At 46.0% G+C, this 576,716-nt stretch overlaps 2 protein-coding genes and 1 non-coding gene across 5 annotated transcripts; 2 read left to right on the forward strand and 1 right to left on the reverse strand.

Annotated features, from left to right (window-relative positions):
• The first annotated feature begins 39,985 nt into the window (after positions 1-39,985).
• LOC140395799 (small nucleolar RNA U3) lies at positions 39,986-40,202 on the forward strand. Its single transcript, XR_011936313.1, has one exon. It is a non-coding gene; the product is annotated as a small nucleolar RNA U3 (small nucleolar RNA).
• Positions 40,203-58,734: 18,532 nt separating this feature from the next.
• Positions 58,735-467,113, forward strand: fbn2b (fibrillin 2b). Its single transcript, XM_072482639.1, has 65 exons — positions 58,735-59,221; positions 76,387-76,469; positions 80,883-80,981; positions 86,216-86,311; positions 87,256-87,351; positions 135,478-135,675; positions 136,871-136,996; positions 155,098-155,223; positions 183,951-184,103; positions 186,927-187,190; positions 188,161-188,304; positions 198,494-198,613; positions 201,141-201,266; positions 209,109-209,231; positions 210,616-210,738; positions 211,779-211,931; positions 214,401-214,454; positions 215,160-215,285; positions 217,096-217,221; positions 218,305-218,424; positions 222,306-222,443; positions 223,812-223,862; positions 224,739-224,864; positions 226,780-227,007; positions 228,970-229,095; positions 229,425-229,553; positions 232,811-232,936; positions 236,144-236,269; positions 237,782-237,904; positions 241,155-241,280; positions 242,768-242,893; positions 247,242-247,364; positions 248,650-248,772; positions 250,616-250,741; positions 251,259-251,381; positions 255,920-256,042; positions 258,209-258,370; positions 259,692-259,760; positions 259,843-259,968; positions 263,226-263,351; positions 265,626-265,775; positions 273,639-273,710; positions 274,948-275,073; positions 275,200-275,325; positions 275,929-276,054; positions 276,153-276,269; positions 278,220-278,348; positions 280,326-280,445; positions 292,838-292,963; positions 295,499-295,651; positions 297,317-297,382; positions 298,411-298,536; positions 305,415-305,534; positions 424,293-424,415; positions 425,413-425,544; positions 427,626-427,751; positions 429,221-429,427; positions 439,353-439,478; positions 441,216-441,338; positions 446,791-446,907; positions 451,396-451,524; positions 453,964-454,083; positions 455,448-455,679; positions 461,376-461,547; positions 462,642-467,113. The coding sequence occupies exons 1-65, from the start codon at positions 59,046-59,048 to the stop codon at positions 463,014-463,016; spliced, it is 8,697 nt and encodes a 2,898-aa protein (XP_072338740.1). The 5' UTR covers positions 58,735-59,045; the 3' UTR covers positions 463,017-467,113.
• A 36,512-nt stretch (positions 467,114-503,625) lies between these two features.
• LOC140395154 (cortexin-1-like) lies at positions 503,626-529,614 on the reverse strand. 3 transcript variants are annotated; one of them, XM_072482641.1, is made up of 3 exons: positions 529,038-529,614; positions 528,605-528,696; positions 503,626-506,985 (listed from the first exon to the last, which is right to left on the reverse strand). In XM_072482641.1, the coding sequence occupies exon 3, from the start codon at positions 506,868-506,870 to the stop codon at positions 506,589-506,591; it is 282 nt and encodes a 93-aa protein (XP_072338742.1). In that variant the 5' UTR covers positions 506,871-506,985; positions 528,605-528,696; positions 529,038-529,614; the 3' UTR covers positions 503,626-506,588. The 3 variants fall into 3 exon arrangements, with proteins under 3 accessions (XP_072338742.1, XP_072338743.1, XP_072338741.1); XM_072482642.1 differs by lacking the exon at positions 528,605-528,696; XM_072482640.1 differs by lacking the exon at positions 529,038-529,614 and having other exon boundaries at positions 528,605-528,968.
• Between the last annotated feature and the right edge of the window lie 47,102 nt (positions 529,615-576,716).

A 576,716-nucleotide genomic window follows, 5' to 3' on the forward strand; every position in this document is an offset into this window, starting at 1 on the left:
ATCCCAGACACACAGGACTAGATTCTCCGTTCCTGCATCTAAGTGTGACACCGACGGACGATCCGCCTGTTTCATGGTGGAAAAATTGGCGCAAAATCTGCATTGATTCCGCTTCGGGTGAGGGGCTAGCACTGATGCCGCGTGTAACACCAGTGGAATGCACGGAAAATGGTTGGAGAATTGCCGGTTCTGTGCTGGACATGTCAGTGCTGACAAGCTGCAGCCGCGCATATGCGTACACCACCCCAAACACATATCGATTGTGCCGGAAAAGATGCACTGGCTGTGCTGGACCGCATACCCTCCCTTCACGACCACTCAGCCCATCTCCTGGCCACCCCCCGCCACTTTGCCCAGCCCTGGCTGAAGCCACCCGGCCAGCAGCACGGATCACGGCCAAGTGTGGCAATGCTGGACACTGTCCGCACGCCCTCTCTCTGCAGCCGCAGCTGCCACGACAGGCTCAAGGCTGCTGAGACCACCTATGGCCTGCGCTGTCGGAAACTCAGCCCATCGGAGATGGAGCATCGCGGGTGGGCCGCTAATGATATTCCAACCGGATTGCGACTGCATCTGAATGATGAAGATTTGGAGAGGGCGGAGCATCGCGTCAAACCGGTGCGTGCAGCGATTTCGGGGTCGGGTGCCATTCTCCATCTGCTTGCCGTTCCCGATTTCGCCGTTTGGCAACGGAGAATGTCGCCCACTGTTTCTCAGGCCCGATCCCTCGCACACTGTTTCCCAGGCCCCATCCCTGACATACTGTTTCCCAGGCCCCATCCCTGACACACTGTTTCTCAGGCCCGATCCCTCGCACACAGTCTCCCTGTCCCGATCCCTGACACACTGTTTCCCAGGCCCGATCCCTGACACACTGTTTCTCAGGCCCGATCACTGACACACTGTTTCCCAGGCCCGATCCCTGACACACTGTTTCTCAGGCCCGATCACTGACACACTGTTTCCCAGGCCCGATCACTGACACACTTGTTTCCCAGGCCCGGTCCCTGACACACTGTTTCCCAGGCCCAATCCCTGACACACTGTTTTCCAGGCCCGAACCCTGACACACTGTCTCTCAGGCCCGAATCCTGACACACTGTTTCCCAGGCCCAATCCCTGACACATTGTTTACCAGACCCGATCCCTGAGACACTGTTTCCCAGGCCCAATCCCTGACGCACTGTTTCCCATTCACGATCCCTGACACACTGTTTCCCAAGCCCAATCCCTGACACACTGTTTCCCAGGCCCGATCCCTGACACACTGTTTCCCAGGCCTGATCACTGACACACTGTTTCCCAGGCCCAATCCCTGACACACTGTTTCCCAGGCCCGATCCCTGAGACACTGTTTCTCAGGCCCGATCCCTGACACACTGTTTCCCAGTCCCGATCACTGACTCACTGTTTACCAGGCTCAGTCCCTGACACACTGTTTCCGAGGCTCAATCTCTGTCACACTGTTTCCCAGGCCCGATCCCCGATACACTGTTTCCCAGGCCCGATCCCAGACACACTTGTTTCCCAGGCCCGATCCCTGACACAATGTTTCCCAGTCCCAATCCCTGAGACACTGTTTCCCAGGCCCGATCCCTGACGCACTGTTTCTCAGTCACGATCCCTGACACACTGTTTCCCAAGCCCGATCCCTGACACACTGTTTCCCAGGCCCGATCCCTGACACACTGTTTCCCAGGCCCGATCCCTGACACACTGTTTCCCAGTCCCGATCACTGACTCACTGTTTACCAGGCTCAGTCCCTGACACACTGTTTCCGAGGCTCAATCTCTGTCACACTGTTTCCCAGGCCCGATCCCCGATACACTGTTTCCCAGGCCCGATCCCAGACACACTTGTTTCCCAGGCCCGATCCCTGACACAATGTTTCCCAGTCCCAATCCCTGAGATACTGTTTCCCAGGCCCGATCCCTGACGCACTGTTTCTCAGTCACGATCCCTGACACACTGTTTCCCAAGCCCGATCCCTGACACACTGTTTCCCAGGCCCGATCCCTGACACACTGTTTCCCAGGCCCGATCCCTGACACACTGTTTCCCAGTCCCGATCACTGACTCACTGTTTCCCAGGCCCGATCCCTGACACACTGTTTCCCAGGCCCGATCTCTGACACACTGTTTCCCAGGCCTGATCCCCGATACACTGTTTCCCAGGCCCGATCCCTGACACATTGTTTCCCAGGCCCGATCACTGACACACTGTTTCCCAGGCCCTAACCCTGACACACTGTTTCGCAGGACCGATCCCTGACACACTGTTTCCCAGGCCCGAACCCTGACACACTGTTTCCCAGGCCTGGTTGCTGACGCACTGTTTCCCAGGCCCGATCCCTGACACACTGCTTCCCAGGCCCGGTCCCTGACACTCTGTTTCCCAGTCCCGAACCCTGACACACTGTTTCCCAGGTCTGGTCCCTGACGCACTGTTTCCCAGGCCCGATCACTGACACACTGTTTCCCAGGCCCGATCACTGACACACTGTTTCCCAGACCCGAGCCCTGACACACTGTTTCCGAGGCCTGGTCCCTGACCCACTGTTTCCCAGGCCCGATCCCTGACACACTGTTTCCCAGGCCTGATCCCTGACACACTGTTTCCCAGACCCGAGCCCTGACACACTGTTTCCCAGTCCCGATCCCTGGCACACTGTTTCCCAGACCCGATCTCTGACACACTGTTTCCCAGGCCCGATCCCTGACACACTGTTTCCCTGTCCCGATCCCTGGCTCACTGTTACCCAAGACCCCTCCTAAGCACAATGTTTCCTCGGCCCCACTGTTTCCGCTGACCTGCTCTTGCATGTGTTCCTCCAATCACAGATTATTTCTCTCCCAGATTTGCTGCTAATAGGCTCAATAAATGCTGGGGAGAAACAGGCTGTGATTGGAGGAACTCCGTCTTCTAAAATCTTCTATTACAACTTACGTGTTTGACTGGACTTTCAAATCTGACTCTGAGCGCTGCAAAGTGGGGCTTCACCAATCTGACGTGGCCAGTGGCCGTTCTTCAGACAAGCCAACCTTATATGGGCTTTAAGGCCCGGAGCTGTTGGGGCCGTCCTTCAGGACACCTACAGCCTCCTCCAGTGAATGCCAGCATCCTTCCACCAGACATGCTGCTGTCACTTGGGTGGCACTGGAGTAAGATCTACATTTGTATGAAATATGGCATTTGGTGAGTGTCATCGCACTCATATGAGTTCTTCATGGACAAACCAGGGCAGAAAGGGGCCTTCGAGGATTACTCATTCCTTCCTATGCTAATTCTTCCTCCTCCTCCTCATGTTTCTGATGCTCGCCATATAGCTGGTGGCAAGGGGCTGCCCCCCTCATGTTGGCGAGGCTGCGCATCATGCAGCTGATCATCACAAATTATGACAGCCACTCTGTTGAGTGCCGCAGGGCTCATACAACTTGGTTCAGGCAGTGGGGAGAGTTTTTCAGCTTGTCAGTGGTCTACTGTATCACATTGCAGGTGCCAGCCTGGCTGACCATGTGTGGGCTGCACACCAGAGTCATCAGCCATATTGTCACCCACTTGCTGCACTTTCATTTGCTATTGTGGCTCAAACGCAGATGGCACAGTGGACTGCTGCAGAATTAAGACATAATAACTGTGCCAGGATACAGGTCATTAACCTACTTGACATTCAGAACATGGCATCCTCAGATACAGAAGTACTCTGTGTGCATATGCAACAAGAACTGGTCACAATCCAGGGCAAAGCAGCACGCTTGACTGACAACCCTTCCACCACTTTACCCATTCACTCCCTCCACCACTGACACACAGCAGCATGTACCTCTACAAGATGCACACAGCTACTCAGAAAGGACACTTTGGCAGCACTCACCTAGAAGGACAAGTGCAGCAGATGCTTGGAAACACCAAAACCTTCAAGTTCCCCAAGAGCCACTCACCATCCTAACTTGGAAATATATCACCGTTCCTTCACTGTGACTGGGTCAAAATCCTGCAACTTCCTCCCTAACAGCACTGTGGGTGTACCTACACCACAGGAACTGCAGCGGTTCAAGAAGGCAGCTCACCACCACCTTCTCAAGATCAATTCGGGATGGGGCAATAAATGTTGGCCTAGCCAGCGATGCCCGCATCCTGTGAAATAGTTTTAAAATTCCCTTTCAGTTCTGGTATATGTGCACACATTCACACATTGACATTCTGCACAATTGGGGAGCCTGCCATTTTAGCCAATCCATGTGCTCACCCCAGCTGCTTGGCAAGGGAGAATGAAAGCAGTCAGCTTTCTTTATTGGAGAGTGATTTCGGGCAGCACGGTGGCACAGTGGTTGGCACTGCTGCCTCACGGCGCCGAGGTCCCAGGTTCGATCCCGGCTCTGGGTCACTGTCCCGTGTGGAGTTTGCACATTCTCCCTGTGTTTGCGTGGGTTTCGCCCCAAAAAAGATGTGCAGAGTAGTGGATTAGCCATGCTAAATTGTCCCTTAATTGGAAAAAATTAATTGGGTACTCTAAATAAATAAAAAGATTAAAGAGTAATTCCCTTTCTACAATGCGGGCAATAATCTACGAGATGCTGCTTGTATCTCCAGCTCCAGACTAGACGGAGCCAGAAGAATAAAAGTTCATCAGCACCATCACCTTCATAGCCACTGGCAATGGGATAGCCGCGTGGCTGCAGCAGGTGGCAAATTTCAGTGAGGGAATCCCTAACTGAAGCACAAGCATCTCGCACATAAGTTCGTCACTGAGATTCAGGTGAGAGAATTACTGTCTGAACACCGTGAGTGGACATGAACTCCTATGGACAGCATTTCCACCTTTTCCAGCAGCTTGTCTTGCTCTGTATAGAAAGAGTGCAAATGGCAGTCCCCAGAGAGAACAAAAGGTGTGAGAGGCCAAACAGCAGAGAAACTAACATCAGAGAGTGAACTGTGACAGATGGAGATGTGGGGGGAGGGGGAAGGGTGAAGCAAAGGGGAGAAGGGGTAAGGAAAGGTGGATAAGATTGGGAGGGGGGGGTTAAATATATATTAAGAAAGAACGTGGAAGGTTTCTGTGGCTATGACTCATCTTGGTCACACTATGGGTTAGTACTGCTGCCTCCCGATCTCGGCTCTGGGTCACTGTCCGTGTGGAGTTTGCACATTCTCCCCATGTTTTGTTCCCACAGCCCAAAAAAGATGTGCAGGGTAGGTGGATTGGCCACGCTAAATTGCCCCTTAATTGGAAAAATCTAATTGGGTATTCTGAATTTATTTTTAAAAATAGTTGATTTTCTGCCTCAGCTTCACTTTCCCACCATCCCCACATCCCTTAATTCACTTAGTATCCAGGAGTCTCTCAATACCTGAATATACTCAATGTTTGAGCATCCATAACCCTCTGGGGGAGAGAATTCCACAAATTCCCAAGTACAAAAGCAAAAAGGTTGCGGCGAACCTTCAAACGCATTTTTTTTTGGCCTCACCTGGAGTATTGTGGGCACACAATAGAAAGGATTTGCAGGTCTTAGAGACGATGGAGAAAATATTTGCTTCCAGCGATGAGGAGTTTCAGTTCTGAGGATAGTTTGGAGAAGCTGCTGGGTTGTTGTCAGACCAGAGAAGGTTGAGCAGAGATTTGATAGAGGTGTGCTCGAGGGAAACTGTTCCAATTTGCAGAAAGATCTAGAATCAGAGACGGAGTTTAGACGATTGGCAAGAGGACTAAGAATGACATGAGGAAACATTGCCTGAAAGGGTGGTGGAGGCGCCACCCACTCACGCAAACACGGGGAGAATGTGCAAACTCCACACGGACAGTGACCCAGAGCCGGGATCGAACCTGGGACCTCGACGCCGTGAGGCAGGGTCCTCAGCACTGCACCACCGTGCTGCCCTATTATTCTCTGAACCTATCTACAACCCTTTGAATGAGAAATTGTCTCCCCCTTATTCTTAGACCTTGATCCCTGCTTTTAGGCTCTTCAGTCAGTGGAAGCATCCTCCCAGCACCTAACCTTTAGAATTTTGTATCTTTCAATTAGCTCATCTCTCATTTTTCTAAATTCGAGGGGTAGGCCCAATCTGTCAAGAGGACAATCTCCTTTCCTTAGGAATTAGCCTAGCGAAACTTAATTTCTCTTAATAAGGCAGCTTATTAAATACTTTTTAAAAATCCAAATTCATTAAATCCACTGTTTCTCCCTTATCCACCATATTAGTTACATCCTCAAAAACATCTAGTAGATTTGTCGAACATGGTTTCCATTTCATAAATGCATGACCAGTGTGATGGAAGCCTACCACGAACTGACAAGGAATGGATTTATGTGGGCAAAGAAATAAATAGTTAGATTGCCTTGATGTTGCTGGCATCTCCTTTTCTATGAATCCTTATAGGATAAACAAGTTTCTTGGATGAACGTGTATCATAAAGGAGCAATTTCAAGTATGTATGTAGGTAGAGTACATTATCAGTGGTGTAAGATCACAGATGACAAATTATGTATGCTGAGAGATAGTTCTATGTGAAGCCTTGTGCTAAGTCTTGTATTGTACATAGCATGTTCAAGAAAAATAAATGTTTACCAACAGCCTTACTTCTAGCAGTCGCTATCAATCCTGACTAAAGACAACAGGATATATTTTACAATCCTGCCCACCACGGGAATTGTCCCTGGCAGGACGGAAATTTGGCGGACCATTTAAAGGTCCGTTGACCTTGGCTGGAGTTTCCAGTCTCGAGGCGGGTGCAGCAGGAAAACCCCACCCTACTCCTAAGACCCACAGTGATGATCACAGATAAAATTGGCAGAACAAATCCAGGTCATTTAAAAAGTTTCACAGTGATTAAAAGTTCAGGGAATTGAAAGGGTTTCTTCTGATCAACCAACACTTTAAAGTGATCCTGAAACCAAACTCAAATCGGGCCAAATGGACATTTATCAATTACAGTAACTTGGATTTCAAGCTCACCTGAAGTACATTTAAAATGCAGTGGGCTAGTAATTGCCCAATAATTTGAAGGGCATATGGTTTCGGTGTGACTGCTTGTGCCACCTTTTGGCCATTGTTCAAAATGCTAAAGACTGTCTCAGAAAGCTGGAATGTGTCAAATTTATTGACAAATTCACATTCCTGTATTGTAAACTACTGAACACTATTTTGTCAAGATGTTTAATATTTTGCCGTGTCGAGGTGTGACATGCTGAATATCACCTCATGGTGCCACCCAGAGCCAGTTGAATCATTGCTCAGCTGTGTAGATTATTGAATTGTTGTGATATGATGGATCAGATGAGACCAGATCGACAAAACCTGAAGAGATTATTAAAATACAATGAAACATCATGACCTTCAACACTCAACTTTAAATTGTGCTTCTGTAATGGTTCAGTGAATAAATTATCGTAATATTTACATTTGGCTTGCATGTTTAATGTTGTTTTGTGCTTGATGTTGAACTATTGTGATGATTTCAAATTTTATGGTAACCTCCTAAATTGGGAGATCAGCATCTAAGTTTTAAGCGAACATAGACTGGGAAAGGGATAAAGACTTGGTGCCTAATCATCTCAGCGTTTATCCATCTCTGTGCTTTGTAGGTTGGTGGAGGAAAGGGCAAGGTGGTTTCTGATAATCTCATTGTGAAGTCAATGAGTATGCCTTCAACATAGTGATGTGTTGGGTGTTCTGGATCACACACAGGTCACCAACACTTGAGATAGTGCAACAGCGTTTCCGGTTGCGGCTATGCGGAGCTAAGCCGCACGATTCGGCAGCTCCCACTATCACGGACTTTTGGGCTCGTTAAAGGAGCCCCAACGGAATTATTTTCGAAGACAACCCGTGGGGAAGGGAAGGGAGAGGTCCCCCTTCAACTTTTATGGACCGGACCAGAAGTGAAACGGCCAAAAAAGCGGCATTGGAGCAGCGGGAGAAGCGAGGGAAGAAAAGCAAAATGGCGGCGGCCGGGGACAAAGAGGAATGCGGCCCGGAGCTGCAGGCGTTCATCAAGCGCTGCTTCGAGGAGCTGTGCAAGGAGATGCTGACGCCTATGCTGTCGGCAATTGAAGGACTAGGGATGACCCAGAAGGCCCACGAGGTAAAGATCCAGGAGGTACAGAAAAGAGTCAGTGAGAATGAGGATGAGATCTTGGGCCTGGCGGTGAGAGTGGAGCTGAACGAGGCGCTGCACAAGAGGTGGGCGGGAAGACTCGAAGACCTGGAGAACAGGTGGAGGAGAAAGAACCTGCGGATCCTGGGTCTCCCTGAAGGAGTGGAGGGGGCCGATGCCGGGGCATACGCGAGCACGGTGATCGGGGCGATGATGGGCGCGGAGGCCCCTCCGAGGTTGCTGGAGTTGGACGGGGCACACCGGGTGCTGGCGAGGAGGCCCAAGGCAAATGAGCCGCCAAGGGCGATGGTGGTGAGATTTCACCGGTTCATGGACAGAGAGAGGGTCCTGAAATGGGCCAAGAAGGAGCGGAGCAGTAAGTGGGACAATGCAGAGATCCGAATATACCCGGACTGGAGTACGGAGGTTGCAAAGCGGAGAGCGGGTTTCAACCGGGCCAAGGCGGTGTTGCACCGGAAAGGAGTGAGATTTGGAATGCTGCAGACAGCGCGACTGTGGGTCACACACAAGGACCAACACTATTATTTCGAAACGCCTGAAGAGGCGTAGACCTTCTTACAAACCGAAAAGTTGGACTCAAACTGAGGGTTTGTGAGGGTGGGGGTGGATGTTTGAGGTTTGATGTGTGATGGTCGTTGTATATAGGGGGTCAGTCACGCGCAGGAAATGTTACATGGGCTGGGGGAGAGAGACAAGGCCGCGGCAGGAGCTGCGCCAGAGGGGGCGGAGTAGGCTTTGGAAAGCGCAGGGTTTTTCCCGCAGGAGGGAAGAAAGGCGGGAAGGGGAGAGGAGGAACGCATACCTATTGGGACACTCCCACACGGGGAGGTCAATGGGACGGCGGGGGAAGCCGTGGTCAGCAGGTGTCAGCTGACTTACGGGAATGATATGGGGGGAGCAAAAATGTTAGACAGGGGTCTAGCGGGGGGGAGGGGAGGGGGGGAAGGGGGGGGGGAAAAGGATTGCTGCTGCACTGGATGAAAGGGAATGGGACACAGAAGAGGTGGTCGGGGCGGGGGTCCCCCGGCTGGGGGACTGGAGGGTGAGGGTGGCGCTGACACGGGACTGGCCCAGAAAAGGAGATGGCTAGTCGAGGCCCGAGTGTTCGCGCACTTAAAGGGACTGAAGGCAGACGTGGTCGTGCTCCAAGAGACACACCTGAAGGTGGCGGACCAGGTCAGGTTAAGAAAGGGATGGGTAGGACAGGTATTCCATTCGGGACTGGACGCGAAGAATAGAGGGGTGGCAATATTGGTGGGGAAGCGGGTGTCATATGAGGCCAAGACTATCGTAGTGGATAATGGAGGGCGATATGTGAAGGTGAGCGGTAGGTTGCAGGGGACGTGGGTGGTGTTTGTAAACATATACGCCCCGAACTGGGATGATGCTGGATTCATGAAGCGCATGTTGGGGCGCATTCCGGACCTGGAGGTAGGAGGCCTGATAATGGGTGGGGACTTCAATACAGTGTTGGACCCAGCACTGGACCGCTCCAGATCAAGGACTGGAAAGAGGCCGGCGGCGGCCAAGGTGCTTAGGGGGTTTATGGATTAGATGGGGGGAGTGGACCCACGGAGGTTTGCAAGGCCGCAGGCCAGGGAATTTTCTTTTTTCCCCCACGTGCACAAAGCCTACTCCCGGATAGATTTTTTTGTTCTGGGCAGGGCGCTCATCCCGAGGGTGGAGGGGACGGAGTATTCGGCCATAGCCGTTTTGGATCACGCCCCGCACTGGGTGGAACTGGAGCTGGGAGAGGAGAGGGACCAACGCCCACTGTGGCGGCTGGATGTGGGACTGCTGGCAGATGAGGTGGTGTGTGGGAAGGTGAGGGGGTGCATTGAAAGGTACTTGGAGGCCAACGCCAACGGGGAGGTGCGGGTGGGGGTGGTATGGGAGGCGTTGAAGGTGGTGATCAGGGGAGAGCTAATCTCCATCAGGGCTCATAGGGAGAAGACAGAGGGCATGGAAAGGGAGAGGTTAGTGGGGGAGATTTTAAGAGTGGACAGGAGGTACGCAGAGGCCCCGGAGGAAAGATTACTTGGGGAAAGACGATGGCTCCAGACGGAGTCTGACCTGCTGACCACGGGGAAGGCAGAGGCACAGAGGAGGAAGGCGCAGGGGGCGACCTACGAGTACTGGGAAAAGGCTGGTCGGATGCTGGCACACCAGCTCCGTAAGAGGACGGCAGCGAGGGAAATAGGGGGAATCAAAGATGGAAGGGGAGCCACGGATCGGAGTGTAACGAAAATAAACAAAGTATTCAAGGCCTTCTATGAAGAGCTGTACAGATCCCAGCCCCCAGGGGGGGAAGAGGAGATGAGACGATTCCTAGACCAACTGAGATTCCCGAGGGTGGAGGAACAAGAGGTGGCTGGTTTGGGGGCACCAATTGGGTTGGAGGAGCTGAGCAAGGGTTTGGGGAGCATGCAGGCGGGGAAGGCCCCAGGACCGGACGGGTTCCCGGTGGAGTTCTACAGGAAGTACGTAGACCTGTTGGCCCCGCTACTAGTGAGGACCTTTAATGAGGCAAGAGACGAGGGGACCCTGCCCCCGACAATGTCGGAAGCGACGATTTCTTTGATCCTAAAGCGGGACAAGGACCCACTGCAATGTGGATCGTACAGGCCGATCTCGCTCCTCAATGTGGATGCTATGTTGCTGGCAAAAGTGCTGGCCACGAGGATCGAGGACTGTGTCCCGGGGGTGATCCACGAGGACCAGACGGGATTCGTAAAGGGCAGGCAGCTAAACACCAATGTGCGGCGGCTCTTAAACGTGATGATGATGCCATCGGAGGAGGGAGAGGCGGAGATAGTGGCAGCTATGGACGCGGAGAAGGCCTTTGACCGAGTAGAGTGGGAGTACCTCTGGGAGGTGCTGCGTAGGTTTGGGTTCGGGGGAGGGTTTATCAGTTGGGTTAAGTTCCTTTACAGAGCCTCGGTGGCGAGTGTGGTGACGAACCGGCGGAGGTCGGAGTACTTTAGACTGTACCGAGGGATGAGGCAGGGGTGCCCCCTGTCCCCCCTGTTGTTTGCATTGGCGATCGAACCCTTGGCCATGTCATTGAGGGAGTCTAGGAAATGGAGGGGGTGGTCCGAGGGGGAGAAGAGCATCGGGTGTCGCTATATGCGGATGACCTGTTGCTGTATGTGGCGGATCCAATGGAGGGGATGGTGGAGGTCATGCAGACTCTAAGGGAGTTTGGGGAGTTTTCGGGCTATAAGCTCAATGTCGAGAAGAGTGAGCTCTTTGTACTACAGGCAGGGGACCAAGAAAGAGGGATAGGGGATCTACCGCTGAGGAGGGCGGAGGGGAGCTTTCGGTACCTGGGGATCCAGATAGCCAGGAGTTGGGGGGCCCTACATAAACTGAATCTGTCGAGGTTGGTGGAGCAAATGGAGGAGGACTTCAAAAGATGGGACATGTTGCCGCTCTCGCTAGCGAGTAGAGTGCAGTCGGTCAAAATGGTGGTCCTTCCGAGGTTTCTGTTTGTGTTTCAGTGCCTTCCCATCATGATCACGAAGGCCTTTTTTAAGAGAGTAGGTAGGAGTATTATGGGGTTTGTGTGGGCGAATAGGACCCCGAGGGTAAGGAGAGGGTTCCTGGAACGCAGTAGGGACCGAGGAGCGTTGGCGCTGCCAAACCTAGGGAGCTACTACTGGGCAGCAAATGTGGCGATGATCCGCAAGTGGGTGATGGAGGGAGAGGGGGCGGCATGGAAGAGGATGGAGATGGCGTCCTGTAAAGGAACGAGCCTGGGGGCATTGGTGACGGCACCGCTGCCGCTCTCGCCGACAAGGTACACCACGAGCCCAGTGGTGGCGGCAACGCTAAGGATCTGGGGCCAGTGGAGACGGCACAGGGGTGCAATGGGAGCCTCGGTGTCCCCAACCAGGGGTAACCACCGGTTTGTCCCGGGGAGGATAGACGGGGGGTTTCAGAGCTGGCATCGGGCGGGGATTAAATGAATGGGGTACCTGTTCATTGACGGGACGTTTGCAAGCCTAGGGGCACTGGAGGAGAAGTTTGAGATACCCCCGGGAAATGCTTTCAGATATATGCAGGTGAGGGCGTTTGTGAGGCGACAGGTGAGGGAATTCCCGTTGCTCCCGGCACAAGAAATTCAAGACAGGGTGATCTCTGGTGTATGGGTCGGGGAGGGCAAGGTGTCGGCAATATACCAGGAGATGAAAGAAGAGGGGGAAGCGCTGGTAGAGGAGCTGAAGGGTAAATGGGAGGAGGAGCTGGGGGAGGAGATTGAGGAAGGTCTGTGAGCTGATGCCCTAGGTAGGATTAATTCCTCCTCCTCGTGTGCCAGGCTCAGCCTGATACAATTTAAGGTAGTTCACAGAGCGCACTTGACGGGGGCGAGGTTGAGTAGGCTCTTTGGTGTGGAGGACAGATGTGGAAGGTGCTCAGGGAGCCCGGCAAACCATGTCCATATGTTTTGGTCATGCCCGGCACTGGAGGGGTTCTGGAGAGGAGTGGCGGGAGCAATATCTCAGGTGGTGAAAGTCCGGGTCAAGCCAAGCTGGGGGCTAGCAATATTTGGAGTAGTGGACGAGCCGTGAGTGCAGGAGGCGAAAGAGGCCGGCATTCTGGCCTTTGCGTCCCTAGTAGCCCAGCGAAGGATCTTGCTAATGTGGAAGGAGGCGAAGCCCCCCAGCGTGGAGGCCTGGATAAACGACATGGATGGGTTCATACAGCTGGAGAGGATTAAGATTGCCTTGAGAGGGTCTGCGCAGGGGTTCTACAGGCGGTGGCAACCGTTCCTAGACTATCTCGCGGAGGGTTAGAGGAAGGTCGGTCAGCAGCAGCAGCAACCTGGGGGGGGGGGGGGGGGACCACGTCCTGGGGGGGGGGGGGGGGAGGGGGGAGGGGGGGGAATGGGGGCTTGCCTGGGAGGGTGGATGAGCAAGAGATAACATGAAGGATTGGGGAAACTGGCACGTGCAGGAGAGAGCCAGTGTACAAAGCTATGTAACATATCATTTTACCATGTATATATCTTGCTCTGTGCGATTTCTTGTTATTTTGTTACGAGGGGGGGGGGTTATTGTTTGTAAGGGTGAAAAATTGTGTTGAAAAACTTTAATAAATATATATTTTTTAAAAAAGAGATAGTGCAACACTACTTTATTGAATCATTAACTGTTTAAACATACTCAGACTGTGGGTCAACACGATACTAGCTTTAACTAAAGACCTTTGCCTTGTCCTAACTAGTCGATGCACTCAGCACATGGTGAATGTCTGTGTTGCAGGCTGTGAGCTCTGTCCCCCTAGCTAGCTGCAACTCGAATGAGCGGGAACTCTGATGCCCCCTGTCTTTATAGTGCGTGTGCTCTCACTGGTGATTGGCTGCGGTGTTGTGTGCGTTGATTGGTCCCACTGTGTGTCCATCAGTGTGTGTCTGCACCATGATATACTGGTGTATATTATGACATCCCCTTTTATAAAAAATGTACCTGCGTGGCAATAAATAGTGTATGGTGAATGTTCCTGACTATGTGTCGGACAATAGCCCCTGCTTCGCAAGCCAGGAATGGTCCAACTTTGCCAGGAGGTACAACTTTGTGCATGTGACATCCAGTCCCCTGTACCCCCAATCCAACGGCAAAGCGGAGAAGGGCGTCCACAAAGTCAAACGGCTCCTCTGCAAGGCTGCCGATGCTGGGTCCAATTTCTACCTCGCCCTGTTGGCCTATCGCTCGGCCCCACTGTCCACTGGCCTGGCGCCAGCCCAGCTGCTCATGGGTCGCACCATGAGTTCCGTCTGACCAAAGGAGCATTTGGCTCTGTTGAGGCGTAGGCCCTGCTCCCGTATGCGTTTGAACACGTGCTGGAGGCGACTGACATGCTCCTGCATGGTGGTGGACCAAATGATTATGTCGTCGACAGAGACGTGAACACCTTCAATGCCTTCCATCATTTGTTCCATGATCCTATGGAACACTTCTGAAGCCGATATGATCCCAAACAGCATCCTGTTGTAACAATATCTGCCAAAGGGGATGTTAAAGGTACACAGTTTCCTGCTGGATTTGCCAGAATCCTTTCGAGGCGTCAAGTTTGGTGAAGAGCTTGGCGCGAGCCATCTCACATGTGATCTCTTCGCGCTTGGAAATTGGATAATGCTCCATCATGATACTGCGATTCAGATCCTTTGGATCAATGCAAATTCTCAGCTCTCCGGAAGGCTTTTTTACACATACCATGCAACTGACCCAGTCGGTTGGTTCCATAACTCTGGAGATCACTCCTTGGTCTTGGAGGTCCTGCAGCTGCTGCTTGAGGCGGTCCTTGAGGGGTGCTGGGACTCTTCAAGGTGCATGCACCACAGGCGTGGCGTTCCGTTTGAGTAGGATCTTGTAAGTATATGGGAGCATGCCCATGCCTTCGAAGATGTGGCGGTGCTGGTCGATGATGGCGTTGAGTTGCGCCCTGAAGTCAGCGTCCTGGAAGGCAGATGTGTCATCAGGAGAGAGAGAGTGAACTCTTTGAACGAGGTTCAACAGCTTGCACGCCTGTGCGCCAAGCAGGGAGTCCTTCGAGGAGCCCATGATCTCAAAAGGAGGGATGGCTTTCCGTGACTTGTGCATCACTTCAAGTTGGCACGAGCCGGTAGCAGGAATGATGTTGTCATTGTAGTCCAATAGCTGGCAAGCCGATGGAAGGATGGCCGGTTTGACATGAAGGCTTTGGAAAGCAGACCACGCCATGAGATTGGCGGAGGCACCAGTGTCCAGGCGGAATCGTATTTGGGACCAGTTGACCGTCAGGGTGGCACACCACTCATCGTCTGGATCGATGCTGTATACCGACAGCGGCTGGTGTCTTTGCTTCGGGGACAGCCTGTTTTTTGTTACAAAACCGACTCGAAAAGGCGCCTTCGGGACCTCGGTGTCACTGCTGTGCGGGAGGTTCGCATCGGACTCGGTGACCGTGAGTTGAATTGCCCGAACATTCCTACGAGGCTGGCTGAAGCGATATGAGTTGACAGGCTGAGCTGCTCGACAGAAGGCAGCATAGTGGCCAAGTCTTCCACATCGTAGGCATTGTCGAGATTTTACGGGGCATTGCCGCTTTAAATGGGCGGAGCCACAGTTGCTGCACGTCGTAACGTCAGCACGTTCACTGCGCCATCGCGCATGCACGGTGCGGTTGTGCGTGGTGCGCGCCTGCGCATTACGTTCCTCAACGTCGACGTCACCTCGTTTGGTGCGTACAAGCGCGGGAGTTCGCGAAAAGCGCGCGAAATGGCTGCCCTCATCCAGGCTGAGGCCCTGGAGGTGATCAATCACTTGGACCCGTTCCGCATCGTGGGGACCTTGCCACGCCGTTTCAGCCGCTTGTATATGGGAGTACTGACTCGTGGCGTTTTCATGTAAGACACAGGTCTCAATGGCGGTCGCTAGGGTGAGTTGCTTTACTTTGAGGAGCTGCTGACATAGGGGGTCCGACTGAACACCGAAAACGATCTGGTCGCGTATCATGGAGTCGGAGGTGGGCCCGTAGCTGCAAGATTACGCAAGGATGCGGAGGTGCGTGAGAAAGGATTGGAAAGGTTCATCCTTACCCTGCAAACGCTGCTGGAACATGTAGCGTCAAAACTTTCATTCACCTCTACGCTGCAGTGAGTGTCAAACTTGAGGAGGACCGTCTTGAACTTCGTCTTATCTTCATCATCTGCGAAGGTGAGAGAGTTGAAAATGTGGATGGCATGGTCCCCGGCCGTGGAGAGGAGAAGAGCAATCTTTCTGGTGTCCGAGGCGCCCTCCATGTCCGTGGCTTCAAGGAAGAGCTGGAAGCGCTGTTTGAAAATCTTCCAGTTGGCCCCGAGGTTGCCGGCGATGCGGAGCGGCGACGGCGGGCCGATGTTGTCCATGTTGCAGGATGACAGAATGCTGGTGGAAGGCAGGTCACTTGCAGGTAGGTCTAAGAAGTGCTAATATCCCACCACTCCTGGTATCATGATGTGTTGGGTGTCTGGATCACATACAGGTCACCAATACTTGAAATAGTGCAACACTATTTTATTGAATCATTAACTGTTTAAACTTACTCAGACTGTGGGTCAACACGATACTAGCTTTAACTAAAGACCTTTGCCTTGTCCTAACCAGTCGATGCAATCAGCACACGGTGAATGACTGTGCTGCAGGCTGTGAGCTCTGTGCTCCTAGCTAGCTGCAACTCGAATGAGGGGGAACTCTGATGCCCCCTGTCTTTATAGTGCGTGTGCTCTCACTGGTGATTGGCTGCGGTGTTGTGAGTGTTGATTGGGGTCCCACTGTGTGTCCATCAGTGTGTGTCTGCACCATGATATACTGGTGTATATTATGACACATAGTAAGAAGTCTTACAACACCAGGTTAAAGTCCAACAGGTTTGTTTTGAATCGCTAGCTTTCAGAGCGCAGCTCCTACATATCTGAGGAAGGAGCTGTGCTCCGAAAGCTAGTGATTCAAAACAAACCTGTTGGACTTTACCCTGGTATTGTAAGACTTCTTACTGTGCTCACCCCAGTCCAACGCTGGCGGCTCCACATCATGACCTTCAATATAGGAATTGGTGCAAGCCACTTAATTCATCAAACCTGTTCCATCATTCAGTTGGTCCCTGACCGTTTCTAAAACCCATCCACCCACTTTGATTCAGTCTGGAAAGTGGAAGCTTACACATGCCTCACAAAAACCGAGCCTCTCATTTTTGATAATTGACTCCCAGCCTCAATAGCTTTTAGGCAAAGTTCCAAAAAAAAGAATAAACAAAATTTTGGAGCCAAGACCACCAAAAACTACCTTGGACTTCAACTTTTGCTGCTCATGGGGCTTGGGCACTGTGAGAGTCTTTTTAAATCCCACACATTGCTCACATTGCATGCTACATGAATTGCCAATGGACAGAGTAACTGCACTTCAAAAGGAATCGACTGATTGTAAAATCCTTTCAGGCATTGTGAGCATATGATAAGGTGCTAGGTCAATAGGAGCTCCTTCTTTCCTATTATCAGCCTCCTGTTCTCCACCTCCACAATAGCTCCCTTGCCATAAGCTACTTTTAGGGTGGTAGTCTCTTCTTTTAGGCAGTCTTTCGGAGTTGAGGATGATTTGTTTCCACACTAGAAATAATTTCTCAGGTGACTTAAGGAGTTCAATGCGTGACCTAAAGTCTCTGTCACAGGTGGGGATGAGGGGGTGAGTGGGGTGCCCAGATTGCCACGTGCTCCTTTCGCTGTTAAAGCTTTGTTTCAGCATCTTCGTGACAATGAAACTCGAGATGTTCAGCTCCCTCCTAAATGCTTTTCTGCCACTTTGGGCAGACATGGGCCAGGGATTCCCAGGTATCGGTGGGGGTGTTGCACTTTTTCAAGGAGGCTTTGAGTGTCCTTGCAGCCTTTCCTCTGCCCTCATGGTGTGCCTATCCTGCCAATGGAATTGCAGGATCTTGTGGATGTAGCGCTGAAATGAAATGAAAATGAAAATCGCTTACTGTCACAAGTAGGCTTCAAATGAAGTTACTGTGAAAAGCCCCTAGTCGCCACTTTACGGCGCCTGTTCGGAGAGGCTGGTACGGAAATTGAACCGTGCTGCTGGCCTGCCTTGGTCTGCTATGAAAGCCAGCGATTTAGTCCTGTGCTAAACCAGCCACTGGTGGTAATTCTTCAGGATTTTGAGGTGCCTGCTGAACATGGTCCACAGCTCTGAGCTATGTAGGCGGGCAGCTATTGCTACTGTTCTGTAGACAATGATCTTGGTACCAGGTCTGAGGTCCTGGTCTTCAAATACTCTGTTCCTTAGGTGACCAAAGGCTGGGATGGCACTCTGAAGGCAGTCTTGAACCTTGTCATTGATGTCTGCTCTTGTTGACAATCGGCTCCCAAGGTCTGGAAAGTGGTTGACTTTGCCCAAGGCCTCCTTGTGAATTTTGGTAACTGAGGGGGGGGGTGGCTGGGAGCAGTGCTGTGTGGCAGGGGGAGCTTGGTAGAGGATCTTTGCCTGACGGGTCTTTAGTTAAGCTCCATGCCCTCACATGCCTCAGTGAAACTATTGAGGATGACTTGGAGTTCATCCTCTGTGTTTGTGTGTGTGTGTGTGCAGACGCAGGCATCATCGGCATGGGCTGTAGTACAATGACAGAGATGGTTGTCAGACAACTATTTGTAAAAGGTCTGGTGAAGAACTGTGAACATAAATAGTTTAAAATACTGAACAACAAATTCAAGTATCTTTCCTGAAGAGACTAAAGATGTGCCAAATGTAATAGTAAATTCCTTTGTCAACTTTTCATGCTCCTAATTCATCTCATACATTTATTTTGTTTGAGTTCAGATTTATTATTTTCCCTCCTACGGCCCTCCTATTCATTTGTCTTTATTAGCGTTTTAAATTAACCTATGTTGTTGTTTCTACCCCAACACGTTTTCCCCTGTCCTGTGTCCATCTGTTTCATTTCTGTCTTTCAACCTCCCTTGGCTCAGCACAATGTGAGCCGTAAACTCCTGACACATGATCCATTGATACAGGTCACATTGGGGAGACCATTACCCTGTAATTCACACAACATCAGTTTCCTGCCTTAAAGGCATCTGCATTTGAGTTCAACTTGTCAGATCGTGTTCAAGACAACTTTATTGAAGAGTTGCCCATAACCATTTCCTCTTGGTCCAAGGACTCCCAAAACTAATTGAAAAAGGTTGAACCTGTAGCAGCTTTTTTAAAGTTATAGAATAAAGTTACAGCCCCCTTCATGCTGTACCGACACCAGCGAGCTACACATGTCACTGTGCACGTATTGGCGCACACATCTCTACACATATTGCTGTACATATGAGTCACTGGAAGTGGCTGGTTTAGATTTCTTTTCATGATTCATAGTTTATGATTCCATTTCAGGTTTCAATTTTTCGTTGCCAAGGGCATTACTGAAAGTCCTGGACTAGCTTTTTGACTACAGTAATCAGCTCTTGCTGGTGCGTGGCATGCAGCCAGTAAGTAGACACATAAGCTGTTGGGTTCGTTTGTTAGATGGTCATTTTTTAAAACTTTTGATTGAAATGCCCTGTTTTGTGGCGGCACGGTAGCACAGTGGTTAGCACTGCTGCATACGACACTGTGGACCTGGGTTCGATCCTGGCCCCATGGTCACTGTCCGTGTGGAATTTGCACATTCTTCCTGTGTCTGCGTGGGTTTCACCCCCACAACAGAAAGGTATGCAGGGTTAGGTGGATTGGCCACGCTAAATTGACCCTTCATTAGAAAAAAATAATTGGGTACTCTAAATTTTTTTTTTAAAGAAATGCCCTATGGTATGCAATATAGGGAGGATGGCCAGTCATCAGCGAGTGAGAGGAAAGAGGACCTTGTGGTTTGCAATTTTCTCACAACTTCTGTCAGTTATTCCTCTTAGAGCTAAAAAGAGATGTTATAGAGATGTTTTAAAATCATGACAGGGTTAGATGGAGTAAATAAGGAGAAACTGGGGTAGCACGGTGGCGCAGTGGTTAGCACTGCTGCATCACTGCACCGAGGTCCCAGGGTCGATCCCGACTCTGGGTCACTGTCCGTGTGGAGTTTGCACATTCTCCTCGTGTTTGCGTGGGTTTCGCCCCCACAACTCAAAGATGTGCAGGGTAGGTGAATTGGCCACGCTAAATTGCACCTTAATTGGAAAAAATGAATTGGGTACTCTAAATTTTTTTTAAAAATAAGGAGCAACTGTCCCTAATTCTGAAAAATTGATAACCAGAGCATACAAATAAAAAAGGGATGGTAAACGAACCAGAGGTTATATGAGGAAAGTCTATTTTACACATTGAGTGAATAGGATTTGGAATGCACTGCCTGACAGAGTGGTGGATACAGATTCAATAGTCACCTTCAAAAGGGAATTAAGATGCGCGGGTTAGGTGGATTGGCCATGCTAAATTACCCCTTAGTATCCAGGAATGTGCAGATTAGATGAGGTTACCGTGATAGGGAACGAAGTGGGCCTCGGTAGTGATGCACTTTCATTAGGTCAGTGGAGACTCGATGGGCCGAATGGTCTCCTTCTGCACTGTAGAGATTCTATGGTTCCATGAAAAGTATGGGGAAAGAATGGAGAAATGGGACTAACTGGATTGCTCTTCAAAAGAGCTCATGTAGATTGAATGGGCTGAATGGCATCCTTCTTTTGCTGTACCATTCTATGTTTTAATATTGATACAATAGCGAACAATAACCACAAATACACTTGGCATGCGATCCATTTTATTTCTTCGCATATTTCTTTTTCATTTTTCTCATTTATTTTTCTTTCATGCTCGTCGTCTCCCATTCTCCCACATAACAGTAAGCTGGTTTTCATTATTCATGTTATAAACCGAGATTCCCAGCTCTTCCAGTAGCTCAGAAGGAAAATGCACTGTCCAGTGTAGAACTGAACTATATAGTTGAGGAAGGTCGCAAATTCAGCTCCTGTTTTTGTACACACTTAAGTGACCTTGGTAGGGCAGGAGATAGAAGCAATTTAATTGTCTGCAGCAATGCTGGGTTAAGGCTTCGCAAAGATCAATCAAAGTTCCTAATTCTGTTTGTTCTCCAGTGACCTTTGATGGCAAGTGCCTGGACATATTTGGTGAGATCAAGATTTGAGTTAGTTAGGAATGGGTGAACTGTTCTTGGAGGGGCGGTTTGCGGGTTTGGAGGGGTTGTTGGAGAAATCTGGGCTCTCGCGATCTGACTCGTTCAGATACGTGCAAGTTTGTAATTTTGCAAAACGGATCTTTCCAACAGTCCCTGTGGTGTCGCCAACATTGTTGATGGAGAGGGTTCTTTCTCTCGCTAGGTCAGAGGAGAGGAATACTTTGGGTATCTACGGAAGGATTATGTCCAAAGATGCAGTAACCGTGGAGGGGGTTAAGAACAAGTGGGAGGAAGAGTTGGGGCTGGTATTGGAGGATGGGGTGTAGAATGATGCCCTGCAGAGGTTGAACTCCATGTCCTTGTGTGTGAGGCTTGGCTTAATACAGCTTAAAGTAGTGTATAGGGCTCATCTGACTAGGTATAGGATGAGTAGGTTCTTTGCAGGAGTGAAGGACAAGTGCGAACTACGTGGAGGGAGTCCTGCAAACCATGTGCACGTATTTTGGGCGTGTTCTAAGCTTGTGGGGTTCTAGGTATCCTTCTTCAGCACTGTGTCGGCGATTCTGAAAGTTGATTTGGGGTCCTGTCCTTTAGTGGCCTCATTTGGGGTGTCAGTCTTGTCGGAGCTGCAGACAGGTGCTGGAGCCAATATCCTGCCCTTCGCCTCGCTGATTTCTTGAAGGCAAGTGCTGATGGGGTGGAGGTCAACTTATCCACCCAGTGCCTCTTGTGCGGCTGGGAGATTTGATGGAGTTCCCATACCTCGAGTAAGTGAAGTATACCGTGAGGGAACATTTGAGAATTTCTACCGAAGATAGCAACCGTTTATTAGGTACTTCAAAGAGCTGGTCACCCTTGCTTGCTAAAGTGTGTGTGTGTGCGGGGGGGTGTGGGGGGGGGGGGGGTGGTGTGGGGGGGGGGGGGGAGCAGGGGGTAGGGGGGGGCTTGGGGTGTTTTTTCGGTTGGGGGGATTTGGGGTTTGTGGAGAGGGGGAAAGTGGGGCGGTTACGTTGTTTGAGCGGGAGGTGTTGTTTTGGTGTTATGTATAAAATGAAAACCGGATGGCACGGTGGCGCAGTAGTTAACACTGCTGCCTCACGGTGCTGACGAATGTGATATAAAATAGTTACTTTAGAGATACTAGTTAATGTAATGTAGAAATAAGCCACTTTGATTCTGGCAGTTAGGGACAAAGGGGTTTGAGACCGCATGGAAAAAGCAGGAAGAGGTGTGTCTATGAGAGTGATACTGCATTGATAGGGGCCAGAGAAAGGGATTGGAAGTGAGCCAATCAGAATAGATCAAACAGGTCAGGAGGGACAAAGGCTGACCTATGTCCGTCAAGTATGTGAAACTTGATACCATTTGAATTGATTTTGCAGAGATCCCTTTGTCTCTTTGTTCAGTCGTTTTTCTGGAGCTTAAGAGGCTGGATGTCTCTTATGTTTCTGTGAGATGAATTAAGCTTGCAAGCTAAATAAATAACTTCTTTTTACGTGCGAATCCATCTCAACTTTTATTGAGGCCAGACTGACAGAGAAAGAAATTTGGGAATCAACAGTGCCAAGGACCCAGGTTCAATCCTGGCCCTGGGTCACTGTCCGTGTGGAGTCTGCATGGATCTCACCCCTACAACCCAAAGATGTGCAGGGTACATGGATTGGTCACGGCAAATTGCCCCTTAATTGGAAAAAAAAAAGAATTGGGTACTTTAAACTTACATTAAAAAATGTACAAAATGGAAACGTTTGAATAAAAATATTTTTTAAAAAAGATTTGAGTTTGTTGAACAGTCCAATTAAAGCTGTCATTTAAACTCACACTTAAAGAACAGTCTTTTGGGTGAGTTATTAGGTGGCTGCCAAACTGTAAGCAAGCATCAGTAACTTCTCAGAGAAGAAAGATTAAAAAAAGACACAGACCACTCTGGTTCAATAAGGATTTTTTCACAGGATTTTAAAGAGGCCAAAATCACATGTAAAGCTCGGGACTGTATGGATGTGTAGCATAGAGCCTGATTCCGAGGTTACTCATATCAAACCCCGAGGTTACCACAAATAATAAAACAAAACAGAATTGCTGGAAATATTCAGGACATCAGGCAGCATCTGCGGCTAGAAACAGACATTTGGGTCGACGATGACCCTTCATCAGCTATATTTGATCCTGAGATTACCTTGGACTTGATCGCTAAATTACATACTTTACCTATATTGGATCCCAAGATTGTCACACTTGATCCCAGATTACAATTCCGAATCCCATTTGGTACATTTCATGACCTCAGGGAGCCCCAAGACATATTCAGCCAAGACATATTCAGCCAAGACATATTCAGCCAAGACATATTCAGCCAAGACATATTCAGCCAAGAAAGAACATTTGAAGGGAAGTCATTGTTGTGACACAGGAAACACAGCAGCCAATTGTCACATACTGTTCTCACACAGAAGGCAATGTGACAAAGACCAGAGCATTTGGTATTTTTCTCAGTGATTTTGTTTGTGAGATAAAGATTGGCTAGGACCCCTCTTTTCTCTGAAAACTGCAATGGGATCTTTTTTTTTTAAATCTCTCTGAGGCAGCGCTGGATACCCTCCTGTTGCTCCTCCGCCCACTGCCTCCACGCCGCCTGGTCTCCGCCCGCCGCCATTTTGTCCTTCTTCCCTCCCTTCTTCTGGTCCACCACCACCTTTTTTGTCACCCCGCTCCTAGTTAAAGCCATATACTGACGGGGAACTATTATTAACTCCTTCCCACACCGGGAAACGTCGAAAAAGCGCCCTTCGGGGCCCTGAAAAGAGCCCAAAAGTCTCCAGAGGGAATCCTTTTGGCAGTGTTCGCTTCACCAATCTGCCCCAAAATGTCCGTGGAAACTCCTGAAAAAGGTCTAAGTGTCCGTTCCAGACGGGAGCTGCCGAATGCGTGACCTACTCCTCCATGGCCGCCACCGAAAGCCTCGTCCCCGTTTATTCAGTGGCCCTGGTGAGATCTTTTCGCAGTTGTTCCCTCTACTGTTAGAATTCACTTTTGATAAAGGTCCTCAGGACTGTTTGCAGCTTTAAGCTTGCCCTTCCCCCGCTTGCATGCTGCAAACTGCTGCAAATGCTATTTATCCTGTTGCAGCCAAATCTTCCACTGCTTCTGCCGGGCCTGGCAGCCAAAAGACACAACACTCCTGGGGGACACCGTCAGGGGAGTGTTGCAGTCCTCTTGCCACACCGGGAAATGTCAAACAAATGCCGTGGGGGCCCTGCAGAAGAGCCCAAAAGTCCGTTCCAAGCAGGAGCTACCGAATATGCGACCTAGCTCTGCATAGCCGCACCGGGAAGCCTGCAATGGGATCTTTTACACGCGGCTGAGAAAGCGATGGGCTCAATTTAACTCGTCATCTGAAATACGGCACCTCCAACAATGCAGCACTCTCTCTGCATTGCACTGGAGTACCAACCTAGGTCTTCATGTTTAACTCTCTGAAGTAGGAACTGAACCTACTGCCTTCTGACACTGAGGTGAGAATGTTACCAACTTAACCACAGCCTCTGATACCATTGATCACCACACCTAATCCATTTATTACAATACCAGATTTCCCCGATTACAAACCTCTGGAATACCCATACCAGTGCGCTAGACCACAATAACTGAACCTGGATCAATGTACTGGATCCCTAGATCATCATACAAGATCTATAGATTACTTTTTTAAAAAATGTTTTTATTCTCCATTTTCGCATTTTCCTTCAAAATTTACAAACAGTAAACGGTAACAAATACAAAATCAATCCCCTTAACAATACCAACGATCCCATCCCCCCACCACCCCAAACAACGGCCCACCTGTCAATATATACATCCAATAAAACAAACCCTCCCACGGTGGCAACAAAAAAAAAAGGAGAAAAAGAAAAAGGAGTCCGGTACCGCCCATGGTCACCATTGACCTATAAAGTCCACTCCCCCTCCCCCCCCTACACTCAACGCCCTCCAACCTCTGAAAGAGTACCGTACATGATACCCAAGAGTTGTGCCCCCCCCGAGTCTCCAACTCCTCCCGTCCACTGCCTCTTGTAAAACTCCTCCTCCCAACCTCGGTTCCTTCCCCCAACTTTCCACCCCGGCTAGACCACTCGGACCCTGTTCTGCCAGGCTCCGATGGCCGCAGCCCCTCCCCCCCACCTCACTCCCGTTCACTGGCCGGCTTAAACTGGCCCGCGTGGAGGCCCCCGCCCGGGTCCCTTTTCCCCTTGCCCGGCCCTAGGAAAGCCCAGAAATCCCCTTTTAGCACACAAACCCCGCATATCCACCTACACCCCAAAGAGCCCTCATTTTGAGTGAAAGTCCCATCACTTCCCTTGTCCGAATATATACAACATTGGCTCCTTTAGCCCATACACCCGCACGCAGTGAAACAAAAAAGAAGAAAATACAGTCATGAGGTTACATCGGCACATGGCCATTCCTCAGTTTGTCAGTTCTGCCACAGTCCTTCTGCTTTCGCAAACTCCTCCACTGCTTCCGCCGTTCCAAAATAAAAGTCCCTGAGCTTGTAAGTCACCCTCAGCTTCACTGGATATACAATGCCGCACTGCACCTTGCTAATGTACAGCGCCCTCTTCACCCGGTTGAAGGCAGCCCGCCTCCTCGCCAGCTCCACCGTAAAGTCCTGGTATACACGTATACCAGCTCCAGCCCACTGCACCACCCACTTCTGCTTGGCCCAGCTCAGGACCTTCTCCTTCACACTGTACCTACGGAAGCACAGAGTCACTGCCCTTGGCGGCTCACTCGCCTCTGGTACAGGCCTCCATGACCGATGAGCCCGATCCAGTTCTTATCGGGAGGGATCCTCCCCCTCCCCCAATAGTTTTGCCAGCATCGCGGCAAAATACTCAGTCGGCCTCGGTCCTTCAACTCCTTCGGGCAGCCCCACAATCCTCAAATTCTGTCGCCTGGATCTGTTTTCCAAATCTTCCATTTTTCCTCGCAGATCCTTGTTAATGTCCATCACCTTCCGCATCTCCTTCCCCATCGAGGCAAGTTGATCACCGTGCTGCAATTACGTCTCCTCCACTTCCTTCAGCGCCTCCCCTTGCTCTCGCACCTCCGCCACTGCGCTCGCCACCTCTGTCCTCACCGGGGAAACCGCCTCCTCCACCAGCACACTCAAAACCTCTCTCATCTCCTTCCTCATTGTCTCCATGTATTTTGTAAACTGCCTTTTGAATTCCGCAGCCATCACCTTAGTTATTTCTTCCGCCGTAAGCAATGCGGCCTCCCCTTGTGCTCCAGCCTCCATTTTCCTTGGTGACCCCGCGGTGACATTTCCACTCCCCGACGGACCTTCAGCTGTTTTCCTTACGGACGTTCTTTTGCTCACCCTCGACATTTTTCTTCACTGTGCCTTCACACTGCCGCCTCTGTGCCTTCTCCCTGCTTTTGCCGCCTCCGTGGACCCTGGGACCGGGCTTAAAGCCCCGAAAATGCCATTCCCGAACGGGAGCCCTCCTTTGTGTGGCCGCCTCCCGCCCACCGTCACCGGAAGTCGATCTATAGATTACTTATACATTATTGTTAAATTGCTATACTTGATTTCTAAATCAATCACTTCTGATCCTATATCAATATACCCGTCCACATTGATGACCAGATTATCAAATTCAACATTGGATCACCATAGTTGATCTCTGGATTACCACTCCTGGTCCCCAGATAACACACACTGGACTCCAGAATTCAAACATTTGTTAAGAAAGTAATCTGTTTGTTCTGATGTCCATTTACAATTTGAACCCCCCTGCTGTCTATGGCACTGAGGACCCGGGTTCGATCCTGGCCCCGGGTCACTGTCCGTGTGGGAGTTTGCATATTCTCCCCGTGTCTGCATGAGAATCACCCCCACAACCCAAAGATGTGCAGGTTAGGTAGATTGGCCACACTAAATTGCCCCTTAATTGGCAAAAAGAATTTGGTACTCTAAATTTATAGAGGAATAACATTTTGAACCCCCAGATTTTCTTGATTGAATTATGTGAATGAATGTGTGAGATTTTCCCAATTCACAACAGTTTGTTTTTGCTTTAAAACAGTCCAGCTGTTGTACTGGCACTCTGCCTTTCCACCAACTCCACAATTTCTGTGCTGTTGCAGTGGGCAAAGAGACCGCAATACCTGCTGGTGACTGGATCACTGCAATTAAGTAGGAATATTCATAACTGACCAAAATTACTGAGGAATTATTCTCTAGGGGTGGGTGGGGAATGTGTCATCCAATATAAGCATTTTGATGCATGTCTGCTTACTTGACAATACCATTTACCAAACCAATTGCATGTGGTTGTGAACCAGCATTTGTTTCTGCCCAGCCATATTTATTAGGCTGATCAGGATGAATGGAAGAGGTGGGATTTTGCTAATGAGTGTTCGGTGCCATATTTATCAGGGAGGTATACAGTATTATGTGTGATTCTCATGTATGTATAGAGGGTATTTGGTGCTGTGTGTTCACTGTGTGTGTATTAAGGGTATACAGTGCTGTGTGATCACTGTCGGTAAAAGTAGAGTATGTGATACTGTGTATGATCACTGTATGTGTATGGAGGGTATGAGCTTTGGCAAAGAGTCATGGGACTCGAAACGTCAGCTCTTTTCTCTCCCTACAGATGCTGCCTGACTTGCTGAGATTTTACAGCATTTTCTCTTTTGTTTCAGATTCCAGCATCCGCAGTAATTTGCTTTTATTATGTGTATGGAGGGTATTTGGTGCTGTGCGTTCAGTGTGTGTGTACTAAGGGGATACAGTACTGTGTGATCACTGTCGGTATAAGTAGAGTATATGATCACTGTATGTGTATGGAAGATATTTGATGCTGTGTGTTCACTGTGTGTGTATTAAGGTTGTACAGTATTGCACACAACCACTGTGTGAAATAAGGGTATATGGTACTGTGTATGATTATTGTATATGTATGTATACATATACAATAATCATACACAGTACCATACCGCTTGGGACACGCCCAGCCATCCAGATCCCCGCCCACTTATTGGTTAGGAATCGAACAGAGTGATCAGGGATCACCCAATTAGTGGGACCCAAACTGAAGGACCGTCCAAAAGAGCGCGAAAACCCCCAAGCATAAGAAGAGAGTCCGCCATATGTTCGTCCAATTTTGGACCTGGCGCCCCGGCCACGACCATCTCCAATCGCAGCACCACCAGAAGCAAGTCCAAGTTCAACGCTCGCTACCAGACGGATGAGCCTTGCTGAGCAGCGGTTACTTCTCCAGACTCGATAGTTCCAGAATCGGACAGCGGCCACTGTTCCTCTGACCTAAGCCGGGTACCTGAAGTTAAGTACAGGTTGTCTTAGTTGATAGGTGTAGTTAACTAGTAGTGTATGTTGCATGACTAATTGTGTGTAAATAAAGTACCCTTGACCTTGAACTAACTAACTGGTGTTTGGCTCTTTGATCGATAGTGGGTTGAACCTTGTGGTGGTATCACTTGATACCTGGCGACTCTGAGCATTAGAACATAGATATCAAAAGAATGGAGGGCAAACTCACTGATTGCCATAATTAGAACAGAGCCATAGAAAAGATAGAGGAAAAGAAACTCACAACAGTACTGTGTGTGCATTAGGGATATACAGTACTGTGTCCGATGACTATGTGTGAAAGGATATATTATACAGTGTATAATGACTGTCTGTGAAAAATTCGCACCAGTCCTGGCCCCACACCTAAGGGACATGTTCGCGGACTCACTGGTAGGGGGCACCCTGCCCCCAATGCTAGCGCAGGCCACAATCTCATTAATACCTGAAAAAGATAAAGACCTGACGGAATGTGGATCATACAGACCCTTTTCACTGCTGAACGTAGATGCAAAAAGGTCCTGCCCAAAAGGCTGGAGGGCTGCGTACCAGAGGTGGTTGCAGAGGACCAAACCGGCTTTGTCAAGGGTAGGCAGCTCACAACGAACATCAGGTGGCTGCTGAATGTGATAATGACCCCCCCCCCCCTCCCCCCCAGGGAGAGAACACCAGAGGTGATCGTCTCCCTGGATGCAGAAAAGGCCTTTGACAGAGTCGAATGGAGCTACCTCCTTGAGGTACTGGAACAGTTTGGGCTAGGAGCGGGATTCACTGCCTGGGTGAGGCTCCTGTACAACGCTCCCAAAGCGAGTGTCAGAACTAACACCACCAGCTCTGAATACTTCTCGCTACATAAAGGAACAAGACAGGGCTGCCCCCTGTCCCCAGTCTTGTTCGTGCTAGCGATCGAACCCCCGGCGATAGCTCTGCGGGATGCTAAAAGCTGGAAGGGAATCTGGAGAGGAGACAGAGAGCACAGAGTCTCACTCTATGCAGATGACCTGCTCCTCTATGTCTTGAAGCCACAGGAGAGACTGAAGGCAATACTGCAAATACTGAAAGAGTTTGGAACCTTCTCGGGCTACAAACTTAACCTGGGCCTATGAAGTTGCTGTGAAAAGCACCTAGTCGCCAAATTCTGGCACCTGTTCAGGTACACAGAGGGAGAATTCAGAATTCTCAGCTGGTGCAGGAATTGAACCCATGCTCCTGGCCTTGTTCTGCATCACAAACCAGCTGTCCAGCCCACTGAGCTAAACCAGCCCTGTCAAGCCAGACCTGTCAAAGTTTTCCTCATAAAAAGCCCCATCGCAGATATCTGTCGAAGGAACCTTCTCTTCACTGCCTCTGGTGCATTTATATATCTCTTTCTAAAATAAGGAGACCAAAATTACACAGTACTCCAGATGTGGTCTCGCCATCCCCATATACCCTTCATTCACACATGGTAATCACACAAAGTAACATATGCCCTCCATACACATAGTCATTTTTTTAAAAAAAATCTTTTTATTGGCTTTTCGCATATTTATAAACAGTTGTTACTTAGAGACATTACATTTTTCTTGCCCGTGCTAATTTGCTTTATTTTACAGAGAGGTTTGTTTTGTCCTTCATTTGACTAACTGTACGTACATTATGCTGCCCTCTGGATCGGTCTATGATAGCCCCCCTTCTTCCTCCCCCCCCCCTCCCATTGGTTTCAGCACCCTTCCTCTTCTCTTGTGATTTCCCCATTTCATCTTTTTTTTTCCCTGGCTTACTCCTCATTGTTGGCCTTGACCAGGTTTTGGAACAGGCCGACGAACTGCCCCCAAGTATCCAGGAAGCCTTCCTCTGACCCTCGGATGGCGTTCTTAATCTTTTCCGGGTGGAGAAATTCCGAGACGTCAGCGAGCCAGTCTGCACCTTGGGTGGTGCTGCCGATCGCCAGCTGAGCAGGATTCTCCGGCGTGCGATTAGGGAAGCAAAAGCAAGGGCGTTGGCCCCCTTCCCCATGTGTAGCTCTGGCTGCTCTGATACCCCAAAGATTGCCACTATTGGACATGGCTTCACCCACACCCCCACAACCTTGGACATTGCCTCGGAGAAGGCTGTCCAGAACCCAGCAAGCTTGGGGCAAGCCCAAAACATGTGGGTGTGGTTAGACGGGCCCCTCTGGCACCACTCACATTTGTCCTCCACCTCCGGGAAGAACCTGCTCATTCGGGTTCTGGTCAGGTGCGCTCTGTGCACCACTTTGAGCTGCATTAGGCTTAGCCTTGCGCAGGAGGAGGTGGAGTTCACCCTGCTCAGTGCTTCGCTCCAGAGTCCCCATCCTACCTCTGTCCCCAGTTTGTCCTCCCATTTTTGTCTGGTCACGTCCAGTGGTGTTCGGGCTCTGCCCAGTAGCTGTCTGTATATTTTCCCACATAGCACCCCACTTCTCGCTGCTTGTGCCTATCAGGTCCTCTCGTAGTGTGCTTTCTGGGGCCCTGGGGTACCCTACTGTCTCTTTGTGGAGGAAGTGCTGGAGGGCTAAATTGCTGGCTTTGAAAGCAGACCAAGGCAGGCCAGCAGCACGGTTCAATTCCCGTACCAGCCTCCCCGAACAGGCGCCGGAATGTAGCGACTAGGGGCTTTTCGCAGTAACTTCATTTTGAAGCCTACTTGTGACAATAAGCGATTTTCATTTCATTCCATTTCATTACAGTGTTAATGTAAGTCTACTTGTGACAATAAAAGGTTATTTATTTTTTTATCTCTGGAGTTTAGAAGAATGAGACGTGATTTTATTCAAACACGTAAGATCCAAAGGGAACTTGACAAGGTGGGTGCGGAAAGAATGTTTTTTCTTGTGGAAGATTCTAGAACTTGGGAATGCCGTTTGAATTGTGGGGGGGTGAGGAGGTCGCATTCAAGATGGAGGTGAGGAGATTTTATTTCTCTCAGAGGGTCATGAATCTTTGGATTGGATGGATTTGGATTTGTTTTATTGTTATGGGTACAGAGGTACAGTGAAAAATATTGTTCTGCGTACAGTCCAGACAGATTGTTCCGTACATGAAAAGAAACATAGGACATACGATAGATACACAATGTAAATAGATAGACACAGGCATTGAGTGAAGCATACGGCTCAGACTTTTGTATCTCCTGGGAACGTGCTTCCCCAGAATGTGGTGGAGGCAGGGTCATTGAATATTTTTAAGGCAGAGGTAGTTTGGATTGGATTGGATTGGATTGGATTTGTTTATTGTCACGTGTACCGAGGTACAGTGAAAAGTATTTTTCTGCGAGCAGCTCAACAGATCATTAAGTACATGAGAAGAAAAGGGAATAAAAGAAAATACATAATAGGGCAACACAACATATACAATGTAACTACATAAGCACTGGCATCGGATGAAGCATACAGGTTGTAGTGTTAATGAAGTCAGTCCATAAGAGGGTCATTTAGGAGTCTGGTGACAGTGGGGAAGAAGCTGTTTTTGAGTCTGTTCGTGCGTGTTCTCAGACTTCTGTATCTCCTGCCTGATGGAAGAAGTTGGAAGAGTGAGTAAGCCGGGTGGGAGGGATCGTTGATGATACTGCCCGCTTTCCCCAGGCAGCGGGATGTGTAGATGGAGTCAATGGATGGGAGGCAGGTTCGTGTGATGGACTGGGCGGTGTTCACGACTCTGAAGTTTCTTGCGGTCCTGGGCCGAGCAGTTGCCATACCAGGCTGTGATGCAGCCTGATAGGATGCTTTCTATGGTGCATCTGTAAAAGTTGGTAAGAGTCAATGTGGACATGCCGAATTTCTTTAGTTTAGTTAGGAAGTATAGGCGCTGTTGTGCTTTCTTGGTTGTAGCGCGCGACGTGGGTGGACCAGGACAGATTTTTGAAGATGTGCACCCCTAGGAATTTGAAACTGCTAACCATCTCCACCTCGGCCCCGTTGATGCTGACAGGGGTGTGTACAGTACTTTGCTTCCTGAAGTCAATTACCAGCTCTTTAGTTTTGCTGGCATTGAGGGAGAGATTGTTGTCGCTACACCACTCCACTAGGTTCTCTATCTCCCTCCTGTATTCGGACTCATCGTTATTCGAGATCCGGTTAGATTCTTGATTAACAAGGGGTCAAGGGGGGGGGGGGGCTGCATGTTGAGTTGAGGCTGCAGTCAGATCAGCCATGATCTTATCGAATGGTGGAGCTGGCTCGAGGGGCTGAATGGCCTACTCCTGCTCCTAATTTGTATATTTGTATGTTCGTATATGGTACTGTGTATATTTTACTGTATGTCTATAGAAGGTACTGTGTGCATTCATCCTGTGTGAATTGAAGGTATAAAGCATTGTGGGTGTTTGTCATGTGTAAGTGGAGTGTATATCACTGTTAGGATTCGTCACGTTTCAGCAGGGTACGGGTACTGGTACTGTGTTATGTGGGAAGTGAAAAACGAATATCAATGTTGCTTGGTTCCAGCTCCATGGAACTATAGTGAATCTCGCCATCTGGTCTGCTGTGTGTTGCAGAATGCAGCACAGAATTATTCGCAAGTGGCTAGATGCATGTATGTGCTGTGATCCGCGAAGCTCAGACCTGACACATACATATTTCAGCAGAGACGTTACCCACCCTATTTAGCAGAAGCTTTACCCCCCCCCCCCACTCCAAAAGTAAGTTTGTCAGTGTGTTGGCACTGTAAGCAAATGTTACAACACTCCCCAGGAATGCTTGTCTACTTTCTAGTACCAGCCTTCTCCAAAACACTAAAAACTGAAATTAATGGCATGTTCTGTCGAGCAGACAGCTCTCCCTATGGAACAGCTTGCAAGCTTGGCCGTCTGGTGAAAACATTTACAACGGACTATTGGCTTTTCAAATAATCATTGCTGTTTGTTTAAAGAAAGAATTAGGTGGAAGGTTTTGGCTCAGGAACAAGCCTTGAGGGAGCCCTGTTTTGCCCGATGTAACTAGCCAACAATGCCAAACATTTTCCATGCGTTTTACAACACACGGTGCCTCTGTGAGGCTGCCCCGTCTCTTCATGGCTCTCAGCTAGATTATCCAACTCTTGTTGGACGAATTAGAAGCATATGCAGACAGGGTTAGTTGAAATAGAATGGGATGAGGCACATGTGGAGCATAAATACCAGAAATGACCAGCTGAGCTGAATAGTCTTCTGTCTATGCTGTTTGTTCTATCTAATTTTATGTATCCCCAGAACTTTCACTGCGTCGTGTTTGCCTGCAGTTTGCAAATTTCATTTTTTGATAATGTCCATGTGCAACTTTAGTTTATTCCGCCTGCAGAGCTGCACAAGTATTCCAGGTTATTTCATTATTTTGATCATTTCACGCATGAGAGACTGTCGCAACTTGTTCTTCCGTATTCCTCCCACACGTGATCATTCCAGCTGCCTCAAATGCTTTCAAGACACCTCTAGCTCTGGCCGTTCTGCTAACTGGACAAATCAGACAGACAAACCAGCAAGACCATAAGACCATAAGTGGAGCAGAATTAGGCCACTCGGCCCATCGAGTCTGCTCCGCCATTCCATCATGGCTGATATTTTTCTCATCCTCATTCTCCTGCCTTCTCCCCATAACCCCTGATCCCCTTATTAACCAAGAACCTATCTATCTCTGTCTTAAAGACACTCAGTGATTTGGCCTCCACAGCCTTCTGTGGCAATGAGTTCCACAGATTCACCACCCACTGGCTGAAGAAATTCCTCCTCATCTCGATTTTAAAAGAGCGTCCCTTCAATCTGAGGCTGTAGCCTTGGGTTCCAGTTTTTCCTACTGGTGGAAACATCGTCTCCACGTCCACTCTATCCAGGCCACAAAGTATCCTGTACGTTTCAATAAGATCCCCCCTCAACCTTCTAAACTCCAACGAGTACAGACCCAGCGTCCTCAACCGTTCCTCATATGACCAGCTCTTCATTCCAGCGATCATTCTTGTGAACCAGCTCTGGACCCTTTCCAAGGCCAACATATCCTTCCTTAGATATGGGGCCCAAAACTGCTCACAATACTCCAAATGGTGTCTGACCAGCCTCAGAAGTATATCCCTGGTCTTGTATTCTAGCCCTCTCGACATGAATGCTAACATTGCATTTGCCTTCCTAACTGCCGACTGAACTTGCACGTTAACCTGAAGAGAATCATGAACAAGGACTTCCAAGTCCCTTTGTGCTTCTGATTTCCTAAGCATTTCCCCATTTAGAAAATAGTCAACAACCTCAGCAAAAGGAAAAAGCCCTGTGCCCTTTCATCTCCTATCCAAACGACCCTTACCCGCAAAGTCCCCAACTCCATCACCTCCATCTCTTGTCCATTCATTCCTGGAGGCATTGGAAGATCCTCAGTTCACAGCTTCCACCCCACCTGTTCCAAGTGGATTAGAAAGGGTGTCCTCGGGCTGGCATGGACAAGATGTGCCAAATGGCCTCCTTCTGTGCTGTAGCTTTTCTATAATTCTACTCTGCAGGGGAGCGTTGGGCACCGAGCAGAAATTTAGGTGAGAGATTGAGGAATGTTACAGTCAACAGACATAAATGATGTGCAGCCTCTAGAATATGGGAAGAGCAGCAGCAAGCTGAAGAGGTCGAAGGAAATAAGACTTTTGATTTTTTTACTGCTGGGATGTGGGGAATTCTAGCAAGTCTGTACCTATTGCCTCATCGTTTGTTGCCCTGAGAAGGTGGTGATTGTGGGCTTCTCATTGAACTCCACAGAGTTCTGCTGTCTCCAGAGCTGTAGGGTAAAGAGGTGCAGGGAAATAGGCCGAGAAGACAGCAAGGTGAAGAGTTGAAGAGAGCCTGCAGGGTGAAGAGTTGAAGAGAGATAGCAAATGAAGAATTGAAGAGAGACAACAGGGTAAAGAGTTGAAGCGAGAAAACAAGGTGAAGAGTTGAAGAGAGACAACAGGTTGAAGAGATGAAGCGAGAGAGCAAGGTGAAGAGTTGAAGAGAGATAGCATGGTGAAGAGTTGAAGAGAGACAATAAGGTGAAGAATTGAGGCGAGACAACAGGGTGAAGAGTTGAAGAGAGACAGCAAGGTGAAGAGTTGAAGCAGCAGGGTCGAGCTACAAAGAGACAATTGTAGATTACCGCAGTCAAATGGCTTATCCCTCTTTCCTCTCACCCACTCTCACTCTCCTCTTCATTTTTATCGTGGCTCTTTTTAATTCTTTCTTTTCTTCTTTCATTTTTCTGTCCTCTTTATTTAACCAATCTTGCTTTTCCCCTTCTTTCTCCTCACCCCTTCCTTTCCTTCGCTTTTTCTTTTTCTCTGAGTTATTTCCCACCCCTTTGTTACCCTCGCTCTACAGGAACCTCCCTCTCTCTATCCCCACTTTTTCTCCTCCCCTTTTTTTCCTCTCTCTTGCTCTCGCCCCCCCCCCCCCCCACCCCCATCCCTCTTTGACCCACTTTCTCCCCTGAACCACTCTGCCAGACGATACAAAGGTCCCGTCATGTTAATGGATCTTTACTGTTCCCGTGGGCGGGATGTTACAATCAGCTTGAGCTCCCCGGGGCTAGTGGGGGTTGAAAACAAACATTCTGACAGTCATTTCCCGAACACGCACGTGGAAAATGGCCATTCGTTGAGCTGCTGGGGATAGTCCGGATCTGTGGGACTGAATCCCAGCAAGAGTGACTTGGGGGGGCAGAGGGGAGGAAGAGGTTAGGGAAATCGATGAAAGCAATAGTGAGTTATGATTAAAATGAGATTCAGGACTTTGGGAAATATGTGGAACAACGTGTTCCTTCTCCTTTTGCCGGCCTGTATAATTTCAGGATATAAAAGTTAACTGAACTCAGATGCTTTCTGGACTTTAGCTGAGTCAGTGGATTGTTATTGGGCTCATGTTCGCTCCTCTGCATTTCCCATCCCAGGGGGGAAAGGGCCAGGATCTGATTTGCTCTGTTGAGGTGTAAGTGTGCGCCTGTGGCTGGAGGTGGGTTAAAGCAGCGGCTCAGCCAGTGCTGAGGACAAAACCCGCGGAGAAAAGGACTTTAACGGAACCTCCATTCGACTGGAAGCTCTCACATCCCCCAAAATAAATGTGATCACAGCCAGAGAAAGCAGCAATAAACATCATGTTTTCTGATTTTGAGTAAAATTAGAAATTAAAAATCTTCATCTCATTCATCGTTTCAAATATTTTTTCTGAGTTTTCCCTTTTTATGTCTTTATTTTCTCCCCCACCTTCACCCTGCCTAGCCACCCCCACTCCGTCCATGCGGTTCCCAAACTTGTGGTCACCCCCCATCTGTTATCAAAGTGGCCTTTGGCCTCAGATTGGCCACTTTCCACAGCAACCTCCTGCCTGGTCCAAGCTGTGGTTAAAGCATCTCTCTGGTACAGAATTCCATCATGTTTGGCCACATAGCTTGAGAACTTTCTGTCTTGTTTCGACCAAATGTTTATCCAGCGCCACCCTGAAGGGATTAGCCACTCTGGTTAATGCCAGCTCAGCACCACTGAATTTATATAGCACCTTTAATGTAGCCAGGTGTATCCCCCGGTGCTTCATAGTAGCATTAGCAACGCACAGTTTGACGCTGAGCACAACCGAAATGTCTGCGGCCAGTCCGCTGCATCCTGGACTTAAAAATACGTCTGGGGATTTTGGATGTATATGTCTGGCAGATCCCAGCAAAAGGGAGGTGGAGTGGAGAGCTGAGTTTTAGAGACTAAGGAGCTTTTCAAAGTGGGTATACAGGGCCCCCCCCCAACAAAAGAGGAACGAGAACTCCCCTCCCCTTCTTATCCAACAGCAGGTTAGGTAAAATGGCCATAGTCCCAGGTGATCACTGGCTGCTTTTCCCTTTGAGTGGGGGAGTTGACTGGTGGTGGTTTAACCTGAGGGTCACCACACCTCAGGCGAGGGGCAAGGGTGAGATGGCGGGATCATAGAGTCATAGATGTTTACAGCATGGAATCAGGCCCTTCGGCCCAGCTTGTCCATGCCGCCCAGTTTCTCACTAAGCTAGTCCCACTTGCTCGCATTTGGCCCATAATTCTCTATACCCACCCTGCCCATGTAACCGTCTAACTGCTTTTTAAAGGACAAATTTTACCCGCCTCTACCACTGCCTCTGGCAGCCTGTTCCAGATGCTCACCTCCCTCTGCGAGAATAAATTTCCCCTCTGGTCTCTTTTGTATCTCTCACCTCGCACCTTAAACTCTAGTTCAAGACTCCTCTACCTTTGGGAAAAGATGTCGACTTATCTATGCTCCATGAATCTATGTCTTCATGAATAACCTCAGCCCGGTTTAGCTCACTTATCCAACAGCAACCCGTGCAGTGAAAGCTGCCGGCTGCCCACGAGCCTCTACCTCCCACACGGGTAAAATTCATTGTCCCCGAAGGGCCACAATAGGGTTAAGGGCGGAAACAAGTTGAGGTGAAAAGGCCACTCATTTTGTTTTACAAGCCTCCTCCCTTCAAATAAACCAGCGGGAGGAAGGTGGGGGGAGTGGACAAGATTCAGCCTAAGGACACATTAGGACAGGTGACCAACCCCTTGGTCAGAGAGATAGGTTTGAAAGTGAATCTTACAGGAGTGAGTGGTAAAGCCTATAGAATTTTCGGAATTTGAAACCAAGGTAACGAGTCATGAAAACCAGGGACACACACAGTGAAGAAACATAATTCTTCAGTCTTCATTTCACTTCATATCTTCACATTTTCCCCTTAATCTTTTCCTTCGTGCTCGCAATCCTGCTTAACTTCAATCAATCCCAAACATTCTTCTCAACATTTATATTAAAGGCTGGAATGCCTGCTCTTCACAACGATCGTTAAAACCATGTCAGATCTCTACGTCTCTCTATAAATTGGAACCATGAAACTGTTCTGTGGAATTTTAGCCCAAGAACCCTTGGTATATTTGTATTAACAAGCATTAACCATTGCGATGAAACTGGTTACATCCTCCGTCAAAATAGTGAACAGAGGAAATCTTGATGGAATATTAAAACATTCTTATGCTAATGTCCCACAGTGTAAATTCAAGGGAAGAGCATTAAATCCATGTTGTTTGCCTTTGAACTCTGTTTAATTCTGTAGACAGCGGGGTGCCTGTGCAAGCTATCCCCAACACGGTTGTATGAGTGAGTTACAGAGGGTTAGGGTATTAGTGGCTTTCAGTCCCCACAGCTTGTTCTCTGGAATGTTTTTCCAGCCAGAGTTGAGGTGAGCGGAGTGAAGTTTCCTCCTATTAGGTTTCACAGTACGTGATTACTAAGACAGCACCTTCTTGCCCACAATAAGCTACCCGCTGTGTCACGAAGCAGCTGGGGGAAGGCTGCAGTCTGGATCTGTCATGTATTCCACTCCGCTTCACATTGGCCATATTCAGTGTGCTTGAGATCCAAGCACTGTGACTATTTATTTGAAAGCTCACAACCACAGTAATCCCATCACTTACCACATCTCATTCAGATCAGGACCTTCGGGAAACCAGGATACTCTTTTGAGTGTTTCTTGTGGAAATATTAAATCCAGGATGCCAGCTCTTTATGACGAGCACCTGGGATCTTAACCACCCTGCCGCACACAGACAGATGTCTGGAGGTTGAGGCCTTCCAACAGTGAGCTTCTGTCCTCACTTAACTCTCTAATATCAGCTTGAGGAGCGGGATGACTGACACCTGATTCCTTGCGATTTCTTTTCCTTATGACTAATGAAATAATATCACACTGTGAAGTTATTAAATTAGAGATTGTCAATGTTTTCCAACGCTTTTAAGCCAATTTTACTTGAGCTGGAACAAAGGAAGTTAAAATTCAATGATAAAGTTAATAACGTACTCTACATTTTGGGGGGAGTTTCATTATTAAACGATTGTTGCAACAGTTTAACTAACTTGTAAAGGTCAATAAAAAACGCTCGTGTCATCTTAAATTCAGGTTCTTGATTTATTACGCAGATTTGAAAGCTTTAATGCACATTTAGATTATTTATTTTTTCTTCAGACGATCCTGAGGGCACACAGCAGATGTTTTAGATTCTGTTCTGTGATACACAGTACCTGTTTTCATGAATGAGCCATCAAAGTAAATAGTCCTGTAATTCACTTAATCTCCCCCGCAACACTAAATTAAAAAGCACATTTGCTACCCGGCCTCAGGGTCAACAGAGCTGCTCTTGTGCCTGCTGTCTCCACAGCACTGTGTTGCTGCAATTACACTTCAACCTCCCTTCTCCATACCACCCAACAGTCACCAGACGTCTTTAGATGTTCCCACCTTATGGGTCTGAGAGTGTCAGTCAATGGTCCCATACAGAGCTGAATATCATAGACCGACTAGCTCCCTGTCTGAAACATGACATCAGCTTTTCCTAAGCAGCTGCATTATATTTATAGTTTTACAATCTATTCAAGAGAAAACTTGAAAAGCAGTGACTGGTCCTCTATGAAATTTCACAGCCGTCCCCACCATTCCAATTGGTGATTCTACCAGAATCACAATCGTCTGCCTCCTCGCTGGTTTCCAGAGCTGTTCCTGTTTGAAACATGCTGAGGGGCGAGTGTGGGGTTAGGAGGGGAGACGAAGAGGGATTGGAATTCCATTGCCCACAGGAATCCAACTGAGGTGCCCCACTTTCAAAAACGCACTCCTGCTTTTAGAATCTCTACAGTGCAGAAGGAGACTATTTGGCCCATCAAGTCTGCGCTGGCCCTCCAAAAGAGCACCCTGCCTAGCCCCCACCCATCCCCATAGCCTCATAACTACACCGAACCTGCATGCACATCTTTGGACTGTCAGAGGAAACTGGAGGACCCAGAGGAAACCCAAGCAAACGCGGGGAGAATGTGCAAACTCCATAGAGACAGTCACCCAAGGTCGGAATTGAACCTGGGAGGACTATACTTTTAGGGATCATTTCTATAGTTTTTGACTTGAGAAATGTGTTCTAAAATGGTCGGTCTTACTAACCATGAGGAGGAGATAAAGCTTTTCCTTCTGAGCGTGAGGCGGGTTAGGAGTGTTGCTTTTTGCAAGAGGTCCTAGCCATTGATGATCATTCTATTCTCTCATTGCGAGTGAAGTAGAGGAAGGAAAGGCATTCTGAGTGGTAAAAAAAAAATTGAACCTGGGCCCCTGGCGCTGTGAGGCAGCAGTGCTAAATACTGTGCCCTTGTGCCGCCCCTTCTTGTACAGCAGCCGCATGGCTGTAACTAGCTCCCAAAATGTCTCTGTCTCAGAGCCTCTCCCACCATGGGGTGATTCCACACTCTGAGTCCTGATTGGTCACACAAGCCAGGTGACCCTTACTCTGCTGTGTTGCCCTTAAAGGGACAATCACCACAGTGTTTTGCACTTGTCTGCCACCCACCCATCTCAATGGGCACAAAATCTGTGCCTCAAAACCCAATCAACTCCTCTCCGCGGCCTAAATGAAGAGTGAGTGGCTTTCAAAGCTGGTCCTCCACCTTAGATTCTGAGACTGCCTATTGTTTCATGAACTCTGAAGGTTTCCCTCAGCAAAAGACAGGGTTGAATTCTAAACAGACTAGGAGATTGGTATGCTGAAGACAGACATTGCATTTCCTAGTGAAATCTGTGCAACTGGATCCGTGTATATTAGCATCGTGTCCCTAGCAGCACCATGATGTCACAAGCTGGCCTCAGCTCCAACATTCCATGGAGCACAGGTCAGTGCTGGAGACTTCAGGACAAACTTGCCTAATTACTGTAATTTTACGCAAAGCACTTTGACTCAAGCACAGCCTGCCCTCTGCTCACTATCCAATATCTTGCTTTGTGTGGCAGCAACAGGATCAAATGGAGGCTGTTACATTCTTCTGTGTTGAGAGAAGATTTTTCCCTTCTGTAGCTGGTGCAGCCTGTAGTCCGAATCACAGTAGCACAGGCTCCTGGCGACAGAGTGCAAACTAGCTCATGTTCAGTAACAATAAGACAGAATATATTATGGAGCCTGCTTGCTCTGCTGGTCACTTGCAGAAACCAAATAAAATGACCACTGCAGAGGAGACAATCCACACAACAGAACACTTGCATTGATATCATTTCTTTAACATAAAGGTTTTTCACATGAGTGTTAACAATTAAAGTTTGACACCCAGTCACACAAACAGATAGGACAAGATGACCAAAAGCTCAGTCAAAGAATTTAGTTTGGAGAAGCGTCATAAAAGAGGAGACAGATGTAGAGAGGCAGGGGGGAAATTTCAAAGCTTAGGGCCTATCTGAGGGTGCGACTGCCAATGCTGAATGATTAAAACCAGGGATGCTCAGGAGGTCAAATGGAGACGCACAGCGATCTCAAAGGCTTGTAAGGTCTGGGGGATAGACGGGGTAGAGAGGAGCAAGATCACAAAGGGATTTGAAAACAAGGCGTGAACTTTAAAATAGGAAGCATTGCCAGACCAGGAGCCAGCCTAAGCCAGCGAGCTCAGGGCTGAGGGGTAGATGGGACAATGCAGGTTCAGACCTGGACAGCAAAGGTTTTGGATGAGCAAAAACCTGTGGAGGGTCGAAGATGGGAAGCCAGCCAGGAATAGTCAAATTTACAGATAACACAGGCATCGCTGAGGATTTGAACTGGGGCAGGGTAGGAGTCGGGCAATGTTACAGAGGTGGAAGTAGGCAGCCTTGATAATAGAGCAGCTATATGGTTAGAAGCTTATCTCATGGTCAAACACCAAAGTCTGACTCGGTTTCAGATAGCTTCCTGGGAACAGGTTGGAATCAATGACCAGGAAATGGATTCCACAGTGCTGAACAAAGATAATGGGCAGGACTTTCTGCGCAGCCCACCGCAAAGTGATGGCCTGTCATTGGCTGGTGGTGGCGTTTTCTGGTCCCGCTGTTGTCAACTGGGTTCCCTATCAAATGCACCCCTCGCCACTGGAACCCCGCGCTGGCCGACGGGACTGAAAGATTCCACCAGTGTGAACGGCCAAAATATCCCAGCCAATGGCTTTGGTCTTCCCAATATTCCATTGGAGGACATCTTGGTTCGGACAAGCAGTGCAAAAATCAGACTATGGAAGAGTCGAGAGAGGTGAGATGGAGCTGAGTGTAATTCACTTGATGTTGTGTTTTCCGGTGGTGTTTATGAATGTCATAAACTCATTTATAAGGAACTCTCCAAGTCTCTTCCCAAGGATGACAGAACCAGACAGAGGGAGTAGCAGCTTACTGGAGAGAGACTGTGAGCTGACAAAACAGTTAGAATCGAAGAATCGTAAAGTACAGAAGAGGCCCTTCAGCCCATCAGGCCTGCACCGATAACAAAACTACTCTAACCCACACTAATCCCACTTCCCAGCACTTGGTTCATAGCCTTGAATGTTAAGATATTTCAAGTGCTCAACCACGTACTTTTTAAAGATTGTGAGGTTTCCTGCCTCTACTACCCTCGACTACCCCATCTACTAGGGTGGCACAGTGGCACAGTGATTAGCACTGCTGCCTCACAGCGCCAGGGACCCGTGTTCGATTCCGACCTTGGGTGACTGTGTGGTGTTTGCATGTTAATAATCACTTATAGGGGCGCAGTGGTTAGCACTGGGACTGCGGCGCTGAGGACCTGGGTTCGAATCCCGGCCCTGGGTCACTGTCCATGTGGAGTTTGCACATTCTCCCCGTGTCTCCGTGAGTTTCGCCCCCACAATCCAAAGATGTGCAGGTTAAGTGGATTGGCCATGCTAAATTGCCCCTAAGTGTCCAAAGGTTGGGTGGGGTTACAGGGATAGGGCGGGGATTGGGCCTGTGTAGGGTGGTCTTTAAATGGTCGGTGCAGACTTGATGGGCCAAATGGCCTCCCCAAACAGTGCAGTCCAGATTCCCACCACCCTCTGGATGAAAAACCTTTTCCTCAAATCCTCTCTAAACCTCCTGCCTTTCACCTTGAAATTATGCCCCCTTGTTATTGACCCTTCAACTAAAGGGAACAGTTGCTTTCCATCCACCCTGTCCATACCCCTCACAATCTTATACACCTCAATCAGGCTCCCTCTCGGCCTTCTCTTCATACATGAGGGTGGACAGAGGGGAAAGGATTTTTTGATCAAACTGACAAGAACATGCAACTTGACTGAGAAAGGCATGATCAGTCAGGAAGGTTCATGTGACCAGCCGGAGATGAACACATGACCAAACAGAGGACAGAGCTTGTGACAAGCCGAGAAGTCATCAGCAGACACAAAACTTCTTCTGGAATTGAGTCATTATCTAGACAACTGGAGAACCCTATAAACTTTGCTGCAATTGGTTAACTGCTTATCTTCAAAGGATTGACACACGTCCACCCTGAAGTTGCTCTCAGTTTATTTCTTCTTCATTTTATATACAATGAAACAATAAAACAGCAGCTATCTAGGGTTGGATATAGGAGCACAGGGCATGGTCACAATGAACGTGTAGCCACTGCCCCGCTTAACCGTGGCACTTGGAGCCCTGTCTGGGCCACCCAAGCAGTTGTACAAAGAACAGAGAAAAGTAAAGCACAGGAACAGGCCCTTCGGCCCTCCAAGCCCGTGCCGACCATGCTGCTCAACTAACCTAAAACCTTCTACACTTCTGGGGTCTATATCGCTTTATTCCCATCCTATTCATGTATTTGTCAAGACGTCAAAGAACAAAGAACAAAGAAATGTACAGCACAGGAACAGGCCCTTCGGCCCTCCCAGCCCGTGCCGACCATGCTGCCCGACTAAACTACCTTAAACATCCCTTAAACGTCACTGTCGTTCCTGCTTCCACCACCTCCTCCGACGGTGAGTTCCAGGCACCCACTACCCTCTGTGTAAAAGACTTCCCTCGCACATCTCCTCTAAACTTTGCCCCTCACACCTTGAACCTATGCCCCCTAGTAATTGACTCTTCCACCCTGGGAAAAGGCTTCTGACTATCCACTCTGTCCATGCCCCTCATAATTTTGTAGACTTCAATCAGGTCGCCCCTCAACCTCCGTCGTTCCAGTGAGAACAAGCCAAATGTATCCAACCTCGTAGCTAATGCCCTCCATACCAGGCAACATCCGAACAAACCTCTTCTGTCCCCTCTCCAAAGCCTCCACATCCTTCTGGTAGTGTGGCGACCAGAATTGAAGATGATGTTCCAAGTGTGGCCTAACTAAGGTTCTATACAGCTGCAGCATGACTTGATAATTGTTATACTCTAGTTGTGAACAGTTTGGTGCGATAGCCAGCACTTTCCTAGCGAGAAGCCCGGGGACGACAGATGACAGGGTTGCACAGTCATCTTTGTTGCTTTGGGAGTGCTGCAGAAAGTGAGAGTCGGGCTGAATACTTCATCACATGCTGGGTCCCTGACATTCCAGGAACAGCCTGGGATCATCGGCTTAACATTTGCTGACAGCTCAGTAAGAATTGCACCTTCTCCATGGGACTGTGCTCACTTCCTCTTTAGTCTGCTGACTCGCAGGAATGCCATTCCAATCTGTGAAAAATTACACTGGGCAGCTCAAGAGAAGCAGCTGCATTCTTTATGTGTCTGAGCTGAAGAAAGCGCGGCAAAAAAAAAATCCTTCAAACACCAAACCCTTGTTCAACTTTGTGCAGAAATGTAACCAATTTTGAGTTCATTTTGCAATCAACAAGGACATTCAGCAGGGACAAAAGGAGAGAAGTCTGCAGAGTGATATGAAGAGGAAGACAGAGAGGGAAAGGAAGGCAGAAAAAAGGGATGGGAGAGGCAGATGAAAACAGAGAGAGAGGCAGAAGAGATATGTGAGGGTGAGAGAAAGCGAGTGAGACGTAAGAGTGTGTAAAAGTGTGCAGTGAAAGAGATAACAGGGATACAGAATCGGGGGAAAAGAATCAAAGAAGAGAATGAGACAGAAAGGCATGAGAGAAAGAGGGAAGATGGGATTACACAGAGGAACAAAATAATAACCTTTATTGGCTTACATTAACACTGCAATGAAGTTACTGTGAAAAGCCCCTAGTCGCCATATTCCACCACATGTTCAGGTACACGGGGGGGAGAATTCAGAATATCCAAATTACCAAACAGCACGTCTTTCGGGACTTGTGGGAGGAAACCGGAGCTCCCGGAGAAAATCCACACAGACACAGGGAGAATACACAGACTCCACACAGACAGTGACCCAAGCCGGGAATCGAACCGGGGACCCTGGAGCTGTGAAGCAACCGTGCTAACTACTGTGCTACCGTGCCGCCCATATAGAAACAGAAAGAAACTGCATTAGAAGTAGTTCAGAGAAAGCTTACTCGACTAATACTAGGAGCGGGCAGGTTGTCTCAGAGGTTAAGTTTGTATCCACTCGAGTTCAGAGGAGTAAGAGGCGACTTGATTGAGAACTTTAAGATCCTGAGGGGTTTTGATGGGGTGGATGTGGAGAGGATGTTTCCTCTTGTGGGATCAGCTCCTGTCTGCTTAGGCATGTCTGTGAAGAGCCAATTCAACTGAAATGCCAGTAAACCGCAACTCCAATTTCCAATTCACCAACAGTCCCACACCTCACCTTTTCTCTGGTACTGACCTTCACAGAATCTACTGGGGCGCAATGCAAGAATAAAACCCATCACAAAATAAACATTCCAAAATAAATTTATAAATGTCACATTGTATTCAACGTAACTTAATCATCCTTGTGCCTTTCCTGTGTCAAGTGTGCCTGAAGTCCTCAGGAATGCAGCAAGAGTGGTAAAGACTTCTGATTTTTCAGAGGAGGATACCTGGTGACCTTGGAATATAACCTCAAGCAGCTTTGGGCCCAGAAGGGCAGGCTGCAGCCGGCACCAACCTACATTAGAGCATTGGCTACACTTTGAAAGCATGTATTGGCTGTAAAGCACCCTGGGTCATCTTACAGTTGTGAATAAAGTATATATAGAAAGGCCAGTGGAGTTTGCACATTCTCCCCGTGTCTGCATGGGTCTCACCCACACAAGCCGAAGATCTGCAGGGTAAGTGGATAATTCATAAACAATTTGTTGTGTATACCCACCAGCGGTCTTCTGGTTACCCTATCGAAGTTCTCATCTGAGTCCTCTACAGCAGCAACTGTGTGCAATCGTGTCCTGCAGCAAGCTGGTACCTGCACTATCCTTGCCCCATCGCCTGGCTGCGACCCATTCACTTCTGGCATCTCACTATACCCAGATCTTTTTCTAATGTGTGGGTAGTGTCAGTATCTGAACTGGTGGCTGCAAATGTAAAATCTCGTGACTGCATGTGTCTTCATTATTGCTGTTGTCTTTAGAATTCCTCAACCGCCTAACCAGGCTGCACCTCTTGGGTGTCCGAAAGGAAAAAGGCCCCAACATAATGTTAGGGTGAGGGGAGGGGGAATGAGTGCAAGGTGTATAGTGGTCCCATCTACAGCTTGTAAATCAGAAACGATTGTAGGATGAAGGGAAAGGCCACTGGCCACGGCTTCAGCTCTGGCTGTTCCAAAAATGCCAGCAACATATCCTCCGTGAAGGCATTCAAACCATGCCTCTCCCTATCCGTTAGCTGTTGAAGATGTCAATTAGTTGTTGAGGTTCACACAATCAGGTCCATCATCTTTGAAGCAGAGGTGACTAACATTCAAACACCTGAATGTCAACTTCTGGAATGCATGCCACCCTTTCCACTCCCAGTAATAATGGCTTCTCCTCCATGACCCCGGATTTCGCTGCATACCCCCCTCCTCCCTCCCGCACAATATACATTGATGCCCTCCCAAACTCCATTCACTTCGTCCCCCCTCTTTGCTTCCCAGCTGTGGCCTGGTGTCACAGGCCTACCAGCCCTGGCAGCTCCACAGCCTCTCAATCATTGGCTGGAAAATGGAATACAAAGATAGAAGTGAACCTCAGGGAAACCTATTCCTGCAACCATTCTCACTCCATCTACCCATTCATACCAAGGGCTAATGTATTATCACTACTAGTGGAAGTGAACAGTTGATGAGGTGGGAGTGAAAGATACGGTGAAAAGGTGAGTGGGTGAAAAGTATTGATTAAAACCAGGCAGACATGTTGGAGATACAGACTTTTCTTCATGGTTACAAATATTGATAGTTGGGGGCAGCACGGTGGCGCAATGGTTAGCACTGCTGCCTCACGGCACCGAGGTCCCAGGTTCGATCCCGACCCTGGGTCACTGTTCGGGTTCGTGTGAAACCTCAAGTCTCAATGTGCCTTGGCGCTGAGGACCCGGATTTGATACTGGCCCCGCGTCACTGTCCGTGTGGCGTTTGCACATTCTCCCCATGTCTGCATGCGTCTCACCCCTACAACTCATAAATGTGCAGGGTAGGTGGATTGGCCACGCTAAATTGCCCCTGAATTTGAATGTTTTTTTAACTTAAAAAAAAGACTCAATGTACCTTTACCATCAGTACCATTACTGACAGTAGCCAATTGGATGGATTCAATGTGATTAACACTGCCGACGCACGACTTCCGGTTGCGGCTATGCAGAGCTAAGTTGCACGTTCGGCAGCTCCCGCTTGGAACAAACGTTTGGGCTCTTTTCAGGGCCCCCAATGGAATTTTTTCGACATTTCCCGGTGTGGGAAGAAGATTGCAATATTCCCCCGACAGTGTATGGCTTGGACCAGGAGCGAGGCGACTAAAAAAGTGGTGGTGAACCCAAAGAAAGTGCGAGGGAAGAAGAGCAAGATGCCGGCGGCGGGGGACCAGGCAGCGTGGATGCAGTGGGCGGAGGAGCAGCAGGAGGCTATCCAGCGCTGCTTCAGGAAGATCAATGCGGACCTGCTGGAGCCGATGAAGGTTTCTATCGACAAGCTGCTGGAGACCCAGACGGCCCAGGGGGTGGCGATCCGCGAGGTCTGACAAAAGATCTCCGACAACGAGGACGAGATCTTAGGCATTGCGGTAAAGATGGAGGCGCACAAGGCGCCCCATAAGAAATGGCAGCAATGGTTCGAGGAGATGGAGATTTGGTCGAGGCGGAAGAATTTGCAGCCGAACGTGGGGGCGTATGTGATCACCATGTTAAATTCACTGATGGGAGCGGGGTCCTTCCAGGGGCCCCTGGAGCTGGAAGGGGCCCATAGAGTGCTGGCGAGGAGGCCCAAGGCTAACGAGCCACCGCGGGCGGTGCTAGCGGTTTCATCGGTTTGCTGATCGGAGTGCGTGCTCAGGTGAACCAAGAAAGAGAGGAGCAGCAGGTGGGAGAACGCGGAGGTTCGAATATATCAGGACTGGAGTGCGGAGATGGCGAAGAAGAGGGCCGGGTACAACCGGGCGAAGGCGGTGCTGCACAGGAAGGGGGTGAAGTTTGGCATGCTGCAGCCGGCGCGACTGTGGGTCAACTACAAGGACCGGCACCATTATTTTGAGTCACCGGAGGAGGCGTGGGCCTTTGTTCAGGCCGAGAAGCTGGACACAAACTGAGGGTCGGGATGGGTGGTCGGGGATTGCTGTTGGTGTGTTACATTTTGAGGGGGGGTTCTTTGCTCTTGTTTCTTTTTGGTTCGGTGTGGGTGGTTAGGGTGGGTTGGGCACTGTTTTGGTTGGGTCTGTCGCGTGGGCTCTTGGACGGGGGTAAGTAAATGGAGTAGGGGTGGATGGCCGGTAGAGAGGATGGGGCCCTGCGGGAAAGGGGGAGGCCCGAGTCGGGGGTGAGGGGACTGGGCCTGTAAAAGGAGCTGCGTCAGAGGGGGCGGGGCCGGGTAGGTGGAAAGCGCGGGCTTTTTCCCGCGCTGAAGGCTGGAGGGGGCGGGGCCAGGGCAGGGAAGCGAGGGTTGTTTCCCGCGCTTGGGATGGAAGGGGGAGGTGGAGAGCCTGTGGATGGGTAATGGAGGAGGAGGGTATGGGAGGAATCGAAGGAGAGGCGGGAGTGGCCGGGGTCAGCAGGAGTCAGCTGACTTGCGGGAGTGCAATGGGGGGAGCAAAGCAGCTAGGAGGGGGGTTCCTAGCTGGGGGGGGGGGGGACCAGGTTGCTGCTGGTATGGTCAAGGGGGAGCTGGAGTGAGTAGAGGGGGTTGGGACGGGGGTCTGCCGCCGTGGGGATCGGGCCGGGCGTGGGGTGCATGCGCGTGGCTGGCCGAGGAGGGGTTATGGCTAGTCGGCGGGGGAGGGGGGCGGGTAGCCCCCTGATCCGGCTGAAAACCTGGAATGTAAGGGGACTGAACGGGCCGGTCAAGTGGGCCTGGGTGTTCGCGGACATGAAGGGGCTGAAGGCGGATGTGGTCATGCTCCAGGAGACACACATGAAGGTGGCAGACCAGGAACAATTGAGGAAGGGGTGGGTAGGCCAGGTGTTTCATTCGGGGTTGGATGCCAAAAATTGGGGGGTGGCGATCTTGGTGGGAAAGAGGGTGTCTTTCGAGGCGTCGAGCATTGTGACAGACAATGGCAGCAGGTACATAATGGTAAGTGGTAAGCTGCAAGGGGAGAGGGTGGTGCTGGTCAACGTGTATGCCCCGAACTGGGACGATGCGGGTTTTATGTGGCGCCTGTTGGGAAGGATCCCGGACCTGGAAGTGGGGGGCCTGATAATTGGGGGGGGGACTTTAACACGGTGTTGGATCCGGCACTGGATCGCTCCAGGTCTAGGACGGTCGGAAGCCGGCGGCGGCTAAGGTGCTGAGGGGGTTTGTGGACCAAATGGGAGGGGTGGACCCTTGGAGATTTGCAAGGCCGGGGGCTAGGGAATTTTCATTCTTCTCGCATGTTCATAAGGCTTATTCCCAGATCGACTTTTTTATTATGAGTCGGGCGCTGATAGCGAGAGTAGAGGATACCGAGTACTCGGCGATAGCCATTTCGGATCACGCCCCGCATTGGGTAGATCTAGAGCTGGGGGAGGAGAGGGACCAGCGCCCGTTGTGGCGCTTGGAGGTGGGGCTGTTGGCGGACGAGGAGGTGAGTGAGCGGGTCCGAGGAAGCATAGAGAGATACCTGGAGGCCAATGATAACGGGGAGGTCCGAGTGGGGATGGTATGGGAGGCGCTGAAGGCGGTGGTTAGGGGAGAGCTGATCTCCATTAGGGCCCACAAGGAGAGGAGAGAGCAGAGGGAGAGGGAGAGGCTGGTGGGGGAAATAGTGAGGGCAGACAGGAGGTATGCGAAGGTGCCTGAGGAGGGACTGTTGAGGGAGAGGCATAGCCTCCAGCCGAATTCGACCTTGTGACCACCAGGAAGGCGGAGGCGCAGTGGAGGAAGGCCCAGGGGGTGATTTAAGAGTATGGGGAAAAGGCAAGTCGGATGCTGGCACATCAGCTTCGGAAGCGGGACGCAGCTAGGGAGATCGGGGGAGTTAAGTGGAGGGAGTGTGGTGCGGAATGCGGTTGGCATCAATGGGGTCTTCGGGGACTTTTATGAGGAACTGTATCGGTCCGAGCCCCCACTGGAGGAGGGAGGGATGGGCCGTTTTCTGGACCAATTGAGGTTTCCGAAGGTGGAGGAGGGACTGGTGGCGGGATTAGGGACCCCGATTGGGCTGGAGGAACTGGCCAAAGGGATAGGGAGCATGCAGGCGGGGAAGGCACCAGGGTCGGACGGTTTCCCGGTCGAATTCTACAAAAAATATGTGGACCTGTTGGGCCCGTTGCTAGTTAGGACCTTCAATGAGGCAAGGGAGGGGGGGGGGGGGCTTTGCCCCTGACGATGTCCCGAGCAGTGGTCTCCTTGATCCTGAAGCGGGACAAGGATCTTACAGGCCGATTTTGTTGTTAAACGTAGATGCCAAGGTGCTGGCGAAGGTCTTAGCCACGAGGATTGAGGATTGTGTGCCGCAGGTGATCCACGAAGACCAGACGGGATTTGTGAAGGGGAGGCAGTTGAACGCGAATGTGCGGAGGCTCCTGTACGTTATTATGATGCCGGCGAGGGATGGGGAGGTGGAGATAGTGGTGGCGATGGACCCTGAGAAGGCCTTCGATAGGGTAGAGTGGGGGTACTTGTGGGAGATGCTGAAGAGGTTCGGGTTTGGGGAGGAATTTGCCAGGTGGGTTAGGCTGTTGTACGAGGTCCCGATGGCGAGTGTGGCCATGAACAAGAGGGGGTCTGAGTACTTTTGGTTGCATCGAGGGACGAGGCAGGGGTGTCTCCTGTCCTCCCTGCTCTTCGCACTGGCGATTGAACCCCTGGCTATGGCATTGAGGAGGTTGAGGAACTGGAGGGGCTGGTGCGGGGTGGGGAGGAGCATAGGGTGTCGCTCTATGCTGACGACCTGCTGATGTATGTGGTGGATCCGGTGGGGGGAATGCCGGAGGTAATGAGGATCCTCAGGGAGCTCGGGGATTTCTCAGGGTACAAGCTCAACATGGCGAAGGGCGAGTTGTTCGTGGTTCACCCAGGGGACCAGGAGAGGGGGATTGGCGAGCTCCCACTAAAAAGGGCGGAGAGGAGCTTCAGGTATTTGGGGGTCCAGGTGGCCAGGAGCTGGGGGGCCCTGCATAGACTTAATTTCACGAGGCTGGTGGAGCAAATGGAGGCGTTCAAGAGGTGGGACGCGTTGTCGCTGTCCCTGGCAGGTAGCATGCAGTCAGTTAAGATGACGGTGCTCCCAAGGTTTTTGTTCGTGTTCCAGTGCCTCCCCATTTTTATCTCAAAGGCCTTCTTTAGGCGGGTCAACAGGAGCATTACGGGGTTTGTGTGGGCGCGAGAGACTCCGAGGGTGAGAAGGGTGTTCCTGGAGCGGAGTAGTGATGGGGAGGGGCTGGCACTGCCCAACCTCTGTGGGTACTACTGGGCCGCCAATGCGGCGATGATGCGCAAGTGGGTGATGGAGGGGGCTGCATGGAAGAGGCTGGAGACGGCGTCTTGCAGGGGACGAGTCTGGAGGCGCTGGCAACGGCGCCGCTGCCACTCCCTCCAATGAGGTATTCCACGAGCCCGGTAGTGGCGGCTACCCTCAGAATCTGGGGGCAGTGGAGGAGGCACAGGGGGGAAGTTGGGGCCTCGGTGTGGACCCCAATACGGGGAAACCACCGGTTTGTCCCAGGGAGAATAGATGGAGGGTTTTCGGGGTGGCACAGGGCAGGGATAAGAAGGTTGGGCGACCTGTTTGTGGATGGGACGTTCGCGAGCCTGGGTGAGCTGGAGGAGAAGTATGGGCTTCCCCTGGGAAACACCTTTATATATTTACAGGGAAGGGCGTTTGCCAGGCGGCAAGTGGTGGAATTCCTGCGGCTGCTGACACGCACAGTACAGGACAGGGTGCTCTCGGGGGGTGGGTTGGAGAGGGGAAGATCTCGGAAACTTACCAAGTGATGCAGGAGGAGGAGGAGGCCTCGGTGGTGGAGTTGAAAGGTAAGTGGGAGGAAGAGTTGGGAGAGGAGATCGAGGAGAGGACATGGGCAGATGCCCTTGGGAGGGTGAACTCTTCCTCTTCATGCGCAAGGCTCAGCCTCATACAGTTTAAGGTGCTGCACAGGGCACACATAACCGGGACAAGGATGAGCCGATTTTTGGGGGTGAGGACAGGTGTGTTAGGTTCTCAGGGAGCCCAGCAAACCACACCCATATGTTCTGGGCATGCCCAGCGATGGAGGAATTTTGGAGTGGTGTAGCGAGGACGGTGTCGAGGGTGGCAGGATCCAGGGTCAAACCGGGCTGGGGGCTCGCAATATTTGGGGTTGCAGGGGAGCCGGGAGTGCAGGAGATGAAAGAGGTCGGTATTTTGGCCTTTGCGGCCCTGGTAGCCCGGCAAAGGATTCTTCTTCAGTGGAAGGATGTGAGGCCCCCAAGCATGGAATCCTGGATCAACGATATGGCGGGGTTTATTAAATTGGAGAGGGTGAAATTCCCCTTAAGGGGATCGGTACAAGGGTTCTTCAGGCGGTGGCAACCGTTCTTGGACTTCCTGGCAGAACGGTAGACAATGGTCAGCAGCAGCAGCAACCCGGGGGGCACGGGGGTTGTTTTATTTTGTTCTGTGTTTAATTCTATTGGGTTCCTTTTTCATTCTGTTGTTGATATTTTGTGAAAACCTCAATAAAAATTATTTAAAAAACAAACAAAAAAAACCACTGCCGACGCAGAGCGCCAAGGGCCGGGTTTGATTCCAGCCTTAGGTGACAGTCCATGCGGAGTCTGCACATCCTCCCCGTGTCTGGTGAATTTCCTTCGGGTGCTCCGGTTACCTCCCACAGTGCAAAGATGTGCAGGTTAGGTAGGATTACATGGTTGGGGGGAATGAGCACCCTGGTGCTCATTCAGATCTCAGCATTGACTCGATGGGCCGAATGGCCTCCTTCTATATTGTACGGATTCTATTGTTCTATGATTCAATGTGCAGATGCTGTCATTATTAATTTTTTTTTACAAATTTAGAGTACCCAATTATTTGTTTCCAATTAAGGGGCAATTTTGTGTGGCCAATCCACCTAACCAGCACATCTTTGAGTTGTGGGGGTGAAACCCATGCAGGCACGGGGAGAATGTGCAAACTCCACACGGACAGTGATCCAGGGCTGTGATTCGAACCCGGGTCCTCAGCGCCACAATCCCAGTGCTCACCACTGCACCACCCCTTAGATGCTGTCATTATTAACAGGGATAGATTCAATGTGCATACTGTCTAATACTAGATGTGACCTGGGTGGAATGGACTCACTAAACTTGGGAATGACCAATGGATCATTCAAAGATCCAAACATTTGCAGGTTAGGTGGATTGGTTCAAATTGCCCCTTTGTGTCCAATGATATGCAGGTTAGGTGAGGTTATGGGGTTACAGAGATGGAGAGGGGGAGTGGGCCTAGGTAGAGTGCTCTTTCAAAGGGTCGGTGCAGACCAGATGGGCCGAATGGCCCACATACTTGATCGGCTGAATAGCCTCCTTCTGCACTGTACAGATTCTACAGATTCTATGAATGGGGTAGCCTCACTAGGGGAAATACTAATTGCCACATTGTATGGGTTTGAACCAGGTAGAAAATAAAAATATAAAGTTCTCAAACCCAAACCCAACTCCCTTTGAAATTTCCTCCTTTAAATTTAACACAGATGGGATGGGGGTGGGGTGGGGTTGGGGGGCAATGGTGCACAGGCTACTAGCCCACTCCCAGGAGACAGATTATTCATTTCAATATTTTAATGCAGCAACATGTCTCAGACTTCTGCTCTGTCCCAAGCTGGCTTGAGGTACTGGCACTTGGGAAACCCAGCGGCTAAACGGAGGCGAGACTGCTACTTGGAGGAGCTAAGTATGTTTCCAGCACTGCTTGTGGGTCAGAAGCAGAAGGCTTTTTCCTTCGGCCCAGCAAGACGTTAAGATACGCAGTATTCCAAATCCCCACAGGGGCTGATCCCCCCACAATGAACTCTTTAACAAACAATTCCTTTCCAGACCCTGTATCCTTTCTCACATTCTCTCCAGGCTCCTAACCCTAAATCTGATCGTCTCCTCCATGACATCTACAAACTAGAACAAAAGAGCTAAACTCAAGAGGTGAGGTGAGAGTGACTGCCCTTGACATCAAAGTAGCATTTGACCAAGTGCGGCATCAAGGGGCACTAGCAAAACTGGAGCCAATGGGAATCAGAGGGAAAACGCGCCAACTGTTGGAGTTATACCTGGCACAAAGGTGATTGGTGTTGTTGGTGATCAATCATCTCAGTTCCAGGACATCACTGCAGGAGTTCCTAGAGATAGTGTCCAAGGCCCAACGTTTCCGTTGCTACATCAATGACCTGCCCTCCACCATAAGATAAGATGTTGGGATGTTCACAGATGATTGCACAATGTTCAGCACCATTTGCGACTCCTCAGACATTGAAGCAGGTTGTGCCCTTATGCAGCAAAATCTGAGCAATATCCAGGTTTGGGCTTGTCAATGGCAAATAACATTCACCCCACATAAATGCCAGGCAATGACCATCTCCAACAAGTGAGGATCTAACCATCTCCCCTTGACATTCAATAGCATTACAATTGACGAATCCCCCACTATCCACATCCTGGGAGTTACCATTGACCAGAAGCTGAACTGGATTAGCCATATAAATACATGGCTACAAGAGTAAGTCACAGGCTGGGAATTCTCACCTCCTGGCTCTGCAAAGCGTGTTCATCATCTACAGAGCACTAGTCAGGAGTATAATGGAATATTCTCCACATGTCTGTATGACAGCACTCAAGAAGCTCAACACCATCCAGGACAAAATAGCCCGCTTGATTCCTACCCCTTCTACAAACATTCACTCCCACCACCTCTGAAGCACAGTGGCATCAGTGAGTTCCATTTCCAAGATGGACGGCAGGAACTTATCAAGGCTCCTTTGACAGGGCCTTTCAAACCATTGACTCTACCACCTAGCTGGTAGCTGGTAACACCACCACCTGCAAGTTCCCCTCCAAGCCACACACCATCCTGTCTTGGAAATGTATCGCTGTTCTTCACTGTTTGTGGGTCAAAAATCTGGAACTCCCTCCCCAACATACTGTGGACATACCTACATCACAAGTTGTAGTTCAAGAAAGTGGCACACCGAGAGCCCCCGCTCGGGAATGGCAATTTTGGGGCTTTTAGCCCGGTCCCAGGGTCCGCGGAGGCGGCAGAAGAAGGGAGAAGGTACGGAGGAGGCACTGAGAAGACACAGGAGGGAAAAAAACCCCAAAGAAAAATGTCGAGGGTGAGCAGAAAAACGGCCGGAAAAAAACCAGCTGGAGGTCCGTCGGGGAGTGGAAAGGTCATCGCGGGGTCACCAGGAAAAATGGAGGCTGGAGCACCAGGGAAGGCTGCACTGCTTACGGCTGAAGAAATAACCAAGGTGATGGCTGCGGAATTTGAAAAGCAGGTGGCGCAGATTGCGAAATGCATGGAGACGGTGAGGAAGGAGATGAGGGAGGCTTTGAGTGTGCTGGTGGAGGAGGCGGTTTCCCCGGTGAGGACGGAGGTGGCGAGCACAGTGGCGGAGGTGCGAGAGCAAGGGGAGGCGCTGAAGGAAGTGGAGGAGACGTTATTGCAGCACGGTGATCAACTTGCCTCGATGGGGAAAGAGATGCGGAAGGCGATGGATACTAACAATGATCTGTGAGGAAAAATGGAAGACCTGGAAAATAGATCCAGGCGACAGAACTTGAGGATTGTGGGGCTGCCCGAAGGAGTTGAAGGACCGAAGCCGACTGAGTATTTTGCCGCGATGCTGGCAAAACTACTGGGGGAGGGGGAGGACCCTGCCCGATATGAACTGGATCGGGCTCATCGGTCATGGAGGCCTGTACCAAAGGCGAGTGAGCCACCAAGGGCAGTGACTGTGCTTCCGTAGGTACAGGGTGAAGGAGAAGGTCCTGAGCTGGGCCAAGCAGAAGTGGGTGGTGCAGTGGGCTGGAGCTGGTATATGTGTATACCAGGACTTTACGGTGGAGCTGGCAAGGAGGCGGGCTGCCTTCAACTGGGTGAAGAGGGCACTGTACATTAGCAAGGTGCGGTGCGGCATTGTATATCCAGCGAAGCTGAGGGTGACTTACAAGCTCAGGGACTTTTATTTTGGAACGGCGGAAGCAGCGGAGGAGTTTGCGAAAGCAGAAGGACTGTGGAAGAACTGACAAACTGAGGAATGGCCATGTGCCGATGTAACCTCATGACTGTATTTTCTTCTTTTTTGTATCACTGCGCGCGGGTGTAGAGATTAAAGGAGCCAAGGTGGTATATATTTGGACGAGGGAAGGGGCGGGACTTTCACTCGAAATGAGAGTTCTTTGGGGTGTAGGTGGATAGGCGGGGTTTGTGTGCTAAAAGAGGATCTTTGGGCTTTCCTGGGGCCGGGCAAGTGGGAAAGGGACCCGGGCGGGGGCCTCCATGCTGGCCGGTGTGTGCCGGCCAGTGAACGGGAGTGAGGTGGGGGGGAGGGGCTGCGGCCATTGGAGCCTGGCAGAACAGGGTCCGAGTGGTCTAGCCGGGGTGGAAAGTTGGGGGGGAAGGAACCGAGGGTAGGGGGAGGAGTTTTACAAGAGGCAGTGGACGGGAGGAGCTGGAGACCTGGGGTGGGGGTTGGGGGTGGGAGCTGTGTGAGATTAAGGGTGACTACGGGTAATCCCTGATTTATTTTTGCCATTTGTTTATGTAAACATGCGGGTTGAGGTTTGGGGGTTGGTGGGTAGATGGGATCGTTGTTGTTATTATGGGGACTGACATATCTTGCTGATTATTGTTTATCGTTGATGGATGTAAATGTGGGAGAAAATGTGAAAATGGAGGAGAATAAAAAAAAAGAAAAAAAAAAGAAAGTGGCTCACCATCATCTTCACAAGGGCAATTAATGCTGACCTAACCAGTGAGGCCCACATCCCATGATTTTTTTGATACTGCAAAGCCCTCAGTCCCACCTTCTCCTTGTATCTCTCAGTTTCACCTTTAAGAATTTCCCTTCATTCCCACCTATACAATTGGTAATCTGATGTCCTCAATCACACCTCCCCATCTTCCCATTTTATCCCTGAATCCAACCTACCCACCATGTCCTCCAATTCTTTCCGTGTCCAAAAATGCACTCTTCCTCGGCCCTGTTTATGTTGCCACCTGAACCTCCTCTTTCCGCAACCCGACTACACTTTGAGCGGACTAAATTCCCCCTGACTTAACTTGCTTTCCAATCATCTGTGAATTTGTGGATTCTTGTCATTCTGAATCTGGTTTAATTAAATCAAAGGTTGCAATCTTTGAGACAAGCTCGTTGGAAGAGCTGAGAACAGGAAGGTGCAGGTTAGGATGGGTTACAGGGATAGGGCGGGGGGACAGGGGGCCCGAGGTAGGGTGCTCTTTCAGAGGCTCGGTGTGCACGCTCGATGGGCCGAGTGGCCTCACTGTAGGGATTCTTCGAAATGACAATTCTATAATAGAGTTGGGCTGGCTTTCTTTCATAAAGGTGGGGGTTGTCTCACCCATTCTGTGCTACACCGGGATGTAGCGTTATGCCCAGGGCAGGGGGTGGTGGGCTGACTGGTAATAGTGTGTGTAGATAGCATGGTGCCAGCGGCAATGGACAGCTGGTGGGTTATTCACAAACCCTGCCACGTGGAGCACATTTATCTGTAGCCCAATCATCCCGTTTAAAGAATCGGTTGGAATAAATCAATTCTGAAGCGAGGGTTTAAAAATAGCCAGATGTTGGCTTCGGAAGTGCAGTTCTCGGGGGGGGGGGGGGGGGGAGGGGGGATAGTAAGAATTGGGACGGCGGAAGAACCAACTCTTGGGTTTGCCGGACTGCCTTTGGAGCAGCAACTTTATTGACTGCATTCCCCGATCATCATCATCGGTTAACTGGGGACCAGTCGACTGGGAATGTAACATGTCACAAAGGCAAGTCACTTTGATGAGGTGGTTCAGATGCCGCTTTACACCCATTTCCAGCTCTGCCCTCATCTGTTGGCGACCCGTGATGTTATTTCTACCCTGAGGTCGCATTTATTGAAGTGCCCGGGTCGCTGGGAGAGAGTATGGAAATTGACCTGAAATTGACAAGTCTTGCGGCTGTTTCGCTGCTTCCTTGTTAATTTCGGACCCCCGTGGAAGTTGAGAAGCGTTTGGGCTCAGGAATGTGCTGGGTTTCTCTAATAGCCTCTCACCACTGCTGAGGAAGGACCGCCTCCAGTTTGGGATCCAGCGTCCACCCCCTCCTCCCACCTCCTCCCCGGCCCGGCCCAGATCCCCCCCGCCCCCCCCCCCCCAACCAAACAAAGAGCTCTGAGCAGATCAGGATCTCCCGACCCTGAAGGAATTCTCTATGTCCTGATTAAAAGCAGATGTTGCTCAGCAGAGCGCTCATTGATGATAAACTCTTGCGTCTTTGTTTAAAACCCTTGTGTACACAGTGCTCACAACCTCCATTCCTCGCAATCGCCTGCTGCCTGTGTCAGCACTTGAGTGGGAGTTTTGAGGCAACTCTTTAATTTATTTTTTCTTTCCCCCCCTCTCTCTCTTCAGCCCAATTGGAGAGGATCGGGGCGGGGGGCGCTCATTTTGCAACAGTTTGAAGCGTTCTCTAGGAGGTTGCAGCATGGGGGCATGGTGGACAGCCAAGTTTGTACTGGGATGTGCGATTCTCATCTGTCTTTGCATTGAAGAAACATTGACCCAACAAGAAAGCCAGTTTGGAGCAGCGAGATTCACAGGAGCCGGGGACAGAGAATTGCAATCGCGGGTCAGGAGACGAGGTCAAGACAGCTTGAGAGGGTAAAATTCAGTCCTTAAAATTGCAAATAAATCCGCAAACAGAATTACAGTCAAATTTTAAATAGGAAAAATAGAGAAGTCCATTGCATTCTAAATGTGGCCATGGTCAGAATCGTAGTTGATGGTAAAACTTTTTATCATTTAATTTCTTTTTACAAAACACAAATGGTGCTTAGCAACACGTCTGAGAATCCGAAGTTGTTAGAAATGACCAGGTATCAGGAAATGGCAACGTTTGCTCTCAAGCCCGGAGTGTTTGGTCACTCCTTACCCCCTCACTCGCGCGCTTGTCTCCTTTAAACTTTGTGTGGGGTTTTTTGTGTGTGTGTGTTGGCAATGCGGTTTAAAAAGTGGGAGCCGGTCAGCTGTTTGGCTCCAAGCAAAGGGGATGTTCGGCGAGGGTTTCAATTCGGAAAGGAGGGCGAGATATCCCGGAATGCAAAGAGAGGATCTGAATTAATTCAGGACAGGTTTTGAGGGGAGCCCAGTTCTTTGTCTTGGTTGGAATGTGACATGGGGTGGGGTGGGGTGCGGTAGGAGTGGTGGCAGAGATCTTAAGGGGATCTTAAGAGAACCGTGGCCTGGGCTGGCAAAACGTCAAAATCTAAAGGGGAGTTTATAGGACCTACTTGATTTAAACAAAAAAGTATTTCAAAGCACTTGTTCGAGTACATTTCCTTCTGTGTGTTTAACATCTCTTCAGAACCCAGAGCCCCAAGTAGCACATGAAATCAGCTCAGAAAATTCATCCTATTCAGACAGTGATGGTTCAGAAAGGGCCAAATAAGTCAAATTCCATTCTTTAATTACATGGGATTCCAGAAATGTTGTCATTGTTTTGGGATCACATTCAATATTCCCATCTTTTTTTTCTCCTCCATGAAAGCCTGGGCCCAGTGACCTGCATTGTAATTTGCCAAAGGCAGAGAGGTCTGATTAATGGGAGTCCCATACGGCCAATGTAGATGAGTTGGGTTTCGTTAAAGTTGTAAGAGAATAAGTGCAGTGAAATGAGTGGGGTTAAACGGTGGGTGAAACGGGCCAAGTCAGTGAAAGCACAGTGTTGGCAATGCTGATGTTTGCGTTCAGATAGTTGTCAAAGATATAGTGGGAATAATTGGGAGTTTGAAGTTATGCTTCTCCTGCTGGCCAGCAGCCAGGATTTTGTACAAATTACAAAACTAGAAACCAATTACCCCGGAGGTTTGAGGGACTGGAATTCAATTGTGTGAAGATTTGACAGAAATCTGCATTTTTCTTGTCAAGTGGGCTGCTGACCTGCCTCTGAAATGGAAGGAGGGGGACATTGTGCTTTCAGCCACTAGCTGGCAGGTGCCCAGAAGCCCCAAAGCTAGACTCTGACAGGGCAAGGCGCATGGTGTGTGTTGCAAGTAGCCAGCCCGTGCCATAGCTCCTTGAGTTGAGTTTCAAAGGGAGATTTTGTCATTCAGCTGCAATGAACTTTTTAGGTGTCAGTTGAATCGAAATGTATATGCTCCTGAGATCTTCAATTCAGATTAAAACCTCATGAATAATTCATTTTCCTGGGTCGCAATTGGACCAAGTGTGATTTCTTTTGAATGTTACACATATAGAGTGTGGTTAACAAAAGATGTGCCGACACAAAGTTGCTCAATTGCAAAAGCAGTGAGAGTTGTATATTAAAATGTAAAAGCAGGAGGCATGAATCATCACTTTTCTAGATAATGGAAACCCAATGAAACTTTTGAGATTTATTAGTAATAATCTGTAATGTATTTCTAAGTGAAATGAATTCACTATTGCAAATGTACTGTCTGTAACCTAAAGACTTATTATATGGGGAACATCACCCCCACCCTTCTACAACTTCCAGGCCAAAGCAGTCCACTTGATTGCTCCCCCTTCCTCAAACATGTAAACCCTCCACTACCTACAGTGGCAGCTGTGTGTACCATCTACAAGATGCACTGCAGTAACACACCAAGGTTCCTCAGGCAGCACCTTCCAAAGCCATGACTGCTACCATCCAGAAGGTTAAGAGCAACAGATACCTGGGAACACCACCATCTGGAAGTTCCCCTCCCAAACCACTCACCACCCTGACTTGGGAATATATCACTGCTCTTTCATTGTCACTGGGGCAAAATCCTGGAACTCCCTCCCTACCAGGGACTGCAGTGGTTCAAGAGGGCAGCTCACCACCACCTTCTGAAGGGCAACTAGGGATGGGCAATAAATGCCAGCCTAACTAATGTCGGCCACATCCCCTAAATGAAAAAAATAGTGGAATCAGTGAATACCCACTAGGACACATAGAGATCCTTAATGTTTTCTCTTAAAGAAGCCTTGAGATAATAGCTGTTTTATTGCCTTTAATATGTTTGATGCGCTTGCTTAACTTCACAGATCTACATTACAGGTCATAGATTATATATATATCCTTCAGATTTTTTGAGGCAGATGGTTCTTAGTGCCATGTTTGAAACTTTGGTTACAGTAACTATTACTAAATCCTTTTTAAAAATGCAGTAAATTGGTAATCTGACGTGAGCAGTAATAGAGAAGATACTGATGGATTTAATTTGATGGAAATGTTATTAATTTCTAACATCAGATTGACAATGTGTTGTTTTGCCTCTTTTTCATCGATCATGCCAATAAATCTTTCCTCTGGTGTAATAAGTAAAACTTAGCGAAAGGTGAGTTGGATTGGTTCAGACAAATCCAGTGTGAGCACATTATTGCCATTACATTACAGGAATGAATCTGTTTCTAACAAGACCAAATGCAAAAGTCAGTCTCTCATGCTCTTTTAACTTGTGTTAACCAGTGATTCAAAGACCAGCCTTCTTCTATTGCACTGTAATTCTTTCATCCAATTTGGAACGTGCTAAGTTGTCTTTGAGTGACACAGCACACTGCATGTAAATACAATTTGGAGTGCTTTTATACTGTAGCAAAGGCTCTGACAATCGTTAGGTTGAAACTTATTTCTGCCCAGTCCTGAGTCAAATTCTCTCTGTCTGTACCTCCCCACCCCCCTCCCCCGCCCAGCTGCCACAAATTAATTTTGAGCCTAGTTAAATAACACTGGAGTTGTAGTCCATGCAGTGTCGAACCCAAGGCATGAGTGACTGCCTTCTCCAGAAGACCTTCCTAATGGTTCTCTCCAGAGATGGGTCCAAAGTTCTGCTGCAATTTCTGCAACATTTGGAACAGCATTATTTTTGGAGAGGTGGATGTTGCCAATGAAATATGATTGCAAGGAAGGTGCTGTTTTGTGTTACAGAAATCACTGTTTGCTGCAGACTTGTATACTGATTCATTAATAATGGGATGAGACCATTACTTTGATAATTTATAAATCAAGAGAATTTCACTGCATGAAACTTTTTCGTTGGCCAATTTTCTGTTAATGTTGATTGTCTCCAAGATGACCCAAAACCTTTCTAGATGGTCCACACAGTCAGCCAGTCTGTGGATAGGTGAGATTCTAGTCTTGTGGGTTGGGGCAAATTCCTACAATTCTTTGTTCGAGTCCGAGCAGCTTGAAGAGCTTTATTAGGAGTGAACTCAGCTCTTTGCCTACTCTCTTGGTCAGGAGCATTGTGTAGTAGAAAGTGACTTCAGCGGGACAAGAAAACAAAATTGCTCATGTCGCTGTACCAGATCATTATCCAGTTGGTTAACTGGAATATATCTGTGCAAATGCAGCCAGGAGATGGTATGATTGAACATGATGCATCTCACAGTCAAATATCCTCAGCTCTTAGATGAATTATGGCCAGTTTATTGATATGCCAGGGGCTAATGGTGTCTCTGGAAGTATAGCCTAATAAAGTGAGTGAAGAAATTGTGAAAATGTTGTCCAAAAAGTATGTATTCTCACAAGGGTGAAGAATATGTGCTGTTGTTAAATTTTGGGAACTTAAAAGCCACTAAAAAAAGATGTAGATTAGCCAAGTTATATTCCGTCTGCGTAAATCCCACCGTGCAGCGTCTGCATAGATCCCACCGCGCAGTGTCTGCATAAAGACCACAACAAAAGAGAGTACGGGACATGAAATGCCATTCAATTGACCCACTCCCTCTGCAGTCCATGTGTAATCTACCCTATCATGGACTCAACCTCTAGTTCCACAGCCAAAGCCAGTGTATCATATTGTATACTCCACCCCATCTGCTTAATCTTCTGAAGAAAAAAAAAGTATGTACAACACAATAACTGCAGAATACCTGTCCATTTACATCTCTCCACTCAGGCCTGCTGGTTGGGTTATTTATTGCATCACTGGATCATGCTGGGCAGAATAAAATAGCCTTCATCCTCTGACCCAAACAGAATACTAGGTAGGGGATTAACTATTAGCCTGATTCTCATGTCAGATATATCTGCAGATTTGATCAAAGACTGGTTAAACTGTAGGTTTAGTCTATTGCAGTCTATTAGGGCAGTTTAACCCAGAATAAATTCAATTCATGTTAATTTCCTGCTTCAATTAAAAGTTCTAACTGGCTTGGATCAGCAGAGCAGGGAAGGAAACTTGGGGGTATTGGAGGCCAGTACTTACAGCCCTTTGTCTATTTCAACAAAATGCTGACATATCTTGCAGAGAAGTATTGATGTAAATGTGTTCCGTAAATACCCAGTCCGATTGGTAGTGTAGTCATTCCATTCCAGTTATTCTCCATGGACAGAGGTATAATTCCAAATTTAAAGGACCCGTACAATAGATAATGTTCATACTTACCACTGCCAGCTGTGACATTCATCTGATTTTGAGGCAAAATTAATGTAATTGTTTGCCAGTGAACAGCTGTGATCTTCAAATGAATCCTGATAGCAACTCTGGGAAAAAGGAGACAGCAATTAGAATTGATTCAAATTGTGGGTTTGCTTCAGTGAATGGTTGGTGAACAACAGGAAGTGTCTGTGTTCCTGAATCTTTCAAAAGAAGGCACTTTAACTTCTAGTTTCTTATTTAACCTTTCTGTCTGTCAATAATTGATACAGATCAGGAATGGCTCAGGTTCCTTAACCACTGGCAGTAGTGATGGAGCCTAAAATGAGGCTGACTCAACAAGGTTTAAGGAAGTCAAAATCAGGCAGGGTTCCTGAGAGCATATCCTGATGAATGTGGGTAATTTTAGATATAGCTGACAAGTTGCTTGGGCTCAATTATGTAGCCACCCATGTACTTCTGTAGTTTGCATTGATAATTATTGTCCCGATTCAGGAAGAATGGACACTTGGTGGATGCGGGGTTGAGTTCTGAAAAATTTCTCATGCTTATAGAATTAAATTCCAGAAATAGGATCTGCACCCCAGCCAGTGATGGCACCTGGGGAACTGCACCCCAGCCAGAGACGGCACCCAGGCAATGGCACCCCAATCAGAGACGGCACCCCAGTAGAAGTCGATGATTACAGGAGAGGAAATAAGATTGATGAAGAAAACTGCAAGGCAATTTAATTTATTTGCCGTTTCTCGCGTTTTTACAATAGAGTGAAATGAGGGTAATCCATTAATTCAATCTTTGGATCATAGAAAATGTACAGCACACAGATCCCACTTGGCCCATTATGTCTGTGCTGGCCAGAAAACCAGCCAAGTGGCCTAATCTTACTTTCTAGCACTTGGTCCATAGCTCTGAAGGTTACGGTGGTTGAGGTGCCAATCCAGACACCTTGGGCGACATTTTCCGAACCCCCGCCGGGTCGGAGAATCGCCGGGGGCTGGCGTGAATCCCGCCCCCGCCGGTTGCCGAAGTCTCCGGCACAGGATATTCGGCGGGGGCGGGAATCGCGCCGCGCAGGTTGGCGCCCCCCCCCCCCGCTCGATTCTCCGGCCCGATTGGGCCGAAGTCCCGCCGATAAATTGCCTGTCCCGCCGGCGTAAATTAAACCACCTACCTTACCGGCGGGACAAGGCGGCGTGGGCGGGGTCCGGGGTCCGCGCAGGTTGGCGGGCCCCCTCCCGCTCGATTCTCCGGGCCGAAGTCCCGCCGATAAATTGCCTGTCCCGCCGGCGTAAATTAAACCACCTACCTTACCGGCGGAACAAGGCCGTTTGGGGCCCCAGCCCCAACATTGGGGGCCCGCCCGCGGATCAGTGGGCCCCGATCGCGGGCCAGGCCACCATGGGGGCAGCCCCCGGGGCCAGATCGCCCCGCGCCTCCCCCAGGACCCCGGAGCCCGCCCACGCCGCCTTGTCCCGCCGGTAAGGTAGGTGGTTTAATTTACGCCGGCGGGACAGGCAATTTATCGGCGGGACTTCGGCCCATTCGGGCCGGAGAATCGAGCGGGGGGCTGGCGTGAATCCCGCCACTGCGCATGCGTGGGGAACTGTCAGCGGCCGCTGACGCTCCCGCGCATGCGCCGCCCGGAGATGTCATTTCCGCGCCAGCTGGCGGGGCAACAAAGGCCGTTTCTGCCAGCTGGCGGGGCGGAAATTCGTCCGGCGCCGACCTAGCCCCTCAATGTTGGGGCTCGGCCCCCAAAGATGCGGAGCATTCCGCACCTTTGGGGCGGCGCGATGCCCGTCTGATTGGCGCCGTTTTGGGCGCCAGTCGGCGGACATCACGCCGTTTCCGGAGAATTTCGCCCCTTTTCTTTAAATGTGTTGAAGTTTTCTCCCTCTGCTTCCATCAAGGCAGTGAATTACAGATCCCATCTTCACCCCATTTTTATACAGTTCTTGTGTAACTTATATTTAATGCTTCAGTTAATAAATGAAAGGATTCCCCAGGCCTTCTTAATGAAGTAAAGTTGAAATTCCTCTATATTTGCTGAAGAAAAAATGTGTTGTGCATTTTGAGATGGTGCCTGTTACAGACCTGGGATATATATGGTATGGTGCTGTTTTCAGCCCTGGTACAGGTATAGTTTCAGTCCCTGCGTTTGCAATTCTCACCTGGAGCTCCTACCCTACTGCGTGAACTTCGCTGATCAGTGATCCAACAATTAACAGGAGAAGACTATCCTGTGTGGGTATCAGTCGTGCAGAGCCCAACTGCTGGTGTGAATTTCTCAGTACCGCCTGCCTGGAGACATTGCGAATGGAGTGCGAACTGGAGGACTTGGAGGCAGCTTCTGAAATGCAAAGATTTTGTAAACTCAAGTACAATAATAATAATTTTTATTGTCACAAGTATCCTTACATTAACACTGCAATGAAGTTACTGTGAAAAGCCCCTAGTCGCCACATTCCGCCACCTGTTTGGGTACACAGAGGGAGAATTCAGAATGTTCAATTCACCTCACAGCACGTCTTTTGGGACTTGTGGGAGGAAACCGGAACACCCAGAGGAAACCCACGCAGACACGGAGAGAACGTGCAGATTCCCACAGACAGTGACCCAAGCCGGGGTCCCTGGTGCTGTGAAGCCATAGTGCTAACCATTGTGCTACCGTGCTGCCCTTAGTGTGGCCCAGATGCCTGTTCCTCACAGGAGAGCCAGGCAGGAAACAAAATGGAAATTTGACTGAATGAATCATACAAAGTAAAGTCTGTGACGACTGTGAGTTCTCTGTGGTCAGCGCTCTCTGGCCAGGTTAAGGACACTTTTTGCAGATATGGGTGCAGATTTGGGTGAACATACATGACCCTTTACCCACAAACGTCAAGCCAGGGTGCAGTTTGAAATGTGTTGTCACTGCAACTTGAGAGCTTTGATATTGAAAGATTGCAGAGTGTGAACCTTTGTGTGTTCTGGAATCCTTGTTTTCTTTTCATTCATCTTAATGCTTTGGCTCTGACTAATTTCTTACTGAAGCACTTTCCCACTGGTTTACTGGGGAAGGAACTGCAGGGTAAACTCTCCCGTACTGAGGGATCATGTAGCTGAGTCTGATCCCAATCATGCATGCATTTCCTATCAGAGGTCAATGGATAATGCCAAATGATGGTTAGAAATTCCTGTTTCAAGGACACCCAATTATATTTCCAAACTCGCAGATTTAAAGCCCTCCAAAGATTGTTATCCCCCGAGTCAAGATCTTCCACCTTCATCGGTTTAATAAACATCAAATCTCCTCAATGTTCCTCCTGCAGCACAAAGCCCAAGAATAAGGATGTTCACACACAGTAACACAATTAGTAACCCAACTATGTTCCTGATTAGGCCTTTGGAATTTACTTCAGAAACAAAGCCCAGATATGTGAACATGCTTTAAACATTCCCTTATGATCTCAGAACTGAATCGTGACCAACGTAGTCTTAGTTTAACAATGTTCCTGCTTTGCAACCAATGTCTATAAATTGTTGAAAGCAAGTTACCCTTAGAAGGGTGATGGGACACTAATTTAGAAGAGTTTAAAGCCACCAATTCCAGTACTGTCTTTACCATTCCTAGCTTGCCTCTGTCCCATGTGTGTGTGACTAATGATTATACAAAGTGATTCAGAGCGTTTTGCACTGTAATGGGCGATTAAAGCTGTGGTCAGTGTCCTGTCGAATTCTCGCTTCCTCCGATACTTCAAGAACCTATCCTGATGGCAACTTCCTCCTCCCTGCATCTTCAATGTCCTGAAACATTCCCTTCTATCTTTACGTTACTATGTGCCGTCATTTAAAACCCAGCTTGACGTCACTTAGTTGCTGCTACATGATTCACTATTTTTCCAACCATGGGGATATCCTGCTCTGTGGTCCTTGGCCATTCCCAGGTTGTCTTTCAACGATAAGATCAGATATCTGAGTATGTGCCTGCAGTCCTTTAATTCGTACCCTGTTCCTGTTGTAGGCTATTGCACACTGGTTGATTTATCTGTTGCAATCCATCGTCAGTCTAGTAATTCAAACAAAATGAAACTATTCCAGTAACAGGACTGTCCATTTTATGCAATAATGACTGGACTGTTAAAATGGATTGCTTGGGTTTAAAGCTGTGAGCTTCTTTTAAGTCAGCTAATTAGAGAATATGCTATCTTTGGATCAGGAATGATGTTGGAATGTTTTGCTTGGATAGCAATTGTATACAATGGACATGGGGAGGCTGAAGGTTAGGATTTCCTTTTTGGATCTGGTATCCATCTGGTGTTGACCAAGTTTGGTTTTTGATGTAAGTGCAAATTAGGGGCGAAATTCTCCATCCCGCCCCGCCACATTTCTGCGCCGACCGGTCGGCGGGAGTCTCCGTAACACCGGCCGGTCAATGGGGTTTCCCATTGTGGGGCAGCCCCACGCCGTCGGGAAACCCCCGGGCGCCGGCAGAACGGAGACTCCCGCCGGCGGAGAATGACGCCCCAGTTCTTTGGAAGCAACAACAACATTTTGCATTTATGTAGTACCTTTAACAGACTAAATCACCATAAAATGCTTCACAGAAGCATTATCGGGGATGGAAGTGGGGGTGAGTTTAATGCATGCTGCGCGATTATCACAGTGGCTGCAATGAGAAAATCTTTTTTTCAATCAATTTAGAGTACCCAATTATTATTTTTTCCAATTAAAGGGCAATTTAGCGTGGCCAATCCACCTCACCAGCACATCTTTTTGGGTTGTGGGGTAGAAACCCATGCAGCCACAGGGCGAATGGGCAAACTCCACACGGACAGTGACCCAGGGCTGGGATTCAAAACTGGGTCCTCAGCTCCGTAGGCCCAGTGCTAACCACTGCACCACCATGTTGCCCTGAAAATATTTTTAAAAATAAATTTGGAGCATTCAATTATTTCTTTCCAACTAAATGGCCATTCCACCTATCCTGTACACCTTTGGGGGTGGGATGAAACTCACGCAGACACAGGGAGAATATGCACACTCCACATGGACAATGGCCCAGGGCCAGGATTCAAACCCAGGTCCTCAGCGCCATAAGGCAGCAGTGCTCACCACTGCGCCATCATGATGTCCTTGCAGTGGGAAAATCTGACATCAAACCACATTGGGGCAGTTGGCCAAAAGATGGGTGAAAGAGGTAGGTTTTAAGAGCATTTTTAAGAAGGTAGAGAAGCCAAAGATCACAGGGAATGCATTCCAGGTCTTGGGCTTGGCAGCTGATTGCAGAGTAGCAGTGTATTAATCATCATACTGTGGCCAACACAACCCCCCAAGCCAGTAATCAGTTATGAATTACCAACACAGTTTGATTTACCAACACAAAGGGCAGAATTTTAAGGATGGCGAGCGGATCAGTGCTCGCCATCCTGAGAGCTGGGGCCTAACGCGTAACCGGCGACTCTCAAACACCCGCTGCATTTAACACTTGCATTGATTGGCAGTGGTTGGGAATTCAGTCCATCCAAGTCCCGCCAGATTGGCTGAAAACTCTTCGACCCGGCCAGGCACAGCACTGCTGTGTCCATAAGCAGTACTGCAGTGCTGTGTCTGGGACTAAGTCCTGGGACGTTTGAAAAGGTAAGTCCCAGGGGTCCCAGAGATCGGAGGGTAGGTGATGCGAGGGTGGGGGGGGGGGTGCGGGGGGGGGGGTTGCAGTCGTGGCTTCGGGGGTGGGGGTATTGGGGGAGGGGGTGGTAGGGCAGGAGGGGTGAGGGGGTCCTGGAGCTCCAATGTCCCAGGGGAGGGCATTCCAACTCTGAAGGGGTCTTCAGAGTGAGCCCCCCCGCCCCCCCCCCCCCCATCCCACCCAAGATGGGGAAATGTTTTAATGTCACCTTCCCACCCTACCCACACCTGCTCCCAACAGCCTAAAAATTGAGGCTGGGCAGGATAACGGGTCTTAATAGGTGGATGGGTAGGTTTCCCACCCGAGGCCTTGCCCACCCAAGCGTGAAATTGCATCTGGGTCTGGGCAGGAGGGGATCCCAGGGGGATTCCCAACCATTCAATTTTATGCTCCCCACCCACTTCAGAATCCACCTTGGGGGAGCGTAGATCTGCCAAAAGTGTGGCTATGATGTTGCAACAAAACAGTCTTACTGCTGAAATTGTTGGGTGCCTGACATTCACGTTAACTCAATTCTATTTGCCTCCAGACTTTAGATATTTGAGAGCAGGGGCATGCTGATTAGTGTGCCTCCTTCTGTAAAATAGTCAATAGTCACACACAGATATAGGATGTGTTTGAAACTGGTTATCAATCTCTCCTGAAACTCATTTCCCATTAGTCTGACATCCTCCTGGAGAGGAATCCATATCAGTGTCTATCTTCTGAACACTGGCACTTGTATAATCACAAGGCAGGCCAAATATTTATCTTTGTACAGAGGCAACATTTTGGTTTGAATTATTTACTTGGATTATTCGGCATCCATAAATCCGACCAGAGTTGTTAATCTTTGTTGTAATAAACCTATATCCTATCAATCCTGGGATCAAATTGTTTGTGGGTTATTCAGAGTTTACCCCCTGACCTAAAGCAGCCAAGTACTGTGAATTGTTGGGAAAAGATATTTCTACACTACATAATGATGCTCCAAAAGCCTTGAAATCCCTCCACATCTCACCATCTGCCTGGAATTTCTTATATTTTGGAAAACGTTCCTTGTTTCCTTGAAGGATAACTTTAACAGAAAAAGAATGAATTATAGTCAGTGCGCATTGTATGAATGTCACAGTAACTGCAGTGTCAGCGTGGTCCGGAGATAAGGTATGGTTTCTAGTCAGGAAACATCTTGGGTGGGATTCTCCCATCGGGCGGCTAAGTGCCGACGCCAGAGTAAAAATGGGAGCGTTTTACTCCGGCGTCAGCGCCCATTCCAGGACCCCATTCTGTGGCCCACAGGGGGCTAGGACGGCGCCTGAGCGGCCTCCGCCGCTCCAGCTTCCGATCCCAGACTGAACCCGGCACCGCGGGGTTCGCGCAGGCGCAGTTGGATCGGCGCCAACTAGCGCATGCACAGTGGCCTTCTTCCCCGCGCCTACCCGACGCCAAATGGCGCAGGGCTACAGGAGCTAGCATGGAAGAAAGGAGGCGGGGGGGCAGAGAGGCCGGCCCGCCAATTGGTGGGCCCCGATCGCGGCCAGGCCACTACGGAGGCCCCCCCCCCTGGGTTGGACCCCCCCCCCCCAAAGGCCGCCCCCGGAACCTTCAATGCCGAGATCCCGCCGGCTCAGAGGATGTTAGAATGGCGCTGGCGGGACTCGGCTTTTTGATGACGGCCGCTCGGCCCATCCAGGCGCATACCCCGACTGGCGCAGCGCCGACCACGCCGGAGAATTGCGTCCTGGCATCGGGGCGGCGTGGCCGATTCGCGCCGCGCCAATTCTGCAACCTGGCGGGGGGTCAGAGAATTCCGCCCCTTAATGTTCTTTAAACATTTTATTGAGGTATTTTTGGTATAGTGACAACAAAAGAAACAATATACATGAAACCATAAACATAGTGCAAAAGCCATTTACCTCTCGTACAGGTCCCACCCACCCTTATTGACCCCCTACTCTAATCTAAACTACTCCCCGCCCCCCCGCATCTGCTGACGATTAATTTCCCGCAAAGAAGTCGACGAACGGTTGCCACTCCGGGTGAACCCTAACATTGACCCTCTCAAGGCGAACTTGATTTTCTCCAAACAGAGAAAGCTAGCCATGTCAGATAGCCAGTCTCCGACTTCGGGGGCTTTGAGTCCCTCCAAGCTAGTAGTATCCGTCTCCGGGCTACCAGGGAAGCAAAGGCCAGAACGTCTGCCTCTTTCTCCTCCTGGATTCCCGGGTCTTCTGACACCCCGAAAATCGCCACCTCTAGACTCAGCGCCACCCTTGTTGTTAACACCGTGATGGCGTCCGCAAACCCCTGCCAAAATCCCCTCAGCTTTGGACATGTCCAAAACATGTGGACATGGTTCGCCGGTCCTCCCGCAAATTTTGCGCACCTGTCCTTCACCCCAAAGAATCTGCTCATCCGGGCCACTGTCATGTGAGCTCAGTGAACGACCTTAAATTGAATCAGGCTGAGCCTGGTACATGTTGCGGATGCGTTGACTCTACTCAACGCGTCTGCCCATAGACCATCCTCTATCTCACCTCCCAGCTCTTCCTCCCACTTGCGTTTCAGCTCCTCAGTCTGCGTTTCCTCCAACTCCATAAGCTCCTTATAAATGTCCGAGACGCTCCCTTCTCCTACCCACCCTCTGGAAACTACCCTGTCCTGAATCCCCCTTAGTGGTAGGAGCGGGAAGGTTGACACCTGTTTACGAAGGAAGTCCCGCACCTGCAGATACCTGAATTTATTTCCCCTCGCCAACCCAAACTTTTCCTCCATACTCGGAAAGCTCCCCTCTACGAACATATCCCCCATCCTCTCAATCGCCGCTCTCCACCATATAAGGAACCCCTCCGTCCATACTCCCCGGGGCAAACCGGTGATTATCACAGATTGGGGCCCAGACCAATGCTCCCACTGCTCCCACATGCCGCCTCCACTGGCCCCAAACTCTCAGGGCCGCCACCACCACGGGGCTGGTGGAGTACCGTGCTGGCAGGAAAGGCAGAGGCGCAGTTACCAACGCCCCCAAACTGGTGCCCTTACATGAAGTCGCCTCCATACGCACCCATGCCGACCCCTCCCCCACCACCCACTTCCTAATTATTGCTATATTCGCCGCCAGTAATAGTTACTAAAATTTGGCAGCGCCAGCCCGCCCTCTCCCCGACTCCGCTCAAGCATTACCTTCCTTACGCGTGGGGTCTTGCCTGCCCAGACGAAGCCCGTGATCTCTCTGTTGACCCGCTTAAAAAAGGACCGGGGAATAAAGATGGGGAGCCACTGAAATACAAATAGGAATCGCGGGAGGACCGTCATCTTCACCGTTTGCACCCTCCAGCCTGAGACAACGAAAGCGCGTCCCATCTCCGAAAATTGTCCTTCATTTGGTCCACCAGCCGGGCCAGATTCAATTTATGCAGCCGGTCCCATTCCCGCGCCACTTGGATGCCTAGGTACCTAAAGCTTCCCTTTACTAACCTAAACGGCAGCTCTCCCAGTCGCCTCTCCTAACCCCTCGCCTGGACCACAAACATCTCACTCTTTCCCATATTAAGCTTATACCCCGAAAACCAGCCAAATTCTCCTAGAGTCCTCATGATTTCTTCCATCCCCTCTATTGGGTCCGAAATGTACAGAAGCAGGTCATCCGCATAGTGACCCCTTAAACCCCGCCTGCTCCTCGCCAGTAACGTCCGGCACACAATACTCGACCCTGGAGGACAAGATTTTGGCCATCAACTTGGCATCTACATTCAACAGGGAGATTGGGCTGTAGGACCCACACAGCTCCAGGTTCTTGCCCCGCTTCAGAATCAGCAAAAGCGTTGCCTGCGACATCGTCGGGGGCAACACCCCTCTTTCCCTTGCCTCATTGAACATCCTCAACAACACCGGCCCCAATATCCCTGAGAACATTTTATAAAACTCCACTGGATACCCGTCCAGACCCGGGGCCTTACCTGCCTGCATGGCCTTCAAGCCCTCCACTATCTCCTCCAGCCCGATTGGGCCCCCAGCCCTTCTACCCGCTCCCCGTCCACCTTTGGGAAATTCAGCCCCTCCAAGAAGCACCTCATCCCCTCCGGCCCCGAAGTGGGTTCCGACCTGTACAGCCTGCTGTACAAATCCCTAAATGCCTTATTCACCCCTACCGAATCACCAACCAGGTTCCCATCTTCGTCCTTTACTTTCCCTATCTCCCTAGCTGCCTCCCTCTTCCTAATCTGCTGTGCAAGCATTCTGCTGGCCTTCTCTCCATGTTCATAGATCCCCCCCCTCATCTTTCTCAACTGCTCCACCGCCCTCCCTGTGGTCAGCAAGCTAAACTCCACCTGTAATCTCCGCCGTTCCCTTAATAGCCCTGCCTCTGGGGTCTCCGCATACCTCCTATCAATCTGTAGTAACTCCTTTACCAGTCGGTCCGTCTCTGCCCTGTCCACCTTCTCCCTATGAGCCCGGATCGAGATCAGCTCCCCTCTGACCACCGCCTTCAGTGCTTCCCACACCTCTGCTGCTGAAATTACCCCCGTGTCTTTGACCCGCAGGTAGCTCTGAATACATTTCCTCAGCCGCCCGCACACCCCTTCATCCGCCAAAAGTCCCACATCCAACCTCCAGTGCGGGCGCTGGTTACTATCTTTACTAACCTGCAGGGCAACCCAGTGCGGAGCATGGGCTGAGATTGTAATCGCCGAGTACCCCGTGTCCACCACCCCAGCCAGCAAAGCCTTGCTCAAAATAAAGAAATCAATCCGGGAATACACAAATACACTTTATGCACGTGTGAGTAGAAGGAGAACTCCTTCACCCTCAGCTGCCCAAATGTCCATGAATGCACCCCGCCCCCCATCAGCGCCATGAACCCTCTTAGTTCCATTGCCATTGCTGGCACCCTGCCCATTTTTGGGCTTCACCTGTCCAAGCCAGGGTCCATAACTGTGTTGAAATCCCCTCCCATGACCAACCTGTGCGAGTCCAGGTCCGGTATCTTCCCCAGCATCCTCTTTATAAACTCCACATCATCTCAATTTGGCGCATGCACATTTACTAATACCACCTGCACCCCCTCCAGTTTCCCACTAACCATAATGTACCAACCTCCCATGTCCGAGACTATTCTACCCGCCTCAAACACCACCCACTTATTGATCAGGATCGCGACCCCTCTAGTCTTTGAATCTAGTCCCGAGTGAAAGACCTGACTGACCCAGCCTTTCCTCAGTCTAACCTGGTCCTTAACTCTAAGGTGCGTCTCCTGCAACATTACCATGTCCGCCTTCAATCCCCTAAGATGCGCGATAACATGTGCCCTTTGACCGGCCCATGTAACCCTTGAACATTCCAGGTGATCAGCCTAGTTGGGGGGCTCATTGCCCCCCCCCCCCCCCCTCCACCGACCAGCCGTCCCTTTTTTTAGGCCCGCCTCCAGCCCGTGCTCCGCGCTTCCACCGGTCCATCCGCAGGCAGCCCCTGTCCCCAGCCCAAGTCCCTCCCTCGTCAGCAGCACATTCCGCCCCTTAATCTTACCTTGATTAGTGACCTGAATGAGAGCTGCTAAGGCCCATTATAACACTGGCAAATAGATTAAAGTGCCAAACTGTTGGGGATCTAATAAGGCTCCTGTTAACCTTGAGTGAGAATTTGACTGTTCGATTCAAGAAATAAAAAAAAGTGCTGGAAAAACTTAGCAGGCCTGGCAGCATCTGTGGAAGGAGAGTTAAACATAGAGTCCAATAAAACTCCTCTTCGGAAGTAAAGGCATATTGGATTTGAATCATTAACTCTCTCCTCAGATGCTGCCAAACCTGCTGAGATTATTGTTGACGTGAATGATGATCTTACTCCACTTTTCCTCATTTTTATACTTTTCTACAGTTATCACAAACAGAACTCTGCATTGTTCGAGAAATATTTAGAATGAAACTTTCAATAGAGTCATAGGTGTTTACAGCATGGATTCAGGCCCTTCGGCCCAGCTTGCCCATGCCGCCCAGTTTCTATCACTAAGCTAGTCTCACTTGCCTGCATTTGGCCCAGATCCCTCTATACCCACCCTGCCCATGTAACCGTCTAATTGTTTTTTAAAGGAAAGAATTGTACGCGCCTCTACCACTGCCTCTGGCAGCCCGTTCCATATGCTCACCACCCTCTGTGTGAAAAGATTTCCCCTCTGGTCTCTTTTGTATCTCTCCCTTCTCACCTTAAACCTATGCCCTCTAGTTCTAGACTCCTCTTCCTTTGGGAAAAGATGTTGACTATCTACCTTATCTATGCCCCTCATTATTTTATAGACCTCTATAAGATCACCACTCAGCTCCTACGCTCCAGGGAAATAAGTCCCAGTCTATTCAGCCTCTCCTTATAACTCAGATCATCAAGTCCTGGTAGCATCCTCGTAAATCCCTTCTGCACTCTTTCTAGTTTAACAATATCCTTCCTATAATAGGGGGACCAGAATTGAACACAGTATTCCATGTGTGGACTTACCAGTGTCTTGTACAACTTCAACAAGACGTCCCAACTCCTGTGTTCAATATTCTGACCAATAAAACCTATTGAGTATTGAGGAGACCTTACTGCAGGCTGCAGGGAATACGTTATTTTAGTACCGTGGTATTAATACCACCACTGTAAACAAACAACATGGGTATTGTTGGTAATCGGAAGGAGTAACTGCAATAATCCCTGTCCAAATGTCTGCGCCACCTTCGCGAGCATATTTGAGTATAGCGAGCGTTACAGGAACCAATGAGGCCAAAGGATGCTGTGTAACTCCTACTTTCATTTTCTTTCAGGCCGAATGTGTGCGGATCTCGCTTTCATTCCTATTGTTGTCCTGGATGGAAAACATTGCCTGGTGGTAACCAGTGTATTGTGCGTAAGTACTGCCAGCTCTAACCATTGGGGACACTTATTTCATCTGGGCCTCTTTAGGTTATGTCCTTTTTCTCTTTGAAGCTAATGTCAATCCATCACGTTGTTGTCCTGGAGACCATTTGGTGCTGGACTCAGACTGAGTTCCTGATGCAGTACTTAACTGCCACTTTACAAAAATAACCCATGATCTTTCCAACTGGGTAACGTTGTAGTGGTTTAGCGGATATCAGCTCTTGAGCTAATCTATTCGGGTTGCCAGCCTCCAGGGTTGCCCTGGAGTCTGCAGGAATGGAAGATTAATCTCCTGGGCACCACCAGTAACCTGTGAGGAAAATCCACCGCAGCATTAAAAATAGTTCTGGACGGGGATTTTACCCCCACCCCACCGCGGCATATGTTCCCCCGGCAGAGGTGGCCCTCCTTTGGTCAGCGCTGGGCCCTGCACCCTCTGCCGCCGAGGAACACACTGCGAGGGAGGGCCACCGTCAATGGGACCGCAAGATCCCATCGGCAGGAAGGGCTGGAAAGGTTTTGTCATAAATTTCTTTTATATTCTGTAAATATTTATGTTTATTAGTTTGAGAAATATTGGATATAGGAAAAAATAGCGGTTTAACTGTCATTGAAGGTGGGAGGTCATTTGATGAAACTTTATATATGCCATCAATTGGCAACCCTAACCGCCTGTGAATCCTAAGGGGGCCCAAAAGCTAGCCAGCATTTTAAATAAGGGGCCGGAATTGCACCAGACGGGTTTTGGCAGGGATGGAGGGGGTGCACTTAAAATATGATGAGTAGCTAACCCACCGCCATTCCCCATAAAATGATAGGCAGGTGGGCGGTGAAATTGAAAGCCATTTTAAACAAAGAATTAGTGGGTGCTTCAGCTTGTTATCAAGCCAATTAGCCTGAATATTATGCTGTCCATGCTGTAAAATGGTTGACAAGGGCAGGCAGACATGAGTGCACATGCTGTTTTATTTTAAGCCCAACTAGTTAAAAGGCAGGAGGAAAGGAAGACATCCTTTGGGGCTGCCCTTTGCATATCGGGGCACCCCCTTCCAACATGCTACCTCCCTCTCCCTTCCCCTTTTCATTTCCCGTCTGGCCACCAAAGCTCTCCCCCTCACCCCCTCCTTCCCTGGGCTCCCCAATCACTCCCCACCTGAAACCTCAGATGTATCTGAGCCCAGGTCTTCCCGGATCCATTGCTATCTTCTTCTCAGGCTTGCTTGCAATCCCAACAGTGCTCACAACTGAACTCTGGACTGTTGGGACTTCCTCCCCTTGAAAGGCAGAAGTCGGATCCTCGCCTCCATACGGCTGCTGGCCATGCGTTACGGCGGTGGTGCGGGGGCTGGTTTCACATGGTCCAATGGTTCAATTCAAGACCAACGTTTCTTTTAGTGGGCGGGGGAGGGTGGGAGGAGGAACAAATGGTACACCCTCTTGCAAAATCCTAATATTTCAGTTCACACAATCTAACAATGAACCAGACATTACTATTATAGTAGGATAGCGTGGTGATTATCCATAGTTTGCAGGTACCATTGTGGTGTCTTTCATCTTTATTGCTTCTCCTGTATAAGTATTCAACTCGGCAGAAGTGCTCCTCAAGTTCAATGGTTGGACTCCCTCTCTTAGATACTGACATGTAAGCTCTCCCATCACAGTGGCTGATGCTGCTGAAATCATTTCCATCTTAAGAGGCTTCCCATTTACCTGGAACATTTCAGTAATAGGGTCTATGTTGCCTGTTTTTAAATTAAGAAATGAGTGAATATCAGAATCGCCGGTGCTAGGCTTTTCCACATTGTATACTTGTAACATCTTGGTTGATTGATTACTCAGCAATCTTAACTTAGCTTTGCACCGCTTTATTAAATGTCCTCTTTTGTGCCAAATCAAATATTCAGCCTCCTTAAACCAACGTGATTCAGAAGTGTGGTTCCCTCCATATTGATAACATTCCACTTTAAGCAGTATTGGCTGATTGCTTGTTCTGTACCTTTTGTTGGTGGCTGAAATTGTTTCCTGCTTTGCAGCTGCTTCGGTGGTTTTGGCGCCACTGCTGGCTACAGGTTCCTGCCATAACTTGGTGAACGGTGGGTGCCATGTGGTGCACTCTGCTGCTCCTCTGCACCTTTGTCAGTGCTATCTATTGCCAACGCTATCACCATTGAATGTTTAAAATTTATGTTGCCCTTTGCAAGCAATCTGCATTGAATAACATCATTGTTCTTGCCACAGACTAGCCTATCCCATAACATGTCATTTAGGGTGGCTCAAAAATCCACAATACTCCAATTTCTTCAGTTTAGTAATGTAAGTCAGGATTGATTTCACCTGGGGCTCTCACCATCTAATTCAATTTGATCTCTGGAACGCGACTGATCATTGAGGTTGCAATTGAACCATCATTAAATCCACAAGCTCACTAAATGATTTGGAGTTGGGCACACTTGGGGCTGTAAGAATGTGATACGGTTATAGGCCTGAATTGCTCAAACACTTCGAATTGGTTTGCATTTTGCCTCCTCCCCTTTTTTGCTTGCTTGGAAATAATACTCAAGGCTCTAGACATATTGGGCACAATTCTCCGACTAAGTGCCCACGCTGGCGTGAATGCTGTTGAGGTTCACAACGGCACGAAACGGCCCCGATCTCGACCAATTCAGGGCCCAAAAATGGGCTAGGATCGGGGCCGCGAGAAACTTGGGGGGGCCGTGTCGCTAAAGCAGCGGCGCCAGCGCGCGGCGGGCATTGGCGCCGCATAAAAGCGGTGCTGCGTCATCCGCCGCCTAACTGGCGTCACCCGCGCATGCGTGGTTGCCATCCTCCCCGAGGCCACCCCGCAATAAGATGTCAGATGGATCTTGCGGGGTGCGGAGGAAAGGAGGTCCTCCTTCAGAGAGGCCGGCCCACCGATCGGTGGGCACCGATCGCGGGCCAGACCCCTTTTGAGTCCTACCCCGGTGAAAGAACCCCCATCGCCCCCCCACAGGCCGCCCCCCCCAGTGTTCCCGCGCTGTTCCCGCCGGCAGCGACCAGGTATGGATGACGCCGGCGGGAAGTCGTCGTTTTGGGCAGGCCGCTCGGCCCATCCGGGCTGAGAATAGCGGGGGTGACGGAGAATCGCCATTTTGGGTGTCTCGGGCGATTCACCGGACTGTGGCGCGCAGAACTAGATAGTGCCGATCTCGCCGCTTGTGTGCATCGCGGGAGGACGCGGACCGGCGTCGCGTGAAAAAATTGCGCCCCAGGCGATTCTTCCAAACGGCGCGGCATCGGAGAATCATGCCCAATTGTCCAGTCTTCTGAGCAGGAGTCAAATGGGTCTATTTGCCCAAAGAAAGGCACTCTGGTGAGTACTTCTGTTTTCAGACTTTGAGGATACTCACAGGTTTTGAGTCAGAGCTAGAGTCAGGATAATTTATCCTCATTGCAAAATGTAAAGATGCACTTTCACCGATTTCATTAGTTTTTAAAAAGTTTTTTTTAATTAAAGGGCACTTTAGAGTAGCCATTCCATCTACCCTACACATCTTTGGGTTGTGGGGATGAGACCCATGTAGACACGGGGAGAAGATGCAAATACCACACAGTCAGTGACCCGAGGCCGGGATCAAACCTGGGTCCTTGGCACCCTGAGGCAACAGTGCTAACCACTGCACCACCATGCCTCCTGCACCGGTTTCATTCGTGTACACAAAGGGTATTTATTCATTAAAGTTGCTCAGCAGCCACATGGCTGTAGCTAGCTCCAAAAATGTCTCTGCCCAGGAACCTTTTTCATCATGGGGTGATTCCGCACCTGAGGCTCGATTGGTCACCCAGGCCAGGTGACCCTTACTCTGCTGTGTTGACCTTAAAGGGATAATCGGCACATATAGCTTCTCAGATTTCAGCTATTCTCTATCATTAACACTCAAGTGGACTCAAGCTTTTTAAATGAAAATATAAATGCTGAAATTGGTAAAAGGAAATGCACATTTTCAGCCAGCCAAAAGTGAAAGATTCTTGTAGCAGGGACACAACAAGGTCAAATAAAAGCAAAATAGTAAAATACAGCAAGTTAATATTTGACATGTAAAACGGATCCAAACCCCGAAAGACTGTCGCCCACTGACTGCTTAGTGTAACTTCAAATGTAACAGCATAACATCACTGGAGACATAACAGCGTCGTGTCACTGTAAATGCAACATGGTGTCGTCAACTATCAATAAAACTACAATTTCACTGTAGCTGTAACAGCAATTTGTCATCGCAAATGTGACACTGTAACATAACCTTAAATGGATGAATCTTGGCATCAACTGAGTTAAAGGTGACCTAATAGCAGCCATTTGTATCGGATTGCTTCACGCTAAGCTGACAATTTCTAAAGTGCATTTGCTTTTGTCTTTGTCTAGCCATTTGTCGGAACACGTGTGGTGATGGATTCTGCTCCAGACCAAACATGTGCACTTGTGCCAATGGGCAACTTTCCCCAGGTTGTGGATCTGGTTCAAGTAAGTGGCATTCTGTTGATTCTACAAATAATGTGGCAACTTGCAGGCACCAAACCCCTTCATTTGGTCAATTCAATGGTTAGATATAGAGTAGCGATATCTGTACCGTGACCCATCAAACACCTCCCGATCAGGTACAGTCAGGGCTGCTGCAATCACTAGGCTAACAAGATGGTCACATAAAGTGGCAACATTTTGCAGGGGAGGGGGGGAATTGAACAAACTATTCATGCAATTGCTATTAGGATCAGGTTAACAAGGGTAAACTGACCCTTCTCTTTGTCTCTCTCCTGTGTTGGTTATAACAGAGTTGAATTTAATAGAGAGGTGATATTGCCCATTTAATATACGTTTAACAGTGTATAGCACAGTGCAAGAAGTAAGCCTGTTAGGTTCCTTTTAAGTTAACAAGTAAAGAGTTAGTTTTATTGCTCATACTCACCCAGGTAAAGATGCAGAAATTATTAACAAAGAATGTATCTGAACTGAATAATTGTGGGATTGCTGTCCTGCATCTTCTGCCAGTAACAAACTGGGCTACCCAAATTTTGCCTTCCCAGGAACCAGACCAAATTTCAATTTTCCACGGAAGCTATTTGCACATTGTACAGAATTTTGTCCAGTTATTGGGCGCACAAATCTTGATGTAAATAGTGATTTTTTTTCTCTCTCTGGCGATGGAATATGAGCTTGTCCTGTCCTGTGTTCTCATTAGGACATGATGACTTTGTATGTTTCGGGATCAGTTTGAAGTCACTTAATTTCTTATCCTACCTTATTCTGGCCTACTATAATGTTTAGTCCTGCACCGCCTTTTTAAGTTCCACTCTTTGGTTAACACCAAGAGAAAGACAAGAACCTGCTGGTTTAATAATTAAATCTTTCTCCTCCTCTTTATCTATAAATTTTCCTTCTACATCTTCAGAACTCAATTTCCCCACAGGTTCAGATTGGGGAGGTTGGCTTTGCTCCATGTTTCCAGTGTCGTTTTATTCCTCCCTGTCAAGAGCAAACTGGGTCTAGCAGTTCACTGTGCTGGAAGGTTCCAGAGTGGGAAAGAGGAGAGATAGAAAACTATATAGTACATGTTTAGTAGTCGAGGGCAGTCCTTGAACCTTCAATGTTGAACATTATACCACAGGACAAGTAATGCAGGGCGTACTGTAAGGTTTTCACCGCAGGGGCTGAATGTAAGGGGTACTGATTTCATTATTAACCATGAAAAAAATCAGGCAAGCAGATCAAGAGCTGTGATTGGCTTCAGCATCCCCTTTGGCTAGGTAAGGCAAACTAAAGGAAAGGTGGACGTGTATACGTCAAGTGAGGCCAGGCTGAGGCTCAGTTGTGGTAATGCTATGACATCCATGAATCTCCTAGCATTCAGCTGTCTAGGTGAGGCAGGGGTCAAGTATTGGAGGATAGCTCCCACTGTGAAACTTGCAACCCAACAGAAACCAACACCTTCAAGACATGGGAGGGGATGTGGGGAGAGGGAAGCAAGTTTAAGGTCCCATTGAGTGACATGTTTCTGTTCTGGATGAGCAGTCAGAAAGTACACCTTTGGGCAGCATGGTGGCACAGTGGTTAGCACTGCTGCCTCACGGTGCCAAGGACCCGGGTTCGATCCTGGCCCCGGGTCACTGTCCATGTGGAGTTTGCACATTCTCCCCGTGTCTGCATGGGTCTCACCCCCACAACCCAAAAAGATGTGCCTGGTAGGTGAATTGGCCACGCTAAATTGCCCCTTAATTGGAAAAAAAGAATTGGCTACTCTAAATTTACATAAAAAGAAAGTAAACTTTTATCTTCACCTCTGATATCTTCACCTCTGAGTGCATTCTGGCTGAGGAAGAATTTGACCCATTCAGAGATGAACGACATCAGTCAGATAATCACTACGTAAATTGGGTGGTTCAGAGCTCATGTGTTCTAGGCATGTGAGAGGGATTAATGGACGAGAACTGTGACCAATCGCTCTGATTAGTGACGCCATAGAGTGGTCTAAGTCACATGTCTGCAGTGAAATGTGAGCACAGGGCATGTTCAGGACCATACGAACTGCAAAGCCAATTATAACAGTCTCATGCCTTCTTGGCATTTGTGGAATCCCTTGTTAGCGGTAAGGTAGAAGAACAGAATTTGGTCTAACTCTCGAAGGACTGGTGCACTGAGTAGACTAAGATGGTTGTTCGTATGAATTACGACCTGGAAATCACTGGGAGAGAGTTTATTTCCCAGGCTGAAAGAAAGCTTGCATTTATAGTTTTATGACCTCAGTCAATCCAAAGTGCTTTTACAGCCTACTTTTTCAGGCAGAGTTGCTGTTGTAATCTAAGAAACACGGTAGCCCATTTGCACACTACAAGGTCCCATAAGCAGCAATGTGATAATGAAGAGCCCATCTGTTTTAGTGAGGCTGATTGAGGGATAAATACTGGGCAGGCCACCAATGAAAATTCCTCCACTTCTCTTCAGTATAGAGCCATGGGGTCTCTTAAGTCTAAGTGAGAAGGCAGCTTAGCATCTCATTCAGAAGACAATATTCCATCAGCATTGGCATGTCAGCCTAGATTTTTACACTTGCGTCTCTGGAGTGGGATTTGAACCCGCAACCTTCTTGCCTCAGAGGCACCCACTGAGCCGCATCTGACATTTGCCTGTATCCATAAACAGGATGGCCATTCGAGGGACCATTTGAGTGTTGGCTTTCACTCTAAACAATTGCTGCGATCGCGACTATACCCTGACGTCTGTAACCTGCTTCTCACAGTCCCTGTGGGATAACCACAATAATTGTGGACCGAGTTACGAGCAAGACACATTAACACATCTGGAATATCTGTGATTGGAAAGCCCATTTACTGCAGCAATATTTCCTGCTCTTTAATCGATAATGGTCATTTAGATATGACATTTCATGGCTAGTCCTGGACACAAAAATGCAACTATTATAAAATACCATTAAAATGTGCAGATATCTGGAAATAAGAATTGCTGTTTAATTCTGGTGTGATTTCATGAAAAGATTTGAAGAAGACTTGGCATGCTGTGCAATTTGTGCCGTTTCATTGGGGTTTCCATCAAGACCATATCGGGGGAGGTCAGGAGAATTCAATCCTAATATGGTTTTTAATAATAATCATTTATAATAATAATCTTTATTGTCGCAAGTAGGCTTACATTAACACTGCAATGAAGTTACTTTGAAAAGCCCTGAGTCGCCACATTCCAGCGCCAGTTCGGGTACACAGAGGGAGAATTCAGAATGTCCAAATTACCTAACAGCACGTCTTTCGGGACTTGTGGGAGGAAACCGGAGCACCCGGAGGAAACCCACGCAGACACGGGGAGAACGTGCAGACTCCGCACAGACAGTGACCCAAGCGGAAATCGAACCTGGTATCCTGTCGCTGTGAAGCTAACCACTGTGCTATCGTTAATGGCTGGAATTTAAAAACTAGATCAATTTTTGAAATTAATTTCCAAACGTTTCGGTTTTGGTTAATGAGGTGATTAATCCGAACTTTAAATTAAAAAAAAGAAGCCACAAACATGATATTCTTGACAGTTTAATGTTTCAAAGAAACCTAGAATAGTCCAGCACAGAAGGAGGCCATTTGGCCCATTTAGTGTTTTCCCATTGTTAGTTAGCCACATGCACATATATGGAGGGCTAGGTAATGGTCTTCTTCATATTATTAAATGTGTTTGAATGACTGAGGGCTGCTTTTCTCTTTTGTTATAACAGCTGGCAGCCATACTGTTTTCCCAAGGAATTAAAAGTATGTTGATGTTTCGCCCATCTGCTTGCTACAACCTTCCTGCCCTCCCCCATCCTCGACCACCCTCTGGCCTCTAGCGCCCACAACTCCTCCCTCAGCCTTTGAAATAATAATTCAAATAAATAAGCACAAGTAAATAATTCAAAGAGTTGGATGAGAAAGCAGAAAACTCATTAGAGTGGAGGCCAACAAGTGGCTTCAAATGGCTACTTCGCAGCAGGCCCCAAAGCCAGCTTTACCAAAATAATATTTTATTTTGATCTCTGTTCTCTTCCTTTCAATGACTCTTCCTGAGCTGCAGGACACGCCAGGGCCAGCTCTTGCCTTTGATGCCGGTGCGTTAAGCACCACCTGGGCGCAATGTGGAGAGGAGAGGATTGGACAAGGAGGATCATGTGCCAATGCTTGTGCCATGTTTGCAATTTGCATTCTATTAATTGAAGTGAGAAAAAAAGTGGGATTCTGTTACCAGTATCTCGCCCTCTCTGTGAAATTGTCCTCTGTGCCCTCCAGCAAAAGGTTCTGCTCTGCTCTGGTCAGAATGAGATGGTGTCAGGACCAAGGTGATCGGCATTACCCTGTGGCTGTAATGATCTAACGTAATCTGGTGGTGGTGGATGGCGGCCATCTTTCCTCCCAGCAGCACTGAAGGCCTCCTTGCTGCTCTGTTCCCACCCTGAACCCAATTAAAAATTGGGTAATTTTTAATGTAAAAAAGATGTGCAAAGAGATAAGTTCTGTTCCACTTGAAGAGGAGCAAATCGTCCCCTCTCTGCTGTTTTAATATTAACACACTAAATCATTTTGAGGAAAAGAACCACCACCATTCCATATAGTAGCAAAGGATCTATTTTTTTCTTTTTAAAATAAATTTAGAGCACCCAATTATTATTTTTTTCCAATTCAGGGGCAATTTAGCGTGGCCAATCCACCTAACCTGCATATCTTTGGATTGTGGGGGTGAAACGGGGAGAATGTGCAAACTCCACACGGACAGTGACCCAGGGCCGGGATTCAAATCCGGGTCCTCAGCGCCGTAGTCCCAGTGATAACCACTGCGCCACGCGCCGCCGTAGCAAAGGATCTTTAACGATCATTTTTCTGCAGTTTTAACTCAGCTTTTTAAAAAAAAAATCACTGAAATCTACAATTACAGAAAATCTTATTGAGCGGAATCACTTTGAGGAATAGGTTGCGCCAGTCAGACATAGGTGAGACAGTTAGAGTCAGAAGCAAAGAGATTTGAAGTGAGCTTTTAGTTAATCCTGCTTACTGGGTAAGAACATCCTGTAATAAAGCGAATGGGATTTTGAGCCTTACTGAGTTTGTTCATTGTGCAGCTTTGAAACCACATTGAGCACAGCTGCAGCAAATGCCACGTGTGAAGAAGTCCAAATTGATTTCTGTCATTCTGTAAGTGCAGTCATCTGACCTGCTTTGTTCTCCTTGCAGTTCAGCAGTGTAATGTCAGGTGTATGAACGGTGGATCCTGCTCGGATGACAATTGCGTTTGCCAGAAAGGATACACTGGGACACACTGTGGACAGCGTGAGTATCAACACCACACTACTGCAAATAGACTTCATCTTGGATCCAGTTTCAGACAGAATGGAGAGGGCGAGTGGCATGCTGGATCAAGTGCTTCCCACTCCTTATAGAAACAGCAGAGCTACCAGCAATTTCACTCCATGCATTGAGTAAATTCTACCCAGGAAACAGCAATAATCTATAGCTAATCATGCAGGGTTATAACTGTACAGTAGTGAGACAAGACCACCTCTTGCAATTCTAACAAGTTCCGTGTTGGCTGCAGTTACGTTGTGCTTTATAGCAGCCTATTTTGCTTCAGTGTCCAACATGAGCACTGATGGCAGTTTTTATTGTGTACAATAAGCGCAATAACTATCTGTTCTCCTGGGTAACCACGATTACTGACTTTAATATTTTGTAGCCACACTGCCTGTGGTATTTGCCATGAAAAATAAATTATCACCAGCTGAAATGGAAACGAATTCTCGCCAAAATAAGAATCACTGATAATTTCAAGATTAGGCTCACATAATAAATGAGGCCTGGGAGGAACTTTGTAATGCCTAGGACATACCTGATAGCAGGCTTGAGTCATTACCCATTGAAGTAACCCATATGGAAGGCAATTGAGGACGTCCTTTGATATATCTCCCTGTCAATCTACACCTGTCATATTTGAAGTTATTTGGCAAGTCCCTTATTGAACAAAGTTGGAAATTTCCAGGAAACCATGATACATCCAAGAATTTGCTTTGTGCTATGTAAGTTTAAGGGTAATTTCACACTGCCTTGTGCAGAGAATCTGTAATGTCTACATTTGATCCCGTTAAAAATTGTCTTTAATCTAAACCATATTTAATGCATTTGAAATGGTAAAAAAAAAATCACTATTGTGTCTTTGTCCAAACCGATGATGTGGGCACATTGCCAACAGATGCCATCTCTTTCCTTTTCCTTATTAGCTGTGTGTAAAAATGGCTGCCAGAATGGAGGCCGATGCATTGGACCAAGTCGCTGTGCGTGTGTGTATGGGTTTACTGGGCCACACTGTGAGCGAGGTAAGTCACTTTTCTATGTGTTTCTCCGGGATGGTTAAGTTCTAGGTTATGAACCACGGGCGGGATTCTCTGACCCCCCGCCCGCCGAATTCTCCGAAGGGTGAAAAGTCGGCGGGGCGCCAATCGCGCCGCCCGCCTCGGAGAATGGCAGGGGCGGGCGCGAGACAATGGACTCCGGGGCTGCCATATTCTCCCGGCCGGATGGTCACGTCGACGTAAATCAAAACACCTTTTTAACGGCGTTAACCAGTGCTGATGGTTGACGCCGTCCAGCGTGGAGGTAGGTCACGGCCTGGGGTAGTGGCCGCAGGAGAGGTGATGGCGTGGCTGCAGTCTGTGTGTGTGGGGGAGAGGTGTGTGTGGGTGTGTGTGCAGCGGGGTTGGGGTGGGGTTGGCTTCGGAGGAGTGCCGGGGAAGGGGGGGTGAGTGCCGTCGTGGGGGACGGGGGGATGAGTGCCAGGGACAGGGGGGCTGAGTGCCGGGTACGGGGGGCTGAGTGCCGGGTATGGTGGGGTGAGTACCGGGTACGGTGGGATGAGTGCCGGGGACGGGGGGTGCGAGGGCACGGGAGTTTGTCCACATGGCCAGGTGCCATCCTCCAACAGTCGCGCCCATGCACCCATGCCACCTGGCTGGGGGGAGGGGGAGTACGGGCAATGATGACATGTTGTGTCGTCGTGTCCACCCCCCGCCCCCCCCCCCCCCCCCCCCGCCCCCTCTCCACCACACAGGGTGTCATGTTTTCTGATCAGCCAGTGATGTTGGCCGCCGTGGCGGCAGCCGCTATTCTCCATATTGCCCTGGAGGAGGAGGAGGAGGAGGAGCGTGCCAGAAAGACGGCGCAGGCTGCCGCAGAGGAGCATGCCGCAGAGGGGCAGGCTGCAGCCGCCCAGGCTGGAGGGACACCTGCCCGACAGGACGAGGAGGAGGAGGAGCAGGGGGAGCATGTAGTGGAGGAGGAACACGAGGAGGGGGAGGAGGACGTCACGGCACCACGGCAACGGAGGCACCCGAGGAGGCCCCGTGTGTACCGGCCCCGGCTGTCGTACCAGGGCCTCACGGACCTGGAATGCAGGAGGAGACTCCGGATGAGCCGGAAAACCGTGGCACACATCTGCCACCTGCTGGCACACCTGGCACCGCGTGGCACTGGGTGGCGGACACCCTCTCCCCATGTCCGTCAAGGTTACGGTGGCCCTGAACGTTTATGCCACAGGGTCATTCCTGACGCCAGGTGGGGACCTGTCCGGCATCTTGCAGACATCGGTGCACCGGTGCATCCGGGCAGTGACAGACGCTCTATATGCCATTGCGCACCGCTACATCCGCTTCCCTGTGGACCGGGCCAGCCAGGATGCCCGGGCCGTGGGCTTCTCTGCCATGGCCGGGTTTCCCATGGTCCAGGGCGCGATCGATGGGATGGTCGTCGCCGTGCGGCCAGCTGCAGATAACAGGGCCGTGTTCACCAATAGGAAGGGGACCTATTCCATGAACATCCAGGTGGTCTGTGATCACCGCATGATTATCCTGCACGTCTGCGCCCGGTACCCGGGAAGTGTACATGACTCATATGTGTTGTCGCGGTCTTACATCCCCGGCATGTACGAGGGACGCCACCCCCGGCTGAGGGGCTGGTTGCTGGGCAACAGGGGTTACCCATTGCGGTCGTGGCTGATGACGCCTATACGGAGGACACAGAATGACGCAGAGAACAGCTACAACGATGCTCATGCAGCGACAAGGGGAGTGATAGAGAGGTGCTTTGGCGTGCTCAAAATGCGTTTCAGGTGCCTGGACCTATCTGGGGGCGCCCTCCAGTATCGGTCAGATAGGGTCGGCCGCATCATTGTGGTGTGCTGCGTCCTGCACAACATAGCCCAGCAGAGGGGCGATGTTCCGCAGGCAGAGGAGGGCGGAGTGGAGGAGCAGCAGGAAGAGGCGCAGTTCTCCCCAGATGAGGGGGATGGGGGCAATGGTCAGGGCAGACGGGCTAGACATGGGCGGGTGGCTGTCCACCATTACCGGCTGGGCCAGCAGGCATGGGACAGGCTGATAGCCGCCCGCTTCACTGACTAGGGGGCGTGGGAATAGGCGAGTATGGCCACATACTGCACGCCATGGCAACACCCGAACACCCTTCACACCCCCCCAGCCACACCCACCCCACCCTCATGCACACCACCCCTCCATTGACGGCCAGGCTCTCACGGGCGCCGGTGGAAGCGTGTCTATTGCAGGCCATGGAGGATGATGACAACCCGCTCTGCGATGAGCTCCTGGCTCCACATCGTTGGACGATGTCTGACCCATGACCACAGTACCACCATCCACACGGACCATCCTTGCATGCAGCTGTGACACTGCAGCGCACGGTCCCGTCCTCTGCCCGGGGGGATGGTGAGGGTGGCCCAGGGGGAAGGGGGCAGACTCACCTGAGGCCGACGTAAGATCACCCCCCACACACACACTGATGCTCAACGTACATGACACCCCCGCACGCTTTGGACAGAGCACAAAGGCAGCTTCTGTCGGTGTTAAGGTGATTTTAATAATAAACCGTGCATACACGTGCCCTAGCCCCTAAAACTCATCTGTGCCCTGCACCCATGCCAACTTACTAAGTGTCTAATTGTTTGACCTAACGGGCCCTTTGACTACGCCTAGGTGGTTCCCCAGACGGTACAGCAGAACTGGAGGTGGACTCCTGCGATTCCTGCCCTCTGACACGGGATCCCTTTGGCGGCCGATTCCTGGGGCGGCCTGGCCTAGATGGGCCAGGCTGCGGCCCGGGCGACTGGGATGGCGAGCTGCCAGCCTGTCCTGCACGTTGCCCACACGATGCGCCTGGGACGGAAGGGGGGGAGTCCGAGGTGCTGCAGTGTTCCTGGACCTCCCCTACAGGGAGACCAGGGACGGGCGCCAGCAACTCCTCCTCCCTCGGGGTATCCAATGGCCCCCAGGCCTCTACATGGGTTGGGGGTGCGAATGGACCGGCCATCTGACGCCCCTCCGACACCTGGCGCTGCCAGTCCTGGAGACCCATGCTGGCATCGACAAGGGTCTGCAGGTTTGCAGCCATGGAGTTCAGGGAGTTGGCCATCCCTGTCTGTGACTGCAATGCCGGCTAGCACATGGGCAATGGCGCCGATGCCCTCAGCAATTGCCTGCTGAGACTGGGCCATGGCCTGCAGGGATTGGGCCATTGCCTGCTGAGACTGGGCTATGGCCTGCTGAGACAGGGCCACGGCATTGAGCGCCTCTGCCATCTGCCACTGGCGCTGGCTTTTGGCCTCCTGTGAGAGGGCAGCCATGTCCTGGGCCACAGACGCCGCCTGCACGGAAAGCCCCAGGCCTCGCATACTGCTCCCCATGTCTGACACCGTCGCACCCATTGCCTCCTCCGCATACGCCACCCGTGTGGTGTCGGCCTGGGTGGCACGCATGACCGGCACCACTGCCAGCTTCTGGACGCGGGTGCACTCCTCCACCTGCAACTGCAGCCGCCGCAAGCAGGCCGTCACCCTCTTCGCTCGTCCCAGGTTCGGTGGTTGCATCGGGGCTATGGGTGGGTGTGGTAACTCCAGGAACCCGGGATCCATCTGGGCGGCAGATGTTCGCTTGCGCCGGGCTGCCCTCCGACCACCCGGCACCTTTGCTGCTCCTACCACCATCTGCTGTACCTGCACGGCTGTGTTGTGCGCACCAGTCAATGTACCATACGCCTCATCACTAAAGTGCCCAACCGAGGTGAGTGTCTCTGCAATGGTGGAGGGTGTTGGTGACAGCAGTGGCGTTGTGTCGTGCGCATCGTCCGACTCTGAGTCCATGGTACTTTGGGGTGGCGGTTTGTCTCCACCGATCCACTCTGTGTCACTGTCCTGCAATTCGGTTTCCTGGATAAGGGTCTCCTGGGTAGGGGTCTCCTGGGTAGGGGTCTCCTGGGTAGGGGTCTCCTGGGTAGGGGTCTCCTGGGTAGGGGTCTCCTGGGTAGGGGTCTCCTGGGTAGGGGTCTCCAGGGTAGGGGTCTCTTGGGTAGGGGTCTCCTGGGTAGGGGTGACCTGGGTAGGGGTGTCCTGGGTAGGGCTGTCCTGGGTAGTGGTTTCGTGGCTCGGCTGTGACGGGGGCCTGTGGCTGTTTCCCTCGTCGCTGGGTGGCACACGCCTGCATCGCCGCACCCGCACGAGACGGGGGTGTCGTCTCCCTATTGCTCCAGGTCTCTCGTGGTCGCCCTGGGGCATCCTGCGGGCGTCGCGTGCCAGAGGGTCCGGGTCTCTCCGACTCCCGTGGTCGCCCTGGGACATCCTGCGGGCGTCGCGTGCCAGAGGGTCCGGGTCTCTCCGACTCCCGTGGTCGCCCTGGGACATCCTGCGGGCGTCGCGTGCCAGAGGGTCCGGGTCTCTCCGACTCCCGTGGTCGCCCTGGGACATCCTGCGGGCGTCGCGTGCCAGAGGGTCCGGGTCTCTCCGACTCCCGTGGTCGCCCTGGGACATCCTGCGGGCGTCGCGTGCCAGAGGGTCCGGGTCTCTCCGACTCCCGTGGTCGCCCTGGGACATCCTGCGGGCGTCGCGTGCCAGAGGGTCCGGGTCTCTCCGTCTCCCGTGGTCGCCCTGGGACATCCTGCGTGTGTCGCGTGCCAGAGGGTCCGGGTCTCTCCGTATCCCGTGGTCGCCCTGGGACATCCTGTGGGCGGTCGGCATCTGCGGGGATGGATGCCTCGACTTTGCTCCTGCGATACACAATGAAGCATGCATGGTTAGACACGCGGGCGGTGATCAGGTGATATGGGGGAGGGGGGGATATGGGGGGGGGGGGATATGGGGGAGGGGGGATATGGGGGAGGGGGGATATGGGGGAGGGGGGATATGGGGAGAGGGGATATGGGGGAGGGGTTATGGGGGAGAGGGGATATGGGGACGGGCTGTCGGTGGCTCACTTGCTGGTGGGCCCCCGACCTCTGCATCGGCAACCTCCCGGTCTCAGGTCCGCCAGCCAGTTCCAGGGCCCTTTCCTCATGTACAGTGAGTGGCCTCTCATCAGCTGGGCCCCCTCCAGTCCTCTCATGCTCCCTATTGTGCGCGCTTCTCCTGTGGGGGGGGCGGGTGGGTGGCAGGGGTAAAAGGCAACGGTGTTAGACAGGTATATGAATGCACGCCATCGGTTGCACTATAGTGAAGGGGTTAGGGTTAGGGTTGGTTTCACCTGGGGGTGTGCCGCACATCAGGCAGGGAGGGGGGGGGGACTCACCCCGGCTGCCCTGACAAGGTCGTTCACCTTCTTGTGGCACTGGGTGCCGGTCCATGGTGGCAGAGCCACAGCACTGACGGCCTATGCCACCTCCCTCCACAGACGGCGGACTGAGGCGTGGGGCGACCCTGCGGCCATGTCCGGGGTACAGGGACTCCCTCTTCTCCTCCACTGCATCCAGGAGCGCCTTGATGTCGTGGTCCTGGAACCTCGGGTCTGCGCGGTGGGCGGCCATCTTGTCGGGTCTTCCAGGGTGGGGGGGGCGTCTTTTGAGCCGTCATGCCATGCGGCGTCAATGCACAGCGTCACTGTCCACGTCGGGTGACGCCATTGCGAATGGCGTCACGCCGCTGCTAGCCCATTCGGGCCTGGAGAATTTGCATTGTTTGGGGGGCCCGACGCCGGAGTGATCCGCGCCGTTTTTGGCGCCGGGTCCCGGACATCGCGCCAGTTTTCAGAGAATCCCGCCCCACATCTTTGGATTTGGATGAATCGTAAAATTCTTTATCATAAGAACATAAGAACTAGGAGCAGGAGTAGGCCACCTGGCCCCTCGAGCCTGCTCTGCCATTCAATGAGATCATGGCTGATCTTTTGTGGACTCAGCTCCACTTTCCGGCCCGAACACCATAACCCTTAATCCCTTTATTCTTCAAAAAACTATCTATCTTTATCTTAAAAACATTGAATGAAGGAGCCTCTACTGCTTCACTGGGCAAGGAATTCCATAGATTCACAACCCTTTGGGTGAAGAAGTTCCTCCTAAACTCAGTCCTAAATCAGCTTCCCCTTATTTTGAGGCTATGCCCCCTAGTTCTGCTTTCACCCGCCAGTGGAAACAACCTGTCCGCATCTATCCTATCGATTCCTTTCATAATTTTATATGTTTCTATAAGATCCCCCCTGTGTGTGTGATTTTCTTTCTGCAGATTTCACAGTGAAGGGAGCAGTAAAGGATCTGAGGGATCAGGCCCACTTCAATGCTGCTGGTTGAAAACTATTAAAGGTTTTGGATGGGGGATATTTTTCCTCAAACTAGATTTACATGCGAGTTAGATACACAGACGTCAAGGTGTCAAGGAGTGAATCTGATACAGAGGTGTGAAAAGGTCATGAGCGTGTGAATGTAGTGGACAGATGTAAAAATGCCAACAAGTGTAAACTTTCACGACAATGAACATCCCAAAGTGCTTTACAACCAATTAAGTTCTTGAGAAGTGTAGCCGCTGTTACAATAAAGAACAAAATGACTATGAAAACAAAGAGGCCATGCAGCATAAATGCATAGTAAGTGAAACAATAAAAACTACTTTTCCATTACATTCCAAGTGGTTCCCCAGGGTTAGCGTGTTGAAACCCAAACTCAGTTCCCCATGGCTGTTCTATGGAATCCCATGTACAGCCCTCTATGGTTACTCTATGGGAATCCCAGGCACAGTGTCCCATGGTTACTCTATAGGAATCCCCGGCACAGTGTCCCATGGTTACTCTATAGGAATCCCAGGCACAGTGTCCCATGGTTAATCTATAGGAATCCCAGGCACAGTGTCCCATGGTTACTCTATGGGAATCCCAGGCACAGTGTCCCATGGTTACTCTATAGCAATCCCAGGCACAATGTCCCATGGTTACTCTATGGGAATCCCAGGCACAGTGTCCCATGGTTACTCTATGGGAATCCCAGGCACAGTGTCCCATGGTTACTCTATGGGAATCCCAGGCACAGTGTCCCATGGTTACTCTATGGGAATCCCAGGCACAGTGTCCCATGGTTACTCTATGGGAATCCCAGGCACAGTGTCCCATGGTTACTCTATGGGAATCCCAGGCACAGTGTCCCATGGTTACTCTATAGGAATCCCAGGCACAGTGTCCCATGGTTACTCTATAGGAATCCCAGGCACAGTGTCCCATGGTTACTCTATGGGAATCCCAGGCACAGTGTCCCATGGTTACTCTATGGGAATCCCAGGCACAGTGTCCCATGGTTACTCTCTGGGAATCCCAGGCACAGTGTCCCATTGTTATTCTATGGGAATCCCAGGCACAGTGTCCCATGGTTACTCTATAGGAATCCCAGGCACAGTGTCCCATGGTTACTCTATGGGAATCCCAGATACGGCCCTCTATGGGAATCCCAGGCACAGTGTCCCATGGTTATTCTATGGGAATCCCAGGCAGTGTCCCATGGTTACTCTATGGGAATCCCAGGCACAGTGCCCCATGGTTACTCTATGGGAATCCCAGGCACAGTTTCCCATGGTTACTCTATGGGAATCCCAGGCACAGTTTCCCATGGTTACTCTATGGGAATCCCAGGCACAGTTTCCCATGGTTACTCTATGGGAATCCCAGGCACAGTGCCCCATGGTTACTCTATGGGAATCCCAGGCACAGTGTCCCATGGTTACTCTATGGGAATCCCAGGCACAGTGTCCCATGGTTACTCTATGGGAATCCCAGGCACAGTGTCCCATGGTTACTCTATGGGAATCCCAGGCACAGTGTCCCATGGTTACTCTATAGGAATCCCAGGCACAGTGTCCCATGGTTACTCTATGGGAATCCCAGGCACAGTGTCCCATGGTTACTCTATGGGAATCCCAGGCACAGTGTCCCATGGTTACTCTATGGGAATCCCAGGCACTGTGTCCCATCGTTACTCTATGGGAATCCCAGGCACAGTTTCCCATGGTTACTCTATGGGAATCCCAGGCACAGTGTCCCATGGTTACTCTATGGGAATCCCAGGCACAGTGTCCCATGGTTACTCTATAGGAATCCCAGGCACAGTGTCCCATGGTTACTCTATGGGAATCCCAGGCACAGTGTCCCATGGTTACTCTATAGGAATCCCAGGCACAGTGTCCCATGGTTACTCTATAGGAATCCCAGGCACAGTGTCCCATGGTTACTCTATGGGAATCCCAGGCACAGTGTCCCATGGTTACTCTATGGGAATCCCAGGCACAGTGTCCCATTGTTATTCTATGGGAATCCCAGGCACAGTGTCCCATGGTTACTCTATGGGAATCCCAGGCACAGTTTCCCATGGTTACTCTATGGGAATCCCAGGCACAGTTTCCCATGGTTACTCTATGGGAATCCCAGGCACAGTGCCCCATGGTTACTCTATGGGAATCCCAGGCACAGTGCCCCATGGTTACTCTATGGGAATCCCAGGCACAGTGTCCCATGGTTACTCTATGGGAATCCCAGGCACAGTGTCCCATGGTTACTCTATGGGAATCCCAGGCACAGTGTCCCATGGTTACTCTATGGGAATCCCAGGCACAGTGTCCCATGGTTACTCTATAGGAATCCCAGGCACAGTGTCCCATGGTTACTCTATGGGAATCCCAGGCACAGTGTCCCATGGTTACTCTATGGGAATCCCAGGCACGGTGTCCCATGGTTACTCTATGGGAATCCCAGGCACTGTGTCCCATCGTTACTCTATGGGAATCCCAGGCACAGTTTCCCATGGTTACTCTATGGGAATCCCAGGCACAGTGTCCCATGGTTACTCTATGGGAATCCCAGGCACAGTGTCCCATGGTTACTCTATAGGAATCCCAGGCACAGTGTCCCATGGTTACTCTATAGGAATCCCAGGCACAGTGTCCCATGGTTACTCTATGGGAATCCCAGGCACAGTGTCCCATGGTTACTCTATGGGAATCCCAGGCACAGTGTCCCATGGTTACTCTATGGGAATCCCAGGCACAGTGTCCCATTGTTATTCTATGGGAATCCCAGGCACAGTGTCCCATGGTTACTCTATAGGAATCCCAGGCACAGTGTCCCATGGTTACTCTATGGGAATCCCAGATACGGCCCTCTATGGTTACTCTATGGGAATCCCAGGCAGTGTCCCATGGTTACTCTATGGGAATCCCAGGCACAGTGCCCCATGGTTACTCTATGGGAATCCCAGGCACAGTGTCCCATGGTTACTCTATGGGAATCCCAGGCACAGTTTCCCATGGTTACTCTATGGGAATCCCAGGCACAGTTTCCCATGGTTACTCTATGGGAATCCCAGGCACAGTGTCCCATGGTTACTCTATGGGAATCCCAGGCACAGTTTCCCATGGTTACTCTATGGGAATCCCAGGCACAGTGTCCCATGGTTACTCGATTGGAATCCCAGGCACAGTGTCCCATGGTTACTCTATGGGAATCCAAGGCACAGTGTCCCATCGTTACTCTATGGGAATCCCAGGCACAGTTTCCCATGGTTACTCTATGGGAATCCCAGGCACAGTGCCCCATGGTTACTCTATGGGAATCCCAGGCACAGTGTCCCATGGTTACTTTATGGGAATCCAAGGCACAGTGTCCCATGGTTACTCTATGGGAATCCCAGGCACAGTGTCCCATGGCTACTCTATGGGAATCCCAGGCACAGTTTCCCATGGTTACTCTATGGGAATCCCAGGCACAGTGCCCCATGGTTACTCTATGGGAATCCCAGGCACAGTGTCCCATGGTTACTCTATGGGTATCCCAGGCACAGTGTCCCATGGTTACTCTATGGGAATCCCAGGCACAGTGTCCCATGGTTACTCTATAGGAATCCCAGGCACAGTGTCCCATGGTTACTCTATGGGAATCCCAGGCACAGTGTCCCATGGTTACTCTATGGGAATCCCAGGCACAGTGTCCCATGGTTACTCTATGGGAATCCCAGGCACTGTGTCCCATCGTTACTCTATGGGAATCCCAGGCACAGTTTCCCATGGTTACTCTATGGGAATCCCAGGCACAGTGTCCCATGGTTACTCTATGGGAATCCCAGGCACAGTGTCCCATGGTTACTCTATAGGAATCCCAGGCACAGTGTCCCATGGTTACTCTATAGGAATCCCAGGCACAGTGTCCCATGGTTACTCTATGGGAATCCCAGGCACAGTGTCCCATGGTTACTCTATGGAATCCCAGGCACAGTGTCCCATGGTTACTCTATGGGAATCCCAGGCACAGTGTCCCATGGTTACTCTATGGGAATCCCAGGCACAGTGTCCCATGGTTACTCTATGGGAATCCCAGGCACAGTGTCCCATGGTTACTCTATAGGAATCCCAGGCACAGTGTCCCATGGTTACTCTATGGGAATCCCAGGCACAGTGTCCCATGGTTACTCTATGGGAATCCCAGGCACAGTGTCCCATGGTTACTATCTGGGAATCCCAGGCACAGTGTCCCATTGTTATTCTATGGGATCCCAGGCACAGTGTCCGATGGTTACTCTCTGGGAATCCCGGGCACAGTGTCCCATGGTTATTCTATGGGAATCCCAGGCACAGTGTCCCATGGTTACTCTATAGGAATCCCAGGCACAGTGTCCCATGGTTATTCTATGGGAATCCCAGGCACAGTGTCCCATGATTACTCTATGGGAATCCCAGGCACAGTGTCCCATGGTTACTCTATGGGAATCCCAGGCACAGTGTCCCATGGTTACTCTATGGGAATCCCAGGCACAGTGTCCCATGGTTACTCTCTGGGAATCCCAGGCACAGTGTCCCATGGTTATTCTATGGGAATCCCAGGCACAGTGTCCCATGATTACTCTATGGGAATCCCAGGCACAGTGTCCCATGGTTACTCTATGGGAATCCCAGGCACAGTGTCCCATGGTTACTCTATGGGAATCCCAGGCACAGTGCCCCATGGTTACTCTATGGGAATCCCAGGCACAGTGTCCCATGGTTATTCTATGGGAATCCCAGGCACAGTGTCCCATGGTTACTCTATGGGAATCCCAGATCCAGTTCCTCTATGAAAAATCCAGTTCCCTGCGGTACTCTATGGGAAACTCTGACTCTGTTGCCCAGGATTTCTCTCTGGGAATCACGGGCAGAGTTAGCTGGTTACCCTGTGGGAAATCCAGGTACAGTCCTCCACGGGTACTTTCTGGGGAACCCTGACTCGGTTCCCCTTGGTTACCCTATGGAAAACCCAGGTACTGTTCCCGGGAAGCCCAGGCTCAGTTCCCTGAGTTACTCTATGTGAAACCCTGATTCAGTTCTCCTGGGTTACTGTGTATGGGCAAGTCCAATCTCGGTTCACACATTTTTATACTGCAGCCCAACATCTACAATTACTTATCCTCATTCCCACCAGTTACGTGTCCTGGTCAAATGTTCATCTTCTGATTTTCAGCGTAGGGTAGATGTCAGCCTAGCCTAGCAGCTTCTACACTAACAATTGCACCAATTCCTTTGCACCTAGGATCCCTGACTATTAACTGCTGGGTTAACACCAGTAGTGATCTAACCAGTGACCTAGAGCATCAGCTTGGAGGAGATGCCGATCCCAACTATGTGAGGGAATAGGATCACCAACTGAGATTTGAGTTAGTGACATACGCTGCTGGTTGATGGGGATTATGGAGTTTGACCATGTGTGAGGGTGCTGGGATACAATCGGGATACAGCCAGTAATATAGGCTTGGAGCAGTTACTGAGGGCGTGATCTACAGACTGCGTTGCACCCAAACGGGGGTGCGACCCAGCCGGTTGTTGCCGGGAGAGGCCTACCCCGGGATTCCCGACAGCCATTGCGCCTCGCGAGATCTTTTTTTATTTTTAAAGTAAATTTAGAGTACCCAATCAGTTTTTTTTTCAACTAAGTGGTAATTTAGCGTGGCCAATTCACCTACCCTGCACATCTTTGGGTTGTGGGGGTGAAACCCACGCAAACACGGGAGAATGTACAAACTCCACACGGACAGTGACCCGGGGTTGGGATCAAACCCGGGTCCTAGGCATTCACAAGGAAATCCAACATCCTCCTCACTTCCATCCTAAGGTATAAACATTTACTATGTGATACTTGAATGGTGCGTCTAAGGGTTTGCAGCTGAACCTCATCCTCCAAGATTGTCATGGATGCACTTCCTGATTGGAGGTCGCCAGTTCCTGCTGTCGTGTTATGTAGTGATGGCATTTCCGTTGTAGTCCAGAAGCCTGCAGGCTGTGTCCAGCTTAAACTGGATGGAGCAGTGGTTGACCTGCATCACCGCACGCCATTCGTCCGCAGAATCCACAGCGAGGATGGATTGAATTTGTGATGCGTTGGATGTGGCGTATTCACATTTGGTAATGATGCCCACACAGTAGGCGGAGTCCAGGTATTCTTCCTCTGGATCCGTTGTGCTGCCAGCATCAGAATACTGTAATCGTTGTTGCACACTCTGAACGCGCCGTCGTCGGAATTGGGAGCGCTGGCCCCTGACTGGTGGTGCAGACCTGCACAAGGCTGCATAGTGTCCAGGCTTCCCGCAGTTTAAACATCGCCTGCCTCTTGCAGGGCAGTGTTTCTTTAAGTGGGCGTTGCCGCAGTTCGAGCAGGTCATGACGTTGGCGTCCTGATGCTGCGCGCGTCGTCGCACATGCGCAGTGCGGGTGTCGGCTGCTTCGTTATCCCGTTCGCATCGCGCATGCGTGGGGCCCCGGGAAAAACACGCAAAATGGCCTCTTTCATCAATGCTGAGGCGCTGCATCCGGGAGATGGCCTGCACACTCTCTGCCTCGTGGGAGGCAGGTTTCTCATTTTCAGCCGATTTGTACTGGGCATAGCAATTTTTGGCGTGCTCATGCACTGTGCATGTTTCAATCGCGACTGGCAGGGTCATATGCTTGATTTTCAGTAGCTGCTCTCTCAGAGGATCAGACCACGATTTGGTCTCTGATCATGGAGTCAGCAATATCACCAAAGTTGCAGGACAGCGCTGGCAGGCAGAGGTTAGTAAAGAAGGAGTTGAAAGATTCATCTTTACCTTGTAGACGCTGTTTGAATATGTAGAGCTCGAAGATTTCATTGGTGTCCACTTCACAGTGACTGTCAAACTTGTCAAGGATGGTCTAAAACTTTGTCTTGTCCTGGCGTTCGGTGAAGTGAAAAGAGTTGAAGAGTTCGATGGCTTGATCACCCACTGTTGAGAAGAGAAGCGCGATCTTCCTTGTATCAGACGCATCCACGAGGTCTGAAACTTCGATGTACAGCAGAAACTTTCAGTTGGCACTGAGATTGCCGGAGGTTCTGAGATGGTGAGGAGCATGAATCTTCTCCATGGTGCCGGGATACATTCGCTGGTCGTCACGGAATGGACTAAGGTAAACCACCTAGATTAAGCAGACTCCTGGTAGCATGATGTGTTATGTACTCTGGGATAACACAGGCTGCAACTGGATGCAGCTTTAACCAAAAGATACTCCAGACCTTGAAGTTAGTTCAATCTGATTTATTGAACCAGTAGCACAGTTAGCACAGTTCTCTATGAGTTTGACTCTCTGCTAACCTAAGTGTGGTTACTCCTGTCTGACTGAACCAGACTAGCTCTTAGCCACGTGCTGGAGGTGTGATACTGTACATACACCCTGACTCACTCTGTAGATGTTCATCAGTTGGAAGAGACGGAGTGTGAGTGCCTCATGCCTTTGATAGTATGATACCACCCCTGAGTGTCCTGCCTGCTCATTGGTCATGTCCTGTTCTCTGTGTTCATTAGCCGCCTGTCTGTGCCTGTCTGTATATTATTATCTGCATGTCTGCATATCATGACACCTTCTGGGAGTGCCGGTGGCCATCTTGTGTAAGGCCTGACTGTAACACTCTAGAAAGTCGAAGAACAGGTATTGGCAATAGCGCCCCTCCAATACCCGGCCCCTTGTGACATCGCAGTGGGCAAACGAGGACAGGGTGAACAATATTTCAAGATGGGAGAAAGGAAGAGAGTTCTGGCTGAGTTGACATTTACAGAGGATGGAATATTGGAGACCAGTCTAGACAGCATTGGAAGAGAATGGTTTTACCCATCTTTCCCAGTGCGGAATTGACAAGGCCATATGAGATGGTAACATCAAGCGGGGTTTAAAATGGGCTCCTGATCATATGTGGTTAGTTTTTATGCTGGGCAGGAACTGAGAAGATTCACTGGCAGGATTTGTAGGTAACAAAAAATTGGGTAAAGGTTTTAGTAATATAAATATATAGGGCGAGATTCTCCACTCCCGCGCCGGTTGGGAGAATCGCCTGGGCCACCAAAACTTCCTGGGACGCCGGTCCGACGCCCTCCCGCGATTCTCCCAAGCGGCGGGAACGGCTCCGTCGAGTTCCGCGGGCGGCAGGCCGGAGAATCGCCGGAGACACCCAAAATGGCGATTCTCCGGCACCGCCGCTATTCTCAGCCCGGATGGGCCGAGCGGCCAGGCCAAAACGGCGGGTTCCCCCCGGCGCCATCCACACCTGGTTGCTGCTGTCGGGAACAGCGCGGGAACGCTGGCGGGGGGGCGGCCTGCGGGGGGGGGGTTCCTGCACCGGGGGTACCTCAACTGTGGCATGGCAAGCGATCGGTGCCCACCGATCGTCGGGCCGTCCTCTCTGAAGGAGGACCTCCTTCTTTCCGCGGCCCCGCAAGATCCGTCCGCCATCTTCTTGCGCTAGAGGCAAAAATCCTTCAAAGTAACCTTAATTTACATACTCCGCTGTGTTCAGGATTACAAAGCTCTAGGACAGAGCCTCTGTTCATTTCTCAGGTACTAATTCTCTTCTGTGTGGTATTACTTTTATAGATTTTTAAAAACCATAAGAGTACCCAATTCATTTTTCCCAATTAAGGGGCAATTTAGCGTGGCCAATCCACCTAACCTGCACATCTTTGGGTTGTGGGGGCGAAACCCACGCAGACACGGGGAGAATGTGCAAACCCCACACGGACAGTGACCCAGAGCCGGGATCGAACCTGGGACCTCGGCGCCGTGTGGCAACAGGGCTAACCCACTGCGCCACCATGCTGCCCCATTATTACTATGGTTGAGTCGTATTAGAGTTAACCCTTTACATGAATCAGTAGCAGAGTTTGTAACAGGCTGGTGAAGACAATGCCATTAAGTTTCCTATAGTTTAAATGGAGGAAATTGCAGCACATATTTTTCTTTTAAATTTAGTGTACCCAATTCATTTTTTTCCAATTAAGGGGCAATTTAGTGTGGCCAATCCACCTACCTTGCACATCTTTGGGTTGTGGGGGCGAAACCCCGCAAACACGGGGAGAATGTGCAAACTCCACACGGACAGTGAGCCAGAGCCGGGATCGGACCTGGGACCTCGGTGCCGTGAGACTGCAGTGCTACCACTGCGCCACCGTGCTGCCCAATTGAAGCAGATCTTAATGTAAGCAAATGTTTGATGGCAATCTGACAGTACAGAGACAGTGGAGGGAAAGATCGAGCTTGACCAGTTATATCAACATTTATTTATTTTAAAAAAAATATTTTTTTATTCTTCTCCTTTTTCACATTTTCTCCCAAATTTACACCCACCAACAATAAACAATAATCAGTAACAAATATGTGACTCCCCCATATCAATAACAACGATCCCATCCTCCCACCAAACCCCAAACATTAGCCCGCATGGTCACATAAACAAATGACAAAAAGGAATTAGGGATCACCCATAGTCACCATTAACACACACAGCCCCCCTCCCCCAACGCTCCCATCCAACCGCCCCAACTCATGTTCGATGTTATCCAGTTCTTGAAAGTGCATAATGAATAATGACCATGAACTGTAGAACTCCTCCATCCTTCCCCTCAGTTCAAACTTAACCTTCTCAAGGGTCAAGAATTCCAACAGGTCCCCCCGCCACGCCAGGGCACAGGGTGGAGAGGTTGCTCTCCAACCTATCAGGATCCGCCTTCGGGCGATCAACGAGGCGAAGGCTACAACATCTGCCTTTGCACCCGTTTCCAACCCTGGCTGGTCCGACACCCCGAATATGGCCTCCCGGGGACCCGGGTCCAGTTTCACGTGCACCACTTTAGAAATTACCCGAAAAACCTCCTTCCAGTAATCCTTTAGCTTTGGACAGGACCAAAACATATGAACGTGATTAGCAGGACCCCGCTGCAACGTTCGCACACATCTTCAACTCCTTCAAAGAATCGGCTCATCTTCGCCCTCATGGGGTGTGCTCTGTATACCACCTTCAGCTGTATCAGCCCCAACCTCACGCACGAGGTGGAGGCATTCACTCTCCGGAGCACCTCACACCAGAACCCCTCCTCCATATCCTCTCCCAACTCTTCCTCCCACTTTGCTTTGATCCTTTCCAGTGGTGCCTTCTCCTCTTCCAAAATAGCTCCGTAAACCGCTGACACTATCCCCTTCTCCAGTCCCCCTGTCGCCAGCACCTCCTCCAGCAATGTGGAGGCCGGCTCCACCAGGAAGCTCTGTATCTCCTTCCTGGCAAAATCTCGAACCTGCATGTACCTAAACATTTCCCCCTGCTCCAGCCCATACTTCGCTTCCAGCTCCTTCAATCCCGCAAACCGACCCCGAAGAAACAAATCTTTTTATACAAACATTAATAATGGCAGTCTTACATGTAAACAATGATTGGCCTGGGTAGAGTGCTCTTTCAGAGGGTTGGTGGAGACTCGATGGGCCAAGTGGTCTCCTTCTGCACTGTAGGGATTCTATGATTCTAATTGCCTGTCACTCTGAAGTTACAAGCTTCTGCCTCTTGGTGAAACTCGCCCAGTGAATCCTCCGCTCCAGAAGTGTACCATCACTGTTCATATTTATTCCTTTCTCAGTGTGTTCTGCTCCTCTTCCCAGATTCCTACAATACTCCTGGCCCAGCCCAAGGAGTCTCCTTACTTTTCCTGCATTTGTCACCTCTCAAAGCATGTGGGAAACCCTGCCTCACTTTTCCTGTCTCCCTGCAGGCTTCAAGAAAGCTCTCCCACTTGTCACATCTGGACCCAGAGCATCCTGTTGGCCATCCGCTTCTCTCCTGCAGCACTGCAGCCCCTGCAGAAAATGTTTGCTGGTCAGATCACTCTCGTGTCACTCTGTTCCCCAGCTCAGTGCTGCTCTTTTGCCACTCTTGAGCATAAACATGAAGATTAAATGATAGATAAATGATTTGGAAGAAAATGTATCTGGTCTGATTAGTAAGTTTGCAGAAATTGATGGAGTTGCAGATAGTGAAGAGGATATAAACTGGTTGGAGTCTTGGGCAGAGAAATGGCAGATGGAGTTTAATCCGGACAAGTGTGAGGTAATGCACTTTGGAAGGTTCAATGCATGTAGGAATTACATAATTTAGGAATCAAATGGTAAAACTCTTGCGAGTACTGACAGGCAGAGAGATCTGGGCGAGAATGTCCACCGATCACTGAAAGTGGCAACGCATGTGGATAAGGTGGTCAAGAAGCCATATGGCATGCTGGCCTTCATCGATCGGGGCACTGAATATAAAAACTGGCAAGTCATGTTGCAGCTGTACAGGACCTTAGTTAGACCTCATTTGGAATATTGTGTACAATTCTGGTCGCCACACTACCAGAAGGATGTGAATGCTTTGGAGAGGGTACAGAAGTGGTTTACTAGGATGTTGCCTAGTATGGAGGGCATTAGCTATGAGGAGATGTTAGTTAAACTCGGTCTGTCCTCACTGGAAGGACGGAGGTTGAGAGGCGACCTGATAGAGGTCTCCAAAATTATGAGTGGCATGGACAGAGTGGATAGTCAGATGCTCTTTCCTTGGGTAGGAGAGTCAAGTTCTAGGGGGCATGGGTTTAAAGTGCATGGGGAAAAGTTTAGAACTGATGTGCGAGGCAAGTTTTTTACACAAGGCGTGGTAAATATATGGAATGTGCTGCCTGGGCAAGTGGTGGGAGCAGGTACGATAGGAGCATTTAAGGGGCATCTAGACAAATATATGAATAGGGTGGGAATGGAAGGATACGGACTGCGTAAGTGTATATAGTTTTAGTTTAGGCAGGTACCATGGTCAGCGCAGGTTTGGAGGGCCGAAGGGCCTGTTTCTGTGCTGTATTGTTCTTTGTTCTTTGTTTATTAACACTCCAGTGCAGTACTGAGGAAACGCCGTCTTTCGGATGAGCGATTTAGACAAAGTTGCTACCTACCTGCTTTGAGTGTAATAAATCCGAATGCATTATTCTGAAGAGCAGCAAAGTTATTCTCAGTTCCCGGGTCAATATTTATCATTCTGCCAACATCACAAAACAGATAATCTGGCCATTAACACATTGCTGTTTATGGGAGTTGCTGAGTGCAAATTGGCTGTTATTTCCTACATTACAACAGTGACTTTACTTCACTGGTTATAAAATGTTTTGAGATGATCATGTAAACGGCAAAACATTTTTTCTCATTGTTGTTTTAAATAAAAACTGTTTTGAAGTGCTTTCCGCTTGTTCCATCTTGCAATCTGAAACAATTTAAATTATATTCTCATCCCCCCACCACTCGGGACCCCAGTCCTGTCTGAATCTGCAAACTTAATATTTTAAAATCCTCCTGTTGCCCACTGCTGCTGCAATTAACTTTTGAATTGTGGCCTACTGCATTTTCTTTTTTGGTTTATAAATTTAGAGTACCCAATTATTACTTTTTTTCCAAATAAGGGGCAATTTGGCGTGGCCAATCCACCTAACCTGCACATAACATAGAACATAGAACATAGAAAATACAGCACAGAACAGGCCCTTCGGCCCACGATGTTGTGCCGAACCTTTGTCCTAGATTAATCATAGATTATCATTGAATCTACAGTGCAGAAGGAGGCCATTCGGCCCCCTATCTTTGGGTTGTGGGGGTTTGGGCAGCACGGTAGCATGGTGGATAGCACAATTGCTTCACAGCTCCAGGATCCCAGGTTCGATTCCCAGCTTGGGTCACTGTCTGTGCGGATTCTGCACATCCTGACCGTGTGTGCGTGGGTTTCCTCCGGGTGCTCCGGTTTCCTCCCACAGTCCAAAGATGTGCAGGTTAGGTGGATTGGCCATGCCAAATTGCCTTTAGTGTCCAAAATTGCCCTTAGTGTTGAGTGGGGTTACTGGGTTATGGGGATAGGGTGGAGGTGTGGACCTTGGGTAGGGTGCTCTTTCCAAGAGCCGGTGCAGACTTGATGGGCCGAATGGCCTCCTTCTGCACTGTAAATTCTATGATATCTATGAAACCCACGCAGACATGGGGAGAATGTGCAAATTCCACACGGACAGTGACCCAGGGCCGGGTTTCAAACCCGGGTCCTCAGCGCCGCAGTCCCAGTGCTATCCACTGTGCCACATGCTGCCCTTACCTACTGCATAGTTAATATTACCACTTTTCCTATTTCATCAGGATAAATTAGTGCAATCTGGATTGAAAGCACAGGCGGCACGGTAGCACAATGGTTAGCACAGTTGCATCACAGCTCCAGGGTCCCAGGTTCAATTCCCGGCTTGGGTCACTGTCTGTGCGGAGTCTGCAAGTTCTCCCCGTGTGTGCGTGGGTTTCCTCCGGGTGCTCCGGTTTCCTCCCACAGTCCAAAAATGTGCAGATTAGGTGGATTGGCTATACTAAATTTCCCTTAGTGTCCAAAAAAGGGTAGGTGGGGTTACGGGGATAGGGTGGAGGTGTGCACTTGGGTGGGGAGCTCTCTCTGGGGGCTGGTGCAGACTCGATGGGCCGAAGGGCCTCCTTCTGCACTGTCAATTCTATGATACTATGAAAGCAGCTGGCGGACTGTCAAGTGTTAAATCTGCGCAAACTAGGCAATTTAAATGGTGGAAAAACCACTATTCTTATTTAAGAAATCCAGTTTTGACCATTTCATTAAATTCTCACTAATATTCCATAAGCTGTAGGGAAGCCCATTGTAGTAAGTGGTGGCTGCTTTTATCTTTATTTAGTAAGTTGTCAGTGTGACTTGGTCTATCTGATATCCTGTCAGTAATGTGATGGGGGACACACTAGTGTACAATAAGCATGATTCAAACCCACAAGGATACCATCACTTGGTCAGAGTTGTGGCTGAGATAGACCCGGTGGTTTATGGTAGTAATTTACTGGAGAGGAGCATGAGATTTTGTTTCAGAAGTGCTGCGACTGGCTTTATTTGTCTCCTGTAAGTACTTGCTTGTGCCTCTGGCTTTCAGGTGAGACACAGCTTCCATTGTTTTACCAAAGCTGCAGACTGTTCAGCTGCCTCTTTCAAAGTGCTTATCTGTAACCTGGGGGCACAAGTGCCTCAGTAGGAATGTCTCCACTACTTTTGTTCTGTTCTGCATTAACATTGGTACCTTGTGGGGCCCACTCCAGGGACTAATACTCTGGAGCTAATTCCAGAAACTATGACTGAGTTGTGACTCACCCCAGCGACATTACTTTGATGGGCTGAATACAAGGACTCTCACTCCAGGACTATTACTCTGAGCCTAATTCCATAGAATCGTAGTATCCATACAGTGCAGAAGGGGGGCATTTGGCCCTCAGAGTCTGCACCTACCCTCCAAAAGAGCACTCTACCCAGATCTACTCCCCCATACATCGTTGGACACTAAGAAGCAATTTAGCATTGCCAATCCACATAACCGGCAGATCTTTGGACTTCCAGGAACTATGTCTGAATTGTGATGCACCCCAGCGATTATTGCTCTGGTGGGTCTGATTACAGGGATTATTACTGAGATGTGGCGCATTCCAAGGATTATCATTCTGGTTGGCTGACTCCAGGGACTGTTGCTCTGGGGTTATTTCCATGGATTATTATCTTTAATAATCGCTTATTGTCACAAGTAGGCTTCAATTAAGTTACTGTGAAAAGCCCCTAGTCGCCACATTCCGGCACCTGTTCGGGGAGGCCGGTACGGGAAGTGATAGCAGATCTGAAAATATTGCAGACGAATATAAATTTGTTGATATTCATTCCCCTATATCATTGTATTAATATAATAGAATAGACAGGCAAAAAAAAGTGCACAACATTCAAAATATAGCGTGACTCACTTTAATACACAGCATTAAGATTATGAGCTCATAGTCCACTTAGAAGGATGGTTCCTTGATCCTCTCCAGGATACGGAGGAGGGGGTACTTTGTGTTTGGTTTGTAAGCATAGCTCTGCATGCTTTGCAGCTTTGCCTGTTGAAAGGACAATGCGATTTGTTTGCTCAGAGTCCCCGGAGCTTCACTGGGCTGGAGCCCTGCGTGCATTCGGTTTTCATTACACTATCGTTAGGTTTAAAGCAGAGGTGGATTAGGACTGGGATAAAGGGTTACATGTATCAGGATGTTCCTACACTAGGGTTGCGGAGACAGGGATCAGGGATTTTTCATTCATTCCAGTTTGTACCAGAGCGCTTGGCCTAGTTTCAGAAGTGAAGTTGCTGATAGCGGCGGGGTGGGGGAGGGTGGGGGAGAGAAAATGAGCTTGGCTCATAATGCTAGGAAAAATGTGCGGAATGTGCAATCCAGTCAAATTAAAGGCAGTTACTGCAGTTACAGACTGCGAGCTCTCGATATAATCTCTGGCAGCCAGCCATAGATTGTAATAGAGCCAGGCCCTATCTAATCTTGTGTTAGGACAATTGACAAAGTTCACGTGTCCCCAGCTGCCAGCAAAGAGCAACCTGTGCTCCCAGGAATCCAGCAGAGACCAGGCTGAAAGCTGACTTCATGGAAGTTACCACATCAAACATGTTGCTGTTTGTCCCTGCAGCTCGAAGTCCATTCATTTTGACCATTTGCAAGTTTAATGTACGGCCTATTGTTGTAACAAAAGGCTTCACCTGGTCGGCCTATGGAAGTTTGTTTGTTAGTAGGCGCTACTTTTAGGTTTGAGTTAATGGAAGTGAAGTGCAATAAGTCCAAGATGTGGGAGATTGGGGCAGAGATGTTTGGAAAATGATTTCTAAATTCATAGGGAGCCAGAGATTGCTCTCAATGAAAAGGCAGACTGGGTAGGTAATTAAAATTGTCATCAGAAATTCAAGCTTACCATAATTTTTACAGTCAAGGTTTTCTGAGAGTTTGAGAAATTCAATGTATATGTAAAAGGTTTTTTTGTGCTATGTTCCCAGTAAATTACCTTTATTGTCAATGTGAAGACTCTGTGGGCACCATCTGTGACTGCACTGAGCCAATACTGTGCCTGAAGAAACAGCAGATGCTGCTCACAGCTACTTTGGCTCCTCAGTTTGAGGCCGTGAAACTTACAGATGCTGCAGAGGAGCAGTTTTGGGATATTCAGTTGCTGTGGTCAGTACAGCCATCGGCACGGTTACTGTAATAACTAAAGGAGGAGAGTAATATCATCTCCATATGCTCTCAAACCAACAAGGACAGTTTTCAGTACACTGTTTATATCAAACCTGAATTCCGTCAAGGATATTTGGGAGAGATGAGATTTCATAGAATTGAATCGCCACAATGCAAAAGGAGGCCATTCGGCCCATCGAGACTGCCCCGACCCTCTGAAAGAGCACCCTACCTAGGTCCACGCACCCACCCTATCCGCTCAACCCCACTTAACCTTTCAGACACTAAGGTTCAATTTAACAAGGCCTATCCACCTAACCTGTACATCTTTGGACTGTGGGAGAAAACCGGAGCAACCGGAAGAAACCCATGTAGACACTGGGAGAACGTACAAACTCCACACAATCACCCAAGGCCGGAATTGAACTCGGGTCCCTGATGCTGTGAAGCAGCAGTGCTAACCACTGTGCCACAGAGATGAAGCGCTGGGTCAACCATCGGTCTTAATACCAAAACCATGTTCGTGAAAGTTGTCTCTGATCGTTATTTGATGTTTGTATTAGATTATTACTAGAAATAATGAACAAGATATCAGCGTTGGGTCAAGGGGTAACATGCTTGCATCTTGAGTCTGAAGATCGTGGTTTCAAGCCATCGTGCCCCCTAGAGCACACATTCAATGCTCACACTCAGTGCCGTGCTGATTAACTATTGCACTGTCAGTGATGTCCGCTTTTTGGATGATGCATTAAGCTAAGGCCTCACTTGCATGAATGTAAAAGATCCCAAACCTCTGTTGGAAGAAGAGCAGGGGAGTTCTCTCAACCAACATTTCTTTTTCTTTTTTTTTGAAAAATTGATTCTGGTTATACATCTCATTGCTGCGTTGCAGGATCCTGCTGTCACATTTCCTACAGCACTAACTATATTTCAAATAAAACTTGTATTGACTGTAAAGGATTGAATGAATTGGTTTTATGTATGCAAATTAATCCTCATCATTTTAATGAACATAATTTACCAAATTCATTTGAATGATTATAATTAATGTGGGATAGTGAATGAACAGGACTTAATAAATAAAGTTGAATGAATACTGTTCAATCGACACTATTTGATGTGACATTGAAAACATTACAACAAATGTCATTGATGAGCACTATTTAATAAACATGATTCAATAAAGATCACGTAATTACATAATTTAATGAGACTGGACTAATGAGTTCCCTCTCATGAATGTCATTTAATCCATGGGATTTAATAAAGGTCGTTTATTGAAAGTTAGTTAATCAACACCATTTAATGAAGGCCATTGAATTAATGTTTAATGAATGAGATTTAATGAGGTCATTCAGTTAACCGGTTCAATGGATACCATTTAAGGAATAGGATTTGAGGCAGGCTGTTTTAATGAATACCATTTCAAGCATGCCCTTTGTTGAAGACCTTTTAATGAGCAGGACTTAATGAAGACCGTTTAATGAAGGTTAATTAATGGACACTATTTAATGAATTAGAATTTTATTGAGCGCAGTTTAATGTTCACTATTTAACAAATACAGATTGATAAAACAAGACCGTAATCATTTTAATGAATGCAATTTAATGAAGGTTATTTAATAAACATGGTCTGTTTAATACATTGCCATTTAATAATGGCCAGTTAATAAAAAGGTAGTGAACACAATTTGGTGAATGCAATTTAATGAAGGTTATTTCATGGGCATGATTCAATGCACACCATTTATTGAATGTGTTTTTAATGAAGGTCAATTAATTAATGTCATTTAATAAAGCCCATTCAGCAAGTAAGATTTATTGAAGATTATTTAATGAACATGATGACATTTCTGCCATTTAATAAACAAAATTTAATGAATACCATTTAGTGAATGGGCTGTGGTGAGCAGGATTGAACCGATGGGACTTAATGAGGTGATTTAATAAAAAGGGTTTAATGAAAGCCACCATAATGTTGCCACCCACCTCATAATTCTTGCCCCCAGTAGTTAGAACACATAATCTAGACTGATTGCATTAAAAATGGCAGTTATATTAAAATTGCAACAGTCCCCATGAGCGCTACAATGTTAACCAGCTGGAAAATGAATCATGAATAGTTTTGTCCCTTTTACATGCACATAAGGGTCCAATAAAACAATGTTTTCTTAAAATCATTGCACGCTCTTTCCAAACATTTCAGGAAAAAAGGCTTATTTTCTTTTTGACACTCAGGATTCTATTTTTTGACCAATCTTGAATTGGAGAGACAAAATTTAAGACAGGGTTGTGTACACAGTGACACTTTCAGCCAAGACACACAAAACTATCCTTTGTCAGAAGCCTGTCTGAGGGAGCCTGTTGTCTGCGAGCTTGGCCCCTTAATTGGGTTAATCTGTTATAGTAAGTCATAAGACAGTTCTTCATGATGCAAGAAAAGACAATGGAATAGATTTTCTGCTTAGTTGCATTGCTTTTGCCCATTCCCCAAATTGGCAGAAATTTAAGTGCAAATTATGTTCCATGCAGCTAGAGTTTCTTTAGCTGGTCTTTAGCTGATGCCAGTCCACCCAGAAAATTGACCAGGCCCCCAGGATGCATTCATCACCATCGGGAGTTTCTGCTAATTACACTGCTTTGCAGGCGGCCTTCACAGAGGATCCAAAAATTAAGCTTGATATTTTGGGCTGTTTTAACTTAGCTATTTGTTAATTAATTAAAACTGAAGGGCAGCATGGGGCACAGTGGTTAGCACTGCTGCCTCACGGCGCCAAGGTCCCAGGTTCGATCCCGGCTCTGGGTCACTGTCTGTGTGGAGTTTGCATGGGTTTGCGTGTTTGCGTGGGTTTCGCCCCCACAACCCAAAGATGTGCAGGGTAGGTGGATTGGCCACGCTAAATTGCCCCTTAATTGGAAAAAATGAATTGGATACTCTAAATTTAATTTAAAAATCTGACTAAAGTAGCCCAATATAACTAGCAGCTGTTGTGTTCTGTAAATTTTATGTTCAATTATTCCATTGCAGACCCGATAGGCCGAATGACCTCCTTCTGTGCCGTAACAATTCTGTGATTTAAATCTTATTACTCAAAGGTGGTGGATTAATAATAATTAAAAATGCTTATTTTTTGTGATAATGTCCTACGTGATCACACTGGTCAGACTTCAAAAGTACTTTGTTGCCTGTAAAGCATTTTATAGCATCTGGTGGTTGTGAACGACGTAATGGTCGAAACCTTCCATCCTCGTTCGTGGCTGGGATTTTCCGGTGCCACTGAAAGTGAATGGAATTTTGCCTGGAACGCCAAATTTTCCATTCCCACTCGCAATGGGTGCCGCCACAGTCTAGAAGGAGAATCTCGCCCGTTGTAAATATATGTCTTTCTTTTTTTTTTTCGTGATGAACTTATTTTAATCAAACTGCACCAAGTCACCAATTTTCCAAAATTAATTTTTAAAACATTCCCCAATTGGTTCCTGACAAATTTTGCATTTGTTGATGTGCTAATGTATTTGTGTAGAAACTCCAGGGGTATGTTGGGGATTGTTGGTTGTACTTGAAGTAGAATTTCTGCTCCAGTGAGGTGAGTCCTGAAACAAGTATGTATCGAAAGCGAGACTGTACCGAATCAGAGTCCTAACTAAGGGGACAACACACCATGGGGAGAGGTGGGGGGAGGGAGGAGTTTTCTGAGCCTGTTGCCACGGATGCAAATCCCATTATGGCTGCTAACTCTCGTGAGTGCGTCATATCGTGTTTTTCACTGGGGAGATCTCAGAATGAGATCCTCCCCACTGGTGATGTAATCAGGTTCATGCCCAGCGAGGGTCATATCTCCCGGGGACATCTGATGTCCCCAACCCCCCCACCCCACCCCGCTCTGGCATGACATCATGCAGGTGGGAATCACTACCACTCTCCAGCAAACGAGATGATAGCACCTGAGGCCAGTGTAGCCCCTCACTGATCAGGAACATCTCTGACACTGCCAACCGGACGTTGCCAGATTGGCACTAGAAAGGGGCGAGGCCAGGGGCAGGATGACGATAGGGTGGGGGTTAATGGATGGAGGGTGGGGGGAAAGATTGGAAAGGATGGATGGGGGGGGGGGGTCCAAATGTCTATGGGAGAGAGGCCTGTCTCTTAACTTTGAGATGGGGTGCCCTAGGCCCTACCCCTCAACAATGACTGCGCATAAACCCTCGTTGATGAAGACTAAATAAAAATAGCTGAGCGTATTGCTGAAAAAAAGAGATATTCTGTTGAAACTTTTCATCTTGCACTCATCAGGACAGATTCAGGAATGCCAAATTTCAAAGGGAACAATAATTTATACTGCACGAGTAAAGGATGCAGTTTGATTTGTAGGTTGACTGTGGTTGTCATGGTGAATGCACCAGGAAACAATTGTCCCCCATGCACTTTTTGGTTCAAAAAATGTGCAATGCCTGGATGTGTTCCTTTTGTCTGAAGAGAACTAGTCCTTGCATTTGAACATAAGTTGCTTCTAGGTGAAATTTGACATTCTCAAGTCTGAAGTGATGAGTGCAAGACAGGAAGTTTCAACAACATGTCTCCTTTGTTAGTAATACTCAGGTGCTGTACTACCAAACAACTATTTGTATCGTAAGGTATATAAATTTCCATATGAATTGCGATACAATAAATAGTTTAACCCGAAACTTTTGTCATCGACTGTTTCTATCTATTTTACTGGTATTTGCGTGGCAGGCAATTGGAGAAGTAAGCCTTTTGTGAGGTAAATTAGAATGGAATACATTTGAACAACAGGGCATTGGCCTGTCACTGGGTGAATGGGAATGTTTGGTATACCATTGTTTTCCCTAGTCTTTGATAGATCCTACTAGATAATGATTGGAGCATAGTTAAGCCCAACAGTGTTGTGGGAGAGTATCGGAGATAGGATGATAATTTAAGTATGTGAAATATGTTTATTATGAACACAGAGGTTTCATTGACCACCCAGGCAACAATTGCCCTTTGACCAAATCTCAGCAATTGACAAAAATATCTTTCCCTTAAATCCAAATATATTGTTTTATTTTCCTGTGCGTTTACATTTATTCCTATCTCTTTTTGGAAGTTCTGATTCACACTGGGTACAGTTACTTGTACAGTAACTCACACTAAACTCTCACTGGGCTAAAGGTACCTAGGCACGGACTCTCATTGCTTGGGTGTTGACTCTTACTGGGATATGCTCTCCCCCCCCCCCCCAAAGCATTTCATCCCTCCATTATCTCAATTGACCGACCTTTCTTCATGTGCAGTCAAACAGTCAAAATCAAAATAGTGAGTGTTGAGCAGGGGGAATGACAGCTGTAACTAACCTCACCTGATACCCACATGCATGCATTTTCCAGATCAATTTTCTGTGTGCGCTGAAGGAATGGCAAAACAAACAATTGTAGTGTCTCCAACTGAGATCCGTTAATTCCTAGAGCAGGAACCAAGCTTGAGAGCTTTGTCCCGATATCACAAAGGGATGAGGGTCCGGGGGGGGGGTGGGTGGGGGGGGGGGGGGGTGGGGGGGGGGGGGTGGTGAGGGGCCTCCTTTCCTTTTTTAAAAATAAATTTAGAGCACCCAATTAATTTTTTCCAATTAAGCGGCAATTTAACGTGGCCAATCCACCTACTCTTTTGGGTTGTGGGGGCAAAACTCACGCAAACACGGGGAGAATGTGCAAACCCCACACGGACAGTGACCCAGAGCCAGGATCGAACCTGGGACCTCGGCGCCGTGAGGCAGCAACACTAACCACTACGCCACCGTGCTGCCCCCCTTTACCCCTGTCCTAACCCAAAACTGTGGAACTTCTTTAAAAAGAAATAGAATTTTTTGTAGATGTCGGGGAATGCAAAGCAGAATTAAAGCACATCCACTTTTCCTTGTTTGGACTCGGATCTTGTTTGGACTCGGAGAATACTGCATAAAATGGAATGATGCTGTAAGTACACATGGAATGCCTTCAAGCTGGTATATAGAGTTCCGCTCCGATTTCAAACTTTGCCGAAATAACTTTGATGTGAAGCTACATTTAAGCCGATTACCAAATGAAGAATGATGCAGATGTGGTTTAAATTTGAGGGCTGGTAATCAGAAGTAATTGTTTCAGAATGTGGCCAAATCTTCAAGGATCCTGGGGCAGCAGTTTTTGCACAATGTGCAGAAATATGTTGGAATTATGCTGTGTGCACACATCCGAGATTCTTAACCCTGTCTTGGCCAAAGCACTTGAGTGCAGCTTTTCCAAACCCAAGTGGTCACGTTTCGAACAAGAAGCTTTTGCTGATCCTTTATTGCAGAGCAACAGAACCAGATATGTTGTCTGCACCATGACCTCAAATCCTTGGCCTCTATGGATGGATAAGTATTTCATTTGCAGATATCATAGAATCCCCACAGTGCAGAAGGAGGTCATTCGGCCCATCAAGTCTGCATCGACCCTCTGAAAGAGCACCCGAGGCCCAATCCACCACCCTATCCCTGTAACCCCACTTAACCTTTGGGCACTTGTGGGCAATTTAGCATGGCCAATCCATCGAACCTGCAAATTAATTGGACTGTGGGAGGAAATTGGAGCACCCGGAGGAAACCCTCACAGGCACTGGGAGAATGTGCAAACTTTACACAGACAGTCACCCGAGGTCAGAATTGAACCCTGGCACTGAGGCAGCAGTGCTATCCACTGTGCTATCGCGCTGCCCCAATAAAATCGTAGCACAAAAGGAGGCCATTTGGCCCATGCATGCCAGATCATTGCAAGAACAATTCAACGAGTCCCAAGCCAGCCCTTTTCCCATACCCCTTCAGTTCATTTCTATTGAAGTGTTTATCCAATTCTCTTTAAAGGCACAAATGAATTGGTTCCATCCGGTCTCACAGTGCATACCAGATCCCAACCACTTTGTTGAGCAGATTAGTAGCTGCAGAAATATTGTGGTGAGTAAGTGAGCCAATGGATAGGCATTTTAGAATTGCAGTTGTTAAGTGAATTGGAGGATTTTTTTTTTCTCTGGGGCCATATGCAAAAAGATATAGGATTGTGAAGAGGCAGGTGAATTCTGGTGAAGAGTGTTACAGTAAAATGATTGGAGGAGGCCTCATCCATGATTGACACAGTGGAAATGGGCAGGCCATCTGAGATGGCAAGAGGGTGACGGTGAATATGGCTTGGACAGTTTACTTGGAGGGAGACATGCAAAGAGGGGAAGAGGGCAGCGACTTCATGAGAGGGAGCCTGATGACTTTGAGATGGAGATTGAAATCACTGAATGGGAGAGGTTGCTCAGTGCAAAGGCCGAGGGACGAAAGCTGTGAAGTTATTTACTTGAGAAAAAGTTTATGCTACTGAGGGAGATGATAGAGAAAGAGGATTTAAAATTGAGACAAGAGGGACGGAGCAAGGTGGGGATGCTTCAAGGAGGAGAAACTGCAGGAGGAATAAGAGATAGGATAAGGTATCAACTTGTTGCCCACATGGTAAGAAATCATGATTTAGAAAGTCTGATGCTGATGGGAAAGATGGATGATAAAGGAGATGGAGGTGGACGGAATGACCTTTCCAAAAAGCCCTGCCAACTGGATGAATGAACCATCAATGAGGATGATCCATCCCTCCAGAACATGATTAACATGGAGGTCCAAGAAAGCCAATGTCCTCTTAGGGCATGACTTGGTTATGAATAATTGTAATTTTCATGAGTTAATACATTGTTTTTTAATTTAACAGAGGCCTGAACTCTTGCCTCTCCAGTATAAGAGCCTGACACCACTGCAACAATATTGGCAAGTGACGAAAGGTGGGGAGGCTTCATTTAGGGGGGGAGGTGTCATCACCCCCTCAACCAGGTTTCCATTGGGGCCATGTTGTCAATGTAATCATCCGCAACAATCCCACTGATGGCAAGGGCTTTGTTCACAACTGATCAGCAATCTGGAGTGATATCCAGAGAAGGCCAGTGAGAGTCGATTCACTGGCAGAGTCAACAGTGGGAGGGGCAAATTGGGCGGGAAGGAGATTGGCAAAATCAGCGCTGAGCGGGTGTGCTGAGTGGGAAGGACAGTGAGATAGTAGGATGGAGCGGTCAGGTTTGTTGTTCATTAGGAGGCAGAGATGAATGCCTTAATGAGCCCTTTGGAGGACAGGACATTGAGCGACACAGGGAATTTGTAGGCTTGACTGAGATGGTGGCAGGAAAGTAGAAGGGTTAAGGAATACAGTTGGACGAAGTATCAAGGAGGGCAGAATCTTCGACAAGGGAGAAGTGAAAGGAGTCACATTGAAAGGAGAGTGTTCTAGGAGAGGGAAAAGAGAAACATTTTAAAAAGTGGAAGTAGAAAGTGCCGCAGTGGTTAGCATTGGGACTACGGCGCTGAGGACCCGGGTTTGAAACCCGGTCCTGGGTCACTGTCCATGTGGAGTTTGCACATTCTCCCCGTGTTTGCGTGGGTTTCACCCCCACAACCCAAAGATGTGCAGGGTAGGTGGATTGACCACGCTAAATTGCCCCTTAATTGGAAAAAAAATAATTGGGTACTCTAAATTTATTTTTTTTTATAGTGGAAGTAGAAATTGGGGATGCATTCTGAGGGGGAGGTGGTGTGGTTCCTAATCTTAGATGTTGATTGAGTGATAACTTTACTCCTTCAAAAATAGAGGCTGCAATCGAACAATGCATTGCACCCAAAAAACAACACGCTGCAGCACAATGTCGCCAATAGGAGCCATTCTCAAATCTACTCGGCTCACGACGCCTCGCAAGATCTAACGTGATCTCGCAAGATGTTGCAATGCAAATCCCGGTGGCAAATCTGAATATTAGGGCGAGACTGCTAGACTCACTGTAATATGAAGTTTCCCAAGAAATCCGAGGCGTTGGGATCTATCCCCGTTGTCTCGGAGACCTCGGGCAAGTGCCATTCAGTGCTGGTCGCCACTGGAGCAGATGGAATGGCACTTATAAGGGTCTCCCAGGGGATCGGAGGCTCCTAGGTGCATGCCCTTTGGGAAGGGTGGCACCCTGGTACTACTGCTGCCACTGGGCACCCTGGCAGTGCCACCTGGGGGGGGGGTGCTGTGAACCCTCTCATAGTGAGGTGGGGCTTGCGGGGGCGGGGGGGGGGTTGGAGATTGTATGGGGGCTCCAGAGATTGGGACGCCATTTAAATATGGTGTCCCAATCTCTCGCTACACTGAGGAGTTCTAGCGAGCGGAGCTCCTCAGTGCACAAATCGGGGCTTTGTGTGGCCTCGCCCCGCGTTTCCCGCTTAGGCCCCCTATCTAACCTAAGTGCCATTTGATAGTGTGTTACTCAGCAAGCACCGGGAAACACATGGCTAAACGCGCTTTATTTAGTTAAATTGCACCCAGGGGTTTGGGTCCTTTTCTATGTACATCTGAGAGAGCAGACAGGACTTCAGTTTGAAGAACTCATCTGAAAGACAGCTCCTCTGACAGTGTAGCACTTTCTCAATACTGCGCTTAAGGTGCCAGCCTAAGTAAGATGCACAAGTTTCTATATCGGGGCTTAAATCCACAACCTTCTGTGTCTGAGGTGAGAGAGCTACGACTGAGCCACGGCTGACACGTATATAGTTATCTTAGTCCTCACCATTGGGCCCATCAAGAAGGATTTGGGTGAGTGTATGCTGCCTTTCGAAGTGCCTGATCCCAAGAACCAAGCTTTGTTGAAATAAATTAAATTTGAAATTCTGCTTTAAATTATAATTGAGTGGTATTTCAGAAATGAATAATAATTGGTTTTTTTAATGTAACACAGGCATGAAATTTTGCCTGCCTGGTATAATTGCCCCCAGTCTTCCTCTATCCCTCCCTCACCCCTCACCAGTGATGTTCATGGGATCAGAAATTTGAAGGCATCTCTGTGTGCAAGTATTTTCTTCATTTTTATGGGATGTCGGTATTGCCGGCTAGACCAGCGTTAATTGATCCTGTCCAATTGCCCCTGAGAAGGTGGTGGCCTTCTTGAACCGCTGCAGTCCCCGAGGTGTAGGTACACCCACAGTGCTGTTATGGAGGGAGTTCCAGGATTTTGACCCAGCGACACTGAAGGAACGGTGATATATTTCCAAATCGGGATGGTGAGTGACTTGGAGGGGAACCTCCAGTTGGTGGTGTCTTCTGCCTTTGTCCTTCTGGTAGCTGTCTTGGATTTGGAAGATGTTGCCTAAGGTTTCTTGTACTATACTATACCAATGCAGCACACTACATTTATGTTGTATCTTTAATGTAGCATAACATCCTAGACAATGCACAGGAGCTTTATTCAACAAACTTTCATACTGAGCCAAATAAAGACAGATTAGGACAGCTGAATAAAAGGTAAAGTCTTGAAAGAGAGGTCAACAGGTTAGAGAGTGAATTCAAGAGCTTAGGGCCAAGTCAAATGAAGCTTGGCTGGCAGCATTCTGACAAAGGAAATTGAAGATGCACAAAGATTCCAGAATTGGAGCAATGCAGAGATCTTAGAGGCAACGTTCCCTATGAGCTTCGGTCGTGCTTGTCTGTGCAGCAAGCATGGAGGTAACAGATAGGCCACGCACATGTTGGCCCCTTTAAAATATCACACGTGAGTCGCTGTGCAAAGCAATTTAATGGTACTGCAGATAGCTGTATGCAACAAGGAAAATTTAGAGGCATCATTGGTGACTACCCTGGCAGAGGTTACGGGCATGGGTAAGGCCATGGGAAAGATTTGGCAGAAAAATCAGAATGTTAAATTCGAGGCATTGTAGGACCAGGAGCCAATGTGGGTCAGCGAGCTCGGGATGATGGGTGACGGGACTCTGTGCATACAGGCAGTGGAGTTTGGGACGAACTAACTCTGTGGGGAGTTGTACGTGCAGAGCGTAGAGTGCTCCTCATCTCATTGTTGCTGCTGTGTGTAAAATGGTTATTGTTGGGCACTTGGGATTATTCCCAATTCACTGCTTTCAGCAAATGTTTTTGTTTAGCACTGGCTTTCCAGGTTGGGGGTAATGGACTGATCACATCGATCAGCATGGCTGGGAGTCAGCAATGCCCATGTTCGGATTCTAATCTTAATTTGTGCCAATGTTCTAATCTCTGTGTACACATTAGTGTGTTGCCTACTTTACAATAGTGGCTTGCGGCTCACAGTATTTTACTGATGTGAAAAATAATATAAAGGATAAAATGTGTAAATGCAAATCCCCTTTTTCCTGTTTTCATTCTTTCTTTTCCTCTCATATCTGAAAGAAAGCTACTCAACTGCTGGCATTGGAACACTTGTCTGCAAACAATGCTAAGCTGACCCAAATTCCCACAACAGCAACTTTCCCTCCCAGAGAAATCACAGCCAAAGAGAAACCCACAGCCCTCCCTGAACAGGAAGTAACTTTAATTTCCTCTCTGAAAATCACTATTAGAAACTTTTAAGTGCGCAATACGCTCCTGCCTTTACAGTGACAGTAATCTATTTGGCCAAAATGGTGAAGTTCCAACCTTTGCAGGTATAAACATCAGAATCTGAAAGTGAGACACTCAAGGTGGACAGCCCCATTAACCCCAACCTGGGGGAAAAAAGGAAACATTTGCTTAAATCAGTGAGTTGGGAATAATCCCAAGTGTCCAGCAATAACAAGATAGCAATTCCTGAGGCAAGAGCTATGTGTATAATCTTCTCTTTACATTTAGCAGCCAATCCTGAGCACATGTTCATTGGACCATAACCCATTGAGGTATGATCTTCATCAACATTCGTGCACATTTCCCAGCCCAGAGTTTGCCCTGGTTTGAAGTTGCAGGATAGAAAGAACAAGGACGAAAGTGAGGGAAAACCAGAAGGAAGAGTTGGTTCGGGGGCTGGTTAGCTCAGTTGGCTAGTTAGCTACTGTGTGGTTCAGAATTATGTCAACAGCACGGGGTTCCATCTCCCTTCTAATTGAGGCAGAATTGGGGTCCTCATTGCCCTACCCCATAGTAAAATCATGGCATAAATTGTGGTTCAGCGACCCTCAATTAATCAAGAATATTACCTGAAGATGAAGACTAGTTGGTTCACACTGAGCATTAATATTAAAAGACAGTAGATCTTTTGGAGAAAGAGAAAATTGAGGAAGATGAGGATTTCCAAGGGCAGACATTGTGAGACTGCATTGTAAGATAACCCACAGCCTGATTGCTACAATCCTAAATCATTAGGTGACTCCGCGGTCTGTTTACCGTTCCAGATGGACTCGACTGCTGTTACTTTTTCTATTTCATTGCGCATGGATTATTTACCCTGTTTTAAGCTGGCTAACTTTGTGCCAGCTGTCAGGCATCTTTATGTCTGGCAAGATCAAAAAAATCATCTTGTGATCCTGGCAGAATTCTTTAAGAAAGTGTCAGATATGATGGATGAAATGCACATGGACTCAAGAATTAGTGGGGGAGGAGCAAATTGGTCACAAATGATGTAAACCAATTACGTGGATCAAAAGATTGCAGAATTGTGACCCTAACTACAAAATGCTCAAATCTCTTCAATGTTTTACATCTGTCCATCAAACCCTCTAACGGAGCAAAGCTCCTCCTGAAAGGCGAGCATTTTCTAACTGTGCTTGTTTGAACCGTACTGACCTGATGTGATTTGTAATCTCCTTTTCTTCCTTTCAATTTTAACACTGACTAGATTTACAGCCGCAGCAAAAGTCATTTTTCTGGTCTTTTAATCATTTTTGAGCATTCTCTAATAAACTTACCCTCACTGAGACCTGCTCTGCACTGCCTGTTTCCCAGAATGCATTTTTATGGGAAAGTATAAGGTCAGATTAAAAATTGAAAAGCTTATTCAACTGTGGGCTCTTCAACATACTGGGGAGTTTAACCCCACAAGTCTAACCAGTGTGGGAGGAGTATTTAAAATTTCAAAAATCAGAATCCCAACTCAAACTCTCCTCCAACCTCCAGTTTTAAGGAAGGTAGGCTGAACGGCATCGATTAGCCTCCTCCTGAAATGCGGGTTTGTTATTTCAATGAGGCGGTGTGCCTCAAATATTGCTATAGTTTTGTTTTAATGCCTGCGATTTGGGCTTAGCAGAGTTTAGGAATTAGCAACAGAGTGAATGACTGAGGCAAGCCTTTCCAGCAGGGAAATAAATGGACCAGGAGGAAAATAAATGCTCTCCCCTGCATACCAAACAAACTTGCTGTGATTCCCATGCTCTGTCGACGGTCCCCTACAGCACCGGCCCACCCATTGCCACCCCCACCAACCCTGGAAACAACAGATTTCCCTGCCACAATCCAATTTGCCTTGACCATTTCAATCTTTCTCATCAATCCCCCCCCCCCCCACCCCACTCCCACCGGTCATCAGCCTGAACAAAAAAATCTATGGAAAGTCTGTTGAATTGTATCGCAGCTTTCAAGGTAAGATCTATGAAAAACTGATATTTAATACTTCACTGAATTATGTCCAAACTAACTAATGACAAACCGCTAAAAGATGTCAACAGGATCCACAGACCGTTGGCACGTTCAAGCCACCTGGCTCCTGAATAAAGCTCTCTCAATCTGAATCGCAATCAGTTTACATTGCAACTTTAATTCAATTTATACGGATGAATCCTGGTACAGTAAATGAGAAATTGGCAGGTGGTTCCGAACAGATGTCGCTGGATAGCCCAAAACTTATGATGACTGAAATTCCTAATTCCAGTCCTGTTGGCGCATTTCTCTCTCTCTCACATTCTCTCTCACACCCTTTCACACATTCTTTCTCTCACTCTCTCTCTCAAACACTCTCTCTCAAATTTTCTCACTCTCTCTCACACACTCCTTCTCTCCTCTCTCACTCTCTCCTCACTCTCTCTCTCTCACACACACATTTCTCTTTCTCACATTCTCTCACTCTCTCTCACATTCTCTCTCTCTCAGTCTCTCTCTCCCAGTCTCTCTCTCTCTCATATTCTCTCTCTCACATTCTCTCTCTCTCTCACAGTCTCTCTCTCTCACAGTCTCTCTCTCTCACACACACATTCTCTCTCTCACTCACATTCTCTCGCTCACATTCTCTCTCTTTCACAGTCTCTCTCTCTCACATTCTCTCTCTCACACACATTCTCTCTCTCTCATCTCTTGCTTCTTGGACTCTCACTGCACCCTCCCACTCACCCCCACACCCGTGGGCACAAGGGAATTGAAGTACTGTGCATGTGGAGGGTAAGCACCAATGCAGACTAGTTGTGCCCAATGGCTACTTTCCACATTGTAATTATTCCGTAAGCCTGTTCCTGAACCCCAATCGGTTTGCACTGCAGCTTTGACACAATCTGTGTAGCTTAATCTTGGTATTGTGAATGAGAAATTGGCAGGTGTTTCTGAACAGGTGTCACTTGATGGCCCAAAAATTATCATGGCTCAAAGCAGAAAGTGACTGTATTACATACAGAGCATAATAGATAAGAGGTATCATAACGAGGGCAGTTATTAAATCCAACATTTCAATTAAGTGTTAAGTGGCTAGAAAACAATTGAATTTTGCAAAACTCGAGAATAAATGATTTAGATGTTCTTTGCTGTCATGTAAAGGTGGTGTAGGGCAGAGTTTCATATGTGGATCCCGTTTTGCATTTTTCCTTTGTGCATTGCTTGGACCTATAATGTCGGGTATAATGCACATTGCCGTAGAATCCCTACAGTACAGAAGGAGGCCACCATTAAGCCCGCACGAAAGAGCACCCTACTCCTGTAACCCCACCTTACTAAGCGGCCAATCCACCTACCCTGTACATCTTTAGACTGTGGGTGGAAACCGGAGCACCCGCAGCAAACCCACGCAGACACGGGGAGAATGTGCAAACTCCACACAGGCAGTCGCTCAAGGTTGGAATTGAACCTCGGTCCCTGGTGCTGTGAGGCAGCAGTGTTAACCACCGTGCCACTCAGGAGTGAAGGTACACTCCTGCACACCTACACACCAAAATCTGTATTTCCACCTAAACACTGGACTGCTATTGTATTTTAATATATATATCCCTGTAACTTCTTCATCGTGATTAGCAAGAAGGCTGACAATGAGACACATCCTGCTCTCCATCCAGAATGTGATTAGATATGGTTTGCTGTTTTCCTTTGTGTCCTGTCGGAGCTTCTCCTTAAGGGTTGAATTTGTTTTTTTCTGCTGGCCCGGAGTAATCATTCTGTTTGGTCGAGCTGACTAGATGACATCTCATCTCTCTCTCTCTCCGCACAATGTTGCTGCATGGTGTTTCCATGGTGACAAACTTCACGTATTCGTCCGTGTTACGCACTTTAGAAGATAATTCAGAAACGGCAATGAAAGAACGCACATAACAATGAGTAAACACTTGCACATTTTGCTTTTTGTCCCATCATCTTATCAAAACATGCACAAAAAGGTTAAAACAGGCACTTATTCATCGTACCAATGGGCACTTCGATCACACACATACAACAGTATGTATGGTTCCTTTTTAAAAAATTCACAAATCAAAGATGCAATTAACACATCTGGATCCCAATTAGCCACATAGAGCTAAAATACTGGCTCACACTGTTGTACAATATAACAACACAATGCTGTGGCATACATTTCCATCAACTCTGCTTCTCCCTGTCATGTGAAACTGGAGTTTTGCAAATACTTTTGTTACCGAGTTAGAAATGATTTGCTTCCTGTCCTGTAATGATGAATTGGTAACTGCTAATTTGATTCCACTACAACAACATGAAAGGACAATTTGTGGTGGCTGATTTTCTATATTATACGCGAACCAGATGCCTGGCACAGAGTTAATGAGTATCAAACACTTCTGTCCTCTTCAATTAATTTGGATAAAACTAATATGGGGTGAGGAACCGCAGAGGATTTTGTTAGAAAAAGGAAATGGGGCATTAGACCCAAGAAACCGGCCCGCCTCATTTGGTTAGATCTCAGGCCTCATCCATACAATTTTTAACCATAAGTCTTAATTACATCACTCTCCGGAAATGTATCAAACTATGCTGACAGTCAGATGTCTCTCTTGATCGGCGCACTGTCCATTTCCTGAAAACACATCTGGATCTCACTGCTGATCAGTCAGTCCAAAATATTTTCTTTGAATCAAAATCAATCAAGTCTGGTTTGACTTGCTTGTCCATTTCAGTTTATTTTTAGCATTGTAAAATTGATCTTTGGATCATAATTCCAGCCGTAGTTGTGGACATAAATAAATTTATTAATGCTGAAGTAACTTTTTAAAAATAAATTTAGAAAATCCAATTCCTTTTTTCCAATTCAGAGGCAATTAAGAGTGTGGTCAATCCACCTACCCTGCACATCTTTGTGTTGTGGGGGTGAAACCCACGAAAACATGGGGAGAATGTGCAAACTCCACACCGACAGTGACCCAAACCTGGGACCTCGGTGCCGTGAGGCAGCAGTGCTAACCACTGCGCCACCATGCTGCCCTGATGCTGAAGTAACTTAAGCTAATTCTTAAAATGTTAATTTTATCATTCTGGAATGTTAACCTTCAATGAATGGTGAGCTTCCATTTATTTTCAATGTCTCGGGGATGTTGGTTAGCTGAGTTGGTTAGATGGCTAGAGTGTGGTGCCGAATGATGCCAGTGGCGCAGGGACAATCCCCATTCTGGCTGTTGCAGTTAATGGAGGCTGCTTCTTTGCTTTGCCCTCTGCTTGTTGTGGAGTGATGTCCCTCAAGCTATATAGCCACTTGTCTCTCTCTCTCTCTCCGAGAGAGTCCCTTTGGTCGATGACTAATTGCCTTACCGTACTGTAATATCCATGGGATGGGAATGCTTGTCTTCCCTCTGCTCCGTGCGGAGTACGAGCTCTCCCACTAGGGGCAGGGCATCTCAATTAACCAATGTATAAAACGTCGGCCAGTAAGGCACTGACCAGATTAGGAACCCGGTAGGGATCTACCGGGTAGTGTACATATCGTTGGTGTAAATAATACTTTATTTCTTATTTTACTCAGTGTGGATTCCTCGTATCCTTATTAAACCTACCTTCCCAATCTTTCCTTGCTGTTCATTAACTCACACCCAGGTTAGTGAACAACAATGCTCGTTTTTGACACAGTAATGACATTAGAGAGAGTTAAGATCCTCACTTTGACCCCCCCGCTCAGTTGATATGATGGAACTAGTTTGTGTCGGATTCTCCTTTTGCTTGTAACTAAGAAGACTGGCTTTCCTGACCAAGATAGGATTTGAATGATTACACTTTGCTGAATGCTGCCACAGACAGCTCCACAAAATAAGGCAATGGGGCATTGTAACCGTGGGTCAATCCAAGAAACCAACCATGGCCATTGGGTTTTGGTTCACTGAAAAAGATTATGTACAGGTAAGGCACTATTGTAACCATGGGTCAATGGACAGAATAATCTTTGGTTAAGAGACAGAGTAGCCATAGGTGTACAACACCAGATGGCCATAGGTCAATGGTCCAGCTTATTCAGTCAATAGAACAGAGTGACCATAGACAAGGGTAATCATGGGTAGTCAGACAATGCAAACATGGGTTATGATAGAGTAAACATGAGTAACTTGTGGGCAATAAATATCTAACTGAGTAAAGTACTATGAATCAATGGAATATGTTTTCCTAATAGAGTAACCATAGGTGTTAGAATAGATAAAGTATGGGCCATTACAGCAGGCTAACAATGGGTGAACTGCACTTAAAAATGCAAGATGAATTGCTGGGAAATCGGAATTAGCCTCTTTTTAATCTTAGTTTCTTGCAAAATTGTTTTGATTCTGTGCTATGTCTCGAGTGTGGTGTTCCAAAACGGGTGCCAATTGACTTCATAAAACGGATTCTGGGATGGGGGTGGTGGAGGTCACAACCTTATATGAGCCTCAATACTTCAGACAAGGTTCCCAGTTGTAATTGCCTTCCAAAATCTCTGTGCCTACAATCAGTAACAGAAAAAACACCAAAGTGAATTTTAATGGAGCTGAAATAAGAAGCAGAATGAGAAATTTGCAGGAAAATTAGGGAGCAAGTTGATGTGTGACTGACTGATTGTTTTCTTTGTACCTGTTGTACATCAGAGAAACGGTGACAGTGAGGATATCTGAAATAGAGGATTGATTCATTTTGTTTTATAGTTGGAGTTCAAATTGTCTGGAATTTATATTCTGACAAAGAAATTACTAGCTTGTGTGAGTAGCTGCAAGCATTTTCGGCATAAAATTGAGCAGTGTGTCCTTCGACCTAATCGGCAATCACATTTGGAACCTTAGAATCCCTACAGTGAAGAAGGATGCCATTTGACCCATCAAGTCTGCACTGACCCACTGAAAGAGCACCCTATCTATGCCCGCTCCCCGCCCTATCCCTGTAACCCCACCTAACCACATCTTGGGAAACTAAGAGGCAATTTAGCATAGCCAATCTACCTAACCTGCACATCTTTGGAACATTCTTGATTTAATCAGGAATCCATTTCTTCTCAGCATTTAAACAATGATCATTTAATGAAAGTTGTTTTAGCGTAACAGAGATTGTGTTAATTTTTTTTGAGAAGGAGGGCTCTGCTCTAAAATAACATGCTAGTGATATCATGGCATGACTCATTGTGAATTTCATCGTAAGTGAGAACCTGCCAGAGGTCTTAAATTTAATAAAATGCTCCCCAGTTACTGGCACTACAGTTTCATAAAGCTTAATGACTTGACATTGACCTACTGAGTCAAACATGAGTAGGTTCAATGAACCCAACCCTGTCCTGTTCACCATGCAACTCTGTCATTCAGGTCAGCGTTTTGGGGAAATTGAAGAGTATTAAAATAAAATTAAACTCTTTGACTCCTTAAGGATGGCTTGCCTCTGTTTGTTCAGCTCAACATCACAAATCAAGTTTCGGGAATGAGGTTTTATTGTGAGATTGGCCACGATTACCCTTGCAATAATACATCAGTAAAAACAACAAGTTGTCTTTGATGGTATGAACACACCCAGAGGTGCTGTGCAATGAAAAACAGCTCTGTCTAAGAGTTAGATTTTTATTTAACAAACATTTTATTGAGGCATTTATGGTTTTATAACAACAAAAGATACAAATACAAATGTAAACACACACAATTCCCAAGTCCCTCCATCTCCTCTCGCTGATCACGCCTAAACTAAACTATCTCCCCCTACTCCCTCATTCCCTAACCCCACCCCCCTTTTATTGTATCTGCTAACAGTTTAATTTTCCCCGAAGAAATCGGTAAACGGCTGCCACCTCCAGACGAACCCTAACAATGATCCTCTCAGGCTGAACTTAAATTTCTCAAGCCTGAGAAACCCAGCCATGTCGCTAACCCATACCCCCGATTTCAGGCGCTCCGAGTCCCTCCAGAATAATAGAATCTGTCTCCGGGCTACCAAGGAGGCAAAGGCCAAAACGAAAGCCTCTCTCGCCCCCTGGACTTCCGGGTCGTCCGACACTCCAAAAATCGCCACCTCAGGACTCGGCGCCACCAATGCTTTTAGCACCATGGACATGACATTGGCAAATCCCTGCCAGAATCCCCTAAGCTTCAGACATGCCCAAAACATGTGGACATGATTTGGAGGCCCTCCTGCACACCTCACACACCTGTCCTCTACCCTAAAAAACCTGCTCATCCGGGCCACCGTCCTGTGTGCCCGGTGAACCACCTTCAATTGAATCAGGCTGAGCCTGGCACATGATGAGGACATGTTAACTCTACTCAGAGCATCCTCCCACAGACCTGCCACTAGCTCCTTACCTGTTAAGTAATGGCTTAAGAGACATTGCAATTGGTTGTCTCATTTATGTTAAGTATCCATTAATTGACACTGATATGTAAAGAAGCTTCAGGTGGCCTCTGTCAGGTGATGTATAGTTAGAGTTTTGTGCAAAGGCTGTTGGAAGGAAATAAATGTGTGTTTGTGAAAAAGGAACAGAACTTTAGACTCTTCATATCACAGCAACTAAAACGTCTAACAATTGGCAGCAGAGGATGGTTGCTGTGTAAATGTGAAGGGTTGAAAGATACAACTTTTCCAGATCAAACCAAGGAGTGAGTGAGAAAAGAAAAGAAAGGGATATATGGCTAAACCGAGGATAAAGATGGCTGGATATGACTATCCTCCCTTATTTTCTGAAAGGGAATCGTACGACCAATGTGGTAATCAAACTGTTAGGGACCATTCATCAAGGATAATGGGTACAGATTACAAATTTTCAAATTTAGACAGAGCAGGCAGACATGACGAGGAACCAGAGTCATCTGGTACGCATGTGTTACAGAACTATGAGGACCAATTAACTGATATAGACAGGGTTTCTGTGGAGGAACACAACACTTCTGATGAATTAGAACAGGCCATTTTTCCGAAAGGACAACTGCCAAAAGTTGGTACAAAAGTGACATACTTGCCTGAAGGGTCTAGTCAATGGAAGGATGCAACTGTTATTAGTAGAGCTGGGAAGGCACTGAAAAGTATAAACTTTGGTTGAATGTCCAGCATTCAGGGGAAGGAGTCAAGACAATAGATTGGGAATACGAAGTTCAAAAATGGAGGGCACAGAAACGCAGTGCCAGTTCAGATAGTACATCGGATAGTGAACAGGTCTGCAAGAAAAGGTCGAGAACTATTGAAAGGACATCCCACAGCAGAAGGGAAATATTCAAGCAGTAGCAGTACAGAACAAGATACCAGGCGGGAGAGGGGACGTAGTTTATCAAGATCTTGGAACATGAGTAAGACTACGAATACTAATAGGAGTAGAAGCCCACATGCACGTGAGATTTTGGTGGCTTCAAATAAATTAGATGAAAAAGTTATCAAAGAAGCTAAACAGCAAGAATTGCATAGTTGGAGTGAATTTGGGGTATACACGGAAGTACCGGATAGGGGACAAAGAGCTCTATCCCACAGATGGATTTGCACAGAAAAGGTTCTTCCGGATGGAACTTATAAGGCAAAGGCCAGGCTTGTGGCAAGGGGATTTGAAGAAAACTTAGAAGATCAGAATTTAAGGGTAGATTCACCTACAACAGCAAGGTTATTTTAAAGATCTTCTTGGCTCTATTAGCCACAAAGGCATGGGAATGCAAATCTATTGATATAAAAGCTGCCTTTTTGCAAGGGCATCAGCTCCAGAGAGACATTTTTCTCCGTTCTCCTAAAGAAGCAGCTAACACAGAAGGGGTACTCTGGAAGTTGAACAAATGTGTATATGGATTAAATGATGCATCTAGAGTCTGGTATTTTTTGATAAGGTCAGTTTTGTTAAAGTTAGGCTGTTGCCAGTTGAAAGCAGATCCTGCAATGTTTTACTGGCACTATAAAGGAAATCTTTCTGGCATTTTTATGAGCCATGTCGATTATTTTTTGTGGGGTGGGACTAGTGATTTTGAAGCTATTGTAATCTTTGGTTTGAGGAAAGAATCCAGGGTTGGAAGTCAGGCTTCCGATGCATTTAAATATATTGGACTGGAAATTGGACAGACTAAGTTAGGGGCAACTTTACGTCAGCAATCTTATTTGGAAACATCAGCCCAATAGCAATTAGTCATGGCCGAGTTTCACAAAAAGACGCAATGGTTTCAAAGATAGAAAAAGAGCAACTGCAAAGTTTAATTGGGCAACTGAACTGGTTAGGTAGACAGACTAGACCGGACGTGAGTTTTGATGTCTTAGAGTTGAGTACAAAAATGAATGATCCCAAAGTGGAAGACATAATAAGAGCAAATAAAGCATTGGCCAAACTAAAAATGCAGGAGTGTGTTTTGAAGTTCCTGGTTTTAGGTGACCGTAGGCACTTGAAACTCATAGTTTATAGTGATGCGTCCTATGCAAATTTATGTGATGGGGTTTCAAGCGCAGGAGGTTTTATAATTTTCCTTTTGGGGAACAATGGTAAATGTTGCCCGCTTGTGTGGGAAACAAAGAAAATAAGGAGAGTGGTAAAAAGCACTTTGGCTGCTGAGACGTTAAGCCTTGTAGAGGCGGTGGATATGGCCTTTTATATAAGTATGATATTGACAGAAATTTTGGGATAGGGGGATTTGGGTAATATACCTATTGACTGTCACATTGACAATAAATCCCTGTGGGAAAATGTGCACTCTACAAAAAGTGTCAATGAAAAGAGGTTACGGATAGACATCGCAAGTTTGAAGCAGATGTTGGGCAGAGGGGAAATAACAAAAATTAAATGTCGACAGGAGCTATCAACTGTCAGACTGTTTTACGAAAACTTTTGGATATTGTTAATGAAGGGCGCTTGTTTCTGTGACTTTTTTTTCTTTCTCGTCCAAACAAAAAAAAGGGGCGAAATCATGTGTGTGATTTTGAGTTTCTTGAAATTTTGTTTTCACCTAATTATATTTTTTTCTCCAAGGAAGGGGAGACTGTTAAGTAATGGGTTAAGAGACATTGCAATTAGTTGTCTCATTTATGTTAAGTATCCATTAATTGACACTGATATGTAAAGGGGCTTCAGGTGGCCTCTGTCAGGTGATGTATAGTTAGAGTTTTGTGCAAAGGCTGTTGGAATGAAATAAATATGTGTTTGTGAAAAAGGAACAGAACTTTAGACTCTTCATATCATAGCAACTAAAACGTCTAATAACCCAGCTCATTTTCCCATTTGCGTTTTACCTCCCCTATCTGGGTTCCCTCCCACTCCATCTTTATAAATTTCCGAGACCTTCACCTCCCCCACCCCCCCTAAGAGTTAGATTTTAGGGATTGATTTAAAGGGGGAAGAGAGAGGTGAAGAGGAATAGATTGGGGAATTCTGAATTTTATGGTCTAGGAAGCTGAAGGTGGATCAATGGGAATTAGGAAAATGGTGGTCAAAGCCCTATTCTGTACGTGAGATCAACAAGTGGGAGTTGGGGACACGGGAAGACCTATCACGGAAATGACACAAAGGATGCCACCACAATTGTTTCTCGATACTTTTGGCTGTGGCTAGATGGTAGAGTGGAACTAGGATCTGTCAGGATCTAGGGGCCGGTATGAGTTATCACTAGAAATATGTGTTTCTCAGACATTGCACTAAAATGAGACAACACATGGGGCCTTTAAGGAAACTCAGTGCTCCGAGTCCTTCAATCAAAGAGTAATGAAGGAATTTGAGTCAGGATCCCTTTAAGTAAAATAAATAAATAACTTCAGTCAAAGGTGGCTGTTCCTGAGAAAGAGTAAGACATCTGTGTATATGTTGTACCCTTGCCTCTGGGGAGTAAACTTCTAGGATTCCAGACTTTTGATAAATTCCAGATGTCCAAATCCCACACAGTGGGTCAGCAAGACTTTAGGGAATTGCATTCCAGCACTAACATTTTCCAAAAAAGGAATTTTCAATTGTTGACAGGTGTTAAAATGACTTTTCTCATACTTGATTTTTAAGTGTGAAGATTAACACGATTTGGCGAGGTGTAAAAAGGCTCCTTACTGTTCAGACAGTCGCCTGCATTATTAATATAGATTTCCACAACACCTTGGTCCTCATTCCAACACTCTTGGGTCCTCAATCCTGAATAATTTGAAGATCCTCATCCCTTCCCACCCCAGTATTAACTTACATACTCAATATCCTCATCCGCCTCCATTTTGCCATCTTTATCTATCATTCTTGTCCCCTACCATCATCCCTGCCTCCCTTGGTTTCTTCATCCTTCATTACCCAGGGAGGTTTACATTCCAGACCATCTTTATGGTCCTAACCACCCTCAGGATTTTCCTCCACTAGCAGACCTTCATCTCCTTTCACCTTGCTCCATTATTCAACGACTCCATCCCACTTCTTCTTCTCTCCCTATGGTCCAACATTGTGGCTGCATTCTCAGCTGGTTCCAATTTTAACTGGATGGCATAGTAGCGCAGTGGTTAGCACTGTTGCTTCACAGCTCCAGGGTCCCAGGTTCGATTCTTGGCTTGGGTCACTGTCTGTGCAGAGTCTGCACGTTCTCCCCGTGTCTTTGTGGGTTTCCTCCAGGTGCTCCGGTTTCCTCCCCCAAGTCCTGAAAGACATGCTATTAGGTAATTTGGACATTCTGAATTCTTCCTTTGTGTACCCGAACAGGCACCGGAATGTGGCGATTAGGGACATTTCACAGTAACTTCATTGAAGTGTTAATGTAAGCCTACTTGTGACAATAAAAAGATTATTATTATTATAACTGTTCCAGCATGGTTAGCACATCTTGTGAAACCCCTTGACAATATTGCCCAGTCAGCGCCTCCCCGATGACTTAACAACCAATCCCGGTTGAGACGCAAGAACCTGAATCTAGTTCTGCGGGAGTCCAGTTTCTCTCCATGACAGCCTGTGGTGTGGATTTCATCATTGCCGTTACCGCCCAGTACTGTATATCTGAATGTTAGGAATTAACATTGGCAATCATGACTTTCAAACAGTAGCTGTCGGTTATTGCTGAGGCTGTGGAGTCACCTGTGATGTAAAAAGAGTTCCGGTACTTCACTGCAGGAAGTGCTTTTCTTATCTAAATGTAACACAAGATGCGCAAATGCAGATTCTGTGTAATTTATGAGATGATAATGATTTGTGAAACTATTAAACTTCAGATGTCTTGCTGCTGATTTGCTGTTTGACTGAGGGTAGTTGCTGAGCCCACAAGTGTGTGCCTGTGTGAAAGTGTCTATCTGTGTGCCTCTGCATAGGGGTATGCACCCCGCGTGTGTCGGCATGGTTTATGTTGACGACATTCAAGACTTTAACAGTTGTTTCAGTTGCTTGGGGTGCTGCGGAATGTCTGGGAATTATTTTCAAAAAAACACTTCACAATCTCCTCAAATCATGTCCCAGAGTAGCAGCGATTAGTTAGTTAATTCATTGTAATCCTGCTTGAGTTATAAAATGTCACCTGAAGTAATGTGTTTGCCACATTGTGCTTACATTAAATTTTAATTGAGGCATATTAAACCCAAGCTTCATGATAAATCTACTGCAGGTGTGTGGGCTGCAAATGATTCATGAAGAGAGCCAATGAGATCGTCTTTTCATCTATTTAATTTCCTGTCAGCGACCCAATATGTTTTTAGAGTTAATTTAACTAAACTAAAGCTTAGATGTAACTGGGTGCGATATCAGCAGTTACTGACTGCCGCTTGACCATTTTACTGCAGCTGTTAATTCTGCTAAAATAGCAGACCCAATAACATCAGACAAATGTGTCAAACACTTGACGACTGATGATACCTGGAGGCTGGAATCTTCAGCAGGACTAAGCTTCCAAAAATAAAACTCCCAAAGCACTTCTGAGTTTGCAATACTGATGGGGAGCGTAAGTCCTCGTTGTACATATCAGGAACAGTAAGGGCGGGGGCCGGTTTAGTTCAGTTGGCTGGGCAGATGGTTTGTGAGGCAGAGCAAGGCCAACAGCGTGGGTTCCATTCCTGTACCATCTGAGGTTTACCGTGCCTTCTCAAACTTGCCCCTCACCTCAGTTAAATCACCACCAGTCAGCTCTCCCCCTCAATATGGAAAGGAGCCTGCGGTCATCTGGGATTATGGCAACTTTATTTATTTTATATATTAGGAAATGGTGGCACACTGTCTCGGTTCCATTCCATTATAGTCACCTGTGACGAGGCTCCAGAAAACAGTGCTAACCTTGAAAATTAGCGCTCTAATATATATAGTAAGAAATCAGGAGGTATAACTGCTGTTATTAACACTGGAGATTAGTGAGTAGCTGTGATGTTCTCCATCATGGTCCAGCTCATCAATAACCAACGTTTGAAACGTTGACATCCTTTTCACTGGATTTGTTTTCCTCTACAGATTACCGGACTGGGCCATGCTTCACTCAGGTCAATAACCAGATGTGCCAAGGACAACTGAGTGGCATTGTCTGTACCAAAACCCTCTGCTGTGCCACCATTGGTCGAGCTTGGGGTCATCCGTGCGAGATGTGTCCTGCACAGCCTCACCCCTGTCGCCGTGGCTTCATTCCCAACATTCGAAGTGGCGCCTGTCAAGGTGAGCTCCTTCGTTCTTCATTGAAATTATAGACCCATGAGCTGAGCTTTCCTTCTGGGCAGGTCCAAATCGGCCATTGAGGTTACCACTGGATTCTCGCCCAAACTCTGTTTCCGTTTCTCTGCCCTTATTTGGATGGGGGTGACTTCACCACCCCAACCTCATTTAAGTGCTGCTGGAAGGTGGGACCATTACCCTGCCTTGGGCTGCTGAACAGTGAAGAGCCTGTATACTCAGGTAGTAATCAGGGACAGTAAATACAGAATCTGTGCACTCAGGCAATCGGGAAATTACACAACGTGAAAGCCTTGTGGCACAGGGGGTCGTTTCCTTGTCTCTGATCCAGCAGCTCTGGTCCCATTTCAGGACCTGATACCCAAGGAAGATGTGCTCATCATGTGCCTAAACAATTTGAGTATCAAAGTTGTAAATCCTTCCAACAAATATCGATAGCAGGCGGTAGGAGCATGAGAGATTTCGATTGTGGGAGGGGAAGAGAGTTGGAGCCTTTATCACCATTGTTCAGAGCTCTGGAATAGAAAATACATGTAAAAGTGCAGGCAGCCACAGAAGCTCAGACTCCTGAGGGTGGGGAGGCTGGCTGGCTCAGTTGGCTAGATATGGATCAGGTTAGTACCAACAGCGTTCAAACCCCGTTCTGGCAGGGGGGGGTTTGAAACTTGCCTGCCGGTCTTATCCCAGGGTGGAGGTTGTGGCATTGTGGGTTGGACCTGCCTTCGGGGGAGAGAAGGGGCTGGTTTAGCACAGGGCTAAATAGCTGGCGTTTAAAGCAGACCAAGGCAGGCCAGCAGCACGAGTTCAATTCCCGTACCAGCCTCCCCGAACAGGCGCCGGAATGTGGCGACTAGGGGCTTTTCACAGTAACTTCATTGAAGCCTACTTGTGACAATAAGCGATTTTCATTTCATTTCATTTCAATTGAGGAAGAAAACCCAGAGACTGTGTGCTCAGGTATTCAGAGACAGAATAAATGCAGTGCTTAATTACACGAGCAATTGGGGTCAGCGTAAATACTGAGCCTCTGTCCGTGGGGAACTGAAGACGAGTGCTGGACACGTGACATCTCTAAGCCTGCCGCCCACAGGGCTGCATATCCTGTGTTCAGATAGACCAATCCCAAAAGATCCTCCTGTGGTTGAATAATGAACTGAACCTGACGTGATTTCTTTGGTAGATGTGGACGAATGTCAGGCCATCCCAGGCCTGTGTCAGGGAGGGAACTGCATCAACACCGTGGGATCATACGAATGCAAATGTCCAGCTGGGCACAAACAGAGTGAGAACACGCAGAAGTGTGAAGGTAGGTGCAGCATAATGTTACAAATCCATCCCTCACATTCTTTCTCGCTGCAATTGTTTCTGTCCAATCATTTATTTGCCCCTCCCCGAGCACATGTGATCAAGGAGGTATTTGCTGTCTAGATGCAAGGCACTGTCACCACCTTCAGTTTATGTTAAGAAGTTACTGGTGCACCAAGCTTCTTCGTATTTCAGTATTAAAACAGAAATAAAAACAACAAGTGCTGGAAATGCTCAGCTGGTCTGGCAGCAACTGCGGAGAGAGAAACAGAGTTAACGATTTGAGTCGAGTTTGACTCACAGAATCACAGAATTGTTACAGCAAAGAAGGAGACAATTGGGCCCATCATGTCTCTACTGGCTCTCTGAATGAACCAATCACCTTGTGCTAGCTCTCCCAGTAACCCTGCACATTCTACCTTTTCTCATAATAATCCAGTTCCCTCCTGAATGCCTCCACCTCCACCCACTCCCACACAGTGCATCCTAGATCTTAAGCATTTGCTGCTTGAAAACATTTCTCCTCTCGTATCCATTGCTTCTTTTGCCAATTACTTTCATCCTGTGCCCTGCTGTTCTTGATCTTTCACCAATAGGAACAGTTTATTCCCTATCTACGCTGTCCAGACCTCCCATGATTTTGAATACCTCCATCAAATCCCCTCTGAAACTTCTCTTCTCCACGAGGACAGTTCCAATTTCTCAATCTATCTACTGAACTAACGTTTCTCATCCTTGGCATCTGCTATAAGCATATGTTTTTTCTTCTTCATCTTAATCTCCTTCATCATCCAGGGAGCTCTGAATTTGTTTGCCCTATTGTGGTGATTGTCTCCTTAAGAGCAACACAGCAGAGTAAGGATCAGCTGGCCTGGGTGACCAATGGGGGCTCAGAGTAGGGAATCACCCTTAGGGGATGGAGTCCTCTTAGGCAAAAATACATTTTGGGAACTAGCTACAGCCATGAGGCTGTTGTACATTTCTTGTCAATAAATCCTTTTTGTGTTCACTAATCTGTGAAAGTGCATCTTTATATCTGGCGACGAGGATAAATTATCCTGCCACTGCCTCTGGCTCAATACCTGTGAGTATCCTGTTTTAATTGAAGTTGGAGAAAAATATACTCACCAGAATGCCTCTTTTTGGGCAAATAGACCAATTTGAGACATTGCCAGATCCTAAGTAATGTAGAATCAGAAAAGATAGACAATTGCAAGATGGGTGAGCAACAGAGAGAACGTGGCAAGACTCCTGGGTCAGCATCCACAAAAAAGGTGGGTGAAATGCAGAAACGCACCTTTACTTATATTGTAGGCTAGGTGCGTTCCGGGAGGCTCAGTGCATTAAGGGAGCTGAAATACAAACACAGTAAAAGGGAGCTGTGACTTTAAGTTTAAGAAAAAAAGAATTGCTGCTGTTCAGAAGAATCAGAAGTATTGTTGTTTACGAAGAAAAATGGCTGGCACTAGAAAGCAGTGCTGCAGCTTTAACTTCAAAAAATATAAATGGCCAAAGTCAACTGCAGCGAGGTGTCCCAAAGCGTGGGAAAAATCTCAAAACTGAACCTGACATACATCCGATGTGCAGGATTGGAGCAGAGCCTGTGAGGGTTTTGCGGCAGCAATCGCTGATGAGCTTCAAGCAAAAGAAGAGAAGTTCTCAGCCTTATTTTTTAAAAAAAGGCAGCTAACAAGTTTGAAAAGCCAAGAGCCCCACTGAACCTTCGAGTGCACCGGGTCTCCAAGTGCGAGTTAAATAGACAAAAACCAGCACATCAAAAAAAAAGGTCTCTGCAAACAGCCATATGGAAAGAAAAAAATCTCCAGAGCTCGTTGAAATTACCTATCCTTAGAAAAAGAAGTTTAAAATTTTTTTAAAGAGCAGCCAGGTTCGCGCCAAAACAGTGAAAGAACACAAAAAAACACAGATGGAAAGCCAACAGCTAGCTGAGTGAAAAAATGACAGTTTTAAAAAGGTGATACATTTAAAGAGGTAATACATTTAAAGAGAATCAGCAATTCAAACACAGAAAGAAACTGAGATCACGTAGCCATAACAAGATTGCTGAAATGGTCATTCTAATGGAAAAGTTCAAGAGCCAAGATGATAAAATGGTCAATGAAAAAGATGCTGAACTGAAATGCTGGAAAGAGAAGAAGCTTTACCACAGAACCTAAGTATCAGAAACAGAGAACTCGACCATTCTTTCACACATGACAGACCAAGATGTGAAAAAAATATATATACATAGTTAAACCCTACCAATAAAGGTGTTTATGTTTAAACACAGGAGCCACAAGATCTCATCAATGAGCCATCGCCGCTGCAACATTAAAAAAAATATTAAGTGCATAATATGAAACTTCGGCAGTGGATCAAGTTGGATCACTTGAATTATTGTCACTAAGACTGGACCCTTTCATACCAAGTGGAGGGACAGATCATTCATAAACACGCGGACCACTTGAGGAGTAGAGAGATGCTTCAGCAGTCAATATTGTCATCAAGAAATGTTTTCGGTGCGGCACAGTGGCGCAGTGGTTGGCGCTGCTGCATCACAGCGCCGAGGTCCCAGGTTCGCTCCCGGCCCTGGGTCACTGTCCATGTGGAGTTTGCACATTCTCCTCGTGTTTTGCGTGGCTTTCGCCCCAACAACCCAAAAGATGTGTAGATTGGCCAAGCTAAATTGCCCCTTAATTTGAAAAATTAATTGGGTACTCTAAATTTATTTTTAAAAAAGAAATATTTTCGAACCTGCAAGTTCCGAAGTACCAAATCGACCTGTTATGGGCATAACTGATGTCTCTGTGGAACGAAATAGTGATGAATCGCCTGTGCCAGAAGAGGTACCCTTATTGCAATTCCTGTTAACATCAATCCTGTGGGAGCATCTCAGGCTATAGAATACGTCGCTCAACAAGAAACAGAAGACCTCTTGAAGACTTGATTTATAATCGTCCAACTCATATACATAATGTTTAGTTATTATTTAGGACGGAGTGACCAAATTATGGAAGAAGGTATAACGGAGTTAAAGGGAGAGGGATGCGTTGATTATCCTTTTCAGGGCAACCTAGTCTGTGTGACCAATAGGGACTCATAAGAGTATGGAAACACCACAGGGGCTGGAGTCTTCTTGGGCAAAGAGACATTTTGGGAGCCAGCTACAGCCATGCGGCAGCTGTACATTTCTTGTTAATAAATCATTATTGTGTTCACTAATGAAGTCTGTGAAAGTGTATCTTTACACCTACCTTTTCCTTTTTGGGAGTAAACATTGACTGCGCCAAATCTGTCTTTTCTTTAAAGGAAGCCCATTGTTCTATTACCGCTTTTCCGGCCAACCTTTGATTCCAATTTATCTGGCCCAGATCAATTCCTATCCCATTGAAGATTGCCGTCCTCCAATTATTCTTACTCTGGAATGTTCTTTGTCTCAATCCATGGCCAGTCTAAACCTTATGATACAATGATCGCTGTCCCTTAAATGTTCTTTTACTGACACTTGATCATTCCCAAGAACATGATCTAGCAATGTCTCCTGCCTCAGTGATCCACAAACATACTGTTGTGGAAAACATTACTGAAAACATCACAGAGATTCTTGCCTCTCTCTGATTTTTACTACTACCATTCATGTCTATATTTGGATGATTAAAGTTCCCTCATTATAGCTGCTCTATATTTCTTGCATCCCTCTGTAATTTCCTTGTAAATTTGTTCCTCTACATCTTTCCCATTAGTCAGTGGTCTACATCAAGCAATGTAAGTGTACCTTCCTTCTTCCTTTACTCTAGCCAAATAGATGTTGTCCTTGATCCCTCTGGGACATTCTCTCTCTCCAGTACTGCAATATTCTCCTTAATCAATACTGCCACCCCCTCCCCATTTTCTTCCTTTCCTATATACCCTGAACACCTTGTATCCAGGAATATTTAATACCCTGTCCTGCCCTGCATTGAGTCAGGTTTCGGTTATAGCCACAGCATCATATTTCCGCTTGGCAATTGCACCTCTAACTCACCAATCTTATTTACCGCACTATGCATTCACATACATGCGCAGTAACCCTGATTTAGATGTTTATTACTTCCCCCCTTATTCTGAAACCACCCACTAACTTACTATTTCCTACTCTCCCAGTATCCTGGGTACTTGGTGTTCCTCACTGATATTACCTCCTAGTTTGCACACTCCTGCCAAGTTAAGTTAAACCTTCCCAAATAGCGTGAACAAGTCATCCCTACATAGAATTCAATCATGGTTCTCTTTAAGGTGCAGTCTTTTGACCCTGATTAGGTCCAGATCAACACAGACATTCAAATACTGCACACACCAAAACATTCCCACAGCATTTGGTGCACACCGGTCGAAAACCACTGCTCTAATAAGACCGTAAATGTAAGTAAATGTGACGTGTTTATGAGCAATTGATTCAACTGTCGTGGAATTATTTGTCTCATTGAAGTGTGTTGTGTTACTGAAAAGGTTGGGAACCACTTCTTGAGAGGTTGGAGCCATTCCTCTACCTATTAGTCAATGAACCTTACTGCTGCTAATAAACGTTATTATTGCTATTAAAACTCACTACTATTAATAAACCTTCACCAATATTAATAAATGTTACTACTATTAAGAAACTTTTACAAATAATTAGAAACCTAATGAATACTGGTGAAGGAGCTACGCTCTGAAAGCTAGTGATTCCAAATAAACCTGTTGGACTTTAACCTGGTGTTGTAAGACTTCTTACTGTGCCCACCCCAGTCCAATGCCGGCATCTCCACATCAATACTAATAAAAGAAAAGACTCAGCAGCTACTCACTTCCTTTCCATTGGTGTCAGTTAAACATAGGGAAGCTAACTGAACACTTTACTCTTCCTCAGAACTGTATTAACATAGACTTGGCCAAGATATGGCGACAATTTGAATATGGCAGTGTTTGGATAGAAGCTCCATCTAGCAAGTTCACTTCCAATCATGCTCAAATCCAGTACAGAATTATCCGACTCACTGTGTTTGATATTGTAAGTGTGTTTGGGGAGATTGATTTTGGACATTTCTGATTGAACTAGATATGCTAGGAGAAGAAGGAGGATTTTTTGTATAGTGGGTAGCACCCCTGTACCACACGATGTGGGAAGAGAAACAACAATTCAGGGAAGGCATCACAAATTCAATTAAAATGTTACTAACCTAAACCACAGAAACATACTAAGATTGATATTTTTCTAAGCATATTGTGATTTATTTAGTGCTGCATTTTCAATGTCTTACTGTACAGAATTGTGATAGAACCTGTATCAGGAATCAGAACAATCCACATTTTCCATGGATTCTCAGTTTGGAGCAAGCTGCTAGCTCCATGTAAGGTGCAGTATCTTAATGCAGCCTTAGCAGTGGCACTTCTCCTTGATTAATCTTGAGCAAATTCCCTAATAGTGTAGTTATTAAGCTAAATGGTTCCCCTTTACAAGAGAGGTGTGTCACTGCTGCCTAGTGTTGGTGATTCCAGTGACTTGGACTCAAGTCTGACTGGAATTACATTTTTTTGACTTTTGATTTGTCGTGGATAAAATTACTTGACAACATACCTCGGTTTAAAAGGAACGGCACTTTTAAAAATCCCGGCATGATATAGCCGATCAATGTTAGAGGACAAATGTTTGCAAGCTAGCATGGGATTAGTTCTCCTCCTGCCTGATCCCACCCTTCGGCAACCCAAGACTAGACAACCCGCCAACTTTCAATCTGTCTGCCGCACTGCAGCAATAGACTATGGGATGGACTTAATGAAGTGGAAGTCCCACCCTCGACACCTGCCAGTCACTCTGTTTGGCCAGCTGCTCTGTAGTCCCAGCAGTGCCTGAAGCAGTGAGTGGCTGTGGCTGGGACTACATGCAGTCCCCAGGAAGGGAGATCACGGATAACAAACTTTATTATAAGTCTGGGCATTTTGGTCAGGCAGGGAATAGGGAACTGGGTTTTAGAGGGTAGGGGAGGAAACACCTTCTTGGGGGAGCCCCCCTTCCTCTCCACCTTTATCGAATGCAGTGAAACCCCCAGTCAGGCAGGCCACATCCCAGCCGCATTCTCCAGTCACATATTATTGCAGCTGAAATGAAATTAATTCCTTCCATTTATTGGCCACTTAAGAACTTTAATGAGCCAAGGGTGGTGGGCTGACTGATGCCTTTCCTGCTCCTGTAATATGGGGGATAGGTAACAGGTGGGCAGAAATGTGGTGGGCTGGTCACCTGCTTTATTTTACGTGAACCCCACCTTCAAACACACCATTGTGGGATGGGAGGGCGAGGGCAGTAAAATCCACCCAAGAATTTCAGCCTAGTTCTCACAGCATGTGTTGCCCACACCGAAGCCAGAACACAAAACCAAGATGAGGACTTTAAAATCAAGATGCAGTTGGTGCAGGTCAGCAGGATATGGGGTGATGGGTGAACAGGACATGGAGTGAGTTTGGACATTGGCAGCAGAATTTTGGATGACCTCAAGTTTGCGGAGGAAAAAACTTGTGAAGGCAGACAAGGGAAGCAATGGGATCCTCAAGTCTAGAGGTAGGAAAGGCATAGATGAGGGATTCAGCAGCAGTTGCACACTGCATATACATAGAGACAGAAATGCACACAAATGGAGTGTAAATACATGATTGAACTATCAGAATTGACGTGCCAACTGCACAAGAGCCTCACCATTTGATGTAGGATCCTTGGCAGTGGGTGGTCATTACTGCCTTAAGCCTGGGACCTGATCACTAAAGGTTCAAAGATAAAAATAGTTGCTAAAAGTGACTAGACATTTTACATATTAATTTGGGTTCCAGCCACTTCCAGTCTGATAATAATTACATGACATATTTCTTTCTAATTTAGAATGATAATTACACAGACTGGATTGCTGATAATTGGCCAAAGTTCTGTCACCAGCCATTTATCCAAATTGCTCAGCTTATTGAGTGCAGTTGGATAATTTCTTTGCTGAGGAGGAGACATAAGGGTGGTGACTGAGCAACGCAAAACTTTTAGGGGGCGATTCTCCGTGCCCCGCGCCGGGCCGGAGAATCGCCGCAACCGCGCCCCGACGCCGGCGCACAATTCTCCGAGGTGCAGAGAATCGGCGCCATTTGCACCGGCGCGTTTGACGCGGCGCCGGCCGCGGGGAGCTGGAATCGGCGGGGTTGACGATTCTCCAGCCCAGATGGGCCGAGCGGCCGCGTAGATACGACAGAGTCCCGCCGGCGCCGTTCACCCTGGTTGCTGCCGGCGGGAACTCTGTGCGAAGGGTCGGGGGGGCAGCCTTTGGGGCGGGGAAAAACGATCCTTGACCGGGGGTACTCTCCGATGGGACCCACCAATCGGCAGGCCGGCCGCCCCCCCCCCCCCCCCCCCCCCCGGGCCTACATTATTGCGCGGCCGGCCCCTGAATACCGACGCCACGTTGAGTCGGGGCCGGCGCGCTGAAGAAGTCCCCCGCGCATACGCAGGTTGGCGCGGCCCAACTGCGCATGTGCGGATTGGCGCGACGCCCATTTGGCACTGGGAAGGGAGGCTGGTGCAGCGTGAACTGCTCCAGCATTGTGCTGGCCCCCTATGGGGGACAGAATCGGTCGTACCCAGGCCCGTTTCGCGCCATCGTGAAACGCGACGGCGTTCACGACGGCGCAAACACTTGGTCTCCATTTTGGAGAATCGCCCCCCCCCTAATTTCTCTTTCCTTTGGAAACAAAAATTTGAAAGATGCCATGAGAGCGCGTGTTTAACCTCTTCAACGTCAGGCCAGCAGCAGGCTTCATGTGACAGGATGAGCACTTCCCATTGGGTTTTACGAGTCACTGAGGTGGCGGTGTGGGGGGGAGAAGCTTATTTGTGCAATGCTATGCCAACCACAGCAACTGCCAGCAGATGGCAGCACGACGGGCCACTACCTGGAGGGGCCTGTGCAGCATTCTTCATTTTATGAATGAGGAATGCAGGGCATCTGTTATTCTACCCCGAGGATTCTCCCAGCAAATGTGGGAAGCCAGGAACGGATAACACAAAAATCTATTGGGAATCCAGCCCCGCTGGCTCACAGTCACTCACATGCAGCAAGGCAGGCAAGCAACATTCCTGGCGAATGGGAGGATGGGGGTGCTCTGATTATTAAAGACCGAGCAGAAAGTTAGCGGTAGACCTCACCATCAAATTTAGCCCCGTTTTCTGCCATTGTCGCTCTGGCCAATTTCCTCAGAGGAAAAGTCAGCCCACTATTTCTAAAGGTTTATTCAAAGCTGTTTATAGGTTTGACTTCAGTTTCTACCACATCTGTTTGATCGTGAATGTCCCACAGCCACCCTGGTAGTTGTGATGATGTGAGGAGGAGCAGCCAATGGGAGCAGGGCTGTAACACCTCAGAGGGGGCAGAGAATCATGGGGGGTGGGCACCTCCAAGGATACATCGCTAAACCTGGGCGCCACCCATCCTCGAAATGGTACAAACCTATGAGCGCAAAACTTGTCAGGTCTCCTCTTCAATATCTGCTGTGTCTGATGCCTTCCCAGTGAGTGCTGCCTTCATTTTAGATACAGTGCTCACGTGCCCTCTGACAATACTTTCCCACCTGCCCAACTTTATTGACCTGCCAGCCGCTCTGTGGTGACAGAATTCCATTCTGCCTCTCTCTCTCCCTCCATGGATGCTGCCTGACCTGCTGAGAGTTTCCAGCAGTTTTCATTTTCAAAGGAACACTTGTTCTAGATTCTGTTATTATCTTCACTGAAAACATAAGGCACCAGATGGTAACATGATAACACAGAGGGTGATGCAGAAATGACTGTTTGGAGAAGTGGGAGTAAAGCAATTAAAGAACATAAACTGCAATAGTGCAATGAATAGACATAATAATAACCTTTATTGGTGTCACAAGTAGGCTAACATTAACACTGCAATGAGGGAACTGTAAAAATCCCCTCGTCTCCTAGTCGCCTGTTCGGGTACACTGAGGGAGAATTCAGAATGTCCAATTCACCTAACAGCACGTATTTTGGGACTTGTGGGAGGAAACCCACGCAGACATGAGGAGAACGTGCAAACTCCGCACAGACAGTGACCCAAGCCGGGAATCGAATCTGGGATCCTTTTTTAAAATAAATTTAGAGTACCCAATTAATTTTTTCCAATTAAGGGCAATTTAGCGTGGCCAAGCCACCTAACCTGCACATTTTTGGGGATTGTGGGGGCGAAACCCACGCAACCACGAGGAGAATGTGCAAAACTCCACACGGAAAGTGACCCAGAGCCAGGATTGAACCTGGGACCTCGGCGCTGTGAGGCAGCTGTGCTAACTACTGTGCTGCCCGAGCTGGGATTCTAACGCTGTGAAGCAACAATGCTAACCATTGTGCTACCATGCCGCCCAACATAATAATCTTTATTATTGTCACAAGTAGGCATACATTAACACAGCAATGAAGTTACTGTGAAAACCTCCTAGTCGCCACACTCTGGCGCCTATTTGCATACACTGAGGGAGAATTCAGAACATCCAATTCACCTAAAAAGCACGTCTTTCGGGACTTGTGGGAGGAAACAGGAGCACCCAGAGGAAACCCACGCAGACACGGGGAGAACATGCAGACTCCGCAAAGACATTGACTCATGCCAGGAATCGAACCTGGGACCCTTGCGCTGTGAAGCAACAGTGCCAACCACTGTGTTACCGTGCCGCCCTTACATACACTGTACTTGCAATTTCCGGGCTTGTCCTCCATTTTTCCCATGATGGAGAGACGAGAATCCAGGCCATAACCACATCCCGTGCAATACAGGGAATGGTACTCTGACCAGCATCAACACCCAGGGAACTATAACCAAGCAAGGGTCAACACTCAGGGAACCATATCTGGCAAGAGTTGGTGCTCAGGTGACTGTACCCAGTAAGACTTATGAGCTGAAGAACATGTAATGCAAATACCATACTTTTATGAGTCACAGAGAGACCACACTGAGTTGTCTTTTTTTTTCAAATTTAGAGTACCCAATTTTTTTTTTCTAATTAAGGGGCAATTTAGTGTGTCCAATCCACCGACCCTGTGTAATGTTTTTGTCGGTGGTCTGATTTATTACAAGAACACTTGTAGTTAAAGCTATAAACGATTTATTAACATTAACTGTGGGTAAACTATATACAAGAGAACAGATGAAATAACAGTAAAATCATGCACAGGCAGCCCTCTCTTTGACTTCCTCTAGCCAGTCTGAGAGGTCAGCTGACTTTAACATGCACCGGTATACTAGTGAGACTCCTAGTGGTCAGTTGATGAATTACAGCACAGCCATGATATCACTACACCCTGCACACCTGTGTTGTGGGGATTGATGTGTTGGGTACTCTGGATCTGTGGAGACTGCATTTACCTTAGCAGTAACATAGACAGGCTACCAACACTTGTAATAGTACAACACTATTTTATTAAGCTAGAAACTGTTGAACATACTTTCACTGTGGGTTAACACGATGTTAGATTAAACTAAAGACCTATGCCTGTCCTAACCAGTCTATGCACTCAGCACATGGAGAAGATCTGTGTTGTAAGCTGTAAGCTCCGTCCTTCCGAGAGGCTGCATCCCGAATGAGCGGGAAAACTGATGCCCTCTGTCTTTATAGTGAGTGTGCTCTAACTGGTGATTGGCTGCGGTACTGTGTGCGTTGATTGGTCTTGCTGTGTGTCCATCAGTGTGTGTGTCTGCACCATGATATACTGGTGTATATTATGACAGGGGTGAGACCCACATAGACACGGGGAGAATGTGCAAACACCACGCAGTCAGTAACCTGGGTCCAGGATCGAACCCAGATTCTCGGCGCCATGAAGCAGCAGTGCTAACCACCGTGCCACTCTACACGGAGTTGGCTTAAAGAAATATAGGTTTAGTTACAAGGCTATAAACACAGCTCCCGGTAGATCCCAACAAGGTCTTAATGGTCGGTGCCGAACTGGCTGACCTTATATGCAATATGGGTAGAGCCTACCCAGCCCCCTTAACGATAGAGCTCGTACCCCACTAGGGACACAGAGAAGACGATCATCCCCGCCCTGAAGGTCCTGTGCAGTGGGCTATGACATGTACCTCAACAGTAGTCATTGCCTTCTGAGAGGAGGCAGGAGAGGAAAGCCAAATATTTGTCCAGATGGAGCTGGTAGTGCAGTGAAACCTTCCAAGTGTTGATATTTAATTACTATCTCCAACATCCACATACACAGTTGGGAAGGTTAATTCGCATTTAAGATATGGTTCTAAATGTGTATACAATGGCACACAGTGTGTCTGCCAACCCTTTGGAAATAGTTTTTGTGAGCTCAATGGGGAGAATGAACTGTCACCTACTCCAGAACTAGAAATATATCAGAGATGGAGAATGACAGACCATCGAAGTAGGTTGGGGAATGTGGGTGCGAGGGAGGGGGAAGAATGTGAAAATCAAGGCGGTGGGGATAAGAGGAGAAATTTTGGAGATGAAGATTAGAAAATGTAGTAGATGGAGATGAGGAAAGACCAAACTAAACTTGAGTACATGAGAATTGGAGCCAGGCAGTTAGTGTAAAGAATGAAAATTAGACAGGGTTGAGGGTGAGGGTGGTGGAAATAGTCTGAGGTGTACGGAGGATAACAATCTTAAAGATGCAGAATTTTGGGGGAGTTCGGAAATGGGGAGAGAGGAAGGAAAGCAGTGATCCAGAATATATGGCAGCAGGCAGGACACTGGATGGTGGCCCAGGATGTGGAAGGGAGAGTCAGACTGGAGACCCACTTTATAAGAAGCAGAGATTTTAAGTATCTGTGCATGTGAGCGAGACATTGAGGGCGGAGCTTTCCTCACAACCCGCCGTGTATTTTGTGGTGGCGAAGGCGGCCAGCCATTGGCCAGTGGTGGGATCTTTTGGTCCCACCATTGTCAACGGGGTTTCCCATTGAATGCACCCTCGCTGCCAGGTAACCCGTGGCAGAGGTGCACCATCAGCGGGGCCGGAGGTTCCCTCCAGCATGAACGGTCGGAAAATTCTGATCAGAGAGTGTGTGTGCATCCGAGAGAAAGCAACAGAGGCAAATGTCTATTTGGGACTGGCTGATTATAGCTAACCTGTTGTTCCTGCTTTTCTGATGAAATGAGTTTAGTTCTCTGGGGCATAAACAATGTTTTAAGAGAATGCTGCTGGAGTTCTAATGTGTCATCGAGTATCTGGCTAAGTCCTAATTCTCATGAGTAAATTTGTAGATACTTTGGATTCAGGTGAAGGTAGGAAACAGGAGCAGGAGTTGGCTACAAGGCCCATCGAACCTGATTTGTCATTCAATAAGGTCATAGCTGAACTTTAACTTCAACTCCACTCTCCCACCCGCTATCTCCATGTCCTACATATTCGTTTAGTTAGCCAAAAATCTAACGATCTCAGTCTTGAATATATTCAGCAACTGAGTATCCACAGCCTTCAAAATGTTCACAACACCATATCACAATCTTAACTGGTCGACACCTTACCCTGAGACTATGTTACTTCCAGTCCTGGATTATCTCGTCACAACCATTGAGAAGGCTATCCAATTTGGGTTCAGAGTGATCTGATCTAGTAACTAAGACAATGATGTAGTTTCCAGACCTTCAGCATGTTTAATATTAGTCTTATCTCCACAATTTACCTATGTTAAAACCGCCATAACAGCCATTGGTTGTAAAGCACTGAGCATGTTTTTGACTGTACAATGTCCATGGTGGCACAGTGGTTAGCACTGCTGCCTCACAGCGCCAAGGACCCGGGTTTGAATCTGACCTTTGGTGACTGTCGAGTTTGCACATTCTCCCCATGTCTGCGTAGGTTTCCTCCGGGTGCTCCAGTTTCCTCCCACAGTCCAAAGATGTGCAGGTTAGGTGGATTGGCCATGATAAATTGTCTGTTAGTTGGGGTACAGGGTGAGGGCGGGGGTGCAGGTTAGTTGGTGTTACGGGGATAGGGCAGGGGCGTGGGCCTAGGTAGGGTGCTATTTCAGAGGATTGGTGGAGACTCGATGGGCTGAATGGCCTCCTTCTGCACTGTAGGGATTCTATGAATGTGAATGTTTTCTGTCCCCTTCCCTTTTACCTTGGAACGGGGAAGTGGGTAAATGGCCAAGATGTGAAGGGAACTGTTGCAGTGTCACCTCTGACACAACTGAATACCCAGTTTCGTAGTCTCAGCTGTTTCCAGAACAGTTTTATCCACAGTCATGAGTATGGCCCACACCTACAGTTATTCTTACGTGTGACTTTGGTTCAGTTGATATCGTCTTCACACTGAGTCAGACGGTAGTGGGTTCAACCCTCCATCAGATCTTCGGCAGCTAATCCAGACCAAGTCTGTCTGTCTGGATTGGTGTTGAAAATTCTCTGGCACTATTTGAAGAAGAGTATGAGTTCTCCTGATGTCCAAGCCTACATTCCTCCCTCATGAAACACCACCAAATGCATTGAAGCCTTCATTTATTTCATTTATCGTTTGAGAGAACTTGCTGAGTTTGGCTGTCTTCTTTTCCTATATAACTGTGACTGCGCTTAAAAGTAATTTATTGGATGTGGTGTTGGGACATGCACATATATATTATACATATATATTTGTTCTCTCTTATCATTTGGTTTCCATGACAATAAGTAACAATTACCTTGGTAATTGGTGAGCCAAAAGCAGTTGTGGGAGAGGAGACTAATCTACTCGGTTGCTAGTGAGGTTCCTGAAAATGTAAAGGAATAGCAAAATCTATACTTTGATTGTCACACCTAGCGCACTTAAAGAAGCTGCATGTAGGAATCTCAGTTTAGCTCATCATGGCAGGATTAGTGCATACCGAGCAATGAAGTGTTGAATGGAACCACTTAGGCGAACGACTAATAGCAGCTTAACATGTGAAAACAAGAGCTTGAGCGAGAAGTAGTAATAGCAACAAATGGTTCGAGAGGATCCAACGTGCTGAGAGTTTCCAGCAACTTTAAAGACCCGGGGCAATTGTGGGCAGCGGGGTGTGAAGAGAAAAGGGGACACACACCGAGTCAGTTCTATAAGTGGACAATATGTGGGATGCGATAACATTTGTATTGGCTTTGACTGGAGCTGATATCTGTGTGGACCAGGCTCTGGCAAAGAAGCAAAGAGATGATTGAAATCAGTTCCAATTTAGCTAAATGACCAGGGTGGAAAAAATAGTACATTTTTTTTGGCATCTGGCCAAGAATTACGTCAAAAGCAAGAACAAATGTATCGGGCATGCCAGGCTGCTCAGAACTGGATATTTTGAAAGCTCTGATTGAAAACGTTTGTTTGTGAAAGTTTGAGGGGGTGATTAAAAACACATCGCTTTAGGGAAAACCTGTGTAATTCTACAAATTATATCAAATGTCCGTCATTTAGAACTGGAGCGGGTTGACTGACATCTGCTCTCTTGAGCTTTGAGTGATATTTAAAACATATGCGCATTGCCAAACACTGCAGGCATGAAGAACACTGCTGGGATCGTTGCATCATCACAAACCCAGCGCATATCTTTAGAACCAAACCTGCTTAGGAGGGTGAATGATTGTCATGGGAGAGCTCAGTCTTTCCTCAGCAGTCAACTTGACTTGATTGTTAAAAAAAAAAATACAGAGGTTGTGCAGACCTCATCTGGAGTATTGTGTTTAGTTTTGAGCACCTAACCTTGCGCCCTGAGAGGTACCTAGCAGATTCACCAGAATGATACCAGGCCTAAAAGGGTTAATTTTTGATTTCATTACCTTGGCTTGCATTCCATTTAGCTTAGTTGGTTGAGCTGTGATCAAATCAAGGTGTTCAAAATCATTAAAGGATTCGATACAGTGGATACTGCGGAACAATCTTCTGAGGTAAGGAACACAGAAAAAGGGGGCCAAATCTTAAAATTAGAGCAAGATCATTAAGGAGTGAATTCAGGAAACACTTTCTCACACTAAGGATGGTGGAAATCTAGAACTATCTTCGCAAACAAGTATTAGAATACTGAGTCAATTCAAATTTTCAAGGCAGAAGTTGTTCGATTTTTTTCTCTGTAAGGTTCCAAGGGATAGGAAACAAATGGAAGTAAAGTACACTAGATATAGGAACAGTCAAGATATAATAGTGTAACAGGCTCAAGGTGCAAAATGATCTAATCATGGGAGAAACAGCAGAAACAAGGGGAGTGGGAGCAATGCCCAAAGGAGTAGTCAATGTTGGAGTGTGTGAACGAAAATAAACTGTGGACATTGCTGTGGGTAAATAGTGAAAGATTGTTTCCACTGCTGGGCTAATCAGGAACCTAGGTTGGAAATCAAGGACTTTCACTGGAAGAACCAACAAACTTCCAATATCACAGTGGGATGCCTCCAATATCATAGTTTGATTGACAGCTCCAATTGGTTATAGACTCTGAAGTGAAACTATGAATTCCATTGCTTGTTTCTATATTGGATTAAGCACGTCAAATAAATATTTACTTTTCTTAGGGATCATGTAGTTGAAGGAATGTAAATGTAGTGAATGAGTTTTTATCATAGAATTTACAGTGCAGAAGGAGGCCTTTCGGCCCATCGAGTCTGCACCGGCTCTTGGAAAGAGCACCTTACCCAAGGTCAACATCTCCACCCCATCCCCATAACCCAGTAACCCCACCCAACACTAAGGGCAATTTTGGACACTAAGGGCAATTTAGCATGGCCAATCCACCTAACCTGCACATCTTTGGACTGTGGGAGGAAACCGGAGCACCCGGAGGAAACCCACGCACACACGGGGAGGATGTGCAGACTCCGCACAGACAGTGACCCAAGCCGGAATAGAACCTGGGACCCTGGAGCTGTGAAGCAATTGTGCTATCCACAATGCTACCGTGCTGCCCAAATGCAGGTTATGAATGAGAGTATTTGAAAAAAAAGTTTGCAATGGACACTGAGAACTTTATTTAATCTCAGCATGGTTTCTGAAGTTTGTTCATGGTGGATACAGGGTGAGTTGGCATCATAGATGTCAGGGCAAAGGGTGGTGGGTGGGAACATTGATTGACTTAAGTTGGCACATGAGGCTATAGAGGGCCAGGGGAGGGGGATATGTGGAGGGACAAAGGTTTGCATGGAGGCTATGAGGGATCATGGGGCTGAGTAGAGCACGATGTGGCATGGGTTAGCATTAATGGAGCATTGGGAGTGTTTAGGGGTTGCAAAGGGGTCAAGGATGAGGAGTGGAAGGCTTTTTTCTTTGTTTTAATGCCTTTTTGAAATCTTTGACAAAGAGTTGTGCACCAGGAAAGGTGTAACCCAGCCCTCCTCTGCACCCGACTCGCAGAGATCCCCGCTCCCAAGGAACGGAAAACCCATCTTCCGGCACTTCATCCTGGGTTAGGCTGGCAAAGCTGGGAAATGTCCCGACTCCGCGCTCCTAACCTGGAGGAAAAATCGAGGCCTAAATACAGATGGACTCTGACTGAAGCTCCCAGTTCAGAGTTGTGATTTTCACACACAACCCCAAATCCAAGGAGATAAGGAGAGAGACGGTGCCTTTTAAAAATCCCATTGAATCTGGAGCCTTGGCCTTTTTCTCAGTCCGTAAGCACGAAGGCAGCTCACCACCACCTTCTCAAGGGCAATTATGGATGGGCTATCAATGCTGGCCCAGCCAGCGAAGTCCATACCCCTTGGATGAATAAAAGTTTAAACTTTCCCCTCTTCACCTGTTCATGGTTAGCAACCCCCTCCCAGTTTTCAGAACATCTCATGCAGCAGCTGTGCCACAAGCTAAGGTGGGGAATTGTTCTGTACAAAATAAATGCAGATGTCATGTGGTCAGATATCACATGATCAAGCCTTCATGAATACCACAAACTAACATTGACAATTCTATATAAATTAGTATTTTAAGCCTCAGGTGGTTTCAGTAAACCACCAGGTCTAAATTCTAAAATCAGTCCTCGGTCAATTTTCCTTCAACTAAAATCAGTCTATTACCATCAGACAAATGGTGGACTCTCTCAGAGTTTGTCACATATTATTGTGCACACTTGCTAAACTGGTGTTTTAGACATAAATGTACTTAACGTCACTCATCTGGGCTCCTGAGTGTTTCAGATAAAACTCAGACTGTCTTTGAGGAGAAATTAATCTGCAACTCTGTAAGTTCAGTATCCATTTCCTCCTCGTGTCCTTGAATCCATCATAGACAATGTTGATCAGCTTAATTCACATGAAGTTTGAAGATCCTTTTCAGAGTTTTCTTTCTCTCAACCTAACAGTACAGCTTTATTGCTTTGAACATTCCTTATTTGGTGAATGGGTATCATGTGTTCTATTGTTTTATTCTGTTTTTAATGAAGTGAGTGAGTGAGTGAGTATGTGGCTGTGAGAGGGATTGAGGGTGAGGGCAGTTTGCGTTGTCGACGATGGTGTGAGGGTGAGAATAGGGAGACTTGGATGAGTATGAGACATGGTGTCATGGATAAATGTGAGTGTGTGATTGTTTACATGCGAATGAGAATGAGTGAAAGTGTGTATCTATGTGTGACAATCGCAAGCAATGGAAGCAAAAAATTGATAACTGCTGATCTAAATAGAAGAGCTAAGGGAGAATGTTCAAACTCTATGCGGACAGTGATCCAGGGCCAATGTTGAACTGGGTCTTTGGCGCTGTGGGGCAGCAGTGCTAACCACTGCGCCACCATGCCACCCTCATTTGCTGATGATTTGATGATGTCCTGACAGATTACAAATAGCTCACTAGGAGGCACACCAATAGGCCCATGGGAAATTGGCCATATCACTGTATCTTTGATATCGCAGCTGAAGCTCTGCCTTCTCTTGATGCGGAATAACAAGTTTAAACTTTCACCCCACTGACTTGCACTTCACCAACACCCAGAATTTCTATATTTTTGTAAAGTTTCTTTAACAAAATACACATCAGTTGTCAGTGTGTTTTAAGATGGATCAGTGACATTCAAGGTCTTTAAATGAATGTTCAATACCCTTGGCTTATCATCAATGCTTTTCCATCTCTCTGTCCATATTTTGATTTTTCTGTCTTCCACGTTCCAGATATTGATGAGTGCAGCACCATTTCTGGAGTTTGCGATGGGGGCGAATGCTCAAACACGGTTGGTAGCTACGTCTGCAACTGTCCACGCGACTTCGTCACAAGCCTGGACGGCTCCAGGTGTATTGGTAAGACTGACAGATCCTTCAATAAAATGCAGTGCCTGTCATTGTAGGGGGCCAATCACTGTCGGGAGTCAATCACCGTATGGATCCAATGACTGGAGGGGACCAATCACTGTAAGAGACCAAACACTGTAGGGAACCAATCACTGTGGGGGACCAATCATTGTAGGGGACCAATCACTGTCAGGGACCAATCACTATGGGAGCCAATTACTGAGGGAGCCAATCACTGTAGGAAGTCAATCAATGTAGGGAGCCAATCAATGTAGGGGGCCAATCACTGCAGGGGACCAATCATTGTAGGGAGCTAATCATTGTCGGGGACCAATCACTGTCGGGGATCAATCACTGTAGGGGACCAATCACTGAGGGAGCCAATCACTGAGGGAGTCAGAAATGAATGACTGTTGGGATCCATCCTGTCAGGAGCCAGTCACTGTAGGGAACCAGTCATTGGCCCCAGTGTTCCAAATGTTTGTGCATCCTCCATTTCTGCTTAATCTGGGAATGTTAATTTACCAAAAAATAAACCCATTGACTCGGTAATTTCTGGCTCCAGGGCTTCAGTGTTCTGCATTGTTTAAAGACTTTGAATCAATGTGTGTTCTCTATTTAAACCTGGTGATTCAGCCTGTAGTTGCTAACAGTGCTCAGGAAGCATTCTGTGCCAATGAAAGGTCCGAAACGTTCCAACATGATTATTTCAAAGTGAGCCAAAAATCAAATACTTTGCAGGTTTGTGTTTGGATAAGGCTGGAATGCGTTTGTTCCAAATATTTCTGCCAGTGTTGGAATGGGAGTTTGGAGCTGAGCCTAGCTTTGAGAAGGTACCAGTTATATGAGTGGTTAGGGACTCGAGTAACTCTTTCTCTTTCCGCCACACAAACCACTCTTTGTTGCACTATGTGAAAGTCACTTTCCAAATCAAAGTCTCCGTTTATGTGCAGAGCAGATTATCCAACTGACCCTGCCTCCTTTCACCATCAGTGAAGACTCGCAGCCCTAGAGCACTACATCAAGAATTCAGGAGGGGAAATAGAATCTAGGTGACAACAAATGTAAAAGACCAGGGGCGGGATTCTCCGATTTTGGGGCTATGTCCGGAGGATCTGTGGCGTTTTACGCGGGAAAAATCGCGGTGCCCCAGCACCGATCCTCCGACTGGTGAGGGGCTAGCAGCCACGCTACGTAAAATTCCCGGCCTCCACAAAATAAACGGCCGGAGAATTGCTGGGTTCATGGCTGCGCATGCGCATGCCAATGACGTGCAGTGGTCACGCTGCAGAACATGGCGCTGGCGTTGTGCAGGCCCGACCTGCTAAATAGTGCCCCCCTGGGTACCCCCTCACCACCCCCCACCAGTCCTTCCAGCCCTCGCCGAAGCCCTCCCGGCCAGCACCAATGCGGAAGGATGTTACAAGTTACAGAGGGACATAGATAAGCTGCAGCGCTGGGCTGAGAGGTGGCAAATGGAGTTTAGTGCAGAAAAGTGTGAGGTGATTCATTTTGGAAGGAATAACAGGTAGACAGAGTACTGGGCCAATGGTAAGATTCTTGGCAGTGTGGATGAGCAGAGAGATCTCGGTGTCCATGTAATGAAATGAAAATGAAAATGGCTTATTGTCACGAGTAGGCTTCAATGAAGTTACTGTGAAAAGCCCCTAGTCGCCACATTCCGGCGCCTGTTCGGGGAGGCTGGTACGGGATGTACATAGATCCCTGAAAGTTGCCACCCAGGTTGAGAGGGTTGTTAAGAAGGCATACGGTGTGTTAGCTTTTATTGGTAGAGGGATTGAGTTTCGGAGCCATGAGGTCATGTTGCAGCTGTACAAAACTCTGGTGCGGCCGCATTTGGAGTATTGCGTGCAATTCTGGTCGCCACATTATAGGAAGGATGTGGAAGCATTGGAAAGGGTGCAGAGATTTACCAGAATGTTGCCTGGTATGGAGGGAAGATCTTATGAGGAAAGGCTGAGGGACTTGAGGCTGTTTTCGTTAGAGAGAAGAAGGTTAAGAGGTGACTTAATTGAGGCATACAAGATGATCAGAGGATTGGATAGGGTGGACAGTGAGAGCCTTTTTCTTCGGATGGTGATGTCTAGCACGAGGGGACATAGCTTTAAATTGAGGGGAGATAGATATAAGACAGATGTCAGAGGTAGGTTCTTTACTCAGAGAGTAGTAAGGGCGTGGAATGCCCTGCCTGCAACAGTAGTGGACTCGCCAACGCTAAGGGCATTCAAATGGTCATTGGATAGACATATGGACGATAAGGGAATAGTGTAGATGGGCTTTAGAGTGGTTTCACAGGTCGGCGCAACATCGAGGGCCGAAGGGCCTGTACTGCGCTGTAATGTTCTATGTTCTATGTTCTGCCCGAATGTGGCGACACTGGACAACGTCCGCAGCCGCCACGCTGGGTTCCCGACCGCTGAGACATGATCAACCGCGCGGTCTGGAACTCGGCCCACCGGGGGCAGAGCATTGGGGGAGGGCCTTTAGGTGACGTCCTGAGGCCACCCCAGCGGTGCGCGCCGCGCTGATGCCATTTCAAAGGGTATGGAGCATGCAAAAAAAGGCACCCACCGTAAAAAGGATTCTGCACCCGATCGTCGATTACGAAATCGGTGTCAGGAAGCGGAGAATCCCGCCCCAGATTCCAGGAGTGAGGAGATCCTGCTGGAGCGATTGCTGATTTTTTCATGTCAGATATTATTACACAGGTACTATCTCTCCCATCATCTGAAGGCACTATCACTCACTGGTCTGCTGTTCCTTGGGCATTAACTCTTGCTGGGATATGGTTCCAGTAACATTGGCTTATCTCATGCATGGTTCCCTCACTATGGTCTCTTGCCATAGTGCCATGGATCCTGGGATATGGCCACTTGCTGGGCCACAGAGTCCGTGGATATGCTCTCTTGCCAGATACTGGGCCTGGATATGACCTCAAGCCAGATACGAGCTCTGGATATGGCTTTATTGTGGGGTAAAGGGCCTTAGATTTGGTCTCTTACTGAGGTACAGGGCCCTGACCTTGGCCTCTTACTGGGTACAGGGTCCTAGATTTGGTTTCTTCTCATGTACAGCTTCCTGAATATGGCCTCTTGCTCGGGTACAGGGCCCTAGGTATGGCCGCAATCCTCCAGAAAGATTTCTAAGCGTGGTAGCGAGCGGGAATTGCCACAAGCTTCTCGACGCTCATCCTGGCGAGACCGGCAACACAGTACGTTAATTGGGGGTGGGGTGGGGGGGTGGGGGGAGAATTAATGTCCTGAGCAGCTGACCATTGACTGTTGGGCTGCACAACTTCAACATTTATCTTAGACTCAGAATGCCGTGTGAAGTTTCGCTCTGAACTACATTCTTTGTTCACAAGCCAGAACAAGGTGAGTGTCAGTACTTTCATCTGAGCCAGTCTATCACAAATTATACACATCAATACTGTTCCCATAAACTAACCGTGTGTGTGTGTCTGTAACCCATCAGTCAACAATATCCTTTGAAACCTTGGAGATTCTTATGGCAGCTTAAATGTGCAATACCACAAGAGTTCATGAATCGGAACAAAAGCTTTTCTAAATAATGCTTTGGGGGCTGTAACAGTTACTTGTTACCAGATGTCCCAGTCCAAGAAGACATTTTTGAACAAAGACAAAATGATGCAGATATCAGGGGCGAAATTCTCCCCCAACGGCGCGATGTCCGCCGACTGGCGCCAAAAACGGCGCCGATCAGACGGGCATCGCGCCGGCCCAAAGGTGCGGAATACTCCGCATCTTTGGGGGCCGAGCCCCAACATTGAGGGGCTAGGCCGGCGGCGGAGGGATTTACGCCCCACCAGCTGGCGGAAATGGCATTTGTTGCCCCGCCAGCTGGCGGAAATGGCGTTTGATGCCCCGCCAGCTGGCGCGGAAATGCGGCGCATGCGCGGGAGCGTCAGCGGGCGCCGACAGTTTCCCGGCGCATGCGCGGGAGCGTCAGCGGGCGCCGACAGTTTCCCGCGCATGCGCAGTGGGGAGAGTCTCTTCCGCCTCCGCCATGGTGGAGGCCGTGGCGAAGGCGGAAGGGAAAGAGTGCCCCCACGGCACAGGCCCGCCCGCGGATCGGTGAGCCCCGATCGCGGGTCAGGCCACCGTGGGGGCACCCCCCGGGGTCAGATCGCCCCGCGACCCCCCCAGGACCCCGGAGCCCGCCCACGCCGCCTGGTCCTGCCAGTAAATACCAGCTTTGATCTACGCCGGCGGGACAGGCAATTTCTGGTTGGGACTTCGGCCCATCCGGGCCGGAGAATTGAGCGGGGGGTCCCGCCAACCGGCGCGGCCCGATTCCCGCCCCTGCCCAATCTCCAGTACCGGAGACTTCGGCGGGAGCGGGGGCGGGATTCACGGCGGCCAACGGCCATTCTCCGACCCGGCAGGGGGTCGGAGAATGACGCCCCAGAAACCGGAAAGATAACCTGAAGGATATTGGGAAGCTGAGAGTAGAGGGAATTGTGAATCGTCCATCGCCACACCTCTCCAAATATTGGGAATTGATCATCCGGAGCAGGAGTGACAAGTGTGAACGTGAAGGAAGCTCTCGCGCAATGAACCAGACTTTTGATTTAATCTGGTGTAACCTCTCAAAATGAGTTAGAAACAAGAGAATGTTATTTCAATGAGGACACTTCAAAATATTGAGTTTTCTCCTTATTGAGAGGATTAAACAGATCACATTGGCCCTTAACTGTGAATCCAACCCAAATTGAGATTGCAGCTAGAAAGTGTCTCCGGGAGGATGGCACAAGCTTGACGGTGGTATCGCTGAGTTTAAATATCCTGTCGACAGTCCTCAGTCTAGATGGAGCTTGTCGGATGACCTGATTTATATTACAAGAACACTTGTAGATAAAGCTAGAAATGATTTATTAACATTAACTGTGGGTCAAATATATATACAAACAACAGATGAATAATTGTATGATCGTGCACAAGTAACCCCTCTCCCGGCTACCTTGATACCTTGAAGCGGATACTGAGTTATCACTGTCCTCTGTGTATACACGGCTGATACTGAGCTATCATTGTCCTCTGTGTATACAAAGCTGATACCGAGCTATCACTGTCCTCTTGTGTACACACGGTTGATACTGAGCTATCACTGTCCTCTTGTGTACACACGGTTGATACTGAGTTATCACTGTCCTCTGTGTATACAAAGCTGATACTGAGCTATCACTGTCCTCTTGTGTACACACGGTTGATACTGAGCTATCACTGTCCTCTTGTGTACACACGGTTGATACTGAGCTATCACTGTCCTCTGTGTATACACGGCTGAAACTGAGCTATCACTGTCCTCTGTGTATACACGGCTGAAACTGAGCTATCACTGTCCTCTGTGTATACACGGTTGAAACTGAGCTATCACTGTCCTCTGTGTATACATGGCTGATACTGAGCTATCACTGTCCTCTGTGTCTACACGTCTGATACTGAGCTACCATTGTCCTCTGTGTATACACGGCTGATACTGAGCTGTCACTGTCCTCTGTATATACACGGTTGATACTGAGCTATCACTGTCCTCTGTATATACACGGTTGATACTGAGCTATCACTGTCCTCTGTGTATACACGGCTGATACTGAGCTGTCACTGTCCTCTGTATATACACGGTTGATACTGAGCTATCACTGTCCTCTGTATATACACAGTTGATACTGAACTATCACTGTCCTCTGTATATACACGGTTGATACTGAGCTATCACTGTCCTCTGTGTATACACGGCTGATACTGAGCTATCACTGTCCTCTGTGTATACACAGCTGATACTGAGCTATCACTGTCCTCTGTGTATACACGGTTGATACTGAGCTATCACTGTCCTCTGTATATACACGGTTGATACTGAGCTATCACTGTCCTCTGTATATACACGGTTGATACTGAGCTATCACTGTCCTCTGTGTATATACGGCTGATACTGAGCTATCACTGTCCTCTGTGTACACACGGCTGATACTGAGCTATCATTGTCCTCTGTGTATACACGGCTGATACTGAGCTATCATTGTCCTCTGTATATACACGGTTGATACTGAGCTATCACTGTCCTCTGTGTATACACGGTTGATACTGAGCTATCACTGTCCTCTGTATATACACGGTTGATACTGAGCTATCACTGGCCTCTGTGTATACACAGCTGATACTGAGCTATCACTGTCCTCTGTATATACACGGTTGATACTGAGCTATCACTGTCCTCTGTATATACACGGTTGATACTGAGCTATCACTGTCCTCTGTGTATACACGGTTGATACTGAGCTATCGCTGTCCTCTGTATATACGCGGCTGATACTGAACTATCACTGTCCTCTGTGTATACACGGTTGATACTGAGTTATCACTGTCCTCTGTATATACGCGGCTGATACTGAACTATCACTCTCCTCAGCTAAAAACATTGTCCAGGTAAGAAGACCAGTTGTTTGTGTTTGTAGATTTTGGGAGTTTCCTGTTCACCCCATGATGAAAGTTCTGTCCATGCTCATTGATAAAATCCTCCATCACTGCTCACAAGGACTACTGTCCTTGACATGTCAGCCCAAACAAAACAACTGCCCCATCAAATAGAACTTCAACATGAACCAAACCTCTTCCTGTTGTGACCAACTCCCTCGCTCAGCAAATCAACATGAAAGAAGTTTCAAATTTGTAGTCAGCCAGAATAACAAAATAATTACCATCTCTCTAAGGCTATAATCTGGCCTGGTAGTTGTTGGCCTGTCATTTGAGCTGTTGTGTGTGAATTTACATCTGTAAGAAAGGTCACAGCTGATGCCAGATAATAACCATTGTGTTCTCAATAGGCTGGGTGATTGAGGCCCTCTCGCTACAATAGACTTGCTCCGCGCCACTGAGGTGTCAGCCCCAACTCAGCCAGTATCATTCTCTATCTCCAAATCAGATGGTTAAGGGCCTTACTCCAGAGACTTCAGCCCGAAGCCTAAGCTGGAAGTCCAGTGAAGCACTGAGGGTGTGCTGCACTGTTCTGAGTTGCTGTCTTTTGAACGTGACATTAAGCTGAGGCCCTGCCTGCTCTCTGGTGGACGTAAAAGATAAAGATGTGAAGGGGGAAATTTCCAGATTTCCTGGTCAATATTTATCCCTCAATTAACGTCACTGAAGCAACTTACCTGGGACTGAATTTTCCATCCCTTCCCGCCAGCAGGAGCGGAATATCCCGCTGCGGGGGCGGCTGCCAAAACCCCGACCCAGTCTTTTAACACATCGCTATTTGTTTCCCTACATTACAACTGTGACTGACTTTCAAAAGTATCTGATTGGCTGTGATGCCTGAGAATGTGAAAGTTGCTGTATAAATATAATTATTTCTTCACAGGCAGCAGTGAACCTCCATGTCCTGTGTTGCCTTGGGCTTTTAATTGCACGGTAGCACAGTGATAGCACAGTTGCTTCACAGCACCAGGGTTCCAGGTTCGATTCCCGGCTTGGGTCACTGTCTGTGCGGATTCTGCACATTCTGCCCGTGTGTGCGTGAGTTCCCTCCGGGTGCTCCGGTTTCCTCTGACAAGACCCGAAAGACGTGCTTGTTGGGTGAATTGGACATTCTGAATTCTCCCTCAGCGTACCCAAACAGGCGCCGGAATGTGGTGACTTGGGGCTTTTCACAGTAACTTCATTGCAGTGTTAAATGTAAACCTACTTGTGACAATAAAGATTATTATTAAAAGATTATTATTAATTGTGTTCTTGCTGAATACATAAACGTTCAGTCAGCTTCCTCTGGTCTGTATGTCAGTGGGTTCAAGCAAGTGTTAAAAACAGGATTTCATCTCCATGTTGTACAGAGTCAGCGAGTTCTTGATAAATTATTCCTCTGGTTTTCAAATCTGGCAGAGAGAAGCTTTTAAAAAAGAACAATGTTTTCTTTTATTATCCTCAGCCCATTTTGAGCCTCCCGGTGCCCACTTTCAGAGCGACGGGATCCGATTCAGAAATATTCAAATAACTCCACCTCTAGGATTTGGGAATGAGTGCCCAGCAGTGGAGGAAACTCCACCCCATGCACATTTCCACCCCATCCAGAGAATGTGCGGGATTTCTGGGCCAGTTTATCCAGTATCATTTAGTTTTGGGCAGTGTTAGAATTTCTCGAATATTTCTGCGAGATATCTTTCCAGTTGGAGATCTTTCATCGTCAGGTTTTCTCACAGGAAGGTGAGCACTTTGCACATGCTCTCTTTGATTACATGGACAGCACCAGGAAATCTAATATGTAAACTGTCAGGTAAATGACTTAAAACCTAAAAGCTAATTTAAAAGCCCAGGAGAATGAGCCAGGAAGAATTAAAAGACGATTAAAGTACAAATTAGGAAGAGCCCCACAAAAAGCTATGGTACAAAGTCTTCGGAAGTAATTGGTAAGGAGCAGCAGGAGGAGAACATCAGAAGGAAAAGCCGTATTGACACATTCGCTTTACCTTTTTTGAAATTTTTATTGAGGCACTTATATTATAAATTTTAACCCAATGGCCAACCACACACCCCAAAACCAGCCAACATAAACAACACCCCAACAAAAATTCCCCACCAACCCACCCTAACCTTGCACATTCACTTTATTAATGTTGTGTCAGGTCTTCGTGCTTTCTCCTCCCACTTACATATTCCCTTCAAAATTTCAGTTCACTTTTGGGGGGGGGGGGGGGGGGGGAGATTTTGAATGTCTATTAGTGGACCATCTCACTGGAATTATTGTTGCTTGATCGGATGAAGACGAAATGGAAGGAGGAGTTGGGACCCATCTTAGATGAGGATGTGTGGAATAAGGCCGTCTGTCGGGTAATTTCCCTTCATTCTGCGCACCGCTCAGCCTCATCCAACTCGAGGTGGTTCATAGAGCTCATCTGACCAAAAGTAGGAGTGGGTTCTTTGATGGAGTGTGGAACAGGTGAGAAGTGAGAACGGTGTTCTCGTGGGCCTGCCAACCATACCCATATGTTCTGATGAGCTTTTGGGTCTCCTTCTCTAGCACCATGTCAGTGGTTCTTAACATTGATCTGGAGGGGCGGCATGTGGCACAGTGGTTAGCACTGGGACTGCGGCGCTGAGAACCCGGGTTCGAATCCTGGCCCTGGGTCACTGTCCGTGTTAAGTTTGCACATTCTCCCCGTGTTTACGTGGGTTTCACCCCCACAGCCCAAAGATGTGCAGGTTAGGTGGATTGGCCATGCTAAATTGCCCCTTAATTGGAAAAAGAAAATAATTGGGTACTCTAAATTTATTTTAAAAAACATTGATCTGGATTGGTAGCCATTTTAAGGGTGTCGGGCTTGCTGGGGCTGTGGAGCGGGGTGAGTGTGGATGCGCTTGCCTTTGCCTCACTGGGGGACTTCTCGAAGGCGAGTTCTGCTGGGATGGGGAGCATCCCTCTGCCTTGTGCTTCGGCCTAGTTGGATGGCCTTATGGACATTCTATATCTGGAGAAGATCAAGTACACTGTCAGGTGGTTGGTGGAAGGATTCTATCTGAGGTGGCAGCCATTTATCCCTCACTTCAAAGAGTTAATTACCATCAGCTGTTGTGGGAGGAGGCAGGGCTTATGGGTGGTGTTAGGGGGATACAGGGGGACCTTGGATGTAGCTCTTGTTGGGTATTTTTCTATATTTCTAATTTTTTGTGGTGATAATGTGACAATTGTACCATGTTCGAATAATTTTTACAGCTGTTGTGTTGTAGTTCAGTTCGTGTTTGTTAAATATGAAACCTTCAATGAAATATTATTCTGGTTCGCACTGCTATCTCACAGCACTGAGGACCCGGGTTCGATCCCGGCCCTGGGTCACTGTCTGTGTGGAGTTTGCACATTCTCCCTGTGTCTGTGTGGGTATCACCCCCACAACCCAAAGATGCGCAGGGTAAGTGGATTGGCCATACTCAATTGCTCCTTAATTGGAAAAAAAAGAATTGGGCACTCTAAATTAAAAAAAATATATTGTGAAAAAAAATTTCAGTTCACCCAGTTACAATGATTAAAGCAGTACTCAAACAAAGGAAGCAAATAGACTCCAAAAACAACCTCCGATTCACTGTGGAGCGTGCGTTATGGAATGGGGTTCACTGTCAAACGCTCTCAGGTGATTTGTGAGTCCCCAACAATAGACAAACGTGATAATTTGCACAATAAAAACAAATTCATTCATAATCCGCATACAGATTAAATGTGGCCAACTCTGTAAAAACATTTAAATGTCATTGCAGCCTAATCTTCTGCCCAATACATCAGTCTGTTATTGTTAATCTAGAATGCTGTCTAGAATGTTCAGTTAAACCTCACTCTCCAGTCGCTCCATTCATTACTGTGTGACATATACATACACACATACACATTGATACATGCATAGTTCTACATGCATACATTCACCATTTACCATCTGACCTGTGGTAATAAATAGTAACTTCTACAATTATGAATCTAGCTTATTTCGTCTCACATTTAGTTGTTCGCTTCTTCTGTTGGTCCATTGTCACTCACTGTCGTAAGTATGTGCAGTTGTATATGCATTCTGTTGCACACATGTACTGAATTAAACATACAGTCACTTGTGTATTGGCATGTACCTGGAGCCACATGTGTATACAGGTATGTATATAGACATGTACAAACAGCTGAATATTTGTATGACTATGTACACACCGTCACATATGTTTTTAGGTCTGTATAGTCGCATTTATGTTCATATCTGTCACATCTGACTTATACATGTAGTCATATATATATATATATATGAGCAGCACGGTAGCACAGTGGTTCGCACTGTTGCTTCATAGCTCCAGGGTCCCAGGTTCGATTCCTGGCTTGTGTCACTGTCTGTGTGGAGTCTGCACGTTCTCCCCGTGACTGCGTGTGTTTCCTCCGGGTGCTCCGGTTTCCTCCCACAAGTCTCGAAACACGTGGGGTGGGATTCTGCCGTAATCGGCGGGACGGACAACTCCGGCGGGACGGAGTGGCGTGAACCACTCCGGCGTTAGGCCGCCCCAAAGGTGCGGAATCCTCCGCACCTCCAGGGGCTAGGCCCGCCCCGGAGTGGTTTGCGCCCCGCCGGCCAGCGGGAAAGGGGCTTGTGCCAAGCCAACCGGGGCCAAAGGGCCTCTGCCGGCCGGCGCAAGTTGGCGCATGCGCGGGAGCGCCAGCGTGTGCTGGCATCATCCCCGCGCATGCGCAGAGAGCTTCGTTTCCGCACCGGCAATGGTGGACTGGTACAGCCGCCGGTGCGGAACAATAGAGTGCCCCCATGGCACAGGCCCGCTCGCGGATCGGTGGGCCCCGAACGCGGGGGAGGCCACCGTGGGGGCACCTCCCGGGGCCAGATCCCCCCGCGCCCCCCCAAGAACCCCGGAGCCCGCTTGCGCCGCCAGGTCCCGCCGGTAAGGGACCTACTCCAATTTACGCCGGCGGTACTGGCAAAAAATGAGTGGGACTTCGGCCCATCGCGGGCCTGCAATTTCGGGGAGCCCCGGGGCCCATTGAGTCACGCCGGTCCCCGCCATTCTCCGAGGTGGGCGGCGCGACTCACGCCGGGACGATTTTTTGGGGTGGCGGGAGAACTTGGAGGATGACGGGGGCGGGATTCACGCCGGACCCCGGCGATTCTCCGACCCAGCGGGGGGTCGGCGAATCCCGCCCATGCTGTTAGATAATTTGGACATTCTGAATTCTCCCTCTGTGTACCCGAACAGGCGCTGGAATGTGGCGACTCGGGGCTTTTCACAGTAACTTCATTGCAGTGTTAATGAAAGCCTACTTGTGACAATAAAGATTATTATTTTATACAAGCAGATATTACATACATATATGCTTGTGGTCACATGTTTAAGTTACATGCTTACAAGCATGTACATCAAGTCATAGTTGAGCTGAGATACATACATTCAGTTCCAGGTGTGCATGGATTGCCACATGTGTATAGGTATGTGCATCTTGACACATTTATGTTCATACGGTTTTATTTATATAACAAGAATGTATGTACAGTTGCATCTCAAGGTTTAAGAATCGGCACAACTGATTTAGTAGAAAACTGAGAAAATGGAGCTACTTGCCAGTAGTGCCTTTCTCTGCTCAGGAAGGGGACACTGCAGTGGTCCTGCCAATTCTCACTGTGCAAACTCATTTGTTTGTAAGTTGGAGAGGGTTCAAAGTGGCACAGTTCCAGATGTAATAATTTATGAATTAGGGGATAGTCGAAGCCCAAAAGGACGCAAGAAAATGAAATTAATTGTTTGAAATATTCTTGGAAGTTCTCAGGGCAGCTAGGAAAACTCGACAAAATTATGGGAACATTGCAGAGGTTAATCATAGCTGCGAAATGGCGAAGCAGAAATTTTGATGTGTTTTCCTGTTTTCCCATCTGGAATAAATTAATCCAAGAGTTTACAAAGAGTCGTTTGTCAGGCGCAATTGAACTCAGGACCCCTGCACACTGAATGGGGGGGGGGGGGACTATTTCCTGGCATTGTATTGTGTGATGATTTACAGCTAGGCATTTGGGTTCGACAGGCACAAAAAGGAGGTACATCAGTGAAAGGTATTTTTGAAATAAATTAAAGTCATGTTTAGTATCTAAAAATTCTTGCATTTTGGAGGCGTGATACTCGGGAGCACAGAGGTTTAAAACTTCAGAGCTTCGTTTACAGTGTGTTATCTCTTACATGGCTGGTTGTCTCTGTCTGTTTCCCGCGCGAGGACTTCTGACATCACTTCCGGGGAGTACATTAATACAACAAACCTTCACTGGAGCTAATAAGAATTAATGCAAATACATAGCCTTTCCTCCCCCCTTAAATTAAACGTCCCCAACAGGTTCAACGTGAACAATAGTCAATACGTCAGACAGTCAGGACGCTTTCGCACTCTGAATAGTTGACGGCGAACCCGTTGCATCTTCTTCTTCACGCTGGTGGTAACATCTGGCTTTTCCATCTTTGCACTAACGTCATCAGTGTTTGGTTTAACCGGCATCAGCATAGGAACTGGAGGTTGTCCCTGTATCTTTTTCTTTCTTTTTTCGTCCCTGTATCTGATCAGAAGGTGAGGTGTTGCTTTCCTCAACAGTGACTGTTAGTGTCGGGGTTGCAGGAGGGGTTAATTTTTAGGGTTGAATCTAGATTTCCCGTAGGCCCTGAGTTCAATCTTTGAGCCAGCAACCTGTCTACATGACTCCTCCAGATAACGTCATCTCTGGTCTGGACAGTATAAGAGACAGGTCCAGCCTATGCAAGGATTGTGGCAGGAACCTATTTCTCCCCTGTGGGGTAATCCAGAGCCAAAACTCTTTGTCTTTGGTGGAAAACGCAATGCTTTGCCTTGCTTTCCTGCTGTTCCATTTGCACTTGCTGTTGTACGATATCTTTTGTTTTCGGAAGTTTCAATGGATCGAACGGGGGACGTAGTTGTCCTTTCATCATTAGTAATGCAGGAGCGACTTCCGGGTGCGGCGATGACCAGCTGAGTCGCACGTTTCGGCAGCTCCCGGTGAAACGGACTTTTGGGCTCTTGATAGGAGCCCCAACGGCAATTTTGACGGCTAAAAACACTGTGCGGTAAACCAGAAGGGAATCCCCCCTGGATACGGATGAAAAAAGGAGGAGAAAGTGGCCGGATTGCAGTGGATCCTTTAGAACAGCGGCAAGGAAGGCAAGCAAAAACCAAGATGGCGTCGGAAGGTGGCAGTTTAACATGGGGCCTTGAACAACAAGAGTTCTTGAAATGCTGTGTGGAAGAGCTCAAAAAGGAAATGAAGAAAGAGCTGTTGGCCCTGATACTACAGGCGATCGAAGGGCTAAAGGAGGAGCAAAAGACCCAGGAGCGGGAGCTTCGGGTCGTGAAGGCAAAGGCAGCCGAGAATGAGGACGACATACAGGGCCTGGTGGTGAAGACGGAGACGCATGAGGCACATCAGAAACGATGTGTGGAAAGGTTGGAGGCACTGGAGAACAACGCAAGGAGGAACAACCTGAGGATTCTTGGTCTTCCTGAAGGTGCGGAGGGAGCGGACGTCGGGGCATATGTGAGCACGATGCTGCACTCGTTAATGGGAGCGGAGGCCCCGGCGGGTCCGTTGGAGGTGGAGGGAGCATACCGAGTGATGGCGCGAGGACCGAGAGCAGGAGAAATTCCCAGAGCCATAGTGGTGAGATTCCTCCGTTTTAAGGATAGAGAAATGGTCCTTAGATGGGCAAAGAAAACTCGGAGCAGTAAATGGGAGAACGCGGTGATCCGCGTTTATCAAGACTGTAGTGCGGAGGTGGCGAGAAGGAGGGCGAGCTTTAATCGGGCCAAGGCGGTGCTTCATAAAAAGAAGATAAAATTTGGAATGCTGCAACTGGCAAGACTGTGGGTCACATATCGAGGGAGGCACCACTACTTTGAGACGGCGGATGAAGCGTGGACTTTTATTGTGGAAGAAAAACTGGAATGAGCGGGTTATTAAAAAGAACGTTTGAACAAAGTGGTGGGGCGAATGTGGGGGGCGAAGAGTGGGGTTAAAAAGGGGGGAAAGAGGAGTTTTATGTACTAATCCTGCGATGTGGTAACTTTTCTCTCTTCCACAGGTGGTGATGGGGGAGGAGGGGAGGTGGAGGAGATGGGGCGTTGGCCATTGGGGGCGGGGCCAAGGGAGAAGCGCGGGCTTGGTTCCCGCGCTATGATAATCATGGCGGGAATAGAGAAGCAGGAAGGAGGGGGCGTCGCACGGTGCGAGCCGAGGTCACGGGGGGAAGCCGAGGTCGGCCAGAGTTTGCTGACTTCTGGGAGCAACATGGGGGGAGTAATTACGCTAGCGGGGGATCTAGCCGGGGGGGGGGGGTGGGAGGGGGGAATTACTGGGCTGCTGCTGCTGGGGAGAGGGGGGAGCTGGTATGGGAGGGGATGGGCGGGGGGTGCACCGCCTGGGGGAGATACAGCTGCGTGGGAACCGGGTGAGGAGCTGGAAAAAGGGGATGGCTAATCGACAAGGGGGGGGTAGGAAGCCCCCCAACCCGGCTGATCACGTGGAACGTGAGAGGGCTGAACGGGCCGATAAAGAGGGCACGGGTACTCGCACACCTTAAGAAACTTAAGGCAGATGTGGTTATGTTACAGGAAACGCACCTGAAACTGATAGACCAGGTTAGGCTACGCAAAGGATGGGTGGGGCAGGTGTTCCATTCGGGGCTAGATGCGAAAAACAGGGGGGTGGCTATATTAGTGGGGAAGCGGGTAATGTTCGAGGCAAAGACTATAGTGGCGGATAACGGGGGCAGATACGTGATGGTGAGTGGCAAACTACAGGGGGAGACGGTGGTTTTGGTAAACGTATATGCCCCGAACTGGGATGATGCCAATTTTATGAGGCGGATGCTAGGACGCATTCCGGACCTAGAGATGGGAAGGCTGATAATGGGGGGAGATTTTAATACGGTGTTGGAACCAGGGCTGGATAGGTCGAAGTCCAGGACTGGAAGGAGGCCGGCAGCAGCCAAGGTACTTAAAGATTTTATGGAGCAGATGGGAGGTGTAGACCCGTGGAGATTTAGCAGACCTAGGAGTAAGGAGTTCTCGTTTTTCTCCTATGTCCATAAAGTCTACTCGCGAATAGACTTTTTTGTGCTGGGAAGGGCGTTGATCCCGAAGGTGAGGGGAACGGAGTATACGGCTATAGCCATTTCAGATCACGCTCCACACTGGGTAGACTTGGAGATAGGGGAGGAAACAGGAGGGCGCCCACCCTGGAGAATGGACATGGGACTAATGGCAGATGAGGGTGTGTGTCTAAGGGTGAGGGGGTGCATTGAAAAGTACTTGGAACTCAATGATAATGGGGAGGTCCAGGTGGGAGTGGTCTGGGAGGCGTTGAAGGCGGTGGTTAGAGGGGAGCTGATATCAATAAGGGCACATAAAGGGAAGCAGGAGAGTAAGGAACGGGAGCGGTTGCTGCAAGAACTTTTGAGGGTGGACAGACAATATGCGGAAGCACCGGAGGAGGGACTGTACAGGGAAAGGCAAAGGCTACATGTAGAATTTGACTTGCTGACTACGGGCACTGCAGAGGCACAATGGAGGAAGGCACAGGGTGTACAGTACGAATATGGGGAGAAGGCGAGCAGGTTGCTGGCACACCAATTGAGGAAAAGGGGAGCAGCGAGGGAAATAGGGGGAGTGAGGGATGAGGAAGGAGAGATGGAGCGGGGAGCGGAGAGAGTGAATGGAGTGTTCAAGACATTTTATAAAAAATTATATGAAGCGCAACCCCCGGATGGGAGGGAGAGAATGATGGGCTTTTTGGATCGGCTGGAATTTCCCAAGGTGGAAGAGCAGGAAAGGGTGGGACTGGGAGCACAGATCGAGGTAGAAGAAGTGGTGAAAGGAATTAGGAGCATGCAGGCGGGAAAGGCCCCGGGACCGGATGGATTCCCAGTCGAATTCTATAGAAAATATGTGGACTTGCTCGCCCCGGTATTGACGAGGACCTTTAATGAGGCAAAGGAAAGGGGACAACTGCCCCCGACTATGTCTGAAGCAACGATATCGCTTCTCTTAAAGAAGGAAAAGGACCCGCTACAATGCGGGTCCCATAGACCTATTTCCCTCCTAAATGTAGATGCCAAGATCCTGGCCAAGGTAATGGCAATGAGAATAGAGGAATGTGTCCCGGGGGTGGTCCACGAGGACCAAACTGGGTTTGTGAAGGGGAGACAGCTGAACACGAATATACGGAGGCTGTTAGGGGTAATGATGATGGCCCCACCAGAGGGGGAAACGGAGATAGTAGTGGCGATGGATGCCGAGAAAGCATTTGATAGAGTGGAGTGGGATTATTTGTGGGAGGTGTTGAGGAGATTTGGTTTTGGAGAGGGGTATGTTAGATGGGTGCAGCTGTTGTATAGGGCCCCGATGGCGAGCGTGGTCACGAATGGACGGGGATCTGCATATTTTCGGCTCCATAGAGGGACAAGGCAGGGATGCCCTCTGTCCCCATTATTGTTTGCACTGGCGATTGAGCCCCTGGCGATAGCGTTGAGGGGTTCCAAGAAGTGGAGGGGAGTACTTAGAGGAGGAGAAGAACACCGGGTATCTTTGTATGCGGACGATTTGCTACTATACGTGGCAGACCCGGCGGAGGGGATGCCAGAAATAATGCGGATACTTGGGGAGTTTGGGGATTTTTCAGGGTATAAATTGAACATGGGGAAAAGTGAATTGTTTGTGGTGCATCCAGGGGAGCAGAGTAGAGAAATAGAGGACCTACCGTTGAGGAAGGTAACAAGGGACTTTCGTTACCTGGGGATCCAGATAGCCAAGAATTGGGGCACATTGCATAGGTTAAATTTAACGCGGTTGGTGGAACAAATGGAGGAGGATTTCAAGAGATGGGATATGGTATCCCTGTCACTGGCAGGGAGGGTGCAGGCGGTTAAGATGGTGGTCCTCCCGAGATTCCTCTTTGTGTTTCAGTGCCTCCCGGTGGTGATCACGAAGGCTTTTTAAAAAAGGATTGAAAAGAGCATCATGGGTTTTGTGTGAGCCGGGAAGACCCCGAGAGTGAGGAAGGGATTCTTACAGCGTAGCAGGGATAGGGGGGGGCTGGCACTACCGAGCCTAAGTGAGTATTATTGGGCCGCTAATATTTCAATGGTGAGTAAGTGGATGGGAGAGGAGGAGGGAGCGGCGTGGAAGAGGGCGTCCTGTAGGGGGACTAGCCTACAGGCTATGGTGACAGCCCCATTGCCGTTCTCACCGAGGAACTACACCACAAGCCCGGTGGTGGTGGCTACACTGAAGATTTGGGGACAGTGGAGACGGCATAGGGGAAAGACTGGAGCCTTGGGGGGGTCCCCGATAAGAAACAACCATAGGTTTGCCCCGGGGGGAATGGATGGGGGATATGGAATGTGGCAAAGAGCAGGAATAACGCAACTGAAAGATCTGTTTGTGGATGGGAAGTTCGCGAGTCTGGGAGCGCTGACCGAGAAATATGGGTTGCCCCAAGGGAATGCATTCAGGTATATGCAACTGAGGGCTTTTGCGAGGCAACAGGTGAGGGAATTCCCGCAGCTCCCGACACAAGAGGTGCAGGACAGAGTGATCTCAAAGACATGGGTGGGCGATGGTAAGGTGTCAGATATATATAGGGAAATGAGGGACGAAGGGGAGACTATGGTAGAAGAACTAAAAGGGAAATGGGAAGAAGAGCTGGGGGAGGAGATTGAGGAGGGGCTGTGGGCAGATGCCCTAAGCAGGGTAAACTCGTCGTCCTCGTGTGCCAGGCTAAGCCTGATTCAGTTTAAGGTATTACACAGGGCGCATATGACTGGAGCACGGCTCAGTAAATTTTTTGGGGTGGAGGATAGGTGTGCGAGGTGCTCGAGAAGCCCAGCGAATCATACCCATATGTTTTGGTCATGCCCGGCACTACAGGGGTTTTGGATGGGGGTGACAAAGGTGCTTTCAAAAGTAGTGGGGGTCCGGGTCGAACCAAGCTGGGGGTTGGCTATATTTGGGGTTGCACAAGAGCCGTGAGTGCAGGAGGCGAGAGAGGCCGATGTTTTGGCCTTTGCGTCCCTAGTAGCCCGGCGCAGGATATTGTTAATGTGGAAAGAAGCCAAGCCCCCGGGGGTGGAGACCTGGATAAATGACATGGCAGGGTTTATAAAGCTAGAGCGGATTAAGTTTGTTCTAAGGGGGTCGGCTCAAGGGTTCACCAGGCGGTGGCAACCGTTCGTCGAATACCTCGCAGAAAGATAGATGGAATGGAAAAAAGAAGGCAGCAGCAGCAGCCCAGGATCGGGGGGGGGGGGGGGGGGAGGAGGAACCAGAAGGACTCTCAGGGTTGTTAATATATACTGTATAATATGTATAGGTCGTTGCTACAGATAATTATATATTGGACTGTTAAATTATATTTTTGGAGAGTGTTACTTGTGATAAGGCAGTTGCCAATTAGGGCTAGTTTTCATTTTTGTTATTTATTATTTATTCATTTTTTTGTTTTTGTTTATAAAATAGGTCATTGTTATTTGTGTTGTTATAATATTGTGTAAAGGATGCACAATGTACTGTGTTGGTTGACCAAAAATTTTCAATAAAATATTTGTAAAAAAGAGAAGAAAAAAAAGTAATGCAGGAGCTGTATTGGTCATGGAGTGTGCGGTATTATACAACAGTGGGAACCTGTTAAGGCGTTTGATCAGCAAAGCTTGTTCCCTGGTTGCTCTTAAGATATGTTTCATAGTTTGGATAAAACGTTCTGCTGGTCCGTTAGTAGCAGGGTGGTACGGTGCGGACTTGATATGTTGAATATCATTCACTTGTAAGAAACTTCTGAATACTTGTGAGACAAATTGAGGTCCATTGTCGCTTACCAGTTGTTCTGGGAATCTAAAATCATAGAATCATAGAATTCCTACAGTGCAGAAGGAGGTCATTCGGCCCATCAAGAAAGAGCACCCTACCTAAGTCCACGGCCCCACACTATCCCCATAATCCCATCTAACCTTTGGGCACGAAGGGGAAATTTAGCTTGGCCAATGCACATCTTTGGACTGTGGGAGAAAACTGGAGCACCCGAAGGAAGCCCTCGCAGACACAGGGAGAGCATGCAGACTCCACACAGACAGTGTAAACCCCACACAAGGCCTGAATTGAACCCGAGTCCCTGGTGCTGTGAGACAGCAGTGCTACCCACTGTGCCACTGTGCCGTCCTAATAACCACATGATGAAAATGACTAAACTCTTCTCCTAGCTTCTCAATAGTCTTCTCCGATGAGGCAGATTTCATCATGGTGACCGCTGGCAGCTTGGTGTGAGCATTGACTGTTACAAAGAACATATGTCCTTCAAAGAGTTCTGCAGAATCCATATGCATGTGTTGCCAAGCCTCTTCAGACCATTCCCATGGTTGCAGTGGTGCTAAGGGTGGCAGATTTCTTACCTTCACACAGGAAATGAAATGAAATGAAAATCGCTTATTGTCACAAGTAGGCTTCAAATGAAGTTACTGTGAAAAGCCCCTAGTCGTCACATTCCGACGCCTGTTCGGGGAGGCTGGTACGGGAATTGAACCGTGCTGCTGGCCTGTCTTGGTCTGCTTTAAAAGCCAGCGATTTAGCCCAGTGTGCTAAACCAGCCCCTAGAAGAACGTGTTCAAGCTTTCTCTTCAATTTCCACGCCCAGTCCAGGCCACCAGAAATAACTTCTCGCTGTTACCTTCATGTGTATGACTCTGCAAGGCCCTCATGTAGCTTTTCTAACACCCGTTTCCTCAATGGTGGTGGAATAATCACTCTGAGCTCCCATAGTAGACATCCTGACTGTACTGACAGCTCCAAGCTCCTGGAGTAGTAGAGTTTCAGGTGAGGTTGAGGTGCTAGTTCCGAAGTCTTCCTTCGTAAGTAAAAACAACAGGGTTGTGGTGATGGGAGACTTCAACTTCCCCAATATTGACTGGGACTCACTTAGTGCCAGGGGCTTAGACGGGGCGGAGTTTGTAAGGAGCATCCAGGAGGGCTTCTTAAAACAATATGTAAACAGTCCAACTAGGGAAGGGGCGGTACTGGACCTGGTATTGGGGAATGAGTCCGGCCAGGTGGTAGATGTTTCAGTAGGGGAGCATTTTGGTAACAGTGACCACAATTCAGTAAGTTTTAAAGTACTGGTGGACAAGGATAAGTGTGGTCCGAGGATGAATGTGCTAAATTGGGGGAAGGCTAATTATAACAATATTCGGCGAGAACTGAAGAACATAGATTGGGGGCGGATGTTTGAGGGCAAATCAACATCTGACATGTGGGAGGCTTTCAAGTGTCAGTTGAAAGGAATACAGGACAGGCATGTTCCTGTGAGGAAGAAAGATAAATACGGCAATTTTCGGGAATCTTGGATGACGAGTGATATTGTAGGCCTCGTCAAAAAGAAAAAGGAGGCATTTGTCAGGGCTAAAAGGCTGGGAACAGACGAAGCCTGTGTGGCATATAAGGAAAGTAGGAAGGAACTTAAGCAAGGAGTCAGGAGGGCTAGAAGGGGTCATGAAAAGTCATTGGCAAATAGGGTTAAGGAAAATCCCAAGGCTTTTTACACGTACATAAAAAGCAAGAGGGTAGCCAGGGAAAGGGTTGGCCCACTGAAGGATAGGCAAGGGAATCTATGTGCGGAGCCAGAGGAAATGGGCGAGGTACTAAATGAATACTTTGCATCAGTATTCACCAAAGAGAAGGAATTGGTAGATGTTGAGTCTGGAGAAGGGGGTGTAGATAGCCTGGGTCACATTGTGATCCAAAAAGACGAGGTGTTGGGTGTCTTAAAAAATATTAAGGTAGATAAGTCCCCAGGGCCTGATGGGATCTACCCCAGAATACTGAAGGAGGCTGGAGAGGAAATTGCTGTGGCCTTGACAGAAATCTTTGGATCCTCGCTGTCTTCAGGGGATGTCCCGGAGGACTGGAGAATAGCCAATGTTGTTCCTCTGTTTAAGAAGGGTAGCAAGGATAATCCCGGGAACTACAGGCCGGTGAGCCTTACTTCAGTGGTAGGGAAATTACTGGAGAGAATTCTTCGAGACAGGATCTACTCCCATTTGGAAGCAAATGGACGTATTAATGAGAGGCAGCACGGTTTTGTGAAGGGGAGGTCGTGTCTCACTAACTTGATAGAGTTTTTCGAGGAGGTCACTAAGATGATTGATGCAGGTAGGGCAGTAGATGTTGTCTATATGGACTTCAGTAAGGCCTTTGACAAGGTCCCTCATGGTAGACTAGTACAAAAGGTGAAGTCACACGGGATCAGGGGTGAACTGGCAAGGTGGATACAGAACTGGCTAGGCCATAGAAGGCAGAGGGTAGCAATGGAGGGATGCTTTTCTAATTGGAGGGCTGTGACCAGTGGTGTTCCACAGGGATCAGTGTTGGGACCTTTGCTGTTTGTAGTATATATAAATGATTTGGAGGAAAATGTAACTGGTCTGATTAGTAAGTTTGCAGACGACACAAAGGTTGGTGGAATTGCGGATAGCGATGAGGACTGTCTGAGGATACAGCAGGATTTAGATTGTCTGGAGACTTGGGCGGAGAGATGGCAGATGGAGTTTAATCCGGACAAATGTGAGGTAATGCATTTTGGAAGGTCTAATGCAGTTAGGGAATATACAGTGAATGGTAGAACCCTCAAGAGTATTGAAAGTCAAAGAGATCTAGGAGTACAGGTCCACAGGTCATTGAAAGGGGCAACACAGGTGGAGAAGGTAGTCAAGAAGGCATACGGCATGCTTGCCTTCATTGGCCGGGGCATTGAGTATAAGAATTGTCAAGTCATGTTGCAGCTGTATAGAACCTTAGTTAGGCCACACTTGGAGTATAGTGTTCAATTCTGGTCGCCACACTACCAGAAGGATGTGGAGGCTTTAGAGAGGGTGCAGAAGAGATTTACCAGAATGTTGCCTGGTATGGAGGGCATAAGCTATGAGGAGCGATTGAATAAACTCGGTTTGTTCTCACTGGAACGAAGGAGGTTGAGGGGCGACCTGATAGAGGGATACAAAATTATGAGGGGCATAGACAGAGTGGATAGTCAGAGGCTTTTCCCCAGGGAAGAGGGGTCAATTACTAGGGGGCATAGGTTTAAGGTGAGAGGGGCAAGGTTTAGAGTAGATGTACGAGGCAAGTTTTTTACGCAGAGGGTAGTGGGTGCCTGGAACTCGCTACCGGAGGAGGTAATGGAAGCAGGGACGATAGGGACATTTAAGGGGCATCTTGACAAATATATGAATAGGATGGGAATAGAAGGATACGGACCCAGGAAGTGTAGAAGATTGTAGTTTAGTCGGGCAGTATGGTCGGCACGGGCTTGGAGGGCCGAAGGGCCTGTTCCTGTGCTGTACATTTCTTTGTTCTTTGTAATAACACATCCATCATTTCTGAGAGTATTGGGTCACTCTGTGTGGGTTTCCTCACTTGTTTAGAAATGACTGGTGTGTTGTCTACTTGCTCAAAGTAGAAGAAATTCCCATTTGAGCAGTCTGACAAACTACCTGACAGAGGTAACCTTGAAAGCCCATCCGCATTACCTTGTAGACTCGATTGTTGGTACTTAACGGTACAAATATGTGTAGACAAGAGCAATGCCCATTTTTGCATTTCATTGCAGTAAGTGGTGGAATTCTTGTGTTAGTCCAAAAATGGCAGCTAATGGATGATGATCTGTCGTACAATACAGGAATTGATGGAATTTCCTAACTTCAAAAATGATCTCTCATGCTTCCTTTTTAACCTGCACTTGGTTATTTTCAGCTTTTCTCAAGGTTCGAGAAGCAAAAGCAATGGGTCTTTCTTCACCCAATGGTATGATGTGAGGGACCACCGCTCCTACACCATAAGGAGCTGCATTGCAAGCTAACTGTAAGAGTAATGTAGCATCAAAGTGCGTGAGAACTTCAGATTTAAGAATTGCACCTTTGGCTTGAACGAAACCATTATTGCTTTGCTCCGACCTCTTCCACTTCTTGTTCTGGCACAAGACGTTATGCAGTGGTTTCACAATTGGTGCCAAGTTTGGGACAAATCTTCCAGAGTTGTTCAACAGCAAGGAACATTGCTGGTTAATATTCTGAGGCGCCGCGATCATTGAGGCTAGTGGCATCAATCACATGTCTCAAATACTCAACGGAGGGTTGGAACAATTCACAATTGTCCTTATGGACTCTCAGATCGTAGTCTCTCAATCTCTGGAGAGCGGCATCCAGATTTCAAAGTGCTTTCCTTTCATCTCTTCCAGTGACTAGGATGTCATCCAGATAGCACTGGGCTCTGCTTAGTCTACTCAGGATATGATCCATTGCTCTTTGAAACAATGCAGGAGCTGATGTGATACCAAACGGTATTCTTAGGTACCAGAACAAGCCTTGCTGTGTCACAATTGCCAGAGGTTCCTGTGGCTTCTTGTCCACATTCTTCTGTAAGTAAGCTTGGCTCAGATCAATTTTGCTGAAATGTTGGCATCCTGATAATCCTGCAAACAAATCAGCAATGTGAGGGTAATGGGTACTGTTCATGGTGACCTTGACGTCCCAGGAAATCCTTATGGAGCCACCTTTCCTGATAACTGGAACTATTGCGTGGCCCATTTACTGATCCTGACAGTTTCCAAGACTCCGGACTTCACAAGACACTCTAAGTCAGCCTCACTTTTGGCCTAATAGGAGAAGCATTGCCAAACTCGGGGGCGCGACCTGTGGGTGGCGCGGGCAGGTGTCGAGAGGCGGAGCCATCCGTCGCGGCGCTCCTGATCGCGCAAATCCACGCGCAACAGCCGCAGCAGCCGGCTTTTAATAATTCCGGCTGTGAGTGGCCAGGAACAGATTTTTAAGAATCGTCCGCACTGCGCATGCATGCCTGATCATCGGTGCGCATGCGCAACTAGGCACGTGCGCATCGAAGATCGGGCACGCATGCACAGTGCGCCCGCATTTTTTTTTTTGTATGGTCGCAGCCTTTTTTTTCCCAAGTTTGGGGGGGGCACAGGAACCAAAGGGACCATTGGGGCCAAAGGGAACTAAAACCAGTTTCTCCATTTTTGGCAGCAACAAACAAGGTAAGAGAAAATGGTGGGTCGCGCAGGTCAGCCGGCGTGGGTCACGTAGGTCGCTCGGCGTGGGTCACGTAGGTCGCTCGGCGTGGGTCGCAAAGGTTGGCCAGCGTGGGTCGCGAAGTTTGGCCGGGTTGGGTCCCGAAGGTTGGCCGGTTGGTAAAAATGGGTGCCTAGAAAAAAAGTTTGAAAAACACTGTAATTGGGTACAGACCTTGCCTTCAAACATGTTGCTTGGCTTCCATCTTTTTTTTTCAGTTTAACTGTAATAACCTCCATGCTCCCTCATCCACCATTGAACACAGCAGTGTGCTTCTTTGGACAGCACGGTAGCCAGTGGTTAGCACTGTCGCTTCACAGCGCCAGGGAACCGGGTTCGATTCCCGGCATGGGTCACTGTCTGTGCGGGGTCTGCACGTTCTCCCTATGTCTGCGTGGGTTTCCTCCGAGTGCTCCGGTTTCCTCCCACAAGTCCCGAAAGACGTGCTGTTAAGTGAATTGAACATTCTGAATTCCCCCTCAGTTTACCTGAACAGGCGTGGGAGCGTGGCGACTAGGGGATTTTCACAGTAACTTCATTGCAGTGTTAATGTAAGCCTTCGTGTGACACTAATAAAGATTATTATTATTATTGAAAATTTTTGCAAGGCCGGATTCACCATTGGTCATCATGTTGACTTCGGCCCAGTTCAGGTGAATCTTCTCCAGCCATGCTCAACCAATCAACGCTAGATACTTTCTCTTTACTGCATGTGGAGACAAATCTGCTGTTTGCTCATTAAGTTGCACAGCTACTTCAATGCAGCCCCTCAGTGCAACCAGTTTTCCTGTGTATGTCTTCAGCACTATCCTTGACGGCCTTAACGGAATATGTTTAAGTTTCTCCTTATAGACAATACCTGGCACCAACGAAACTGCTGCCCCAGTGCCAACTTCCACCCTTACTGGTTGTCCATCCAGCAATGAAGTGACCTAGTATCGGTGTGTAGTACCTGCAATGGTTAGCACACTCAGTGATAATTCCTTCTCTGACTGTTAGTCACTTTTAATTCCTTGACCCTTTTGTACAGCATGGACATTCCTCCTTTTATTTTGTTTTCATGCTGCCTTGGTTTGTTCTTGCTTTTTATTTTTACTTAGAGCTTGCATTTTCTTCCTGCGGGCATGCTCTGTGTTCTTTTTTTCAACAGCTTTGATGGACCATGCCTTTACATCAACATTCAGCAGCAGAATGCCCTGACTTTGCACATCGGCAACATGTACGAATCTCGAGATTCTTGGGTGTCAATTCAGAAGTCATTTTGTGTATTCAAGTACATAAACTCAGTTGCTGTGATTCCTTTGTAGCCAGCTCCATTAAAATAGTGATTTCCATAGCCTTCTGGAGAGTAAGATTACTCTCAATGAGCAAACATTTCTGTATCCCTTTGCTGCGTAGACCACAAACCAATCTGTCTCGAATAGTGTCATTCAGCATTTAATGAAGGAGCCTCAACTGCTTCACTGGGCAGGGAATTACATAGATTCACAACCATCTATCATAGATAGTTTTTTGAAGAATAAAGGGATTAAGGGTTATGGTGTTCGGGAGGGAAAGTGAAGCTGAGTCCACAAAAGATCAGCCATGATCTCATTGAATGGCGGAGCAGGCTCGAAGGGCCAGATGGCCTACTCCTGCTCCGAGTCCTTATGTTCTTCTTGGTTTCTTTCATGGAATCTAAAGCGCTCTGCAATCACCAAGGGTTTCGACGAAAAATGTGCTTGCTAAATATCTACAATTTGCTTGTACGTCTTAATGTCTGGCTTCTCAGGCTGTACTAAACTACGGAAGAGATTAAATGTTTTTCCTCCTCATCACGCTCAGGAAAGTGTGCACCATAATATCTTCAGCTATTTTGTTTGCCTGCACAAAATAGTCAAAATGCTCAGTATAGGAACTCCACATTCTCATCAAAGGCTCCCATGATGCCGAGAACCCCTGCCATTTTTCTACAATGAGAGATTTTCTGTGTGCACACTTTGCAACTGCATTTTCAGCAGCTACCTTGAGTCCCTCACACACACGGCAACGACCTGAGCTTCAGCCTCGTATGTACCACAGACAGTTGTAAAATTTGTCCTACAGGCAGATTGTCATTACTCATGTCCACCTCACCTGTTAGTTCTCCGTAGCACGTCATGCCGGTTGATACGTTTTCCTTGCAAACTTTTTTTCCCCAATTTTTCTCAGTAAATTTCTTCTTCACGGGTGGCTAGTCAGTGAACGTTCGTAGACCTTGTCGCAGTTTTTATGTTGTGTTTTGGAGGTGTGTTACTAGGGAGATTTAAAACAACAGAGCTTTATTTATAATGTGTTATCACTTACATGGCTGTTCCCTCTCTGTTTCCTGTGCAAGGACTTATAATGTAATTTCCAATGAATACATTAATAATAATAATAATAATAGCTTATTGTCACAAGTAGGCTTCAATGAAGTTACTGTGAAAAGCCTCTCATCGCCACATTCCGGCGCCTGTTTGGGGAGGCTGGTACGGGAATTGAACCCGTGCTGCTGGCCTTGTTCTGCATTACAAGCCCACTGTTCTAAACCAGCCCCTGATACAACAGAGCTTCACTAGAGCTAATAAGAATTGATGCAAATCCATAACAGGAATGAGCTGGGAGGAAATATCTGAGAACCTCAAACTATGGAGTGGAGAGATTATAAAATTGGGGCACCTTGTCAAGGGATATAATGTTCAATGGGATATAGGTGGGAAATGTAGAACATCGTTGTAAATTAAACCAGAAAGAAAGGAGATAAAATAAAAACAGAAAATGCTGGAAATACTCAGCAGATCAGGCAGCATCCATGGAGAGAAAACACATTTCAGATGGTCAGGAACCAAGCTTGACCCGCTGAGTGTTTCCATCATGTTACGTTTTCAGATCAGATTTCAAGCACTTGCAATGTTTTGCATTCATAAGACAAACATAAGAGAACCATGTTCCCAGGGCTTAGTATTTACTCAGTCAGTGGCTGAGACTTATAGCCAAGAAGATCCCAGAGTCAGTTTTTCCATGAGTGTGCTGGGTGGTGTCGTGTTGGGTGTTCCGATACACAAACGAACCAACACGGTTGTAGATGGTACAACTCTGTTTTATTATTCTGTACGATAACAACTGTTAACTTCTGGCTGTGGTTCGTACTTCACCAGTTAACCTGTGGACCCAGCCCTAGCACTATCTTAGAGAGGCATTCAGCACATGGTGTATGTCTGAGTGGCACGCTGTGAGCTCTGAGCTCTGAGCTATCTCCTGGTAGAATCAGCGGGAACTATGGTGTTCCCTGTTTTATAGTGCGTGTACTCTCACTGGTGATTGGCTGTGATGTTGTGTGTGTGTTCGTTGGTCCATCTACCTGTCCATCAGTGCGTGTGTGTGATTGCACCATGATATGGTAATATGGATATCATGACAGGTGTGACGGTATTGGTTTTATAATTGACCTTGATAACCCTTGGTTCAAGGAGCAGAAACCCAGCGAGCATCCCACTCCTGATCACCATCCAGTGACCCCCCACTAGAAGCGAGCAAGTAAGGGTGCTGGGTGAGGTCAGATTAAAGGGTGGATTGTCGTAACTTCCATGGTTGATCAGCTTGCGAATACTCAGTCAAGGTTCACACATGAAGAAAAGTCACTTGCAGGAGGTAGTTTAGCAATTCCTAATGACTAATAATTAGGAGATGAAGAATTCAGTAGGATTTGGAAATACCTTTTGGAAGGTAGGATCTGTGGCATTCGTTTGTGCTATAAATAGATTGAAGAGAACAGGTACTGAAACTGCACACTGTGAATAGAGATTTAAAGGGGGAAGAATTATTTATTAAGTTGGAATAAAAACCAGGAGATTCTTTTAATCTTAGACATTTAAGCACAAGAATTCCTTTAAAAATCTCAGGAAACTGATGAAACTGTGTGAGAGAAAAATGCAACTGTCTCGTGATTATTTAAAAAAAGCAATCTGTTCTCTTGACTGGGCTTTATAATAACCCATTGTAAAAGGAAGCTTTTGAATGTTTAGTCCTGCCTAAGTACATCTCCTTTTTCTTTTGCAGACCAGCGATCTGGTACCTGCTTCTCCAGTCTGCTGAGTGGTCGATGTGCGGGAGACCTCCACGGACATTATACTAAGATGCAGTGCTGCTGTGACTCTGGGCGCTGCTGGTCGGCAGGACGCACTCCAGAAATGTGTCCTGTCAGGGGGTCTGGTAAGTTAACCTTGTACAAGCAGCTCGGCAAGTACACAAGGCTACACTGAGCATCAGAGCAAAGCAAAGGTCATGCTTTGACCTTTCTAAAGGACATGCCTTTGTGATTGGCATAAAAGTGAGGCAGGATGCTAAACACTGTTGCCACTCTGATGGTTCCTGAATATAATTAATTCATTTTTCTTTGCACTGGCTCATGTATGGAGAGCAAAATTGGCTCATGGGTCTTGGAAAGTCTTCAGGGTGGGCACATACTTCTGTTTCACTCAAAAAACAAATAACTATTATCAAGCAAAACATGCAGACTGAATCAAACATCATTTTGAATAAAACCTAAGTTAATCTGAATGAATTGTTTTTGTGTGAAAGAAACCAGTGCCAATCACCCTGATGCTACCCATCCTCTGTGTTAGGGTGGGTAGCGTTACGATGATTGGCTGTTTCTGCACAAATGTTAATTTGGCATCTAGGGGCAGCACGGTGGCGCAGTGGTTAGCACTGCTGTCTCACAGCGCCGAGGTCCCGTGTTCGATCCCGGCTGAAGGTCACTGTCCGTGTAGAGTTTGCACATTCTCCCCATGTTTGTGTGGGTTCACCCGCACAACACAAAGATGTGCAGGGTAGGTGGATTGGCCACGCTAAATTGCCTCGTAATTGGAAAAAAGGAATTGGGCACTCTAAATTTTTTTTTTTGAATTGGGCATCTAAGGGTGGCGTGGTGGAGCTGTGATTAGCACTGCTGACTCATGGCGCCGAGGACCTAGCTTTGATCCCGGCCCTGGGTCACTGTCCTTGTGGAGTTTGCACATTCTCCCCGTGTCTGCATGGGTCTCACCCTCACAACCCAAAAGATGTGTAGGGTAGGTAAATTGGCCATGTTAAATTGCACCTTAATTGGAAAGAAAAGAATTGGGTACTCTAAATTTATTATTTTTAAAAATTGGGCATCTAAACCTTCAGTATGGTGGGCAGGAAGTCCATGTCATCTTTTTGAGGAGGAAATGGATAGATTTAGTAAAAGTCAGCCTTGCTAGTCAAATGCTCATACACCAGTGAAGCTTACACACCCTAAGGACCTGAAACAGCAGAACTCTCCAGTAAGACGTTGGTTGTTCATTGTTAGAAGGACAGATATTATGTCAGAGCAGGTTAAGTGCGACCTCTGGGAAGATAGGGAAAGACAGGTAGCCTTTAGCTAGGAGATAACAAGCTATGCTCCGGGTGAAAGGTTTAATGTAAACCTTTATGTAGACGAGATTAGAATTCAAAATTCTGTGTACGTGACTGACAGTGTATAAATATAGTGGAAATATGTAACTTGCCAGTGTGTTGTATTAGCGGAGAGTGCTGTTTCAGGGGTCTGTCTGAGATAGTGCTCTCCCTGCATACGTGAATCTTGAATAAACAATCTTGACGTGTACCTGAGTCTCCGGTGGTTAGTTTGTAGAACATCTTAATGAATTTAAAGTGCATCATCCACCAGATTGGTATTGTCAAAATAAGAAGGTGTCTGAAACCCTGGGTGAGTGCTCGGCCCTTTTTTAGATGTAAAAATGGGACCTAACGCATGTTTGACACCCATTATGGAAAACTAGGTTGCCCTGAATGTAGCCATTATTGGACTTTGAAATACCTTCCCTAACAAGCTCTCTGGGGCTTCCCAGCAGATATCTGTTACCAGCTGGTCTCATTTACTTGAGGCCTGAGACCCAATATTTACAAAGATGATACCAGAACTGAGAGATTATGCTTATCAGAAAATATTGAACAGACTAGGGGTGGGATTTTCCGGTCCTTCTCGCCAATGGGATCTTCCAGCCCTACCAAAGGCAACCTCTCACGACAGGTTCCTCGGCAACGGGACGGGCAAACCATGCAATAATGCCATAGGTGGGACTGGAAGATCCCAACAGTGGCCAATGGCAAGCTGCCTTTGTCATGGGAAAACATGCCACGGGAGGGGGATGAAAATTCTGGCCTAGGGCTCTAGGTAAGGCTGAGGGGTGATCGAGTCGAGCTTTTAAGATAGGAAGAGATTCAGTAGGGTAGGTAGAAAGACATTGCTTTCACTTGTGGGAGTACCTAAAAGTAGGGATCATGTAAAATAGCCATGAATAGTTCCAATTGAGAATTCAGGAGAAACTTCTTTACTCAGAATATGGAACTTGCTGGTAGTAGACTGAGAAACGATTGTTGTAAAATCCCATCCGGTTCACTAATGCCCTTTCGGGGGAAAAACCTGTCATCCTTATCTGGTCTGGCCTGCATGTAACTCCAGATCCACAGCAATGTGGTTGACTCTTAAATTCCCTTAGGGGTGGGCAATAAATGCTGGCCCAGCCATCCCATGAACAAATACAAAAAAGGAGAGGAAATGAGAAGGGGGATTATCAATCATCAAATTGCCTCATTTAAGTATCACAGCAAAGCCCAATTTGCAGGCCAGCCTTCTGTCAAAGGTAAAACCAGAACTTGTGACGACCTGAATGTGACTGGTCCTGGTCCACATTCCTGCCCTACTCATCACCTCTCATACTGAACCAGTAGTGGAGAAAGCTGCCTCCATGAGTGAACTAAAATCCATCCTCCGAATAGGACCAGTTCCCAGCTACCTCGAGGGCGGGGGGAAGAGATAGTCTTCTTTGTGGGGCGGAAACCTGGTAGGGTTGGGGGAGATAGTATTGGTTTTACATTTGGTTGGGATGGATTGCGTTGTGTTGAGGTTATTTCTGTCATATTGTCAAATTTTCTTTGAATAAAAATATTTTTAAAAAAATGCAATTTCATAAACTCACACGATGCTCTCAATAAAATGCTTTTCAGATGAATATCGCAGACTGTGCATTGAGGGTCTTCCCTTTGGACCGGGTTACCTGGGCATAGGATATCCTGGATTTTCTGGTGGAATTGGACCCAATGGCCTTGGCCCAGGTGGAATCGGCCCTGGTGGAGTGGGGCCTGGTGGAATCGGCCCTGCTGGCGTCGGGCCTGGTGGACTTGGGCCTAATGGTGTTGGGCCTAGTGGGATTGGACCAGGTGGGATTGGAACAGGTTTCTCAGGCCTACCTGGAACAGGACCAGGCATTGGTAAGTATTAAACTGATGAAAACACAAAAGATCACATGAGATAAACTCAAAGAAATAAGTGTTAATTCATTCTCCCATGTATAGTTCACGCTATTGGCATGGTTTGTAGTAGATGGAGGTTTGCTTTCCACTGAAATAGCTTTGTGTCTCCAGTGATTCAGAACGATTAGGTACGCTGTGGCCTGGCCCGCGATCGGGGCCTACCGATTGGCGTGCCAGCCTCTCGGGCTGGGGGCCTCTTTTGTTCCGCGCCGTCCCCTGTAGCCCTACACCATGTTGCATCGGGGCAGGAGCGGAGAAGGGAGCCACTGCGCATGCACGCATTGGCGCCTGTCCCACTGCGCATGCACAGACCCGCGGCGCCTGTTTGACGCTGGGGACCGGCAGCTGGAGCGGCGTGGGTCGCTCCAGTGCCGTGCTGGCCCCCTGTAGGGGTCAGAATCGCTGCTCCTTAGGCCATGTTGACGCCGTCGAGAAACGCGACGCGTTTACAACGGCATCAACACTTAGCCTCAGGATCAGAGAATCCCACCCAGTGTTTTCCAGTGTGAAGATTTGAAAAATAAAATAGAAATATAGTTTGCAAGGAAATGCAAAGCTATGATGGATATAACAAGAGGCGGTTCATGGGATGTGGGCTTTGCTGGCAGGGCCAGAATTTTCTGCCTATCTCCAGTTTCTCTTGAGGACGTGACGAAGAGCTGCTATCTTGAACAATTGCAATCTGTTAGGGACGGAGTTCCAGAATATTCACCCAGGTGGATTTTAAAAATCTGTAAATTGTACCAGCAGAGGAAAACCACATGGGATATAGATTCCAGGCTTTAGGTCTGTGGAAAGGATGAATAGGTTTTTATACGACAGGAAACAGTAAATATTTCCATAATTACCAAGTCACGAAAGAGCGTTGAACCTGTTGTACAGAAATGTGAAGCTGTACCCTTGATTTTTTGAATTAACCCTTTTCCAGGTACAGCCACATTGAATCAGACCATCGATGTTTGTAAGCACTTCACCAACCTGTGTCTGAATGGACGTTGTATTCCAACACCATCAAGTTACCGCTGTGAATGTAACATGGGTTTCAAGCAGGATGTGCGACGAGAGTGTATTGGTGAGTACTGACTCCAGCTGCTTAGGTCACACCACGGTGGGAGTGGGGATATTTACCATCTATTTCATTCAATTTATTTCTACGTCTCGCACCATATCACAGGCTCTCACTGCAGTGCAGTTTCCCGAGCGCCGATTTAATGAAGTACAGTATCTTGGACCTGACACTGGCTGGGACATAGTTTCCCAGATGCTGACTCACATTGGGGTACAGTTCTCCAGATGCTGACTCACATTGGGGTACAGTTCCCCAGATGCTGACTCACATTGGGGTACAGTTCCCCAGATGCTGACTCACATTGGGGTACAGTTCCCCAGATGCTGACTCACATTGGGGTACAGTTCCCCAGATGCTGACTCACATTGGGGTACAGTTCCCCAGATGCTGACTCACATTGGGGTACAGTTCCCCAGATGCTGACTCACATTGGGGTACAGTTCCCCAGATGCTGACTCACATTGGGGTACAGTTCCCCAGATGCTGACTCACATTGGGGTACAGTTCTCCAGATGCTGACTCACATTGGGGTACAGTTCCCGAGATGCTGACTCACATTGGGGTACAGTTCCCCAGATGCTGACTCACATTGGGGTACAGTTCTCCAGATACTTGCTCACATTCGATACAATTCACCTGACTCTGATTCTCTTTGAGCTTTAATCCTCAGATCCATAGAATGCATAGAGTCCCTTCAGTGCAGAAGAAGGCCATCGAGCCTGCACTGACCTTCTTGACAGTACCCCGCCCAGGCCCACGCCCCAGTCCTATCCCCATATCTCCACAAGACAGTCACCCAAGGTCAAAATAGAACCCATGTCCCTGGCACTAGGAGGCAACAGTGCCACCTACTGTGCCACCCAATCAAAGCATAGGTTCAGTTACTCCTTTAAATTGTCAGGAGCCTCACTAGCAATCAGACAGACAGCTCCCCTTCCCACCACTGGTTTTGGTTCACCAATTACCAAGATAGATGCTGACTCTTGCTGAGGTGCAGTTCCCTGGGCTCTGATTTTTGCCAGGGTTACAATATCTTGGGTAATGATTCTGGCTATGGTACAGGATTCAGGCTGCTGACTCTTGCTGTGGTCAGTGCCCTGGGTGCTGACTCATTTGGGGTACAATATCCAGGGTGCAGACTCTTGCTAAGTTACAGTTTATTGGGTGCTACTCTCACTGTTGTAGCGGGATCCCCTTTTGCCTCCACTCCCGTGGGCTTCTACCAGGCTTGACACCCCGTCGTCCAAGCCCCACCACTGCCCGGGTGATCCTCTCTCTCTCACCGGTGGATTCGCTACCACCTGCGCCTGCTTCACTGAGCAGCGCCCCCAAGAGAGAGAGGAAAGGAAAACCTCTGCCCACCTGTACCTGGCAGCCTTTCCTGAGTGAGCGGGTTTGAATCGCCCAGGGATTTCCCTCAGTTCTCGACACCGGATTTATGGTAAGGAGTATTTTAATAGAGTGACTTGGCTAGAGCTCGTTGGTGAGGGGTTGAAGGAATTGAGACAGACTCCAATTCCAAAATCCAAACACATATATTTATTAATTGCCAAGATCAACCACCACCAAATACAGAAAACACACAATTATCTTATACTTTAATGACAATTACTATGGAAGGAATACTATCGCAGCACAACGTAAAACTTACATACACAATTTTAGCAATCTTTTAAAAGTACAAAATAGGAGCATGCACCCCCTTTCCCCAAAGCCTCAACCACTATACTAGTCCCGGGAACTTAGCAAGCTGCTGCGGGATACTTACAATCCAAGGCTGATGTTATGGGAGCAGAGAGTTCAGCATGAGCAGAAGATCCTAAGAGATCGAATGGCCGTTTGACCACCCATTTTATAGTCCAAAATCCCAAGTTTTTTCGCTCCAGTCCAGCTTCTTTTGTGTGAGCATGTCAGTTAGCATTTCAAAGTTCCCGCAGGTCCTGCCCCTTCTCCTGATAGGTCCAGGTAGCCAGCTCCAGTCTCCGGGCAGTTTCCCTCCAGGGTAAACTGCTTCCTGCCCGCTCCATTGTCCTGGGAGATCGCGGTCTTCCACACCTCGTTAAGAAGATGGGATTTTCGAGTCTGCCATTCGCTCGAGATTGCTGCCATTATGACCTGATTATGCTGATGGATTTTCAGCTCCGATGGAGACAAGGTCATTATCATATATAAGGAGTTCTTACCAACACATTGTTTCTTGGCTGGGGGAGTTTCAGGGCTATTAGTATTTCCATTGTGTCCTTTGCTGATCCAATTAGTGCTGTCTGTCTACTGATGAGTTGTATTTCCAGGGGGGGGGGGGGGTTGCTGCAAACATTCCTTTCACACTCACAGACAGCCCTGCAAGCCAAGCTTGCTGGGAAAAATTTGGCCAAGAAAGGTGTCCATTTGACAGTTTCTGAGGTTAAAGTCCGGTTTCGCAGTTCAAGGGGACCAGGGGTTGCCCGAGATTCTTACACTGTAGTGCAGTCTCATGGCACCACGTGAGTTGATACATGCAGTGTCAGCAAGCTACTCACTCATTGGGGCTATCAGAGCCAAACCTGATCCTGTCCTTACCCAATCTTTCAGCAGGTTAGCGGATAGTCAGGTGCAGGTATTATGGTCAGGTGATCTGCCTGAGGGCAGGTCTCCTGCTTATTTTCTCCTGCCTTGTGATCTGCTTTCCTCTTTAGTTGCAGATATGAGGCTCCCATTTTCAATTTCAATGAATAATGTACAATATGACTAGGGAAGAGAATGCATGTAGTGGTTTCCCAGTACCTTCTTCATGAATGCTTTAAATGAATGGTAGCTCAGTGATTACCACCGTTGCTTCGCAGTGCCAGGGACCCAGGTTCGATTCCCGGCTTGGGTCACTGTCTGCACATTCTCCCCGTGTCTGCGCGGGTTTCCTCCGGATGCTTCGGTTTCCTCCCTCAAGTCCCGAAAGGCGTGCTATTAGGTGAATTGGACATTCTAAATTCTCCCTCCGTGTACCCGAACAGGCGATGGGATGTGGGGACTAGGGGATTTTCACAGCAACTTCATTGCAATGTTAATGCAAGCCTACTTGTGACAATAAAGATTATTATAAAATACAAATCTGCTTCCCAAAGGAAACTTCGCCTGTGAGCAAGTTTGCCCCTCAAGGTTCCACCATCACCACTGGAAATCTGCTGCTTCTGCTGTGGGCCTTGGCTTGTAACCCTGAGCAGAGAATCCTTATTTGGGGCGAGGGTGACTTACAAAAGGACATGGATAACCACTCCATGATATCTCCAATGGCCACCATTCAACAATGACTACACTTCAAAAGTACTTAATTGGCTGTAAAGTCTATAGCATATCCTGAGTTGTGGAACCGATTGGACTTTCTTTAAACATAGCACAGCTTGAACCTGGATTGAACATCCAGGGGACTTTGGTGGTCTGCACAACTCATTAGGTGGGATAGGCCAGATTACAGCAATATCCTTACAACCATGGTTTTTGTTTTGGAGAGTGGGAAGGAAGGAATTGTGCTTCTTATGGAGAAATGAGCAACTGATTATTCCTGATTTTCCAATTCTATTCGGAATGCTCGAGAACCGAGCACGCCCACTTTCAGTGAGCAGATGGTATTGCCGTGGTTAATGTCACTGGACTAGTGATCCAGAGGCCTAGGTTAATGCTGTAGAAACATAGGTTCAAATCCCGCCACAGCAGGTGATGGAAATTGAATTCAATCAAAGCAATTTAAAATATAAAGTTAGGGCGGAAATTTCTACCACTGCCGGCCCCCTCCCCAGAGCGTGTGTTGTGACAGTGGAGGCAGCGCCATTGTACGGCGGTGGGATCTTCCGCTATCAGCAGGTTTTCCTGTTGTTCACAACCTTCACCCCCGGGGAACCTGTGGAGGAGGGGGGGGGGGGGCGGATCGCTGTCAGTGGGGCCGGAGGATCCTGCCCACGGAAACAGCTGGAAAAGTTTGGCTCAAGACTCAATAATTGTAACCATTTAACATACATCAATTGTCATCAAAACCCATCTGATTCACAAATATCCTTTATGGAAGGAAATCTGCCTCCCTCACCTGGCCTGGCCTACTTGTGACTCCAAACCCACTGACAATGTGGTTAACTCTTAAACTGCCTTCTGAAAAGGTCTAGTAAGCCACACAGATCCAGGGCAATTAGGGATGAGCAACAAATGCTGGTTCAACCAGTGACACCCACATCCCCTTTAAGAAAAAAAAACAGTCCAACACAGGCCAAGCAGACAGTGCAGAAATGAGTTCATTTATCAGGGATGTCTTTTTTAAAAATAATATTTTATGAAGGTATTTGAAATTTTTTATAACAGTAACGTAAACAATGACATCAACATGGTAAAATAAACATCCCCCCCCCCCCCCCCAGCCCAATCTTCACGCACCTCAGCCATACAACAATAATCCTTCCCCCCCCACCCCCCCGCCCTTTTGAATACTGCATCTGCTGACATTTGAATTTTCCCCGAGGAAGTCGACGAACGGCTGCCACCTCCGGGTGAACCCTAACATTGACCCTCTTAAGGCAAACTTTATTTTCTCGAGACTGAGAAATCCAGCCATGTCACTAACCCACTCTACAGTCTACACTCGGGGGGCTTCGAGTCCCTCCACATTAACAAGATCTGTCTCCGGGCTACCAGGGAGCCAAAGGCCAAGATGTCGGCCTCTTTCGCCCCCTGAACTCCCGGATCTTCCGACACTCCAAAGATCGCTACCTCTGGACTTGGCACCACCCGTGTTTTTAGTACTGTGGACATTGCCTTAGCAAAACCCTGCCAAAACCCTCTAAGGTTCAGGCATGCCCAAAACATGTGGACATGATTTTCTGGGCTTCCCGTGCACCTCGCACACCTATCCTCTACCCCGAAAAACTTGCTCATCCTAGCCGCTGTCATGTGTGCCTGGTGGACTACCTTAAATTGTATCAGGCTAAGCCTGGAGCATGATGAGGCGGTATTAACCCTGCTTAGGGCATACGCCCATAGCCCCTCCTCTATCTCTCGTCCAAGCTCGACCTCCCACTTGCCCTTAAACTCCTCCACCGGAGAGCTCCTGGTAAATATCCGATACATTCCCCTCCCCCACCCAGGTGCTGGAAACTACTCTATCCTGTATCCCCCGTGGCGGCAGAAGCAGAAAGGCCGGCACCTGTTTTCTCAAGAAGTCTCGCACTTGCAAATATCTAAAACCATTCCCTGCTGGCAATTTAAATTTATTCTCCAAAGCTTTCACGCTGGGAAAGCTCCCGTCTATAAATAGATCCCCCATCCTTCCAATTCCTGCCATGTGTCAACTCCGGAACCCGCCATCTAGCTTACCCGGTACAAACCTGTGGTTATTATAAATCGGGGTCCAAATCGATGCTCCCTCCCCTCTTTTATATCTCCTCCATTGCCCCCAGATCCTCAGGGCCGCCACGACCACCGGACTTGTGGAGTATCGGGCCGGCGGGAACGGCAGAGGTGCCGTTACCAATGCTCCCAGACTGGTGTCTTTACATGACGCCACCTCCATCCGCTCCCATGCCGACCCCTCCCCCGCTACCCACTTCCTAATCATGGCTATATTAGCCACCCAGTAGTAATTGCAGAAGTTCGGCAGCGCCAACCCACCCTCGCCCCGACTGCCCTCCAGCAACACTTTCTTCACTCGCAGGGCTTTACCCGCCCACACAAAGCCCAAAATAATCTTATTCACCCTCTTGAAAAAGGCCTTAGGGATGAAGGTGGGGAGGCACTGAAAGACTAACAGAAATCTGGGGAGGACCGTCATTTTCATGGTCTGTACCCTCCCCACCAGTGATAGCGGGAGCATGTCCCATCTCTTAAGTCCCCTTCTATTTGTTCTGCCAACCAGGATAGGTTTAACTTGTGTAGTACCTCCCATTTCTGGGCCACCTGGATTCCCAGATATCAAAAGCTCTTCCCTATCATTCGAAGCGGCAGCTCTCCCAGTCTCTTCTCCTGTCCTCTTGCCTGGATCGCAAACATCTCGCATTTCCTCATGTTCAATTTATACCCTGAAAAATTGCCAAATTCCCCCAAGATTCGCATTACTTCCCCCATCCCCTCCGAAATGTACAAGAGCAGGTCATCTGCGTAGAGCGAGACCCGGTGCTCCAACCCCCACCCCCCCGAACCAGCCCTTTCCAGTTCCTAGAGGCTCTTAACGCCGTGGCCAGTGTCTCTATGGCCAGAGCAAACAGTAACGGGGAGAGGGGCACCCTTGCCTCGTCCCTCGGTGTAGTTCAAAATATCCCAACCTCAGCCGGTTCGTACGGACACTCGCTACTGGTGCCTGATAGAGCAACCGCACCCAGTCAATAAAGCCCTCACCAAACCCAAACCTTCCCAGCGCCTCCCACAGGTAATTCCACTCCACCCGATCAAAAGCCTTCTCCGCATCCATCGCTACCACCACCTCCACCTCCTCTCCTTCTGAAGGCATCATAATAACATTTAGAAGCCTTCGAACATTGGCCTTGTGTTGCCTGCCCTTAACAAATCCGGTCTGGTCTTCCCCTATCACCCCCGGGACACAGTCCTCGTCAGGGATGTCTTTGAACCAACCTCAGTACAATATTCAGTCTGTCTGTTAAGTCTCCTCAAGTGTCTCTTAATTTCTCTCTCCCTTTCTTATGCCTTGTTTATACTTACTCCCCTGTGAGACCAGCCCCAGCCTGGTCAGGATGTGAAAATCTCTGCCTGGTTTGATCTAACTCAAATACTGGATGAGATTAAATTACCAGCCCCAGCGCACGTGCTAAATTGTTCGTCTCTTCAAAAAGGGGTGTTAATCGAAACCAGCCTGATTGGAATTTCCTGTTTCATAGTCAAGGGCTCAGCTGCAACCAAGAGATTGTATTTTTCACTGAACGAAAGGAACTCAGGGTTTTAGCAACATAGACATGTTCTGTAAATTCTACCAGACTTCCACTGATTTTAATTGGTGTGTAATTATTACAATTGGTCACCCACTTTGCAACCCTGTACACTGAGAAAGTTCCAGCCACTTAGTGCACCACATAGTCTGCAGGGCCCTCTAGAGGTTAAGGCTCAGGATTGAAAAGGACAGAATTAAAGGGATAGTTCAAAGAGCTAGCACAGGCACAATGGGCCAAATGGCCACCTTTGTTGCTGTAAGATTCCTTGATCCTGCTCCAGGCAAAATTAGTCTTTTCTCAAGGAGAGGATCAAGGTGATAACCAACTTTTGTGCGTTTTGAGTATTCTGGAAGCTATGTGTGCGGCCCTGAGGCTTACAGAGAGAGCTGGTCAGTTGAAGGTTGAGATGGTAATCATTCCTCCTCCTGCATTCCTACACAGTGCCTCTGTGGACCAACTGACAGAAGGTTGCCATTGAACTGATGATAAACAGTCCCCACTCACAAATGTGAGAGCAAAGAATAGCAGGAATAGAAGAGATGACATTGAATGACACTGGGTGTATATTCATGAATAAATTGTAACATAAGGGATGGGGCACAAAAGTGATGGAAAACAATGATTATATGGGAAGTCACTCGGTTTGTTATAGTCAAAAGAAATATAAAGTAGATTCATACCAAATGTTCATATGAAAACAGACTAAAAGCAATCTTAATCCTGGTTTAAAAGTATTCCTTCAAAGAAGGAACTGGATAAGTAAGCAGATAGGAGTGGGATTGGAATATGCAGTCTGCAGGATGATGGACCATAAGGATTTCTGTCCTGCTGAAGATAACAGGCTATTAGTAGGTTATGGTGTGTGTATGTGGTGTGTGTGTGTATGTGTGTGTGTGGATGTGTAGGTCTGTAATGTGGCTGGGGTGTGGTGTACATGGGGTTGTTGTCAGGGGTGTGCTGTATGTCGGGTATAATTTAGGAAGATGCCTAATAGCCTACACAAAGCTTCAAAGTATGGAGTTGATTTTTCACTCTATGTTCCTCTGTCTTTCTGCCCTCACTCCACAATTGGTTTAGTCTTTGGTTATACATTTTAGCAAAAGTATGTTGATTATATTTAACAGGATGCGACAATTCCAGTGTGTTCACAAGGCAATATTATAAAAATGTTGAATGTGCTGACAGCCAGTAATGTGAGGATGGCTGACTATTGGGGAACTTTGGGGAACAGGGAGGTTTTATAGAAACTTCCCTTCTGGAAGTTCAGTCTGCCTGTTTAGGCTGTGTGACTGTCATTTTTCTTTCCACTTTGTGCTCCCTGTTTATAGTTTCTCCCCTCCTAGACCAGCCAAACTGGGCCAGGATGTTGAAAACTATGATAGGCCTGGTGCTACATAGGATGTGGATGGAAAAGAAAAAGGAGAGGAAAGGGTTGTGGAAGGAGATTAAATGAATGAGACTGCGAGAGAGTAAAGTGTACATGTGATCCCATATTGGGTTCTGCAGAGCCCTGGGGTTTCGTAGGAGACATCCACGAGATTCCACAGGGCTTTTCACAGTAAATTCATTGCAGTATTAATGTAAGCCTACTTGTGACAAAGATTATTATTATTAGTAGTAGGTCTGACCTCTGTAAATTTGAAAAAGATCTGCCTTTCCAGCTTGTCCAATCAGAGAAAACTTTCACATTGTGTTGACTACTGATAGGCTGACTAGTGTGCCTATCAGCAGCCAATACACTGAGAAGCCAGTCCCTGATTGGATGAGCTAGAAATAGTGGCAAAGTGAATATTCAAAATCCCAGGCAAGGGTGAGAGCAAAGGAGGGTGGGAAGCGGAGCAAGGTAGGTAGTGGCCATGGGGCGGGAGGGGAAGCAACTATGGAGCAAGGGAGAGAGAGGTTAGAGTGTGTGTGAGAGAGAGAGAAGTGAGAGGGAGAGCGTGTGTGTGAGAGAGAAAGAGAGGTGAGAGTATGTGTGTGAGAGAGAAGTGAGAGTGTGTGTGTGCAGGAAAGAGACAGGTGAAAGTGTGTGTGCACATGTGAGACAGAGAGAGGTGGGAGTGTGGGTGAATGCATGTGAGTATCTGACATGAGAATCTAGCTCTTCAGCAGAATTCTCAATATTAAATGAATTTTAGGGGCAAAAAGCAGCATCACTCCTCCCATTAAAAATGACCAAAAGAAGGTGAGACTTAGGTACTTTGTTGAAAAAAGTAACTTGTAAATACTAATAAATGTATACAGATAAGAAATAGAAAAGACTTCTATAAATTTGATTTTATACGTTTGTACCCATTGCGCAAAAATAATCAAGTTTTTGTGGTTTAATCTTCAACATAATAAGAATGTTTATCAGGGATTCTGTCAATACTCTTGGGAGGTCAAAAGGGTTCTGTGGCTGCAAAGGTTGGGAAATCCTGAGATAGAATGTTCATTGTCTGTCCTGGGATTCTTAATAGATGAGGTGAAGTTTATGATGGGCTGTGAGAGGAAATTAAGTGGGTGAAATAGAGTCCGTTATAAAGTGCACTTGGGCTGTGTGAGAAGATGAAATGGATAGAATAAAGAGTACATAGCTGTGGGAGATTATACGGGTGAGCTGGAGTCCATGATAGATTATAGAGTGCATGCACTTTAGACAGAATGGGACGATGGGCAGAACCCCTGTTTTCTTGTCCCATTTCTTTCAGGTCCTGTCACAGTGCCTGTAATAAAGACAACAGCAGGTTTGAGCTTATTAATAATCACACACAGTCAGATTTTAAGTTTCATCACCTTAAACGCTGTACTACAGCCGAATCGCAAGACTCCTAAATTAAGTAGACGGATTATGGAAAGATATATGATTTGGAGTGTGACTGTGTGAAGCCAAATATCCAAAATACTCCGAAATCCCATTGTGAGCAGCTATGAGTTTATTTGGGAATGAATGTTGAATGGCCCGGACATGAGAGATTGCCACAGAACGCAGGCCACTAAAGGATGCCAGGAAATGGGAACCTTGAGCTCCTTTGCAATTATCTGATTAAATACAACTTGGCTAAAGATTGGTTCAAATCTACTATGTGACCACAGCAACAAACATCTCCCAAGCACGGGGCTCCTGCTCTGCAGGAACCATCTACACACTCTCTAATTATTCAGAGCCGTTATTTTGTCAAAAAAAAAGTTTTCCAATTAGCGAGCAGCCAGTCTCAGTAATTAGAGAGCCTGGGTTCCCTTTGCTGATGCATTCCCTCGTCTCGGTGAGCTAGTTAATTTTAACATTTGGCTGCTTTATATTTACTTTTCCTCAGACGTTGATGAATGCTCCAGCAGCCCTTGTGTGAACGGTGACTGTGTTAACACGCCTGGTGCTTACCACTGCAAGTGTCATGATGGTTTCCAGAGTACCGCCACCAAGCAAGCCTGTATCGGTGAGTGTAACCGTGGAGATCAGAGTTCGCAACCTCCTTTCAAACTCTGTAAATCAGTTAATGAGTCCATTCTGTTTGGCCACACAGCTCTCTGGTTCCATGTTAATCTCATTGTTATTTGTATATTGATATGGTATATTGATATTGATATGCAACAGATATGATGCAAATCAAATGTCCTCCCTTCTCTTCCATTTAGAGCAACAGCAACCATTTGCATTTGCATTTATATTCTGGAATACTCACCACTTGCCTGGATGAAGCTTGAACCATCCATGACAAAGCAGTCACTTGATTGTCTTCCCATCCACTAACATTCACTTCCTCCAGCACTGACACAGAGTTGCAGCAGTGTGCACCACCTACAAAGATGCACTGCAGGAACTCACCAACAATCCTGAGGCAGCACCTTTTAAACCCGCGACTATTACCATCTAGAAGGACAAGGGCAGCAGATCAATGGGAACATCACCAGCTGAAAGGTCCCCTCCAAGCCACACACCATCCTGATTAGGAAATATATCGCCGTTCCTTCACTGTCGCTGGGTCAAAATCCTGGAGCTCCCTCCATAATAGCGCTGTGGTTGCACCTACACCATAGGGACTGCTGCGGTTCAAGAAGGAAGCTCACCACCACCGTCTCAAGGCCAATTAGGTATAGGCAATAAATACTGGTCTAGCCAGAAATGCCCACATTTCAAGAATGATTAAAAAAAAATATATAGCAACTTTCCTGGAGTAAATTGTCCCAGGGATGCTCTGCTGCCTCACAGCGCCATGGACCGGGGTTTGATTCTGGCCTTGGGCGACCATGTGGAGTTTGCACATTCTCCCCGTGTCTGCATAGCACCTCCGGGTGCTCTGGTGTCCTCCCACAGTCCAAAGATGTGCAGGTTAGGTAGGGCTGTGGGGATAGGGCAGGGGAGAGTGGGCCTAGGTCGGGTGCTCTTGAATAGAATCGGTGCAGATACGATGGGCCAAATAGCCTCTTCTGCATTGTAGGTATTCTGTGGAAGGCAGTGCACAGAGAGAACAATTTGACACTAGCCACATAAGGGATGTTAGGGCAGGTGATCAAAAGATTGATGCAAGAGGTAAGGTTTCGGAATAATTTAAAGAGAGGCAGAGAAGTGTGGGCCAATATCCCAGACTTCAGGGCCTACATGCTGTCAATGGATAAATGAAAGAAATTGGGATTTCACCAGACTTGAGAAACACTCTGGTCATGTTTTTAACTTGAGGTTGATTTTAGATAGGTGGGAGATTAGGAATTCGCCCATTCCTACACAAAATCAGTTGTGGGCTTTTTAAACTCCTGGGCCTCATTAAAATGTTCTGATTTACTTTCTGCCCATGACAGGTGGGAAGCGACTGCTGGCTCGAAGATCGGGTGTCCAATGAAAAGCAACACATAGATAACAACAGCATTTGGATAGCCATGGGCTCGGATAGAACGGCTGCAGATTACATGAGTATGCTGTAGCTGTCCTGGGTTTGAGCCCAGTAATTGCAAAAGCTCTTGTTCCCATTATCTCACTGAGTGGAGTCACTGCATCAAAATACCAGATGGAGCAACTCACACAAGCGTCCTTTCATTTTGGGTTTCTAGCTGCTGTGGTTTGGACTGTTTAGATTGCTGCCCACTGAGAGTTCAATTTGCCCTTTTCCAGATCCATTTTACTTAGAAATCTAAACAGATGTTGGCAAGAGCTGTTTGCAGCATCTGTCTAGGCTGGACTCAAACCCAGGAACTGGAGGCAAGAGGTAAGGCCTGGTGGTTAATCATATTTGACTGTTGCCACCAGAGAGTTACCAGCTTCACTGCCAAAAGTAACCGGTGCTGGGGGTCACCATTTTGCGCTTGGGTTGAACTGGAAGCTGATCTGCCATTTAAATGGGGATCAATGTCCCATTGAACGTCTTCCAAAGTGGATTTTTGGAAAACATGAAGCTGTACATCTTTGCGATTTATGCAGATTTATGTGATTTATGGTCGCGCTGAAACTGCCATTGGGACTACACATGCAGTAATGTTACCATGAATCTCACAGGGGAGTTGTGTTTGTGACAGCCTGGTTGGTCTTATCATGACGTCAGAGGTGATTCTCACACACCAGCAATGTGAAAATTGCATTAATAGCTTTTATTGGCAGCTTGAGTCCACAGCCAGAGACGGGTGAAGGAACCGCCCACAGGCCCCACTGGTGGAAGCTAGGAAGCTGTGCTATTGAGCATGTTCTCCTTATAATCTAATATGTGCCAGATCCTTTACATAAAGGCTAGCCTCTGGTGAAGATCTTTTACAAAGCGCTCTCAGATTACATACTTACCATTAACACTTCTGGTATAACAGGACCATTAGTGATTTTGTCTTCAGGAATATGGTTCTCTCACACCAAGGAACATCCCAAATAACAGCAGTAAGGGTGTGCCTGTAACACCAACCCAAGTTTGCCATGTGAAAGGAGTATGCAGTCGAATCTGGGTGGGCGACATCCTAACAATCAGCTTTCTCTTTGCTCCCTAGATATCGACGAGTGTATCCAGAACGGCGTTTTATGCAGGAACGGCCGGTGTGTTAACACTGACGGAAGCTTCCAGTGTATCTGCAACGCAGGCTTTGAGCTCACCCCAAATGGAAAGAACTGCATTGGTAAGTATGCTTCACCCAAACTGATCAATCTACAACAAACAGTGGAGTTCATTTCTAAAATCTTGAATCCCAGAGAGCAAACACAGAAAGTTACATCCCTGGGCAGGGACCTCATTATGTTAGCGGCATGGGGCGACGGGGAATCGGAGAACAAGATCTCGCCAGCGAGTTTCAGGCTGACAAACTTTAAACAGAACTGGGAAGAGTTAGAGATGCAATAGGTGTTCAGCAAGGAGTGGGTGGCACAAGGACAAAAGAGTTAGGGTGGAAGACAGGAGACATTGAATGACAGAGGATTTAGTCTTAGAAACAGGCAAAAGATGTACTTAAAGCTGGTATGCTGCTATCTGAAAGCAAAACTACGAGGAAACAAATTAGGCAAAGAAAGGCAAACAAAAATGGGGTTACGGACTGAAATTGTTGAACCCCATGTTGAGTTCGAAAGGCTGTGAAGTGCCTAATCAAAAGATGAGGTGTTGTTCTTCAAACTTGGATTGAACGTCACTGATCAGTACAGCAGTGGTTTTCTAACTTTTTGTCCTGGGACAAAGTTTTGCCAACCGGCTGCCCTGCGGAACCCAGGGAGGGTTGACCTTCACGAAACACATCGGCTAACCTACGGGCCCCACATCGGCCGACCTTCGCGACCCATGCCGACCGACCTTCCCGACCCACGCCGGCCAACCTTCAGGACACATGTCATGTTCGCTTACCTTTAATGTGAAAGGGGAGCCTGCCTGGTCCTCATTATCTCACTCCAATCAGGTTCACAGGAGGAGATGGCAATGCGCATATCAGGTGGAAAGTTCTACCAGTTCCTTTGTGCCATCTTCATCTTTGATCGGATGGAAAATCCAACTTCGTACATGTAGGTCATCATGAAGGGCAATAGCAACAAAATGCTTGTTTTACTCAGCACTGAATACTTCTGGGAGATGCTTCTATGAATGTTGACAGCCGCGTGAGCTTTTGGCTGTTTTTAATGTGCTTTCACAGATCAGGAACAGCAGCGTTGTCTTTTCCATTTGGAGTCAGCCATAAGTTAAAACTGACTCTAAGGTCTCAACCACAAAAATAAATTTGTTACCCATCCCTTTTCTTTCAAAATCTGAAACTTCCGCTCTCATTTGTCAGTACTTCCCTGCATATAATACACTTGGGCTTTGCATCCTTATTTGCATTGGCACAATTGACAAAACCATACCTCAAGAAATCATCTTTATACTGCTTTGTTCCCGAGTTAAGATTCTTCTTTATATGCTGTGAATCAGAGGCCCTGGAGCTCTGTGCAGAGCTTCTGGTGGAATTATGCAGGGGGTAGACATGCATGAGGTGGCTCCCACTAGAGTACTGCACTGTTCACCCTTTTCGCTTAGTTTTGGGGCCTATTTTCATTTATAATAATAATCTTTATTCGTGTCACAAATAGGCTAACATTAACACTGCAATGAAGTTACTGTGAAAATTTCCTAGTCGTCACACTCTGGCTCATGTTCGAGTACACAGAGGGAGAATTCAAAATGTCCAATTTACCTAACAAGCACGTCTTTCGGGACTTGTGGGAGGAAACCGGAGCACCGGGAAGAAATCCATGCAGACACTGGGAGAATGTGTAGACTCCGCACAGACAGTGACCCAAGCCGGGAATCGAAACTGGTCCCTGGTGCTGTGAAGCAACAAGGTAAATGCACAGGTGAAGCGCCTGGAAAATCTGGGAGAAAAAGGCAGAAAGTAGAAGTTCGTTGACAGAGCTGAAGGCCTCTCAGAACTCGTCAGTGATAAAAATGGCGGAGACAGCCTCTGGGACACTCCACTAACGGCCGAGATGCTTACGAGCACCTTGGTGACAGAATTTGACAAACACGGGTGGGTTGTATTGGGGGACCTCCGCAAATCGATGGAAGAGGCCTTGGCACCCAGCCGTTTGCCGTCGGAGAGGACCTGCAAAACATGGAGCCACGGTACAAGGCATGGAGGAGGCCCTTTCGGAACATAAAAACCAGATTGCCTCTCTGGAAGAAGAGATGCCTCCGATGGCTGGTGCAAATAAAGTGCTGAAGGCCGAAGTGAATGATTTGGAGAATTGTTCCAAATTTGGAGGCAAAACATCTGAATTGTGGGCCTGCAAGAGGGTAGGCTCAACTCCCACAGAGTTTTTGCAGAGATGTTTGGGAAGATGGTGGGGCAGGGTGGACTCGCGTACCCTCCCGAGCTGGACGCAGCCCTCTAGACACTCCTACAGAAGCCCCGTCCCAATGAACCACCTCGAGCAGTAATCGTGAAGTTTCACAGCTTCAAGGAAGAAGAGCGGACCTTGAGATGGGCAAGGTAGCACCATGAATATAAATGGGAAGGCCACGCCATCAGGTTTTACCAGGATGTGGGAGCGGAGCTTGCGAAGAGGCGGGTAGCGTTCAACATAGGTGGAGGCCACCCTGTACAAAAGTGGCACCTGGTTTGGGATGGTGAACTGGCGGGGCTAAGAGCGACCTTTGAGGAGAAAGACTATTTTTCCGATATGCCGGGGGAGGTGGATTCCTCTGTAAAGAAGCATAGGCTGGGTACAAGTTGAATGAGGTTTGGGGATATTGGCATATGTGGAATTGTTGTGGTTCCTTGCTCATGTTTGCATTTTTCTGTTCTTGTTGGTGTTGAATGTTGCACAAGTTGAGCTTGGGTTTGGGGTTTAGTTTTATGTGTGTTTTTGTTCTAACTGCTGTGAAAATATATTGCACTCTGTTGGAGTTCTATGTTTTAAAGGGTTGTTACTCTTGGTGGGATTTTTTCTCTAAGCATTTTTCTTCACTCTGGGTGGGAGCCGCCCTGCTAGCCACAGAGTTAGCTAGCGACAGTGGTGATTGGGGTTGACTGCAGCTCATTATATTAGTTCTGTTTTAGATAGCCTCCCAATCCGTTTGGTCACCTGGAATGGGAGGAGGTTGAATGACCTAGTGAAAAGGTCGAGGGTAGTTGCTCACCTTGAGAGTTAAAAATTTTTTTTTTAGAGTTACCAATTATTTTTCGTCCGATGAAGGGGCAATTTAGCATGGCCAACCCACCAATCCTGCACATCTTTTTGTGTTGTGGGGGTGGAACCCATGCAGGGGAGAATGTGCAAACTCCACACGCACAGTGACCCGGGCCTGGGATTGAACCCGGGTCCTCAGCGCCATGGGGGAGCAGTGCTAACCACTGCACCACCATGCCACCCTATCACCTTGAGAGTTTAAATGCCGATGTAGTGTTTCTGCAAGAGACTCCATTGCGGGTCAGAGGGGTGGGCGGGACAAGTTTTTCATTTGGGCTTTGATAGGAGGGCCCGCAGTGCGGCAATATCAATCAATAAAAGGGTTCAGATTTCTGCCGTTAAGATCTTGGCTGACCCCGATAGTGGACACGTTATTGCCTGTGGGTCTTTGGTGGGCACCCCCTATGGTTCTATGCTCCAAACTGGGATAATACAGATTTTATTACTAAACTGCTGGCCTCCATCCCCAATTTGGAATTACATCAACTCATTTTGAAGGATGACTTAAACTGTGTTCTGCCCCCAGGCTGGATCGGCCCAAGCCCAAATCTCTGATGCCGTCAGGGGTGGCCAGAGTTTTGTTGGTTTTCATGCAACATATAGGGGGTGGGGCGGGGGGCAGATCTGTGGCACTCTTTGTACCCATAAAGATTTATCTTCTCCCATGTTCACCAGGTATACTTGCGTATCGACTTTTTTGAGGTGGCTAGAGTCCTCCTCCCTTTTGTGCAGGTGGTGGGTTACTCGGCGACTGTGATTTTGGACCATGCCCCATATTTTGTTGATTTGGTGCTAGAATCAGGTCCCCCAGTGTCCGCCATGGAGATCAGATACAGCATTATTAGCGGACAAGAAAATTTGTGAATGCATGTCCAACGCCATTGGGGAATATATTAAATTTAATAAAAGTGAGACTATCTCACCTTCTATGCTGTGGGAAGCCCTTAAGGTGGTAATCAGGGGGCAGATAATTTCCTACTAGGTGCACATGGAAAAGACAGCAAGGGTGGAGGAGCAGAGGCTGGCAGACTCCATCATTGAGCTGGACCACCAGTACTCACTTGCCCCAACCCCAGAATTGCTGGCAAGTAGGAAAAAGCTGCAGACACAAGTTGAATTATTATCAATGGATACGGCAGTGGACACTCAACAGCTGAGACGGACTAATGAAGCAGCTTGATTTCTGCCCCCATCTCAGCTCAGTGCAGCTTTTGCAAAGTTTTATCGGGATCACTATATATCAGAGCCCCTGACGGAGAGTTCGACCATGACAGATTTTTGGATGGATTATCCATCCCAGCTGTGGAGCGGGAAAGGCGTGAAGAATTGGAATATCCGTTGGGCCCAGAGGAAACTATGAAATGCATTGGACTGATGCACACGGGTAAAGGTCCTGGGCCCGATGGTTTCCCCATTGAGTTTTATAAGATGTTTGCTGGCCAATTGGGACTTCTAATTTTAGATGTTTTTTTAAAATAAATTTAAAGTGCCCAATTTTTTTATCCAATTAAGGGGCAATTTAGCAAATCCACCTACCCTGCCCATCTTTGGGTTGTGGGGGCAAAACCCACGCAAACACGGGGAGAATGTGCAAACTGCACACGGACAGTGACCCAGGGCTGGGATCGAACATGGGTCTTCGGTACCGTGAGGCAGCAGTGTTAACCACTGCACCACCATGCCGCCCTGAATTTTAGATATGTTTAATGACTCCCTATCCCAGGGTTCGTTGCCCTTTACATGCGTGCAAGTCTCTATTTCCTTGATCCTTAAGAAAGACCAAGGGGCTCGATTTAACTAAATGGGAACAAAGTCGCACAGCGAGCGCATTTACCCGTGTGTTTCCTGGCGCTCGCAGCTCTGAGAAACACATGGCTATTCAACACAACTCACATTGTATAAGGGGCCTCAGCGGGGAATGCACGGCTGAGGCCGCACATAGCTCCATTTTGTACTCTGGGAGCTCTGCTCGCCGGAACTCCCCACTGTAGCATGAGAAAATGGCGTCCTAATCTCCGAGGCCCCAAAGCAAGCCCCACCCACCCCCAGCCCACATGCACTATGGAAGTGTCCCTGCCCCCCACCCACCCATCCAATACCCACGCAGAGTATCCCTGGCCCAATTGGATACATGCAAAAAATGCCAGCTTGGCATCTTGGGAGTGTCAACCTAGCACCCTGATGGCTTACAGCACACCTAGGGACCTTGGCAGTGCCAGTCTAGCACCCAGGTGGTACTGCCAGGGTACCCAAGTGGCACAGCGGTGCCAGGGCACCACCCTGCCCAATGGGCATGCAATTGAGGGTCTCCGATCCGCTGGGACACCCACATGAGTGCATTCATCTAGTCCCCATTTGTGGGGGCCAGTGCTGAATGGTACTCACCCGAGGTCTCCGAGGCGAAGAGTATGAATCCTAAAGCCTCAGGTACATTGGTATTCTGCACATTAGAGTGAGACTAACTGTCTCGCTCTAATGTGCAGATTTGCCAAAAGGTGATCCCGCCCACAATGGGCAAGATTTACATCACAACATCTTGGGAGATTGCTTTGGATCTCGCGAAGTGTTGTGAGCCGGGTAGAACCCGCGAACGGGGTCTCCCAGCTTTTATCGGCCATGCTGTGCTGCGGTGAGCTGTTTTTCTGCCTCACCGTGGACGTTAGATTGCGCCCAAGGTCCCTACAGATTGTGGGTCGTACTGACCTATTTCACTTTTAAATGCAGGCACTAAGTTACTTGCTAAAGTGCTGCCACTGCGGTTGGAGCCCTGCTTCCCAGATGTGATTTTGGAAGACCAGTCAGACTTCGTCAAGGTCAGCAATTGTCGGCCAATATACGTCGTCCATTAAATGTTGTCCTCCCCCCCCCCCCCCCCCCCCTCCCCAGTGCCCGAACTGGAGGAGACTGCTCCCCATTACACTGAAAAGGTATTTGAAAGGGTGGAGTGGGAATATCTCTTTGAGGATCTTGGAATCTTGGATGGTTTGGATTTCAACCAAATTTATCTCCTGGAATTGTTTATTGGATAGGGTGTCCACTACTGGTTCACTCGAATTCTGGCTACTTTCCACTGAATAGGGGCATGAGGCAGAGATGTCCATTGTCTCCACTCCTGTTTGCTCTGGCAATAGAACTGCTTGCCATAGTGCTGAGATCTACCAGTAAGTGAAGGGGGATAAGTCAGGGAGGGTTGGAGCATATGGGTGTCCTTGTAACCGGACGCCTGTTTCTGTGTATCACAGAACCAGTATCTACTATGGATGAGATAATGAAGCTGCTTGGGAATTTTGGCTCCTTCTCTGTGTATAAGTTGAATTTGGATAAAAGCGAATATTTCCTGGTTAACCCCCCAGAGAGGGAAGCCTGTCTGGGGATATTACCTTTTTGCTTTGCCGGATCTACCTTTTGTTACCTGGGAATCCTGGTGGCCCATGACTGGGCCTCACTTCATAAATTGCATTTTACTAGTCTGCTTAATGGGTTCAAATCTGACTTACAGTAGGGGGATAACCTCAACATGTCCTTGGCGAGTAGGGTTCAGATTATTAAAATGATTGTGCTCCTGAGATTTTTATTTCTTTCGCAAAGTCTCCCCACTTTTCTCCCCAAGTCCTTCTTTGTCAAAATTATTAAGTTAGTGTCCTCATTTATTTGGGTTGGTTAGACCCCAAGGATCCATAGGGTATTCCTCCAGAGAGATGGGCAATCAGGAGATTTGGCTTTACCCAATTTATTATTTTACTATTGGGCAGCCAATATTGAGAAAGTATTGTGGTGGTTTAGTGATCCAGGTTCCATATGGGGGCAAATGGAGGCGAGTTCCTGTAAAGGTTCTAGCCTTGGTGTATTAGTAACCGCCTCGCTGCCATTCTCTCCGGCAAGATTTCCACTGAATCTGGAGGTGGTGTCTGCCCTGAGAATCTGGAAGCAGTTCAGCCAACATTTTAAACTTAGATCCATATGTTTGCTGGCCCATATCTGTAATAATCACCATTTTCTTGCCAGCAGGTATGGACTCAATGTTTAGGTCATGGGAGGGGAAGGGTTTGGAGAGGTTTGGGCACTTGTTCGTGGAGGGAAAGTTTGCCCTCTCCCCTTGGAACTACCGTCCTTCCTATTGAAGAGGATCTTGTCTTTGGCTGATCTGGTGGGGGGATTATTTTGTGCATATACGGCCAGATCCTATCAGCGGAGTCGGCTCCGTTGAATGAGGTCAAGCTGAAATGAGAGGGTGAATTGGGTCCCATTCTTGATGATGAGGTGTGGAGTGATGCCCTTCACAAGGTCAACTCCACATCCTTATGAGCTTGGCTTAAGTCTGATCCAATTCAAGTTGATGCACAGGACTCATCTGACCAAAGTGAGGCCAATGGTAACCCCCAGGATGTTGATAATGGGGGATTCGGTGATGGTAATGTCATTGAATATCAAGAAAAGGTGGTTAGATTCTCTCTTGTTGGAGATGTTTATTGTCTGATACTTGGGTGCTCCAAATGTTACTTGCCACCTGTCAGCCCAAGCCTGATATTAGCCAGGTCAAGGTGCGCATGGAAACCAATTGCGTCAGTATCTGAGGAGTCACAGCAAGTACTTTACATTGTGTGATCATCACCAAATTCTTCCTAAACTATAATCCAATTTCAATGCATAGCAATTCAAAACTCATCAAGTGATATTTTAACTCAAGCTATCTCAAGACCTCAGATTATCCTTCTTCCTGCAATACACAGGCTTTTCAAACTCATGTGTTGCCTATAATGTTTCCAAAGTTAACAGGATTCACAAGACTGACAAATAATGAATCTTATCCCCAGATCATGATGAATGTGCCACTACCAACATGTGCCTGAATGGAATGTGCATCAACGAGGACGGCAGCTTTAAATGTATCTGCAAGAATGGCTTTGTCCTCGCTCCTAATGGCCGTTACTGTGTGGGTAAGGATGAGTGAAAGGATGTTACTGTATAGTTAAGGATCTGATACTAGGTGTTACTGTATGGGTAAGAACTTATGAACTGGAAGTTATTGTGTGGGTAAGGTTCTACTTCCAGTACGACTAATAAATATGTGAGGAGGCTAGAGAAGTATACTATATCCCTTATTATAAAATATTTCATTACGTGATTCAGACTGCCCCAAGGCACCCGACATACAGTGAGTTATTTTTAAGTGTAGTGACTGTTGTTTTGTAAGCAGATGCTGATAAAATAGTTTGTGCCCAACAAGATCTCACAAACAATGATCTAAAAAAATAAATTTAGAGTACCCTATTCATTTTTTCCAATTAAGAGGCAATTTAGCGCGGCCAATCCACCGACCCTGAACATCTTTGGGTTGTGGGGGTGAAACCCACGCAGACGCGGGGAGAATGTGCAAACTCCCCAGGGACAGTGACCTGGGGCCGGGATCGAACCTGGGACCTCGGCACCGTAAGGCAGCAGGGCTAACTACTGTGCCACCGTGCTGCCCTCTCACAAACAATGATGATAAATGGCTGCTGATGTAATTTCGATGATACTAGTTAGAGAGAACAGAAGGTACAACAGGCACAGTGGGGACAGACTCAATAGTGGAAATTATCTTCTGATATTTTCCATCTCCTGCCCACATACCTCTCTAGATGAGGAAGTAGGAAGCCGATTCCTTCGGTACCGAATCTTGTCACTCTCTAACTGTCAGGCTATTCCTTAATATCCCATTTGTTTGATTGGTGCCGTGGGATGAGTTCAACAACACACAAACTCACATTGTGCTACCTGTGTACAGGACACATGCACATGTAGAAACACAGAACAAAAACACACTTGTTTCCTTTTTTCCATCTTCTGTGATTATTCTTCCTACTTCCCTTCTCCGAGGGATGCTGATAGTTACTGGGCTACAACTACTGGTCAACCTATGATACCTCACCTAAGTGGCCACCCTTTACCAATCTAGACAGAGTGTGCCAGCCAGAGGATGGACTATGGAGATCATCACAGCTGAGTCCGATTCGCTCCTCACTGACATCCACAAAGGGATTTTATAGCAGAATTCCCGAACAATGACCAGGAGCATGATTCCTGACTGTGTTCCTTCTCCCGAGCCCAGTGGTATTGAGAGCAATTTGTTCTGCACTCAGTACTGTTCTAGGTCAGGTCAGCATCATTGAACGTGGCTTCTTTCTGTCCTCTGGCTCAAGTTCAGTACTAAATAAACTCTCAGAGTCTTCAGAAGAGTGTGTCGCAGATTTGAATTGGTTTCTGTATTCTGTTTCTCACTAGCTGCTATTTAATTTGCACCATCCCCCTGATCCCGAATAATTCTCCTTCTAACTGCAGATATTGATGAATGTCATACACCTGGCATCTGCATGAATGGCCGCTGCATTAACTCAGAAGGTTCCTTCAGATGTGAGTGCCCTCCGGGGCTGGCCATTGGAGTGGACGGACGTGTGTGTGTTGGTAAGTAACTTAAACTAGTAGCTAAGCATCACAGATTCCCAATGGCGATGACTGCGAAACGCACACAGTGTGCTGTGACATGTGGCACCTCCCTTATTTCTTGCTCCATATATATGGGTGCATTTCCACTCTGTCTCGCACTCTTCGGCTGAAGTCTTCCATTTCAACTCTCAATGCTGTCGATTTACCACATTCAGTTGTCAGCCTAGGCTTGAGATGTCGACTCAAACTCACTGGCTACTTCAAACATCTGGAGAGGTTCGTCAAGCAGTTTAACTTGCCTCTTAATTGCACTCTATTGCTGAATTTTGGCCTCTCCCCCTCCCGCCCCACCTCTCATCCAGTCCCACAGCCCGTCCCAAATTCTCTGTCCTTATGACTGGTTTTTTGTGTTACCCCCTCACTTATCCCCACAATTGGTGACCCCCCCCCCCAAATTCTCAGCACTTCTGCCTTTCCAGCTCCCGTACAATCTTTAAGACTTTTTCAATAACCCTGTTCTTTGACAAATGTTTGGTCACCCCTCCTAACATCTCCCTTTTCTCGGAATCCATTTATTGATGATTGTGTGGCCTCTTGTGAAGCACTTTGGGATATTGTTTTTCGTCAAAGACTTTATATAAATTCACGTTGTTGTGATTAACGCCTTCCATGGTCTCCGTCTTCCCCATCTCGGTAACCTCGTAACCTCCTACAACTGCTCCCCCCCCCAACTTTCCATTCTCCTGACTCTGGCCTCTCGTGCCCCTCCCCCCACATTTGCCGTACAATTGACAGAGGTGCCTTCAGCTGCCTAGACGCCAGCTTCCCCCTAATCCCCTACAGCCATTCACCCCCCTCGCCTCCTATAAGGTCTTCACTGAAACCCATCTGTTCGACCAATATTTCCTCACCCCCCACTTTGAATTACCACCTTATTCAGTAAAGGCCATATTTAAACGCAGGCAGTTGTTATTGTTGCTGCTGTGGTGAAGTGTTGTCAACGCAAATGATTCCCCTCCCGTCCCACAGCAACCAATGGCATTCTTCATTCCTTTCAGATACCCACATGCGGAGCACTTGCTATGGAGCCATCAAAAAGGGCACCTGTGCCCGACCTTTCTCTGGGGCCGTGACCAAATCGGAGTGCTGTTGTGCCAGCCCGGACCACGGATTTGGAGAGCCTTGCCAACCCTGCCCAGCCAGGACTTCGGGTAAGTTTGCCTTCTCTGTGTTTGGCAATGACACAGGCACTGACCTTCGGAAAAGAAGCCAAGCAGGACTCAAACTGAGGGTCACATCATCATCTTCCAAACAAAGGCAGCTTGCGTCAGCCTGTTTATTTGGTTGATCTTTTTTTGTTGCACTTTTCTTCCTTCTGCAACTTTCCAAGAACGCCACTGATCCTTTGCTGCATTTGAACGCTAGCTCATAGGGACACACAGAACTATATTTTCTGAAGAAATTCAGCGGGCAGATGTCCATCTCACCCGGCCTGCGTCGGAGAGAATTGGCTGCAGAGAGGGATGTGAGCTCCACCTGCTGGCTGGTCAGACACATTGCCTTCAGCAGCAAGACAGGAAAAAATTGATTTGGGAGGACAAATCCTGTTTATTTGTGGCACTTGTGTGGAACGTGCCAACCAGCTATTCCCTCGCACAAATGGATTGCAATAATAAATTAGGATCATAAAGTGAGTCGAGGGTTATGGGGACAAGAAGGAAAGTGGAGCTATGGCCGCAATCAGATCAGCCATGATTTTATTGAGTGGTGGACAGGGTTAATGGGCCGAATGTCCTACTCCTTTTTCTTATGATCTTATGATTTTAAATTAGTTGCCTGAGAGAATTAAAATTATTCAAATGTTTCTACATTTATTTTTTAAAATGATAAAACTGAATTTATGAAATGATAACTCAGTTGGAACAATTACCCCGTAGTTATTAAGTTCAGCAACCATTTTGTGCAGTTCAGTAAACGCTTATCCATTTAAAAATCTCTGCTGATTTCAGTCAGGTCCTCACGCAATTCCAAAGCATTACTGATCCCCTGTATTGTTAATCTTGGCCAGCATTTATCCTTCAACCAACAACACAAAAACACATCTGTCATTAATAATCTGGTCATTAACACGTTACTTTTGATGGGATCTTGCTGTGTGCAATTGGCTGCAGGGGTTTCCACCTTGTAACAGTGACTGGATTTCGAAATATTCTTCATGGATTGTGAAAACCCTTAGGAGTTGCCTGCTACCATGAAAGGTGCTACTTTTGTTTAAGTTTAGAGTATCAATTCATTTTTCCCAATTAAGGGGCAATTTAGCGCGGCCAATCCACCTACCCTGCACATCTTTGGGTTGTGGGGGCGAAACCCACGCAAACACGGGGAGAATGTGCAAACTCCACACGGACAGTGACCCAGAGCCGGGATTGAGCCTGGGACCTCGGCGCCGTGAGGCAGCTGTGTCAACCACTGCGCCACCGTGCTGCCCCTTTTTTATAAATAAATTTAGAATACCCAATTTTTTTCCCCCCAATTAAGGGACAATTTAGCGTGGCCCATCCAACTACCCTGCACACGTTTGGGTTGTGGGAGTGAAACCCATGCCAGACATGGGGAGAATGTGCAAACTCCACACGGACAGTGACCCAGGGCCGGGATACGAACCCGGGTCCTCAGTGCCGTAGTCCCAGTGCTAACCACTGCGCCACATGCCGCCCCCGAAAGATGCTCCAGTAATGTAATTATTTTAATGTATTTATTGACTTGAAAGGATCTGCTGATTTCATGTAAAGTTGGGGCTGGATTCTCCGGTCCCCTAGCCGCGTGTTTCTGAGCAGCACGCCGTTCACTGACGACGGGATTCTCTGTGCCCGCCGCTTGTCAATGGAATTTCCCATTGAAGCCGCCCCGCGCAGCCGGGAAACCAGTTACCGCGGGTGGGGGTGCAATTCCGGTGGGAAAATCCCAACGGCCAGAGAAGTTTGGCCGAGGTGCTCAAGCAGTTTACATCAGTTAGTCTCACCTTGTTAAAGTGCGACTACCTCAGCGAGATTCCAGATATATCTGCTGAGGGGAAATTAAAACGAAACGCGTTGGAAATACATAGCATCTGTGGCGAGAGAAACAAAGTTAACGTTTCAGGGGACTGCCCTCTTGACTGAACCGTTTTGCTCAGAAAGATTTGCTGTTGGTTTCTCACCTTTTTGGTTTTACTGTCCACTTCATGTAGTGGGGAGACGGTAGCATCCCCTGCTGCTCAGGATCACCCAAAGCACATCCAAACTACTGAATTACTTAGCATTTCAGTAGCACAGTGTTTAGCACAGTTGCTTCACAGCTGACTCGATGGACCGAATGGCCTCCTTCTGCACTGTAAATTCTATGATTCTGTGATGCTTATCTGAAGTGCGGTCGGTGTTGTTAGGTCAGGAAGGAGCACTGCTTGTGGGACCCGGTGCAGAGAATGGGAGTTAGCGGCATTGTGGTAATGTCACTGGACTCAACATCCAGTGGGCCAGGCTAATGCTCTGGGGGCCACGGGTTCAAATCCCACCATGGCACCTGGTGGAATTTCAATTCCGTTAATGAAAGCTGGGATATAAAGCTAGTCTCAGTCATAGTGACCAAGAAACTACCATCGATTGTTCTGATTTGCTTCATTCTCACTCTTGTTTCCGCAGCTGAGTTCCAGGCTTTGTGCAGCAGTGGCATCGGGATCACAGCTGATGGACGAGGTAGGCACAAGAACCAGTTGGCCTGACTGGGCAAAACTTGCATTGCGTTTCCTTTTCCTTTGACACTAATCTCAACAGGAGCAGGTTTTATTTGTGGGCGTGAGTGGATAAAAGATGGCATAATGTTGGCGAGCTTGTACCATTTGGGACCTCGACCAATGCCAGCCTGTAACGGACCTTGTCGGGTTCTTTTCTCCATATTGAGGATTTACGTGAAAGTGATGAGTTATTTCCTCACTAACCGTCTGCAAAAGATAAAAGAAGGATCCAAAATATTCAAACACCTTTTCAATAAATAGTATGGGGTATATTTTCTGGTCCCATCTGCCGCGGGAATTGGCATGGGCGGGTGGGACCATTTCAAGGTCCATTGACCTCGTGGGGGGGGGGGGGGGATTTCTGTTCTCGGGTTGGGCACAACCAGAGAATCCTGCCATATATCCATATGGGATATTCTACCTTCAAAGCTCCGTCCGCCAAACTCTGATTTGTAGCTTCACTGAAAAACAGTCAGAATATTGCTCCCAAGATCCAAGATGAGGCCAGAATTGCCTGAAATAAGGAAAGAATTTGACTTGCTGAGTTACTGTAAACCTGGACAGCAAGTACCGATGGGCAGCTAATGCATCCCCTAGTCACCTCTTGTGAACACGAGGAGAGAGGCCAATAAAGCATTGGTTAGAATGCATTTTGCTTTGCTCCTAGATATCAATGAGTGTGCTCTCGACCCTGACATCTGCGCCAATGGGAATTGTGAGAACCTGCGTGGCAGTTACCGCTGTATCTGCAACATCGGCTACGAGTCTGACATCAGCGGCAAGAATTGTGTCGGTGAGTGTGGGACTGCGTTACTCCGGCTGGGAAGACGGAATTGGATTTGAAAATCACTCCCGTGGAACATCAAGGGGCATTTTATAATATACATAATAATATTACCTTCTCTGAAAGCCAGTTGCACATCCATTATCTTACGAATCAAACGAGGGACAGTAATTGTGTTATGCTGTTTATTGTTGATTAATCTGTCAGATGCAAAAACTACCACTGGTTGATTAAAGCTCGAGTGTCTGTTAGGGAAGGGTATATCTTCACTCCATCTATCTACGAGGGGAGATTCACTCTGACTTGTTTTACATTCCAGTAAATTATGTACAGAATGCAGTTCCTGTAATTTATTCGCCCTCTATTGGGCAGAAAGGGGGAACACTCCAGATCTTAGGGACAATACGGTTTGCTTATGAGAGTGGCCAGTACCCCAAATTTAAGAAAATATCTAGCGCAAAAACACAGAAGTTTGACCCATTTCAGTTCTTTCTCCCTCCTCTGAGACTATTGTGTAACCCCCCCTCTCGTTCCATCAAAATATAAATATCAATGGGGCATCTGCCTCCTGTCTGCTGTTCTCAGTGTGATTTGGACAAGCTGAGTGTGTGGGCAAATGCATGGCAGATGCAGTACAATGTGGATAAATGTGAGGTTATCCACTTTCGTAGCAAAATCAGGAAGGTAGATTATTATCTGAATGGCTACAAGTTGAGAGAGGGGAATGTATAATGAGACGTGGGTGTCCTCGTACTGCAGTCACTGAAGGTAAGCATGCAGGAGGCGGTAAAGAAGGCAAATGGCAGGTTGGCCTTCATAGCGAGACAATTCGAGTAGAAGAGCAGGGATGTCTTGCTGCAATTATACAGGGTCTTGGGGAGGCCACACCTAGAATATTGTATGTAGTTTTCGTCTCCTTGTCTGAGGAAGGATGTTCTTGCTGGTGAGGAGAGCAGCAAAGGTTTGCCAGACTAATTCCTGGGATGGCAGGGCTGACATATGAGGAAAAATTGAGTTGGTTAGGATTATGTTCACTCGAGTTCAGAAGAATAAGGCGAGATCTCATAGAAACATATACATTTTCAGACAGGGTATTTGCAGGAAAGATGTTCCTAGTGGTGGCGGAGTCACAGTTTAAGGATACAGGGTAGACCATTTAAGACTGAGATGCGGAGAAACTTCTTCACCAAGAGAGTGGTGAGCCTGTGGAATTCGTTACCACAGGAATTGTTGAGGCCTAAAACGTTGTATGTTATCTAGAAGCAGTTAGATATAGCTCTTGAGGCAAAAGGGATGAACGGATATTGGGGGAAGGCGGGGTCAGTCTTTTGAGTCGGATGATCAGCCATGATCATAATGAATGGCGGAGCAGGCTTGAAGGGCCTCCTCCTGCTCCTATTTTCTATGTTTCTGTGTTTCTATGCTCCATAAAATTTCTTTGCTCTAGGTCAAGCTGCTCCCCCCTTACAATATGCCAGAGTCACACAGATTGTTGGTCTTGCAATGATCCGGTCAACATGGGTGGGAGGAAAGGTGAAGGGAACGAATGGCAGGGAGGGATAATATTTGGAACGGCTGAGCAAAGATGGAGGGGAATGAGAGTGAATGACGTGAATGAGGGAAGGATGAGTGAGCAGAGGGTTTGTTTGAGGGGCCTGAAAGGCTGGGGTAAATACTGAACCTTGGTACTTTGCTGAAATTTACCTGCCTCAAGCAGACTGAAGACAATTAGACAATTGTTCACATACTGTGTGCCACATGGTTTCCAATGTTTCCTGGAGTAACCTACAACATTACAAAACTATGCTCCTTTCCCCAGATATCGACGAGTGCTCTGTCAACATGCTGTTGTGTGATAATGGACTGTGTCGTAACACTCCAGGCAGCTACACATGCACCTGCCCCACAGGTTACATCTTCAAACCTGATACTGAAACCTGTGAAGGTGAGAATCTAGAAATCATGTTAGTTGACCAGAATATTATTTTTTAACCAGTGCGCCAACAATTCTGATCCCACAACAGAGTACAAGGATTTTTCTCCACCATTATACTGTGGGCAGCACGGTAGCATAGTGGTTAGCATTATGGCTTCATAGCGCCAGGGTCCCAGGTTTGATTCCCCGCTTGGGTCACTGTCTGTGCAGAGTCTGCACGTTCTCCCCGTGTCTGTGTGGGTTTCCTCCGGGTGCTCCGGTTTCCTCCCACAAGTCCCGAAAGACGTGCTATTAGGTCATTTGGACATTCTGAATTCTCCCTCTGTGTACCCGAACAGGCGCTGGAATGTGGCGATTAGGGGCTTTTCACGGCAACTTCATTGCAGTGTTAATGTAAGCCTACTTGTGACAATAAAGATTATTATAATTATTATTATAGAAAGAAATCACTGTGAGGGCAGAGGTTGGAAAATATAGAGATCTTTACAAACCAAAAGGTTCTCGCTGAAGTATCCATGCCCCACAACTAACCAAACTAATAATTTGCCAGCTATCCTGGGGCCATGGTAGCTCCTGCTTCTCAAAGACTGGTGCCCTTCCCCATGCCTGTTTCCAGGAGAGCTGTAACATTGCTACAGGTTCATAAAGCTACAGGTTCCTTCTGGATGGGCTGAACTGAGCAAAATGTCACATAGAATGGGCAAGACGCTTTCCTCATTATTGGTCATTGGAGGCACATTGATGGCAAATGCAGTATATGCATGGCCATCCTGGCCGTAAAAAAAGTAAAGTAAAGCCGCCATAGTCCCAGATGACCATAGGCAGTTTTGAGACTCGATGGCCAAATGGCCTCCTTCTGCAGTGTAGGGATTCTATTCTATGATCACCACACCGCAGCGAGGGGCAAGATTGAGAAGACGGGGCCTTCCTGAATAATCTCAGCCGGTACGGGAATTGAACCCGCGCTGTTGGCCTCGCTCTGCATCACAAACCAGCTGTCCAGCCAACCGTGCTAAACCGGCCACCAGAATCTGTAATAACCCAGCGTCTGTATCTCCATATGTGTAAGTAATCCTGCTTTTGTATTTCCAGATGTGAATGAGTGTGAATCCAGCCCGTGTGTGAATGGTTACTGCCGAAATATGGCGGGCTCGTTCATCTGCGAATGTTCACTTGGCAGCAAACTGGACCCAACCAGAACCATCTGCATTGGTAAGTCAAATGGTATCAATGTATCAGGCACGACAGTCCAAGCTGATCTCTTCATCCAGTGCCATGTTCCACAAGGGAAGAGGCAGTCTGGGGATCAGTGAGTAACCCAGGTCCCTTCTCTGTTTGCATTCACCAAACTATTTGCTTCAACTGCAAAGCTGTGGGCTGAGCCCTGTTTTCTTCATGGTTTAATTTGGGGGGTTTCCCTCTCACTTGATCCCTTAATCTGCCAGAGCTAATGCCCCCGAATGGCCCATTCCCAAGCAGTGACCTATATCAACAACTACAACTCATATTTACATAGCAACTTTAATGTCATAACATTGTCCCAAGGCACCGCAGGCTTGGAGGGCCGAAGGGCCTGTTCCTGTGCTGTATTGTTCTTTATTGGAACGTTATAAATCAAAATCTGACACCAAGCCACAGAAGGGGATAATAAATAGGTTGGACAAACAAAGTTGGTCAGAGGAGGTAGTTTTAAGGATTTTCTTAAAGGAGGAAAGTTTGCGACTGAGGCGGTGAGGTTAAAGAGGATCTTCCTGAGGCAACTGAAGGTGCAGCTACCAATGGTGACGCGATTAAAATCCGGGATGTACAAGAGGTTAGAATTAGAGGAGCACAGATATCTCGGGAGGGTTTGGAACTGGAGGAGGTCACACAGAGAGGGAGGAGCAAGGCCATGGAGAGATTTGAAAGAAATGATTGTAAAATCCTTTTTAATTTTTAAAATCAAAGTGTTGCCGGATAAGGAGCCAATGTAAATCAGTGAACACCGGGATGATAGGTGAACCGAACTTGGTGCCAGTTAAGAAATGAGCAGCAGAGTTTAGGATGACTGTGAGTTAACCAAGGATAGAATGTGGGAGACGGGCCAGGAGTACACTGGAATGGTCAAGTCTAGAATCACAAATGGATGAGGGTTTTAGCAACAGATGTTTTTTAAAATTCATTTTTGGGATGTGGGTGTCGCTGATAAGGCCAGCATTTATTGCTCATCCCTAATTGTCCTTGAGAAGGTGGTAATGAGCTGCTTCCTTGAACCGCTGCAGCCTATAAGGTGTAGGTACACCCACTGTTAGGGAGGGAGTTCCAGGCGTTTGACCCAGCAACAGTGAAGGAACAGTGATATATTTCTAAGTTGGGCTGAAGAGTGACTTGGAGGGAAACCTCCAGGTGGTGGTGCTGCCACACGTCTGCTACCCTTGTCTTTCTAGATGGTAGTGGTCATGGCTTTGGAAAGTGCTGCCTAAGGAGCCTTGGTGAGTTCCTGCAGTGCACCTTGAGGATGGTACACACGCCTGTTACCGTGCGTCAGTGATGGAGGGAGTAAATGTTTAAGGTGGTGGATCTAGTGCCAATCAAGGAGGCTGCTTTTCTCCGGATGGTGTTGAGCTTCTTGAATGTTTTTGGAACTGCACTCATCCAGGCAAGTGGAGAATGTTCCATCACAGTCCCGACTTGTGCCTTTTAGATAATGGACAAGTTTTGGGGAGTCAGGAGGTGAGTTATTCACTGCAGGATTCCTAGCCTCTAACCGGCTCTTGGAGGCATGATCAGCTGGATTCTCCATCGGCAGTATCCTCCATTTCAACGGCAGCACACTCATACCCGCGGATTTCCTGACGGCGTGGGGGTGCCCACAATGGGAAACCCCATTGGCTGGCTGCCGGGATAAAATGAAAAAATGAAATGAAATGAAAATCGCTTATTGTCACAAGTAGGCTTCAAATGAAGGTACTGTGAAAAGCCCCTGGTCGCCACATTCCGGCGCCTGTTCGAGGAGGCTGTTACGGGAATGGAGATGGAGATGGAGAATCCCGCTGCCGGTGGGGGCGTGCCGCACCAGAAAATGGGATGGAGAATCCCGTCCAATATTTTTATGGTTGGTCCAGTTCAGTTTCTGATCAATAATAATCCTCTTAATGTTGAGGTCGGGCAAATTCAGGCGATGGTACAGAGGTGGAAATTGGTGGTCTTAGCGATGGCGAGAATATGAAGTTGAAAGCTCATCTTGGGATCAAATGTGACACCAAGGTTGCAAACAGACTGGCTTAATCTCAGACCTTACCCCATATAGCTTGCTGTTATAAGATAGAAAAATGTTCCCAGGTGTGACCCTGCCCATCAATCCTCAATCTTTCAGCCAACATAGATCAGACTGGGAGCTTAGCAGAGCTTGACGGCAATCTGTGCCTAGCCCCGCCCTGTGGCAGTGGGTGCTTGTGCAGAGCTAATCAGCACTGCGCTTCCAACATTGGCCCATTTTCCCCCTTTTCCTCCTGTCATTCAGTGAGTTATGGAATCCATGGGGCTCAGGTGCCTCCCTATACCTTGCCCTCAGTGTGAGCTGAGACTCTGGAGAGGATGGCAGTCAGATCCTCTCTTCAGCCCAGCACCACTTTACAAGAGCTGTAATTGTTCAAATCCCCCTATTTTCCCAAACCAGGAAATGCCTGCAGCGATTCTAACTCCAGTTGGCTCAGTACAAATTGGAGGATGAGTCTGGACAAGCTCACTGTGCCATCAGGGAGGTCCTGGGTAGATGTTGTAACAAAGGTAAATTTGGAATGAAGCTTCCATTTTGTTTGTGCGGAAATTTCTAAATCTACAATCTCTTCTGATCTGTTACTATATTCCTGTATTCAAACTTTGAGACAGAGTGAAGGGAGCAGCGAATTCAGCCTTTAAGTAGCAACCAGGAATAAAAACTATTGCGACAAAGTGGACAGAATTGTGACAGTGGTGATTCTGCTGGCACGCGTTATGGGATCTTAAACAAAAGTGATGGGATCAGATTATTTGAAAACAATTTTTAATGGTTGCAATTTGATTTCTAACTATTTGGCTCCACCCGCCAGCTTTTCCATGAGTGGTTCAGGACAGGTATTTTCAAAGTCGGGGTCGCGGGCAGGTGTTGGGAGGGCCGTGGAGCCATCCATCACGGCGCTCCCGATTGCGCAAATTTGCGCGCAACAGCCGGCTTTTAACAATGCTGGCTGCGAGCAGCCTTCAAAATGACGGCTGTGACCATATAAAAAAAAATGCGGGCGCACTGGGCATGCGTGCCCGCTCATCGGTGTGCATGCGCAGAACCGCGTGGTTCTGAAGGGAGACAGAGAGCAGGTCATGTGCTTTCGGCGCGATTGCGATTCCTCCATTTTGTCAGCAGCAAACAAGGTAAGAGAAAATGTGAGGGTCTGATTGAAAATCTGAGTATCTTTAAGACAGAGATAGATAGGATCTTGATTAATCAGGGGTTATGGGGAGAAGGCGGTAGAATGGGGATGAGAAAATATCAGCCATGATTGAATGTCGGAGCAGACTCGATGGGCCAAGTGGCCTAATTCTGCTCCTATGTCTTATGGTCTGATAGTCTAAAATGGTGGATTGCAAAGGTAGGCAGATGTGGGTTGCGAAGGTCGGCTGGCATACGTCCGAAGGTCGGCCGGCGTGGGTTCCAAAGGTTGGCCGTTTGGTAAAAATGTGTCCCCGGAAAATAAATTTGAAAATCACTGGTTTAGGACATGGAGGTCGAAGGCTGTCACTGAGGTAACAGGCTATGGCTAAGTCACAGAGGCAGGAGTTAGCAGTGGAATCGAGCCACTGAGGCACATGAGGAGTTAGTTTGGGCCTGGTGGGTGATGCCCTGTGATGGGTTTCTCAAACTGCTCCATTCTCAGTGCTATCTTTTCTTTTCCACACTTTATCAGAGGCCAGCACTCTTAGTGAGCCTGATTAAAGCCTATGGGCTGACTGGTGTCTGTGATGGTGAGGAGGTGGGGGAGCGGCGATGTGATTTGAGGATTTGAAGGAAGGGGAGGAGAGTGGAGGGCGACTTGGAAGAAAGTGTGGCAAATCCCGTTCTCTGCTTTTTCCAACAGACAGTATGAAGGGAACTTGCTGGCTGAACATTCAGGATGGGCGCTGCGAGGTGAACATCAATGGAGCTACGCTGAAATCCGAATGCTGTGCCACTCTGGGAGCGGCCTGGGGAAGTCCTTGCGAACACTGCGAGCTGGGTACTCACCTTGTCTGAGGGGTTTAGTGTGGGGGGGAGGGGATTGTCGCACGTTATTGACATTAAACGACACACACTGTAAGGGTCTCTATTTTAGAATTAAGCTCTGAGTGCTTGTTTCTCCACAGTTCATTTATTTGAAAGTATTAAGGAAAAGGCTGAGTGCTAAGTTACACACTCACCCAATGCGTAAGTGGGATTTAGGCACTTGGATCAGTTTGTTATCGACCGACAGGTAAATGTCCAGAGACATGACAGCTGGCGCAGTTTTCTCTTTATTAGAGCGTAGGGACATAGGAGAGACACTACTCCCAAATGTTTGAAGTGCCAGTGGGAAGCTGCATCTTGATGTTTATTGTGCCTAGTTTGAGCAGATGGAGAAGGGAGGCAGCAGAATTGGAGTTGGACTCAAGGCGGCAGCCAAGTGCTGTCCAATAAGGGAAACATGATGTCGCGAGAAGCAAAGCTCTTCCTCCAAGAACCTTGCTCCTGGTGGCCTACACAATATAGGCTTAATGGACATAACACGATGGGATGTGTGCACACTCATTTCCAGTGTGCATGTCAGCAAGATGCTGGTGCCAGATGTGCAAACTTAATAAATTATTGTCCACATGTTCGAATGGACAAAATCTGCATACTCACCCCAGGCAGAATTAATTTCTAATACCTGGATTTGCATATTTAAATTAAGCACAATTATTATTATTGCAGCCTCTCTTTTGTAGCATAAATAATATACCATCAGGGCAGCACGGTGCAGTGGTTAGCACTGCTGCCTCACTGCGCCGAGGTCCCAGGTTCGATCCCAGCTCTGGGTCACTGGAGTTTGCACATCCTCCCCGTGTTTGCATGGGTTTGGCCCACACAACCCAAAGATGTGCAGGCTAGGTGGATTGGCCACGCTAAATTGCCCCTTTGTTGGAAAAATGAATTGGGTACTCTAAATTTAAATAAAGTAAAAAAATATATAATACACCATCATCCTCCCACTTACGCATAACCTCCCCTATCTGGGTTCCCTCCCACTCCATGAGCTCTTTATAAATTTCCGAGATTAATACACCATCCAAATTTCTGCAAAGTTGTGATTTTTCTGCCTTGCTCCTGACGTTGCCTTGCTCCAGTTTGCAAAGTTTAGATGTTTCCACAAAATGCCTTTGCACAGCATGTTATTAGTCAATGTTCCATTCTAATAAATGGATTTCACCACTTAAAATGAAACCCCAGAATTAGTCAGTTGTTGGATCTAACAGACCAGGCTGGCGGAGTTGAATGATTGCTGTTTTGCTGTCACGGGCACAGGGGCAAATGAAAGTCAACAGCCAAGAGCTGGATTTGTCAAACACTCTTTATATTTCTTTTGCAGATCGAACCTGTCCCAGAGGCTACGCCAGGGTGAAGGGTGTTACCTGCGAAGGTCAGATTAGAAATGTTCCATCATTCCAACTGTAACAAGGGTTAAATCACCCAGAACTGACTCAAACAATAACATAAATTCACAGTAGTTAGATTTGTGCCATATTGTAAGCAGGTGACAGTGAATCTCTATTCTTATTGCCATTGGCTTCATGATCTACCCCATACTGGGTGCAGATTCCACACAATCACAGACATTAGCTGATAACAGCCGACAGAGGAGGGGCTGGCTGTACTGTCTTTATTATGAAGCTAATGTGACTACTAATGCTGTGTAGTCGGTGAGATTTTTAAGAAGTGGGGTCTATCAGATTGTTGAGGGCACAGAAAGTTAACCCAGAATATTGCTTTAAATCAAACTGTGGGAGTAGAATTTGGGAAGAAAAGTTCAACCAAGTTCGTGGTATATTTAGGTCAGATGTCAAGAGATCTTTTGCACAAGGATTTCATTTGATATAAATATAGGTGTGACCAGATCTGCCACCCATTCTCTTCAAAGGTGACCAAAGATATCTTAGCAACCTCAAAAAGCAAGGTCATGGCTTTTTAACATTTGCACCACGGCTAATCCCCAATTGTCCCAAACCTTCACTGAAACAAGTTACAGCCCGAAGTGGCATCAAATATAATTCCATGTTGATTCTATTATCCTCCTGTCAAGCTGATGTTGGAACGCAAACAGTTTTTCTGATTCAAGTGTAGGCATCTCATATCGCTACCTAGCTCATTATTCCATCAAACCTAAGATCTGATATTCAGATTCTCTCAGTCCTTTTATCACTCATAACTTCCTCCAAACACATCGATAACATTGTCCTATTCTGCATGTTTTATGAAAAGGAAAATTAATAATTGTGATGTTTCCTTTCCTCGCCAGATGTGAATGAGTGTGATGTATTCCCTGGTGTTTGCACTAACGGACGCTGTGTGAACACGCAGGGTTCGTTCAAGTGTGACTGCCCTGAGGGACTCACTCTGGATGGTACTGGGAGAACCTGTGTGGGTGAGTACTGATCACTGAGGGACCAGGCAGGGGGAGAAAATGTTCAGTGCAACCACACCACTGAAGACGAAAAGCAAAAGGAAATTGACACAATAACAAATATTTAACGTTTTTTTATGACCAAAGCTTTTTGTCTGCGAAAAGGTTCACTTTAAAATTGCTGAATTTTCATCAACGAGCAAATAATTCAACAGAGCATAATGTTCCCCATCTTGATGTCAGCCATGACACTCTTAATAGAATCTGGGTTCAAGTTATACTCCAAAAACCTGAACGCAAGATCCAAGTTGACACTCCAGTACAGTATTGAGGGAGTGTGGCACTGTTGAAAATCTCATGTTTTTGATGAGAAGTTAAAGAGGCCTCAGGTTCCATTGAATAGAAGGGTCAAATCACCTACCCTCACGGAGTGAATATGTGAGGTGGTGTGTGGGTGGCAGGGGACATCGAAAGCCAGAATTCCCTGGATGACAACAGAATTATGCAAAAGCAGGAAGTAGAGGTTTATGACAAATGTCAGGTAGCGAATACAACAGTGAACCAGGCAGAGAGTGCCAGGAAACATTGAAAAACAATATAAGAATCTAAAGAGAGAGTATGACAAGATTACTGAGTCAAATAAAAGAAAATCTTTTAGAAGCATAAAGAAGTAAAAGGATTGTTAAAGAAATAGTAAGAATGATTAGGGACTAAAACAGAAAATCTCCTTGTGGAGGCAGAGGGCAAGACTGAGGTACTGGCAGCTTTGACAGAGTGGGCTGTTATCAGGCAGCCTAGTGGGGGGTACCTTGGTTGGGGGTTTCTTGTGCCCATTGAGTGTACATGACCTTTGATGGTAACCCACTTTTGCCCCTCCCCCCTCACCCTTTGGCCTCTCTAACCTGACTCCCCACCCTCTCCCCTCACTGGGGTCTCCCATTCATGCACACCCAAAATCCTCAGACTTACGTAAGTCCAGGAGACATCATTACTTCTTTGTGGGAACTGGTTGTAGTCCCAGCAGCGGCCATTCCTGTCTTCCGGTGCTGCTGGGATTGGCTAGCAGCTCTCTCGGGGGCTATTACCTGGCCCTGAGGGACAGAAGTCCAATTCTGGTCTAATTAAGGCTGCCCCCCCCCCCCCAACGTTATTGTTGTGGAGTAGCCAGATTTCAAGTCAGTGAGGTGCAAACCAGTTTTTAGGCCGGGGTCGTGGTAATGCATCCCCTGTAAAAGTAAGCAAATAAGTAAAGTCGCCATTGTCCCCGATGCCTATAGACTGCTTTCCCCATTGAGGGGGAGAGCTGACTGGTGGTGAGAATCACCACACCTCAGGGTAGAGGCAAGGTTGAGAAGGTGGGGCCTTCATGAATAACCTCAGCTGGTACGGGAATTGAACCTGCGCTGTTGGCCTTCTTCTGCATTACAAACCAGATGTCCAGCCAACTGTGCTAAATTTTGATTTCCCAAACCTCAGCTTCCTTTTGTTTCCTTAAAAACTGGAAAGTTCAGTTTTGTTTCTAGGTTTAGTGTTTTTGCTTTCCTTTCAGTTTAATTTTCAGTGCAACTGCCTTAAAAACATACAAATTAAATTTAACAATATAGATTCCCTCACACTTTTCACAGATGTGGGGCTCTGATGAACAGTTACCGCCTCAGGACAGATGTTTGGCTTTAACATGGCTAACTGAAGTGGCCAAATAGTGAGCTTGAAAAATCAGTGGAGGAATTGGCTTCTTTTTCATTGTTGATGTGTCTACTGCTTATTTTCAGCACCTCCTGTGCCTTTACTGTCTGTAGTTTAACTTACTCTGAGCTAAATACGAAGCACTGTTAACATGGAATAATTATTTGATTGCCATTAGTGCAGTCACCCGATGATGGACCATTCTTGTGCACTTCCTTGGGACTAACCTCATGCTGTCTATCTCCTCTAGATGTTCGCCTGGAACACTGCTACCTGAAGTGGGAGGAGGACGAGTGCACAGAACCAATGGCAGGCCGCTTCCGCATTGACACTTGCTGCTGTTCAATTGGCCATGCATGGGGTGGGGACTGTGAGGAATGCCCACAGCCTGGCACACGGGAATATGAGACCATTTGCCCCAGGGGACCAGGATTTGCTAACAGGGGTGATGTTTTGACAGGTAGACCGTTCTACAAAGGTAATGGCTCAATTAATAATCATTTCAATCTATGTATTTCATGCATTGGCATTCTCCTGAATACCTAACTCCCTGCTGTCTCGATTTTTGATTAAGTTTTTATGTCAACATTCAACAGTGAAACTGTGTATGTAAACAGTTACGTGTAACATGGTAGTTTCTGGTCCTGGCTAATAGGTGGTGCTGTGGAACAAGATTTAGAGTTATCTTTCCAAACCTGTATCCATCATGTATAAGGAAATAAATTATATTCATCCATGAACTGTGGGGGGTGGGAGGGGAGGGTGGAGGGGGTGGGGGGCTGCCTCAGAGTAAGAAGCTCGATGAGCAAGGAAGAAGTGCTCGTAAGGTGGCCAAACAAGATGATTAACAACCTGCAAATCCTTCCAACACATGCCAATGGCAGGTGACAAGATTGCGACAGATTCCTGGGCAGCTATGTGATGTAAAGAAAGTTGGAGCCTCTACCATCACTATCCGTAGCTCCAGCCTACACGCTGCATGTAAAAGTGAACTGTAACACATTCCGAGCAGCATTAAGTGTCGGAAATGTCATGGGCAATTTACTTTTAAAGTTTCGATAAGTGCAGAAAAACTGCAAACTCGAGGGTACTTGATCGCATAGATCAAGTATTTATTATTGTTTATGAGCTGAAATATTTGTCCCCTGGATCGCATGGACTATTTATGGTGTTTTCAGTTTCATAGCTGTTCTTTGTCCCTAGTATTTAATATCTTTCTCAATTTGTCATGCTCCTGACACACACTGTTCCAGAGGCAATGCCCCATCTGGTACAATTGATCCACATTAAAGCCAGCACATCTCACAGATGTTATGGCATTCGAGGGATCTTGGTGTTTAACAGTTTGATTAAATATAGAGCCCTTTCACTGGCGCTTAGGATGCTGGGATATTCTCACTCCCATTGTGTCCTTTTCCTGCTTTCTCCGGCTCACTATCAAGTGAAAACCGGACAGTGACATTTGCAACCAGAGCCAGGTGGCTGTGAAGTGGGCGGGGGGGGGGGGGGGGGGGAAGTTTGTCTCAGTTGCATGTTTACTGTTATGGAGTAGGACTCCACACTAGCCACTCAGAGAATGTAGCCATTCTATAGAACCATAGAGTACCTACAGTACAGAAGGAGACCATTCGGCCCATCAAATCACCACCGACCCTCTGAAAGAGCACCCTACCTATGCCCACTCCCGCATCCTATCACCGTAAGCCCAAACTCCACCTAACCTACACATCTTTGGACTGTGGGAGGAAACCAGAGCACCCAGAGGAAACCCACGCAGACACTGGCAGAACGTGCAAATTCACACGCTAAGGCCAGAATTGAACCCGGGTCCCTGGTGCAGTGAGGCAGAAGTGCTAACCACTGTGCTACTGTTCCACTCCCTTCTTGGAGTGAAACCATCTCAGTCCAGGTGGTTTCTGACAGATGATTGGCTCAGTTTACTATTTCCAGTAGTGACCAGAACAATGAATGCCGTTGAATCACAATCTGTCCCAATGCTCCATTATGGCTTCAGTTCTGGCCAGTTTCTCCTTTCCTGGCCGTAATTCTCTGGCCGTTCACTGGCAGTGGGATTGTCTGGTCACGTCGTCAACGCACCCCCGCACACGGGTTTCCTGATGGTTGGGGGGCTCCTTCAATGCAAATTCCCATTGACAGCAGCGGGAACAGAGAATCCTGCCTCCAGCGAATGCCATGCTGCCTCCCGCTGATGAGAAACACGCAGCTCAGAGGCTGGAGAATCCTGTTCCTGTCTTCCTGGGTATTGACATACATTCAGTTTCCCACTGCCTGTACACATACAGATTACCACCTGTACAGACAACTCTCCATCTTGTGTTGTCAGGTTCTTTTCTGGATTGTTTGGCATTAGACTGAAAATGCCCCACCTGTTTTCCCCAGTGTTCTTAATGACTGCACTAAATGCCTCCCTCTCTTTCAGATGTCAATGAATGTAAGGTCTTCTCCAGTCTGTGCACGTATGGAACTTGCCGGAACACGATTGGCAGCTTTAAATGTCGCTGTGAGAGTGGCTTTGCCTTAAACATGGAGGAGAGGAATTGTACAGGTAGGACATCACTCAGAGAGACTGGTTAATTATAGTTCATTATTGAGACAGATATAGGTAACAATCTCTCAACTTTGCTCTCTGTCTTCTGTTTATCTGTCTTTCCTATTTGTATCTCACTCTGTCTCATTCCTTTTCTCTTTCTCTTTCTGACTATCTCACCTTATCTTAATCTCGCTCTTCCTTTCTATTTGTCTCACTCTGTTCACCTGTACCCTCTTTGTCTCGTGTTCTTTTTCTGTTTATCTCGGTCTCTTTTCTTGTCTCCTCTCTCTCTTTCCCCCGCTCTCTCACGCTCGCGGACTGAGTTTGCTGTCTTTTACTTTTAGATATCAACGAATGCCGAATATCACCGGATCTGTGTGGGCATGGCACCTGTGTGAACACGCCGGGCAGTTTTGAATGTGAATGCTTTGATGGGTATGAAAGTGGTTTTATGATGATGAAGAACTGTATGGGTAAGTGACAATTACTGGCTAATTACTGCTGACTGTCCATGACCCGTATTTCAATCGTAAGCCAGAGTGAATCACGCAGCAGCTGAGGATGACTGTACTGAGTGAAACACTGTGCCTTAGGTACATCAGAACTGAAGAATATGAGGAATGAAGAAGACACATCAACCTGACACGCCCAGCTGTTTTAAAAAAAATATATATTTTATTCAAGATTTTTGGCCAAACATAACAGTACGTAGTGTTTCTTTTACACAACAATAAAGCAATATAAATAACAGTGGCCAGTTTTAAACAAATAAATAAATATTATATAAACAAAAACAAAAACAAAACTGAATGGCAACTGCCTTGTCCAAAATAAATACTCTCCAAAAATACAATCCAACAATCCAATATACAATTACCTATAACAACTACCTATACATATTATACATATACAATAACATCTCTGAGAGTCCGTTCGATTCCTCCCCCCCCCCCTCCCCCCCCCCCCCCCCCCCCCCCCACTCCCCCCTGGGTTGCTGCTGTTGTCTACTTCTTTTCCATTCCCTCTATCTTTCTGTGAGGTAATCGACGAACGGTTGCCACCGCCTGGTGAACCCCTGAGCCGAACCCCTTAACACGAACTTAATCCGTTCTAACTTTATAAACCCTGCCATGTCGTTTATCCAGGTCTCCACACCCGGGGGTTTGGCTTCCTTCCACATTAACAATATCCTGCGCCGGGCTACTAGGGATGCAAAGGCCAACACGTCAGCCTCTCTCGCCTCCTGCACTCCCGGCTCTTCTGCAACCCCAAATATAGCCAACCCCCAGCTTGGTTCGACCCGGACCCCCACCGCCTTCGAAAGCACCTTTGCCACCCCCACCCAGAACCCCTGTAGTGCCGGGCATGACCAGAACATGTGGGTGTGATTCGCTGGGCCTCTCGAGCATCTCGCACACCTATCCTCTACCCCCAAAAATTTACTAAGCCGTGCTCCAGTCATATGTGCCCTGTGTAACACCTTAAATTGTATCAGGCTTAGCCTGGCACACGAGGACGATGAGTTTACCCTACGTTGGGCATCAGCCCACAGCCCCTCCTCAATCTCCTCCCCCAGTTCTTCTTCCCATTTCCCTTTCAGCTCATCTACCATGATCTCCCCCTCGTCCCTCATTTCCCTGTATATGTCCGACACCTTACGATCCCCCACCCATGTCTCTGAGATCACTCTATCCTGCACTTCCTGCGTCGGGAGCTGCGGGAATTCCCTCACCTGTTGCCTCACAAAAGCCCTCAATTGCATGTACCGAAATGCATTCCCTTGGGGCAACCCATATTTTTCCGTCAGTGCTCCCAGACTCGCAAACATCCCATCTACAAACAGATCTCTCAGTTGTACTACCCCAGCTCTTTGCCATGCTCCAAATCCCCATCCATTCTCCCCGGAACGAACCTATGATTGTTTCTTATCGGGGACCGCACCGAAGCTCCCGTCCTTCCCCTATGCCATCTCCACTGCCCCCAAATTTTCAATGTAGCCACCACCACCGGGCTTGTGGTGTATTTCTTTGGTGAGAACGGCAACGGTGCCGTCACCATTGCTTGTAGGCTAGTCCCCCTGCAGGACGCCCTCTCCAATCTCTTCCACGCCGCTCCCTCCCCTTCTCCCATCCACTTACACACCATTGAAACATTGGCGGCCCAGTAGTACTCACTTAGGCTCGGTAGTGCCAGCCCCCCCCTGTCCCTACAACGCTGCAAGAATCCCCTCCTCACTCTCGGGGTCTTCCCAGCCCACACAAAACTCATAATACTCTTCTCGATTCTTTTGAAAAAAGCCTTCGTGATCACCACCGGGAGGCACTGAAACACAAAAAAGAATCTCGGGAGGACCACCATTTTAACCGCCTGCACCCTACCTGCCAATGACAGGGACACCATGTCCCATCTCTTAAAGTCCTCCTCCATCTGTTCCACCAACTGCGTTAAATTAAGCCTGTGTAATGTACCCCAATTCTTGGCTATCTGGATCCCCAAGTACCGGAAGTCCCTTGTTACCTTCCTCAACGGTAAATCCTCTATCTCTCTGCTCTGCTCCCCTGGATGCACCACAAACAACTCACTTTTCCCCATGTTCAGTTTATACCCTGAAAAATCCCCAAACTCCCCAAGTATCCGCATTATCTCTGGCATCCCCTCCGCCGGGTCCGCCACATATAGCAACAAATCATCCACATACAGAGATACCCGGTGGTCTTCTCCCCCCCTGAGTACTCCCCTCCACTTCCTGGAACCCCTCAATGCTATGGCCAAGGGTTCAATCGCCAGTGCAAACAATAACGGGGACAGAGGACATCCCTGCCTCATCCCTCTATGGAGCCGAAAATAGTCAGACCCCCGTCCATTCGTGACCACGCTCGCCATCGGGGCCCTATACAGCAACTGTACCCACCTGATATACCCATCCCCAAAACCAAATCTCCTCAGCACCTCCCAGAAATAATCCCACTCCACTCTATCAAATGCTTTCTCGGCATCCATCGCCACCACTATCTCCGCTTCCCCCTCTGGTGGGGGCATCATCATTACCCCTAGCAGCCTCCGTATATTTGTATTCAGCTGTCTCCCCTTCACAACCCCAGTTTGGTCCTCATGAACCACCCCCGGGACACAATCCTCTATCCTCATTGCCATTACCTTGGCCAGAATCTTAGCATCCACATTCAGGAGGGAAATGGGCCTGTAGGACCCGCATTGCAGCGGGTCTTTTTCCTTCTTTAGGAGGAGCGATATCGTTGCCTCTGACATAGTCGGGGGCAGGTGCCCCCTTTCCCTCGCCTCATTAAAGGTTCTCATCAGTAGCGGGGCCAGCAAGTCCATATATTTCCTATAGAATTCAACTGGGAATCCGTCTGGTCCCGGGGCCTTCCCCGCCTGTATGCTCCCAATCCCTTTCACCACTTCCTCCGTCTCAATCTGTGCTCCCAGTCCCACCCTCTCCTGCTCCTCCACCTTAGGAAGTTCAACACTTTGTCACAATATTGTGTTCTTTGTGTTAGTGAAATAATATCTCTCTGTGGAATGGATTTATACAGATTAAGGAGCAGTTATATCACATTCACAGTTGTACACTGAGTGCTGTATGCTCACTGCTACTGGTTTTATCCCAAGAAATAAATCTACATTAAGTTGGTGCTTGAGCCAGTTGCTGGTGTAAGGAGGAATCGGAGCAAGGTTTCTGTTGACTGTACCGAACCATTTCTCTGTGCAGATATCGATGAGTGTGAGAGGGACCCCTTGCTGTGTCGGGGAGGAACCTGTGTTAACACGGAAGGCAGCTATGAGTGTATTTGCCCGCCAGGTCATGAGTTGACCCCTGAGGGAGACGGTTGTGTGGGTAAGCAGTTTCACAAATCCATTGTAAAACACTCTTCACAGATATTACATTTTTAATGTAAATCTGTGGAGTAATTTCTAAAGTTTTGTGGCAGTGGAAGCAAGATTCAGCTTTCTTCAAACAAATATAATGGCCCGTAACTTCCTCAGAGTGGCATTCTCCATCGGATTGGCACTCTCGCCACATTTACCTGAGCTCGGATTCCAAAGCCCCTGTCTCGCCCAACCTTCCCCACTCAGGCTGAGTGAGACAGGAGCAGCGAAGCACGCCCCAGGCAGCATCGGCGTGGAGTAAGTGGGACGCAGAGAGGCAAGTCACTCCCCCTTTTTAAGGTAGTCGCTGCCATAAAGGGAATGTTTAAAGGGATCATTTATAAGGAGCAGGTAAGTTATAAAGTTTAGGGAATGGGGGCGGGGGTGGGCAGGGGTCATGTCAGACCCAGCAGAGAAGGGGTCAGAGAGGAGGGCCGGGGGGGCATTGGTGGTCTGTTCGGGTGTGGATGCGGAGTGGTGGGTGTGGACGGTCATCTTTCGGAGGGGTGCCCGTGCAAGGCTAGGTCTGAGTGTTTAAATGGTTAGTCTGGAATTAGAAACATTATTCCCTTCTAACTGGCAGAACCATCCAAAGTTAGTGATTTAAATCGCTTATGTTGGATGGTTCCCAGCCCAGTGCAATTGTCCAGAGGAAGTCAGCACTTCTGCGCAATTGCCGAGTAAATATTTATGTGGGAATTTCCTCGAGGGATTCCCCAGCGCATCATTGGGGTATCCCTAAATGCAATGCTGGGGAAGCCAGAGGTTACGAGCACATCTCCCAAGGTCTGAAGAACTCAAAGTTGCCAATTCTGGTTGAATGTTTTCCTTGACACTTCATCACATGATCTCTTGTTGCCAACTGCCCTGCCCCCACATTCCCGCCATTGGTTGTCCAGCATCTCCACCGTGGCAACGTCCCACCTTGCCAAACCAAGTGGAATGTGAACAAATTCTCTTATCATTTGGCTGGCTCATTCAAGGAGAAGGTTCTGGTGAAACTTAAAAGTCTGAAGGTGGATAAGTCACCTGAACCGGATGGACTACACCCCAGGATTCTAAAGGAGATAGCTGAGGAGATTGTGGAGGCATTGGGGGTGATCTTTCAGGAATCACTGGAGGCAGGAAGGGTCCCAGAGGACTGAAAAATGGCAAATGTAACACCCCTGTTTAAGAAGGGAGGGAGGCAGAAGATGGGAAATTACAGGTTGGTTAGCTGACTTCAGACATTGGTAAGATTTTAGAGTCCATTATTAAAGATGAGATCGCGGAGTACTTGGAAGTGCATGATAAGATAGAATTGAGTCAGCACAGCTTCGTCAAGGGAGGTCATGGCTGACAAATCTGTTAGGGTTCTTTGAGGATGTAACAAGGAAGTTAGACAAAGGAGAACCAGTGGACATGATCTATTTAGATTTCCAGAAGGCCTGTTTAGATTTCCAGAAGTGCCGCATAGGAGGCTGTTAAATAAGTTAAGAGCCCGTGGTGTTAAGGGTGAAATCCTGGCATGGGTAGAGGATTGGCTGACTGGCAGAAGTCAGAGGGTAGGGATAAAGGGGTCTTTTTCAGGATAGCAGCTGGTGACTCGTGGTGTGCCTCAGGGGTCAGTGCTGGGACCACAATTTTTCACAATATACATTAACGATCTGGAAGAAGGAACTGAGGGCATTGCTGCTAGGTTTTCAGATGTTACAAAGATATGCAGAGGGACAGGCAGTATTGAGGAAGTGGGGGCTGCAGAAGGACTTGGACAGGCTAGGAGAGTGGGCAAAGAAGTGGCAGATGGAATACAATGTGAAAAAGTGTGAGGTTATGCACTTTAGTAGAAAGAATGGAGGCATAGACTATTTTCTAAATGGGAAAAGACTTAGGAAATCAGAAGCACAAAGAGACTTGGGAATTCTTGTTCAAGATTCTCTTAAGGTTAATGTGCAGGTTCAGTTGGCAGCTGGGAAGGGAAATGCAATGTTAGCATTCATGTCGAGAGGGATAGAATACAAGTGCAGGGATGCACTTCTGAGGCTGTATAAGGCTCTGGACAGATGCCATTTGGAGTATTGTGAGCAGTTTTGGGCCCCGTATCTAAGGAAGGATGTTCAAGATTCTTAGATACTTAGATTCTTAAGATACTAAGATTCTTAGCTTTGGAAAGGGTCCAGAGGAGGTTCACAAGAATGATCCCTGGAATGGAGGGCTTGTCGTATGAGGAGTAGTTGAGAACTCTGGGTCTGTACTTGTTGCAATTTGGAAGGATGAGGAAATGAAAAATGAAATGAAAATCGCTTATTGTCACAAGTAGGCTTCAATTAAGTGACTGTGAAAAGCCCCTAGTCGCCACATTCCGGCGCCTGTTCGGGGAATTGAATCGTGCTGCTGGCCTGCTTGGTCTGCTTTAAAAGCCAGCGATTTAGCCCACTGTGCTAAACCAGCCCCTGATGGGATGTAATTGAAACTTACAGGATACTGAGAGGCCTGGATAGAGTGGATGTGGAGAGGATGTTTCCACCAGTAGGAAAAAAAAGAACCCCAGGCAACAGCCTCAGACTGAAGGATGATCCTTTAAAACTGAGATATGGAGGAATTTCTTCAGCCAGAGGGTGGTGAATCTGTGGAACACTTTGCCGCAGAAGGCTGTGGAGGCCAAATCACTGGATGTCTTTAAGACAGATGATTAATAAGGGGATCAGAGGTTATGGGGAGAAGGCAGGAGAATGGGGATGAGAAACATGATTGAGTGGCAGAGCAGGCTCGATGGGCCGAATGGCCTAATTCTGCTCCTATGTCTTATGGTCTTATCAACCAAACTGCCACTTTTCCATCTCCAATCACATTACAATTAATCACTTAAAGCGCTCAATGAAAGCAACATCGCAGTCCTTTTTAAGGCCCATGTGATTTTTCTCCCGTGCTTTGCTCGCTGTAGAATCTCAGTGCTTAGTCTTTCATTCCTGGAAGGCCAAGGCCAAACCTGGAGGGCTGGCAACTGTCCAGTGAAGGTCGTGCTCCCAAGCTTAGGGTAATGATGAGTCCTTTTCCCCCCTGCTACTCATCATTGATCCTGAAAGCTTCACTAGTAATCTGGAATGTTTTGAGTTGAACGTGCTGCCTGGTGTTTGTTTTCTCTGTTCAATTCGCTGCGACTCTTAAACACTCACACTTTTCTTCCCTCATGCAGATATCAACGAATGCTCACTGAGTGAAAACCTGTGCAAGAATGGGCGCTGTGTGAACATGATTGGGACCTACCAGTGTGCCTGTGACTCAGGATATCAGGGCACGGCCGACAGACAGGGCTGTGTGGGTAAGGGCTGCCGAGCTGACATTGGGCAGTGCAATAAAGTGTGAAATACTGACTAAACATGGGAATGTTACTCTCCACAAAAATAATTTAACCTGCTCAGATGTTTATTCATCCTTCTGGACAAGCGAACTGTTGCATGGCTGAAGTCAAACATGGTGAGCGAAGGGAATCCTCTCAGATTACATTCACTCCGGCCAATTAGTGTTCCCTCTGTCAACCCTCAATAATAAGCAAAGTGATGGAAGGTGGGTCATGGAGAGTGTTATCTGGCAGTACTTACCCAGCAATAACCCACTACTGGTGCTCAGCTTGGGTTCCGCCAGGGTCACTCGGTTCCAGTCCTCATCACAGCCTTGATGCAAACATGGACAGCATAGCTGAATTGCTCCACCAACCCTCAACATGATATCCCTCAAAACCGTCTTCTCACCACATCCCTCAATGGCATCTAACCACCTTTTTACCATTATTATTCCTCAACACCATCTACCCACCTTCTTACCATTATTATTATTATTCCTCAACACCATCTACCCACCTTCTTACCATAAACCCTCGGTTCCAAACACCCAGTTTCCCAGCATGTCCCTCAATGCCACCTACCCACAATAATCCTCCATCTTCTCACTCCAGAGACACCTCTTTCACATCTGCTTTTGTCCCAATAGCCAAGTGTGGTCATTTGTTCCATAATCTGATTATCAGTTGAGTGATAAAGTTCCCCATATTACCCTGCTTACTTTTAAATTTTGTATAGTTTACCATAGCTTTTTCCACAGTTGAATTTGTCAGCTCCCTTTATTGATTTTGGAAACCTCACCTTGCAATCTTCTGTTTTCTAAAAAAAAAAGAATTCTGATTCTTGGGTGAGGTACCCTCAATAATGACACTTAGATATTAAACTGTAAAGAAGGCTTTATTAGACTAATAACTATGCTAGAGCTAGAGACAAGAGCTGACTGTTACAGACCATGAGGCAGCCCTTATGTATGGCTCCCAGATGGGCGGAGCCAGAGGCGGAGTCCCCAGGGTTACAAGCCCGGTCTTAAAGGGGACATCACCTTACATGATGATAAGGCAGTAACCGTTCATCACATTGGGGGAATTCCAATTCCATGGGGTGACACGATGGCACAGTGGTTAGCACTGCTGACTCACAGCGCCAGGGACTCGGGTTCAATTCCAGCCTCGGGTGACTGTGCGGAGTTTGCACATTCTCCCCGTGTCTGAGTGGGTTTTCTCTTTCAGTGGGCCTGTGCAGACTCGATGGGCCGAATGACCTCCTTCTGTACTTTAGGGATTCTATGGTTCTTATTTACCCTTTCCCTCAGGCATGGTTATCCTTTATTGAGTCTTTTCAGAGCCATTTATATTGTTCCTCTGGTCTGGATACTAATCCTGCTCACACTACTGCAGGAGATCCTCATTTTGTTTTTCATTTATGCCCTGTGAGATTAATAAAGTGTGTGTTACATAAAGACTCAGCTATCAGTTGACTTTTTCCTATTTCAGATATTGATGAATGCACAATCATGAACGGGGGATGTGACACACACTGCACAAACTCGGAGGGAAGCTACGAGTGCAGCTGTAGTGAGGGCTACGCGCTGATGCCCGACAAAAGGACATGTGCAGGTAGGCAGCATGGGACTCTTAAAACTGGCAATGCCCCGCAGTACAGTAAACTGTCATGGTGATACCAACAGTATTCAATATCGAGCCTGATACCGTTTCCAAAGGCTGTACAGCTTTACCTTTATTACTGATTGGTTTATGACTCCCATTATGATTGAACATCCACAAGGCATTGAGGGCCATCAGAATTATATTCATCCACAATCTGTAACCTCAGGGCGGAGTATATCCCTCACTCAACCATCGCCAATCAAGAAAGGTGACCAAACCTGGTTACATGAGAAGTCAAGAATAACACACCCAAGAGCATCACCAAGCATACCTGAAAATGAGGCGTCAACCAGGTGAAGCTACAACAGCATAAGCAATATGCAATAGACAGAGCTAAGTGGTCCCACAACTAAAGATCAGATCAAAGCTCTGCTGTACTGCCCCAGTCATGAATGGTGGAGGCCAGTTAACCAGAGGAGGAGGTTCCGCAATCATCCTCAATGACGGGGGGCGCCCAGCTGTAAGTGCAAAAGATGAGGCTGTTACTCTTAATTAGTAAGAGGTTGGGAAGCATTGATGTCCAAAGGGACCTAGCTGTCCCCGTTGATGAGTCACTGAAAGCTATCGGGCAGGTGCAGCTAAAGGTATTCATTGCGAGATTTGAGTACTTAAGTAAAAATGTCTTGCTGCAATTGTATAGAGCCTCGGTGAGACCACAAATGGAGTGTCGTGTATAGTTTTAGACCTCTTATCAATGGAAGGATGTACTTGCCACAGAGGGAGTGCAGCACAGGATCACCAGACTAATCCTTGGAATGGTCTTATGAGAAGAGATTGAGGAAACTGGGCCTGTATTCTCTAGAGTTTTGAAAAGTTACAAGATTCTTACAGGTCGTGACGTTGATATAAATAGGGGGCACGATTGTCCGGTCACATTGCCCCTGGCGCAAATCCCACTATGTAAGGAGAATTGCGGGAGAGCCCCAAAATAGCACAGTGGTTATCACTGTTGCTTCACAGTGCCAGGGTCCCAGGTTCGATTCCCACTTGGACCACTGTTTGTGCGGAGTCTGCACGTTCTCCCCGTGTCTGCGTAGATTTCCTCCGGGTGGTCCGGTTTCTTCCCGCAAGTCCCGAAAGACGTGCTGTGAGGTGGATTGCACATTCAGAATTCTCCCTCAGTATACCCGAACAGGCACCGGAGTGTGGCGACTAGGGGATTTTCACAGTAACTTCATTACAGTGTTAATGTAAACCTACTTGTGACACTAATAAAGATTATTATTTAAAAAACAGGATTGGCGCCAAGCACTGAACAGCCCGTTGAAGCTGAGACAATCTGGTTCATGGCCTCACTGGGCATGAACCAGATTTGCATATTTAAATCATTATTTAAGTATACCGGGACTGTTTGAAGCCAGATTCTCCCAGCTCCGGCAACATCTGCCAGCGCAACAGGAAGTCGGAGGGAACTACTGCTGACCTCCACCACTTTTGAGACCAAACGTGATGACCATGCTGGGAGGCGTTGAGTATATAGTAGCCTCTGGATGGTCGGGAACGTGGCAGGGCAGTGCCAAGCCACTTCTCCCTGGCACCATGGCACTGCCAACCTGACACTGAGTGCCAGGTTGGCAATGCCTGTTGGCAATGTCAGATGCCATGGGTAAAGCTGGGTTGGCATTGCCAAGGGATAGGGCCTGAAAGGGGGTGGGGAAATGAAAGGGGGCATGAAGGTGGAGGCAATGAGAGGGGGGTCATTCGGAGATCACATAGTGGGGTGTTGCTAACCTGGGGAGGTGGGGCACCTGAAGGGAGGGCCCTGATACCCCAGTGCCAGTAATCCTGGGGGAGGGGTTGATGCCGGTGAGGATGGTGATGGTGGGAGGCGAAGCCCTGATGCCGGCGATTGTGGTGGGGGGGCTCCTCTCCTGTCACTTTGAGATGCGGCGACCTTAAAAAATGGCACCTTGATATCTGTGAAGCCGGTCTTGGAGGCGTGTTTAGGCCTCGCACCTCTTAGTGCCAGTGCAAAACACGCCCCCCTCCAAACTATTCTGTGATTGTGATCCGGTACGCACTGATCCGGACCATACTTAGAAACCTTTTGGGAAAATTGCGTCCAGGATGTTTCCCCGAGGTGACGGTTCTAGAACCAATGCCCACAATCTCAGAATAAGGAACAAACCATTTAAAACTGAGATGAGGAGGAATGTCTTCACTCAAGGTGCTGAATTGATGGAGTTCTCTACGCCAGAGACCTGTAAAAGCTCAATCGTTGAGCATGTTCAAAACAAAAACCAATAGATTTCTGGATGCGAATGACATCAAGGGAAATGGGGATAGCGTGGGACAGCTATGATCTAATTGAAATGAAATGAAATGAAAATCGCTTATTGTCACAAGTAGGCTTCAAATGAAGTTACTGTAAAAAGCCCCTAGTTGCCACATTCCGGCACCTATTCAGGGAGGCTGTTAGGGGAATGGCAGTGCAGGCTCTTCAGGCTGAATGGCCTACTCCCTATTTTCCATGGAATCGTCACCACCTGAAAGTTCCCCTCCAAGACGCACACCACACTGACTTGGAACTAGACAGCGGCGCTCCATGAAATCCAGACTCAAATCTACATTTGTTAACTGATGAGCACTTAAATCGCCACGGCATAGTAGGCTATTGACCAAGTGCTGGTAAATGAGATTAGTATAGATTGGTGCTTGATGGTCGGCATAGACATAATGGGCTGAAGGGCCTGATTCTGTTTTGTATGACTCTATGACTCGACAGTTTTAGGTTTCCAAAGACTTAAACTATCGTCTTCAAATCCCGTTACTTAAACCAAACGTATTGAGAGACATGGGGCGAAGACATGTTTGTGGAGTAAGATCACAGGTCAACCATGATCTCATTGAATGGTTCAAAAGCCTCGAGAAGCTTAATGGCCACCTCCTGTTCCTATGTTCTTATGCTTGGCAATGGTTGGAACTTGGCTGTATCCACTGCCAGACTCCCATCAGACAAAGCAATAACTGAAGCACCTCATGTGGAGGGGCTACCGTCTTGGATAAGGTGTGATCCGTTCCTTCCAGCAGCACTGCCCCGCTCACTGGAACAGCTGCCACAGACTGTGATGTGTAGACTTACTTTGTGAGCACCACAGGTCAGACAGAGGTTACGGAATTACAAACATTGAGATCTAAGTGGGACAACTTGGTGCTGAGTCGAACATCTTTGGTGACCAATTGTTTCTGATTTGTTCAGATATCGATGAATGTGAGGAGAATCCTGATATTTGTGACGGCGGGCAGTGTACCAACATCCCTGGGGAATATCGATGCCTCTGCTATGATGGGTTCATGGCTTCCATGGATATGAGGACCTGTCTAGGTGAGAGTTGAAGTTCATTTGTTTTGTTGAAGCTTCACATGATTGGCAGGTGCCACATAAACATTAAAAATAGTGCCATCTGCATTCAGTGATAACAGGAGAATATTTCAGAATTATTAACAATTTTATAATGCATTAATTTGAAAGATATTGTTACTGCTTTTAAAGATTTGTCACTCGTCCTCCAGGGCAGGTCACATGATGTGGACCACAGCACTGAGAGTATGTTGCTCACTGGAGATGGGAGCTCAGCTGGAACCAAGTTTATTCTTGCACAAGTCCTCGAAGCCCTTCACCAGACTGATGGAGCTTTCGTGTTTCCTACGTCCATAAGAATGAAGGAACAGGAAAAGTGATTCATAGGAAGGAAGGGCAGACACAAGTCATGTGAAAGGAGGATGTGTTGGCACAGGAGGAGAGAGAGAGAGCCAGTGGGGCAGGGACAGAGCCAGTGGTGAGTGGGGGGAGGGGGACAGAGCCAGTGGTGAGTGGGGGGCTGGAACAGGGACAGTGGTGAGTGGGGGGGTGGAGAGTGGCAGAGCCAGTGGTGAGTAGGGGGCTGGGAGGAGCTAGTGGTGAGTGGGGGGCTGGGAGGAGCCAGTGGTGGAAGGGACTGTGCCAGTTGTGAGTGGGATGCTGGAACGGAGCCAGTGGTGAGTGGGGGGCTGGGACAGAGCAAATGGCGAGTGGGGGGGGGGCGGGGAGAGAGAGTGGCAGAGCTAATGGTGAGTAGGGGGCTGGGGGGAGCTAGTGGTGAGTGGGGGGCTGGGAGGAGCCAGTGGTGAGTGGGGGGCTGGGACAGGGATGGTGGTGAGTGGGGGGCTGGGGCGGAGACAATGGTGTGTGGGGGGCTGGGACAGGGACGGTGGTGAGTGGGGGGCTGGGGCGGAGACAATGGTGAGTGGAGGTCTGGGGTGGAGCCAGTGGTGAGTGGGGAGCTGGGAGGAGCCAGTGGTGAGTGGGGGGGTGGGGAGAGTGGCAGAGCCAGTGGTGAGTAGGGAGCTGGGAGGAGCCAGTGGTGAGTGGGGGGCTGGGACAGGGACAGTGGTGAGTGGTGGGGATGTACGGGGTTAGTGGTGAGTGGGGAGCCAGGGCAGAGCCAGTGGTGAGGGGGGAGAGAAGCAGAACCAGTAGTGAGTGGGGGGACAGACGGCATCAGTGGTGAGTGGGGGGAGGGACAGAGCCAGTTGTGAGTGGGATGCTGGAATGGAGCCAGTGATGAGTGGGGGGGAAGGGCCGGGCTAGTGATGATCTGGGCGACGGATGAACCCAACGCTGGGTGTCGTGCAGTTGTTGCAAACCACATTGAAAACGGGCAGTGGACCCATCTGTAACCAATTGAAATTGCAAATTGTTACTTAAGCATCTACCCCCTCAGTACCAACACAGATTCAACCTGTGAAACTGGAACTTGTAATAACATCTGGCCTGCTCCGATTTCATTATTTGATGTGAAACAAATATTTCATTTTGAACTTTCCTTCCAGATGTTAATGAGTGTGACCTGAACCCTAACATCTGTCTCCATGGCGACTGTGAGAACACCAAAGGCTCTTTTATCTGTCATTGCCAGCTGGGATATTTCGTGAAGAAAGGAACAACGGGATGCACAGGTGGGAACTTTAACTCTTCACTTTGTTCTCTTGCAGACTTTCCATTGATGTTTAAACCCAATCTCGACTGCAATCAAATCAAAGGCTCTTTGTTCAGAGTTCAATGCAAACGTTGTAAATCTTTCCAAGTCAGTTGAAGTGGTTGCATGTAAACCACCAACACGCTATCCTGCGCACTCTCTCCCCTTCCGATCACTGTTTACCAGGATCTGAGAATCTCCTTAGGCCCAATTTTAATTCATTCAAAACCCATTCACTTGTACAGAGTTCAAATTGAGCTCCTTGTCTCCCTCAATCTTCCATTCTCCTGAAATCTTCATTATCCCATCAGATGCTGCCATTCTGATGCAGCAGCCCTGATAGCTCTGCCGCAGCAGTGTATCTGAGCTCCAAACTCGGATCAGGGACCATCGTGTGGTATTTTCTACTCCCTACATCCTGGGGCCTTCCAAGTGAAATCCTTGACTTTTGGCCTATTTAGAAGTAGTTTTATGTTCACTACAGCTAGGTTGGGACCAGAGGTGAGTGTTCCAACTTTCCCTTGGGAGCGCTGCGAACAGTTTTGGTCCACTTATCTAAGGAAACATACACTGGTATTGGACACAGTCCAGAGAAGGTTCGCGAGGTTGATTCAGGTATGGCGGGATTTTCTCATGAGGGGAGATTGAGTAGGTTGAGCCTGTACTCATTGGAGTTTAGAAGAATGGGAGGCGACCTTATTGAAACATATAGGGGGCGGGATTCTCTGATCCTGAGGCTAAGTGTTGACGCCGTCGGAAACGCCATCGCGTTTCCCGACGGCGTCAACATGGCCTCAGGATCAGAAATTCTGGCCCCTACAGGGGGCCAGCAGGGCACTGGAGCGGCCCTCGCCGCTCCAGCTGCAGATGCCGACATCAGCTGGGCCCCGCGGAGTCCGCGCATGCGCAGTGGCACCGGCGCCAACGTGCGCATGCGCAGTGGCTCCCTTCCCCACCCCGGCAACATGACGTAGGGCTACAGGGGCTGGCGCGGAAGAAAGGAGGCCCCCAGCCCGAGAGGCCGGCCTGCCGATCGGTGGGCCCCCGATCACGGGCCAGGCCACAATGGAGCCCCCCCACCCCCCCCGGCGTCGGACCCTCCCCTCCCCCACAGGCCAGCCCCGGACCCTTCCACGTCGAGGTCCCGCCGGCTAAGAGCAGGTTAGAACGGCGCCGGCGGTATTCGGGTTTTTGGTTACGGCCGCTCAGCCCATCCCGGGCCGAGAATTGCCGGGGGGGGGCCTCGTAGAGTGGCCCACGGCCGGCGCTGCGCCGGCGCCAATGGCGCAGATTCTCCGCTCTGCGGAAAATCGCGTCGGGGCAGCGTGGCGTGATTTGTGCCGGTCGCACCGATTCTCCGGCCCAGCCCTGGGCTGAGAGTATCCCGCCCAGGATTCTCAGGGGGTTTGTCAGGATCGACGATGAGAGATTGTTTTCTCTTGGGGAGGGACTAATCTCAGAGTAAGGGGTCAACCATTTAAGACAGAGATGAGGAGGTATGTCTTCTCTCAGAGGGTTTGTAAATCTGTGGAATTCTTTGCCGCAGAGAACTGTAGAGGCTGTGGCGTTAAGTATGTTGAAGGCTGAGATAAACAGGCTTTTAATCAGTAAGGGAATCAAGATTATGGAGGTAAATAAGGAAAGTGGAGTTGAGGATTATCACATCAGATCAATCATGATCTCATTGAATGGCGGAGCTGACCTGATGGGCTGAATGGCCTTTCTGCTCCTATGTCTTATGATCACTCAGGCGAGCAAATGCTGTCATGGAATATCCGGAGCGTTCTGAAGGAAGAGGCGGGTGGAACTTAAAGTAGATGCAAGCCGGTGAAAGTGTCACGGCTTGTTCCTGGCCTCTTACCTTACTTTGCTCCATCCAAGTTTCCTATATTACCCCAGTGACTACATTTCAAAGGTGCTTCATTGGCTGGTCAGCGCTTTGGACAATCTGAGGCAGTGAAAGGCACTATATAAATGAAAGACATTGGGCTGGATTCTCCAATTCTGCGGCTAAGTGCCAGTGCCAACGGAAAATCTGTGGTTCTCCATGAGGAAATTGTCGCGAATCCCTCACTGATTCCAGGACCGGTGACGGGCTAGCAGCGGTGCCATATGGAACACCAGCGGATCGCGCGGAGAAATGGCCGGGTCCCGGGCAGCGCATGCGTAAGGCTGACAAGTTGCAGCCGCGCATGCCTACTCCCCCACCATCCGCACCGGGAAACATGGCGCGGTGGTGCTGGACCATGTACCCACCCACCCCGACCCCACAGCCCACCCCCTAGCCACCCCCCACCACTGCCCCCAGCCCCAGTGGAAGTCCCCCCCGGCCAGAGGCACGGATCCCGGCTGAGTGTGGCGGCGCTGGACACTGTCCGCAGCCGGCATGCTAGGTTCCTGACTGCTGGGACCATATATGGCCCCCGCCGTCGGGAACTTGGCCCATCGGGGGCAGAGCAGGGTAGGCCGGCTGATGACGTGCCAATGGCATTGCAGCTGCGCGCAGCACGCGCCCCAATGACGCCGATTTGGATGGGGTGGAGCGTCGCCAAACCGGCCTCAAACCGGTGCCTGCCCCGAATCCGGCGTCGGAAGCCCTTCTCCGCCCGATCGCCAATCCCGATTTCGGCATGGGGCCTCGGAGAATCCCACCCATTATGTTTACACATCCCCAGTTGAAAGGACATTGACGACACAGGGAGAGTAGCTTCACGGCAATGATATCAGGATTGACCTGTAGACATAAGGAGACACGTGAGATGTTGAGACAATTTCCAAGATAACAAACAAAGCTATGAGCAGGGTTCCTGCAGATTTGTAACATTCTCAAATACTTTTGACAGGGAGAACAGGAAAATACTAATTCTTTTGTTGGAAAAGTCGGTAATAAGCAGTCATTGATTTTAAATTGCCAATAAATGGGTGGTTGCAAAAATGTCTTTAGATAGAATGTTTGGGATGATCCACAAGAATTAGTTGAGGCATTAGTTGAGGTAAACTTGGACAGATACTCTTGATGTGGGTGTACCATAGATATCATAGAAGTTATAGTGCAGAAGGAAGCCATTCGGCCCATTGATTCTGCACCAGCCCTTGGAAAGAGCACCCTACCCAAACCCATACCTCCACCCTATCCCCGTAACCCAAAAACCCCACCCAACTTTTTTAGAATGGCCAATCCACCTAACCTGCATATCTTTGGACTGTGGGAGGAAACCGGAGCACCCGGAGGAAACCCACGCAGACACGAGGAGAATGTGCAGACTCCGCACAGACAGTGACCCAAGCCGGGAATCGAACCTGGGACCCTGGAGCTGTGAAGCAACTGTGCTAACCACTGTGCTACCGTGCCACCCTGTGTTGCCTATAGAGTTTAAGATAAACTCAAAAAGGATGCATTCAGCGCTCGTAAAGCATTTTATTGCGTGTTGCTCTGTCTCAGGCACATGATTCATAAACTTCAAATCACCCTAGCTGAGAGCATTGGCTGGCTGCATTGTGCCCAGTCTGACAGCACTCATTCCATTGGCTGGCCGCATTGTGCCAGTCTGACTGCACTCATTCCATTGGCTGGCCACATTGTGCCCAGTCTGACAACATTCATTCCATTGGCTGGCTGCATTGTGCCAGTCTGACAGCACTCATTCCATTGGCTGGCCACATTGTGCCCAGTCTGACATCATTCATTCCATTGGCTGGCTGCATTGTGCCCAGTCTGACAGCATTCATTCCATTGGCTGGCTGCATTGTGCCAGTCTGACAGCACTCATTCCATTGGCTGGCCACATTGTGCCCAGTCTGACAGCATTCATTCCATTGGCTGGCTGCATTGTGCCAGTCTGACTGCACTCATTCCATTGGCTGGCCACATTGTGCCCAGTCTGACAGCATTCATTCCATTGGCTGGCCACATTGTGCCCAGTCTGACAGCATTTATTCCATTGGCTGGCCACATTGTGCCCAGTCTGACAGCATTCATTCCACTGGCTGACCACGATATGCCAATTTACAGCACTCTGCGGATTTCCCTGACCTTAGCATCCCTAAGAGTTTTGTCATATTTAAAAAATGAGATCAGCACTCAATATAGAAAAAGTAATGAGTCAGGATTTTACTCTGAATTTTTTTTGACATTGTCCAATCTGTACCAGAACTTCTAAAAACACTAATGCATTCTGGAATATTTTGTAAGTGAAGTAAATTGATCGCCACAAAATATGGCTTCTTAATCCTTCATCCCCCGAGAAATATTTGCTATTTTGTGTGATCCTATAAGCTGGAATGTTCCGGGTCTGTGAGCGCCGTTAAAGCTTCTTCCACTTTTTCAGATATCGATGAGTGTGAAATTGGAGCCCACAACTGTGACATGCACGCCTCTTGTGTCAACGTGCCAGGGAGCTTCAAGTGCAAGTGCCGTGACGGATGGATTGGCGATGGACTCGAGTGCATTGGTGAGTAGGTCATCGCATTTGGGTTTTGTACAGTTCATTTCCTACGAGAAGGAGGAAATGATATCAGAGAGACTCTGGGTGGGAACTTTCACCCCCTCCCCCCCTCCCCCATCACCGCATGCTTCCCGGCAGCCGAGGCGGCTTGGCATTGGCCCGCAGCAGGCTCTTCTGGTCTCGCCAGTGTCAACAGCGTTTTGCGTTGTTTGCCAGCCACGCTATCAGGAACCTGCCACAGGGGGGTTGCCATCAGCGGGAAGGGCCTGAAAATTCAGCCCTCTGTCTTAGCACTTTCTCCGAGCAAGGTTTTCCGAGTCAGGGTGGTGAGTGACTTGGAGGGGTGCTTACAGGTGATGGTGTTCCCTCATGTCTGCTGCCCTTAGGTGGTAGAGGGTTTGGGAAGTGCAGTTGAAGAAGTATTGGCAAGTTGCTGCAGAACCTCATATAAATGGTACACATTGATGCCAGTGGTGGAGGGAGTGAGCATTTAAGGGGGTAAATGAGCTACTGCTTTTGCCTTCACAAAGAGCTGAATTTAGGGAGTCTAACATTTAAAACCACTCTAGCTTAATCATAGTTACACTCTGTTTACCTGATGTAATTGTGCATAAGGTACTTGTGACCTTGTGATTAAATGGCTGGTGTTTAATGGGTTAGAGTTTGATGAGCCTGTTTTATGGTTTGTTGATGTAAAGGGTATGATCACACAAGTCGTATCGTCACATCATATCTCCGTGAACCCACTGTAACCATAACAATGGGCTCTCCTTCTGCACCCCCCCCCCCCCCTCCCACCCTCCCACCAGCCCCACCCTCCAGCCTCCCTGGAGATTTGCTGCTGCATATTGATGAAGGTTCCCCCTCTCCCAGTTTTCCGGCCATGGAGGTCCCAGGTACCATTCCCAGACTGTGCCACTATGGAATCCCAGCCTGCCACAGCAGCTAGGATGCAACAGTTGGTACCAGCACCCTCGAAGAGGGAGGATCAGCCAGGGCGCCAATAAATGGTCACATTTATAAATATTCACATTTTATTTAATTTATTCACATATAAGCACATACAAATAAAACCTGAAGCTTGGAAAATAGCAGTGTTGGGTCATGAACATGGTCAGCTGTTATATCGTAACCGAGGCACTCAGTTACGATTAAGACACTTGCTGTGAAGTGCTGAGGAACTCTAACTTGTATCATTAGTTGGTTGTCGGGTGAACCCCATGGAATGAGGGATTCGTGGGTTCTTGGGATTTGACTTCCGATGACCTTTGATTTGATTTTTTCATCGCAGATCTGGATGAGTGTGCCACCGAGGAGCACCAGTGCAATCCCAGTGCCAACTGCATGAATACGCCAGGCTCGTATCGCTGCACCTGTAAGGATGGTTTCAGTGGTGATGGCTTCAGCTGCTCAGGTAACCGGGTCCTGGCAGGAAAACAAAAGAGAGATGGAATGAACTGCTGATGCTGGTCTGGGATGTTGTGTTCCTAACCCTTCCTCCCCCCCCCCGTCTTCACTTTCCAAATAGAGGTGCTGCCGGACTTTTGCCATCTCTGGGTGGGCTCGGTCCCGATATCAGAGATGTGGGCCTGTGATTCAAGCTGATCCTGATGCTTTTGCTTCTCATGCCCAGCCGACAATTAGGGCAATACTCAACTCAGTCAGAACCTAGGGCTATTCAAGTAGCAAGCAATTGTTTGTCAACCCAAGGAACAAAAGGATTAAACCGGTGTGGTATTATCATAAATGTAAGAACTGCAAGGGTTAATGAAATGTCTAGATCAGCCACTAGAGGGAGCTAGAGTTACAAGTATACAAGGCATTGATGCTAAGCCTTGGGGGAGAGAAGTGAAGGAGTTAGCTAGAGTATAGACTGAAGGAAAGATAGTGTGAGTAAGAGCAGATCATAGTTTATAATAGTGTAGAGATTAGTTGTAGGTGAGTGTAGATTATATGTTAATTATCAACTGTATTATTTAGGAGTGTGTGTTGAATCCAAATTAGTAGTGTTAATAAATGAATAGCTTTGTTCAAGTTGAAGCTATTTTGTGGTCTTTGTGAACACCACGCCAACCATCCTGAATTTAGCAACACAAAGAACAACACAACCGGCAAGCAAATCGATTGAGTTTGTTTGACTGACTTTTTGCCGATGGTATTGGGACCGAGTAGCTCTCCATTCTTCAACGCCACAACTCAGGTTGCAAATATGTAGGTGGCTTACCCGGGAGCAGGGAATTGGTATGAAGTGTCTGATTCTGATAAGTCTCACCTTCCAAAGGTCATCCTAGGAGATACAGACATTGTACTCAACTCAAACAAAAGATAGTAAACGAGTTTTGCAAAGACATGCCATTTGCCGCTCATGGTATTTGACAAATCTTGTCTCTGTTAGGGCTGTCCTGCTTAGTTTATATCACTGCTTCTAACACAGAGATGGGCTTAGTGCTCATTTTCCATACCCATACATCTGGTAATCATCACTATTGATCTGATAGAAGACAATACCATCCCAAAAGAACCTGTCTTCAAGCAGGTTGCAAAGAGGAATACCTACAGGCAGATATGAACCAGCTTTGCCCCAATAGTTTTCTACCACTTTTAGTATGGCGATTTTCCAGCTGTCTAGTGCAGTTAGAAAAGAAATATCACCAGCGGAATTCTCCGTTGCTGAGATCCTCCAGTCCACCGGCTGCACACCCACGCCCATGGGTTCTTCAAGGCCACAATGGGAAACCCATTGGCCAGCTGCGGGAAGAGAGAATGCCACTCGCCTCAAGGGAGCGCGTGCCGTAAAATGCGGCTGGTCGACCAGAGGATCCTGCCCCACACCTTTTATAGAATTTCATCGAATTTTATAGACTTTGAAGCTGTGGAATGTGGCCCACAGTATTCATGAAGCTAAGCCAATATAAATGGAGAGAATCATCCAACACTGAGACCTCCTGTAATATAAATCAGTAAATTGATCAGCATTACTTTCATGTCACAAAATAGCTTGCCTGAGCATTACCCCTCATGCGAGGGTTAGAATAAAACATTAATAACTAAGTTACAGCAGGGAGAATGAGGGAAGTTCTTCTGTAACCCACGGGATATTATCTTCTGTCTATCTGAGGGTTTTCCCTACAGGCATTGACATCCTCCTATTAACCGAGTAACCTGGAGCAGGTGTCATAAGGTAGCCTCTTGAGTATGGATTGCAACAGTGCTGTTCACGCTGTGTTGCTGACCGGCTGACCTGTTTTCCTCTGCAGATGTTGACGAGTGTGCAGAAAATGTGAACCTGTGTGAGAACGGGCAGTGTCTGAATGCTCCAGGGGGATACCGCTGTGAATGCGAAATGGGATTCACACCAACCGATGATAGCAAGGCGTGCCAAGGTAAGTTAGTAAGAAAGAATTCTGTAGGAAACCGAAGACATTCACATTCGAGCGAATATTCCATCTCACAGCAGTAGTGACATTCTGTGATGCAGATGGTCAGAGGCAGACTGTCCGCATCCTGCAGTACCTTGGAACTCATTCACCGGCCTGGTTTTGGCTCTCTCTCTCTGTTGGTTCAGCAATTGTACACACTTGATTATTGAACTTGACAGATATGGGTCAGATGCCCACTTGAAATAGAAACGGAGGCTGCTGTTGAGTGACGGGGTGTTTGTGATTGTTTCTGTTTCTCTCGCTAATAGTTTTAGCCTTTTACTTGGGTATACCTAACAATGTCAATTCACGGTAATCTGTCCAATAATTTATTGGCAATGGTTTTCTGAGCACATCTGTTGGTAAATAATTCTCATTGTGTGTCTAAGACCCCTGCTGCTCTTTCCCTGATGTGACTCAGTGCATAGTGGATGAGTCCGATCTTACCTCCCAGATTTCACGAATATCCCTTTTTTTACAGATATCGATGAGTGCACCTTCCAGAACATTTGTGTTTTTGGCACTTGCCAGAACCTACCCGGAATGTTCCGCTGTGTTTGTGATGATGGCTATGAGCTGGATAGGAGTGGAGGCAATTGCACAGGTGAGCTCAAAACTGACTGTGGATGATCGCTGCATTCAGTCTCATTAATAGATTGCCCTTTAATGGATCTAATTAATCAATCTGACTTTAACTAATAAGTGTCCTATTTAGTCTCTGATATAAAAAACTGCTGGTTAGGCATTATGTTACGTGAGAAGTCATTTTGTGATTTATAAGTGTTATAAGTGTTATAAAGTGATTTATAAGAATTAAACAATGAAATCTTTAGCTTTGTAAAATATCTCTGAGCTTGCATTTGCAGAGTAGAGAGACTGCCTGACAAGCCATGACCTTCAATAATTCATGACTTTGATCTATATTGTGAGTTTGCTGATAAAAGACCTGCCCTCGCAGGCTCTCCGCAGATCTAATAAGTCACCATGAATGTGCTACCTCAGAGCTTTGCAGTGAAAACACCAGGAAGCAGTGAGTTATAGAAAATAAATAGTTCCGTCAGGCAACTGATTCAAACACTGTTAATGCAGCTATTTTATAACAAGGATTCTCCCACACCAAAGAGAAGACTAGGCACCAGGGATCAAAGCTTAGACTCTGGAACTGGAACCACGAGATCAATCTTGTGTGTGCCAATATTACAGCCTCATAACTCAATCCCAGCCATTTGGTGTTCGCGATGAAGATGGCAGACAAACCTCAGTATCACACTCTTGTCCTTAAGTCATCAGTCGTTGGCTCCACTTGAAAGAGTAAACAAAATATGTAGGCTGACATTCCTGTGAAGCCCTGAGGGAGTGCTGCACTATTAAAGGGGCTGTCTTTCAGGTAAGCCATCAAGCCAAAGCCCTGTTTTTCCCTCTCAGTGCTCGTTATAAATCCCATGGCAGTGTTTTTGAAAAAGAACAGGAGAGTTAGAATCCCTACAGTGGAGAAGGACCCCATTGAGTCTGCAACAACACTCCGAAGGAGAACTCTATCCAGGTCCACTCCCCTGCCCACCCCACCCTATCCCCGTAACCCCACCTGCAAACCCTTGGACACTAAGAGCATTTTAGCATGGCCAATTCACCTAACCTGCACATCTTTCGACTGTGGGAGGAAACTGGAGCACTCGGAGGAAACCCACGCAGAGACGGGGAGAATGTGCAAACTCCACACAGTCATCCAAGGCTGGAATCAAACCTGGGTCCCTGGCGCTGAGAAGCAGCAGTGCTAATCACTGTGCCGCCCTGGTGTTCTGAGCTAAATGTTCTCCTTGGTGTTCTAACCTAAATGTATCCGAAAAATCAACAGAACAGCAAACAGACGATCTGGACATTTATCACCGTTTGTTGTTCGTTGCACCTTTCTGTGCATTAATTGGTTGCCATTTTTCCGACAATATAAAAATGTCTTTACTTCAAAAGTATTTCATTGGCTGTAAAGCACGATGGGACATCCTGAGGTTGTGAGGTGCTAATTAAGTGCAAGGCTTTGCAAATCTTTGGAAATTAAAAACTCCTGGTGATTTAGGGCGCGATTTAACGGAAACATTTCTAAGGGCGGGATTTACCGGCTGTTCATGCCAGCTGGCACATGGGTTTCCCAGCAACGAGGGGTGCTGTCAACACCATTGACAACGGCAGGGCCGGTAGATCCCGCTAGCGAACCGCCTCCACCACCGACAAACACACGGCAGCTGGTGGGAAAATCCGGCACTAAGTGTCATTTCAGGCGGGATTGGCTGGGAGTTTCTCCCTGGCTCTGTCGGCGAGCTCCCCACTGCTATCTAACCAGACTAGTCACTTTGTCAGGCCCTGAGGAGTTTTCCTCCGGGCGAGTCAGCACTGTGAGCGTGATCTAACCGAATTGGAAGAGTCCACTGGCCAGCCGGGTGTTTCGCGGCGCTCGCAGCGTGGAGAAAGACCACAGGCGCGGTTTTTCATTCCCTGGATCTACCTGGCTTGCAAACCTTGCGAATTCTAACATGATCTTGCGAGACGTTGCAATGTAAATCCCGCCCATTGTGGGCAGGATCACTTTTTTAGCAAATCTGCATATTAAAGCGAGACAGCTAGTCTCACTCTAATGTGCAGATTCCCAAGGTACTTGCAGCTGGGGTTAGCACAGGGCTAAATCGCTGGCTTTGAAAGCAGACCAAGGCAGGCCAGCAGCACGGTTCAATTCCCGTAACAGCCTCCCCGAACAGGCGCCGGAATGTGGCGACTAGGGGCTTTTCACAGTAACTTCATTTAAAGCCTACATGTGACAATAAGCGATTTTCGTATCGTTCGACTCGGAGATCTCAGGTGGGTGCCGTTCAGTACTGGTCTCCACAAACAGAGACCTTATGGAATGGCACTCATAGGGGTCGCCCAGAAGGTCAGAAGCCCCTAGATGCATGCCCCTTGAGCAGGGTGGCACTCTGGCACTGCTGGTGCTACCCTGGCCCTGCCCAGGTGGCACCAGCAGTGGCACTACCAAGGTGCCACTTTTGCATGATGCGATTGGGCCGGGGATGCCCTGCATATGGGGACCCTCTCACAGTGAGTTGGGGCTTGGGAGAGGGTCAGGGTTTGCTTCACGGGCTCCAGAGATGGTGATCTCTCAGTACACTAAGAGGTTCTGACGAGTGGAGCTCCTCGTTGCACAAAAAGGGGCTATGTGTGGCTCTGGTTTCATGCTGGGAAACACGCGGCCAAATATGCTCGCTTTTAGACTTGTTCCCATTTCATTAAATCCCGCCCCACTCTACCTATCGGGACTCTGGTTCAATTTGGGGCATCCTCGGGCCTGTTTCCCGGCGGGGGGGGAAATGTCAGCCTGGAGCCACCAGCCTGTCAGCCTGGCTGTGCCCCTGCCAGCTAGCAGTGCCATTTGGATACCTTGCCAGGCTGACAGTACCAGGGTGTCCAGGTGGCACCAGCAGTGCCAGGTGCCACCCTGCCCAGAGGACAAGCACCTGGGGCCACAGATCCCCAGGGAAACCCCGACGAGTACTGTTCCATCTGGTCCTCATTTGTGGAGACCAGCACTGAACGGCTCTCGCCCGAGGTCTCCGGGCGAAGGAGTTAAATCCCAACATCTCAAGTAGATCAGGGGAGAGCATATTATGGGCGGGATTCAGATTGCGATGCCTCATGAGATCGCATTAGATCTCACGAGGCGTGGAGAGGGATCTCCTGGCATCTATCGGCCGCACCACCTTTAAGACGCAACGCAGCAGGTAGATCAAGCCCTGTGAAGATTTTCCATCACTGAGGAACTGAACCTGCTGGCCAGATCGGCTTCTCAGAGATCAGGCCACCATTTTGAAAGGATGCCCACGGTCAATGCTACCTCCCGCATACATGGGCATTACCCCACACCCTCTAAGTGGACACTGAGGGCCCCCTTTTCACGCCGACCCACGCCCTCTTTCAGCCCCCTCCCCTTTCAGGACTCCCAGCCTTCACCCCCCAACCCCTTCATACCCGCCCTTCACACCCCCATCCTTCATACGCCCCCTCATCCTTTTATGGGCATCCTTTCGTGCTCTGACCCTTGGCAGTGCCACCTGGGTACCCTGGTACTGGCATCCTGGCAGTACTCGTGCCAGTGCCACTTGGGCACCTCGGCAGTACCAGGATGGCAGTGCCAAGGTTCCAGCATGGCTGTGCCGAGGTGCCTGGGTTGCAGGGAGAGCCAGGGGGAGCCAGGGTGCCACCCTGCCCCATCCCTGGCCACCCAGGCACCTCCAAAGGCCTGGGGACCCCGCAGGTGCTTTTCCACCTGGCCCACGTTTGCGTGGACCAGTATTAATCGGCACCCTGCTTGGGTCTCCCTGGGCAGGCCGATAGATGCCTGGAGCCGGTTAGATCCAGCGACAGCACAGTTCAGTGGGTTCTTAAACCTACTTAACCATGCGATACTGGGTCCCGCCCCTCGCGACGTCTCGCAAGAACTGGTTAGATCCCGCGAGGCATTATGGCCTTTTGGAAGCCCAAGGGAGGCCTCTCCTGACATTTACTGTCTACTTCCCGCTCCAATTCCAGCAGGACATGGCCAGTATATCACACCTTTAGTTGATGCACTGGTGTAGTACGTTTAAATGCCAACAGCGTGGCAACGGTGGGATGGGCAGACAGTGTGAGGACTCCTGCAGAAAGGACAATCTTCCATGGAGTATGATCACATGTACCAAGTTGAAGTGACATAGTGCAGCCTAGAGTAGCTGATGTGTCTGCCCACTCACTCAGTCAGCTGCAGTTTGTCACCAGGAACAGTGAAGATTAATAAAAACAGCACAGGGTCAGCTAGATCTAAATGTATTCCATATCCATCAGGTATATAGGGCACATAAAAGAGAAATAAAGACATAAATTGGCAAAGGGCATGACACCTCCAAGATGGTCGAATGGCCTCCTTTTGTGCTGGACCGCATAATGATGCTATGATGAATTGATTAAGTAATAAATAATCACGCAGTGAAGCAGATATTACCGATACGGAAAACAATGAGTTTCAGAACCTGATTGTTGATGGATTCATGGTAGTTATATCAGTTGTTTGATGGATTAGATGATTGATTGTTAAATGATTGACTGAGTTTATGTTGACAGACATCAATGAATGTGCTGACCCTGTGAACTGCATCAATGGTCTGTGTGTGAACACCCCTGGGAGCTACCTGTGTAACTGCCCGACCGATTTTGAGCTGAATCCTACAGGGGTTGGCTGTGTGGGTAAGTCTGATCTTCACTTTTAGTTAATTTATTAAAAGTAACATTTAACCTGTCCATGGAAACGGAAGGACTAAATTATATAATATCGCTGGTGAGAGCACATCTCAGTCATTGGGACAGAGGTGATCAGAGCAACAATGAATCACGTGCTTAATCATCGAAATTCAATTCTTGGTATATTATGGTGATATAAAAGGGGGATCCTACAACCCGGCGATCCATAAGAGAAATCGTCCAGGGATTATAATTTTCCAAACTATGCTCACTTCAAATCTCATTCTGATCTAGCATAAAACATTGGCAAGGTTACAAGGTTTCTATTACTCCAGGAACTGGAGGAGATAATCCAATCTTCTGTCTCTATGAGGGTGGTGCCCAGGACTATTAACAGTCGCCAAGCCCCCCCTCCCCTCCCCCCCCCCCCCCCTCTCCCCCCCTCCCCCCCCCTCCCCACTCTCGTAGCTACCTCCTCAGTCTGTGTTCAATTTTCTCCAACATGGTCTGCTCTACCTACCTGATTAATCTCCTTGCACAGACCATTAATGCCTTAAACTATCAGGGACAGAATCCATTCTACCATTTAATCTTCCCAGGGAACGTTCTAAACACCACCTTGTAGGTAAATGTTCAATATATCCACCTATCCTCATATCTCATTTCTGGCTGCCTCCCATTCACTGAAATAATTGTTTGTGCCTCCACATCAGAGCTGTGCTCTGATACTCAGTGCTGTGAACATGGGGTGGAGCAGTTTCTTTGGCTGTTTCTATCTCGCTGCTCTCAGTTTCTTCATTAACTAAAGGGTAAAACCTATGCCAGCACCAGTGATTGGGCCCATTACTCCCAGTATCAACATGCAAACAAGGAGCCATTTGGCCCCTCAAGCCATTTAATAAAATCATTGCTGATCTGATAGTCACCTCAAATCTGCATCCCGCCTACCCCTCTCTCTACTATAGAGTCTATTTAATGTAAAGAAAAGATCTAGCTGTAGGTTAATGTATGTTGTCCCTATGGGGATCAGGACCTCAACTGTTCTTGGCTCAATGTGTTATACATAAGGTTGATAATTGTCTCAACTTCAAAAACATGACCCTGAACTCAAATCGTCAATTAATTTTCAGACACACATACACGTGCACACACACACCAAGCCCATGCACACACATACATGTACACACATTCATGCATGTACCATATGCAAACCAAAATCTAATATCTGAAATGAAAAAGCAATTCTCTTGTTTCAACTTAGTTTATTCGCTACTCACAATGCGATCTCCTCGAGATTGGGGAGACCAGATGTAGGCCGGATGACCACTTTGCAGGAAACCTCCATAGTCTGTCGACGTAACCCTGAGCGTCAGTCACATCTCATTTTAATTCTCCACTTTGCACCACTCTGATCTGTCTTGTCATTGGCATCCAATGAAGCTCAAGACAAGCTCAAGGAACATCTTTCAACTGTGCATTTTACAGCCTTATGGACTCAACACCGAGTTAAACAATTTTAAATCATAACCTCTCCCCCCCCCCCCCCCCCCCATTTTGTTTCCTTTTCCTTGCTATTTTTTTTTTGTTCTTCCTTCTCTTTCATTTCCTTTTGTTTGCTTTTCAGGATCTTGCCATTCGCACCTCCTCTAGACACAGTTTCTGTTTCTTTACTCGTTCCATTCCCACTCCCTTTGGCCTTGCACCAGGAAACCTCTTGTCATTTAATCTCTCCTGCCTCCACCTGATCACAAACCTTTCCTTCTGTTCTTTTTCTACCCTCCTCCTTTTCCCTTGCTCGAAGCCTATTACATTTCTAACTTTTCTCGCTTCTGATGACAGGTCAGCGACCCGAGACATAAACTCTTGTTTGTCTCTCCACGAATGTTGCGAGGCGTATGGAGTATTTCCAGCAATTATTTTCTATAAGCTATCTGCAGGGTTGCCTCACCCATTCCCCCGAACGGTCACACACAAAGATGGCAGTGTTGTGAAACACCGTACGAATTGTGTGGCACACAATCGCAAAACTATATTGGAAAATCTTTTTTTTTTTTTCTCTGCTTCCCTTGTAAGACTGCATTCTGTAATGCTTCTCTTGATGATTTTCTGGTAGCCGCCCACCACCTGCGCAGGCTTGGTCACTGTCTAAGCTCATGTTTTGCTCCATTACAGACACGCGTGTTGGTAACTGCTTCCTAGAGACCGTGCCGAGGGGAGATGGTGGCATCTCCTGCAGTGCAGAGATTGGCGTTGGCGTCACTCGAGCCTCGTGCTGTTGCTCCCTGGGAAGGGCTTGGGGAAACCCTTGTGAATTCTGCCCCCTGGTCAATTCAAGTAAGTGCAACCAATGTATTCCGGGTACCTTTATTGGGCAATAAGGTTCGGGGTGATTGTGAGGTTGGGAGGAGATTTAAATGGAAATTATGAAAGAGGAAATCTAAAATTTCCTGAAGTCTTCCTTGTGATGAACTGCATAAAGCAAGTCTGTACATAATGTTATACACGACCGCCGACCACTAAGTGGCAGTGTAAACCTACCACGTGACATTGTGGCTGGGGAGTTGGGAGTAGGTCGTGCGAGGGGATAGACATATTTAGCAGTAACTCTACAATAGTTAATTAGTGATACTAGTTTATTATTTTATTTATCTTAGTTATCTTTATCATACCGTTGTTCCATAATAAGTTATTTAAACCAGATGTTCTGTAGTTCATCATTTACTTCGGCCAGTCTACAGAGCGTGACATCCCTCCACAGAGTGGTTCAGAAACACCAAGATTTTTCTTGGGATTACACCCCTGCCATGTGCCGCAGAAGTTAAGTATTTCTGTGTTTTCTAATGAACCATGAAATATTGCAGGATGTTGAAATTATGATGCATCAAGTGTAGCAATATCAAGCAGGCACTCCCAGATCCTGAGGGCTCCAGCTCAAGTTAGTTTTCACAGTAGGACCCACAAAACCTGACCTCAGCTTCCCTGCTATTTGGTTCCAGGCCTACAGTATGTCCAGCCATCGCCAGTGCAAGGCAGGAGTAAGCACCTCCTTCTCAGCAGCACACCATCCTCTGGAATCGCAGTCTCCTTTCCTGATTGCAGTCGGACTGGCTCTAGAATAGCAGGGAACAGTTTCAGATAAAGGGCAGGTTATGATATGGGTGCCCTGTACTGTGTAAATTTGCAATTACTGAAGTGCAAATTTAAGTTTCCTGGGATGAAGGTAATCCTCACTGGGCAAAGATTACCACATCAATACAATTGAGAGAAATAAGAGAGCTTGACAACAGAGGGGAAGCTTGACGCAAGGAGGTAAGAGAGATGGAAGGCTGGAAATAAGATAGCGGTGAGAAACACAAATTGAAGGTTTGAGGTGTGATAGAATTTGAAATGAGGAGAAATCATATTGACAAACTTTGTGTTAACTGATATAGAGGGTGAGATTCTCTGGCCTCCCGTGGAGTGTTTCTCGGAAGTGGAAGGCATCCCGCTGTGCAGCCGGCTGAGTGTTCTGGCCCCGTCGCTGTCAATGGGATTTCCCATTGAATCCATCCCTCCCGATGCCAGGAAACCCGGAAGATCCCACTGGCATAAACAGTCAGACGATTTCGCCCATACACTTTAAATACTCATTTTTAAACCATAAATTTCATTGCAGCTGAATACAAGACTCTGTGTCCAGGAGGAGAAGGTTTCAGGCCAAACCCCATCACAGTCATCCTGGAGGGTAAGTCAGCCATTTCACAAAAGTCCCATTATGAAGAGAGCATGCTACGGACTGCAATGTGACCGCTGATTGTCTTCTGCAGATATCGATGAGTGTCAGGAGTTACCAGGCCTTTGTCAGGGGGGAAACTGTGTTAACACCTTTGGCAGTTTCCAGTGTGAGTGCCCAGCTGGATACTATCTGAACGAGGATACACGTATATGTGAAGGTGAGAATGGACTTTGAACCCTGGCGTCAACTTCAGGCTTTGTGAACAAGAAAGAGGCTGCAGTTGTAGTAGACATTTGTGTCATGATATTCAAACACACACATCATGATGGACACACTAACAGGCAAATCAGAGTACACAACACCACAACCAATCACAGACAAGAACACCAACCACATAAAAAGCACGAGCACGACACCTGGTGGTCAGTAGGTCTGGGGAGAAGGGAACAAGAAAGAGCTGTTAAAACACCACAAGCAGGGAGCCCCCCACGTGCAGAGTGCAAAGACCAAACTGTAAATAGTAAGTTTAAATAAAGAAGCGTTGTACCATATGCAACTGTGTTGGCTCATCTGTGTGTCAGAACACCCAACACCACAATTTGCACATCTTCCACGTCTGTCTATCCATAGCTTTAACCCTTGACAACAATGAGGCCCAATGAACTTTCTATCTCCCTGGACTGACCAATCTGTTTTGTTTTCAGTTCATGGAGCTAAATAAACAATTTAACCAAAAGTAAAAGAATGTGAATTCTTTAATTCTGTTGTTTCTATTTCCTGCCCTATCTCCGATGTCACCCCAACCTCTCCCTTTAATCTCACTCACTCTGCTTACCCTACTTTCCAATGTAACACCAATCTCTCTTGTTCTCTCCCACTGCAAGTCTCTCTGTCTCTGCATTTTTCCCCTTCTCTCTTAAATAGCTGTCCCTTCTCGTATCCCTCTCTCCCCATTCTCTGTCTAATTGTGATTGTTCTCATTTTCACTTTATTTGTTTTCATCTGCTCTATCCTGTCTTTTCTTAAACTTGTTGGACGGGATTCTCCATCTGGTGCGGCGCACCCCCAGGATTCTCCGTCTTGTCAGCCGGCCAATGGGGTTTCCCATTGTGGGCAGCCCCACGACGTCGGGAAATCCCCCGGACTGCCGGCGCAATGGAGAATCCCGACAGCGGAGAATCCAGCCCGTTATATATTGCATATTCAGTGGGTCTCACAAAGAGGTTCTGAATCCTGTATGGTTAAACATTTGGGGGGATGGAATTTTCCAACCGTTCTCACCAGCAGGATTTTCCAGTCCCACTTACAGCGAACCCCTGCCGTGGGTTTCCCAGCGGTGGAGGGTGGATTAAGTGGGAAATCCCATTGGCAGCGGTGGGACCAGAAGATCCTGTTGCTGGCTCCTGCTGCTGAGAAATATGCCGCAGGGGGGCGCGGAAAATACCCCGCTAGAGTTTTGTTGGCAACATGTAACTATGTACATATATGCACTCAAGCTATAAACTAACTCCATGCTTGCATCCACACAAGTCTCTGTCCAGTCCACAACTGACTCCAGTCTCAGGTCATGTGTCTCTTTACATCACACTGTGGGTGGTACCAGTCCCACATTAACCCTTGTTATGCCAGATACCCTTGTACTACAAAACTCACTTTCCTAAAATCCTTTACTTACCTCTTTTTCTTGATTCATCTGGTCTTTAGTTGAGAGCAGATTTTGAAAAGAAAATGGATGTTTTGCACCATCAAATTAGTTGTTAAATAAATTAATGGACCCTGGTTCAACAACAGTTTGTGGTTAAGCATTCCACATCAAAACCACACTCTGCACAAAGATTTTTTAAAATCTCTTGAATTCCATTTGTGATGATCTTAGACCATCTCATTGCTGTCTTAATGACTATTGTCACTATTTACCTTCTCACACTTCTCCCTAAACTTTGAAGAGCCCTCTCAGATCATCCCCTTCTTCACCTTGGAAAAGCTCCAGTTCCTCAAGGCTGTCTTTATAAATGTTCTAATGGATCAATGCTGCACCTTTTTCATTGGTTTTATGTCCTAATAACATCTTTTTCATTCAACAAAACCTTGATTTTGTATTCTGAGCTTTCCGGTTGCATTTTGCACCCTCACCAACCTGTGCTGCATCTGTTCATCTGCAAACCAAGAACCCTCTGCTCCAACTCTCCAATTAAAACTTAACATTTCAGGTATACCTCATTTCCTACTAGTATTTCTAAAATGTATTGCATCTCATTTTTCTTCATTGAACTGTATATGCCATCAATGTGCCCATCCTGTTGGCCTGCCTATGTCCCCTGCTGCAATCTTTCATGATCTTCCTCATATTTGCACACCAACAAGTTGTTGGTATCAGTGCATTCTAACAGTGGTCGCTCAATTCCTAAGTCTAAACCAATTCTATATAATGTAGTCAAGAGCCGCCGATGGAACGCCACATCTATACCAAGAAACATCATAGAACATAGAACAGTACAGCACAGAACAGGCCCTTCGGCCCTCGATGTTGTGCCGAGCTTTGTCCGAAACCAAGATCAAGCTATCCCACTCCCTGTCATTCTGGTGTGTTCCATGTGCCTATCCAATAACCGCTTGAAAGTTCCTAAAGTGTCCGACTCCACTATCACAGCAGGCAGTCCATTCCACACTCTAACCACTCTTTGAGTAAAGAACCTACCTCGGACATCCCTCCTGTATCTCCCACCCCGAACCTTATAGTTATGCCCCCTTGTAACAGCTACATCCACCCGAGGAAATAGTCTTTGAACGTCCACTCTATCTATCCCCCTCATCATCTTATAAACCTCTATTAAGTCGCCTCTCATCCTCCTTCGCTCCAATGAGAAAAGCCTAGCTCCCTCAACCTTTCCTCATAAGACCTACCCTCCAATCCAGGCAGCATCCTGGTAAATCTCCTTTGCACCCTTTCCAATGCTTCCACATCCTTCCTATAATGAGGTGACCAGAACTGCACACAATACTCCAAATGTGGTCTCACCAGGTTCCTGTACATTTGCAGCACGACCCCACGGCTCTTGAACTCAAGCCCCCTGTTAATAAATGCTAACACACTATAGGCCTTCTTCACGGCTCTGTCCACTTGAGTGGCAACCTTCAGAGATCTGTGGACATGAACCCCAAGATCTCTCTGTTCCTCCACATTCCTCAGAACCCTGCCGTTGACCCTGTAATCCGCATTCAAATTTGTCCTACCAAAATGAATCACCTCGCACTTATCACGGTTAAACTCCATCTGCCATTTTTCGGGCCAGCCTTTTACTTTCTGCCATCCAAATGTTTCTCTGCCCACTTGCCCAATTGTTTGTTATATTTTACCATGTTAACCTTTGAAACTCCATACACACCACATCTACAACATTTCATTCATCGCTCCTCTCTGCTTGTCCTTCATTAATGGGATTTGATTAATTTGAACATTATGTCTTTATTCAGATATCGATGAGTGCACCACTCACATCGGAATCTGTGGGCCTGGAACATGCTACAACACCTTGGGCAACTATACCTGTGTCTGTCCTCCAGAGTACATGCAGGTCAATGGAGGAAACAACTGTATGGGTAAGAGGCTTGCATTGTGCCATGTGCTCAGACATACACAGAAGGATGAGCTAAATTAAATACTCACAAGGATTAAAGCTATGGGGGAGTGCTTGTCAGCTTCATGGACAGGGACAATAATGGCGTATTCCAAAAACAGTACAGCTAAGAACATGGCCCAAAATTTACACCGGACAAGATATTTCTTCTAATATTAATACTGTGCGATGTAATACTGGGTCTATGTCTCCATAGTCTATCAGAGTTCTTCAGTGGAGCTATCCTTGGAAACCTCTCCAGTGTAATAAACCCTGACCCACGGGAGCAGTTGCAGATTATAAACAAAAGCTCACCACTTATCTTCAACATAAATAAATCCGTCTGCTATTTACACTCAGGCCAGATGACTTAGGAGCCTTTTAAAAATGGCAGGGGTGGGGGGGCTCTGATTCCAGGATTCCCAACCCCATTCCTAAGCTGTCCTATTTTCAGGAATGCCAGTGTGAGCTGCTTTAGGTCAGTTGCACGTACCCAGCACTCTCGACCTGGCCAACTCCACTGCAGAAATGGGCATGCCCTCTCCTCTGAACGTTTCGTAGAGCCGTGCCAGGTTTTTAAAAAGTCGTGGTTCAAGGCACATCAGAGCTTGACATGGGGGCATGAGGGACCATGGGGAATGGGCAGGGGGAAATAGCTTGGCATAGGGGGCATTAGCAGCCATGGGGGGTGGTTGTGGGGGTAATAGTTTGACATGAGGGGCCATGGGGTGGCATAGCCTGGAATGGGGGCATGAGGTGTGTGTGGGGGGGGTGAGGGGTGAGAGTTGGAGGGTCTTTCTGTTTTTATTTTAACTGGGACTTAGTCCCACAGCACCGAGTCGGGCCTTTTAGAAAGCCTGCCTTGGCCGGTACCGGGCCACCTCTGTATTTGCCTCTGAACTCTTTTCCAAGTCAGCTGGCCTAACTGAAACCTGCAATATGTCCTTGCAGGCATTTTCTCCTGAGGCGAACGGTCCCAATCCCGCTACTCGCCTCAGTGATGAAAATTCGGGCCTAATGAACATCAGTAGAAAAGGCCAATCTGTCATTTTACACAAGTAACACGTACCTGTACGGAAGGTGACCTTGTGCACGATGTAAACTTTGTCTTGGTATGTAATAAATTCTGTGTCTAGTGGGCACCGCTGGACGATGCTAATTCCTTTGTAACATTCACTTGTATATAATTGGCAATCTTATCTAACTTGCCTTATATGTCACATTCAGCCCTGTATAGTGCTGACTTGCAGAAGTAGACATTTCTATAATGTTCGCAGATAATCGGACATTATATAAGAGTGAGTGGTATATATGTAGCAATCAGCCCCATAGAGTACTCATTCATCCATAGCATTATAAAGGACGCACTCCATTATAGCAATCACTTCTACCTGAGGGCCTCTGATCGCCAGGGAGACGCCCCCGAAGAGTCGTTCCACCTGATCCCCGTTTGTGTGGTCCAGTGCTGAACGGCGCCCGGCTGGGATCTCCTCAGTGAGGCCGATAGATGCCGGGTGGCGTTCGATCCAGCAGCAGTTTAGCTAAGTGAGCTTTTAGCTCTTTTAGTGATGCGAGTCTGGGTCCCGCTCAATGCGGGCAGGATCCAGATCACGACGTTGCGAGAATCCCGGGAGAGGCCTCTTCCAGAGTCTAATGGCCAGGTTCCATCCCAATTTCAGAGTAGGTAGTGAGTGCTGTTCCTTTTTGGCAGAAGGATCGAGAACCTGAAGCCACAGATATAATATGATTGGCAGAAGAACCAACATTGAACGAGGGAAAACATTTTTGTGCAGTGAGTGGGTGGGATTTAGAATGAACTACCTGAGGGTGTGCGAGAGGCAGGTTCAATTGTGGCTTTCAAATGTGGGGAGGGGCAACAATTCATATTAATTATGTAGTAAACTGACCTAAGGAGTTTCACAGGAATATTAACAGACACAAATTTGACACCAAACCACAAAAGGTGATATTCGGACAAGGAACCAAAACATAGACAAAAAGATATAGGTTTTAAGATGCATCTTAAAGGGGAAGAGCGAGGTGGAGAGGTTTAATAGTGGAATCAGCCCTTTCTCCTTTGTATTTTATGTGAAAATCACTTTTACTTCTTCCTTTGTCCAAATTTGCTCATATACCTGGGAACCAGATAGGTGTTTCAGTCAAAACTGTGTCACTTGTATATACGCTACGGCCAGTGGTTTAGCAGTGACTGAGCGAGAGTTTTATTTAAAAACACGTGTTTTCTGAATTGTGATAGATATGAGGAAGAGTGTCTGCTATCGGAACTTCAATGATACGTGTGAGAACGAACTTTCCTTCAACATGACCAAGAAGATGTGCTGCTGCTCGTACAACGTGGGCAAGGGATGGAATAAGCCCTGTGAACCCTGCCCAACCCCAGCCACATGTGAGTCAGCAATAGGTCATGGATCATGGAGGCAGGGTGGGGCTTGAGGGGGGGGGGAGGGGAGAGATGTGGAGGGATTGTAATCTATCATTTAACAAAAAGATGCTAGGCAAAGTAGTGCCCATGTTAACCTAACATTTGTAATGCTGTCGATAGTGATGGTCAGTGAGGTGAATGGTGATGGTCAGTGGGGTGGATGGAAATGGTCAGTGGGTGGATGGTGATGGTCAGGGGGTGAATGGTTATGATCAGTGGAGTGGATGGTGATGGTCAGTGGGGTGGATGGCGATGGTCATTGGGGTGAATGGTGATGGTCAGTGGGGTGGGGGTTAAGCCAGGCTGGGGGTTAGCTATATTTGGGGTAGCGGATGAGCCGGGAGTGCAGGAGGCGAAAGAGGCCGATATTGTGGCCTTTGCGTCCCTAGTAGCCCGGTGTAGGATTTTATTCATGTGGAAGGAAGCGAAACCCCCTGGCGTGGAGGCCTGGATAAACGATATGGCGGGGTTCATAAAACTGGAGCGGATGAAGTTTGCGCTGAGAGGATCGGCTCAAGGGTTCACCAGGCGGTGGCAACCGTTCATCGACTAACTAGCAGAACGTTAGGGGGAAGATAGATAGCCAGCAGCAGCAGCCCAGGGGGGAGGTGGGGGAAGGGTGGGGGGGGTAAATTGTTTATGTTCTAGATGGGGAGAGGGGGTGGGGGGAGCATTACTTCGTGTTATTTGGTTAGTTTACTATATTATTTTAGCAATGTTATGTATCAGTTATCACGTTACCATTTTTGTTGATTTGTAAGGGGAAAAATTGTGTTTGAAAACTTTAATAAAATATATTTTTTATAAATAAGGGGAAGTCGATTTCGGACTGATTTTAGGAGGAACCTCTTCACCCAAAGGGTTGTGAATCTAAGGAATTCCTTGCCCTGTGAAGCAGTAGAGGCTCCTTCATTAAATGTTTTTAAGATAAAGATAGATAGTTTTTTGAAGAATAAAGGGATTAAGGGTTATGATGTTCGGGCGGGAAAGTGGAGTTGAGTCCACAAAAGATCAGCCATGATCTCATAGAATGGCGGAGCAGGCTCGAGGGGCCAGATGGCCTACTCCTGCTCCTAGTTCTTATGTTCTTATGTTATCAGTGGGTGGATGGTGATGGTCAGTGGGTGTATGGTGATGGTCAGTGGAGTGGATGGTGATGGTCAGTGTGGTGGGGTGGATGGTGATGGTCAGTGGGTGGATGGTGATGGTCAGTGGAGTGGATGGTGATGGTCAGTGTGGTGGGGTGGATGGTGATGGTCAGTGGGGTGGATGGTGATGGTCAGTGGGTGGATGGTGATGGTCAGTGGGTGGATGGTGATGGTCAGTGGGTGGATGGCGATGGTCAGTGGATGGATGGTGATGGTCAGTGGGTGGATGGTGATGGTCAGTGGGTGGATGGTGATAGTCAGTGGGGTAAACGGTGATGGTCAGTGTACTGGGGTGAATGGTGATGGTCAGTGGGTGGATGGTGATGGTCAGTGTGTGGATGGTGATGGTCAGTGGGGTGGATGGTGATGGTCAGTGGGGTGGATGGTGATGGTCAGTGGGTGGATGGTGATGGTCAGTGGGTGGATGGTGATGGTCAGTGGGTGGATGGTAATGCTCAGTGGAGTAAACGGTGATGGTCAGTGGGTGGATGGTGATGGTCAGTGGGTGGATGGTGATGGTCAGTGGAGTGGAATGTGATGGTCAGTGTGGTGGGGTGGACGGTGATGGTCAGTGGGGTGGATGGTGATGGTCAGTGGGTGGATGGTGATGGTCAGTGGGTGGATGGTGATGGTCAGTGGGTGGATGGCGATGGTCAGTGGGTGGATGGTGATGGTCAGTGGGTGGATGGTGATGGTCAGTGGGTGGATGGTGATAGTCAGTGGGGTAAACGGTGATGGTCAGTGTACTGGGGTGAATGGTGATGGTCAGTGGGTGGATGGTGATGGTCAGTGTGTGGATGGGGATGGTCAGTGGGGTGAATGGTGATGGTCAGTGGGGTGGATGGTGATGGTCAGTGGGTGGATGGTGATGGTCAGTGGGTGGATGGTGATGGTCAGTGGGTGGATGGTAATGCTCAGTGGAGTAAACGGTGATGGTCAGTGGGTGGATGGTGATGGTCAGTGGGTGGATGGTGATGGTCAGTGGGTGGATGGCGATGGTCAGTGGGTGGATGGTGATGGTCAGTGGGTGGATGGTGATGGTCAGTGGGTGGATGGTGATAGTCAGTGGGGTAAACGGTGATGGTCAGTGTACTGGGGTGAATGGTGATGGTCAGTGGGTGGATGGTGATGGTCAGTGTGTGGATGGGGATGGTCAGTGGGGTGAATGGTGATGGTCAGTGGGGTGGATGGTGATGGTCAGTGGGTGGATGGTGATGGTCAGTGGGTGGATGGTGATGGTCAGTGGATGGAGGTGATGGTCAATGTGGTGGGGTGGATGGTGATGGTCAGTGGGGTGAATGGTGATGGTCAGTGTGGTGGATGGTGATGGTTAGTGGGGTGAATGGTGATAGTCGGTGAGTAGATGGTGATGGTCAGTGGGTGGATGGTGATGGTCAGTGGATGAAGGTGATGGTCAATGTGGTGGGGTGAATGGTGATGGTCGGTGGGTAGATGGCGATGGTCGGTGGGTGGATGGTGATGGTCAGTGGGTGGATGGTGATGGTCAGTGGGGTGAATGGTGATGGTCAGTGTGGTGGATGGTGATGGTCAGTGGGGTGGATGATGATGGTCAGTGGGTGGATGATGATGGTCAGTGGGTGGATGGTGATGGTCAGTGGGGTGAATGGTGATGGTCGGTGGGTAGATGGCGATGGTCAGTGGGGTGGATGGTGATGGTCAGTGGATGGAGGTGATGGTCAATGTGCTGGGGTGAATGGTGATGGTCGGTGGGTAGATGGCGATGGTCGGTGGGTGGATGGTGATGGTCAGTGGGGTGAATGGTGATAGTCGGTGAGTAGATGTCGATGGTCAGTGGGTGGATGGTGATGGTCAGTGGGTTGATGGCAATGGTCAGTGGATGGATGGTGATGGTCAGTGGGTGGATGGTGATGGTCAGTGGGTGGATGGTGATAGTCAGTGGGGTAAACGGTGATGGTCAGTGTACTGGGGTGAATGGTGATGGTCAGTGGGTGGATGGTGATGGTCAGTGTGTGGATGGGGATGGTCAGTGGGGTGAATGGTGATGGTCAGTGGGGTGGATGGTGATGGTCAGTGGGTGGATGGTGATGGTCAGTGGGTGGATGGTGATGGTCAGTGGATGGAGGTGATGGTCAATGTGGTGGGGTGGATGGTGATGGTCAGTGGGGTGAATGGTGATGGTCAGTGTGGTGGATGGTGATGGTTAGTGGGGTGAATGGTGATAGTCGGTGAGTAGATGGTGATGGTCAGTGGGTGGATGGTGATGGTCAGTGGATGAAGGTGATGGTCAATGTGGTGGGGTGAATGGTGATGGTCGGTGGGTAGATGGCGATGGTCGGTGGGTGGATGGTGATGGTCAGTGGGTGGATGGTGATGGTCAGTGGGGTGAATGGTGATGGTCAGTGTGGTGGATGGTGATGGTCAGTGGGGTGGATGATGATGGTCAGTGGGTGGATGATGATGGTCAGTGGGTGGATGGTGATGGTCAGTGGGGTGAATGGTGATGGTCGGTGGGTAGATGGCGATGGTCAGTGGGGTGGATGGTGATGGTCAGTGGATGGAGGTGATGGTCAATGTGCTGGGGTGAATGGTGATGGTCGGTGGGTAGATGGCGATGGTCGGTGGGTGGATGGTGATGGTCAGTGGGGTGAATGGTGATAGTCGGTGAGTAGATGTCGATGGTCAGTGGGTGGATGGTGATGGTCAGTGGGTTGATGGCAATGGTCAGTGGATGGATGGTGATGGTCAGTGGGTGGATGGTGATGGTCAGTGGGGTGGAAGGTGATGGTCAGTGTGGTGGGGTGGATGGCGAGGGTCAGTGGGGTGAATGGTGATGGTCGGTGGTTCGATGGTGATGGTCAGTGGGGTGAATGGTGATGGTCAGTGGGGTGGATGGTAATGGTCAGTGGGTAGATGGTGATGGTCGGTGGGTGGATGGTGATGGTCAGTGGGGTGGATGGTGATGGTCAGTGTGGTGGATGGTGATGGTCAGTGTGGTGGATGGTGATGGTCGGTGGGTGGATGGTGATGGTCGGTGGGGTGGATGGTGATGGTCAGTGGGTGAATAGTGATGGTCAGTGGGGTGAATGGTGATGGTCAGTGGGTGGATGGCGATGGTCAGTGGGGTGGATGGTGATGGTCAGTGGGGTGGATGGTGATGGTCAGTGGGTGGATGGTGATGGTCAGTGTGGTGGGGTGAATGGTGATGGTCAGTGGGGTGAATGGTGATGGTTGGTGGGTGGATGGTGATGGTCAGTGGGTGGATGGTGATGGTCAGTGTGGTGGGGTGGATGGTGATGGTCAGTGGGTGGATGGTGATGGTCGGTGGGTGGATGGTGATGGTCAATGGGTGGATGGTGATGGTCAGTGGGGTGGCCGGTGATGGTCAGTGGGGTGAATGTTGATGGTCAGTGGGGTGGATGGTGATGGTCAGTGGGTGGATGGTGATGGTCAGTGGGTGGATGGTGATGGTCAGTGGGTGGATGGTGATGGTCAGTGGGTGGATGGTGATGGTCGGTGGGTGGATGGTGATGGTCAGTGGGGTGGATGGTGATGGTCAGTGGGGTGGATGGTGATGGTCAGTGTGGTGGATGGTGATGGTCAGTGGGGTGGATGGTGACTGTCGGTGGGTGGATGGTGATGGTCGGTGGGGTGAATGGTGATGGTCAGTGGGTGGATGGCGATGGTCAGTGGGTGGATGGTGATGGTCAGTGAGGTGGAAGTTGATGGTCAGTGGGTGGATGGTGATGGTCAATGTGGTGGGGTGAATGGTGATGGTCAGTGGGGTGAATGGTGATGGTCACTGTGGTGGGTGGTGATGGTCAGTGGGTAGATGGTAATGGTCAGTGGGTGTATGGTGATGGTCAGTGTGGTGGGGTGTATGGTGATGGTCAGTGGGTGGATGGTGATGGTCAGTGGGGTGGATGGTGATGGTTGGTGGGTGGATGGTGATGGTCAGTGGGAGGATGGTGCTGGTCAGTGGGTGGCTGGTGATGGTCAGTGGGTGGATGGTGATGGTCAGTGGGTGGATGGTAATGGTCAGTGGGGTGGATGGTGATGGTCAGTGGGTGGATGGTGATGGTCAGTGGGTGGATGGTGATGGTCAGTGGGTGGATGGTGATGGTCAGTGGGTGGATGGTGATGGTCAGTGGGTGGATGGTGATGGTCAGTGTGGTGGGGTGGATGGTGATGGTCAGTGGGTGGATGGTGATGGTCAGTGGGTGGATGGTGATGGTCAGTGTGGTGGGGTGGATGGTGATGGTCAGTGGGTGGATGGTGATGGTCAGCGGGTGAATGGTGTTGGTCAGTGGGTGGATGGTGATGGTCAGTGTGGTGGGGTGGATGGTGATGGTCAGTGGGTGGATGGCGATGGTCAGTGGATGGATGGTGATGGTCAGTGGGGTGGATGGTGATGGTCAGTGGGTGAATGGTGATGGTCAGTGGGTGGATGGTGATGGTCAGTGGGTGGATGGTGATGGTCAGTGGGTGGATGGTGATGGTCAGTGGGTGGATGGTGATGGTCAGTGTGGTGGGGTGGATGGTGATGGCCGGTGGGTGGATGGTGATGGTCAATGGGTGGATGGTGATGGTCAGTGTGGTGGATGGTGATGGTCAGTGGGGTGGATGGTGATGGTCAGTGGGGTGGATGGTAATTGTCAGTGTGGTGGGGTGGATGGTGATGGTCAGTGGGTGGATGGTGATGGTCAGCGGGGTGGATGGTGTTGGTCAGTGTGGTGGATGGTGATGGTCAGTGGGTGGATGACGATGGTCGGTGGAGTGGATGGTGATGGTCAGTGGGGTGGATGGTGATGGTCAGTGGGTGGATGGTGATGGTCAGTGGGTGGATGGTGATGGTCAGTGGGTGGATGGTGATGGTCAGTGGGTTGGGGTGGATGGTGATGGTCAGTGGGGTGGATGGTGATGGTCAGTGGGTGGATGGTGATGGTCAGTGTGGTGGGGTGAATGGTGATGGTCAGTGGGTGGATGGTGATGGTCAGTGGGGTGGATGGTGATGGTCAGTGTGGTGGGGTGGATGGTGATGGTCAGTGGGTGGATGGTGATGGTCAGTGGGTGGATGGTGATGGTCTGTGGGTGGATGTTGATGGTCGGTGTGGTGGGGTGGATGGTGATGGTCAGTGGGTGGATATTGATGGTCAGTGTGGTGGGGCGGATGGTGATGGTCAGTGTGGATGGTGATCGTCAGCGGGTGGATGGCGATGGTCAGTGGAGTGAATGGTGATGGTCAGTGGGGTGAATGGTGATGGTCAGTGGGTGGATGGTGATGGTCAGTGGGTGGATGGTGATGGTCGGTGGGTGGATGGTGATGGTCAGTGGTGTGGATGATGATGGTCAGTGGGTGGATGGTGATGGTCAGTGGTTGGATGGTGATGGTCAGTGGAGTGAATGGTGATGGTCGGTGGGTGGATGTGATGGTCAGTGGGTGGATGGTGATGGTCGGTGGGTGGATGGTGATCGTCAGCGGGTGGATGGCGATGGTCAGTGGAGTGAATGGTGATTGTCAGTGGGGTGAATGGTGATGGTCAGTGGGTGGATGGTGATGGTCAGTGGGTGGATGGTGATGGTCGGTGGGTGGATGGTGATGGTCAGTGGTGTGGATGATGATGGTCGGTGGGTGGATGGTGATGGTCAGTGGGGTGGATGGTGATGGTCAGTGGGTGGATGGTGATGGTCGGTGGGTGGATGGTGATGGTCAGTGTGGTGGGGTGGATGGTGATGGTCAGTGGGTGGATGGTGATGGTCAGTGGGTGGATGGTGATGGTCAGTGGGTGGATGGTGATGGTCAGTGGGTGGATGGAGATGGTCAGTGTGGTGGGGTGAATGTTGATGGTCAGTGGGTGGATGGTGATGGTCGATGGGTGGATGGTGATGGTCAGTGGGTGGATGGTGATGGTCAGTGCGTGGATGGTGATGGTCAGTGGGTGGATGGTGATGGTCGGTGGGTGGATGGTGATGGTCAGTGGTGTGGATGGTGATGGTCAGTGGGTGGATGGTGATGGTCAGTGGTTGGATGTTGATGGTCAGTGGAGTGAATGGTGATGGTCGGTGGGTGGATGTGATGGTCAGTGTGTGGATGGTGATGGTCAGTGGGGTGAATGGTGATGGTCAGTGGGTGGATGGTGATGGTCAGTGGAATGAATGGTGATGGTCGGTGGGTGGATGGTGATGGTCAGTGGGGTGGATGGTGATGGTCAGTGGGTGGATGGTGATGGTCGGTGGGTGGATGGTGATGGTCAGTGTGGTGGGGTGGATGGTGATGGTCAGTGGGTGGATGGTGATGGTCAGTGGGTGGATGGTGATGGTCAGTGGGTGGATGGTGATGGTCAGTGGGTGGATGGAGATGGTCAGTGTGGTGGGGTGAATGTTGATGGTCAGTGGGTGGATGGTGATGGTCGATGGGTGGATGGTGATGGTCAGTGGGTGGATGGTGATGGTCAGTGCGTGGATGGTGATGGTCAGTGGGTGGATGGTGATGGTCGGTGGGTGGATGGTGATGGTCAGTATTGGATGGATGATATTGATGACTCTGATGATTCAGCATGAGATAAAATGATGACTGTGAGTGAGGTGTGACAATGTTATCTGAGGCTTAATCTTTATTGTACTTGAGGTGAAGCGATAACTATATGTTGACTGTTAGTGATGATATGTGTGGGGTAAATTAATGAACATTCTCTTTCAGCTCACTATCAGCGCCTGTGTGGCAATCAGGCTCCTGGGTTTATCATTGACATCCATACTGGCAAACCAGTAGGTGAGTGTCCACTGCTTTCTACGGGTTTTCTACAAACGGTGTCAGTCGTGCAAAATGCGAACTAAAAATTAATTCTCACAAGGCACCATATTCCTAATACTGAAATAACTGCCTGGAAAAGTTCTGAGGATTCATATCTGTTGACAGTTGCAGTACAGTTTGAACAAGTTAAAGCATGAATCAGTTCATATTCTCTGCTTTGAGTTCTACATCAAAGGGAGTATTGGAAACCTGCCTCTCTGTGCCATACTCTTTCACTTAGTCCCTTCTTAATGTCCTATCACTTTGGTTGTTCTTCTTTACAGAGTGAGCAGGGTGCAATGTAAATATCACCACAGCCCCGGATGACCATAGGCTGCTCTCCCCTTTGAGAGCTGACTGGTTGTGAGTGTCATCACACCTCAGGCGAGGGGCAAGGTTGAAAAGGCGGAGCCTTCATGAATAACTTGAGCTGGTAGGCGAATTGAGGCTCCGGTTCATGAACCAGCCACCCAGCCAACTGAGCTAATGTGGAAGGGTGCAATCAGTAATAATCTTTATTATTGTCACAAGTGGGCTTACATTAACACTGCAATGAAGTTACTGTGAAAAGCCCTAGTCACCACACTCTGACGCCTCTTCGGGTACACAGAGGGCGAATTCAGAATGTCCAACTCACCTAACAAGCACGTCTTTCAGGACTTGTGGGAGGAAATGGGAGCGCCCGGAGGAAACCCACGCAAACACGTGGGGAACGTGCAGACTCCGCACAGACAATGACACAAGCCGGGAATTGAACCTGGGACCCTGGCGCCGTGAAGCAATAGTGCTAACCACTGTGCTGCCGTGCCGCCCACTTGCGATGTTGCCCAAGGAAATGAATTTATTCATACACATAGGGTGGAGTTTTAGATTATGTGCTCCACTCAACCAATCCAGGTATAGTCAACAAAGCATTTCTGAATGTTGGGCGTGAAAGATTAATACAAAAAGGCAGATCAGTACAAAAATAAACTCTTGCTCAATATCTTCAAGGTTCAGTTGGAATGGAGCTGTTGATGGGAAATTGTTCTTTTTCAATAAGAAAGCAGATTTAATTTCAATCATTCTTTGTGAATCTAAACAGAATAGTTTCAGATTGAACTTGAATGATCCATGCCATCTGTCTATTTACTGAGCGCTGTGGCTTCACGATTGTATGTGAGCAACAATGGGGATGATTTACAGCCCTTAATTTATGTGTCTGTTTCATGTGCAGATATTGATGAGTGTCGGGAAATCCCAGGCATTTGTGCTAATGGCGTCTGTATTAACCAAATCGGTAACTTCCGTTGTGAGTGTCCGATGGGCTTCAGTTACAACAACGTATTCCTGATTTGTGAAGGTAAACAGTCACTTTACTGCTGCATCTTTGTAATGATACATTTTAGTCTATCATACTTACATCTCCTGTCCCAGCTAGTTAATGAAGAATAACAAAACCCTCTCTTTGCCTGTCGTTTCGGGGTAGATATTGACGAGTGCACCAATGGAGATAACCTGTGCCAGCGGAATGCCGACTGTATCAACATCCCAGGCAGTTATCGCTGCGAGTGTTCCCCAGGATTTAAACTCTCACTGAGAGGAGCCTGTGTGGGTGAGTAGTGGCTGGATGTATTGTCCACCAATTGCCAAATTCAATCCACTTAAAGAATATCACAGGTCCCGCCAGACTGCAGCTGTTTTTCAAATGGTGAGAGGGAAATGTCACTGGGTGTGGAAGTGAAGGATTATCAATTGGATATCATTTATCCAGAAAGTGGTTAGAGCTCGCCCAGGGCTGCACATAGTTATTTTTCTAATTGTTACAGGGTTTTTGTCTCCACCATTCTATCAGGGCGATTCAATCTAGCTCGGATTCCATCCAGGCTGCTCCTAAGGGCCCCTGTCCCTATGGGCCCCTGTCCCTGTGGGTGATGAATACAGAACCCCTAGCTCTATGGATGCTGTATAGAGAAACCCCTGCCCCTATGAATGGTGTATACAGGCCTAGCTGTCCCTACAGATGGTGAATACAGACCCCTCCCTGTACCTATTAGCGGTGTGTACCGATCTCCCTGCCCGATGGATAATGTGTACTAACCCCTCTGTTCCTCTGGGTGGTGTGGACAGACCTCATGTCCTGTGGGTGATGTGTACAGAGTTCACCAATTTACAGATACGGTGTAAAAGCATTTCATCCAATGTATTTTTCTGATAGATCGAAATGAGTGTCAGGAGATCCCAAATGTCTGTAGCCACGGAGAGTGTATCGATACAGAAGGGAGTTATCGGTGTCTTTGCCACAATGGATTCAAAGCAACAGCTGACCAAACAATGTGCATGGGTAAGAGATCGTGCAGTGTCCCATCATTCACCCACAGAGACCAATCTGCTCTCTGAGTGCGAGATGGTGAGTGACCATTGTGCACGTTTGTGTTGTAGATATCGATGAGTGCGACCGACAGCCCTGTGGAAATGGAACCTGCAAGAACACAGTTGGATCTTACAACTGCCTCTGCTTCCCTGGGTTTGACCTCACTCACAACAATGACTGCATGGGTAAGGGAACCAGTTTCTGGAAAATATCCCCGAACACTAAACATACCCAGCCTCACAATAATTCTTCATTTTGTTGCTGTAAAAATGTTAGTAACTACATTCTGAATTTGCTGCAGACTTTCCCTCTATAAAGCAGGGACCCTAAAGCAGAACTTACGCACCATCTCTTGATTTTATGCAGATCAGCGCGCACCACAAATTCAATTCCAAATGTCAAAGTCAACACAAACATTTTTCACAAATTATTATTATTTTAGACAAATGAGAATAGTCAGGAGCACCGTGAACCCTTGAAAATTGATAACAGTGATATTGTCAATGAGATTGAGGATAATGGGCAGGTACTCGAATTGGTGTCCCACAGGGGATCAGTGTTGTGGCCTCAACTATTCACCATGGCTGGAATTCTCTGGCCGGTAGGATTCCCTTTTCCTGCTGGCAGCGGACTCCTGCCCGTGGGTTTCCCGGCGGTGTGGGATGGCTTCAATGGAAAATCCCATTGACAAGCTGCGGGCAGCGAACGGCGCGCTACCCAAAAACACATGACCAAGGGACTGGAGAATTCAGCACTATATTTATTAATAACATAAATGATGGAACAGAATAGCCATATATCCAAATTTGCTGATGACACCAAGATAGGCAGCATAGTAAGTAATGTAATAATAGTAACCATAGGAAGCATAAAATTACAAAAATATATACATTTTTAAAAAGTTTATTTTTCTTTATTAAGGGGCAATTTAGCGTGGCCAATCCACCTACCCTGCACATCTTTGGGTTGTGAGGGTGAGACCCATGCAGACATGGGGAGAATGCACAAACTCCACACGGATAGTGACCCGGGGCCGGGATCGAACCCGGGACCTCGGCGCGGTGAGGCAGCAGTGCTAACTACTGTGCCACCGTGTTGCCCTTACAAAAATATATTAATGTATGAAGTGAATGAACAAAATTATGTCAAATGGATTTCAATGTAGGGAAATGTGAGGATATCCACCTTGGTAGAATAGGGTATTTTCTAAATGGTGTACAGCTACAAACAGTGCAGGTCCAAAGAGACTTGGGGTCCAGATTATCTAAAATGTTTTGAACACAGAAATAATCCAAAAGGTCTAATGGGGTGCTGGCCTTTTTTCCGAGTGAAACAAAATACAAGGGGGCAGAAATTGTACTTCAGCTATACAAATCTCTGATCAGGCCACATCTGGAGTAGTGTGAGCAGTTCTGGGCACCATACCTTGGGAAAGAGGGCGTACAAAATGTAGGTTTACCAGAATGATACCTAGAATCAAGGGCGAGGGGGGGGGGGGGGGGAATTAGAACCAGGCCTTTCCAGAGTCAAATTCAGAAACATATCCACACACAAATGGTTACAGAAGTTTGGAACTCTCTTTTTCAAACTGTGATTGATGCTGGATAATCTTCCCTTGTTCCTAACTCCCTAGGATATCCCTGAGCTGAACATCTTGGTCCCACATTGCGTACAAGATTACCAAACAAAGCATTCAGAAGTCTTTAGCTGTAACACCTTAAAATATCATTAGTTCCACCTATTCCGTGTAAAATTAGTACCACCTCGCTCCTGCAGGACAGTATAAGCAGAAAATGATAAATCTAGTCTCACCGTACAGGGCATCAGCAAGAGTGGACAGTGTGGGAGATTAGGTGGGAGAAACCAGATAATCAGGATTAGGGGACACCACACTTAGATTTTAAAAGCCTGCAAATTATAGTCCTTTAAAATGTATTATGAATAACACATTGTTTAGTTAATATGACCACCGCAATGTTTCATTTAACTTGGTCACATCATTGATCATTTTTATACTCTGGTTCGTTCAGCAGTTTTTTCATTCCTGTTTCTGCAGGTTGCCCAGTTTTAGAATCAGTTAGAAATCTTAAGTCCACACTTTAAAAGCAGAATGACATTACATTTCCTCTTTTTAGATATCGATGAATGCTCAACTCTGGTTGGACAGGTCTGTAGAAACGGACAGTGTATAAACAGCGTTGGGTCTTTCCAGTGCCTTTGCCAGGATGGCTATGAGCTGCCCCCTGATGGGAAGAATTGTGTTGGTGAGTGTTCAATACTTGGTCTGTCTGTAACCTCGTTGGTTGGGTTTTACGTCTGCCAGCATTCGCTGGTGGCATTGACTAAAGATCTCTCACAAACCACACAATGAGATCCTCCACTGATTTCAACTGATGGCTTTTATTCACCACATTATCAATACAGCAAGCCCAGTGACACACCTGGGAGCGATAGGCACATTTACATGGTTTACAGCTCAGCTCGATATTTATCGACAACCGATATTCCCAGTAAGTCAGGCACAACCTTACTGAGTGTGATTATTACCCCTTTCCAATGGCTGGATCACACCGGGCTACTGTACAGCAGCCGAGTGTGGGTAGTCCTGTCTGTGGCCTGGGGTACTGATTACAGGGACAACTGTTCCTTTGTGTGGTAATTCAGTCCCATTTCAAGCTGCCATTCCTTATCTGGAAAGTGTAGAAGATAATGCTGGACCTTGGCTTTTTGACAAACTTTACATGATGAACTTTTTCCTCAAGAAATATTTTCATCAGGCCACACAATGTTTAATATATATTTTTTTTAGTGTTCATCACATTTGAGGTGCTGATTAATTACAGAGACAAGAGTGCACTATCAGGATGTGAATTTGGGTATGAAATTTATTGAAGAGTGAGTACGAGATGGATGAAATTTGATAAAGAGTGTGGGTTACAAGCTAGATGGATTTTGATAGAGAGACTGGGCCTTTGATGGTCAAGTGTTTATCTTTTGTTGACCTTGAGTATTTCTTATGTTCCAATGTCCTATCCTATAATTTCATGGATTTACCTAACATGAGTACTTTTATAACTGGGGCAGATTAAGGCCAAATTATAAGCCGATAGGATTTCATACAGTAACCTTGCATCTGAGGAATTATCCATAAAGTCAATGAGGTTGTTTTCTGTGCTGAAATAGTAAAGAAGGGAAATTAATGCAAAACCATTAAGTGTTCAGTAATACCATGCAACTGTTAATCTAATAAATCACAGGCAAGAAATCCATGGAATGATTTTAATTATTTTACACTTGTTTATATGTGGTGTGATTATTCACAAAGGGAGTTGAAATAAACAAAAGAGATGCGGTATGATTGCCTAATTGTGTCTGCGGTCTAATTTGGCTCTACACCCATCAAACAGGTGCCGAAATGTGGCGACTAGGGGCTTTTCACAATAACTTCATTTGAAGCCTACTTGTGACAATAAGCGATTTTCATTTCATTTCATTTCTTGTGATGATTGTAAGAAATGTTATATTTTATATTTTGTATTTTTTGCAGTAATGTCATTAAAAACAGTGTTTCAGACGCATGCAGTCAGTATGTCTGCTAAAGCTGTGATTAAGGGGTTGGAAGAGTTGGTTAACCTTGATTTTGCAGAGGGAGTGTTCTACTGAGAACACTGAGATTTGAGAAGCATTTACTTGTTTACAGATAGGTGGCTAATGGAATATTGTTTTGGTTTGGATGTTACTGGGGTATAGATAATTTATGAGATGTATTTGATCTTGGGTAACCACACCATGGGATATCTTGTGGGAGGAGTCAGAAGAATGCCTTATGCTTTGGGTGCAGATAATGTAATTAAGGGGAGGAGCCAGCTCTGTCTGTAGTTTCAGTTTGCCAATGGATTTAGTCTGCCAGGATTGCTCCTGAAAGGTTCTCTTCAAGAGTTGTACACAGAGAAAAGCAAGAAATTTGATGCTTTCCTTTATTTATTTGAATGATATTGGTTTGTTTAATTAGAATATATAATGGTAAGTGTATGGAGTAAGTTCAAGTTTTTCCTTTTACTTAAGAACTGTTGTAACTGTTATCTGTAAAACTATTTCTTTGTTAATGTGGTTAATTATGCATTTAAAATAAAGTTTGTTTTAGCAAAAAAGATAGCTATTGGTCACTTACCTCAGTTTTACAAATTGCAAATAGTTGGGTTCTCATCCGGGTTCGTAACACTTTTTATCTCCTCTTTTAGATATCAATGAATGCAGCAGCTTCCCTGGCACGTGTGCACCTGGGACCTGCCAGAATTTAGATGGTTCTTTCCGGTGTATCTGTCCACCTGGGTACGAAGTACAGAATGACCATTGCATCGGTAAATAGAATGAGATGGAAGAATGTTGGATTACTGTTGTGTGGCTAGATTTTGATGGTACAAACCGTTCTCCCTAAGAGGGGTAGACACAGAGAGCAAAGGTGGCAGATCCTGAAGCCATGGTTCTTGGTACTGACTAAGAAAGTTTGGTGACATGGTTCACACTGCAGTGTTGAGCAATGCAAGGTGAAAGAATCCAAGAACCAACACTTATATCTCACAGTTCAGTGGAAGCTGAGGACACTTGGTGAATGGATGCTGTTTGTTTACATGAATTAATCAGCCCTTTTGTTTTTTTTAAATATTTTTATTCTCCTCCTTTTTCACATTTTCTCCCAAATTTACACTCACCAACAATAAACAATAATCAGCAACAAATATGTCAATCCCCATAACAATAACAACGATCCCATCCTTCCACCAAACCCCAAACATTAGCTCGCATGTTTACATAAACAAATGACAAAAAGGAATCAGAGATCACCCATAGTCACCCTTAATACACACAGCCCCCCTCCCCCCAACCCTCCCACCCATCCCCCCCAACTAATGTTCGATGTTATCCAGTTCTTGAAAGTGCAGAATGAATAATGCCCATGAATTGTAGAACCCCTCCGTCCTTCCCCTCAGTTCAAACTATACCTTCTCGAGAGTCAGGAATTCCAACAGGTCCCCCCGCCACGCCAGGGCACAGAGTGGAGAGGTTGCTCTCCATCCCAACAGGATCCACCTTCGGGCGATCAACGAGGCGAAGGCTACGATATCTGCCTCCTCCCCTGTTTCCAACCCTGGTTGGTCCGACACCCCGAATATGGCTTCCCGGGGACCCGGGTCCAGTTTCACATACACCACCTTGGCAATTACCCTAAAAACCTCCTTCCAGTACTCCCCAAGCTTTGGACAGGACCAAAACATATGAACGTGAGTAGTGCCCCCCCCCCCCCCGGGCAACGATCACACACATCTTCTGCACCTTCAGAAAATCGGCTCATCCTCGCCCTCGTGAGGTGTGCTCTGTATACCACCGTCAGCTGTATCAGCCTCAACCTCGCACATGAGGTGGAGGCATTTACTCTCCGGAGCACCTCACACCAGAACCCTTCCTCTATAACCACTCCCAACTCTCTCCCACTTTGCTTGATCCCTTCCAGTGGTGCGTTATCCTCTTCCAAAATAGCTCCGTAAACCGCTGACACTATCCCCTTCTCCAGTCCCCCTGTCATCAGCACCTCCTCCAGCAATGTGGAGGCTGGTTCCTCCAGGAAGCTCTGTATCTCCTTTATGGCAAAATCTCGAACCTGCATGTATCTAAACATTTCCCCCTGCTCCAGCCCATACTTCGCTTCCAGCTCCTTCAGTCCAGTAAACCAAACCCTAAGAAACAAATCTGTTAGCCCTATCAAATCTAATCCCCTTCTCCTCCCATTTCCGAAAATTTCCATCCCACCTCTCTGGCTCAAATCTGTGGTTCCCCCGAATGGGCATTTCCCTTGACCCTGCCCCCAACCCGAAGTGTTGGCAAAACAGCCTCCAAATTCTCAATGAAGCTATTATTACCGGACTCCCTGAGCATTTCCCCGGGGCTATCGGGAGTGGCGCTGTTGCTAGTGCTTTTAGTCCCGACCCCCTGCACAAACTCTCCTCCATTCTGACCCACTGGGAATCAACCCCTCTGACCCAGCTCCGCACCTTCTCCACATTCGCCGCCCAGTAGTAATACATCAGGTTCGGGAGACCCAAACCCCCTACCTGCCTTCCTCTCTGTAGCAGCACCTTTCTCACTCTGGCCACCTCCCCATCCCATATGAATGAGGTAATCCTTCCCTCAATCTCCCTGAAAAAAGCCTTTGGCAGGAAAATCGGTAGGCATTGAAAAATAAACAGAAATCGCGGCAACACATTCATTTTAACCGCCTGTACCCGACCCGCCAGTGACAGAGGAAGGCCGTCCCACCTTGCCAGATCAGCTTTCACTCTCCCCACCAAACTAGTGATGTTGTACCTGCAAAGTCTCCCCCACTCACGGGCAACCTGCACCCCAGATACCTAAAGTGAGTCCCTGCCCTACGGAATGGCAGCCCCCCCCCACCCGTGTCCCACCCCCGGCCGAGACACCACAAAATACTCACTCTTGTCTAGATTCAGCTTGTACCCCGAGAAAGACCCAAATACTCGCAGTAGCTCCAATATTCCCCCTATCGACACACTCGGTTCCGACACGTATAACAGCAAGTCGTTGGCATATAAGGACACCCTATGCTCTATTCCACACCCTCCCCCCCCCCGCACTATTCCTTTACTTGCTCCCGAACGTCTTAATGCGATGGCCAACGGCCCAATCGCGAGTGCAAACAGCAGGGGGATCATAGGACATCCCTGCCTCGTCCCACGGTGGAGAGAAAAGTATCTCGAGCTGATGTTGTTTGTGCGGACACTCGCCCTCGGCTCCTTATAGAGTAGCTTTACCCAGTTCACAAATCTTGGTCCAATCCCAAACCGCTCCAGAACTGCCATCAAGTACCCCCATTCTACCCGATCGAACGCCTTCCCAGCGTCCAATGCCACAACCACCTCTGTTTCCTTCCCCTCCGCTGGTGCCATAACGACGTTCAAAACCCTCCTAATGTTCGAAAACAGCTGCCTCCCTCTCACGAACCCCGTCTGATCCTCACCTATCACCTTCGGGAGGCACTCCTCCAGCCTACCCGCCAGTACCTTCACCAACACTTTTGCATCCACATTCAGAAGTGATATGGGCCGATACGACCCACACTCCGTCGGATCCTTTTCTTTTCTTTAGCAACAGTGAAATCGATGCCTGTCCCAAGGTTTGTGGCAACACCCCCTTCCCTATCGCCTCTTCAAACATCCCCACCATCAGGGTATATTTTTTATAATATTCCACCGGAAACCGATCCGGCCCTGCCACCTTCCCCGACTGCATCCTCCCAATCGCATCCTTTATCTCCTGCTTCCCTATTGCTCCTTCTAATGTAGCTCTGTCCCCCTCCCCTACCTTCGGGTACTCCAACCCATCTAGAAATTCCTGCATCTCACGGTCTTCCCCGGGTGGCTCTGACTTGTACAACCTCTCATAAAACTCCTCAAAAACCTTGTTAATCAGCACTGGAGCCACCACCAACTTCCCTGCCCTATCCCTTACCTGAAGAATTTCCCTTGCCACTGCTTCCCTCCGGACCTGACCTGCCTTATCTCCATGTTCATAAACTGCACCCCTTGCTCATCTCAGTTGGCGGACAGTCAGTCGAAGCTCGCCTGTAGTTCCTTCCTCTTTTCCAGCTTCGCTGGGTCCCCATCTTCTGCATACCTCCTATCTACCTCTCATATCTCATCTATTACCCTCTGCCGCTCCAACCTCTCCTCTTTGTCCACCCTGGCCTTAAACAAAATTACCTCACCCCTCACCACTGCCTTTAGAGCCTCCCAGACAACTGCCTTCGACACCTCACCCGTACAGTTGAAACCTACATATTCCTTAATTACCTTTTCAATTTTCTCAAGGAACACTTGGTTCCCCAAAAGTCCCACATCCAGTTTCCACCCCGGTCTCTGCGCTGCCCCCTTCTCCAGCACCATATCCACCTAATGCAGAGCATGATCTGACACTGCAATTGCAGAGTATTCCGACCCCTTAACCCCAGCCAGCAAAGCCTTCCCCACCACAAAAAAGTCGATCCGCGAGTATACCTTATGGACTGCTGAGAAAAATGAGTACTCCCATTCCCTTGGATGCAGAAACCTCCAAGGGTCCACCCCTCCCATTTCCACCATTAGCCCAGCCAGCGCCTTCGCCCCCGCTGATGGGACCAGCGAGGGTGCCCGTGATCTGTCCAACCTTGGCTCCTGCACCAAGTTCCAATCCCCCCCCACAATCAGTTTGTGTGTGCCCAAGTCGGGGATGGCCCCAAACACCTTCTTCGCGAATCCCACACTGTCCCAATTGGAACCGTATACACTTAACAGCGTCACTAATCTCCCCTCCAGCGCCCCGTCACGATCACATATCTCCATCTGGAAGCGTACCCTTTTGCTGACCAGTACCAATACCCCTCGAGCCCTTCCGTCAAATCCAGAGTGAAACACTTGACTAACCCAGCCCTTTTTAAGTCTCACCTGGTCCTTCACCCTCAAGTGAGTCTCCTGCAGCATTGCCACATCGGCTTTCAAACTTTTAAGATGCAGAAGCACCCTTGACCTCTTGACTGGATCTCCTAACCCTCTCACGTTCCACGTGACTATCCTAACTGAGGATCTCTCACCTCCCCCACCCTTCTTATCCACCATCATCATACCACCGGGCCCTGCCCCATAAGCCTGATCCGCCCCTGTCCATTATTAACATTGAACCCCTTCCCCCCCCACCCAAGAACCCCCCTTGAAAAAACATCTCCCAGCATCTCCCACCTCCTCTCGCTCGCCTCATAGGCCCGTTGAAACCTGCTATCCAGGCTCCAATGTCCGCAGCCCTCCTCTCACCTCGGTTCACTAGCTGGCTTTAGTTAGCTAGCACGGGTGGCTCTCCCCGTCAAGATATATCGTCCCCTTCCACCCAGTCCCAGAGAAAGAAAAAATAAAGACAACAATCCAACCCATACAATTCACTAAACTACGATATAACCGTCGCAACACAGAACGCCAATCAACCCAACCATTAACTTGAACTCTGTAACAATGCAAAGAGAAGTAAATTACAATACACATCAGTAAAAAGTATTTTATTTTCCAGATTTTTGGCTGTTGACCCTTCTGATACATAGGGTGCTCACGCACTGCCTGTCTGTGCTAGAGATTTCAGACACTGACTCTGTAATTTCAGGTCCAGAAGCACTGTCCCTCTACAGGTACTGGCTCTCTCTGATATGGGGTCCACTGACTTCCAGTATTTTTCAGTCCATTATCCCATATACCAGGCATTGTCAAACTCGGGGGCGCGGCCCGCGGGTGAGTCGCGGGCGGGTGTTGGGAGGGTCACGGAGCTGTCCGTCGCGGCGCTCCCCATCGCGCAGATCCGTGCGCAACAGCTGCAGCAGCCAGCTTTTAATAATGCCTTCAAAATGGCCAGGAACAGATTTTTAAAAATTCGGCCGCACTGCGCATGCGTGCCCGATCAACGGTGCAAATGCGCATGCACACCAATGATCGGGCACGCATGCGCAGTGGGGCCACATTTTTTTTTATATGGTCGCAGCCTTTTTTTTTTTCAAGTTCGGGGAGCCAAAGGGACAATTTGGGGCCGAAGGGACCATTGGGGCCAAAGGGAACCAAAACCATTTCCACCATTTTTGTCAGCAACAAACAAGGTAAGACAAAATGGTGGGTCACGCAGGTCGGCCGGCGTGGGTTGCGAAGGTCGGCCGGCGTGGGTCGCGCAGGTCGGCCGGGTTGGGTCCTGAAGGTTGGCCGCTGGTAAAAATGGGTCCCCGGAAAAAATGTTTGAAAAACACTGCCATAGACATTTGTCATGTGAGAGCTAAGACGGGTGAATGTGTTGCACATTATTCCATAGTGGGGGTTGGTTAGCTCAGTTGGCTGGACTGCTGGTTCGTGATGCGAATGGCTGAAGTTATCCATGAAGGCACCCACTTCTCAGCCTCGCCGCTCGCCTGATGAGTGGTGACCCTCGGATTAAATCAACACCAGTCAGCTCTCTGTCAAAAAGGGGGGAGCAGCCTCTGGCCCTTGGGGTGGGGGTAACACATCCAAATCAATGCTGTACTCACCCAACATCCACACAAACCCTGATACATGGCATGGGTCACAGAGCAGCAAGTGTCTGCCAAGATTTATTTCAGTTGTACAAGTACAGTGATCAGATTAAGGTGTCCAGATATCAAATTAATTGTCTCTGCCCAACATTGTTTAGCCTGCATATGAGAAAATAGTGGCCAGGATTCGCACTCCTGAGTTGGGTGCAAACCTGATCCAGGAAAAGGAGGCCCTGAAGTTGGGATTTTCTTTTTGGAGGTTGAGCTGGATTAGAAGTCGGGCCTGCCATCCCGGAATGTGCGCGCGCACTGCCCAGTGTGGAGGCGGGCTGGTCGGAAGGGCCACACCTGTACATGGAACTTTGTGAATGGTTGAGAAACAGCAACAAAACAAAATATACCCCTTCAGCCCTCACTCCCTTCACTCTCAATGCCCCATACATGCTAACCTATTCCCCTGTAGCCCTCAATACTCTTTGTGTCAAACTGTGGTGCTCTACCCAGTCTCATGGTCCCTCAAATCCCGATTCCTCTACCCATTCCGATAGTCCCTCCTAACTGTGTGCCCCTCCACCCACCCCCATGGATCCTCATCCCCATATGTCCTTCTACCCACTCCCATGGATCCTCATACCCGCAAAGCACCCTTTGCCCCTCTACCCACCCCCAAGGATGTTGATACTCTTGTGCCCCTCTACCCACTCCCCAAAGCCCCTCCTACCTCCAAGGTCCCTCCTACCCCTATGCTAACTCATGGTCACTATTCATTCCCATGGCCCTTTGTAGCCCCATGTTGTGACAACTCATGCCAACCCTTGCCCTATTCATGCCAACTTATCTAGGATCCAATGTGGTCAAACCTCTGGAGCCAATTTGACATCTATTTTAAGAAAACACTCTCCTTGATTGAAAAAAAATCAATGCATTGAAATTCCTTTAATTAATCTCTGATAGGGCAGCACGGTGGTGCAGTGGTTAGCACAGCTGCCTCACGGCGCCGAGGTCCCAGGTTCGATCCCAGCTCTGAGTCACTGTCCGTCTGGAGTTTGCACATTCTCCCCGTGTTTGCGTGGGTTTCATCCCAACAACCCAAATAAGATGTGCAGGTAATGGATTGGCCACGCTAAATTGCCCCTTAATTGGAAAAAATGAATTGGGTACTCTACATTTAAAAATAAAATTAATCTCTGATAAAAACAAACATTTCACTTAAGTACTTAATATCATTTGGAGCTGTTAATCAAATTGCTCACTGTACAGGCACCCCACTGCGATAATGCTAGGTTGTAAAACCAGTCATGTAGCACAAATCCTACAATGATAATCCCCAGTCCTATGTCACTGGACAGAGTGAAATAGCCAGCAGAGATTTTTTTTCTTTTTCTTGTAAAATATTTTTATTCTCCATTTTCACATTTTCTTCAGAATTTACACCCCACCAACAAACAGTAAACTGTAACGAATACAATGCCAATCCCCTTATTAACACCAACGATCCCATCCTCCCACCACCCCCCAAACAACGACCCACCTGACAATATAAGCATCAAGTAAAACAAAACGTCCCAAAGTGGAAAAAAGAATAAGGAATCAGGAATCACCTATGGTCACCATTGACATATATAATCCACCCCCCAAACCCCCCCTAATTATCAACTCCATCCAATTCCCGAAAGAGTACAGTGAATGAGACCCATGAATTGTAGACAGACCCCCCACTCCCTTCCCAGACTCCTCCCCTCCACTTCCTCTTGTAAACTCCTCCCCCCAACCTCAGTTCCTTCCCCCGATTTTTCACCCCGGCTAGACTCACCGAAATCTGTTCTACCAGGGTCCGATGGCCGCAGCCCCTCCCCCCACCTCACTCCGGTTCACTGGCTGGCTTAAACCGGCCCGCATGGAGGCCCCCGCCCGGGTCTCCTTCCCCCTTGCCCGGTCCCAGGAAAATCAAGAAATCCTCTTTAGCACACAAGCCCAGCATACACACCCAAGCTCCAAAGAACCATCATTGCAAATGAAAGTCCCAACTCTTCCCTTGTCCAAATGTACAGCGTCGACTCATTTAGTACATACACCAACACGCAGTGAAAAAATAAAGTTACATGAGGCTACATCGGTACACAACCCGCTCTCAGTCCCATTTCTCAATCCTACCACAGTCCATCTGCCTTCGCAAACTCCTCCGCCGCTTCCGCCGTCCCAAAATAAAAATCCTTGGATTTGTAAGTCACCCTCAACTTAGTTGGACATGCCGCACTGCACCTACAAAGAACAAAGAACAAAGAAATGTACAGCACAGGAACAGGCCCTTCGGCCCTCCAAGCCCGTGCCGACCATGCTGCCCGACTAAACTACAATCTTCTACACTTCTTGGGTCCGTATCCCTCTATTCCCATCCTATTCATGTATTTGTCAAGATGCCCCTTAAATGTCACTATCGTCCCTGCTTCCACCACCTCCTCCGGTAGCGAGTTCCAGGCACCCACTACCCTCTGCGTAAAAAACTTGTCTCGTACATCTACTCTAAACCTTGCCCCTCTCACCTTAAACCTATGCCCCCTAGTAATTGACCCTTCTACCCTGGGGAAAAGCCTCTGACTATCCACTCTGTCTATGCCCCTCATAATTTTGTAGACCTCTATCAGGTCTCCCCTCAACCTCCTTCGTTCCAGTGAGAACAAACCGAGTTTATTCAACCGCTCCTCATAGCTTATGCCCTCCATACCAGGCAACATTCTGGTAAACCTCTTCTGCACCCTCTCTAAAGCCTCCACATCCTTCTGGTAGTGTGGCGACCAGAATTGAACACTATACTCCAAGTGTGGCCTAACTAAGGTTCTATACAGCTGCAACATGACTTGCCAATTCTTATACTCAATGCCCCGGCCAATGAAGGCAAGCATGCCGTATGCCTTCTTGACTACCTTCTCCACCTGTGTTGCCCCTTTCAATGACCTGTGGACCTGTACTCCTAGATCTCTTTGACTTTCAATACTCTTGAGGGTTCTACCATTCACTGTATATTCCCTACCTGCATTAGACCTTCCAAAATGCATTACGTCACATTTGTCCGGATTAAACTCCATCTGCCATCTCTCCGCCCAAGTCTCCAAACAATCTAAATCCTGCTGTATCCTCTGACAGTCCTCATCGCTATCCACAATTCCACCAACCTTTGTGTCGTCTGCAAACTTACTAATCAGACCAGTTACATTTTCCTCCAAATCATTTATATATACCACAAAGAGCAAAGGTCCCAGCACTGATCCCTGTGGAACACCACTGGTCACAGCCCTCCAATTAGAAAAGCATCCTTCCATTGCTACTCTCTGCCTTCTATGACCTAGCCAGTTTTGTATCCACCTTGCCAGCTCCCCCCTGATCCCGTGTGACTTCACCTTTGGTACTAGTCTACCATGAGGGACCTTGTCAAAGGCCTTACTGAAGTCCATAAAGACAACATCCACTGCCCTACCTGCATCAATCATCTTAGTGACCTCCTCGAAAAACTCTATCAAGTTAGTGAGACACGACCTCCCCTTCACAAAACCATGCTGCCTCTCACTAATACTTCCATTTGCTTCCAAATGGGAGTAGATCCTGTCTCGAAGAATTCTCTCCAGTAATTTCCCTACCACTGAAGTAAGGCTCACCGACCTGTAGTTCCCTGGATTATCCTTGCTACCCTTCTTAAACAGAGGAACAACATTGGCTATTCTCCAGTCCTCCGGGACATCCCCTGAAGACAGTGAGGATCCAAAGATTTCTGTCACGGCCTCAGCAATTTCCTCTCCAGCCTCCTTCAGTATTCTGGGGTAGATCCCATCAGGCCCTGGGGACTTATCTACCTTAATATTTTTTAAGACACCCAACACCTCGTCTTTTTGGATCTCAATGTGACCCAGGCTATCTACACACCCTTCTCCAGACTCAACATCTACCAATTTCTTCTCTTTGGTGAATACTGATGCAAAGTATTCATTTAGTACCTCGCCCATTTCCTCTGGCTCCACACATAGATTCCCTTGCCTATCCTTCAGTGGGCCAACCCTTTCCCTGGCTACCCTCTTGCTTTTTATGTACGTGTAAAAAGCCTTGGGATTTTCCTTAACCCTATTTGCCAATGACTTTTCGTGACCCCTTCTAGCCCTCCTGACTCCTTGCTTAAGTTCCTTCCTACTTTCCTTATATTCCACGCAGGCTTTGTCTGTTCCCAGCCTTTTAGCCCTGACAAATGCCTCCTTTTTCTTTTTGATGAGGCCTACAATATCTCTCGTTATCCAAGGTTCCCGAAAATTGCCGTATTTATCCTTCTTCCTCACAGGAACATGCCGGTCCTGAATTCCTTTCAACTGACACTTGAAAGCCTCCCACATGTCAGATGTTGATTTGCCCTCAAACATCCGCCCCCAAAAACATCTTGCTGATGTACAATGCCTTCTTCACCCGGCTGAAGGCAGCTTGCCTCCTCGCCAGCTCCACCGTAAAGTCCTGGTATATGAGTATACCAGCTCCAGCCCACTGCACCACCCGCTTCTGCTTTGCCCAGCACAGGAATTTCTCCTTCACGCTGTACCTACGGAAACACACAGTTACTACACTTGGCAGCTCACTCGCCTTTGGTATATGCCTCCACACCGATGAGCCCGATCCAGTTCGTATCGAGAGGGATCGTCCCCCTTCCCCAATAGCTCCGCCAACATCGTGGCAAAATACTCCGTCGGCCTCGCACCTTCCACCTCTTCGGGCAGACCCACAATCCTCAGATTCTGCCGCCTGGATCTGTTTTCCAGGTCTTCCATTTTGGCTCGCAGACCCTTATTGGTCTCTGTCACCTTCCGCAACTCCTTCCCCATCGAGGTGAGTTGATCGCTGTGCTGCGATAATGCCTCTTCCACTTCCTTCAGTGTCTCACCTTGCTCCCGCACCTCCGCCGCTGCACTTGATACCGCCGCCCTCACCGGGGCAATTGCCTCCTCCACCGCACTTTCAATACCATCCCATCTCCTTCTTTATCGCTTCCATGTGCTTTGTGAACTATTTTTCAAGTTCCACAGCCATCACCTTGGTCATTTCTTCTGCTGTGAACAATGCGGCCTCCCCTGGTGCCCCAGCCTCCGCTTTCCTTACAGTTCCTGCGCTGACTTTTCCACTCACCGGCGGACTTTCATTAACCCCCTTTTCACGGCTGTTTTTTCCCCAAACTTGGACATTTCAGCAGAGATTTTTTTCAATTCCACAGTTTTGTTTCAATATAAAGCCCAGCTACGTTAAATACCATCACAGCTTTGACAGTTGCAATGAACTTTGACAGTTCGAATGAATTTTGAGAGTTCTTTGATAGCATGGCAGTTCTTTGATAGCATGGCAGTTCTTTGACAGCATGACAGTTCTTTGAAAGCTCTGACAGTTCTTTGTCAGTTCACAGTTCGTTGACATCTTTGACAGTTCCTTTACAGCCTGACAATTCTTTGACAGCTTTCCATTCTTTGAAAGTTCCAAGTCGATTTCTGTATTTTAACACATATTGATGTCAATTTTGAACAATCCTAACCATGACCTCTCGCAAAAGGTATCTCTTCCAAAAGGTACCTTATGTCCACTAAAGGGCACCTGGGGCGGGATTCTCCGACCTTTCGCCGGACCGGAGAATCGCCGGCGGGCGGCGTAAATCCCGCCCCGACGCCGGCTGCCGGATTCTCTGGCACCGGTTTCTCAGCGGGGGCAGGAATCGCGCCGGTCGGGGGCCGTTGGCAGCGTCTCCCCCCCCCCGCGACGATTCTCTGGGCCGAGCAGCCGTCCGTTTTTGGCGGGTCCCGTCTGCAGGTCCTTACCGGCGGGACCAGGCTTTGCGGGTGGCCTGCAGAGGGGGGCGCTGGGCGATCTGGCCCGGGGGGGGGGGGGCCCCCGCGGTGGCCTGGCCCGTGATCGGGGCCCACCGATCCACGGGAGTGCCGTGGGGGCACTCTTTTCCTTCCGCCTTCGCCATGGTCTTCACTATGGCAGAGGCGAAAGAGACCCCCTCCACTGCGCATGCGCAGGGATGCAGTGAGCGGCCGCTGACGCTCCCGCGCATGCGTCGCACCTCAAAGTAATTTCCGCGCCAGCTGACGAGGCGCCAAAGGCCTTTCCTGCCAGCCGGCGGGGCAGAAATCAGTCCGGCGCGGGCCTAGCCCCTCAAGGTGAGGGCTCGGCCCCTCAAGATGCGGAGAATTCCGTACCTTTGGGGCGGCGCAATGCCGGACTGATTCGCGCCGTTTTTGGCGCCGGTCGGCGGACATCGCGCCGATTGCGGAGCATCCCGCCCCAGGTTTCAGACGCCTACCTCACCAAAATCATACGAGTGGAGGTTGCTGCTGTTATATATGGACAACAATGCAGAACAATGCCAGCAGCAAGGGTTCAATTCCCGTACCGGCCTCCCCGAACAGGCGCCGGAGTGTGACGACTGGGGGCTTTTCATAGTAACTTCATTGAAGCCGACTTGTGACAATAAGCGATTATTATTATTATTATTATTAACAACTGTCACTATGAACCACAGATGTGCAAACTTGAATCTGCTTCATTAACCCCCCCACCAATTCATAAATTGGATGATAGCAATTGAAGTGCTATAAGAATTTGGGTGAGGCTCTTCCTGATTTTCTGTTTATTTGTTTACAGATATTAATGAGTGTGAGGAGGACCCTAACATCTGTCTGTTTGGCTTCTGCACCAATTCACCTGGAAGCTTCCAGTGTAACTGTGCGCTAGGATTTGTTCTCTCTGAGAATGGAAGGAGATGCTTTGGTAAGTGAGACTAAGAATCAAATCTCAGCACATTCGAAAATGTGCATCTTTGGGTAAGGTGTTCCTCCATGAGTAGGACTCAGTCATGTATGTGATCTAGTAAATTGTGCTTATTCAGCAAGTGTGTTCAGAAGGATTATGCGCTCAGTGTATGTGTTGTTACAATATAATCACCAGAATACAACACTAATACTAACAGATAATGATCTGTTTTCATTGACTATGTTTCAAATATGCTCCACAAACATCCACATTATTTGTAGTTGTACCTTGAAGAGGGTGGGAGTGTGAGGGTACGACTGCATGAAAAGTGCATGGATTCGGACTGTAGGGAGGATTACCTGAGGAGGTTAAGCGAACCGTCAGAGAACTGAAGAGGGTGAGAAAGAGTCACAAATGAGGATAAATAAGAAACTATTAAAATAATGTATATGGGAATAAAAATGAAAAAGACACCAGGATAAGATGATTTGCATCTCAGAATATTGATGGGGGAAGAAATGGCTGGAATTAACAATTGTGCCAAAGGATTGATCACTTTTACCATGAAACCTTTCTGGGCCATTGTGAAATTCAGGACAGAACATTCGCCTCTTCCTAGTATATGTGGCTTCTGTTGGGTCTGTGAAATGTATATTGAACCAAATTCCTGGTTTAGTCTGGGAAGGCAGATTCACTCAGTGTGCCTCCACTGGAATTTGCATACATGGAGTGGAAACAAGTCAGATCTGGCTTCTGTGGAAAATCAGGCCTCCAGGGCAAAATAACTGCTTTACCCCTCACTCCTCACTGTAATTTGGGGCCCTATGATCCCATAGCTTGGTTAACTGGAAGTTAAGAGATCATTTACCCTCCTCCCTCCCTCACCCCAGGTCTGGGTATTAACTGGGGCAGGTTACCTGGGTAGGGTGATAGATATTCGCTCAGGAAACATTTTAACTCTGAAGCGTGGCTCTTTTAACCCAGTCAGGTTTTCCACTCAGAGGTCATCCTGATTGACAGGCATGACTTCCAATCAGGCAGGGAGTAATCCAGAAGGCCACCAAATTGGTTAGGTCCATTCCAAAATCCAGGGATCCACGTCACTTACCTTTTCTCCGAAACTGTCCATGCCTCTCTTTAGCTGCCGGGTTTGCCGGGGCCTGAGAAACCTGGGGCGGGATTCTCCGGTATCCAGCGGGCGGGCAGTACCGGCGCCAAAGAGTGGCGTGAACCACTCCAGCTTCGGGCCGCCCGGAAGGTGCGGAATCTTCTGCACCTTCAGGGGCTAGGCCGGCGCTGGGGTGATTGGCGCTGCGCCAATCGGCGCCAAAGGCCCTTCGCTGGCCGGCGCAAGTTGGCACATGTGCAGGGGTGCCAGGTGTGTTCCCAGAACCGCTGGCGTGATTCCTGCGCATGCGTAGGGGGTTTATTCTCCGCGCCGGCCATGGCAGAGGTTTACACCGGCTGGCGCGGAGGGAAAGAGTGCCCCCACGGCACAGGCCCGCCCGCATATCGGTGGGCCCCGATCGCGGGCCAGGCCACCGTGGGGGCACCACCCCCGGGGCCAAATCCCCCCCACACACCCGGAGGACTCCGCAGGCAGCCCGTAGAGCCAGATCCCGTCGGTAAGAACCTTGTGTAATTTACACTGGCATAAAACAGGGGCCGCTCGGCCCATCACGGAGCGGAGGATCACCGGGGGGGGGGCCGCTGCCAGCGGCCCCCGACCGGCGCGATGCGATTCCCGCCCCCGCCAAAAACCCGGCGCCGGAGAATTCGGCAGCCGGCGTCGGGGCGGCGGGGCGGGATTCACACCGCCCCCGGCGATTCTCCAGCCCGGCGGGAGGTCGGAGAATCCCGCCCCTGATCATGGACTGGAAAACCTGCGAAAAAAGGTTTAATCAGAGACTGCCAGCCTCATTCAGATATTTAAATTGCCAACCCCACCCTGGCTACCCATAAACCAGGACTCGGATTATTTAAATATGAATGTGATCTGAGCTTGATCCATGGTTTTGTACACTAAAATTCTAATTTCCTAATACTTCTAAAATTCCTAAGTTTCTAATAACCAAGACACACAAATATTAGCAAAGCTCAGCAGCATGTTGATTGTCATTTCACTCATGTTTAGACAAATTAAAATGTTAAAGGATATGATTTATTTCAATAATAGCTTACCAATTGGAAGTGCGATTTTCAAATTATACTCTTGCTGTTAAAACAAAGGTCTGGGACAGCACGGTGGCGCAGTGGGTAGCACTGCTGCCTCACGGCACCGAGGTCCCAGGTTCAATCCCGGCTCTGGGTCACTGTCCGTGTGGAGTTTGCACATTCTCCCCGTGTCTGCGTGGGTTTCACCCCCACAACCGAAATATGTGCAGGGTAGGTGGATTGGCCACGCTAAATTGCCCTTTCAGTGTAAATAAATGAATTGGGTACTCTAAAGTGAAATAAAAAGTCAATCCACCTTAAAATGTGTATCACCGTGAAACCTGCAAAACTGTTAATGTTTTTTGGATGTTTATTACGTATTGAATTCTAACCTTTCAGATACCAGGCAGAGTTTCTGCTTCACCAGGTTTGACAACGGCAAGTGTTCTGTACCCAAGGCCTTCAATACGACCAAAGCTCGGTGCTGTTGTAGCAAGATGCCAGGAGAGGGCTGGGGTGACCCATGCGAACTATGCCCCCAGGAAGAAGAAGGTAGATTTCCATCTTTCTGTAAATTGGATTATGCTAGCAGTGCTTGCTGGGGGTTTGATATGTTAGTGCAGGGCCCTCCTACAATCGAACCTGAACTATATTGGATCTCAACATGTAAAATATAAGCCTGGAATTTCCACGGAGCTGCTCTTGCTTCGCTGTTATAGCTTTATGGATACGCGACAGAAACAAAAAGAGGTGGGATTTTCCGGCCCATCCACGGCGTGTTTTGCGACGGAGAGGGAGAGTAGCCATTGGCCACCAGAGGATTCTTCTGGACCCACCAATCTTTACGGTGTTTGGTGCGACTCACCCGTCCCAGGGCCAGGGAATCCGCTGCGGGGTGGGGGTACCTTCGACGGGACCGGAAGATGCCGCCAGTGGGCAGGGACGGAAAATCGCACCCCTAGTTTTCATGTGTGTGTGTGTGTGTGTGTGTGTGTGTAACTCCGAGAACATTGTAGGTCACATTGAACAAAACTTCAGGGAGGCTTAGTAGGACTTGCCACTCATGTCCTTTTTTGAAAGTGTTTTACAGGATAACTGATAAAACTGAAGAATGGAGAAAAGACAGAGAGGGAAGATGAAGCTGCTATAGATTTTGAAGGAAGTAGGTCAGAACAGTGCAATTGCCCTAAAAATAATCTTCCAAAGTTTTCTGGATTTGGGAACCTTTCCTTTAAAATATGTAGTCGCTCTGCTATTAAAGATAGGTAACAAAGAGAAAACCCTACCAGGAATTCTAGACTAATTCACGGGTCAGGAAATTGCTAGGCTCTACAATTAAGAATAGACTGACTGACACCTTGAAAGTTTTCAGCTAATCAGAGAAAGCCACCATGGATTTGTAAAGGAATTGTATAAACTGACACCAGCAGTGGATGGAGTAGTGGGTACGAATGTTATTTATATTGACTGGCAGAAGGCATTTCCGCCATAAGAAACTATCAGATAAAATTGTTAGTCAAGAAATCAAAGGCAAATGATTAAGCTGGTGAGAAAATAGTCCGAGTAGCAGGAGGCAGAAAGCAGGAATAATGGACAGGTACTTGCACCGCAGGAAATGACTCATGGGGCTTGGAGACGGCTGTGGGGCGGGGAAAAGCGCTCCTTCATCGGGGGGGGGGGGCCTCCAATGGGTCTGGCCCTCGATCGGGGCTCACCAATCGGCCGGCTGGCCTCTCCCCCCCCCCCCCCCCCGGGCCTACTTTGTTCCGCTTGTGGCCCCAGAACCCCCGCGCCATGTTGCGGCGGGGCCGGAGCGTTGAAGAAGTCTCCCGCGCATGCGCGGGTTGGCGCGTCACCCATTTGGCGCCAGGAAGGGAGGTTGGAGCGGCGTGAACCGCTCCAGCACCGTGCTGGCCCCCTGTGGGGGACAGAATCGGTAGTCCCCGCGCCCGTTTCGTGCTGTCGTGAAACGCGACGGCGTTCACGACGGCGCGAACACTTAGTCTCCATTTTGGAGAATCACGCCCCACATATTTGCATTAATATGTTTTAACATCAGCTTAAAATGAAGGGAAAGAAGATAATGTCATTATTATAGACTTTACAGGGTCCTGCGGAATCTGCTTCCGATTCTTCTAGAATCACACATTGTTTCTGCTTATATAAGGATGGGTACTGCTTGGTGCTGTTTTTAATGAGTTTACTTTTCTTTTCCAGTTGCTTTCCAGGAGCTGTGTCCTTATGGTCATGGTGCTATCCCTGGCATCGGTGATACCCGTGAAGGTAACGCTACGTAAAATTCACCAAATCTTGTACTTATTCTGCCCTGTAAAGAGAATAAATATTATTACACAGCAGGAAAGAGAATCAGAATTAAAACAAATATAATTCCTACTTTCACTATCTCATCGCAAAAACAGTCTCCTGCAGATCACATTAAAACAATCATCATTCTTTTTTTAAATTACTTTATCAGAGTTACAAAGCCAGAGCCCAGAGTGTGGACAGGAGCAAACCCCTAATCCAGCTCCTTGCCTGCTCCAAAAAACAATTCAAATTCAAATTGTTTCCAGTTCATGGTCCCCACAAGAGAGACATACCAGATCCAGGCATTACACCTGATCCCACGCTCACCTTAGCTAAAAGGCTGAGAAGCGCTAACAATAATCATTCTTGACCCCTCAATTCGACTTGCTGCTCCTGTGATTTTCATTTGCTAATTACTTTTGAAGGTATACTTGTTTAATCTTTGATACTTTGTAAACTTCAGACTGGGCATCTGTCATTTTGTTTGGCTTTTATGAAGCTCAGCCGATTGGAAAATACTGCGTCTAAAAATAGAGTGGAGTATCGAACATCTGTGAATGAGTACTAAACTAAGCCAGTTATGTGGTAATCATTGTAAGGTAACCAACACTGTGTGTGTGTGTGTGTGACTATAAGCCCTGCAAAAAAGACATTATTTTAAACTGAATAAATTGCTATTGGGAAAATTAGTGCAGGACCACAGTAAGGAACCTGATGGGAGATTTGAAAGATCAGTCTAGATGGACAAATAGTTCTCTACTAGGCACATTATTCTATTACAAGGTTCCAATACGCTTGAGATTCCAAACAAGACATGTCTCCCCTACTTGCTCCCAACATTGCTAAACATTGCTGAAATAATTCTGCGTAGTTAGACTAGTTACAGCATTCTAAGTTCTGTGGATCTTTACTTAAATCCCACAGACATTCTAAATTGACTGTTGCATCGAACTGGCAGATTAACATGGAACCCCTGATATCTCATTTTTGTTTTCCTCTTTAAGATGTGAATGAATGCGTAGAGAATCCTGGAATCTGTGTTAATGGTCACTGTATAAACACAGACGGTTCCTTCCGGTGTGAATGTCCGTTCGGATATAGCCTGGATTTCACTGGAGTCAATTGCGTTGGTGAGTTGCTTGATGCGATGGGTCAGATTTGAACAAATGCTGTGTAAAGGAAAACAAATTCAGGACTAGACTTGAAGTACAAAAGGTGGGGGGAGAGTTTGGTGGTGTTGGAAGACTGTGTTTACACAAAAGACTATTAGAATATGGAATCCATTACCACTGGGTAATCAGCTGAGACAATCACAACATTTCAGCGAAAGTTAGATAAACAAAGAGGTCAAATACTGAAATGTAGCAGGAAAAAGCAGAGAAACAGAATAAAAGTAGATATTACCCATGTGGAACTAACTCAAGCACAGGGATAATGTACTTGGAGGGCAGAAGACTTTTGCATTGATTATTAAGTTTAAAAAGATAATTCCAGTTTCCTGATGGATCAATTTTCAGTGTGGGATTGAGCCATAGAGACCAGAGTACCCCAGGGTTCATCCCTGCTCTGAGCCAGGGCAGCAGCTGGATCACTTCCATTCACCTCAGTGCCTTGAGTTCCAGAAGGGAAGGGAAAGAAAGGGAATATCAGTGGGTCCTTGCTGAAGCTCACCATCCAGTGTCTGCTACCAGAAGTGGGATTGCAGACACATGTGTACATGGAGATGATGGTGACATGGAATTCATACTCTCCAAAAGACACAACGCCTATTAGAAAGGAGGGATGATGGATTTGAAGGGAAGTTTTCCTGAAGAAAACTGTGAGAAGGCAGTATGATTCGATAGCTTGAACATAATATTATCGGGGGAAAGAACATCATGGACTGCCAGCCATTTCTGGCAGCAACATTTAATGTCTGACCTGTTAGTTGCTTTCTAATTTTTTTAGCTTATTGGTAGCTCCCTACTTCCTCACTTCTGTTGGTATCTGCCTACCTCTTTATTCTTGAGTTCCTACTTTATCCCTGTTGGAAATTATTTTTTCATATTATTGTTTAGATCCCTGTAAAGACCAAGAACTTTTAAAAAGATATTTGAATTTCCATTCAACGACTGCAAGGTCACATTTCAAGATTTCAAGTCTGAAGGCTTTTACTGAATCAAACAAATTCCAAACAAAATTTACCAAACACTATTTTTGTAGGCAACTTAAACTCCAGACGACAAAAATATTGCCCCCATTTAACTTTCAAAATGACTGAATATTCCCCCCCATGGTTATACTTCATCTGTCCCTTAAGTGGACACTTCAGTTTCCAAGAGCCAGTCCAAACTTTTTCTCAGCTCTCGATGAATAGCTTCCTTTTTCCTTTTCCAGAACTTTTCCAGTTTTATTCCCTAAACTGACTTTAACATTTAGAATTACTCTCGAGATTCCTCCCTCTAGCCAAAATTAAGCAAATCTTCCGGCCTTTAGAACCTCACAAACATGAGCTCCCACCAGCATTCGGTGTGGTAAAGAATAGAGAATGACTACCTCTATCTCTCTGTGCATTCTTTCTCCCACAGATTCTTGCACATTGACCATGTCTATAAGGTTTATGGATCTCTAATCCAATCCTACAATGGCTTCCGATGGACTATTCCCTCCTAAAGCCCATCCCCTTGGCAGGTGAATCACATGGGCTGCGTATCCCGGTAGAAATGTTAATTAACTAGTTTTTAAATCCCCAACTCCGTTCAATCATGACATTTGTTACAGAACTTAACATAAAATAGTTTAGTTATGTAAACTATTGACTTTCCTAACACCTCGCTATGAGACTTGGAGACAAAGGATGCAATCTAACGGGAGAAGCATGAAGTGCAATACCGAGTGCCGGGTGTATCCCGACGGCTGGCCTGGAGGGACCGCAGCCGGTATCTAACGCCAATTAGGGCCGGTAATGATGCCACATGGCTTCGCAGCGGACCTGGACTGTGCCCGGCAGCTCTCCGTTAATGAGGGGGAACAGTTCTCAAACCGCTCCCTCCGAGCAAACCCAAAACGGCACGCAGCCATGCAACCGCGCAGACCAGCCCGACGATTCGGAGATGCCAACCTGACCCGGCTGTTGGATGCGCTGGAGTCACGCTGAGTTACCCTGTTCCTCCAAGGGAGTTGAAAGGTCAGCCACAGGTCTGCCAGTGTTGCCTGGGAGGCAATAGCAGCGGCTGTCAGCGCGGGAAATGTCAGTAGGAGGAGCTTTCTTCCAGTGTCGTAAGAAACTCAATGACCTCCATCGGGCCTCACGGGTGAGTTTCATCAGTCCCCTGGCACTGGTCCCACCAACACCCCGACCCCCATGTTAGCACCGCACCACCCCCCCCCCCCCCCAGAACAAGACTACGCCTGTGCTCCACACCCTGGCAACCACCAGCACACCCACGCCCAGCAGAGGTGCCCGCGCCTGTCCCCTGCTGATGCATGAAGTGTGTGGCTCACAATGCCCTCTCTCTGTCCCCCAAGGAAAGGTTGGCACACAATCAGAGAGTCCTTACCCCCAAAGAGGAACGAGCTGGAGGTCACAGGGGTGACCAAAGACAGGCCTGCGCCGCAGAGGTGAGGATCCACCGGCCCTCACCCAGCTGACCTATCACACATGAGTTGTTCATGCCAGACATAATGATCCTTCCCTCTCACTGACCACATGTCCATTCTCCTGCAGGATCTGATGGTGCCGGCCCAGCCGGGATGGGCCCCCCCACCCCCCGCCTTCCAAGAGAACACCTCGGAGGAGAGCTCCGAGGATGCCACCATTGAGGCGTCACAGCTGTCATCCCCACCTTCCACCAGCGCAGTGACATACACCTCGGTGAGTGAAAGTAGTGGACAGATTTCTGAGGCACACTCTGGTGAGCACCACACAGTTGCTGATGCACATCAGGTGGAGGCAGGAACGTCCAGTGGGTACAGCAGTCGGAGGTCTGCTGCATCCCTGGTCCCAGCTGGGGCCCAGTCAGATGTTAAGCCTCTGGACAAGGTTATCCCAGAGTTGATACAGGCGTTAGAGTGCAACCGTGAGACTCAGGAGGGGGTATCAGCGACACTCAAACAGGTCCATAGCCGATTGGAGGAGTCCCAAAGGCTACGGATGCAGGAGATAGCACCAGCAATGAATGGCATCGAAGCCAACACGACTAGGGTGACGAACGCAGTCGAGAGCCCGCAGCACGGCGTCAGCAGCATGAGTGGTGGTGTTGCTCAGTCGGGGCCGACTTTGGTTGAATGTCTCAACAGCATGTTCCAGTCGTTGGAGGACATGTCCCTGATGCAGGTGGACTGGGATGTGGAGCACATCCCAGTCCCAGGTGGGCATTGCCGAGGCACTGAGGAGCATGTCCTAGTCTCAGGTGGGCAATACCGAGGCGCTCCTGACCATGTCCCAGTTGCTGAGGAACATGTCCCAGACACAGGTGCTGAGGCACTCCAGAGCATGGCCCGGTCACAGAGGGGCATCACTGAGAGTGTTGAGACCATGGTGCAGACAAGGGGGAGCCACCAGGGCTGGCAGAACTAGATGACACGGGCCACTGGAGCTCACTCCATTCCAAGTTACTCCCTGGGCCCTACAGGCACCATTCAAGAGGAGGGAGCACCGGAGGCCGACCAGGAGTCTCACTACAGGTAGACGATGGCGAGTCCCCCCACCTGACAACGGCGCATCTCGGGGTAGTGGGCGGACAGGGTGGCACAGCGAGGCATGTGCCACAAGCAAGGCGGCCAGGACCCTCCGGCCCCAGGGCCGCAGTTGAAGCCTGGGGCATTGAGGGCCACAGAACGAGGTAAACATCTGGCTGCCTCCACCGATGTGCATCTTGGGGACACACCTAGAATGGCGGCAGAGCACGGTGGGCTAAGAGTGCGAGGATCGCTGAGAGGGCACTGGGGGGGGGGGGTTAACATCAGCGGTAGCTAGGGACAGTCAGGGTCATGACTCTACACCATTAAAACACGTTATACCCGAGACATGTAAAGCCTCTGTCACGTTATTCCGTACTACAGGCTGACGTGCACCCGCCAATCGCCGGTGCCCTCTGCCCTGGCCTGGCCCTAGTCCCCCAGGCACAGTGTCCTAGACCCCTCCTTAAGGCGTGCAGTTGAGAGGAAGAGGAAGGAGAGGCGTGTCGGAGGTGGAGGGAGAGGATGGGCAGGGGGCAAGGGGAGAGGGGGTGAGATGATGAACGAAGCATGTCTTATGTGAATCTGGTGAAGATGAGGGCCTCCCTGATCTTCTGGGCATGCCAGAACCTCACTTCCGCCCTCCATTGTCCGGCTGCTCCTGCGGGTCTTCCCCGGTCTCGACCTCTAGCCCCTCCTGGTCCGGCTCCACCTCATCCTCCTCCTCAGATGAAGCTGCATGTTCCTTCTCCTCCGGCATGAAGCCCTGCCGGTGATGTACAGCAGGGCACCACCGAAACAGTCGAGGCATCGGAACCGTATTTTCGGCAGTCCAGTGCATCGCTCAAAGCCAGCCCAGGTGGCCACATGGGCCTCGTTACAGCGGATATTCACATCGGTCTCCGGCCTCCTACTGGTGTCATTAGCCAGGACATCAGATGGTACTGGTTATCCTCCAAGAGCCAACCTGTCATCCTGGGGTTTCCTTCGACGATGCCGGGAATCTCCGACTGCCCCAGGATGTAGCTGTCATGCACACACTCTGGGAAGCATGCACACACATGCATGATCTTGAGGTGGTGGGCGCACACGAGTTGAACCTTCAGGGAGTGGAACTCCTTCCTGCAAGGTGGCATGCGTACCATCTGTTATTCCCTGGACCTGGGGCATTCTGGTGATGGCATAGAATCCTGTTGCCTATGCGTCTTGATGGGTTTGGTCCAGGTGAAAGTTTATATCGTCAGTTGCCCTGACAAACAGGGCATCCTTGACTTCACAGATGGACTTGTGAGTTGTAGATTGGGATATGCCGTACACGTTCCCGCTCGAGCCCTGGAATTAACCCGAAGTGTAACGGTTCAGGGCTGCGGTGACCTTGACGACCACCAGGGGCGGTATTCTCCTCCTCCACGTGGTGCCAAGTCCACAAGGACATGGCACTAGTGCCACACTGTCCCCTTGTTGAGGCAGAGTCTCCTGCGACACATGCTGCCTGACATCTCCTCAAACGACCAGCGTCGCCTGCACACCTTGGACCATTGCTGGCCTCCCCATCTGGGTCCCTCCCCGGCTTGATAGACGGCCAGGTCCCCAGTGTGAAGGGCAGGTCCCTGCACATGGGGTGCCACATCGTGCCACTATCGACGTTGCTGCAGCCGCCTTCTCTGGCATCTGACTGCCTGGCCTGCCAGCAGCACTGCTGTGGGGTGCACGATACCATTTATAATGTGAAATGTGTAAAGAATTGCAGAGGGTGAGAGACCGACAGTCAGTTATGGCTTCCACCACTGTACTCTCGAGACCCAGAAGCCTCCCCCACCTTTGCATTCCCTGCGATCTCTCAGGGTGCCATCCAACGATACTGTTGTGCTGGAGGACACCACCCTGCACATGCACCCACAACAGGGGCCCCTGTGTATCAGACCCTGGACCCCCAAGTGCCCCGAACACTGGGGCAGCAGCTCCAGTGCTCGGGGCTAATTGCTCGCTTTCAATGATGGCTACTCACCTCCTCCAATCCCCACAGCAGCCATGGCACTAGTTTCACATTTTTTTAAAAACGTGCTAAAGGCCGCCCATGTGCAGCCGGTTAGACCACGGAAGGCCATTAGATAGGGAGTCCTTCCCATTAACGATAGGAAGATTGGCCTTAATTGGTGATTATTGGTTTCTCACCATGTCTAGTGGGAGGATCCGCATCCGGTCAATGGGAGCGGGCCGGTTAGATCAGAAAACGATCGGCACCCGGCATGAATTCACCGCGATATAACGGGTTCACACAGAGTCATGCTGGTCGCAACACGGCCGTTAGATCGCACCCTAACAGTCTACGCAAGTTATCACTGATGCCTTTGCTATTGACCACAGATGGGGACATGTGAATATCTTGCACCTTCTTTCCAGTAAAACAACCCTTTAACATTTTAACAATTGTCAGGTAGAATTCAGAACAGGTCACATGATTCCTTAATTTCTCCATTGAACATTAAATTTAAGAAACAGTCACAAAACATAGAAATTGTATAAACACGGGGTTTGTGACACTATTCCTATTTCCCCTGTCGGTTTCTCCCTAATTCCTCATCTTTCCTCATATTTCCCCCATTCTGTGAATCTCTCACTAATCTGCCACACCATTGGTCTCTCCCTAATTGCTTTGTCTGCTGGACTCTCCCTAATTCCTAATTCCACTGGCCTCTTACTCATCTGTAATTTCCTGGCCTCTCCTGAATTCCCTACTCTACTGTTCTCTCTATTCCCTAGCCCCCTGTTTCTTTGCCCATCTCAGAAGAATATCTGAGGGCAGCACGGTAGCCTTGTGGATAGCACAATTGCTTCACAGCTCCAGGGTCCCAGGTTCGATTCTGGCTTGGGTCACTATCTGTGCGGAGTCTGCACATCCTCCCCGTGTGTGCGTGGGTTTCCTCCGGGTGCTCCGGTTTCCTCCCACAGTCCAAAGATGTGCGGGTTAGGTGGATTGGCCATGATAAATTGCCCTTAGTGTCCAAAATTGCTCTTAGTGTTGGGTGGGGTTACTGGGTTATGGGGATAGGGTGGCGGTGTTGACCTTGGGTAGGGTGCACTTTCCAAGAGCCGGTGCAGACTCGATGGGCTGAATGGCCTCCTTCTGCACTGTAAATTCTATGATAATCTATGATATCAAATAACATTGCAACATGCAACAGCCCCTTATTAATTTTGACTGGTACCGCCAGCGATGCTGGGGGTGTATAGTTGAGAGAGGCTTTGGGACAGAAATTGCATATATGCCAGAATACAGAGAGCACTTATCCATCAAACTCTACAAAATTTGTCAATACTCAGTACTGAGTGTGACCTTTCTATGCAGATACTGACGAATGCACCATTGGTAACCCGTGCGGCAACGGAACTTGCAGCAATGTTGTTGGAGGGTTTGAGTGCGCATGTGACGATGGATTTGAACCTGGCCCAATGATGACGTGTGAAGGTAGGGCAAACATTTCAATGACACATTTACACAAACAGAACAGAGGTGAGATTGATGTAGTTGCTTTGGTAAAGATACAGGATAAGGTCAATCCTGAAGTGATTACTGATAATATTTGATTTTACAATGGGTTCTGGTGATGTTTGATTTTACACTGGACACTGGTGCTGTTTGATTTTACAATGGGTACTGGTGATGTTTGATTTTACAGCAGGTACTGGTGATGTTTGATTTTACAATGGGTACAGGTGATCGTGATGTTTGATTTTACAATGGGTACTGGTGATGTTTGATGTTACAATGGGTATTGGTGATGTTTGATTTTACAATGGGTACTGGGGATGTTTGATTTTGCAATGGGTATTGGTGATTTTGATTTTACAGCAGGTACGGGTGATGTTTGATTTTACAATGGGTTCTGGTGATGATTGATTTTACAATGGGTATTGGTGATGTTTGATTTTACAATGGGTTCTGGTGATGATTGATTTTACAATGGGTACTGGGGATGTTTGATTTTACAATGAGTACTGGTGATGATTGATTTTCCAATGGATATTGGTGATGTTTGATTTTACAATGGGTAATGGTGATGTTTGATTTTACAGCAGGTACTGGTGATGTTTGATTTTACAATGGATATTGGTGATGTTTGATTTTACAATGGGTAATGGTGATGTTTGATTTTACAATGAGTACTGGTGATGATTGATTTTACAATGGGTTCTGGTGATGTTTGATGTTACAATGGGTACTGGGGATGTTTGATTTTGCAATGAGTACTGGTGATGATTGATTTTACAATGGATATTGGTGATGTTTGATTTTACAATGGGTAATGGTGATGTTTGATTTTACAATGGGTACTGGTGATGTTTGATTTTACAGCAGGTACTGGTGATGTTTGATTTTACAATGGGTTCTGGTGATGATTGATTTTACAATGGGTACTGGGGATGTTTGATTTTACAATGAGTACTGGTGATGATTGATTTTACAATGGATATTGGTGATGTTTGATTTTACAATGGGTAATGGTGATGTTTGATTTTACAGCAGGTACTGGTGATGTTTGATTTTACAATGGATATTGGTGATGTTTGATTTTACAATGGGTAATGGTGATGTTTGATTTTACAATGAGTACTGGTGATGATTGATTTTACAATGGGTTCTGGTGATGTTTGATGTTACAATGGGTACTGGGGATGTTTGATTTTGCAATGAGTACTGGTGATCATTGATTTTACAGCAGGTACTGGTGATGTTTGATTTTGCAATGGGTTCTGGTGATGATTGATTTTACAATGGGAACTGATGATGTTTGATTTTACAATGGGTACTGGTGATGATTGATTTTACAATGGCTATTGGTGATGTTTGATTTTACAATGGTATTGGTGCTGTTTGATTTTACAATGAGTACTGGTGATGATTGATTTTACAATGGGAACTGATGATGTTTGATTTTACAATGGATATTGGTGATGTTTGATTTTACAATGGGTACTGGTGATGTTTGATGTTACAATGGGTACTGGGGATGTTTGATTTTGCAATGGGCATTGGTGATGATTGATTTTACAATGGGTATTGGTGATGTTTGATTTTACAATGGGTTCTGGTGATGATTGATTTTACAATGGGTACTGGGGATGTTTGATTTTACAATGAGTACTGGTGATGATTGATTTTCCAATGGATATTGGTGATGTTTGATTTTACAATGGGTAATGGTGATGTTTGATTTTACAGCAGGTACTGGTGATGTTTGATTTTACAATGGATATTGGTGATGTTTGATTTTACAATGGGTAATGGTGATGTTTGATTTTACAATGAGTACTGGTGATGATTGATTTTACAATGGGTTCTGGTGATGTTTGATGTTACAATGGGTACTGGGGATGTTTGATTTTGCAATGAGTACTGGTGATGATTGATTTTACAATGGATATTGGTGATGTTTGATTTTACAATGGGTAATGGTGATGTTTGATTTTACAATGGGTACTGGTGATGTTTGATTTTACAGCAGGTACTGGTGATGTTTGATTTTACAATGGGTTCTGGTGATGATTGATTTTACAATGGGTACTGGGGATGTTTGATTTTACAATGAGTACTGGTGATGATTGATTTTACAATGGATATTGGTGATGTTTGATTTTACAATGGGTAATGGTGATGTTTGATTTTACAGCAGGTACTGGTGATGTTTGATTTTACAATGGATATTGGTGATGTTTGATTTTACAATGGGTAATGGTGATGTTTGATTTTACAATGAGTACTGGTGATGATTGATTTTACAATGGGTTCTGGTGATGTTTGATGTTACAATGGGTACTGGGGATGTTTGATTTTGCAATGAGTACTGGTGATGATTGATTTTACAATGGGAACTGATGATGTTTGATTTTACAATGGGTACTGGTGATGATTGATTTTACAATGGCTATTGGTGATGTTTGATTTTACAATGGTATTGGTGCTGTTTGATTTTACAATGAGTACTGGTGATGATTGATTTTACAATGGGAACTGATGATGTTTGATTTTACAATGGATATTGGTGATGTTTGATTTTACAATGGGTACTGGTGATGTTTGATGTTACAATGGGTACTGGGGATGTTTGATTTTGCAATGGGCATTGGTGATGATTGATTTTACAATGGGTACTGGGGATGTTTGAATTTACAATGGGTATTGGTGATGTTTGAATTTACAATGAGTACTGGTGATGATTGATTTTACAATGGGTTCTGGTGATGTTCGATGTTACAATGGGTACTGGGGATGTTTGATTTTGCAATGGATATTGGTGATGTTTGATTTTACAGCAGGTACTGGTGATGTTTGATTTTACAATGGGTTCTGGTGATGATTGATTTTACAATGGGTATTGGTGATGTTTGATTTTACAATGAGTACTGGTGATGTTTGATTTTACAATGGGAACTGATGATGTTTGATTTTACAATGGGTACTAGTGATGTTTGATTTTACAATGGGTATTGGTGATGTTTGATTTTACAGCAGGTACTGGTGATGTTTGATTTTACAATGGGTACTGGGAATGTTTGATTTTGCAATGGGTATTGGTGATGTTTGATGTTACAATGGGTACTGATGTTTGATTTTACAATGGGTACTGGTGATGTTTGATTTTACAAAGGGTACTGGTGATGTTTGATTTTCCAGCAGGTAATGGTGATGATTGATTTTACAACGGGCGCTGGTGGTGTTTGATTTTACAGCAGGTACTGGTGATGTTTGATTTTACAATGGGTACTGGTGATGTTTGATTTACAATGGGTACTGCTGATGATTGATTTTACAATGGGTACTGGTGATGTTTGATTTTACAGCAGGTACTGGTGATGTTTGATTTTACAATGGTTACTGGTGATGTTTGATTTTACAATGGGTACTGGTGATGTTTGATTTTACAGCAGGTACTGGTGATGTTTGATTTTTCAATGGGTACTGGTGATGTTTGATTTTACAATGGGTACTGGTGATGTTTGATTTTACAGCAGGTACAGGTGAAGTTTGATTTTACAGCAGGTACCGGTGATGTTTGATTTCACAATGGGTACTGGGGATGTTTGATTTTGCAATGGGTACTGGGGATGTTTGATTTTACAATGGGTACTGGTGGTGTTTGATTTTACAATGGGTTGAGGTGATGATTGATTTTACAATGGGTACTGGTGATGTTTGATTTTACAATGGGTACAGATGTTTGATTTTCCAATGTGTACTGGTGATGATTGATTTTACAATGGGTACTGATGTTTGATTTTACAAAGGGTACTGGTGATGTTTGATTTTCCAGGAGGTAATGGTGATGTTTCATTTTAGAGCAGTTAATGGTGATGTTTGATTTTACAGCAGGTTCTGGTGATCTTTGATTTTACAATGGGTACTGGTGATGCTTGATTTTACAATGGGTACTGGTGATGTTTGATTTTACAGCAGGTAATGGTGCTGTTTGATTTTACAGCAGGTACTGGTGATGTTTGGTTTTACAGCAGGTAATGGTGATGCTTGATTTTACAATGGGTACTGGTGATGTTTGATTTTACAATGGGTACTGGTGATGTTTGATTTTACAGCAGGTACCGGTGATGTTTGATTTTACAATGGGTACTGGTGATGTTTGATTTTACAATGGGTACTGGTGATGTTTGATTTTACAATGGGTACTGGTGATGTTTGATTTTCCAAAGGGTACTGGTGATGTTTGATTTTCCAGGAGGTAATGGTGATGATTGATTTTACAATGGGTTCTGGTGGTGTTTGATTTTACAGCAGGTTCTGGTGATGTTTGATTTTACAATGGGTACTGGTGATGTTTGATTTTACAATGGGTACTGGTGATGATTGATTATACAATGGGTACTGGTGATGTTTGATTTTACAGCAGGTACTGGTGATGTTTGATTTTACAGCAGGTACAGGTGAAGTTTGATTTTACAGCAGGTACCGGTGATGTTTGATTTCACAATGGGTACTGGGGATGTTTGATTTTGCAATGGGTACTGGGGATGTTTGATTTTACAATGGGTACTGGTGGTGTTTGATTTTACAATGGGTTGAGGTGATGATTGATTTTTCAATGGGTACTAGTGATGTTTGATTTTACAATGGGTATTGGTGATGTTTGATTTTACAGCAGGTACTGGTGATGTTTGATTTTACAATGGGTACTGGGAATGTTTGATTTTGCAATGGGTATTGGTGATGATTGATTTTACAACGAGTACTGGTGATGATTGATTTTACAATGGGTTCTGGTGATGTTTGATGTTACAATGGGTACTGATGTTTGATTTTACAATGGGTACTGGTGATGTTTGATTTTACAAAGGGTACTGGTGATGTTTGATTTTCCAGCAGGTAATGGTGATGATTGATTTTACAACGGGCGCTGGTGGTGTTTGATTTTACAGCAGGTACTGGTGATGTTTGATTTTACAATGGGTACTGGTGATGTTTGATTTACAATGGGTACTGGTGATGATTGATTTTACAATGGGTACTGGTGATGTTTGATTTTACAGCAGGTACTGGTGATGTTTGATTTTACAATGGTTACTGGTGATGTTTGATTTTACAATGGGTACTGGTGATGTTTGATTTTACAGCAGGTACTGGTGATGTTTGATTTTTCAATGGGTACTGGTGATGTTTGATTTTACAATGGGTACTGGTGATGTTTGATTTTACAGCAGGTACAGGTGAAGTTTGATTTTACAGCAGGTACCGGTGATGTTTGATTTCACAATGGGTACTGGGGATGTTTGATTTTGCAATGGGTACTGGGGATGTTTGATTTTACAATGGGTACTGGTGGTGTTTGATTTTACAATGGGTTGAGGTGATGATTGATTTTTCAATGGGTACTGGTGATGTTTGATTTTACAATGGGTACTGATGTTTGATTTTACAATGGGTACTGGTGATGTTTGATTTTACAAATGGTACTGATGTTTGATTTTACAATGTGTACTGGTGATGATTGATTTTACAATGGGTACTGATGTTTGATTTTACAAAGGGTACTGGTGATGTTTGATTTTCCAGGAGGTAATGGTGATGTTTCATTTTAGAGCAGTTAATGGTGATGTTTGATTTTACAGCAGGTTCTGGTGATCTTTGATTTTACAATGGGTACTGGTGATGCTTGATTTTACAATGGATACTGGTGATGTTTGATTTTACAGCAGGTAATGGTGCTATTTGATTTTACAGCAGGTACTGGTGATGTTTGGTTTTACAGCAGGTAATGGTGATGCTTGATTTTACAATGGGTACTGGTGATGTTTGATTTTACAATGGGTACTGGTGATGTTTGATTTTACAGCAGGTACCGGTGATGTTTGATTTTACAATGGGTACTGGTGATGTTTGATTTTACAATGGGTACTGGTGATGTTTGATTTTACAATGGGTACTGGTGATGTTTGATTTTCCAAAGGGTACTGGTGATGCTTTATTTTCCAGGAGGTAATGGTGATGATTGATTTTACAATGGGTTCTGGTGGTGTTTGATTTTACAGCAGGTTCTGGTGATGTTTGATTTTACAATGGGTACTGGTGATGTTTGATTTTCCAAAGGGTACTGGTGATGTTTGATTTTCCAGGAGGTAATGGTGATGATTGATTTTACAATGGGTTCTGGTGGTGTTTGATTTTACAGCAGGTTCTGGTGATGTTTGATTTTACAATGGGTACTGGTGATGTTTGATTTTACAATGGGTACTGGTGATGATTGATTTTACAATGGGTACTGGTGATGTTTGATTTTACAGCAGGTACTGGTGATGTTTGATTTTACAAAGGTTACTGGTGATGTTTGATTTTACAATGGGTACTGGTAATGTTTGATTTTACAGCAGGTACTGGCGATGTTTGATTTTTCAATGGGTACTGGTGATGTTTGATTTTACAATGGGTACTGGTGATGTTTGATTTTACAGCAGGTACAGTTGAAGTTTGATTTTACAGCAGGTACGGGTGATGTTTTATTTCACAATGGGCACTGGGGATGTTTGATTTTGCAATGGGTACTGGGGATGTTTGATTTTACAATGGGTACTGGTGGTGTTTGATTTTACAATGGGTTGAGGTGAAGATTGATTTTTCAATGGGTACTGTTGATGTTTAATTTTACAATGGGTACAGATGTTTGATTTTACAATGGGTACTGGTGATGTTTGATTTTACAAATGGTACTGATGTTTGATTTTACAATGTGTACTGGTGATGATTGATTTTACAATGGGTACTGATGTTTGATTTTACAAAGGGTACTGGTGATGTTTGATTTTCCAGGAGGTAATGGTGATGATTGATTTTACAATGGGTACTGGTGGTGTTTGATTTTACAGCAGGTAATGGTGATGTTTGATTTTAGAGCAGTTAATGGTGATGTTTGATTTTACAGCAGGTTCTGGTGATCTTTGATTTTACAATGGGTACTGGTGATGCTTGATTTTACAATGGGTACTGGTGATGTTTGATTTTACAGCAGGTACCGGTGATGTTTGATTTTACAATGGGTACTGGTGATGTTTGATTTTACAATGGGTACTGGTGATGTTTGATTTTACAATGGGTACTGGTGATGTTTGATTTTCCACAGGGTACTGGTGATGTTTGATTTTCCAGGAGGTAATGATGATGATTGATTTTACAATGGGTTCTGGTGGTGTTTGATTTTACAGCAGGTTCTGGTGATGTTTGATTTTACAATGGGTACTGGTGATGTTTGATTTTACAATGGGTAATGGTGATGATTGATTTTACAATGGGTACTGGTGATGTTTGATTTTACAGCAGGTACTGGTGATGTTTGATTTTACAATGGTTACTGGTGATGTTTGATTTTACAATGGGTACTGGTAATGTTTGATTTTACAGCAGGTACTGGCGATGTTTGATTTTTCAATGGGTACTGGTGATGTTTGATTTTCCAAAGGGTACTGGTGATGTTTGATTTTCCAGGAGGTAATGGTGATGATTGATTTTACAATGGGTTCTGGTGGTGTTTGATTTTACAGCAGGTTCTGGTGATGTTTGATTTCACAATGGGTACTGGTGATGTTTGATTTTACAATGGGTCTAGTTGTTTGATTTTACAATGGGTACTGGTGATGTTTGATTTTACAAATGGTACTGGTGTTTCATTTTACAATGTGTACTGGTGATGATTGATTTTACAATGGGTACTGATGTTTGATTTTACAAAGGGTACTGGTGATGTTTGATTTTACAAAGGGTACTGGTGATGTTTGATTTTCCAGGAGGTAATGGTGATGATTGATTTTACAATCGGTACTGGTGGTGTTTGATTTTACAGCAAGTAATGGCGATGTTTGATTTTAGAGCAGTTAATGGTGATGTTTGATTTTACAGTAGGTTCAGGTGATCTTTGATTTCAGAATGGGTACTGGTGATGTTTGATTTTACAATGGGTACTGGTGATGTTTGATTTTACAATGGGTACTGATGATGTTTGATTTTACAATGGGTACTGGTGATGTTTGATTTTACAATGGGTACTGGTGATGTTTTATTTTACAATGGTTATTGGTGATGTTTGATTTTACAATGGGTACTGGTGATGTTTGATTTTACAATGGGTTCTGGTGGTGTTTGATTTTACAGCAGGTTCTGGTGATGTTTGATTTTACAATGGGTACTGGTGATGTTTGATTTTACAATGGGTACTGGTGATGATTGATTTTACAATGGGTACTGGTGATGTTTGATTTTACAGCAGGTACTGGTGATGTTTGATTTTACAGCAGGTAATGGTGATGTTTGATTTTTTAGCAGGTACCGGGGATGTTTGATTTTACAATGGGTACTGGTGATGTTTGATTTTACAATGGGTACTGGTGATGTTTGATTTTACAATGGTTATTGGTGATGTTTGATTTTACAGCAGGTACTGGTGATGTTTGATTTTACAATGGTTACTGGTGATGTTTGATTTTACAATGGGTACTGGTGATGTTTGATTTTACAGCAGGTACTGGTGATGTTTGATTTTTCAAAGGGTACTGGTGATGTTTGATTTTACAATGGGTACTGGTGATGTTTGATTTTACAGCAGGTACAGGTGAAGTTTGATTTTACAGCAGGTACCGGTGATGTTTGATTTCACAATGGGTACTGGGGATGTTTGATTTTGCAATGGGTACTGGGGATGTTTGATTTTACAATGGGTACTGGTGGTGTTTGATTTTACAATGGGTTGAGGTGATGATTGATTTTACAATGGGTACTGGTGATGTTTGATTTTACAATGGGTACAGATGTTTGATTTTCCAATGTGTACTGGTGATGATTGATTTTACAATGGGTACTGATGTTTGATTTTACAAAGGGTACTGGTGATGTTTGATTTTCCAGGAGGTAATGGTGATGTTTCATTTTAGAGCAGTTAATGGTGATGTTTGATTTTACAGCAGGTTCTGGTGATCTTTGATTTTACAATGGGTACTGGTGATGCTTGATTTTACAATGGGTACTGGTGATGTTTGATTTTACAGCAGGTAATGGTGCTGTTTGATTTTACAGCAGGTACTGGTGATGTTTGGTTTTACAGCAGGTAATGGTGATGCTTGATTTTACAATGGGTACTGGTGATGTTTGATTTTACAATGGGTACTGGTGATGTTTGATTTTACAGCAGGTACCGGTGATGTTTGATTTTACAATGGGTACTGGTGATGTTTGATTTTACAATGGGTACTGGTGATGTTTGATTTTACAATGGGTACTGGTGATGTTTGATTTTCCAAAGGGTACTGGTGATGTTTGATTTTCCAGGAGGTAATGGTGATGATTGATTTTACAATGGGTTCTGGTGGTGTTTGATTTTACAGCAGGTTCTGGTGATGTTTGATTTTACAATGGGTACTGGTGATGTTTGATTTTACAATGGGTACTGGTGATGATTGATTATACAATGGGTACTGGTGATGTTTGATTTTACAGCAGGTACTGGTGATGTTTGATTTTACAGCAGGTACAGGTGAAGTTTGATTTTACAGCAGGTACCGGTGATGTTTGATTTCACAATGGGTACTGGGGATGTTTGATTTTGCAATGGGTACTGGGGATGTTTGATTTTACAATGGGTACTGGTGGTGTTTGATTTTACAATGGGTTGAGGTGATGATTGATTTTTCAATGGGTACTAGTGATGTTTGATTTTACAATGGGTATTGGTGATGTTTGATTTTACAGCAGGTACTGGTGATGTTTGATTTTACAATGGGTACTGGGAATGTTTGATTTTGCAATGGGTATTGGTGATGATTGATTTTACAACGAGTACTGGTGATGATTGATTTTACAATGGGTTCTGGTGATGTTTGATGTTACAATGGGTACTGATGTTTGATTTTACAATGGGTACTGGTGATGTTTGATTTTACAAAGGGTACTGGTGATGTTTGATTTTCCAGCAGGTAATGGTGATGATTGATTTTACAACGGGCGCTGGAGGTGTTTGATTTTACAGCAGGTACTGGTGATGTTTGATTTTACAATGGGTACTGGTGATGTTTGATTTACAATGGGTACTGGTGATGATTGATTTTACAATGGGTACTGGTGATGTTTGATTTTACAGCAGGTACTGGTGATGTTTGATTTTACAATGGTTCCTGGTGATGTTTGATTTTACAATGGGTACTGGTGATGTTTGATTTTACAGCAGGTACTGGTGATGTTTGATTTTTCAATGGGTACTGGTGATGTTTGATTTTACAATGGGTACTGGTGATGTTTGATTTTACAGCAGGTACAGGTGAAGTTTGATTTTACAGCAGGTACCGGTGATGTTTGATTTCACAATGGGTACTGGGGATGTTTGATTTTGCAATGGGTACTGGGGATGTTTGATTTTACAATGGGTACTGGTGGTGTTTGATTTTACAATGGGTTGAGGTGATGATTGATTTTTCAATGGGTACTGGTGATGTTTGATTTTACAATGGGTACTGATGTTTGATTTTACAATGGGTACTGGTGATGTTTGATTTTACAAATGGTACTGATGTTTGATTTTACAATGTGTACTGGTGATGATTGATTTTACAATGGGTACTGATGTTTGATTTTACAAAGGGTACTGGTGATGTTTGATTTTCCAGGAGGTAATGGTGATGTTTCATTTTAGAGCAGTTAATGGTGATGTTTGATTTTACAGCAGGTTCTGGTGATCTTTGATTTTACAATGGGTACTGGTGATGCTTGATTTTACAATGGATACTGGTGATGTTTGATTTTACAGCAGGTAATGGTGCTATTTGATTTTACAGCAGGTACTGGTGATGTTTGGTTTTACAGCAGGTAATGGTGATGCTTGATTTTACAATGGGTACTGGTGATGTTTGATTTTACAATGGGTACTGGTGATGTTTGATTTTACAGCAGGTACCGGTGATGTTTGATTTTACAATGGGTACTGGTGATGTTTGATTTTACAATGGGTACTGGTGATGTTTGATTTTACAATGGGTACTGGTGATGTTTGATTTTCCAAAGGGTACTGGTGATGCTTTATTTTCCAGGAGGTAATGGTGATGATTGATTTTACAATGGGTTCTGGTGGTGTTTGATTTTACAGCAGGTTCTGGTGATGTTTGATTTTACAATGGGTACTGGTGATGTTTGATTTTCCAAAGGGTACTGGTGATGTTTGATTTTCCAGGAGGTAATGGTGATGATTGATTTTACAATGGGTTCTGGTGGTGTTTGATTTTACAGCAGGTTCTGGTGATGTTTGATTTTACAATGGGTACTGGTGATGTTTGATTTTACAATGGGTACTGGTGATGATTGATTTTACAATGGGTACTGGTGATGTTTGATTTTACAGCAGGTACTGGTGATGTTTGATTTTACAAAGGTTACTGGTGATGTTTGATTTTACAATGGGTACTGGTAATGTTTGATTTTACAGCAGGTACTGGCGATGTTTGATTTTTCAATGGGTACTGGTGATGTTTGATTTTACAATGGGTACTGGTGATGTTTGATTTTACAGCAGGTACAGTTGAAGTTTGATTTTACAGCAGGTACGGGTGATGTTTTATTTCACAATGGGCACTGGGGATGTTTGATTTTGCAATGGGTACTGGGGATGTTTGATTTTACAATGGGTACTGGTGGTGTTTGATTTTACAATGGGTTGAGGTGAAGATTGATTTTTCAATGGGTACTGTTGATGTTTAATTTTACAATGGGTACAGATGTTTGATTTTACAATGGGTACTGGTGATGTTTGATTTTACAAATGGTACTGATGTTTGATTTTACAATGTGTACTGGTGATGATTGATTTTACAATGGGTACTGATGTTTGATTTTACAAAGGGTACTGGTGATGTTTGATTTTCCAGGAGGTAATGGTGATGATTGATTTTACAATGGGTACTGGTGGTGTTTGATTTTACAGCAGGTAATGGTGATGTTTGATTTTAGAGCAGTTAATGGTGATGTTTGATTTTACAGCAGGTTCTGGTGATCTTTGATTTTACAATGGGTACTGGTGATGCTTGATTTTACAATGGGTACTGGTGATGTTTGATTTTACAGCAGGTACCGGTGATGTTTGATTTTACAATGGGTACTGGTGATGTTTGATTTTACAATGGGTACTGGTGATGTTTGATTTTACAATGGGTACTGGTGATGTTTGATTTTCCAAAGGGTACTGGTGATGTTTGATTTTCCAGGAGGTAATGGTGATGATTGATTTTACAATGGGTTCTGGTGGTGATTGATTTTACAGCAGGTTCTGGTGATGTTTGATTTTACAATGGGTACTGGTGATGTTTGATTTTACAATGGGTAATGGTGATGATTGATTTTACAATGGGTACTGGTGATGTTTGATTTTACAGCAGGTACTGGTGATGTTTGATTTTACAATGGTTACTGGTGATGTTTGATTTTACAATGGGTACTGGTAATGTTTGATTTTACAGCAGGTACTGGCGATGTTTGATTTTTCAATGGGTACTGGTGATGTTTGATTTTCCAAAGGGTACTGGTGATGTTTGATTTTCCAGGAGGTAATGGTGATGATTGATTTTACAATGGGTTCTGGTGGTGTTTGATTTTACAGCAGGTTCTGGTGATGTTTGATTTCACAATGGGTACTGGTGATGTTTGATTTTACAATGGGTCTAGTTGTTTGATTTTACAATGGGTACTGGTGATGTTTGATTTTACAAATGGTACTGGTGTTTCATTTTACAATGTGTACTGGTGATGATTGATTTTACAATGGGTACTGATGTTTGATTTTACAAAGGGTACTGGTGATGTTTGATTTTACAAAGGGTACTGGTGATGTTTGATTTTCCAGGAGGTAATGGTGATGATTGATTTTACAATCGGTACTGGTGGTGTTTGATTTTACAGCAAGTAATGGCGATGTTTGATTTTAGAGCAGTTAATGGTGATGTTTGATTTTACAGCAGGTTCAGGTGATCTTTGATTTCAGAATGGGTACTGGTGATGTTTGATTTTACAATGGGTACTGGTGACGTTTGATTTTACAATGGGTACTGATGATGTTTGATTTTACAATGGGTACTGGTGATGTTTGATTTTACAATGGGTACTGGTGATGTTTTATTTTACAATGGTTATTGGTGATGTTTGATTTTACAATGGGTACTGGTGATGTTTGATTTTACAATGGGTTCTGGTGGTGTTTGATTTTACAGCAGGTTCTGGTGATGTTTGATTTTACAATGGGTACTGGTGATGTTTGATTTTACAATGGGTACTGGTGATGATTGATTTTACAATGGGTACTGGTGATGTTTGATTTTACAGCAGGTACTGGTGATGTTTGATTTTACAGCAGGTAATGGTGATGTTTGATTTTTTAGCAGGTACCGGGGATGTTTGATTTTACAATGGGTACTGGTGATGTTTGATTTTACAATGGGTACTGGTGATGTTTGATTTTACAATGGTTATTGGTGATGTTTGATTTTACAATGGTATTGGTGCTGTTTGATTTTACAATGGGTACTGGTGATGTTTGATTTTACAATGGGTACTGGTGATGTTTGATTTTACAATGGGTACTGATGATGTTTGATTTTACAATGGGTACTGGTGATGTTTGATTTTACAATGGGTACTGGTGATGTTTGATTTTACAGCAGGTTCTGGTGATGTTTGATTTTACAATGGGTACTGGTGATGTTTGATTTTACAATGGGTACTGGTGATGATTGATTTTACAATGGGTACTGGTGATGTTTGATTTTACAGCAGGTACTGGTGATGTTTGATTTTACAATGGTTACTGGTGATGTTTGATATTACAGCAGGTACAGGTGAAGTTTGATTTTACAGCAGGTACCGGTGATGTTTGATTTCACAATGTGTACTGGGGATGTTTGATTTTGCAATGGGTAATGGGGATGTTTGATTTTACAATGGGTATTGGTGATGTTTGATTTTACAATGAGTACTGGTGATGATTGATTTTACAATGGATTCTGGTGATGTTTGATGTTACAATGGGTACTGGGGATGTTTGATTTTGCAATGGGTATTGGTGGTGTTTGATTTTACAGCAGGTGCTGGTGATGTTTGATTTTACAATGGGTTCTGGTGATGATTGATTTTACAATGGGTATTGGTGGTGTTTGATTTTACAATGAGTACTGGTGATGATTGATTTTACAATGGGAACTGGTGATGTTTGCTTTTCCAGGAGGTAATGGTGATGATTGATTTTACAATGGGTACTGGTGATGTTTCATTTTACAATGGGTATTGGTGATGTTTGATTTCACAGAAGGTAATTGTGCTGTTTGATTTTACAGCAGGTACTGGTGATGTTTGATTTTACAGCAGGTAATGGTGATGTTTGATTTTTTAGCTGGTACCGGTGATGTTTGATTTTACAATGGGTACTGGTGATGTTTGGTTTTCCAATGGTTACTGGTGATGTTTGATTTTACAATGGGTACTGGTGATGTTTGATTTTACAATGTGTACTGGTGATGTTTGATTTTACAATGGGTACTGGTAATGTTTGATTTTACAATGGGTACAGATGTTTGATTTTACAATGGGTACTGATGATGTTTGGTTTTACAATGGGTACTGGTGATGTTTGATTTTACAATGGGTACTGGAGATGTTTGAGTTTACAGCAGTTACTGGTGATGTTTGATTTTACAATGGGTTCTGGTGGTGTTTGATTTTACAGCAGGTTCTGGTGATGTTTGATTTTACAATGGGTACTGGTGATGTTTGATTTTACAATGGGTACTGGTGATGATTGATTTTACAATGGGTACTGGTGATGATTGATTTTACAATGGGTACTGGTGATGATTGATTTAACAGCAGGTACTGGTGATGTTTGATTTACAATGGTTACTGGTGATGTTTGATTTTACAATGGGTACTGGTGATGTTTGATTTTACAGCAGGTACTGGTGATGTTTGATTTTACAATGGGTACTGGTGATGTTTGATTTTACAATGGTTATTGGTGATGTTTGATTTTACAATGGGTACTGGTGATGTTTGATTTTACAATGGGTTCTGGTGGTGTTTGATTTTACAGCAGGTTCTGGTGATGTTTGATTTTACAATGGGTACTGGTGATGTTTGATTTTACAATGGGTACTGGTGATGATTGATTTTACAATGGGTACTGGTGATGTTTGATTTTACAGCAGGTACTGGTGATGTTTGATTTTACAGCAGGTAATGGTGATGTTTGATTTTTTAGCAGGTACCGGTGATGTTTGATTTTACAATGGGTACTGGTGATGTTTCATTTTACAATGGGTACTGGTGATGTTTGATTTTACAATGGGTACTGGTGATGTTTGATTTTACAATGGTTATTGGTGATGTTTGATTTTACAATGGGTACTGGTGATGTTTGATTTTACAATGGGTTCTGGTGGTGTTTGATTTTACAGCAGGTTCTGGTGATGTTTGATTTTACAATGGGTACTGGTGATGTTTGTTTTTACAATGGGTACTGATGATGTTTGATTTTACAATGGGAACTGGTGATGTTTGATTTTACAATGGGTACTGGTGATGTTTGATTTTACAGCAGGTTCTGGTGATGTTTGATTTTACAATGGGTACTGGTGATGTTTGATTTTACAATGGGTACTGGTGATGATTGATTTTACAATGGGTACTGGTGATGTTTGATTTTACAGCAGGTACTGGTGATGTTTGATTTTACAATGGTTACTGGTGATGTTTGATTTTACAATGGGTACTGGTGATGTTTGATTTTACAGCAGGTACTGGTGATGTTTGCTTTTTCAATGGGTACTGGTGATGTTTGATTTTACAATGGGTACTGGTGATGTTTGATATTACAGCAGGTACAGGTGAAGTTTGATTTTACAGCAGGTACCGGTGATGTTTGATTTCACAATGTGTACTGGGGATGTTTGATTTTGCATTGGGTAATGGGGATGTTTGATTTTACAATGGGTATTGGTGATGTTTGGTTTTACAATGAGTACTGGTGATGATTGTTTTTACAATGGATTCTGCTGATGTTTGATGTTACAATGGGTACTGGGGATGTTTGATTTTGCAATGGGTATTGGTGATGTTTGATTTTACAGCAGGTACTGGTGATGTTTGCTTTTTCCATGGGTACTGGTGATGTTTGATTTTACAATGGGTACTGGTGATGTTTGATATTACAGCAGGTACAGGTGAAGTTTGATTTTACAGCAGGTACTGGTGATGTTTGATTTTACAATGGGTTCTGGTGATGATTGATTTTACAATGGGTATTGGTGGTGTTTGATTTTACAATGAGCACTGGTGATGATTGATTTTACAATGGGAACTGGTGATGTTTGCTTTTCCAGGAGGTAATGGTGATGATTGATTTTACAATGGGTACTGGTGGTGTTTGATTTTACAGCAGGTAATGGTGATGTTTGATTTTTTAGCTGGTACCGGTGATGTTTGATTTTACAATGGGTACTGGTGATGTTTGGTTTTCCAATGGTTACTGGTGATGTTTGATTTTACAATGGGTACTGGTGATGTTTGATTTTACAATGTGTACTGGTGATGTTTGATTTTACAATGGGTACTGGTAATGTTTGATTTTACAATGGGTACAGATGTTTGATTTTACAATGGGTACTGATGATGTTTGGTTTTACAATGGGTACTGGTGATGTTTGATTTTACAATGGGTACTGGAGATGTTTGATTTTACAGCAGTTACTGGTGATGTTTGATTTTACAATGGGTTCTGGTGGTGTTTGATTTTACAGCAGGTTCTGGTGATGTTTGATTTTACAATGGGTACTGGTGATGTTTGATTTTACAATGGGTACTGGTGATGATTGATTTTACAATGGGTACTGGTGATGATTGATTTTACAATGGGTACTGGTGATGATTGATTTAACAGCAGGTACTGGTGATGTTTGATTTACAATGGTTACTGGTGATGTTTGATTTTACAATGGGTACTGGTGATGTTTGATTTTACAGCAGGTACTGGTGATGTTTGATTTTACAATGTGTACTGGTGATGTTTGATTTTACAATGGTTATTGGTGATGTTTGATTTTACAATGGGTACTGGTGATGTTTGATTTTACAATGGGTTCTGGTGGTGTTTGATTTTACAGCAGGTTCTGGTGATGTTTGATTTTACAATGGGTACTGGTGATGTTTGATTTTACAATGGGTACTGGTGATGATTGATTTTACAATGGGTACTGGTGATGTTTGATTTTACAGCAGGTACTGGTGATGTTTGATTTTACAGCAGGTAATGGTGATGTTTGATTTTTTAGCAGGTACCGGTGATGTTTGATTTTACAATGGGTACTGGTGATGTTTCATTTTACAATGGGTACTGGTGATGTTTGATTTTACAATGGGTACTGGTGATGTTTGATTTTACAATGGTTATTGGTGATGTTTGATTTTACAATGGGTACTGGTGATGTTTGATTTTACAATGGGTTCTGGTGGTGTTTGATTTTACAGCAGGTTCTGGTGATGTTTGATTTTACAATGGGTACTGGTGATGTTTGTTTTTACAATGGGTACTGATGATGTTTGATTTTACAATGGGAACTGGTGATGTTTGATTTTACAATGGGTACTGGTGATGTTTGATTTTACAGCAGGTTCTGGTGATGTTTGATTTTACAATGGGTACTGGTGATGTTTGATTTTACAATGGGTACTGGTGATGATTGATTTTACAATGGGTACTGCTGATGTTTGATTTTACAGCAGGTACTGGTGATGTTTGATTTTACAATGGTTACTGGTGATGTTTGATTTTACAATGGGTACTGGTGATGTTTGATTTTACAGCAGGTACTGGTGATGTTTGCTTTTTCAATGGGTACTGGTGATGTTTGATTTTACAATGGGTACTGGTGATGTTTGATATTACAGCAGGTACAGGTGAAGTTTGATTTTACAGCAGGTACCGGTGATGTTTGATTTCACAATGTGTACTGGGGATGTTTGATTTTGCATTGGGTAATGGGGATGTTTGATTTTACAATGGGTATTGGTGATGTTTGATTTTACAATGAGTACTGGTGATGATTGTTTTTACAATGGATTCTGCTGATGTTTGATGTTACAATGGGTACTGGGGATGTTTGATTTTGCAATGGGTATTGGTGATGTTTGATTTTACAGCAGGTACTGGTGATGTTTGCTTTTTCCATGGGTACTGGTGATGTTTGATTTTACAATGGGTACTGGTGATGTTTGATATTACAGCAGGTACAGGTGAAGTTTGATTTTACAGCAGGTACTGGTGATGTTTGATTTTACAATGGGTTCTGGTGATGATTGATTTTACAATGGGTATTGGTGGTGTTTGATTTTACAATGAGCACTGGTGATGATTGATTTTACAATGGGAACTGGTGATGTTTGCTTTTCCAGGAGGTAATGGTGATGATTGATTTTACAATGGGTACTGGTGGTGTTTGATTTTACAGCAGGTAATGGTGATGTTTGATTTTAGAGCAGTTAATGGTGATGTTTGATATTACAGCAGGTTCTGGTGGTCTTTGATTTTACAATGGGTACTGGTGATGTTTCATTTTACAATGGGTACTGGTGATGTTTGATTTTACAGAAGGTAATTGTGCTGTTTGATTTTACAGCAGGTACTGGTGATGTTTGATTTTACAGCAGGTAATGGTGATGTTTGATTTTTTAGCTGGTACCGGTGATGTTTGATTTTACAATGGGTACTGGTGATGTTTGATTTTACAATGGGTACTGGTGATGTTTGATTTTACAATGGGTACTGGTGATGTTTGATTTTAACAGCAGTTACTGGTGTTGTTTGATTTTTCAATGGGTACTGGTGATGTTTGGTTTTCCAATGGTTACTGGTGATGTTTGATTTTACAATGGTTACTGGTGATGTTTGATTTTACAATGTGTACTGGTGATGTTTGATTTTACAATGGGTACTGGTGATGTTTGATTTTACAATGGGTACAGATGTTTGATTTTACAATGGGTACTGATGATGTTTGGTTTTACAATGGGTACTGGTGATGTTTGATTTTACAATGGGTACTGGAGATGTTTGATTTTACAGCAGTTACTGGTGATGTTTGATTTTACAATGGGTTCTGGTGGTGTTTGATTTTACAGCAGGTTCTGGTGATGTTTGATTTCACAATGGGTACTGGTGATGTTTGATTTTACAATGGGTACTGGTGATGATTGATTTTACAATGGGTACTGGTGATGATTGATTTTACAATGGGTACTGGTGATGATTGATTTAACAGCAGGTACTGGTGATGTTTGATTTACAATGGATACTGGTGATGTTTGATTTTACAATGGGTACTGGTGATGTTTGATTTTACAGCAGGTACTGGTGATGTTTGATTTTACAATGTGTACTGGTGATGTTTGATTTTACAATGGTTATTGGTGATGTTTGATTTTACAATGGGTACTGGTGATGTTTGATTTTACAATGGGTTCTGGTGGTGTTTGATTTTACAGCAGGTTCTGGTGATGTTTGATTTTACAATGGGTACTGGTGATGTTTGATTTTACAATGGGTACTGGTGATGATTGATTTTACAATGGGTACTGGTGATGTTTGATTTTACAGCAGGTACTGGTGATGTTTGATTTTACAGCAGGTAATGGTGATGTTTGATTTTTTAGCAGGTACCGGTGATGTTTGATGTTACAATGGGTACTGGTGATGTTTGATTTTACAATGGGTACTGGTGATGTTTGATTTTACAACAGGTAATGGTGATGTTTGATTTTTCAATGGGTTCTGGTGATGTTTGATTTTACAATGGGTACTGATGATGTTTGATTTTACAATGGTTATTGGTGATGTTTGATTTTACAATGGGTACTGGTGATGTTTGATTTTACAATGGGTTCTGGTGGTGTTTGATTTTACAGCAGGTTCTGGTGATGTTTGATTTTACAATGGGTACTGGTGATGTTTGTTTTTACAATGGGTACTGATGATGTTTGATTTTACAATGGGAACTGGTGATGTTTGATTTTACAATGGGTACTGGTGATGTTTGATTTTACAGCAGGTTCTGGTGATGTTTGATTTTACAATGGGTACTGGTGATGTTTGATTTTACAATGGGTACTGGTGATGATTGATTTTACAATGGGTACTGGTGATGTTTGATTTTACAGCAGGTACTGGTGATGTTTGATTTTACAATGGTTACTGGTGATGTTTGATTTTACAATGGGTACTGGTGATGTTTGATTTTACAGCAGGTACTGGTGATGTTTGCTTTTTCAATGGGTACTGGTGATGTTTGATTTTACAATGGGTACTGGTGATGTTTGATATTACAGCAGGTACAGGTGAAGTTTGATTTTACAGCAGGTACCGGTGATGTTTGATTTCACAATGTGTACTGGGGATGTTTGATTTTGCATTGGGTAATGGGGATGTTTGATTTTACAATGGGTATTGGTGATGTTTGATTTTACAATGAGTACTGGTGATGATTGTTTTTACAATGGATTCTGGTGATGTTTGATGTTACAATGGGTACTGGGGATGTTTGATTTTGCAATGGGTATTGGTGATGTTTGATTTTACAGCAGGTACTGGTGATGTTTGCTTTTTCCATGGGTACTGGTGATGTTTGATTTTACAATGGGTACTGGTGATGTTTGATATTACAGCAGGTACAGGTGAAGTTTGATTTTACAGCAGGTACTGGTGATGTTTGATTTTACAATGGGTTCTGGTGATGTTTGATTTTACAATGGGTACTGGTGATGTTTGATTTTACAACAGGTAATGGTGATGTTTGATTTTTCAATGGGTTCTGGTGATGTTTGATTTTACAATGGGTACTGATGATGTTTGATTTTACAATGGTTATTGGTGATGTTTGATTTTACAATGGGTACTGGTGATGTTTGATTTTACAATGGGTTCTGGTGGTGTTTGATTTTACAGCAGGTTCTGGTGATGTTTGATTTTACAATGGGTACTGGTGATGTTTGTTTTTACAATGGGTACTGATGATGTTTGATTTTACAATGGGAACTGGTGATGTTTGATTTTACAATGGGTACTGGTGATGTTTGATTTTACAGCAGGTTCTGGTGATGTTTGATTTTACAATGGGTACTGGTGATGTTTGATTTTACAATGGGTACTGGTGATGATTGATTTTACAATGGGTACTGGTGATGTTTGATTTTACAGCAGGTACTGGTGATGTTTGATTTTACAATGGTTACTGGTGATGTTTGATTTTACAATGGGTATTGGTGGTGTTTGATTTTACAGCAGGTACTGTTGATGTTTGATTTTACAATGGGAACTGGTGATGTTTGCTTTTCCAGGAGGTAATGGTGATGATTGATTTTACAATGGGTACTGGTGGTGTTTGATTTTACAGCAGGTAATGGTGATGTTTGATTTTAGAGCAGTTAATGGTGATGTTTGATTTTACAGCAGGTTCTGGTGGTCTTTGATTTTACAATGGGTACTGGTGATGTTTCATTTTACAATGGGTACTGGTGATGTTTGATTTTATAGAAGGTAATTGTGCTGTCTGATTTTACAGCAGGTACTGGTGATGTTTGATTTTACAACAGGTAATGGTGATGTTTGATTTTTTAGCTGGTACCGGTGATGTTTGATTTTACAATGGGTACTGGTGATGTTTAATTTTACAATGGGTACTGGTGATGTTTGATTTTACAATGGTTATTGGTGATGTTTGATTTTACAATGGGTTCTGGTGATGTTTGATTTTACAATGGGTACTGATGATGTTTGGTTTTACAATGGGTACTGGTGATGTTTGATTTTACAATGGGTACTGGTGATGTTTGATTTTACAATGGGTACTGGTGATGTTTGATTTTACAGCAGGTTCTGGTGATGTTTGATTTTACAATGGGTACTGGTGATGTTTGATTTTACAATGGGTACTGATGATGTTTGATTTTACAATGGGTACTGGTGATGTTTGATTTTACAATGGGTACTGGTGATGTTTGATTTTACAGCAGGTTCTGGTGATGTTTGATTTTACAATGGGTACTGGTGATGTTTGATTTTACAATGGGTACTGGTGATGATTGATTTTACAATGGGTACTGGTGATGTTTGATTTTACAGCAGGTACTGGTGATGTTTGATTTTACAGCAGGTAATGGTGATGTTTGATTTTTTAGCAGGTACCGGTGATGTTTGATTTTACAATGGGTACTGGTGATGTTTCATTTTACAATGGGTACTGGTGATGTTTGATTTTACAATGGGTACTGGTGATGTTTGATTTTACAATGGTTATTGGTGATGTTTGATTTTACAATGGGTACTGGTGATGTTTGATTTTACAATGGGTTCTGGTGGTGTTTGATTTTACAGCAGGTTCTGGTGATGTTTGATTTTACAATGGGTACTGGTGATGTTTGTTTTTACAATGGGTACTGATGATGTTTGATTTTACAATGGGAACTGGTGATGTTTGATTTTACAATGGGTACTGGTGATGTTTGATTTTACAGCAGGTTCTGGTGATGTTTGATTTTACAATGGGTACTGGTGATGTTTGATTTTACAATGGGTACTGGTGATGATTGATTTTACAATGGGTACTGCTGATGTTTGATTTTACAGCAGGTACTGGTGATGTTTGATTTTACAATGGTTACTGGTGATGTTTGATTTTACAATGGGTACTGGTGATGTTTGATTTTACAGCAGGTACTGGTGATGTTTGCTTTTTCAATGGGTACTGGTGATGTTTGATTTTACAATGGGTACTGGTGATGTTTGATATTACAGCAGGTACAGGTGAAGTTTGATTTTACAGCAGGTACCGGTGATGTTTGATTTCACAATGTGTACTGGGGATGTTTGATTTTGCATTGGGTAATGGGGATGTTTGATTTTACAATGGGTATTGGTGATGTTTGATTTTACAATGAGTACTGGTGATGATTGTTTTTACAATGGATTCTGCTGATGTTTGATGTTACAATGGGTACTGGGGATGTTTGATTTTGCAATGGGTATTGGTGATGTTTGATTTTACAGCAGGTACTGGTGATGTTTGCTTTTTCCATGGGTACTGGTGATGTTTGATTTTACAATGGGTACTGGTGATGTTTGATATTACAGCAGGTACAGGTGAAGTTTGATTTTACAGCAGGTACTGGTGATGTTTGATTTTACAATGGGTTCTGGTGATGATTGATTTTACAATGGGTATTGGTGGTGTTTGATTTTACAATGAGCACTGGTGATGATTGATTTTACAATGGGAACTGGTGATGTTTGCTTTTCCAGGAGGTAATGGTGATGATTGATTTTACAATGGGTACTGGTGGTGTTTGATTTTACAGCAGGTAATGGTGATGTTTGATTTTAGAGCAGTTAATGGTGATGTTTGATATTACAGCAGGTTCTGGTGGTCTTTGATTTTACAATGGGTACTGGTGATGTTTCATTTTACAATGGGTACTGGTGATGTTTGATTTTACAGAAGGTAATTGTGCTGTTTGATTTTACAGCAGGTACTGGTGATGTTTGATTTTACAGCAGGTAATGGTGATGTTTGATTTTTTAGCTGGTACCGGTGATGTTTGATTTTACAATGGGTACTGGTGATGTTTGATTTTACAATGGGTACTGGTGATGTTTGATTTTACAATGGGTACTGGTGATGTTTGATTTTAACAGCAGTTACTGGTGTTGTTTGATTTTTCAATGGGTACTGGTGATGTTTGGTTTTCCAATGGTTACTGGTGATGTTTGATTTTACAATGGTTACTGGTGATGTTTGATTTTACAATGTGTACTGGTGATGTTTGATTTTACAATGGGTACTGGTGATGTTTGATTTTACAATGGGTACAGATGTTTGATTTTACAATGGGTACTGATGATGTTTGGTTTTACAATGGGTACTGGTGATGTTTGATTTTACAATGGGTACTGGAGATGTTTGATTTTACAGCAGTTACTGGTGATGTTTGATTTTACAATGGGTTCTGGTGGTGTTTGATTTTACAGCAGGTTCTGGTGATGTTTGATTTCACAATGGGTACTGGTGATGTTTGATTTTACAATGGGTACTGGTGATGATTGATTTTACAATGGGTACTGGTGATGATTGATTTTACAATGGGTACTGGTGATGATTGATTTAACAGCAGGTACTGGTGATGTTTGATTTACAATGGATACTGGTGATGTTTGATTTTACAATGGGTACTGGTGATGTTTGATTTTACAGCAGGTACTGGTGATGTTTGATTTTACAATGTGTACTGGTGATGTTTGATTTTACAATGGTTATTGGTGATGTTTGATTTTACAATGGGTACTGGTGATGTTTGATTTTACAATGGGTTCTGGTGGTGTTTGATTTTACAGCAGGTTCTGGTGATGTTTGATTTTACAATGGGTACTGGTGATGTTTGATTTTACAATGGGTACTGGTGATGATTGATTTTACAATGGGTACTGGTGATGTTTGATTTTACAGCAGGTACTGGTGATGTTTGATTTTACAGCAGGTAATGGTGATGTTTGATTTTTTAGCAGGTACCGGTGATGTTTGATGTTACAATGGGTACTGGTGATGTTTGATTTTACAATGGGTACTGGTGATGTTTGATTTTACAACAGGTAATGGTGATGTTTGATTTTTCAATGGGTTCTGGTGATGTTTGATTTTACAATGGGTACTGATGATGTTTGATTTTACAATGGTTATTGGTGATGTTTGATTTTACAATGGGTACTGGTGATGTTTGATTTTACAATGGGTTCTGGTGGTGTTTGATTTTACAGCAGGTTCTGGTGATGTTTGATTTTACAATGGGTACTGGTGATGTTTGTTTTTACAATGGGTACTGATGATGTTTGATTTTACAATGGGAACTGGTGATGTTTGATTTTACAATGGGTACTGGTGATGTTTGATTTTACAGCAGGTTCTGGTGATGTTTGATTTTACAATGGGTACTGGTGATGTTTGATTTTACAATGGGTACTGGTGATGATTGATTTTACAATGGGTACTGGTGATGTTTGATTTTACAGCAGGTACTGGTGATGTTTGATTTTACAATGGTTACTGGTGATGTTTGATTTTACAATGGGTACTGGTGATGTTTGATTTTACAGCAGGTACTGGTGATGTTTGCTTTTTCAATGGGTACTGGTGATGTTTGATTTTACAATGGGTACTGGTGATGTTTGATATTACAGCAGGTACAGGTGAAGTTTGATTTTACAGCAGGTACCGGTGATGTTTGATTTCACAATGTGTACTGGGGATGTTTGATTTTGCATTGGGTAATGGGGATGTTTGATTTTACAATGGGTATTGGTGATGTTTGATTTTACAATGAGTACTGGTGATGATTGTTTTTACAATGGATTCTGGTGATGTTTGATGTTACAATGGGTACTGGGGATGTTTGATTTTGCAATGGGTATTGGTGATGTTTGATTTTACAGCAGGTACTGGTGATGTTTGCTTTTTCCATGGGTACTGGTGATGTTTGATTTTACAATGGGTACTGGTGATGTTTGATATTACAGCAGGTACAGGTGAAGTTTGATTTTACAGCAGGTACTGGTGATGTTTGATTTTACAATGGGTTCTGGTGATGTTTGATTTTACAATGGGTACTGGTGATGTTTGATTTTACAACAGGTAATGGTGATGTTTGATTTTTCAATGGGTTCTGGTGATGTTTGATTTTACAATGGGTACTGATGATGTTTGATTTTACAATGGTTATTGGTGATGTTTGATTTTACAATGGGTACTGGTGATGTTTGATTTTACAATGGGTTCTGGTGGTGTTTGATTTTACAGCAGGTTCTGGTGATGTTTGATTTTACAATGGGTACTGGTGATGTTTGTTTTTACAATGGGTACTGATGATGTTTGATTTTACAATGGGAACTGGTGATGTTTGATTTTACAATGGGTACTGGTGATGTTTGATTTTACAGCAGGTTCTGGTGATGTTTGATTTTACAATGGGTACTGGTGATGTTTGATTTTACAATGGGTACTGGTGATGATTGATTTTACAATGGGTACTGGTGATGTTTGATTTTACAGCAGGTACTGGTGATGTTTGATTTTACAATGGTTACTGGTGATGTTTGATTTTACAATGGGTATTGGTGGTGTTTGATTTTACAGCAGGTACTGTTGATGTTTGATTTTACAATGGGAACTGGTGATGTTTGCTTTTCCAGGAGGTAATGGTGATGATTGATTTTACAATGGGTACTGGTGGTGTTTGATTTTACAGCAGGTAATGGTGATGTTTGATTTTAGAGCAGTTAATGGTGATGTTTGATTTTACAGCAGGTTCTGGTGGTCTTTGATTTTACAATGGGTACTGGTGATGTTTCATTTTACAATGGGTACTGGTGATGTTTGATTTTATAGAAGGTAATTGTGCTGTCTGATTTTACAGCAGGTACTGGTGATGTTTGATTTTACAACAGGTAATGGTGATGTTTGATTTTTTAGCTGGTACCGGTGATGTTTGATTTTACAATGGGTACTGGTGATGTTTAATTTTACAATGGGTACTGGTGATGTTTGATTTTACAATGGTTATTGGTGATGTTTGATTTTACAATGGGTTCTGGTGATGTTTGATTTTACAATGGGTACTGATGATGTTTGGTTTTACAATGGGTACTGGTGATGTTTGATTTTACAATGGGTACTGGTGATGTTTGATTTTACAATGGGTACTGGTGATGTTTGATTTTACAGCAGGTTCTGGTGATGTTTGATTTTACAATGGGTACTGGTGATGTTTGATTTTACAATGGGTACTGATGATGTTTGATTTTACAATGGGTACTGGTGATGTTTGATTTTACAATGGGTACTGGTGATGTTTGATTTTACAGCAGGTTCTGGTGATGTTTGATTTTACAATGGGTACTGGTGATGTTTGATTTTACAATGGGTACTGGTGATGATTGATTTTACAATGGGTACTGGTGATGTTTGATTTTACAGCAGGTACTGGTGATGTTTGATTTTACAATGGTTACTGGTGATGTTTCATTTTACAATGGGTACTGGTGATGTTTGATTTTACAGCAGGTACTGGTGATGTTTGCTTTTTCAATGGGTACTGGTGATGTTTGATTTTACAATGGGTACTGGTGATGTTTGATATTACAGCAGGTACAGGTGAAGTTTGATTTTACAGCAGGTACCGGTGATGTTTGATTTCACAATGTGTACTGGGATGTTTGATTTTGCAATGGGTACTGGGGATGTTTCATTTTACAATGGGTATTGGTGATGTTTGATTTTACAATGAGTACTGGTGATGATTGATTTTACAATGGATTCTGGTGATGTTTGATGTTACAATGGGTACTGGGGATGTTTGATTTTGCAATGGGTATTGGTGGTGTTTGATTTTACAGCAGGTACTGTTGATGTTTGATTTTACAATGGGAACTGGTGATGTTTGCTTTTCCAGGAGGTAATGGTGATGATTGATTTTACAATGGGTACTGGTGGTGTTTGATTTTACAGCAGGTAATGGTGATGTTTGATTTTAGAGCAGTTAATGGTGATGTTTGATTTTACAGCAGGTTCTGGTGGTCTTTGATTTTACAATGGGTACTGGTGATGTTTCATTTTACAATGGGTACTGGTGATGTTTGATTTTATAGAAGGTAATTGTGCTGTCTGATTTTACAGCAGGTACTGGTGATGTTTGATTTTACAACAGGTAATGGTGATGTTTGATTTTTTAGCTGGTACCGGTGATGTTTGATTTTACAATGGGTACTGGTGATGTTTAATTTTACAATGGGTACTGGTGATGTTTGATTTTACAATGGTTATTGGTGATGTTTGATTTTACAATGGGTACTGGTGATGTTTGATTTTAACAGCAGTTACTGGTGATGTTTGATTTTTCAATGGGTACTGGTGATGTTTGGTTTTCCAATGGTTACTGGTGATGTTTGATTTTACAATGGGTACTGGTGATATTTGATTTTACAATGTGTACTGGTGATGTTTGATTTTACAATGGGTACTGGTGATGTTTGATTTTACAATGGGTACAGATGTTTGATTTTACAATGGGTACTGATGATGTTTGGTTTTACAATGGGTACTGGTGATGTTTGATTTTACAATGGGTACTGGAGATGTTTGATTTTACAGCAGTTACTGGTGATGTTTGATTTTACAATGGGTTCTGGTGGTGTTTGATTTTACAGCAGGTTCTGGTGATGTTTGATTTTACAATGGGTACTGGTGATGTTTGATTTTACAATGGGTACTGGTGATGATTGATTTTACAATGGGTACTGGTGATGATTGATTTTACAATGGGTACTGGTGATGATTGATTTAACAGCAGGTACTGGTGATGTTTGATTTACAATGGTTACTGGTGATGTTTGATTTTACAATGGGTACTGGTGATGTTTGATTTTACAGCAGGTACTGGTGATGTTTGATTTTTCAATGGGTACTGGTGATGTTTGATTTTACAATGGGTACTGGTGATGTTTGATTTTACAGCAGGTACCGGTGATGTTTGATTTCACATTAGGTACTGGGGATGTTTGATTTTGCAATGGGTACTGGGGATGTTTGATTTTACAATGGGTATTGGTGATGTTTGATTTTACAATGAGTACTGATGATGATTGATTTTACAATGGGTTCTGGTGATGTTTGATGTTACAATGGGTATTGGTGCTGTTTGATTTTACAATGAGTACTGGTGATGATTGATTTTACAATAGGTACTAGTGATGTTTGATTTTACAATGGGTACTGGTGATGTTTGATTTTACAATGGGTACTGGTGATGTTTGATTTTACAGCAGGTACTGGTGATGTTTGATTTTACAATGGGTACTGGTGCTGTTTGATTTTACAATGGGTACTGGTGATGATTGATTTTACAATGGGTACTGGTGATGTTTGATTTTACAGCAGGTTCTGGTGATGTTTGATTTTACAATGGGTACTGGTGATGTTTGATTTTACAATGGGTACTGGTGATGATTGATTTTACAATGGGTACTGGTGATGTTTGATTTTACAGCAGGTACTGGTGATGTTTGATTTTACAATGGGTACTGGTGATGTTTGATTTTTCAATGGGTTCTGGTGATGTTTGATTTTACAATGGGTACTGATGATGTTTGATTTTACAATGGTTATTGGTGATGTTTGATTTTACAATGGGTACTGGTGATGTTTGATTTTACAATGGGTTCTGGTGGTGTTTGATTTTACAGCAGGTTCTGGTGATGTTTGATTTTACAATGGGTACTGGTGATGTTTGTTTTTACAATGGGTACTGATGATGTTTGATTTTACAATGGGAACTGGTGATGTTTGATTTTACAATGGGTACTGGTGATGTTTGATTTTACAGCAGGTTCTGGTGATGTTTGATTTTACAATGGGTACTGGTGATGTTTGATTTTACAATGGGTACTGGTGATGATTGATTTTACAATGGGTACTGGTGATGTTTGATTTTACAGCAGGTACTGGTGATGTTTGATTTTACAATGGTTACTGGTGATGTTTGATTTTACAATGGGTATTGGTGGTGTTTGATTTTACAGCAGGTACTGTTGATGTTTGATTTTACAATGGGAACTGGTGATGTTTGCTTTTCCAGGAGGTAATGGTGATGATTGATTTTACAATGGGTACTGGTGGTGTTTGATTTTACAGCAGGTAATGGTGATGTTTGATTTTAGAGCAGTTAATGGTGATGTTTGATTTTACAGCAGGTTCTGGTGGTCTTTGATTTTACAATGGGTACTGGTGATGTTTCATTTTACAATGGGTACTGGTGATGTTTGATTTTATAGAAGGTAATTGTGCTGTCTGATTTTACAGCAGGTACTGGTGATGTTTGATTTTACAACAGGTAATGGTGATGTTTGATTTTTTAGCTGGTACCGGTGATGTTTGATTTTACAATGGGTACTGGTGATGTTTAATTTTACAATGGGTACTGGTGATGTTTGATTTTACAATGGTTATTGGTGATGTTTGATTTTACAATGGGTTCTGGTGATGTTTGATTTTACAATGGGTACTGATGATGTTTGGTTTTACAATGGGTACTGGTGATGTTTGATTTTACAATGGGTACTGGTGATGTTTGATTTTACAATGGGTACTGGTGATGTTTGATTTTACAGCAGGTTCTGGTGATGTTTGATTTTACAATGGGTACTGGTGATGTTTGATTTTACAATGGGTACTGATGATGTTTGATTTTACAATGGGTACTGGTGATGTTTGATTTTACAATGGGTACTGGTGATGTTTGATTTTACAGCAGGTTCTGGTGATGTTTGATTTTACAATGGGTACTGGTGATGTTTGATTTTACAATGGGTACTGGTGATGATTGATTTTACAATGGGTACTGGTGATGTTTGATTTTACAGCAGGTACTGGTGATGTTTGATTTTACAATGGTTACTGGTGATGTTTCATTTTACAATGGGTACTGGTGATGTTTGATTTTACAGCAGGTACTGGTGATGTTTGCTTTTTCAATGGGTACTGGTGATGTTTGATTTTACAATGGGTACTGGTGATGTTTGATATTACAGCAGGTACAGGTGAAGTTTGATTTTACAGCAGGTACCGGTGATGTTTGATTTCACAATGTGTACTGGGATGTTTGATTTTGCAATGGGTACTGGGGATGTTTCATTTTACAATGGGTATTGGTGATGTTTGATTTTACAATGAGTACTGGTGATGATTGATTTTACAATGGATTCTGGTGATGTTTGATGTTACAATGGGTACTGGGGATGTTTGATTTTGCAATGGGTATTGGTGGTGTTTGATTTTACAGCAGGTACTGTTGATGTTTGATTTTACAATGGGAACTGGTGATGTTTGCTTTTCCAGGAGGTAATGGTGATGATTGATTTTACAATGGGTACTGGTGGTGTTTGATTTTACAGCAGGTAATGGTGATGTTTGATTTTAGAGCAGTTAATGGTGATGTTTGATTTTACAGCAGGTTCTGGTGGTCTTTGATTTTACAATGGGTACTGGTGATGTTTCATTTTACAATGGGTACTGGTGATGTTTGATTTTATAGAAGGTAATTGTGCTGTCTGATTTTACAGCAGGTACTGGTGATGTTTGATTTTACAACAGGTAATGGTGATGTTTGATTTTTTAGCTGGTACCGGTGATGTTTGATTTTACAATGGGTACTGGTGATGTTTAATTTTACAATGGGTACTGGTGATGTTTGATTTTACAATGGTTATTGGTGATGTTTGATTTTACAATGGGTACTGGTGATGTTTGATTTTAACAGCAGTTACTGGTGATGTTTGATTTTTCAATGGGTACTGGTGATGTTTGGTTTTCCAATGGTTACTGGTGATGTTTGATTTTACAATGGGTACTGGTGATATTTGATTTTACAATGTGTACTGGTGATGTTTGATTTTACAATGGGTACTGGTGATGTTTGATTTTACAATGGGTACAGATGTTTGATTTTACAATGGGTACTGATGATGTTTGGTTTTACAATGGGTACTGGTGATGTTTGATTTTACAATGGGTACTGGAGATGTTTGATTTTACAGCAGTTACTGGTGATGTTTGATTTTACAATGGGTTCTGGTGGTGTTTGATTTTACAGCAGGTTCTGGTGATGTTTGATTTTACAATGGGTACTGGTGATGTTTGATTTTACAATGGGTACTGGTGATGATTGATTTTACAATGGGTACTGGTGATGATTGATTTTACAATGGGTACTGGTGATGATTGATTTAACAGCAGGTACTGGTGATGTTTGATTTACAATGGTTACTGGTGATGTTTGATTTTACAATGGGTACTGGTGATGTTTGATTTTACAGCAGGTACTGGTGATGTTTGATTTTTCAATGGGTACTGGTGATGTTTGATTTTACAATGGGTACTGGTGATGTTTGATTTTACAGCAGGTACCGGTGATGTTTGATTTCACATTAGGTACTGGGGATGTTTGATTTTGCAATGGGTACTGGGGATGTTTGATTTTACAATGGGTATTGGTGATGTTTGATTTTACAATGAGTACTGATGATGATTGATTTTACAATGGGTTCTGGTGATGTTTGATGTTACAATGGGTATTGGTGCTGTTTGATTTTACAATGAGTACTGGTGATGATTGATTTTACAATGGGTACTAGTGATGTTTGATTTTACAATGGGTACTGGTGATCTTTGATTTTACAATGGGTACTGGTGATGTTTGATTTTACAGCAGGTACTGGTGATGTTTGATTTTACAATGGGTACTGGTGCTGTTTGATTTTACAATGGGTACTGGTGATGATTGATTTTACAATGGGTACTGGTGATGTTTGATTTTACAGCAGGTTCTGGTGATGTTTGATTTTACAATGGGTACTGGTGATGTTTGATTTTACAATGGGTACTGGTGATGATTGATTTTACAATGGGTACTGGTGATGTTTGATTTTACAGCAGGTACTGGTGATGTTTGATTTTACAATGGTTACTGGTGATGTTTGATTTTACAATGGGTACGGGTGATGTTTGATTTTACAGCAGGTACTGGTGATGTTTGATTTTTCAATGGGTACGGGTGATGTTTGATTTTACAATGGGTACTGGTGATGTTTGATTTTAAAGCAGGTACAGGAGAAGTTTGATTTTACAGCAGGTACCGGTGATGTTTGATTTCACAATGGGTACTGGAGATGTTTGATTTTGCAATGGGTACTGGGGATGTTTGATTTTACAATGGGTACTGGTGGTGTTTGATTTTACAGCAGGTACTGGTGATGTTTGATTTTACAATGGGTACTGGTGATGTTTGATTTTACAATGGGTCTAGATGTTTGATTTTACAATGGGTACTGGTGATGTTTGATTTTACAAATGGTACTGGTGTTTGATTTTACAATGTGTACTGGTGATGATTGATTTTACAATGGGTACTGATGTTTGATTTTACAAAGGGTACTGGTGATGTTTGATTTTACAAAGGGTACTGGTGATGTTTGATTTTCCAGGAGGTAATGGTGATGATTGATTTTACAATCGGTACTGGTGGTGTTTGATTTTACAGCAGGTAATGGTGATGTTTGATTTTAGAGCAGTTAATGGTGATGTTTGATTTTACAGCAGGTTCTGTTGATCTTTGATTTTAGAATGGGTACTGGTGATGTTTGATTTTACAATGGGTACTGGTGATGTTTGATTTTACAATGGGTACTGGTGATGTTTGATTTTACAATGGGTACTGGTGATGTTTGATTTTACAATGGTTATTGGTGATGTTTGATTTTACAATGGGTACTGGGATGTTTGATTTTGCAATGGGTACTGGGGATGTTTCATTTTACAATGGGTATTGGTGATGTTTGATTTTACAATGAGTACTGGTGATGATTGATTTTACAATGGATTCTGGTGATGTTTGATGTTACAATGGGTACTGGGGATGTTTGATTTTGCAATGGGTATTGGTGGTGTTTGATTTTACAGCAGGTACTGTTGATGTTTGATTTTACAATGGGAACTGGTGATGTTTGCTTTTCCAGGAGGTAATGGTGATGATTGATTTTACAATGGGTACTGGTGGTGTTTGATTTTACAGCAGGTAATGGTGATGTTTGATTTTAGAGCAGTTAATGGTGATGTTTGATTTTACAGCAGGTTCTGGTGGTCTTTGATTTTACAATGGGTACTGGTGATGTTTCATTTTACAATGGGTACTGGTGATGTTTGATTTTATAGAAGGTAATTGTGCTGTCTGATTTTACAGCAGGTACTGGTGATGTTTGATTTTACAACAGGTAATGGTGATGTTTGATTTTTTAGCTGGTACCGGTGATGTTTGATTTTACAATGGGTACTGGTGATGTTTAATTTTACAATGGGTACTGGTGATGTTTGATTTTACAATGGTTATTGGTGATGTTTGATTTTACAATGGGTACTGGTGATGTTTGATTTTAACAGCAGTTACTGGTGATGTTTGATTTTTCAATGGGTACTGGTGATGTTTGGTTTTCCAATGGTTACTGGTGATGTTTGATTTTACAATGGGTACTGGTGATATTTGATTTTACAATGTGTACTGGTGATGTTTGATTTTACAATGGGTACTGGTGATGTTTGATTTTACAATGGGTACAGATGTTTGATTTTACAATGGGTACTGATGATGTTTGGTTTTACAATGGGTACTGGTGATGTTTGATTTTACAATGGGTACTGGAGATGTTTGATTTTACAGCAGTTACTGGTGATGTTTGATTTTACAATGGGTTCTGGTGGTGTTTGATTTTACAGCAGGTTCTGGTGATGTTTGATTTTACAATGGGTACTGGTGATGTTTGATTTTACAATGGGTACTGGTGATGATTGATTTTACAATGGGTACTGGTGATGATTGATTTTACAATGGGTACTGGTGATGATTGATTTAACAGCAGGTACTGGTGATGTTTGATTTACAATGGTTACTGGTGATGTTTGATTTTACAATGGGTACTGGTGATGTTTGATTTTACAGCAGGTACTGGTGATGTTTGATTTTTCAATGGGTACTGGTGATGTTTGATTTTACAATGGGTACTGGTGATGTTTGATTTTACAGCAGGTACCGGTGATGTTTGATTTCACATTAGGTACTGGGGATGTTTGATTTTGCAATGGGTACTGGGGATGTTTGATTTTACAATGGGTATTGGTGATGTTTGATTTTACAATGAGTACTGATGATGATTGATTTTACAATGGGTTCTGGTGATGTTTGATGTTACAATGGGTATTGGTGCTGTTTGATTTTACAATGAGTACTGGTGATGATTGATTTTACAATGGGTACTAGTGATGTTTGATTTTACAATGGGTACTGGTGATGTTTGATTTTACAATGGGTACTGGTGATGTTTGATTTTACAGCAGGTACTGGTGATGTTTGATTTTACAATGGGTACTGGTGCTGTTTGATTTTACAATGGGTACTGGTGATGATTGATTTTACAATGGGTACTGGTGATGTTTGATTTTACAGCAGGTTCTGGTGATGTTTGATTTTACAATGGGTACTGGTGATGTTTGATTTTACAATGGGTACTGGTGATGATTGATTTTACAATGGGTACTGGTGATGTTTGATTTTACAGCAGGTACTGGTGATGTTTGATTTTACAATGGTTACTGGTGATGTTTGATTTTACAATGGGTACGGGTGATGTTTGATTTTACAGCAGGTACTGGTGATGTTTGATTTTTCAATGGGTACTGGTGATGTTTGATTTTACAATGGGTACTGGTGATGTTTGATTTTAAAGCAGGTACAGGAGAAGTTTGATTTTACAGCAGGTACCGGTGATGTTTGATTTCACAATGGGTACTGGAGATGTTTGATTTTGCAATGGGTACTGGGGATGTTTGATTTTACAATGGGTACTGGTGGTGTTTGATTTTACAGCAGGTACTGGTGATGTTTGATTTTACAATGGTTACTGGTGATGTTTGATTTTACAATGGGTTCAGGTGATGATTGATTTTTCAATGGGTACTGGTGATGTTTGATTTTACAATGGGTCTAGATGTTTGATTTTACAATGGGTACTGGTGATGTTTGATTTTACAAATGGTACTGGTGTTTGATTTTACAATGTGTACTGGTGATGATTGATTTTACAATGGGTACTGATGTTTGATTTTACAAAGGGTACTGGTGATGTTTGATTTTACAAAGGGTACTGGTGATGTTTGATTTTCCAGGAGGTAATGGTGATGATTGATTTTACAATCGGTACTGGTGGTGTTTGATTTTACAGCAGGTAATGGTGATGTTTGATTTTAGAGCAGTTAATGGTGATGTTTGATTTTACAGCAGGTTCTGGTGATCTTTGATTTTAGAATGGGTACTGGTGATGTTTGATTTTACAATGGGTACTGGTGATGTTGGATTTTACAATGGGTACTGGTGATGTTTGATTTTACAATGGGTACTGGTGATGTTTGATTTTACAATGGTTATTGGTGATGTTTGATTTTACAATGGGTACTGGGATGTTTGATTTTGCAATGGGTACTGGGGATGTTTCATTTTACAATGGGTATTGGTGATGTTTGATTTTACAATGAGTACTGGTGATGATTGATTTTACAATGGATTCTGGTGATGTTTGATGTTACAATGGGTACTGGGGATGTTTGATTTTGCAATGGGTATTGGTGGTGTTTGATTTTACAGCAGGTACTGTTGATGTTTGATTTTACAATGGGAACTGGTGATGTTTGCTTTTCCAGGAGGTAATGGTGATGATTGATTTTACAATGGGTACTGGTGGTGTTTGATTTTACAGCAGGTAATGGTGATGTTTGATTTTAGAGCAGTTAATGGTGATGTTTGATTTTACAGCAGGTTCTGGTGGTCTTTGATTTTACAATGGGTACTGGTGATGTTTCATTTTACAATGGGTACTGGTGATGTTTGATTTTATAGAAGGTAATTGTGCTGTTTGATTTTACAGCAGGTACTGGTGATGTTTGATTTTACAACAGGTAATGGTGATGTTTGATTTTTTAGCTGGTACCGGTGATGTTTGATTTTACAATGGGTACTGGTGATGTTTGATTTTACAATGGGTACTGGTGATGTTTGATTTTACAATGGTTATTGGTGATGTTTGATTTTACAATGGGTACTGGTGATGTTTGATTTTAACAGCAGTTACTGGTGATGTTTGATTTTTCAATGGGTACTGGTGATGTTTGGTTTTCCAATGGTTACTGGTGATGTTTGATTTTACAATGGGTACTGGTGATGTTTGATTTTACAATGTGTACTGGTGATGTTTGATTTTACAATGGGTACTGGTGATGTTTGATTTTACAATGGGTACAGATGTTTGATTTTACAATGGGTACTGATGATGTTTGGTTTTCCAATGGGTACTGGTGATGTTTGATTTTACAATGGGTACTGGAGATGTTTGATTTTACAGCAGTTACTGGTGATGTTTGATTTTACAATGGGTTCTGGTGGTGTTTGATTTTACAGCAGGTTCTGGTGATGTTTGATTTTACAATGGGTACTGGTGATGTTTGATTTTACAATGGGTACTGGTGATGATTGATTTTACAATGGGTACTGGTGATGATTGATTTTACAATGGGTACTGGTGATGATTGATTTAACAGCAGGTACTGGTGATGTTTGATTTACAATGGTTACTGGTGATGTTTGATTTTGCAATGGGTACTGGTGATGTTTGATTTTACCGCAGGTACTGGTGATGTTTGATTTTTCAATGGGTACTGGTGATGTTTGATTTTACAATGGGTACTGGTGATGTTTGATTTTACAGCAGGTACCGGTGATGTTTGATTTCACAATAGGTACTGGGGATGTTTGATTTTGCAATGGGTACTGGGGATGTTTGATTTTACAATGGGTATTGGTGATGTTTGATTTTACAATGAGTACTGATGATGATTGATTTTACAATGGGTTCTGGTGATGTTTGATGTTACAATGGGTATTGGTGCTGTTTGATTTTACAATGAGTACTGGTGATGATTGATTTTACAGTGGGTACTAGTGATGTTTGATTTTACAATGGGTACTGGTGATGTTTGATTTTACAATGGGTACTGGTGATGTTTGATTTTACAGCAGGTACTGGTGATGTTTGATTTTACAATGGGTACTGGTGCTGTTTGATTTTACAATGGGTACTGGTGATGATTGATTTTACAATGGGTACTGGTGATGTTTGATTTTACAGCAGGTTCTGGTGATGTTTGATTTTACAATGGGTACTGGTGATGTTTGATTTTACAATGGGTACTGGTGATGATTGATTTTACAATGGGTACTGGTGATGTTTGATTTTACAGCAGGTACTGGTGATGTTTGATTTTACAATGGTTACTGGTGATGTTTGATTTTACAATGGGTACGGGTGATGTTTGATTTTACAGCAGGTACTGGTGATGTTTGATTTTTCAATGGGTACTGGTGATGTTTGATTTTACAATGGGTACTGGTGATGTTTGATTTTAAAGCAGGTACAGGAGAAGTTTGATTTTACAGCAGGTACCGGTGATGTTTGATTTCACAATGGGTACTGGAGATGTTTGATTTTGCAATGGGTACTGGGGATGTTTGATTTTACAATGGGTACTGGTGGTGTTTGATTTTACAGCAGGTACTGGTGATGTTTGATTTTACAATGGTTACTGGTGATGTTTGATTTTACAATGGTTACTGGTGATGTTTGATTTTACAATGGGTTCAGGTGATGATTGATTTTTCAATGGGTACTGGTGATGTTTGATTTTACAATGGGTCTAGATGTTTGATTTTACAATGGGTACTGGTGATGTTTGATTTTACAAATGGTACTGGTGTTTGATTTTACAATGTGTACTGGTGATGATTGATTTTACAATGGGTACTGATGTTTGATTTTACAAAGGGTACTGGTGATGTTTGATTTTACAAAGGGTACTGGTGATGTTTGATTTTCCAGGAGGTAATGGTGATGATTGATTTTACAATCGGTACTGGTGGTGTTTGATTTTACTGCAGGTAATGGTGATGTTTGATTTTAGAGCAGTTAATGGTGATGTTTGATTTTACAGCAGGTTCTGGTGATCTTTGATTTTAGAATGGGTACTGGTGATGTTTGATTTTACAATGGGTACTGGTGATGTTTGATTTTACAATGGGTACTGGTGATGTTTGATTTTACAATGGGTACTGGTGATGTTTGATTTTACAATGGTTATTGGTGATGTTTGATTTTACAATGGGTACTGGTGATGTTTGATTTTACAATGGGTTCTGGTGGTGTTTGATTTTACAGCAGGTTCTGGTGATGTTTGATTTTACAATGGGTACTGGTGATGTTTGATTTTACAATGGGTACTGGTGATGTTTGATTTTACAATGGTTATTGGTGATGTTTGATTTTACAATGGGTACTGGTGATGTTTGATTTTACAATGGGTTCTGGTGGTGTTTGATTTTACAGCAGGTTCTGGTGATGTTTGATTTTACAATGGGAACGGGTGATGTTTGATTTTACAATGGGTACTGGTGATGATTGATTTTACAATGGGTACTGGTGATGTTTGATTTTACAGCAGGTACTGGTGATGTTTGATTTTACAGCAGGTAATGGTGATGTTTGATTTTTTAGCAGGTACCGGTGATGTTTGATTTTACAATGGGTACTGGTGATGTTTGATTTTACAATGGGTACTGGTGATGTTTGATTTTACAATGGTTATTGGTGATGTTTGATTTTACAATGGGTACTGGTGATGTTTGATTTTACAGCAGTTACTGGTGATGTTTGATTTTTCAATGGGTACTGGTGATGTTTGATTTTACAATGGGTGCTGATGATGTTTGGTTTTACAATGGGTACTGGTGATGTTTGATTTTACAATGGGTACTGATGATGTTTGATTTTACAATGGGTACTGGTGATGTTTGATTTTACAATGGGTACTGGTGATGTTTGATTTTACAGCAGGTTCTGGTGATGTTTGATTTTACAATGGGTACTGGTGATGTTTGATTTTACAATGGGTACTGGTGATGATTGATTTTACAATGGGTACTGGTGATGTTTGATTTTACAGCAGGTACTGGTTATGTTTGATTTTACAATGGTTACTGGTGATGTTTGATTTTACAATGGGTACTGGTGATGTTTGATTTTACAGCAGGTACTGGTGATGTTTGCTTTTTCAATGGGTACTGGTGATGTTTGATTTTACAATGGGTACTGGTGATGTTTGATATTACAGCAGGTACAGGTGAAGTTTGATTTTACAACAGGTACCGGTGATGTTTGATTTCACAATGGGTACTGGGGATGTTTGATTTTGCAATGGGTACTGGGGATGTTTGATTTTACAATGGGTATTGGTGATGTTTGATTTTACAATGAGTACTGGTGATGATTGATTTTACAATGGGTTCTGGTGATGTTTGATGTTACAATGGGTACTGGGGATGTTTGATTTTGCAATGGGTATTGGTGGTGTTTGATTTTACAGCAGGTACTGGTGATGTTTGATTTTACAATGGGTTCTGGCGATGATTGATTTTACAATGGGTATTGGTGGTGTTTGATTTTACAATGAGTACTGGTGATGATTGATTTTACAATGGGAACTGGTGATGTTTGCTTTTCCAGGAGGTAATGGTGATGATTGATTTTACAATGGGTACTGGTGGTGTTTGATATTACAGCAGGTACAGGTGAAGTTTGATTTTACAGCAGGTACCGGTGATGTTTGATTTCACAATGTGTACTGGGATGTTTGATTTTGCAATGGGTACTGGGGATGTTTCATTTTACAATGGGTATTGGTGATGTTTGATTTTACAATGAGTACTGGTGATGATTGATTTTACAATGGATTCTGGTGATGTTTGATGTTACAATGGGTACTGGGGATGTTTGATTTTGCAATGGGTATTGGTGGTGTTTGATTTTACAGCAGGTACTGTTGATGTTTGATTTTACAATGGGAACTGGTGATGTTTGCTTTTCCAGGAGGTAATGGTGATGATTGATTTTACAATGGGTACTGGTGGTGTTTGATTTTACAGCAGGTAATGGTGATGTTTGATTTTAGAGCAGTTAATGGTGATGTTTGATTTTACAGCAGGTTCTGGTGGTCTTTGATTTTACAATGGGTACTGGTGATGTTTCATTTTACAATGGGTACTGGTGATGTTTGATTTTACAGAAGGTAATTGTGCTGTTTGATTTTACAGCAGGTACTGGTGATGTTTGATTTTACAACAGGTAATGGTGATGTTTGATTTTTTAGCTGGTACCGGTGATGTTTGATTTTACAATGGGTACTGGTGATGTTTGATTTTACAATGGGTACTGGTGATGTTTGATTTTACAATGGTTATTGGTGATGTTTGATTTTACAATGGGTACTGGTGATGTTTGATTTTAACAGCAGTTACTGGTGATGTTTGATTTTTCAATGGGTACTGGTGATGTTTGGTTTTCCAATGGTTACTGGTGATGTTTGATTTTACAATGGGTACTGGTGATGTTTGATTTTACAATGTGTACTGGTGATGTTTGATTTTACAATGGGTACTGGTGCTGTTTGATTTTACAATGGGTACAGATGTTTGATTTTACAATGGGTACTGATGATGTTTGGTTTTACAATGGGTACTGGTGATGTTTGATTTTACAATGGGTACTGGAGATGTTTGATTTTACAGCAGTTACTGGTGATGTTTGATTTTACAATGGGTTCTGGTGGTGTTTGATTTTACAGCAGGTTCTGGTGATGTTTGATTTTACAATGGGTACTGGTGATGTTTGATTTTACAATGGGTACTGGTGATGATTGATTTTACAATGGGTACTGGTGATGATTGATTTTACAATGGGTACTGGTGATGATTGATTTAACAGCAGGTACTGGTGATGTTTGATTTACAATGGTTACTGGTGATGTTTGATTTTACAATGGGTACTGGTGATGTTTGATTTTACAGCAGGTACTGGTGATGTTTGATTTTTCAATGGGTACTGGTGATGTTTGATTTTACAATGGGTACTGGTGATGTTTGATTTTACAGCAGGTACCGGTGATGTTTGATTTCACAATAGGTACTGGGGATGTTTGATTTTGCAATGGGTACTGGGGATGTTTGATTTTACAATGGGTATTGGTGATGTTTGATTTTACAATGAGTACTGATGATGATTGATTTTACAATGGGTTCTGGTGATGTTTGATGTTACAATGGGTATTGGTGCTGTTTGATTTTACAATGAGTACTGGTGATGATTGATTTTACAATGGGTACTAGTGATGTTTGATTTTACAATGGGTACTGGTGATGTTTGATTTTACAGCAGGTACTGGTGATGTTTGATTTTACAATGGGTACTGGTGCTGTTTGATTTTACAATGGGTACTGGTGATGATTGATTTTACAATGGGTACTGGTGATGTTTGATTTTACAGCAGGTTCTGGTGATGTTTGATTTTACAATGGGTACTGGTGATGTTTGATTTTACAATGGGTACTGGTGATGATTGATTTTACAATGGGTACTGGTGATGTTTGATTTTACAGCAGGTACTGGTGATGTTTGATTTTACAATGGTTACTGGTGATGTTTGATTTTACAATGGGTACGGGTGATGTTTGATTTTACAGCAGGTACTGGTGATGTTTGATTTTTCAATGGGTACTGGTGATGTTTGATTTTACAATGGGTACTGGTGATGTTTGATTTTAAAGCAGGTACAGGAGAAGTTTGATTTTACAGCAGGTACCGGTGATGTTTGATTTCACAATGGGTACTGGAGATGTTTGATTTTGCAATGGGTACTGGGGATGTTTGATTTTACAATGGGTACTGGTGATGATTGATTTTACAATGGGTACTGGTGATGATTGATTTTACAATGGGTACTGGTGATGATTGATTTAACAGCAGGTACTGGTGATGTTTGATTTACAATGATTACTGGTGATGTTTGATTTTACAATGGGTACTGGTGATGTTTGATTTTACAGCAGGTACTGGTGATGTTTGATTTTTCAATGGGTACTGGTGATGTTTGATTTTACAATGGGTACTGGTGATGTTTGATTTTACAGCAGGTACCGGTGATGTTTGATTTCACAATAGGTACTGGGGATGTTTGATTTTGCAATGGGTACTGGGGATGTTTGATTTTACAATGGGTATTGGTGATGTTTGATTTTACAATGAGTACTGATGATGATTGATTTTACAATGGGTTCTGGTGATGTTTGATGTTACAATGGGTATTGGTGCTGTTTGATTTTACAATGAGTACTGGTGATGATTGATTTTACAATGGGTACTAGTGATGTTTGATTTTACAATGGGTACTGGTGATGTTTGATTTTACAGCAGGTACTGGTGATGTTTGATTTTACAATGGGTACTGGTGCTGTTTGATTTTACAATGGGTACTGGTGATGATTGATTTTACAATGGGTACTGGTGATGTTTGATTTTACAGCAGGTTCTGGTGATGTTTGATTTTACAATGGGTACTGGTGATGTTTGATTTTACAATGGGTACTGGTGATGATTGATTTTACAATGGGTACTGGTGATGTTTGATTTTACAGCAGGTACTGGTGATGTTTGATTTTACAATGGTTACTGGTGATGTTTGATTTTACAATGGGTACGGGTGATGTTTGATTTTACAGCAGGTACTGGTGATGTTTGATTTTTCAATGGGTACTGGTGATGTTTGATTTTACAATGGGTACTGGTGATGTTTGATTTTAAAGCAGGTACAGGAGAAGTTTGATTTTACAGCAGGTACCGGTGATGTTTGATTTCACAATGGGTACTGGAGATGTTTGATTTTGCAATGGGTACTGGGGATGTTTGATTTTACAATGGGTACTGGTGGTGTTTGATTTTACAGCAGGTACTGGTGATGTTTGATTTTACAATGGTTACTGGTGATGTTTGATTTTACAATGGGTTCAGGTGATGATTGATTTTTCAATGGGTACTGGTGATGTTTGATTTTACAATGGGTCTAGATGTTTGATTTTACAATGGGTACTGGTGATGTTTGATTTTACAAATGGTACTGGTGTTTGATTTTACAATGTGTACTGGTGATGATTGATTTTACAATGGGTACTGATGTTTGATTTTACAAAGGGTACTGGTTATGTTTGATTTTACAGCAGGTACTGGTGATGTTTGATTTTACAATGGGTTCTGGGGATGATTGATTTTACAATGGGTATTGGTGGTGTTTGATTTTACAATGAGTACTGGTGATGATTGATTTTACAATGGGAACTGGTGATGTTTGCTTTTCCAGGAGGTAATGGTGATGATTGATTTTACAATGGGTACTGGTGGTGTTTGATATTACAGCAGGTACAGGTGAAGTTTGATTTTACAGCAGGTACCGGTGATGTTTGATTTCACAATGTGTACTGGGATGTTTGATTTTGCAATGGGTACTGGGGATGTTTCATTTTACAATGGGTATTGGTGATGTTTGATTTTACAATGAGTACTGGTGATGATTGATTTTACAATGGGTACTGGTGATGATTGATTTTACAATGGGTACTGGTGATGATTGATTTTACAGCAAGTACTGGTGATGTTTGATGTTACAATGGGTACTGGGGATGTTTGATTTTGCAATGGGTATTGGTGGTGTTTGATTTTACAGCAGGTACTGTTGATGTTTGATTTTACAATGGGAACTGGTGATGTTTGCTTTTCCAGGAGGTAATGGTGATGATTGATTTTACAATGGGTACTGGTGGTGTTTGATTTTACAGCAGGTAATGGTGATGTTTGATTTTAGAGCAGTTAATGGTGATGTTTGATTTTACAGCAGGTTCTGGTGGTCTTTGATTTTACAATGGGTACTGGTGATGTTTCATTTTACAATGGGTACTGGTGATGTTTGATTTTACAGAAGGTAATTGTGCTGTTTGATTTTACAGCAGGTACTGGTGATGTTTGATTTTACAACAGATAATGGTGATGTTTGATTTTTTAGCTGGTACCGGTGATGTTTGATTTTGCAATGGGTACTGGTGATGTTTGATTTTACAATGGGTACTGGTGATGTTTGATTTTACAATGGTTATTGGTGATGTTTGATTTTACAATGGGTACTGGTGATGTTTGATTTTAACAGCAGTTACTGGTGATGTTTGATTTTTCAATGGGTACTGGTGATGTTTGGTTTTCCAATGGTTACTGGCGATGTTTGATTTTACAATGGGTACTGGTGATGTTTGATTTTACAATGTGTACTGGTGATGTTTGATTTTACAATGGGTACTGGTGATGTTTGATTTTACAATGGGTACAGATGTTTGATTTTACAATGGGTACTGATGATGTTTGGTTTTACAATGGGTACTGGTGATGTTTGATTTTACAATGGGTACTGGAGATGTTTGATTTTACAGCAGTTACTGGTGATGTTTGATTTTACAATGGGTTCTGGTGGTGTTTGATTTTACAGCAGGTTCTGGTGATGTTTGATTTTACAATGGGTACTGGTGATGTTTGATTTTACAATGGGTACTGGTGATGATTGATTTTACAATGGGTACTGGTGATGATTGATTTTACAATGGGTACTGGTGATGATTGATTTAACAGCAGGTACTGGTGATGTTTGATTTACAATGGTTACTGGTGATGTTTGATTTTACAATGGGTACTGGTGATGTTTGATTTTACAGCAGGTACTGGTGATGTTTGATTTTTCAATGGGTACTGGTGATGTTTGATTTTACAATGGGTACTGGTGATGTTTGATTTTACAGCAGGTACCGGTGATGTTTGATTTCACAATAGGTACTGGGGATGTTTGATTTTGCAATGGGTACTGGGGATGTTTGATTTTACAATGGGTATTGGTGATGTTTGATTTTACAATGAGTACTGATGATGATTGATTTTACAATGGGTTCTGGTGATGTTTGATGTTACAATGGGTATTGGTGATGTTTGATTTTACAGCAGGTACTGGTGATGTTTGATTTTACAATGGGTACTGGTGCTGTTTGATTTTACAATGGGTACTGGTGATGATTGATTTTACAATGGGTGCTGGTGATGTTTGATTTTACAGCAGGTTCTGGTGATGTTTGATTTTACAATGGGTACTGGTGATGTTTGATTTTACAATGGGTACTGGTGATGATTGATTTTACAATGGGTACTGGTGATGTTTGATTTTACAGCAGGTACTGGTGATGTTTGATTTTACAATGGTTACTGGTGATGTTTGATTTTACAATGGGTACGGGTGATGTTTGATTTTACAGCAGGTACTGGTGATGTTTGATTTTTCAATGGGTACTGGTGATGTTTGATTTTACAATGGGTACTGGTGATGTTTGATTTTAAAGCAGGTACAGGAGAAGTTTGATTTTACAGCAGGTACCGGTGATGTTTGATTTCACAATGGGTACTGGAGATGTTTGATTTTGCAATGGGTACTGGGGATGTTTGATTTTACAATGGGTACTGGTGGTGTTTGATTTTACAGCAGGTACTGGTGATGTTTGATTTTACAATGGTTACTGGTGATGTTTGATTTTACAATGGGTTCAGGTGATGATTGATTTTTCAATGGGTACTGGTGATGTTTGATTTTACAATGGGTCTAGATGTTTGATTTTACAATGGGTACTGGTGATGTTTGATTTTACAAATGGTACTGGTGTTTGATTTTACAATGTGTACTGGTGATGATTGATTTTACAATGGGTACTGATGTTTGATTTTACAAAGGGTACTGGTTATGTTTGATTTTACAAAGGGTACTGGTGATGTTTGATTTTCCAGGAGGTAATGGTGATGATTGATTTTACAATCGGTACTGGTGGTGTTTGATTTTACAGCAGGTAATGGTGATGTTTGATTTTAGAGCAGTTAATGGTGATGTTTGATTTTACAGCAGGTTCTGGTGATCTTTGATTTTAGAATGGGTACTGGTGATGTTTGATTTTACAATGGGTACTGGTGATGTTTGATTTTACAATGGGTACTGGTGATGTTTGATTTTACAATGGGTACTGGTGATGTTTGATTTTACAATGGTTATTGGTGATGTTTGATTTTACAATGGGTACTGGTGATGTTTGATTTTACAATGGGTTCTGGTGGTGTTTGATTTTACAGCAGGTTCTGGTGATGTTTGATTTTACAATGGGTAATGGTGATGTTTGATTTTACAATGGGTACTGGTGATGTTTGATTTTACAATGGTTATTGGTGATGTTTGATTTTACAATGGGTACTGGTGATGTTTGATTTTACAATGGGTTCTGGTGGTGTTTGATTTTACAGCAGGTTCTGGTGATGTTTGATTTTACAATGGGTACTGGTGATGTTTGATTTTACAATGGGTACTGGTGATGATTGATTTTACAATGGGTACTGGTGATGTTTGATTTTACAGCAGGTACTGGTGATGTTTGATTTTACAGCAGGTAATGGTGATGTTTGATTTTTTAGCAGGTACCGGTGATGTTTGATTTTACAATGGGTACTGGTTATGTTTGATTTTACAATGGTTACTGGTGATGTTTGATTTTACAATGGGTACTGGTGATGTTTGATTTTACAGCAGGTACTGGTGATGTTTGCTTTTTCAATGGGTACTGGTGATGTTTGATTTTACAATGGGTACTGGTGATGTTTGATATTACAGCAGGTACAGGTGAAGTTTGATTTTACAACAGGTACCGGTGATGTTTGATTTCACAATGGGTACTGGGGATGTTTGATTTTGCAATGGGTACTGGGGATGTTTGATTTTACAATGGGTATTGGTGATGTTTGATTTTACAATGAGTACTGGTGATGATTGATTTTACAATGGGTTCTGGTGATGTTTGATGTTACAATGGGTACTGGGGATGTTTGATTTTGCAATGGGTATTGGTGGTGTTTGATTTTACAGCAGGTACTGGTGATGTTTGATTTTACAATGGGTTCTGGGGATGATTGATTTTACAATGGGTATTGGTGGTGTTTGATTTTACAATGAGTACTGGTGATGATTGATTTTACAATGGGAACTGGTGATGTTTGCTTTTCCAGGAGGTAATGGTGATGATTGATTTTACAATGGGTACTGGTGGTGTTTGATATTACAGCAGGTACAGGTGAAGTTTGATTTTACAGCAGGTACCGGTGATGTTTGATTTCACAATGTGTACTGGGATGTTTGATTTTGCAATGGGTACTGGGGATGTTTCATTTTACAATGGGTATTGGTGATGTTTGATTTTACAATGAGTACTGGTGATGATTGATTTTACAATGGATTCTGGTGATGTTTGATGTTACAATGGGTACTGGGGATGTTTGATTTTGCAATGGGTATTGGTGGTGTTTGAATTTACAGCAGGTACTGTTGATGTTTGATTTTACAATGGGAACTGGTGATGTTTGCTTTTCCAGAAGGTAATGGTGATGATTGATTTTACAATGGGTACTGGTGGTGTTTGATTTTACAGCAGGTAATGGTGATGTTTGATTTTACAGCAGGTTCTGGTGATGTTTGATTTTACAATGGGTACTGGTGATGTTTGATTTTACAATGGGTACTGGTGATGATTGATTTTACAACGGGTACTGGTGATGTTTGATTTTACAGCAGGTACTGGTGATGTTTGATTTTACAGCAGGTAATGGTGATGTTTGATTTTTTAGCAGGTACCGGTGATGTTTGATTTTACAATGGGTACTGGTGATGTTTGATTTTACAATGGGTACTGGTGATGTTTGATTTTACAATGGTTATTGGTGATGTTTGATTTTACAATGGGTACTGGTGATGTTTGATTTTACAGCAGTTACTGGTGATGTTTGATTTTTCAATGGGTACTGGTGATGTTTGATTTTACAATGGGTGCTGATGATGTTTGGTTTTACAATGGGTACTGGTGATGTTTGATTTTACAATGGGTACTGATGATGTTTGATTTTACAATGGGTACTGGTGATGTTTGATTTTACAATGGGTACTGGTGATGTTTGATTTTACAGCAGGTTCTGGTGATGTTTGATTTTACAATGGGTACTGGTGATGTTTGATTTTACAATGGGTACTGGTGATGATTGATTTTACAATGGGTACTGGTGATGTTTGATTTTACAGCAGGTACTGGTTATGTTTGATTTTACAATGGTTACTGGTGATGTTTGATTTTACAATGGGTACTGGTGATGTTTGATTTTACAGCAGGTACTGGTGATGTTTGCTTTTTCAATGGGTACTGGTGATGTTTGATTTTACAATGGGTACTGGTGATGTTTGATATTACAGCAGGTACTGGTGAAGTTTGATTTTACAACAGGTACCGGTGATGTTTGATTTCACAATGGGTACTGGGGATGTTTGATTTTGCAATGGGTACTGGGGATGTTTGATTTTACAATGGGTATTGGTGATGTTTGATTTTACAATGAGTACTGGTGATGATTGATTTTACAATGGGTTCTGGTGATGTTTGATGTTACAATGGGTACTGGGGATGTTTGATTTTGCAATGGGTATTGGTGGTGTTTGATTTTACAGCAGGTACTGGTGATGTTTGATTTTACAATGGGTTCTGGGGATGATTGATTTTACAATGGGTATTGGCGGTGTTTGATTTTACAATGAGTACTGGTGATGATTGATTTTACAATGGGAACTGGTGATGTTTGCTTTTCCAGGAGGTAATGGTGAAGATTGATTTTACAATGGGTACTGGTGGTGTTTGATTTTACAGCAGTTAATGGTGATGTTTGATTTTAGAGCAGTTAATGATGATGTTTGATTTTACAGCAGGTTCTGGTGGTCTTTGATTTTACAATGGGTACTGGTGATGTTTCATTTTACAATGGGTACTGGTGATGTTTGATTTTACAGAAGGTAATGGTGCTGTTTGATTTTACAGCAGGTAATGGTGATGTTTGATTTTTTAGGAGGTACCGGTGATGTTTGATTTTACAATGGGTACTGGTGATGTTTGATTTTACAATGGGTACTGGTGATGTTTGATTTTACAATGGGTACTGGTGATGTTTGATTTTAACAGCAGTTACTGGTGATGTTTGGTTTTCCAATGGTTACTGGTGATGTTTGGTTTTCCAATGGTTACTGGTGATGTTTGATTTTACAATGGGTACTGGTGATGTTTGATTTTGCAATGTGTACTGGTGATGTTTGATTTTACAATGGGTACTGGTGATGTTTGATTTTACAATGGGTACAGATGTTTGATTTTACAATGGGTACTGATGATGTTTGGTTTTACAATGGGTACTGGTGATGTTTGATTTTACAATGGGTACTGGTGATGTTTGATTTTACAATGGGTACTGGCGATGTTTGATTTTACAGCAGGTTCTGGTGATGTTTGATTTTACAATGGGTACTGGTGATGTTTGATTTTACAGCAGTTTCTGGTGATGTTTGATTTTTCAATGGGTACTGGTGATGTTTGATTTTACAATGGGTACTGGTGATGTTTGATTTTACAGCAGGTTCTGGTGATGTTTGATTTTACAATGGGTACTGGTGATGTTTGATTTTACAATGGGTACTGGTGATGATTGATTTTACAATGGGTACTGGTGATGTTTGATTTTACAGCAGGTACTGGTGATGTTTGATTTTACAGCAGGTACTGGTGATGTTTGATTTTACAATGGTTACTGGTGATGTTTGATTTTACAATGGGTACTGGTGATGTTTGATTTTTCAGCAGGTACTGGTGATGTTTGCTTTTTCAATGGGTACTGGTGATGTTTGATTTTACAATGGGTACTGGTGATGTTTGATATTACAGCAGGTACAGGTGAAGTTTGATTTTACAACAGGTACCGGTGATGTTTGATTTCACAATGGGTACTGGGGATGTTTGATTTTGCAATGGGTACTGGGGATGTTTGATTTTACAATGGGTATTGGTGATGTTTGATTTTACAATGAGTACTGGTGATGATTGATTTTACAATGGGTTCTGATGATGTTTGATGTTACAATGGGTACTGGGGATGTTTGATTTTGCAATGGGTATTGGTGGTGTTTGATTTTACAGCAGGTACTGGTGATGTTTGATTTTACAATGGGTTCTGGTGATGATTGATTTTACAATGGGTATTGGTGGTGTTTGATTTTACAATGAGTACTGGTGATGATTGATTTTACAACAGGTACCGGTGATGTTTGATTTCACAATGGGTACTGGGGATGTTTGATTTTGCAATGGTTACTGGTGATGTTTGATTTTACAATGGGTACTGGTGATGTTTGATTTTGCAATGTGTACTGGTGATGTTTGATTTTACAATGGGTACTGGTGATGTTTGATTTTACAATGGGTACAGATGTTTGATTTTACAATGGGTACTGATGATGTTTGGTTTTACAATGGGTACTGGTGATGTTTGATTTTACAATGGGTACTGGTGATGTTTGATTTTACAATGGGTACTGGCGATGTTTGATTTTACAGCAGGTTCTGGTGATGTTTGATTTTACAATGGGTACTGGTGATGTTTGATTTTACAGCAGTTTCTGGTGATGTTTGATTTTTCAATGGGTACTGGTGATGTTTGATTTTACAATGGGTACTGGTGATGTTTGATTTTACAGCAGGTTCTGGTGATGTTTGATTTTACAATGGGTACTGGTGATGTTTGATTTTACAATGGGTACTGGTGATGATTGATTTCACAATGGGTACTGGTGATGTTTGATTTTACAGCAGGTACTGGTGATGTTTGATTTTACAGCAGGTACTGGTGATGTTTGATTTTACAATGGTTACTGGTGATGTTTGATTTTACAATGGGTACTGGTGATGTTTGATTTTACAGCAGGTACTGGTGATGTTTGCTTTTTCAATGGGTACTGGTGATGTTTGATTTTACAATGGGTACTGGTGATGTTTGATATTACAGCAGGTACAGGTGAAGTTTGATTTTACAACAGGTACCGGTGATGTTTGATTTCACAATGGGTACTGGGGATGTTTGATTTTGCAATGGGTACTGGGGATGTTTGATTTTACAATGGGTATTGGTGATGTTTGATTTTACAATGAGTACTGGTGATGATTGATTTTACAATGGGTTCTGATGATGTTTGATGTTACAATGGGTACTGGGGATGTTTGATTTTGCAATGGGTATTGGTGGTGTTTGATTTTACAGCAGGTACTGGTGATGTTTGATTTTACAATGGGTTCTGGTGATGATTGATTTTACAATGGGTATTGGTGGTGTTTGATTTTACAATGAGTACTGGTGATGATTGATTTTACAATGGGAACTGGTGATGTTTGCTTTTCCAGGAGGTAATGGTGATGATTGATTTTACAATGGGTACTGGTGGTGTTTGATTTTACAGCAGGTAATGGTGATGTTTGATTTTAGAGCAGTTAATGGTGATGTTTGATTTTACAGCAGGTTCTGGTGGCCTTTGATTTTACAATGGGTACTGGTGATGTTTGATTTTACAATGGGTACTGGTGATGTTTGATTTTACAGAAGGTAATGGTGCTGTTTGATTTTACAGCAGGTACTGGTGATGTTTGATTTTACAGCAGGTAATGGTGATGTTTGATTTTTTAGCAGGTACCGGTGATGTTTGATTTTACAATGGGTACTGGTGATGTTTGATTTTACAATAGGTACTGGTGATGTTTGATTTTACAATGGTTATTGGTGATGTTTGATTTTACAATGGGTACGGGTGATGTTTGATTTTAACAGCAGTTACTGGTGATGTTTGATTTTTCAATGGGTACTGGTGATGTTTGGTTTTCCAATGGTTACTGGTGATGTTTGATTTTACAATGGGTACTGGAGATGTTTGATTTTGCAATGGGTACTGGGGATGTTTGATTTTACAATGGGTACTGGTGGTGTTTGATTTTACAATGGGTTCAGGTGATGATTGATTTTTCAATGGGTACTGGTGATGTTTGATTTTACAATGGGTACAGATGTTTGATTTTACAATGGGTACTGGTGATGTTTGATTTTACAAATGATACTGGTGTTTGATTTTACAATGTGTACTGGTGATGTTTGATTTTACAAAGGGTACTGGTGATGTTTGATTTTACAAAGTGTACTGGTGATGTTTGATTTTCCAGGAGGTCATGGTGATGATTGATTTTACAATGGGTACTGGTGGTGTTTGATTTTACAGCAGGTAATGGTGATGTTTGACTTTAGAGCAGTTAATGGTGATGTTTGATTTTACAGCAGGTACCGGTGATGTTTGGTTTTACAATGGGTACTGGTGATGTTTGGTTTTCCAATGGTTACTGGTGATGTTTGATTTTACAATGGGTACTGATGATGTTTGGTTTTACAATGGGGATTGGTGATGTTTGATTTTACAGTGGGTACTGAAGATGTTTGATTTTACAGCAGTTACTGGTGATGTTTGATTTTACAATGGGTTCTGGTGGTGTTTGATTTTACAATGGGTACTGGTGATGATTGATTATACAATGGGTACTGGTGATGATTGATTTTACAGCAGGTACTGGTGATGTTTGATTTTACAATGGTTACTGGTGATGTTTGATTTTACAATGGGTACTGGTGATGGTTGATTTTACAGCAGGTACTGGTGATGTTTGATTTTTCAATGGGTACTGGTGATGTTTGATTTTACAATGGGTACTGGTGATGTTTGATTTTACAGCAGGTACCGGTGATGTTTGATTTCACAATAGGTACTGGGGATGTTTGGTTTTGCAATGGGTACTGGGGATGTTTGATTTTGCAATGGGTACTGGTGATGTTTGATTTTACAGCAGGTACCGGTGATGTTCGATTTCACAATAGGTACTGGGGATGTTTGGTTTTGCAATGGGTACTGGGGATGTTTGATTTTGCAATGGGTACTGGGGATGTTTGATTTTACAATGGGTATTGGTGCTGTTTGATTTTACAATGGGTACTAGAGATGTTTGATTTTACAATGGGTACTGGTGATGTTTGATTTTACAGCAGGTACTGGTGATGTTTGATTTTACAATGGGTACTCGTGATGTTTGATTTTACAATGGGTACTGGTGATGATTGATTTTACAATGGGTACTGGTGATGATTGATTTTACAATGGGTACTGGTGATGTTTGGTTTTACAATGGGTACTGGTGATGATTGATTTTACAATGGGTACTGGTGATGATTGATTTTACAGCAGGTACTGGTGATGTTTGATTTTTCAATGGGTACTGGTGACGTTTGATTTTGCAATGGGTACTGGTGATGTTTGATTTTACAGCAGGTACCGGTGATGATTGATTTCACAATGGGTACTGGGGATGTTTGATTTTGCAATGGGTACTGGGGATGTTTGATTTTACAATGGGTATTGGTGCTGTTTGATTTTACAATGGGTACTAGAGATGTTTGATTTTACAATGGGTACTGGTGATGTTTGATTTTACAGCAGGTACTGGTGATGTTTGATTTTACAATGGGTACTGGTGATGTTTGATTTTACAATGGGTACTGGTGATGATTGATTTTACAATGGGTACTGGTGATGATTGATTTTACAATGGGTACTGGTGATGTTTGGTTTTACAATGGGTACTGGTGATGATTGATTTTACAATGGGTACTGGTGATGATTGATTTTACAATGGGTACTGGTGATGTTTGGTTTTACAATGGGTACTGGTGATGTTTGATTTTACAATGGGTACTGATGAAGTTTGGTTTTACAATGGGTACTGGTGATGTTTGATTTTACAATGGGTACTGATGATGTTTGGTTTTACAATCGGTTCTGGTGATGTTTGATTTTACAATGGGTACTGATGATGTTTGATTTTACAATGGGTACTGGTGATGTTTCATTTTACAATGGGTACTGGTGATGTTTGATTTTACAATGGGTTCTGGTGGTGTTTGATTTTACAGCAGGTTCTGGTGATGTTTGATTTTACAATGGGTACTGGTGATGGTTAATTTTACAATGGGTACTGGTGATTTTTGATTTTACAATGGGTACTGGTGATGTTTGATTTTACAATGGGTACTGGTGATGATTGATTTTACAATGGGTACTGGTGATGTTTGATTTTACAGCAGGTACTGGTGATGTTTGATTTTACAATGGTTACTGGTGATGTTTGATTTTACAATGGGTACTGGTGATGTTTGATTTTACAGCAGGTACTGGTGATGTTTGATTTTTCAATGGGTACTGGTGATGTTTGAATTTACAATGGGTACTGGTGATTTTTGATTTTACAGCAGGTACAGGTGAAGTTTGCTTTTACAGCAGGTACCGGTGATGTTTGATTTCACAATGGGTACTGGGGATGTTTGATTTTGCAATGGGTACTGGGGATGTTTGATTTTACAATGGGTACTGGTGGTGTTTGATTTTACAATGGGTTCAGGTGATGATTGATTTTTCAATGGGTACTGGTGATGTTTGATTTTACAAATGGTACTGATGTTTGATTTTACAATGTGTACTGGTGATGATTGATTTTAGAATGGGTACTGATGTTTGATTTTACAAACAGTACTGGTGATGTTTGATTTTCCAGGGGGTAATGGTGATGATTGGTTTTACAATGGGTACTGGTGGTGTTTGATTTTACAGCAGGTAATGGTGATGTTTGATTTTAGAGCAGTTAATGGTGATGTTTGATTTTACAGCAGGTTCTGGTGATCTTTGATTTTACAATGGGTACTGGTGGTGTTTGATTTTACAATGGGTTCAGGTGATGATTGATTTTTCAATGGGTACTGGTGATGTTTGATTTTACAATGGGTACAGATGTTTGATTTTACAATGGGTACTGGTGATGTTTGATTTTACAATGGGTACTGGTGATGTTTGATTTTACAGAAGGTAATGGTGCTGTTTGATTTTACAGCAGGTACTGGTGATGTTTGATTTTACAGCAGGTAATGGTGATGTTTGATTTTTTAGCAGGTACCGGTGATGTTTGATTTTACAATGGGTACTGGTGATGTTTGATTTTACAATAGGTACTGGTGATGTTTGATTTTACAATGGTTATTGGTGATGTTTGATTTTACAATGGGTACGGGTGATGTTTGATTTTAACAGCAGTTACTGGTGATGTTTGATTTTTCAATGGGTACTGGTGATGTTTGGTTTTCCAATGGTTACTGGTGATGTTTGATTTTACAATGGGTACTGGAGATGTTTGATTTTGCAATGGGTACTGGGGATGTTTGATTTTACAATGGGTACTGGTGGTGTTTGATTTTACAATGGGTTCAGGTGATGATTGATTTTTCAATGGGTACTGGTGATGTTTGATTTTACAATGGGTACAGATGTTTGATTTTACAATGGGTACTGGTGATGTTTGATTTTACAAATGATACTGGTGTTTGATTTTACAATGTGTACTGGTGATGTTTGATTTTACAAAGGGTACTGGTGATGTTTGATTTTACAAAGTGTACTGGTGATGTTTGATTTTCCAGGAGGTCATGGTGATGATTGATTTTACAATGGGTACTGGTGGTGTTTGATTTTACAGCAGGTAATGGTGATGTTTGACTTTAGAGCAGTTAATGGTGATGTTTGATTTTACAGCAGGTACCGGTGATGTTTGGTTTTACAATGGGTACTGGTGATGTTTGGTTTTCCAATGGTTACTGGTGATGTTTGATTTTACAATGGGTACTGATGATGTTTGGTTTTACAATGGGTATTGGTGATGTTTGATTTTACAGTGGGTACTGAAGATGTTTGATTTTACAGCAGTTACTGGTGATGTTTGATTTTACAATGGGTTCTGGTGGTGTTTGATTTTACAATGGGTACTGGTGATGATTGATTATACAATGGGTACTGGTGATGATTGATTTTACAGCAGGTACTGGTGATGTTTGATTTTACAATGGTTACTGGTGATGTTTGATTTTACAATGGGTACTGGGGATGTTTGGTTTTGCAATGGGTACTGGGGATGTTTGATTTTGCAATGGGTACTGGTGATGTTTGATTTTACAGCAGGTACCGGTGATGTTCGATTTCACAATAGGTACTGGGGATGTTTGGTTTTGCAATGGGTACTGGGGATGTTTGATTTTGCAATGGGTACTGGGGATGTTTGATTTTACAATGGGTATTGGTGCTGTTTGATTTTACAATGGGTACTAGAGATGTTTGATTTTACAATGGGTACTGGTGATGTTTGATTTTACAGCAGGTACTGGTGATGTTTGATTTTACAATGGGTACTCGTGATGTTTGATTTTACAATGGGTACTGGTGATGATTGATTTTACAATGGGTACTGGTGATGATTGATTTTACAATGGGTACTGGTGATGTTTGGTTTTACAATGGGTACTGGTGATGATTGATTTTACAATGGGTACTGGTGATGATTGATTTTACAGCAGGTACTGGTGATGTTTGATTTTTCAATGGGTACTGGTGATGTTTGATTTTGCAATGGGTACTGGTGATGTTTGATTTTACAGCAGGTACCGGTGATGATTGATTTCACAATGGGTACTGGGGATGTTTGATTTTGCAATGGGTACTGGGGATGTTTGATTTTACAATGGGTATTGGTGCTGTTTGATTTTACAATGGGTACTAGAGATGTTTGATTTTACAATGGGTACTGGTGATGTTTGATTTTACAGCAGGTACTGGTGATGTTTGATTTTACAATGGGTACTGGTGATGTTTGATTTTACAATGGGTACTGGTGATGATTGATTTTACAATGGGTACTGGTGATGATTGATTTTACAATGGGTACTGGTGATGTTTGGTTTTACAATGGGTACTGGTGATGATTGATTTTACAATGGGTACTGGTGATGATTGATTTTACAATGGGTACTGGTGATGTTTGGTTTTACAATGGGTACTGGTGATGTTTGATTTTACAATGGGTACTGATGAAGTTTGGTTTTACAATGGGTACTGGTGATGTTTGATTTTACAATGGGTACTGATGATGTTTGGTTTTACAATCGGTTCTGGTGATGTTTGATTTTACAATGGGTACTGATGATGTTTGATTTTACAATGGGTACTGGTGATGTTTCATTTTACAATGGGTACTGGTGATGTTTGATTTTACAATGGGTTCTGGTGGTGTTTGATTTTACAGCAGGTTCTGGTGATGTTTGATTTTACAATGGGTACTGGTGATGGTTAATTTTACAATGGGTACTGGTGATTTTTGATTTTACAATGGGTACTGGTGATGTTTGATTTTACAATGGGTACTGGTGATGATTGATTTTACAATGGGTACTGGTGATGTTTGATTTTACAGCAGGTACTGGTGATGTTTGATTTTACAATGGTTACTGGTGATGTTTGATTTTACAATGGGTACTGGTGATGTTTGATTTTACAGCAGGTACTGGTGATGTTTGATTTTTCAATGGGTACTGGTGATGTTTGAATTTACAATGGGTACTGGTGATTTTTGATTTTACAGCAGGTACAGGTGAAGTTTGCTTTTACAGCAGGTACCGGTGATGTTTGATTTCACAATGGGTACTGGGGATGTTTGATTTTGCAATGGGTACTGGGGATGTTTGATTTTACAATGGGTACTGGTGGTGTTTGATTTTACAATGGGTTCAGGTGATGATTGATTTTTCAATGGGTACTGGTGATGTTTGATTTTACAAATGGTACTGATGTTTGATTTTACAATGTGTACTGGTGATGATTGATTTTAGAATGGGTACTGATGTTTGATTTTACAAACAGTACTGGTGATGTTTGATTTTCCAGGAGGTAATGGTGATGATTGGTTTTACAATGGGTACTGGTGGTGTTTGATTTTACAGCAGGTAATGGTGATGTTTGATTTTAGAGCAGTTAATGGTGATGTTTGATTTTACAGCAGGTTCTGGTGATCTTTGATTTTACAATGGGTACTGGTGGTGTTTGATTTTACAATGGGTTCAGGTGATGATTGATTTTTCAATGGGTACTGGTGATGTTTGATTTTACAATGGGTACAGATGTTTGATTTTACAATGGGTACTGGTGATGTTTGATTTTACAAATGGTACTGGTGTTTGATTTTACAATGTGTACTGGTGATGATTGATTTTACAATGGGTACTGGTGGTGTTTGATTTTACAGCAGGTCATGGTGATGTTTGACTTTAGAGCAGTTAATGGTGATGTTTGATTTTACAGCAGGTTCTGGTGATCTTTGATTTTACAATGGGTACTGGTGGTGTTTGATTTTACAATGGGTTCAGGTGATGATTCATTTTTCAATGGGTACTGGTGATGTTTGATTTTAAAATGGGTACAGATGTTTGATTTTACAATGGGTACTGGTGATGTTTGATTTTACAAATGGTACTGGTGTTTGATTTTACAATGTGTACTGGTGATGATTGATTTTACAATGGGTACTGGTGGTGTTTGAATTTACAGCAGGTAATGGTGATGTTTGACTTTAGAGCAGTTAATGGTGATGTTTGATTTTACAGCAGGTTCTGGTGATCTTTGATTTTACAATGGGTACAGGTGATGTTTGATTTTACAATGGGTACTGGTGATGTTTGATTTTACAGCAGGTAATGGTGCTGTTCGATTTTACAGCAGGTACTGGTGATGTTTGATTTTACAGCAGGTAATGGTGATGTTTGATTTTACAGCAGGTACCGGTGATGTTTGATTTTACAATGGGTACTGATGATGTTTGATTTTACAATGGGTACTGGTGATGTTTGGTTTTACAATGGGTATTGGTGAGGTTTGATTTTACAATGGGTACTGGTGATGTTTGATTTTACAGCAGTTACTAGTGATGTTTGATTTTTCAATGGGTACTGGTGATGTTTGGTTTTACAATGGGTACTGGTGATGTTTGATTTTACAATGGGTACTGATGATGTTTGGTTTTACAATCGGTACTGGTGATGTTTGATTTTACAATGGGTACTGATGATGTTTGATTTTACAATGGGTACTGGTGATGTTTCATTTTACAATGGGTACTGGTGATGTTTGATTTTACAATGGGTTCTGGTGGTGTTTGATTTTAGAGCAGGTTCTGGTGATGTTTGATTTTACAATGGGTACTAGTTATGGTTAATTTTACACTGGGTACTGGTGATGTTTGATTTTACAATGGGTACTGGTGATGTTTGATTTTACAGCAGGTTCAGGTGAACTTTGCTTTTACAGCAGGTACCGGTGATGTTTGATTTCACAATGGGTACTGGGGATGTTTGATTTTGCAATGGGTACTGGGGATGTTTGATTTTACAATGGGTACTGGTGGTGTTTGATTTTACAATGGGTTCAGGTGATGATTGATTTTTCAATGGGTACTGGTGATGTTTGGTTTTACAATGGGTACAGATGTTTGATTTTACAATGGGTACTGGTGATGTTTGATTTTACAAATGGTAATGATGTTTGATTTTACAATGTGTACTGGTGATGATTGATTTTACAATGGGTACTGATGTTTGATTTTACAAAGGGTACTGGTGATGTGTGATTTTCCAGGAGGTAATGGTGATGATTGGTTTTACAATGGGTACTGGTGGTGTTTGATTTTACAGCAGGTAATGGTGATGTTTGATTTTAGAGCAGTTAATGGTGATGTTTGATTTTACAGCAGGTTCTGGTGATCTTTGATTTTACAATGGGTACTGGTGGTTGTTGATTTTACAATGGGTTCAGGTGATGATTGATTTTTCAATGGGTACTGGTGATGTTTGATTTTACAATGGGTACAGATGTTTGATTTTACAATGGGTACTGGTGATGTTTGATTTTACAAATGGTACTGGTGTTTGATTTTACAATGTGTACTGGTGATGATTGATTTTACAATGGGTACTGATGTTTGATTTTGCAAAGGGTACTGGTGATGTTTGATTTTCCAGGAGGTCATGGTGATGATTGATTTTACAATGGGTACTGGTGGTGTTTGATGTTACAGCAGGTAATGGTGATGTTTGACTTTAGAGCAGTTAATGGTGATGTTTGATTTTACAGCAGGTTCCGGTGATCTTTGATTTTACAATGGGTACTGGTGATGTTTGATTTTACAATGGGTACTGGTGATGTTTGATTTTACAGCAGGTAATGGTGCTGTTCGATTTTACAGCAGGTATTGGTGATGTTTCATTTTACAGCAGGTAATGGTGATGTTTGATTTTACAGCAGGTACCGGTGATGTTTGATTTTACAATGGTTATTGGTGATGTTTGATTTTACAATGGGTAGTGGTAATGTTTGATTTTACAGCAGTTACTAGTGATGTTTGATTTTTCAATGGGTACTGGTGATGTTTGGTTTTACAATGGGTACTGGTGATGTTTGATTTTACAATGGGTACTGATGATGTTTGGTTTTACAATCGGTACTGGTGATGTTTGATTTTACAATGGGTACTGATGATGTTTGATTTTACAGTGGGTACTGGTGATTTTTGATTTTACAGCAGTTACTGGTGATGTTTGATTTTTCAATGGGTACTGGTGATGTTTGATTTTACAATGGGTACTGGTGATGTTTGATTTTACAATGGGTACTGGTGATGTTTGATTTACCAATGGGTACTGGTGATGTTTGATTTTACAATGGGTACTGGTGATGTTTGATTTTTCAATGGGTACTGGTGATGTTTGATTTTACAATGGGTACTGGTGATGTTTGATTTTACAGTGGGTACTGGTGATGTTTGATTTTACAATGGGCACTGGTGATGTTTGATTTTACAATGGGTACTGGTGATGTTTGATTTTACAATGGGTACTGGTGATGTTTCATTTTACAATGGGTACGGGTGATGTTTGATTTTACAATGGGTTCTGGTGGTGTTTGATTTTACAGCAGGTTCTGGTGATGTTTGATTTTACAATGGGTACTGGTGATGATTAATTTTACAATGGGTACTGGTGATGTTTGATTTTACAATGGGTACTGGTGATGATTGATTTTACAATGTGTACTGGTGATGTTTGATTTATACAGCAGGTACAGGTGATGTTTTATTTTACAATGGTTACTGGTGATGTTTGATTTTACAATGGGTACTGGTGATGTTTGATTTTACAAATGGTAATGATGTTTGATTTTACAATGTGTACTGGTGATGATTGACTTTACAATGGGTACTGATGTTTGATTTTACAAAGGGTACTGGTGATGTGTGATTTTCCAGGAGGTAATGGTGATGATTGGTTTTACAATGGGTACTGGTGGTGTTTGATTTTACAGCAGGTAATGGTGATGTTTGATTTTAGAGCAGTTAATGGTGATGTTTGATTTTACAGCAGGTTCTGGTGATCTTTGATTTTACAATGGGTACTGGTGGTTGTTGATTTTACAATGGGTTCAGGTGATGATTGATTTTTCAATGGGTACTGGTGATGTTTGATTTTACAATGGGTACAGATGTTTGATTTTACAATGGGTACTGGTGATGTTTGATTTTACAAATGGTACTGGTGTTTGATTTTACAATGTGTACTGGTGATGATTGATTTTACAATGGGTACTGATGTTTGATTTTGCAAAGGGTACTGGTGATGTTTGATTTTCCAGGAGGTCATGGTGATGATTGATTTTACAATGGGTACTGGTGGTGTTTGATGTTACAGCAGGTAATGGTGATGTTTGACTTTAGAGCAGTTAATGGTGATGTTTGATTTTACAGCAGGTTCCGGTGATCTTTGATTTTACAATGGGTACTGGTGATGTTTGATTTTACAATGGGTACTGGTGATGTTTGATTTTACAGCAGGTAATGGTGCTGTTCGATTTTACAGCAGGTATTGGTGATGTTTCATTTTACAGCAGGTAATGGTGATGTTTGATTTTACAGCAGGTACCGGTGATGTTTGATTTTACAATGGTTATTGGTGATGTTTGATTTTACAATGGGTACTGGTGATGTTTGATTTTACAGCAGTTACTAGTGATGTTTGATTTTTCAATGGGTACTGGTGATGTTTGGTTTTACAATGGGTACTGGTGATGTTTGATTTTACAATGGGTACTGATGATGTTTGGTTTTACAATCGGTACTGGTGATGTTTGATTTTACAATGGGTACTGATGATGTTTGATTTTACAGTGGGTACTGGTGATTTTTGATTTTACAGCAGTTACTGGTGATGTTTGATTTTTCAATGGGTACTGGTGATGTTTGATTTTACAATGGGTACTGGTGATGTTTGATTTTACAATGGGTACTGGTGATGTTTGATTTACCAATGGGTACTGGTGATGTTTGATTTTACAATGGGTACTGGTGATGTTTGATTTTTCAATGGGTACTGGTGATGTTTGATTTTACAATGGGTACTGGTGATGTTTGATTTTACAGTGGGTACTGGTGATGTTTGATTTTACAATGGGCACTGGTGATGTTTGATTTTACAATGGGTACTGGTGATGTTTGATTTTACAATGGGTACTGGTGATGTTTCATTTTACAATGGGTACGGGTGATGTTTGATTTTACAATGGGTTCTGGTGGTGTTTGATTTTACAGCAGGTTCTGGTGATGTTTGATTTTACAATGGGTACTGGTGATGATTAATTTTACAATGGGTACTGGTGATGTTTGATTTTACAATGGGTACTGGTGATGATTGATTTTACAATGTGTACTGGTGATGTTTGATTTATACAGCAGGTACAGGTGATGTTTTATTTTACAATGGTTACTGGTGATGTTTGATTTTACAATGGGTACTGGTGATGTTTGATTTTACAGCAGGTACTGGTGATGTTTGATTTTTCAATGGGTACTGGTGATGTTTGATTTTACAATGGGTACTGGTGATGTTTGATTTTACAGCAGGTACAGGTGAAGTTTGCTTTTACAGCAGGTACCGGTGATGTTTGATTTCACAATGGGTACTGGGGATGTTTGATTTTACAATGGGTACTGGTGATGTTTGATTTTACAATGGGTACAGATGTTTGATTTTACAATGGGTAGTGGTGATGTTTGATTTTACAAATGGTACTGGTGTTTGATTTTACAATGTGTACTGGTGATGATTGATTTTACAATGGGTACTGATGTTTGATTTTGCAAAGGGTACTGGTGATGTTTGATTTTCCAGGAGGTCATGGTGATGATTGATTTTACAATGGGTACTGGTGGTGTTTGATGTTACAGCAGGTAATGGTGATGTTTGACTTTAGAGCAGTTAATGGTGATGTTTGATTTTACAGCAGGTTCCGGTGATCTTTGATTTTACAATGGGTACTCGTGATGTTTGATTTTACAATGGGTACTGGTGATATTTGATTTTACAGCAGGTAATGGTGCTGTTCGATTTTACAGCAGGTATTGGTGATGTTTCATTTTACAGCAGGTAATGGTGATGTTTGATTTTTCAATGGGTACTGGTGATGTTTGGTTTTACAATGGGTACAGGTGATGTTTGATTTTACAATGGGTACTGATGATGTTTGATTTTACAGTGGGTACTGGTGATTTTTGATTTTACAGCAGTTACTGGTGATGTTTGATTTTTCAATGGGTACTGGTGATGTTTGATTTTACAATGGGTACTGGTGATATTTGATTTTACAATGGGTACTGGTGATGTTTGATTTACCAATGGGTACTGGTGATGTTTGATTTTACAATGGGTACTGGTGATGTTTGATTTTTCAATGGGTACTGGTGATGTTTGATTTTACAATGGGTACTGCTGATGTTTGATTTTACAGTGGGTACTGGTGATGTTTGATTTTACAATGGGCACTGGTGATGTTTGATTTTACAATGGGTACTGGTGATGTTTGATTTTACAATGGGTACTGGTGATGTTTGATTTTACAATGGGTACTGGTGATGATTGATTTTACAATGTGTACTGGTGATGTTTGATTTTACAGCAGGTACTGGTGATGTTTGATTTTACAATGGTTACTGGTGATGTTTGATTTTACAATGGGTACTGGTGATGTTTGATTTTACAGCAGGTACTGGTGATGTTTGATTTTTCAATGGGTACTGGTGATGTTTGATTTTACAATGGGTACTGGTGATGTTTGATTTTACAGCAGGTACAGGTGAAGTTTGCTTTTACAGCAGGTACCGGTGATGTTTGATTTCACAATGGGTACTGGGGATGTTTGATTTTGCAATGGGTACTGGGGATGTTTGATTTTACAATGGGTACTGGTGATGTTTGATTTTACAATGGGTACAGATGTTTGATTTTACAATGGGTAGTGGTGATGTTTGATTTTACAAATGGTACTGGTGTTTGATTTTACAATGTGTACTGGTGATGATTGATTTTACAATGGGTACTGATGTTTGATTTTGCAAAGGGTACTGGTGATGTTTGATTTTACAATGGGTACTGGTGATATTTGATTTTACAGCAGGTAATGGTGCTGTTCGATTTTACAGCAGGTATTGGTGATGTTTCATTTTACAGCAGGTAATGGTGATGTTTGATTTTTCAATGGGTACTGGTGATGTTTGGTTTTACAATGGGTACTGGTGATGTTTGATTTTACAATGGGTACTGATGATGTTTGGTTTTACAATCGGTACTGGTGATGTTTGATTTTACAATGGGTACTGATGATGTTTGATTTTACAGTGGGTACTGGTGATTTTTGATTTTACAGCAGTTAATGGTGATGTTTGATTTTACAGCAGGTTCCGGTGATGTTTGATTTTACAATGGGTACTGGTGATATTTGATTTTACAGCAGGTAATGGTGCTGTTCGATTTTACAGCAGGTATTGGTGATGTTTCATTTTACAGCAGGTAATGGTGATGTTTGATTTTTCAATGGGTACTGGTGATGTTTGGTTTTACAATGGGTACTGGTGATGTTTGATTTTACAATGGGTACTGATGATGTTTGGTTTTACAATCGGTACTGGTGATGTTTGATTTTACAATGGGTACTGATGATGTTTGATTTTACAGTGGGTACTGGTGATTTTTGATTTTACAGCAGTTACTGGTGATGTTTGATTTTTCAATGGGTACTGGTGATGTTTGATTTTACAATGGGTACTGGTGATGTTTGATTTTACAATGGGTACTGGTGATGTTTGATTTTTCAATGGGTACTGGTGATGTTTGATTTTACAATGGGTACTGGTGATGTTTGATTTTACAGTGGGTACTGGTGATGTTTAATTTTACAATGGGCACTGGTGATGTTTGATTTTACAATGGGTACTGGTGATGTTTGATTTTACAATGGGTACTGGTGATGTTTGATTTTACAATGGGTACTGGTGAATTTTGATTTTACAATGGGTACTGGTGATGTTTGATATTACAGCAGTTACTGGTGATGTTTGATTTTTCAATGGGTCCTGGTGATGTTTGATTTTACAATGGGCACTGGTGATGTTTGATTTTACAGCAGGTACAGGTGAAGTTTGATTTTATAATGGGTACTGGTGATGTTTGATTTTACAGCAGGTACCGGTGATGTTTGATTTTACAATGGGTACTGGTGATGATTTATTTTACAATGGGTACTGGTGATGTTTGATTTTACAATGGTTACTGGTGATGTTTGATTTTACAATGGGTAGTGGTGATGATTTATTTTTCAATGGGTACTGGTGATGTTTGATTTTACAGTGGGTACAGATGTTTGATTTTACAATGGGTAGTGGTGATGTTTGATTTTACAAATGGTACTGGTGTTTGATTTTACAATGTGTACTGGTGATGATTGATTTTACAATGGGTACTGATGTTTGATTTTGCAAAGGGTACTGGTGATGTTTGATTTTACAATGGGTACTGGTGATATTTGATTTTACAGCAGGTAATGGTGCTGTTCGATTTTACAGCAGGTATTGGTGATGTTTCATTTTACAGCAGGTAATGGTGATGTTTGATTTTTCAATGGGTACTGGTGATGTTTGGTTTTACAATGGGTACTGGTGATGTTTGATTTTACAATGGGTACTGATGATGTTTGGTTTTACAATCGGTACTGGTGATGTTTGATTTTACAATGGGTACTGATGATGTTTGATTTTACAGTGGGTACTGGTGATTTTTGATTTTACAGCAGTTAATGGTGATGTTTGATTTTACAGCAGGTTCCGGTGATGTTTGATTTTACAATGGGTACTGGTGATATTTGATTTTACAGCAGGTAATGGTGCTGTTCGATTTTACAGCAGGTATTGGTGATGTTTCATTTTACAGCAGGTAATGGTGATGTTTGATTTTTCAATGGGTACTGGTGATGTTTGGTTTTACAATGGGTACTGGTGATGTTTGATTTTACAATGGGTACTGATGATGTTTGGTTTTACAATCGGTACTGGTGATGTTTGATTTTACAATGGGTACTGATGATGTTTGATTTTACAGTGGGTACTGGTGATTTTTGATTTCACAGCAGTTACTGGTGATGTTTGATTTTTCAATGGGTACTGGTGATGTTTGATTTTACAATGGGTACTGGTGATGTTTGATTTTACAATGGGTACTGGTGATGTTTGATTTTTCAATGGGTACTGGTGATGTTTGATTTTACAATGGGTACTGGTGATGTTTGATTTTACAGTGGGTACTGGTGATGTTTAATTTTACAATGGGCACTGGTGATGTTTGATTTTACAATGGGTACTGGTGATGTTTGATTTTACAATGGGTACTGGTGATGTTTGATTTTACAATGGGTACTGGTGAATTTTGATTTTACAATGGGTACTGGTGATGTTTGATATTACAGCAGTTACTGGTGATGTTTGATTTTTCAATGGGTCCTGGTGATGTTTGATTTTACAATGGGCACTGGTGATGTTTGATTTTACAGCAGGTACAGGTGAAGTTTGATTTTATAATGGGTACTGGTGATGTTTGATTTTACAGCAGGTACCGGTGATGTTTGATTTTACAATGGGTACTGGTGATGATTTATTTTACAATGGGTACTGGTGATGTTTGATTTTACAATGGTTACTGGTGATGTTTGATTTTACAATGGGTAGTGGTGATGATTTATTTTTCAATGGGTACTGGTGATGTTTGATTTTACAGTGGGTACTGGTGATGTTTGATTTTACAATGGGTACTGGTGATGTTTGATTTTACAATGGGTACTGGTGATGTTTGATTTTACAATGGGTACAGATGTTTGATTTTACAATGGGTACTGCTGATGTTTGGTTTTACAATGGGTACTGGTGATGTTTGATTTTACAATGGGTACTGATGATGTTTGATTTTACAATGGGTACTGGTGATGTTTGATTTTACAATGGGTACTGGTGATGTTTGATTTTACAATGGGTACTGGTGATGTTTGATTTTACAATGGGTTCTGGTGATGTTTGATTTTTCAATGGGTACTGGTGATGTTTGATTTTACAATGAGTACTGCTGATGTTTGATTTTAATGCAGGTACAGGTGAAGTTTGATTTTACAATGGGTACTGGTGATGTTTGATTTTACAATGGGTACTAGTGATGTTTGATTTTTCAATGGGTACTGGTGATGTTTGATTTTACAGCAGGTACAGGTGAAGTTTGATTTTACAATGGGTACTGGTGATGTTTGATTTTACAGCAGGTACAGGAGAAGTTTGATTTTACAATGGGTACTGGTGATGTTTGATTTTACAACAGGTACCGGTGATGTTTGATTTTACAATGGGTACTGGTGATGATTTATTTTACAATGGGTACTGGTGATATTTGATTTTACAGTGGGTACTGGTGATATTTGATTTTACAATGGGCACTGGTGATGTTTGATTTTACAATGGGTACTGGTGGTGTTTGATTTTACAGCAGGTACAGGTGATGTTTGATTTTACAGCTGGTACAGGTGAAGTTTGATTTTACAATGGGTACTGGTGATGTTTGATTTTACAGCAGGTACTGGTGATGTTTGATTTTACAGCAGGTACTGGTGATGTTTGATTTTACAATGGGTACTGGTGATGTTTGATTTTACAATGGGTACTGGTGATGTTTGATTTTACAGCAGGTACAGGTGAAGATTGATTTTACAGCAGGTACCGGTGAAGTTTGATTTTACAGCAGGTACAGGTGAAGTTTGATTTTACAGCAGGTACCGGTGATGTTTGATTTTACAATGGGTAGTGGTGATGTTTGATTTTACAATGGATACTGGTGATGATTGATTTTACAATGGGTACTGGTGATGTTTGATTTTTCAATGGGTACTGGTGATGCATAATTTTACAATGGGTACTGGTGATGTTTGATTTTACAGCAGGTACCAGTGATGTTTGATTTTACAATGGGTACTGGTGATGATTAATTTTACCATGGGTACTGGTGATGTTTGATTTTACAATGGTTACTGGTGATGTTTGATTTTACAATGGGTACTGATGATGTTTGATTTTACAATGGGTACTGGTGATGTTTCATTTTACAATGGGTACTGGTGATGTTTGATTTTACAATGGGTTCTGGTGGTGTTTGATTTTAGAGCAGGTTCTGGTGATGTTTGATTTTACAATGGGTACTAGTTATGGTTAATTTTACACTGGGTACTGGTGATGTTTGATTTTACAATGGGTACTGGTGATGTTTGATTTTACAGCAGGTTCAGGTGAACTTTGCTTTTACAGCTGGTACCGGTGATGTTTGATTTCACAATGGGTACTGGGGATGTTTGATTTTGCAATGGGTACTGGGGATGTTTGATTTTACAATGGGTACTGGTGGTGTTTGATTTTACAATGGGTTCAGGTGATGATTGATTTTTCAATGGGTACTGGTGATGTTTGGTTTTACAATGGGTACAGATGTTTGATTTTACAATGGGTACTGGTGATGTTTGATTTTACAAATGGTAATGATGTTTGATTTTACAATGTGTACTGGTGATGATTGATTTTACAATGGGTACTGGTGATGTGTGAATTTCCAGGAGGTAATGGTGATGATTGGTTTTACAATGGGTACTGGTGGTGTTTGATTTTACAGCAGGTAATGGTGATGTTTGATTTTAGAGCAGTTAATGGTGATGTTTGATTTTACAGCAGGTTCTGGTGATCTTTGATTTTACAATGGGTACTGGTGGTTGTTGATTTTACAATGGGTTCAGGTGATGATTGATTTTTCAATGGGTAGTGGTGATGTTTGATTTTACAATGGGTACAGATGTTTGATTTTACAATGGGTACTGGTGATGTTTGATTTTACAAATGGTACTGGTGATTGATTTTACAATGTGTACTGGTGATGATTGATTTTACAATGGGTACTGATGTTTGATTTTGCAAAGGGTACTGGTGATGTTTGATTTTCCAGGAGGTCATGGTGATGATTGATTTTACAATGGGTACTGGTGGTGTTTGATGTTACAGCAGGTAATGGTGATGTTTGACTTTAGAGCAGTTAATGGTGATGTTTGATTTTACAGCAGGTTCCGGTGATCTTTGATTTTACAATGGGTACTGGTGATGTTTGATTTTACAATGGGTACTGGTGATGTTTGATTTTACAGCAGGTAATGGTGCTGTTCGATTTTACAGCAGGTATTGGTGATGTTTCATTTTACAGCAGGTAATGGTGATGTTTGATTTTACAGCAGGTACCGGTGATGTTTGATTTTACACTGGGTACTGGTGATGTTTGATTTTACAATGGGTACTGGTGATGTTTGATTTTACAATGGTTATTGGTGATGTTTGATTTTACAATGGGTACTGGTGATGTTTGATTTTGCAGCAGTTACTAGTGATGTTTGATTTTTCAATGGGTACTGGTGATGTTTGGTTTCACAATGGGTAATGATGATGTTTGGTTTTACAATCGGTACTGGTGATGTTTGATTTTACAATGGGTACTGATGATGTTTGATTTTACAATGGGTACTGGTGATGTTTCATTTTACAATGGGTACTGGTGATGTTTGATTTTACAATGGGTTCTGGTGGTGTTTGATTTTACAGCAGGTTCTGGTGATGTTTGATTTTACAATGGGTACTGGTGATGATTAATTTTACAATGGGTACTGGTGATGTTTGATTTTACAATGGGTACTGGTGATATTTGATTTTACAGTGGGTACTGGTGATATTTGATTTTACAATGGGCACTGGTGATGTTTGATTTTACAATGGGTACTGGTGGTGTTTGATTTTACAGCAGGTACAGGTGATGTTTGATTTTACAGCTGGTACAGGTGAAGTTTGATTTTACAATGGGTACTGGTGATGTTTGATTTTACAGCAGGTACTGGTGATGTTTGATTTTACAGCAGGTACTGGTGATGTTTGATTTTACAATGGGTACTGGTGATGTTTGATTTTACAATGGGTACTGGTGATGTTTGATTTTACAGCAGGTACAGGTGAAGATTGATTTTACAGCAGGTACCGGTGAAGTTTGATTTTACAGCAGGTACAGGTGAAGTTTGATTTTACAGCAGGTACCGGTGATGTTTGATTTTACAATGGGTAGTGGTGATGTTTGATTTTACAATGGGTACTGGTGATGTTTGATTTTACAATGGGTACTGATGATGTTTGGTTTTACAATCGGTACTGGTGATGTTTGATTTTACAATGGGTACTGATGATGTTTGATTTTACAGTGGGTACTGGTGATTTTTGATTTCACAGCAGTTACTGGTGATGTTTGATTTTTCAATGGGTACTGGTGATGTTTGATTTTACAATGGGTACTGGTGATGTTTGATTTTACAATGGGTACTGGTGATGTTTGATTTTTCAATGGGTACTGGTGATGTTTGATTTTACAATGGGTACTGGTGATGTTTGATTTTACAGTGGGTACTGGTGATGTTTAATTTTACAATGGGCACTGGTGATGTTTGATTTTACAATGGGTACTGGTGATGTTTGATTTTACAATGGGTACTGGTGATGTTTGATTTTACAATGGGTACTGGTGAATTTTGATTTTACAATGGGTACTGGTGATGTTTGATATTACAGCAGTTACTGGTGATGTTTGATTTTTCAATGGGTCCTGGTGATGTTTGATTTTACAATGGGCACTGGTGATGTTTGATTTTACAGCAGGTACAGGTGAAGTTTGATTTTATAATGGGTACTGGTGATGTTTGATTTTACAGCAGGTACCGGTGATGTTTGATTTTACAATGGGTACTGGTGATGATTTATTTTACAATGGGTACTGGTGATGTTTGATTTTACAATGGTTACTGGTGATGTTTGATTTTACAATGGGTAGTGGTGATGATTTATTTTTCAATGGGTACTGGTGATGTTTGATTTTACAGTGGGTACTGGTGATGTTTGATTTTACAATGGGTACTGGTGATGTTTGATTTTACAATGGGTACTGGTGATGTTTGATTTTACAATGGGTACAGATGTTTGATTTTACAATGGGTACTGCTGATGTTTGGTTTTACAATGGGTACTGGTGATGTTTGATTTTACAATGGGTACTGATGATGTTTGATTTTACAATGGGTACTGGTGATGTTTGATTTTACAATGGGTACTGGTGATGTTTGATTTTACAATGGGTACTGGTGATGTTTGATTTTACAATGGGTTCTGGTGATGTTTGATTTTTCAATGGGTACTGGTGATGTTTGATTTTACAATGAGTACTGCTGATGTTTGATTTTAATGCAGGTACAGGTGAAGTTTGATTTTACAATGGGTACTGGTGATGTTTGATTTTACAATGGGTACTAGTGATGTTTGATTTTTCAATGGGTACTGGTGATGTTTGATTTTACAGCAGGTACAGGTGAAGTTTGATTTTACAATGGGTACTGGTGATGTTTGATTTTACAGCAGGTACAGGAGAAGTTTGATTTTACAATGGGTACTGGTGATGTTTGATTTTACAACAGGTACCGGTGATGTTTGATTTTACAATGGGTACTGGTGATGATTTATTTTACAATGGGTACTGGTGATATTTGATTTTACAGTGGGTACTGGTGATATTTGATTTTACAATGGGCACTGGTGATGTTTGATTTTACAATGGGTACTGGTGGTGTTTGATTTTACAGCAGGTACAGGTGATGTTTGATTTTACAGCTGGTACAGGTGAAGTTTGATTTTACAATGGGTACTGGTGATGTTTGATTTTACAGCAGGTACTGGTGATGTTTGATTTTACAGCAGGTACTGGTGATGTTTGATTTTACAATGGGTACTGGTGATGTTTGATTTTACAATGGGTACTGGTGATGTTTGATTTTACAGCAGGTACAGGTGAAGATTGATTTTACAGCAGGTACCGGTGAAGTTTGATTTTACAGCAGGTACAGGTGAAGTTTGATTTTACAGCAGGTACCGGTGATGTTTGATTTTACAATGGGTAGTGGTGATGTTTGATTTTACAATGGATACTGGTGATGATTGATTTTACAATGGGTACTGGTGATGTTTGATTTTTCAATGGGTACTGGTGATGCATAATTTTACAATGGGTACTGGTGATGTTTGATTTTACAGCAGGTACCAGTGATGTTTGATTTTACAATGGGTACTGGTGATGATTAATTTTACCATGGGTACTGGTGATGTTTGATTTTACAATGGTTACTGGTGATGTTTGATTTTACAATGGGTACTGATGATGTTTGATTTTACAATGGGTACTGGTGATGTTTCATTTTACAATGGGTACTGGTGATGTTTGATTTTACAATGGGTTCTGGTGGTGTTTGATTTTAGAGCAGGTTCTGGTGATGTTTGATTTTACAATGGGTACTAGTTATGGTTAATTTTACACTGGGTACTGGTGATGTTTGATTTTACAATGGGTACTGGTGATGTTTGATTTTACAGCAGGTTCAGGTGAACTTTGCTTTTACAGCTGGTACCGGTGATGTTTGATTTCACAATGGGTACTGGGGATGTTTGATTTTGCAATGGGTACTGGGGATGTTTGATTTTACAATGGGTACTGGTGGTGTTTGATTTTACAATGGGTTCAGGTGATGATTGATTTTTCAATGGGTACTGGTGATGTTTGGTTTTACAATGGGTACAGATGTTTGATTTTACAATGGGTACTGGTGATGTTTGATTTTACAAATGGTAATGATGTTTGATTTTACAATGTGTACTGGTGATGATTGATTTTACAATGGGTACTGGTGATGTGTGAATTTCCAGGAGGTAATGGTGATGATTGGTTTTACAATGGGTACTGGTGGTGTTTGATTTTACAGCAGGTAATGGTGATGTTTGATTTTAGAGCAGTTAATGGTGATGTTTGATTTTACAGCAGGTTCTGGTGATCTTTGATTTTACAATGGGTACTGGTGGTTGTTGATTTTACAATGGGTTCAGGTGATGATTGATTTTTCAATGGGTAGTGGTGATGTTTGATTTTACAATGGGTACAGATGTTTGATTTTACAATGGGTACTGGTGATGTTTGATTTTACAAATGGTACTGGTGATTGATTTTACAATGTGTACTGGTGATGATTGATTTTACAATGGGTACTGATGTTTGATTTTGCAAAGGGTACTGGTGATGTTTGATTTTCCAGGAGGTCATGGTGATGATTGATTTTACAATGGGTACTGGTGGTGTTTGATGTTACAGCAGGTAATGGTGATGTTTGACTTTAGAGCAGTTAATGGTGATGTTTGATTTTACAGCAGGTTCCGGTGATCTTTGATTTTACAATGGGTACTGGTGATGTTTGATTTTACAATGGGTACTGGTGATGTTTGATTTTACAGCAGGTAATGGTGCTGTTCGATTTTACAGCAGGTATTGGTGATGTTTCATTTTACAGCAGGTAATGGTGATGTTTGATTTTACAGCAGGTACCGGTGATGTTTGATTTTACACTGGGTACTGGTGATGTTTGATTTTACAATGGGTACTGGTGATGTTTGATTTTACAATGGTTATTGGTGATGTTTGATTTTACAATGGGTACTGGTGATGTTTGATTTTGCAGCAGTTACTAGTGATGTTTGATTTTTCAATGGGTACTGGTGATGTTTGGTTTCACAATGGGTAATGATGATGTTTGGTTTTACAATCGGTACTGGTGATGTTTGATTTTACAATGGGTACTGATGATGTTTGATTTTACAATGGGTACTGGTGATGTTTCATTTTACAATGGGTACTGGTGATGTTTGATTTTACAATGGGTTCTGGTGGTGTTTGATTTTACAGCAGGTTCTGGTGATGTTTGATTTTACAATGGGTACTGGTGATGATTAATTTTACAATGGGTACTGGTGATGTTTGATTTTACAATGGGTACTGGTGATATTTGATTTTACAGTGGGTACTGGTGATATTTGATTTTACAATGGGCACTGGTGATGTTTGATTTTACAATGGGTACTGGTGGTGTTTGATTTTACAGCAGGTACAGGTGATGTTTGATTTTACAGCTGGTACAGGTGAAGTTTGATTTTACAATGGGTACTGGTGATGTTTGATTTTACAGCAGGTACTGGTGATGTTTGATTTTACAGCAGGTACTGGTGATGTTTGATTTTACAATGGGTACTGGTGATGTTTGATTTTACAATGGGTACTGGTGATGTTTGATTTTACAGCAGGTACAGGTGAAGATTGATTTTACAGCAGGTACCGGTGAAGTTTGATTTTACAGCAGGTACAGGTGAAGTTTGATTTTACAGCAGGTACCGGTGATGTTTGATTTTACAATGGGTAGTGGTGATGTTTGATTTTACAATGGATACTGGTGATGATTGATTTTACAATGGGTACTGGTGATGTTTGATTTTTCAATGGGTACTGGTGATGCATAATTTTACAATGGGTACTGGTGATGTTTGATTTTACAGCAGGTACCAGTGATGTTTGATTTTACAATGGGTACTGGTGATGATTAATTTTACCATGGGTACTGGTGATGTTTGATTTTACAATGGTTACTGGTGATGTTTGATTTTACAATGGGTACTGATGATGTTTGATTTTACAATGGGTACTGGTGATGTTTCATTTTACAATGGGTACTGGTGATGTTTGATTTTACAATGGGTTCTGGTGGTGTTTGATTTTAGAGCAGGTTCTGGTGATGTTTGATTTTACAATGGGTACTAGTTATGGTTAATTTTACACTGGGTACTGGTGATGTTTGATTTTACAATGGGTACTGGTGATGTTTGATTTTACAGCAGGTTCAGGTGAACTTTGCTTTTACAGCTGGTACCGGTGATGTTTGATTTCACAATGGGTACTGGGGATGTTTGATTTTGCAATGGGTACTGGGGATGTTTGATTTTACAATGGGTACTGGTGGTGTTTGATTTTACAATGGGTTCAGGTGATGATTGATTTTTCAATGGGTACTGGTGATGTTTGGTTTTACAATGGGTACAGATGTTTGATTTTACAATGGGTACTGGTGATGTTTGATTTTACAAATGGTAATGATGTTTGATTTTACAATGTGTACTGGTGATGATTGATTTTACAATGGGTACTGGTGATGTGTGATTTTCCAGGAGGTAATGGTGATGATTGGTTTTACAATGGGTACTGGTGGTGTTTGATTTTACAGCAGGTAATGGTGATGTTTGATTTTAGAGCAGTTAATGGTGATGTTTGATTTTACAGCAGGTTCTGGTGATCTTTGATTTTACAATGGGTACTGGTGGTTGTTGATTTTACAATGGGTTCAGGTGATGATTGATTTTTCAATGGGTAGTGGTGATGTTTGATTTTACAATGGGTACAGATGTTTGATTTTACAATGGGTACTGGTGATGTTTGATTTTACAAATGGTACTGGTGATTGATTTTACAATGTGTACTGGTGATGATTGATTTTACAATGGGTACTGATGTTTGATTTTGCAAAGGGTACTGGTGATGTTTGATTTTCCAGGAGGTCATGGTGATGATTGATTTTACAATGGGTACTGGTGGTGTTTGATGTTACAGCAGGTAATGGTGATGTTTGACTTTAGAGCAGTTAATGGTGATGTTTGATTTTACAGCAGGTTCCGGTGATCTTTGATTTTACAATGGGTACTGGTGATGTTTGATTTTACAATGGGTACTGGTGATGTTTGATTTTACAGCAGGTAATGGTGCTGTTCGATTTTACAGCAGGTATTGGTGATGTTTCATTTTACAGCAGGTAATGGTGATGTTTGATTTTACAGCAGGTACCGGTGATGTTTGATTTTACACTGGGTACTGGTGATGTTTGATTTTACAATGGGTACTGGTGATGTTTGATTTTACAATGGTTATTGGTGATGTTTGATTTTACAATGGGTACTGGTGATGTTTGATTTTGCAGCAGTTACTAGTGATGTTTGATTTTTCAATGGGTACTGGTGATGTTTGGTTTCACAATGGGTAATGATGATGTTTGGTTTTACAATCGGTACTGGTGATGTTTGATTTTACAATGGGTACTGATGATGTTTGATTTTACAATGGGTACTGGTGATGTTTCATTTTACAATGGGTACTGGTGATGTTTGATTTTACAATGGGTTCTGGTGGTGTTTGATTTTACAGCAGGTTCTGGTGATGTTTGATTTTACAATGGGTACTGGTGATGATTAATTTTACAATGGGTACTGGTGATGTTTGATTTTACAATGGGTACTGGTGATGATTGATTTTACAATGCGTACTGGTGATATTTGATTTTACAGCAGGTACTGGTGATGTTTGATTTTACAATGGTTACTGGTGATGTTTGATTTTACAATGGGTACTGGTGATGTTTGATTTTACAGCAGGTACTGGTGATGTTTGATTTTTCAATGGGTACTGGTGATGTTTGATTTTACAATGGGTACTGGTGATGTTTGATTTTACAGCAGGTACAGGTGAAGTTTGATTTTACAGCAGGTACCGGTGATGTTTGATTTCACAATGGGTACTGGGGATGTTTGATTTTGCAATGGGTACTGGGGATGTTTGATTTTACAATGGGTACTGGTGATGTTTGATTTTACAATGGGTACAGATGTTTGATTTTACAATGGGTACTGGTGATGTTTGATTTTACAAATGGTACTGGTGTTTGATTTTACAATGTGTACTGGTGATGGTTGATTTTACAATGGGTACTGATGTTTGATTTTGCAAAGGGTACTGGTGATGTTTGATTTTCCAGGAGGTCATGGTGATGATTGATTTTACAATGGGTACTGGTGGTGTTTGATGTTACAGCAGGTAATGGTGATGTTTGACTTTAGAGCAGTTAATGGTGATGTTTGATTTTACAGCAGGTTCCGGTGATCTTTGATTTTACAATGGGTACTGGTGATGTTTGATTTTACAATGGGTACTGGTGATATTTGATTTTACAGCAGGTAATGGTGCTGTTCGATTTTACAGCAGGTATTGGTGATGTTTCATTTTACAGCAGGTAATGGTGATGTTTGATTTTACAGCAGGTACCGGTGATGTTTGATTTTACAATGGGTACTGGTGATGTTTGATTTTACAATGGGTACCGGTGATGTTTGATTTTACAATGGTTATTGGTGATGTTTGATTTTACAATGGGTACTGGTGATGTTTGATTTTACAGCAGTTACTAGTGATGTTTGATTTTTCAATGGGTGCTGGTGATGTTTGGTTTTACAATGGGTACTGATGATGTTTGGTTTTACAATCGGTACTGGTGATGTTTGATTTTACAATGGGTACTGATGATGTTTGATTTTACAATGGGTACTGGTGATGTTTCATTTTACAATGGGTACTGGTGATGTTTGATTTTACAATGGGTTCTGGTGGTGTTTGATTTTACAGCAGGTTCTGGTGATGTTTGATTTTACAATGGGTACTGGTGATGATTAATTTTACAATGGGTACTGGTGATGTTTGATTTTACAATGGGTACCGGTGATGATTGATTTTACAATGCGTACTGGTGATGTTTGATTTTACAGCAGGTACTGGTGATGTTTGATTTTACAATGGTTACTGGTGATGTTTGATTTTACAATGGGTACTGGTGATGTTTGATTTTACAGCAGGTACTGGTGATGTTTGATTTTTCAATGGGTACTGGTGATGTTTGATTTTACAAAGGGTACTGGTGATGTTTGATTTTACAGCAGGTACAGGTGAAGTTTGATTTTACAGCAGGTACCGGTGATGATTGATTTCACAATGGGTACTGGGGATGTTTGATTTTGCAATGGGTACTGGGGATGTTTGATTTTACAATGGGTACTGGTGATGTTTGATTTTACAATGGGTACAGATGTTTGATTTTACAATGGGTACTGGTGATGTTTGATTTTACAAATGGTACTGGTGTTTGATTTTACAATGTGTCCTGGTGATGATTGATTTTACAATGGGTACTGATGTTTGATTTTGCAAAGGGTACTGGTGATGTTTGATTTTCCAGGAAGTCATGGTGATGATTGATTTTACAATGGGTACTGGTGGTGTTTGATGTTACAGCAGGTAATGGTGATGTTTGACTTTAGAGCAGTTAATGGTGATGTTTGATTTTACAGCAGGTTCTGGTGATCTTTGATTTTACAATGGGTACTGGTGATGTTTGATTTTACAATGGGTACTGGTGATGTTTCATTTTACAATGGGTACTGGTGATGTTTGATTTTACAATGGGTTCTGGTGGTGTTTGATTTTACAGCAGGTTCTGGTGATGTTTGATTTTACAATGGGTACTGGTGATGATTAATTTTACAATGGGTACTGGTGATGTTTGATTTTACAATGGGTACTGGTGATGATTGATTTTACAATGCGTACTGGTGATGTTTGATTTTACAGCAGGTACTGGTGATGTTTGATTTTACAATGGGTACTGGTGATGTTTGATTTTACAGCAGGTACAGGTGAAGTTTGATTTTACAGCAGGTACCGGTGATGTTTGATTTCACAATGGGTACTGGGGATGTTTGATTTTGCAATGGGTACTGGGGATGTTTGATTTTACAATGGGTACTGGTGATGTTTGATTTTACAATGGGTACAGAAGTTTGATTTTACAATGGGTACTGGTGATGTTTGATTTTACAAATGGTACTGGTGTTTGATTTTACAATGTGTACTGGTGATGATTGAATTTACAATGGGTACTGATGTTTGATTTTGCAAAGGGTACTGGTGATGTTTGATTTTCCAGGAGGTCATGGTGATGATTGATTTTACAATGGGTACTGGTGGTGTTTGATGTTACAGCAGGTAATGGTGATGTTTGACTTTAGAGCAGTTAATGGTGATGTTTGATTTTACAGCAGGTTCCGGTGATCTTTGATTTTACAATGGGTACTGGTGATGTTTGATTTTACAATGGGTACTGGTGATATTTGATTTTACAGCAGGTAATGGTGCTGTTCGATTTTACAGCAGGTATTGGTGATGTTTCATTTTACAGCAGGTAATGGTGATGTTTGATTTTACAGCAGGTACCGGTGATGTTTGATTTTACAATGGGTACTGGTGATGTTTGATTTTACAATGGGTACCGGTGATGTTTGATTTTACAATGGTTATTGGTGATGTTTGATTTTACAATGGGTACTGGTGATGTTTGATTTTACAGCAGTTACTAGTGATGTTTGATTTTTCAATGGGTGCTGGTGATGTTTGGTTTTACAATGGGTACTGATGATGTTTGGTTTTACAATCGGTACTGGTGATGTTTGATTTTACAATGGGTACTGATGATGGTTGATTTTACAATGGGTACTGGTGATGTTTCATTTTACAATGGGTCCTGGTGATGTTTGATTTTACAATGGGTTCTGGTGGTGTTTGATTTTACAGCAGGTTCTGGTGATGTTTGATTTTACAATGGGTACTGGTGATGATTAATTTTACAATGGGTACTGGTGATGTTTGATTTTACAATGGGTACTGGTGATGATTGATTTTACAATGCGTACTGGTGATGTTTGATTTTACAGCAGGTACTGGTGATGTTTGATTTTACAATGGTTACTGGTGATGTTTGATTTTACAATGGGTACTGGTGATGTTTGATTTTACAGCAGGTACTGGTGATGTTTGATTTTTCAATGGGTACTGGTGATGTTTGATTTTACAATGGGTACTGGTGATGTTTGATTTTACAGCAGGTACAGGTGAAGTTTGATTTTACAGCAGGTACCGGTGATGATTGATTTCACAATGGGTACTGGGGATGTTTGATTTTGCAATGGGTACTGGGGATGTTTGATTTTACAATGGGTACTGGTGATGTTTGATTTTACAATGGGTACAGATGTTTGATTTTACAATGGGTACTGGTGATGTTTGATTTTACAAATGGTACTGGTGTTTGATTTTACAATGTGTACTGGTGATGATTGATTTTACAATGGGTACTGATGTTTGATTTTGCAAAGGGTACTGGTGATGTTTGATTTTCCAGGAGGTCATGGTGATGATTGATTTTACAATGGGTACTGGTGGTGTTTGATGTTACAGCAGGTAATGGTGATGTTTGACTTTAGAGCAGTTAATGGTGATGTTTGATTTTACAGCAGGTTCTGGTGATCTTTTATTTTACAATGGGTACTGGTGATGTTTGATTTTACAATGGGTACTGGTGATGTTTCATTTTACAATGGGTACTGGTGATGTTTGATTTTACAATGGGTTCTGGTGGTGTTTGATTTTACAGCAGGTTCTGGTGATGTTTGATTTTACAATGGGTACTGGTGATGATTAATTTTACAATGGGTACTGGTGATGTTTCATTTTACAATGGGTACTGGTGATGATTGATTTTACAATGCGTACTGGTGATGTTTGATTTTACAGCAGGTACTGGTGATGTTTGATTTTACAATGGTTACTGGTGATGTTTGATTTTACAATGGGTACTGGTGATGTTTGATTTTACAGCAGGTACTGGTGATGTTTGATTTTTCAATGGGTACTGGTGATGTTTGATTTTACAATGGGTACTGGTGATGTTTGATTTTACAGCAGGTACAGGTGAAGTTTGATTTTACAGCAGGTACCGGTGATGTTTGATTTCACAATGGGTACTGGGGATGTTTGATTTTGCAATGGGTACTGGGGATGTTTGATTTTACAATGGGTACTGGTGATGTTTGATTTTACAATGGGTACAGATGTTTGATTTTGCAATGGGTACTGGTGATGTTTGATTTTACAATGGGTACTGGTGATATTTGATTTTACAGCAGGTAATGGTGCTGTTCGATTTTACAGCAGGTATTGGTGATGTTTCATTTTACAGCAGGTAATGGTGATGTTTGATTTTACAGCAGGTACCGGTGATGTTTGATTTTCCAATGGGTACTGGTGATGTTTGATTTTACAACGGGTACCGGTGATGTTTGATTTTACAATGGTTATTGGTGATGTTTGATTTTACAATGGGTACTGGTGATGTTTGATTTTACAGCAGTTACTAGTGATGTTTGATTTTTCAATGGGTGCTGGTGATGTTTGGTTTTACAATGGGTACTGATGATGTTTGGTTTTACAATCGGTACTGGTGATGTTTGATTTTACAATGGGTACTGATGATGTTTGATTTTACAATGGGTACTGGTGATGTTTCATTTTACAATGGGTACTGGTGATGTTTGATTTTACAATGGGTTCTGGTGGTGTTTGATTTTACAGCAGGTTCTGGTGATGTTTGATTTTACAATGGGTACTGGTGATGATTAATTTTACAATGGGTACTGGTGATGTTTGATTTTACAATGGGTACTGGTGATGATTGATTTTACAATGCGTACTGGTGATGTTTGATTTTACAGCAGGTACTGGTGATGTTTGATTTTACAATGGTTACTGGTGATGTTTGATTTTACAATGGGTACAGGTGATGTTTGATTTTACAGCAGGTACTGGTGATGTTTGATTTTTCAATGGGTACTGGTGATGTTTGATTTTACAATGGGTACTGGTGATGTTTGATTTTACAGCAGGTACAGGTGAAGTTTGATTTTACAGCAGGTACCGGTGATGATTGATTTCACAATGGGTACTGGGGATGTTTGATTTTGCAATGGGTACTGGGGATGTTTGATTTTACAATGGGTACTGGTGATGTTTGATTTTACAATGGGTACAGATGTTTGATTTTACAATGGGTACTGGTGATGTTTGATTTTACAAATGGTACTGGTGTTTGATTTTACAATGTGTACTGGTGATGATTGATTTTACAATGGGTACTGATGTTTGATTTTGCAAAGGGTACTGGTGATGTTTGATTTTCCAGGAGGTCATGGTGATGATTGATTTTACAATGGGTACTGGTGGTGTTTGATGTTACAGCAGGTAATGGTGATGTTTGACTTTAGAGCAGTTAATGGTGATGTTTGATTTTACAGCAGGTTCTGGTGATCTTTGATTTTACAATGGGTACTGGTGATGTTTGATTTTACAATGGGTACTGGTGATGTTTGATTTTACAGCAGGTAATGGTGCTGTTCGATTTTACAGCAGGTACTGGTGATGTTTGATTTTACAGCAGTTACTAGTGATGTTTGATTTTTCAATGGGTACTGGTGATGTTTGGTTTTACAATGGGTACTGGTGATGTTTGATTTTACAATGGGTACTGATGATGTTTGGTTTTACAATCGGTACTGGTGATGTTTGATTTTACAATGGGTACTGATGATGTTTGATTTTACAGTGGGTACTGGTGATTTTTGATTTTACAGCAGTTACTTGGTGATGTTTGATTTTTCAATGGGTACTGGTGATGTTTGATTTTACAATGGGTACTGGTGATGTTTGATTTTACAATGGGTACTGGGGATGTTTGATTTTGCAATGGGTACTGGGGATGTTTGATTTTACAATGGGTACTGGTGATGTTTGATTTACCAATGGGTACTGGTGATGTTTGATTTTACAATGGGTACTGGTGATGTTTGATTTTTCAATGGGTACTGGTGATGTTTGATTTTACAATGGGTACTGGTGATGTTTGATTTTACAGTGGGTACTGGTGATGTTTGATTTTACAATGGGCACTGGTGATGTTTGATTTTACAATGGGTACTGGTGATGTTTGATTTTACAATGGGTACTGGTGATGTTTGATTTTACAATGGGTACTGGTGATTTTTGATTTTACAATGGTTACTGGTGATGTTTGATATTACAGCAGTTACTGGTGATGTTTGATTTTTCAATGGGTACTGGTGATGATTTATTTTACAATGGATACTGGTGATGTTTGATTTTACAATGGTTACTGGTGATGTTTGATTTTACAATGGGTACTGGTGATTTTTGATTTTACAGCAGTTACTGGTGATGTTTGATTTTTCAATGGTTACAGGTGAAGTTTCATTTTACAATGGGTACTGGTGATGTTTGATTTTACAATGGGTACTGGTGATGTTCGATTTTACAATGGGTACTGGTGATGTTTGATTTTACACTGGTTACTGGTGATGTTTGATTTTACAATGGGTACTGGTGATTTTTGATTTTACAGCAGTTACTGGTGATGTTTGATTTTTCAATGGGTACTGGTGATGTTTGATTTTACAATGGGTACTGGTGATGTTTGATTTTACAATGGGTACTGGTGATGTTTGATTTACCAATGGGTACTGGTGAAGTTTGATTTTACAATGGGTACTGGTGATGTTTGATTTTTCAATGGGTACTGGTGATGTTTGATTTTACAATGGGTACTGGTGATGTTTGATTTTACAGTGGGTACTGGTGATGTTTGATTTTACAATGGGCACTGGTAATGTTTGATTTTACAATGGGTACTGGTGATGTTTGATTTTACAATGGGTACTGGTGATGTTTGATTTTACAATGGGTACTGGTGATTTTTGATTTTACAATGGGTACTGGTGATATTTGATTTTACAGCAGGTAATGGTGCTGTTCGATTTTACAGCAGGTATTGGTGATGTTTCATTTTACAGCAGGTAATGGTGATGTTTGATTTTACAGCAGGTACCGGTGATGTTTGATTTTACAATGGGTACTGGTGATGTTTGATTTTACAATGGGTACCGGTGATGTTTGATTTTACAATGGTTATTGGTGATGTTTGATTTTACAATGGGTACTGGTGATGTTTGATTTTACAGCAGTTACTAGTGATGTTTGATTTTTCAATGGGTGCTGGTGATGTTTGGTTTTACAATGGGTACTGATGATGTTTGGTTTTACAATCGGTACTGGTGATGTTTGATTTTACAATGGGTACTGATGATGTTTGATTTTACAATGGGTACTGGTGATGTTTCATTTTACAATGGGTACTGGTGATGTTTGATTTTACAATGGGTTCTGGTGGTGTTTGATTTTACAGCAGGTACTGGTGATGTTTGATTTTTCAATGGGTACTGGTGATGTTTGATTTTACAAAGGGTACTGGTGATGTTTGATTTTACAGCAGGTACAGGTGAAGTTTGATTTTACAGCAGGTACCGGTGATGATTGATTTCACAATGGGTACTGGGGATGTTTGATTTTGCAATGGGTACTGGGGATGTTTGATTTTACAATGGGTACTGGTGATGTTTGATTTTACAATGGGTACAGATGTTTGATTTTACAATGGGTACTGGTGATGTTTGATTTTACAAATGGTACTGGTGTTTGATTTTACAATGTGTACTGGTGATGATTGATTTTACAATGGGTACTGATGTTTGATTTTGCAAAGGGTACTGGTGATGTTTGATTTTCCAGGAGGTCATGGTGATGATTGATTTTACAATGGGTACTGGTGGTGTTTGATGTTACAGCAGGTAATGGTGATGTTTGACTTTAGAGCAGTTAATGGTGATGTTTGATTTTACAGCAGGTTCTGGTGATCTTTGATTTTACAATGGGTACTGGTGATGTTTGATTTTACAATGGGTACTGGTGATGTTTGATTTTACAATGGTTACTGATGATGTTTGATTTTACAATGGGTACTGGTGATGATTGATTTTACAGCAGTTACTGGTGATGTTTGATTTTACAATGAGTACTGGTGATGTTTGATTTTAATGCAGGTACAGGTGAAGTTTGATCTTACAATGGGTACTGGTGATGTTTGATTTTACAATGGGTACTGGTGATGTTTGATATTTCAATGGGTACTGGTGATATTTGATTTTTCAATGGGTACTGGTGATGTTTGATTTTACAATGGGTACTGGTGATATTTGATTTTTCAATGGGTACTGGTGATGTTTGATTTTACAATGAGTACTGGTGATGTTTGATTTTACAGCAGGTACAGGTGATGTTTGATTTTACAATGGGTACTGGTGATGTTTGATTTTACAATGGGTACTGATGATGTTTGATTTTACAATGGGTACTGGTGATGTTTGATTTTACAATGGGCACTGGTGATGTTTGATTTTACAGCAGGTACAGGTGAAGTTTGATTTTACAATGGGTACTGGTGATGTTTGATTTTACAGCAGGTTCTGGTGATGTTTGATTTTACAATGGGTACTGGTGATGTTTGATTTTACAATGGGTACTGGTGATGTTTGATTTTACAATGGGTACTGGTGATGTCTGATTTTTCAATCGGTACTGGTGATGTTTGATTTTACAATGGGTACTGGTGATGTTTGATTTTACAGCAGGTACAGGTGAAGTTTGATTTTACAATGGGTCCTGGTGATGTTTGATTTTACAACGGTTACTGGTGATGTTTGATTTTACAATGGTACTAATGATGTTTGATTTTACAATGGGTACTGGTGATGTTTCATTTTACAATGGGTACTGGTGATGTTTGATTTTACAATGGGTACTGGTGATGTTTGATATTACAGCAGTTACTGGTGATGTTTGATTTTTCAATGGGTACTGGTGATGTTTGATTTTACAATGGGTATTGGTGGTGTTTGTTTTTACAGCAGGTACTGGTGAAGTTTGATTTTACAGTGGGTACTGGTGATGTTTGATTTTACAGCAGGTACCGGTGATGTTTGATTTTACAATGGGTCCTGGTGATGTTTGATTTTACAACGGGTACTGGTGATGTTTGATTTTACAATGGTACTGATGAAGTTTGATTTTACAATGGGTACTGGTGATGTTTCATTTTACAATGGGTACTGGTGATGTTTGATTTTACAATGGGTACTGGTGATGTTTGATATTACAGCAGTTACTGGTGATGTTTGATTTTTCAATGGGTACTGGTGATGTTTGATTTTACAATGGGTACTGGTGGTGTTTGTTTTTACAGCAGGTACTGGTGAAGTTTGATTTTACAGTGGGTACTGGTGATGTTTGATTTTACAGCAGGTACAGGTGAAGTTTGATTTTACAATGGGTCCTGGTGATGTTTGATTTTACAACGGGTACTGGTGATGTTTGATTTTTCAATGGGTACTGGTGATGTTTGATTTTACAATGGGTACTGGTGATGTTTGATTTTACAGCAGGTACAGGTGATGTTTGATTTTACAATGGTACTGATGATGTTTGATTTTACAATGGGTACTGGTGATGTTTCATTTTACAATGGGTACTGGTGATGTTTGATTTTACAATGGGTACTGGTGATGTTTGATATTACAGCAGTTACTGGTGATGTTTGATTTTTCAATGGGTACTGGTGATGTTTGATTTTACAATGGGTACTGGTGGTGTTTGATTTTACAGCAGGTACTGGTGAAGTTTGATTTTACAGTGGGTACTGGTGATGTTTGATTTTACAGCAGGTACCGGTGATGTTTGATTTTACAATGGGTACTGGTGATGATTAATTTTACAATGGGTACTGGTGATGTTTGATTTCACAATGGGTACTGGTGATGTTTGATTTTACAATGGGTACTGGTGATGTTTGATTTTACAATGGGTACTGGTGATGTTTGTTTTTACAATGGGTACTGGTGATGTTTGATTTTTCAATGGGTACTGGTGATGTTTGATTTTACAGTGGGTACTGGTGGTATTTGATTTTACAGCAGGTACAGGTGAAGTTTGATTTTACAATGGGTACTGGTGATGTTTGATTTTACAATGGGTACTGGTGATGTTTGATTTTACAATGGGTACTGGTGATTTTTGATTTTACAATGGTTACTGGTGATGTTTGATATTACAGCAGTTACTGGTGATGTTTGATTTTTCAATGGGTACTGGTGATGATTTATTTTACAATGGATACTGGTGATGTTTGATTTTACAATGGTTACTGGTGATGTTTGATTTTACAATGGGTACTGGTGATTTTTGATTTTACAGCAGTTACTGGTGATGTTTGATTTTTCAATGGGTACTGGTGATGTTTCATTTTACAATGGGTACTGGTGATGTTTGATTTTACAATGGGTACTGGTGATGGTTGATTTTACAATGGGTACTGGTGATGTTTGATTTTACAATGGGTACTGGTGATGTTTGATTTTACAATGGGTACTGGTGATGTCTGATTTTTCAATCGGTACTGGTGATGTTTGATTTTACAATGGGTACTGGTGATGTTTGATTTTACAGCAGGTACAGGTGAAGTTTGATTTTACAATGGGTCCTGGTGATGTTTGATTTTACAACGGTTACTGGTGATGTTTGATTTTACAATGGTACTAATGATGTTTGATTTTACAATGGGTACTGGTGATGTTTCATTTTACAATGGGTACTGGTGATGTTTGATTTTACAATGGGTACTGGTGATGTTTGATATTACAGCAGTTACTGGTGATGTTTGATTTTTCAATGGGTACTGGTGATGTTTGATTTTACAATGGGTACTGGTGGTGTTTGTTTTTACAGCAGGTACTGGTGAAGTTTGATTTTACAGTGGGTACTGGTGATGTTTGATTTTACAGCAGGTACCGGTGATGTTTGATTTTACAATGGGTCCTGGTGATGTTTGATTTTACAACGGGTACTGGTGATGTTTGATTTTACAATGGTACTGATGAAGTTTGATTTTACAATGGGTACTGGTGATGTTTCATTTTACAATGGGTACTGGTGATGTTTGATTTTACAATGGGTACTGGTGATGTTTGATATTACAGCAGTTACTGGTGATGTTTGATTTTTCAATGGGTACTGGTGATGTTTGATTTTACAATGGGTACTGGTGGTGTTTGTTTTTACAGCAGGTACTGGTGAAGTTTGATTTTACAGTGGGTACTGGTGATGTTTGATTTTACAGCAGGTACAGGTGAAGTTTGATTTTACAATGGGTCCTGGTGATGTTTGATTTTACAACGGGTACTGGTGATGTTTGATTTTTCAATGGGTACTGGTGATGTTTGATTTTACAATGGGTACTGGTGATGTTTGATTTTACAGCAGGTACAGGTGATGTTTGATTTTACAATGGTACTGATGATGTTTGATTTTACAATGGGTACTGGTGATGTTTCATTTTACAATGGGTACTGGTGATGTTTGATTTTACAATGGGTACTGGTGATGTTTGATATTACAGCAGTTACTGGTGATGTTTGATTTTTCAATGGGTACTGGTGATGTTTGATTTTACAATGGGTACTGGTGGTGTTTGATTTTACAGCAGGTACTGGTGAAGTTTGATTTTACAGTGGGTACTGGTGATGTTTGATTTTACAGCAGGTACCGGTGATGTTTGATTTTACAATGGGTACTGGTGATGTTTGATTTCACAATGGGTACTGGTGATGTTTGATTTTACAATGGGTACTGGTGATGTTTGATTTTACAATGGGTACTGGTGATGTTTGTTTTTACAATGGGTACTGGTGATGTTTGATTTTTCAATGGGTACTGGTGATGTTTGATTTTACAGTGGGTACTGGTGGTATTTGATTTTACAGCAGGTACAGGTGAAGTTTGATTTTACAATGGGTACTGGTGATGTTTGATTTTACAATGGGTACTGGTGATGTTTGATTTTACAATGGGTACTGGTGATTTTTGATTTTACAATGGTTACTGGTGATGTTTGATATTACAGCAGTTACTGGTGATGTTTGATTTTTCAATGGGTACTGGTGATGATTTATTTTACAATGGATACTGGTGATGTTTGATTTTACAATGGTTACTGGTGATGTTTGATTTTACAATGGGTACTGGTGATTTTTGATTTTACAGCAGTTACTGGTGATGTTTGATTTTTCAATGGGTACTGGTGATGTTTCATTTTACAATGGGTACTGGTGATGTTTGATTTTACAATGGGTACTGGTGATGGTTGATTTTACAATGGGTACTGGTGATGTTTGATTTTTCAATGGGTACTGGTGATGTTTGATTTTACAATGAGTACTGGTGATGTTTGATTTTACAGCAGGTACAGGTGATGTTTGATTTTACAATGGGTACTGGTGATGTTTGATTTTACAATGGGTACTGATGATGTTTGATTTTACAATGGGTACTGATGATGTTTGATTTTACAATGGGTACTGGTGATGTTTGATTTTACAATGGGTACTGGTGACGTTTCATTTTACAATGGGTACTGGTGATGTTTGATTTTACAATGGGTACTGGTGATGTTTGATATTACAGCAGTTACTGGTCATGTTTGATTTTTCAATGGGTACTGGTGATGTTTCATTTTACAATGGGTACTGGTGATGTTTGATTTTACAGCAGGGACAGGTGAAGTTTGATTTTACAATGGGTACTGGTGATGTTTGATTTTACAGCAGGTACCGGTGATGTTTGATTTTACAATGGGTACTGGTGATGATTTATTTTACAATGGGTACTGGTGATGTTTGATTTTACAATGGTTACTGATGATGTTTGATTTTACAATGGGTACTGGTGATGATTGATTTTACAGCAGTTACTGGTGATGTTTGATTTTACAATGAGTACTGGTGATGTTTGATTTTAATGCAGGTACAGGTGAAGTTTGATCTTACAATGGGTACTGGTGATGTTTGATTTTACAATGGGTACTGGTGATGTTTGATATTTCAATGGGTACTGGTGATATTTGATTTTTCAATGGGTACTGGTGATGTTTGATTTTACAATGGGTACTGGTGATATTTGATTTTTCAATGGGTACTGGTGATGTTTGATTTTACAATGAGTACTGGTGATGTTTGATTTTACAGCAGGTACAGGTGATGTTTGATTTTACAATGGGTACTGGTGATGTTTGATTTTACAATGGGTACTGATGATGTTTGATTTTACAATGGGTACTGGTGATGTTTGATTTTACAATGGGCACTGGTGATGTTTGATTTTACAGCAGGTACAGGTGAAGTTTGATTTTACAATGGGTACTGGTGATGTTTGATTTTACAGCAGGTACCGGTGATGTTTGATTTTACAATGGGTACTGGTGATGATTTATTTTACAATGGGTACTGGTGATGTTTGATTTTACAATGGTTACTGGTGATGTTTGATTTTACAATGGGTAGTGGTGATGATTTATTTTTCAATGGGTACTGGTGATGTTTGATTTTACAGTGGGTACTGGTGATGTTTGATTTTACAATGGGTACTGGTGATGTTTGATTTTACAATGGGTACTGGTGATGTTTGATTTTACAATGGGTACAGATGTTTGATTTTACAATGGGTACTGGTGATGTTTCATTTTACAATGGGTACTGGTGATGTTTGATTTTACAATGGGTACTGGTGATGTTTGATTTTTCAATGGGTACTGGTGATGTTTGATTTTACAATGAGTACTGCTGATGTTTGATTTTAATGCAGGTACAGGTGAAGTTTGATTTTACAATGGGTACTGGTGATGTTTGATTTTACAATGGGTACTAGTGATGTTTGATTTTTCAATGGGTACTGGTGATGTTTGATTTTACAGCAGGTACAGGTGAAGTTTGATTTTACAATGGGTACTGGTGATGTTTGATTTTACAGCAGGTACAGGAGAAGTTTGATTTTACAATGGGTACTGGTGATGTTTGATTTTACAACAGGTACCGGTGATGTTTGATTTTACAATGGGTACTGGTGATGATTTATTTTACAATGGGTACTGGTGATATTTGATTTTACAGTGGGTACTGGTGATGTTTGATTTTACAATGTGCACTGGTGATGTTTGATTTTACAATGGGTACTGGTGATGTTTGATTTTACGATGGGTACTGGTGATGTTTGATTTTACATTGGGTACTGGTGATGTTTGATTTTTCAATGGGTACTGGTGGTATTTGATTTTACAGCAGGTACAGGTGATGTTTGATTTTACAGCTGGTACAGGTGAAGTTTGATTTTACAATGGGTACTGGTGATGTTTGATTTTACAGCAGGTACTGGTGATGTTTGATTTTACAGCAGGTACTGGTGATGTTTGATTTTACAATGGGTACTGGTGATGTTTGATTTTACAATGGGTACTGGTGATGTTTTATTTTACAGCAGGTACAGGTGAAGATTGATTTTACAGCAGGTACCGGTGAAGTATGATTTTACAGCAGGTACAGGTGAAGTTTGATTTTACAGCAGGTACCGGTGATGTTTGATTTTACAATGGGTACTGGCGATGTTTGATTTTATAATGGGTACTGGTGATGTTTGATTTTACAATGGGTAGTGGTGATGTTTGATTTTACAATGGATACTGGTGATGATTGATTTTACAATGGGTACTGGTGATGTTTGATTTTTCAATGGGTACTGGTGATGCATGATTTTACAATGGGTACTGGTGATGTTTGATTTTACAGCAGGTACAGGTGAAGTTTGATTTTACAATGGGTACTGGTGATGTTTGATTTTACAATGGGTACTGGTGATGTTTGATTTTACAATGGGTACTGGTGATGTTTGTTTTTACAATGGGTACTGGTGATGTTTGATTTTTCAATGGGTACTGGTGATGTTTGATTTTACAGTGGGTACTGGTGGTATTTGATTTTACAGCAGGTACAGGTGAAGTTTGATTTTACAATGGGTACTGGTGATGTTTGATTTTACAATGGGTACTGGTGATGTTTGATTTTTCAATCGGTACTGGTGGTGTTTGAATTTACAGCAGATACAGGTGATGTTTGATTTTACAGCAGTTACAGGTGAAGTTTGATTTTACAATGGGTACTGGTGATGTTTGATTTCACAGCAGGTACCGGTGATGTTTGATTTTACAATGGGTACTGGTGATGATTAATTTTACAATGGGTACTGGTGATGTTTGATTTTACAATGGTTACTAGTGATGTTTGATTTTACAATGGGTACTGGTGATGTTTGATTTTACAATGGGTACTGGTGATGTTTGATTTTACAATGGGTACTGGTGATGTTTGTTTTTACAATGGGTACTGGTGATGTTTGATTTTTCAGTGGGTACTGGTGATGTTTGATTTTACAATGGGTACTGGTGATGTTTGATTTTACAGCAGGTACTGGTGATGTTTGATTTTACAATGGGTACTGGTGATGTTTGATTTTACAATGGGTACTGGTGATGTTTGATTTTACAACGGGTACTGGTGATGTTTGATATTACAGCAGTTACTGGTGATGTTTGATTTTTCAATGGGTACTAGTGATGTTTGATTTTACAATGGGTACTGGTGATGTTTGATTTTACAGCAGGTACAGGTGAAGTTTGATTTTACAATGGGTACTGGTGATGTTTGATTTTACAGCAGGTACCGGTGATGTTTGATTTTACAATGGGTACTGGTGATGATTAATTTTACAATGGGTACTGGTGATGTTTGATTTTACAATGGGTACTGGTGATGTTTGATTTTACAGCAGGTACTGGTGATGTTTGATTTTACAATGGGTACTGGTGATGTTTTATTTTACAGCAGGTACTGGTGATGTTTGATTTTACAATGGGTACTGGTGATGTTTGATTTTACAATGGGTACTGGTGATGTTTGATTTTACAGCATGTACCGGTGAAGTTTGATTTTACAGCAGTTACCGGTGATGTTTCATTTTACAATGGGTACTGGCGATGATTGATTTTACAGCAGTTACTGGTGATGTTTGATTTTACAATGGGTACTGGTGATGTTTGATTTTACATTGGATTCTGGTGATGATTGATTTTACAATGGGTACTGGTGATGTTTGATTTTACAGCAGGTACCGGTGATGTTTGATTTTACAATGGGTACTGGTGATGATTAATTTTACAATGGTTACTGGTGATGTTTGATTTTCCAATGGGTACTGGTGATGTTTGATTTTACAACGGGTACTGGTGATGTTTGATTTTACAATGGGTACTGGTGATGTTTGATTTTACAATGGGTACTGGTGGTGTTTGTTTTTACAGCAGGTACTGGTGAAGTTTGATTTTACAGTGGGTACTGGTGATGTTTGATTTTACAGCAGGTACCGGTGATGTTTGATTTTACAATGGGTCCTGGTGATGTTTGATTTTACAACGGGTACTGGTGATGTTTGATTTTACAATGGTACTGATGAAGTTTGATTTTACAATGGGTACTGGTGATGTTTCATTTTACAATGGGTACTGGTGATGTTTGATTTTACAATGGGTACTGGTGATGTTTGATATTACAGCAGTTACTGGTGATGTTTGATTTTTCAATGGGTACTGGTGATGTTTGATTTTACAATGGGTACTGGTGGTGTTTGTTTTTACAGCAGGTACTGGTGAAGTTTGATTTTACAGTGGGTACTGGTGATGTTTGATTTTACAGCAGGTACAGGTGAAGTTTGATTTTACAATGGATCCTGATGATGTTTGATTTTACAACGGGTACTGGTGATGTTTGATTTTTCAATGGGTACTGGTGATGTTTGATTTTACAATGGGTACTGGTGATGTTTGATTTTACAGCAGGTACAGGTGATGTTTGATTTTACAATGGTACTGATGATGTTTGATTTTACAATGGGTACTGGTGATGTTTCATTTTACAATGGGTACTGGTGATGTTTGATTTTACAATGGGTACTGGTGATGTTTGATATTACAGCAGTTACTGGTGATGTTTGATTTTTCAATGGGTACTGGTGATGTTTGATTTTACAATGGGTACTGGTGGTGTTTGATTTTACAGCAGGTACTGGTGAAGTTTGATTTTACAGTGGGTACTGGTGATGTTTGATTTTACAGCAGGTACCGGTGATGTTTGATTTTACAATGGGTACTGGTGATGATTAATTTTACAATGGGTACTGGTGATGTTTGATTTTACAATGGGTACTGGTGATGTTTGATTTTACAATGGGTACTGGTGATGTCTGATTTTTCAATCGGTACTGGTGATGTTTGATTTTACAATGGGTACTGGTGATGTTTGATTTTACAGCAGGTACAGGTGAAGTTTGATTTTACAATGGGTCCTGGTGATGTTTGATTTTACAACGGTTACTGGTGATGTTTGATTTTACAATGGTACTAATGATGTTTGATTTTACAATGGGTACTGGTGATGTTTCATTTTACAATGGGTACTGGTGATGTTTGATTTTACAATGGGTACTGGTGATGTTTGATATTACAGCAGTTACTGGTGATGTTTGATTTTTCAATGGGTACTGGTGATGTTTGATTTTACAATGGGTACTGGTGGTGTTTGTTTTTACAGCAGGTACTGGTGAAGTTTGATTTTACAGTGGGTACTGGTGATGTTTGATTTTACAGCAGGTACCGGTGATGTTTGATTTTACAATGGGTCCTGGTGATGTTTGATTTTACAACGGGTACTGGTGATGTTTGATTTTACAATGGTACTGATGAAGTTTGATTTTACAATGGGTACTGGTGATGTTTCATTTTACAATGGGTACTGGTGATGTTTGATTTTACAATGGGTACTGGTGATGTTTGATATTACAGCAGTTACTGGTGATGTTTGATTTTTCAATGGGTACTGGTGATGTTTGATTTTACAATGGGTACTGGTGGTGTTTGTTTTTACAGCAGGTACTGGTGAAGTTTGATTTTACAGTGGGTACTGGTGATGTTTGATTTTACAGCAGGTACAGGTGAAGTTTGATTTTACAATGGGTCCTGGTGATGTTTGATTTTACAACGGGTGCTGGTGATGTTTGATTTTTCAATGGGTACTGGTGATGTTTGATTTTACAATGGGTACTGGTGATGTTTGATTTTACAGCAGGTACAGGTGATGTTTGATTTTACAATGGTACTGATGATGTTTGATTTTACAATGGGTACTGGTGATGTTTCATTTTACAATGGGTACTGGTGATGTTTGATTTTACAATGGGTACTGGTGATGTTTGATATTACAGCAGTTACTGGTGATGTTTGATTTTTCAATGGGTACTGGTGATGTTTGATTTTACAATGGGTACTGGTGGTGTTTGATTTTACAGCAGGTACTAGTGAAGTTTGATTTTACAGTGGGTACTGGTGATGTTTGATTTTACAGCAGGTACCGGTGATGTTTGATTTTACAATGGGTACTGGTGATGATTAATTTTACAATGGGTACTGGTGATGTTTGATTTCACAATGGGTACTGGTGATGTTTGATTTTGCAATGTGTACTGGTGATGTTTGATTTTACAATGGGTACTGGTGATGTTTGATTTTACAATGGGTACAGATGTTTGATTTTACAATGGGTACTGATGATGTTTGGTTTTACAATGGGTACTGGTGATGTTTGATTTTACAATGGGTACTGGTGATGTTTGATTTTACAATGGGTACTGGCGATGTTTGATTTTACAGCAGGTTCTGGTGATGTTTGATTTTACAATGGGTACTGGTGATGTTTGATTTTACAATGGGTACTGGTGATGTTTGATTTTACAGCAGTTACTGGTGATGTTTGATTTTTCAATGGGTACTGGTGATGTTTGATTTTACAATGGGTACTGGTGATGTTTGATTTTACAATGGGCACTGGTGATGTTTAATTTTACAATGGGTACTGGTGATGTTTGATTTTACAATGGGTACTAGTGATATTTGATTTTACAATGGGTACTGGTGATGTTTGATTTTACAGCAGGTACAGGTGAAGTTTGATTTTACAGCAGGTACCGGTGATGTTTGATTTTACAATGGGTACTGGCGATGTTTGATTTTACAGCAGTTACTGGTGATATTTGATTTTACAATGGGTACTGGTGATGTTTGATTTTACAATGGGTACTGGTGATGTTTGATTTTACAGCAGTTACTGATGATGTATGATTTTTCAATGGGTACTGGTGATGTTTGATTTTACAAAGGGTACTGGTGATGTTTGATTTTCCAGGAGGTAATGGTGATGATTGATTTTACAATGGGTACTGGTGGTGTTTGATTTTACAATGGGTTCTGGTGATGATTGATTTTACAATGGGTACTGGTGATGTTTGATTTTATAATGGGTACTGATGTTTGATTTTACAATGGGTACAGGGGATGTTTGATTTTACAAAGGGTACTGGTGATGTTTGATTTTACAATGGGTAGTGATGTTTGATTTTACAATGGGTACTGGTGATGTTTGATTTTACAATGGGTACCGGTGATGTTTGATTTTACAGCAGGTACTGGTGATGTTTGATTTTACAGCAGGTACCGGTGATGTTTGATTTTACAATGGGTACTGGTGATGTTTGATTTTACAGCAGGTTCTGGTGATGTTTGATTTTACAATGGGTACTGGTGATGTTTGATTTTACAATGGGTACTGGTGATGTTTGATTTTACAGCATGTACCGGTGAAGTTTGATTTTACAGCAGGTACCGGTGATGTTTGATTTTACAATGGGTACTGGCGATGATTGATTTTACAGCAGTTACTGGTGATGTTTGATTTTACAATGGGTACTGGTGATGTTTGATTTTACATTGGATTCTGGTGATGATTGGTTTTACAATGGGTACTGGTGATGTTTGATTTTACAGCAGGTACCGGTGATGTTTGATTTTACAATGGGTACTGGTGATGATTAATTTTACAATGGTTACTGGTGATGTTTGATTTTACAATGGGTACTGGTGATGTTTGATTTTACAACGGGTACTGGTGATGTTTGATTTTACAATGGGTACTGGTGATGTTTGATTTTACAATGGGTACTGGTGATGTTTGATTTTTCAATCGGTACTGGTGATGTTTGATTTTACAATGGGTACTGGTGATGTTTGACTTTACAGCAGGTACAGGTGAAGTTTGATTTTACAATGGGTCCTGGTGATGTTTGATTTTACAACGGGTACTGGTGATGTTTGATTTTTCAATGGGTACTGGTGATGTTTGATTTTACAATGGGTACTGGTGATGTTTGATTTTACAGCAGGTACAGGTGATGTTTGATTTTACAATGGTACTGATGATGTTTGATTTTACAATGGGTACTGGTGATGTTTGATTTTACAATGGGTACTGGTGATGTTTGATATTACAGCAGTTACTGGTGATGTTTGATTTTTCAATGGGTACTGGTGATGTTTGATTTTACAATGGGTACTGGTGATGTTTGATTTTACAGCAGGTACTGGTGAAGTTTGATTTTACAGTGGGTACTGGTGATGTTTGATTTTACAGCAGGTACCGGTGATGTTTGATTTTACAATGGGTACTGGTGATGATTAATTTTACAATGGGTACTGGTGATGTTTGATTTCACAATGGTTACTGGTGATGTTTGATTTTACAATGGGTACTGGTGATGTTTGATTTTACAGCAGTTACTGGTGATGTTTGATTTTTCAATGGGTACTGGTGATGTTTGATTTTACAATGGGTACTGGTGATGTTTGATTTTACAATGGGCACTGGTGATGTTTAATTTTACAATGGGTACTGGTGATGTTTGATTTTACAATGGGTACTAGTGATGTTTGATTTTCCAATGGGTACTGGTGATGTTTGATTTTACAGCAGGTACAGGTGAAGTTTGATTTTACAGCAGGTACCGGTGATGTTTGATTTTACAATGGGTACTGGCGATGTTTGATTTTACAGCAGTTACTGGTGATATTTGATTTTACAATGGGTACTGGTGATGTTTGATTTTACAATGGGTACTGGTGATGTTTGATTTTACAGCAGTTACTGATGATGTATGATTTTACAATGGGTACTGGTGATGTTTGATTTTACAGCAGGTACAGGTGAAGTTTGATTTTACAGCAGTTACTGGTGATGTTTGATTTTTCAATGGGTACTGGTGATGTTTCATTTTACAATGGGTACTGGTGATGTTTGATTTTACAATGGGTACTGGTGATGTTTGATATTACAGCAGTTACTGGTGATGTTTGATTTTTCAATGGGTACTGGTGATGTTTGATTTTACAATGGGTACTGGTGATGTTTGATTTTACAATGGGTACTGGTGATGTTTGATTTTACAATGGTACTGATGATGTTTGATTTTACAATGGGTACTGGTGATGTTTGATTTTACAATGGGTACTGGTGATGTTTGATATTACAGCAGTTACTGGTGATGTTTGATTTTTCAATGGGTACTGGTGATGTTTGATTTTACAATGGGTACTGGTGATGTTTGATTTTACAGCAGGTACTGGTGAAGTTTGATTTTACAGTGGGTACTGGTGATGTTTGATTTTACAGCAGGTACCGGTGATGTTTGATTTTACAATGGGTACTGGTGATGATTAATTTTACAATGGGTACTGGTGATGTTTGATTTCACAATGGTTACTGGTGATGTTTGATTTTACAATGGGTACTGGTGATGTTTGATTTTACAGCAGTTACTGGTGATGTTTGATTTTTCAATGGGTACTGGTGATGTTTGATTTTACAATGGGTACTGGTGATGTTTGATTTTACAATGGGCACTGGTGATGTTTAATTTTACAATGGGTACTGGTGATGTTTGATTTTACAATGGGTACTAGTGATGTTTGATTTTCCAATGGGTACTGGTGATGTTTGATTTTACAGCAGGTACAGGTGAAGTTTGATTTTACAGCAGGTACCGGTGATGTTTGATTTTACAATGGGTACTGGCGATGTTTGATTTTACAGCAGTTACTGGTGATATTTGATTTTACAATGGGTACTGGTGATGTTTGATTTTACAATGGGTACTGGTGATGTTTGATTTTACAGCAGTTACTGATGATGTATGATTTTACAATGGGTACTGGTGATGTTTGATTTTACAGCAGGTACAGGTGAAGTTTGATTTTACAGCAGTTACTGGTGATGTTTGATTTTTCAATGGGTACTGGTGATGTTTCATTTTACAATGGGTACTGGTGATGTTTGATTTTACAATGGGTACTGGTGATGTTTGATATTACAGCAGTTACTGGTGATGTTTGATTTTTCAATGGGTACTGGTGATGTTTGATTTTACAATGGGTACTGGTGGTGTTTGTTTTTACAGCAGGTACTGGTGAAGTTTGATTTTACAGTGGGTACTGGTGATGTTTGATTTTACAGCAGGTACCGGTGATGTTTGATTTTACAATGGGTCCTGGTGATGTTTGATTTTACAACGGGTACTGGTGATGTTTGATTTTACAATGGTACTGATGAAGTTTGATTTTACAATGGGTACTGGTGATGTTTCATTTTACAATGGGTACTGGTGATGTTTGATTTTACAATGGGTACTGGTGATGTTTGATATTACAGCAGTTACTGGTGATGTTTGATTTTTCAATGGGTACTGGCGATGTTTGATTTTACAATGGGTACTGGTGGTGTTTGTTTTTACAGCAGGTACTGGTGAAGTTTGATTTTACAGTGGGTACTGGTGATGTTTGATTTTACAGCAGGTACAGGTGAAGTTTGATTTTACAATGGGTCCTGGTGATGTTTGATTTTACAACGGGTGCTGGTGATGTTTGATTTTTCAATGGGTACTGGTGATGTTTGATTTTACAATGGGTACTGGTGATGTTTGATTTTACAGCAGGTACAGGTGATGTTTGATTTTACAATGGTACTGATGATGTTTGATTTTACAATGGGTACTGGTGATGTTTCATTTTACAATGGGTACTGGTGATGTTTGATTTTACAATGGGTACTGGTGATGTTTGATATTACAGCAGTTACTGGTGATGTTTGATTTTTCAATGGGTACTGGTGATGTTTGATTTTACAATGGGTACTGGTGGTGTTTGATTTTACAGCAGGTACTGGTGAAGTTTGATTTTACAGTGGGTACTGGTGATGTTTGATTTTACAGCAGGTACCGGTGATGTTTGATTTTACAATGGGTACTGGTGATGTTTGATTTCACAATGGGTACTGGTGATGTTTGATTTTACAATGGGTACTGGTGATGTTTGATTTTACAATGGGTACTGGTGATGTTTGTTTTTACAATGGGTACTGGTGATGTTTGATTTTTCAATGGGTACTGGTGATGTTTGATTTTACAGTGGGTACTGGTGGTATTTGATTTTACAGCAGGTACAGGTGAAGTTTGATTTTACAATGGGTACTGGTGATGTTTGATTTTACAATGGGTACTGGTGATGTTTGATTTTACAATGGGTACTGGTGATTTTTGATTTTACAATGGTTACTGGTGATGTTTGATATTACAGCAGTTACTGGTGATGTTTGATTTTTCAATGGGTACTGGTGATGATTTATTTTACAATGGATACTGGTGATGTTTGATTTTACAATGGTTACTGGTGATGTTTGATTTTACAATGGGTACTGGTGATTTTTGATTTTACAGCAGTTACTGGTGATGTTTGATTTTTCAATGGGTACTGGTGATGTTTCATTTTACAATGGGTACTGGTGATGTTTGATTTTACAATGGGTACTGGTGATGGTTGATTTTACAATGGGTACTGGTGATGTTTGATTTTTCAATGGGTACTGGTGATGTTTGATTTTACAATGAGTACTGGTGATGTTTGATTTTACAGCAGGTACAGGTGATGTTTGATTTTACAATGGGTACTGGTGATGTTTGATTTTACAATGGGTACTGATGATGTTTGATTTTACAATGGGTACTGATGATGTTTGATTTTACAATGGGTACTGGTGATGTTTGATTTTACAATGGGTACTGGTGACGTTTCATTTTACAATGGGTACTGGTGATGTTTGATTTTACAATGGGTACTGGTGATGTTTGATATTACAGCAGTTACTGGTCATGTTTGATTTTTCAATGGGTACTGGTGATGTTTCATTTTACAATGGGTACTGGTGATGTTTGATTTTACAGCAGGGACAGGTGAAGTTTGATTTTACAATGGGTACTGGTGATGTTTGATTTTACAGCAGGTACCGGTGATGTTTGATTTTACAATGGGTACTGGTGATGATTTATTTTACAATGGGTACTGGTGATGTTTGATTTTACAATGGTTACTGATGATGTTTGATTTTACAATGGGTACTGGTGATGATTGATTTTACAGCAGTTACTGGTGATGTTTGATTTTACAATGAGTACTGGTGATGTTTGATTTTAATGCAGGTACAGGTGAAGTTTGATCTTACAATGGGTACTGGTGATGTTTGATTTTACAATGGGTACTGGTGATGTTTGATATTTCAATGGGTACTGGTGATATTTGATTTTTCAATGGGTACTGGTGATGTTTGATTTTACAATGGGTACTGGTGATATTTGATTTTTCAATGGGTACTGGTGATGTTTGATTTTACAATGAGTACTGGTGATGTTTGATTTTACAGCAGGTACAGGTGATGTTTGATTTTACAATGGGTACTGGTGATGTTTGATTTTACAATGGGTACTGATGATGTTTGATTTTACAATGGGTACTGGTGATGTTTGATTTTACAATGGGCACTGGTGATGTTTGATTTTACAGCAGGTACAGGTGAAGTTTGATTTTACAATGGGTACTGGTGATGTTTGATTTTACAGCAGGTACCGGTGATGTTTGATTTTACAATGGGTACTGGTGATGATTTATTTTACAATGGGTACTGGTGATGTTTGATTTTACAATGGTTACTGGTGATGTTTGATTTTACAATGGGTAGTGGTGATGATTTATTTTTCAATGGGTACTGGTGATGTTTGATTTTACAGTGGGTACTGGTGATGTTTGATTTTACAATGGGTACTGGTGATGTTTGATTTTACAATGGGTACTGGTGATGTTTGATTTTACAATGGGTACAGATGTTTGATTTTACAATGGGTACTGGTGATGTTTCATTTTACAATGGGTACTGGTGATGTTTGATTTTACAATGGGTACTGGTGATGTTTGATTTTTCAATGGGTACTGGTGATGTTTGATTTTACAATGAGTACTGCTGATGTTTGATTTTAATGCAGGTACAGGTGAAGTTTGATTTTACAATGGGTACTGGTGATGTTTGATTTTACAATGGGTACTAGTGATGTTTGATTTTTCAATGGGTACTGGTGATGTTTGATTTTACAGCAGGTACAGGTGAAGTTTGATTTTACAATGGGTACTGGTGATGTTTGATTTTACAGCAGGTACAGGAGAAGTTTGATTTTACAATGGGTACTGGTGATGTTTGATTTTACAACAGGTACCGGTGATGTTTGATTTTACAATGGGTACTGGTGATGATTTATTTTACAATGGGTACTGGTGATATTTGATTTTACAGTGGGTACTGGTGATGTTTGATTTTACAATGTGCACTGGTGATGTTTGATTTTACAATGGGTACTGGTGATGTTTGATTTTACGATGGGTACTGGTGATGTTTGATTTTACATTGGGTACTGGTGATGTTTGATTTTTCAATGGGTACTGGTGGTATTTGATTTTACAGCAGGTACAGGTGATGTTTGATTTTACAGCTGGTACAGGTGAAGTTTGATTTTACAATGGGTACTGGTGATGTTTGATTTTACAGCAGGTACTGGTGATGTTTGATTTTACAGCAGGTACTGGTGATGTTTGATTTTACAATGGGTACTGGTGATGTTTGATTTTACAATGGGTACTGGTGATGTTTTATTTTACAGCAGGTACAGGTGAAGATTGATTTTACAGCAGGTACCGGTGAAGTATGATTTTACAGCAGGTACAGGTGAAGTTTGATTTTACAGCAGGTACCGGTGATGTTTGATTTTACAATGGGTACTGGCGATGTTTGATTTTATAATGGGTACTGGTGATGTTTGATTTTACAATGGGTAGTGGTGATGTTTGATTTTACAATGGATACTGGTGATGATTGATTTTACAATGGGTACTGGTGATGTTTGATTTTTCAATGGGTACTGGTGATGCATGATTTTACAATGGGTACTGGTGATGTTTGATTTTACAGCAGGTACAGGTGAAGTTTGATTTTACAATGGGTACTGGTGATGTTTGATTTTACAATGGGTACTGGTGATGTTTGATTTTACAATGGGTACTGGTGATGTTTGTTTTTACAATGGGTACTGGTGATGTTTGATTTTTCAATGGGTACTGGTGATGTTTGATTTTACAGTGGGTACTGGTGGTATTTGATTTTACAGCAGGTACAGGTGAAGTTTGATTTTACAATGGGTACTGGTGATGTTTGATTTTACAATGGGTACTGGTGATGTTTGATTTTTCAATCGGTACTGGTGGTGTTTGAATTTACAGCAGATACAGGTGATGTTTGATTTTACAGCAGTTACAGGTGAAGTTTGATTTTACAATGGGTACTGGTGATGTTTGATTTCACAGCAGGTACCGGTGATGTTTGATTTTACAATGGGTACTGGTGATGATTAATTTTACAATGGGTACTGGTGATGTTTGATTTTACAATGGTTACTAGTGATGTTTGATTTTACAATGGGTACTGGTGATGTTTGATTTTACAATGGGTACTGGTGATGTTTGATTTTACAATGGGTACTGGTGATGTTTGTTTTTACAATGGGTACTGGTGATGTTTGATTTTTCAGTGGGTACTGGTGATGTTTGATTTTACAATGGGTACTGGTGATGTTTGATTTTACAGCAGGTACTGGTGATGTTTGATTTTACAATGGGTACTGGTGATGTTTGATTTTACAATGGGTACTGGTGATGTTTGATTTTACAACGGGTACTGGTGATGTTTGATATTACAGCAGTTACTGGTGATGTTTGATTTTTCAATGGGTACTAGTGATGTTTGATTTTACAATGGGTACTGGTGATGTTTGATTTTACAGCAGGTACAGGTGAAGTTTGATTTTACAATGGGTACTGGTGATGTTTGATTTTACAGCAGGTACCGGTGATGTTTGATTTTACAATGGGTACTGGTGATGATTAATTTTACAATGGGTACTGGTGATGTTTGATTTTACAATGGGTACTGGTGATGTTTGATTTTACAGCAGGTACTGGTGATGTTTGATTTTACAATGGGTACTGGTGATGTTTTATTTTACAGCAGGTACTGGTGATGTTTGATTTTACAATGGGTACTGGTGATGTTTGATTTTACAATGGGTACTGGTGATGTTTGATTTTACAGCATGTACCGGTGAAGTTTGATTTTACAGCAGTTACCGGTGATGTTTCATTTTACAATGGGTACTGGCGATGATTGATTTTACAGCAGTTACTGGTGATGTTTGATTTTACAATGGGTACTGGTGATGTTTGATTTTACATTGGATTCTGGTGATGATTGATTTTACAATGGGTACTGGTGATGTTTGATTTTACAGCAGGTACCGGTGATGTTTGATTTTACAATGGGTACTGGTGATGATTAATTTTACAATGGTTACTGGTGATGTTTGATTTTCCAATGGGTACTGGTGATGTTTGATTTTACAACGGGTACTGGTGATGTTTGATTTTACAATGGGTACTGGTGATGTTTGATTTTACAATGGGTACTGGTGGTGTTTGTTTTTACAGCAGGTACTGGTGAAGTTTGATTTTACAGTGGGTACTGGTGATGTTTGATTTTACAGCAGGTACCGGTGATGTTTGATTTTACAATGGGTCCTGGTGATGTTTGATTTTACAACGGGTACTGGTGATGTTTGATTTTACAATGGTACTGATGAAGTTTGATTTTACAATGGGTACTGGTGATGTTTCATTTTACAATGGGTACTGGTGATGTTTGATTTTACAATGGGTACTGGTGATGTTTGATATTACAGCAGTTACTGGTGATGTTTGATTTTTCAATGGGTACTGGTGATGTTTGATTTTACAATGGGTACTGGTGGTGTTTGTTTTTACAGCAGGTACTGGTGAAGTTTGATTTTACAGTGGGTACTGGTGATGTTTGATTTTACAGCAGGTACAGGTGAAGTTTGATTTTACAATGGATCCTGATGATGTTTGATTTTACAACGGGTACTGGTGATGTTTGATTTTTCAATGGGTACTGGTGATGTTTGATTTTACAATGGGTACTGGTGATGTTTGATTTTACAGCAGGTACAGGTGATGTTTGATTTTACAATGGTACTGATGATGTTTGATTTTACAATGGGTACTGGTGATGTTTCATTTTACAATGGGTACTGGTGATGTTTGATTTTACAATGGGTACTGGTGATGTTTGATATTACAGCAGTTACTGGTGATGTTTGATTTTTCAATGGGTACTGGTGATGTTTGATTTTACAATGGGTACTGGTGGTGTTTGATTTTACAGCAGGTACTGGTGAAGTTTGATTTTACAGTGGGTACTGGTGATGTTTGATTTTACAGCAGGTACCGGTGATGTTTGATTTTACAATGGGTACTGGTGATGATTAATTTTACAATGGGTACTGGTGATGTTTGATTTTACAATGGGTACTGGTGATGTTTGATTTTACAATGGGTACTGGTGATGTCTGATTTTTCAATCGGTACTGGTGATGTTTGATTTTACAATGGGTACTGGTGATGTTTGATTTTACAGCAGGTACAGGTGAAGTTTGATTTTACAATGGGTCCTGGTGATGTTTGATTTTACAACGGTTACTGGTGATGTTTGATTTTACAATGGTACTAATGATGTTTGATTTTACAATGGGTACTGGTGATGTTTCATTTTACAATGGGTACTGGTGATGTTTGATTTTACAATGGGTACTGGTGATGTTTGATATTACAGCAGTTACTGGTGATGTTTGATTTTTCAATGGGTACTGGTGATGTTTGATTTTACAATGGGTACTGGTGGTGTTTGTTTTTACAGCAGGTACTGGTGAAGTTTGATTTTACAGTGGGTACTGGTGATGTTTGATTTTACAGCAGGTACCGGTGATGTTTGATTTTACAATGGGTCCTGGTGATGTTTGATTTTACAACGGGTACTGGTGATGTTTGATTTTACAATGGTACTGATGAAGTTTGATTTTACAATGGGTACTGGTGATGTTTCATTTTACAATGGGTACTGGTGATGTTTGATTTTACAATGGGTACTGGTGATGTTTGATATTACAGCAGTTACTGGTGATGTTTGATTTTTCAATGGGTACTGGTGATGTTTGATTTTACAATGGGTACTGGTGGTGTTTGTTTTTACAGCAGGTACTGGTGAAGTTTGATTTTACAGTGGGTACTGGTGATGTTTGATTTTACAGCAGGTACAGGTGAAGTTTGATTTTACAATGGGTCCTGGTGATGTTTGATTTTACAACGGGTGCTGGTGATGTTTGATTTTTCAATGGGTACTGGTGATGTTTGATTTTACAATGGGTACTGGTGATGTTTGATTTTACAGCAGGTACAGGTGATGTTTGATTTTACAATGGTACTGATGATGTTTGATTTTACAATGGGTACTGGTGATGTTTCATTTTACAATGGGTACTGGTGATGTTTGATTTTACAATGGGTACTGGTGATGTTTGATATTACAGCAGTTACTGGTGATGTTTGATTTTTCAATGGGTACTGGTGATGTTTGATTTTACAATGGGTACTGGTGGTGTTTGATTTTACAGCAGGTACTAGTGAAGTTTGATTTTACAGTGGGTACTGGTGATGTTTGATTTTACAGCAGGTACCGGTGATGTTTGATTTTACAATGGGTACTGGTGATGATTAATTTTACAATGGGTACTGGTGATGTTTGATTTCACAATGGGTACTGGTGATGTTTGATTTTGCAATGTGTACTGGTGATGTTTGATTTTACAATGGGTACTGGTGATGTTTGATTTTACAATGGGTACAGATGTTTGATTTTACAATGGGTACTGATGATGTTTGGTTTTACAATGGGTACTGGTGATGTTTGATTTTACAATGGGTACTGGTGATGTTTGATTTTACAATGGGTACTGGCGATGTTTGATTTTACAGCAGGTTCTGGTGATGTTTGATTTTACAATGGGTACTGGTGATGTTTGATTTTACAATGGGTACTGGTGATGTTTGATTTTACAGCAGTTACTGGTGATGTTTGATTTTTCAATGGGTACTGGTGATGTTTGATTTTACAATGGGTACTGGTGATGTTTGATTTTACAATGGGCACTGGTGATGTTTAATTTTACAATGGGTACTGGTGATGTTTGATTTTACAATGGGTACTAGTGATATTTGATTTTACAATGGGTACTGGTGATGTTTGATTTTACAGCAGGTACAGGTGAAGTTTGATTTTACAGCAGGTACCGGTGATGTTTGATTTTACAATGGGTACTGGCGATGTTTGATTTTACAGCAGTTACTGGTGATATTTGATTTTACAATGGGTACTGGTGATGTTTGATTTTACAATGGGTACTGGTGATGTTTGATTTTACAGCAGTTACTGATGATGTATGATTTTTCAATGGGTACTGGTGATGTTTGATTTTACAAAGGGTACTGGTGATGTTTGATTTTCCAGGAGGTAATGGTGATGATTGATTTTACAATGGGTACTGGTGGTGTTTGATTTTACAATGGGTTCTGGTGATGATTGATTTTACAATGGGTACTGGTGATGTTTGATTTTATAATGGGTACTGATGTTTGATTTTACAATGGGTACAGGGGATGTTTGATTTTACAAAGGGTACTGGTGATGTTTGATTTTACAATGGGTAGTGATGTTTGATTTTACAATGGGTACTGGTGATGTTTGATTTTACAATGGGTACCGGTGATGTTTGATTTTACAGCAGGTACTGGTGATGTTTGATTTTACAGCAGGTACCGGTGATGTTTGATTTTACAATGGGTACTGGTGATGTTTGATTTTACAGCAGGTTCTGGTGATGTTTGATTTTACAATGGGTACTGGTGATGTTTGATTTTACAATGGGTACTGGTGATGTTTGATTTTACAGCATGTACCGGTGAAGTTTGATTTTACAGCAGGTACCGGTGATGTTTGATTTTACAATGGGTACTGGCGATGATTGATTTTACAGCAGTTACTGGTGATGTTTGATTTTACAATGGGTACTGGTGATGTTTGATTTTACATTGGATTCTGGTGATGATTGGTTTTACAATGGGTACTGGTGATGTTTGATTTTACAGCAGGTACCGGTGATGTTTGATTTTACAATGGGTACTGGTGATGATTAATTTTACAATGGTTACTGGTGATGTTTGATTTTACAATGGGTACTGGTGATGTTTGATTTTACAACGGGTACTGGTGATGTTTGATTTTACAATGGGTACTGGTGATGTTTGATTTTACAATGGGTACTGGTGATGTTTGATTTTTCAATCGGTACTGGTGATGTTTGATTTTACAATGGGTACTGGTGATGTTTGACTTTACAGCAGGTACAGGTGAAGTTTGATTTTACAATGGGTCCTGGTGATGTTTGATTTTACAACGGGTACTGGTGATGTTTGATTTTTCAATGGGTACTGGTGATGTTTGATTTTACAATGGGTACTGGTGATGTTTGATTTTACAGCAGGTACAGGTGATGTTTGATTTTACAATGGTACTGATGATGTTTGATTTTACAATGGGTACTGGTGATGTTTGATTTTACAATGGGTACTGGTGATGTTTGATATTACAGCAGTTACTGGTGATGTTTGATTTTTCAATGGGTACTGGTGATGTTTGATTTTACAATGGGTACTGGTGATGTTTGATTTTACAGCAGGTACTGGTGAAGTTTGATTTTACAGTGGGTACTGGTGATGTTTGATTTTACAGCAGGTACCGGTGATGTTTGATTTTACAATGGGTACTGGTGATGATTAATTTTACAATGGGTACTGGTGATGTTTGATTTCACAATGGTTACTGGTGATGTTTGATTTTACAATGGGTACTGGTGATGTTTGATTTTACAGCAGTTACTGGTGATGTTTGATTTTTCAATGGGTACTGGTGATGTTTGATTTTACAATGGGTACTGGTGATGTTTGATTTTACAATGGGCACTGGTGATGTTTAATTTTACAATGGGTACTGGTGATGTTTGATTTTACAATGGGTACTAGTGATGTTTGATTTTCCAATGGGTACTGGTGATGTTTGATTTTACAGCAGGTACAGGTGAAGTTTGATTTTACAGCAGGTACCGGTGATGTTTGATTTTACAATGGGTACTGGCGATGTTTGATTTTACAGCAGTTACTGGTGATATTTGATTTTACAATGGGTACTGGTGATGTTTGATTTTACAATGGGTACTGGTGATGTTTGATTTTACAGCAGTTACTGATGATGTATGATTTTACAATGGGTACTGGTGATGTTTGATTTTACAGCAGGTACAGGTGAAGTTTGATTTTACAGCAGTTACTGGTGATGTTTGATTTTTCAATGGGTACTGGTGATGTTTCATTTTACAATGGGTACTGGTGATGTTTGATTTTACAATGGGTACTGGTGATGTTTGATATTACAGCAGTTACTGGTGATGTTTGATTTTTCAATGGGTACTGGTGATGTTTGATTTTACAATGGGTACTGGTGATGTTTGATTTTACAATGGGTACTGGTGATGTTTGATTTTACAATGGTACTGATGATGTTTGATTTTACAATGGGTACTGGTGATGTTTGATTTTACAATGGGTACTGGTGATGTTTGATATTACAGCAGTTACTGGTGATGTTTGATTTTTCAATGGGTACTGGTGATGTTTGATTTTACAATGGGTACTGGTGATGTTTGATTTTACAGCAGGTACTGGTGAAGTTTGATTTTACAGTGGGTACTGGTGATGTTTGATTTTACAGCAGGTACCGGTGATGTTTGATTTTACAATGGGTACTGGTGATGATTAATTTTACAATGGGTACTGGTGATGTTTGATTTCACAATGGTTACTGGTGATGTTTGATTTTACAATGGGTACTGGTGATGTTTGATTTTACAGCAGTTACTGGTGATGTTTGATTTTTCAATGGGTACTGGTGATGTTTGATTTTACAATGGGTACTGGTGATGTTTGATTTTACAATGGGCACTGGTGATGTTTAATTTTACAATGGGTACTGGTGATGTTTGATTTTACAATGGGTACTAGTGATGTTTGATTTTCCAATGGGTACTGGTGATGTTTGATTTTACAGCAGGTACAGGTGAAGTTTGATTTTACAGCAGGTACCGGTGATGTTTGATTTTACAATGGGTACTGGCGATGTTTGATTTTACAGCAGTTACTGGTGATATTTGATTTTACAATGGGTACTGGTGATGTTTGATTTTACAATGGGTACTGGTGATGTTTGATTTTACAGCAGTTACTGATGATGTATGATTTTACAATGGGTACTGGTGATGTTTGATTTTACAGCAGGTACAGGTGAAGTTTGATTTTACAGCAGTTACTGGTGATGTTTGATTTTTCAATGGGTACTGGTGATGTTTCATTTTACAATGGGTACTGGTGATGTTTGATTTTACAATGGGTACTGGTGATGTTTGATATTACAGCAGTTACTGGTGATGTTTGATTTTTCAATGGGTACTGGTGATGTTTGATTTTACAATGGGTACTGGTGGTGTTTGTTTTTACAGCAGGTACTGGTGAAGTTTGATTTTACAGTGGGTACTGGTGATGTTTGATTTTACAGCAGGTACCGGTGATGTTTGATTTTACAATGGGTCCTGGTGATGTTTGATTTTACAACGGGTACTGGTGATGTTTGATTTTACAATGGTACTGATGAAGTTTGATTTTACAATGGGTACTGGTGATGTTTCATTTTACAATGGGTACTGGTGATGTTTGATTTTACAATGGGTACTGGTGATGTTTGATATTACAGCAGTTACTGGTGATGTTTGATTTTTCAATGGGTACTGGCGATGTTTGATTTTACAATGGGTACTGGTGGTGTTTGTTTTTACAGCAGGTACTGGTGAAGTTTGATTTTACAGTGGGTACTGGTGATGTTTGATTTTACAGCAGGTACAGGTGAAGTTTGATTTTACAATGGGTCCTGGTGATGTTTGATTTTACAACGGGTGCTGGTGATGTTTGATTTTTCAATGGGTACTGGTGATGTTTGATTTTACAATGGGTACTGGTGATGTTTGATTTTACAGCAGGTACAGGTGATGTTTGATTTTACAATGGTACTGATGATGTTTGATTTTACAATGGGTACTGGTGATGTTTCATTTTACAATGGGTACTGGTGATGTTTGATTTTACAATGGGTACTGGTGATGTTTGATATTACAGCAGTTACTGGTGATGTTTGATTTTTCAATGGGTACTGGTGATGTTTGATTTTACAATGGGTACTGGTGGTGTTTGATTTTACAGCAGGTACTAGTGAAGTTTGATTTTACAGTGGGTACTGGTGATGTTTGATTTTACAGCAGGTACCGGTGATGTTTGATTTTACAATGGGTACTGGTGATGATTAATTTTACAATGGGTACTGGTGATGTTTGATTTCACAATGGGTACTGGTGATGTTTGATTTTGCAATGTGTACTGGTGATGTTTGATTTTACAATGGGTACTGGTGATGTTTGATTTTACAATGGGTACAGATATTTGATTTTACAATGGGTACTGATGATGTTTGGTTTTACAATGGGTACTGGTGATGTTTGATTTTACAATGGGTACTGGTGATGTTTGATTTTACAATGGGTACTGGCGATGTTTGATTTTACAGCAGGTTCTGGTGATGTTTGATTTTACAATGGGTACTGGTGATGTTTGATTTTACAATGGGTACTGGTGATGTTTGATTTTACAGCAGTTACTGGTGATGTTTGATTTTTCAATGGGTACTGGTGATGTTTGATTTTACAATGGGTACTGGTGATGTTTGATTTTACAATGGGTACTGGTGATGTTTGATTTTACAATGGGTACTGGTGATGTTTGATTTTTCAATCGGTACTGGTGATGTTTGATTTTACAATGGGTACTGGTGATGTTTGACTTTACAGCAGGTACAGGTGAAGTTTGATTTTACAATGGGTCCTGGTGATGTTTGATTTTACAACGGGTACTGGTGATGTTTGATTTTTCAATGGGTACTGGTGATGTTTGATTTTACAATGGGTACTGGTGATGTTTGATTTTACAGCAGGTACAGGTGATGTTTGATTTTACAATGGTACTGATGATGTTTGATTTTACAATGGGTACTGGTGATGTTTGATTTTACAATGGGTACTGGTGATGTTTGATATTACAGCAGTTACTGGTGATGTTTGATTTTTCTATGGGTACTGGTGATGTTTGATTTTACAATGGGTACTGGTGATGTTTGATTTTACAGCAGGTACTGGTGAAGTTTGATTTTACAGTGGGTACTGGTGATGTTTGATTTTACAGCAGGTACCGGTGATGTTTGATTTTACAATGGGTACTGGTGATGATTAATTTTACAATGGGTACTGGTGATGTTTGATTTCACAATGGTTACTGGTGATGTTTGATTTTACAATGGGTACTGGTGATGTTTGATTTTACAGCAGTTACTGGTGATGTTTGATTTTTCAATGGGTACTGGTGATGTTTGATTTTACAATGGGTACTGGTGATGTTTGATTTTACAATGGGCACTGGTGATGTTTAATTTTACAATGGGTACTGGTGATGTTTGATTTTACAATGGGTACTAGTGATGTTTGATTTTCCAATGGGTACTGGTGATGTTTGATTTTACAGCAGGTACAGGTGAAGTTTGATTTTACAGCAGGTACCGGTGATGTTTGATTTTACAATGGGTACTGGCGATGTTTGATTTTACAGCAGTTACTGGTGATATTTGATTTTACAATGGGTACTGGTGATGTTTGATTTTACAATGGGTACTGGTGATGTTTGATTTTACAGCAGTTACTGATGATGTATGATTTTACAATGGGTACTGGTGATGTTTGATTTTACAGCAGGTACAGGTGAAGTTTGATTTTACAGCAGTTACTGGTGATGTTTGATTTTTCAATGGGTACTGGTGATGTTTCATTTTACAATGGGTACTGGTGATGTTTGATTTTACAATGGGTACTGGTGATGTTTGATATTACAGCAGTTACTGGTGATGTTTGATTTTTCAATGGGTACTGGTGATGTTTGATTTTACAATGGGTACTGGTGGTGTTTGTTTTTACAGCAGGTACTGGTGAAGTTTGATTTTACAGTGGGTACTGGTGATGTTTGATTTTACAGCAGGTACCGGTGATGTTTGATTTTACAATGGGTCCTGGTGATGTTTGATTTTACAACGGGTACTGGTGATGTTTGATTTTACAATGGTACTGATGAAGTTTGATTTTACAATGGGTACTGGTGATGTTTCATTTTACAATGGGTACTGGTGATGTTTGATTTTACAATGGGTACTGGTGATGTTTGATATTACAGCAGTTACTGGTGATGTTTGATTTTTCAATGGGTACTGGTGATGTTTGATTTTACAATGGGTACTGGTGGTGTTTGTTTTTACAGCAGGTACTGGTGAAGTTTGATTTTACAGTGGGTACTGGTGATGTTTGATTTTACAGCAGGTACAGGTGAAGTTTGATTTTACAATGGGTCCTGGTGATGTTTGATTTTACAACGGGTGCTGGTGATGTTTGATTTTTCAATGGGTACTGGTGATGTTTGATTTTACAATGGGTACTGGTGATGTTTGATTTTACAGCAGGTACCGGTGATGTTTGATTTTACAATGGGTACTGGTGATGATTAATTTTACAATGGGTACTGGTGATGTTTGATTTCACAATGGGTACTGGTGATGTTTGATTTTGCAATGTGTACTGGTGATGTTTGATTTTACAATGGGTACTGGTGATGTTTGATTTTACAATGGGTACAGATGTTTGATTTTACAATGGGTACTGATGATGTTTGGTTTTACAATGGGTACTGGTGATGTTTGATTTTACAATGGGTACTGGTGATGTTTGATTTTACAATGGGTACTGGCGATGTTTGATTTTACAGCAGGTTCTGGTGATGTTTGATTTTACAATGGGTACTGGTGATGTTTGATTTTACAATGGGTACTGGTGATGTTTGATTTTACAGCAGTTACTGGTGATGTTTGATTTTTCAATGGGTACTGGTGATGTTTGATTTTACAATGGGTACTGGTGATGTTTGATTTTACAATGGGCACTGGTGATGTTTAATTTTACAATGGGTACTGGTGATGTTTGATTTTACAATGGGTACTAGTGATGTTTGATTTTACAATGTGTACTGGTGATGTTTGATTTTACAGCAGGTACAGGTGAAGTTTGATTTTACAGCAGGTACCGGTGATGTTTGATTTTACAATGGGTACTGGCGATGTTTGATTTTACAGCAGTTACTGGTGATATTTGATTTTACAATGGGTACTGGTGATGTTTGATTTTACAATGGGTACTGGTGATGTTTGATTTTACAGCAGTTACTGATGATGTATGATTTTTCAATGGGTACTGGTGATGTTTGATTTTACAAAGGGTACTGGTGATGTTTGATTTTCCAGGAGGTAATGGTGATGATTGATTTTACAATGGGTACTGGTGGTGTTTGATTTTACAATGGGTTCTGGTGATGATTGATTTTACAATGGGTACTGGTGATGTTTGATTTTATAATGGGTACTGATGTTTGATTTTACAATGGGTACAGGGGATGTTTGATTTTACAAAGGGTACTGGTGATGTTTGATTTTACAATGGGTAGTGATGTTTGATTTTACAATGGGTACTGGTGATGTTTGATTTTACAATGGGTACCGGTGATGTTTGATTTTACAGCAGGTACTGGTGATGTTTGATTTTACAGCAGGTACCGGTGATGTTTGATTTTACAATGGGTACTGGTGATGTTTGATTTTACAGCAGGTTCTGGTGATGTTTGATTTTACAATGGGTACTGGTGATGTTTGATTTTACAATGGGTACTGGTGATGTTTGATTTTACAGCATGTACCGGTGAAGTTTGATTTTACAGCAGGTACCGGTGATGTTTGATTTTACAATGGGTACTGGCGATGATTGATTTTACAGCAGTTACTGGTGATGTTTGATTTTACAATGGGTACTGGTGATGTTTGATTTTACAGCAGGTACCGGTGATGTTTGATTTTACAATGGGTACTGGTGATGATTAATTTTACAATGGTTACTGGTGATGTTTGATTTTACAATGGGTACTGGTGATGATTAATTTTACAATGGTTACTGGTGATGTTTGATTTTACAATGGGTACTGGTGATGTTTGATTTTACAACGGGTACTGGTGATGTTTGATTTTACAATGGGTACTGGTGATGTTTGATTTTACAATGGGTACTGGTGATGTTTGATTTTTCAATCGGTACTGGTGATGTTTGATTTTACAATGGGTACTGGTGATGTTTGACTTTACAGCAGGTACAGGTGAAGTTTGATTTTACAATGGGTCCTGGTGATGTTTGATTTTACAACGGGTACTGGTGATGTTTGATTTTTCAATGGGTACTGGTGATGTTTGATTTTACAATGGGTACTGGTGATGTTTGATTTTACAGCAGGTACAGGTGATGTTTGATTTTACAATGGTACTGATGATGTTTGATTTTACAATGGGTACTGGTGATGTTTGATTTTACAATGGGTACTGGTGATGTTTGATATTACAGCAGTTACTGGTGATGTTTGATTTTTCAATGGGTACTGGTGATGTTTGATTTTACAATGGGTACTGGTGATGTTTGATTTTACAGCAGGTACTGGTGAAGTTTGATTTTACAGTGGGTACTGGTGATGTTTGATTTTACAGCAGGTACCGGTGATGTTTGATTTTACAATGGGTACTGGTGATGATTAATTTTACAATGGGTACTGGTGATGTTTGATTTCACAATGGTTACTGGTGATGTTTGATTTTACAATGGGTACTGGTGATGTTTGATTTTACAGCAGTTACTGGTGATGTTTGATTTTTCAATGGGTACTGGTGATGTTTGATTTTACAATGGGTACTGGTGATGTTTGATTTTACAATGGGCACTGGTGATGTTTAATTTTACAATGGGTACTGGTGATGTTTGATTTTACAATGGGTACTAGTGATGTTTGATTTTCCAATGGGTACTGGTGATGTTTGATTTTACAGCAGGTACAGGTGAAGTTTGATTTTACAGCAGGTACCGGTGATGTTTGATTTTACAATGGGTACTGGCGATGTTTGATTTTACAGCAGTTACTGGTGATATTTGATTTTACAATGGGTACTGGTGATGTTTGATTTTACAATGGGTACTGGTGGTGTTTGATTTTACAGCAGTTACTGATGATGTATGATTTTACAATGGGTACTGGTGATGTTTGATTTTACAGCAGGTACAGGTGAAGTTTGATTTTACAGCAGGTACCGGTGATGTTTGATTTTACAATGGGTACTGGCGATGTTTGATTTTACAGCAGTTACTGGTGATGTTTGATTTTACAATGGGTACTGGTGATGTTTGATTTTACAATGGGTACTGGGGTGTTTGATTTTGCAATGGGTACTGGGGATGATTGATTTTACAATGGGTACTGATGTTTGATTTTACAATGGGTACTGGGGATGTTTGATTTTACAAAGGGTACTGGTGATGTTTGATTTTCCAGGAGGTAATGGTGATGATTGATTTTACAATGGGTACTGGTGGTGTTTGATTTTACAATGGGTTCTGGTGATGATTGATTTTACAATGGGTACTGGTGATGTTTGATTTTACAATGGGTACTGATGTTTGATTTTACAATGGGTACAGGGGATGTTTGATTTTACAAAGGGTACTGGTGATGTTTGATTTTACAATGGGTACTGATGTTTGATTTTACAATGGGTACTGGTGATGTTTGATTTTACAATGGGTACCGGTGATGTTTGATTTTACAGCAGGTACTGGTGATGTTTGATTTTACAGCAGGTACCGGTGATGTTTGATTTTACAATGGGTACTGGCGATGTTTGATTTTACAGCAGTTACTGGTGATGTTTGATTTTACAATGGGTACTGTTGGTGTTTGATTTTACAATGGGTACTGGTGATGTTTGATTTTACAATGGGCACTGGTGATGTTTGATTTTACAGCAGGTGCTGGTGATGTTTGATTTTACAGCAGGTACTGGTGGTGTTTGATTTTACAGCAGGTGCTGGTGATGTTTGATTTTACAGCAGGTAATGGTGATGTTTGATTTTACAATTGGTACTGGTGGTGTTTGATTTTACAATGGGTACTGGTGGTGTTTGATTTTACAATGGGTACTGGTGGTGTTTGATTTTACAATGGATACCGGTGAAGTTTGATTTTACAATGGGTACAGGTGATGTTTGATTTTACAGCAGTTACTGGTGATGTTTGATTTTTCAATGGGTACTGGGGGTGTTTGATTTTACAATGGGTACTGATGATGTTTGATTTTACAGCAGGTAATGGTGATGTTTGATTTTACAATGGGTACTGGTGATGTTTGATTTTACAATGGGTACTGGTGATGTTTGATTTTACAATGGGTACAGGTGAAGTTTGATTTTACAATGGGTACTGGTGATGTTTGATTTTACAGCAGGTAATGGTGATGTTTGATTTTTCAATGTGTACTGGTGATGTTTGATTTTACAATGCGTAGTGATGATGTTTGATTTTACAATGGTAATGGTGATGTTTGATTTTACAAAGGGTACTGGTGATGTTTGATTTTACAGCATGTAATGGTGATGTTTGATTCTGTTGCTGGTACTGGTGATGTTTGATTTTACAATGGTACAGGTGATATTGGATTCTATAGCTGTTACTGATGGTGTTCGATTTTACAACAGGTACTTGTGATGACTGATTTTGGATCAAAACGTTTCATGGTATTTCCACCTCTAAACAATGCATAATCTGGATTTACCTGGTAAACATAATCTATCATGTGATCTGGCATAAGAATTATCTGAGAGATTATCTCATTTATTGTTCCTGTTTTTAGATATCAATGAGTGTTCTCTCAATCCCCTGCTCTGTGCCTTTCGCTGCATTAACACCTATGGCTCCTATGAGTGCACCTGCCCTGGAGGGTACACACTGAGAGACGACCGCAAGATGTGCAAAGGTAAGGGAAGGAGTCTCTGAGTTCTGGTACCACATTGAGCAGGTGCCAAATATCAACTTTCTCGGAACTCCCTTTTAAGTTTGTTTGGACAAATGCATTTAAATAAAATATTGGTTTGACAGATTTTCCTACACATCAATTGTTTCAGCTAGCATTTGTTCATAGAGATGTTTAATAATAAATTGAAAGGATATGATTTTCTTTCATTATGTGGATTATTTTAACATTAGCCGTTCAAAATGATTGTTGAGACAGTTATATCAGCATTAAGCAGGAAAACCCACCACAATCTCTTCTATCAAGTTGTACAGATAACTAAAGCAGCTGTGGCGTGACTGATTCCAGATGCGTGGTTATCAATATCAGCTGTGGAATGACAAAAACCTGCTGTGGGGTGACCCACTCGAGCTGTGTAGCAACCAAATCCAGCTGTGGAATGATCTGATCCAGCACTAATTCAGTCCAACAACTGATGTGGAATGACCCACTCCAGCTGCAAAACCACCAGGTCCAGGGTGAATTCAATCTAAATGGCCCAGCAAAGATTCAGCAGATTCATAATCTGACCCGACTCCTGATAACAACAGCTCACACACTCAAATTGACCACGGTTAACAGCTGATAAATGGGATTTCTCTCGATATGGAGAGGTCAGATACGTCGGGGCGATCAATTTGTAATTGTTTGCATGTTTCAGATGTATCTGGTGGCTGAACTTGTCTTAACAACTTTGCATGTGAGAATTTCAGTAATTTATTTGATCATTTCCATTTTTGTGTAATTCACCGGTTCAGCCAGTAACACTCAAGAGCAAGATATTCCCCAATATTGTCCAGACCGCTTGGTAATTTTTGATAACACTGATGCACTGCACTGTGATTGAATCATAAGTAAGTGTAAGTTATAATTAACAGTTGGGTAACTAGTACAGGAACAGATGTTGGGGGCTGGGAGCAAGGTTTATGCATTGCTGACAGTGCTTATTCCCTGATTACAGATTTGGATGAGTGTTCAGTAGGATTCCATGATTGTGAGTCTCGAGGGATGACATGCAAGAACCTGATTGGCACCTTCATGTGCATCTGTCCACCTGGGATGATGCGAAGACCAGACGGCGAGGGTTGCATGGGTACATCTTCCAGTCTTTCTGACTGCCTGTCTGTCCTTTGGTGTCCGTGACTGCCTGTGTCCATCTGTCTAATTTTATGTTTGTCTGCCTATCTTTGTTTGTCTGTGTGCCTGCCTATATAACGGTCTGCCTGTCGATGTGTGCCTGTCTATCTAATTGGTTGTCCCTTTGTGTGCCTGTCTGTCTGTAAACCTGTCTATCTACCTGTGTGCTGGTCTGCTGTGCACCTGTCTGTCACTGGATGTTTGTCTGCCCCTTGTTCTTTTCTGTGATCATTTTAGATAAAAAGAGAAGGTTTATTGCTATTTCTTGGGAGATTAATAATCAATAATCTGTGTTGTCACAAGTAGGGATAAATTAACACTGCAATGAAGGTACTGTTAAAAGCCCCTATTGGCCACATTCCGGCACCTGTTCGGGTACACAGAGGGAGAATTCAGGATATTAAATTCACCCGACAGCACAGCTTTCGGGACTTGTGGGAGGAAACTGGAGCACCCGGAGGAAACCCACTCAGACACAGGGAGAATGTGCAGACTCCACACAGACAGTGACCCAAGCTGGGAATCGAACCTGGGACCCTGGAGCTGTGAAGCAACAGTGCTACCCACTGTGCTTCCGTGCTGCTCTATTATGACTTGGATGTTCCTCCTCCTGTTGACAGATTAATTGGGTTGGATCGCCACCAAGCGAGAGCCTGCTGCTGCCAGAGAGGCAAATATGGTGGTGATGCAACAGGATTGTCACCACAGGACCAGAAGAGGGAGCAGAAACTGAAGGCAAATGCCTCAATGTGATTTTTTACTGAGGCCTTGGATTGGATTTGGGTGTCCAGCAGATGAGTCTTTGGAACTGTTACAGAAAGAAGAGAAAACATTGTTTGGCCCTCTTGGGAGGGAGGGGGGTGGTTAGTCAGCTGAACCAAAGTGTGGCCTGAGACCTAATAAGGACAAGTTAGTGCAGAAAAATTCGCATCAATGATTCTGTACGTAAAGATTAAAAACATGCAATGTGGGAAAAATGAGCTTCTTTCAATGATCAAATGTTGCATGTCTGGTCTGTTTCGCATATCTATGTTTTAATTTATGGTGAATTTATTGAAAAATGTTGACTGATTTCGAGTTGCTGCCTAACTTTGGAATATTCTGGCATTCAGTTAACCATGTGCTCGTAGAGAATTAGCTTGCACCAACAAGGTGCCAATTTGTTACCTCTTTAAAATTTTGATCTAAAATAGTTTCAAGCAACCAAATAAACATTTTCAACAGACAAATTATTTCCATGTATTTGATCTAGACTCCTTGCAGAGTAAGGTCACATCATGGTTAAATTTTAGGGAAGGTTACAGTTAAATTTCTGAATTTCACCTTTGCTTAGTTGTACCTCTGATGTTTCTGACTCAAGTCTGTGGGTTCAAGCCCCACTCCAGTATAATCTAGATGACACCTCAGTACAATACTTTGGGAGTGTTGTATAGTCTCTTTCAGACTAGACATTAAACTGAGGCCTTGTCTGTCACTAAAGAGTCATAGAATACCTACAATGCAGAAGGAGGCCATTCGGCCCATCAAGTCTGCACTGGCCCTTAGAAAGAACACCCTGCTCCTATCCCTGTAACCACCACCAAATCTTTTTTGACACTAAGGGGCAATCCACCTAACCTGCACATCTTTGGACTGTGGAAGGAAACCGGAGCACCCGGAGGAAGCCCAGGCAGACAGGGGGAGAAAGTGCAAACTCTACACAGTCACCCGAGGCAGGAATTGAACCCGGGATCCTGGAGCTGTGAGGCAGCAGTGCTAACCACTGTGCCACCATGCCACCTACTTTAGCTATATAAAAGATTTCCTGGATCTATTCAAAGAAGCGCAGCGAACTCTCTCAACTTTTCATTCAATCAGCAGCAATAGCGCAGTTTAATTGGTTGTGGGATCTTACAATGGGTAAACATGTCTGACAGAACAACAGTAACTACACATTCAATTATTTCATTGTATCTGAGAGATGGGATAAGGTGTTGTCTATAAATACAGCTCTTTCATTCTCACACGCGGGTTAACTTTCTTTTGGAATGTATCCAGATGAAAACGAGTGTCGCACTAAACCGGGGATATGTCAGAATGGACGCTGTATTAACACAGTTGGTAGTTACCAGTGCGATTGCAATGAAGGATTTTTGGAAAGTCCATCAGCTACAGAATGTCTGGGTAAGTCGGTAAAGCTTGAAACATGACAAGATCCCCGGAAAATCTTTTGCAAATTAACGTCAAATTAGATTATCTCGAAAATGTACAGGAGAAATTGTTAAAAGTAGAAAAGAGATGAGGGATGGTCAGATTAATTATTAGATATTGAATAGGCTGGCTGAGACACTGAGCAGTCGTTCCTCAGCTTGTATTCTGGAGATACCCAGTTAATGCGGATTTGCTGGCTTTGTCACAGTCAAATCTTGAAGCAACAACGCTGAACTTGTCCAATTACATTTCAGAGAGTAGACTGCACTAGAACCCTAACTCTCTTTAAGTGACATATAAACACTGATTGTGTCATCCAGCGAATGGGTGATGTAGTTAAATATTGAGGATGGGTTTTAGTTCTGGCTTGAACTGGTTTCATGTGGTGCAAGTTCACCTGATGAGCCAGGCTGCACTGACATTATCCATCCCACGGATTTCTGTGGGTATGTTTTGAGGGTTGAATGTTTCTATGGGTGTATGTTTTGAGGGTTGGGCCTTTCTATGGGTGTGTATTGGGCTAAAGGTTTCTGTGGATGTGGATGTGAGTTAGGGCTGGGAGATTCAGTAGGTAAATACTGGGGTTTCTCTGAGTGTGTTTTGGGGATGGAAGTTTGCTGTGGGTGTGTTTTGGGGATGGATGTTTCTGTTGTGTTTTGGGGATGTGAGTTTGTGGTGTTTTGGGGTTGGAGTTTGTGAAGAGGTTTTGGAGGTTTCTCTGGGTACGTGCACATCTACATTCATATTGGATGCTTAATGCTCAGCAATAAATACTGGGTGAAAGAGTTAGTTTGATCATTAATTTACAATATTCACCGATTATGCATCAAACTCCTGAACATTGAATCCTAGTTAAAAACATAAATGTTGATCTTCCTTTCTCCCTAATTCCATTTCCACCTCTTCTGAAGCTGTTGCCTCTTACTGCGTGCTGAACCTTGACTTTACAGTTCTTCAGAGGCTGACCCTTGCTGGGGTATTTATAACGCAGTCCACATCAAGCAGTGCAGTCCCTCTCCTCTGGATAATTTAGTCCCACGCCAGTCAGTGCAATTATACACAGTGTCACTGAAATTTCATGAAGTTTTAGAAGTTAGAATATCAGGGAGCCGAAGAAATAAAATAAGATGACAATCATGGGGTCATTTTTCACACTTAACAATTTTTCATATTTAAAATGGTGACCACTTTAAACTGTGTTTCCTGTATTTCTGTCTATGGGTGGCCTCTCAAATCCTATCCTTTCCATAGAATCTGTACACTGCAGAAGGGGGCCATTCAGCCCATCTGGGCACTGAAAAACAGCAAGAGCATCCTACCTAGGCCCACTCCCCCACCCTATTCCCATAACCGCATCTAAAATACACATCTTTGGGCACTAAGGGGCAATTTAACATGGCCAATCCACCTAACCTGCACATCTTTGTCCTCTCTTATCCCAGATAATCGTCAGGGGTTCTGTTTCATCGAAGCTTTGCAAACCATGTGTCAGATGTCATCCACCAACCGTAACCTAGTTACCAAGTCTGAATGTTGCTGTAATGGAGGCAGGGGATGGGGCAACCAATGTGAATTGTGCCCACTGCCTGGCACTGCCCGTTATAAGAAAATGTGCCCCCATGGACCTGGATATGCCACAGATGGTAGAGGTAAGGCAGATTTATACAGGTCCTCAGTCGTTTATTAGTCGACTCCATGAGTAATTTTCCAACCTTACATCAGCCAAGAGCCTTGTCCACCTTGGCTTCTGATAGTTGGGCAGGATTTTCTGGGTTTTCCCACCGGCAGGATCTTCCAGTCTCACTGAAGTTGGACCCTATCATGCGTTCTCTGATGACAGGAAGGGCGAGCCATACAAATTGTCAATGACTTTGTTGGGACCGGAGATGCCGCCGGTAGCCTACGGTGAGCCACCTCCACCGTGGGAAAACCCACTCCAGAGGGACTGGAAAATTTTGGCCTTGGCCGGCATGGATTTTGGTTCGTGGTTGGAAAACCATGTGCCAGAATTTCCAAAATATACTTTCTCTGGGCGAGGGTCCTGGTCAGAGGCACAATGTGGGAAAATGACCTCCTCTGTGTACCCGCTGTGTCAGTAAACTCCAATCTGATTTAACGGTAACAAAATGTCCGATGAGCCACGTCATCACTCTCTTGGGGGATTGTGATTACACTCATTCAGTGTGAATGCTTCATTTGACAATTTAGTGTGGCCAATCCACCTAACCTGCACATCTTTGGGTTGTGGGGGTGAGACCCACGCAGACACGGGGAGAACGTGCAAACTCCACACGGACAGTGACCCAGGGCCAGGATCGAACCCGGGTCCTCAGTGCCATAGGCAGCAGTGCTAACCACTGCGCCACCATGCCACCCCATTGGTTGAGCCCATCATTGCTGGCACTATTCCAGGAGATGTCAACCTTTGGAAAAGGCAGAATGGAGAAGGAAGCAGAGCCTTGAGTTGATATTCCAAGCTGGATCAGTTCCAATGTCTGTGAGCGATAGAATTGCTGGTGTGCATTTCAGTGCAATTACAGTATCCCCAGTATGTATTGCCTCAGTGTGAGGATTGACTGCACTCCATTAACTCTTCGGTAGAACATTTCTGGCTGATACACTTTTGGCATAGCCCTGGAGGACACCGGCTCTGGTATTGATACACCAGCGATTGTCAAACACTTATTTGGGAAGGGGGCCATGTCACTATCAATGGAGAAGTCACAAAGCAGCAATGCAATGGTGAATTTCAGGAGATTTGTCTTTGTGGCACACTTTCTTATGAAGGTGATGCTCTGTTAAAATTTACTCCATGTTAACGATTCATATCAAACTTGTTTCAAAGCTGAGTCCCAATGGAACTCCAGCCAATCTTCATCCATCTTTACCAAAGAGGTAGATGCTACACAGCACGTGGTGACAGGTGAGCAAATTCTGTCCCTAGAGAGGTTCAAAATTGATGCGGAGGAAGTGTTGAAAAGACTGTTGGTACTGAAAGTTGACAAGGCAGCTGAACCGGATGAGATGCATCCAAGTGTATTGAAGGAAGTGAGAATGAAAATTGCAGGGGCGCTGGCCACAATCTTCCAGTCTTCTCGAGACTCAGGAGAGGCGCCTAAAAAGACTGGAGAATTGCAAATGTATGCCCTTGTTCAGAAAGGTTGTAAGGATAGCCCCAGCAAATACAGGGCAGTCAGTTTAACATCAACAGTGGGCAAGCTTCCAGAAACAATTATTCAGGATATAATTTGTAGTCACATGGGAAAATGTACGTTAATTAGGAAGAGCCAGCACAGATTTCTAAAGGGGAAATTTTGTTTAACTAACTTGTTGGAGTTTTTTGAGGAGGTAACAGAAAGGGTTGACGAGGGTAATGCTGTTGATGTGGTGTACATGGACTTTCAGAAGATATTCGATATAGTGCCACACAGCAGACTTTAAAGTTATAGTTCATGGAATAAAAGGGACAATAGCAATGTGGATACAGAATTGTCTGACTAATAGGAAGCAGGGAAATATTTCAGGCTGGCAGAAGGTTTGTAGTGATAAAAGCAAATAACTGCGGATGCTGGAATCTGAAACCAAAGAGAAGATGCTGGAAAATCTCAGCAGGTCTGGTAGCATCTGTAGGGAGAGAAAAGAGGTAATGTTTCGAGTCCAGAATACCCTTTGTCAAAGGTATGTAGTGATGTTCCCTAGAGTTCTGTATTTGGAACCTTGCTTTTCTTGCTGTGTTATTAATAATCTAGATCTTGGTGTGCTGGTGACAATTTCAAGTTTAAACTTGGAAGTATTGTAAATTGTGAAGAGAACCATGTAGAACTTCAAAAGACATAGACAGGGTGGTGGAATGGGCAGATAGGTGGCAGATGAATTTCAATGCGGAGAAGTGAATTCCGCCCCCGCCGCCCGCCGAATTCTCCGAAGGGAGAAAAGTCGGCAGGGCGTCAATCGCGCCGCACGCCTCGGAGAATAGCACGGGTGGGCGCGAGGCAATGGATTTCGGGGCTGCCGATATTCTCCCGTCCGGATGAGCCGAAGCATGGTCACGTCGGTGTAAATCAAACCACCTTTCAATCGGTGTCAACCAGTGCTCAAGGTTTACACCGACCAGCGTGGAGGTGGGTGACGGCCTGGGGGGTTGGCCGCTGGAGAGGCAATGGTGTGGCCTGTATGTGTGGGGGAGAGGTGTGTGTAGGGTTGTGTGTGTGTGTGAGCGGCGGGGGAGGTGGTTAGAGTGGGCTGGGCTCCGGGGGAGTGCCGGGAGGGGGGTGAGTGCCGGGGAAGGGAGGATGACTGCCGGGGAGGGGGACGGGGGACGGGGTCCGTGCCGGGGAGGGGGACGGGGGACGGGGTCCGTGCCGGGGAGGGGGACGGGGGACGGGGGGTCCGTGTCGGGGAGGGGGACGGGGGTCCGTGCCAGGGAGGGGGACGTGGGGTCTGTGCCGGGGAGGGAGACGGGGGACGGGGTCCGTGCCGGGGAGGGGGACGGGGGTCCGTGCCGGGAAGGGGGACGGGGGGGGGGGGTTCCATGCCGGGGAGGGGGACAGGGACGGGGGTTCCGTGCCGGGGAGGGGGACGGGGGGACGGGGTCCGGGACGGGGGGGCGGGGTCCGTGCCGGGGAGGGGGGGTGGTCCATGCCGGGGAGGGGGACGGGGGGACGGGGTCCGTGCAGGGGAGGGGGACGGGGGGACGGGGTCCGTGCCGGGGAGGGGGACGGGGGTCCGTGCCGGGGAGGGGGACGGCGGGTCCGTGCCGGGGAGGGAGACGGGGGACGGGGTCCGTGCCGGGGAGGGGGACGGGGGTCCGAGCCGGGGAGGGGGACTTGGGGTCCGTGCCGGGGAGGGGGACGGGGGTCGGGGTCCGTGCCGGGGAGGGGGACGGGGTCCGTGCCGGGGAGGAGGACGGGGGTCCTTGCCGGGGAGGGGGACGGGGGGGGATCCGTGCCGGAAAGGGGGACAGGGGTCCGTGCCGGGGAGGGGGACGGGGGGGGATCCGTGCCGGGGAGAGGGACGGGGGACGGGGGTCCGTGCCGGGGAGGGGGACGGTGGTCCGTGCCTGGGAGGGGGACGGGGGTCCGTGCCGGGGAGGGGGACGGGGGGGGGGGTCCGTGCCGGGGAGGGGGACGGGGGGACGGGGTCCGTGCCGGGGAGGGGGAGGGGGGTCCGTGCCGGGGAGGGGGACGGGGGGGGGTTCCGTGCCGGGGAGGGGAACGGGGGTCCGTACCGGGGAGGGGGACGGGGGTCCGTGCCGGGGAGGGGAACGGGGGGACGGGGGTCCGTGCCGGGGAGGGGGACGGGGGTCCGTGCCAGGGAGGGGGACGGTGGTCCGTGCCAGGGAGGGGGACGGGGGGTCCGTGCCGGGGAGGGAGACGGGGGACGGGGTCCGTGCCGGGGAGGGGGACGGGGGTCCGTGCCGGGGAGGGGGACGGGGCGTCCGTGCCGGGGAGGGGGACGGGGTCCGTACCGGGGAGGGGGACGGGGGGGGTGGGGTCCGTGCCGGGGAGAGGGACGGGGGGCGCGGGGGGTCCGTGCCGGGGAGGGGGATGTGGGGGGGGGGGGTGTCCGTGCCGTGGAGGGGGACGGGGGACGGGGTCCGTGCCGGGGAGGGGGACGGGGGGACGGGGTCCGTGCCGGCGAGGTGGACGGGGGGCGCGGGGGCTCCGTGCCGGGGAGGGGGATGTGGGGGGGAGGTGTCCGTGCCGGGGAGGGGGATGGGGGGACGGGGGGATGGGGTCCGTGCCGGGGAGGGGGACGGGGGACGGGGGTCCGTGCTAGGGAGGGGGACGGGGGTCCGTGCCGGGGAGGGGGATGTGGGGGGGGGGTGTCCGTGCCGGGGAGGGGGACGGAGGGGGGTTCCGTGCCGGGGAGGGGGACGTGTCCATGCTGGGGAGGGGGACGGGGGGGCGGGGTCTGTGCCGGGAGGGAGACGGGGGGGCGGGGTCCGTGCCGCGGAGGGGGGGGGTCCGTGCCTGGGAGTAGGACGGGGGGGTTCCGTGCCGGGGAGGGGGACGGGTGGACGGGGTCCGTGCCGGGGAGGGGGACGGGGGGACGGGGTCCGTGCCGGCGAGGGGGACGGGGGTCCGTGCCGGGGAGGGGGACGGGGAGTGGTTCCGTGCCGGGGAGGGGCACGGGGGGACGGGGTCCGTGCCGGGGAGGGGGACGGGGGTCCGTGCCGGGGAGGGGGACGGGGGTCCGTGCCGGGGAGGGGGACGGGGGGGGGGTTTCCGTGCCGGGGAGGGGGACGGGGGTCCGTGCCGGGGAGGGGGACTGGGGGACGGGGTCCGTGCCGGGGAGGGGGACGGGGGTCCGTGCCGGGGAGGGGGACGGGGGGGGGGGGTTCCGGGGAGGGGGATGGGGGGGGTCCGTACCGGGGAGGGGGACGGGGGTCCGTGCCGGGGAGGGGGACGGGGGTCCGTGCCGAGGAGGGGGACGGGGGTCCGTGCCGGGGAGGGGGACAGGGGTTCGTGCCAGGGAGGGGGACGGGGGGTCCGTGCCGGGGAGGGAGACGGGGGACGGGGTCCGTGCAGGGGAGGGGCACGGGGGTCCGTGCCGGGGAGGGGGACGGGGCGTCCGTGCCGGGGAGGGGGACGGGGGACGGGGTCCGTGCCGGGGAGGGGGACGGGGGAACGGGGTCCGTGCCGGGGAGTGGGACGGGGGGGGTGTGGTCCGTGCCGGGAAGGTGGACTGGGGGCGCGGGGGGTCCGTGCCGGGGAGGGGGATGTGGGGGGGGGTGTCCGTGCCGGGGAGGGGGACGGGGGGACGGGGTCCGTGCCGGGGAGGGGGACGGGGGACGGGGGTCCGTGCCGGGGAGGGGGACGCGGGACGGGGGTCCGTGCCAGGGAGGGGGACGGGGGTCCGTGCCGGGGAGGGGGATGTGGGGGGGGGGGTGTCCGTGCCGGGGAGGGGGACGGGGGGGGTGGTTCTGTGCCGGGGAGGGGGACGGGTCCATGCCGGGGAGGGGGACGGGGGGGTGGGGTCTGTGCCGGGGAGGGAGATGGGGGGACGGGGTCCGTGCCGGGGCGGGGGGGGGTCCGTGCCTGGGAGTGGGACGGGGGGGGGTTCCGTGCCAGGGAGGGGGACGGGGGGACGGAGTCCGTGCCGGGGAGGGGGACGGGGGGACGGGGGTCCGTGCCGGGGAGGGGGACGGGGAGGGGTTCCGTGCTGGGGAGGGGCACGGGGGGACGGGGTCCGTGCCGGGGACGGGGGTCCGTGCCAGGGAGGGGGACGGGGGTCCGTGCCGGGGACGGGGATGTGGGGGGGGGGTGTCTGTGCTGGGGAGGGGAAAGGGGGGACGGGGTCCGTGCCGGGAGACAGGGGTCCGTGCCAGGGAGGGGGACGGGGGTCCGTGCCGGGGAGGGGGATGTGGGGGGGGGGGGGGGGGTGTCCGTGCCGGGGAGGGGGACGGGGGGACGGGGTCCGTGCTGGGGAGGGGGACGGGGGTCCGTGCCAGGGACCGTGCCAAGATGCCCGGGCCGTGGGCTTCTCTGCCGTGGCCGGGTTCCCCATGGTACAGGGCGCGATTGATGGGATGCACGTCGCCGTGCGGCCACCTGCAGATAACAAGGCCGTGTTCACCAATAGGGAGGGGACCTATTCGATGAACATACAGGTGGTCTGCGACCACCGCATTATGATCCTGCACGTCTGCGCCCGGTACCCGGGCAGTGTACACGACTCATACGTGTTGTCGCGGTCATCCATCCCCGGCATGTACGAGGGACTCCATCCCCGGCTGAGGGGCTGGTTGCTGGGCGACAGGGGCTACCCATTGCGATCGTGGCTGATGGCGCCTATACGGAGGCCACGCAATGAGGCGGAGAACCGCTACAATGACGCCCATATAGCGACAAGGGGAGTGGTAGAGGGGTGCTTTGGCGTGCTGAAGATGCGTTTCAGGTGCCTGGACCTCTCTGGGGGCGCCGTCCAGTATCGGTCAGATAGGGTCGGCCGCATCATTGTGGTGTGCTGCGTCCTGCACAACATAGCCGAGCAGAGGGGCGATGTGCCGCAGGCAGAGGAGGGCGGAGTGGAGGAGCAGCAGGAAGAGGCGCAGTCCTCCCCAGATGAGGGGGATGGGGGCAATGGTCAGGGCAGACGGGCTAGACACGGGCGGGTGGCTGTCCACCGTTACCGGCTGGGCCAGCGGGCACGGGACAGGCTGATAGACGCCCGCTTCACTGACTAGATGGGCGTGGGAATCGGGTAGTATGGCCACAGACCGCACATCATGGAAACACCCGACCACCCACACCCCCGACCCATCCACCCACCCAGCACCCTCACCCCCCTCCCCAACCCTACCCACCCCGCCCGCATGCACACCACCCCCCCATTGCCGATCCACCTGCGGCACAACGGCCGAGCTCACACAGTTGCCGGTGGACGCGTGTCTATTGCAGGCCATGGAGGATGATGACAACCCGCCCTGCGATGAGCTCCTGGCTCCACATCGTTGGACTATGTCTGACCTATGGCCACAGTACCACCATCCACCCGGACCATCCCTGCATGCGGCTATGACACTGCAGCGCACGGTCCCGTCCTCTGCCCGGGGAATGTTGATGGCGGCCCAGGGGGAAGGGGGCAGACTCACCTGGGGCTGAGGTAAGACCACCCCTCACACACACACTTGCGCTCAACGTACATGACACCCCTGCACGCTTTGGACAGAGCACAAAGGCAGCTTCTGTAGGTGTAACATTGACTTTAATAACAAAAGGAGTTCATGCACGTGCCCTAGCCCCTAAAACTCATCTAAGCCCTGCACCCGTGCCAACTTACTCAGTGTCTAATTGTTTGGCCTTACGGGCCCTTTGACTACGCCTAGGTAGTTCCCCAGACGGTACAGCAGAACTGGAAGTGGATTCCTGTGATTCCTGCCCTCTGACACGGGATCCCTTTGGCGGCCGTTTCCTGGGGCATCCTGACCTAGATGGGCCAGGCTGCGGCCCGGGCGACTGGGATGGCGAGCTGCCAGCCTGTCCTGCCCGTTGCCCACCCGATGCACCTGGGACGGAAGGGGGGAGCCTGAGGTGTTGAGGTGTTCCGGGACCTCCCCTACAATGGGACCCGGAACAGGCCCCAGCACCTCCTCCTCCCTCGGGGTGCCCGATGGCCCCCAGGCCTCTACATGGGTGGGGGATGCGAACGGACTGGCCATCCGACGCCCCCCCGACATCTGGAGCTGCCAGTCCTGGAGGCCCGTGCTGGTATCGACAAGGGTCTGCAGGTTTGCAGCCATGGAGCTCAGGGAGTTGGCAATCCCTGTCTGTGACTGTGCGATGCCGGCTAGCACATGGGCAATGGCGCCGATGCCCTCATCGATGGCCTGCTGAGACTGGGCCATGGCCTGCTGAGACTGGGCCATGGCATTGAGCGCCTCTGCCATCTGCCGCTGGCGCTGGCTCATGGCCTCCTGTGAGAGGGCAGCCATGTCCTGGGCCACAGACGCCGCCTGCACAGAAAGCCCCAGGCCTCGCAAACCGTTCCCCATGTCTGACACCGTCGCACCCATTGCCTCCACCGCGGACGCCACCCGTGCAGTGTCGGCCTGGGTGGCACGCATGGCTGGCACCACTGCCAGCTCCTGGACACGGGTGGACTCCTCCACCTGTGACTGCAGCCGCCGCAAGCTGGCCATCACCCTCTTCGCTCGTCCCAGGTTCGGTGGTTGCATCGGGGCGATGGGTGGGTGTGGTAACTCCAGGAACCCGGGATCCATCTGGGCGGCAGATGTTCGCGTGCGCCGGGCTGCCCTCCGACCGCCCGGCCCCTCTGCTGCTCCTACCTCCACCTGCTGTACCGGGACGGCTGTGTTGTGCGCACCAGTGAGTGTACCAGACGCCTCATCACTAAGGTGCACAACCGAGGTGAGTGTTTCTGCGATGGTGGAGGGTGTTGGTGACAGCAGTGGCGTTGTGTCGTGCGCATCGTCCGTCTCTGAGTCCATGGCACTTTGGGGTGGCGGTTCGTCTCCGCCCATCCAATCTGAGTCACTGTCCGGTATTTCAGTTTCCTGGGTAGTGGTGCCCTGGGTAGGGGTGTCCTGGGTAGGGGTGTCCTGGGTTGTGGTTTCGTGGCTCGGCAGTGACGGGGGCCTGTGGCTGCCCCTCTCGTCGCTGGGTGGCACATGCCTGCGTCGCCGCACCCGCACGAGGCGGGGGCGTCGTCTCCCTGTTGCTCCAGGTCTCTCCGTCTCCCGTGGTCTCCGAGGGGCATCGTGCGGGCGTCGCATGCTGGAGGGTCCGGGTCTCTCCGTCTCCCATGGTGTGCGAGGGGCATCCTGCGGGCGTCGCATGCCAGAGGGTCCGGGTCTCTCCATCTCCCGTGGTCTCCGAGGGGCATCATGCGGGCGGTCTGCATCTGCGGGGATGGGTGCCTCGACGTTTGCTCCTGCGATACACAATGAAGCATGCATGGTTAGACACGCAGGCAGTGATCAGGTGATATGGGGGAGGGGGGATATGGGGGAGGGGGGATATGGGGAGGGGAGATATGGGGGAGGGGGGATATGGGGACGGGCTGTCGGTGGCTCACTTGCTGGTGGGCCCCCGACCTCTGCATCAGCAACCTCCCGGTCCTCAGGTCCGCCAGCCAATTCCAGGGCCCTTCCCTCATGTTCGGTAGGTGGCCTCTCATCAGCTGGGCCTCCTCCAGTCCTCACATGCTCCCTGGTGTTGTGTGCGCATTTCTCCTGTGGGGGGGGGGGCAGGGGTAAAAGGCAACAGTGTTAGATAGGTATATGAATGCACGCCATCGGTTGCGCGTGTATTGCAGAGGTTAAGGTTAGGGCTGGATTCACTTGGGGAAATGGGGGAGGAGGGATATGGGGGAGGGGGGATATGGGGAGGGGGGAGGGGGGATATGGGGGAGGGGGGATATGGGGGAGGGGGGATATGGGGGAGGAGGGATATGGGGGAGGGGGGATATGGGGGAGGGGGGATGTGGGGGAGGGGGTATATGGGGGAGGGGGATATGGGGGAGGGGGGATATGGGGGATATGGGGAGGAGGATATGGGGGAGGGGGGATATGGATATCGGGCAGGGGGGGGGCGGCTCACGCTGGCTGCTCTGACGAGGTCGTTCACCTTCTTGTGGCACTGGGTGCCTGTCCGTGGTGTCAGGGCCACAGCGGTGACGGCCTCTGCCACCTCCCTCCACAGACGCCGGCTGTGGCGTGGGGCAACTCTGCAGCCGTGTCCGGGATACAGGGCCTCCCTCCTCTGCTCCACTGCATCCAGGAGCGCCTCAATGTTGCGGGACTGGAACCTTGGGGCTGAGCGGCGGGCGGCCATCCGGTCGGGTCTTCTAGTCGGGTGGGGGAGCAGCGCGTCTTATGAGCGGCCACGCCGTGCGGCGTGCATGACCCCGCACGGCGTGAACCACGTCAGCCAGCGCGGATAGCGTCACGTCGCTGCTAGCCCATTCCGGGCCGGAGACTTTGCGACGTTTGGTACGGCGTGATGCAGGTGGGATTTGCGCCGTTTTTGCTGCCGGTCGGCGGACATCGCGCCGATAACGGAGAATTTCGCCCACGTTTACATATTACAAATAATATATTATACATTACAGATATCGATGAGTGTCGAGTGATACCTAACTTGTGTAAGAATGGGCAGTGCATCAACACCATGGGCTCCTTCCGCTGTTTCTGTAATATTGGATACACCACTGATTTAACAGCAACCTCCTGTGTTGGTAAGAACCCTTTGTGTTATCCTTTCCAAGTAAGTGATGCACAGCAACCTTGCAGGCAATGCTCTTGTGCACATATCAGCGTATTTCTTGTATAAGGAAAAATGTATTCTATTTATCAATTGAAAAACCCAAGTGGCAGCTCAAGGCCCAAAGGGCTGTACACCTCTCATGTTGGAAAGAGTAGGGAAGAAGTCAAGGTAAGTCAGGAAGCAGAGAGCAGGTGGCCTAAGTTCGGATTTTAAAAGCCTGCAGATTCTGCCAGGGAGAACAGGCTCAGGGAGGCGAACCATTCCACAGTTTTCTGATCCTAGGAAAGAATGGGTTAGGTTTTGAGAGAGTAGGATGATTTGAACACTGTGAGGATGAAGGGAAGAGGAAGCATGCAGTTGCATTTTTCTTACAGCCGTTCAAGGGATTTAGGCATCTCTGGTTAGGCCAGTATTTTTTTTTTTTAATTTTGAATACCCAATTCATTTTTTCCAATTAAGGGGCAATTTAGCGTGGCCAATCCATCGACCCTGCACATCTTTGGGTTGTGGGGGCGAAACCCACGCAAACACGGGGAGAATATGCAAACTCCACACGGACAGTGACCCAGAGCCGGGATTGAACCTGGGACCTCGGCGCCGTGAGACGGCAGGGCTAACCCACTGTGCCACCTTGCTGCCCAGGCCAGAATTTATTGACCATCTCCATTTGCCCTTAAGAAGGAGATGGCGAGCAGCCTTCTTGGAACCACTGCACTCCATGAGTTACAGGGACATCCACAGTGCTGTTACAATGGATACTTGGAGCTGAAGAAGAACAAGAGAGGGAAGTTCAGGGAAATAGTGACCATTATAATGTTAATAAAGTAAAGCGAGACAAGGCAAGCTCAGTTATAGAGCGAGGGGTGAGAGCGGGCTCATCTATCATACAAGTAATTTTACTTGTGTCTCCTTTAAAGGTCTCTAAGCTTCTCCAGATGTGGAAAATTATTCAAAAATTGTTGTGATTTTACTTCTTTAGAGAATTAATGATTGTTGGGGTAATTGTAGAGACTTTGATTGAGGACGAGATCCCAAAACTAAGGCCAGAATTCTCCAGCCGTTCCCTGGTGGCGGGATTCTGTAATTGTGCCGGCAGCTCACCCCACCCGTGGGTTTCCCGGTGGGATAGGGTGGCTTCTGCAGCAGGAGCAGAGAATGGCACGGTGTGCCCCCCTCCCACCGTCAAGAAACATGTGGCTTGGAGACTGGAGAATACTGCCCAAAATCTTAATGAAAACCAATATGTCGAGCTCCGAAGAGTCATATAGAACTCAAAACGCTACTACAGATGATGCCAGGGCTGTTGGGTTTTTCCAGCATTTTCTGTTTTTTTGTCAAGTTAATTGTTTCCATTAAGACTAAGGTTAGGTGATTAAACAAGAACCAAAAAGATGATTACTGATTAAGAAGCCTCATTAGGTCAACACAGCATTCTGAGACCTTATAATATGGTAATCCCAGTGAAAAAGGTGTGATAGAAGAATTGATTCAATTGTTATTCAGTGTTCCTCTGTACGCTATTGTTCCTGCTCAGCAGATGGACCATCAGAGAGGGAGGTCAGGGTTTACATTCCGAAATGATACACTCCGTGGCCATCTGGGACTAAGAGTGATCCTCACATTCATGATGATTCTGACAGGACTGGGTACATGGGACCACCAGGACTAACTCAGCATTAACACCTTCTTCCTTGTCGTTTCCTTACAGATCTCGATGAGTGTGTGCAGTCACCCAAACCCTGCAACTTTATCTGCAAGAACTCTGAAGGCAGTTACCAGTGTTCATGTCCACGAGGCTACATCCTGCAGGCAGATGGCAAGACGTGTAGAGGTAGGGGGCTGAAGTAAGGGGCCTATGCATTCTGCTTACAGCCCAAAAACACTAAAGCTTTGTTCAATGGATAGCACTCTTTGCCAATAAGTCAGAAAGTTACAGGAATAGGTCCAACACTGGAGGCTTGAGTCTCTGAAAATCTAGGCTGGCAATTATAGTTCAGTAACGAGGGAATACTGCGTTGTCCGAGATGCCATCTTTTGGCTGTGGTGTTAAACCAAGGCATTGCCTGCCCTCTTTTGTGATGTAAAAGATTTCATGACATTAATTTGAAGAAGAGCAGGGAGGATTTTTGCTTTATTCTTTAACGGGATGTGGCCATCGCTCTGGCAAGGCCAGAATTTGTTGCCAACCCAACTGTCCCTGTATTTAGTGCTTTGCTAGGTCATTTCACAGGCTAGCTAAGAGCCAGCCACATTGCTTTTGATCTGGAGTCACAGTTAGGCCACCTGACAGATTTTCTGCCCTAAAGGAATGGGTTTAAGTGACAATCAATAATAGTTTCATGGTTTAGGGGAGGTAGTGGTGTAATGGTATTGTCGCAGGACTAGTAATTCAGAGACCCAGGGTAATGTTCTGGGGATCTGGGTTCGAATCCCACCATGGTAGATGGTGAAATTTGAATTCAATAAGAATCTGGAATTAAAAGTATAATGATGGGCAGCGCGGTGGCACAGTGGTTAGCACAACTGCCTCACGGTGCCGAGGACTCAGGTTCGACCCCGGCCCTGGGTCACTGTCCATGTGGAGTTTGCACATTCTTCCCGTGTCTGCGTGGGTTTCTCCCCCACAACCCAAAAAGATGTGCAGTGTAGGTGAATTGGCCACACTAAATTGCTCCTTAATTGGAAAAGAAAGAGGTTGGGGCTCTAAATATCTAAACATAAAAAATAAATATAATAAAAGTTAATGACCATGAAACTATTGTCAATTGTTGTAAAAACCCACCTGGTTCACTAAAGTCCTTTCGGGAAGGAAATCTGCTGTGCTTCCCTGGTCTGGCCTACAGGCCCACAGTAATGTGGTTGATTCCTTTGGAAAAAAGCTTTCTGAACTCAGTTGAAGAGCAGTTTGAGATGGGCAATAACTGCTGGCCCAGCCAGTGATGCCCACATCTGATGATAATAATAATCTTTATTATTGTCACAATTAGGCTTACGTTAACACTGCAATGACGTTACTGTGAAAGTCCCCTAGTCGCCACACTCCGGCGCCTGTTCGGGTACACAGAGGGAGAATTCAAATTCAGAATGTCCAAATTACCTAACAGCCTGGCTTTCAGGACTTGTGGGAGGAAACCGGAGCACCCGGATGAAACCCACAAATACACAGGGAGAACATGCAGTCTCCGCACAGATAGTGACCCAAGCCCGGAATCGAACCTGGGACCCTGGTGCTGTGAAGCAACTGTGATACCACTCCGCCCACTATTTAAAAACAAAAGTCACGATTACTGAGACCAGCTTCACATTCCAGATTTAACAATTGAATTCAAATTCCACCAAATGTCATGGTGGGATTTGAACCTGTATCCCCAGGGTCTGGGCCTGTGGATTACTATTACAGTGATATTACCGGTATGTCTCTATCTACCTATTAACTACCATCTGTGTCCTAGTCAATACCTATCCCCAACAACCATTGAAAAACCCAGATTAGCTGGTCATTATTGTGGTGGGATCTTGCTGTGGGTAAACGGGCTGCTGTGTTTCCTAAGTTAGAATAGAGACTATGCTTAAAATAAACATATCTATTCTGTCAGCACCTGTTTCTGGAGCACTCGACAGAAAAAATGAGGAAATTGGTGCAGAAACCAGAAACAACTGGGGCTGGATTCTCCAAAGATGGCGCTATGTCCCCACGCCGGTGTAGAAGCGCTGGCGTTTCACTCCCCAGTTTCCTGCAGCCGCCTCGCGTGAGTCCCGACTGACCAGACGTGGTTAGAACCACGCCATCGGGAACTTGGGCGGCCGGAGTATCGCTGGGAGGGCCTCTGGCAATGTCTCCCCAGCCATGCGGCGTAATTCGCGAGAGTGGCGCCGGGCCCGATTCGGGTGTAAAAGACGATTCTCCGCCCCTGCGCCAAACGCGATTTCGGTTTGGGGCTGCGGAGAATCCAGCCCCTGATTTTCACCTGTTCTGTGGTTCAGGGGCATCCCCATTGGAGGTGGGAAACTCCCTTCTGAAAATTACAGCTTCATGTGAATTGTATCTAAATAGTGCAAGTGTGACATAAAAGACCTTTTCACCATTGCTGAGAAATCCACTTTGTGCCCTCAGGATTCTCCGGTCACCAATGCCCATTTGCGATCGGCTGGAGAATCCCCGTTCGTGACCAAATCGGGGGCGATGCCACTTTCGCGATGCTCCGCCCCCTCCTAAGCGGCGTACTCCGAGCTCCCTCCAAAGCGGCCGTACCGACGGCCTCAGGACATTGCCAGAGGCTCACCCCCCGATGCTCCGCACCCGACCGGCCGAGTTCCCGACAGTGTGGGTCGCGAGTGATCTCATCCGCCGGGAACTCGGCCTGGCAGCTGCAGACTCAGTCTAGCGCCGCCACAGTCGGGGAGGGCCGATCAGCGGGCAGCGGGGACTTTATCAGGGACTAGGGGCACTGTTGGGGGTGGTCCGGTGCTCACCAAAGTGGGGGGACTATTTCGCAGGCTGGGTCCACAAGCGACCGGCGCATGTTGCACGGCGAGGCCGCTGCCGGCCACCACAGCGCGCATGCACAGCCACGGATCCGGCAATTCTCTGGGCCCTATCGGCAGCGAGAGCCAGGTGCTCTATGCTGCCGGCATGCTAGCCCCCAGCTGCACGGAGGATCGGTGGTCGTTTTGCGCCGAATGTTCGGATGTAAACGCCACCGTTCCCGCAATGGCGTGAGGACATAGCCTCACAATCGGAGAATCCAGCCCGTAGTCTACCAGCACCTGAGATTTTAGTAGGATGACAAGGAGTATCGGGATTGTTGGAGACCCCAAAGGTGACAGGAATCATGTTGCTGCAAGTGTACTGGACAGTGGACATCTTCTCACCCACTCCAGGAGTGCTTTCACCCCAGGGTGAAGGCCGCACCATGTGAATACATCTATGTTTATCTGCAATGCAGCAGTGCACTGTCTAACTTATACAGACAGGGGGAGGAAATTCAGCCCCCAATTGGTCTCATCCATCTGCAGCCCAACATTCCTGTTCTGCCCAGAGAGACCCCTTTGGCCCAGCTGCATTCCACATCCCTCGACCCTGCTCCACCTGTGCCCCTGGACCTCGCTTTGTTCTGTGCCCATGGACCCCACTGTGCCCAGGGTCCCTGGATCCTGCCCCATCCACAGCCTCTCAAAGCCACTTCAACTTGAGTCCATGTCTGTTCATTCCACTGGGACTTCTCCTTTCCCAAATCTGTAAATCTCAGAGTTTAGGGAATAGTAAAGTTGTTGTCCCATTTATCCTGACAACTTTGTTAATACTGTTCTCGAGTTCCGTTTGTCAAAGGTTTTCGACGGAACTCTCTTTGATGATACCAACCGAAATCAACCGTCTTCTGCAGTCCTTTCATTATCCTGCAGGAGAGATATCTATAGAATTCTATAGATTTTAGAATCTGTAACCTTGTCCAAGGCTATTGCCCTCCAGCCCTTGGCTCACTTGCTTAGGTTAACTGGTTTGTTCATCTATATCTTATATTATTTTAAAAGATTTGATCAACAAAGCCCTGAACCCAGAGCTACACTATTTAATGAAAATGCTACTCACATTGAAGAACTGGGGCATTGAAACTCAGCACAATTATTCAGCAAGTATTGACAGAAATCTTTGGATCCTCACTTTCTTCAGGTGATATCCCGGAGGACTGGAGAATAGCCAATGTTGTTCCTTTGTTTAAGAAGGGTAGCAAGGATAATCCAGGGAACTACAGGCTGAGCCTTACGTTAGTGGTAGGGAAATTACTGGAGAGAATTCTTCGAGACAGAATCTACTCCCATTTGGAAGCAAATGGACATTATATTGAGAGGCAGCATGGTTTTGTGAAGGGGAGGTCGTGTCTCACCAACTTGATAGAGTTTTTCGAAGAGGTCACAAAGATAATTGATGCAGGTAGGGCAGTGGATGTTGCCTAGATGGACTTCAGTCGGCCTTTGACTGGTACAAAAATGAAGTCACACAAGATCAGGGGTGAGCTGACAAGGTGGATACAGAACTGGCTAGGTCATAGAAGGCAGAGAGTAGCAATGGAGGGATGCTTTTCTAATTGGAGAGCTGTGACTAGTGGTGTTCTGCAGGGATCAGTGCTGGGACCTTTGCTGTTCGCAGTATATATAAATGATTTGGAGGAAAATGTAACTGGTCTGATTAGTCAGTTTGCAGACGACACAAAGGTTGGTGGAATTGTGGATAGCGATGAGGATACAGAGGATTTAGATCGTTTGGAGACTTGGGCGGAGAGATGGCAGATGGAGTTTAATCCGGACTAATGTGAGGTAATGCATTTTGGAAGGTCTAATGCAGGTAGGGAATATACAGTGAATGGTAGAACCCTCAAGAGTATTGAAAGTCAGAGAGATCTAGGTGTACAGGTCCACAGGTCACTGAAAGGGGCAACACAGGTGGAGAAGGTAGTCAAGAAGGCAGACAACATGCTTGCCTTCATTGGCCGGGGCATTGAGTATAAGAATTGGCAAGTCATGTTGCAGCTGTATAGAACCTTAGTTAGGCCACACTTGGAGTATAGTGTTCAATTCTGGTCGCCACACTACCAGAAGGATGTGGAGGCTTTAGAGAGGGTGCAGAAGAGATTTACCAGGATGTTGCCTGGTATGGAGGGCATTAGCTATGAGGAGCAGTTGAATAAACTCGGTTTGTTCTCACTGGAATGACGGGGGTTGAGGGGCGACCTGATAGAGGTCTACAAAATTATGAGAGGCATAGACAGAGTGGATAGTCAGAGGCTTTTCCCCAGGGTAGAGGGGTTAATTACTAGGGGGCATAGGTTTAAGGTGCGAGGGGCAAGGTTTAGAGTAGATGTACGAGACAAGTTTTTTTACACAGAGGGTAGTGGGTGCCTGGAACTCGCTGCCGGAGGAGGTGGTGGAAGCAGGGACGATAGTGACATTTAAGGGGCACCTTGACAAATACATGAATAGGATGGGAATAGAGGGATACGGACACAGGAAGTGTAGAAGATTGTAGTTTAGTCGGGCAGCATGGTCGGCACGGGCGTGGAGGGCCGAAGGGCCTGTTCCTGTGCTGTACTTTTCTTTGTTCTTTGTTCTTTCTTTGTATGCTGCTTTTAACTCCTCTCTACAACCACACCCCCACAAACCACTTGCCAGAAAAAATTCTATTTCACATCCACCCAAGGTGTTTTCATTTCTTTAGCCTTCTGAGATCATTTCTATTTCACATCCTCTGGAGTAATTCCTACTTTTTTCTTTTGTTTCCTCCATAGATCTTGATGAATGCTCAACAAAACAGCACAACTGTCAGTTCCTGTGTGTTAACACGATTGGATCCTTCGCATGCAAGTGTCCACCTGGCTTCACACAACACCACACGTCGTGCATTGGTGAGTAAATGTGAACAAATGCAAAAGACTGTGGGCGTGATCCAACGGCCACGATGCGCCCGAAAAGCAGCTCATGGCGACACAGCGTGGCCGATAAAAGCCGAGAGACCCTGCTCCCAGGGATCTACCCGGCTCACAATGCCTCTCGAGATCTAATGCGATCTCGCGAGACATTGCGATACAAATCCAGCCCATTGTGGACGGGATCACTTTTTGGCAAATCTGCATATTGAAGTAAGACAGCTAGTCTCACTTTTATGTGCAGATTCTCGAGTTACCTGAAGCGTGGGATCAATCTCATTTGACTTGGAGACTTCTGCAAGTGCTGTTCAGTGATGATCTCTACAAATGGGGACCAGATGAAACGGCACTCATCGGGGTCTCCCAGGGAATTGGGGACCCCCAGTGTATGGCCTTTGGGCAGGGTGGTACCCTGGCATTGCTGATGCCACCTGGGAACCCAGGCACTGGCAACTTGGCACCCAGGCAGTGCCACCTGGGTGCCAGCCTGGCACTGCCAATGTGCACAGGTGGCACTTGATGTGTTGGGTGCTCTGGATCCATGGAACACATACAGGCCACCAACACTTAAAATAGTACAACACTATTTTATTAAGTTAGAAACTGTTGAACATACTTTCACTGTGGGTTAACACGATGTTAGATTAAACTAAAGACCTATGCCTGTCCTAACCAGTCTATGCACTCAGCACATGGTGAAGATCTGTGCTGTAAGCTGTAATCTCTGTCCTTCTAAGAGGCTGCATCCCGAATGAGCGGGAAAACTGATGCCCTCTGTCTTTATAGTGAGTGTGCTCTAACTGGTGATTGGCTGCGGTGTTGTGTGTGTTGATTGGTCTTGCTGTGTGTCCATCAGTGTGTGTGTCTGCACCATAATATGGTGTATATTATGACAGCACTTCCAGCTGGCAGGGGCACTGCCAGGTTGGCACTGCCAATGTACCAAGCTTGTGTTTTTTGTGCACTGGTGATTGGCCTGGAGGTACCCTGTGTGGTGTTGGGTGGCTGTGCGGGGGCCCACCCATAGTCAGTTGGGGCTTGGGGAGGGTCGGGAGTTACGTCAGGGGACTCTGAGATCGGGATGTCATTTAAAAATGAGGTCCTGATCTCTCGATATACTGAGGGGTTCCAGCGAGTAGAGCTCCTCGGTGTTGAAAACAGGACTATGTGCAGCCTTGGCCACTGAAGCCCCTTATTTAACGCGAGAGGTGTATTATCGCCACGTGTTTCTCAGTGCTGTGGGGACAGGAAACACGTGGCTAACGTGCTCGTGATGGAACTTTGTTCCCATTTAGTTGAATCGCGCTGGGTATTATTCTCCATTCATATCCAAATCTGAATTGATTCTTGTTTGAGAAAATTAGAATCGTTCAGAGTTATCCCTTACACAGTTGGATCAACTCAGAGCAGTTCTTTGATTTGATTTGATTTATTATTGTCACATGTATTAGTATACAGTGAAAAATATTGTTTCTTGCATGCTGTACAAACAATGCATACCATACGTAGGGAAGGAAGGAGAGACTGCAGAATATAATGTTATGAGTTCTGAGTCATTCCACATAATGGATGTTAAACCATTCACACCAGCAAGAATGTGGGTTGCTCCAATAAAGAAAATGATCTTCCACATTGGTTCAATGGGTAAATACTCTGCCAAATGAGTGTTGATTGGGTAAATATCCTATCCCGTGTGTGTTGAACAGGTAAACACCCTGCTCAGTGTGTTCAATCGGCAGATAGCTTTCCCAGTGTGTGTTGGGTGAGTAAATTCACTATCCGGTGTGTGTTGGGTGAGTAAATTCACTATCCGGTGTGTGTTGGGTGAGTAAATTCACTATCCGGTGTGTGTTGGGTGAGTAAATTCACTATCCGGTGTGTGTTGGGTGAGTAAATTCACTATCCGGTGTGTGTTGGGTGAGTAAATTCACTATCCGGTGTGTGTTGGGTGAGTAAATTCACTGCCCAGTGTGCGGTGGGTGAGTAAATTCACTGCCCAGTGTGTGTTGGGTGAATAAATTCACTGCCCAGTGTGTGTTGGGTGAGTAAATTCACTGTCCAGTGTGTGTTGTGTGAGTAAATTCACTGCCCAGTGTGTGTTGTGTGAATAAATTCACTGCCCAGTGTGTGTTGGGTGAGTAAATTCACTGCCCAGTGTGTGTTGTGTGAGTAAATTCACTGCCCAGTGTGTGTTGGGTAAATTCACTGTCCAGTGTCTGGTGGGTGAGTAAATTCACTGTCCAGTGTGTGGTGGGTGAGTAAATTCACTGTCCAGTGTGTGTTGGGTGAATAAATTCACTGTCCAGTGTGTGGTGGGTGAGTAAATTCACTGCCCAGTGTGTGTTGGGTGAGTAAATTCACTGCCCAGTGTGCGGTGGGTGAGTAAATTCACTGCCCAGTGTGTGTTGGGTGAATAAATTCACTGCCCAGTGTGTGTTGGGTGAATAAATTCATTGTCCAGTGTGTGTTGTGTGAATAAATTCACTGCCCAGTGTGTGCTGGGTGAGCAAATTCATTGTCCAGTGTGTGTTGTGTGAGTAAACTCACTGCCCAGTGTGTGTTGGGTAAATTCACTGTCCAGTGTCTGGTGGGTGAGTACGTTCACTGTCCAGTGTGTGGTGGGTGAGTAAATTCACTGTCCAGTGTGTGTTGGGTGAGTAAATTCACTGTCCAGTGTGTGTTGGGTGAGTAAATTCACTGCCCAGTGTGTGCTGGGTAAGTTCACTGTCCAGTGTGTGGTGGGTGAGTAAATTCACTGTCCAGTGTGTGTTGGGTGAGTAAATTCACTGCCCAGTGTGTGCTGGGTAAGTTCACTGTCCAGTGTGTGGTGGGTGAGTAAATTCATTGCCCAGTGTGTGGTGGGTGAGTAAATTCATTGCCCAGTGTGTGGTGGGTGAGTAAATTCACTGCCCAGTGTGTGGTGGGTGAGCAAATGCACTGCCCAGTGTGTGTTGGGTGAGTAAATTCACTGCCCAGTGTGTGTTGGGTGAGTAAATTCACTGCCCAATGTGTGGTGGGTGAGTAAATTCACTGCCCAGTGTGTGTTGGGTGAGTAAATTCACTGCACAATGTGTGGTGGGTGAGTAAATTCACTGCCCAGTGTGTGCTGGGTGAGTTCACTGTCCAGTGTGTGGTGGGTGAGTAAATTCATTGCCCAGTGTGTGGTGGGTGAGTAAATTCATTGCCCAGTGTGTGGTGGGTGAGTAAATTCACTGCCCAGTGTGTGGTGGGTGAGCAAATGCACTGCCCAGTGTGTGGTGGGTGAGTAAATTCACTGCCCAGTGTGTGTTGGGTGAGTAAATTCACTGCCCAGTGTGTGTTGGGTGAGTAAATTCACTGCCCAGTGTGTGGTGGGTGAGTAAATTCACTGCCCAATGTGTGGTGGGTGAGTAAATTCACTGCCCAGTGTGTGCTGGGTGAGTAAATTCACTGCCCAGTGTGTGGTGGGTGAGCAAATGCACTGCCCAGTGTGTGTTGGGTGAGTAAATTCACTGCCCAGTGTGTGGTGGGTGAGTAAATTCACTGCCCAGTGTGTGGCTGGTGAGTAAATTCACTGCCCAGTGTGTGGTGGGTGAGTAAATTCACTTCCCAGTGTGTGTTGGGTTATGCGCGAGGTGTTTTCAGAACCCCAAAATGTATCATGGAGTTCAACCAACCACCCGCTTTAATGTATTTGTTGCTTTTCCTAGCACACGGCTTGTTCCCTAGGTGTGGGATTACAATTATGGACACGTGGGTTTTTAAACACAAAACAATGTTTATTCCATGAACTCAACTTAACATCTTAAATAAACATTGGCTCGCTTAACACCCCTTACTTCAAAGATAACTCTGAAAATATTACAACAGTAAATAATTCCTTAAAATGTTCCTTCAAACTTCCAAGAGACTAAACACCTTTAAACAGAATCACATCAGATTAAAGGCTTTACTATTATGAGTTTAAATCACCCAAATGGTCCAGGGATAGTCTTTCATGACAGATATCACAGCAAATCCAGCTCACTGCAAACACAGACACTCCCCAAGCTCTTTTCCTCCAAACTGCTGTTCTCTGGAAACACACAGACACACACAAGCTCTTTTTCAAACTCAAACTTCAAAATGGCTGACCTAAACTCAGCTCCACCCACTCTCTGACATCACTGTTTTCTTAAAGGTACATTGCTTAAACATCCGTGTCTTAATGGTACTCTCACATGACAGTTGATTGAGTAAATACACTGCCCAGTGTGTGGTGGGTGAGTAAATTCCCTGCCCAGTGTGTGATGGGTGAGAAAGTTCACTGCCCAGTGTGTGCGGGGTAAATACACTGCTCAAAACACATGTGTGTGGGCTGTGGTTTTGAGGCAGGATCAAGCTCAGCTTAGGTCCCGATTCCCAACACACAACCGTCATGTAGAATATACCTAAAATTAATCAGGGAGGCCCTTTAGTGAAGTAACTTAATCTTTTTCTTGTTAACAGACAATAATGAATGCATGGGTCAGGCCACAATCTGTGGTTCAAAGGGGACGTGCCAGAACACACCAGGAAGCTTCAACTGTGATTGTCAGAAAGGATTCTCATTGGATGGTACTGGTTTCAACTGTGAAGGTACAAAGAGCAGAACTGTTTCGAGGACTGTAACCAGATGGCAAGCACTTGATTTCAGAGGGCATGAAGAAAAAGTCCAATTCTGAAATATTCCCTGTCCTTGATCCACTGTTAATATTTAAATGGGTGGCACATCTCTCTGCCTCTCACCCTTTAAGAGGCTTGTAAACTGAAGAGCATCTCAATGAATTTTTAAAAATAAATTTAGAGTACCCATTGCTTTCTTTTCCAATTAAGGGGCAATTTAGCGTGGCCAATTCACCTAGCCTGCACATCTTTGGGTTGTGGGGGTGAGACCCACGTGGACACGGGGAGTATGTGCAAACTCCACATGGACAGTGACCTGGGGCCGGGATCGAATGCAGGTCCTCAGCACCGTGAGGCAGCAGTGCTAACCACTGCGCCACCGTGCTGCCCAGCATCTCGATGAATTCATGTTTGGTAGATACAAAAGAGAGTGAGGGGCTGAGGTCCCCATGGTCACTGAGAGGGGAAGTCTGGGATTGGCATCCCTGAATTAAATGGCAGTGATAATGTAGGGAGTGGTTTCCTGAGGTATATGGCAGAGAGGATGGGTGAGGGGTGGGGCAGAGGGAATTTGGTGACTGGGCTCCTGTAGTAGCTGCCAGGCAGAATGGAGTGACTGTTCTAGTTTCCATTTTTTTCCCTGAGTAAGTGTTAGTAAATGCTTTATTTTTTACCACAGGCTGGGGGAGTCTCCCACGATGCCTGAGACCCTGAAAACAATGGGCTTTTTCTTGCATCTCGCCAAGGATGCAGTGACACCAAACAACAGCTGGGGGCAGCACGGTAGCATTGTGGATAGCACAATTGCTTCACAGCTCCAGGGTCACAGGTTCGATTCTGGCTTGGGTCACTGTCTGTGCGGAGTCTGCACATCCTCCCCGTGTGTGCGTGGGTTTCCTCCGGGTGCTCCGGTTTCCTCCCACAGTCCAAAGATGTGCAGGTTAGGTGGATTGGCCATGATAAAAATTGTCCTTAGTGTCCAAAATTGCCCTTAGTGTTGGGTGGGGTTACTGGGTTATGGGGATAGGGTGGAGATGTTGACCTTGGGTAGGGTGCTCTTTCCGGGAGCCGGTGCAGACTCGATGGGCCGAATGGCCTCCTTTGCACTGTAAATTCTATAATAAACTATAATAAACAGCATCAATCGAATCATAAAATTATCCAGCAAAGAAGCCTTTCAGCCATTATTCTTGTTCCAGATCTTTGAATGAGTGATCCAATTTACAATACCCCACCCCCCTTGTTCCCTGTAGGAGAAGTAAAAGTGAAAACCTTAGCTTCAAGGATCAAAATTTGTAGCCTGTTCTCGTAGAATCAAAGGCAGAAAGTCTGCATTTTGGTCCAACCCAAACTGGGGTCAGTTTAAAGTCCACATAAAGATATATAGTTAACAGTCTCCTTGGGATGTTAAAGTGTTCAGTGCCTTAATTGCTTTCTTGAGTAAAGTATTTCTATAGTCATTGTTGTTTTAAGTGTATCTTGAGATTTATGTTTTCTTTGTGTGTTCCTGTGCCTTGGATATATTTTCATTCCTGGAAGTTCTCGAATCACCATTTTGCCGTTGAAAAAGGTGGTGGGTTGTCTTCCCACCGATCAATCCTCGCCCTGATCCTGTCCCAAATTCCAGTTCTGTCCCATCAGCCTCTCCTAAATTCTGTCAAAATGTCCCCCAGGTCAGGATGGTGAAAAGCTGGTGACAAGAGGTTCTGACCCAAATTCCTCCCACTCATTAGTTCAGGCCAAAGTCACAGCCACATTTGCTTGCAGTTCACTAGCTACAAAACTTTCCAAAACTTAGAGAAGCCAGGGTCAAAACGCCAATGTTCGTATGCAAATGATATTGGTGGGATTTTCCAGTCCTTCCAAACGTTAATGGGCTGAATTCTCCGCCATCAGGATTCTCCGTTGCGCTTGCAGCCCGGGGGTTTCCCGACAGCGTGGGGCTGCCCCACAATTGGAAACCCCATTGACCAGCCAGCGAAACGGAGAAACCCACCCAATGTATTTCTGACTGGGCCATTGCAACCCCCACGGTGAGTCCAGGCCCGGCCACTTTTTACAGGACAACTAAAGGACGATTTGTTATACATTAATACCAATCAATCATTTTTGTGAGCCTTTTTCTAAACGAGTATCCAAATCAGGGTGGCATGATGATTGTGAGAAGATCTCCTATTTTGGAATGTCACTTAGGTGAAACACCCACATCTGACCATTTTGTGTTGAATGGGTTTCTGGCTCAAGTTCACAAGGCTACAAGGTTCACAAGTTTTGAACGGGCTTCAGACTGCATGTTTGGTCCCTGCAAGTAACCGTAGGTCCAGATGCAGCTCTGTTTCACCCTGGCTCAATGGCAAATCTCACATGACATCTCACCGACTCAGTTTGTTCCCTTTCCGCCCCAACCTGCAGATGTTGATGAGTGTGATGGGAACCACCGCTGCCAGCACGGCTGCCAGAACATGTTGGGTGGATACAGATGCAGCTGCCCTCAAGGCTACATGCAGCACTACCAGTGGAACCAGTGTGTGGGCAAGTATTAGAGCTCTTTCTTGGGACTAAGGAGATAAGGACAACTTTAATGTTACTGAAACTGAAGGAGTCAGGGCAACATCATTTTAACCTGTCAATTGTGTAGGTTGGCACAGCAATATAGTTAGCAGCATGCAATTGTCAGTTGTTGGGCAGCCCTGTAATGCATTAATATCATTGGATTTATGACTAAACAGTGACTCACTGATCTTGGTGAAACGGAGTGAAGTAATGTCAGAGCATGGGCAGGTTAACTCCCTGCCCCTTCAGCTTCAGATTTCCATATAGAGTAGACAGTGTTGAATATTTTACATATTTGATTTAATTCAGAGCCACAGAGGGGTGACACTAGTTTCTAAGTGTGCAAAAGCCTTGATTTGCAGAGGTTTTTTTACAGTGCTCAAAGTGTTTACACCATCCATCCAGCTCAAATTCTAGTAACTTATGTGTTGGCTGTTTTCTTATCTTTGAATCAACACTCACGCTTAACCAATCCAGCACAGTGAGCATAGATCAGTTACCAGACTCGCATAATCAAATACAGAACAATGGAACAAGTGAACATTGCAGACAAGATAGAAGGAAGAAATGAGAGATAAAAATTAAAAATAATGTGTGAAAATTAATTGATCCAAGTTACAATTTAAAAAAAAATCTAATGATTCCAATTTAGAATCAGAAACCACTTCACCAATTACCCATAGTTGAAGTGAGATTCAGGACTTAACCCTTTAAACCATTACACAGAAAAATACTTGGCTGGATTCTCCGGTCCCCCAACCACGTGTTTCTCAGCGACACACTATTCGCTAGCAGCAGGATTCCCTATTCCCGGTGCTTGCCAATGGGATTTCCCATTGAAGCCACCCCATGCCGCCAGTTGGCGGGAGAAGAGAATCACAACGACTGCAGAATTCCGGCCACTGCCTGTAGATCTTCCAAGAGATAAGTGGGAAATGTAGCACACAGTGTGGTACTGGGGTATTCGGGAGGTTCACTCAGTCAGTTCCAGGTCTGGGCTGAGATACGGGCCTCGATTAGACAGCAATAGGATTGCTGCAATTGGCCTCAATGTCCCTGGGCTAGTGAGTAGGCCAGTTCTGTTAAGATTCCAACCCCTGTTCATTATCAAATAACCTTTGTTTGAAAAGCCACATAGGTGAACATTGCGAGTGCAGCTTGAACTATGATTGAAAAGGGCAGTATTATAGGTTGTAAGGCTGTCAAGGGCTTGAATGGTCGCAATTGAAGTAGCAGCCAGAGGATGGCTGTGCCTGTGGAACCATATCCCAGTGAGTGTCAGTATTTTCAGGGGTGCAAGATGAGAATAGTGTCTCGCTAATCTCTCTTTGTCTGTTTTGCAGATGAGAATGAGTGCAGCAATCCAACTGCCTGTGGCGCCGCGTCCTGTTATAACACTCTGGGCAGCTACAAATGCCTCTGTCCATCTGGGTTTGATTTTGACCAGTACGCTGGGGGATGTCAGGATGTGAATGAGTGCTCGGTCTCCGGAAACCCCTGCTCCTACGGCTGCTCCAACACAGACGGTGGCTACCTGTGCGGCTGCCCTGGGGGATACTTCAGAGTGGGACAAGGGTAAGTAACAGGTCAACGACTGACTTGGGGTGGGAGGAGATGTGGCAACAGGAAGGGGGAGGAAAGTAAAGGTGAGTTGGTGAGATAAAATCGGAAAATGCAGGAAAAACTCAGCAGGCCTGGCAGTATCTGTGGAGAGAGAAACCGACTTAGTGTTTCGAGCCCAATATGAATCATCTTCCGAGGCGGAGAGCGGTAAGGATGAGAGGGGATTTGTGCTGGTGGAGGAGCAGGTGGATAGAAGGTCAGGGATAGAAGAGATTAAATGACAAAAGTGTTGTGTTATATTGCTTCGGATAACACAGGCTGCTACTTGATGCAGCCTTAACTAAAGGATGCTCCAGACTCTGAAATGAGTTCAACATGTTTATTGAACTATTAACACTGTTCTCAAATGAGTTTGACTCTCTGCTGATCTAACTGTAGTAACTCAGTCTAACTGTACCAGCTTGCTCTAAGCCACATGCTGGGGTGTGACGCTGCTGATCAACCCTGTCTAACTCTCTAGATGTCTGTCTGTGGAAAGAGGCAGGGTATGAGTGCCTCATCCCTCATTGAAAGGGGCAACGCAGGTGGAGAACGTAGTCAAGAAGGCATACGGCATGCTTGCCTTCATTGGCCGGGGCATTGAGTATAAGAATTGGCAAGTCATGTTGCAGCTGTATAGAACCTTAGTTAGGCCACACTTGGAGTATAGTGTTCAATTCTGGTCGCCACACTACCAGAAGGATGTGGAGGCTTTAGAGAGGGTGCAGAAGAGATTTACCAGAATGGTGCCTGGTATGGAGGGCATTAGCTATGAGGAGCGGTTGAATAAACTCGGTTTGTTCTCACTGGAACGAAGGAGGTTGAGGGGAGACCTGATAGAGGTATACAAAATTATGAGGGGCATAGACAGAGTGGATAGTCAGAGGCTTTTCCCCAGGGTAGAGGGGTCAATTACTAGGGGGCATAGGTTTCAGGTGAGAGGGGCAAGGTTTAGAGTAGATGTACGAGGCAAGTTTTTTACGCAGAGAGTAGTGGGTGCCTGGAACTCGCTACCGGAGGAGGTAGTGGAAGCAGGGACGATAGGGACATTTAAGGGGCATCTTGACAAATATATGAATAGGATGGGAATAGAAGGATACGGACCCAGGAAGTGTAGAAGATTGTAGTTTAGTCGGGCAGCATGGTCGGCACGGGCTTGGAGGGCCGAAGGGCCTGTTCCTGTGCTGTACATTTCTTTGTTCTTTGTTCTTTTGTTCTTTTATCGTGTTTATGTCATGCCCCCTTGTGGTGATGCCACCTCTGAGTGTCCTGACTGCCCATTGGTTGTGTCCTATTCTGAGTGTTCATTGGTTGCATATCATGACAAAAGTCATAGAGCACAAGCAAAGGGAGCGTTAATGAAGATATAAGGAGGAAAGCTTTGGTCAAGGTGTTAATTGCAGAATAAAGGTCAGCACTGTCTGAGAGCAAACTAGCAGAACATGTGAAGAACCGAGAAAGAGGTCAACACCATCTGAACGCAAAATCAGGAGAGCAAGGTACAGACTGGCTCTTGGGAAGAAACTACAAATTCAGAATGGGGGCACATTTCATTGTCTGAAGTTGTTGAACTCGATGTTGAGTCCAGAAGGTGCAAAGTGCTTAATTGGAGAATGAGGTGCTTTCCTCCAGCTTGCATTGGGCTGCACTAGAACGTTGCAGCAGGGTGAGAACAGAAAGGTGGACATGGGAGCAAGATGGTGAATTGAAATGGCAAGCGACAGGAAGGTCGGGGTCATGCTTGCAGACTGAGTGAAGATGTCCTGCAAAGCTGTCACCCGGTCTGCCCAGTGAACACCCAATGTAGAGGAGGCTGGATTGCGAGCAGTAAATACAGCAGACTAAATTGAAAAAAGTGCCAGTAATTAAACCAGCTAAACCAGGATTGGTTTAGCTTAGTGGGCTAGACAGTTAGTTTGTGATGCAGAACAAGGCCAGCAGCGCGGGTTCAATTCCCATTCCTGCTGAGAATTCTGAATTCACCCTGTATGTACCCGGAATGTGGCGACTCAGGGCTTTTCACAGTAACTTCATTGCAGTGTTAAAGTAAGCCAACTTGTGACACTAAAGGTTATTTATTAATTTATTTAAATCGCCTGGAAGGAGTGTTGGGGCCTTAGATCATGAGGAGGGAAGTGGTAAAGTGGCAGGTGTTGCACCTGCTGCGATTGCATGGGAACGTGCCCTGGGAAGGGGATGAAATGTTAAAGGTGATAGAGGAGTGGACCAGGGTGTCACGGAAGAAACGGTCGCCTCGGAATGCTGCTAGGTGAGGTCAGGGGAAGATGTGTCTGGCGATGGCAACATGCTGGAGTTGGCAGAAATGGTGGAGGATGATTGCTTGACTACAGAGGCTGGTGGGTGGAAGGTGAGGGGAACCCGAGCATGGTTCTGGAGGGAGGGGAAGGGGGGAGAGCAGAAGTGTGCGAAATGGTGAGATAAGCCAGGATGAAATGGAGCGACAACTGGACCTATAGTTACTTAACAACCAAGCGTGCAGACTCAAGAAACATAAAGACTGGTGCATGAACCTGCCTATCTCTTCATCTTCAGACTGCCATATGGAATCGGCAACGTTGTATATTTTATTTATTTGACTTACTTCAGAGCACTGCAGGGATGAAACTAGTTTCTAGATGTACGGGAACTTGATTTACAGAGTTGTTTTTAGTGCTTGAAGTGGCCACACCATTCTTCCAGCTCTGCTTCTAGCAGCTTCTAGGTTGTCGGAGAATAATAAGATCCAGAACCAGTTAAACAAATTGTGAGTCACGGGAGAATGGGAATTGAACCCGCGCTGCTGGCCTTGTTCTGCATCACAAACTAACTGTCTAGCCCCCTAAGATAAACCAATCCTGGTTTAACTGGTTTAGTTACTGGTACTTTTTTCAATTTAGTCTGTTGTATTCACTGCTCACAATCCAGCCTCCTCTACATTGGGTGTTCAGTGGGCAGACCGGGTGACAGCTTAGCAGGACATCTTCACTCAGTCTGCAATACATCAGGGAGAAAGGTTAAGGCAGACAAATAGGGGGCGGGATTCTCTGATCCCGAGGCTAAGTGTTGACGCCGTCACAACAGCGTCGACAGGCCCCAGGAGCAGCGATTCTTAGCCCTAAAGGAGGCCAACATTGCACTGGAGCGACCCACGGCGGCGTCAAATGGGCACCACGGGTCTGCGCATGCGCACTGCGACCAGTGGCAATGCGCGCATGCGGGGTGGTTCCCTTCTCCGCGCTGGCCCCGACGCAACATGGCGTAGGGCTACAGGGGCCGGCGCGGAGCAAAAGAGGCCCCCAGCCCGAGAGGCCGGCCCGCCAATCGGTAGGCCCCAATCGCGGGGCAGGCCACAGCGGAGGCACCCCCGGGGTTGGACCCCACATCCCCCCCCCCACCCACCAGGCCGTCCCTGGAAGGATGCACGTTGCGGTCCCGCCGGGTAAGACCACACGTGGACGGTGGCGGCGGGACTCGGATTTTATTTGCGGCCGCTTGGCCCATCCCGGGCGGAGAGTCGCAAGGCGGGCCGCGTAGAGCGGCCCCCGACCGGCGCCAATGGCGCCGATTCTCCACTCTCCGGAGAATCGTTGGATCGGTGTCGCGCGATTCACACCCAGCCCGGCGATTCTTCGGCCCGGGGTGGGCTGAGAGAATCCCGCCCAGGATTCTCAAAAAACAAAAATAAATTTCGTTTTAATTCCCTTTGTACCATTTGCCCTTAATGCTGCTAGCACTATCCTGTTAGTGACTGAATATACTCTCACTCTGCGTCCAGCACCAACACCCTTTTTATTATCAGTGAGAGACTCCACAGGGAGAATCTCAAGTTGATTCTGTCACGGACCAGAGACGGATTTGTGAATTCCTCTATGGGAGTGTTTGATGAATGGGGCCAATTTAAAAATGTTACTGCGAGTTTTAGTCTTTGCAAGCAACTATATCTTCATGTCATTGTGCAGGAGACCCACCTTCCTCCCCAACTCCTCCTCACAAAATTCAGATAGTGGTTCTCCGAGTACAAGGATCTATATGGCAGAGCGAGTTTTACACGTTCTCGTCAAATGTCACATACGCTGCATTGAAAGTGCTCAGATAGACACAGCACACAAAGTATTGGAGAACATTAAGGAGAAATTATTAGGCACAGATGATTGGAAGCAGCAAACTGAATGACTATGTTTAAAGAGGACAACATATCTGCACTAAATAATTACAGACAGATTATCCAGCTAGCCCATAATGTCTATAAATCCTTCCATAAACCTCTGCATTTCGCTCTCCACCGATGAGATGCTCCTTAAAACCAAGCACTCGGTCACCTTCCTAACATAGAACATAGCTATGCTATGCTATGCTATGTATTTCTGCTATGCTATGTTCTATGTTAGGAAGGTGACCGAGTGCTTGGTTTTAAGGAGCATCTCATCGGTGGAGAGCGAAATCTTCTGCTTTGAATCATTGTCGCTAATGTTTTGATTGATTAACGCTGTAAATTGCCACCATGACTTCACAAGTATGTAAAGGTGCTGTATAAATGTTTTTATGGTTGCCCTAAATTTATTACAGGTAAAATAATGGAAACCGGTGCAGAGTTGGGTAGAGGGAGGGAGACTGATTATCTAATATTTATAATCTAGTAAAATGCCTCCAGTAGGAATGAGAAGATTGTGACAGACAGACCTCTGACTTCTTGAGGGTGTTATGTGAAGAGCAGAAATACCTACAACATCATTTATTTTCGTCTTCAACAACAGCAGCAACTTGTACAAATGAATTGACTTTAATGGAAAGCACCAGATCCCTGACTATTTGTAGTTTCTCACTCATCTCCCCACTTCCTTCTCAAAGCTCATTTCATCTCTCCCCTCAATCTGCACCCCATTCTGCCCCCATACCAGCTGACATATAGTCAGCAATGACCTTTTCTTAGACAACATCCCTTCAAAAACACCATTGTTCTTTAAAATCCACATCCATGCTCTATCATGCCCCCTTCCTCTCTCAGGGTCTCGAGCCTGTGATTGCCCCCTGTTCCATGTCCTTCTCCCTTGAAATTACTTGTTTAAATTCCCAAAAAACATCCTCCGTGACCATGGTCGGAGAGAGAGAAAACAGAATCTGACAGTCACGAGCAGAGAGTATAACTTTAAATTACTGATGTCGGGCAGCATAGTGGTTAGCACTGCTGCCTCAGTGCCAAGGAACCAGGTTCAAATACGGCCTTGGGTAACTGTCTGTTGGAGTTTTGTACATTCGCCCCGTGTCTGCGTAGGTTTCCTCCGGGTACTCCGGTTTCCTCCCACAGTCCAAAGATGTGCAGGTTAGGTGGATTGGCCATGCTAATTTACCCCTTAGTGTGTCCAAAGATTACTAGAGGTTGCTGGCGATTGGGCAGGGCAGTGGGTCTCGGTAGGGTGCTCTTTCGGAGGGTCGGTGTAGACTCAGTGGGCTGAATAGCCTCCATCTGCAATGCAGGGAGTCGGTGTTATAATGGAAAAGGAGTTAGGGCACCAGAGTGGAGAGGGTGACCAGTCCCACCAAACTGTACCGCCCAGTGTGTCTTGATGAGGAGAGGTTTATAAGTCAAGTATAGAATTGTAATTTGTATGATTGGAGTTTGTGCTAAGTGTTTACTTGTGTGTCTGTGCTGCTGTTGATTCCCTGTTCAGGCATTGTATATCAGGAATGGGGTTTGGGAATGGTCAATACCTACCTGTGGAAGAGGAAGAGGCAGATGCAGAGAATGTGCTATCCCCTGAGACGTGCTATGAATGCAAGATCAATGGCTATCCCAAGAGAGGCAGACATCGGAGAAGCACAAATGACACGGAATCTCATGAGGTAATTTCACATAACATGGCCTATTGTGAATCGTAGTCATTGTTTTTGTAGGTAAGCCCCGCAGTCATTCTTGTGCATAGCAGGATCCTGGAAACCGCAAATGAGATTATCGGCTCACTAATCAACGTTTTGGTGAAGCTCTTTGAAAAAACATTTTGGCTCAAACTGAGATTTTCTTGCTCTTCTTCAAATAGTGCCACGGGATCTTTCATTGTCGAGCTGAGCAGGCAGACAAAGCCCCCGGCTCATTGTTCCATCTCAGGTGACTCCAGTGTGGAATGAACTTCCAACTATCAGATTCCCAAGTCAATCAACTTCCCCCATCAGTTGGGGCAGAATTATCCTGGGAATCAGCAACTAAAATTAGGAAGGTAGATGAAGAAAGCTGCTTTCCTTTCGTTGGAAAGGGGATTTCAGAATGTTTTCACTGAAAATTTCAAGATTTCAAAGGGAGTTTAGAATATTGATCATGATGATGAAGTGTTCAAGTCCCAGAGAAACACATCTTAAAAATGAGGGACTAGGAAATCAGGGAAACTCATTTATTCAAAGAATATTTGTGTAATGCAAAGAGTCTTGAAGGTAGTATATTAAAGTAAACAGTATCAATAGGATGAATAGACAACCAGATGCCCTTTTGAAGAGATATAATGGGTAAATTAATAGATAGGACTGAGTGGGGCGACACGGTGGCACAGTGACTTCAAAACGGGCAGCACGGTAGCATGGTGGTTAGCACAATTGCTTCACAGGTCCCAGGTTCAATTCCGGCTTGGTTCACTGTCTGTGCGGAGTCTGCACGTTCTCCCCGTGTGTGCGTGGGTTTCCCCGGGTGCTCCGGTTTCCTCCCACAGTCCAAAGATGTGCAGGTTAGGTGGATTGGCCATGCTAAAGTGCCCTTCAGGGATTCTATGAGCAATATGGTTAGAAAGTGGGATTGTGAAGCTGAGGGATATGACGAGAAGGTTAGTCTGATCTATCAAAATGCAACACGTTTTTGAACTCCACAGGTTGTCATTATTAGCAATTTCATGAAAATGTCAAAAGTCGCCCCCAAAAGCAGATTTGTTGAGCTAATGTTTTTTTCATAACAGGATCACAAGATTAGTCTGGCTAGTTTGGACATTGACACGCCAATCCCTTTGAATGTGAATATCTCAGAAATGGGAATCCACGATCATATCATGGAATTCCTTCCAGCCATCGAACCTCTGGAAAACCATGTGCGTTACACCATCTCCAGTGGGAATGAAGCCAGCTTCTTCCGAATTCACCAGAAAAATGGACTCAGTTACCTCCATCTAAGCCGCAAAAAGGCCATACAAGGAAAATATACACTGGAGATTTCCAGTGTGCCTCTGTACAGGAAGAAGGACCTCCTGAAGCTGGAAGATGAGAATGACGTTGACTACCTCGTGGGTGATATCGGCGAGGCCCTCCGGCTGAAGCTTCAAATTCATCTTCTTTAATGTTCTTGCCCTGTCACCCTTGGTGGGGAAAAGGCCCCCGCCATTTTAAATAGCACCACAGCACCAACCTCTCAACACTAAACTTGATGATGGGATAGTGGACTGTGCCAGCTCAACAAAGTCTTTACACAACAGTCCTTTTCATGCAGGCTATGTACTGGGCATTGAACCAAATCTTCTGGAGTGTGTCACAGTTTTCGCACGTAAGGCAGATGATTGGACAACAATTAAGAAGGACTAATTAATTTTTAAAGGTTGGATATTTCCTGTGCTTAACCAGTTTTCTTTTGTAGCACAGTGATCTAAATTGGAATGTGTATAATGAAGGCATTGACCATATTGGAGCAAAATAAATTGGGAGTGGCGGGGGGGGGGGAATTAGTGAGGACAAGGGTATTAATAGATTTGAAAGAGTGAATGCTATTAAGTCCAAGGTGGCGAGGAGTTTGCTTTGCATTTTAGAGAGAGTAATAAATTGCATTTAAGGATCATATTAATAAATAATATCATTGGTAAATTAATTGAAAAATAGAATCATGGAAATTAAAGAATCTGAATTGTCTTAGTCACTCAAATGGTCTCTTTCAGGGCCTGTACTGTCCTACCCTGAGGGACACCTTGCCGATAAGTGTTTTTGTTTGAGTACTGTTGCATTGTGGAGAATTCCAGTTTGTATAATTGACTGAATCATTCACTTCAGACTTTGGAACCACTTGTTCAACCAGAATCTCTATCCAAAATGAGTCAATTGTAAAAGTGTTGACCTTAAGAAGAGAGAGCCATTTTGTCACCAGGATGGTTGACCAATTAACTTAATGTGAAATCTGACCTGTGAGGTAACAGGCAGAAAGTGATTATTCCCAGCTCAATTCCCTATAACTCAGTTTACAACAGCATGTAGATGTTACAAGACAATGAAAGGCAATATTTTCTTTAAAGCATGTTCTTCCTCTTTAATAAGATAAATAGGCAATAGCAAACCCATTGCGCCGGAAGCAGCTAGTGATTACTTTGCGCCAGCAAATTGGGATTATTAATTATAGATCGCTGCACTGGCAGGGGCTAAGAGCAACTGCCTGTGTGTTACTGCAGGAGCTTATCCAATTATCTATGGAAGCACTTGTTGAGCAAGCATGATACTGTATCCCACCATCCCTTTATCGGTATTTAACACTATCCACTTTTTGGTTGAAACAATAGAGAAACTCCCATCTGATAAACACCATCGGCATTAAAAGGAATCTTCAGAAATTGCCACAACTAACTGATTCAGGAATCCTATCCATGTTATGCATGTGCTGGCTTGCTATTTGGTCTCGGTAACTCGATGAATATTCTCTGTGGATCTCAGAGAGCTGAGGTACTTTCTGGAATGTGCCAATTGGATTAAACCCCATGTATATTGTGGGAGTTTGGTTCGGGTATGCCTAGCTGGAACCAGCTGTACTCCCAGCTCCAGTGAGATGTGGTCTTTCCCGTAAACCCTGGGATACGGGCATAATCCTAATTGTAGGCTTTATATTCCAGTTTAGGATGCACCCAAGACCTCAGAGAGCCTACCTGAGGAATGTTTGTGAAATGATTTTCACAAATGTCTAAATAGATATTTTTTTAATTTAAGTCCGTGGAATTGCTTTATTGGAAGCTCAGGAGGCTTCCACTCGACAGGCTCACAGTGAACATTGCTCCCCAACCCCCTAAGAAACAGTGGTATGATTGACTCCTCACCCTGGTTCCCAGTAGTGACTGGATTGGCACTTTATCCTACAGCTAACAGTGATGGGATTAGCGCCTTACCGTGATGCCCAACAGTGACAGGGTTGGCCTCTGCACTGGGATACCCTGGCAGTGACAGGGTTGGCCTCTGCACTGGGGTACCCTGGCAGTGACAGGGTTGGCCTCTCCACTGGGGTACCCTGGCAGTGACAGGGTTGGCCTCTGCACTGGGGTACCCTGGCAGTGACAGGGTTGGCCTCTCCACTGGGGTACCCTGGCAGTGACAGGGTTGGCCTCTCCACTGGGGTACCCTGGCAGTGACAGGGTTGGCCTCTCCACTGGGGTACCCTGGCAGTGACAGGGTTGGCCTCTGCACTGGGGTACCCTGGCAGTGACAGGGTTGGCCTCTCCACTGGGGTACCCTGGCAGTGACAGGGTTGGCCTCTCCACTGGGGTACCCTGGCAGTGACAGGGTTGGCCTCTCCACTGGGGTACCCTGGCAGTGACAGGGTTGGCCTCTGCACTGGGCTACCCTGGCAGTGACAGGGTTGGCCTCTCCACTGGGGTACCCTGGCAGTGACAGGGTTGGCCACTGCATTGGGGTACCCTGGCAGTGACAGTGTTGGCCTCTCCACTGGGGTACCCTGGCAGTGACAGGGTTGGCCTCTCCACTGGGGTACCCTGGCAGTGACAGGGTTGGCCTCTGCATTGGGGTACCCTGGCAGTGACACGATTGGCTCCCTCTGAGTGCCCAAAAAGATTATCCCCTATCCTATTGCTCAGTGAGAAGCACATGGAATATTATCTATGAAATTAGGTGCATCCTGACACTTATGGAAGATCAAATTGATTCTCAGTGCTTCCGTTCTTACATAAAACAATGTAAGATATGAGCCTTGGATTATGGCAAGTTGATGAGAGAATCGCCCAGTTAGTTTTGTGAGTCATGTGCAACTCATGTGGAAAAGTTATTCTTCATCAGCCCCACTTCCTCCCTTATAACACTGCACTAAACATTCAGGTTCTTCTCAAGGCGGGGACTACAGGAAGACTATTTTTTTCTCTCTCACCATATTTGAGAATGTCTCATTAACTATTAAGGATGGAGACCCAAGCAAGGACCTGGAGCCAGCTAGCACTGGGCACGATTCTCAGGGTGTGAAATCCACCCAACGCCCCACAATATACCTAGACAAAAAGGATTGGAAAACCATCTGCCTTAATTTCCTTCCCCTTGTCTTTACTCCAAATAACAGCAATTAAACCAAAACTATTCAGGCTTTCTAAAAAATGGAAAGGGCGTGTGCAAGCCTCAATGGATTGTACTCTTGCAGTTGTGTGTCATGTTCACTGTTTCTGAAGAGGTTTTTTTTTACCAGTAAACCTCTTAGTCGATTTTATTTTTAATGAGCTAAATCGAGACAGTATTCTGACTGGGCGTAAATCCCTCAACAGTGTATTTTTCAGGTAGCTCATTGTGCAGCTGTTCCATGTTAAAATGTGCCTGCTTTCACAAGAGTTTCACAGAAGGAGACAATTTGGCCTGTTCTGCGAGTACTGGCTCTTTGCTTTAGTGGCTACTACAAGGATTACAACACTCGTTAGCTTTATTTTCCCAATTTGCATTCAAAAGATTGTGGAGAAAGATTTCCCCTGGTCACGTGCGTGAGGCAGAATTGAAACAAAAGCTCTAGAGAGTTAACATTGCAAGTTGAAGACATCCTCACTATTGGTGCGATATAATATGCAGCGACCAGAAGAATTATTCCTCCTCCAACCCAGCGTCCCTCATTATGCTTTCTCCATCTGCACGTTAAATGATTGAGTTTGTCTTATCCTCTTTAAATGATTCCACACGGAGATTATACAGTGCAGGCAAGTTACTGTTTCATAAAGGTGCTAATGTTAAAAGATTTACATGTTCAACCTCCGACTACCTGAAGTCCTTTTGTTCAGTTGTGCAATTGACCAAATACAATGGTGCTAGTATTGAAATTCAGGGTTCCTGCACTGTCCATCCCATTTTATATTTATGTATAACCGACATTTTGTACTGTTTGTTTTTTTTTGTGAGCTTTTACCTTGTAGCTTTTTTTTGTAAACTGCCACTTCATGTAAAATAGAGGACGTGTTTATACTGTAATCATCTAGTGACAAACTTGAAAAACAATTTTTTATTGTAAACTTGTAATACTGTATACAGATTTTTCTACTGCAAAGAAAAGAGGGTTATGAATATAATAATTCTGCCTGAACACTGGACCCTCGCCATCTGTTGATTGATCATCCTGAATTTTTAAGATGAATTTTGTATTAACGATGTGAAGCCCGGACTGCCAATCAATGAAGTACTGTTATGCTACAAGCCCAAATCAGCTTTTCCACTGTGTTCTGGTGTCTTCATTTGGTGCATGGGGTTGGGAGGGTGGAATTCAACACATAACAATGTGGGTGCGGAGGGGGGGGAATTAGGCTTGTACCGAGGAACATTCTCGGCAATAAAATTGATTATTTTGGGTTAGATTCTCTGTCTCCACTGTGATTTCCCATGGAGCTGCGACAGGTGAAGGTTTTACGCGAGATAACAAGATGGTGGCGTCACCCAAAGTGCCTGGAGCTGATTGTTGTTTTCAGGCTCCTATGGGTTAGTTTCTCTCCATTTTGCCATCGCATCTAATTTTTCCCCAAGTATGCACACCAGCAGCTCACCGTGATGAGTCCCAGTCACTGCAACTTAGCTCCTATGCTTAATCTAGCAATCTTAAATCAGGGAAGCACTAACAAGAAAATACGTGTTTTCCTTTTCTCTGCGGGTTTTCTCTCCTCCTTACCAGAGGTAAGGACCAGGTGTTCTCTGATCAGTCATCTAAATGGCTATTTGCCTTGTGAACTTTGACAGTTGTGGTGTTGGGTGTTCTGACACACAGATGAGCCAACACAGTTGCATATGGTACAACGCTTCTTTATTTAAACTCACTATTTACAACTTGGTCTTTGCACTCTGCACGTGGGGGGCTCCCTGCTTGTGGTGTTTCAACAACTCTTTCTTGTTTCCTTCTCCCCAGACCTACTGACCTCCAGGTGTCGTGCTCGTGCTTTTTATGTGGTTGGTGTTCTTGTCTGTGATTGGTTGTGGTGTTGTGTACTCTGATTTGCCTGTTAGTGTGTCCATCATGATGTGTGTGTTTGAATATCATGACATCCCCCCTTTTTACAAAGATATGTGCCTACGTGGTAATAAATATGATCGTGACGTGAGTGCATCTAAGAGTGTGTGTGTGTCGTGTGCAGCATGTGTCTATGACGGAACTATGTACATGGGGCGATGTCGAGTGCGTCACATGAATCCAGTTGTACCATAACATAACAGAAATGCGAACGAGAGAAGAAGAAAAAAAATTTGAACAGTTGTCCAGTCAGACGACATCTGGAACGATAAACAACAACAGGTTATCATGTAAAATTGTCCAACTTATTAAACATATGAACTGTATTATAAGTCCATTCTAATGGGTTTGCGACGAATTCGGGTTGACCGCCTTAAGGGTGGATCAAGAACCACCGGCTGCTGTGCAGGCATGGCCATGGGTGGCGATGGAAAGGGCGTGATGTGCGGCAGCTCCACAAAGTCATCCTCGGAAGCCTGTTGAGGATCTGGCGTGTTGTGTGGCTGTGAGCGTGGAAGTCGGCGAAGGGCGCGCCGATTGCGGCGACGCACGGAACCATCCGGCATGCGAACCAGGAACGAGCGGGGAGCCACTTGTCGGAGGACTTCGGCCGGTGCTGACCAGCCACCATACGGTTGATGGACGCGTACTTTGTCTCCGGAGGACAGGGGGGGCAGGTCCGTCGCTCGTGTGTCGTACCGACCTTTCTGGCGATCACGCTGCAGTTGCATGTTCCGAAGAACCGCCTCATGGTCTGTTATCGGTGCCAGGACGGAAGGTACCGTCGTCCTGAGGGAGCGACCCATTAGTAGCTGCGCTGGCGAGAGGCCCGTGGATAACGGGGCCGATCGATAGGCCAGCAAGGCAAGGTTAAAGTCCGATCCGGCATCAGCCGCCTTGCACAGGAGCCGCTTTGCGATGTGGACACCCTTTTCAGCCTTCCCGTTCGATTGTGGATGCAGAGGGCTGGATGTCACATGAGTGAAACCATATGCTGCGGCAAAGGACGACCATTCACGGCTGGCAAAACAAGGTCCATTGTCTGACATGACAGTCCTTGGAATGCCATGGCGAGCAAACGTTTCCTTGCAGGCCCCAATGACTGCGGACGACGTCAGATCATGGAGAGGCATGACTTCCGGGTAGTTTGAGAAGTAGTCTATAATAACAATGTAATCTCTGCCGAGCGCGTGAAATAGGTCAACACCCACCTTCGCCCAGGGGGACGTCACCATCTCGTGTGGTAGAAGTGTTTCCGGAGGTTGCGCTGGCTGAAACCTCTGACAGGTTGTGCAGTTGAGCACCATGTTGGCTATGTCTTCATTAATACCCGGCCAATATACCGCCTCCCGGGCCCTTCGTCTGCATTTTTCGACGCCCAAGTGGCCTTCGTGTAGTTGACGAAGAATCATCTGGCGCACACTGTGTGGAATGACGATCCTATGCGATTTCATAAGGACCCCGTCTATATTGGTGAGATCATCTCGCACATTATAAAACTGGGGGCACTGCCCTTTTAGCCACCCTTCCGTCATGTGGCGCATCACTCGCTGCAGCAGAGGGTCAGTCGCCGTCTCTGCGCGTATGTGGGCCAGACAAGGATCATCAGCTGGCATATTTGCTGCTGTCAGAGTCACGTGTGCCTCAATTTGACGCACGAACCCCTCCGCATCTGGTGGTGTGCTCACTGCTCGGGAAAGAGTGTCCGCCACTATGAGTTCCTTCCCCGGAGTGTAGATCAGTTCAAAATCGTACCTCCTGAGTTTAAGTAAGATGCGCTGGAGGCGAGGAGTCATGTCGTTCAGGTCTTTGTTAATGATGTTGACCAGGGGGCGGTGGTCAGTTTCGACCGTGAATCGTGGCAGGCCATACACATAGTCGTGGAACTTGTCCAGTCCAGTTAACAAGCCCAGGCATTCTTTTTCGATTTGCGCGTAGCGCTGTTCGGTAGGGGTCATGGCTCGTGAGGCATACGCAACCGGGGCCCATGATGACGTGCTGTCTTTTTGCAGGAGTACCGCTCCAATACCAGATTGGCTGGCGTCTGTTGAGATCTTTGTAGGGCGAGTCGTGTCAAAGAAGGCCAGCACTGGTGCCGTGACCAGTTTGTGCTTGAGCTCCTCCCATTCCCGCTGATGCGACTGGTGCCAGTTGAATTCCGTCGATTTTTTTACGAGATGGCGCATGTTTGTTGTATGAGAAGCCAGGTTGGGAATGAACTTCCCAAGGAAGTTGACCATGCCCAGGAATCTTAAGACAGCCTTCTTGTCAGCCGGTCGTGGCATGGCTGTGATGGCGCTAACCTTGTCTGCATCGGGACGGACCCCGGACCTTGAGATGTGGTCCCCGAGGAATTTCAGCTCCGTCTGGCCGAAAGCACACTTCGCACGGTTGAGACGCAGGCCATTTTGCCGTATGCGGGTGAAGACACGTCGAAGACGATGCATGTGTTCCTGCGGAGTGGTGGACCAAATGATGATATCGTCCACATATACACGTACCCCTTCGATGCCTTCCATCATCTGCTCCATAATGCGGTGGAATACTTCAGATGCCGAAATGATGCCGAATGGCATCCGGTTGTAGCAGAATCTGCCAAAAGGGGTGTTGAATGTGCATAGTCTTCGGCTGGCCGGGTCCAGTTTGATCTGCCAGAATCCTTTGGACGCATCCAATTTAGTGAATATGTTGGCTCGCGCCATCTCGCTGGTGAGGTCTTCTCGTTTCGGGATGGGATAGTGTTCCCGCATGATGTTGTTGTTCAGATCTTTTGGATCTATACATATACGGAGCTCGCCAGAGGGCTTCTTTACACAGACCATGGAGCTGACCCATGGCGTGGGCTCCGTGACCTTGGATAGGACCCCTTGGTCCTGAAGAATCTGCAGTTGTGCCTTGAGGCGGTCTTTGAGAGGCGCAGGAACCCTGCGAGGTGCGTGAACGACGGATGGCGTCCGGTCTGAGTCGAATCTTGTACGTGTGTGGCAATGTCCCCATGCCTTCAAAAACCTCCTGGTTGTGAGCGAGGAGGGAATGGAGATTCGCGTGGAACTCAGCATCCGGGAAGTCGGATATCTCATCTGGAGAGAGAGACATGATGCGCTGTACCAGGTGAAGGACCTTACACGCTTGTGCGCCCAGTAACGAGTCCTTTGATGAGCCCACAACTTCGAAGGGGAGTGTGGCCGTGTACCTCTTGTGAGTCACCTGTAGCTGGCAAGATCCTACGGACGGGATAACGTTCCCGTTATAGTCAACCATCTTAAGCCGGGATGGTGTGATGGGTGGTTTGACCTTCATGGCCTGGACTGCAGAGTAAGCAATCAGGTTGGCGGATGCGCCGGTGTCCAGACGGAAGGCGACGCGCGATCGGTTGACCGTCAGGGTGGCACACCACTCATCGTCTGGATTGATGGCATTGACCTTGTTGACATCAATGACGGCAACTCGGAAGTCATCCTGGTCATCTGCATCACTTAACTGGAAGTCTTGATGCGTGGGCTGGACGGTCCTGACTCGTGTGCGAGGTTGTCGAGGATGCGCCGGATCCATGGGTTGAGCCGCACGACAGCGGGCTGCGTAGTGGCCTATCATGGCACATCTGTTGCACTGTCGGTATTTTGCAGGACATTGCCCTTTTAAGTGTAGACCTCCACAATTGCTGCACGTCATGACGTCACGACGTTCGTTGCGCCACTGCGCATGCGCAGTGCGATCTTGCGGTGGGCGCGCCTGCGCAGTGCGTCCCTCGTTGTGGCCGTTATTTTTGGCGCGCACCTGCGCGGGAGACCGCGAAAAGCGCGGGAAGCGGCCGCTGTCGTCCGGGCCGTGGGGCGGGAAGAAATCGACGGCCTGGATGCGTTCAACGTCGTGGGCGGCCTGGCTTGCCGATTCGACGGCTGGGGACCCCCTCCGTGCCAACTCGGACGCCTGAAATCGGGCAAAACGGCAGGTAGCATTTTCATGGAGGACACAGGCTTCCACAGCAGACGCTAAGGTGAGGCTCTTTATTTTAAGAAGCTGCTGGCGTAGGCCACTAGAGGCAACGCCAAAAACAATCTGGTCCCTGATCATGGACTCTGTAGTGGTGCCGTAACCGCAGGACTGCGCCAGAATCCGGAGGTGCGTCAAAAAGGGTTGAAAAAGCTCCTCCTTACCTTGCAGGCGTTGCTGAAAGATGTATCTTTCGAAAGTTTCGTTTACTTCAGTTTGAAAGTGCTGGTCCAGTTTGAGGATGACCGTGTCATATTTGGCCTGGTTTTCGCCTTCTTCGAACACCAGTGAATTAAAGACATCGTTTGGGTGGGGGCCTGCGTAGAAGAGGAGCATTGCAATCTTCGAATCATCCGAGGCATTCTGTTTTTCGGTGGCACGGATGTACAGGTCAAATCGCTGCCTGTAGAGCTTCCAGTTGGTGCCTAGGTTCCCCGTGACTTGCATCGGCTGCGGTTTGCCGGTGTGGTCCATGTCCAGAATGGCAGGTTGGTAGGCAGGTATCGATCCACTCCTGTACCATGTGGTGTTGGGTGTTCTGACACACAGATGAGCCAACACAGTTGCATATGGTACAACGCTTCTTTATTTAAACTCACTATTTACAACTTGGTCTTTGCACTCTGCACGTGGGGGGCTCCCTGCTTGTGGTGTTTCAACAACTCTTTCTTGTTTCCTTCTCCCCAGACCTACTGACCTCCAGGTGTCGTGCTCGTGCTTTTTATGTGGTTGGTGTTCTTGTCTGTGATTGGTTGTGGTGTTGTGTACTCTGATTTGCCTGTTAGTGTGTCCATCATGATGTGTGTGTTTGAATATCATGACAACAGTGATTGCGGCATCTCACTCAATACTGATTATGTCTCCATCCAGTGGCCGTGCACCTCCCAGCATTGGGTTACTGGATGGTGAAGGCAGTGGGCTGGATTCTCTGTTTTGGGGGCAAGTCCCCATGCTGTCATGAACACTGTGGTCTTTTACGCCAGGAAAACTGGTGTCAAATGGCCACCGGTTCCCCGTTTTGCTGGGGGCTAGCAGGCAGCTGTCGTGGATCTCGCAGTTCTAGCTGCCGATACAGCCACCGCACTTCCGGGTCAGAGGCCACGCATGCGCACGGCGGCTGCTTCCAGCGGCCGCGCCATGCTCCATGGCGGACTCAGTCCACGTGGGACCATGCGAGTCCCATGCTGTCGAGAATTTGGCTGGTCGGGGACGGACCATCGTGGGGCGGGCCTCAGGCAATGGCCTGAGGCGGTGGGTACTCGGCGTGGCGTACTCCACGAGTACGCCGATTTTCGGGGGGGCGGAGAATTGAAGGACCGGCGCCGCATCCGATTTCGTGCGCCAAAATGGATTCTCCGCCCCGTCGCCTAACGCGATTTTGGCATTGGGGGGCGGAGATTCCAGTCCAGTATGACTAGTCCAGGGTGGGGGTTGAGGTTATTGTTGATGCCTTTACTCTGGCTGAGATGAGTTACCTCAATGTTTGAGAGGGGTGAGATGCTTATGGATCTAATGATTTTGTGCAGCATGCTTCATTATTGACCAGCTACCTTCCTGTGGGCCCATGAGGCTCTGTGGAGAGCATCAGCAAGCAGTGATTGTTTAAGATCCTTTCACGTGTACACCAGTGCCCAGCTGAGTTTGTTACTTGTTGTGACAGCCAAGGTGGTTCAGCAACACACAGCGCTTCATACACAGGTGGGACAGCGGTCAACCTCATAGCTTCTGAATTCCCAATGCTAAAATGAAGAGATGATGGGAATCGAGTAGTGTTATGAGGACAGGTAAGGAGAAGCAGGAAGACATGACCTGCAATCAGGGAGAGAACATGCACTCAATCCGCTTGTGGTGCTGATACAAAAACACACTGAAACATGAAGAAATGTGTGAATGCCCCCACCTCCAACCTTCCTCCTGACTCCCCTCCTGACTACCCCCCCCCCCCTGACTCCCCAACCTCCGCCTATCTCCCCCCACCTCCTCAACGTTGTGACCACACAACCTGTCTGTTGGTTTGAGGTCCAGGGACCTAAATGAGAAAATCTGGCAGGTCAATTTGAGACACAAATTTAAAGCCAGTTGCAATGTCTGTGGTTATTTGAGGCAAAATGTAAACTATGAAAGCAGTAAAAGATCAAAAAAATCTGCAGTAAGGTGGCCAACAGGGATCTAGGTAAAAGCACGTCAAAAACAATCCAAACTGAACACCAAATGTGTCAACAATGATTTATTGCAACATTTAGAGCAAAATTTCTCTTATTGAGTTCTTGGATAAAAAGGGGAGGAGAGACAAACAAACAAAGAACAAACAAAGAAATGTACAGCACAGGAACAGGCCCTTCGGCCCTCCAAGCCTGTGCCGACCATGCTGCCCGACTAAACTACAATCTTCTACACTTCCTGGGTCCGTATCCCTCTATTCCCATCCTATTCATGTATTTGTCAAGATGCCCCTTAAATGTCACTATCGTCCCTGCTTCCACCACCTCCTTCGGTAGCGAGTTCCAGGCACCCACTACCCTCTGTGTAAAAAACTTGCCTCGTACATCTACTCTAAACCTTGCCCCTCTCACCTTAAATCTATGCCCCCTAGTAATTGACCCCTCTACCCTGGGGAAAAGCCTCTGACTATCCACTCTGTCTATGCCCCTCATAATTTTGTAGACCTCTATCAGGTCGCCCCTCAACCTTCTTCGTTCCAGTGAGAACAAACCGAGTTTATTCAACCGCTCCTCATAGCTAATGCCCTCCATACCAGGCACCATTCTGGTAAATCTCTTCTGCACCCTCTCTAAAGCCTCCACATCCTTCTGGTAGTGTGACGACCAGAATTGAACACTATACTCCAAGTGTGGCCTAACTAAGGATCTATACAGCTGCAACATGACTTGCCAATTCTTATACTCAATGCCCCGGCCAATGAAGGCAAGCATGCCGTATGCCTTCTTGACTACCTTCTCCACCTGTGTTGCCCCTTTCAGTGACCTGTGGACCTGTACTCCTAGATCTCTCTGACTTTCAATACTCTTGAGGGTTCTACCATTCACTGTATATTCCCTACCTGCATTAGACCTTCCAAAATGCATTACCTCACATTTGTACGGATTAAACTCCATCTGCCATCTCTCCGCCCAAGTCTCCAAACAATCTAAATCCTGCTGTATCCTCTGACAGTCCTCATCGCTATCCGCAATTCCACCAACCTTTGTGTCGTCTGCAAACTTACTAATCAGACCAGTTACATTTTCCTCCAAATCATTTATATATACCACAAAGAGCAAAGGTCCCAGCACTGATCCCTGTGGAACACCACTGGTCACAGCCCTCCAATTAGAAAAGCATCCTTCCATTGCTACTCTCTGCCTTCTATGACCTAGCCAGTTCTGTATCCACCTTGCCAGCTCACCCCTGATCCCGTGTGACTTCACCTTTTGTACTAGTCTACCATGAGGGACCTTGTCAAAGGCCTTACTGAAGTCCATATAGACAACATCCACTGCCCTACCTGCATCAATCATCTTTATGACCTCCTCGAAAAACTCGATCAAGTTAGTGAGACACGACCTCCCCTTCACAAAATCATGCTGCCTCTCACTAATACGTCCATTTGCTTCCAAATGGGAGTAGATCCTGTCTCGAAGAATTCTCTCCAGTAATTTCCCTACCACTGAAGTAAGGCTCACCGGCCTGTAGTTCCCAGGATTATCCTTGCTACCCTTCTTAAACAGAGGAACAACATTGGCTATTCTCCAGTCCTCCGGGACATCACCTGAAGACAGTGAAGATCCAAAGATTTCTGTCAAGGCCTCAGCAATTTCCTCTCCAGCCTCCTTCAGTATCCTGGGGTAGATCCCATCAGGCCCTGGGGACTTATCTACCTTAATATTTTTTAAGACGCCCAACACCTCGTCTTTTTGGATCTCAATGTGACCCAGGCTATCTACACACCCTTCCCCAGACTCAACATCTACCAATTCCTTCTCTTTGGTGAATACTGATGCAAAGTATTCATTTAGTACCTCGCCCATTTCCTCTGGCTCCACACATAGATTCCCTTGCCAATCCTTCAGTGGGCCAACCCTTTCCCTGGCTACCCTCTTGCTTTTTATGTACGTGTAAAAAGCCTTGGGATTTTCCTTAACCCTATTTGCCAATGATTTTTCGTGACCCCTTCTAGCCCACCTGACTCCTTGCTTAAGTTCCTTCCTACTTTCCTTATATTCCACACAGGCTTCGTCTGTTCCCAGCCTTTTAGCCCTGACAAATGCCTCCTTTTTCTTTTTGACGAGTTATTTGACATGTTAGTAATCCCAGCTACTGCAAACAGGGAAGTAAATCTCAGCCAGCAATGACTGCAAAGATTAAGCACCATTATTTAAACCTGAGCAGTCTGTAAGTGTGAATTGTGGACAGAATCTGAGACTTGAAGAGAACATTTCCGACGCAGTTACTACGCAGACACAGATCTAGTTAATTGTCCACGTTTCACAGGCTGTGAGCATCTTCACAAGCAATGGATTCAATGTTAGTCTTCGTACAGCTCGATCCCATTCTGACACGAACAGAATGTGCAAAAATATCACCTGATTAAAACGAAAGCACACACGGTTAAGAGTAAGGATTGACAAGAATCCAATTCAGGAGGTTGGACAGGACGTTTCTTGGAACGACATGACATCATGAGGAGTGGTAGAAAAACATTTAAAGGTGAACAAAAAATAATTCAAACTTGTATGTGGAACTAAGCTGCCCACTGCCTCAGTCAGAAACACAACTTCCCTCTTGAGGGACATATGGACACAGAGGCAGGAAGACAGGCGGGCCGCCAGAACACCACCCCCATTAATTCTGCCCTGCCTGGGCGTGTTGATGGCCACTGTGGCCAGGCCCAGACTGTCAAAGGATTCCACCGACTTGCCCATTCCCCAACATGGAGAGTAGCTCAAGATCAGGCGCTGTGAGCCATCAGCAGCAGCAGAATTGTGATCAACCACAATCTGCAACCCCATTCATAGAATCCCTGCAGTGCAGAAGGAAAGGCCATTCAGCCCATCGAGTCAGCACTGGCCCTCTGAAAGAGAACCCCACCCAGGCCCACTCCCCCTCTCCATTCCCATAACCCCACCTCAACCTTTGAACACTGGGGCAAGTTAGCATAGCCAAACTACCTCACCTGCACATCTTGGGACTGTGGGAGGAAAGTGAAGCACCCGGAGGAAACCCACACAGGGGGAGGAAGTGTAAACTCCACAGTCACCCAAGGTCGGAATCGAACCTCACAAACCTACATCTGGGTGAAACAGTGGTTAGCACTGATGCCTCACAGCGCCAGGGACCCGGCTTTCATTCCGACCTCGGGTGACTATCTGTGAGAAGTTTGCACATTCTCCCCGTGTCTGTGTGGGTTTCCTCCAGGTGCTCCGGTTTCCTCCCACAGTCCAAAGATGTGCAGGTTAGGTGATTGGCCAGCCTAAATTGCCCCTTAGCGGGGGTTTCAGGAATAGGGTGGGGAATTGGGTCTCAGTAGGGTAGTCTTTTGAAAGGTCGGTGGAGACTCAGTGGGCCAAATGTAGGGATTGCACTGTAGGGATTCCATGATTCTAAGATATTCCACACTCTGCATTGAACCAGGGTTGATCCCATGGTTTGATGGTAATAGTAAAGTGCAGGAGGAGCAGCACCAGGCGAATCTGTTGAAGCACAGGACTACTTGCGTGCCAAACAGTGGAAGCAAAAGTGATAGACAGAGCTAACCAATCCCACAATCAATGGGTCAGATCTAAGCTCTGCAGTCCCATCTTATCAAGTCATGAATTGTGTTGGGACAATTAAACAACTAACTGGAGGAGGCAGTTCTACAACTATCCCATCCTCAGTGCCAGGGGAGCCCAGCCATCAGGGCGAAAGAAAAAGCTGAAGCATTTGCAACCATCTTCTGCAGGAAATGCTGAGTGGATCATCCATCTTGGCCTCCTCTTGGAAGTCCCCAGCATCACAGGTACCAATCTTCAGCCAATTCGATTCACTCCATATGATATCAAGAAACCGCTGAAGACATTCAGAAGCTATGGGCACTGACAACATTCTGGCAATACTGAAGACTTGTGCTCCAGAACTTGCCGTGCCCTAACCAAGCTGTTCCAGTACAGCTGCAACTCTGGCATCTAGCCGGCAATGTGAAAAGTTCCCCAGGTATGTCCTGTCCATGAAAAGCAGGACAAGTCCAACCCGGCCCATTACTACCTTATCTGTCCATTCTCAATCATCAGTAAAGTGATGAAAGGGATCATCGACAGTGCTATCAAACAGCACTTACACAGCAATAACTTGCTCACTGATGCTCAGTTTAGCTTCTGCCAACACACAGTTCCTGACCTCATTGCAACCTTGGTTCAAGCATGGACATAAGAGTTGAACTCATGAGGTGAGATAAGAGTGACTGTCCTTGACATCAAGGCAGCAGTTGACCAAGTGTGGCATCAAGGATCCGAAATGAAACTGGAGTCAATGAGAATCACGGGGAAAACTGCACTGATTGGAGTCAGAGCGGGCACAAAAGAAGATGGTTGTGGTTATTGGAGGTCAATCACCTCATGAGGGGTTCATCAGGGTAGTGACCTAGGCCCAACCAGCTTACATAGGCACAACCCCACAATTGCTCAGCTATTCAGTCATTATGTGAAGTACAGATTAAGAGACCCCAGTTCAATTTATGTTGATCTTAGTCAGCTTCTGTTGAGGATAGGAAGGTAAATCTCCGATAGGATTTCTACTCCTGATTGCTGTCCAGTACTCCTCCTGGGAATTATATGCTCTTTTGAAATCAATAAAATGAAATAAAAAAATAAACCAATGAAAGCCCCTTGAACAGGCACAATAATTTTTTTTTTAACTCCTTTCAAAAGAAATTTATTGAATCAAATCAATTAAATGTTCTTGGAGCTGATGATGCACTCAAGCCTCTGTGGGGCCCACCAATTATGGAAGGCCTCAACTGTACCGGTGAACACCACATGCTCCCTTTCCAGTGACACCTGAGCATGAACATAACCGCAGAAGAGGGGCAGAAAGTGGGTCTAACGTCCCCCTCTATAGCCGGCTGCCTGGACTTGTCAATGGCCACCATGGCCAGGCCATGACTAATGAGGAGGTCCTCCGATCTGTTCGCCCTCTTGGAAATGATGTGTGTGCAGCATTAGGTGAGAAGGGGATTGAGTTTGGGGATCGTGATCTAGCCAATGGTGGAACACTACACTGACTTTGAAGTTCACCCATGAAGAATGCAAATGTGCGCAAAGCACCAGGGATCCCTGGACTGTGTGAGTTCTCCTCTTTCTTACCCCAGAGTTTGCGTACTCTCCTCTCTTCCCTTGTGTGGCTTTCTTCTCCCTTCCCCCCCCGAGTGTATGTGTGGATATTCCTCTCTAATCTCACATGTGAGAGTTATTCTCTTCAATATTAATTAAATATCATGAGTCAGCTCCCAAGCATCAATTATTCAGCCACAGTCCTTCTGTCTAAATGTTTTTCAGTCAAATTACTCTAAAAATCCCAGTTCATTATTGCTCTCGCCAATACCCTCTACACACATAGAGCAACCAAACTGTCAACCCATTCAGATGATCCCCATGCAAGTACAACCCAGAGCCCCAACACTATCTGTTGAGGGTCATACAAAAATTGGTTGGGTGGTAAATAGTGAGCAGGATAGCCTTAGATTACAGAAGGATGTAGACGGAATGGTCAGATGGACTGATCAGTGGCAAATGGAATTCTATCCGGATAATTGGGCAGCACAGTAGCACAGTGGTTAGCACAGTTGTTTCACAGCTGCAGGGTCCCAGGTTCGATTCCCGACTTGGGTCACTGTCTGTGCAGAGTCTGCATGTTCTCCCCCTGTCTGCGTGGGTTTCCTCCGGGTGCTCCGATTTCCTCCACAGTCCAAAGATGTGCAGGTTGGGTGGATTGGCCATGCTAAATTGCCCTTAGAGTCCAAAAAGGTTAGATAGGGTTATGGGGTTAGGGTGTAGGCTGAAGTAGAGTGCTCTTTCCAAGGGCCGGTGCAGACTCGATGGGCTGAATGGCCTCCTTCTGCATTGTAAATTCTATGATCCATGATCTATAAGTGGGAGGTGATGCATTTGGTCTGGACAAACAAGGCAAGGGAATACATGATAAACGGCAGGACCCTTGGAAGCACCAATTATCAGAGGGACCTTGGTGTGCATGTACGTTTGTCCCTTAAGATAGTAGAGCAGGGACTTCCAGGTGCGGCGATGACCAGCTAGGTCGCACGTTTCGGCAGCTCCCGGTGGAACGGACTTTTGGGCTCTTGATAGGAGCCCCAACGGCAATTTTAACGGCAAAAAACACTGTGCTGTAATCCAGAAGGGAATCCCCCCTGGACACGGGTGGAAAAAAGAGAGGAAGGTGGCCGGATTGCGGTGGATCCTATAGAGCAGCGGCCAGGAAGGCAGGCACAAAGCAAGATGGCGTCGGAAGGAGGCAGTTTAATATGGGGCCCTGACCAACAAGAGTTCCTGTGGCGTTGCGTGGAAGAACTCAAAAAGGAGATGAAGAAGGAGCTGTTGGCCCCGATATTACAAGCGATTGAGGGGCTAAAGGAGGAGCAAAAGACCCAGGAACAGGAGCTTCGGGTCGTGAAGGCAAAGGCTGCTGAGAATGAGGACGACATACAGGGCCTGGTGGTGAAAACGGAGATGCATGAGGCACAACACAAAAGGTGTGTGGAAAGGCTGGAGGTGCTGGAGAATAATGCGAGGAGGAAGAATTTAAGGATTCTTGGTCTTCCCGAAGGTGTAGAAGGGGTGGACGTCGGGGCATATGTGAGCACGATGCTGCACTCGTTAATGGGATCGGAGGCCCCGACGGGTCCGCTGGAGGTGGAGGGAGCCTATCGAGTTATGGCGCGAAGACCGAGGGCTGGAGAAATTCCTCGAGCCATAGTGGTGAGATTTCTCCGATATAAGGACAGAGAGATGGTCCTCAGATGGGCAAAGAAAACTCAGAGCAGTAGGTGGGAGAACGCGGTGATCCGCGTATATCAAGATTGGAGTGCGGAGGTGGCGAGAAGGAGGGCAAGCTTTAATCGGGCCAAGGCGGTGCTGCACAAACGGAAGATTAAATTTGGAATGCTGCAACCGGCAAGACTGTGGGTCACACATCAAGGGAAACACCACTACTTTGAAACGGCAGATGAGGCGTGGACATTTATTGTCGAGGAGAAACTGGAGTGAGCGGGCCATAAAAAGAACGTTTGGGAAAAAGTGGGGGGGGTGAATATGTGGGATGAAGGGGGGGAAAAGAGGGAAGAGATGACTTCCCAAGTTGTTAATCCTGCGACCCTGTAACTTTTCTCTCTTCCCCATGTCATGGGGGAGGGAGGATGAGGAGCTGAGGGTGCCGGCCATTGGGGGCGGGGCCAAAAGGGAAGCGCGGGCTTTGTTCCCGCGCTATGGTAATCACGGCGGGAACAGGGAAGCAGGAAGGAGGGGGCCTTGCACAGTGTGAGCCGAGGTCACGGGGGGAAGCCGAGGTCGGCCAGAGTTTGCTGATTTCTGGGAGCAACATGGGGGGTGCAATTACGCTAGTTTGGGATCTAGCGGGGGGGGGGGTTAACTGGGTTGCTGCTGCTGGGGAGAAGGGGGAGCTGGTATGGGGGGGGGGGTGGTCGGGGCGGTGGGGCGCCGCTTGGGGGAGATACGGCTATGTGGGAACCGGGTGAGGAGCTGGATTGGAAAAGGAGATGGCTAGTCGTCAAGGGGGGTGGGGTAAAGAGCCCACCAACCCGGTTGATCACGTGGAATGTGAGAGGGATGAATGGGCCGATTAAGAGGGCACGGGTACTCGTACACCTAAAGAAACTTAAGGCAGATGTGGTTATGCTTCAGGAGACGCATCTGAAGCTGATAGACCAGGTCAGACTACGCAAAGGATGGGTGGGGCAGGTGTTTCATTCGGGGCTAGACGCAAAAAACAGGGGGGGTGGCCATACTAGTGGGGAAGCGGGTAATGTTTGAGGCAAAGACTATAGTGGCGGATAGTGGGGGCAGATACGTGATGGTGAGTGGCAAATTGCAAGGGGGGGCGGTGGTATTAGTGAACGTGTATGCCCCGAACTGGGATGATGCCAACTTTATGAGGCGTATGTTAGGACGAATCCCGGACCAAGAAGTGGGGAAGTTGGTAATGGGTGGAGATTTTAATACGGTGCTGGACCCAGGGCTGGACAGATCGAGGTCCAGGACCGGAAGGAGGCCGGCTGCAGCTAGGGTGCTTGAGGACTTTATGGAGCAGATGGGAGGAGTAGACCCCTGGAGATTTAGTAGACCTAGGAGTAAGGAGTTTTCGTTTATCTCCTATGTCCACATAGTTTATTCACGGATAGACTTTTTTGTTCTGGGAAGGGCACTGATCCCAAAGGTGACGGGGATGGAGTACACGGCTATAGCCATTTTGGATCATGCTCCACATTGGGTGGACCTGGAGATAGGGGAAGAGAAACAACAGCGTCCACCCTGGAGAATGGACATGGGATTATTGGCAGATGAGGGGGTATGCTTAAGGGTGAGGGGGTGTATTGAAAGGTACTTGGAACTCAATGATAATGGGGAGGTACAGGTGGGAGTGGTCTGGGAGGCGCTGAAGGCAGTGGTTAGAGGGGAGCTGATATCTATTAGGGCACATAAGGGAAAGCAGGAGGGTAGGGAAAGGGAGCGGTTGTTGAAAGAACTTCTGAGGGTGGACAGACAATATGCGGAGGCACCGGAGGAGGGACTGTACAGGGAAAGGCAAAGGCTACATGTAGAATTTGACTTGTTGACTACGGGTAATGCAGAGGCACAATGGAGGAAGGCACAGGGTGTACAGTACGAATACGGGGAGAAGGCGAGCAGGTTGCTGGCCCACTAACTGAGGAAAAGGGGAGCAGCGAGGGAGATAGGGGGGGTGAGAGATGAGGAGGGAGAGATGGAGCGGGGAGCGGAGAGAGTGAATGGAGTGTTCAAGGCATTTTACGAAAGATTATATGAAGCTCAGCCCCTGGATGGGAAGGAGAGAATGATGTGCTTTCTGGATCAGCTGGAATTTCCCAAGGTGGAGGAGCAGGAGAGGGTGGGACTGGGAGCACAGATTGAGACGGAGGAAGTGGTGAAAGGGATTGGGAGCATGCAGGCGGGGAAGGCCCCGGAACCAGACGGATTCCCAGTTGAATTCTATAGGAAATATATGAACTTGCTGGCCCCGCTACTGATGAGAACCTTTAATGAGGCGAGGGAAAGGGGGCAGCTGCCCCCGGCTATGTCAGAGGCAATGATATCGCTCCTCCTAAAGAAGGAAAAAGACCCGCTGCAATGCGGGTCCTATAGGCCCATTTCCCTCCTGAATGTGGACGCTAAGATTCTGGCCAAGGTAATGGCAATGAGGATAGAGGATTGTGTCCCGGGGGTGGTTCATGAGGACCAAACTGGGTTTGTGAAGGGGAGACAGCTGAATACAAATATACGGAGGCTGCGAGGGGTAATGATGATGCCCCCACCAGAGGGGGAAGCGGAGATAGTGGTGGCGATGGATGCCGAGAAAGCATTTGATAGAGTGGAGTGGGATTATTTCTGGGAAGTGCTGAGGAGATTTGGTTTTGGGGATGGGTATATCAGGTGGGTACAGTTGCTGTATAGGGCCCCGATGGCGAGCGTGGTCACGAATGGACGGGGGTCTGACTATTTTCGGCTCCATAGAGGGACGAGGCAGGGATGTCCTCTGTCCCCGTTATTGTTTGCACTGGCGATTGAACCCCTGGCCAGAGCATTGAGGGGTTCCAGGAAGTGGAGGGGAGTACTCAGGGGGGGAGAAGAACACCGGGTATCTCTGTATGCGGATGATTTGTTGCTATATGTGGCGGACCCGGCGGAGGGGATGCCAGAGATAATGCGGATATTGGGGAGTTTGGGGATTTTTCAGGGTACAAACTGAACATGGGGAAAAGTGAGTTGTTTGTCGTGCATCCAGGGGAGCAGAGCAGAGAAATAGAGGATTTACCGTTGAGGAAGGTAACAAGGGACTTCCGGTACTTGGGGATCCAGATAGCCAAGAATTGGGGTGCATTACACAGGCTTAATTTAACGCGGTTGGTGCAACAGATGGAGGAGGACTTTAAGAGATGGGACATGGTGTCCCTGTCATTGGCAGGTAGGGTGCAGGCGGTTAAAATGGTGGTCCTCCCGAGATTCCTTTTTGTGTTTCAGTGCCTCCCGGTGGTGATCACGAAGGCTTTTTTCAAAAGAATCGAGAAGAGTATTATGAGTTTTGTGTGGGCTGGGAAGACCCCGAGAGTGAGGAGGGGATTCTTGCAGCGTAGTAGGGACAGGGGGGGGCTGGCACTACCGAGTCTGAGTGAGTACTACTGGGCCGCCAATGTTTCAATGGTGTGTAAGTGGATGGGAGAAGGGGAGGGAGCGGCGTGGAAGAGATTGGAGAGGGCGTCCTGCAGGGGGACTAGCCTACAAGCAATGGTGACGGCACCGTTGCCGTTCTCACCAAAGAAATACACCACAAGCCCGGTGGTGGTGGCTACATTGAACATTTGGGGGCAGTGGAGACGGCATAGGGGAAGGACGGGAGCTTCGGTGCGGTCCCCGATAAGAAACAATCATAGGTTCGTTCCGGGGAGAATGGATGGGGGATTTGGAGCATGGCAAAGAGCTGGGGTAGTACAACTGAGAGATCTGTTTGTAGATGGGACGTTTGCGAGTCTGGGAGCGCTGACGGAAAAATATGGGTTGCCCCAAGGGAATGCATTTCGGTACATGCAATTGAGGGCTTTCGCGAGGCAACAGGTGAGGGAATTCCCGCAGCTCCCGACGCAGGAGGTGCAGGATAGAGTGATCTCAGAGACATGGGTGGGGGATGGTAAGGTGTCGGACATATACAGGGAAATGAGGGACGAGGGGGAGATCATGGTGGATGAGCTGAAAGGGAAGTGGGAAGGGGAGCTGGGGGAGGAGATTGAGGAGGGGCTGTGGGCTGATGCCCTACGTAGGGTAAACTCATCATCCTCGTGTGCCAGGTTAAGCCTGATACAATTTAAGGTGTTACACAGGGCGCATATGACTGGAGCACGGCTCAGTAAATTTTTTTGGGGTAGAGGATAGGTGTGCGAGATGCTCGAGAGGCCCAGCGAATCACACCCACATGTTCTGGTCATGCCCGGCACTACAGGGGTTCTGGGTGGGGGTGGCAAAGGTGCTTTCGAAGGTGGTGGGGGTCCGGGTCGAACCAAGCTGGGGGTTGGCTATATTTGGGGTTGCAGAAGAGCCGGGAGTGCAGGAGGCGAGAGAGGCTGACGTGTTGGCCTTTGCGTCCCTAGTAGCCCGGCGCAGGATGTGGTTAATGTGGAAGGAAGCCAAACCCCCGGGTGTGGAGACCTGGATAAACAACATGGCAGGGTTTATAAAGTTAGAACGGATTAAGTTTGTGTTAAGGGGTTCGGCTCAGGGGTTCACCAGATGGTGGCAACCGTTCGTCGATTACCTCACAGAAAATACAGATTACCTCCCGAAAATACATAAGGCCAACACACCAGGCCGCCCTATCGTTTCAGGCAATGGGACCCTGTGTGAGAACCTCTCTGGCTACATCGAGGGCATCTTGAAACCCATCGTACAAGGTACACCCAGCTTCTGTCGCGACACGACGGACTTCCTACAGAAACTCAGCACCGATGGACAAGTTGAACCAGGAACATTCCTCGTCACAATGGACGTCTCGGCACTCTACACCAGCATCCCCCATGACGATGGCATTGCTGCAACAGCCTCAGTACTCAACAACGACAACTGCCAATCTCCAGATGCAATTCTGCAACTCATCCGCTTCATTCTGGATCACAACGTCTTCACCTTCGACAACAAGTTCTTCATCCAGACGCACGGAACAGCCATGGGGACCAAATTCGCACCCCAATACGCCAACATCTTCATGCACAAGTTTGAACAAGACCTTCTCACCGCACAGGACCTTCAACCGACGTTATACACCAGATACATCGATGACATTTTTTTCCTTTGGACCCACGGCGAAGAATCACTGAAACGACTACACGATGACATTAATAAGTTCCATACAACCATCAGACTCACCATGGACTACTCTCCAAAATGAGTTGCATTCTTGGACACACTCGTCTCCATCAAGGACGGTCACCTCAGCACTTCGCTTTACCGCAAACCCACGGATAACCTCATGATGCTCCACTTCTCCAGCTTCCACCCTAAACACATTAAAGAAGCCATCCCCTATGGACAAGCGCTCCGTATTCACAGGATCTGCTCAGACGAGGAGGAGCGTAACAGACATCTACAGACGTTGAAAGATGCCCTCGTACGAACGGGATATGGCACTCGACTCATCGATCGACAGTTCCAACGCGCCACAGCGAAAAACCGGACTGACCTCCTCAGAAGACAAACATGGGACACAACCGACAGAATACCCTTCGTCGTCCAGTACTTCCCCGGAGCGGAGAAACTACGTCATCTTCTTCACAGCCTTCAACACGTCATTGATGACGATGAACATCTTGCCAAGGTCATCCCCACACCCCCACTACTTGCCTTCAAACAACCGCGCAACCTCAAACGAACCATTGTTTGCAGCAAACTACTCAGTCTTCAGAACAGTGACCACGACACCACACAACCCTGTCATGGCAATCTCTGCAAGACGTGCCAGATCATCGACATGGATACCACTATTACACGTGAGAACACCACCCACCAGGTACGCGGTACATACTCGTGCGACTCGGCCAACGTTGTCTACCTCATACGCTGCAGGAAAGGATGTCCCGAAGCGTGGTACATTGGCGAGACCATGCAGACGCTACGACAACGAATGAACGGACATCGCGCAACAATCACCAGGCAGGAATGTTCCCTTCCAGTCGGGGAACACTTCAGCAGTCAAGGGCATTCAGCCTCTGATCTCCGGGTAAGCGTTCTCCAAGGCGGCCTTCAGGACCCGCGACAACGCAGAATCGCCGAGCAGAAACTTATAGCCAAGTTCCGCACACATGAGTGCAGCCTCAACCGGGACCTGGGATTCATGTCGCATTACATTCATCCCCCACCATCTGGCCTGCGAAATCCTACCAACTGTCCTGGCTTGGTACAATTCACACCTCTTTAACCTGGGGTTACCCCATCTCTGGGTCTGTAAGGATTTAATCACCTGCTAATGGTCGCATTCCTAGCATTGTTTGGCATCTTTGAATTTGTCTATATATGTGTTTCTGGAACATACCTCTTCATTCACCTGAGGAAGGAGCAGCGCTCCGAAAGCTAGTGACATCGAAACAAACCTGTTGGACTTTAACCTGGTGTTGTAAGACTTCGTACTGACCTCACAGAAAGATAGAGGGAATGGAAAAGAAGTAGACAACAGCAGCAACCCGGGGGTGGGGGGGAGGAATCGAACGGACTCTCAGAGATGTTATTGTATATGTATAATATGTATAGGTAGTTGTTATAGGTAATTGTATATTGGATTGTTGGATTGTATTTTTGGAGAGTATTTATTTTGGACAAGGCAGTTGCCATTCAGTTTTGTTTTTGTTTTTGTTTATATATTATTTATTTATTTGTTTAAAACTGGCCACTGTTATTGATATTGCTTTATTGTTGTGTTAAAGAAACACTACGTACTGTTATGTTTGGCCAAAAATCTTGAATAAAATATATATTTTTTAAAAAGATAGTAGAGCAGGTGGATACAGTGGTTAAGAAGGCATATGGTATACTAGCCTTTATTAGCCGAGGCACGGAGTTTAAGAGCATGGAGGTTGTGCTGGAACTGTATAAAATGTAGATTAGGCCACAGTTAGTGTATTCTGTGCAGTTCTGGAATCCACGTTATAGGAGGGATGTGATAGCACTAGAAATGGTGCATAGCGGATTTACCAGGATGTTGCCTGGGCTGGAGAGGTTTAGCTATGAAGAGAGATTCGATAGACTAGGATTGTTTTCCTTGGAGCAGGGGCGATTAAGAGGGGACATGACTGAGATGCATAAAATAATTAGGGGTATAGGTAAAGTAGACAGGAAGAAACATTTCCCCTTGGTGGAGGGACCAATGACCAGGAGGCATAGATTTAGGGTAAGAGGCAGAGAGGAAAATCTTTATTCACCCAGAGGGTGGTGGGAGTCTGGAAGTCACTGCCTGAAAGGTTGGTGGAGACAGAGACCCTCATAACATTGAAGAAGTATTTAGATGTTCACTTGTGATGCCAAGACATACAAGGCTATGGTCAATTGCTGGAAAATAGGATTAGAATACTTAGGTGGTTGTTTTTGATCGGCGCAGAAGCAATGGACCGAAGGACCTTTTCTGTGCGTTAAACCTCTATGACTCTATGGTTATCGCAGTGTGTCACCTATTCAGATTTGCCAACAATCTAGTTCATTCACATGAAAAGCATCACACCCCAGATATGAAGGAGGCATTGAACCTGTGAGATGTGATTCTCAACAGAACACTATTCCAATCACATGTTACAGAATGATTATTCTGAGTGTGAATTTACTATAAAATGAAATGAATTGCGAACCTTAAACTGCAGCCCAGTAAAAGAGCCTTATCCTTTACATTTCCTACTTTACCGATTAGACAGTGATGATCAAAGACTCCAGTGGAAAGATCTCCCCTCTCCTGTACTGACTGAGATCAGAAGGGGTGTTTGCAGTCTCCAACAGGAGATCTAAGGGTGAATTAATACTCTGAAATTCTACTTGATTTCCTTTGGGGATGAAGGGGTATTTATACAGAAGGTTCCCTCAGGATGTCAAGTGTTGGTTCGAGCCCACAATGAGTGCACTGTATACTCGGTATTGGAAGACGTTACAGAGAATCATGTTGAAGTTGTAACATGGAAAAAGGCTGCTTGATATGTTCTCTGTTTACCCTCCTGATGGGACTGTACTGCTAATCTCACATGCCCACTTATTCCCATATTCCGTTACATCGACCTCCTAACTAAACTATTCGTAAAAGTTGAAATGCTTTGCTTGAGTCACGAACTAAACTGTACTATCAACATTCCCACAACCATCTGTTAAAAAATGTTTTCCTGTTCTCTATCCTGATATTTTACATTTATTCTTACCTTCTAAATGATGGGGTAAAATCAATGACAGCAGTATAGACATGAGCCTCCTGACTCCTCAAAGCCTGTCCCCCATCTACAAGGCACAAGTTAGGAGTGTAATACAATAATCTCCATCAGGACCGCCAGGACTGGCAGCGTTGGGTGACGGTGGCATCGCTGGAGATAAATCCAGCCTTCCTGCCAACCCATAGAGTAACCCTGGGGCCAGCATGCACAGCAGACATGTCTGCCTGTGACTGGGCTCCCCTGTCATGAACCTCAGTCATTGACAGCATTGGATAACTTGACCCATTGCTCTGACCTTTTGCTCCTGGGGCAATGACAGACGGCCCAGCTTCATCTGATGGTGGTCCTGAAAGACAAAAGGCAAGAGACATGTGTTATACTCTAGCGCATGGACAATAATTGAGTCAGCGCACCAAAGAACTTCTAGTCCAATCGATTATTGTATAACAAACTGTGGGTTGGAAACTAATACTAAACAATCACAAACACAACAACGTCTTCTACAGTCGCCCCCTAGGTTGCAGTGTCACATGGTATAACTTGCCTGCCACCTAGTGGCCAGAGTTCAAACAAATTTACATGTACAATTGCTTATGCATATCACTATAACATGGTGCGATCTTGGGAAAGATTGGTCTATGGGAGAGGGGTGACTCACGTTGTATAGGGACATCAGCATTGCATTGGGCTCTCACTTGTTTGCCACATGCCGACCTCTGTGTCAGTCATTACCCTTTCATCGGCCTCACCCACCAGCTGCATTGCCCTCTCCTCCAAAGCCCTTCTGAATCACCACCCCCCACCTGACATGACGCATCTCATGGGCGCCGGGCCCACCCAGGTCCAGGCTCTCTAGAGGACGGCCACCAAGAGCATCACAGGTCAGAGGGCGAGACATGCAGCAGGCCACCTCGATTTCCGATGTGCTGTCTGGAGTTACACCTAGAATGAGTGGTAGACCATATGAAATAAGAAAGTTAGATAATACGTGAGTTGGCACGGGTGTCACACATAGGGGTTGGGCCAATAGCCCGACCTGCCTCTAATCTCTGATAGGGCAGCACAGTAGCACAGTGGTTCGCAATGTTACTTCACAGCTCCAGGGTCCCAGGTTCGATTCCCGGCTTGGGTCACTGTCTGTGCGGAGTCTGCATGTTCTCCCCGTGTCTGCGTGGGTTTCCTCTGGGTGCTCCGGTGTCCTCCAATAGTTCAAAGACGTGCAGGTTAGGTGGATTGGCGATGATCAATTACCCTTAGTGTCCAAAGGGTTACGGGGATAGGGTGGAGGTGTGGGCTTGGGTAGGGTGCTCTTTCCAAGAGCCGGTGCAGATCCTTCTGCACTGTAAATTCTATTACGGATGGGCTGGGCCTGGGTGTAGAGGATGTGCCGGGTGAAGCTGGGGTTGGGGAGCAGTGGTGGGGGCTGGAGGGTGGGGCGCGACTGGAGGGTGGGGCGGGACAGGTGGGTGGCCACAACACATGAACGTCCCATATGGTGTCACCCTAAGTGAGAAGTAGCAGGCATGGGGCCAGACGTGTGAGCCCGCCGCCGCATGACAGCTCACCCAGTGAGTGAGCTCTAACCATTCACCATCTGCCAGAACCAACCTCCTTCCCTACTCCCATCCCCTAAAGGGGCAATTTAGCGGGGCCAATTCACTTACCCTGCACATCTTTCTGGGTTGTGGGAGTGAGACCCACGAAGACAGGGGGGGGAATGTACAAATTCCACATGGACAGTGACCCGGGGCAGGGATCGAACCCCGGTCCTCAGCGCCTTGAGGCAGCAGTGCTAACCACTGTGCCACCATGCTGCCCCTTGTGAAGATTTCTGACATGAGCTTTGCTTCTCTCTTGTGTTGGTGACTGAAGGAAAGACTTGCAGATGTTGAATGTCACAGGGATTATGACAGTCCTTATTATAATATTCCTGTGATTCTGTGTTATCTCTTTAAAAATAAATTCAGACCAAAGCAGCTGGCCATGTCAGCACATCTAATTACCTGCAGTGACACACCAATAATAATCGCTGCTTTGTGCTAATTAGTAAGAAGCGACAAAAACATCTCTCAGAGATACGCCATGTAGACTGCACAAACAATCTGAGGGGTTTGGATCAAATTAAAACTCGCACAATAGGACTAATTTCAGGGGGGAAAGCAGTGACCTTATCAATTTCTACCCAAACCATCTTTAGTGTCAGGGCTGGGGTGGGGGAACAGCTTGTTACATGCATGTAACCCAGTCTCTGATTAATGGGATTCGGTTAAGTAGCTGGTGGAATTATACAGAATGAGCTTTGCTGCACATAGAACTTCATCATAAAGTGAACTCTCATTGTTTAACTTTGTATGTCTTGCTCAGTAAGGCCGTACTGAGTAACTACACTTTCAGCAGCGCCCCACTCACTCTTGGGGCGATACCAATGCTCCGAATGTCTGGTGACAAATAAACTAGCGGTCCATTTGTGCGTTCTTCTCTTTCTCCTGGAGAAACACGAGGTGACCCTTTTTTTCCACAGCTTCAATGTTTCACCCCCAGAATCGTGACACTCCCTCAGTACGGCACTGAAGTGCCCAGTCTAGATTTTGTGCTCAAGTGCTGTGAGTGAGTGGGCCTTGCCTCCATGATAGTGCTGCCGTTGACAAGGCAAAATTTGTGAGACAATACTGAACTGGAGACAAATTAACTAAAGACAACAAGGCATTCGTGTAAGTCATTTCTGTACCTTTCCTGCATTCACTCATTCAGCTCATTAGTCCCATTGTATTCTGCACACAGTCTGTTGATGACAATTCCTTTGGGATGTTAGGCTAATTGGTTAATGGTTTTCTCTCGCTGCCTTCTGCTATATCACAGCCTCACAGAATTCAAAGGGCCCTTCATAAATTGCAAGCAACAGATTTCCAACTTGACTGTATTTTGAGGGAGTCCATTTTTGGTAGAGTTACTTGCAGTGTTATAACCGAGCAATATGAAGACCCCCGGTTCCATGGGGAAAAAAATTAAACTTTTTTTTTTAAAAACTAAAATAAATTTTGGGGGGAAGAAAACAACAGAAACCCCAAACTAAAATAAACTGAAGTAAATGGTGCATTATTTGGATTGATATATTGCTGCTTTGCTCTTCCCCACCATCCATTTTCTCCTCTGAAGGTGTAGGCTTCCACTGGCCGTGAGCTGTCTTCTGGTACCTCACTCCAAGCTCCCATTTTTTACAGGTGAGTGGAGCCAAACAGGTTATTGCGATGTGTGCAGGGAAGTGACCCTCAAAACGGAGCCTTAACCTCTCCTCACTCATTGCCTGGACACTTTCCGCAAGAAGTGACTGGATAGAGACCAAGAATGGGCATCCTATTTTATTTCCTGCTCCCCAGTGGCACTGAGGCAAATTAAAGGAGTCAAATTGCGTAGAGCACTAAGAATAAGGCTGGAAGTTGGGATCTTCCTGCTCTTTCTGCCTGCTCTTTTTTTCTTCTTCTTTCCTCTTCCCTTCCCCAGCCTCTCTTGGTCTCTTTATCCTTCAATTTGTTTGAATCTCTTTCGTTTTGGCTTTGCCCGACTTTACTGCGACAGCACATCCAGTTCAGACACTATAAAAAGATTGCTTGCACTTAGGCAACAGGGAATATGGTGTTGGATCAAAGATTGGATGAGATCATCGGGGAGGCACTGCAGGAACAAATCTGGCAACTTTTATAGATAGCTGGAAAAACAAACTGCTGACTGCTCTTCAGGCAAGAAGACAGAGGAGCTAAAAGAAATGATGGCCTGAGAATTCAGGCACAGGGACCGTGCGATTAACCTGCCTGTTCAAAGTGCTAACATATAAACTTGTGATCCATTTGTTTTCTTCCTTCTCTTCCCAGGCCTCGCCAGAAATGAGGTGATGTCTCACCTGAAAGACACCACCCCCAAAACTGTGCCCAGCCTAGATTTTGAGCTCCTGACTTTTTTTATATGTTCACCTCAACTAATCGATCACAACTAATAAGGGCAGCACGGTAGCACAGTGGTTAGCACTGTTGCTCCACAGCGCCAGGGTCCCAGGTTCGATTACCGGCTTGGGTCACTGTCTTTGCGGAGTCTGCACGTTCTCCCTGTGTCTGCGTGGGTTTCCTCCGGGTGCTCCGGTTTCCTCCTACAAGCCCCGAAAGACGTGCTTGTTAGGTGAATTGGACATTCCTGAATTCTCCCTGAATGTACCCGAACAGGTGCCGGAGTGTGGAGGCTAGGGGCTTTTCACAGTAACTTTATTGCAGTGGTAATGTAAGCCGACTTGTGACAGTAATAAAGATTATCATTATTTTGTTATGTCAATTGCGCTAGCAGGCCCCTGGTCTTCAATATGATTGGTGTTTCGAATAAACCAACCACAATCTCTTTGATTTGTGAACACGCGATGGATGCAATCAGCACCAAAGAGAGCAGAAGGATCCCATCCCACACTCTGGTTGGTTGGTTTTCACAACTCAATCCCTCCATGGCCCAGTCTTATAGGGTAAGGAGGTTGAGTCAGGCCCCTCTGCTTGGCACACTGTCCCCTTCCTTCAGCAGAGAGTCACTCAGCAAAGGCTGTCCCTATCAGTGGGTTATTCAATTTTAAATTCCAACCCTGCGAGAGTTTAACTGTTTATGTAACAACATTTAGTCATCACTCCTCTGTGGCCTTAAAAGTGATCATTTGCCTCTTGTCTTCTCACTGCGTCCTGTGCTTGAAAAAATGAGAAGAGACGGAACGATAGAGACAGACAACAATGACCTCAAAGCTGTATGGGACAGGCCACCCTCAACATCAGAATTGTCAGGGTCGTACCCGCTGGTGACCTCCATCACTGACCCTGCTGAGGTTTTGTCTGACTGCCTCATGCTGCCAGCAACCCCAGAGGAATTGCTAAATTGAGGCTCCGGTTCTTGAGGGCGATGGCGCACACCACAAAACCAAATTTCAATAAGTTTGGAACCAAAATAGAATGTAGATCTTGCACTGAGGGAAGGTGACTGAACCTGTCAGCCCCATACCACTCACAACCAATTCCATACTACCCAACCCATTAAACCCCCTTCCACACCTCCTATAAGTATCACCCCTATTGTCATCTCTACTCCACCCATCTAACCTCTTGCAACTGTCCAATTACACAATAAGTTGGTTTCTTCTGCCATCTAGTGACCATCAACTGGAATTGTCTAAAGTGCTCTTATTAATGTAAATATTTTTAGCAGATCTCCCATGCTTTGAGATGAAGAATTTTTTTCACAAGAGATCGTGTAGTGTGTTATCAAGTCTACTGATCTACAATGACTGGAAGTTACCAATTCTCATTTCATTAGGTAAATTTTACCCAGAATTTAAGGAACACATTCTGTGACTCAGTGAACCGTAAATGAATGCCGTTCATTGTATATGCTGCTGTACCGAGATGGTTGATTTTTAGATCTTTTTCAAAAGCCACCCAATAAAAGATGGGACAGGTTGGAACAGCTATGTGATATATTGAGGTAGGGTTGGGGGCTAGACTCTGAGGCAAGGTGGTTTGGCTGTGGCTGTACGGTGCAGGGTGAGGGGTAACTCTATAGGCTGGCTGCACTGTACATTTAATGGGGGCAATTTGATTTACTCAGTGATTGCCAGCAGTAATCTCTGAAATTCCCCCATTAAACCTCTCTGCCTCCTTACTCCTCTGGCTTCCATTGTGGTGTTGCTTAAAACCTCCATCTCGGGTCCATCTTATGTTATGCCTGTCACACTTTGCCAGACCCAAGAGGGAAGACCAGGGTTTAGTTTAACATCTATCTGACACAAAGCATCTCCAACAGTGCAGCACTCCCTCTTCATAGAACATAGAACATAGAACATAGAAAATACAGCACAGAACAGGCCCTTCGGCCCACGATGTTGTGCCGAACCTTTGTCCTGTGCCTTCGTTGCACTGTGCCATCAACCTAGATTTTTGTGTTCAAGGGGAGGATATTTCACCCTATATTGGGGTGGGGACAGAGGCAGGTAGATGCATGCCAATTGGCCAACACCATGCCCTCCTCCTGGAGCCATTTTCCTGGAGGAAGAGTGGAACAATTCACCCCAACCCCCCCCCACCCCCCACCCCCCACCCCACCAGCACCCCCACCCCACCAGCACAAGCAGGAGATGGCTTGTTAAGATCATCATAGAGTCAATCAAGGCCAACGATCAGAAACTGACTGGAATTCTCAGTAATCCTGTAGGCCTCCCATAGTGTCAGGAGCGTGACAACCACCCAGCAGCAGGCCGGTAACTCTCCATGGTTACTTTGTAGCAGACCTTACACCTAGGCAACCTTCCAAAGGGGTCAACCCCCCCCCCCCAACCTCACCCACCCCCACAATGCTGGCCCAGCAGCTCTGGCCATTTTCCTTCTCAAAAGTTTGACAAGTGCTGAGAGGGCACTGGCATCCTCTCTCTCGCTTACCTGCAATGGCCAGACTGCAGCCCTTTCCATGCTAAGGCCTCCTTTTGGCCATCCAGCTTTGGGAACCCACCCACCGCTCCTGATCGAATGGCAAGCATATCCCCTGCTCACCAATTAGCCAGTTGAGCAAAAGCGGTCAGGCTGTTGCTCCCGCCATTGTGCTGAGTCAGGACTTGCACTTGATGCTCTTGCCGGGGCCGGACTCAAAATGATGGTCATAGGATCTTCAACGTTCACCAAAAAGGGGAGACTTAGCTTAACATTTCATCTGGAAGGCGACACCTTTGACTGTGCAGCACTCTCTCTGTAGCATTAGCATAAATTTCAGCCTTAAGACTTTGCGGTGGGACTTGAACTCACAACCCACTGACTGGGAAATGAGAATGTTAACATTGTCAACTGACATCACTTTACCCCAGTGCCTCCAGCTGTTTTACTAGGTTAAAGGCACTCTGCACATGCAAAAGTTACTGGTGGTGTTCTTATTGCAGATATGGGAAAGAATTCACAATGTTTGACAGAAGGTTCCAGCTTGTGAATTGGGGGGGGGGGCTATGGTACCATTGGGGTAAGCACTTGAGTCTGGGGATCACAGGAGATGGCAACGCCAGTGAGGGGCCCAGAGTGTGGGACACCCGAATGGAGAGCAATGGGGGTCGTCAAAACTTGGAGAAGGGAAACAACTTTGAAGGTGATATCAAGGTCTGTTTTTCTCAGTCTTTGCCTGTGTGTCTGTTGGACTTTCTATTTTTCAGCTTAACATGCTTCCTGAAGTAAACAAGGAAAGTAATTTATTTAAATGTTTAAATGTGAACCTACTGAAATTCATTGTCCAACATGAATTTAGCTCACACATCCAGATTATCTGGTCATTTTCACATTTTCCGCTGATTAGCTTGACATCGCCCCAGTATCACTAGTTCCTGGTGTAACTCAGTACCGTGTTACCCCAGAATTTCCATATTCCCGTCCAGTATTTCCACTGCAGTGCCAATGTATTGTCTATGTTACCCCAGAATTATGGCAGCAAAAGATGTGCAGGCGAGGTGGATTGGCCATTCTAAATTGCCCCTTAATTGGAAAAAATGAATTGGGTACACTAAATTTTTTTTTTAAATGTTTGATGCAGAGTGGTGCCCTCAGCTAGCAACCTGTTCCAGGTGTCCAGTACCTTTAAGAAATGGGTGTTTATCAAATAGCTGTAGTGGATGTACCTTTAAGAAATGGGTGTTTATCAAATAGCTGCAGTGATGTCAGTGTGTGAGTGGAGCTGGGCTGTCTGTCTTTCACTTTTGTTTTTGAGCTGGCAGCTACAGCGAGGGTTTTGTTTTGTTTTCAGAGTTGGAGCTGCATCCAGCCAAACAAGGTGTAATTTTGATCTCTCTCTGCATGAAAAGAATGTCTTCAGATCCCTTGCTAATTTAAAAGTGATAACTGGTCTCAGTAGAGAATTTAAATCTGCTGTCTTTTTGTTAAAAAGGGTATTTGTCTTATGGATGTTGCTAGGAAAGATTAAGGGTTACTTAAAGAGTATTGTATACTTTGGGGGGAGTATTTGAGTTGATAGTTGCTAAGATGTTTACTGTGTGTTTATAAAATGTTAACTGGATTCGTATAATAAACATTGTTTTGTTTTAAAAGTAATTTAGATCTCTGTTGCATCACACCTGTAGAGTGGGCCCTTGTGCTCCCCATAACCAAAATCAATTAAAAGTTGTGGGTCAGGTGAACTCCATGATACACTTTGGGGTCCCAAACCCTGGCCCGTAATACAGGAAAACCCTCGCTATGAAAACCGATGACAATTTACCTATTGCATTAGCAGGTGCAGGAAGAGAAACAACAACATAAAATTCTTCAGTGGTCTTAGGTTTGAATAAACAACTCTTCCGTAACTGGACCATGCGTGACTGCATTCAGAGTTTAACTCATTCAAAAACTGAGGTAAAATGAATTAAAATAATTTCTCATTTGTTTAATTATTGAACTACACAGAAACAGCAACACTCAAATAGAAACAGAGACATTTATCTTTAAATGTATACAACTTTATTTAAGGACTAGTTAAGAAATACAACACATCAACCATTTCTCCTGCGCACACATACATAAAGAAGATTTTAAAAACACCTAATTCATACAGCACTCACATCCAGTATATGCTCCAGTGGACTGTTGGCCACAAAGGAGACATAATTATCACAAAATCACCCAGTACTAAATATCTCAAACTTCTAACTGGTAACGTTTCTGTACAGCACATAACTTCACAGTGAGAGCAGCACCACACAAAAGGCAGGCCCTTTAATCAGTAGATACTATGCAGTAGCTTCCCCGCTGAGATTTCACAGAGCTGACTGTGTGGAATATGAGTTTATTGTTCATGAACACGTCAAGTCTTTATACACATACCCACTCAAACCCCAGCCATGCTCCAAAATCCTTTCACATTGGTTTTCAGGTGAATGCCTCCAAAAATGTGCTCACAAAAAATACTTTTTTCATCTCCAACATGACTGTGTGCTGTAATTAACAACCTGATGGTGCTCCTAATGTACTGAATCCTCTTACTGTATCAACATAGTCACTGTCATAAATTGGTAATCTAGCGTCACGATACATAATTATCTGGTGCTTTTAATCACAACAGCATCTTGCAATTTGTAATGAAAATCATCAACCTGTGCTGTCCAAATAAATCTTCAAAAAATACCGTGGTTTAAGACTGATTCCTGGGTGTCATCAGGTTTCTGAGGATGTACACTGCACCTGGTCTGAGACTGAACACCAATGTGGCCTCTAACCTCTGTTTTTCTGTGAACAGCCAACATTGTGGTCCCTTTAAGACTGATGCGTGGCCATGCAAACATACATCTTAAAGAGAACATTGCTTGTGGTATGGCCAGACATGCACACAGCTCCGAGTGAACACTGCGACACTATGCCTGGTTTGAGGTTGGTCACTGGGCTGTTCACCGCCGCTTATCCTTACTGATCCCATTCAGAGTTTCACGTGATTGAGTAAAAATGTGTTGCTCGGAAACTTCATTTGTGGATATTGCTGCACAGCTACTCAGTGAAGTAGAGGGCACCAAAGGAGAGAGGCAAAGCAAAAAGGTGGCAAATGGATTAAAAAAAAATTTTTTTTAATTTTTTAATCGCTTATTTTCACAAGTAGGCTTCAAATGAAGTTACTGTGAAAAGCCACTAGCCGCCACATTCCGGCGCCTGTTCGGGGAGGCTGGTACGGATAGTGTCAAGCTTTGAAGGCCTGCAGACTAGGAGGATGCAAAGACAGAGAGGTGAGGGGGTCCCACAATTTGAAGCTCTGGGGAAGAATGAGGTGGAGCAGGAGACACTGAGAAATATTAATTTCAGTGCAGCGAAGGGAAAGGATGGAGGAAGAACAGGAGAATTATAGTCAGCAGTTCAGCAGAGCTCACAGCTCCTCCAAATCCTTGTTAGATCTGCTTCTAATTAATAAAACATTGCTTTATTTCAGCATTTCAATAACTTCAACATCTGCAATAGAAAAATGATGTGGGCTTTGTAGTGGCCGCTTCTACGATCACCCATTGGTTTGGAATTCCGATGTACACACAGTTAGTTTCTCCTGATATCAAGTGAGAATCGAGGATATTCATTAAATTGGGAAAGCTCTTTAAATGGTCAGAAAATCACAATCAGTTCCACCTCAGAAACTAACTGGAGACCCCCCTCAGCCTCAAAATGAAAACTCCGACAAACATTCATCCCATTCCTGAGATATATTTTACAGGAGAGTCTTAACCTGGTTATAAGGAGCCTCGTAAATAATGGTTGTTCCCTAACATCATGAACAGCATTTCTGATGCTCCTGAGGACTAAACAGCTGAATGCAAGGATTTAACAAATCAAACTCCAAGTTAATGAATCAAATCTCAGCCATGTTCCTCCGCCAGCCTATTGCTTGTTAAACAACGTTGTTTATACAAAGGAATCCGCAATGAGTCTGATATTTATGTGAGACTGTGAATCCTTTAGTTCAGTTTTTAGTCAAAGTCAAGTATCTTCACACAGTTTGCAATCACTTATCTGCTGCAGATTCCTAAAAGCCGGACAGATTGTACTATGTACATGGAGCTTGAATAAAACCGAGGTTAATAATGTCTGGTGTCTCTTTCAATTTTATGGAGACATTAACCCACTTATTTCAACAAACAGCAGAGCTTCAAGGCTGGAAACCTCTGAATTTATTTCATTTCCCCGAGTGGAAATCACCGTGAATCGGGAAATCATTTCCACAAATGGCAGTGCAGACTTGATGGGCCGAATGGCCTACCTCTGCTCCTAAGGCTTAAGGTCTCATGCCACTGGGCACAGCAGGTAGAGCGGGATTACTGACTGTTCCAACTTCAGCCTGCTTTTCTGTTCCATCTGGGCAGGGCCAACAATCAATCAGTGGAAGACTGGCTCAGGCTACCTGACGACACACCGAGCCAGGCCGGTGGGACCTCTGCGGTGGCACCAGTGACGGAATATATCCTTCAACACTGTGCTCATTTTAAACATGATAACGTGCCTCTATATGCGTGTGTTTCTAGACAAATACACAGCATTCCCTTTCCTACGCTAACACACGCAACTGACAAAACACACAGAATACAGTGTAAGCACTTCTATGACCTCTTGCCAGAGGTTATTGCTGGAATTCAAGCATGTTATAGAATCTAGCAAAGCTTTCACCCTGTCAGGTAGATACAGAGCTCCAGTACAGGTCAGCATTGGCAACAGTATATGTTGTACAGTCACTGAAGTATTTGTGCAGGAGAAGAAGCTGGGCAGAGTACAACAAAGCATGCACCTCTAGAGGGAGTCCAGCTTGGAACTGAATATAAGATCAAAGTTGGTGTCATTGTAACGACAAGACGAACCTACCACTTCAGAGCATCTCACCTCTGAATAAAGTCAATCACGCAACTCAGGGTTCGACAAATCACTTGCATTCCAAACAGTACTTGGGGATCAAGCGTTTCACATTATCAGAATGAGTATCCCATAACATAACAGATGCACATCAAGGTAAAGTTAGGAACCAAGGCTCTAAGCGAGACAGAAAGTGAGAAGGAATCTAAGAAAGAATCCTAAATGATTGTTTTTTAGGGCTTTGGAAGCCCCCAAAATATGTAGAGGAGTCATGGATCAAGGGGAGGCACCAACAGTTCAAAGTTCGCTTAAACAGCAAAAAGTTCCAAATGTATCTGCATCTCCCACCCAATATTTCACACATTCACCTATAGGTTTACAACAGCAACTTGCACTTATATATACACCTTTAATGTGATAAAACGTCCTAAGGCGCTTCATGGAATTGTTAAAAGTTACATTTGACACCAAGCCACTTAAGGAGATATTACGTTGTTATTGACTGAGAGCTTGGTCAAAGAGGTAGGTTTTAAAGGGTCTCTTAAAGGGGAATAAGTGAGGTATACAGGCTTGATAGGTTCAGGGAAGGTATTCCAGAGCTCTGTTATAACAGCTGAAGAGACATGAACCAATGACAACTAAACAAAGAAGGATTTGCACTTTTATTGTGCTTTCTACAACCATCAGACACCCCAAAGTGCTTTACAGACAATTAAGTTCTTTTTGAAGAGCAGTCGCTGTTGTCAGGTACGTGATAAAGACGAGATAATAAATGGACAGGATTCTCCGGTTCCCCAGCCACGTGTTTCTCGGCAGCGCCATTCGCTGGCGATAAGATTCTCTACTCCCGCCGCTTGTCAATGGGATTTCCCATTGAAGCCACCCCACACGGCCAAGAAACCCACAGGTGGCGGTGCGCTGCCAACAGGAGCAGGAGGCTCGATTCTCCGATTACCGACTCCAAAATCGTATTCAGCGATTGGCCGGAGAATCCGTTTTGACAACAAAATCGGAGAGGGCGCCATTTTTCAGATGCTCCGGCCCCTCAAAAACGGCGTCATCGCTGATTACGCCGCAAGCCACTAGAACGGCCTCAGGACGTCAGCTGAGGCCCTCCCCGATGCTCCGCCCCCGATGCAATGACTTCCCGACGGCGTGAGGCGCGTGTGCTCACCGTTTTCAGGGACCTCGCGTGGTGACTGCGGACTGTGTCCAGCGGCGCCACAGTCGGAGGGAGGGGGAGCCATTCTGCTGGCCAGAGGGGCTTCGGAGGGGACTGGGGGGATGGGTGGGGGTGGTGCAGGGGTGGCGAAGGGGGTTACAGGGGGACACTATCCGCGTGCAGCCGGCACCATGTTGTATGGCGCGGCCGCTGCAGGTCACCGCCGTGCACATGCACAGCCACGGACCCGGCAATTCTCCATCGTATCTGCAGGTAAAGCCGGGGGCTTTACGTTGCGCAGCTGCTAGCCCCCACCGGGCGGAGCAATAGTGCGGGGGCAGCACCGACTTTTTGCACATGCGGAAGACTAGACATGTGCTCCGGACAGAGCCTCAAAATCGGAGAATCCAGCCCAGGTATCCCAACGGCCGGAGAATTCCGGCTATAAATGTTGGTTGGAGTAGAAGTAACCCAACCTATCTACACACAGTAAGGCATTAATTGTTATTGACCCCCATGTGTACCAGCTCTTCATCTGGACCATGGTTTAACCCAGCCTGAAAACAACAATTTAAAACCATTGTCTCAACCAAGCTGCTTTGTCTGAATGCAGCACATCAAGGAACAGAGTCAGCCGGTCAGTTTGTGTTTAAGGTTATGGTAGGGCTGGACTTGTGGCCAGGGTTAAGTTTGGCTGAGGTTCACGTTGGGATTGGAATTGTGGATGGAGTTTGCATTTGAGTTGGGGCAAGCTTAAAGTTAGGGCTGGTGTCAGGAATGAGCTAGATTATGGCTGGCGTCAGGGTTGGAGACGGGGTTAAAATTAGCGATGGGGTTTGCATCACAGGCAGGTTTGAGACTAAAGTTTGGTTAAACTTAGCCTTGGGGTTGGAGTTGCGATATTTGGTTTGGGGCTAAGGTTAGAATTGCATTAGGGTTAGAGTGACGGGTTAATTGGAGATTATACTAAGAATTGTTACATCAAACTACAATATCACAACCATTATATCACTGGACATCACTGTCGGCACCAGCCTGTCCCTCCTAATTTTAACTTTTAATTGCACTGTAATTCTGCATCCACTTGCCGGCGGAGATATTCTCTGGTCCTGATGATGTGGAGATGCCGGCATTGGACTGGGGTGAGCACAGTAAGAAATCTTACAACACCAGGTTAAAGTCCAACAGGTTTGTTTCAAACACTAGCTTTCGGAGCACTGCTTTCGGAGCACCATTCACCTGAAGAAGGAGCAGTGCTCCGAAAGCTAGTGTTTGAAATCAACCTGTTGGACTTTAACCTGGTGTTGTCAGACTTCTTACTGGTCCTGATGGCAGTGCAGCCTCACCGACGGGTTTTCCGGTGGCAAAGGGTGGCTTCAATGGGAATGGCCATTGATGGGGGACGGGAACAAAGAATCCCTCTGCCAGCGAACGGCATTCTTCCTCCCCACTGCTGAGAAAGTCATGGCTGGGAAACTGCAGAATCCCACCCAATATCCCTCATAATCCGAGGGATCAGAGCTGATGCTCCAATTGTTCTGACAATGTGTATTTAACAAACAATTAATGTTTAAGGGAAAAGCTGACCTCCACCATTAACACGGCAGTGCGTTTTGAATAAGAAACTGATTTAACAAGAGTTGTGTCATGTCTCAGCTGAGGTCTATGTCATTTCCAGTGACCCAAATTATCCACATTATGATCTTCCTTTTTTGTAAATTTAGAGTACCCAATTCATTTTTTCCAATTAAGGGCAATTTAGCCTGACCAATCCACCAACCCTGCACATCTTTGGCTTGTGGGGGGTGAGACCCACGCAAACACGGGGAGAATGTGCAAAATCCACAGGGACAGTGACCCAGAGCCGGGATCGAACCTGGGACCTCGGCGCCGTGAGGCAGCAGTGCTAACCACTGCGCCACCATGCTGCCTTATCCACATTATGATCAAGGATCATCCCAGAAAGGGCAGCACGGTGGCGCAGTGGTTAGCACTGCAGCCTCACGGCGCCGAGGACCCGGGTTCGATCCCGGCCCCGGGTCACTGTCCGTGTGGAATGTGTGGAATTTGCACATTCGCCCCGTGTTTGCGTGGGTCTCACCCCCACAACCCAAAGATGTGCAGGATAGGTGGATTGGCCACACTAAATTGCCCCTTAATTGAAAAAAAAAGAATTGCGTACTCCACATTTATTTTTTAAAATCACCCCAGAACTTGAATATAGACACAGAGACCTGTCATTACGTCTGATCATTCCTGAATATGGGATTATCCCACAATGAATTAGATGTCTGCTTAGTTGGAGGATAAGCAGCTGGGTATTCCCCTCTCTGCTCTTAATTAGTTCAACTAAATGAACCATTTCTCTTTATCAGGGACACCCGACACCTATTGATTTCATACATCTCAATTGTGCGTGTGCACAAAATGAAACAAATAAATCCAAATCAAGGAATCCAACTGTCCAGAAACAGACATTAATGCACAGTAACAGTCTGCTGAGCAGATCACAAACAGTGCTTCAAATTGGCCTGTTCAGTCCAAAAATTAATTTGAAAGCTATGCCATTTCCTAATGACTACAAAGAATCTCGTAGAGTGGAGCCATAACCATTCTTTATATATCCCTGTGTTCTGTCTTACTGTTGCCCGCGATTCCCAAGCCTAGCCTCGAGCACTCAGCCCCGGGGCACTGCTGCAGAAGTGTCCTCAGGGTCGTATCCTAGGCCCAACCATTTTCAGCTGCTCCATCAACACTCTTCCCTCCAACATAAGGTGAGACGTGATTATGTTTGCTGATGACAGGGCAGCACAGTGGCGCAGTGGGTTAGCCCTGCAGCCTCACGGTGCCGAGGTCCCAGGTTCGATCCCGGCTCTGGGTCACTGTCCGTCTGGAGTTTGCACATTCTCCCCCGTGTTTGCGTGGGTTTCGCCCCCACAACCCAAAAGATGTGCATGGTAGGTGGATTGGCCATGCTAAATTGCCGCTTAATTGGAACAAATGAATTGGGTAGTCTAAATTTTAAGAAAAATATTTGCTGATGATTGCACAATGTTCAATATCTTTCACACTTTTCAGATACAGAAGTGATCCATGCCCATATGCAGCAATGCCTGGACAACATTCAGCATGGGCCGATAAGTGGCAAGTAACATTTATAGAACATAGAATGTACAGTGCAGAAGGAAGCCATTTGGCGCATCGAGTCTTGGAAAGAGCGCCCCACACCGCCACCCTATCCCCGTAACCCTAGTAACCCCACTTAACATTATTGGACACTAAGAGCAATTTAGCATGGCCAATCCACCTAACCTGCACATCTTTGGACTGTGGGAGGAAACCGGAGCACCCGGAGGAAACCCACGCAGACACGGGGAGAACGTGCAGACTCCGCACAGACAGTGACCCAAGCCAGGAATCGAACCTGGGACTCTGGTGCTGTGAAGCAACCGGGCTAACCACTGTGCTACCGTGCTGCCCACGGTAGTAATTTGTGCCACATAAGTGCCAGGCAATGACTATCGCCAGCAAAAGAGAATCTTTTCTTGACATTCAATTCCATTACCATCACTGAATCCACCCCATCAACATCCTGGGGCCACCATTGACCAGAAATATATGTGGACCAGCCGTATAAATATTGTGGCTACAAAATCAGGCCGAAGGTCGGGAATCCTAAAATGCGTATCTCATCTCATGACTCTTCTAGAAGGCACAGGTCAGGACTGTGATGAAATGAGTGCAGCTACAACAACACTCAAGATGCTCAACAACATCCAAGAAAAAAGCAGCCCACTTAATCAACACTCAATCCACCATCTTAAGCATGAATTCCCTCCACCACCAGTGCACAGTGGCAGCAGTGTGCACTTGATACAAGATGCATTGCAGCAACCTGTCAAGATTCTGTCGGAAGCACCTTCCAAACACAAGACCCCTATAACCTCGAAGGACCAGCGCAGCAGATACATGGGAACACCTCCACTTGCAAGTTCCCCTCCAAGGCACAACACCATCCTGACTTGGAACTATATTGTCATTCCTTCATTGTCACTGGATCAGAATCCTGGAACTCCCTTCCTAACACCTACAACACGTACACCACATGGACTGCAGCAGTTCAATAAGGCAACTCACCAACACATTCTTAAGAGCAATTAGGGATGGGCAATAAATGTTGGCCATGGAATGCTCACATCCCATGAATGACTAAAAAGAAGGCATCTGTCTGAAAATTCCAGGATGCCTGTGAGTATGTAATGTATAGTGAGGGGCAGTTCCCCTTGTCAGGGGTAATCAATTAATAACTAACATATGACAAAACTGAGTCAACAAAGGAGCTTTTAGAGACTGGAAACACAACAGTCTGTTCAAATATATCACTAACCATACTAACCGGGAGAGCGTGCGGAGTCTTGGTTAACCTTGTGGACCATTTACGTGCAATGAGAATTTGGAATAGTTTGTTTCTTCCGGGATCTTAGAGGTTCTGAAATGAATCGGCAATTTCAGCCCCTCTCTTTCTCAATTCTCTAACCATCACCTCTCTCTCTCTCTCTCTCTATATATATATATATATTAATATGTTCTCCTCTATTTCACTGCTCCTTTTCTAAACAGAAACCTCAGTCCAGTTTTTTGAGTCATCACAAACAACTCTATGCCCCGCTCAAGCAAATTGCAATTCCCCTTTGAGTAATGACCGATGTGAGAAGCAGGTAAAGAATGACAGTGGGGTTTTAGAATACAGACAATAAAGGGGAACAGTCGTCGCTGTGCACTAGCCCCAGGCCCCCGAGCTGGGAAACGCTGCCATAAGCTGACTTAACAATTCCACTCACTGCATTGCACCACATCTGTTCTAAAACATGATGAGCAAGCTCAAGAAATGTTGCTTCAAAAGATTACTGAGAAAATGATTTGCAAAAGTAAACCGGAAAAGAGAATTAGCAGTTGCGCAGAGGCAAAGTTTTCAGAATCTCACTCCTGACTTCACACCAAGGCATAGTCGAACTGTCCCCTCTCCAGTCCGTCCTTGCCGTCAGACCATGATGAAGCAGGCATCCTGCTGTAGGGGTCCAGCAATATCCGAAAACACCGGACCACCAGAATAATCAGGAAAACCAATAAGAAAATCACAAAAGCGAATACGGTTTTTTGTTCAACTCCCATGGGCACCGAATAGATGTGGTCCCCATGGAGGTCCATAGTCGTTGAAGCCAGCAGTTCATCATCTACTGTAGACACGTCATTCATTGTGGCAGTATCATTCATCGACAGGCCAACTCGTGCTGGGCTGCTAATTAGCTCTTCAAAACGTGAAGAGTAGATCTTTTATTCGTCATCAGTTTGCCACGGTCGCACTGGCAGATCGAGCTATTTACTCCCTCTGCAAAACAACAAACAAACAGTTAACCCTGTGATGATCCCTACAGGCCCAAGCTCGCCAAAATTGCCTTACAGCAATCCAGAGCCTTACAGCAAGGCTCCAAACCAATTTGCAGCATCCAGTCCGATACTGAACATGCAGCATTTTTATTTTGAAACACGTTTGTTTGACTGCAGAACTTTTACTGGAGGGAGCATCATCTGTAGCCTCATGTGCTCGCTGGTTTGAAACTGAATGAAAGAATTGTCTGGAATCAGGGGTATATGAGTGGATAGTGAGACAATCAGTACAAAGAAAATTCTGAATCCAAACATCATGGGCGGAATTCTCCGCTTGCTGACGCCGATTTCATAATGTTCAAAGGGCCGAATGGCCTACTCCTGGTCCTATTTCTTATGACCTTAAAACAGTATTACCCAGGCTTTGACTGTAGGGGCCATCACAGCCAAACCTGACCTTTAAAAGTAACCCTGAAGTTACTTTTTCCAGGTGTTACTAACAGTGATCAAGCTTTGAGATTCAGATCAACCCTGATCTAACTGAATGGCGGAGCAAGCTCAAACAAATCATCTACTCCTGTTCCTAAGGTTATTCTTTTAGTTTTATGGCATTATGAGATTGATACACCAGGTAAAGCTGACCTTGTTGAATAGTGAAGTCTCTAATTCTGAGGCGATGAGTAAAAAGCTGCCTTGCAACATACAGTACAAGGAATGACCACATGTGTGATAGTTTTTAATGAATATCATTGGCAAGGCCACCATTTGTTGCCCATTCCGAAGTATCCTTGAATTGGGTGGCAAGATAGGCCACTTCAGAAGACAGTTTAGAGTCTTTGCTGTGGGTCTGGAATCTCATCTGGCCAGACAGACCAGGTATGGATGGCCAATTTACTAAGTGAGCAAGATTTTCAACTATTGATGATATTTTCATTAGATGTAATCCAATTGCCACTCTGCGCCTGAAATACAGCTCGCCGCGGTTCAGAGTAGACAATAAAAGCTGGGAGACCCACTTCCGGGATCTATCTGACTCGCAATGCCTCGCAAGAGCCAACACAAATCTGCATATTAGTGCGAGACAGCTAGTCTCACTTTAATGTGCAGATTCCGGTGGTACCTGAGGCTTTGGGATCTTTCACCTTCACCTTGGAAACCTCGGACGAGTGTTGTTTGGTGCTGGTCTCCACAAATGGGTACCAGACAGAATGGCACTCATGGGGGTCTCCTAGGGATTTGAGGCCCCCAGCTGTGTGCCCTTTGGGAAGCATGGTGCCCTGGCACTGCTGGTGCCACCTGAGCACCCTGGAAGTACCAGCCTGGCACCTTGGCAGTGTCACCTTGGCATGTTCAGTGTCAGGTTGGCACTGTCAGTGTGCCAGGCTGGCATTTTTTGCACGTGTGTGATTGGGTCAGAGGTGCCCTGCGTGGGTGTTAGAAGGGGGCTGGGGATTTTCCTATAGTGTGTTCAGGCTGGGGGGGGGGGGCATCTTGAACTCTCGCTGCAAAGTGTACAAAACAAAGCTATGTGGGGCTGCGAGCACTGGGAAACACACAACTAAACACGCTCACTCTGGGGCTTTGTTCCCAATTAGTTGAATTGTGCCCATTGTCCCTAATACTGAGGCCAGCTTAATAATTCCAGATTTATTAATTGATGCTAAATTCCATGGTGGGATTTGAACCCGTGCCCTCAGAGTCATAGTCTGGGCCTCTGGAGTACTAGTCTAGTGACATTATCACTGTGCCGCCACCACCTTCAATATAGACAGCTGGCCAATAACAACAGCGCATGTTAATCTTTAAATGGTCTTGCCAATGAGAGATTCTGATAAAGGCGCAGGTCAGACAGTTAATAAAAGTTAGTACTTAAATTTCAAGAGTATTGGGGTGAATTCTCTGCCGGCGGGATTCTCTTTTTTTTAAATAAATTTAGAGTACCCAATTCATTTTTTCCAATTAAGGGGCAATTTAGCGTGTTCAATCCACCTACCCTGCACATCTTTGGGTTGTGGGTGCAAATTCCACACGGACAGTGACCCAGAGCCGGGATCGAACCTGGGACCTCGGTGCCGTGAGGCAGCAATGCTAACCACTGCGCCACCGTGCTGCCCCTCCAGCGGGATTCTCTGATCCCGCCAGCAGTGCACTCCCGCCCACGGGTTTCCCGGAAGCATGGGATGGCTACAATGGGAAATCCCATTGGACAGCAGCGGGAATAGAGAATGCCGCTGCCAGCGATGGGGCGCTGCCAAGAAACACACGGCTGGAGAGGCAGAGAATTCATCCCACCGAGTCATGTTGGTAAAACAAAACTTTCTCAGGACATCGTTAAGTGTGTTAAAATCTTGGAGATTTTCCCAAATCGTGGATCATGGCTGGAGTGTGGGCTTAATTTTCCTGTTTGGGGCTGGACTATTCAGAAATTCCTGAAATCACGCAGTGAGCCAGTTTTCAAAATGACTGGGTTTTTTCTGGCTGCTTGGGTGTAATTAGTGTTAAACGTTCTGATGAACTTTCATCAACAAATCATTGTGGGTTAGAAACGGTCTTTGCCAGTCATGTGAAACAGGCTGTATCATAACATCCCCATGTTTACCATCACCCCGATATTTAGTTCCATTGCTGTCAAGGGAATCAGATGTTTGTGTAACAAGTGAATGATCTGATACCAGCCATTTCACGCTACTGTTCAAGGTGAACTTCCCAGACCGTAAAACTCAATGCCTATCCGAGTTCAACCCACAGCTACAGTTGGAGATGTTTCCAATATTAATCGTTCATGTTTTGGTTCTCCAAAGCCATATTCAAATATTTTAGTTGTTCCAATCAAAACCCAGTTGGGACGGTAGGCAGGGGTGCTGCATATAGTTGGATGGTTGCAGCTCCTCCCTGTGGGGAGTAAGAGTTCTGTTTTACTACACATCTCAGGGGGCAACGCCATCCAACATTACTGCCTGATTTCTTTCCCTCTTCCTTTTCCTTACAACCAGCTCTCAGAACACCATCAGCAGTGTCAAGTACCCTCACCCCACCCAGAATACTGAGCATTCCCAAATGCCAAATTCCCCATTCCCAAGCATTGGCATTGACTTTTCTATCCTAAGCTCCTTTCTCCAAGCTCCGTTTGCTGAGTTCCCATGATGTGATTAACATTAACGTCACTGTTCCTTAAAGTTACTGAGCCAAATGTGTTAAAAGGCAGGCTGTTCAGGAGGGAAGCAATTTATGCATCACATTTATATCAACTATGAGGTGACAATGTTCCAGAGTACATCATGTCTCTCTTACAATGACATTTGCTTCTCATTACAATATGATGCTAATGCCCTGGTAAAAGTATTAACAGGCTAAAATTCTAAATTTGTTTCCTTACAGTCCTCTTAGCTGTCATTCCACCAATGTCCCACCTACAATCAACCAATTCACCCCCACATATCCCATCCACCCCAACTGATTCTCCATCCCTCCCTTCCACACCTCATTCACCCCACTAAGACTCCATAAAGCCCCTCAAAAATATATATATCACATGAACAATATGCATACCACATCAACATCCCTTTCCCCAAACTATACCTCATCCACCCCATTCACTCCCTCAGATTATTCCATTTAGCTTCTCAACACTGTGTCCACATCAACACCACATCAGAATCTTATCCAATAATATCCCATCCAACCACTTTTCTCCAATTCTGGTACAGATTGGGTCGGTAAACACACATTCCACTGGCATGTCATTGGAACCTTATCAATTCCTCAATCACCAGTTATCTTCCAGCATTTCTAAGGCAGCAGAAAAAGAGATTAAACTTTGAAAGAATGTCCTGCTCAGTCTAATTGGGCATTGCAATGCAGCAAAGTTCCGCAGTTGTTTCCTGTTTCCCACGCGAGATGGGAACTGGCAGTGATTCAAATACAACGGAGAGACCAACAACATGAAAATAAACCTGACTCCGAAAGATCCAATATTCTCCAGCCTTCCAAAATCTACACGAAGCAAACTCCAGCTTGGCTAAAACTCTGCTGTTTTCATCCTCACCCACACAAAGCTCCACTCATCCATCACCCTGCTCTCAGTGAACAGTCACAGAACCAAGTGAGCATCACAGGCCATTCCATAGCTCCAACCGAGTGTTGTACATGAGGTAAGAACTTAAGAATTAGTAGCACAACGGGCAGCATGGTGGTGCAGTGGTTAGCACTGCGGCCTCACGGCACCGAGGTCGCAGGTTCAATCCCGGCTCTGGGTTACTGTTTGCACATTTTCCCTGTGTTTGCGTGGGTTTTGCCCCCACAACCCAAAAGACGTGCAGGGTAGGTGGATTGGCCATGCTAAATTGCCCCTTAATTGGAAAAAATGAATTGGGTACTCTAAATTTAAAAAAAGAATTAGTAGCACAAGTCAGCCAACTGGCCCTTCAAGGCTCCTCCCCCATTCAGTACAATTACGGCTGAACTTCATCCTCAACTCCACTTTCTCACAATTATATCCATGTCCCTTAATTCTCTTAGCACCAAAGTTCTGTCAATCTCTAACCAGGATTTTCCGGTCCTGCCGTTCTGGAACCCCCTGCAAGGGATTCGGGGCCCAAACAAAGTCCACCAACTTCCGGCGGGACAGGACAATCCTGATGTGGGGGCGGGGCCAACAAATCCACCCTTTGTCTTGAATATACACAATAGTTGAGCACCCGCCATCCACTGGGGGAGAGAGTTCCAAAGATTGTGGAGAAATTTCACCTTGGGCGCAATCTAACAGTCGCGTCGTGCCCGACTTGGGGTGCAATGCGGCCAGTAAATCTCACAAGAGGCCTCTCTCGAGACTTAGCAGTCTTGATACGCCTCGGGAGATGTTTTTTTTCTTTTCTTTTTTTAAATAAATTTAGAGTATCCAATTATTTTGTTTCCAATTAAGGGGCAATTTAGCGTGGCCAATCCACCTAACCAGCACACAACCTCTCAAGGCAAACTTGATTTTTTCCAACTTAAGGAATTCCGTGAGGTTGCTCACGCTCACCCACACTCCCCGGTTTCAGTGGCTCCGAGTCCCTGCATCCCAACAAGATCCGTCTCCGGACTTTCAAAGAGGCAAAGGCCAAAACGTCAGCCTCTCATCCCCTGGACTCCCGGGTCTTCCGACACTTCAAAAATTGCCACTTCTAGACTCGGGGCGACCTTCATACAGTGGTTGTGATTGTAAGACCCCTGCACTGACCATTACAGTAGCCCACTTGTTACAGTGTGCCAAATTTAAAAAGACCCCTTTATTCTTACTTTTTGCTTTCTGTCGTTTATCCAATTCTCAATCCATGCTAATGTATGACCCCCAACTACCATGAATGCTCATTTTTTTTAATAACCATGTGTGGCACTTTAGACTATTCTAGTCAAACCCCCTGTAGTGCAGAGTGAATATAGAGAGAGACCCACAAAGTTCTAAGTGCATGATACAAAGCGGACCCTACAGAACAGAGCACTGATATACATCCTCCTACAGAACCTTTAGGCAAAGCAATTAACTGAACATTGATTGATGCACCAAACTGCACTTTAGCTGAAAGACAGCCAGGGCAACCTGACTTTCATCAAAAGTAAAACACTTGCATCATCGGAGAAATGGAAAGTGCACTGGGTGGATTACCCAACACAAGGAGGAAGATGGTGCAACTGTGATAATGTCACTGGGTGAGTAATCCAGAGGCCCAGTCTAATGCTCTGGGGACAGAAATCCACCAGCTACCATGGTGGGGTTTGAATTCAATTATTAAATCTACTGCAGGATTCTCCGTCGACGGGATCCTCCGCTTCGCTGGCAGCGCACCAATGTGCATGGGTTTTCTGACAACGTGGGGTGTCCACAATGGGAAACTCTATAGGCCGGCTGCGAAAAAGGTGAATGCCGCTGCTGGCGGAAGCATTTTGCACCGTAAACAAGGCTGGCGGGACAGAGAATCCCGCCCCAGGAATTATAAAACTGTGAACAATGAAACTACCATCAATTGCTGTAAAAGCCCAACTGGTTCACTGATGTCCCTTCGAATCTTACCTTTCCCGGTCATGTCTACAACTGACTCCAGACCTGCACAATGCGGTTGATTCTTAACGGCCCTCTGAAATGGCCTAGCAAGTCAATAAATTCCATGGCAATCAGGGATGGGCAACAAAGGCTGACTTCGCCAGTGACGCCCACATCCTGTGAACGAATAAAGAAGCAAAACGAGGTTGACCTTGTCGTGTGGGGATTTCAGGGTAAAGGTTTGGATGGATAGAATATTGGCTATTGGGCAGAAAGTAGCTCTTATTTGTAAGAGAAGCTGGGACTGAAAATCTGCAGCTGGGAGAATAAGCTATTATCATTGTTATAAGAACATGGTCAATTAAGTAGGTTTCAAGGAACATCTGGGAGGAGAGAGATTTAGAAATGTGGAGAGCTTTTTTTCATTCATTCATGGGATGTGGGCTTCGTTGACTGGGTCAGTATTTATTGTCCATCCCGTATCGCCCTTCATTTCAGAGGGCACTTAGGAGTCAGCCACATTGCTGTAAGTCTGGAGTCACATGTAGAATCATAGAATCATAGAATTTACAGTGCAGAAGAAGGCCATTCGGCCCATTGAGTCTGCACCGGCCCTTGGGAAGAGCACCCTATTTAAGCCCACGCCTCCACCCTATCCCCGTAACCCAGTAACCCCATCTAACCTTTTTGGACTCTAAGGGGCAATTTAACAAGGCCAATCCACCTAACTTGCATATTTCTTTTGGACTGTGGGAGGACACCAGAGCACCCCCAGGAAACCCATACAGACACAGGAAAAACGTGCAAACTTCACAAAGACAGTCACCCGAGGACAGAATTGAACCGGGACCCTGGAGCTGTGACGTAACAGTGCTAACTATGTGCCACCATGCCGTCCCCATGTAGGCCAGACTGGGCAAGGATGACAGATTTCCTTCCCCAACCCCTTCCCAGCCCCAACGATCAACATTGGTTCCCTAGTCATCATTGACCTGTTAATTCCAGATTTCTATTGAATTCAAATTTCACCATCTAGATTCGAATCCAGGTCCCCTGGGTCACTGAAATACACTTTGTTCTGCTTTGATATCACTGTAGTCCAGTGACAATACACTACACCACCACTGAGCACAGAGGCAGCTGGAGACACGGTCAATGCTGGAATAATTTGATTCAGGGATGCATAAGAGTTAGGACTGGGGGAGCGCAGAGATCTTGGTTTGTCCTGGGGTTGGAGAAAGTTACAGAGATGGGGATGGGTGACAACATAGAGGTGAGCTGAGAAAGAGATGAGAGTTTTAAAATCAAGGCATCGCTGGACCGGGAGACAATCAGGTGTAACAAAATGAAACAACTGTTGGTTTACAAAACTAAAGATGGGATTCTGATTCATAGGCAGTTAAATATCAGAGTTAACTTGTGTGTGAAGTGCTAAAATATTGCACACACAGATTTAATGTGCTGAAATAAAGTAAGGTCACTGCAATTGAACATACAGGGAGCTGTCACAGGAAAACCAAGCTCATAGCATAACACAGCAATTTAGATAGACATTCACAAATAACAATTGGAACAACTGAATACTGGGTGAAGAAAGGTAGGAAATCCAATGGTGCCAGATGAGCGGAATCTGCAAGAGACGGGATTTAATTTTATGCATTTCTGTCCTGTAAATTGAATGATGAATCAGTTTAAGATGGCGGGGGAGGAAAGCACTGATTACAGGTCCAATGTACCAAGTACATTCAGTCAGAAACTGAACTGAAACAGCCATATAAATGCTGCAGCTCCAAGGGCAGGTCAGAGACTGGGAATTCACCTACACCATATGGACTGCAGCGGTTCAAGAAGGCAGCTCGCCTTCTCAAGGGCAATTAGGGATGGGATAAATGCTGGCCTAGCCAATGATGCCCAGAGCCTGTGAAAGAATAAAAAAAGCCACTCAAATTCAGACATTAAAACTAAATACGAGGGATGCGATTTAACAGCCGCATCACGCTTGAGCAAACTGCAACGTGGCCGTTAGATTACGGGACGGTAGGAGATAGAACAGGCTTGGGCAGCACTGCTGAACATGGATGGGCAGGGCATGGTATAGTGCTGGGCGGGGGCGGTGCCAGTTGCATGGTCGTCGGGAGGGGGGGGGGTGCTGCAGGCAGGGCCGATGCGAGGGGGCTGGTCCCAACTCACCAGTGCAGCCCGGTGGAGGTCGTTGATCTTCTTACGGCACTGGTGACACTCCCCAAGCTGACGGCTGTTCCCACTTCCTCCCAGGCGACACTGGCTGCCCTGTGGCTGACCCTCCGAGCCTATTGAGGGAACAGAGCATCCTGTCTGGCTTGACTGCGTCTAACATTCTGGTCAGGTCGGCATCCCCGAATCGTGGGAATGATCTCCTCGGTGGCACGGCTGCCAGCTGTCTGGGTTTTTCTCTGCGGGATCGGTTTAAGTGCTGCTCCCCCTTGTTATGGGGGAGCCTATGGACCTCTCGACCTCCAGGATGCTTACGGCAGTTCCCGCTCACTACCATAGAATTAACGTGCAGAAGGAGGCCATTCATCCCATCGAGTCTGCACCGGCCTTTGGAAAGAGCACCCTACTTAAGCCCAACGCCTCCACCCTATCCCCCTTTATCCCCATAACCCCCACCTAACCTTTTTGCCTAAGGGCAATTTATCATGGCCAATCCACCTAACCTGCACATCTTTGGACTGTGGGAGGAAACCGGAGCACCCGGAGGAAACCCACGCACACACGGGGAGAACGTGCAGACTCCACACAGACAATGACCCAAGCCGGGAATCAAACCTGGGACCCTGGAGCCGTGAAGCAACTGTGCTAACCACTATGCTACCATGCTGCCCCTCTACCACACTTAGAAACTTTTCCAATAACTGGTGCACGAAATGATTTGACGGAATGTGATGTCTCGATGTCCTGAACCTGCCCTCCTAAAACCAGTCTCTTTGCCACCATTGTCCTTCAGTGCTGACCTCAGGCTATGCTGAAATACTGTTTAATTGTTCTGCTTTGGTATCTCTGTAGTTACCCAATGCCACAAAATAGAGATATAAGGCAGGATGTATCGGCTGTTCACGCCTGTGGGAAATTCCGGTCCCAAGCCGGCGCATGGATTTCCCGGCGGCGAGTGATGCGTCACCAGGAAATCCCAGTAACAACAATGGGGCCGGAAGATCCAGCGGGTGGGCCGCCTCCACCACTGAAAAACATGCAGCGGGATGGTCGGTAAATCCCGTCCACTGGCCTGGATTCTCCGTCGCAAGTCCGCCCCGCTACGGCTGCTAGCGAGGACGGAGAATTCGGTCTTTAGCCAAATCTCCCATTCACTGCAGCAGGACGGGAGAATCCCGTTGCCGTGAGTGGTATATGATCCCAATATGCCAATACCTGCCCAACCCTCGTCATTCCCAACTGCACCATCTGAGGGATCATGAATACTTCCTCCCGACTAGTTCAATTCCCTTGGGTATCGCCCGATTCAAAATCATAGGAACTGGACACAGTGTATTTGCTAAAAGGCAACAATAACCCTGCACCAACAATCATAGAACATTCCAGTGGCTTATGTAACTGGTGGGTCGGACTGACTGAACTGAATAGTCCATTTTAATTCCATTTCGGATGTGGGAAGTAATTGAAATTACCCAAAACAAAATAGAGGTTGGGATAAGGTTATTTAAATCCAGTCAGAACCCAGCAAGGGGTTGACATTGTTTGAAAGAAGTCAGGAGATGCTTGTCTGTCCTTCAATTATTTGCCAAGTTCTGCATTGAGCTGTCAAGTACATTATAATGGTGCCGTGATACTATACAAGTGAGGCACTGATGTGTGAAAGAAAATTATTTGCCTGTGGTGAGCTTACACTCATTAGGCTCCGAACCAACACTACACAGACCTTATATCTGTGTCACACAGAGAAAGGGCTATAGGATGGAAGCGAAGACCCACAAGGTGACTGGAATAGGAACACATAACACAAGATGACTGAAACTAGGGTACACAGTACATGGTGGCTGGAATTAAGATATATATTTTCATAGAATTTACAGTGCAGAAGGAGGCCATTCAGCCCAACGAGTCTACACTGGCTCTTGGAAAGAGCACCCTACCAAGCCCACACCTCCACCCTATCCCCATAACCCAGTAACCCCACCCAACACTAAGGGCAATTTTTGGACACTAAGGGCAATTTAGCATAGCCAATCCACCTAACCTGCACATCTTTGGACTGTGGGAGGAAACCGGTGCACCCGGAGGAAACCCAAGTGCACACGGGGAGAACGTGCTGACTTCACACAGACAGTGACACAAGCCAGGAATCGAACCTGGGACCCTGGAGCTGTGCAGCAATTGTGCTAACCACCATGCTACCGTGCTGCTATATTACTCCTGGAGATATATTGGTCGGAACTCTCCAGCCCTTGGAATTCCCTCTTCCCGCTGCCAGCGCACCCCCACCCACGGGTTTCCCAGCAGCGTGGGATGGCTTCAATAGGAAATCCCATTGACCAGCGGCGAGAAGATAGAATCCCACCACCAGCAAATGGCGCGTCACCGAGAAACTCGTGGGCTGGGGGACTGGAGAATCACACCCAGTATAGATTGAGATACTTAGTACTCCTGATCAAGAGGTAAGGTACCAGGTCAATGTTAGCGCAAAGTGACAAAATAATTTTAAAATAAATTTTAAAGATCTAAATGCTGGCATTGCACAGCAGGTATATCAGTAACGAGAAAAACAAAAGGTGGATTTGAAATTCAGACAGCAAATTGTCATCAATACATCTTTTCTCAGCACACACACTGGACCCAAGATTGATTCAGAGCAATTTCAACTTCTACTCTCAGTTTGTAGAGGTTTTCTGAATGGAATGTTGCACACTTGTTCTATTTTTATTATTGGAACTGTTAATTTTTCTTTTAACAATATTCTGATTGTGTATGCATTCTCTCTGCCAGTGCTAATCACACTCACTACCCCATAGAACCAAAGAATCCTTACAGTGCAGAAGGAGGCCATTCGGCCCGTCGCGTCTGCACCGACTCTCCAAATTAGCACCCTACCTAAGGCCCACACCCCCACCCTATGCCCGTAAACCCCATAACCCCACAAAACCTGCACATCTTTGGACTGTGAAGGACACCGGAGCACCCAGAGGAAACCCACGAAGACACGGCGGAAAGTGCAAAGACCACAGAGACAGTCACCCAAGGCCAGACTTGAACCAAGGTCCATGGCACTTTTTGCAGTGCTAACCACTGTGCCAATCTCCTGATACTTGCTGCCAGTGCCACTCCATGCCAGTGCCATGCCCTGCTAGTCACTCTCACTACCCCCTGATACTTGCTGCCAGTGACATTCCTCGACAGTGACAACCCCACCAATGACACTTCGGTCAGTGACACTTTCTCCTCACCGGTAGCACTCTGCACCAATAACAATGCTCCCTATTAGTGACACTCCCCACCAGTGCAACATACTGCCAGTGATACATCCTGTCAGTTACACTCCTTGAAACTGGCACTCCCCTCCAATGAAATTTCCTGCCAGCCATGCTCCAATTACACTGCACTAATTGATGGTGATACTCCTGGTAAGAGACACTTCACATCAATGACACTCATCGTCAATGACACTCATCATCAATGACACTACCTACAAGGGATACTTGTCACCAGTGACACTGCCTGCCACTGACACACCCATCAATGACATGCCCAGCCTGTGATAATCTCCACCTGTTACTGCACTGTCAGTGATACTAGCCATCAGTGACACCTCACCCTGCCAGAGTAAGTCCCCACCAGTGACAATCCGACAATCCTCACCAATGTCACTCTCACTAGAGCCAATCCCTGCCAGTGACACTCCCACCTGCGACACTCTTCAGCAGTGACACTCGTCGAATGATAGAATCCCTACATCCCAGCTGTAGGCCATTCGGCCCATCGGGTCAGCACCAACCCGACCCAGGAAACCACTCAGGCTCACGGTCTCTCCCTACTCCTGTATCCCACCTAACCTTTTAGACACGAAGGGGCAATTTAGTTTGGCCAATCCAGCTAACCTGCACATCTTTGGACTGTGGGAGGAAACCGGAGCACCCGGAGGAAACCCACACAGACACTGGGAGAAGGTGCAGACTCCGCACAGTCACCTAAAGTTGGGTCCCTGGTGCGGTGAGGCAGCAGTGCTAACCACTGTTCTACCATGCGGCCAAAATATGACACCAATAATACTCCATGTCTGTGACACTCCCACCTGTAACATGCATAGCTCATAATACTTGTTGACCATGACATTCCCCATCAGTGACAAGCCACACAAGTGACAATCCCTGCCAGTGTGACTAACCCCCAATTGCTACTGGGCAACTGACCATCACAGCCTCTGCTTGGCTATAATGCAAAAAAGAGAGGCCACCATAAAACACTGGGATCCACAGCTATGATGGCCACTGTATGGACTTGGCCATCAAACACTGCATCATGGTTGGGTCTACAAGAGTGTGCTAGTGAAGTTGGGCGCCACTTCTACAATAGAAAGAGTGCACTCCAAGCTCTGTGCAAAGTTGGTGTTGGACTCCGCTATGCTCCTTGATAGTGCTTATAGGTTTCCAGCATGCATCCAAATGCACTAAGCATTGTGCAAACCTATCAGCCCTCTTCTATACGCTGCCCATTGAAGTTGTCATTGAATCCTTTGTATGAGAATTTTTGTGCAACCTTGTCTTCCTGTGCTGCCATTGTGCCCTGCCAAGGATGCAGGCTGCTCATGCCAGATTCTCTAAAGTAGGCACAGTGACATATTTAAATTGGTGGCTTCGAGTGTGAGAGTGAGTGTGTCTTCGTCTTCACCGTCTTCTTACTCTTCCACCATTGTCCATACAGGTTGCAGTTCCTGGTTATCTAAAAGTTAAAATGATTAGGTTGCAGTGAGGGAAGGGGTAGTGAATGTTTAGACCATCTGCAGTTTGTAAATCAAAAGGGATGTGAAGTGAATTGGGTATGAGCGTCCTACCACTGGTCACGGTCCCACATGATGGTACTCCAATGATGATGACAACTGTCTCATCTATCAGGGTGAGGACATGTCTGTCCCCCACCAGTTAGGTCCTGCTGCCTCTGGGTGTGTGTCGTCTTGTCCAGCAAGAGGGTATGAAACATGTCAGTAAGTGTGAGATATGGGCGCAAAGCTTGCTGTAGTAATGAGTGCATGAGGAAGAGGTGAAGCTCCGAATGTCCACTTTGAATCAGGACAGATGGGGATTGTTGAAGGGTGAGTGATGGGGGTGTGGTGCATTGAGAATTGTGCAGTGCCATTGGTAGGATATGGCATTTGAAGGTATGTTCACTGATCTTGACCACTTGTGTGAGGTCATTAAACTTCCTGATGGCGGCACGGCGGCGCCGTGGTTAGCACTGCTGCCTCACGGCGCTGAGGAACCGGGTTCAATCCCAGCCCCAGGTCATTGTCCGTGTGGAGTTTGTACATTGTCCCCGTATCTGCGTGGGTCTCACCCCCACAACCCAAAGATGTGCAGGGTAGGTGGATTGGCCACGCTAAATTGCCCTTAACGGGGAAAAAAAATGAATTGGGTACTTACAAAGAGCACCCTACTGAAGCCCACGTATCTACCCTACCCCCGGAACCCAGTAACCCCCACTTAATATTTTTTGGACACGAAGGGCAATTTATCATGTCCAATCCACCTCACCTGCACATCGTTGGAATGTGGCAAGGAAACCGGAGCACCCGGAGGAAAGCCACGCACACACGGGGAGAACGTGCAGACTCCGCACAGACAGTGACCCAGCCGGTCATCGAACCTGGGACCCTGGAGCTGTGAAGCAACTGTGCTAACCACTATGCTACCGTGCTGCCCATTTCAATATTGTTACCTCGATTCCTAAGTCTGGATCATGTAGGGTTTCCAGTAAATGAGATTAGTGACAATAAAGTTCCTGTGGAACATCACTCAACACATCATGCAGCCTGAGCAACTATCCTCACTGTTTGCTCCCATGATTCCACATCTCTTTATCCTGGTGGCCACATTCCCCCAGATTCCGAAGGACTTCTGTCAGCTCACGGCCACTCTGGAATGGCAGCTGCCTTCAATGTGTGGCCTGGACTATGAAGCCGTGCTGTGCTTTTGTCAGGCTGGTCTTTTGGGTTGTCTAATGCCCCTCCTTTTGACTACAGTAAGAAATCTTACAACACCAGGTTAAGGTCCAACAGATTTGTTTGGAATCACTAGCTTTCGGAGCTCACCTGATGAAGGAGCTGCGCTCCAAAAGCTAGTGATTCCAACCAAACCTGTTGGACTTTATCCTGGTGTTGTAAGATTTCTTACTGTGCCCACCCCAGCCCAACGCCAGCATCTCCACATCATGGCTACTATCCTTTTGACTAGCTAGAGGGCAGCATTGGCAGGGTGCCACCCCTCTCACCAACTTGACCGAAGCCCAAGCAGAAACTGACGAAAAATAGAAACGTTGCACAACCTCCAAAATGAGAGGGAAAAAAAATCTTTGGATTTTATTTCAAGCAGCAGCCCACACACCTAACTTACAGCTCCCCAACTGACTGCAAATCTGCATGTCAACTCACCCTCTGCGCGCGAGTGTCACAATCTGATCTGCCCAGCTGGACAAGGTGTTAAATGCTACTTGCCTGTGAACTGGAAGTAACATCACAGGCTGCTCAAATAGACGACTCAATCCCAGACACAACACGGCCGGTGTTTTATCACAGGTGCGAAGAATATTAACCCAACTGCTCTTAAAATGAATAAGCGAGAGAGGGGAATGATGTCAAACCTGAAGCCTAATCTCAGGATTCAGAAAGCACACAGTCAGATCCAGTGCACTTTAAGAATCTGAATTCCCATTTTGTTCATATGGCCAAGCTGCCCAATTAATCCACATTTTCACATTACACAGTTTACATTCTCAAGAACTACACTTTTAAATAGAGCTTCTGTCAATGATTTTGCTGGACCAAACTTTTCATTTACGCCTCACTATCCACTGGCAGTGGAACAAGAGGAAAAGCTTGTCTGTCCCTCCGAGATGTTTAAATCACACAGACTAACGAGTGGCAGGGTAGCCCGGCTCAGCAGTCTTGGCAGCACTTTGTGCAGCGCTGATCTTCAGCAGGACTACCAGCTTCAAAATCATCTTAAAATATTTCCTACGAGCTGAACAAATTCTGCAGCCACTGACTGAGCATCCGAAGGATGGATCACCCACCCAATAAACAATCAATTTATCCAGGTGGGAGGGCCTATGGGTCGTAACCTGAGCATTATTTGAGATTCAGAGCCTCAGCGTCACATTTTATGAACCCTAGCACAGTGTTATCGAATCATAGAATAACAGAATCCCTGCAGTGCAAAAAAGGGGCCATTCGGCCCATCAGGTCTACACCGACCCTCCGAAAGAGCATCCTACCCAGGCCCAATCCCGCACCTTATCCCTGTAACCCCATAACCGGACAGCATAGTGGCACAGTTCTTAGTACTGTTGCCTCACTGTGCCAGGGACCCGGGTTCAATTTCAGCCTCGGGTGACTTTCCCCCCGTGTCTCCATGGGTTTCCTCCGGGTGCTCCGGTTTCCTCCCACAGTCCAAAGATGTGCAGGTTATGTGGCTTGGCCACGCTAAATTAACCCTTTGTGTCCAAAAACGCTAGGTGGGGTTATGGGGATAGGGTGGGGGAGTGGGCCTGTGTTGTGGTGCTTTTTAAGAGGGTTGATGCAGCCTCAATAGTCTGAATGGCCTCCTTCTGCACTGTGGGGATTGTATGAAAACACCACCCTACCCATTGGACACTAAGGGGCAATTTAGCTTGGACAATCCATCTAACCTTCACATCTTTGGACTGCGGGAGGAAACCCGAGCACCCAGAGGAAACCCACGCAGGCACAGGGAGAATGTGCAAACTCCACACAGTTACCCAAGTTTGGAATTGAACCTGGATACCTGGAGCTGTGAGGCAGCAATGCTCACCATGGTGCCACCCAGTGCTTCTACTTTTTTAGTTAATTATTAGAACTTTTTCTTTTAAATTTCCCCTGACAATATTCTGTCTACACTTCTCTTAGACCAAACATTTCATGGGCTTCTGTTAACTGTGAGCCCTATGCCTCCAATGCAGCTTTCTGTGGTATGCAGTACAACTAAAAAACAGAAAGACAGGCTAACTTTAAGCAATGCATTTTACTTCTAATCTTAGCCCCATGGTTTGTGTTTCTCCTCCCCACTCTCCGTCGAGCCTCAAAGATGTTGACTCTCCAGGTTCTACAAGATTATGAGTGGCATGGAAAGAGTGGCTAGTCAGATGCTCTTTCCTAGGGTAGGAGAGTCAAGTACTAGGGGGCATAAGTTTAAAGTGCATGGGGAAAAGTTGTGAACAGATGTGCGAGGCAGGGTTTTTTACACAGAGGGTGGTAAATATATGGAACACGCTGCCTGGGGAGGTGGTGGGAGCTGGTACGATAGCCGCATTTAAGGGGCATCTAGACAAATATATAAATATGGTGAGAATGGAAGGATACGGACTCTGTAAGTGCATAATTTAGGCAGGTACCATGGTCAGCGCAGGCTTGGAGGGCCGAAGGGCCTGTTCCTGTGCTGTTTTGTTCTTTGGTGTGAGTGTGGGTCATTGCAGCACAGGAGGAGGTTATTTGGGCCGTCAGGCCCATACCAGCATCCTGCCGTCTTGCCCCCAAGTCACCATCAACCACACAGGAAATGTCAACAAGATATTCAGCCAGTCCTCACTCAACCTCTGCATAAATACACTTTCCAGTATTGGGGGGGGGGGGGGGGGGGGGGGGGGGGTGCTCACTGGATAACTTTCAGGAGCAGGAACCTGCTTAATTTTCTCCCCCCTCTTAACTCAAGGGAACAAAGGCTGAGTGTGGAGCTCCCACCACTGCCGTGACTGAGATCGTGGAGCCCAGCACAGACTGGAGGTGCCACCCCTTCCATCCATGTGGCTGTGGCCTCACAAATATGGCACCCAGCAGGCTGGTATTTAGAAGGACCAAAATCCAGACTGACCCAATCTTTCCTCTACACATTCAGCACCCTTCACATCAACCTAAAGGTGTCTTTACAAATGGAAAGGACCACAATGGTTCCTGAAAATTCAACGGCAACAATCAATCCGTGTTCCAAAAGACCACTGAGTTGGTTAAGAGTTGCACAACAGGGCCCCGACAACCTAAAAGCACCTGTCCACCTATCCAAAACATAACACATATCTGACCATGCAGAAGTGTGCGATGTAACAAAATCAAGCATCAACGCACCCAAGCGACTTTGAATTGCAGGGAGCAAAGGTGAAAGAGAATCAGCAATATTCAAACTGGACAACTATCTGCTCTGGACTTCAAGTGATTTACTTTCAACCGTGTGACAACCAATCTGCTGGTTTTAGGTGATCTCCATGTTTATTAGACTCTCATTCATAAAGAGCGTCATTCGCTTCAATGACAAAAAGCATTGGAGCAACAATAAGAACGGGTTACAGCTAACAGTGAGTAATTCTGTCACCCCCCCCCCCCCAACAGCTAACAGTGAGTAATTCTGTCACCGCCCCCCCCCCCAACAGCTAACAGTGAGTAATTCTGTCACCCCCCCAACAGCTAACAGTGAGTAATTCTGTCACCCCCCCAACAGCTAACAGTGAGTAATTCTGTCACCCCCCCCAACAGCTAACAGTGAGTAATTCTGTCACCCCCCATCCCCCAACAACTAACAGTGAGTAATTCTGTCACCCCCCATCCCCCAACAACTAACAGTGAGTAATTCTGTCACCCCCCATCCCCCAACAGCTAACAGTGAGTAATTCTGTCCCCCCACCCCCCCCAACAGCTAACAGTGAGTAATTCTGTCACCCCCATCCCCCAACAGCTAACAGTGAGTAATTATGTCACCCCCCATCCCCCAACAGCTAACAGTGAGTAATTCTGTCACCCCCATCCCCCAACAGCTAACAGTGAGTAATTCTGTCACCCCCCCCATCCCCCAACAGCTAACAGTGAGTAATTCTGTCACCCCCCCCAACAGCTAACAGTGAGTAATTCTGTCACGCACCCCCCCAACAGCTAACAGTGAGTAATTCTGTCATCCCCATCCCCCAACAGCGAACAGTGAGTAATTCTGTCCCCCCCATCCCCCAACAGCGAACAGTGAGTAATTCTGTCCCCCCATCCCCCAACAGCTAACAGTGAGTAATTCTGTCCCCCCACCCCCCCAACAGCTAACAGTGAGTAATTCTGTCACCCCCATCCCCCAACAGCTAACAGTGAGTAATTCTGTCACCCCCCCAACAGCTAACAGTGAGTAATTCTGTCACCCCCCATCCCCCAACAGCTAACAGTGAGTAATTATGTCACCCCCCATCCCCCAACAGCGAACAGTGAGTAATTCTGTCCCCCCACCCCCCCCAACAGCTAACAGTGAGTAATTCTGTCACCCCATCCCCCAATAGCTAACAGTGAGTAATTCTGTCCCCCCACCCCCCCAACAGCTAACAGTGAGTAATTCTGTCACCCCCAACCCCCAACAGCTAACAGTGAGTAATTCTGTCACCCCCCATCCCCCAACAACTAACAGTGAGTAATTCTGCCACCCCCACCCCCCCAACAGCTAACAGTGAGTAATTCTGTCACCCCCATCCCCCAACAGCTAACAGTGAGTAATTCTGTCACCCCCCCCAACAGCTAACAGTGAGTAATTCTGTCACCCCCCATCCCCCAACAGCTAACAGTGAGTAATTATGTCACCCCCCATCCCCCAACAGCGAACAGTGAGTAATTCTGTCCCCCCACCCCCCCCAACAGCTAACAGTGAGTAATTCTGTCACCCCATCCCCCAATAGCTAACAGTGAGTAATTCTGTCCCCCCACCCCCCCAACAGCTAACAGTGAGTAATTCTGTCACCCCCAACCCCCAACAGCTAACAGTGAGTAATTCTGTCACCCCCCATCCCCCAACAACTAACAGTGAGTAATTCTGCCACCCCCATCCCCCAACAGCTAACAGTGAGTAATTCTGTCCCCCCATCCCCCCAACAGCTAACAGTGAGTAATTCTGTCACCCCCCATCCCCCAACAGCTAACAGTGAATAATTCTGTCCCCCCACCCCCCAACAGCGAACAGTGAGTAATTCTGTCCCCCCACCCCCAACAGCTAACAGTGAGTAATTCTGTCACCCCCATCCCCCAACAGCTAACAGTGAGTAATTCTGTCACCCCCCCATCCCCCAACAGCTAACAGTGAGTAATTCTGTCACCCCCCCCCCCAACAGCTAACAGTGAGTAATTCTGTCACGCCCCCCCCAACAGCTAACAGTGAGTAATTCTGTCACCCCCATCCCCCAACAGCGAACAGTGAGTAATTCTGTCCCCCCATCCCCCAACAGCTAACAGTGAGTAATTCTGTCACCCCCAACCCCCAACAGCGAACAGTGAGTAATTCTGTCCCCCCCATCCCCCAACAGCTAACAGTGGGTAATTCTGTCCCCCCATCCCCCCAACAGCTAACAGTGAGTAATTCTGTCACCCCCATCCCCCAACAGCTAACAGTGAGTAATTCTGTGCCCCCATCCCCCAACAGCTAACAGTGAGTAATTCTGTCACCCCCATCCCCCTACAGCGAACAGTGAGTAATTCTGTCCCCCCCATCCCCCAACAGCTAACAGTGAGTAATTCTGTCCCCCCACCCCCCAACAGCTAACAGTGAGTAATTCTGTCACCCCCCATCCCCCAACAGCTAACAGTGAGTAATTCTGTCCCCCCACCCCCCCAACAGCTAACAGTGAGTAATTCTGTCACCCCCAACCCCCAACAGCTAACAGTGAGTAATTCTGTCACCCCCCATCCCCCAACAACTAACAGTGAGTAATTCTGCCACCCCCATCCCCCAACAGCTAACAGTGAGTAATTCTGTCCCCCCATCCCCCAACAGCTAACAGTGAGTAATTCTGTCACCCCCCATCCCCCAACAGCTAACAGTGAGTAATTCTGTCCCCCCACCCCCCAACAGCGAACAGTGAGTAATTCTGTCCCCCCACCCCCAACAGCTAACAGTGAGTAATTCTGTCACCCCCATCCCCCAACAGCTAACAGTGAGTAATTCTGTCACCCCCCCATCCCCCAACAGCTAACAGTGAGTAATTCTGTCACCCCCCCCCCAACAGCTAACAGTGAGTAATTCTGTCACGCCCCCCCCAACAGCTAACAGTGAGTAATTCTGTCACCCCCATCCCCCAACAGCGAACAGTGAGTAATTCTGTCCCCCCATCCCCCAACAGCTAACAGTGAGTAATTCTGTCACCCCCAACCCCCAACAGCGAACAGTGAGTAATTCTGTCCCCCCCATCCCCCAACAGCTAACAGTGGGTAATTCTGTCCCCCCATCCCCCCAACAGCTAACAGTGAGTAATTCTGTCACCCCCATCCCCCAACAGCTAACAGTGAGTAATTCTGTGCCCCCATCCCCCAACAGCTAACAGTGAGTAATTCTGTCACCCCCATCCCCCTACAGCGAACAGTGAGTAATTCTGTCCCCCCCATCCCCCAACAGCTAACAGTGAGTAATTCTGTCCCCCCACCCCCCAACAGCTAACAGTGAGTAATTCTGTCACCCCCCATCCCCCAACAGCTAACAGTGAGTAATTCTGTCACCCCCCCCCCAACAGCTAACAGTGAGTAATTCTGTCCCCCCACCCCCCCCAACAGCTAACAGTGAGTAATTCTGTCACCCCCCATCCCCCAACAGCTAACAGTGAGTAATTCTGTCACCCCCCCCCCCCCAACAGCTAACAGTGAGTAATTCTGTCCCCCCACCCCTCCAACAGCTAACAGTGAGTAATTCTGTCACCCCCCATCCTCCAACAGCTAACAGTGAGTAATTCTGTCCCGTCCCCCCATCCCCCATTTAGAATGAGCTTCATACCAGTCATAGAATCATAGGATTTACAGTGCAAAAGGAGGCCATTCAGCCCATCGAGTCTGCTCCGGCCTTTGCAAAGAACACTCTATTTAACCCCACACTCCAACCTATCCCCGCAACCCAGTAGCCCCACCGAACCTGCACATCTTTGGACACTAAGGGCAATTTAGCATGGCCAATCCACCTAACCCATGCCGACACGGGGAGAACGTGCAGACTCCGCACAGGCAGTGACCCAAGCCGGGAATCGAACCTGGGACCCTGGAGCTGTGAAGCAACAGTGTCACTGTGCTACCCACTAACAGTCAAGCGTTAACAGCCAGTAGCTGCAGATCAACTTGCCTGAGACTTTGAATTGTGCTGAGTTTTAATGAGTGCCACAGTTATGATGCACCTTCTGCAGGCATCACTGTGGAGGCTCTTCCTGCTGGAACCTTCCCTCTTTTAGTATAAGAACAGTTTGCAGCAAATAAAAAGGTTCCGAATTAAAAAGACGAGGTTATTCAAAACAGAGCATGCCTGGGTTAACAACCTCCTACACTTTAAATACAGATGGGAAGACACAAAGCACTGCTAACAGAGAGCAGACCATTGCTCCACAAACTCACCTGCGGTTACATGGCAGTTGTTCAATGTTGAGCCAGGGGGCTTTGCAGGTAGAGTGAGTCTTGACCAGTGCACAAGATACAGCCGAGGTGATCTAATCAGACCAGAGGCAGTTGTTAGAAGGAAGGACTGCGACGAGGAGGCAGCAAGCTGGAGGATCTAGCCATGATTGTAACCCACCCGGGTTCCAATGGTCGCTCCCAGTTCCCACTGAGATCATCACTGCCCAGCATCCGTCACTCTGTTAACTCACACCCTGTGCTGCCATTCTCACTCGTCACTCTGAAAGTCTCAGTTCCCCCCATTCCAACTGGAACCCAGCCCACAGGGCGAAGGACCCAAAAGAGAAAGTCCAAAACAAAAGCAACATGGACACATTATTTATCATTGATATCGAAAACCCGCACAAAAGGGAGTTAGACATGAAAATCTCACCTGAATCATCTTTGCACTTCACCAACAAGTTTGATGACAAACTAATTCAGGAATCGCCAGATGGCAACACTGTGGGGCGGGGACTCCGCCTCGCTCAGAATGAGCAGCCAATGCTTCAGCAGCCCCAAGTTCACTGTCATCTCCAAACAACCGGGCAGCTTCCAGACTCCAGCCCCGATTGAGAGCAGCCTCCGGGTCAATGACAGCACACAGCAGAACAATACCCCACTCCGGGAGTGCCCGCCCCAGGCGCTTTGCAGGCAGCTTGAATCCCAGTAGCCTGAAGCTATTCCACCAGTCTGTCCCCGTCCGGCTTGTCTGGTACCAGGAACTGTTGATTTCGAGTCTTCCTGGTCTGTGATTTCCAGCCAGTTGTCTGCGAAGGCAGCAGCGACAACACCCACCCACAAACACACTCCACAGGTTCTCACCCAGTCTCAGGCTCCGGTTTCTGCGCAAAATATCTGTGTATCCGTCTGTGTGTGCGCACCAGTCTCCCTATCTCAGTCTGTATCTATGTGTTCCAGTCTCTATCTCAGTCTGTGTGTCTGTTCCAGTCTCTGTATCTCAGTCTGTGTGTGTGTTCCAGTCTCTGTATCTCAGTCTATCTGTCTGTGTGTGTGTTCCAGTCCCTGTATCTCAGTCTGTGTGTGTGTGTTCCAGTCCCTGTATCTCAGTCTGTGTGTCTGTTCCAGTCTCTGTATCTCAGTCTGTGTGTGTCTGTTCCAGTCTCTGTATCTCCGTCTGTGTGTGTGTGTTCCATTCTCTGTATCTCAGTTTGTGTGTGTGTTCCAGTCTCTGTATCTCAGTTTGTGTGTGTGTGTTCCAGTCCCTGTATCTCAGTCTGTGTGTGTCTGTTCCAGTCCCTGTATCTCAGTATGTCTGTGTGTGTTCCAGTCTCTGTATCTCAGTCTGTGTGTGTGTTCCAGTCTCTGTAACTCAGTCTGTGTGTGTGTGTTCCAGTCTCTGTATCTCAGTCTGTGTGTGTCTGTTCCAGTCTCTGTATCTCAGTCTGTGTGTGTGTTCCAGTCCCTGTATCTCAGTCTGTGTGTGTGTTCCAGTCTCTGTATCTCAGTCTGTGTGTGTGTGTTCCAGTCTCTGTATCTCAGTCTGTGTGTGTGTTCCAGTCTCTGTATCTCAGTCTGTGTGTATGTCTGTTCCAGTCACTGTATCTCAGTCTGTGTGTGTGTTCCAGTCTCTGTATCTCAGTCTGTATCTATGTGTTCCAGTCTCCGTATCTCAGTCTATCTGTCTGTGTGTGTGTTCCAGTCTCTGTATCTCAATCTGTGTGTGTGTTCCAGTCTCTGTATCTCAGTCTGTGTGTGTGTCTGTTCCAGTCACTGTATCTCAGTCAGTGTGTGTGTTCCAGTCTCTGTATCTCAGTCTGTGTGTGTGTGTTCCAGTCTCTGTATCTCAGTCTGTGTGTGTGTTCCCGTCTCTGTATCTCAGTCTGTGTCTGTGTGTGTGTTCCAGTCTCTGTATCTCAGTCTGTCTATGTGTGTTCCAGTCTCTGTATCTCAGTCTGTGTGTGTTTGTGTTCCAGTCTCTGTAACTCAGTCTGTGTGTGTGTGTTCCAGTCTCTGTATCTCAGTCTGTGTGTGTGTATCTCAGTCTGTGTGTGTGTGTATTCCAGTCTCTGTATCCCAATCAGTGTGTGTGTGTGTTCCAGTCGCTGCAACTCAGTCTGTGTGTGTGTGTGTGTGTGTGTGTTCCAGTCCCTGTATCTCAGTCTGTGTGTGTGTGTGTTCCAGTCTCTGTATCTCAGTCTGTGTGTGTGCATGTGCACCAGTCTCCCTATAGCAGTCTGTGTGTGTGTTCCAGTCTCTATATCTCAGTCTGTGTGTGTGTGTTCCAGTCTCTATATCTCTGTCTATGCGTGTGTGTGTGTGTGTGTTCCAGTCTCTGTATCTCAGTCTGTGTGTGTGCATGTGCACCAGTCTCCCTATAGCAGTCTGTGTGTGTGTTCAAGTCTCTATATCTCAGTCTGTGTGTGTGTGTTCCAGTCTCTATATCTCTGTCTATGCGTGTGTGTGTGTGTTTGTTCCAGTCTCTGTATCTCAGTCTGTGTGTGCGCGTGCACCAGTCCCCCTATAGCAGTCTGTGTGTGTGTTCCAGTCCCTGTATCTCAGTCTGTGTGTGTGTTCCAGTCTCTGTATCTCAGTTTGTGTGTGTGTGTTCCAGTCCCTGTATCTCAGTCTGTGTATGTGTTCCAGTCTCTGTATCTCAGTCTGTGTGTGTGTGTTCCAGTCCCTGTATCTCAGTCTGTGTGTGTGTGTTCCAGTCTCTGTATCTCCGTCTGTGTGTTCCATTCTCTGTATCTCAGTCGTGTTTGTGTGTGTGTGTGTGTTCCAGTCTCTGTATATCCGTCTGTGTGTTCCAGTCTCTGTATCTCAGTCGTGTGTGTGTGTATGTGTTCCTGTCTCTGTATCTCATTGTGTGTGTGTGTGTGTGTGTGTGTTCCAGTCTCTGTATCTCTGTCTGTGTGTTCCAGTCTCTGTATCTCAGTCGTGTGTGTGTGTATGTGTTCCTGTCTCTGTATCTCAGTCTGTGTGTGTGTGTGTGTGTGTGTGTTCATGTCTCTGTATCTCAGTGTGTGTGTGTGTGTGTTCCTGTCTCTGTATCTCAGTCTGTGTGTGTGTGTTCATGTCTCTGTTTCTCCGTCTGTGTGTTCCATTCTCTGTATCTCAGTCGTGTGTGTGTGTGTGTGTTCCTGTCTCTGTATCTCAGTCTGTGTGTTTGTTCCTGTCTCTGTATCTCAGTTTGTGTGTGTGTGTGTGTGTGTGTGTGTGTGTTCATGTCTCTGTATCTCCGTCTGTGTGTTCCATTCTCTGTATCTCAGTCGTGTGTGTGTGTGTGTTTCAGTCTCTGTATCTCAGTCTGTGTGTGTGTGTTCCTGTCTCTGTATCTCAGTCTGTGTGTGTGTGTTCCAGTCTCTGCATCTCCGTCTGTGTGTTCCAGTCTCTGTATCTCAGTCGTGTGTGTGTATGTGTTCCTGTCTCTGTATCTCAGTCTGTGTGTGTGTGTTCATGTCTCTGTATCTCCGTCTGTGTGTTCCATTCTCTGTATCTCAGTCATGTGTGTGTGTGTGTGTTCCTGTCTCTGTATCTCAGTCTGTGTGTGTGTGTTCATGTCTCTGTATCTCCGTCTGTGTGTTCCATTCTCTGTATCTCAGTCGTGTGTGTGTGTATGTGTTCCTGTCTCTGTATCTCAGTCTGTGTGTGTGTGTGTGTGTTCATGTCTCTGTATCTCCGTCTGTGTGTTCCATTCTCTGTATCTCAGTCGTGTGTGTGTGTATGTGTTCCTGTCTCTGTATCTCAGTCTGTGTGTGTGTGTGTTCCAGTCTCTGCATCTCCGTCTGTGTGTTCCAGTCTCTGTATCGCAGTCGTGTGTGTGTGTATGTGTTCCTGTCTCTGTATCTCAGTCTGTGTGTGTGTATGTGTGTTCATGTCTCTGTATCTCCGTCTGTGTGTTCCATTCTCTGTATCTCAGTCGTGTGTGTGTGCGTGTTCCTGTCTCTGTATCTCAGTCGTTTGTGTGTGTATGTGTTCCTGTCTCTGTATCTCAGTCTGTGTGTGTGTGTGTTCATGTCTCTGTATCTCCGTCTGTGTGTTCCATTCTCTGTATCTCAGTCGTGTGTGTGTTCATGTCTCTGTATCTCCGTCTGTGTGTTCCATTCTCTGTATCTCAGTCGTGTGTGTGTGTGTATGTGTTCCTGTCTCTGTATCTCAGTCTGTGTGTGTGTGTGTGTGTGTTCATGTCTCTGTATCTCCATCTGTGTGTTCCATTCTCTGTATCTCAGTCGTGTGTGTGTGTATGTGTTCCTGTCTCTGTATCTCAGTCTGTGTGTGTGTGTGTTCCAGTCTCTGCATCTCCGTCTGTGTGTTCCAGTCTCTGTATCTCAGTCGTGTGTGTGTGTATGTGTTCCTGCCTCTATATCTCAGTCTGTGTGTGTGTGTTCATGTCTCTGTATCTCCGTCTGTGTGTTCCATTCTCTGTATCTCAGTCGTGTGTGTGTGTGTGTTCCTGTCTCTGTATCTCAGTCTGTGTGTGTGTGTTCATGTCTCTGTATCTCCGTCTGTGTGTTCCATTCTCTGTATCTCAGTCGTGTGTGTGTGTGTTCCTGTCTCTGTATCTCAGACTGTGTGTGTTCCAGTTTCTGTATCTCAGTTTCTATATCTCATTCTATGTGTATGTGTGTGTGTTCCAGTCTCTGTATCACAGGCTGTGTGTGTGTGCGTCCAGTGCCACCACCACCTCCATCTCCTTTCCCTCCGCCGGAGACATGACCACATTCACGAACCTCCTCAAGTTCGAGAACGGCCCACCCAGCGATCCATTCTCCGCCATCTTCCTTCCTGCTCACCCGTTCACTCGGACATTTGCTCGCCTCCTTCTTTCCAGTACCCTTCCTCTGGGTCTTCGGCATCTCCCACCTTATACCCTCCCACACCAGCTCATTCAAAAACTGTCCCTGAAACCGGGCATTAAAGTCCAAATACCAGAGCTTCGAGCAGGAGCCACCTAACATGTGACCTCCACCTACATGCTGCCACCAGAAGACCAGAGTTAATTCAGGTCTGAGATCTTTCTGAAAAGTCATCAACCTGAAATGTTAATGCTCTCTCTCTCTCTACAGATACTGTCAGACATGCTGAGAATTTCCAGCATTATCTGTTTTAGGGCGGCAAGGAAGCATAGTGGTTAGCACTGTTGTTTCACAGCGCCAGGGTTCCAGGTTCGATTCCCGGCTTGGGTCACTGTCTGTGCGGAGTCTACACGTTCTCCCCGTGTCTGCTTGGGTTTCCTCCGGGTGCTCCAGTTTCCTCCCATAAGTCTGGACAGATGTGCTGTTAGGTCATTTGGACATTCTGAATTCTCCCTCTGTGTACCCGAACAGGTGCCGGAATGTGGCGACTAGGGGCTTTTCACTTGCCTAGTTGTGACAATAGAGATTATTATAAAAATTATTATTTTATTTCAGATTTCCAGCATCTGCAGTATTTTGCTTTTCTTTTGTACAAACATTTTGCTCAGTCGGTCTGCTGGGTCATAATGCGGAGTGACATCAACAGCACGGGTTAAATTCATGTACCAGCTGAGGTTATCCATGAAGGCCTCACCTTCTCAACTCTGCCCCTCGCCTGAGGTGTGGTGACCCTCAGGTTAAATCACCACCAGTCAGCTCTCAAAGGGGAGAGCAGCCTATGGCCGTCTGGGGCTGTGGCAATATTTGCATAATTCTGGTACTAACAAATGGGATTTTGGTGAAGACACTAGTGTGGACCGAGGAAGATTCCAATCTAAGTATGAAGAGTTGGCTGACAGTGACATCAATCAGCTTGAATCCCAGCTGTGACGTCAGTGCTGCTATTTTGTGGATTGTGCCAAGTATCCAGTGAGCTAATGTTTAGTTTTGTGAAGATTGCCAGGGTAAGGTAACTAAAATACTGGGCTTCAGAGATTGTCAGAACACCTAAAAGAAAACAGCAGATCGAAAGGTTATCGTGTGTTTTAAATAGAGTCACAATGAAAGAGATGGAGCCATAAAACAGCAGCTGGGCTTACTTATCTGGAGGACTGGAGACATGGGAAGTAACTTTGTGGAATTTGGAAATATTTTTAATATTTGAAAATCGCTTATTGTCACAAGTAGGCTTCAAATGAAGTTACTGTGGAAAGCCCCTAGTCGCCACATTCCGGCGCCTGTTCGGGGAGGCTGGTACGGGAATCGAACCGTGCTGCTGGCCTGCCTTGGTCTGCTTTCAAAGCCAGCGATTTAGCCCTGTGCTAAACCAGCCCCTTGTTCGTGGGATGTTAGGCCAACGTTTGTTGCCCATCTTTGATTGTCCTTGTGAACGTGCTGGTGAGTTGCCTCTTGAACTACTAAGTCCATGTGGTGTAGGTACACCCACAGTCCTGTTAGGGGGGTAACTCAAGGATTTTGACGCAGCGACACCGAAGTAACAGCAGTTCCGAGTCAGGATGGTGTGTGGCTTGGAGGGAAACTTGTAGGTGGTGGTGTTCCATGCGTCTGCTGCTCTTGGGGGGAGGGGGAGTATAATAGGTAGCTAGGGAATGGTAGTGGGGTGTGTGGGTGAGTCCTGTTGGGAGGGGGGGATTAGAGGTGTCCCGTGGGGGTAGTTGGAGGAGGGGGTGGGTAGAGTTTCCCTGGGTGGGTCAGAGAGGTCAGTACAATAGTTACCCAGAAGCTAGAAGTGGTTTTAATTTAAGTGGATGTAAATTACATTATCGTACAGTTTCCAGCGCAGGCAATTGCCAAAAGGGAAGTTGAAATTCCCAAGCAATTGCCATGCCCTCCTTACCTGGGAACCTTCGGGCATTGTCTTGGTCGCATCTGCCATTTAATATGATGTGCTCAATCACAATTTGCCTTTCAATTCATATTCACCTCACGTGAATTCAGAATGAAAGAATATAAGCTAGATATTTGAAATTGTTTTATTTTTCTGACTTTGTCTAGTAAAGTTTGTTTTGTTGGTTTAAAACCAGGGAATCTTGTGGCTTTAATCTCCTGCAGCTACAGCATCAACCTCAGAGCAGGGCAAGGGCGAAGTTGTCAGTGAATGTAAAGGTGTCTGTGATCATGACCTTTTATGGACCTGGCTCCTTCCAGACTGGAGCAGGCCCGTTTGCCATCCGCGATAGTATAAGGAGCACCCCCACCACCCCCGCCTTGTATAAGCGAGGTCACTGAACTTCTGTTTCCAAAGTAAGTTGAATACATTTCATGCTCCTCTGCAAGCGGGAAGAGTGGAGTGGCTTTGCAGATTCGCCATAGCACAGGGTGACCTGGGCTACATGCAAATTGCTTTGTGACCACCACTTGTTAACACTGAGACATACCACAACCAAAAGGGATTCCAGCCTCTCAACATCCAGCTGGCAGTTTATCAACAGGTCAAAATCCACTATCCTGGCTGCATTTAGGATGCCTTCCATCTGCAGCAGTCAACATATCTTCCCTGCATTTGAATATCTATGATAAACCAGAGGCTAGAGGATGGCTATTTGGGCCTTCAAGTCTCAGATCCTACCGTCTTCATCGGTAATGTGATTTGTCCAAGGTACCGTCATTATTCGCCTTACAAACCACAACTCTGCAGCCTCAGTTCTCCCCTACGTTGCTTCATTCAACAGCCAACACTCACTTCCATATGTCAAAATTGATGCGAAGCAGCTTCCAGGATTGCCAACTTTATTTTCACACAGCTAGTTCCGAGTTGATCATGATCATTTTTATGTTTTGAAATGCTGTAAAATTGCTTGGGCCCAAAGCAAAAATAAAAGCCACCACAAAATAAACATTCCAAACCAATTTCTTTTGTTATTCTTTCACAGTTGCCCATCCCTAATTTCCCTTGAACTTGCAGCTGGCAGTGTTCCCATGCGTCTTCTGCCCTTGTCCTTCTCGGCAATAGAGGCTGTGGGTTAGGAAGGTGCTGTTGAAACAGCCTTAGTGAGTTGCTGCAGTGCATCATGTATATGGTACACACTGCTCCCACTGTGCGTTGGTGATGGAGGGAGTGAATGTTTATTATGAATATTGTCTACAAAGATCAACTAATCACCCTTGTGCTTTCCTTAGTGCCTGTATTCCATACGCCTTTGACCTGGTGCTTCGACTCAGTGCTACCCCAGTGGTTGCAGCATGGCTGGTGGAAGGCTGTTGACATCCATTGGGTTAGCTGCAGATAGCCTTGGAGGAGATCTCATCAACCCTAATGATCTGTTGGGGCACAGATTACTGGGCTCCTGTGACATGCAAGCCCCTTTCAACACTGGAGCATAGCCACCCTTTGACTTTTCGTGGTGGGGGTGGTTCGCCTGCAGATAGCACAGCAGACTGCTGCAGAATAGAGGCATCATGGCTGCTGCCAGGATATTGGTTTTGACCTGTTAAGATGTTGCCAGTGGTCACATGCCACCCGGATGTCCAGGGAATCACTGCCATGATGGCAGTGATCTGGGCTGGCAAGGCAGATGTTTGTGCATCCCCGGCAGCATTGTGAAGTTGGGTAGTTTCTGCTTGTGCCCCAACGAGAGCTGAGACATCAGCCAACAGATGCTGCATCACGTTTGCGTCCACAAGTGTGATAATGGAGTTGACCAACTCTTCCACACTGGACAGGATGGGTTCCCAATTCTAAGCCAAACCGCGTGCAAAGTCGGTGCGGAACTCTTCAATGATCCTTGGCATTGACCTCTGGCTATCTTACAGTCTTCCCTGTGTACTAAGCATTCCATCAGTCTTATTTTATAGGCCGGCCATTAAAGAGGTAATTGGGGTCCTCTTCAGCAGAACCTCGCCCTCCAATGATCTGGAAACTATACTCTCTTGTCCCTGCCCTGGCTGCAGTTCACATCCCCAGTGTCTCATCACAAGAAGATCCTGCCTCCATCCTCTAAATCACAAACGTTGTCAGCAATTGGCTGCCGGTATGAGAGTGAGAGTATTTCATCTCGATCAGTCCATCCTGCTCTTCCATCTTTTCCTCTTCCACCACTGTGTGGCCAGGTTGCAGTTATTGGGTATCATAGATTATCATAGAATTTACGGTGCCATTCGGCCCATCGAGTCTGCACCGGCTCTTAGAAAGAGCATCCTACCCAAGATCACTACCTCCACCCTATTCCCATAACCCAGTAACCCCATCCAACACTAAGGATAATTTTTGGACACTAAGGGCAATTTATCATGGCCAATCCACCCAACGTGCACATCTTTGGACTGTGGGAGGAAACCGGAGCACCCGGAGGAAACCCACGCACACACGGGGAGGATGTGCAGACTCCGCACAGACAGTGACCCAAGCCGGAATCGAACCTGGGACCCTGGAGCTGTGAAGCAATTGTGCTATCCACAATGCTACCGTGATGCCCATAAAGCTGGAAGGAGAAAGACACAAGGATAGGATTTTGCTGAGGGGGGGTGTAAGGGAAACAAAGGTTGCAAGCTTGCACCATCTGCAGTTTGTACATCGGAAGAGGTTGTGGGATGAGGGGGAAAGAGAATTGAGAAAAAGGAGTAGGTATCAGAATACTGTCAACTTCAATGCTTTCAGCTCTATAACTGGCCACAGCCTATGCCATTGCCGCTCCAATGATGGTGACCGCCGTCTACTCCATGAGTATGAGGACATGCAGCCGAGCCTATCTCCACCAGTACCACATGCTCCCTTTTGTCCTGTGCTACCTTGTCGTGCAAGAGAAAAGATGTCAGTGAGTGTGTTGCAATTTGTGTGGGTGATGTGTTTTTCATGTTGAGTAGCTGGCAGGGTGCCCAAGCTGGGAGATGACGGTGTGAGGTTTGCAGCAGTGTTAAATATGTGAGGGGGTGGTAAAGCTATGAATGTTTGCTATTAACTGTGATTGAAAGAGATTGTTGGTAGATGTGTGTTGGGGGTATGCACTGAGCATTGTGTTAAGCGCAGTTAGTTGGAGCATAAGAGATGCATTCACTGACCTTGACCACTCATGTGAGGTCATTGAACTTTTTGCAACACTTCATCCAGATCCTCAGAGTTAAGCTCATGGACCATCATGGTGGTCTAGTCCCACTTCCTTTGCAACGTTTGTCTGTAGGTCCTAACCCTTGTGGATCCAGCACATCTCTCCTCCTCTCTGCCTCCTCCACCAACTCCTCCAGTACAAAGTCAGAACATTTTGGAGCTTACCCCCTACCATATTATGCTATTAATGTGTTTCCAGTTAGTCAGATTCTCAAAAATGTTTTTTAAATGTACTTTATTCCTAACATTCAAAAGTACAAAAACACAAATCAGTAACATTGTCAACACCCCCACAGTTCACCTTTTATGCAATTTTCACCACTCCCTTCCATCCTCCACCCCCCGCAACAAACAATCCCTGAAACATTGTCATGAACAGTCCCCACTGTGTCTCAAAGTCGGCCACTGATCCCCTCAACTCGAACTTGATCTTTTCCAGCCAAAGGAAGTCATACAAGTTCCCCAGCCAGGCCGCCACCCCCAGTAGTGTCGCCGATTGCCAATTCAACAATATCTTTTGGCGGGCAATTAGAGAGGCGAAGCCCACGACATCGGCCCTCCTCCCCTCCATCAGCTCCGGCATTTCCAATACCCCAAAGATCGCCACCATTGGGTCCGGCCTGACCTCTACCAACACAAGTTTTGTTTTTTAAATGTTTTTTATTGGATTTTTGAATACCCCCACAATTTTTGATATTGTCCCGAAAGCCACCTCCCAGTATCTCTCCACCTTCTCACAGCCCCAGAACATGGGCAAAATTCTCCCCCAACGGCACGATGTCCGCCGACTGGCGCCCAAAACGGCGCCAATCAGACGGGCATCGCGCCACTCCGCATCTTTGGCGGCCGAGCCCCGACATTGAGGGGCTAGGCCGACGCAGGAGGGATTTCCGCCCCGCCAGCTGGCGGAAATGGCGTTTGTTGCCCCGCCAGCCGGCGGAAATGGCGTTTGTTGCCCCGCCAGCTGGCGCGGAAATGCGGCGCATGCGCGGGAGCGTCAGCGGCCACTGACAGTTTCCCGCGCATGCGCAGTGGGGAGAGTCAGTTCCACCTCCGCCAAGGTGGAGACCGTGGAGAAGGCGGAAGGGAAAGAGTGCCCCCATGGCACAGGCCCGCCCGCGGATCGGTGGGCCCCGATCGCGGGCCAGGCCACCGTGGGGGCACCCCCCGGGGTCAGATCGCCCCGCGCCCCCCCCCAGGACCCCGGAGCCCGCCCACGCCGCCTTGTCCCGCCGGTAAATACCAACTTTAATTTACGCCGGCGGGACAGGCAATTTCTGGGCATGACTTCGGCCCATCCGGGCCGGAGAATTGAGCGGGGGGTCCCGCCAACCGGCGCGGCCCGATTCCCGCCCCCGCCCAATCTCCGGTACGGGAGGCGGGATTCACGGCGGCCAACGGCCATTCTCCGACCCGCTGGGGGGTCGGAGAATGACGCCCCCTGTGTGCGTGTCTAGCTGGCCCTCGGCCACAATTCTCACACTCGTCTGCCACCCCCTGGAAGAACCCACTCATCCTCGTCCGGGTCATATGCACCCTGTGCACCACCTTGAATTGAATCAAGTTCATCCTCGCGTAAGAGGAGGTCGAATTTACCCTACACACCGCCTCACTCCACACTCCCCATCCTAACTCCTCCCAGTCCCTCCGCCCATTTATTCTTGATCGTCACCACCTGCTCCCCAAGCCGACCATACATATCACCAATCCTGCCCTCCCCCTCCACATCCGGGAGCAGCAGCCTCTGCAGCAGGGTATACTCCGGCAGCTTGGGAAACCCTCTCCATTCCTCCCGCGTAAAGTCGCTCACTTGCAAATACCTGAATTCACTTCCCTTCGGCAGCTCCCACCCTCTCCCGCAGCTCTTCCAGACCTGCAAACCTCTCCTCCAGATATAAATCCCTCGCCCTCACCAGCCCCCCCTCCCTCCACTTCCTCTACATGCCATCCACCTCCCCTGGCTTAATCCTGTGGTTTCCACACAGCGGTGTCAGCACCGACATCCCCTCCATCCTAAAGTGTCTCCTCAACCGGTTCCGCACCCTGATCTTGGACTGCTCCACAGGCTCACCATGTACCTCCCCGGCGCTAGCAGAAGCGAAGCCGTCACCATGGCCCTCAGGCTGGACCCTCTACAAGACTCCTCCTCCAACTTAACCCACTCTAACCCCTCTCCCTCCCATTACTCTCTCACCTTCTCCATGTTCGCCGCCGAGTAGTAATACAGCAGGTTTGGCAGTGCCAGCCTCCCTTTCTGTCTCTGCCGCATGGCCCTCTTTACCCCAGGCACCTTCCCCGCCCATATAAACTCCGAGATTACTGCATCCAATTTCCGGGGAAAGGCCTTAGGGATAGAGATCGGAGGGTCTGGAATACAAATAGCAACCTTGGCAGCACGTTCATCTTAACCACCTGGACCTTCTCTGCCAGTGTCAGGTGCAGCGTATCCCACCTCCTGAATTCCCCTTAACTTCCTCCGCCAACGTTGTCAGATTTCACTTGTGCATCGTCGTCCACTTCTCCATCACCTGGACCCCAGATACCCGAGCCTGTCCCTGGCTACCCTAAATGGCAATGCCCCCCGATTGGCTCCCCGACCCGCCACATTCACTGGAAACACCTCACTCTTTCTGACATTCAACTTATACCCGAGAAGGCCCCAAACCTCTCTGGTATGTCCATAATTCTCCCCATACTCTCCAGCAGGTCCGACACGAACAGCAACAGGTTGTCTGCGTAGAGCGACACCGGTGTTCCCTACTCCCCCTCACAATCTCCTGCCACTCTACTGACCCCCTGTGGGCCATCGCCAAGGGGTCTATCGTCAGTGCAAACAACAGCGGCGACTGCGGACATCCCTGAACATTCCCGTGTGCAACCCAAAACTCAGTGAACTCATCTCATTTGTCGGTACCACATTTGCCGGTACACTCTGCACTGGGGCCACATACAACGCACCCACGCCACAAACTTCTGTCCAAACCCCAACCTTCCCAGGATCTCAAACAGTTACCTCCACTCCCTCCGGTCAAAAGCCTTTTCTGCAGGGCGGCATGTGGCGCAGTGGTTAGCACTAGGACTGCGGTGCTGGGGACCCGGGTTCAGATTCAGGCCCTGGGCCACTGTCCATGTGGAGTTTGCACATTCTCCCCATGTCTGCGTGGGTTTCACACCCACAACCCAAAAAGATGTGCAGTTTAGGTGCATTGACCACGCTAAATTGGCCCTTAATTGGAAAAAAACGAATTGGGTACTCTAAATTTTTTTTTTAAGCGTTTACTGCATCCAGAGAGACCACTGCCTCTGGTACCCGCTCCTCCGACGGATTAATAACCACATTTAACAGCCTCCTGATGTTGCTGGTGAGCTGCCTGCCCTTTACAAAGCCTGTTGGTCCTCAGCAACCACCCCCGGAACACACCCATCCACCCTCCCTACCACTAACTTGGCCAACACTTTCACATCTGTGTTCAGCAGTGAAATGGGCCTATATGACCCACACTCCAACAGGTCCTTCCCCTTTTTGGGGATTAGCACAATCGACGCCTGTGTCAACGTCTCCAGTAGCTCCCCTTTCTCCAGCGCCTCGTTAAACATCCCCAGAAAATGCGGTGCCAACTCCGTCGTGAACTCCTTACAGAACGCCGCTGGGTAGCCGTCCAGCCTCAGGGCATTGTCCAACTTCATCCCCATTATACTATCCATCCCTCCCTCAGCCCTAACAGCTCCTCCAGCGCCTGTCTCCTTTCTTCATTCAGCCTTGGGAACTCCAGCTCGTCCAAAATTGACCCATCTCTCCTTCTCACCACTCGGCTCAGCCCTGTACAGCTTCTCAGAATACTACTTAAATGCTTCATGAATCTTCCCTTCCCCTTCTCTGTCTGCAGCCTCAGAGTTTCCCTAGACGTGGCCTGCCTCCGTAGCTAGTGGGCTAGTGTACGGCTCGCCTTCTCTCTATATTCATATAGCACCCCCTCACCCTCCGCAGCTGCCCCACTGCCTTTCCCGTTGTCAGCCTGTTGAACTGCCCTGTGACCTTTTTCTCTCCGCCAACTCCTCCTTGGTGGGAGCTCTGGAATACTTCCTGTCCACCTCTTCCACCTCGTCCAACAACCGTCCATACTCCTCCCTCCTCCTCCTGTCCCTATTTGCCTTAAATTAGATAATCTCCCCCCAAACCACCGCCGTCAAAGCCTCCCAAAATGTGGCCGCTGTGACCTCCCCATTCTGATTCAGCTCCACATAATCTCTGATCACTGACCGCACCTTCTCACAGAATCCCTTATCCACCAAAAGCCCCGAATCCAGCCTCCACCCCGGCCTCTGCTCCTGCCTCGAACTAAGTCTAACCTCCAGTCAGTGCGGCACATGATCCGAGATTACGATTCCCGCGTACTCCACCCCCACCAACACCACTTGACCCACTACAAAAAAATAAATCCTGGAGTATACCTTATACACATGCGAGAAGAAGGAGTACTCCCTCCCCCAGGATTCCTAAACCTCCACGGATCCACCATTCCCATCCATTCCATAAACCCTTCCAATTCCTTTGCCATCCTCAACCTTCCCATTGACTAAGGGCTCGACCTATCCACCCTTGATTCCAGCACACAGTTAAAATCACCCCCATAATCAACTGATGCGTGATTAGGTCCGGAATCATTCCCGGCAACCCCTTCACAAACCCCACGTCGTCCCAATCCAGCGCATATACATTCCCTAGCACCACTGGCATCCCCTCCAGCACCCCGCTCACTATCACATACCTCCCACCCGGGACCTGCACTTCCTTGACCCCTACAAACACTGTCCTTTTGCTCAGCAAGATAGCCATTCTCTGCGACTTTGAATCAAACCCCGATTGGAATACTTGACCCACCCATCCCCTTGTCAACCTGATCTGATCCTTCACCCGGAGGTATGTCTCTTGCAGAAAAGCAACCCCCGCCTTCAAACTCCTGAAGTGCGCGAAGACCCGAGACCACTTCACTGACCCGTTCAGTCCCCGTCCATTCCACGTTGCGAATCTTACGGAGGCTTACGCCTCCACTCCCGTCTGCCATCCACCATCATCCCCTTCCACTTCTACCTCTTAGAATTTCACCCTAAACCAGGCCCATCCAAGATGGCTCCCTTCTCAGTCCATAACCACGCTCAGTCTCCAACTCTGTCATGTCGTGTCACACCTGCTCCCTCCCGACCCCTTCCCCCTCCCCCTTGGCCCTCCCCCACCCCCCTCCACCTGGCCATCCCCTGCGGCCACCTCCCCCACCACACTTCCGTTCACCAGCATTACCTGCCAGCATGGCAGCTCCGGCCCGAAGGCCCCTCCTATCCCTCCACCCATCCCTTACCTTTCCCTCCTTGGCCTGTGGACCCCACCCTCCCCCACACAAACAAAGTCACATCCAAGACCACAGGTCACCCCTCCAAAATAAAATACCACACACGGCGGGGGTGGGGGATTAGGGCAGTTGCCCCCTTACAAACTTATAGCCCCTTAGCAAACAATCACAACAACAAAATAACCCAACCCGCAAAACCCACCACCCCCCGGCCCCCTACAATACCCGCGTATTCCAATCTCTGCTCCTCCGTCTCCCATGTACATTCAGTTCTCCCCAATTTATGGTCTCTTATGAAGTCATTGACCTTTTCAAAATAATACTCCCGACTATCAAACGTTATCCATAGCTTTGCCGTGTACAATACCCCAAACCGAATCTGCCTTTGATATAGCACCGCTTTGGCCTTGTTGAATCCGGCACGCCTCTTCGCCGGCTCCGCGCTGATATCTTGTTCAGACCCGGTTCCCCTCCCATTTCCAGTCCTGCTTCTCCCTGGCCCACCGCAGGATTTTTTCCTTCTCCACAAGCTTGTGGAGCCTCAAAATCACCGTCCGCGGTGGCTCACCATCTCTCGGCTTTTGCCTTAAGGACCTGTGCACCCAGTCCACCTCTGGGGCTTTGTCCAGCACCCTCTCTGCCACCTGCCCCGCCAGCATCCTGAGACGGCCCGGCAGGCCGACCAAATGCAAATTCTGCCTTCTGGACCTGTTCCCCTGTTCCTCTACCTTTGCCCTTAATGACTTGCAAAGATCCCCCAGGAACCCCACCTCTGCCTCCAGCGCTACCACATGATCACGGTTGTCAGGTATCATCGTCTCCATCTCCCGTATCTGCGATCCCTGTGCCTCGAGACATTTCTCCATTTCTCCACTCGCTCCATCGATCCTTTCAAGGGTGCCACTGCTCACCTCAAAGGCCTTCGACCGGCACTCGTGCACCTCCTTTTGTTGCTGGCAGAACTCTTCTTTAATAAACGCTATCAACAGCTCCATCTGGGGCTTTCCAAATTGCGACGGCCCTTACCCCTCCGCCATCTTCACAAGTGTACTGTGCCATAGGTCTCCTCCAGTTCCTTGGCCAGGTCCTGAACCTTATTTTGCCAGGTCTGGTAACCAGCAGACATGCCACTCATGGGGGGAACCTCTTCTCCACATCTTCGGCTACACATTCCTGTTGAAAATACCCCACTTGCGGGTAAAAAGAGCTCAAACCAACGCCTTTGTGACGGAGCTGCCCTGTGTGTGACCACTCACTCCATGACCGCGACCGGATGTCCGGGTTGTCAAATTTCTATTGCTAATCAGGGACCTTTGTTTGACATGTGAAGACGTGTGGGTGACAGGTGAGGTCAACATTGGCTTCAGCTCATGGCAAAACCATCAAGCATAGAATTATAGTTTTGCTTTCGTGTGATGAATTTTGTACCTCAAACTTATTCAATAGGAAGCAGAAGTTCTATTTTATTATTTTTGTACAAATAAATTCAAAGGATCTAGTCATTACTGGCAAAGCCAAGGTTTATTGCTCATCCCTAATTGCCCTTGAGAAGGGGGTGAGCTTCCCTTTGACAACTGAAGGCCTTAGTTGGCCCTTTTAGAGGGAGTAAGTGTCAACCATACTGCTGTTGGTCTGGCGTCACATGCAGCCCACACTGGGTAAGGACAGCAGATTCCTTTCCCTCAAGCACATCAGTGAACCAGATGAGGTTTTACAACACTCCCGTGATTTCATAGTTACTGGCACTGATCTAAAAAAAATGTTTTATTGCTGCTTTATTGCAAAACTTGGATTAAAATTTCCCACCCGTTATGGTGGGATCTGAAGTCATGGACGGGATTTTCTGCCCCTTCCCATCAGCAGGATCTTCCTGTCCCGCTGAATGTGGCCCCATTCCCCCAGGGGTGGGGGGATGGGCGAGCCCTACAAAATGCCATAGGCATTGGTGGGACCTTTCGGTTCCACCGGCAGCCAATGGCGTGCCACCTCCGCCGCCGGAACACACGCCGCGGGGCAGGGCTGGAAAATCCCACTGCAAGTCTCTGACTTGCTGGGCTACAGGCCATGGGATTACTAGCTCAGTAACATAACCTGCAAATTATCCTTTTTTTAAACTTAAAACTTCTGCTTCCTATGAAATAACAATAGTCTTTATTGTCACAAGTAGGCTTACATTAACACTACAATGAAGTTACTGTGAAAATCCCCTAGTCGCCACATTCCGGCATCTGTTTGGGTACACTGAGGGAGAATTCAGGATGTCCAATTCACCTAACAATCCCGTATTTCGGGACTTGCGGGAGGATTCCGGAGCACCCGGAGGAAACCCACGCAGACACGGGGAGAACGTGCAGACTCCGCACAGACAGTGACCCAAGATGGGAATCGAACCTGGGACCCTGGAGCTGTGAAGCAACAGTGCTAACCACTGTGCTCCATGAGCCTGAGGTACAAAATTCACCCCAAGGAAACAAAATTACAATTCTATGTTTGATGGCTTTGCCATGAGGTAGACCCTACATATCTTCATGTTTCAAATGGGTTACCAGCTAGCAATAGAAATTTTACAACTTGACCTTCCCCACCCCAGCATGGGAGCATTGAGTTCAATGTAGCACCTCCAACTACCACTCACACTCAGGTGAGCTAATCGTGCATAAATTATGATGAAATACTGGACCTTCTGGTGCAGTTTCACAACATACAATTTGCACATGTGGTAGGCTATATTAGGGGTATCGCGGTACCTAGGTGGGATATACCTTATACTGTAGTATGAGTGGTGGAACCTGACTGCTGGTTCCGCCCAGCAGGCGGAGCATAAGAGTCTGTGTTTCACCTTCAGCAGTCATTCTGTACCGGAGCTGCTGGGGTAACTACTTGTTCATTAAAGCCTTCAATTGGACTACAATCTCGCTTCAGTAGTGATTGATCGTGCATCAATTTAATGAACAGAATTGAAGAATGGCTGCTCTCCGCATCAGGCCAGAGTGTCTACAAATCAAGCACCATGCGGCAAATGCAGCAGCAACTTTTAAACATTGGCTGGCATGTTTCAACGGGTACATCAGGACTACCCCCACGGAGGAACAGAAAATGCAAGTCCTCCACTCAAGGGTGAGCCCAGAAATCTACACGCTTATCGAAGACCCGGACGGTTTCGAGGACGCAATGACTTTGTTAGAAGAGCACTACGTCCGCATTGTGAATCAGGTATACGTTCGGCATCTTTTAGCTACAAGATGGCAGATCCCAGGGGAATCACTGGGTGATTTTTACCCCGCATTGTTAGTGTTAGGTAGAAACTGTAACTGTCCAAAAGTCTCAGCCAATGGCCACACCGAACTCTTAATATGGGATGCTTTTGTTGCGGGCATGCTGTCCTCCAAAGTCCACCAGCGACTGCTGGAAAACGACACGCTAGGGCTTAAAGAGGCACGGAAACTTGCACACTCCCGAGATGTAGCTTCCCGCTGCCCGTCCCGATCCGCAATCTGCAAGGGCTGCGGGAAGAAGGGGTACCACGTGGCAGTATGCCAGGCCCGGTCAGCCGCCGCTGTCTCCACAGGCGAACCGGGCCCGCTGCCATTCCTCTCCTCACAGGCCATGTGCGATTCATGGGGGCAGCCATCTTGGACGACGTCTCAGGACCCCAGCTCGGCTGGCCATGTATCACCTGATGGGATCTCCCAGCCGGCCATGTGCGAGTCATGGGGGCAGCCATCTTGGATGATGTCTCAGTACCCCGACTCGGGTGGCCGTGTATCGCCCGACGAGATCTCTCAGCTTCTGCCACAACTTGCCTCAGTGACACTGGACCAGTCTCGGCCCCAAACGCTTTCAACCGCTACGACGTCGGTACTCATCCTGGGGCACAAGACATCCTGCTTGATCAACTCGGGGAGCACGGAGAGCTTCATCCATCCCAATACGGTAAGACACTGCTCCTTCACTGTACACCCGATTAAACAAAAGATCTCCCTGGCCTCTGGGTCCCACTCTGTGGAGATCCGGGGGTGCTGCATAGCCAACCTCACGGTCCAGGGTGTGGAGTTCAATAACTTCCGACTCTACGTCCTCCCCCATCTCTGCACTGCCACACTCCTGGGACTCGACTTCCAGTGTAACCTGCAAAGTTTAACGTTCAAATTCAGCGGCTCCATACACCCCTCACTGTCTGCGGTCTCGCGACCCTCAAGGTCGACCCACATTCCCGTTTGCAAACCTTACCCCCGATTGCAAACCCGTTGTAGCACAATCAATCACTCACGAGACGAGATGAGAAGGAGTCGAGCAATGGCTTTATTACGCAGACTTGTTCCCCAGCAGCACAGTTACAGAATGCGGCTGCTGGGAGAACCCGGGCTCTTATACTCCGCCTTACTGGGTGGAGCCAGCAGGCGGCTGATCCAATCGGGATCCAGTGTCTATCGACCAATAGCCTCTCGGCATCATAGGGTACCTTAATACCCCTAATACATACCACCACACCCGTCGCCACCAGGAGCTTACCACACAGTGTGTTTCCAGGGATACCTCCGAATGGCCCCCGGCATACCTACAGAAGAACAGAAAATCCAGGCCCTGCATGCCAGGGTGACCCCTGAAATCTACAAGCTCATAGAGGATGCGGAAGATTTCCCGACGGCGATCGCTATGCTGATAGGAATCTACATTCAGCCCGTCAACCAGGTCTACGCACGCCACCAGCTTGCGACGAGATGGCAGATCCCCAGGGAATCGATGGATGAGTTCTACAATGCGCTGTTGATACTGGGGAGAACCTCAAGGTGCAGGGGAGGGAGTTCAAAAACTACCGGCTTTACGTCCTTCCCCACCTCTGCGCTGCCACACTCCTGGGATTGGATTTTCAGTGTAATCTCCAGACCTTAACGTTTAAATTCGGTGGCCCTATACCCCCACTTACTATCTGCAGCCTCGCGACCCCCAAGGTCGATCCGCCTTCCCTGTTCGCGAACCTCACCCCGATTGCAAACCAGTCGCCACTAGGAGCAGACGGTACAGCGCCCAAGACCGATCTTTTATCCGGTCAGGGCTGCTGAGGGAAGGCATAATCCAGGCCAGCAATAGTCCCTGGAGAGCCCAGGTGGTAGTTGTAAAGACCAGGGAGAAGCAGAGGATGGTCGTAGACTATAGTCAAACCATCAATAGGCACACGCATCTGGATGCGTACCCTCTCCCCCGCATATCCGACATGGTCAACCGGATTGCACAGTATAAGGTCTTTTGCACGGTGGACCTTAAATCCGCCTACCACCAGCTCCCCATCCGCCCGAGCGACCGAAAATACACTGCTTTCGAAGCAGATGGACGGCTCTATCATTTTTTAAGGGTTCCATTCGGCGTCACTAACGGGGTCTTGGTCTTCCAACAGGAGATGGACCGAATGGTTGATTGGTACGGTTTGCGGGCCACGTTCCCGTATCTCGACAACGTCACCATCTGCGGCCACGACCAGCAGGACCACGACGCCAACCTCCGCAAATTCCTCCAGACTGCAAACATCATGAATCTCACATACAACAAGGAAAAATGCGTGTTTAGCACCGACCGTCTAGCCATCCTCGGCTACGTAGTGCGAAATGGAATGATAGACCCTGGCCCCGAACGCATGGGCCCCCTCATGGAGTTCCCCCTCCCCCACTGCTCCAACGCCCTGAAACGTTGCCTGGGCTTCTTATTGCACCCAGTGGGTCCCCAATTATGCGGACAAGGCCCGCCCACTAATCCCGCCAGGCTTTCAGTCACATCAAAGCAGACATCGCCAGGGCGACGATGCACGCAATCGATGAGTCCCTCCCCTTCCAGGTCGAGAGCGACGCATCAGACCTAGCTCTGGCTGCCACCCTCAATCAGGCGATCAGACCCGTGGCCTTCTTTTCACGCACCCTCCACGCCTCAGAAATCCGCCATTCCTCTGTCGAGAAGGAGGCCCAAGCCATCGTCAAAGCTGTGCGGCATTGGAGGCATTATCTGGCCGGCAGGAAATTCACTCTCCTCACTGACCAATGGTTGGTAGCCTTCATGTTTGACAATGCACTACGGGGCAAAATTAAGAATGATAAGATCTTACGGTGGAGGATCGAGCTCTCCACCTATAATTACAAGATCTTGTACCGTCCCGGGAGGCTCAACGAGCCTCCTGATGCCCTGTCCCGCGGCACTTGTGCCAGTGAACAAGTAGACCGACTCCGGACCCTCCACGACAACCTCTGCCACCCGGGGGTTACCGCGTTCTTCCACTTTGTTAAAACCCGCAATCTGCCCTACTCCATCGAGGAGGTCAGGGCCGTAATCAGAAACTGCCAAATCTGCACGGAGTGCAAGCCGCACTTCTACAGGCCAAAGAAAGCGCACCTGGTGAAGGCTTCCTGCCCCTTTGAATGCCTCAGCGTGGATTTCAAAGGGCCCCTTCCCTCCACCGACCGCAACACGTATTTCTTAAACAGGATTGATGAGTACTCCCGGTTTCCTTTCGCCATCCCCTGTCCCGTCATGACGGCTGCCACCGTCATTGAAGCCCTCCGCAGCATCTTTACCCTGTTCGGTTTCCCCACCTACATCCATAGCGATAGGGGGTCCTCCTTCATGAGTGATGAGCTGCGTCAATTCCTGCTCAGCAAGGGCATTGCCTCCAGCAGGACGACCAGTTACAAACCCTGGGGAAACGGGCAGGTAGAGATGGAGAACGGGACGGTCCTACTGGCCCTACGGTCCAAGAATCTCCCAGTGTCCCGATGGCAGGAGGTCCTTCCCGATGCACTTCACTCCATCCGATCATTACTGTGCACTACTACCAACGAAACACCTCATGAACGTCTCCTTGCCTTCCCTAGGAAGTCCTCCTCGGGGACCTCACTCCCAACATGGCTGGCAGCCCCCGGACCCGTCCAACTCCGCAAACACGTACGGGCCCACAAGTCGGATCCACTGGTCGAGAGGGTACATCTCCTCCATGCTAACTCCCAGTATGCCTATGTCGCACACCCCGACAGCCGACAAGACACGGTCTCCCTCCGGGATCTGACCCCCGCTGGATCCCCCCCACCAACCCCAACCATTTTTTCACCGCCACACACCACCGCAGCCCCCTTCCCAGGAGGATCCGTCCTCCCACAGGCCCCATCCGGATGCAATGAAGCTGAAGACGACACGCTCCCAGAGCCATGGATGCCCAAACCGACGCCAGTATCACCACCGGGACTGCGACGATCGCAGAGGACGACCAGGGCCTCCGACCGGCTGATAGTTTCATTGTAAAATGACCTTGTAAATAATTGTCTGTAAATATGTGTATTGCATGTAAAGGCACCGAAGGGTACCGCTATAACCTCTACCACTGTAAAAGCAAGACCACCATCCCCGCCGGACTCTTTTTTAAACAGGGGGTGAATGTGGTAGGCTATATTAGGGGTATCGCGGTACCTAGGTGGGATGTACCTTATACTGTAGCATGAGTGGTAGAACCTGCCTGCTGGTTCCGCCCAGCAGGCGGAGCATAAGAGTCTGTGTTTCACCCACAGCAGTCATTCTGTACCGGAGCTGCTGGGGTAACTACTTGTTCATTAAAGCCTTCAATTGGACTACAATCTCGCTTCAGTAGTGATTGATCGTGCATCAGCACACTTCCAGGAAGAAATCTCCAATGCTATGGCCGGGGCTTTGCAATTAGTGAGCAGATCTGGAATGGGCAAAGGGTCGCATGCTAAGTTACATTCCTGCTTCTCGTAGGAACAGGTGGAGGTTTTTTAGATCCCTTAACTTGTTCAAACATTCAATTCAATCTCGGTTGATCTGCACCCGAGCTCCATTTCGCCACCTTGATAGCTTTCCTTGGATTTCTACCATTTTCAGTGAATGGGCTCATCAGGAAACAATACATCTACCCAGCAAGTAAGCAAGTCAGGGAAACACACTGGACACAGTGGTCATCTGTTAAGGTCAAGCATCCAGTCTCCAAAGACCTCTGGGCAACAACAGGGATCTGAACAAATACCCTTCGCGTGTGGCTGAGCACGGACTCCATCATCCGTGCTAAAAAACTATCGGAAAAAATACGGCAACAAGAGTCAGAGAACCTTTTCCTCCCAGTGACTCATGGAGCCGGGGAGGTGGCCTCATGCAAACAACCCTGGGGTCAGAAATACAGTTGGGATCAGTGGAGGACACCTGGGAGCGTGGACAGAAATCCCACCCCATCAGGAATGTGCCCTATAAGGGAGGGAAGGAAGCCCAGGTTAACATTTGTCGATGCTACAGAATCCTCAAAGGTCAAAAACCAAAGGAGATTCCGGAATACTGACACAAAATAACAAGGCTTAGATGTACAGTTCAGTGATCTAAAGCTGTTGATGTTGTGTTTCCTTTTGTAATTGGTGCATTCTTCATTTCTGACACGTTTTGAGTTTGCACGTTTAGTATCAGGCCAGTGCCAGTAATCCTTCACAGACGTGGCAGCAGATAATGTTTCTGGTTGTTCAACCCCATCCCACAGATGTTCTCTTGTTTTATCTTGACTTTTGTTTGGTGGCTGCCAAATCCAGCATTATTTACCACTAAACACATCCTGACATCCTTCCCACTGCAGTTCCTGCTTCAGAAACATACAGAGTTATCTCACTGTGAGCAGAATGGAAAGTGCGGAGGTGGCGATGGTGGTGCTGAATTTTTAAAGTATGTTTATTGAGATTTTACCTTTTGTAAAATAACACGACAGTTACAAAATAATACATCGCCATCAGCAAGGAAGGGATAAAAAAAAGCAGAAACGGCTGAACCGACACGAGCACAGCATGGAACAGGGGTAACGGTATCATGACTGGCTTAACACAATCGTTAGTCAGAACTAGAACTCATATGGCCCCACCGGAGACTGAGAGAGAAACAGGATAAGATCATGAAAATATGCCAAAATGGCACACACCCTCTTACGCCGCACATCCCTGTAACCACCACAGGAAATGAGAATAAATCTCCCACCCGTGTCATGATTGGGTGCGCACCTACATACATCCCCCTCAACTCCAGCGGCGCCAACGACATTCAATGACCCTACCCAGCCTCCTCTTTCCAGATTCCAGACCGCCTGTAGCCATGCAGGAGCCAGGAGTGGATTCATCATACCTTGCAAAACCAAAGAAAATGCACAAAAATCCCAGATCTACAAGGAATTGCATACTTACTGCATAACGCAACTAAACCCCCAAAATCAGACCCAGGGTGTGGTGTTCTCTGTGGTTCTAATCCGAGGATGGTTAGCGTAGTGTTCACAAAGACCACAAATAGCTTTTATATTGAACCAAACTAAAGATTTATTTACACTACTTAATTGGTTTCGACACTTACTCCAATATGATAAACAGTTGATAGCATACAATCTACAGTCATCTACTACTAATCTCTACATTAATACAATAACTAAGATCTGCTCTCACTCACACTATCATTCCTACAGTCTGTCTCCTCAACCTCTCATCCACAAGGCTTAGCATCGATGCCTTATATATTTCTACATTCAGCTCTCTCTAGTGGTTGATTTGGACATAACATTAACCCTTACAGTTCTGTACATTTATCATAATGTCACACAAGGCAGAACCACAATTATGAAGAGAGAAGAGGAAGAGAGGACTGGCAACAAAACAACATGTTCAGCCTATGGTCAAACCCTCAGGGCCTCCTAAGGTAGAAAAGAAGAGTAAATAAAGACCTAGACACCAGATGACAACACCCATCAATGAAGTGGAGAACCAGCCACTCAATCAACAAGAGGGCGACTCATCCACCCGGGGGGGACAACAAGCTTCAGAACACAACATCTGCCCAAATCAAAGAAGGATAAAAACACAGATTTTTAATTCAAAAAATGTAAAAAAACACAGAGAAAATATACAAATCCAAAAGAAAAACCCAAAACGGATTAGTTCTAACTGGACGGCTACCCTCAATCCCAGTGAGGACTGAACTAACCCTAACAACCATATCAACCCACCCTTCACCCCACCCCAGCTCCACTCGTCCTCTTCTTAACCAAATAGATGTAAAACTTTGCACAAATCACACTTTCCATAATTGACTCAAAATTAACTTTCTAACACAAGATTACGGGATAAGGATAGTCGCAGCACAGGCCATCGGGCTCACATTGTATACTCCCCTACAGGAAAAAAAGACAGCAATGAAAAATCAACAACATGTGGGCCAGCACGGTGGCACAGTGGTTAGCACTGCTGCCTCACGACGCCGAGGTCCCAGGTTCGATCCTGGCTCTGGGTCACTGTCCGAGTGGAATTTGCACATTTTCCCCGTGTTTGCGTGGGTTTCGCCCCCACAACCCAAAGATGTGCAGGGTAGGTGGATTGGCCACGCTAAATTGCCCCTTAATTGGAAAAAATGAATTGGGTATTCTAAATTTATTTTTTAAAAATCAACAACATGATCAACAGGAAGTACCGATCAGGAATATTTAAGAACCACTGTGCAAATTATAGGATTAAAAAGTCTTCCACGTCACACGAGAAGAGAAAGGATAAAGAAGGATCAATGAGGACTCTCCAACACCTCTCAAGGATTCCATCGATCGAAGCACGAGACATCATTACTTCCACCATGCGGTCTCTCTGGCACCCAGGTGGCCCACAGCCTAGGCCTCGGCCGGAGGGGAATGACTCAATCCGCTCGGCCACCTCCAATCCCTCACGCCAAGCATCGAGAATAGAACAAAATAGGACCAGTCATCTGTGGGTCTTCCTGACTTTGGCCTTGAAGACAAGATATGTTTTGCTCCATCAAATCTGATGCACCCATCCTTCAAACTGCGATCACCAAAGCATGGCAGACAGTTTTCAAATTCAATCAGGAACTCATCTCCCATCTCTTGCCCGGGCTCAGGCTCAGGGAGATAACCACTCCGGCCCCCATCCCCCGAACCCGTCACAATAAACAACACACCATGCAGCAGTACTTCAACGACACAAAGGTGGCCCCTAACCAGCGATGGTGCTCTCTCAAGTACAAGAACCCACTCATGTGTCTCCATCGCTCTTCTGAATGTACCCTGCAGTCCCTTCAAGCGAGCTCTAGCGACCTGAACTGCAAGAGCTGAAATTCTCAGTCAAGGCAACATCTTTGATAGTGGCCATCACCCAATGCACACAGCACCACCAAGGCAAGAGCCCGTTCAGCAACAACTGCACCACTACAAGCTGGACCCCACCTCCCCACTCCAACTGCCACCAACAAACAAGGAATTTAACATTTTATCTTTACTCTTTCTCGCTGAAATATCAATCAGGAACATCCAGGGATATGGCACAAGATATATAGCCCCAGAAAAGCCAAGTATGAAATGTGCGCCAGGATGAAAGGAGGATTAAAAGACAAGCAAAAACGCAACCACTCCCGCACTCCCCATCAATCATTCTTGAACCTGTCCTCACCCCTCTTTTACTCCCAGTATATAAATCAGAGGCCCGTTCTACTGGTCCCAAAATCTTTGGAGAACTATTGTGGCCCCCACAGAGTTTTTACCTTGTTTACATTTACATTAAGCCTGGCTATGGTCTCTCCAGTGAGCACCGATTGTAATGCACACCAGTGCCAGTTGATTTAAAAATTAACTAAACTGATATGAAGGTGTTTCTTTCAACTGTCAATTGCTGCCTGCCACGTTTGGAACATTAAGATCCAGAGATTGTAGTGAGGCTCATGCACCGAGATCCCTCTCAATATGGGCTGACAGTTTGAAAGGCATAAATAGACCGAGATCAAGAGATCCAAATTTCAGAAGAGACCCAATCCTGGGCACATTGGGCATCAATTATCACCCTTAGTGTAAGCACAACCATTAATTTAAAGGGAAAGTTCCTTATATTGATGAAGGTTCAAGAACAAAGCGAACAGGACTGGCATTTAACTGGTGCTACAACGATTATGTCAGGAACAAAGGGACCCAGAGGCAGCATTAATGCACTAAAAAGTCATCACATGCCTTGCACTCAAAGTGCTTCTCCAGATTTGCTGCAGTGAGTGACGGTGGGATAACAATCTGTCTTTTGATGTCATAGGGTAGCAGGAATGCATAAAGATTAATGATGATTGTCCTGTTTCTTGCCATTGTCATGTTTCTGGACTAACAGAGGGTGGAACCTTCAGCCGGTATGATGGTCATCAAACACCCGACCCAGACAGTCTTAACATCTTGTAAGGATCTGTTGTACTGAACATTGATTGATGCAGCCTCTTCAGAGGATACAAACACTGGATCGCATCCAATTTGTCCGTCTTAACAGGGCATTGACACAACTGCCTGTCCAGGAAGTGCAGTTTTCCTCTTCCTGTCCTCCACATTCCATGGCTCCTTGGTGGTTTTACAACCTCTTAAATTTCTCTTGTTAATGTCATCAACCTGCGGCACGCTGATTAACACCTGTTGGGAAGGATTGGACAGAACTAATACCAGTGCAGCTGGATCCACACAAAACTAGACAGTGGGCTGAATAATTTGATTGGTTTGAAGACAGATTTGAAAATGCCAGGTGGGTCTGACTGTGATTTAACGCACATTTCCTTCACTTTACGACGGAACCAAACTCATTCCAGTCACAGAAATGCAGCTCCCTGTGGGGGGGCGGTGAACAAATGAGGGATGAAGATGGGAAGAGTGAGCCCCCTTAAGGAAATTCAGCCCTATTCATCGCCAAACCGCAATTGCAGCGTTTCATTGTCACTGACGATTCCTGGCTGGTTTGTTGCCTACAGTGCATCTGATAAAGTTTTAACTACGCCAGGCTCTGATTCGGCGACAAAAAGAATGTCACAGGAGCTTGGGTCGAAAAATCAAGAGCATCTGGCAACTCAGTACGTGATTCCCCGGCCTCATTGCGCTCATGCATGAGCGAAACAAGGCCGTGAACAGCGGGAGAGGTCGAAAACGAGAACCGCGCCAGGCTCCAAACAGTTTGTGATGCAACCAGCCCGCTCCCATGGGAGAAATAGGGATTTTTCCGTGGCGTGGCGGGAAACCAATTATTACCACTTAAGCCCTATTTCCGTACAATTAGCCTCAGATGGGGGGGGGGGGGGGGAACCCTCCACAGGCCTGGGCCGCCATGGGAGGATGGGGGGGGTGCTGGGGGGGACAACCGCGCGTAGCACCACCATGCCAACCCCTAGGTCTTGCGTACCCATTCCGGGGGCAATACTTGTCCCTGCCTGCCTGCCCCACCGACCACCCGTAATCCCCAACAACTGGCGATGCCTCTGGCCGTGCTGCTGAAGGCTATTGTCAATAGGGAATTGGCAATCATGGTTAAGTGAGCACTTCACACAACCCAAATGGATTCCCATGGGTGGGCGGGTCATGTAGCATGAGGCAGCCATTGCCTAGCATCCCAATCAGACCATGATGCCTGGACAATGGGCCTGAACACTGCGGGGGACAATACCACACATCCGAAAGCCTAGGGGATGGGACACAGCTCCAGGGGATGGGACACAGCTCCAGGGGATGGGACACAGCTCCAGGGACACGCCAGCACCCGGTCCAAGTGACATTATGAACAGGTGTCCGGAGTACAGGGTCTGGGGACCGGTGAGGAGAGCTCTTTGCGTCCGGGAGTGCGTGGGCATGGCACTTTGGGTGGAGGGGGGGGGGCGGAGATTAATGGGGGAATGGAGGGTGCTTGGGTGAGAGCCACTGTTGCTACATCCTGGGGCAGTCAGACATCCCCGGCCTCTTCGAGGACCACTGCAGGATGGGCGACTAGCCCTTGAGGGATAAGGGGAACCCACTAAGGACCTAGCTAATGACGCCAGTATGGAGGTCGGAGACTGAAGCAAAGACCCAATACAACGAGACCTATGTGACCACCTGGGCTGTCATTGAGCGGTGTATCAGACTGCTCAAAATACGGTCCGATGCCTCAGCTGCTCGTGCTCTGCAGTACACCCCCCGGAGGGTCGCCTGCTTTGTGGTAATCTGCTGTGTCCTCCACACCCTGGCAGGGCAGGGGGGCGTTAAGCTGGAGGTTGGGGATGAGGGATATGTGGTAATCTCTGAGGAGGAGAATGACAAGGAGGAGGATGAGGACGAGGATGATGAGGTGGCACCGGACCAGCAGGGGCTGGAGGATGATTCCAGAGAGGAAGCTGAGGACCAGCTGGAGGCTGCAGGACAGGCGGCAGCTGCAAGGGTCTGCCCGCTTTACTTAGGACATGGCCTGGTCTACCACCCCCCATCCCAGGGTGCTAGGACTGTGTCGCTACCATCAGCGGGTCACTATCGAGGGCAGGGGGATGATGATAACCCGGAGAGGACTGAGCGCCAGAATTCCTCAATCCAGGCCAGAGTCTGGCCCGTGTCTGTCTGCTCAGTGCTCACTCACACCTATCACCTGCACGCGTTGTGCCCGGGGAGATGCCTGGAGAGATGGGCCAAGGGTTCATAGATCAGCCTGCATAGTGGAAGAAAGAAGAAACCATACAGGTTGTGCATAAGGGTTTTTAATGTGTCACAAGTGTTATACAATTTCCGACTCTCCCGATGGTGCCACCCCACTCTCCACACCACCCTTACCCCCTACCTACCCCCACCCTTTCCCCCCTCCCCCCTGGCACCCTCGGTGATCCTCGGAGTGCTTGGCCTTCCTAGCTCTGCCGCTACGTCTAGGTGTGTCCCCAGGCGACACATCTGAGGTGGAGGCAGCCTGATGCTTGCCTCGTCCCGTGTCCTTCGATGCCCCTGGCGGCCGTCCTCTGGGGGTTCTGGGGCCGGAGGGCCCCGGTGAACTTGTCGACAGCACATGCACAGCCATGCCATCCTGTCCCACGTGCTGAACTTGAGACGCGGTCTCATCAGAGGGGGGAACACGGGGGAGCTGGTGGCCACCATCCCCACTTCATGGGATGTGTCCGGCTTGCCACCCATCGCTCCGAGCGGTGCCCATAGGGTGCTGGGATTCACCTTGGGTTGGAGGGGCAGCTGGTTGGGGCCCTGGCTGCCCCTGCATCATTTGGCTCTGCCAGCCTTGGCAGCTCCCCAATGTTTACACCACGGCGTCGACGCCCTCAGCGATGCTCCTCAGTGGTTGGGCAATGTTCTGCAGCGTCTCGGCAATGCCCACCTACGACTGGGACCAGCTCCGTAGCGCCTTGGTCATTCCTATCTGAGAGCGGGACATATCCCACAGAACCTCATCAAGGTCAGCCGGGTATTGGGTAACATCTCCCAGGCATTTTGTTGAGCGTTTTAGCCATGGCCGCCACTGACTGTGTGACGCCTTGGACACCTTCACTCATGCTGCTGACATCATGCACCAGGTTCTCCACTGCGGTCGCGGCCACTAGCAGTGTTGGCCTCGGTGCCACACATTGCCGGCGACATCTCCTGCACCTATAGCTTTTGGGACTCCCCCAATCGGTTATGGATCTGCTGGAGTATCGCTGACATCTCGCCCTGAATGTCCTGGCCGCAGCCTAACATCTCCATCAGCTCCTATTCCAGAGGCTCAGCATCAGGCTGGGACCCAGCTTGGTTCTGGGATCCAGCAGATCTCCGATTGCTGTCTCACCCGGGGGTTCCTGCCTCCACCTGATGTGCATCAGCAGCAGTGTGGTGCTCACCAGATTGTGCCCCAGAAGCCTGAGCACTAATGTTTCCCACCGAGGTGTGTGTATCTGCGCTGGGCCCGGTGGATCCTCAAGTCTGCAGCTTCCGCCAACGTCTGCGTTGGTAACCTCTCTGTTCTCGGCAGCCCCAGTCACCTCCTGGGCCCGTTCCTCGAAGGTGGTGAGGATCCGAGGTCAGACAAGCCTCTGCCAGTCTGGACCCTCTCCTGTCGATTGTATGAGAGTTTCTGCTGCAAAGACACAGAGAGGGCATCATTAGCAACATGAGTGGTTCACAGTGGTGGGAGTGGGTGTATGAAGGAAGGGTTGGTGGGGGTTAAAGGGAGAGGGGGGGTGACGAGAGGTTGGGGGCCTCATGCAGAGTTGTGGGGGGGTGGATGCTCGGATGGGGGCGGAAATGTCTCAGTGGGGTTGGGAGCATTGGTGTCAATTGACTCGTGTTGCCCGTTGTAGGCCATTGACCTTCTCATGACACTGGAGGCCAGTCCTCCTGGTCACTCTCCTCTAGCTTATGGCCGCCGCCACCTCGTCCCAGGCGGCGCAGACTGCCCTGTGGCTCACCCTCTGGGACCCTCGGGGGAACAGGACATCCCTCCTGGCCTCTATCGCATCTATGTGTCTCCCAGGTATGCAGCGCCGACTCCTGTGGCCGGTCTTCTCGGCGCCATGGCTGCGAGCTGACTGGGGTTGGTTGAGCAAGTGCTGTTTAAATGTTGCTTGACCTTTTTAAGCGGGGGGCTGGCGAGCGCGGTCCTGGTGAATCAGCTGACGAGCCTTCAGTTGCGGCGAGAAACCCGTGGGGCCTCATTAAGCGGACCAATTAACGTTGAATAGCGCTGCCAACCTCACTGGGCCGAGTGCCGGTAAGTTTGCGGCAGTTCCCACTCGCTACAACCCTTCGAAACCTTTCCAAAGAATCGACCGCGCCCTTAATCTCTAATGTCCAAAATAATTCTCACGTTAAGAAGGTTTTTTGAACCCAATTCGCCAGTCGGGAAGCAGACGGGATCACATGTCATGCTTGTTTTAATGAAGAAGAATATCGGTTAGGATAAATTTGACATTCCTCCTGATTTCATCAGTTTCCCAATAGGAAAATTAGGCCACATAATCTTTCAATAATTCCTTCATGGGATGTGAGCGTTGCTGGCTGGGCCAGCATTTGTTGCCCATCACTAATTGGCCTTGAACTTTGTGACTTGCGGGGCCATTTCAGAGGGCACATTGTTGTAGTTCTGGAAGCACATGCAGCGCACACCAGGTGAAAGTGGCAGATTTCCTTCCCAGATGTTTCTTATTACAACAATGGTTTCCAAATTGTTATTGAATTCAAATTTCACCAACTGCTGCAGTGGGATTTGAACCCTGATCCCCAGAGCACTCTGGGTCTACTGGATTACCAGTCCAGGTACATACACCACTGACTCCTCCATGGCAGGGTCTCAGATGCAAGCCCCATAGATATACCCCACCAAACCTCCCCTCTCACCACTCCACAATTCTTTATTTTCAGAAGCGGAAACACAAAGGAAATTATCACTGGCTAAAAATAGAAAATAAAACACGTCCAAGCCAATTGCAGCTACATGAACTGACGATATTCTACAAGTGTATTCTTTCATACTGAGCATTGCAACACTCTCATTAAGCATGAATCCCACTGCTTCTAGCAGCTAAACAGGGTGTTAGCAGCCAGGCAATCAGTTTGTTCACACCAGCCGCCTCACCACACTAGGCTCTGGTCCAAGTGTTGATGTGTCCCTCACCACCACATACTCCCTCACCGCCAGTTTAGCCAATGGTATTATTATTCTTAATTTCAAATTGATTGTAATTTACAATGATCGTATTGAATGGTGGAGCAAGCTCAAGGGATTGAATGGCCTAATCCTGCTCCTGTTCCTTGTGTTCTCAATGTTTTGTGAAGTTCTGTTTATTGGAGTGAGGGATATTAGCCTGGGCCTGGGAGGAGTGATGGGATGTCCGTGTTGGTGTTGGGATGAAGGCCCAGACTGATGATGTTCGCACCGTGTGTGAATGTTTACACAGGGATCAGGTGTGCGTGATTAAGGTATATTACCAGGAAATCATAAGGGGTGTGCGCCCAGCAGGTCACCCACACACATGGGCACAGTATGGGTTGTCCTTATAAAAAAAAGGCAAATGTGTATTTATATAGTACCTTACATGACCACAGGAAATCTCAAAACACTTTACAGTTAATAAAATACTTTTGAAGTGTAATCACTGTGGTTATATTGGAAACATCTGCCAATTTGAATGCCGCAATCTCCCGCAAATATCAATGTGACAATGACCAGATAATGGGTGCGATCCACCGGCCCTGTTGCTTTCCCTTGAGTGTGGTGCAGCCAGTGAATGCTGGGAGAGCCCTCTCACGGGCTTCCGGACAGTCTTCGTGCCTTGCGGGATTCACCCAAGACCCGCGAGGCGCCAGTCAGAATCCCGCCCGCAAGGGGCGGGACCAAACAGCATGCGCCGAAGCCGGTTTTAAAAAGGCTTCAGTGAATGTACCCAGTATCCGCCAGCCTCCTTCAATTCTCCGGCCTCCCCAGTGGGGCCGCAGCCGGGTGCCATTAAACACTGGGCCACACAAATGTGGAACGGCACCCAGGGAGGTCTCCCAGGCCATCGGAGTCCCCAGGATGGTCAGGGTCAGTGAAGGGTGGCCCCCTGGAACACAGGCACCTTGGCACTGCCACCCTGTCACTGACACTCTGGCACTGCCAAGGTGCCTGGATGTGACTGCCAAGCTGGCAGGAGCACTGCCAGGGTGGCAGTGCAAGGGTGCCCAGGTGCCAGGGTGGCACGGCCAAGGGTCAGGGGCCGAGGAGGGCCATGCCCATGAAAGGAGGGTGGGGGGGGTTTGAAGGATGGGGGTGTTTAGGGCAGGTAAGTAGGGGCTTCTGTGAGGTTGGGGCGGTGACTGGTGGGGGTCTTGGAAGGGAGGGGTGCTGTAATGGAGCTTGGGGGGGCCTGAAGTGGGTGCCCCAGGGACCCCATGGTGGGGTGTCCTCTTTTGGTGGGTGTGGGGTAGTGCTCATGTTTGTGGGGGTGATATTGCCCATGGGTGGGGGGGTACAAGCTCACTTAGAGATCTGCGCACCCTTTCAAAATGGCGGCACGATCTCCGAGTTCAGCTCCCCAGTGCTAAAATAAATTTCGAAATGTGTGCTAAACCAAAGAGAAACTTCCCAGGGCCAAAAAAAGTGACTAAACCTGTTTCTTGATAATGATTAAGATATAAATCTTGGCCAGAGCACGAAGGATAACTCCCCTCGTTCGTCTTTGAATTTGTGCGATGAGATCTTTTACCCCCGCCTGAGGGGACAGAGAATTGGTTTATCATTTCATCCAAAAGAGAGCATGTCCAACAGTGTAGCACTCCTTCAGTACTGAGGCATGCACTGGAATGTCAGCAATTGATTTGTCGTGTCAAGTACTGCACAGGTACTCCAAGCCACAATCTTCTGGCTTCAAAAGTGGTAACTGAACCATAGCTATCATTTCAAAGTCACATTGAATACACCATGGTCAAGGGGAGCACAGGTTAGAAACAGTCTAAAAGTCACCCTATGTAATTTCGCACATACAAAATCAATAATATGTGGAATGTGCCATGGTGCCAGTAATGTACATACAATGCCAGCAACATATGTACAAAATAAGTAATGTACTTACAAAAACAGTATACTATCCTAACAATATATCTATTATTCCTATATTACATGAAGCAATGTTAATGTATTTTCAAATGTAGTAATGTACAGCTATAATATATTGAACAGGACCAAATGTGAAGGAGTTATAAAGTGTTTAGCCTGCAATGCATTGCAGGAAAAGACTAGGTAACAAAGTGTGGTTGCTTGTATAATGTTAAATTAAGTAGGTTCTCTCATTTTGTAACATTTGGGGTCTAAGAGTGGCTAACAATAAGATAACTCTATACTACTATCCAACAGCCTGTGCACAGCATAGAGAAACCATTTTCCCTCTGGTAATCTATTTATTATGAGCCAGATGGGGCTCCCTTTTGCCTCCAGGTCCCATGTGGTTTGCCTGCTTCGAAGGACTGACAATGGTTGCATTATACTTCTGTGACAGACATGCCAAGAGCAGATTTCTTGTTAGGCTGCCTAGCAACCCAATTCACTGCCCACCCATCACCTCACCCAGCAGAGTTCTAGTATGCATCTGTTATATTACTTATCTTTTTATTAATTAAGTGCTAATAGGGTCTGGACATTTCTCATGTGCTGACACGTATGTCATGCCTTTTACTGTTTTAATTTTAATGACACTGTGGTTGCTACTTCCCTTATTTTACCCATAAATGGAGAGATAAAGTCAGGTGGAATCAGCTGCTAGCCAGTGCTCCTCCCACTAGCTTTAACTGGTTTGTTATTCACTTTACTGAATAGCACAATTGTTACCAGGTGTGGAACATCTGGGATGGGAACATCTTGGTGCTTCCTCAATTCACATTTTGCGATCAGTTTCTGCAAATCATCAACTCAATAGCAGGCTGAGGTTTTCTTATTCGCTATTGTCGTAAAGAGCAACCTGGATTCTACCTGTCTTATTATTAAAGTGTTGTTATTGGGAGAGGCAATTCTTTCTGTCTTTAATTGATCCAGGAGTGGTGTTTCTCCTCACGTTTTAGTTCATCTTTAGATATTTTCCTGTCTAAGTGAATCAATCCCCCCCCCCCCCCGGTGATGTTTTAAGTATACTTCTTAGTGTATTTGCATTAAATTCCTGTCACTCACACATATGTGGGTCAACAGCCTTGTTAAAATGAAACACACCAAGATTTGACAGGAGCACATTAACCGATGCACAGAAAATAATACAGACTGGAGATTGTAGCCCTGCAACCTGCCAGGCTTCTGCCAAGTCATCTTATAGACCAGTGGAAATGCCAGAATGAATCACCCCTATATATTCCCCCCCCCCACCCCCCGCCCACCGGCCATTGCTTGCCTCTCTTTGTTCCCCTTCCAAGAAGAACCAAATTGCAAAGGATCAGGACACCAAGCCAAAATCCACAATTCCAGAGTATATTTTCTTCAATTTAAATCAAGCAATCTGCCCGTTTTATCTCTCAGATCATCTGTTTAGAACAGAAGATTAGAATAGTGCGGCGCAGAGGGAGACAACCCAATCATCAAGTCTGATGAGATCATTGATAAAAAAGGTTAATGAAATGAGAAAAATGAAAATCCACAACAGATACCTGGAGGGGAAAGTTAAAGCTTTGGGTGAAAAATCTTGCCAGTACTGGAAGATGATAAGCACCCATAAAGGACCGCAGGACACCAAGGAAAGGCCAGAGGTTTCCTATGTTACTGGGAGTAATTGTGATTTGGGGGCAATGTGCCAAATGTGTGATATCAGGCTGTTATACATCTCTCCCAAACAAAGGAAATGAATAATGAACTCGAAATGCAGAACATGCCAAACAACACAAACACCAGCCATGCTCGACACTACCTTCAAAAAATGGAGACAGGACGGGGGGACGCTAGCAGTCAGGGACTTCCACATGGGGGACAAACTAGCGACCTTGGGCGAACTGACGGAAGACCTGGAACTACCGACAGGACAGTAACTCAGACACCTCCAAATCATACACTTTCTCCGCAAGGAGACGGCAAGATACCCCAGGGCCCCGAGAGACACACTCTTAGAGAACTGATAAACACTGCAGTAAGGAGGGGGTGAACTGTGGGAACATCTATGAATGGTTACTGGATAGGGCAAGACTACCACTGGGCAAAACCAGACAAAAATGGGAGGACGAATTGGGTCGGGAGTGGGTTGGGGACTCTGCAGCGAAGCACTGAGCAGGGCCATCACCATCTCCTCCTGCGCAAGGCCCAGCCTCATGCAGTTTAAAGCGGTGCACAGAGCGCACCTAACCAGAGCCCGAATAAACAGGTTCTTCCTGGAGGGGGAGGACAAGTGTGAATGGTGTCAGAGAGGCCCGGCCAACCACGCCCACATGTTCTTGGCTTGCCCCAGACTTGTAGGGTTCTGGACAGCCATCTTCGAGGCGATATCCAAGATCGTGGGGGTGAGGGTGATGCCTGAGAATGGCAGTATTCGGGGTATCGGAACAGCCAGAGCTACATATGAGGAAGAGGGCCCTTGCTTTTGCTTCCTTTATCGCATGCCGGAGAACCCTGCTTGGCTGATGATCAGCAGCACCGCCCACAGCTGCAGACTGGCTGGTGGACCTGGCGGAATTACTCCACCTGGAGAAAATTAAGTACACATCCGAGGGTCGGACGAAGGCTTCCACAAAGCATGGGGGCCATTCGCGGCCTGTTCCAAGACTTGTTCAAGGCCAACAGCGACTAGGAAAAGAGGGGTGGTGACGGGGGAGAGCAGACAAGAATGTATACAACAAGGAGGTACAAAGGGGGAAGGGGAGGAGATGAGGAGAGGACCCAATGGAGCCACAGAGAAAAACATGGGGGGTAAAGGGAAAGGCCAACAACAAAAGCCTCAGAAAAGAGGAGCGGAGCTCAGCAGTAGGGCACCCAGGGCGGAAGAGGGGGCTACCAACGAGGGGACAGGGAGGGAGCAGGGAGGCAGTAAGGGGGGGACAGAGAGAATGTATGTTAAAAAATATGTATGTAAATAAGAAACTGTACAACATGTAAATACTTGGTACACCATTCGTTAAAAGTATCATTCTGTAAAATTGATAAACACCAATAAAAACAAAAAGAACATGCCAGTTAGTGGTGAGATGGGGGGGTGGTGGTGGATCAATTGAGTGGGACTGCTGTCCAGATCCAGGAAACAATCAGAATACCGTTCCTGATCCACCCTACCCCTTATACTGTCGCAGGAAGAGTAACCATGGGATTAAACATCATCCACTCCCACAAAGCACCTTGGGACTTTTGCCGCATTAGAGGATATCTCTCCATGCTTGCTTCATTCTCAATTCTTGTCTGATTAGGCTCCTGTAAAATGAATTGGGATGTTCACTACATTCGGTGAGCAGCCTCCTTCTGCACTGCAGGAATTCCAGGTTCCATGGTTCTATATGAATGTAAATTGTTATATAAATGCAAGTTGTTGTTTCTGTGGTCGCAGCTTTGATAAAGTCAGAAAATCGTCACGCTCAGCGTAGCTTTGAGCATCGACTGTGATGAATTCAGCTGTATGGTCAAGAGGCAGCGAGATGGAAGTATGTTCATGCTCCCAGTTCCTCAGGAACACACACAGATATCCTTATTCACACGCAGCCTCTGTAACCAGAGAAAGTACAATGTGGGAAAAACAAATAATAAGCCTTTAATTTTTCTGACCCCTGTTAATCCAAGCCTTCTTTGTACGGCAATCTTTTGTCTCCCTTCCTGTTATGCACTTCTCTGAGGTGACTTGGCCTTCTGTCTCAGCTCTCTCACACGCAACCACTTTCATACTGCTTCATTTGCTGCTACCATTTCCCCTTCTGTTTAGTGCGACCTTATTTTTAAATTGTATCTTTCCTTCATTTCCACACTCAGGCACACACAGTGAATCTTTCACTGTCGCTGGGTGGAAATCCTGGAACTCCCTCCCTAACAGTACAGAACAGATATGTAAGCTGATTTTAGATAGATGTAGAAATAATAGGTTTGTTGTAGTTGGGAGACTTTAATTCTCCTCATATTGACTGGAAATCCCTTAAGGCAAGGGGTCCAGATGGTGAGGAATTTGTTAAGTGTGTCCAGGAAGGTTCTTTGGAGCAATATGTGGATAGTCCGACTAGAGAATGGGCTATACTGGACCTCGTACTAGGGAACGAGCCCGACCAGGTCATCAAAGTTGCAGTGAGGGAACATGTGACGAACAGTGACCACAATTCCGTAAGCCTTCGGATACTCATGCAAAAGGACGAGTGTTGTCCTAGGGTTAAGATGCTAAATTTAGTGGAAGGCTAATTACAACCAGATTAGGCAGGATTTGGGGCTGTTGTTTGGGAGGGGCTGTTTGAGGGTTTAATCCACATCTGGGAGTATTTTAAGGAGCAGTTGATGGGAGTACAGGACAGGCATGTGCCGATGAAAAGGAATGGCAGGATTCAGGAATCATGGATGACCAGGAAAATTGCGAGTTTAGTCAAAAAGAAAAAGGATGCATAAATGAGGTCTAGGCACCTAAAAACAGATGAAGCACTTTAAGAATACACGGAAAGTAGAAAAGACCTCAAGCAGGGAGTTGGGAGGGCATAACGGGGGTCACAAAATATCCTTGGCAGACCGGATTAAGGAGGATACCAAGGCATTTTATACGTATATTAGGGATAAGAAGGTAGCTATGGAAAGAATTGGTCCACTCAAGGACAAAAGAGGGAAATTATGCATAGAACCAAAGGAAGTAGGTGAGATCCTTAATGAGTATTTTGCATCGTATTCACAAAGGAGAGGGACATGTTGATTGGTGGTGTCTCAGAGGGATATGTAAACACTTTAGAACAAGTTGTTATTATGAGGGAGGAAGTGTTAGGTGTGTTAAAAAACATTAAGGCAGACAAATCCCCAGGGCCAGGTGGCATCTCTCCCAGATTACTGAGGGAGACAAGAGATAATATCGCTGGGCTTCTAACAGAAATCTTTGTTTCCTTGTTGGCCACAGGTGAGGTCCCAGAGGATTGGAAGATAGCCAATGTTGTCCCGTTATTTAAGAAGGTTAGCAAGACCAACCCAGGTAATTATAGGCCAATGAGCTTGACGTCGGTGTCATGTGAGAGTACCCTTTAAGAAATGAGTGTTTAAGAAATGTACCTTTAATAAATGGAGCTGCTCATGTTACTGGAATGATGTCAGAGTGTGGGTGGAGCTGAGCTCCACTTCTGCTTTTTAGTTTCAGTTTGAGAAAGCTTGGGTGTGTCTGTGAGCTGCACTGCTGTTGATTTCTCCCATTCAAAAACTATCTATGGATCATTTGGTGAATTCAGATGAATTCAAATGTTTTCAGTCTTGAATGTAAACCCTGATGTGCTCCTGTTTGGAGGTTTGTTAAGTCTTTTGGATGTTAAAGGACGGCATACAGATTAATTAGTGTTGTATTCTTTGGGGGGCGTATTTGATTTACTGGTTGCTAAGATATTCACTGTTTGTTTTAAAAAAAGTTAACTTGAGTTCATAGAATAAACATTGTTTTGTTTTAAAAACCACTGGTCCATTTTCTGCTGTACCACACCTGTAGAGTGGGCCGTGTGCTCCCCATACCACAATTTATTGAAAGTTGTGGGTCAGGTAACCTCCATGATACACTTTGGGATTCTCTAAACCCTGGCCCATAACATCAGTGATAGTGAAATTGTTGAAAAAAATTCTCAGAGATAGGGGGCGCGATTCTCTGCTCACGCGCCGGTTTGGAGAATCGCCTGGGTCGCCAAATGTTCCCGCGACGCCATTCCGACGTCCTCCCGCGATTCACAGAAGCGGCCAGATCGGCACAATCGCGTTTTGCACTGCGCGGTCCAGTGAATCGCCCGAGACAGCCAAAATGGCGATTCACCGGTACCCCGCGATTCTCAGTGCCGGATGGGCCGAGCGGCCTGCCCAAAACGGCGGGATCCCCCCGGCGCCGTCCACACCTGGTCGCTGCTGGCGGGAACAGCGCGGGAACACTGGGAGGGGCGGCCTGCGGGGGGGGGGGGCAAGGGGGGATCCTGCACCGGGGGGGGGGGCCTCAAATGGGGTCTGGCCTGCGATCGGTGCCCACCAATCGTCGGGCCGTCCGTTCTGAAGGAGGACCTCCTTTCTTCCACAGCCCCGCAAGATCCATCTGACATCTTCTTGCGGGGCGGACTCGGGGAGGACAGCAACCACGCAAGCGCGGGTGACGCCAGTTATGCGGCGCTGGCCGTGTCATGTATGCGGCGCAGCCTTTACGCGCTGCCAAGTCCTGGCGCGCGTAAATGCGCGGCGCCGCTCCTAGCCCATTTTAGGGCCCTGCATCGGTCGGGATAGGGGCCGTTTCGCGCCGTCGTGAACCTCAACGGCGTTCACGACAGCGCAAACACTCTGTCTCCATTTCAGAGAATCGCGCCCAGTATCTATGCACATTTGGAAGTCTTATTAGTGACAGACAGCATGGTTTTGTACAAGGGAGGTCATGTCTCACTAATTTGATTGAATTTTTTGTGGAGGTGACAAAAATAATTGGCAAGGGAAGGGCTGTGGATGTTGTCTACATGGACTTTACAAAAGCATTTGACAAGGTCTCTCGTGGCAGGTTGGTGCAAAAGATTAAATCACACGGGGTCAGGGGTGAACTAGCTAAATGGATTCAGAAGTGGCTTGGCCATAGAAGACAGAGGGTAGCAGTGGAAGGGTGTTTTTCGGAATGGGGGTCTGTAACTAGTGGTGTTCCGCAGGGATCAGTACTGGGACCTCTGCTGTTTGTAATATATATAAATGACTCGAAGAAAACATAGCTGGTCTGATAAGCAAGTTTGCAGATGATACTAAGGTTGCAGGAGTTGAGATAGTGATGAAAGTTGATTGAGAATACAGCAGGATATTGATAGGCTGCAAAATTGGGCGGTGAAATGGCAGATGGAATTTAACCCATACAAATGTGAGGTGATGCATTTTGGTAGATCCAATTCAGGTGGGAGCTATAAAATAAATGACAGAGCCATCAGGAGCATAGACACTCAGAGAGATCTGGGTGTTCAGGTCCACAGATCCTTAAAAGTGGCAGCACAGATGGAAATGGTGGTAAAGAAAGCATATAGCACGTTTGCCTTCATCGGACAGGGCATCAAGAATAAAAGTTCGCAAATTATGTTACAGTTATATAGAATGTTGATTAGGCCACATTTGGAATACTGCGTCCAATCCTGGGCAGCACACTACCAGGACATGGAGGCTTTGGAGAGAGTACAGAAAAGGTTTACCAGGATGTTGCCTGATATGGAGGGTATTAGCTATGAAGAGAGCACAGCTGCCTCATGGCGCCAAGGTCCCAGGTTCAATCCCGGGTCTGGGTCACTGTCCGTGTCAAGTTTTCACATTCTCCCCATGTTTGCGTGGGTTTCGCCCCCACAGCCCAAAGATGTACAGGGTAGGTGGATTGGCCACGCTAAATTGCCCCTTAATTGGGAAAAATGAATTGGGCACTCTAAATTTTTTTTTTTAAAAAGCTATGAAGAGAGATTGAATAAACTGGGATTGTTCTCACTAGAAAGACAGAGGCTGAGGGGTGAGCTTTTTTTAATAATCTTTATTGTCACAAGTAGGCTTACATTAACATTGCAATGAAGTTACTGTGAAAAGCCCATAATTGCCACATTCCGGCGCCTGTTTGGGTCCAAATTACCTAACAGCACATCTTTCGGGACTTGTGGGTGGAAACCGGAGCACCCGGAGGAAACCCGCGCAGACACAGGGAGAACATGCAGACTCCGCACAGTCAGTGACCCAAGCCGGGAATCAAACCTGGGACCCTGGGGCTGTGAAGCAACAATGCTACCCACTGTGCTACTGGTTCGCCCTGATAGAAGTTCATAAAATTATGAGGGGTATAGATAGGGTGAACAGTTGGAGGCTTTTTCCCAGGGCGGAAATTACAATTACAAGGGCGCAATTTCAAAGTGAGGGGGGATAGGTTCAGTGGAAATGTGGGTGGTGCGGTTTACACAGAGGGTGGTGGCGGCCTGGAATGCACTGCTAGTGAGGTGGTTGAGGCTGATACGTTAGCTACCTTTGAGACTTATCTGGATAGGCACATGAACAGACAGGGTATAGAAGGATACAGATACTTGGTCGAGAGAGGACATGTGATTGGCGCAGGCTTGGAGTGCCGAAGGGCCTGTTCCCGTGCTGCATTGTTCTTTGTACCACATGGATTTCCGCGGTCCAAGAAGGCAGCTCACCATCAGCTTCTCAAGGGCTGGACAATAAACGCTGCCCTTGTCAGCAATGTTTATGTTCCATGAGTGATCATATCGGGAAAAAAATGAGGTTGACTGACTGCCAGGCACCTCTACCACTGTGAGCATTCATCATCGTAACATGTCTCAAGGGGAGACTCCAGTCAAGCTCTGCAAAACTACTTTTCTTTTTTTAAAAAAAATGTTTCTTAAAATGTTTTCAGAATAAACAATACAAACCAGAACAAAAAAAATACAGAGAAAGAAAAACGCACAACCCATAATTAACTTAAACAAAAACCTAACCTAAACCCGCAAACCATTGACGGTGATTACTCCTTAAAAAAGGAGATAAATGATTGCCATCTTAGGTAGAACCTCTCTACTGAACCAGGTAGAACCTCTACCGAAGCCCTGATGGTGAATTTTATCTTCTCCAAATGCAGAAATGACATCAAGTCACACAACCAATCAGAGGCACTGGGTGGAGTGGGAGACCTCCAGCCAAGCAATATTCACCTCCGGGCTACCCGTGAGGCAAGGGCGACAACATCCGCTTCTATCCCAGACTGAATCACCGACGAATCCGACACCCCAAGCATGGTCACCAGTGGACATGGATCTAAATCTACATGGAGTATCTCTGACATGGTATTAAAGAAGGTACCCCAGTTTAGTCACGAAGGAGGAGTCCGGAAAGGAGAGTCGGAAAAAGGTTTATTTCCAAAAGGAAAGTATTTTCAGGCTTGAGTTGAAGTCCCAATCAGGACCTACCTGGGCCGGCTTTTATGGCAATGTATCAACGAGCCTTCTGATGGGCCTCCGCCCCTCAGCGGGGGAGCTCATACTCCACCAGGCTCACAGGGAGAGTAATCGGGTCATCCCCATATGTCTTGTGGTGTTTATAACATCCCTCATCCCCAAAGTCCGTAAGTCCCCCTGAAGGAGGGAGTGTAGGAGGACGTCTGCACCTCTTTACCTAAGGCTGCACCTCCGCAGCTGCGGGGCCGTGTCAGGGGATGTGGAGCAAGTCAGGGAATGTTGTTTCCGCGATGACCGTTTGGGGGGGTTCCTCTGGCGCCTTATCCTGGCAAGGTCGCTGTCAGAAGCTTCAAATGCTTGGGTCTCCATCTCGGAGTCCGAGTCCACCACCTCTCACATCTCGGTGTCGGGACCCCCAGGGGCAACATCCCCAAGCCCCCATGTGCCGGGGCGATGTGGCTGGAAGTCGGTTCTCTGATGGGGCATGTCCTTACACTGGCCTCCTTCTCCTGAGGTGATCTAGGTGCTTCTGCACTGTCCATCTGCGAGCCTTTTCCTGGTACGAGACTGGTTCGGTCTGTTGTACCACTGTCCCTGGAACCTAACAGATACCGTCCCCAAAATTTCGGACATACTCCTGGTGGAAACTTCTGGTCTGCATCGGCCTGCCTTGGCCTCGCTGCTGCAGGTCCAGATCACATTGCGCTCGCCCGCCAATATCTAGGAATATGAGGCTGAGGCGGGTCCTGATTTCATATAATCATCTATGGCCGTGGACATACGTTCACAACATTTTTTTATCTGCTAAAAGTGTAATATCTAACTCCAGGGTGGGCACTGGGTGGGGCTAGACTCTAGCAATAAATCAATAAAGTGCGGATACTCAATAAGGAACCACAAACAATAAGATATCGACCATTGCAGTCAGCTATGATCTTAGAGGAGGAGAACTAAACTTTTTTGTTAATTAAAATCGCTGTACCCCTGGCCCTGCCATCAAAACAGGAACGAAAACCTGCCCCACCCTCCCCTTTGCGCAGCCTGGTCTGGTCCCTGACCCGCAAGTGGCCAATTGCAAAAAAAACCACAACGGATTTTAAACTCTTGAGATGGGAAAATGGCCTCGACCTCTTGACTGGGCCATTCAAACACTAACGTTCCAGGTGACCAAGCGGATTGGAGGTCTCCCACCCTCCCTTAATCTGGGGTCAGCCATGTCCACCAAGCGAGATTAACCAAGGAACACTGAAAAGTAAACCCAAGGTGGCCACAAAACTAAATCAAAAGACTGGACAAAGAAAAACCAACAGACACCATGTAGTACCCTCAATAACGACACGAGAGTGTGGAATGGTAAGTGAAGGCTTTAATAAGCAGGGAACTAGCCAGCTACAGAGACGTGTGCTTACTGAGTGCCGCCTACAGGGCGTCACCTTATATACGGCTCCCTGATGGGCGGAGCCGGAGGCGGAGTCCCCCAGGGTTCCAAACCCGGTCTTAAAGGGGCATCACCTACATGGTGTTAAGGGTACAATAACCATTCACCACACACCATCAGCAAACTACCCTCACCCTCCCCAACAACGCCATCGCTATTGAATGTGGCCACACGCAAAAACAAATAAGTGCGAGGAAAACAAATCCCCTCCATACCTAAAATCTACATTTAACAAGACCAAACAAAACAAAAACTCAAAGCTTATTTTTAAAAAACCACTACAATGAGCTGCAGTGAGCTCTCCAAAACCATTCCCGTTAACTAACTCTAAAGTTAGCAGAGACTCCCACTGGAGAAAGAAAACCTACCAAAACCCCATTTACCTTGCGCACCCCACCAGCAACTAAATGTCACGCCAAAGAAACAATGTTTCATTCCTCTGTTTTCCCTTGCTTTAAAACAAAACCGAAAGGAAATCATATATTAATATAAAGAATAAAATCCCAAGAACAAGTAAAGAAAACCCCAAAATAATAAATATAAACAATACAACCTGCCCATCAACAGAGCCATAGACCACAATACACCGCACCCAAGTTAACAAAAGTGTCCGCATCTCCTGGCATATCGAAAAAATAGTCTCGTTCCTCAAATGTTACTCTGAGATGGTTACACCATCTCGAACGTGACTCCACTTTTATACAGGGCCTTCACTCTATTGAACGGGGCTCTTTTTTTTGCCAGCTCCAGGCCCATGTCCAGATACAACCTAATGGAGTGGCCTTCCCATTTGAAACCATGATGCTCCTCATCCATCGTAGAACCCTCTCTTTTTCATTATAACTGAAATCTCACAATCACCGCACGCCGTGGATCTTCAGATTGAAGCTTCAGCCGAATTGAGCGATGGACCCGGTCCAATTCAGGTGGCGATGCAAATCCACCCTCACCCACCATCTTAAAGAGCATGTCCAACATGTATTCTGTGGGGATATGGCCCTCAGCTGCCTCTGGCAGCCTCACAATCTGGATGTTCTGCCTCCTGGACCTGTTTTCCAGGTCATTCAACTTGGCTCTCAAGGACCTGTTTGCATCAGCTATTGAAGTCAGATTGTCTCCAGCACGGCAATCCAATTACTATGGGCTGATAAAGCCATCTCCATCCTTGATCGTGGCTCCTTGGACATTCATGGTCCCATTAGTTTTTCCCAGAGCGGTACCAATAGGGTCCAAGGCCTCATCAATTGATCTTCTGAACTGCTCTAACATGGTTCGTCGGTGATTCTCAAACTCTCTTGCCAAGATATCGGTGAGCACCTCGGCCGTTAGTGGAGTGGTGGGTGAGAGAGAATCCGACACCGCCATCTTACTTGCCGTTAAGCCCTGAGAAGCTTCAGACTCCATCGATGAGTTTCTCCTCGAAGCTTTCTTATCCTTGTTCTTTCTGGGCATTACAGTAAAGAGGGAACTCTAACCCTATAACTAACATACATTTCCCAGGCATAAACAACCTGTGTCGCCAGGAAAAAGGGCAAAGAAATTCAGTTCTCCAGCAGGAACCACCTTGTGCATGTCTTCCCCCTACATTACGCCACCTGAGGTCCCAAAACTACTTTTCTAAGAGTTCTTTTTATAACTATAAAACATGTGGACCATTGTGCCAACAACAACAGCAACAACTTTGTAGAGCACCTTCGACATAACCAAGGCACTTCACTGGCGTGTTATCACATAACATTTGACACCAAGCCATATTAGCACAGATGATCAAAAAGCTTTGTTGAAGAGGGAGGTTTAAAGGAGGAACGACAGAGAAAGTAAGGTGGAGAGGTTTAGGGAGTCAATTCCAGAGCTTAGGGCCCAGGCAGCTGAAGGTATCACCGCCAACGGTGAAGTGATTAAAATCAGGAATGTTCATGAGGTCAAAACTGCAGAAAGATTTTAAAATCTTGTCTGGCTGGAGGAGATCACGGTGATAGGGAGGGGTGAGGCCATAAAGGAATTTAAAAACAAGGATGGGATTTTTTTAAATTTATATATTTATTAGCGTTTTTTCATTTTCAAACCCTCAACACTGGTACAGTATAAATGCTTCTGCATACACCAGCACAGGAAAAGACAGGAGAACGCCAACACAATTGGTTCTTAAATTTAGTGCCTCCAAGCATACACTGGATAAGATAGAGGATGGGGGAGCAGAGGATAAGGCCATGTAAACATGGCAATATCATGCAAACCTTTAAATTTAGTTCAAGATGGTGCTATGAAACTTATGGAAAACCTTGTAGGAGCAAGTCAGACAGAGCAGAGCCTATTATTTGAGATTAGGATCCCATACTATTCAGATTTAGAACGGAGTCTGCAAGTTAGGGACTCCATAGAGATACATTCCATAATAATTTTATGCCAATTTTGAATTGAACGATACTTATCGCTAATCTGGCAGCAAAGGATGTTCTTCCGCGTCACAAAGATTTGGATATTGTACAGCCTTTTTTCATTAACGTCAATGATTCTCCTATATGGAAGCCCAAGAATTAGGAATAAAGGGTCAAATTCTAAGGCCGTACTGAATATCCTCTCAAGCTTTTTAACTACACTAGACCAATAGGATTGAATTTTGACACAGCACCATACACTTTGTATGCAGTCACCCTCAACTACCAGCCACTTTAGCTACATCGCTGGTATAGCAGGATCAAACCTGTGTCTCAAACTCAGTGTGATGTTCGAACGGTGGAATGTTTTGGACTGAGTCTCCTTTGGTCTATTAGAGACTGAAATTTTATTGGCATATTCCCATATATTGCCCAGGATCTCCTCATGAATATTGACTCCCAAGAACACAGTGTTGCAATTATATTCACACAGGCTCTTGAACATGAAATGTCATAACACTGGCTGATTAATTGCTTAGATTCTGCAGAGATCAGGATTATTTTCACCGAGGAGACTGAAGCGTCAAGATGTTTAGTTGTCTTATTAGGGATAAAGTCTCTAAGTTTCAGATATTTTTAAAAAGTGTCCCAGGATATCAAATTGTTG

Source organism: Scyliorhinus torazame, chromosome 18, assembly GCF_047496885.1.
Source record: "Scyliorhinus torazame isolate Kashiwa2021f chromosome 18, sScyTor2.1, whole genome shotgun sequence".
NCBI classification, from domain to species: domain Eukaryota; kingdom Metazoa; phylum Chordata; class Chondrichthyes; order Carcharhiniformes; family Scyliorhinidae; genus Scyliorhinus; species Scyliorhinus torazame.

Excerpts from the sequence above, each read along its gene's own strand:
- fbn2b (XM_072482639.1), top strand. The coding sequence starts at position 59,046 with ATGGGGGCATGGTGGACAGCCAAGTTTGTACTGGGATGTGCGATTCTC. Across the intron at positions 222,444-223,811 it reads TTGCGAACACTGCGAGCTGG|ATCGAACCTGTCCCAGAGGC; the intron begins GTACTCACCTTG and ends TTTCTTTTGCAG. Across the intron at positions 298,537-305,414 it reads CACTGGAGTCAATTGCGTTG|ATACTGACGAATGCACCATT; the intron begins GTGAGTTGCTTG and ends CTTTCTATGCAG.
- LOC140395154 (XM_072482642.1), bottom strand. The coding sequence starts at position 506,870 with ATGAATGATACTGCCACAATGAATGACGTGTCTACAGTAGATGATGAA.